Source organism: Zootoca vivipara, chromosome 3, assembly GCF_965207765.1.
Source record: "Zootoca vivipara chromosome 3, rZooViv2.hap1.1, whole genome shotgun sequence".
In the NCBI taxonomy this organism is placed as follows: Eukaryota; Metazoa; Chordata; class Lepidosauria; order Squamata; family Lacertidae; genus Zootoca; species Zootoca vivipara.
In genome coordinates, this window is record NC_142586.1 from 75,544,936 (window position 1) to 76,059,514 (window position 514,579).

The following is a 514,579-nucleotide window of genomic DNA, read 5'->3' on the forward strand; positions in this document are numbered from 1 at the left end:
TTCCAAAAGGATGAGGTACAATAAACCCAGCAAGACTGTGTGTGCTGTATGAAATCTGCTCTCCACAGCCTGCTTATCTCCAGCAGCTTTAGTTTCACACCTCATCATTTGTGCGCTTTTGGAAGGGAAAATATTTTTCTCTCTATTCTTCTGGTTTGCTCTCTTCTGTGAATCAGCACATCACTCCCTGAGAGATACAAACTCCTTTTCATCAGAGGTAATGAAGTGAGATCACCCAAACAGGCATTTCCATCTGTCTGAATCTGTGAGGCATAGCAGTGAATTCAGCATATGGAAGCATTTGCCAGTCAAATATTTGCCAACAACCTGTTCCAATAGAGTACAAACTTAGCCACTATCATGTTCAGACAATCTCGTGAGTTACCTGTGGAGAAGTAGCCTAATGAAGAAGACATCTCAAAGTGAACTGGGATGGTTGTATTCTACACCTTCCTGGTTGCTCCTTGTCTTCAGCTAATGGTAAAAATTTTCCGGAAAAAGCATGCCATGTTTCCATTATAATAAGATTGTTCGAGAGCCAGGATTGCCAATATAATTGCTGGACTCTCATCACCAGCCCAAGCCTTGCTCACCTGGGCTGATGGAAGCTGGGGAGCACCATATTGACAATCCCTGTTCTGGAGTACACTACATTTTGTTTGAAAAACAAACGAAATATGGCTTCAGATGCTGCATTTGCAATGGGGCCTTCCAAGGTAGATTGTGAGGGTGTACAGAGGTCTGCAAGGAGCAAGAGAAGATGAAGTCCAGCTGCACAAAGAGAAGTCTGCTTGCACAATTTTGAGTTTTACCCTTGGAATTTCAATACTAAAACTGGCCTGTCTCTGGAAGTTTCTGAAAGCTTCTTTCAATGAGATTTGTGCTACAATCCTTCCATAGGACGACATTAGGAATCTGTAGTTAATGCTACACTCATGAGCAAGAAAAAAGAATCACCAGTTCTGTAAATGCAGGAAGTATAAAAGTGAATATAATTAGGCAAAAGTAATCACAGACATGCAAGTTTAAAACAGTCTGCCCATTTTAAAAGCACTTTAGAATTGCCCATTTAAACATATTTCAAAGTAATGAGACAGCTCCCCATCCTTATTCCATAAGGCTTATTCAAAGACTGCAAAGACAACAATGAAAGTGCTCTTAGATGCATTGTTGGAGAACTTGGAGGAGTGGAACTAGAATGCTCCGTCTTTCCTTACAGCTATAGAAAACCCAAACTTAAGATATAGGAAGATTGCATAATTTTAATTGCCCTGTTTGCAGTCTTACTCTTCTGTAACTTTGCAAAATGGTTATAAATAGGTTATAAATAGGTTTAGAAATCATGTGGCCAATTGTATAAAACTAGCTTGGCATAATTAACATTACCTTGCCATGGCTTGCCTGTTCTGTCTTGTTCATTCCCAGGAAACCCTGTTCATAACCCATCCTCCCTAGAGCATCCCAATCAGGAGATGAGGATAAAACACAAAGCACAAGGGACCAATTGCCAGAACAGGATAAAGTTCCAGGCTCACTTGTCAAGGAGGGCATCGTCTAACTAGTGATAGGCCGTCACCAGCCTCATCACAGGTTGGCTAACAGGAACACACGGATCAATAGAATTAGAAAGATATAGAAGAAGGCAAAATATTTGTGCTTCCATGAAAAATAGCAGGGTATAAGAGAGCATAACTAGGGGAAATAGAATAAAAAATAAAGAAAATTCAGTGTAAACGCTTTGGGAAAGGATATACTGTGCTAAAAGATAAAGTCAAGAAGAAGAATACTGAGGATAATTCATTGTTAAATTTCAAGATGAGACATTGTGTTTGCTTACTCACAGCTGGAAATCAAATATTTTCTGTATTTAATTTGAAAAAAGAGATGGGCAGGAACTTTTGAACTAAATGTCTTCTTCTTCTTCTTCTTCTTCTTCTTCTTCTTCTTCTTCTTCTTCTTCTTCTTCTTCTTCTTCTTCTTCTTCTTCTTCTTCTTCTCTGTATGTGTATCCTGAACAAGCCACATATTTGCTAAAGTAGCTATCCTATGAGAAATCAGTGGTCAGCAATTGTCTAGTATGATTCACAACAGTTTGCCATGACTGTAGTTTGAACATAGAACATGTTTGCATTAGCTATCCAGACTATAATTTTAACTAGGTACCTTCACAGTTCACATGTTCCAGGGCTATCCTTTAAATGAGGATGCATCCTGACAAAAAAAATAACCCTAGTTGAGTTTCCCCCTCTAATGTACAGCTAAGATCATCCCAATACCATAAGCAGTCAATTGGGGCAGCATTTTTTGGGTGGGGGACGGGACATAGAAGCAGAGAAGAATCTATGAGGGCCTCTTAGCATCCTGGTGCCACTGCTAAGTGGCATGGCATAATGGGTGCTCCTCTCAGCTGAGGCAGTGGAGTTTCTGGGAAACCAAAACATCTTGGGTTATTCCTTCACAGCACAATGTATTCAGAAAGTCCAATATCAAAGGGACTTTGATATAAATGTTGATTTATGTATATTTATTTATAAAAAAGCATATTTCTATACTGACCTCTCATAACACATCAGGGCGCTGTACACCAATATAAAGACACAAAAACTATCCACAGCAGTACAAAACAATTAGCAAAATGACTGGCTACTCAAGAACCCAAAGTAGGTTATCAATAAGTATAGCATTTGACATGGCTTTCTAGGGATTACTAAACCATTTATTCAATCCTACTGCCCTTGGAGTCAGGTGATCATTAATCCAAATTTCACTGTTGCTACCACTGGAATCAGATTTGATGTGTGCCTTCTCCCCTACCCTATTTTCAAAATAAAAAAAATCCTTCAGTAGCACCTTAAAGACCAACTAAGTTTTTATTTTGGTATGAGCTTTCGTGTGCATGCACGAAAGCTCATACCAAAATAAAAACTTAGTTGGTCTTTAAGGTGCTACTGAAGGATTTTTTATTATTATTTTTTTACTCCGACCAACACGGCTACCTACCTGTAACTAACCCTATTTTCAGTTTGGTTTGTTTTCTGCATCACATTAGGTCATATTTGCATATATTCCTTGAAGCACATCATAACAAATTCCCTTTCTCTCTGAGAACCTAACTAAGATTCTTGAGTTGTCTGCTTTTAAAAAAGAAGAAAAGGTAGAGGGATTATAAAGATCAAATCCTCCCATCCAGAAACACAGTACAAGCACACAACACTTCTACAGAAATGGTAATGATTTTTTAAAAAGGCTTTGAAAAGACAGTGATATACGATGTAGGATTTACAACACATATGTCCCTTCATTAAAGTTTTTCTGATCTCGTAGTGCAAATCCTCTTGATACCTCACAAGACAATGCCATTTACTGTTACATGACATCTGCACAATATAAGTCATCGGAGGCAATCTAGACACTTCTGGAATCTTAAAAGACTGAGAAAAAAAATCACCCAACTAAACTTACAGCCTTGCTTAAAGAAACCAATTTTAAATGGTGTTTTTTCTTATTGTCTTCTTGGTTTTCCTATTGTCTTCAGGTTGAAATACACAAAATTGAAAAGATTCCTTTATACTGCACAAGGCAAGGGTAGCCAACATGGCACCCTTCAGATGATCTTGGACTACAAATCCCATCATCCTCTATCAATCGCCATCCTGAAACCAGATTGAAATAGGCCTAATCCATTCCTTGTTGACATGCTGAAGTTCTCCATCTACCACTTTCTCCACAACCATACCCCAAAAGGGTATGCCACTGGAGTGTGTGCGTTATCAAGTACTTTTTTGTCCAGGGATTGCTTCATGAAGAGGGAATTCACCAGTGCCTCTTTCAAGGCTGGTGGAACTACTTGCTCCCACAATAAAGTATTAACCGCCTCCAGGAGACGCAAACAGTCATCCCTGGCTGCTATTTATTATCAAAGATGAGCAGGGGATGAGAACAGAGATGGTAGCCTAAACCTGGTCCACACATCTGGTCTACATCTTGCTGTGGTTGGGAATTCTGTTCACATTTACTTTGAAGTTTGAAGTTCTAATTTTATACGAAATTCTATACGAAATTTTATACGAAATTCTAACCATGGCACTATAGCAGTAGGAGTGTAGGCACCCTCCCAGGTCACCTTGCATTTCCCCAGAGCAAAGCAGAGAAAAAGTGGAGAGGGATCTAAGAATACAAAGATGGAAATTCCCAGCACTTCTGCTGCTAATAAAGTGGCACAGCAATAAAAAAGCAGGAGGGAAGTGGTTGGGAGGAGAGGAGAAACGGGACATTTGGCAGAGCCGGCTCTGCTATTCAAACTCCCCTCAAATTGCTTCCTCCTTGGTCTACACATCAGCATTCAAAAACATCATCTCCTACCTGAATAGAAGAACAAAAGAAAAGCCTTGCTGGATCAGGTCAAAGGCTCATCTAGTCTACCAATCTGTTCTCACAGTGGCCATCCAGGTGCCTAAGGGAAACCCAAAACAGGAGCTGAGTGCAACAACATTCTTCCCACTTGTGATTCCCAGCACCTGCTGGTATTCCAATGCATATAGCCACCAGTAAGTAGAGGCAGAACATAGCCATCATGGCTAGTGGTTACTGATAGCATTTTCCTCCATGGAGTGTCTAATCCTCTTAAATTCATTGATGTTAGTAGCCATTGTTACACCTGTGGCCATCGCTACACCATCCTCTGTTGCTCAGACTGCGTGCTATGAGCAGATGTGTGGCTGCTACGAACCTATGTTCACCCCTACCCTGTTTTTGTCTTGTAATGCAGCTGGAAAAAGTATGACTAGTGGAATGGCAGGTAGGAACTCCTTCATCTTTATCCAAACACCTGAGGGAGCTTTATGATTTAGACTTGCTAATGAAGATGCAGTTCTCCCACTTCTTTGTTGATGATATCTCTTCTAGAAAGGATCTTGACTTTCAGATTGTTCAGTAATTTTGATATGGGTTCATCACGGTAATGGCGAGAAACTAAATCAAGTGACCTTCAAGTTCAGTCCAGTTCTGTTGTTATAGCCATGTCTGATTCTAAGGGACTGGGTGTTAATAGGAAAGTAGTAGTAGTTTTTAATCACACACAAAAAGGTAGGAAGCATACATTTCATGGATTTCCCACCTCCCCCTTCTCAATTACACATTACTAAGGAGACAACTTTGTAATTCCAGTCGATCTCCTTGCATAGTGTAGTTTGAGGATTAGGTTAAAAAAAAGTTGTAGGAAGTCAAGTTCTTCTCAGCTGATTAAAATGGTTTTGAAGTGGTAACTAATGCAAATCAATCTAGTAGCACCTTGTCCAATGGGAGGTTTAAAAGTTTGCTGTTCTATACAAGACAACCGTTGTTAAGTGGGTTTTTGCTTCCCATGCTGTTCCAATACAAAACAGTAAATTATATTTATCCTCATTTGCTTAAATAATGTTGAAGTTCTAGTTCCAATTTTCTAGACTTTAGCATCCACTGTTGCACAGAGCAGATACAAAACCAAGTATTCCCAAAAATAAACAACCACAAGTCTTTAAATAAAGTAGGCTGGAAAATTCAATAAAATCAGAGCATCCCACCATATGGTACTCCATCGTGCTGTACACCTGGGAGCCTGGGCTTACAACTCTCAACATGCTTTTCTATTATCCTAACACAATTGGCATTTTATGAGTGTATGACCAAGATTCTTGCAAGTACCGTGTTGTTGTTGTTGTTGCTTTGTTTTGGCATTTTTATAGCACCTTTTGGGACAAAGGCCACTTGAGGCAATTCAAAATATGAAAAACATAATAAAATCAACAAATAAAATTATCAATAAAGATAATGACTTAAATTATGAGACAGCAGCATTAACATCCATTAAAAACCCTCCAATGTCAAATGTAAAACTCAGGCCAATTTTGACAAAATCCAACCCAAATGCCAAAACACAGACAACTAATAACAGCTTACAAATTAACAATTAACCAATAATCCTTTGAGAATAATCTGATGCAGGAAAATGTGGTCCCAAAAAGATGAGCTTTTAGGACCAATTTAAAAGCATGCAGAGTCAAGGCCTGGCAAGCCTCTTTGAGAAGGAGTTTTTAGGCACTAATGTTAAATTTAATCCATTAAAAGTCAAATCATTAAGAGGAGCCTCAAATACTAAGTTGGTTAAGAAGCAGAAAATCTATACCACGCCAATTTTAATTAATCTTTATGACAGAACAGTTTATATATTTGTTTTATATGCTTGTCAAATCCCCCATTATTTGGTCTGAATCTTACTGTCTATTTCCCCATCTCTCATTCCTACGGTTCCTACTTCTATGGCAAGAAAAAGAGAGGTGGCCTTTAGGTGCACAGGCATCTAGACAAGAATTAACATCCAGATTGTCATTGCCGATTCCCAAATGCATCTTCAGTGTTAAGGATCTTCCTTGTGAATGACAAGAGTGGTGAAAATGAATTGGAAGTAAATTGTGTCCTCCCTTAAAGAGTGCACGTGTTGCGGTGCAACCTGGCAACCAAACCCGGTGTTGTGGGTGGGTATGATTGGATAGCCACAACACCCTATTGGTAGGTCCCTTGATGCTGGGTTTAATCAGGCCAATGGGACACTAGCCAAATTGATCAAGGGACCTATATATGCCCATGCATGTGACCCAGAGCTTCCTCTTTTGGTCAGTGCATCCGCCCACCTCTCCCTATTTTTAGGGCTTGTGCACTTGACCTTGCTATGCCGTCATGTGTCGTCTGTCATTGGGACAGGGGCATGGCAGGAATTTTCCCCACTTGACTGATTGGCTGGTGCCACTTGGGTTTCGCCTGCTGCGTAGCAAATCGTCACAACTTGTAAGGTTGCGGATAGGCTCTGGTTCAGGTGATAGGGATGGGGGAACGCTCTCGCCATCCCTATGTGAAGGGTATTCTGTTAAAGGAATCCAGGGACTCAATGGTTTGGTCAACCCTGCGAGGGGTTGTGCCCGTGCCTGAGTCCAGGGGTGGTGGACATAGCATGTCCCCAGCTTTCCACCATTCCAGGTGTTCACCCTAGGCTAACCTATGCTGGTGCCCTGAGTCAGCACTGCCTGCAATGATGCAGGGAGCTAGTCAAACCAGAGCCTATGCAACCACTCACCTGATGTAATCAATAAAGTTATGGCCTAAATTCTGCCAAAAACCAAACCAAAATTTGAGTCTTGTCTTAATTTATTTAAGGGGGGGGGGGTTAAGGTCTAAACACGCAATTTAAAAACATTTTAAACAGGCAGAATTAGGTCTTGTTGCTGTGCTTTCAAATAATTTTGCTCTGCCCAACACCCAAAATTGAAGAGAAGCTAAACAGCTTTGTGAAATGCTTTGAGGATGTTGTTTTTTATTTTTAAAAAACCCAAGTGGTGTACTGTATAAACTTTATGAAATAAGAATGAAATAAGCCTTCTTTTTTCATTCTTCATTTTTTCACCTTCCTTCCTTTTTTACTGGTAGGCCTCCTGCACTTTTGAAAACATTCAATAGAAATAGATGGATTAATTGAATACCCTACATGTGTTGCATCTCTGTCCACCATCCCAGCTTTAAAGGCTAGGAGCCCTAACCAAAATAATTTTTTATAAATAAAAAATACATATTTGTATAGTAGGCATGGTTATTTGAAAACACTAGAGTGAAGGGTAGTTTTTGCAGAATACCTCTTGCTTTGCTTTGTTTACATTATTCTGACTTCCACTGTTCTTGCTTCATAGATGAATATCTAATTAAGAAACTGGAAGCCCTATCTGAAAACTACTAAAATGATATTGGTCCTTTAAGGCTAGACTTCTCTAATGGAGACAGCTGACCAACTGGTGTTTAATGGTACATTCTCCCAGAGCTTTCAAAAGGGGTTTGAAACTGTCCTTTCAAAAATGAAATGCAAATTACAAGCTGCCATTACTGCAGTAGATGTCTACATTTTCTTACATAAGGCCCAACAGAAACAACAACAACATCAGAAAAATGTCGCAAGCTTTCTAGTTTTCTAGAATTCTTCCATTAGGCAAGCTGTTACAGAGGATAGGGGCCAGCTGAAGAAGGAAAAACATTTTGTGGGTGCCCCGGCACCCAGGGCCCCCCAAAGATGGCACCTATGGGCCTGTTCCACTGGCTGAGTCCTTTCCCTGCCTCAAGGATAGGCCATTTTTAGTTGCATCCCTGTTACAACTGCAACATTTGCTCCAGCCCACTGTGTTCCTCTCAAATGGTGTAGACCAGGGGTCCCCAAACCTACCGCGCTTCAGGCCAGTGCCTGAAGCACCGATCAGGCAGCGGGCCGGAGGGCAGGGGAGCGCGCGCCCATACGTGTGTGCACGCACTATGTCTGGCGCACTTCCGGGTGGCAGGAGCACCGGAAATAGCTTGTGTGCATGCACACGGGCCTCCTCTGACCTGGAGGTGCGCCGGAAATGACGCTTGTGCATGTGCGCAAACTATTTCCTATGTTCTGCGACCCGGAAGTGGGCAGCTGCACCACGCCGGTAAGAATGGGCAGCGTGCAGCAGGCAGCAGGGCAGTTAAATGAGCCCTTCGGTCCGTATCCAGCCCCAGGGCCGTAGTCTGGGGACTCCTGGTGTAGACTGTCTACCACAAATAGCCTAAGACCACTGCTGGAAACCTGAAGCCTCTGACTTTGAAACTGATTGAGCTAGAGCTAGGAAACAAACTCTTTTCCCGTATCTTCTGTCAGTTTGGTTTCTCATTACTGAATAGCCAAAAGGAAAATCTATCTAAATAAGACAGAAAAAATTGATTCCTCTCCACTCCTGTTTCCTACATTATGAGAACTGGTTTGGGTTCTCAAGGCACATTTTCAATGAAGTTATATTTAGACATAAATTACCTCTCCCCAGGTTCTTAAGTGAATTTCTTCTCTCTGGAAATCCTCTTCATTTAATTTGTTCTTCTTGATTATCTTCATTAATCTGGAGAAAAACTGTTACATGACTCTTTCAGACCTTGTAGTTTTGTACTTGTAGCAACTATGCTGATTCTTTGAGAGGTCAGAGCACCTCATAATTATTTACCTACTACTGTACAGTTCCTGTAAAAATATTTTAGTATTACAGAAAATATGGTTACGTGGTTTCAAATATCCAACTCTCCAAGACTGTGATTCTCTGATCACCCCAAAATCCAATTTTATTTAAGTACTGTAGGGCATGTACCGACTACAAGAAACAACTTGTATCAGAGTCTATAGTTTGGGGAAGTAGCCAAAACTATTTCATATATGCCCTATATCTTTCCAATTCAAAAACTCTTGTTCACTATAATAAGAATCTAAAAATGGTTCAGACTCCCCCGCCCCCAGGCCTGGATTAAATTTGCAGGCCTAGCAGTCCCTCCAAAGTGGATTTAGCCTGTACATTTATGGGCAGATATCTAAAACTGGGTTTTCAAGCGGGGCACCTTTAAAGCTTTTTTTTTATTATTGAACCTCAAATAATGGCCCCAGACAATGATGTGCAACTTCTGTAGAGACCAGAATCTCTCCCTCCATTCTGGAGAATCTCCACAGGATAAGCAGGAAGGGTAAATGAGTGGGAATCTTTTAGCACTGGTGGTCGTCCTCCTACTCCCAATCACTCACTACATAGAGCCTTTTGGGAGGTGAACTATAGGGACTGTTGAAAATAATATCTTCCTCAACTTAATTGGCCACCACCTTTTTACAGATCCTGCGGGTTCTTCTCAACATCTAACAAGCTGTCGTCATCTACAACTTCAAGGCAGTTTAGGGAGGCTTTTAATGTTTAATAGAGGATTTTATTTTATTTTTTTGTTGGAAGCCGCCCAGAGTGGCTGGGGAAACCCAGCTACATGGGCAGGGTATAAATAAATTATTATTAATTATTATTATTATTATTGTTATTATTATTATTATTTTATTATACTACAGTCTAGTAACATAAAGTAGTGTCAATTAGCTGCATTTGGACACACAACTATTAGATTAAAAAATTGCCTGGTATATTCTGGCTGCTGATTTGCTGTTAAAATAATAGAGTTGAAATAGACATCAAAGGTCATCTGCTGATGCAGGAAATCGATCATTATAGAATCTAAGAGAGGTGGTCATCCAGAAGATACTTAAAAACTTATAACAAAAGATATTCCACCAACTTCCAAGGCACTCTGTTCCACTGTCAAACAGCTCATATTGTCAGGAAGTTCTTCCAGATGTTCAATATCTCCCCTGCCCCTTGTAACTTGAACCCATTGGTTCAGGTCCTACCTTCTGGTGAAATGAAAAACAAATTTGTTCCAGCATCTATGTGACAGCCCATAAAATACCTTGATACAGTGGTACCTCGGGTTAAGAACTTTATTCGTTCTGGAGGTCCGTTCTTAACCTGAAACTGTTCTTAACCTGAGGTACCACTTTAGCTAATGGGGCCTCAGGCTGCCACCGCACGATTTCTGTTCTCATCCTGAAGCAAAGTTCTTAACCCGAGGTACTATTTCTGGGTTAGTGGAGTCTGTAACCTGAAGCGTCTGTAACCCGAGGTACCGCTGTAATTTCTTCTCCAAGCAAAAAAGAAAACAAATAATCATACAACCTTTTTTTAAAAGTACTTGGTTTCCAGACCTGTCACCATCTTTGCCATCTTCATCTATTTAGCCTGTGGTCCACTAAATCCACTAGATTCTTTTTGTGCCATGTGTGACTGGTTTCTTTAAGAACAGGACTGGATTGTAATAGCGGCTCCCTTTCCTCCTAGGATGGGTGTGGTTGTCTATTTAATCCAGGTAGAACTGGTTAGGGTGCGCTAGGCTGTTTGTGTGGCCTAACTGCTGGATTATGTGTACTTGTTCTTGAATAAAGAAGGTTTCTGTAATTACCCTGATTCCTGCTGCTTCTTGGCCTTAAGACAGAAAAGCACAGCTGTCAAGCCACATGTGGTTTCCAGGTTTGTCATATGTTTGTCATATGTTGAGGCAGGAGTTTTGTTCTCTTGTATGTATTTTAAGTGTTGCTGTAAAATGATTTAGAAATTAAGGTTGATAGCTGGTGTGTATGTGTGTAATGTTATTGTATGCCACTCATGAAATACTGTCAAATATGTAAAAAAAACCATTTCCTGTTGGCATCAAATGCTATTCAATACCATTGCATGCCATCTGTCAAACATTATCAGTTATCAGTGATCAAATATTGAATGAAAACATCATTCTGTGTCAAATGCACATCCAAACTATTCTGTGAATATTCAACAGATATTCACACACACACACACACACACACACACACGTGAGTGTTTGATATCAACATTTACAGACAGGAATTTTCAGGAAAAACACTTGCCGTACTGGTCAGGGACACCTATAAGATCAGTATAATATTGAGACTATTCCCACTAGGTACATAAGAGAGTGATAACTGGATATCCAAACTTGTCATGCATTTCCACATGCAAGTTTGCATCCAGTGTTAGCCATACTCAAACCACATCCATTGAAATCAATGGACATGACTAATTTAGGTCTGTCAATTTCAATTGATCTGATCTAGGTAGAACATAAAGGTAAAGGTAAAGGACCCCGACAGTTAAGTCCAGTCACAGACGACTCTGGGGTTGTGGTGCTCATCTCGCTTTACAGGCCAAAGGAGCCGGCGTTTGTCCGCAGACAGTTTTTCCGGGTCATGCGGCCAGCAAGACTAAGCCGCTTCCGGAGAAACCAGAGCAGCACACGGAAAGGCCGTTTACCTTCCAGCAGGAGTGGTACCTATTTATCTACGGTTCTTGCACTTTTTGGCATGCTTTTGAACTGCTAGGTTGGCAGGAGCTGGGACTGAGCAATGGGAGCTCACCCTGTTGCAGGGATTTGAACCACCAACCTTCTGAATGGCAAGCCCAAGAGGCTCAGTGGTTTAGACCACAGCGCCACCCGCATCATATTGGGATACAACTCAGAATGTACAAAAATTGATTCAGTTTGGCATTGTAATCTAGAGAGATTCTGGAATTGTGGCTGAACAGGAACAGCAATTAATCCAGTTGTTAATTGTTTACAAGCAACATACAACAGTTGTGGTCAGTACTCAAAAACTGCATAACAATTCTTGCAGATGTATCTCATGCAATATGAGTGTGCAGGGTTGAGTGGGTGTGCATGTGTGTGCAAGAAAATAAAATAGATTTCACACTTCATCGTTCAGTACCAATCATTAGGTTCTAGATCTATATGCACTGATTAAAATGACCCCTATTTTTGTGTTAAAAAGTACTACTACTTTCCTATTAACACCCAGCCCTTTAGAATCAAACATGGCCATAACAACAGAACTGGACTGAACTTGAAGATCACTTGATTTAGTTTCTCGCCCTTACCAGCATGAACCCATATCAAAATTACTGAAAAATCTGAAAATAAAGATTCATTCTAGAAGAGATATTACCAACAAAGAAGTGGGAGAATTGCATCTTCATTAGCTAGTCTAAATCATAATGTTCCCTCAGGTGTTTGGGTAAAGATGTTGGAGTTACGGTGGATAGCAAATTGAACCCATCAGCAATGTGATGGCATGACCCCAAAGGGCAAAGCCATTTTTGGTTACATCAAATGAAATAAATTTGAAGACTTGGAAGTAATAGAACTATTCTGCGCGGCAATGATAAGACCTTATTGGGAGTACTGTGCTCATCAGAGTTGGAGAATAATGTCAAGTCGTATAGGATTTAGAAAAGAGATCCAGGGAGCAAACACTTTGGGGCAAGATTTGTAGCAAGTAAGTTGATTGGCATAGCCTTATAAAAAAATTGAAACAGGTGGTTAAACATTAAACAGAATCTGCTACCATTATGGCAAAGCAGTGGTGGCAGAAGAATGGCCCCTTCCTTGGATCATGGCATGGATGGCCCCAGTAAGTGAGCAGCAGGTCACAGAGGAGGTAGTGGCAGAAGGTTAGGGAGATAGCGAGCTATAACCTTGGTGCAATATTTTGTGCTGATCCATCTGACTGGGTTGCCCCAGCCACTCTGGGTGAATTCCAGAATATGCAGAAACACAATAAAACATTAAAAACTTGTCTTGGCTGTCTTCCAGGACAGCTGGTACCTGGGGGATATTCTTCCTCCTGCTGTTGTATTTGTTTTGTGACTGGATTTTAAACCCCTAGACTGCAGCTGGCTCTGATATTTTTATTTGCTCCTCTCTTTCATTAAATCCACAGCTGCACCTGGTGGGGAACCACATAGAAGCTCTGTGCCCCCCTGGAGCATAGGGGTCCACACAGCCTAATTTAATAACAGCAACAAAAGTGTGAAGTGCGTCTGGAAGCTCAGGCATGTAGCAGGCATGCAGACTTTGAACACTGTTATGACTCTTGAAGCTATACATTAAGAGCTTTGCCATTCGTGTACATGTGCCCCTTAATGACACCACATCTCAGCAACCATTTGCTTCTTTCGCAGATATCTATGGGGTTACATAGATCATTGGGCCAGATAGCGCAGTATGATCGACACCAGGGTTTCCCAAACTTAGGTCTCCAGCTGTTTTTGGACTACAATTCCCATCATCCCTGACCACTGCTCCTGTTAGCTAGGGATGATGGGAGTTGTATTCCAAAAACAGCTGGAGACCCAAGTTTGAGAAATCCTGATTTACACAGACTGGCAGCTTTTCTCTAGTGTTTCAGACAAGAATCTTTCCCAGCCTTCCTGGAAGACATCAGGACTTGGACCTGGGACTTTTGCATGCAAAGTAATGTGCCCTCTCCCTCCATGAATGCTTTTGCTGTTGCAATGCTTCTAGAAAGACTTAGTCAAGGCCAATACATCTTTGCATAATTTCTGTTTATCATCTAGGTATGGTGGAAAGACTCCACCAAAGCAAAACATCTGTTGCAAATAGCGTTCATAATCTTCTTAATGACAGATAGACAGTTTGCTTTTTATTGCAGTTATCAAAATAGAGCAGTTGAGACATGGGTTATTTATTCTCCTTTGTGCAGGAGAAAAGTCAAGCTCATTTTACGTGCTATTCATAATAAGGTCCTCTGAAATTAATGCAGTAGTGACCATGGCACCTAATGCTAAAGGTAATGATGAGACTTGCTGGTGTGAATACCTAACAAATACACTATAGGAGTTTTATTCCCCTGCCCCCCCCAATTCATTTTTACTGGAACATTACTTTAGGTTAGTAATCAATTACAGTGGTACCTCGGTTTATGAACACAATTGGTTCCGGAAGTCTGTTCATAAACTGAAGCGTTCATAAACTGAAGCGAACTTTCCCATTGAAAGTAATGGAAATTGGATTAATCCGTTCCAGACGGTCCGCGGAGTAACCGTTCATAAACTGAAGTGAACTTTCCCATTGAAAGTAATGGAAAGTGGATTAATCCGTTCCAGACGGGTCTGCGGAGTACTTAAACTGAAGCGTTCATAAACTGAAACATGGGTGTAATTGGTTCCGGAAGTCTGTTCATAAACTGAAGCGTTCATAAACTGAAGCGAACTTTCCCATTAAAAGTAATGGAAAGTGAATTAATCCGTTCCAGATGGGTCCGCGGCGTTCATAAACCGAAAATTCATAAACCAAGGTGTTCATAAACCAAGGTTCCACTGTATTTTAAATACAAAAAAAATAAAAGTTGAAAAAGATGGCTGGGCTGGGGGGGATATAAAAAGCAAGGGGGAAAGAATTACTAATATGCAAGTTGCAGTAGAAAAATCTGTTAAATCACATAAAGTAAGGTGTGTGTGTGTGTATTGTGTGTGTGTGTGTGTGTGTGTGTGTTGCATGCCCCATCACTCATGTGCCTTGTGCTCTTCTTCTTCATTTTGCTTGGTTTCAGACAAATTCCTTTCTGAAGGCAGCAGGAGTGTAATTTTTTATTATATTGTCTCATGAGCCATTGCCCCAGCTGACACCATTATCCATTATTTTAAAATAATGTGTTCTGTTATTAAGGGCTCTTAAAGCCAACACTTAAATTGTGAATATACTTAAAAGGAAACATTATGTGATGTTAAATAATTGTCGGTAGATAAACATTTAAGAGACACCGACTTATTACATGCAAATGGAAAAGCTGGCTCTTCTCTCTGGGGCTATGGGGGAGGGAAATTCATTAGGAGAGAGACATGACCAAGTCCCCTCCCTGCTTTGTTTTAGGCAGCCAGTTATTAAGTGGGAGCAGGAAAAAATGAAAAAAAGCAGAAAAAAGCCTCCCAGATTGTTGGCATCCGTCTGTCTCAGGACGCAATGGAGGAGTGCATCTTGGGGGGTGAAGTCAAACTGTTGGAAGGTTGCAGTGCCTGCTGTGGCTGTAGAAACCAATACGGGACAGACATGTTTTGTTGCAGCTGGGACAGATGAAGGCATACGGTTGTGCTTCTGCAGATGCACATAGGGTTGCCAGACTCAATAGAGGACAGGACTTCTGTGCTTTTAATTGCCCTGCTCTCTTTTGAGTCTGGAAACCTTAAAGAGAAACCAGCAGACCCTTTGTTTAATTTCCAAGCAAAGGGTCCGCTGGTTTCTCTTTAAGGTTTCCAGACTCAAAAGAGAGCAGGGCAATTAAAGGCACAGAAGTCCTGTCCTCTATTGAGTCTGGCAACCCTAGATGCACACCATGGCATTTCTTCTCTCTGTGCTCCTCCCAGACATCTTACCAAAACAACAATGAAACCCTCAGGCTCACACTCTCAAAGATGTGGTGTGTGATGAGAAAGGGATTGAGAGGGTGGAGGTGGGGAAAGAAGGGTCAATAAAGAGGCCAATACAGCTACTAGGCAGGGTCTGAACTACTAAAGTAATCCAGAGGAAGACTGGGTTGGGGGAGGAGGAGGAGGAGGAGGAGGAGGAGGAGGAGGAGGAGGAGGAGGAGGAGGAGGAGGAGGAGGAGGAGGAGGAGAAGGAGAAGGAGACAGAGACAAACAGGTGGGCAGGGATGCCAAACCTGCATGCAGGAAAGAGGTGGAAAGTGAAAATAAAGCAAGGAATGGGTTGGTGGGAAGAGGAGCACTTTTAAGTCACCACAGAGGTGAACAGGAAGTGAAAACAGTGGGGAGAGGAAGTAAAAAAGGAGGCGGGAAAAGCCAACTGAGTGCAGTAAAAGTTGCCAGGAAAAGGAGATCCTGAAGGATGAGTCTGGAGAGAAACTTGCATATGGTGTTGCAGAAAGGACAATCTGCTATTGCTATGTTTCTTGTTTCCAGCTGGTCTTGGTCCTCCTGATCCCTGCATCACACTTAAAAGAGCCTGATTGGAAGATCTGCTACCTACTCCCTTGTTCCATTCTGAGGGATGAGGCTCTGTTTCTGTTGGTGATAAAGATCTAAGTGGTTAAGCTGAAGCCTTCACAGAAAATATTTCAATGAGGAATTTGAAGGAACAGAAAAGAGCTGACAATATTGTGGGGGTAATGATAGGGAGTTTCATGCACAGTGATCATCCATAAAGGAGAATGTGTGGAAGTGAGAGAGCACTTTGATTCTGGCACAGCAATCCATTAAGCCTTCTGACAGCTAAATGTCTTTTTCTTTTTGCTTCCAGGGCAGACACAACTTTTTAACATGACTGTTCTCCCCAGATTAATCAATTGTGAGTGATACTGTCAGACTCCTTTGAGTTTATACCAGAAGAAGATTCCACTATTCAGTACACACTTACCAACTAGACTGGAATTCTAAAACCGGAGAGAATTGTCTTGGATTAGCTACACTTACTGAGAATTGTTAGAATATTTGCACATTTTGAAGAAGAAGTATCAGGAAGACACTTTAAAAGGCTTCAAACATCTACTGGAATAACAAAGGGAAGTTTCTTGTTGACATCTATTTGACTTACTTTTGAATAAATATAGTAAGAATTGGATTGTGTTTTCGGACATATATTAATTACTGTGTAAGCAAAAAGAATTCAGCACCCCATTCTTTATGATGTCCAAATAGTTACATTATTTACAATAAGCTGTATTTTTACACAACAGCTCTAGCACAAGGAGGTTTGTTTTGTTGAGTACATTAAAAAAAAAGTTAAACAATTCATCTGAAGTAGGCTGGGGTAGACAAGTAGGCTGGAACATTCTGGATAATGGATTAAAATCCATGTGACCCATAAGACATTAAATTTATGTCTTCACTGGGTGGAGAGATGCCTGCTGAATGAAGAGCATGTTAAGTAGTAGTGACTGGGTGGGAACAGAACATTCCAAGATTTCCTTAACAAATATTGCAAAGGCCATTTTCACTGATAAGGAGAAAAGCCTAACTCTAATATGATCCTAATTTCCCAACAAAAATCAAAGCATGAAAAATCCTTGAGTAATTTATTTCAGGCATTGTGTGAAGTACATAGTGAACTGATTCATGCTGTCTTTCCCAATCAAACTTTGTTATATGTAGCTTCTTGAGATTGCTTTGCTGATTGTGTTTAGAACTTCAGCAGTCAGGAAGTCTTCAGAAACTCATCTCTCTGTTCCATCTTATACCGTGCAGGGGAACTCAATCATAAAGTCTTTGTTAAGCAGCTTCACTGCCATAGTTCAAGTTCTATCAGCATTCCATATTTTCTAAAAATTTATTTTGAGAAATTTATTACTTTGGCTATTCCTATTAGACCAGAGACTGAGCTCTGCATAGCCCAGATGCCTTTTTACTGTTGTGGGGGATGGCGTTGCATAACAATTTTGATTTAGCCATTTTATTCATTGCCTGAAGAGCAATAAGGAAAATAAGTACTGTTTGAAGGTGTGAGAAAATTGTTAAGAGCGAGAGAGAGAGTGAGGAATATTTCTAAATTCAAATTGCATTTTAAGAGGGCACTTGACAATAAGTGAAGCCCTTCATTCAGAAAGTTCATCTTGGAAGAGAGATTATCCGGATCTCATAATGCAAATCTTGGTCATTTCCCAAGTATATGGAATCACCCCGTGGTGACTGTGCCTCTTCTCTGCTTCAACTGCTTGAAGACCTTTCGATTCTGGACTGGAGTATTCCCAAGATATATAAATGATCATTCTCTATTTTCTGGTACCCATCCTGGGTAAATCACGGGGCCCTGTTTTGTGCGAAGAGAGAAATAGGCAGTAAGGTAAAGGGACCCCTGACCGTTAGGTCCAGTCGTGGACGACTCTGGGGTTGCAGTGCTCATCTCGCTTTACTGGCCAAGGGAGCCAGCGTACAGCTTCCAGGTCATGTGGCCAGCATGACTAAGCCGCTTCTGGTGAACCAGAACAGTGCACGGAAATGCTGTTTACCTTCCTGTCAGAGCGGTACCTATTTATCTACTTGCACTTCATGCTTTCGAACTGCTAGGTTGGCAGGAGCAGGGACTGAGCAACGGGAGCTCACCCTGTCGTGGGGATTCAAACCGCCGACCTTCTGATCGGCAAGCCCTAGGCTCTGTGGTTTGTGTGAAAAGAGAAATAAGCATTAGTCCTTCACAAACATTGTAAGAATATAGAATGAATGTGCTTCGGTGGAGATAGCATTATGGCTTGCCCCCCCCCCCCAACTTCTGAAGCCACCCTACACACATATGCTTGTATGGACCTCTCCATGAAATTGGGAATCCTGTGGGAGTAAAGAGACAAATTTGCCAACAGAGAAGTTTGTATGGTTCGTATTATTAAAGGATAAATGGATACAGTATTCAGAGAGCAATTATAATGAGCAGGAGGGAGCTCAGGTATATTCTTGGTGTAAGTATAGGGGTGTTCTAAGAAGAGAATGTTCTCCCAAGGTTCATCATTAGAATGCTGATGGTATGTGTATAGGTAGTGTCAACCTCACATTAAACTGTGGCTGGTGGGCCATTAAAAGCAACCAAAGATGGAAGGAAAGGGAGAGACACAATTCATTATGTCATCCATTTTATTTACTTCATCAAGGTGTGGGGATATTTATTTATTGGCAGAAAGAGGCTGAAGAGAGCTTATGAAATATGCTTGAGTGGCTGCTAAAGTGAATAATTTGGAAGTGGGGCAAATTGAGAATGGAGGAAGACTTCAAGGGTTTGTTATGCTGGGGAGAGAATTGGAATGGTAGCTCCTGGGGCCTTGGGATGAGCAGACCGGCAGAATGGGAGGTAGAGAAGAGGACAGAGTAGCTGCACATCAAGACTTGGCTGAAGTGAAATTGGAGGACTATTTTCAAACAATGCTTGTGTCAAGGGGATTGCTGTTGTTTTTGAAGGATTTAAGCTGCCTCGAGTGTCTCTTTTGAGATAGAAAGTATAAATTACCCAATTAATTACTATTTACTTACAAAATGTTTCCTCTCTTGCCAGCCTAGGAGTATGGTGAGTTAAAAAGCCAATCTTGTCCCTCAGTACAAATTGCTCTGTCAACCACACTTCACATTGAGCTCACTGTGGGAAACACTAAGGTTAATACAGGTGTTTTCTTCACTCAATGCATAAGCATGGAAGTAAAATATGCATGTATATATCCGGGTGGTTAAACAGACAGATGCACACACATTTTACTTCCACACTTTAGGTATTTACTGAATAAAACATTGGTGTTTCACAGCAATTGTAACAGATCTGAGTTGGAACCACACCTTGGGCAGTAACAATTGCAGCAGAATCGGGATTGCAAAAAAAGTGCTGCAAAAATCAAGATAAGGGTATTTTAGATGCAGGTAGCTACTGTAGGTACTGTAGTATATATGTATTTTCTGGTATGAGTGACTATATATCCCTAACCTTCACACATACATTTTATATTCTGGAAATTAGCTTGCATCCTTGTTATAAATTACTCATTTCCCCCCATCTGGTCTATTATGGCACCCAACCAGCCTACAATAAAACCTGCTGGTTGCACTAAGAATAGATTTATGTTGTTTCGTTACCTGTTCTTATTCTTTTCTCTCTTGAAAGGCAGTGTTCGTGTGCCAAAGGCATTGATACAATGTGCTGCTTAATTGAATTAACTATTGTGCACCTACATTGTCTGACTGCTGTGTCTTAACATCCATTTTCAAGAAGGCAAGCTCTGTACTACAGACAGGAGCGACAGAGCTGTTTTCCTAATGTTATCACAGCAGGGCTAACCCAGAAGGCTGTTGTACCAGCCCCACGATGCCAGCAATGTGGGCTTATACAAAGACACACACACACACACAGCAGATTGGTAGCGGGCAACAGGGAAAATGGATCAAACAGCATAGCTGGCTGAGTAAGAGACAACTGCAAATTATTTTCTTATGCAAACATAACTTGGTCAGGGCAGCAATGTAGAAAGAATGTGGTACACAAAATCCTGAACTTTTGAAAGTACCAAACAATAATTTCCAGGAAGGTTCACGAAAAACCCTCCTACCAATTATTTCAGTGTATCAATAATTTTTTTAAAAAAATATTTATTCAATTTCTATAGCCATTCATCGATAAATAATTCCCAGGTGGCTTACAAGTAAGGCAATGTTAAATATATATATAAAAGATAAACAAAAAGCATAAAAGACAGCAAAAGGTGGTCCCCCCCCCTTGTAACAGAGACAGTATTAGAAAAAAAGCCATACAGAAATATACAGATATTTATCTGGCACCAAAAAAAATCATAAAGAGGGCATCAGATGAGCCTCTCTGGAGAAGATGCTCCACAACAGGGTGCCATCTCACATCACTTGGAAGAGAGGTCTCCAAAGAGGATTGTAAGGTTCAAGTTGGCATATGTAGGAGGAAGGGACATTTCAGGTAATCTTGTCCTAAACCAAGGACTGGAAAGACACAGATAATTGTGGGGCTGCCACTGAAAAATGTTTGGAAACTGCAATAAGTGCAATATGCTGCAGGTAGGGTGCTGACACGAGTTCGGCCGATCTATCATGCCGATTTTGTGTGACTTGCACTGGCTGCCAGTTTGTATCTGTGCTCAGTTCAAGGTGCTGCTATTAACCTTTAAAACCCTTAATAACTTGAAACCTGTGTATATTGAGGGCAGTCTTCTTCCATATGAAACAATGCCTTATGAGGAATGGCTTAGGGAGATGGGTATGTTTAGCCTGGAGAAGAGAAGGTTAAGGGGTGATTTGATAGCCATGTTTAAATATATAAAAGGATGTCATATAGAGGAGGGAGAAAGGTTGTTTTCTGCTGCTCCAGAGAAGCAGACACGGAGCAATGGATTCAAACTACAAGAAAGAAGAATCCACCTAAACATTAGGAAGAACTTCCTGACAGTAAGAGCTGTTCGGCAGTGGAATTTGCTACCAAGGAGTGTGGTGGAGTCTCCTTCTTTGGAGGTCTTTAAGCAGAGGCTTGACAGGCATATGTCAAGAATGCTTTGATGGTGTTTCCTGCTTGGCAGGGGGTTGGACTGGATGGCCCTTTTGATCTCTTCCAACTCTATGATTCTATGAGCCTCTGTGCAAGCTCTTCTGAGGCCCTGCTCCAGGTTCATGTTTGGCAATCGATTACCAATCTCTTATACTGCATAATGTTTGAATATATTGTTATGACCTATTAGATGAAATACAAACAATTATGGCTATTCTGAAATGAACTGTAGTTTGCTGCCAAAGGTACAGAGGCAGCAATATATCTGCTGCAGCAATATATCTATAAATGCAGAGTTTGAAGACAACAGAAAATAGCTATTTCCACCATGCTCTGTCTGTGAGCTTCCTGTGAACTTCACACTGGTTGCTGGAGATAAGACTTCTAGTCTAGATGGATCTTAATGTGATGGAGAAAGGAAATTCTTATGTTTTTATACTTTAAATCACGTTCCAAACTGCTGAGGAATTAAAAAGATTAAGGAGGCATGTTCATCCTGATGGAAAAAAGATTGAGGAGAGATTTAGCAGTTTCTAAATATCTTGGGAGGGACCCAGGTGGTGCTGTGATTAAACCACTGAGCCTAGGGCTTGCTGATCAGAAGGTTGGTGGTTCGAATCCCTGTGATGGGGTGAGCTCCCGTTGCTTGGTCCCAGCTCCTGCCAACCTAGCAGTTCGAAAGCACATCAAAATGCAAGTAGATAAATAGGAACCGCTACAGCGGGAAGGTAAACTGCATTTCCATGTGCTGCTCTGGTTTGCCAGAAGCGGCTTTGTCATGCTGGCCACATGACACGCCGGCTCCCTCAGCCAATAATGCGAGATGAGCACGCAACCCCAGAGTCGGTCACAACTGGACCTAATGGTCAGGGGCCCCTTTACCTTTACCTTTAAATATCTTGGGAGGGTTGCCCCAAATGTGATGCATTTCCTGTACGAAAAGCACTAATGTGTAGGGCAAAGTTTTTTCAGCTCATGTAGAAAGCAACATTCAGAGTGTCATAGCTGGAAATATCATACCTGCTTTGCTGCCTTATTGTGAATGCCAGGAGCTGCTAAAATAAAACAGTTTCCTGCACTTTGTAATGTCATTTGGTCACAATGCCTTTTAAAGCTACGGTAGTTTCCAGCAAATTATTTTCAGCAAATTGAGGGGGGGGAGGGCAAACTCTTGCCCATATCATGCCAACACGACAGTCTAATTCAGTGTTCCCGAAAGCTAAAGAAAGGACACTTCTGATAAAACACCACTTGATTAGCTCTGAAAGTAACAATATTTAGGTCTTTCCATCTGGACCCTTAGCACTGATTAATTCTCACGGAAACCCCATGAGATGCTCGCCTTGCTGCGGTTTCTCTGTAAAATAACAGTACAGTCAAAACATTGGCAGCACTACACAGAATCTGATTTTAAAGAGAGATTTCCCTCAGGAATGACTTGTTCAGTATGGGTTTGGTTGTGTCCCTTGAGACTTGGCTAGGTGTCACCTGCTTTTCTTAAGTAATATTCAGCATCTTTCCAGGAAAATAAACCAGACATCTTTGGGGAAAATGTTGAGATATTTTAGCATGCCTCATGTGGACCAATCGAAAACTATGATGGATTTTGTTTAAGCACTGTACATTGAGGACACTGAAGAACAAGCAGTGCTCACTAAGTACTATGGAAGTCCGCTTTTCCTTCAGGAACGGTTCCAATGAAATTAAGCTTACCTGGCAAACTCGCATGTTTTGTGTCAGCTCAGCTAAGAATGGCCTCTGATGATGTTAGGTAGACACATCCAAGGATCAGTCTTTAGGAGAAAAACCGTAAGCATGATTACACAAACATAAGCTTTTTAGTTTTAGCAACAGCAGTTGTGCTTTTGGTGTTTACTTTTAGCACTTTGGACTATCCTTTAATTATATGTAATAGCCTCTTAGTACCTGGAACCGGAAGCCGATGAGAGTTATCATAAAACACAATTGGGTAAATGACTTTCTCCTGACCTGAATGTACAGTCAGTGCAGTGAGTAGCTGACACGGTACACTTCTGTGTGCACCAACAAAGACTGCATAGTAAATATCACCCACCTCTTTAATCACAGAAGTCTAATTTCTAATAATCCCAGACATCTACTCGGTGCTACTGAGTAGCTGACACAGTACACTTTTGTGTGCTGTGCTACTCAGGGCTGTTGTTGTTTAGTCGTTTAGTCGTGTCCGACTCTTCGTGACCCCACGGACCATAGCACGCCAGGCACTCCTGTCTTGCACTGCCTCCCGCAGTTTGGTCAAACTCATGTTCGTAGCTTCGAGAACACTGTCCAACCATCTTGTCCTCTGTCGTCCCCTTCTCCTAGTGCCCTCAATCTTTCCCAACATCAGGGTCTTTTCCAAGGATTCTTCTCTTCTCATGAGGTGGCCAAAGTATTGGAGCCTCAGCTTCACGATCTGTCCTTCCAGGGAGCACTCAGGGCTGATTTCCTTAAGAATGGATAGGTTTGATCTTCTTGCAGTCCATGGGACTCTCAAGAGTCTCCTCCAGCACCATAATTCAAAAGCATCAATTCTTCGGCGATCAGCCTTCTTTATGGTCCAGCTCTCACTTCCATACATCACTACTGGGAAAACCATAGCTTTAACTATACGAACCTTTGTCGGCAAGGTGATGTCTCTGCTTTTTAAGATGCTGTCTAGGTTTGTCATTGCTTTTCTCCCAAGAAGCAGGCGTCTTTTAATTTCGTGACTGCTGTCACCATCTGCAGTGATCAAGGAGCCCAAGAAAGTAAAATCTCTCACTGCCTCCATTTCTTCCCCTTCTATTTGCCAGGAGGTGATGGGACCAGTGGCCATGATCTTGGTACTGAGTAGCTATAATTTTTAAAAATCCCAGACATCTACAATACTCGGTGCTACTCAGTAGCCGACACAGTACACTTCTGTGTGGACCAACAAAGACTGCATAGTAAATAATATCACCCACCTCTTTAATCACAGAAGTCTAATTTCTAATAATCCCAGACATATACTCAGTGCTATTTTTCTAGAAAAAGAGGTCCCAGAACTCACCACGAATACCTCCCTCGTTCTGTTTATAATAGCAATGGGGCTCACCTGAGAGGTGCCAGAACTGAGTTCCAGTGACTTACAGCTGGAAAAAGCCCTGCATATATTAGTAGAACTTCTTCCATATGGCATTGGTTCCATGTGGAGGAGAGGGCATAATGTATTGGGGGTGTGTGGAATCATGTTGTTTCCTCAAATTGTGTGAAGCAACTCTGTTACCCAATTTCACTCTTATATAGGAGGGTCACCGTGCAGTAGCAGTGTGTACTGTTTTAATGAACTGTACATTTTCATGTGCTACACATGCATGAACACTATACTAGAAGGAGCCACCACCTCCCTCCAGAAACACCATTTGTGTGCTTTGCCCACATACATATTGGCCATAAAAAACAACTAACTTGTTTTTGGATTTTGTTCCACCTCCATCCCACCCCCTGACTGGGCCAGTGATTTTTAAATTGATAGCATCTATAGGATTCAAAGATTTGAATCATGCTTCTTTTCTTTCTCTTCCCTGCCCCGCACACACCAAGATGGTACACTAGAGCTAACAGACTAGCAGAACTGATGACTTAAAGAGCTAAGGTCTCTCATGTCTAAAATTGCCAGCTATTTATTAACTTGAGTTGTCACCCATTGATTTCCAAATGATAAATCAGAGCACACCAGCGAGTTCTGGGAACCTTTTGGGTGGATTGTCCATTTGGCAAGCTTACAGGAGAGCTAAGAGGTATAATGTCCGAGTCAGAAACGTCAGGTCAAGAGTTTGCATCATAGCAGTTGCTCTGCACAGTCACTCTGAGTGATCCTGATAACAGGCTTGGTTCCAGGCTTAGGCGTGTGTTAAAAACCCACTGAAATAAATGGAACTGCAGTTTGTTGTGATGTAACTAAAGTTCCATTGATTTCTATGGGTATACTCTGAGCAGGACTAAGCCTGGATCCAACTCATAATGCTCACCCAAGTACCGGTAATAGCGAAATGAAATGGTGATGGCTTTCAAATTCTAATTACCGGTACTGTAATCTGAATAAAAGAAACAAATTGTTGCAACTGTGGTTTCTTTGTGGTATTAATGAATCAGGTAGCCTTTGTGTTTTCTTTGGTTGTTAACAAGATTTGGGTCATTTTTAATACCTCCGTTCCCATATTTACTGTAGAGGTTTATCTAAGTTACAGTAAAAGTTTGCCTAAGGTATTGTGTTCCTTTTATAGGAAATGCTAAACAATGAACATTTCTTCTTTTCTTAGGGAGGGAGGGGGATCAAGTATTAAATCTGTCACTCATCCCTGAGTTGGCCTGCTTAAACTCATATTAATCAAAAGTGAGCCTGAGTTGGATTCTGGCCGATCTTTTAACTTCTAGATTGGATCAGAATAATTTATTATGAGTTTTAAGTCTTTTGGCCTTCTTAAGCACTTGGATATTATGCAGAGGAACGTGGTTTGCCTTGGGAGTCTACCTGGATGTGACACCTTATTTATCATGGTTAACTTCACTGATAGTGGCTGGGCTTCCTTACAGCCTTTTAAACTATTAAAATTAATGACCAGACTAGACTACTGGACAAGAAGTATTTTTTTCACTCATATGCTTTGAAGAAAAGTTTTCTAACAAATTCTAGAAGGTGAAAAGCAAAGGGGAAATGCTGTCTCTCTTGCCTGGCCTTTGTAACTGCTGAAAGGCAATTTCTGCGTGTGCCAAATGATTTAAAATGCTTTATTGTACCTGCTTCAAACATAAAAACAGTCAGTGGTTTTCCTCCCCCCTTATTCTGTTGCCGTGTTCTTTTATATGTTCAGCTCTTGCTAGAAAGTTTTTGCTGTGCTACAGGATAAACTACATTAGGCATCCATGCTGCAGTTCCCAGAAATTTTACGGCACATTGGACCTACATAATGATGCATTACGTCTGTGTCTTTCACAGAGTGACTACTGCAAAGCATCCTGATGGGACTGTACATGCAGCCGTCCCTTTCACGTCATGCTCATATTACATGCTGACAAGGAAGTGCTGTACGGGTAGCAGTCACCAGGTGAGTGTAACTTCTATTGACTGCAGATTGCGTGCATATGAAGAGAGATACATATTGTGAGAGGGAATGACTAAGAATGTTCATCCCATTTTTATTTATTTTTGTGTGTGTGTTGGCACCACAATCTTCATAGCTCCTTGGCACTGTGTGCTTAATTCTGCATGCTCCACTGCGTATCTTGCTCTGCATTTGGGTTTCGCCTGTCCATACATTTCATATTCTCTGCCTGCAAATTAGAATGGTTGAGTTCTGTAGAGAGATGCTTAAAAACCAATAGCCACACCAAAATATGAAATTAATGAAGTTGTATAGACTTGTTTTAAAGCAACAACAACAAAGTATTGTCACATATGAAGAACTGTGCCCTGAATTGCCATTTTTCAGCTACACTTTTTTTTTTTACTAAAATTTTGGACTTGATCCCTCCCAAACATTTCAGAGATATTTTCCACAAACAACACAAACAACCCAGGGCTATACCTGTCTAATGCCAACAATGTCAACGTAGCTTACTTACTTAAGGTGCTACTGAAGGAATTTTTTTATTTTACTTCGATCCAGACCAACACGGCTACCTACCTGTAACCGTAGCTTACTTTAGAATACTAGGACCTCTAAAGGACCTCTAAATGACATCTTGAATCTCCTGCCTCTGTAATTAAATGTAAGACATGCATTGGGTAGAATGTATATTCATTTTAGGGGTTTTTTAGTATCATGGATTAAAACGCAGTTAGGTAATAATAATCACAGCGAAGTTAACTGACACTATTGTGAATAAAGACGGCCATGGAATTATTGTGGTGCGAAGAAAGCTGGCCAAGCCTACCATGGTGTGAATTTGTTGGAGCAGTTGATATTCCATTATGATGCTGTGCATCAGTATTCAATATACGTACTTGCCTGGTTTGCACATAATGCTAAACTATGCTTTAGTGTTATGTGCATGAGCCTTACGGCTTGTATTGCCTCCACCGCCACATACACACACAAACACACACACACACACACACACACACACACACACACACACACACCACTGTCTGAGAGACAGATTGGAAGCTTTTGGTTTTACTGTGTTCAGATTCAATCATAACCTGTTTGCATGTAACTCTGCCCAACCTTTCACTTGGCACACACACAACACTACAGGCTTGGCAGCAGACACAGATTTCAAAAGTCATGATACAGGCATTCAGGAATCAGGCAGGATGTTCAAAACTGCATGGAAGCAACATCCTAACTGCCAGGGGTTGCAAACATATGCTCCTCCAGAATGGATGCATCTGCTTCCATCTGTAGAGGTAGTGTTAGGTTCTAGATGACAATACAGGTGACCTTTCACTTCATGTTCCTGATCACCATTACAATGAAATCCGAACAAGTTGTGGTTAGTCTTGGCTATGGTTTTGCGGAAAAGCCAATGGCTACATTTGGACAATGGTATCTTGGCTTATTAAATGTGTAGTTGAACAACTGGCACATCCAGCCACTTCACACCTCTCTTCATGACTGGCACCTCAGTAATAAGTCTCGAAAAGCTTCCTGTTTGATCAGAAGAATCCGGGGTCTAAAATCAACTTTGAGCCATGGTTTGTGATTCTGGCTTCTATGCTGCAGTGAAAACAAACTTCAATTACTGATTTGAACAGAACAAATCTCCTCCTTGTTACCATGTTGGAGGAGGAGCAGAAAGGGTGGGCGAAATGTCCAACTCAAGGCTAGATCCCATAGCACTAAACTATGGTTTAGCATTGTATCTGAATATAATCATTGTGTGCACTGGTTTCTCTGCTGCTCCAGGTAGATGCAGCCATGAAACCAAGGCCAAATACACTGCCAAGGACCGTAGCCTTTTTGTACTGCTAAACATTAGGAGACATTTTCTAATGGTAAAGGTTGTTTGACAGTGGAATAGACTGTCTTGGGATGTTCTCTTTTGCTGGCAGCTGAATGGAGCTCTGTTGGAAATGCTGCAGTTGTCTCCTGCATTGAGCAGGAGGATCTTTCAGCCACTTAAGGGGGGCTTGAGTGGAACAATTAATTCCCCTTTTTGTGTCAAAATTATCTTCGGTTCTTAATCCACACTCTCATCTGTCCTATCCACACATAACTTTCCCCACTCCAACAGCAGTATTTTCCTTCTCTCCAACTGCTTCCTGGAATCATGTCAGAAGCTGCTTGAGTACAGAAATGTGTTGAGCATCAGCATATGGTCAGCATGGCTTTAATATGGCTCTGGCCATGTGCTAGAAAGATCAAAGCCTTAGGGACCCTTATCTCATATAATTTATATGATTTTATCGATGTAAGTGTGAGAATTTCAATGCTATTTCCCTGTTTCACACTGCTGATAGAATGATTCACACCAGAGAATTTAAACAGGACTAAACTCCCACCCAATTCCATCTATTTTCTTTGCCAGGAAATTCTCACAAAGAACTACAAAATTCTTTCCTCCCAGTCCAAAAAAAATGCATTCAAGTAGATCTACACCTTCACATTCTGCATAAATCTTTAATCAACCAGGGCACCTTCAGAAAGAAAATCGCTTTCTAGTGGGTAGCTCTCCAGGAAGTGAAATTGTGGCAGCTCATCCTTCATATAACTTTTATAGGGAGTAGGTTTAAGTCTTACTCCGGTTATGCAGGCTGATGGATGAGCAACTAGGAACGATTATGCCCAAGTATTTAGATTATTTATTACATTTATTAATTGCTTCCTATGGAGCACCTTGAAGCAATTTCACAATAAAATAAAAACCACATACCCAACAGTGTTATATATAAGTATGTGCATTTGCTGTCTTATTTATTACACCTGCTTAAAACATTTCTGTTTAGGTATCTTACCTTTAACTTACCCTGGTAGCTAATTGGCAGCCAGTGTAATTCTTTCATCAGCAGTGAAATATGGCAACATTATACCACAGTGAGCAGTCAAACCACTGCATTTTTGCACTCCTGCAGCTTTGGGTCAACCCCAATGTTACCAGCACATGGACAACAGTGGTTAGGCTATCCTAGTCCAGAAATGGATGTAGTTGTCTTGCCAGGAAAAGCTGGAATATTCTACTACTGGCACTACAGAGTATCATAGGGTGGTGAGACAAAACCAGGCATTTTTTTGGTATTACTCCTGTTCTGTGGAATGGCCTTCATTCTGCCATATGTAAAGCAGCAATCATCAGTTCTTCTCTTTTTGCATAGGCTTCCCCTCACCTATAAGACTGGGCCCTGGTTTCTGAATCCCTGGAATCTGTTTTATTTGCTTTTATATATTTTCCTGCTTTATTTTTAAATAGATATTGTTCTTTTATATTGTACATAGTATACACTGCTTTGAGATTGCATTGCTAATTATTGCATGCATTGATTTAACTATGTTTTACATTTTGTTTAATTTTGTAAGCTTTCTGCCCCCCCCATTAATATGCCATGTGGCAAATTCAAAATAAATGAATGAATAAACACGTGCACACACAATAATTGAGTACAGTAATTTAGAAAAGACCTTAATTTTAGAAAGGACTACATAGCAAATATGAGTTATCTCAGCTCATCCTTACCCATAATGATGGTATATATTACAACAACAACAACAACAACAACAACAACAACAACAACAACAACAACAACAACAACAACAACAACAACACCTGCAGTGCAACATTCAAAGTAGCTTTAATTGACAGTTTATTAGCATACTGCAACCTAGCTTTTCTTCCTGTCTCATAATATTAGAACCTAGGAGCATCCAATACAGCTGAATACTGGAAGGGTCAAGGCAGACAAAAGAAAGTACTTCTTCATACTCTGCACCAGGGGTCAGCAAACTTTTTCAGCAGGGGGCCGGTCCACTGTCCCTCAGACCTTGTGGGGGGCCGGACTATATTTTGAAAAATATATATGAATGAATTCCTATGCCCCACAAATAACCCAGAGATGCATTTTAAATAAAAGGACACAATCTACTCATGTAAAAACATGCTGATTCCTGGATCGTCCATGGGCCGGATTTAGAAGGCGATTGGGCCGCATCCGGCCCCCGGGCCTTAGTTTGGGGACCCCTGCTCTGCACAGTTCAGCTATGGAATTCACTCCCACAAGGGGTACTTCTAGCCACCAACTTGAATGGCTTTAAAAGAAGGTTAGACAAATTCAGAGAGGAGAAGGATCTCATTGGCTACTAGCTACAATGGACATGCTCTACCTCCACTTCTGGAAGCAGTCTCTGGGAATCTCCAGTGGGAAGAGTTTTGTTGGGCTCAGGTTCTGCTGGCGGACTTCCCACAATGGGCCATGTGTTTGGCCGCCAAATGGGCCTTGGGAAGCAGTGATTTCATTACCTTTGAGTTACAGAACTCTCCACTAGTTCTAAGAAGTGACTGGCGACAAAGCTAGCAGGTCTATGAGAAATATCCCTTTGCTCATATCTCAAGCCTCTTCAGTCACCTCCTTCTAGCCTACAGTCTCTGCTGCATTTGTCTTCCCTCCCCCTCCTTGGTCCCAATTTGTTTGCGGTGATGATTAGCTTCCAGCTGTCTCCCTTTAATCTCTTTTAATAGATTTCCACCGCCCTGCTTCTCATCCGTGCCCCGCCCCAAAACAGGACATCGGCCAGGAGCCCAAGAGGCTACTGTACTTGTGGTACAATCAATGGATGGACCCGAGCGGCGCAAGAGCGCGCCTAGCTTGGTGCCGAAAGCCCCGCTGCCAGGGCTTCGCTGGGCAGCGCGGGCGGGCGGGCTGGTAGGCGGGCGCCCCTATAATAAAGGCTGCCTAGGAAATCCACTAGGTGGGCGTGAGCGGCTGCGGTGAGGTCAGCTGCGGGAGGACCAATGAGTGGCGCGCTCGGGAGCTGCCCGCTCTTGGCATGCGATTGGAGGGGGCGGGGGAGCGCGAGGTGGATGCTGCTCCGGCGGCGGCTCGGACATTCCGGCACTAGGCAGAGCGCGAAGGCAGGAGTCGCCCTACGGCTGCCGGTGTTGTGTGGAGACGTGACTGGGAGAGAATCTGGGGGAAGGCGAGAGGAGGAGGAGGAGGAAGGAAGGAAGGAGGAGCGGCGGGGTTTCTAGCTCGCCGCCGCTCGGGAGAAAGAGGAACAGGGAGACGGAGAAGGCGCCAGGGAGTATTTGCCTCGCCTGGCGCACAGGTGCAAGCGGCCGCCGGAGAAGGAGCGCCTCGCCGCTGGCGCCGCCTGGCCGAAGGGGGATATAGTGCCTGCCTGCCTGGACTCCGCCGCTTCTGTGGGGAGCGTCGCTTCACCTGCGAGCGAGTGAGCCAGCCAGCCAGCCAGCGCGCGGCGCGTCCCGCGTCAGCCAGGTAAGAGTTTCCCTCGGAGTCTTTCTCGGGGAACCGCTCCCGGGGGGGGGGGAGTCGCGGTGCGCTCGCCGCGCCCGCCTTCTGGCGCTCGTCTTCGGCTGCCAAAGTTTCTGGCAGAGTCACTCGGGGCGAGCGAGAGCGACCGTGCCAGAAGCGGCGGCAGGCGGCAGCCGCGGAGTCGAGACGGAGGCGCGAGAGGGAGTCGCCCTTTCCATGCCCTGTCGGAAAAGAGGCGGACGCGGCGAGTGCTGCCTTCCATGGACGTTTCTCTCCCCCCACGCAGCCCCATAAGCACTTCCCCCGCTTCTCCCCCCCCCCACCCCGTCCCCATTTATTCTTCGCCTTTTCTCTTGACATCTGAACTACCGAGGGAGCCCTCGGACAGATTCAGAAGTCCATCGAGAGGCATCTCCTGTGTGTGTTCGACGTAGTCTAATATATTTTAAATTTGGAGGGATTGCAATTTCCTCTGGGAAGGGAGCTCGGGGAAAGCGGCGGTTTGTGTGGAAAATGCGTCGGCTCCTTCGGTGTGCTCTTTTTTGCGGGGGGGGGGGGTGTTGCTGAAAGTTGTCCTCTTTAGGCCGGCGTCAGGCTTCTGGCTGAGATCTTGAAGAGCCCCTTCTTCTGGTTGAAGCAATCTCAGGGCTTTGTTCCAGAGACTCCGCTGGAGTTTCAAGCGTATCTGTCTAGATTGCCTTTCCTACCAAAGGCTCATTGGCCTCGAAAGCAAAGCAGATCCAATATGTGCTGTTCATATTTTGGCAGAAGCAACATTTCCTTTCCTTATGTGTTTGCCCTCAGTGTCCATGCATGTTTCCAGCACTCTGCACACAACTAATGCACCCCTGTGTAAAATAGTCTAGAGAAACCATCACTTCTTAGTTGTAGACTTGCTATTGCTAATTCTGATTAGAATCCTCCACTACTTTCATAAGCATTGGGAAAACCTTGTGGGGATGGTGGTTGGATTCAGCCATACCTCTGATGCTATGATCCCCCTTCCCAGTCCTTCTTCCAGTTATGACTGACAAGCAGCTGGAATGGTGGCAAGGGGCAACTTAATCTGCAGTAGGAGTCTATGATTCTCTAAATCTTATGTTCCAAACTCCCATTCAAGTCCACTTGGCGTGGATGCGTTTCGGGGATTAGTTAACCTGCGTGGCACATTTGTGCAAACAAAGGTGTCTTACCTGAGCAGTTTCCTTCATCTCTCTTTATGTGCAATCTCTAGTGATTACGGAAGCATCTGGGGAACAGAGGTGGTTCTCTGTTTACTGCGTAAGTGATCAATCTGAGGCAAAATTGATTTGTTTGTGGACTTAATTCAATTATATGCCTCTTCAGATTGGTACTATAAGGAGTGTAAATTTAAATGGCAAGCTGGATAGCCTGATGTGTAAGAGACTGAGCTATGAATAGGGAAGTCCTCAGTTATAGCTTTTCTCTGCCATGAAGTCACTAGGTGTTGTTTGGCGAGCCATTCTTTCTCAACCTCATATGAAGATGTTGATAATGCTGCCTTTCAGGGTCGCTGTAAGAATTGCACATCTGAAGACTTTTTAATTTGTGAAATATAAGCATACTTTAAATATTAACTAGCTCATATTTATATGCTTCACATACATGACTTGGTTGGAATCCTTACAACAACCCAGTAAGGTAGTCAGTGTTGTTAAATATGATGTGCAAAGCATGTCAGATTGATTGATTTGTCTTTTTGTCTGCCACCTGCACCCTCCCAAACTTATAGTGTTAGTCTTCACCTTTTAATAGTTACTGGACAATTATTATTTAAATCAACTCTGATTCCTGTTAGCAGACTCTCTCCATCCTAAGTGTCTTCAGTATATTCCTCACAGATTTAAACAGAATTTTGTGAGCAGAGTAGGTTATGCAAATTGTGGTGTCTGCTGCAAACATCTTTTTCAAGCCACTGGGTAATGTATTTTGAAACACATTTATTTGCTGGATTTAGATCTAAGTACCTAAATCTACAACACAAGAACCCAAGTAAGTTGATGCTTACAGGGACATGCATGTTGCCGTGGTAGGTTGTTTATTCATCCAAATATTAATGTGGGCAGAAATTACTTTGATCTCATCTTAAATGCTTCCTATAAAAAGAACTCAGAACTACTGAAGGATATTGAAGTCTCAGACACAACAGAACTTAGCAAAAAAAAAAAAATATTGTGTGTGTGTTTTAAATAAAGAGATTGGCTGCTGCACCCTATAGAAGCTAATGCTGAATTTTAGTGTATTTTTACATAGCATTGCTTGAGATCCAAAGTGGCACTTCACAATGACCATTGGCTTGAAACATCAAAGTGACTGAACAGTGATTTTGTTTGCATCTGGATATTTAATCAGACACAGTGTTTGATTTGTTTAAAATGGCTTGGAATAGAACTGAGTCCGAGGTGCTATCTGCACTTATGGGCAGCTGTGTGTCTTTGGGGTGGTGGAGGTCATAAGTGCTTTAATATACTAGCCACTCTTGGTGGTAAATCCTACTGTCAGTGATGCTTCTGAATTTTCATATGCCCTAAGCAGCTTTTCTACCTCTACTGTGTTTTCTCCCACTCAAAGCTAATTACCGGTAGGATAAGATGAATTACCAAATGGAGAGATGGGGCTCATTGCATCTCTGATCTTATGATGTTCTCTCTTTGAAAACTGGCTTGTTTTCTCTTTCTCCTTCATTTGCATGTCAGTATGATCATGGGAAATGTTCCTTTCTGCCTGAAGGTTATAGTAATAAACCAACATGGAAATGGGAGAAAAAGGACCCATTATCCCATGGTTTCTCCAGCCATGATAGCTTTACATCCATGTTAGCACAAAGTACTTGAATTCTGAGAGATTTAAAAAATTGTTTAGCTGTGGCACTGTCTTAAAGAGCTCAGTTTTGCTTCTTCTTTTAAATCGCATGATATATATCTGTGGTCTTTAGGAGAGAGTTTGATTCTATGTGAGTTTTCTACATTGTTCTTATTTATGACTTGGAAGTGTACTGAAGAAGCAGAATGTATGACAGACTATTGAATTGAGAATAGTACAGTATCCTTTCATTGGATATTGGTTTGCTACTCCATGAGCTAATTCCAATATCTTTGAATTGATGAGGTTAGGAAGAACTTCTGATGAGATTGTGTAACAAGAGACCCAAATGAGGAAGGTAAAAGAAACAAGGTGGGTTGTGTGTGTGCATGCTGAATGCCTGTATTTGCATTTGTTTTATTATTAATAATAATAATTTTATTATTTATACCCCCACTCATCTGGCTGGGTTTCCCCAGCCAGGCCAATAAACATTTCATTTCCCCCCCCCTGATGTTAATGGTGCAAAACAAGTTAAGTGTTCCTCCTTCCTTTTCTTCTAAGTAAATAAATGTTGAAGTCTTGTTTCTGGTTGCTGTTCGTATGACCAGTATCAATCTTTGTCACTAATTCTGAAATACTTTTTATAAAGCTTGGGAAACAACTTTGTTTTTTTGTTTTTTTTAACAATCATCAACATGCAGATTATAATTTCAATAACATATCGAATTATATTTTTTGATATGGAATTGCTTTGGATCGTACAGCATTGATGGTTTGCATCTTGATGGCTTATATCATAGCATTCTCCTCCCCTGTGTATAATTCAGACTAGCTCATTGGCTGTACTGAGAGAAATCTTCGCACCAGCTGCATAATATGTATCCCTTCTCAATCCTCCCATGCAACCTTCACAGGGTCACAAGAGCAGAAGAGCCACGCTGAATCAGACCAAAGGACAATATAGTCCAGTATCCTGTTCTTACAGTGGCCAGCCTGTGGGAAGCACACAAGCTAGACATGAACACAGCAGTACGCTGCTGCTTGTGAACTGCAGCAACTGATACTCTGAGGCAAACTTGCCTCTGACATGGGATATAATATACCCATCACAAATAATAGCCAATTAAGAGTCTTATCATACATGAATTTGTTTCACTCCCTGTTAAAGCTGTCCAAGTTGATGGACATTACTACATCTTGTGACAATGAATTCCAGAGTTTATGCACTGTGTGAAGAAGTACTTTGTTTCTGTCCTGAATCTTCACGCATTCAGCTTCACTAGATGATCCCAGTTTCTAGCATTATCAGTGAGTGAGAAAAAAAAAACTTCTCTCCATCCACTTTCTTTGTACCAATGCATAATTTTATTCAGTTCTTATCATGTACTTGCCCTCCATCAGATTTCACCCCTGCACAAACTAAAATCCCTAAACATTGTAACCTTTGCTCCAGCCCCTTGTTAAAATGATTGCCTTCTGCACCTTTTCCAGCTATATATCTCTTTTTATATGTGGTGATCAGAACTGAGCACAGCATTCCAAGTGTAGTCAGGCCATAGATCTGTACAATGGCATTATGATATTGCCAGTTTTATTTTTGATCCCTTTGCTAATCTCTAGCACTGAATTCACCTTTTTCCACAGCCGTTGCACACTGGGTCAACATCTCCCTAACTTCTGCTCATCTATGAACAAGTTGAAAAGCACAGTTCTCAGAATGATCCTTGGATGACACCACTTCTTGCATACTACCATGATTTTTGAGAACTGCCCATTTATTCCTACACCCTGCTTCCAGTTCTTTAGTAATTGAGAGTCTGTCCTCTTTTCCCATGACTGCTAAGCTTACTCAGGAATAGGGATGGGAGGAAAAATCAATACAGTTCACATTTAAACGTGAACCTGACAAATTTGTTGGTAGGTTCTCAATTTCCAAAGAACGTGAGAATTGAAACAATGCCATACTTTAAAATTCGCACATCTCTGAATTTTGTGATGCGGTTCCCCCAGCCAAGTAATACGTACAAAATACATTTGTAGGGAGAAAATAACCTACAAAAATACATTAAATTAGGGAACATTGATTGCAGAAAATGTATATCTTACTCAAAACTGCATACAAAATGTGTATATTAGGAGAAATCTGCACTGAAATGCCGATGAATTTTCATGATTTTTTTTATAAAAAATCTCAATTTGCTGTGAAAATGTGGAGAACTGAATTTAAGAGTGTTAAAATGAGAAAGTGAGAGTTCCAAAATTGACAGAGTCCATAAAACTGTAGAGTTGGAAGGGACCCTGAGGGTCATTTAGTCCAACCTCCCTACTCAGGAGTTTTGATTGAGTACTTTGATTTTCAAAAAAAGTATCTAGTGTCTACTGCTTTGTACTTTTTATATCTGTTGTACTGATGTTTTTAAATGGGTTTCAGCATAGCCCATGTTACTATATGCGTAAGAGCTGTGCTAGTTGCTCTACAGCAAGGGCAGCCAATCTGGGGATCCCCAGATGTTGCAGCAGAACTCCCATTATTCCTGATCATTGGCCATGCTGACTGCTTGCAAGAATTTCAGAAGCCTTTCCCATCTGCTTGATAACTGCTCTTTTTAAACAGCAGGTTTCAGGAATTTTTAACCTCCTACCTTCTGCAGTGCTCAATTGAACTATGGTGCCTCTCAAAGCATAGCATCCCTGCTTGAGTTCTTGCCCCATGCCCAGTAGCAGGAGTGTGTGAAGGAGAATTATCTGTGGCTGCTTCAAAGTTGTGGAATAAATCATCCATTGCCTGCTTCCTAAGTCCAAAGTTTCAGAAACTGCTGCTAGATATGTGTGTGTGTGTGCGTGTGCTATATTTCGGTCATTAAGGCATAACATAGGGAAGGAGAAGGAGACTGTGTAGGATTTCACTTAACTGAAGAGTTTGTTTTGCAGAATGCTAGATTAAAATACCTTAGAACTTTATGTTTTAGAACTAAATGTTTTAATATCCATTTATGAGGAAGTATATAGCATATTTTCAGGATGTTTTTAAGAACTCTGTGCATTTGAAAATATGCCCTTGGGGACAAGCTGAAAGGTTTAGTCATGCTATTGGATGTGTAGCGTTCTCTGGCTCTGAAAAAGCCACATAGTTGTGGGAATCTTTCTGCTGCTGTTGTATGCTGTCTTACTTGCCATATTACTTGACACCTTTATTGATATCATCATCATCATCATCATTTTATTAAATGATTATTGCTTATCCCCCAAGGGTCTTCAAGTTACTTACAGCAATGCACACACACACACACACACACACACACACACACAAAATATAATAAGGGAAGGAGAACAGTGTAATGTAATATTTATCGGGGGGGGGACACACACTCACCATATCAATAATAACAAAAAACATTAACAATACTCAAATAATAAAGAATACTCTCACCCACTAAGTAGCAGATAAACAACTATTTCACCCCTTTTAACCACTGCACCCAAAAGTCTGGTATCAGACCAGCTGTTATAAATTGGTGGTGGGTGGGTCTGGCGATGTCCTCTAGGGATGATCCAGCATCTGTCTTCTCCCTTCACGGGGGAGCAACAAGGCAAAGCAGGAAGAAGGTAGCAAAAGTTTTGCCTACTTTGCAGTTGGTCTGACTACTGCTGCTTTGCTTCTGCTGCTGGGGGTGCATGTAGCAAATTGTGATTAGAAGCACAGGTATTGTAGTAGCACACCATGGTTTTGTTAGCAGCAAAATGGCAAAATCTGTCACATATGCAAAAATCTCCTGTGCACTTTTTTTTAACTTTTACCTTTTTTCAGTCTTACAACACCATCTTTTTGTGTTTTTCAATTATGTCCCACTGTATAGCCAGTGTCACATTTAACATTCATGTCGAACATCTGCTTATGTCTCCTTATATATTTATTCCTAGCATCTCCATATGTGACATAAGCACCTGTTGGTTATTGCCTTTGATATCATTAGGGATGAGCAACAAAACCATTTCCTACTTCCTAGTGTTGTCTCCTTCTGCGATGTTGTTTCTGTTACCAAAATCTGTTTGCCACCAGTGGCTGTGTAAATGCCTACATGAGGCAACTGCACATGTAGAGTCCTCTCTTCCTTTCTTCCTTCTATAAATGAAAAAGAGGGCTTTGCATTTTGTTTCTCATGATGAAAGAGTGGGTGTAACTTACTATTTCTGTCTGGGTGGACAGAACTGGTCAACACCAATCCCAGAACCATTTACACTGACAGTTTACCATGGGTGGGTGGTATGGAATGCATGGAGCCTGATAGAGGACCTTCCCACAGCAGCAGCCTTAGCACATAATTACCACTACTGTGAATATGGAAAGCCTTCTGCACCAGGAAAACACCCTGTAATGATAAGTATATAGTACAACAGAACTTTGTTTCAGTAACTGTTTGTTCAGCATATTAAAACAAGATCTAAACAATTTTTCCACCGCTTTCCCCTGAATAATGATGTTTTTACCATCTCCTCTCACTCCACCCCACCCCTCTAGGAGACATGTAATTATCCCAAAGCCACTTGCATGCGTTAAAAACCCATTCCTATTGCTAATGGGTGGTGTTCAGTTAAGATTTCAAAATTTTGCTTAGCCCCTTTTGTTGCACCACCAACTAAGAAATCCTGTTTGTGTAAGCCTGTCATACTGTCTTTGCAACTGGGTTAATGGCAGAGCAATAGCCCTAGTTTAACCATTATTGGGCTCTTTCCCACTCTACTCTTAAAGCCGAGGCCAATCATTCTATTGAAAGAAGCATCTGAGGAGTTGCATAGGAGATAGAGCAGGTGGTGTGTGCCCATATAAATAGAATATATAAATATAATTTGGGCTGCTTGAATATTTTTTATTGGAAGTAAAATGAGAAAAAGTAGCAGTATATTATTGGGGGTATTCTCTTCCTGCTAGGGATAGAAGTGTTTTGTCAATATTTTTGATTAAACTCTGAGTCCAGCCATAGTGGGGTGGGGTGGGGTGAAGGCAAATTCTATGCTAGTTGTTATTCGGGGAAGGGGTTGCAAGTAAGGTGGCCAGAACTGAAATGTCTTTACATAATTCTGTGATATGGTTGCATTTTGTTTTTATGTAGAGTTCTATTTGCCCCACTAAATATCTATCTATATCTCTCTATCATCTCTATCTCTTTAGTGGGGCAAATAGAACTCTCTCTCTCTCTCTCTCTCTCTCTCTCTTTCTCTCTCTCTCCCCAATATATATATTGTACAGCTGGGAAAGGTGAAAAAGAATGACTAAGATGTTGGATTGTCGTTCCTGTAAGGAAAGGCTAGACTTTGGGATACAGGGTGGAATTTTATGTAGTGCTCATATGACTGTTCTGTCACTGCAAGCATTTTTGCTTACTAGTACTGGAGTGGGGCAGTCCGGTCCTCTAACCCACTGCTATCTTTCTCACTTTGGCCTCTCACATTAAATATTTACATCCCTGCTAGATAAAGCTTACGTGTATGTCCTCAGATCTGATATGGCACTTTGTTAATGCAAACTAATCCCAAGTATTTCACTTAATATATCCTTGTATTTAAATATTTGGTTGTTTTGATTTCTTTCTCCTTCCTGTGTTTGTATTTTTCATTCCAATTTCAGTTACGATTTATAACAACCCCCCCCCCCCGAAGGGTGATTCACAAATAATGTCCTTTAATTAAAATTAGAAAAGAATTGGTAGGTGGTAGTTGGTAGATAGTTTGTCCCCCAGACACACCAAGAATGGTGAACCAATAATAAATGTTGGCTACAGCTCATGGTTTGGCTGGAGAGAAACAAGCAAGGAGTGTAGGTTTGGATGTAAGTGAATGCCAAGTGAAACCATGCCTTAGCTCGGGGTACTATGAGAGCAGCAGAAGAACTTAGGGAGGAGCAAAGGGAGGCTGCAATTTTTCATTTGAGTATCCACATGCTCACATATTCATTTTCAGCTAATCTTGGATTTAGGATGGTTTGTCATGACCATTGGCTCGGCTAGAACAGTAAGCTTATATTTATTTATTTATTAATTCATTCAGCATTACATGCATAACAGACCAATTTTATATGACAACTTTACATTTTGTTATACCAGATATTACCAGAGGCCACATTTTGGAATGTCTTCTTCTTTGGCGATCACTCATAGCCAAGTATGATTGTCTTCCATAAACACAGTTTTAACAATGAGTCCGTAAGTGACTGCGGAGGTCAATTCTAGATCCAGAATCTACACACACATAAAAATTACAGTATTTTTTTATTTAAAAACATTTTGAAAAATTCATTGAATTTGGCATAGCTCACTTTCGCCATCTGGTGTCACATTTGTATATTGCACTTTACAACACATTTAAAACGTTTTATTTGCAGCCATATAGCTGAATCCAGAGAGAGTAAGTTCCTAACCTAAACTGGTGTGTTGTCAGTGATAAGATGCTTTTTATGAAAATCAAGCTTAGAATTAGCTACAGTAATTAAAACGACGTCTTACACACTCAGCTTTCTGTGGACATTTAAACAAGTAAGTCTGACTAGATTTTAATGACTAGAGAAAATACAGGTTGGAACTTGGCTCAAAATGCCAGGCTGTTCAGTCTACCTTGCACAATGATAAATAGCAAAACTACTCATTCCAGTTCCACATATTTGTCCTTGAAATTACTTTGTTTTGATCAATGCAGTTCTGGCTTATTGTAAGTGTAAAGGGAAGCTTTAGTAAATAAATATTTCAGAGAGCTGCAAATGGGTAAGGAAGCCCATTCTTCCTCAACTTCAATTTCTTGCAACTCCCCCCCCCTCTAATGTATAACCATGATGTTAGATGAAAATGTTTATTAGAATGCATATGTGCATTTTGACCAATACAGTGGTACCTTGGTTAAAGAACAGCTTAGTTTATGAACAACTTGGATTAAGAACTCTGAAAACCCGGAAGTACCGTAGGAGGTGTTTTGATTTGTCAACTTTGCCTTGGAATAAGAACATTTTTCGCTTTCTGTTGAGTGTGTTTCATTTGTAAATTGAGTTCCCTGCTGATATGGCAAAGCACCATAGCTGCCAAGTTCTCCCTTTTTTAAAGGGAAATTCCATTATGCCGAATAGGCTTCCTCGCGAGAAAAGGGAAAACTTGGCAGCTATGGAAAGCACACCTCGGTTTAAGAACACTTTGGTTTAAGAATGGACTTCCGGAACGGATTAAGTTCAAAAACCAAGGTACCACTGTATTTGCAAATGTCATATGCAAATGAAATCACAATTTGACATAAACAATATAAATTAGGAAGGCTGGACATATTTCACAAGGACAAGAGTCAAAGCAATCCTTTGACAAATATTGGACCTAGGAATATATGTAGCATGTCCACAGATGCATCACCGCTTGTTATCATAATATATTTGGGACCTGGACTTCTCAAAACCTAGATAAAACTATAGGTGTCTTTCCTTGTTTTGTTCTTTACTAGACACTTTAAGTTAGCATAAAAGCCCAGGGCAGCAGACCTGCATGTAGAGCCAGTGCTTGTGACAACTTCATATTTGCTTTTGTGCTAGATTTGCATGTGCATGTAGTTGTCAGAGAAATTATTCTCTTCTGTTTGTTTGTTCATAAAATCTTATACTGCTTAATATACTGTAATACAAAATGATAATAAAAATCTCTTAAGTGCTGAACATAAAATCAATAGAAGTGGAAACAACAACATATAATTAAAAATTTCATTAAAAACAACAGAACAAAACTATATTGCAGACCAAACTGAGCAGTGTATGAAACAAAATAAAAAAATAAAAATTAAGAATCAATGTCCAGGAAAGCTGCTATTGATTTTCCTCATGAATTACCTGAGGGAGGGCATTCCAGAAGGTGGGTACTATCGCCAAGAAGGCTCCCTTCCATGTTGTCATGTCAGTGAAAAAACCTTACCTCAGAATGTTCAACACCAGTTCAATACATATAACATGGGTGTTCTACTAATCACCCCAACAGCTGCATTTTGTGCTAACTGCATCTTCCAAGCTGATCAGAACATAGGGTTGCCAAATCTTGAAGAGCAAAAAAGAGGACAGCCGGAGCCTCTGCCAGCCCGAGCTGGGAAAGAGGTGCCACGGTACCCATGCGCCTCTTTCACCGTTTCAGGCTGGCAGTGGCTGCGGTGTGCAGCCCACACCAAAAACAAACAGCCCCTCCCACAAACCCAGATATTTCCTTTAAAATGTAAAAATCCCCCTGGATGGACATGTTGGCCCCCAAAAGAGGACATGTCTGGGATTTTCCAGATGTATGGCAACCTTACAGAACGTCACAATAGTCTAATAACAAGGCTACCCATTCATTGACCACTGTAGCAAGGCTATACCTGTCCAGGTGCAATCTTAGTTGCTGTACAACATGAAGTTGATAATTGGCACACTGAGGTCACTTGGGACTCTAGTGACAGCAATGGATCGTGCCTTTTGCTGTACATGAATTTGTGGGGATACACCTCTCCAACTGTGATATTAAGAGAACAGTATTGCACATGCTGTATGGTATAATGTAGAGTTCCCTGCAGTTTTGGCAGCAGTATAAAACTTTCTTGCAAGTTTCCCTAAGGTCTTCCCTCTTCTAGACTGTCTTCTTTGATATTGACAGCATTTGTTAAAAGAAAGCAAAGTATGAGCTACAGGCTCATTTTCTGTGCCAGCAGATATTTCAATATCTCTTCAGTCAGCCTTATCCTGTGGCCGCAAGTGCCCATTGGGTTGCACAGTCAGATGAAGGTAAGACCCATTGAAGACAGTGGGGCTTTTAAAATAAATAAAATGAATTCAATTTCTCTAGTAATCCCAAGTCATGCCTCATCAGTATAATCAATCATTTTATATAGTGTTTGCATCACTTTTGTTGAGAATAATAATACCTTCTGGAACATATTTATTCTACCCAATCTAAAGCTGGCCTGGTTATTATAACAATTGAACCATGCATATTACACATATTGAAAGCTTATCTATAAATACATTTAACTAGCAGCGAAGCATTGTGTGACCTCAGTATTAAAGTAATCCTGTCTATTCATGACAACTAACCTTTTGCTACCACTTACTCACAGTTCTGATGCTCTCGGTTATTATCTGTGGCAGCAAGATGAAGACATATTCCCTAGTTCTTACACATGCCAAACTACATTTCATCTCCATGTTCAATCCCGTTTATATTTAAAGTTTTCAATAAGGTAGGTTTGGTTTAAACTATGAATGATGCTTCTATCTTAAAAAAATAATAATCCAATGAGTCAAGTATTATGAGTGAAAGGCTTTTGTTAAAACATCCTTGTAATATAATAGGATTAATTATGTGATGGCATACACATCCACTTCAAAGCTTTCAGTCAGTCACTGTTCAGAAATTTCTATTTGATTTTTTTTTTAGCAAGGTGTGTGTTATGGGCTATGGTATAAAGAATATAATGCATACTAATGGAATAAAGAATATAAAATATATTAAAAGAGTAGATGACTTTGTGTTAAGGCTAAATAAAAAGCAGGGTGTACTGCGAGTTGCTGAACAGCTTATGAGTTGTTGCAAAGGGCAGAGTGGTTGTCTTTTCTCATTTTGCCTCCTTTCCCATAGGCACATGACATTAACAACAGACCTTTATGCCAATTTTGAGTTTGCAGAAGGAAGGAAAAGTCCTGAACAATCATATTCTGTGAATAACATTTTGTTTGAGTGTGCCTGTTCATAGGTACTCTGGTACAATACAGGTGATCTGTACTTCTGGATAGGCTTACCTAGGTTTCTTTTTGGAGATAGGAATCAGTTGCCCCAGGTGCTGGTCCAGGAAATGATGCCCAATAGGGTACAGGGGTTGACATCAGTGAAGGTAAGGCATTTATAGGATGGCAATGGCAAGATAACAGCTGGGTCCAGTATGGAATATGTCATGAATGCAACCTGGGACTAGAGAAGGAGTGCACAGAGACCAAGGCACTGGCTCCAGTTTTGAAAACTTTTTATTAATTTTGGGTTGCATTCAACTAACTTTATTCAGAGTAGACCCATTAAATTACTGGAGCTAAGTTAATCATGGTCATTGATTTCAGTGGGTCTTTTTCTGATTAAATCTTAGGGCCACGACCAATGGGCTATCCTGGAACATGTACAGTAGTTTCTTCTTCCAAAGAATATTCTTTCCTGAAATCTGATGTTTTGCTTAAAATGAAGTCCTGTGTATAGCCACAAGCCACTGGAACTTGTTTTTTTCCTCTCACTCTGGCAACCTTGTAGAGGCATCTTGCCAAAGATTCACTCATCCTTCTCTCATTCATACACATAAGTGATTACATGAAAAGCACTAATACTAGTAAGAGTAACATACACTATACTCAAGTATAGTCCTGGAACCTCCAGACTAATTTTGCAAAATAATATTTGACTTACTACAGTGTGTAACAAATGGAACAGCAGAAGATAGAAAGGTGACACTGAACTAGACCAATCCAGAATTGCTCCTTGTCTACTCAGTTTGTGTGGCAGCATTGTCAAATGCATAATTGGCAACAAACAGAAGAACGAAAAGGTCCAGCAGGTGTATGGTCCATTAATTCTGGGTCAAAGCCTATTACCGAGACTTCTCTTTGCTTATGGTGATTGAAGGTTATGATGACCAGTCACATAGTGTACCAGGGTGTTTGTTCAGTGAGAAAAGGTGTAAATGCTTTGAGTCCTTATGACTTTGTGGTTAAGCAGGTTAAAGTCGATGGCTCCCTTCCACTTTTGTATCCCAGGGGCTCTACTGTCTTGGATGGAATTCAGGGAAAAAAAGGTAAATAACCTTGGCACAATGCTAGGAAGGAAACCAAGAGGAAAATTAAAGCTAGTAAACTTGGTGATTTGTCTGGATATAATCAACCCTGTCTTCTACCGTTTGGAACAGAAATGTTTTAGGGTAAGTAAGTTCAGCAAAGTTTAAACATGGCTGGCTGGCTGGCACTGAAAATCTTTTGTTTGTTAGTACAACACCAGATGTGTTGGAAACAAAAGGTGCTTATTCTACTGATTTATTAATATCTTATTTACAGAGGAAACAGTGCTTGAGAATATTAGATGTTAGACATCAGAGAGTATATAGTAAGTACGTAGTGAACATTAATTTGATCAGTTTTATTAGAATACTGTGGTAGAAGGATTCACCTTTCTGATACTGGAAATTCCAATAACATTGACTACTTGTTGGTGGGCCTGTTTTTTGATGGGTTTGCATTCTCCTGTGGGTGCTCCTTAATCTAGTGCTGACTCTGGAAGAGGAAGTGGTTTTAGTGGCAAGGAGCAGCATCTCCAGCTGTTCCTGGAGAGGAGTGGCCTTGTCACAGTGATCCATGCACTGCTGACCTCACAGCCGGCTTGCTGTAATGCGCTCTGTGTGTGGCTGCCTTGAAGACTGTTGAGAAGCTGCAGCTACTGCAGAATGCTCTGACTCAGTGCTTTATGCGGATCATAGAACACTGATCTTGAAAGAGCTGCACTGGCTGCCATTATGCTATTGAGCCAAATTCTAGATGCATGTGATGTTTTAAAAGCTCAAGTGGTTCAGTTCAATTCCATCCTGATTAAACTTTTCGTTCATGAAAAGCTCGTCCTTAGCAAAAAATGAAAAGCTAGCATTCCAAATGTTACAAGCTGCTGTGCTCAAGCATGATGTCTTGATGCACAACCATGCGTTTATAGACTTAATCATGCAGACTGCCATAGCAAAGAGAAGTAAAAAGCAGCCTGGAAAAATGAGTCAAAAGAGGACTGAGGGTGAAGAATGAAAATGGCATTGGGGAAAACAAGCACTTTCTTGATACTTGAGAATGCTATGCTCTGTTTTTAGTTTGTTTTTTAGATATTCACTGAGTTGCTATGGCTAATGTTAGATTTAGCTATGCAGGAAGCCAAGGCTAAAATCCCATGAAGCTTTCTAATGTCGGTATGTTTAAACTTAATGTTAAGAGCAATGGTAATAAAAATTACTTAAATACATTAGGAGCAAAAAACAACAACAAACCAGCTAGGGGAGTGGTCAAGGGAGTCAAAGATGTGCTAAAGGAAGAAAAGGAAATTGTAGAGAAGATGAAACCCTTGCAGCTGTCTTCACTGCAGAAAATATCATACAGATCCCTGTGTTTAAGCTAAGTTACCCAATGAGTCTGAAGAACTGACTCAAATAGTGGCAAATAGAGAAGAAGTTATGGGCTTTACTGACAAATTGAAAACTAACAAATCAGGAGGCCCACGTAGTACCCAGCATTGACAATGCTTATTTACAAGTGCACCTATTTCCGGTTGCTGAATGCTGGGTCTATGTTTGAAAAACTTAAATCAAGCTTTTGTTTTGTTCTAATATGGAGGTTTTGCACAAAACCTCAGTATTCTAGGGTTGCCATATGTCCTCATTTTGCAGGACATGCCCTCTTTTTCATGGGTATGTAAAATGAGATTTATCATAGCGATCCATAGTTAAAAGTAGATGTGTCCTCTTTTTTGCTCTTCAAACCAGCAGCTAAAACTGAAGTGACATAGTGAAAGTGTATTTGCATATTATAAATCAAGCTTGCTTTCTTTTTTAATATTGAGGTGTGCACAACAGCATTCTTGTGCAAAGCTTCCTGGAAGCAAACAGCACTGTCTGAGTTACCTGTAATCAACTAGAATATTGTCCATTTAGTATTTGAATGGGAGCGAAGAGAATCTTTTAAAAATATTTGCAAATGCTTTTGTGACATCATGGATTATTTAGAAAACCTTCCACTGTTGAAAGTGGGGACCATACTGGGAAAGGGAGAGAGGAAAGCAGTCAGACAGACTTCCCTGGGTGGCTTTCTAATGACCAACCAATCCAAGGAGAGTCTTCTGCAGGAATCTGCTTTCCTCACAGAAAGGGGCAACTTGTATATTTTTGTGAGTATATCCCTCCACCAAAAATATTAACCCCTCCTTTTGCCCACTGTGAAATACATTGCAATGTTTGTTGCACACTTTCTAGGGATGTATATATTTAAAGGTGTGTGTGTGTGCATTAGTAAAGAAATATCTACTGCACACATGTCCAGTTGAAAAAAATGGTATGGTGATTGTGAATGGGAGGACTCTTTGTAACCCTGATCTTCTTAAGCATATTTTAACAGCCACACAGCACTGAATGGTGCTTGTAGTGATGTTTTTCTATCACCTTATCTAGTTCATATGCCCTGTACTACTTTATTTGGTAATCGTTTAAGGATTAGAGTGCCATCTGTTAATTTGTCATTCTAACAAAATCCCTTTCTCTTCCTCCTGCAACAAATATAGTACGGTACTAAGAATTCTGGCAGCGTGCTTGCATTGGAACCCCCACATTAGCAGATGTTTGATTCCCTCCCCCAACTTCTCACTTGGAATAGTCACATCTGCAACTCTTAATGCTATGCATGGAAATGTTAAATGGGGATTCTGCATCCCTTAAAATGATTAGAATAAAGCATGCTGCACAAATCTACTTACTTAGCACAGGTAGTTGTGATGTCAGGGAAAAAATGATCAAAATATGCCTTAAAAGCCCCATTTTTATGAGGTATGTAGAATTTTGAATACTTTATCAGAGCTCATAGTAATGGGAAAAGATAACTGAAAGCAATATTCAGTTCTTTTATAACCATTTGATTCCTGTCCAACTTGTCTAGGAAATCCATAAACTGTATATTTATTTCTTTAGCACCATTGAATGAATGCAATAAAACACATCATCTAAGTAAAGTTGGACTCTAAGATGATCCATCCATCTTACAGTAAATCCACTGAAATCAGTGTACTTATGTACTGTATATTGCTTTCAATGGATCTACTCTGTGACTACCGGTATCACCTGTTGTCTTTTCTCACAATTTTCATTCTCAGATAAGCAGAGCTGTGCTTTCTATCCTTCTTAAGGATGGGAAAAATTGTTTAACTTGTTTATTAGTATTTTATTTTTTAAAACTCTAATCCCTATATATTTGTTAGAGGGGGGGAATAATGTTTTTATTGTTCTTCAAAATTATTGTCTTTGGCACTAACTTAATGAGTGCGTTCATATTATAGTGATTATACAGAACTGACAAATGCTTTCTATACTATTTAAGGCATTTAAAACAAAAAGTAACCAGCCTTTCTGCCTATTCCTGCTCCCAACCTAAACCTGGTAAACAACCCAGAGGAAAAGAGAAGAAAAGCTGAGTAAAACTTAATAGTCGCTTAGACAGCAAAGTTCAGCAGAGTAAAGCAACACTGACAAAATATTTGAACAGTATCTAAAGCAAGTGAACCATGGTGGGCAAACACTTCAAGCAGCCATGCACAAGAGACAGTGAATCAACAATAGTATTCTGGGCACTTGGACATAAAAAATAGAGGGCACTTTAGTAGCAGCCTTTAACTGTTTTGCAGGAAAGTATGTATCAGCAATGTGTATAGTTAGTATGTAATTCTGACTTGTTTTCATTGAAGTGGTAAACCAGCATTTGGGTTGTACCACTTCAGACTGCAGGTTGGGAGACCACCATACACCCCACCCCCCGGTCAACATACTGAGGTAAAACATTTTTGCATGGAGGATCATTTTGTGACAGAAGCACCAAGTTGGGGGATGAGTTCTCGTGGGCCAGCCGCCCTCCCCAAAATTTTCAGTGAAGGAGCTGGACCCCCTTAAAGTTATGCGGTGGCCAGGCACACACACTGCTGGGCGAGCTCGCGTCACACAAGCAAGCCGCAGGACATCTGCCCATCCTGTGGAGTAGGCACTTTTGAGGGTTTAGAAAACAAGAGGAGATCACAAGTAATGTTGTATTGGGATACAAAAGCAGAGAAATGGAAGGATATGCAAGGCCATGGAGGGCTTTGAAGGTAAGGAGTAGAAGATGTTTGTGGATCTGGAAACTGACTAGTAGCCAGCACATGAATTTAAGGAGGTGTGTCAGGGGACCAGAACAACTCCTGGTTATCTTCTCATCAATCGTCACTTCGCTTGTTGGATACACATGCTGAAAGGAGGGGCTGCCAGGCTACCACATCTGCTTGCATTGACTTTTTTTAAATCAAAGGCCAAGAGGCTAGGGCCCCTTGCAGGCATTAGCCCTGGTGCAATTGCTCCAATTACACTGTTGTTACTCTGGCCTTCCTTCTAAGTAAACTAGGCTCTATGTTTAAGGCTGAATGCAAGGTTTTTAATGTCCACCAACTTGGTATTTGTACTGGTTGGGGAATTTAGTGCTGTATTTAAATCACAGTTATAATGATGCTTTCAGCTGATTGCAGAATAGTAATGCCTTGGCAGAACTAAAGGGCCCTAATATGGAAATGAATGTATAAAGGGGTGGGGGAGGGAAGAGTGGAACTGTTTTGTTTGATTATATGCTAGTGTTATGGAGCATAAAGTGAAACTTGGAATTATATTCTAGAGGTCACCTGTACATATCCTTTATTAAATTCCTGCTGTAGAATTGATCTAATTTGGGAGTGATTTCTTGGCCTATAAGTCACCCCTAGCAGAGATCGTTTATCCCTGCAGCTTACAAATATATAATCTTCACAACAAATATTTTGCTTCCTAAACTGTTTTCAAATAACTATCATATACTCTTCAGATATTGTTAATGATTTCTTAGTAGGGTCCTTTGGCTCCAGCAGATTGCTTCACACTACAGAGTGCTATATTATCAAAATGGCGCACCACGTGGTAGCAAAGGATGGTTTTTTTTTTTTAACCAAGCCCAACTATGTTTGGGCGAGAATGAAAAGAGGGAGGGAGGTGAAAACAGCATTGGGGGCCTGCTTCAGTCTGGCTTCCCAACCTCCAACAAGGTCACCTGGCATCAACAGCACTGTGGGAAGGAACATTGGATGCTCTCCTCTTTCCTGCTTTTTTAGCGTGTTGTTAGTCACTTTGAGAGATCAAAAGTTAAACTTTAGCATATAAACTATGTCCTATTCAGATTGTTGACTGCTTACTTGTAAACAGGTAACTGAGAAGACTCCCACTCTCCCCCTTACTAACTGAAAGTTTGGGAATACAGTATACAGCTTCAACTCTCAGGAAAACATTAATGTACTCAACCAATGTTTTTTTGGAACACAGGGGTTTCCGAGTCTGAAAGATGAAATTATAGTAATAGTGCTTCTGCTTTGAGCCTCCCACAAGATGATGAAACAAAATAGACCCTTTTTAATTTATATTTAAATAATTACTCATCCTGCTCTTCCCAGTTTTATGCCCTTCGGACAAATGAAAGTTTTAAAAATTGGGTATAAACAGGCCAGGGTTTGAAATTCTAAATTTATAGCATTGAGAGTTCAGAACATTTTGTTTTATGGACTGCAATCTGCCTACTTTCCCACCCATTTCATTTTCATTCTTTCAAGGGAGAGTAATTGGGTTAAAAAGGTTACTGTCCCTGCTTATCCACTGTAGCAGAACCTTTATTCATTAGAGCAGAGAAATGGTTAATATGATTACTGGAAGGGCCAACAGTTTTGATACTAGTACCTATTGCCTTATTTAATGTGAGTATGCCATTTGTAATAGCAGACCTAGCTATAGAACTCATCAAAAGTTTTATCTATTTGAATTACACAGAAAGGTAGATTTATTCCAGGGTTCATGCCTTCCCATTTTTCTTGCACTTTGCGTGAGACTTTTTGCCATTATATCTTATATCAGCAATTTCTGTATTAGCACCAAACATTAATATGCCTGATTTACATGTAAGACAAAGAGCTATTTCACATGGTACCGTAGTATGAGAGGTATGAGCTAATGAATAAGTGGTGTTCTCTGTAATGAAAATCCATGCTCACTTGTCATTTGCTGCTATAGGAAGTGGTAAAGATGAGGATGGTTCTTGTATGTTGCAGGGAAGATTGTGGATTTGCATATTATATGGATTAAAAAAGGTAAAGGGACCCCTGACCATTAGGTCCAGTTGTGACCGACTCTGGGGTTGCGGTGCTCATCTCGCATTATTGGCCGAGGGAGCCGGCGTACAGCTTCCTGCTCATGTGGCCAGCATGACAAAGCCGCTTCTGGCAAACCAGAACAGCACACAGAAATGCCGTTTACCTTCCCGCTGTAGCAGTACCTATTTATCCACTTGCACTTTCATGTGCTTTCGAATTGCTAGGTTGGCAGGAGCTGGGACCGAGCAACGGGAGCTCACCCCATCGCGGGGATTCAAACCGCCGACCTTCTGATCAGCAAGCCCTAGGCTCAGTGGTTTAACCCACAGTGCCACCCGCGTCCCTCATATATGGATTTATTGCTTTTTAAATCGTGGCCCAATGATTCCAGCAGATATTATTTATTAAATTATTTATTGCATACTGCCCTTCATTTGAAGATCCTGGGCAATTCACAACAGAAAAATACAAAATGGGAACAAGAACAACAACACAAACCAAAAAATCCCCTTCTACGAACACATTTTAAAATTCATAAAATTTTAATCAGCCAAATGCCCGGTTAAAGAGAAACATTTTTTGCCTGGTGCCTAAAGATATGTAATGAAGGCTCCAGGCTAGCCTTTTTGGAGAACGCATTCCACAAATGGGGAGCTCAACTGCAGAAAGGCCCGTTCTTGTGTTTCCACCCTCTGGACCTCTCATGAAGGAGGCACACAAAGAAGGGCCTTAGATGATGATCACAGGGTCTGAGTCAGTTCATACGAAGTGGTCCTTGAGGTATTGTGGTTCTGAGCTGTAGAGGTTCAAGTCAGCACTTAGAATTGGGCCCAGAAACTAATTGACAACCTGGGCCAGGATCAGTGTAAAAGGCTTAAACCATCTTTCCCTGGTGAGCAACCTGGCTGCCAAATTCTGCAGCAGGCAGATGAAGTCCCCAAATGGTCTTCAGAGGCAGCCTTATGTATGTGTTGCAGTAATCTCACCCAGAGGTTATCAGAACATAGACAATAGGCTATCCCTTTTCAGATAGGGGTACAGGTAGACCACCAGCCAAAGCTGATGGAACGTATTCTGCACCACTGTGGGCACCTGGGCCTCAAGCGGCAGCAAAGAATCAAGCAGTACCCCCAAACTATGAGACCACTTCTTCAGATGGGAGTGTAATGCCATCATGAGCAGGCAACCTTCCATCTGTCTGGTCTAGGGAACCACCCACTAACAATGCCTCTGTCTTATCTGGATTTAACTTCAGTTTGTTGACTCTTATCCAGTGCATTGCTGATCCCCATCCCCTGCCATCCCCATAGATGTGAAGGAGAAGTAGAGCTGTGTGTCATTGGCATATTGTTGACAATGTGCTCCAAAACTCTAGATTAGCCCAATCAGTGGCTTCATGTACAACATAGGGGACCCCTGAGGAGCCCCACAATGAAGGTTCCATGGAGCTGAAGAGCATTCTCCAGACATCACCCTCTGGAAACAACCATCCGGGTAAGACTGGAATGACCACCAAGCTGTGCCACCCAGCCCTAACTCAGACAGCCTCTCCAGAAGGATACTATGGTTGATGTTATCAAAAGCCACTGAGAGTTTGAGGAGAATTAACAGGGAGACATTTCCCCCATCTCTCTCCTGTCAGAGGTCTTCATACAGGGTGACTAAAGCAAACTAATTGAATTGGTAAAAAGAAGCTGCTATACCCTCAAAAGTTTGTGTCAGCTTGAGATCTTGCATATAATTATGTTGTCTTAAAGAAAATAATCTGGTGTAGACTGGCGAGTGTGTTGAATGTCTCTATTTTGTGGCTGCTGTTCTGGCAGTGTCTTGTTGTGTTCCACTCCTTGGAAACTGTATGTGACTAATTCAGGAAGGGGTAGGGTTGTTTTGTTGGTCTTTAGCTGTGATGGACAAGTGTCTTTGTCTATCAGCTATATTTATCTTGCTTTGCTTGTATTCCAATAGAGCAGGGGCAGGGGAACTTTCTCAGCATGAAGGCTGCCTTACTTTCTAGGCAACCTTTGGGAGCCACGTGCCAGTGGTGGGTGCGGCCTGATGTGAAAGTGAGCAGAGCAATGAATGCAGATTTTACATTTGCACAGTAGGCTAGACACACTCATGCATCCTTCACTATTCTCAATCCAGATGAGCAAGAATTAAGGACACATTCCAGCAAAAATAAAAAAATCCCCAAACAGTGAAGTGGTTCTGAAGGCCAGATAGGGAATATCACAAACAGCCCCATTGCCTTGAGTTCCCCACTGATGCAGTGTGGGGAAAGGCCATGGACGCTTCTTTCCCTGTATTTTCAATGGTTTGGCTCGTGCTGAGTTCCTGCTATCAGTCTAGCTTTGATGGGACTCTATTGCTAAGTAAGTAGAGTCATTAATGTATTTTTCAAAACGAATACAGTAAATAAAAATAGAACAAAATCAGAAGTTACTTTGTCTTAAAGATCATGCAGTGCAGATTTGGTATAGTACATGCAGTACAGTTGTGGAATTTCAGAGCAAATAATTTATCCTATAACCTGCCCACTGTCCTATTATATCATCCTTCATTAAAACAGAAAACTATGAATTATCTCTGGAAAGGCTGATGATACTAATTGAGGGAAGGTGAGTCATTAGGTTAATAAATCATGTGAAACATTAGTTGCTGGGTTCTCAAACTGCAAAACAGTATTTGTAGACAACCGTTGCAAGATATAACCCTTCAGAGAAAATTCTGCCATGTGTAGACTTGCAGGCTTGCAAATGGGTTGTTCCTTGCTTTCCCACTTCTGATTCTGCCATTCTGCTTAGCTCTGGCTTTCCAGAAGTCCAGTATGGAGGTCTGAGATGTATCATAGGAGCATAGGAAGCTGCCTTGTTCCAAGGCAGACCATTGGTTCATCTAGCTCAGTAGGAGTCTACATTGACTGGCAGCAGCTCTCCAAGAGTTTAGACAGGAGTGTCTCCCAACCCTACCTGGAGATGCTGGGGATTGAACGTGGGATCTTCTGTATGTAAAGCAGATGCTCTACCACTGAGCTATGGTCTTTCCCCCAGTCTCCTTAGAGACTGATGAAGTATTGATTATCTAAGCTCCATCTCATTTTAAACAAATTACATAATTGTGTGCATGTACTTTTATTATTATTATTATGAAAAGGACCTCATTAATTACCACCTTCTTTTGCACTCCTTTATTGTCAGTGGAAGATATTAGTAAATGGGGGTTTAAAAGGGCCTAGACCAGGTTTCCTCAAACTCGGCCTGCAACTCCCATGATCCCTAGCTAGCAGGACCAGTGGTCAGGGATAATGGGAACTGTAGTCTCAAAACATCTGGAGGGCCGAGTTTGAGGAAGCCTGGGCTAAACTATAGCAGTGTTTTCCAGAAAGCTAACGCATTTACAGTACATAAGTGTTTTGCTGGCATGTTTTATTAGTGCTATTTGTTGGTATTTTATTGTTAATTTTATGGTGATTTTTATGCTGGAAGCCACCCTGACCTGGAAAGCTGATCTATACGTATATTTTAAATAAATAAATGTGTTGCCTTCAACCTTCAGCTTTTGTAAGCACATGTATAATAAAAATATAATTTTAAAAAGTCTGCCTGGTTAATCGAGGGCACATTTTCAGCTGGCTAAAAGACTTTTGTAGCATGCTAACCATTAAACATTGCAATTCTAAATAACAAGGACTAATCCACCCGCTTTAGCACTGACATCCCAAATCAAAACAGTTAAGAGTCTGGGGCTCTGCAACTTACCCCATTTACCTGGAAGTAAGCTCCACCGAATTAAATAGATTTTACCTTTGAGTAGACATCATTGGGATTGCAGCCTAAATGGTTGAGCTCACAAATTATCTGGGTTTTCCTTAAGTATCTGTAAGATTAATAACTTAGTGTTCAGTACCACTTGTGATGTGCCAAATATTTGCGAGGTTCAAACTGTGCTGCAAAAGGTACAAGGAAGAGAGGAGAACACATCAAGTAGCTGACAAAAAGGTTTAATTCAAGTCCAATGTATTTCACAATTATTATTATTATTATTATTATTATTATTATTATTATTATGTATTTATTTTCTTATTTGTACTCCACTCATCTGACTGCCCCAGCCACTCTTCAGGGACATTTATAAATTAAATAATATACAGATAGCAAGTAATGTGGTTCAATGGAGAATAGACAATCGACCTATTGAACAGGTATCGTCTTTTACATACCTGGGTAAAGGGCTTTTACATACCAGGAAAAGGGCTCGTGGCATTACCAAGTTAAAAATACTATTGCAAATGCCAAAATATCTGCCAAAGCTATTATAAGGTTTTTCTGTGGAAAACGGGGCCAATATATTCCGGCAGCCTCCCAGGTCTTTGCTGCAAAAATATTAACACAACTGACATATGGCTCTCAGATCTGCAGCTTCTTAAACCTTGCTCCCTTAGAATCATTCCAAACTAAGTTCTATCACTGCCTGCTAGGGATCCCTTCTTGTGTGTCTAACGTAGATGTCTGCCTGGAGGTCGGGCAAATCCCTGTTAGTGCTCAGATATGGATTCTGAAGATCCATTATTCGTTAAAACTTACTTTTTCCCTGTTGGGTTGGCACCCTTAACCCTACTGGATTCCTACCAATCTGTAAGGGTGACTCCCTACAGGGAGCCAGCCCCCATCATCCTAACGTCCACCTTGCCAAGCACAGGGAGCAGCAGTGGGTCTGAAGCAGCCAGGGGGGAGGGGAGAGACTCGGAGGGATAGAGAAGCCAGTGTGCGCAGGGCCGGCTCTACGTAGACCCCCGGTGGCGCAGGGCACCATGGCGCCGGCCCGCCAGGAGGGCGCCGCGAGCTGCGCCCGCCCGCTGGTCGGCCAGTCCGCTGCGCAGCTGCACGCGGCGCCCACCTGCCCACCGCACTGGGAAACAGGGCGGGAGGGCGCCGGAGAGATCGCGCTGTGCCTGCCCGCCCACCCGCCGCGCAGCAGCGCCACGCCCACCCACCCACCACGCTGGGAAACGGGGCGGAAGGGCGCCGGAGAGATCCGGCGCACCATGGCAACAGGGGCGCCATAGGGCGCCGGAGAGATCCGGTGCACCATGGCAACAGGCGCGCTTAAGACAGCGCTGAGTGTGCGGAATGATGGGAAAGCTCAGGGAGGAGAGATGTAGGCAAAGGCTCAAGGATGCTGGAGAGCCCTTCCACCGCCTTGACTGGGAGGAGGCTGAAAGGGCATCGCTCCTTCCAGCACAAAAGTTAAGGAGAGCACTGTGATGCACGTCAAGGGGGAGGTGTTTTGGGGTGCCCCGACTACTTTGCTGGCGTAGGAACAAACGTACGCCATTGCCGGATTCTGGTTTGGACTGAGAGGTCATGTTTTAAGCTGTCTCTGCACTGTAAATACTTTGCACAATAGTCTTTAAAGACAAACTGGACTCAAGTGGAGTTACTCTAGAGTAGCCACGATGACCCTCTGACACAATCCAAATGGAAAGCTACACTGCATAAAAAGCTAAGAGGCTTGGGGTTTCCCCCACAGGCCCTGATAGCTGTAGGTTATGAGAAAGCTAGAGCAATAATCCACCAACGAATTTGGGATGTGGAACTGCAATGCCACGTGAGTGAGATGAATAAACACCCAGCAATTTACCCCAGCAAATTATTTGCCAAAATTACAAATACCGAAATACAGATGGTCATTTACCCTCACTAGATTCAATGTGCTGCCATCTGCCTTATTGCAGGGCAGATTCGAGGGTAAACCATACGAGGAACGAGTCTGCCCCTGTGGCTTGATGGAGGTAGAAACTGTCTCTCATACCTTGTTATGCTGCCGTTTTTACAGGTATATACGCTCGGTATTTATTACCCCTGCTATGCAAAAACCTCCAAATGAATCCGAACTTCAATGTCTAAAATCCCTGGTAGAGGACAAGGATCCTGAGATCACGTTAAGGGTAGCCAAATTCTGTGTGATTGCCATAAAACTTGGGGAACAAGCTGTGCTATCATAATGATTAAGGCCTTAAATGATAATTTTAGGTTATATGTTAGTGACTAAGTTTTAATTTATTTATATTTTTTAACTGTTGCTATATCTGTATTGTCCCTGTTATAGATATATAGATATAGATATATAATGTGTGTGTGTGTGTGTGTGTGTGTGTGTGTGTGTCTCCCAAAGAAGACATATATTGGCTGTATAAAATCTTCTTCCCTGCTTTATTTTTGTGCCGCCAAAGTTGCAATTACTTTTTGTGTTTGAAGTTGTTGGCGAAAAATCTGTCAACCTTCCATCATGCCCGTTTGTAGCTCTCATCTGTTGCCTGTGGTGATTGAGGTGGAGAGCGATCTCAATTTCTGAGACAACTGGGATGGAGATGTAAATATGCATCTTTGTTGATGCCAGAACAACAGTTGTATGCGGATGTTGCTCCTGCACATCTCATTACTTTTTTTTTAAAAAAAATATTTTTATTGAAGATTTTTTTTAAAGAAAACCAATGCAAACTACCAATAACATAGCCAATTACAACCCCCCTTTCACCCTCCCCTCCCACCCTCTCCCACCCTCTAAGGACTTCCCTCAGCTCCCCTCTCTGATTTGTTTGTACATATTTTCTGCATGTTATAAAATTGTACAAACCATTACCTTATCTATCATATGTTCTACTAATAAATTGTGGATGTTTATTCAAAACCTGCCAAGGAGTCCAAATCCTTTTGTTGTCTTTTTAAATAGTTTGTAAAAAGTTCCCATTCTTCTTTGAAGTCACGGTTGTCCTTCTCACGTAGTTTAGATGTCAACTTTGCCAACTCCGCATAGCTCATCAGTTTCTCTTGCCATTGTTCTTTCGCTGGGATCTCTTCATTCTTCCATCTTTGTGCTAACAAGACTCTTGCCGCTGTTGTAGCATACATAAATAAGTTCTTTATTTTCCTTGGCAGGCCTTGTCCTAGAATCCCTAACAAAAATGCTTCTGTTTTTTTTTTTACAAATGTTATTTTGAACATGTTTTTTCAATTCATTATATATCATCTCCCATATTTTTTTTAACTTCTCTACATTCCCACCACGTATGATGTAAAGTACCTTTTTTTTCTTTACATTTCCAACATATGTTTGACCCGGTTTTATACATTTTTGCCATTTTTACTGCTGTACTATACCATCTGTACATCCTTTTCATGTAGTAATGCATCTCATTACTTTCAATGGGCTGTGCTTTTGGATGCCTCTCCAAACCTGAGGGGCATTGGCCTTTCTCTTTCAGCAGTAGGGATGCATTTGCTGAATTCGTGAACTTTTGCTGTGTTACAATTTGTCACCACGGAGTGTGAAAACTTGCCGGAAGGGGGCAGGATCGTTTTACACAAGGTAAAAATGTTTACGCCCACGCAACACTTAATGCCACACTCGTGTCCTATCACAATCTGGAGAACCAATAGCAAATTTTGTATCGTTTCCCTGTATGCAACCTATTGCTTGGCATCCAACATGTTCTTGCAAACCAAAGTTCATGGGCCAGTGATCATGTATTGATTCTTCTAAATATAGAAAAAACATTAATCAGATGTCGAAATTGACTTGAAAGTAATTGCGTTTGAAGAGCATTGGCACTGACTGAAAGACTCATAAGCAGAGTTCTGCTTACACAGGGCTTTCCTTTCTCCTTCACACTACATATAGCCTATTGTACCTATTGTAAAGCCTTTCTGGTATGTGCTAAAGGCAGTTAATTAAATTTCTAAAGTCTATTAGGGAACTTAAGTGACTTTTGAAAACATGAGTTGGTAAGGCCACCCCCCCTTGCTTTAATATGCCTCTATTACAATGTTTTGTTACTGTTGTGGTCACTGTGTTGTTGCTATTTTATTTTCATTTTCATTTGCAATCTGCTTTGAGAATAATTGTTAAAAAGCAGGCTATAAATTGTTAAACAGCAAGACTGGCTCGAAACATTTTGCTGCCTGAGACAAAGTAACAAATGATGCTCCCTTTCCAAGTCAGTGTGCTTTGTATCAAAATTCCACAGTCACCTCTCACTGGGAGTAAAATTACGAACAGTAGCAATAACTACCGGTAGCTGGTTATTTGGTTGGTTGGCATCCATCTGTCTCAGGAAGCAGTGGAAGAGTGCACCTTTGGGGGTGAAGTCAAACCCTTGGGGAGTTACAGCGCCTGCTGTGGCTGTAGAGACTGATATGAGAGATACATGTTTTGTTGCAGCTGGGGCAGATGTAGGTGTCCGGTTGTTCTGTTGCAGATGCACCATGGGATTTCTTCTCTCTGCACTCATCCCAGCGGTCACAACTAGCAATTTGCTGTCTCTTCATGACTCACAGTCTCACTCTGCTTAAGGGTAGGGATGGCCCTTAACAAATTCAAGGCAAGAGACGCTTGTTGCAGTTGCAGACTAGTCATCATTCTAGAAGGGCACTGAGAGTTCCTTGCTGAACAGAATGATTCAACACTTTCCCCCAATGCATCTATTTAACTTGATTGCATGGGTGTTACTTTAACACTGAAATAAGAGTTTGCATCTTTCTAACTAAGCTTAAACTGTTTCAAATCCACCTGTATATGGATCTGAATATCCTAACCTCATTGGGTTTAGGCTCTATATAATTTTATAGTTTAATATAGGTGGCACTGCCCTACTGTAGCTCTGTCTGCAGAAGTAAATTGGACCCATTGCTAAAACTGATGTACAGTATAGTAAACAGGTGCCCGATCTTGTAGCCTTTGAGGTACAGAAGAGGATAGTTGCTTGATTTTATACCCTCCACTCCCTAATACATTAATTTGTAGACTATATATTGTGAAAACGGGCATATGCAAACTAATTTTGCATGAACTTAGATATTTAAGATTCCATACTGAGCCTAGTTATACTAGGGAGTACACTCCATCGGATACTGTGGGACTTAACTTCTGAGTAAACATTGATAGTAATGCACTGTTAAAGTGTGGGATTTAAAAAGGAAAAGTATGATTTAAAATAGCTTATAAAGTAACATAGGAAATGATATTGAATCATTTAAGTAGAAATAAAACACCACAATTGGGTGCTTGCTGAATGCATATTTGATTTTTACACAAGGGTTCTGTTTGTTATAACTGTTCGTTACCATAGAAGTACAAACTGAAAGGTAGCAATGATGAGTTGGTGCAATATATTATATTAAATAAACTTGTCCTGTTAGCAGTGCATGCAAGTCTTTATTTACATTACAGTAAGCTGTTTTCTGCTGTATTATAATTCTGTACAAATAAATTAAGGCAGCTTGTGACAGTTTGATTTACGTTCTCTGCAAAATCTGAAAGGCTTTTTTTCCTCATAGATGGGTGGGCTTCCTTTTTTAAAAAAAATGTGGTGTGGGCAGCATCAATCCTATCATCTGAAAAAGAAAGCAAATGAAAGGCTGAGTTATCTGCTTGTGACTGCATTGAAAGGAAGAACAAATATCAAATATTATTTTTAGAATCCAAAGGTATAGCAAACAGTTCTGAATTACCTTTCTTTCTTTCTTTTTTTAAAAAGAGAGTGAATTAATAGATGTGTTTCCACAGCACAGAATGCTACTTGGTTTTAGGTTGTTGTTGTTTTTTTAGCTCATGTTTCGTTTTGCTATTCCATTATTGGGATATGTTGATATAAATCAATTTGCCTCACCTGAAGGACTTTGGAGTTAGATGAATTTGAGGCCCTCTCAGACTTACAGCTGCACCTTTTGACGTCTGTATGATATCATGAACATGTATGTGAAACTTCCTTTATTTACTTAATTAATTCACATGTAGCATAGAGCCAAACCATGGTTACTGCAAATGTGTGGGTTCCCTTGAGGATATACAGATCATGGCCCCTTCATTCCTCCTCTGGTCCAGCTGCTGCTCCTTCTCCTCCTCCTCCTGTGAATTAAGCAGTGATTTGGTTTTGTGTGTCTTCTAGATCCAGGCTTGTAGCTTGTCTCCTTCAGACATAAGCTGTAAAACAATAGCATAGTTCTCCTAATATACACCTTTTATATGCAGTTTTTATCTATTGTAAACATTTTTGCAATGTAAGTTTCTTAATATAATTTACTTTGCTTATTATGTTCACTAGTACATGCATTTGTATGCAGACTTTAACCCAAGTTTATGCATTTTTGTATACATTACTTGGCCGTAGAACTGCAAAATTTGGAGAAGTGACAATTTCCAAGGGTTAGCTGAGCTTCTATTTGTACATTTTCCCCCAGAAAGTGTGAATTAGCTAAGTCCCTTGTTTCCTTTCCTTTGTGGAAATTACTCCTCCTGAAGTTGTTCTTGGCACCAAACCTGCTGTTCAATAAAGGGTGGAGGGGGAGAGAAAGAGAGCATATAAGAGGCAAAATAGCATAGGAGGAAAGAGTTTAAAAAGAAGGAAAAATTGAAGCTTGAGATGCAAGGACGTGGTTAAAGATATGTCTAATTTGACTGACACTGCTACTACTTTGGAAGTTTTAATAATGCTTTCCATCAATTTCTCTGGAACGGATGTTAGTCTTACAAGTATGTAATATTATTTTATTTTATTTTATTTTAAATTGACTATTACATTAATACTCATCTCAACTCTTTATATCACAATTTGACTTGCTCTCTTTTCACAGCAGTTCAGGCATGGGTATCTGTCCAACAGCTGATGGAAGTAATTTGTTCTTGTCTGCAAATTACCACATCCTCCTTTGCTTGTTCATTGTCTAAATGACCTGCCAGCTTCCCCAGATTACTTCCTGTTTCTGATCAGGAGGACTGTCTTCAAATTTAAGAGTTGGAGATGTCAGGTGCTGCTGCTCCCCACCCCTCCTTTTTGTGCATTTCAAGAAATTTATGTTTAATGTTTTTCAGCATTATTTTCAGATCTCTTTCTTTTTGCTGGTTTTATCATTAATTAGCATGTTTTGGGTAGGTGACATGATTTTTTTGGGGGGGGAGGCACACTAGCAAACTTCCAACCAGCTTTTTCTTCTCATAACAGGCTTTCATTCCTTAAATGAAAACTGTAGTGGAACAACTTAAAAGATCTATTTTTAAAAAAAATCCTAGGTAGGGTACACCAGTTCTCTAGGTGGGCAGCACACTCCTGACCTGGATCTGGCTACAGCCCTGATCTCATGCCATATGCTAGGCGCCGCCTGGGATTAGGTCTAGGGTTACCTACTCTTTAATAAACTCCATGACTAGCTGTTCCACAGCCAGCCATTTATCATTTCTGGAAACTGTCTCTTTGTTGCAACCTAAATGTGCACTTATCCAAAGGCATGCTTTACTCATTCTGTAACAAGCTGAATGCAAGGAAACTTCCAGTTCTAGTTTTTGTTTTTAAATTGTCTAATATGCCATTCAACAATCCCTCCAAAGCAGCTTAAAGCAATTGAAAAACTGCTGTTTTATTGATCTTTATGCTGCCTCATGTGGTTTCATGCTAGTTTTATGCTAATTTCTGTTCTGGTGCATTTTTTGCCTTGTTTTAATTGGTTTTTTAATTTTTTCAAATTTATGATCTGCCCAGGGAACATAAATGATATAAAAATATAACGTATAATAAAATCACAGCAATAACATACAGTTAATAATAAATATATAATAAAGGTTAATTTATTGTAGTTTAAACAACATTATTGAATTAAATAAAATTTACTGCTCCTGTACTTTCTAAGTCTAGGTGATAGGTACCAAAATTTTCAGTGTGATCTCTGACAGAGGGTCTAATGACAGAAAGGATGTGTCTGAGCCTCTAAGTGTGTCCTGTTCATTTCAAGGGGATTTACATCTAAATAAGTGTGTTTAGGATTAGTCTTTAATTGCTATAAACCAAACAACAAAATAAGAACACACAACAAATCTCTGGATATAATAAGTGGTTTATCCCTTCAGAAACCCAGAGGAACAATGAGAATCAGTGGGAAGCTTCCCTGGGTCCTCATTGTTCCTCTGGGTTTATGAACTGATAAACCACTTATTATATCCAGAGATTTGTTGTGTGTTTTTATTTTGTTAGGCTCATGATTGCTAAAGGAGACAAAACCACAAGCCTGGGTTTGGATAAAATGTGAAGCCAAGCAGAAGGACCAAGGAAGGAGTCTGGCAGCTGCAAACCCTTCTCAGAACCTTCACACTGATGTGTTTTTTGCTAACCCATAGTTTGGTTTAGTTTTATGTATAAACTGGGCTCTTAGAATAGCATGGCCTCATAAAAACGAGCATGATGTGTGAATGGAATGTTTGAAAAGCCTCCGCCCTTAGAACATTTGAAAAGCCTCAATTCCTACTGGGTTAATGGAAAGATAACCATCCATCATACTTTAAAGGCATTCTGAGTGCCTTTCAGCTGAGAATCTTCCTGCTGCAGTGGGAATCATCTGGCAAAGACCCTTGTGCTGCACTGTCCCCCATTATCTCCTTCATTTACCAGAGATGTACAAGATATGAACCCCATAAACTAAGGTTAGAATACAAGGGTCTAGCTAATCCAATTACATGATCATAGAATCGAGTTGGAAGGGACCCCAAGGTTCATCTAGTCCAGGCATCCCCAAACTGCGGCCCTGCAGATGTTTTGGCCTACAACTCCCATGGTCCCTAGCTAACAGGACCAGTGGTCAGGGATGATTGGAATTGTAGTCCAAAACATCTGGAGGGCTGAAGTTTGGGGATGCCTGATCTAGTGCAACCCCTGCAATGCAGGAATCTCAGCTAAAGCATCCATGACAGATGGTCACCCAACCTCTGTTTAAATTGTCAGCGATGCAATGGAAGAATTTGTCAGACCTTGCACTCTTGGCAGAGTTTGAGTCCCAACAGATATTGGGGAAGTTGAAGTCCCACATGATTACTACCGGTATTTCTCTCCTTTTTGAATGTTTGCTAATCTGCTCTAGTAAGGCATCATCCAAGTCTTCGGTCTGGCTTGGCGGTCTAGCAGACACCCACAGTAAGGTCACTGTTCTTTCTCTCTCCTGCAGTTTTTACCCATATACTCTCAATCTGCTTTTCATGCTCCAGGTCATGGATTTCTTCACAAGTGTACACATCCTTTATATACAATGCTACTCCTCCCTTTCTGTTTGCTCTATTCCTTTTGAACAGGTTGTGCCCCTCAATTCCTTCATTCCAGTCATGAGTCTCATCCCACCAGATTTCAGTAATGCCTGCCAGGTCGTATTCACCATCCTATGTTAAAAGCTCCAGTTCATCTTGTTTGTTTTAGACATAAGTAAATCCATGAGCTGTTCCCTGCAGCTGCTTCCTTCCTGTAGTTTTTGCCCTTTAGCAGGTTTCTGTAGCACAACCTGAGTTTCCAGTGCATCGGTGAAGCTATTATCCCCAGTGCCAGCTGCTCTTTTGTCATTCATATTGTTTTATCCTTCCCACTCAAGATCTAGTTTAAAGATTCTCAAGACTCTTGGCCAGGCATCCCCAAACTTCGGCCCTCCAGATGTTTTGGACTACAGTTCCCATCTTCCCCAACCACTGGTCCTGTTAGCTAGGGATCATGGGAGTTGTAGGCCAAAACATCTGGAGGGCTGAAGTTTGGGGATGCCTGCTCTTGGCAAACACACTCTTGCCAACTGCTGTGAGGTGCAGCCCATCTCTCGCCAGAAGCAGAGATCATGATCCAAGAAGCCAAATCTTTCCTCATGACACCACCTGTGCAGCTGGTGGTTTACCTCAAGTAATGGCTTGGGATGATGCAGTAACTGAGAACACATTTCAGATACTAAAGCATACTTTCCAAGGCAACGTCAGGTCTTCTAGGTACTGTATAGATTTCTCAAAACAATTATATTACATCGATCCTAAAGTGGAATAATCCATTTTTCTATAAGTTTGCTCAACACATTTCATAACAGGCTGATGAATTATGAAGTCATATTCTTCTCACTTTCACACAACAATCTGTTTATTACCAAGATAACACAGAAGCACATATTTCACAACATTGATTTTTTTTTGTTCAAAGAAAAAAATCAATGATGCAGTGTTGTATATAAGCTCAGTCTAAGTGTGTGTTGATCCATACCCTCTTGCAATATATTTTCAACTTCCTGTTTTAATTTTGAGGTCTTTTGTAGATTCTTATTGCTTCCAACATCTCCATGAAAAGTCTCATTTGCTGTTCTAATGAGAGAGAGAGAGAGAGAGAGAGAGAGAGAGAGAGAGAGAGAGAATGCCATGTAAAAATTATGTTTTTAGTTAAAGCGGTGGAACTACGCTTAGCAGTATGAGATTCACCCTCTGCCACAAATGTTGCTGCTGGGTAATTGGTCCCTGAGCTGAAACATTTAGCCCGGTCTCTCCTTGTGAATAGAAGTTTAAGAATGTCTTTCTGCAGTGTGCTCTGAGAATGACAGCTGTTACATGTTCTAAAAGAGTTCCAGGGGGTCTGGATCCTATTGAATTTAAGTAGTGTCTCAGAATTCTTAGAAAAACCCTGTCTGTGGCAAGGTACAAAGCCAAAATATATAATACAATCTAGTCCCCAGCAATTAAAGATGCATGCATTAGATGTTGGGACTTACTGCTTTAGGGCAATTTTTAATCTTACCATTTCCCAAAGGCCCAGACAGGGTAATGTGCTAAGGGAAATAAACAATGATCATGGAGTAAATCTCATTGACCTTTGTACAAGTTGCTTTTGAGTTGACATGCGTAGGATTGCCTTGAAAAATATAAATACAGATCTACTCCATGTATGCTTAACACAGGCTTTTGAATGCCAATTTAAAGAAGAGAGTCTTAACCACTTCATTATACTGCAGGCAACATATGATACTTGGACTAATGCTCCTGGCCCACTTATTATAAGCAAGATGTTTTTGAGCACCACAATATCTGAACCAGTTAAAATAGGAGTCAAAACTGCTTCACTTGTAAGAATTTTTTTTAATCTTGGGGTTGGGGTTAAATTTAATTTGGTCACCTTTTGTCAAAATAGTCAAGCCAGAAATGGGCATAATATTTACTACACTTTGAAGCACTCATGAAGAAGCACATTAGACTGCGAATCCAATCATTTTAAAAACTGTTATTTAATCAGCTTAAGACAAAATTGAGTAGTTTATTGTTTTAAAGTCCACAGGCCCCATAGGCATTTGGAGGTAAGTGAGGGTTGGCATACTGTGCTTATTTCTCTTGAATCCAGAGAAGGAGAAGAGTGGGTTTTCATTGTAATGTTTGGATGCACTACAGCTGGGTTAAGAGGCTCTCATGGGTGCCCACTGTTTCTTTCCACCTGTCGAAATGGTGATCATAAAGGGGCAGCAAGCAAACTGACCCAGAAGTCAAATCTTGTATTTCTTTTGGGTTCCTGAGAACTCAACTCATACTGTGAAAACAAAACAAAACAGAAAAACTTAATCCATGGAAAGATACCAGCTTATGTCTTTCTATTAGGTGTCCAGGCTTTTTCTGAAGAAAATAACAAATATGGATTGGAGGTAAGGGTATGGGGATGAGGTGCGAGGAAGAGATAATAGCTAAAGTTAGAGAAGAAAGCTCCCACAATGACTTGGCAGGGGGTTGGAGCATCTTGAGAAAAGAAGCATGAAGCAAGCAGCCTTTGGGGCATGTCCCAAAAGCTGAACAGCTTTGAGATATGGGACTGATTTATGGAGGGGATTGGATGACTTTTGGGGTTCCTTCAAACTCTGGAATTCTGTGATAAAGAAGTGGCTTATCAATGAGTGGTAACATGCCCTGAATTTGTAAAGAGTCACAGCAGTTAAGTTTTCCATCACAAAGTTATGGCAGAGAGAGTCACACCGACATCTTAACCAATGGATCATGTTCAAGATGTGTCCTCATGTCCATGCAAAGCTGAGCTTGGTTTCTCATGACATGTAAAAGAAGGCACTTACTTGCAATTAGGGCAGAATATACTTACTGAAGGGAAACTATCGTTTGTAAGGGATAATTAATGACTGAATTAGAGGCATTTCCTGTATTAGATGTGGCGCTCGATTTGGAGGATTAATTAGGCATGCACACACATGATTCATTAAACATATTAGTTACTGGAGGGAATTTCCCCTTTACAGCAGCCATTCCAGGGAGGATCTTTGGTGAGAGTAATTGAAGTTGAGCTTGCACACCATAATTAAATGATGCTCTTGGGTTGTGCTTCCTCTAGTTACTTAACAGTAGTGCTGCACTATTTGCCCAAAGCATAGCCATAATAAGCACACGCAATCTAGAAGTTCCAGCTGGACAAAGCTTATTGGTACCAACTTCACCCTGTTCCTGTCTCATAGATGTCTCATAGATGTTATGGAAGATGCAGCATGAATCATGTATATGAACATGTGAAGCATTCCTGAGTGAAATGTATATGCATCTACATTTCATTCAATTCTGAAAATACAGGAAAAAATAATGCTAAACCATAGTTTAGCTTTATAAGCATTTGCCTGAACAAATTGGGATCAGAAACCATATAGGCTTGTTATTTCCATTGTGATGTAGAAATCAAACATAGTTCACTAAAAATCAAAGAGGATGCATTTGTTTTCGCAGTTGTGCTGGAGGAGTGGGACAGGGAGCACATGAGCTGGAGAATCATTCATATGGTTCCTCTGACCAGATCTTCATGGGAGAATGAACTGCTGATGAAAAGGGGAGTCAGCAAATCCCACACACACCCCCACTGGTAGGAACAGTGCACAAGCAACGTAGGACTTCTGCTAAAACCATGATACACTTTTGTGAACCGCCCTGAGACCTGTGGGTATAGAGTGATATATAAATTTTAATAATAAATCATCATCATCATCATCGTAATAATGATAATAATACATTTCTTGCTTCCTGGCACTCTGAGTTCAGAGATTTCCAAATGCATGCAAAAATAAAGGTCAGGTTTTGCTCAGATATCTAACTTTATAATGAATACATATATGCACTATAGTGAATACTCTCTTGCTTCATTTCAGTCAGACTTTCCATAAATATTTAAATGCTGATCATCTGATGCAACTGTGCCATATCTCTTGTAGCATTTTTGGCTCATTGCTTTTAAGAACATCATTACCCAAACTAATTCTGTCTCAGCTGATTAGGCCATGGAGTTTTTAACCTCTCTATGGATTTTTAAACTATTGAGAAAACAACACCTTTCTAAATCTGGTGGCAAAATGTTGTTGTTGTTGTTGTTGTTGTTGTTGTTTGTTGTTGTTTAGTCATTTAGTCATGTCCGACTCTTCATGGCAAAATACACAGCTCAAATGATAAAGGGAGGTGTAACAAGATTATACATACAGTACATGCATACATACATAATTTATTTGTATACTACCTTTCCATAGTAAAAACCAAGGTAGCTTACAACATGAAAAAATATGTAATCATAAATATAACAAAAGTAGTCAAAAACAATAAATAAAACACATCAAAAAGGATGCAACCAAACTGAACAATTTCTACTTAAATCATAATTAAGATCTAAAGATAAAGATACAAAAAAATAGTCTCAATAATAGCAACAATGCTCCAACAAAAAACCCTAACCAGTTCCCCAGCCCAAGAGTCTGTTCATCAGCCTCAACTTCATCAGCTGCAGTCAGTCAGGGCCAGGACCGGTGCTAGGGCTTTTTGCACCCTAGGCAAAACACCTTTTGGGGCCCCCGGCACATGCCTCATGACACATTGCTGATGCCCCTGCGTCCCCTCCAGCTGAAGCTGAAGGCTTCAGCTACGAGCGCTGCCGCTGCCACCGCTCGCTCACTGCAGCCGCTGTGGAGCTCACAGCGTCCCCTCCATAGGCTGTGGGAGGGCGGCGGTGGCGCGGGGTTTTGGCGGGGCAGGCTGCCCAGCGCCCCCTCCATTTACGTGCTCTAGGCAGCTGCCTAGTTTGCCTAAATGGACGCACCGGCCCTGGTCAGGGCCCCACTTTCCCAAGACAGGCGAAAAAAGGCTTGCAAGGCAGGGAGCAGGTCTTCTAGGACTCACAGCCAAGGTGTATCATCTTGTGCAATTTTGTATCTTGTCTCCTTTGCTCCAGTGTTGGTAGTTGGTTCTGCACTAGGCAAATAACAGTCACTTGCTGTATGACACCAACGCCGGAGAGAAGCCCCTGTGCAGAGCAATATTATGACGCAACTTTGTTTGCTTCAGGAAAGGAGCAAAATAGTAGTAATACAGTCATACCTCATGATACATCTGCTGCGGGTTGTGTCTTTTCAGGTTACGGACATGCCAAACCTGGAAGTCCTGGAATGGGTTACTTCCGGGTTTGGCGCATCCGTAACCTGCGTGCATGCACAGAAGCGCTGCATTGCGTCACGCACATGTGCAGATGCGGCGCTTCAGGATGCGGCCTTTTCATGTTGCTAACGGGCCTCCAGAACGGATCCTGTTCGCAACAAGAGGTACCACTGTATTACCACTGTATTAGCAGAAATAATACATAATAGCTAAGAGAAGAAGTCGGGAGTGCTGGTAATGCTTTTCCCTGTCACCCAAGTACAACAGAGCAGAGTACTGCTAGTGCAGAGTTGCACTGAACAGTGTGTCAGGAGGACCGTGGAAAAGCTATTTTCAAGATCACAGCTACAATTACCATAGGCACACTTCACTCCCACTTATCAACTATAATTTCTGGTGCATGGCTTAGGAATTATTGGAGTTGTAGCCCAGTAACATTTGGAAGCAGGGCCAGCCCAAGACATTTTGGCACCTGAGGCAAACCACAAAATGAGCCGCTGGCCAGGGAAGAAGGGGTAAATGAACATCTGCACCAGGAACAAGGAGAGAGGAAAGTAATATCTACATCAGAAATAAAAGGGGTAAGCCAAGATCTATATTGGCAACAAAGCGGGGAATCCAGTCAACCTTGCCAGACTGTGGAAGTAGAGATCAAAGGCTGTCATGGGTTGTGGGGAGGAAGGCACCCCCAAGGCAGTCCCTACCATTTCCTCCTTGGGAGTGGGAGGAGACCAGCAGCACCTCCTATTCATTGAGAGGCCACTGTAGAAGCAGGATTGGAAGGGGACTGCCAAGGAGGCAGCAGATCTGGCCTCCAAGGAGTCTGTTGCAGCTGTTGCTGCCCCTGCAGCAGTAGCAGTGGGCAATGCATTCCTTGGAGCACAGATCTGCTGCTTTTGTGGATCCTGACACCCGAAACAGTTGTCTCATCTTGCCTCATGCATGGTCTGGCCCAGTCTACCCCTGAAGTAGAGCACACCTAGACTGACTCGCTCACTATTGGCTGGGTTGAGAAGTAACATGAAACAAATATTTGTTCAGCAAAACAAAAAACAAGATAATTGCTTGTTTGGTATATAACATTAAAACATAGTTAAATCTTACTTGCACAAACCTCCTTCTCCTTCTCCCTCTGGCATGGCAGCATGGAGATTGGAAACTACGGCTGTTGCAAATGATGGTATCATGTTACTTTAAAATTCCACCACTATGAATGGTTGTGGAAGTACGGTAAGACAAATCTCACTTAATATATGGAACAAGTATTTGTGTGATCACACATTTACAATCTACTCATCTCTTACATATAAATATTATTCAGGTGCTGATAGTAATTTGTAAAATTGGCTGAGAACCAAGTTGTTGACTTATTAGTTTGATTATGTAATCAATATGCTTTTACTTTACCCTCCACTTTTCTTGACTCTAATACATAAATTAACATTTTATATGCAGTTACTGATTTCATCCTATTACAATTTAATTACTTGTGTTTAGTTTCTGGCATTTAAATTTTGGGTTTATTTTTCATTTATAGCTAACCTGGCTCTTTCTGTATTTATACGCAGGTAAACTATTTGAAATTGAAGCTATACTGCCTTATCCCCCCAAAATCCAAATTACAGAAAAATATTTGTACCTTTGTGGGCTCTATCAACATATAATCTCTCCCTATTACACTGTAATACAGTGATCTCACCAGGTGAACTATCATAACCTCCTTCCCATGCCTGTTCACACCTCTCTTTTTACTTTTATTGAGGCCTGCATATTTTTTAGCCAATCTTGGAGAAAACAAGGCATGAGCCATCTATGGTTGCCCTCCGGAAGCTCACTTAATCTGTCATGTGGCAGACAAGTTTCAAAAAGTGTGAATTTTACAACTTAAACAAGGGAGGTCACAAGGCTTAACACTGCCTAAACTTGTCTATACCAAGTGACTGCTGGGTTGGAATCACTGAACTGCTGAGTACTCTATGTAAAGAGGCAGCATGTTTTAGAGTAGGGGACCCCAAACTAAGGCCCGGGGCCCGGATGTGGCCCAATCGCCTTCTAAATCCAGCCCGCGGACAGTCCGGGAATCAGCATGTTTTTACATGAGTAGAATGTGTCCTTTTATTTAAAATGCATCTCTGGGTTATTTGTGGGGCCTGCCTGGTGTTTTTACATGAGTAGATTGTGTCCTTTTATTTAAAATGCATCTCTGGGTTATTTGTGGGGCCTGCCTGGTGTTTTTACATGAGTAGATTGTGTCCTTTTATTTAAAATGCATCTCTGGGTTATTTGTGGGGCATAGGAATTCGTTCATATTTTTTTTCCAAAATATAGTCCCCCACAAGGTCTGAGGGACACGGCTGAAAAAGTTTGCTGACCCCTGTTTTATAGCCTTGAAATTGAGAGAAATGTTTGGAGAGCTCTCATTGAGATGCAAATAATGCTTGCAGTAGAAATCTTTAGGTGTTCTCGATTTAGGATTCTGTCTGTGTTAGCTTGACTTTCAGCATTGACAAGGGGTAGATGTTAGCATATATTTTAGTTGCTGATCACACATTTATGAGACTTGCTATATATTCGCTTTAATTGCTTGATACATACCTTGGGGTGGAAGTAAAGAGTAAAATTAGTTGTAACCTAATCTCTGTTATTTTCAGTCTATTGCTGTTCAGTTAACTGAGAGAGAAGTGGTTTGGACTGATTGAAAAGCTGATCTAGGGGCAAGTGTACAGTATATTCTGGATAGATTGTACTCCTTTTGAAGGGTTAGTTCGCAGCTTGAGTGTTTCTGGACCTGGCTCTGTTCCTCTTTTACTAGATAGTGGCTGTAGCCATGAACACTTTTGCTTAGCTTAGGCCCTTGCCCCAACTGTTTCCTGGAAAAGGCAGATCTGTGGTCAGAAATTTCAGCTGGTACCAAATACTGTAAACACATATATAACAGCAGTATTATGTAACTGTCAATGGCTCCTGGTCCATTTCTGAGCCCATCTGCCCAATTCATCATGTTGATAATTATCAATAAAGCACTAAAGGTCTGTGCACCAGGATATGTGCTAAGAATTGTTCTCCTCACAGAACAGTGAAAGATTAGGGATGGGCAAATCTTTTAAAATCCACTCCTTTCTAGTTCAACATGGGGACAACTATGTCTGTTATGCCCATAAAAATCCAGGCAAAAACACAAAGATAAACAAATAAAAGCTCTTATGAGTTTGCCATGCTGCCTATTTTCCTGTAAAGGATACTTCTTCCCTTTAAACTTTTAAAAACAGATACTGTAATCCATCAATCCACTTCCTGGAGCAGCTAGCACATGGGTCTCTTTGTCACAGCACTTTAAATGCAATATAGCAAGCCCACCTCATCCCGATTCTGAAGTGGACCTGGATGGAATGTGAGTTTGGTGGATTCCTGCCGCATCTCTGGGATTTTACGACTGAAATATGATAGGTGAGCTGAGGAGCTTTCAGCTCAGAATTCTTAGCTGCTACTGTATGTCGGTACATACAGGCACATACAAACTCAGTAGAGCTAATAACTTTTGCCTCAGTATTTCTGAGGCCTGGCAAATGAGATGAGGTTGTAGAACAGGAGTTCTTAATTTTATACCTGTCTATTCACCTATTGAGGATGGTAAGCGACACAGTATCCCTCCATTCTGTTGCCATGCGGGGGGGGGGGGGAGTGTGCCCTTTAACCCTGATGTTCCAGGCCTGTTTTGTGATGAAATAGCAGACACTTCAAAAGAGAAATCGTTTTTAGCAAGATGAAGCTAGGATAATTGAAGATTCATGATGAAGATGAAGCTAGGATAATTAAAGATTTTTAGAAGACATCTGAAGGCAGCCCTGTTTAGGGAGGCTTTTAATGTTTAATTGATTATTTTATTTCATTTTTCTGTTGGAAGCCGCCCAGAGTGGCTGGGGAACCCAGCCAGATGGGCGGGGTTTAAATAATAAATTATTATTATTATTATTATTATTATTATTATTATTATTATTATACCTGCAAACTGCCTACACTTAGACCCTATTGAACTCAATGGTACTTGTCTGTCATCTCCTAATATAGAGAGAATTTCTTTTAGGTGTTTTTATTTTTCTGGATCCTTAAAGGTTTAACAAATTTTAAAACATTATACATAGCTTGGAAATATTGTTACAGGTAATATCTGTGTGGTTCTCTAAATATAAGAATTTTCTAAAGTGACTTTGCATATACTGTACAGTATGCAGTAAGAAAGGAAATGTGCTCAGAGTATCAGGCCTTGCCATTGGCACCTGGTGTGGTCTAGAGCTAGCTTCATCAGTTATAAAGCAATCACACCTTCTTTTTTATTTCTTTGCTCTTGCTTTTGTAGCTTCGGAAGACTCCATATAACAATTGGATTCTTTTACTATGTATACTCAGTTCTTGTTTGTGTTGCCCTTCCCACAGAAACAGAGCTGTGTTTGATTAAAAACAAAAGCCAAGATGGTTTTTGAAGCCCAACCCTGAAAAACAATCATAGTACATGCTCATGGTAATACTTTTTCAAAAGTAGGGGGTCCATGGCTTGGCTTTTGAAAAATAGGGGATCCTCAGTAATTAGCTAATTGGGAACCACTGCATTAGAGCAATTTGTATGTGCTTGTTGCATGATGTTCCTTCTCTATGCTCTAAGAAGCCTAGTGCTGGTTGCTTGCCTCTCAGAATAATTCTGGCATTTAGTGATCAGAGGCATAAAGATGATTCCTCTGGGTAGGAGATATGGCTATGGATATATGTGATGTGTTCCCCTCTGTCTTGGGACTTACGCTTGTGAGTGCATCTGTCAAGTAACTAGAGAGAAGCTTTCAAGACAGACTGAATACATTGGCCAGAAGTTAATATAGTCATATAACTACTATATTTGTTAGAGTAGTTATATAATGATTAGGTTGCATAAATATAAATATTTATATAAATATAACTCTGATTAATCTTAGTGACTAAAATGCCTCTAGCACTTTTAAAGCTAAAAGCATATTATCAGATGTTTATAAACACTTGATGAGGGATGAATAGACACATGTTAGCAATTTATGTAGGGGATATTAGTTGAAGTTTGAAAATAAATTCAGTGGGAACTTGGTTTTTACCTTTATGACCTGGGTCATTCATGTACATTTCTAAGCAACACACTTCTCTGTCTTTCTGTTAAATGTAACAGAAAAGCAATACATGGTGATTGTTTACTTTTTGGCTTTCTTTACTTCAAGGAGTTCCCATTTTGCTATTAAGATACCTACTTGATTTTTAAAAATCTGTTTACCACTGTAGTTATTTTTCTTACTTTTAAAAAAACCTGCTTAGACCTTGGTATTTTACAATAAGCTTAAAAGTTACTACCAGACAGTAACAAAAGACATTCAAAATTATAAAACCTAAAACTGAGAAATGGACACAGATTAATTTATTGACTCCTTACAGCCCCCAAAGCTTTGAAAGACAGGAAAGTCTTTACCAACATTCTAAAAACCTGTAGAGATTTAGCCTGGACTCATCCAGGAAGGGCTCATCCATACTAGAAAGCCCAGGTCTGACTGGTTTGTGTTTGCCCCTCCACCTTTTCTTGGAAAACCTGCTCTTTACCATTGAATTGGATCAAACATCAGTCCGTGGGAAACCACATTGATGTTTGCTCTGATTCAGTGGTAAAGAGCAGGTTTTTTGCAGGGGAATCCACGTGTGGAAGAGCCTGAGAATGCTGTGGAAGGGAGCCTTTAAAACAGAGGTGGGGGACCTTTTCCACCTCTGTGGCAACATTGTTTTGTGGGCAACTTCCAAGGGTGTCATGTCAGTGATGGTGTGGCCAGAGGCAAAAATGGGGGGGGGGTAGAGGTGGGGAGCAACAGGTGACATTATTTCCTTTGTAGTGTAGGCTGCATTCCAGCCATAAAAAGGTTCCTGCACCCACGTCTTTACATTCAGGCCTTTTCCCATGTCAAGGACATTTCCACTTAGGCAAAAGCAATCAGGAAGGGCAGGGAGCAGGACCAGTGAGAGATGGGGTCTAGGAAGAAGGGGTGTGGCTTCTCACCACTCTTGTGGTGTTCCCTGCAGAGAGTCTCAACAGCTATAGAGAGGCCTAGAAAGCTCAATTTGGCCCCTGGCCTGAGGCTCCCGCCCCTGCTTTAAAACATAAGAGGTCAAGTGTGGTAGTTTGCTTACGAGCAGTAGAAGTCAAACGAGCATGCACCGCTAGGCTGCTGTTGTTTCTGAGAAATAAAATACACTTTATTTTACCAAAGTTAAATGTGCATGTAGTTGGATCCTTACATTTACCACCCTTTAATATAACCCACATATTTTATGTTACATTTTATAAAATATTTTTGACAATTTTTCAGGAACTTTATAGAAAAATAACTATTTCCAGGATATGGAGATAATTTCTATGTGGCACAGCTAATTACATTTCCCTTCTTATTCTCTTGCTGTCAGGTTTTCAAAAGTAGCTTTAAGATGTTTTAAGATCCAAAGTAATTTTATCCAAAAAAAAACCCATGGTAATTATAAGTTTCCCATAGTTTCAAAAGTTATGGTAGTTCAAGGAGAAGTAAGACTCAGTTGCAAACATGTATTGTGTAAAGGCAAAAATATTCCATTCATTTTGCTCAGTCCTGGATGTTCTACATGTGTAGAATCCAATGCTTGTAGGCAGTTATCAGATTCATTTTTCTTCCACTAGGGTATCACCTGCACCCTATTTTGGGCTGTGCACATTGGATTTTGTGCACATAGGCATATTTGGATATGTCGGCCAATGTCCTGACCACCAACCCTAGACCCATATGCTGCCCCAAGGAGGACTCAAATGAAGAAGAGACACAATCTTCCCCATTTAGCACCATCTCCCAGTCTTAGATCATAGATCAGGCATCCCCAAACTGCGGCCCTCCAGATGTTTGGGCCTACAACTACCGTGATCCCTAGCCAAGAGGATCAGTGGTCAGGGATGATGGGAATTGTAGTCCAAAACATCTGGAGGGCCGAAGTTTGGGGGTGCCTGTCATAGATGTTCCACCATCCCCATGTCATGTGACAAAGGTATTTGAGAGCAGAAGCAGTAAAGGAGTCTAGAAATGTTGTGAAATGCTGAAAAGCTGCAGAATCATTTAGCATGCTGAATCACTGTGACTCATCTTGAGGATGGCTCATTCTCTGTATAAGTACTGTATTGTATCTGCTTGCAGGCAGATTCACTGCAGTGTCTCAGTCAGTGTCTCAGTGTGGGGCCTGTGCTCTGTGAAGCCTGTGCTCAGTGGAAACTCTGTGTATGCTCTGAAGCTAGTTTAATCTTCTGTTCATTATGCTGTTCTTTACAAACAAGTTTATTTTAACTCAGTAAAGCCTTTATTCTTTTCCTGAATAAGACTCTGAGTTGTTAATTTACACTGCGCATCACCCCAGACTCCAGGAAGGAATCCCTAGTAGCATCTCTATTTCTTCAGCCTTTTGAAAACCACAGTTACAGAACTAGACAAGCGTCCTTTAAAGAGCACAGTCAACTCTTTGGAGGAAGTGAGGTCAATTGCAGAACAGGTGTTTCCTCCCTTCATAAGTCTCTTTGCTGAGGCAACACCTCTATTTTACTGACAGTAAGGAGAAAACAACCGCCAGCGGAGCTGTCTGAGAGCCTTCTGTGATCCTGATAAAGCCTGCCTGAATCTGGATGAAATCAAAATAAATGCCTCTAACCCTGACTTCACATGATGTGACCCTGGTTCCTGTGACCTTTGCCTGATGTGACCATACCACATATGCATGGTTCCTTCCAGTTGAACTAAGCTACTTGGTAGCAAGACAAAAAAGGAGATTCCAACCAAACAGCAGGAAGAACTTTCTGATCGTAAGAGCTGTTCAACAGTGGAATGGACTTCCTCAGAAGCTGCTTTTAAAGCAGAGGTTGGATGGCCATCTGTCATTGATATTTTAGTTGAGATTCCTGCATTGCAGGGGGTTGGACTAGAGGACCCTTCCAACTCTACAATTCTATGATTCGATGTTTTGCTGAATGCTTCTAGTCAAGCATTTTCAGTACACTTCAACAAATTAATTTGCCATGTGACCCTGCCCACTGGTGAGCATGCTGAGATTTCCTCCCAACTTTGAAGCCTCAGAGGTGGTCTGCCAGCAATCCCTGCCACCTCCTCAGGTCCAGCGTTGGGAGAAAGACTGGATATTGCTTGGTATTTGTATGGCCAAGTATCTAAAGGTCCATATATTATACAGGGCCAACTCAGCTCCCACTCGCCCTTCCTGGTCAGCGGCGGAGCTTCTTGCTCTGCCACCGGGGGCGGAGAGCAGGCGCGCTGCCCCCAGTGACGTGGCGCACGTTCTGGGGGTGGGACGTGGTGCACGTTTTGGGGCGGGGCACGCGGCACGCTGTGCACAGTGACGTGGCGTGCGTTTTGGGGCGGGGCGGGCAGCGGCGATGGCTCCCCTGGGATCACGTCACTCAAGGCGATCCACCCCCCCATCTTCCTACGCCCCTGTTCCTGGTATTTGGGAAGGCTTGGACTGAGGAGGAGTATTGGTCACTATTGGATTAAAGGTGCATAGGATACCTTCAGGCAGCAGGGCCTTTACCCTCACCCCCCACATCCACCCCCAGCCTTTCAGGCACACAGGTTGGGAATAGCTGGGTTAGCGTACTGAATATTTTTGCCTTTATAAGTGCATGTGTTTGCGACTGAGTCTTACTACTGCTTGAATTGCTGTAGCTTTTGAAAATATGAGAAACTTATAATTGCCCTGGTTTTCTAATCAAATTACTTTGGATCATAAAACATATTGAAATTACTTTTAAAAACAACAACAACCTGACAAGCAAGAGAATAAGAAAGGAAGTGTAATTAGTTGCATTACATAAAAATTATCTCTGTATCCTGAAAATGATTTTTTTTCTATAAAATCTTTATTCCATTGTCAAAAATAGTTGACTTAGATGTTTTAGAATAAAATTGAACAGAAAATATGTGGATATTAAAGAAAACTAAGTGAAATAACCTAACCAAGCACAAGTTTTACTTAGGTAAATGAAATAAGAATTTACTTGCTCCAACAGTGAGGCAAACACAGCCATTGTGGGTGGTAGCCATGGATAGTCTAATCCTCTTTTAAAGCCATTCAAATTGGTGACCAGTTCTCATTCACCCTCTCTTCCTTCTGAAGTATCATAGAATAATCAGATTGTTGGAAATCAGAGTTGGAAGGGACCCAAGGGTCATCTAGTACAACCCCCTGCAATGCAGGAATCTCGGCTAAAGCATCCATCAGAGATGGCCACCCAACCTCTGTTTAAACACCTCCAGGGAAGGAGATTCCACAACCTCCCAAGGAAGACTGTTCCACTGTCAAACAGCTCTTACTATCAGAAAGTTTTTCTGTATGTTTAGTTGGAATCTCCTTTTTTGTAACTTGAAGCCATTGGTTCGAGTCCTACCCTCCAGAGCAGGAGAAAACAAGATTGTTCCCTCTTCCATGTGACAGCACTTGAGATATTTAAGATGGCTCTCATATCTCCTCGCAGTCTCCTCTTTTCCAGGCTAAACATACCCAGCTCCTTCAGCCATTTCTCATAAGGCTTGGTTATCTGGGTTGCCTTCCTCTGCACATGTTCCAGCTTGTCAATATGATTCTAAAATTGTGATGGCCACAATTGGACACAGTATTCCAGGTGTGGTCTGACCAAGGCAGAATAGAGTGCTAAAATTACTTCCTTTGATCTGAAGTCTGGACACTATACTTCTGTTGATTCAGCCTAGAATAGCATTAGCTTTTTTTGCTGCTGCTGCATCACACTGTTGACTCAATGGCTTCCATTGACCTAAGTGGAAAGTTTTGTGGAAATTGAATGTTTATTTGTTGATCCATATTATTGATTTACATATTTCTAAATGGTCCTTCATCCAAACATTCTATAGAAGTGTACAATAAGCATGAATAAATGGATTGATACACAGTACAAATACATTAAAAATAGAGAGCCAGGCTCATAACAAAACAATGTTGTGGAACCACCTCTCCTCTGAGCTTAGACAAACACCAGCATTATTGGTATTTTGGTGCTTATTAAAAAGATAATTGTACTTTCAGGCTTTTGTTGAGTTGGCTGTGGTTTTTAATCCCACCAAGCTTTATTAACTGCATCTTAGTTGTATTACATTTTTAATTTTTGATGTTATATATTTTGAACACTGCCTTGAAACATGACATAAAAGTCTGTTTAAATAAAAAACTATAAAGCAGGACTAAAGTAGAATGTTATATTCACTCTATGTGTATCTGCCCTTCCCTCTCCCTCTCCCATGCCCATCCCCTTGAGGTTCCTCAGAGCCCTAATATACTCTTACCTCGTATCATAGTGGGTGGGGCTGTTACTATAAAAGCTTAGACCAGGCATCCCCAAACTTCAGCCCTCCAGATGTTTTGGACTACAATTCCCATCTTCCCCGACCACTGGCCCTGTTAGCTAGGGATCATGGGAGTTGTAGGCCAAAACATCTGGAGGGCCGCAGTTTGGGGATGTCTGGCTTAGACAACCTTTTCATCACTGGACTCCTCCTCTGGGGTTACATCTCCTGAGGGCAAAACTTTGCTTTGAGGGGTACCACAACTTCTTTTCCCAGAAAGCATTTTGAAGAAACCTGTAGCAGTGCAGTATCTATGCTTGAAAACACAGAGCATGTGTTTCAGTGTTTATTTTCTATGTTTTTAATCATGCAAAAGTGAAGGTTTAGAGAACTAATTTTGTTATGCTTATTGTACTGAAGTTTGTATTTAATTGAGAAAAGTTAGAGGCATCGGAATGAGTAATATCATTGTTACCCATTGTATGAATACTTTTTTGCTGTATTGGAGAAAGCTAGTGAGAGGCTACTAATAAGAGAATGTAAGGAAGTATGAAAACAAACTGAGAACATATGTCTTTTGCTTAGTGGTTTGAACCATATTAGGACATATTGATTAAGCGTGATCTGTTAAAATGTACTGAGCATAGAACAATGAAACTGAAAGAAAATAACAATGGTGTCCAGCTCAGATATTAAATACTTCTCATGCTGTTCTTCAGTTGTTTTACTAAATCATTTCTGACAAGTTAAGCTAAGGAATGGATAATTGTGTGTCCTCCTAGTCATTATTATAAAATACTTTTTGTTATGAAAGTTTAAGTGGCTGGAAGGTATGCAGAAGAATTGACCTTCACTCAGTGCTGCCCATTGAAGACTGATGGCATCACTCATATTTTCAAAGTCTGAAATAATTTAATTCATTTAGAAAATGATATTTGGTTTGCTAGAACACTCTGATATTGAGGAGAATATGTTTTGTTTTATAAATGTTTAGTGAACACATCTGGAGAGAAGGGAATATGAGGTGTGGGGTGTGTTTGCTGGACGTTACAACAATGCAGTAACCTCTGGAGAATGTTGTCCTAGTTTGCTGGGAAGACTTATCACTATGTATACAGGTACCTATATGCACGGTAATGCATATAGGTACCTTAATTCCTGTAATCTTCTGGAATTAAGGTTGCTGGAAGAAATATCAACAACCTCAGATATGCAGATGACACAACCTTGATGGCAGAAAGTGAGGAGGAATTAAAGAACCTTTTAATGAGGGTGAAAGAGGAGAGCGCAAAATATGGTCTGAAGCTCAACATCAAAAAAACCAAGATCATGGCCACTGGTCCCATCACCTCCTGGCAAATAGAAGGGGAAGAAATGGAGGCAGTGAGAGATTTTACTTTCTTGGATTCCATGATCACTGCAGATGGTGACAGCAGTCATGAAATTAAAAGACACCTGCTTCTTGGGAGAAAAGCATTGACAAATCTAGACAGCATCTTAAAAAGCAGAGACATCACCCTGCCAACAAAGGTTCGTATAGTTAAAGGTATGGTATTCCCAATAGTGATGTATGGAAGTGAGAGCTGGACCATAAGGAAGGCTGATCGCCGAAGAATTGATGCTTTTGAATTATGGTGTTGAAGGAGACTCTTGAGAGTCCCATGGACTGCAAGAAGATCAAACCTATCCATTCTGCAGGAAATCAGCCCTGAGTGCTCACTGGAAGGACAGATCCTGAAGCTGAGGCTCCAGTACTTTGGCCACCTCATGAGAAGAGAAGACTCCCTGGAAAAGACCTTGATGCTGGGGAAGATGGAAGGTACAAGGAGAAGGTGAAGACAGAGGACGAGATGGTTGGACAGTGTTCTCGAAGCTACCAACATGAGTTTGACCAAACTGCGGGAGGCAGTGGAAGACAGGAGTGCCTGGCGTGCTATGGTCCATGGGGTCACGATTAATTAATCAAATTACACACATACTACCCCCAAAGAGAATATGTCTTAGTTGAATATTTAAAAGCTGTACCAGAAAATTACTTCCAAATATGGGATCCAATGGGCCAGGAGAACTTTGAGTAGAATCAAAGCTAGATAAGGAGTTGCTTTACCTATTTTCCCTAATAATCTCAGTTACTACCGTACTAAGGACAGTAGCAATGTTCCAACATTGACGTTTATTGCATTGCTGTGAAACTGAAAATAATACTTCAAATTTCTGTTTTTTTTGTAGGTCTAGCAGCAGTGGAGACAATGATTCAAAGAAAGCAACCTATTCTACCACCTTGACAAATCTGTTCCTTTCTGAACATTGTTTTGAACTTTGGATGGTCTCTTGCAACAGCTATGCTTCCCTGACTTTTTGGCAGAATTCTGCAATTTGGATGGATTCCCCAGCAAAAAAATGTTAATTTCACACTCATATGGCCTTTTCTTCTATGATGGTAAGTTACTTTACTTAACTATTAGTGGGATTGGGGTTTTCCATCTTAGTGTACAGATTCTGGGAATATTGCCAGAGAAAACCAGAGAATGCTCTCTTTTCTGCTCCGAGAATATCAAACACACACTTTTGTTGACAAAATATAGTTATCTTTTAAGCAAATGTGCTCCACTTACACTAAATTACAATAGGATTTATTAAGACAGATTTCACTGAGTTGTTCCCCCCCCCAAAGAAAATAGAACCAGAACATATTACATAAGACCATTAACTTAAACATCATTGTTTTAATTAAATCACTGCAGTTCCATGTTAAATCAGTTCATGTCATCAGATAGAAAATACATCAGATAGTCAAAATGTTCATTGATACCAGATGTTTAGGTCACTATTGATTTAGCGAGTTGCTGCCTTTAGCATGTTGCCCGAGAGAAGAAGATAATCAGAAATGAGAATTTTCAACTTTGGACATGGAGATGACCAATAACTCTCTTTCAATGGGGAAGTCATGCATTATCTCTATGGTGATAAATTCCGTGCCTGCTAGAATGCATTCACATATTTACATTTTGCTTATGAACACATTTCAGCTGTACTTTCTTGGAAGTAAGTAGTCAGCTTACACCTGTTATTGGTAGTTTTGCAGACGAAGAAAAGTCACACATCCGCTATGTTGATCTCAAAGTGCATGAACTGGAACGATAGCTGCCAGATCTGGCAAGGTTATTGAATTATAGTTACTTGGTAGCTTTACAAAAGGGGCTACATGTTTCACTATTGGTGCCTTTGTGGGACTTCAGCTCCTTTCATCCCAGACAACTGGCTGTGCTAGCCGGTGCAGCTTGGGAGGTCATTTTGTAGGAGAAGGCTGTTTTACATCAGTGACACTGCTGTATTTGAAGTTGCTACTGTTAATGATTTGGACAAAATATATCACTAGTGGTTTAGCATATACCATAGTTACCCTCTCTGTGTTGTATCAGAGATGTTTCTGTTCGGATAATGCTTTGGTGTAGACTGTGCACTGATGATGATAGGACATGGGAGTTGAATCTCTAAGGTCCAAATCCAATCTAACACAAAGTTATGTGCATCTTTCCCTCAGCTTTTTATTTCTACCTAGAGTTACCTTAAGAGTCTGCAAGCTTGAGTGGTGAAACAGTGGGATGTAGGAACAAGTTTCATAATTGTTTTACCCTTGCACAATGTAGGGCTGCTGCTGCTGCTGCTGCTGCTGCTGTTGCTTCTGTTGCTGTTGTTTAAAGTGAGTTTTATAGAAGAAATGGGTTTCTTCTCTTTCCGTACTCTTCGCATAAAACAATGTGGGGCAATTCCTGCCTCCAGGAAATTGTTTTAGGACCATGTTTATAGTTTATTGTTATGTTTAAAAATAGTATGAACTTGCATTTTACTATAAGATAACATCTGTACTGCCCGATAAATATCTCGAACAATAAACACATGGAGGATGAAGTTCTGACTACACAAAGCATAAAGTTTCAGCTGAATCATCTTTCTTTGTTGGTGAAAGATTTAGTAAATTACAGTTGTTTTATGAAGGGATTTAAAACTGGATTTTCATGGAGTATGATGAGTCAAATGTTACAGTCTTAGGCTGGGAACCTGGGGGGTTGTATCCAGCCCAGCCTTCCACAAGCTGGTGACCTCTGCATGTTCTGGATGAGGCACCTCCAAACTGCGGCCCTCCAGATGTTTTGGCCTACAACTCCCATGATCCCTAGCTAACAGGATCAGTGGTCGGGGAAGATGGGAATTGTAGTCCAAAACATCTGGAGGGCCAAAGTTTGGGGATGCCTATTCTGGATCATAATTCCCATCATCTCTGCCCATTAACCATTCTAGCTGGGACTGTTGGGAGTTGCAGTTGAAAACATCTGGAGCATACTAGGTATGGGAAGGCTGATGCCCAGGGAAGTTCAGCTGGTGACACTGCTGTTGTGTTTTATTGCAGTTACTTCCTGTAAATGGGAACCTGCATACAAAATCCATAACAACCAGCCTATGACCCTTTTTCTGCATATACTTGAGAATGGAAGGTTGTCAGTGCTTGGTGCCTTTCTGATTGGCCAGTTCCCTCCCTGTGATATTTCTAACACTACTGTTTTGCTACAACCTTGAAAAACACAAATTTATAAATGGTGTTATAACAGGCAAATTCATACCTTTTCATATTTCTTCATATCTTTGTTCTAAGATGGCTTTGTAACTTATGGAGAGATGAAAAGGAAATACTGTACGGAGATTGTAAAATGTGACAGATTTTAACTAGCATGTTTCTTGAATGCATGAGCTTAGAATACAAAAAGTGCCTCAAAATATTGCAGCAAAGTTATATGTATGGGATATTTTTTTGACCAGCTGTTCTTATGAGCCATGTGAAGGCACAAAAGGCTTCTTTTCAAGTATCCTTGTTTTGTAAGACTTGTTTTCAAGTATCCTTTCCCTCATGGGCTAGTAATCATAACTGTGTTTAAGATAAGCATCCATCAAATCAAGTAGCCACATTCTGCTAAGTCAGTCTTAACACTTAATTAATAATGTTTATATGTGAGTTCCATGCCATATATAGTATAATTTTTTTCACTGTTTGGAAGCTTCTGCCATTTAACTGTCCATGATTGAGGTCATAGATTTTTATAGGTTTTAACCCCTATTTTGCTTCTTTTTATAATGTGGTTATTCTCACAATAATTCCTTATTTTATATTTGCTTTTTGGCAGTACATTACACAGAATGAAATTTTATCTATCTTTTCTTAGTAGAGAAAATTCCTTGCCATATCTTGTTCCTCCCTGAACCAGGGCATGCCTAGAACTTGAATCAATGAATGAGGCAGCCTCACTATTATTTGCCAGGTTTGGGTATGGAGTTTTGTGGTTTCCTTGCACATTTCAAAAACTAAATAAGTGTTCGTAATAATGTCAAAATGATAGGAACATAGAAGAGAACAATATACTGCTGGGTATGGGCACAAGGTACTGATAGAGATGTTGTCAAACAGCAGTCAGTCCAACATTTGGCATTGCAGTGGAAGTACTAGTGGGGAAATGGAGCTGTCTTTTTCTACAATGTGGTCTGAAAGCTGAACAAATGAGATTTCTCAAGGTGTGGTGTGGGGTGATAAATATTTGGGTCCCGAAATAATTAACACGTTAACTTGGGGGGGGGGGATGTTTGCAATGCCTGAGTAACATGTGCTCAGACATGAAGCTCATTTGAAGCTGCTATCTTATTTCTCACCTTAAACTGCCATTCAGGATTGGATAAATTGGATGGGGAAGACCATGCATGCCAGTCTGAAATCACTGGAGAAAGAATGGGATACAAATGTAATACATAAAATAACAAATAGTTACATTTCTTATGCAATAAACAAAAGTGTAGGAAAATACAATTGTACCCTACTTCCCTAAAAATTTCTCATGTTTAAGAAATTTAAATAAACTGTTTTGTTTACTCTTGATTTTCATCCTAGTTCGGATGCTGCCTCTAATACTTTTCTTCATGCAGGCAAACAGGAATGAGTTTGAGTTCCACAGTAAGCATTCTCTTTTGATGTCTCAAACAACAATGGAGATAACTTAAAATGGGCCAGCTGGCTCCTTTTCCCAAGAACTTTCTCTCTTTCCTGTGTGCCATGACATGAATCCCTAATTTCTTTCCCCAAACTTTCCCCCCCAAAGCTGGCATCCCTTGTAAACTACAGATCTAATCACTAGCTTAGTTTTTATGTGTGGCACTGTTTATTTCACTTAACACATTTATGTACTCTTTTCATTAATGGTTTCAGTGTGCTTTACAGACATTACAAAAGCAAGCAAGACAACAATAAACACATACAAAACTTCTCATTTGTACAGTTGCTACATTATCCTGTAAGTGGGATCGAATTCACTGGATGGTTATGCTTGCATGTAGGGAGTAAAAATAAAGAAGAAACTAGAAACAGGCTCATTGAATATGCCCAATACTTTTCTGGCTGAAAATTAACTCATCTCTGGAAGTCCATCAGTGCTATTAATTAATCAGCTGGTTGACCAATGATGCACCCCAGTGCCCACAGGAAGAGTTCATTCTGTACCACCTTCCTTTGCTGGCGAACAGAGCAGGGTGTAAAGTCCAGGAAACACATTTCATTCCCCTGTTGGGTAGGAAGAGAATGAATAGCACGGAAACTTGCTTTGCCAGAATCTGTTTTGTGCTGTTCTTTCATTGCATTGTCAGATTTGTATACCTGATACCTTAAAACTAGCTTTCTCTAGACGGGTGGGTTGTACAATATTTTGAAAACAGTGTTATGAATGTTTCAATCAACCTTGCCCTGCACAAACAGTGTAACTTGTTGGTAGCTCAAAAAATGCTCACCTGCCCATTAATATGAAATTATTTCAAATACCATCTCCTGGAATGCATCTTTAAATGTAGCTGTTTGTATGCTTTTGATATCATCTATTTGCATAAAGGCAGTCTTAATATGTACTTAAAAGAAAGTTTATCTTATTAAAGTGGCCAGAAGTATCAGAATTGAAAGTAACATTTACATTTGAGATTTTAGACAGAATGAGTTTAAAGATGGATGAGGAGATTGAGCCATTCAGAAGACGAATCTTTTCCTTTCATTGAGGTGGAAAGCATAGACCTTAGTTTACCTTTTATGGTGATAAGTCAGCCAGTGACCCAAATGTGTTATAAGCAGCTACTTTTCCTTCGTCTTCCCTCTTTTAAGAATCCCAGTTTCTTTCCAGGTTCCTAATCCCAACCAAAGTGTGCAGTGGGCATTTGCTTCACAAAATTGGGTGCCCTACATAGCAGCGAGGAGTAAGAGTGGCCAAAGCAAGAGTTTTAAAAACAGAATCTGAGTCATCCTTGCACTTTTCAATCCAAATGCACATAGATGAATCTGACATGCATTAAAAAGAAGTTTGCCACGAGGAACTTGGTCGTTTCTGAATCATTTCTTCAGGACAGATTCTGTTACAATATAATTCAGTGCTGAAGCATTAAGAGCTGAGGTTAATGTACTTTGAAAACTAGTACCTACTCAGCTGCACAGTAGCAAATATTGAGAGAAGCTCTTACCATGCATGTAGAAGTTTACTAGTGTTAGACTAGGAGTGGAAAGCTCCCCATTCAGCCTTGAAGCTTACTCAGATACTTTGGTTAGTCACTGCTTCTCAGCTTAAACATCCCCCACAAGCTTGCTTGGAGGCAGAGGGATGTACACTGCCTTGGGCTCATTGGATAAAAGGCAAGATACAAAGATGGCAAATAAAATAATTTCAAATAGTAAAACTTATGGCATTATAAAATCATCTCTGACTCTGATATGATTACCTGAGAAGGAAAGACATTGCTTGTCAGTGTCAGTTATTTTATAAACCATGCTGCAAATATTTGCAATGCTGATCTTTCCCTTTATAGCCTTATCTTTCCTGAAGCCTAGGTAGGATTTTAGTTTTGAATTGTTGTTTATCACTTCTCTGTAGTTTCAGAATAACATCATATATTAGACCTTGACTGAGGCTGTAGGTCAAGGCTGGGAAATCTTTTTCAGCTTAAGAACCATGTTTTCTTCTGGGTGATCTTCTGGGGGCCACATGGATGTAGAGACAGAAATGGATGGAACAATGAATGTTAATTTGACTCTTGTATGGTAGGCTAGTTTCTTCACTCCAACACACCCCTCTCTAACCTCAATCCAAGCAAGCAAGAGACAGGACTCTCCTTCATCGGATGTTTCTAAGTAGAGGTTGGATGGTCATCTGTCATGGAAGCTTTAGGGGAGTTTCCTGCATTACAGGAGGTTGGAGTAGATGACCCTTGGGATCCCTCCCAACTCTACAATTCTATTATTCTAGGACACATTCCAGCTGGGCAAAAGCACTCAAAAGAAATTGCAAAGCAGGGCTGGCAAGACTCTGTGGCTTGGGAGGCTAGGTGGCCTAGGGAGAGTCAAAAGGTCCAGATAGGGAGACCAGGAGAGCTGAATTTGGCCCCCAGTGCTGACGTTCACATTCCTGCTGTAGATAGATTATCCACTTCAGTAGTGCAAGAGCCTTAAAGCTGGTATATCATTATAGTAAAGCATTATCTGTCTTCAGCCTCACTCAGGGTAGCTAAATGTGTTTCAGGTAAGAGAAATGCATCAAGTGTGAAGGAGAATACAATAGGCATACTCCCTAGCTTGGGCCTCTGGGTGTTTAGGGAATGTGTCTTTCTTTGACACTTTGTGTGTTGTGAGAAACTACAGCTGAACACCTGTGTACCCATGCTGCCTCATAAACTCTGAAGCAGCTGTCAAAAAGAGGTGTGCACATAAAACCCTCCTTTCACATCTCTGGCTGCCTCCTGCAAAGAGGTGAGGGAGAAAGGAACAATTGTCTAAAAAGGGAGCAATTCAGTTGCCATTTTTATATTCAGAATGAAGTTACCGGTAATTATTTATCAGTACAGTATGGTGATTTTCCATACAATCATACTTCGGTTTAAGTACGCCTGGGTTTGATCGTTAAGTACTCTGCGGACCTGTCTGGAACGGATTAATCCACTTTCCATTACTTTCAATGGGAAAGTTCGCTTCAGGTTAAGTACACTTTAGGTTAAGTACGGACTTATGGAACCAATTACACTCATACCTCGGGTTAAGTACGCTTCAGGTTGAGTACTCCGTGGACCCATCTGGGACGGATTAATCCACTTTCCATTAATTTCAGTGGAAAAGTTCGCTTCAGGTTAAGTACGCTTCATGTTAAGTACAGACTTCCGGAACCAATTGTGTTTGTAAACCGAGGTACCACTGTATTAGTATTTGCCATTGTTAATGAAACAGAACATGAAAGTGGTGCTTCCTTTGAACATGCCCCTATGTAACTCATATTGCCCAAATCAGTTCTATGGCATTTCACTTCCATCTTCTTCCACTGCAAATATTATCTATGATATTTTAATGGCATCGAGGCCAGGATCAGTTAACCCTTCTACACACCCCATGTTGATGGAAGGGGTATGCCAAGTTCGGACTGCCCCAAACACATTCCATGGAAGTTGGCCAGTGTTGAACATTTCTGTGGTGCAACTTGCAAGCCAAGCAAGCAAGGCCTCACTGGGCAACCAGGGTGCAGATTCCAACCAGGCAGATACTCAAACCAAGCTTGGGAGTGCCATGGTCAATCTTTCCCTTATGGGGGACCATCTATACTATGTTGATCCTTCCCAAGGAAGCAACCTTATATAGGGTTCCCCTCCCTTTTGCAAGAGCTCATGGGAGAGCCTTTTCCCATGAGCCCATTGCATGGGCCAGATACTGAGCAAAACCTTGACCAGTATTTTGCTGATCCGTGGACCCCAGCACTGCCAGGCAACAGTGCCCAACACTTATTGGGCATAGAACCAGGCTTACAATAAAGCTGTTCTTCTGTTCAGCTACCATTTACACCTGGCTTCTTCTCTAAACTAATCTGTGTAGGCCAGAAGACTTGGGGCAGAAGCAGGATATAATTTCATCTTCTGACAGGGTGCTGAGAATGCAAGAAGTAGAACAAGTATCTTCTGCCTTTCCCCCTTTCCTTAGTCCATGTGGAGTAGCTAGGGAGGTGGTGAATTGCAAGAGGGATTCACACTTCTTAACCTCTCCAAAACCCTGCAGGAGAAGAAACAGTGCCCTACTTTTGCACAGTGCTTCTCCTTTCTTAAAATGGGACCCATTTTCTCCATTGCATTCTTTGAAATTAATTGATAACTTTGGGAGAGGAGGAGTGCAAGGTAGGAATGGCAGGGATCCACTGACTATTTCATGTTGCAGAAAAAGGATCTTCCACCAATTCATCCTGATTGCATTGTAACTGATTGCATTGTAAGATTCAGTTCCTCATGCTCTCTCGGCAGCTATCAGTTAAGTCTGATTTTTGCACAGGCTACACAGCATTTTTGCATAGCATTTTTCTGGTTATGCTGTACGTTTCTCTCTTTCTGCCCTCCTTATCCATTCCCTTTTCCCCCCCATTCCTCCTCAAAAATGTGAACATGAGCATTTAAGAAAACGTATACTCAAATTCAAGTTAATAGCTATAGGCTGTTAATACTCAATTTTGGATTATCAAGTTAATGGCTTTGCCTATGAAGCAACTTTGACGGCGGAAGGTTGCTGAGAGGGAGCTCACTACTAATCTCTATCTCTGTCATTAAAAATAATGAACATTTTTACGTCTTTTGTTTATATATGAAAATAAATTTTGGTGCTGTGAAGCTATGTAGCATTCAAATTCTGGAATGGGGAAATTATTATATACTGCAGGTCTATAAGCACTGGTGCTGCAAGGCAGTGTCTCTTAGACTGTTAGACCCTGAGCCACACTCTGTCTTCTGGATCCTCCCCCAACCAGCTCCAGTCTGCTGTTTGTAGAGTGCAGGTATCTCCATGCACAACTGTGTTTGTGTTGCTGCTGCTCTGCATGCAAATCTGAAGAAAATGACCAAGGGCTGTTAAATAACTTAAGTACTGCCCTTCACTTCACTGCCATCAACCATGGTGATGGACATAAAAATGTTGTTAATGTTGGAGATTCATTCCCCATGTTTGCATTCATGGGATTGTTGTCTATCACATGATGGTATATGTTTTCATTCCACAGTGGGAAGTGACGGAGACAGGATGATTGTGTTACTGTGTTCCTGAAGTGGGACTATTGTCCTTTGTTCTTTCTCTTTGCTGCCTGAGAGAGAGGGAGCCATGTTACAGTGCTCCGTGTGTGTTTATATGTAAATAAAAGTAGATTAGCCAAATGCTGTGCTACTGAGTTCTGTTACGCAATTGCGCAAACTCTGCGGATCCCTAAGTGTGCTGATGTCTCCAAGGCATCAGTCACTGTGATATTCGGGCTGGTGAAAGCGTGTGAAGCTCCCGAACGAGCTACCAGGAGGGAGAGACCATGCCAGCCGGACATGTGTCTCTACCAGGGTCCTACTTGAGAGTAGGAGATCCTGACAGTTAATGGCAGTGAAGTGAAGGCTTTGATCCTTGGATCCTTCCATGCTCAAGAGTGGCTTGCCTGGTGGGGTGAGCTGCAGCAATAGCTTTCTGAGAGAGTGAAGGGAAAGGGAAAGGGAAAGGGAAAGGTGAGAGCAAGGTTGGGGCTCCATGGCACCCTGGTGGACTGATCAGCAATTTGGTGTCTTTAGTTAATTGGAAGGTATGTACAATATCTGCTTCAAACAGTGAGAATTTTTGAAGAAAATCCCTTTACTTGTCCACAGTTGTAATACTGCTATGATGGTAAAGCTTGATTACTATCCCACCCCCCAAAAAACCCCTTATGCCCATTTTTAAAAAAATCCCATACCAACAGGACTGATGAATCTGTCAGTTTAAGTTTCTCACTTTTTTGAATCTTCGCTTCCCGCCGCATGTCTGCATACATCTGCAAAATTTTAAGAAATTATCACATGGAAACCCAGTCGTGTTTGCATACATGTTTTCCCTAATAGTTGCACTTTACCTAGTATATGCACTTTTGCAAACAATTTTCACTGGATAGATTATGTCTGGTTGTTTTCTATTATACACACAGTTTGCATGCACTTTCTCTGTTCTTTGTCGGGGAAGCTCCATTGCAAAACTTAGAGAACTGCGAATCTTGAAGGAAACCTGTATTTTGGTTTGTGGCTTGGTTCAGGAAATGTGAACCTGTTACAACCACATTAAAATGTGAACCAAATGACTCCCCCCCCCCCAATCTCCACCGCCAATATAACCAGAAAGATGAATCCACAGGTGGCATGAAAGGGCATTGAAAGGAATGAGATGTTCATGTGTCTCTTATATACCAATTCAGTCCTCCAGGAATAATCTGTTTGTGCTCCAGAGCGTGAGTAACATACATGGTAGAAAGAGATAGAGGGATGGATGAGGATATGGGAGGTTTGCAAGGGCTTCTCATACCATGCAATGCGCTCCTCATTGGCATGCCTTCATTGCATTGGCATGAAGTACAGGACACTAGGACTGCTTGCATTAGCACTCAACTGGATTTTAAATGTAATTGATAAAATGTAATTGACAAACCTCTTTAGCAGAAACAGCAATGAGCCACCCACAATTCTGCCATTTCTAAGAATTAAACACCTTGCACTCTGACATCTGTGAAGGTGTGCCATTGAAAGATAAACCGCAATAACCCTTGCAATACGGCAGCTAGCCACTGATTACAAAAAGAAGGGAAATGAAAGTAAATCTCCCAATTCCATGTTGCTAATCCCAAGCATTCAGATTCTGCTCCCCAATCTAAAATATAGCACCTTCAGAATCCGTTCTTGTTCTCGTTTCTAAAGTTGTAGATATAAAAGGCACAATTTATGCCGGGATACCAATTCATGTGAGAAGAATCAAATTTGTTTAGGGTTCTGCTTGATTAAAAGTATACAAGCAGCAGGCAAGATTTTAGGACCTCAAGGGTATTATTTATACATAGGTTTTACAGCTATCCTTTCTTATCAGCGGTAAGATAAACATGAAAGCTTTATAGCTTCATGGTGCCAGTTTACCCTTTCTTAATCAATATAACAGCTATAGACTGTAACATGATTGTAACTAGACTGCAAATACATAAACAGCCACCTGGATGTGGTTCCTGGAATATGGGAATAACACAGCATCCAGGTACAAAAAATTCTAACACTTCATCAGTTACTTATTTTCTCTACAAAAATCCTTGAAAACAAAATGATTTTGAATGCAGTCCATGAAATATACTGAAGGCAGATGCAATGTCCAGTATTGAAACACTTGATTAAACTAAATAAATTACTGGTAGTTCACCTTTCACAAGACTTACCAAAAGGGGGGGTGGGGTTAAAGAATATTTAGGGGGTCATAATAGCACGAAGTAGAAGGAACACTTAATTTTTTGTTTAAAGCATATTTCTGAGATATTTTAGAAATCTTCATATTCCTGTAACCCTGGAAAAAAGGTAGGGGACATGTGGCTTTTTTCACCATTTTTTGTGATTGTCAGCTATCCTTGGTGATTCTCTAGCTGACAATGGGCTTTTAAAGCTCATTTTGAGCTTAGGGAGGGGGGCTTACCCCTGTTGCCCAATGCTTATGACCAGATCAGACTTCTTAGCCTCTTTCTTCTGATATCCAGTAGATAATGCTAGGATATCCACAGATTCCCATTATAGTCAGTGGCAGGAATTCCGCCAGAAAAGTATGCTGGATATTTATTACCCCTGTTATTAATTTAGTATCCCAGCACTCTTTTAAGTAGTCTTGAGGCTTTGTGGAATTGATTTTGTATGGCTCTTCATGACATATCCAATTTTATTTGGAAACAAAAAATCAATATAGGAGAAATCCATAGGATACGGGTAAGGGGAAACTGCTTCCAGAAAGCTAATAGAGTATAATATCAGAAGATCTCTGCTAGGTCAGACCAAAGGCCCATCTAGTCCACCATTATTTTCTCGCAGTTGGTACCAGGTACCTTTGGGAACCCCATAAGTGGTAGGGGAAGAAGCTAAGCACCCAGAGATTCTGATTCCATCAGAAAAGAGCAGTGCCCTGATTTTAAAAAGCACTCAACTGACACAAAGGGAAGCTTATGGAATATTGTTTTTTAAAAAAAACAAGGATGAAGGCAAAGGAAGGAGGAAGAACAAGAATGAATGTTTGAAAATTACATTCCTAAGTGAATTATTAATGCCAGTTGTGATGCCATAGAAGCCTATTTCACACTGAGACGATTGACCCTACAAGCTTAAGGATTGAACTATTATGTTTCTAGCAGTCTCCCCCACAGTCCTAAAGGCTCAAGATTTGTGGCTGGGATGTGCTTCGTTATTTCCTTTTTAAGAAATTAAAAACTTTCCGCTTTCAATATTCAACAGTTCCAGTAAGAGGGGCTTTAAGTAGGCATGTCAGAGAATTGTGATGGAAATGGAAACCGTCCATGTTAAAGATTCCTGCATTGCAAAGGGTGGGACTAGATGACCCTTGTGGTCCTTTCCAACTCTCCAATTCTATGAGTCTCCAATTCTATGACTAATAGGTCCCATGGGAATCAATTGATCTCTGGAGATTAATCCATAAAAAAGCAAATTGCATTCACTGTAGTCGTCGTTTTCAGTTCGTAGATGATACTTGGCAACACAGCTTTTTCGTTACGGTACTTGGCAAGGAGCATGGAGTACCATTACTACTTCTTTCTTTTCCTGATGTACGCAGGGTGTTGCGGGCCCAGGCGCAGCGGAGCTAAGGGTGGAAGGGGACTGGATACATTTATATATTCAAGTTACCAATGACAACTTGTTGAATTAAGTCACTTTGAGGGTTACCATCATCTTTTTACTCATCCCAGAAAATAGGTTATGAAAACATGGCATTTTTATATAATAATAATAATAATAATAATAATAATAATAATAATAATAATAATAATAATTTATTTATACCCCGCCCATCTTGCCGGGTCTCCCCAGCCACTCTGGGCAGCTTCCAACAGAAGAATAAAACATAATAATCTATTAAACATTAAAAGCCTCCCTGAACAGGGCTGCCTTCAGATGTCTTCTAAAAGTCTGGTAGTTGTTTTCATTTTTGACATCTGTTGGGAGGGCATTCCACAGGGCAGGCGCCACCACCAAAAAGGCCCTCTGCCTAGTTCCCTGCAACTTGGCTTCTCGCAACGAGGGAACCGCCAGAAGGCCCTCGGTGCTGGACCTCAGTGTCCCGGCAGAACGATGGAGGTGGAGATGCTCCTTCAGGTATACTGGACCTGAATCTATATATATATATAATTGGAGGTAAGCAGAGAGATTCATCCAGGTTTACTGTGCTTATCAGTAATTTATAGGAAGTGTATGGTGATTGATGTGCCATAATTGTATAGTTATGAATGAAGTTATTCTGGCATTTATTATGGCACACTGTGCCAGGGACAAAATGTTTCTGTTATGCAATTACTTGGCTTAACTTTTCTTTGGTTCTTTTGTTTTTTTGTTTTTGGTGTGTGTGTGTGTGTGTGTGTGTGTGTGCGCGCGCAATTGCTTCTGAACATTTGCATGACTAGAAATCAGATTTTAAGAACTGGCGAGCATAGTAAATTACACAGTAATTCAATTTTTTAAAAAAGCATTAGTTCAGTAGCCAATGTAGAACTGTTTTAGCATGTAAGGGAAGCAGGAAATCGCTGCCGTAACATAAATTTCTGCCAATTTCTTGCCTCCATAGGGTTCCCAGGTTCTTTTTAAAGAAAGAGGTAAGCCATTGTTGATTTTTATTAGCTCATTAACCTTTTGTAGATTCCATCCTCCGCAAATGCTGAAAGGGATTTTTTTTTCTTTATTTAGAAGAAATTTACCATTTCCTGCTGGCAGCAATGCTAGAAGAGAAGTGAAGAGTACATGAATCCAAGGATTGTTTCCATAATAATAAATAAAAGCTTATCGATTTGTTCAAATGCAGCCATTGTCTGAACAAGGAAGTACCATGTAGCTGTCATAGGTAGTAGTGAATATTTTAAAGCCACTTAAGTCAGTGGCCACCATCACACCTTGTGGCATTGAGTTCCATGAGCTAATTATCCATAGACTCTAAATCTTACTACAAAACTTCTAACTTTGATGAAGTTTGGCTTACTGACATTTGCATAATAATTGATGGAATGGAACTGATGTATGAAGTTGGATTTTATTGCTTAGAGAGGTGAAAAATAATTTATGATGTTCAAAATTAAAGATTTTAATTTGATCCTTTTTTTTGCTTTGAGCTTTTTTGCTTGGCAATTAATATTTTAAATGTTCAGCACATGTTAATGAAGGGTTTCCCCATGGTGTAAAAATAGAAGGAACCTGCCATTGGGACCATAGGACAGGGGTGGAAGGATAGAGTTAGATCTTTTCCTTCCCAACCCCTTGATTTCCTGGTGCTGTTTTCTAACTTCCCACATGGATGTGTGTGTGTGTGTGTGTGTGTGTGTGTGTGTGTGTGTGTGCACGCGCGTTAATTGCATTCACACAATCAATTTATAAATACTGGCCTTATTAAATGCATGCACACATAACAAAAAGTGCTTACATACTCTCAAAGGATTGGAATGCCCTGCCAGCACACAACAGGGCAGTGAAGTCCATGAGGGATAGCTCAGTCGGTAGAGAATGGAACTCTTCATCTCAGGGTTGTGGGTTCAAGCCCCATGTTGGGTGAAAGATTCATGCCTTGCAGGGGGTTAGACTAGATGATCCTCGTGGTCCCTTCAATTTTTATGATTCTAAGTCTCTCTTTTTAAAGCCAAGTGCCACTATGTCAGCTTGTTTGTCATACTACCCTTTGGTGAGGACATGACACACAGTATGCAGCCTCAAAGAGACGGTGCTTTGCTTCATGCCACATCTGTGATTATTGCCTGGCACCTTAAATACATATCTTTAGACACCAGGCAAAAACGTTTCTCTTTAACCAGGCTTTTGGCTGATTAACATTCTATGTCCTTTTAAATGTGTTTGTGGGAGGGGCTTATTGGTTTGTTTCTTTTCTTGTTTTTATAATATATATTTTCTGTTCTCATTTTCTATTTTTATGTTGTAAACTGCCCTGGGATATGGCTTACTATTGGCTATGGGATAAATAAAACCCTTTTGGGGTATTAATGCTACAAACCCCTCCATTATAGGCTCAGGTTGTATTTATGTGTAAAGAAGCCACTATGCCTCCTTTCCAAAAGTTAACAGGGACCCTGGGTAAGCGCCTGGAACCCCTGGAATCTCACAGTGCTCATAAATCAGAGTGGTGTGCATTGCAGTACAGTGTAGGCAGGCTGCAAAATCACTGATACAGTTTGGCCTTGGCAGAAGTGCTGGGTTTAATTGCAGACTGAAACCTGGTGCTTTAGTCAGTGAACCTCACTGAATCTCAGACTTTATTTATTATTTGAATAAAAGATTTCTTTCCGCAGGGCCTGTAAGACAGAGTTGTTCTGCCTGACATTTGGCCTGGAGCCAACCTGATCCCCTCCACCATTTTTCCTTTTCCTTTTCCTTCCGTATGAGGCTGCAGTTTAATATTAATTTTAATGTATTTAATATTGTTCTTAATTTGTATTTTAATCAGTAGTTTTATATCTGGTGTTAGACGCCCTGAGCCCAAGCTTGGCTGGGGAGGGTGGGGTATAAATAAATTTTAATAATAATAATTAATAACAATAAATTGCTGTCAAGTGACGGAACTGGCTAAGATCTTTTCTGGAGAATAAAGCTGACAGTGGCAACTACTCTTGATGGCTTTCTTCTACATCCAGGTCCAGAGGCAGTGTGCAGCAGAATACTGGCTGTTGAGAAGGAACAACAACAGGAGAGGGCTATTGCCCTTATGTCCTGGTTGGCCACTGTGAGGAACAAGATGCTGAGCTAGACTAGTCTTTGGTCTGATCCAGCTGGGCTACTTTTATGTTTTAAATTGTGGCATTAGAAGTAGCTTTCCAAGTGAAATAATCAGCTTTGCAGTTGGTATGCAGAAGTATCCGCATTGCTCGATCCTCATGTGCAATCCTTTCTGTGTGTGCTGAATTCTTGTAGTTCTTTGATCTGGCTTTTTAGTTACTGCATTTGCAGATTCCTCCAGAGCCTTTACCTCCTCCTTTCCTGTTCCCATTTCTCTTATCAGCAAATGTGCCATGCATTTTGGAATCTGTTTCTGCATGTTGAATGTACTGTGGCTTATCAAAAAGGGGAAAGCCATACGCCTCAAGACACTGGATGATTGGTAAAATGTGCTTAAATGCAAAATATAAAAGTCATGGAAAGGTTCATATTCAAGGCTTTTATAGCTCATTAGGGGGCATTTTATCCGCTTTAGCAAAAACAACAACAGGCAATTGCTTAGTGAAGATTTGTATAAGGTAAATAAATCATCTTAATTCTCTAAAAAGGGACCCCTAATTCAGTGTTGTATTTTAAGAAAGCTCAGATTTAACCCAGTTTCACAATTCTAGGGCTATCAAAAGCCCTTAACACAGCTCAAAAATGTTGACTCTGAGTCTCCCAGAGAAAAGAGAGAAAGCATTTATATGGAGAAGGAGAGGTGGGGAAATCTGCATGAAGCAGAATTCTTTGGAAAGATAAACACCTTTGAGTGCTTATTGATTCCAGGTGGGATGCACCTCCTTTCTCCTTTTTGGAATGATTTATGTTCACATGCTGGATTGTTCCTATCTTACTTTGCCTAAAGTTCATAGTGTTGTGAGTTGGGGCAGTGGGGTTTGGCTATAGCCCTGAGTGCCTTCTAATTTCTTGATCCGACAAGGATTAAATTGCTGGAACAGGACAGCTCCTTGATAATGGCCTACCTATGGGTTGTGAAGGAAGTGGCTCTCTGCCAGAGGACAAATGGGTGCCCACCCCTCAGCTATCTGGTACTTAGATGAACAAAAGCTAAACTTGAGGTGTGTGATCTAGAAGCAGGAAGCAAGCTGGGCAGCTGAGAGACAGAGCCATGTCTGATTTTTGCTGGGATCCAAGGCAGTGGCAAGCTTTGGGCTTTCAAATTTCAGTGGCGCTCTGTGCAATGCCAAGATTCACACACACACCATATTTCACCTTCCATTCTACATCATTGTTATGGTGCCTTCTCATCTCAGTGCCCAGTGCAGGGGAACTGGTGATACTCTCCTAAATCTATCTCTGTCCAAGGCTATGGCTATGGGAGAAGCAAGACCTTTTTGGGATAGTAACACTGTGACCCCTCCATCATAGGCTCAGGTTGTATATATGTGTAAATAAACCATATATCATAAAGACACCACAGTCTCTGCTGTCCCTCAGAACCCTGAGTAAGTGCCAGGAAATTCTGGAATCTCACAAAGTTCAGAGTTTGTGCAACAATAGTAACGGCTTTTTGTCCCTTCATTCATCCACCTCAAGTTCATGTGGCTGTTAAGCAGCATTGGCAGAACCATACATGATGATTACTGTACATGCAATATATTCAATTGCTTTAGGACATATTTCAATTTAAAACTTAAGTAAAGGTAAAGGTAAAGGTACCCCAACCATTAGGTCCAGTCGCGGACGACTCTGGGGTTGCGGCGCTCATCTTGCTCTATAGGCTGAGGGAGCAGCTTCTGGGTCATGTGGCCAGCATGACTAAGCCGCTTCTGGCGAACCAGAGCAGCGCAGGGAAATGCCATTTACCTTCCCGCCATAGCGGTCCCTATTTATCTACTTGCACTTTGACGAGCTTTCGAATTGCTAGGTGGGCAGGAGCTGGGACCGAACAACAGGAGCTCACCCCGTCGCGGGGATTCGAACCGTCGACAAGCCCTAGGTTCTGTGGTTTGGACTATAAGTAGTGACTATATTAAAGCTGTGAACTTCACTGCATTTAAAGCCATAAGGAGCAGGTGGCGCATGCTTTTCAGGAGATATTTATGTTAATTTAAAAGAGAATATACAACACAGTGAAAAGGTCAGGCAGTCTTCAAACAAGATAAATTGTTGGGAACATATGTTAAAATGGGGAGAGGCAAGGGGTAAACAAAGGATCTCCGTGGATTAGTTCAAAAAAACACCTTGGCAACAAAGAGGCCTGATACAATTAGGTGAACATATCCTCTGTAAAACTCTAACTGTTCCTGCTTAGGGGCAATGAGATAGGAAATAACATTGCCTCATTGCACAGCACTCATCTGTAGACAAAGCCAGATCTTTATCTCTGCCCTTTTCTCCCTCTAGTTTAGCAGGTTTACACAAGAAGATGATGGTATTAGATTTGTGTGTGCATGTTTTTTAATTCTGTTCTACTTAAATAATATACAAAATCTGATAAGAATGAAAATCATTAATGCTTTTTTTTTTAAAAAAAAAGTCAATAGGCTAAGCTTTACTTTTTGTTCCAATTCAAGGCAATTTCCACCCTGCCAGCAAATAAAGAAACCAGGGCAGACTGATATTACTGTTCCGGTGACATAATGCTTATCATTAAATATATATTTAAATTAAATGTTGTTATGTTAATAGCTTATATTGTAACCTGCCTGGAAAGATTTTGTTTTGAAAGGTGGGTCAAAACACAAGGAATTAATCTTTCAAAAAGAAAACCCTACACTATTATTTTGTTCTATGTGAGTTGTATTCATATAATTGGACCTTGTGGGGTGTGTGTTGGGATTGGTTTTTGTTTTGTTCTGCTTTAATCTCCAAACAGCTAGATAATGACCCGCTTTGATGATCTGGTGCTGAGTTGGCAAATAATTTTCGTGTGTTGTGTTGGTATGGGAGGGTGAATGATACCTATTTTGTTTCACTACAGCTGCAGAACATATGGAAAGCAGTAGTAAGCCTAATGAAGCTCTTCAAATGTCTCATGCTTTGCTAGCGTTCTGCTGTAGAACTTCCCAGTGTGCCGCCCAGCTCAAAAACTCATTGATTTATGTGGAGTTGCAAAGGCATTCTAAAAATTGCATTTGTGATCATTTAGAATTGTAGTTAAATTGAACTCTCAGTAAAATCAGAAGTAACATTATGAGATTGGGAGTTGGACAGTAGAAAGTTAATGGAACACACCTACATTTTGTTATGGACCATTTCAATTCCTGCAGGGGCATACAACTGGGATGTGTCCTGCCGTTCTATGAAATCTTAAGAATAGCCTTGCTGCATCAAGCCAATCACCCATCTAGTTCCCACAACATTCTGTTCTCATAGTGGCCAATAAGATGCCTATGGGACACTCTCATAAGCAGAGCCTGAGCATAACAGCATACAGTGGTACCTTGGTTTAAGTACTCAATTCGTTCCGGGGAGCCATTTGCTCCCCGAAAAGTACTTAAACTGAGCGCCATTTCTGCGCGTGCGTGGAGTGCCATTTCTGCCTGTGCGTGAACCGCACAGATTGCTTCTGAGCATGCATATGCCGCGGAACCCGGAAGTAAACACTTCCGGGTCCGCAGAGTGCTTAAACCGAAAGTACTCAAACCGGAGCATTCTCAAACCGAGGTATGACTGTATTCCCCTCCTACATTTTCCAGCAACTGATATTCAGAATCACAAGGCCACCAATAGTGGAGGCAGAATATAGCCACTGTGGCTAGCAGCTGCTGATAGGCTCATCCTATTTTAAAGCCATTCAAGTGGGTAGCCATCACTGCCTCTTGTGGGAGCAAGTTAAACTATGCAGCGGCGGAGCTTCATGCTGCGCCACCGGGGGCGGAGAGCAGGCGTGCTGCCCCCAGTGATGTGACGTGTGTTTTGGGGGCAGGGCACGCCGTGCGTTTTGCGGGCAGGGTGGGCAGCGGCGATGGTGCCCCTGGGATCGCGTCGCTTGGGGCGCATTGCCCCCACTGCCCCTATCTTCCTACACCCCTGAAACTATGGCATTTGCTCCCACAAGAGGCAGGCATGGCCACTGATTTGGATGCAGTTAACATAGTTGGGTAGTTAGCAAAGATGGGCTTTGCTGTTGCTATAAGAATTAGAGAACCCAGGTGTATATTTTATTTTTATTATTTTAATAATGTTTCATTTAACCTTTTAGAATGTATTAGGCTTGATTTTTGTGCGTTCTGCATTTGTGAGTCCCCCCCCCCCCGCCAACGTTGCATTCCATCTCTCCTTATTTACTCCTGAGAGTGGTACAAATGGCAGGAAGCGTTAGCACCAGAGTGTGAAACAACTATCCTTGAAGCTATCTGGGATCCAGGAAGAGGATTTCATGGTGCTCTTCCCTCACTGAAGGCTAAGTTGCCAGGGTAACACCAGACACCCGAGACTTAAAATGGCCAAATGGCCTGGGCACATCGGGGGCCACTCCAAGGTGATGTGGGGTGAAGATACCAGTGTGGAGCCATGTGTGCTTTACTTCACATGACCTGTAACCTTTCCTGACATATGTGAATATGTTTTATGATTCTTTGTTTGCTGTGTTCAGCTTTTGTTCTGAAGTGCCTCGGGGCAGACCTTCTCAACTGACACGTTGAGTTGAGTGAGTTCTGTCCTATTGCTATCGCTATAGTAAGTGCTGGGTCCCTAAATCTGGATACTGGACTTGGAAATAGTTTCCTTGGTTCTGTGGTTGATTCAGAAGGTGGTTGTTCCTCACCTGGGTAATGAACAAGATGGTGTAGAGGTGAATTCTTACCTCACTATTCATTTGGTATTGCATTTCCGCACTTAGGAGGGAATTCGAGCTTTTACTCTAATGCATGTGACAATAGCTTGATGTTTGGTTTTGTTTTAAAGGCTCTTCGGGAAAACAGAATTTGGAGAGAAGAAATAGAGCGGGAAGAGGAACTTTGCCTGCCTTCCATTTTCTGCTCCAAATTGTAGTCAAACAGATTTTTCTGCTGCTTGATTCAAAATATCTTTTCAAGAGAACCTTAAAAATAGGAGGCACTGAGCACTGATATTTAAAAGTCCAACAGATTGGTAAATTTATTTCGTGTTCTATTGCATACAGGCATTCATACCATTCCCTGATTTTTTTCTAACACGATCACTCCTTATCTTTTCAAGTATTAGTAATAAGCTAATTTCTAATCTGTTCTGAAAATATCTCCTGAAATAATAAAGGGTTTAACTCCCATGAAAAGTTTTCATTATTCCAGTTCCCAGTTCATGCGCTGCAAATTTAGCACAGTCTGAAACTCTTCTAGTTATAATTGCTATCTTAATTACTTTTTGCAATATAGATGAAGCAAAAAGGTAGTTCACGGTGTAGTATGTTAAGTGACTTACAGAGAAATATGTATACTTTCTCTTGTTCAGATTATAAAAGCACCAAATATATTCTAGCCTTCTCTTCAAGAACCTTTTTTTTTCCAAAGTCCTGTCCTGTCATTTCTGTTCACAAGTTTATCAACAAACTTGTTCATGACATGCACCCTATATTTATTTATTTATTAAATTTATATCCTGCACCTTCTGCCAAAGGGATCCAGGGGCAGCAAACACATTGATACTAAAACTATGCAATTGAAATGTCTAAAACATAGTTTAAAAAACCTTCTAAAATGCAGGCATAGTTAATTTCTATTGGTGTTAGCGGGACAGGAAAAGAGTTCATTTGTGGAAACAATAAATAGAAAGCTGCTCCCCACTTTCATCCCTGGCTGCATGGGAGATGCTGGTATTTCTTCTATGGATTCTACGGCTCCCACCATTGTAGGACGGCTATGTAATGCTACTACCTGAAATGTTCATCCTTCAGGACTTTGCACCCTCTCTAAATACTGTATATATGAACAAAGCTTGCTGACCCATTATGCTTTAGTACAGTTTACCACAAACATGGGATACCTGTGACTCAGATAAGTCCCGCCCACCCCTCCCCCAGTCCATATTTGATCAATTCTGGAAGCAAAGATTTCCCATAGGCATCTGGTTGGCAACTGTGAGAGCAGAATGCTTTTCTTATGTTCAACCATGGGCAGGTTTTCTCTTTACAACTTTACAGCTCCCGTTTGTGTTTTCTTGGCACAGGTGATGTTTATAGGATGATCTGTTCCTGTCAGTAGTGTTTATGGGCTGAACCTGCACCTAGGAATTGCAGCGCAACCTTATTCCCTGCTACCACTTCCCATAAGCGGACAGAGGGTGGAATTCATTTTGCACCAAATTTTGCTTAGGATTTCAAGGCACACTTTGGCAGACCCGCTCATGGCAGCAGCCCTGTATTAGTGTGTTCTAGGACACTGTTTGGGAATCACTTGCATTACTTACACTTCTGCAAACATTTTGAATCAGGAAAAAAGTAATGTTTATTCGTCAGCGCATTTCATGCTGGATCCTAGTGATCATATTTCAAAGAATAAGAGATTGGAGGAAAACATCTGGGTTTTATCCACCTTTGTGGTATATCTGTTCCTGTTAATTATTTCATTTACAATTTATAACACAAATATTTGCATTGAAGCTTCAGACTGCTCTAACAATTTGTGTGTTGTAGGAAGAGCTCCTTTGGGAGAGCTGGGGAAGGCTGGGATGTTCAGAGGTTTGTTTATATACCGGTCAGCAATATAACATCTGTGTCCAGGTAAAAGGGGACCTGAATGTAGGTGAAATGTGGAAGAAATCCACTTTATGAACAAGTGAACAGCCCCTTCCAGTTTTAATTATGTCCCTAACATATGTAGCAATTGAAGGGCAGAAGGAGCAGTGCCAGTTGAATAACTTTCAAAGGCAATTTTGCATCTCAGCTAAGCAAGACAAAACCTATAGTGTTGAAAGGTTTAATTGAGCATTTCGGAAGGAGAGAAATGGGATATATAATTATGCTTTGTGCTGCTATAATATCCATGTGAGGCTAAGTACATATTTTCTATTATATAGTAGGCTAAATGGAAAAATGAGTGAAATTATTCAAATATTGTAGATAAGACATGGTTTGTACTTCTATTGTTTTTATTAATGATGCCTAGATATTGTTAATTTAGGGTCAAATTTAACATGTAATGACTACAAAATGCAGCTCAGGAGACCATGGGCGTAGGCAGGGGGGCAGGAGGGGGCAGTTGCCCCCCCTAGAAGCAGGGCCACTGGTGGCCAGCCTGCCCCGCTGCCCGCCGCCCGCCGCCGTCTCCCTTCTCCCTGGCTGGCTGTGGGGCGGGTGGAGGGAAAGCCCTAGAGCCGCGCAAAGCGTTTGGCTGGCGTTCCCTCCGTCCGCCCCATAGCCAGCCAGGGAGAACGGAGACGTCCCTTCTAGCCGGCTGGCTGTGGGGCGGGTGGAGGGAAAGCCAGCCAAACGCTTTGCGCGGCTCTGAGCCAGCCGGCTAGAAGGGACGTCTCCATTCTCCCTGGCTGGCTGTGGGGCGGGTGGAGGGAAAGCCCCAGAGCCCCGCAAAGCAACCATGGCTTTCCTTGCCCCACTGTGGCCCCTCCCCCTGTGCCTTGGCCCCTCCCCTTGCCCCCCCCCTAATTTTGATCCTGGCTACGTCCCTTCAGGAGACTGCAACCTGCAATGAAAATGTGTGTGCACATCCCTCCCCAACTATTTTTTCATATGAGAAATTTTTGTTTAGGTCCCTAAATTGAGACGATATTCTTTATTAAATGTAGCAGTACTTTGAAAGGGATATTCATTGCACAGTTATGTAGATGAGAGATGTTTTCAGATCTATATGTTTTTCTCATGTTTGTTCACTGGTGGAACAGGAGAATGCTTTAATATTTCACAGCCTTTTTCAAATAATGTTCATGTTTATGTCCTTTTATTTAAGATCAGTATACAATCTGCCTCCTTCTCTTCACTGGATTTCTCATAGCCAGGCAATAATGAGACCTGCAGGATTGGGGTGGGGGCAGTGGCATCGCAATAGGGGGGGAGTGGGGGCGTTGCACTCCCGGTGGCACGTCTCAGGGGGTGACAAGGCGGCGCCCCGGCACTGCGGCACGAGCAACCACCGTGCTGCCGCAGCCACATGTAGAGAATCTTCTGTTTGTGGCTGCAGCTGTGAGCAGAGTATCCTGCCCCTCCCAGCCCCCTCCCCTCCTCGGCTCGCCATAAGCAGCTCCTGCTTTGCCGCTTTACAGCCCTCCCAGTCTCCCTCCCACCCTGGCTCGCTGTAAGCAGCTTTACAGCGAGCCGGGGAGGGAGGGAGGGGGACAGACGGAGCAATGGCTCCCAAGAGGGCACAGCTTTGCCACATGGGGGTGGGGGTGGCAAAGCGACATGACGGGGGTGGCAAAAAAAATTCCGCACTGGGTACCACCTGGACTTGCTACGCCTCTGGGTGGGGGTATACAAATTCAATAAAGAAATGAAGGACTAATGTGAAAATTACAAATGTACTTGCAGTTGTAGTAGTGATTTGTTTTCAATGGGAGGAGAAACCTTTTCATTTCATTTCATTTTATTATTTATTATTTAATTAGCAGTTTTAAAATAATTTATACCAGCAAATAGAGGAACACAAGAGCATTGGGATTGCAACCTTGGAAAATAGATAGTATTGGAAGCAGTGTGAAAAAATAGAGCTAGGGCAACATTATGAGAGAGTAACAAGGAGGAAACGGGTTAGGAGTGAGCTGCTCAACTATCCATTAAAACATTTTTGAGATAAAATGTTGAGGTTTCCTCCATAGTTGCACAGTGGTAAACATATCAAAAGATTTGACACTTTGATTGAGTCAAGTTGGCTTAAGCAAAAGCCTTTCTGAACTATTCAGAATCTCTACCAGAAATGTGAAAGCCTTGCCCTAATATATTCTTTGAAGTATTATGACAATAGCTCAAGACCTGCTGACTCGCCCAAGACCTGCTGACTTGCCCATCCCCAAAGCATGATTTTGTGCAGTTTTCAACCATGACACACACTTACTAGTTTAAATTGAATTCTGAATCTGCTGTTTTAGAAGTTTTAACACACGTTTTAAAATATGTGAAATGCATTTCATTGTAAAGTTAATTGGATCTGGGCCAAGGTCTGAGACTGACAGAGAGAAACTAGTGTGCATGTGTAAAAATTCCCACAACAGTTTTTGTGATAGTCTAAACAACCTTTACACTATAAACTTTCTCTATAAAAATGCAGTACTGTACACTGTTACGATATACAAAAGAAAGAAAGCTGTTTATTCTGGATTAATGTAGCTACTCTTTGTGCTGAGAAATCACCAGGATTTTGGATTACCACTTTGTAGGGAGTAAAAAGAAATGAATTTGCAAATTAAAATAATTTTTTTAAAAAGAGTAGGAAAAAGTACACACTTCTCATGCATAATTAGGAATTTGTTTGGCTACTGTAAGCAGGAATCAAAGTATAGAGGTGGGTATAGCAAAAAGGGCTCAAGGGAAACAGAGAGAAAGTTGGGTAAACAAAATACGTTGCAGCCAAACGTGCAGTATAGAAGTGGCAGCGTTAATAGAAGTGCTCATTAGGTGACTTGAATTAGCATAATCCAATAGTGTTCGAAGTTAAGCAGCTCAAGTATCTCTATAGAAGAACATAAGAAAAGCCCCGTTGGATCAGACTATAGGACCAACCAGTCCAGCATCCTGTTGTCACAGTGGCCTACCAGATGCCTCTGGGAAAACCGCAAGCAGGACATGAGCGCAATAGCATCTGTTCCATTAGCAATTCCCATCAACTGATATTCAGAGGCGCAGTGCCTCTCGCAGGGGACGAGGAACGCAGCTGTCAGAGGCCTAGCTGCAAAATGTACTTGGCTTCTAGAAATAATTATTAGGAGTTGTCTGATATAAAAACTAGTCTAGGCCCTCAGAGGGAGCAAGTGAGCTGCACCCTCTGATGATTATTGTACCCTGGGGTGACAACATGTTTTCACGTCAATTGATAAACCGCAGGGTTGGGGGGGGGAGAATTATGGTTGGGTGTATTATTGCTTGTAGCAGCTCAGCGACATAGAAACATGTTTGTTCCCTTTCTTAGTCTTCCCTTCCTTCGATTTCAGAGTAATGCAATCCTTGCTGCACAAGCAGTACCTTTATCAGTGACCCTAACAGCTGATAAAGACAAATAGAAAATCCAATGAGCAGTGACGAACAAGTAATCTAGTGTCTGATAGCTTCTACATGTGTCCCTGGTGAAACAATCTTCCTTGTACTTTTGACTGAGTACAAAGTCAACCATGGCAAAGCAATGTCTATTTGGAGAACTTTAAAAGATGAAAAATGATATCAGTGAATGATGGGTGGCATGGCTCAGTTTTAATAGCTTATGATGTGCAGGCCAAAAGGAAAGGGCAGTTGGAACTGTGATTGAACTTTCTTTTTTGAAGGCTATGGGCTGGATCCAGACTTAGTCATGCTTATGGTAGACCCTGTGAAATCAGTTTATCTTAAGTTAGTCATGGGCTTATTGCAAGCATGCCTAGGTCTTTATCCAACCCTATATAATTAGGTATCAGTCTACTCCTGTGACATATTTTGAATTGAAAAAATCACCACAATGCCATTCTGAACTGAAGACTGTAGCCTTATTAGCTACTAAGGGTTCTTAAGTTGCGCCCAGGCAGGGACAGAGACAGTCAATAATGACACCGGGGGTTGGATTCAGAGAAAGAATTTAATTCTTAAATATTTAAGAGACTCTTGGTGGTCAGGTTTCACGACAAGAGTAAAGAAACACAAATTTGCAAAGCTTCTTATACAGTTCTTGGGCTCCTTTCCCCCTCCTCTGTAAATGTGCGCACGCAAGGGGGTCACAAGTACATATATGGATCTTCCTGTGTCCAGTCCTGTGCATAAACACATGCTGACTCGTGCTACCCCGGTAGCATCATAGAAGCTTCCAGCGTCAAGCTCATCCGCTGATAAGGCTTTCTCTGTGTTCCAGACAAGGCCAGCCATCCGCCCTTGATAGTTTAGAAGGGCATTCTGTCTGGCTTACATTACCCTTTGGCACACAGAGAGAGGCAAAGAAAAGAGCATTTTAAGCAAGACATCCCAGGGATATGGGGGGGGGGGCTAAGCCATACAATCAGACTTCATACAATGCAAGCAATGCAAACTATAGGATCAGATCAGATCAGATCCAGCTCAATAATACAATTAGCAATTCTCTCTCCACAAGACAACTTTCATTGGAGTTGGATTGTTCAGTAGCTATGAATGGGTGTGCATTAACTAGCAAAAATTGCCAGAAACATTACAAGAACAGGACCTTGGGGTTATAGTGGGCTCAGTGAAGATGCTGACTCAGTGCTGCAGCTGTGAAGGGCTACTAGCCATGATGTATATGCTCTGCCTCTACTTTTGAAGTCAGTATGCTTCTGTTCAGTATGCCTGCTTCTTGGGAGAAAAGCAATGACAAACCTAGACAGCATCTTAAAAAGCAGAGACATCACTTTGCCGACAAAGGTCCGTATAGTTAAAGCTATGGTTTTCCCAGTAGTGATGTATGAAAGTGAGAGCTGGACCATAAAGAAGGCTGATCGTCGAAGAATTGATGCTTTTGAATTATGGTGCTGGAGGAGACTCTTGAGAGTCCCATGGACTGCTAGAAGATCAAACCTATCCATTCTTAAGGAAATCAGCCCTGAGTGCTCCCTGGAAGGACAGATCGTGAAGCTGAGGCTCCAATACTTTGGCCACCTCATGAGAAGAGAAGAATCCTTGGAAAAGACCCTGATGTTGGAAAAGACCCTGATGTTGGGAAAGATGGAGGGCACTAGGAGAAGGGGACGACAGAGGACGAGATGGTTGGACAGTGTTCTCGAAGCTATGAACATGAGTTTGACCAAACTGCGGGAGGCAGTGCAAGACAGGAGTGCCTGGCGTGCTATGGTCCATGGGGTCACGAAGAGTCGGACACGACTAAACGACTAAACAACAACAATGCTTCTGTTGTTGGACACCAGCGGAGGGGAGAGTACTGTTGTGCTCAAGTCCTGCTTGCAGGTTCTCCACCAATGTCTGGTTGGCCACTGCGAGAACAGATGGGCTATTGGCCTAATCCAAGAGACTCTTATGTTCTATGTATTTAATACACAGTTAAACTTGGTGTCAGCTGTAAAAGATTCTGCTATTCAATAATATCCAGAAGTAATTGTTATTTATCAGGTTGGTGGCTCTCTGGCTCTGTTCTGTCATCTCCAGACTCTAGTGGCTCTGAATGAGGCCCATGAGACTTCCTCAAAAGCTTCCCCAGCCATTTCCCCATGATTTTGCACTTTACTGCACAAGCAATCTGTGTGATCTGACTAGCGCTGAAGACAGAACCAAGCAATTATTAGATTTTATTTTTTTTAATATATACCCAGCATTATTGTTTCATTGCCCTACTAGCCCTGTGTGCATGCTGACATTTTTTCAGGCACCTGGTGAGAATAAACTAATTATATCTGCATTAACTCTTCTTGAAGTCCATTTTAAGATTGCTATAAACAGCATCATGGTCAGCTTTTGCCTCCCCTCACATTTTGTTCAACATCCAATTCTGGAGAATTCAAAAGCATGGCTTTGTTTGTGGCACACTGGTTGGTGGAAAAGGTTCCCCCCCCCCCCATGCTTGAACACTTTGCGGGAAGATGCTTGTAAACATCTATTCAGGCAAGTGTAAAATAAATGTCAAGCATATTGAAAGTCTTGTTTGCTATCTCCTTTCTTAAATGTTTGTCCTGACAATTAAGACTCGTAAACATATGGTTCATTAAATAAGACAGAAGTAATGGTCATTGTGTACACCACACTGACACAAATAATCTTCCTAAAACAATAATCATGGAGATCTCAGGTCACTATTTGCTTTAATGAAATAAAACAATAGATTTTCTCCTGTTTCCCAAAGAACCTGGTGTTGAACAAGCTATGAATTAGTGATTTCAGAAGAGAGTTATGTTTATACTTGGCTTATTTCTGTTGCTTTTGTTTTGATGCTGTAATTCTTAGAAAGTATTGTTGAATGTTCCTGTTGTGATCTTTTTGTTCTTTCTGCTGTCAAATCCCAAGGAACACTTGGCTAAAACATCTCCATTCTGTGTGAAGCCCCAAGAGAGCATAACAGAGTTTGGTCAACGTTAGATGCACATTTGAGTGGCACTGCATCCCTTGTCCAGTAGCTTCATTATTCAGCTTCACCAGTCAGCAAATATTTAAAGCTAGTAGTCTCAGTCCCATTTCCATCAGGAAAACATGCTCCACTAGGCCTTGAGGAGCAGCTGCCACCACCTTCCCCTGCACTGCCTCAAGGTCCCTTCAGGTGGAAAAAGAGGGAGGTAGCAGTAAAAGGTGTTTTGCAGGTGCCTTTAAAGCTTTGAACACTTTCAAAAAGTTTTGAGCTTTAGTTTGACTGCTCAGAAAGGTTCAGCTAATTTTGTATTGAGCAATAGGATGCTCATGCAGCCCTGGATGCTTAAGCTGAGAGAAAATTAGTGGAAACAAACCAAGTAATTACTAGATGCCTAAGAGGCCTGCTGCTTCCTATGTGTTTGTATGCAATGTCGGCTTTTGGTGGGAACAGTTTAACTCTGCTCTGAAAATGGCCTTGGGTAACTCCATCACTAAATAAATAATAATAATAATTAATAATAATAATAATAATAATAATAATAATAATTTATTATTTATACCCCGCCCATCTGGCCGGGTTCCCCCAGCCACTCTGGGCGGCTTCCAAAAAAACAGAAATTCTAAAATACAGAAATCCATCAAACATTAAAAGCTTCCCTAAACAGGGCTGCCTTGAGATGCCTTCTAAAGGTCTGGTAATTGTTCTCTTTGACCTCTAGTGGGAGGGCATTCCACAGGGTGGGTGCCACTACCGAGAAGGCCCTCTGCCTGGTTCCCTGTAACTTGGCTTCTCGTAATGCGGGAACCGCCAGAAGGCCCTCGGAGCTGGACCTCAGTGTCCGGGCAGAACGATGGGGGTGGAGACGCTCCTTCAGGTATACCGGACCGAGGCCGTTTAGGGCTTTAAAGGTCAACACCAACACTTTGAATTGTGCTCGGAAACGTACTGGGAGCCAATGTAGGTCTTTTAGGACCGGTGTTATGTGATCTCGGCGGCCGCTCCCAGTCACCAGTCTAGCTGCCGCATTCTGGATTAGTTGTAGTTTCCGGGTCACCTTCAAAGGTAGCCCCACGTAGAGCGCATTGCAGTAGTCCAAGCGAGAGATAACTAGAGCATGCACCACTCTGGAGAGACAGTCAGTGGGCAGGTAGGGACTCAGTCTGCGTACCAGATGGAGCTGATAAACAGCTGCCCTGGACACGGAGTTGACCTGTGCCTCCATGGACAGCAGTGAGTCTAAAATGACTCCCAGGCTGCGCACCTGGTCTTTCAGGGGCACAGTTACCCCATTCAGGACCAGGGAGTCCTCCACACCCGCCCGCCTCCTGTCCCCCACAAACAGTACTTCTGTCTTGTCAGGATTCAATCTCAATCTGTTAGCCGCCATCCATCCTCCAACCGCCTCCAAGCACTCACACAGGACCTTCACCGCCTTCACTGGTTCTGATTTAAAAGAGAGGTAGAGCTGGGTATCATCAGCATACTGATGGACACCCAGCCCAAACCCCCTGATGATCTCTCCCAGCGGCTGCATATAGATGTTAAAAAGCATGGGGGAGAGGACAGAACCCTGAGGCACCCCACAAGTGAGCGCCCAGGGGTCTGAACACTCATCCCCCACCACCACTTTCTGAACACGGCCCAGGAGGAAGGAGCGGAACCACTGCATGACAGTGCCCCCAGCTCCCAAGCCCTCTAGACGGTCCAGAAGGATGTTATGGTCGATGGTGTCAAAAGCCGCTGAGAGATCCAGCAGAACAAGGAAACAGCTCTTACCTTTGTCCCTAGCCCGCCGGAGATCATCGACCAGTGCGACCAAGGCAGTTTCAGTCCCATGATGAGGCCTGAATCCTGACTGGAAGGGATCCAAATGGTCCGCTTCTTCCAGGCGTGCCTGGAGTTGTTCCGCAACCACTCGCTCAATCACCTTGCCCAAGAATGGAAGATTTGAGACTGGGCGATAGTTGGCCATATTGGCCGGATCTAAAGATGTTTTTTTAAGAAGCGGTTTAATAACCGCCTCTTTCAGCGGGTCTGGGAAGGCTCCCTCATGGAGAGAAGCATTTACCAGCCCGCGAAGCCCATCGCCCAGCCCTTCCTGGCTAGCTTTTATAAGCCAGGATGGGCAAGGATCAAGGAGACAGGTGGTTGGTTTCATTCGTCTAAGCAGCCTGTCCACATCCTCGGAGGTAACTCAATCAATAAACCCATTTACCTGAGATCATGGAGGAAATGCCGTTTCTAGTTGGGTATGTGTCATTTCTGCTCTGAGTAGAGCCCTCACAACTCTCATTTTAGACATGGAGTTCTAGAGACTCGTTGGGAATCCTGTAAGTTAGGTGGAAAGGACCATGGATGAGGACTAGTTTGGAGAAGGTGGGAGCTGGTGTCTTTGAGAAAAAGAGGAATATAATGGATGAAACTTTTGGCTAGAGATGTGGGTTAAGACAGTGAGGGAAAGGTTTACAGAAATGTGTTTATATTTATGCATGGAACTTGAGGTAAAACAGGATTTTGTTGTGGGGGTTGGGGTTAAGGAGGATAGGGGATCCAACTCTGACTACAGGTGCTTCCAGACTGTCAGTATTTTCAGATGGGATTAAATCACATACCAGCAAATTCACATTGTACAATTAAAATTCATTAGTGTTCTTGTTCAACAAACCTGCCCCCCATCAGACTTTTTGAGATAAGTAAAGTTATGGAGAAATGCACTGAAAAGTGTGAGGTAACATTTGCTTGATGCAGTTATAGTCTAACCTCCCTATAAAGCAGATGAAGATGAATGCCTAATTAATAGCCAATGTTATCTAATCTCTCCAGAAACAAATCAGGATGAATGCTCAATAAAAAGGTCTGCTGGAAGTCACCTAGGATACAGTAAGCGGGGGAAAGAAAGGAAGGTGAAGGAAGCCTTAAGAACATCTAGTGCCACACAAAAAGGAAGCCCTCCCCACAACTAGCCCCCTTTCAAATAATCCGTAGTTTAGTTTCTGGGCAGAAATTCTTTGTACATGTTCAATGTGCTGAAGGCTTTCTGGAGGCACACATAATGAGGAAGAAATGTGGGGTTAAGTACATTTTATTCCCTACAGTGCAGCAGGTAGGGATTCATTGGTGGTTTCAGAAAGTGGTAAGATCCTCCACTAATCATGTGTGTAAAAAGATCACAACCTTACAAACAGGCTGGTTTCAGATCCTAGCTAAATGGGTCTTCAAAAGGAGCCTGGATTCACTGTCCTTTGTTCAGCAGTATTCCATTTAATGAGTTCTAGGCTCTTACATTTTGTACCTATTCAACACTTTTCAACTTAAGAGAGGAAACTGGGTAGAACCTTCTAACAATGTGGCCCCTGCAGGAGGCACAGTAATCTTGCTGTATTTTTAAAGGAACAAAAGAATCAAAGTGGTTTTGGGATATATGTTATGCTTCCTAATTTGGAGATCACAAGATGCTTTCAGGTATTATGGCTCTTTAAGATTCCTTTTCACCATTCTTCTGAGTCTCCCATCTTGATTTGTTCACAGTTGGTTATTCACTCTGCCCTGTGTATTATTGAAGCTTTGACTTTTAATTTTTTAGGTTTAGAATGCTGAAATATAAAATAATCTATCTGTTGTATCTTGTTAAGTAAAACATTATGTGTGATGATTTCTACAAATGTAAATGGTTGGTTAAGGCCAGTGCTTTCCCCCCCTGGGGGTACACATACCCCTAAACATTTTGTGAATTTTTGTACTTTGGTGCATTTACTGTATTTATTTTTCCTGATTTCAACTCTAAAATGGTGATTTTCTTGAGTCAAAAGGAGAGTCTCCCTAAACATTTTTTTAGGGAAAAAAAGCACTAGTTAAGCAAGGCATAGAGTTTTTCAAATACTTTTCTACCTGCTATCCACCCTCCCAAATAATATCATGGCTGTAACCTGCCTGCTGAGGAATTTGGAACGTTTTTATTTCTGAGTGAACTAGTGATACGTGCATTTATTAAATAGTGTTCTAATAGCAGCACAAGAACAGTTTGTCCTCAGAGTGCATATAGCTCTTGCCCTTCTGGGTTTTCCTGTTTAATCTCAATGAAGTGTACCTTCCTTCATGGGCAAAGCAATGCAGAAGTGGCCCACCAGTAAGGCAGCAGCAAAGTTAGAGTTAAGTTGTACTAGTCATTCCCTTGCTTCAATAGAAATATATATATGTTAGGGAGAGTGCTTATCAGCAGGTTGCTATCCTTAAGCATATCAGCACCATACCGTTGGTACATGCAAAGGTTCCTGGCACTAGCAATTTTTTAAAATATAAAAAATGCAAGCATTGTACAATACTATTAAATACTGATTCATAAAAGATGTAGCTGCAGAGAACCAAGTAATTCAGCAAGTTTGATTTTTACGCCAATATTGCAGCTCCACTGATACAAACAACTTTCCTGATGTCAAATTCTATCCAATTTTACCTGGTTTGCTTTCCACTGATGGGGAACAATCAGGAGTTAGAAACACAAGCTTTTGTACAAGCTAGCCAGAGGTGACTGCACCTGCTGCAGCTCATTTTGGATTGACTCAGAAATAAAGCCAGTAATTTCTTAAAACTTTGGGAGGAACTTAAGAAGCTCTCCAAAAGCTCTCCTCCCTGACACCCCCTCATTCTCCTTCAGGCCTTCTATAGCTGAATATCAGTGCCATGCAAGGGAGAGAAAGAGAGAGGAGATATCCCTCCCTCGCATCCTCACATGCTGATACTCATTGCATTGGCAGGTCTGCTGAACCATGAGGCAGCTCCTCAGGAGAACTCCCACAGATCATCAGGCTGACTGTGTGCCAAAGTACCAGGCTTAAGAAAAATCTCCCTCTTTCATCTCCCCACATATGCTTCTGCTGCCAGGAGAACTTTGCCAGCATACCTAAAGCTGGTATGAATGGCAAAATGCCCTTATATATATCAGTATGCATATGCATTGGGTGTTGGGTCAAGTTGGTAATTTTTAACAGGGGAAATTAATGGTTGATATTTGGGGAACCTCCTTCATGGATCACTGCCTTGTCTTGACGAAGGGGCCTGTACAACTCAGAGAAGCTATGAGCTATGCCGTGCAGGGCCACCCAAGATGGACAGGTCATAGTGGAGAGTTTTGACTAAATGTGATCCACCTGGAGCAGGAACCAGCAAGCCACTCCAGTAGCCCTGCCAAGAAAACTCCATGGACAAAGACAACAAGCATATAAAAGTCATGACGCTGGAAGATGAGCCCCTCGGGTCGGAAGGCGTCCAACATGCTACTGAGGAAGAGCGGAGGACAAGTACAAGTAGATTCAGAGCTGACGAAGCAGCTGGGCCAAAGCCGAAAGGTCGCTCAGTTGTGGATATGCCTGGAAGCGAAAGGAAAGTCCAATGCTGTAAAGAAAAATATTGCATAGGGACCTGGAATGTAAGAACCATGAACCTTGGTAAGCTGGATGTGGTCAAAAATGAGATGGCAAAAATAAATATTGACATCCTGGGCATCAGTGAACTAAAATGGATGGGAATGGGCAAATTCAGTTCAGATGACCATCATATCTATTACTGTGTGCAAGAATCCTGTAGAAGAAATGGAGTGGCCCTCATAGTCAACAAAAGAGTGGCGAAAGCTGTACTGGGATGCAATCTCAAAAATGATAGAATGATCTTGATATGAATCCAAGGCAGACCTTTTAACATCACAGTAATCCAAGTTTATGCACCAACTACTGGTGCTGAAGAAACTGAAATTGACCAATTCTATGAAGACTTACAACACCTTCTAGAAATGACACCAAAGAAGGATGTTCTTCTCATTATAGGGGATTGGAATGCTACAGTAGGGAGTCAAGAGATAAAAGGAACAACTGGCAAGTTTGGCCTTGGAGTTCAAAATGAAGCAGGGCAAAGGCTAATACGAGTTCTGTCAAGAGAACAAGCTGGTCATCACAAAAACTCTTTTCCAACGCAAGAGATGACTCTACACATGGACATCACCAGATGGGCAGCATTGAAATCAGATTGATTATATTCTCTGCAGCCAAAGATAGAGAAGCTCTATACAGTCAGCAAAAACAAGACCTGGAGCTGACTGTAGCTCAGATCACCAGCTTCTTATAGCAAAATTCAAGATTAAACTGAAGAAAGTAGGAAAAATCACTGGGCCAGTAAGCTACAATCTAAATCAAATCCCTTATGAATACATAGTGGAAGTGAGGAACAGGTTTAAGGATTTAGATTTGGTGGACAGAGGGCCTGAAGAACTATGGATGGAGGCTCGTAACATTATACAGGAGGCAGCAACTTCTTATTTATTTATTTATTTATTTATTTATTTATTTATTTATTTATTTATTTATTTCAAATACCTCATCCTATACTTTCAACATCATTGTGATGCAAGTGCAATTAAATCCTGACCTCTGATAGTATTGTTTGACAGCAAGTGTGTATGGTTTCCTTAACATCTTATTGGCATATTGAGTGAATAATTTTTAAAATGTTTACCAGAATCACTCAAACAAATCTTAAAATTATGAAATATAGCAAGCTTCCAGTTCCTGCAGATTCCTGGTGTTTGTATCATAAAGGTTTCATTGTCAAGCATTTATACTCTCCTGGCTTACCCAAATGATAGCTTTTGCCAAGTTTGATATATTTCAGTTGTTACATTTGGCACTGTGACATATACAGTTTGCCTGATAAGTGTATGTATTTGCTTACAAAATGTCCCCTATAATTTAGGTAAAGGGGCCCCTGACCTGCGTTTGTCCGCAGACAGCTTCCAGGTCATGTGGCCAGCATGACAAAGCCACTTCTGGCGAACCAGAGGAGTGCACGGAAACACCGTTTACCTTCCCGCCGGAGCCCTATTTATCTACTTGCACTTTGATGTGCTTTCGAACTGCTAGGTGGGCAGGAGCTGGGACCGAGCAACGGGAGCTCACCCCGTCGCAGGGATTCGAACCGCCGACCGTCTGATCAGCAAGCCCTAGACTCTGTGGTTTAACCCACAGCGTCACCTGGGTCCCTCCCCTATAATTTAGTTACCTGCTAATCCTGCTTGAAAATATATTCCTTTACACAATATACATTATTACTGAAAACAAGGGTAGAATTTGACAATCTTTGGCTCTCTTTCTTGGCTTCACTGAATAAACATCACACTTTGAACTAAAAAGTTAATAGGGTTAATATACGCTAGTCCACTATGATACTGTCAGCTACATACTGAAGTTTAAAGTAATTTCAAAGCAGTGTACACAAAATAACACCTTAATAATTGGGTTTATTCAAATGCATGTTTTGTTTGGTCACAGGGTCATTTGGCTCCATCCACCCAAAGCTCAATTTACTTTGCATACTCCAGCTCTGTATAGGGTGACCTCTTATGCATAACCAAAAAAAGAACAAATGCAACGCAGGCTAAAAGAGGACATAACATTTGCATATGTTGATTTATATATATAGATGTAAACACAGAAACAATTGCTATATAATACATAGAAATACAATACACCTCAACACTAGGAATAATGATCCATCAACTTATATACCTGCACAGTCTGCTGCCCAGATGGCAACAGTTGATGGGCAATTCCAAAGGTCCTACTCTCCCTTCTTACAGTTCTTTTTATTTAAACTGGAGTTGTACTGGATAGGCATTCAAATAGAAAACTATTCTGTGTGAACTAGAACACAAAGCCCCTAGCTGCCTGGGCAGCCCTTCTTGTCAATGACAAACAAGTGGGAACTCCATATTCAGAGAAATGTACTCCTTATCTATGATAGGGGAAGAAAGTAGAACATTATGATCCTAGTCATCTTGTAAGCTTCCCAGGATGTCACAGCAGGCGACTGCTGGAGACAGAACTCTGGACTAGATGTAGACCAGACATTTGGACAAAATAGTTTGGGCTCTAGAATCTGGAGGGCCTTGGGCATGGCACCCTAAGTTGGGGGGCTCCTAGCCTGGAAGAGGTGGAGCATGCAAAATGAGAAGTATTTGGCTATATCTGACAATTTTGTGTACTCTGAAAAAGTGGAAATGGTAGCAGTGTAATGGTGGTGGGTCCTGTGCAGGTCCTGAGGTCCTGAAAAATGTTTCTCATCTACTGCAGTTCCTCCTCATCCAAGACAGCAAACCGTGTACAAGGCAGAAGTAGAGTCTGTTCCCCAAATGTTGTTGTTTAGTCATTTAGTCGTGTCCAACTCTTTGTGACCCCATGGACCAGAGCACACCAGGCACGTCTGTCTTCCACTACCTCTCGCAGTTTGGTCAAACTCATGTTGGTAGCTTCGAGAACACTGTCCAACCATCTCGTCCTCTGTCGTCCCCTTCTCCTAGTGCCCTCAATCTTTCCCAGCATCAGAGTCTTTCCCAGGAACTCTTCTCTTCTCATGAGGTGGCCAAAGTATTGAAGCCTCAGCTTCAGGATCTGTCCTTTCAGTGAGCACTTAGGGCTGATTTCCTTCAGAATGCATAGATTTGATCTTCTTGCAGTCCATGGGACTCTCAAGAGTCTCCTCCAGCACCAGAATTCAAGAGCATCAATTCTTCGACGATCAGCCTTCTTTATGGTCCAGCTCTCACTTCCATACATCACTATTGGGACAACCATAGCTTTAACCATACGGACCTTTGTCGGCAAGGTGATGTCTCTGCTTTTTAAGATGCTGTCTAGGTTTGTCATTGCTTTTCTCCCAAGAAGCAGGCGACTTTTAATTTTGTGACTGCTGTCACTATCTGCAGTGATCATGGAACCCAAGAAAGTAAAATCTCTCACTGCCTCCATTTCTTCCCCTTCTATTTGCCAGGAGGTGATGGGACCAGTGGCCATGATCTTGGTTTTTTTGATGTTGAGCTTCAGACCATATTTTGTGCTCTCCTCTTTCACCTTCATTAAAAGGTTCTTTAATTCCTCTTCACTTTCTGCCATCAAGGTTGTGTCATCTGCATACCTGAGGTTGTTGATATTTCTTCCGGCAATCTTAATTCTGGTTTGGGATTCATCCAGTCCAGCCTTTCACATGATGAATTCTGCATATAAGTTAAATAAGCAGGGACACAATATACAACCATGTTGTACTCCTTTCCCAATTTTGAACCAATCTGTTGTTCCATATCCAGTTCTAACAGTAGCTTCTTGTCCCACATAGAGATTTCTCAGGAGACAGATGAAGTGGTCAGGCACTCCCATTTCTTTAAGAACTTGCCATAGTTTGCTTGGTTGACACAGTCAAATGCTTTTGCATAGTCAATGGAACAGAAGTAGATGTTTTTCTGGAACTCTCTAGCTTTCTCCATAATCCAGCGCATGTTTGCAATTTGGTCTCTGGTTCCTCTGCTCCTTCAAAATCCAGCTTGCACTTCTGGGAGTTCTCGGTCCACATACTGCTTAAGCCTGCCTTATAGAATCTTAAGCATAACCTTGCTAGCATGTGAAATGAGCGCAATTGTGCGGTAGTTGGAGCATTCTTTGGCACTGCCCTTCTTTGGGATTGGGATGTAGACTGATCTTCTCCAATCCTCTAGCCACTGCTGAGTTTTCCAAACTTGCTGGCATATTGAGTGTAGCACCTTAAAAGCATCATCTTTTTAAAAATTTAATAGTTCATCTGGAATATCATCACTTCCACTGGCTTTGTTATTAGCAGTGCTTTCTAAGGCCCATTTGACTTCACTCTACAGGATGTCTGGCTCAAGGTCAGCAATGAAAACCATCCCGATGAAAAGGAAATGCAAGAAAGCAAAGTGGCTGTCCAATGAGGCCTTACAAATAGCGGGGGAAAGAAGGCAAGCAAAATGCAAGGGAGATAGTGAAAGATACAGGAAAATGAAGGCATCATTTAGTTGATTGGTTTAGGATAAACAAGGGAAACTTAATATGATGGATTCCAATCCCTAATATTAGGGGCAAAAACAGCGATATTTCAAAGCAGTGACATTGCAGTGTTTGACCACTTTGAATTTAGCATGTGGAGTTATGGAAAAGTGTTGAATTTTTACTGCTCAGCTGAAGTATTATGAGCCCTGAGGGAGCAACGAATCAGGTGCTTTTATAATTTAACATGCCTTTTGATGTGTGCATATATCACTTTATCTTTTTCTAAATTTAATTCTCACAAATATGCTACAGTTTGGGCTATGGGAAAAGTTTAATTAGAAACATGTTGCACAGATTAACTAAACTATGTTAATCCTTAATGGGTGAACATTATAAGTGGTTAAATACAGAGAGGAAAGTTATCAGAATGTCTGTATATGGCTTCCTAGAGGATAATTGGGTTCAGAGCCAAGTTTATGGAATTATACTTGATTTTTGTTTTACTGAACAATATGGAAGCATTCAGTAGAGATACCTGGCCTTGAATTGAAGAGCTGGTGGTACACCATTAGTATTTTATTTATGTGTTTATAGTTATATCCCGCCTTTCTTCCATCATGGAATCCAAGGCAGTCTACATATGGTTCCTAGGTGGTTACCCATCCAGGCACTAACCAGACACAGGCCTGCTTAGCTTTAGTATTGTGATGGCCTGATGTTCCTGTAGTTAAGTATGCAAAGATAGGAGCCCAGGCATCCTCCAAGTCTGCTTTTCATACATTCACTCCCAATCAAAACATAAAGAAAATATTGACTGTTACATGATACACTGGCTCTGTTGTGAGGCTGTAGAACTACCGGTAGTTACACATTCAAAGAGCTTATTCCAACAACTTGTAAGAATAAGCCCATAGAGAAGCTAATTAAATCACATTTTTGTACCCAGTTAGATGTGTATTGGTACTATCTGGATTCCATACACTGAAATGTGCAACTCAGTAAACTAATAGAACTGCATTTTAAAAAGTAATTTAGCCCAAATCTGATCCTTCAGTTTCATAAGGAAGAAGCATGCATGTATAAGTCTGTGCAAAGATCCCCACCAATGTATTATGGGTAGGTAACTTAATTTCATCCACTGCCCTTCCCTGTTTATTTATTCTATGTGGGAATACATGACTAAACAGCACAGGCTAATATTTTGATCTATCTCTGAGTTTCAGTTTTCATAGACCTTGTAGAACAATAGTGCTAACTGATGAATCCAGTAGAACAACGACAACGTAGGCTGTGTTTAGATAACTCAGTGAGCCATAAACCATTGTTTTCCATGAGCCATGAGCAAGCAGTGTGCTGCGAAATTGTTCCTGCTGTGCTCCTTCCCTAAAGCAAGCGGGAGCAACAAACCAGGAACCTTTGCTTATCATGACCCTCAAACCAGTACCTGAAGTTGGGAAGCCAACACACATTGGCTTCAGATAGGGGTTTGTTTGGAAACAGTACAAGCACTTGTTTGGATGTCATGGTGAGGCGAGGCTTTTGTCTTATTCCTCCCACGAGGGGAACAGCGTAGCAAGAGCAATTTGACAACATGCCCTAGCACACTGTTTGTTCATGGAAGCAAGGATCTATGGTTTAATTTGTTCTCCAGACACTGACATATCTTTCAGAAGGAGTGTAAGGCATATCAGTCAAACAATATTGTTATACTTGTAAGTAGGGATGGACTATTTGAATTAAAGTTGGCTCCCTCCCAGCTTTCAGAATGGATAGGATCAAGTCTACCCTGTTCCATTTCCAGACAGATTTCTCCTTTCTGCCTTTCTCACTCCCTCCCGTCCCCATTTTTTCCCATTAGAAGCTTCAGAAAAGGTTAAGGGACCAGTAGATCAGAGGATAGGGACCCAGGTGGCGCTGTGGTTAAACCACTGAGCCTAGGGCTTGCTGATCAGAAGGTCGGCAGTTCGAATCCCTGTGACGGGGTGAGCTCCCGTTGCTTGGTCCCAGCTCCTGCCAACCTAGCAGTTCGAAAGCACGTTAAAATGCAAGTAGATAAATAGGAACCGCTATAGCGGGAAGGTAAACGGTGTTTCCATGTGCTGCTCTGGTTTGCCAGAAGTGGCTTTGTCATGCTGGCCACATGACCTGGAAGCTGTACGCCGGCTCCCTCGGCCAATAATGCGAGATGAGCGCGCAACCCCAGAGTCGGTCATGACTGGACCTAATGGTCAGGGGTCCCTTTACCTTTTACCTTTACCTTAGATCAGAGGATAGAACACACAGTTTGCATTCATTAGGTCCCAGATTCAATCCTTGGCATCCCCAGGGAAGCTGAATGACATCTGCCTGAAATCCTGTAGATCTGCTGCTAGAGCTAGCTGGACCAGTGATTAGACCAGGCATCGCCAAACTGCAGCCCTCCAGATGTTTTGGCCTACAACTCCCATGATCCCTAGCTAACAGGACCGGTGGTCAGGGAAGATGGGAATTGTAGTCCAAAACATCTGGAGGGCCGAAGTTTGGGGATGCCTGGATTAGACTCGGGTAGTTTCCTATGTTCTTATCTTCACCATACTGTGTTATAGCAATCTTCACTTGAAAGTAGAAAAAACTTCATAGTGGTTTGATGAGAAATCTACAATAGAGATACAGCAGCCACGGCAATTGAACATGAACACAGTCATTTATTTCTATCATCTTGCATGATCAAAGGAAGATCTTGTATTCAAATATTTAATATCTCTGGATTAATTTCATATTCTTGGCATGTCTCCACACCAAGACAAAAGTGTGGTAGATTCTTATCAGAGATGTTTGCAGATGACACAGTCTTTTTAATATATATATAAATTTATTTATTTATTTTCCATTTAATAATATACATTCACATCATTATTCTCCACTTTACCTCCCTGGCTCTTTAGAGCCTACCGACTTCCTTCCCTCCCACCTCATGGCTTTCAAAATTAACCTTTATTATATCATTGCATTTTGTACATTTTTCAATTCTAATTACACTCATTACAAAATAGCTCAAGATTTAAATAAATATAGAAAGGTAGAAAATTTCTCATTACAAATATTCAGACAACCCTGCTAGTGATGTTAATTGCTTACAATAATCTTTCAGATATCATATAAATTTACTCAAGTCCTTTTGGAATACTTGATCATGCTGGTTTTGGATTTTCCCTGTCTGCTTCGCCAGTTCTGCAAAGTCCATCATCTTCATCTGCCACTCTTCTTTCGTTGGTACTTCTTGTTGTTTCAATTTTTGGGGTAAAATAATTCTTGCCACAGTTGTTGCATACATAAACATTCTTTTATCTTCCCTTGGTATCTCTTCACCCACTATACCCAGTAAAAAGGCTTCTGGTTTTTTAACAAAAGTATTTTAAAATATTATCTTTAACTCATTATATACCATTTCCCAGGAAGCCTTTACCTCTTTACAAGTCCAGAGAAGCGGACACAGAGCAATGGATTCAAACTAAAAGAAAGAAGATTCCACCTAAACATTAGGAAGAGCTTCCTGACAGTAAGAGCTGTTCGACAGTGGAATTTGCTGCCAAGGAGTGTGGTCGAGTCTCCTCCTTTGGAGGTCTTTAAGCAGAGGCTTGACAGCCATCTGTCAGGAATGCTTTGATGGTGTTTCCTGCTTGGCAGGGGGTTGGACTAGATGGCCCTTGCGATCTCTTCCAACTCTATGATTCTACGATTCTAAGTTCACCACATGTGGTAGAAGATACATTCCCTTTCTTTACATTTCCAACACTCATTGGTTCTTGTCTTGTACATTTTAGCAAGTTTGGCTGGTGTTAAATACCATCTATACATCATTTTCATAACATTTTCTTTAAGAGCACTGCATGGAGTAAGCAGATGACACAGTCTTGACAGTGACTTCAAGGAAGCTCTACAGAGACTGTTTTGCCCAAGTCTGCATGGAGTTTCGCTTCACCATCAGCCTCACAAAGACCTAACATCTTGGGTCAGGATGTCACCAAGACTCCACAACATTGGACTGCTTGAGGTGGTAGACAATTTTGTCTACCTGGGCCCCACCATAACCAGCAACCTTTCCATTGACACAGAGCTGGACAAGGGTATTTGTAAGGCAGTTACAGTAATGGCTCACCTCTCCAAAAGGGTATGGGAGAATGCGATGCTAGTGACCAATGCCAGGATGAAGGTCTATGAGGCTTGAGTGTTAAGCACACTGCTTAATGGAAGTGAGTCATGGCAACTTGCACCCACCAGGAGCAAAACCTCAGGAAGATTTTGGGCATCACATGGCAGGACAGTCTTAAACAAAGATGTGGTCTTCCAAGCCCACATTCCCAGCATGGTTGCACTTCTGTCTCAGTGACGTCTATGCTGGCTTCATCTTGTGCATATAGTGGAAGATAGCAGGATCGACAAGGACATGCTGTATGGCAGGCATGGCCAAACTTGGCCCTCCAGCTGTTTTGGGACTACAACTCCCTTCATCCCTAGCTAACATGACCAGTTGTCAGGGATGACGGGAATTGTAATCCCAAAATATCTGGAGGGCCAAGTTTGGCCATCCCTGCTCTACAGAGAGCTGGCTTAAGGCACCAGGCCTGTTGGCAGACCAACTCTGCATTATAAATATGTCCTTTTTATTGTTTATGCAATCTGCCCAGAGAACTTGGCTGTATGGGTGATTTATAAATTTAATATATCATTATTATCATCTGACTATGTTACCTGTTTCTCTTCCTCTGAACCAGTATGTGGGAAACTGCTACTGATAGCTTTTGAGGTTATGTAAATAAATCTAAGATGAAACAAGTAAACTGTTTTTATCTATGGAAGATTGATTATTTAAGTCTTCCGAATGATATCTCATATGCTATCTAGGGCAATCCAGAATTCATTGAACAGGGAAGGCATAGATTTACTTATTATAATTTCAAAGTACACAGGAATGAGGTTCTAAAATTATTTTTGTTGGCCAGAAGGAGCCTTTGTGAATATATAACTCTGTTTATTTGGAGTATTTTAGCAATACCCCATTTTTTAAAAAATTAATCCTAATTTGGTAATTAATTTAGTATCTTGTATAGGACAGTATCGGTGCTTGAAAGCCAAGTCATTTAGCTGATGATTTTTATCAAATATGCCTGTTTCTACAGTATTACTCCAGGGATTTTTATTTGCTTGTTAGTGTGTTAGTGGGGGAAGGCAGATCTGCACATCTGATATTTGAGATTGTCTCCAGACAAGACTTTAAAAATTTGCTTCACACTTTTGGCTATTCAAGTTTTTACTGAAAACTTTTCTGAATGTCTGTGGTATATTTGCCATAATCATGGCATAAATGAAAGCCAACTGCACTTTGTACACCAGCAGCCTGTCATCTTGTTTACTTTTTCTTAATAGCACAATAAAACTTACTTTTATTGAACATTTGAGCCAATTCTATTATAGCAAGTAGTCTGTTGCAAATAATAACTTTGATATTCTACTTGGATAATAATGGAATAACTGAGTTTCAGGTTTGATTGGATCAGTCTTTCAGGGAGTGTAGTATAAATTTGATTTACTTAGCAGCAGACCTCAGAGTGTTCAGGAAAGCCAGAGACAATCAATTCAATAATTTGCTTGTTTGATCTGCATGCACCTTTTATGGTTTTTGACCACATGTGTTTCATTCAAAAATTACTTCATAAACAAATTTACTAGAAACTTTAATTTGGATTAAGTACTACCGGTAGTTACATATTCTTCAGGTATTCTGAACAGGTAAGAGCTGTTCGGCAGTGGCATTTATAGGAACTCACTTTTCCAGACTTTAAATAATATCTTTCAAAAATATTGTCAAGTTAATATTTTCTATTTGAGCCAATATTTTTTGTAATAATTTTCATATTTCACACTTAGCAACAGGGAAGAGTACCGTAGGTCAGCGAGATAAAAACAGTACACATTTAAAGGAGAAATTACCATATAATGGCAGAATTCTTAACCTTATAGAAAGCTGGAGATGATCGTGTCAAAAATGTGCCTTGCATTTCAGCAAAGCTTGAATTAATTAACTCGGAGAAATGGAGCCCAAGATGAGCAGCAGTTCCTGAAGAAAGAGTTAGTAATGGCACAATTGCAAACTATTCAGTGTGGCTGTGCAGTCACATGGATTACTACCGGTATATCTGCTTTGGGGCACTGCATCTTAAGAAAAATGTGGACAATATGCAACCGTTTCTGAGGAGGGCAACAAAGACTAGCTGATGTGTAGAAAATGGGCCCTATGAAGAAAGATAGAAAGAGCAAGATAACTTTACCCTGCAGAAGAGCAGATGGAACCAGGCAGGAGAGCACCCTTCAAATACCTAAAGGGCTGCCGCATAGGAGAAAGAGTTGCTCTTTGCTACCCCAGAGGCCTGGAAGGGATCCAAAGATGCTCTTCAGGCTGATCCCCTAAACTCGTAACAACGTGAGCAGTTTGGCAATTGAAGCAATTCCCTGAACCTTATCTCTTCCTTGCTGGATGGCTTCAAGCAGAGGCAGGACAGCCACCTGTTGAGTATGTTCTAGCTCTGAATTTCCCTGCATTTGAGCAAGGATATGCACCAAATAATGTACAAGCCCCCTCCAACTCAGTAAGACTGTGGTCTTTAGGAAATCAGCGAAACCCACTTCATCAGCAGACCAATGAAAAGCTATGGTGCTCCAGGCCTTTTTTGGGTAGGGGGGGGGGAGTAAATGGCCAATATGGGTTTTTATCACCATAACAATACTGCTTCTGTTTTTAATGTATTGCACTTTATTGATTTGACTTATTGATTTTTATGCTTTGTAAGCTACCCTGGTGGCTTTTTAAATCCATGTTTGGAGGGGTGTTTGCATTTCAAAAAGAAATCAATCTAAAACACAATGCCTTCATTTAATCCATTTGCCTACGAGAGGTGCAATATGAGCACCATACATTATTACATTTAAAGAGAGGGCCTTTGCTTATCTAAAACAAGTGTCATAAATGAGAGAAGTGAATGAGAGCCAAAAAAGAAGGTTGTGGTTCATTTGAAAAGCAGTGAATATATAGTTGATAATATTGAGACAAATATTCCAGGGTAACAATTCTATTTCAATATAACGTGGTGATCTGTTGTGGAACAACCCCATCGAAGAAGATAACAGTGCTTAGACAGAACCCATTGCTGGTTGCAAAGGGCCCCCAAGGGTTCAAGCTTCAAGACCCCAAAAATGTAGGTCTGCCACTGTATGTTTGTCACAACTATTGCTGTTTCTATTCTGCTACAGTTCATCTTTTACTAAAGCCTACATTGTTAGTCTTGCTATCTGCTGTGGCTGAAAATAATGTAATTATTAGCATGTAATTTCTGCAGAAAGGAAACATCAAGAACACTGTAACTGTGTAATGTTTGCAGACCAGAAGAACAATAGCGAAATACTGCTCTTATTCATTTGTGTGATTTCCATTCCTAACACCTGATAAATGTGTGAATGGTGGCAATTTTCACTCCCTTCCCCATTTCCGACAGAATCCTCTGACATCCCTACAAGTAGGGTTGCAGGGTTAATAGTGGGGGCAAAGGAAGCCTAGTTCCACAAGCTTACTTCCGATCATGGCTCTTGGGATCCAAACTGTAGCATTTACATTGTCCCTGATGGAGTAATGTGAGAAAATGTGCTTGAAGATTATCTTTAAGCAGTGTTTCATGTTGGCTTGTATTTTTTATTAATTTCCCCTGTCTTAGAAATCTTTTGGAACATTGGAAAAAGTAAGCAAAGCAAAAAGAGTGAATGCAATTTAAATCTTATTGTTAAGTTGTTCTTTGTTCTCCATGTATTCATATTTAAAAATATTGGTGAACATAAATGTCACTGGTACCAAAATACTTCCCCCCCCCTGTATATTTTGGTTCAGTTTAGTTAGCTAAAATTGCTTTCATATTAATTTCCATTGTTTCTGAAATATGCAGATTGAAATCAGTTTTTTTCATTGTACTCATTAGTAACATTTATATGCAATGCCTATCTTTTCTTTGAAGAGCTACAATTCATTTCATTTGAGAACCTGTCTATGCAAAAGTTAGGCTCTCTATATTGCATATAAATCTACTTTCAAGCCATATTTTTAGAAAAAGGTCATGGCTCTTATAATTCATGAATTGTTTCAGTTTAAAGACAAAATTAGGGGAGAAAACCAGTTCTCAGAAACCAAATTCTCTCTTGGGGCCAAAATAGACATTTGAATCACAGCATTGTAGAGTTGAAAGGTACACCGAGGGTCATCTAGTCTAACCCCCTGCAGTGTAGGATTCTCAACTAGATCATACTTAACAGATGGCCATCTAAACTCTGCTTAAAAGGAAGGAAAGCACGCCACCTTTTTTCATTTGTGATCTTGAGAGGCATGTTCATTTGCACAACCCAAGGTAACATAATATCGTATACAATAGGATTTAATTTCCGAAGGTTGCATGAGATCTTGAAAATACTGCGCTAAAGGGGCATTGAGCTTAAGGGGGCCCTTGAATCTCCCTTGCAAATCTCAGTGATATCCCTTTCTTTAAAAATTATTCAGGGAAAACAGAACAAATTCTGGAAGTTAAAGAAAATTAGTAACACATATTCTCATTAATATAATGTTCCAGTATGGAAGACCAAAGCCCAAAAGTGGTGAGGTGTCTGGTTGTATGTAAGGAGTGGAGTACATCCTTCTATGGAAAAGAGATGGTTTGAACTAACATAGCTGGTCAAGAACATTTATTATTGACCAGGGCTTTAAACTCACATTTAGATAAATACAACAGTAAGCTTTAAAAAGCAGGGGTGAGGAACTTGTGACTTCAGATTTTGTGGCATTACAACTCTCATCTTCTCTCACCATTGTTTGTGCTGGCTGGTCTGGTGGGAGTAAGTTCCTCTGAGTTCACTGGGGAATGGTATACGGCTGTAACAGGCATGTTTAGGACTGCATTCTTAAATAGAGTTGCATAAACACAATTCAGAATTCCTTGAGCCACAACTGACAGAAAAACACAATCCTGATTCATCTTTTGTTTAATGCAAAACATGAACCAAAAAAATAATAATGAACCAATCTGATTATGAGAGTGCTTTCTACTGATGCATACCTGTGTGATATAAAAAAATCTGGTCTCTTTTTATATTCAGGCATTGCCTCACTCTGGGGAGAAAAAGTGGGTTTTCATGTTCTGTTGTTTATTTCCGTTTTCCTTTTGTGTTAATTTATCAAAGTATAAAGTGGAGGTTATTGCTGCGACTAGGGAGATGGAGAGGGCCTTGCCTGTGGGAAGGCTATTTCAAATAAAAATGGATGTGTGCGAAAGTGCATCAAAAAAAGCCTGAAGTAAAGTTTCAGAAGTGATAAGGTGCTTTCTTACTGATTTTTAACTGCACATCAAAACCAAGGCACCCCTGCTGTCCCACAATGGCATTGCAGTAGAGTACAATTGAGGCAGAATACGTATATGCATTCTTTTGTCAAACGATAACTCTGTAGCATATGCAAGCAATTCTTAAACGTTTTGTGATCTGAGAGGAAGGGACTATGTTAATTGGCTGTCTTATTGTATGGAGATTCTTTGAATGTGCTCTCTCTGTGGAAAATGAGAATGTGTCAAACAACTTGTGTGTGGGGGGGGGAATAAAAAGTTGTTCACATGGGCTTCACAGAGGGTGTTTTTTCCCCTTTTGTTTTTGCATAGGAACCTAGAGGTATAGGCATCTTCTGAGATTCATAGACTGCACCATTGCTGAGATGTGCAAGTCCTACCTTAATATCAAAAGCAGCCAGGAAAGACGTATGAGCCAGTTGCACCTCATTTCTTAATACTGTATGAACCAGCCCTAGGGATCAGAGAAACATTCGAATCTATTCCAGTACACATGATAGATTTGAAAGAGTGTTTGTTAGGCAAAATATGACATTTTAAAGCAAGTTGTCTTGGGAGAGCTAAAGAAAGAGTGAGTGCTTTGTGAAACCGAAGTGAGTGAAAATATTCAGTTAACGTTGTGCTGAAAGAAAACATATTGAAAGGAATGCAGAATGTCTCCACTAACTAGTGTGCCATTGCCATTGGGATAGTGGGAGAGGCTGTGTGGTGAACTACTGGTGGACTTCCATTTTATTAACAAAAAATGAACAGTATTCTAGGGATTAAAGGTACAGCTAGTGCTGGCTTTGCTCCTGGAATAACAGGTGGCAGCTCTGCCCAATAGTTCTTATCATTTATGTAAACAATGAGGTCTGGCCACCATCATTCATGTTTTTTGTATTCCCAACAGCAGACTCCTGTAATGAACTCTGAGCTGCTATTGAAGAGTGTTCAGAAGATATTGCTTCTGCAGAATGCTCCACCCACTTACTGATAAGAACTGTTGAGAACATACAGGGCTTGCTTTGTATTAGCTGCTTTACGAATTTTCAGTGCAGCCCTAATTCCCTAAATGATCTGGACCATCGTATTTTAGAGACCATCCCTTCATATATAAAGGTGTTTACTCACTAAGGAAGTGTCCTGATCAGTATTTTGCATTTATCGGGGAAAAGAACTTACAGCCTTTTCTCTTTTAGCGAGTTAAATGAAATGCACTTGCATTGCTTTCTTTGACACTACCTTAATGTTGCTGTTTAACTGCGAGAGATGGAAATGGCTTGGGATTTATAAACACAGATGAATGGAATAATAGGTGTCAACTGAAAATAGACAGAGGATCTCTGCCCACTTCAGGAGCATAAAATGTGAGTGGAAACAACCATACTTCAGATGGTCCACAAGCTAGAAATTCGTTTACATTTCAGTGCAGGAGGTGAGTGGTTGGTCTACACATATATAATGCAAGAGGAGTTCTTTAGATATCATAAATGCAGGAGAGAGAATCTAGCGTTGGGAGAGGCAACCTGAGGAAGGAAGGAAAGAATGCAAGACCGAGTAGGAAGTTATGCTTGGTGAAGAAAAATTGTGAGAAAATGTTTAGTAAGGCAAATGGAGAAATTAAAGAATATGACCTGTGGTTTGGGAAACTGGTTGAAATAGTGCCAGTGGTGTAAACAATGGGGAGAGAAGTTAGCAAATAAAAGACAGTCTGAACAAGAACACAACAAAGCATGAGAGAGGGATAGTTCGCTAAGGAAAACTGTAGAGGGGAATTCTGTAATACAGTGATACCTCGGGTTAAGAACTTAATTTGTTCTGGAGGTCTGTTCTTAACCTGAAACTGTTCTTAACCTGAGGTACCACTTTAGCTAATGGGGCCTCCCACTGCTGCTGCGCCACCGCCGTGCAATTTCTGTTCTCATCCTGAAGCAAAGTTCTTAACCCTGATGTACTATTTCTGGGTTAGTGGAGTCTGTAACCTGAAGCGTCTGTAACCCGAGGTACCACTGTATGATCATGATAGTACTACATACCACGTTTTACATAATGTATGCAATGTAAAACTCTTATATATATTCATATTTAACCAGTAGAAGGATCTAATGCAGCCTTTGAACACAATGTACATATAAGATCCTCTCCCACCTAGAACAGCCTTCTCAGTAAGGTTTTCCTGGCACCATCCTAGTGATTTTTCCAGTGGCAGAAGATGAAGGTCTTGCTGCTCACCCAAGCCTTTTAAATAACTTTTAAAAGCTGAGAGGCCCAGACTTTAAAATCTGTATTTTGACTTTGAAGGTGGTGAGCTTTGTTTTTATTCTTATTCCAACAGCTTTCGGTGTTATGGTTCTATGTCTTGCTTTGTATCTAAATTGTTTTGACACTTATTTATCATAAGTCACCCGGATCATTTTGGACTCAGCTGTACAGCTGCAAATAAAACATTTTGAATGTGTTTTAGGTGCAATGTACAATGTGACACTAGATGGCGATGGTGAGCCTTATGAAAAATTCAATGTATTTTTAAAAATGCTTTTAAAAAAGCATTTTCAGAATTTCCCCCCCCCCCCCCGTGTTTAGTTTCCACCTTTGTTTTGGTGTGGCATAGTCAAATGCCATCATTATTTTAAACTAACTAACTAAATATTAATTTGAACATACTGGGTGTAGGAGAAGTTCAAAGCTGGATAACCAGAAATTCTGAACTAGTCTGTTATAGCTAACTTATTCCCCCCTACACTCTATTTGCCAAAAGGATGGCAAACAATCTCTTTCCATCTTCTTGTCTGGATTCAACTTCAGTTATGTTCCCAACTGTATTCAAGCCCTAAAGACAATACCTTGATTGAAGTGCACTGTGTGGTAAATTAAGTAAGTATTCAGAAATATAACTATGAGATGCTTTCAGTCTGCTGGTCTCTGAACCTTTCCAAACAGACCTCTTATAGGTGTGTTCCAGCATTTTTGGTTACAAAACAGCAGTGAACCTTCCACACGTTGTTGTTGTTGTTTGTTTGTTTGTTTGTTGTTGTTCTCTTTCTGAGAATTTATGTCTATAGCCAATCAAAACTTCTCAATTAGCATAAGGATAGTATCAACCAATGTATTTCTGCTTACAAATGCGTTGAACCAGATGTTCAGATGTTAAAGGAGCCAGAAATATGCACCCAAAGACTGAAATAATAAGTTCCAATGAACTGTAGTATATGCACACTTAATTTATAATAGAATAAAGACAGTGCTGGGCTAGGAGCCAGACTTCCCATTTTCAAAAGCAGTGCTTGGCTGTTATGCTCAAGCAGAAGAAGATTATTAGTCCAGTTCAGCAGAGCCTCTGTGAAGTTTTAACTCCTGCATTCTTAAAATGCTGCAACTTTTGCAGCCTGATCCTATGCAAAGTTAGGCATGCATATAAATACATTTAAATCAGTATGTTTTAACTGAAACCAAAGTTTTCAAAGGCTTGCACCTGTAGTTTAATTGACTCGTCTGCACTGAGGAACTTGTTCTAAATATAAATTAATTCTGCTGTTTCTGCACAGGGGCATATGCTACTTAAAAACTAAAACTAAAACTAAACTAAACTAAAGCATAGCTGCCAAGTTATCCCTTTTTTTAAGGGATTTTCCCTTATGCTGAATAGGCTTCCTCGCGAGAAAAGGGAAAACTTGGCAGCTATGAACTAAAGAGAGAAATTCTGAAACAGTTTCAACTTCTGAAATGTTTTCTGAAAAATTGTTAATCAAGTCAACATTGGAAAAAGACTGCTGGTCCACTATCATGCAGTTTTATGTATTTGCAGAAAGTATTACAGAAGATGCATTGCTTTTCAAAATGTTCTCCATCTATCTTCCTTTTTCTCTAGTGTATATCAGACGTGCAAGGTGATTCATTCAGTTATCATGATATGTATGTTCATTTGATCACATTGCTAAAAGCAGTGCTTCATATGAATATGTTTTCAGATATATTTAGTTTTTGTTTTTTTTGTTTTTTAAAATAGCAGGCATTAAGGATTTGCAATGAAGCATGCAACCTTTCACAAATGAGTCCAACAGTAAGGTGCCATCTAGTCTAGAATTCCCTTTCTTACAGTGCCCAGACAGATGTTTCTTGGAATCCCATAAGCAGGGCGTGAAGTAGTAGCCCTTCCCTCACTTGTTGCTCCATGAATCCTCCACAAATTTCTTTAATACCCTTTTAAAGCCATCTAAGGCAGTGGCCACAATTACAAGTTTGTGGGTGTAACTTCCATAAATTAATTATGTGTTATGTGAAGAAGTACTTTCTTTTGTTTGTCCTGAATTCTGCTGGCCTACCGCCAATCCATTTTGTCAAGTGGATACAAATTCGAGGAGGAAAAAATGCGCACACACTTTATGCTTATTTTTCAAAGTATCTGCTTTCACAGATCTGTGGGCGCATGCTTTGAAGGTAAGATTAATGCTAGGGCATATTTGCCGGTATGCATTATGAAAGGCGTCCAAATATCTGTAAATTTGCTGTTTAATTTAGTTACTCTTCTCCGTCTGTGATGTTGCATAAGCTTCTCATGTAAAGCAAGCTGCCAGACCCCAGCAATCTAAGTCTGCTGTGACAATGCTGTTTCTGCTCACTGTTTCTTTTAGTGTTTGGGGAAGGAAGACCCTGCAGTTACAATGAAACTCACTCTGCATATGCTCCAGTGCACTTTTCTGTTATTCAGTCATTACTTCTGTTGAAAAATTATTCAGTGACTGAATAATTATTCTTTCCTAGCCACATATTTCCTGTGTTTCATTATTACTCAGTTTTTAAGTGTAACCAGTGTTGTCTTATACAATGTAAAGCGCGTGCATGTAATATTTACATTTACTTCCCTTGTCTTTAAATCTGTGCCTCACCTCACTGTTTCTGTTACCTGGTCCCATCTCATTGCATTCTCCTTTAGTTCAAGCTAGATTGTGGTCACCTTATCAGTATCCCCCCAAATCCCTTGCCTGACCTACACATGTCCAGAAATGTACTTCTTTAAATCTATAATGCACACTTGATCATATGATCAAGCTCTGTTCTTCCTTCCAAAATAAAAAGGTAAAGGTAAAGGGACCCCTGACCATTAGGTCCAGTCGTGACCGACTCTGGGGTTGCGCGCTCATCTCGCATTATTGGCCGAGGGAGCCGGCATATAGCTTCCAGGTCATGTGGCCAGCATGACAAAGCCGCTTTTGGCAAACCAGAGCAGCACATGGAAACGCCGTTTACCTTCCCGCTGTAGCGGTTCCTATTTATCTACTTGCATTTTTGACGTGCTTTCAAACTGCTAGGTTGGCAGGAGCTGGGACCAAGCAACGGGAGCTCACCCCGTCACAAGGATTCGAACCGCTGACCTTCTGATCAGCAAGCCGTAGGCTCAATGGTTTAACCACAGCGCCACCTGGGTCCCTCCACCTTCCAAAATAGGGAAGAGGGAAAAAACCCTCAAATAATATATATGAAAAAGAGCTGTAGAGGCTATTCTGCTTTGAAGCATGAAACATAGGCATATTAACACATATTAGCAGGGGCATATTAGTTAGCATATTAACACATGCTAATGATTAACAGACAATAACACGAATTTTAAAACTAGGGAATATTATTTCATGATTCAGCCTTTTGCCCTATTATTATACTTCTGTACTCTGCGATATTTTATTGAGTGCATCCTATTTGATATGTTTAGAAGACTGATAGACCCTATTTTTAAGTTTTCTATCTCTAGGATTAAATTGATTTTTTAAATAATCTGAGAGACAGGCACATTTTCCCTCACCAAGTGGACTTCCTAGTTGTTTATAAAAGATTTATCCTTCAAGTTTCTTTCATCTGCACAGGTATCTTTACTTATAGTGATTTTCCCCCACAAAAAAATGCAAGGAAAGTTGATAGGGCATCAAATATTAATCCATGGGAAATTAACAATGTAGAGAAATTACAGGCTAACTAGCCCAACTAGTGGAAGAAATACCTGCCAAGAGACTTTTAAAAGTAGAACTTCCCATACATTTTGCATGATGTTTAATTGTTAATTATCTTGCAAAATGCAAAGGAGGTTTAAGTTTTTTAAAAAGTTAATTTACATGCAACAGAATTCTGCAGGAAGTACAATTCTAAATGAAGAAGTATATACATGTTGGTCATAGGTAATCTCTTCTGGATAACCTGAATTTGAATAACCTTGATACAGTAATGAGAAATGATTGCTTTTCCTTCCTTCCTTCCTTCCTTCCTTCCTTCCTTCCTTCCTTCCTTCCTCCCTCCCTCCCTCCCTCCCTCCCTTCTTTCTTTCTTTCGTTTACTGTTATACTATAGCGATATAACAATAGAAATAGATCCTGGGTGCAAAAATTCTCTATAGCATGGGCAGACAAATATGTGCATAGCACATTCCTACAAATAATTCCATCTACATACCACTCGTGTAAAGCAAGCACTCTGGTAACAGGTGGTGGTAACAAACATCTCCCATAAGGCTCTCTAAAATGTGGGCGAGTACTAAAGGAATCCGCAAGCTTGCCATAAAGATAGGTCTTCAACTAACCATCTCCCAGATAGGCTGCTTGCTGTGTGTTGTCAAGGCTTTTCATCAGATCGTATTGCATCCTGCAAAGTGCAATGCCTTAAGTTCAGAAAAGGACCCAACTTTTATTAACAGGATTAGTATGCTATGAGCTATGGGCCTGTGAGTATGCTACGCAATACAGGCATACCTCACTTTATTGTGCTTTGCTTTATTATTGCATTTCACAGATATTGCTCCTTACAAGGACGCGGGTGCAGCTGCAAGTAGCCTGGCTGCTTACAGGGGAAGGAAGCTACCTGCCACCAGCACCCCTCTTCTAGCCACAGGAGTGGAGTTGGCCAGGGTTGGAGCCAGATTTTTCCTCTTCCGCCCTGCAGCAAAGGGCTCCGGGCTTATTAGACTACACCAGTGGTGGCAAACTTTGCCCTCCAGCTGTTTTGGACTACAATTCCCATTATCCCTGACCACTGGTCCTGTTAGCTAGGGATGATGGGAGTTGTAGTCCAAAAACAGCTGGAGGGCTACGTTTGGCCACCACTGGACTACACATTGTTGTTTAGTCGTTTAGTCGTGTCCAACTCTTTGTGACCCCATGGACCAGAGCACGCCAGGCACTCCTGTCTTCCACTGCCTCCCACAGTTTGGTCAGACTCATGTTGGTAGCTTCGATAACTGGACTACACAGTGTAGTGTAAATATCTCTGAAGTGTGCCTGTATATTAGATGTTTAAATTCTCTTGCTCAGCTGAAATTCTTATCGTAAAAGAAATTATTGTAAGTCACATATCAAAATTCCCCTCCCCACATCTTTGTCAGCTCAATTTTCTTGTGTGTGTGTGTGGGGGGGGGTATGTATTATTTAAATACATACTATCTGATTGTACTACCCATATGCCAAATTCACACAAGGGACCAGTCTCCCCACTGCCAACCTTTGCAGGAGACAAGTCTGAAGAACTAAAACAGATAAAAGTGGCAAGAGTTGATGTACCAGGCTTGAGGATGTGGACAAGGTGCTTGGATTGGTCAGGGTGATCACTTGTGCTCTAGACCCTTGCTTCTCTTGGCTGATAAAAACCAGCAGAGAGGGAACAGCTAGCTGGGCCAGGGAGGTAATTGATGCCTCTTTACGAGATGGGGTGGTCCCTGACTGTTTGAATGAGACAGTGGTAAAACCATTGCTTAAGAAACCTTCCCTGGATTTGGAAAACCTAACTAACAACTGGACAGTTGCTAATCTCCCTTTCCAGAGCAAGGTTCTGTAGCAAGAGTTCGCAGACCAGATCCAGGTGCTTTTGGAAGAAACTGATTTTCTGGATCCATTTCAATCAGGGTTTAGGCACAGAAACTGCTCCGGTCGCCCTGTATGATGACCTCTGTTGAGAGAGATAGAAGAGAAACCTGTCCCTGTTTATTCCTTCTTGACCTCTCAGCAGCTTTCGATACCATTGACCATGGTATCCTTCTGGAGCGACTGTCCAAACTAGGGGTGGATGGAACTGCTTTGCGATGGTTCCAGTCCTGCTTGGATGGTTGTTTCCAGAGGATGTTGCTTGGGAAATGCTTTTCAGCCCCGTGGAACCTTCAATGTAATTACTGCAATGCAACATACCTAGGGCTGCCTCTGAAGATGTTTTGGAAACTTCAGCTAGTGCAAAATTCAGTGGCCAGGTTTCTCACTGGAGCAAGATGGTTTGAGCATATTACACTGATTCTGGTCCAACTGCACTGGCTACCAATTAGTTTCCATGCCCAATTCAAAGTGCTGGTTTTGACCTATAAAGCCTTACATGGCTCAGGACCTCAATGCCTCAAGGACTGCCTGTTTCCAAATGAACTTACCCAACCCTGAGATCATCTTCTGAGGCCCTTCTTCGTGTGCCTCCTCCTTGAGAGGTCTGGAGGGTGGCAACCCAAGAACAGACCTTCTCTGCAGTGGTTCCCAGTCTGTGGAATGCTCTCCCCAGGGCACATTTAGGCGCCAGGCAAAAACGTTCCTTTTTAACCAGACCTTTGGTTGATTGACATCCTATGCCCTTTTAAAATGTGCTTAATTTTTATGGCGGGGGTTAGTGGGTTGTTTTTATTTTGATTATGTATTTTGTGGTTTTATACTTTGATTTTATTCTGTGAACCGCCCCGAGACCTCCAAGTGTAGGGCAGTATATTAATATCAACAACAACAACAACAACAACAACAACAACAACAACAACAACAACAAAAAAGACAGACAGACAAAATAAAAACCAACAAATGGCTGGGTAAAGATGGCATTCGCAGGAGACATCTCAAGGAACTCAGATGTGAAATTGTTGATCTTCTAACAAAAATATGTAACTTGTCCCTCGGATCAGCCAACATACCCGAGGACTGGAAAGTAGCCAATATAATGCCCTGAACTCTTGAAAAGGGGTAGAACAGAAATTGAGTTAGACAATACAAGTCTTCCTGCAAGTGATAAGCTGACAGTTTGAGAACTCTTTGGTTTCCTTCTTCCTTCACTGACTCCACAAGGATTGTTTAAGGCTTTTATGAGAGGCAATAGAAATTTCAGGATAATGGACATAATTTACATTACTTGGTGTCTTTGAAACTATTGCCTCTTAACTGTGGCACACCCTGAGAACTACCATGCATTCTTATTTACCAGGATGTTAAATCCTGTAAATATTCCTTTACTAAAATAAACAGCCAACAGACCTGCCAGAGATTGGCTCATTTGCGTAACTGAATTAGTTATACTCCTGGCCACCTTGTGATGACAGTATGTATCTTTGTTCTTTGTAGACGTTTTCATAAGTTCCTTTGTTGCAGGTTTCCCTGAAACAATTTCGAAACCTTTGCCAATGCTTTCCCCACCCTTTAAAAACCAGCAGTTTCATGCCGTGTCATATTTATATTCTAGATAGCTACTAAAAACAAACCAACCAAAGCAAAATAGAACTACGGTCCCAGCTGAGAAAGGTGGACCCTGTGAGATGTGATCCTGTATTGCCATCAGAAAGAAGCCATGGGAAGTTTATCCAACCCCTGTCAGATTTAAATCTGAAGTGAGTCTTTGCAAAACGCCATCATGGTGTGCATGCTGTATGACAGGCAAGAGTTCATCTTTTCAGTTTCTTTGGAGAAGAGATTAGGAAAGTAAAATATAAATACTAGTAATGGGATTAGGCCAGTTTTTATTCACCGTCTATGCTAAATCATTGGTGATATGACAAATTAAATGCTATATATTTATATTTTATAATTTAGTTAAAAGAGAGCATATAAAAGCATAACTGAAGGAGATGAAGTATGAGTCACTGGTATCAGAACACTTTATAAGTAAATATCTATTCATAATGCATCCATGCTTACAGGTTCCAAATGAAACTGGAGTGTCTTTGTACTAGATGTTCATTTTGAACATGCCAGAAACCAGCACTTACCTGAAATAGAAAGGTGAAGTGAGGGACAGCATATCCGTATATTTCATATTGGAACTGAGTTGAAAGCAGTGTACTTACAAAGTCAGGCACAGAATACAAATGTCAAAGATTTTAGTGTAAAGCTCAGAATACAATGCTACAGCACATTTCTTACGGCAAAGTTTAGTCCAAGTGACTGTTCCTCTGTATGGCTTTTTTCAGAACAAAAATAAAACACAAATGGGAAGTTGGAGGAGTACTGCTGCTCAAATGTATTATTCTGACTCACTTTTTTAATATATGCCAGTGCTTTTCGTATCATGGCTTTGTCAAGACTCTGACATATAATTTGTTTCTGTGCTGATAATAATTTAACTATCACATAGTGCTGATTCTTGTTGGTGGTAATGGTGAGGTTTCTCTTGACTTTTGTCCATAACAATCTGCTTATCTTTTTATTTGAGGGCTACAAAATATTCTGTCACCATAGTCAACCTGGAGGACCAAGGCATAGATCAGGCATCCCCAAACTGCGGCCCTCCAGATGTTTTGACCTACAACTCCCATGATCCCTAGCTAACAGGACCAGTGGTCAGGGATGATGGGAATTGTAGTCCAAAACATCTGGAGGGCCAAAGTTTGGGGATGCCTGGCATAGATTCTTTGACGTCTGCTCTATCTACTAATTAAGAGCTAATGATTAATCCCACATTGGTATGCAGGTGGGACTGGAGAGATGCTCTGCAGAGGAATTCCTCTGTTTTTAATTTGATTTTTAAAAGGAGCAAACGACTCAAGATTCCTTATAAGCAACACAAGCAAGTAACCAATACCAGTAAGCAGTTGCAAAGAAAATGAAGCAGGGAGATTATATTTCTGGCCTTTAGTAAACTCCAGCTACAGTTTCAGGTTCTGGTTCTGGCTGTGAAGGAGGCACCCATAATAGCAGTAGGGAGAGAGGCGTAGCAAGCCCAGGTGGTACCCGGTGCAGAAATTTTTTGTCACACCCTCCCCCCCCCCACGCAGCTCTGGCTCTGGTGAAAAGTGAAAAACATGAATTGAAAGAAAGAAAAAAAACTAGAGCTTACAGAACAAAACCGACTTCAGATATGAAATCAGCATTGAAAGAACATATAAGAACAGTTGAAAAATCTCATGCAACAGAATTTTTTAAAAAAATGTTCCCTAGTGGGGGGCGGCAAGTGTCACCCCCCTCCAGGGTGGCACCCGGGGCGACCCATCCCCAACGCCCCCCTTGCTACACCACTGAGTAGGGATGGATGCCTATCTCCTGCCTAGCGCTGCAGGCTCTACTAGTGAGAAGTACTGGCATTGCCTCATCTCTCCGCCTGCAAAAAGGAAGTCTCTTAAAACCCCTTAACTTGGATTGAAATTTCATTAGCTCCACCCCTTTGCCAGTTCCCGTTAGGGAAGCTGCCAACTGCTGCCTTGTAACTCTTAAATAGGTCAGCAGGGCAACATTCCAAAGTGGGAGCAGCTGCTGTCTCCAGAGCAGCAGTAAGTAGGACTCCCACACTAGCCTTTCTTGTTCAGCTCAGAATCTGTTTTTCTCCATTCACAGTCACTTTCAGGCTGAGCCAAAATGTGCACACACACCCTCCAGCTTTGCCACCCTCTTTCCATAATGTGAAGTTGGGACTGCACTTTGCTCAGTTGTGGGAGGGTTGATGCCAGTAGGGAACTTATCCTTGGTGGCTAGCGATAGTAGGTTCTGCCAATTTCATTCCCCCCGGTTTTTTGAAATTTTTCCACGCAAATTAAATTTTCCACATTTTGCAGTCATTTGTGATTTTTTAAAATCCTCATCAAATTCACCCGCATTTTAGTGTAAATTTGTCATAATAAATGCATTTCATATGCACTTTTGACTAATGTAAACATTTTTGCAAGTCATTCCCCCAAATACAATGCATTATTGTATATTGTTCTCTCTCTCTCTCTCTCTCTCTCTCTCTCTCTCTCTCTCTCTCTCTCTCTCTCACACACACACACACACACACACACTCACACACACACACACACACACACACACACACACACAAGTACGTATGTATGTACGTATGTTTTTTTTTTGGTAAAGACTGGTTTGAGAACTATATTGCAAAATTTGGATAATTGCACATTTTGAAGGATATATAGCTTCTGATTTGCATATCATTTTGGAAGGTGCGGATTTGATAAATTCGGCTTCAGGTAAGACCTGAATTGAATTTCTTCCCCAGCCCTACTGGTGGCACAGCATAATACTGAATCCAGCAACTTCTAGTCACCATCCCATTACTCCAACATCCCCTAACCTGGGAGCAGGATGAATGGTCCTCACCGATGAGCTTCATGATGATGCCACATCAACACATATCATTGTTACCGTGTTTCCCCTTTTTTAAGACACCGTCTTATAACTTTTTTCCCTCAAAAAAACACGCAGTGGCTTATTTTCAGGGGGTGTCTTTTTTTTAAAGTGCTGGTACAACTGGGACCCACTGGCTCAGGACGCTCGGTGCTCTCTTCTGCGCGCTGCTGGGCGCGTTGTTGGCGCTGCCAGTTCCGAGCGCCTGCAGGGTGGGGTGGGGTGGCAGTGCTTTAAACCCCCAACCCTGTAGAAAGCAATGGAAGTTATGGACCGTAACAATCCTTAAGAGGTGCAGGTCTTAAAAAACCCCTGGTATCACCCTTGAAGCACAGCCTTCCAAAGTCAGGGGGGAAGAGGTCTGTTTAGACAAAGGAAAGGATCGGGGGTGATTCTGCGCCCTGGGACCCACAGAACTATTTTAAAAATCCCAACCTGGGGGGGGGGGTCAAATAGTGAAGCCCCATAGCCCTGTAGCATAAAAAATCCAGGAATTGTAAAATTAACAACAATAATAGGGGGGGGGGGCACTCTATCCAAAGAGTTAAGAAGGAATGGGAAAGTGTTGAGTTATATATGGAAAAATATGGAAAGGAAAGTTAAAGATAAAAAATAATAATTATCGCAAGGGAAAAAGTAACATCATAAAGGGTAATAATATTAAATATAAAATAGACAACACAACAGAAAAAGCAAGTATATGACTAAATGAGATCGCACAGGAGTGAGGGAAGTGGGGAGAGAGGGAGGGGGGTAAGGAATGGAAGGAGGCAATGGTTGGAGGAGGGTATAGGGGGGTGAATTAAAGGAAAATTAAGACTGAGAAGCGCATGGTTTTTGTTTTTTAAAGATGCAAAGGCTTGCAATCAGCCAAAGTATAGAGCCCAACTTCCAGGAGACTGCGATCTACTTGCGGATTTATAAACTGGAAGTGATCTACCCCCGTTTTATTGGTGTTCAGGTCAGAGTTGTTTTTAGAGAGAGGAAATATCCCATTTTTGAGGTTAAAGTAAAAGTTCCTGACCTTTTTTTATAATGAGGAAATGCTTCTAAAACTCCGTTCTTCATTCCACGAAGGGGAGAGGGGGTGGGGCCGGGTGCTCAAAGACAAAAGAAATGGAAAAGGAGATAGCGATCAACTGCAGCCTCCTGGGGATCGAGCATTCATGCAGCCGCCGGGAGAGGCAAGGGCTGCAGCCGAGTGCTGCTTCACAAACAAACGGGGGAAAGTGCTTAGAACCCAGAGAATCTGGCTGAAAAACACGAAGCAGCAACAGCAATTGCACACACACCATCCCAAGCCAGCACAGTAACCAAGTCCCAAAAGCAAGAAAGGACTCAGCAAACACTGCTGCGGCCGGCGTTGCTGCTGCTGACTCGGGGAGCTCAGTGCTCTATTCCGCACAGCGCCTATCACTATGGCTTATTTTCAGGGTACGGCTTATATTTCTCAAATGCTTAGAAATGCTGCTATGGCTTATTTTATGACTACGCCTTAAAAAGGGGGAAACACGGTATTTTCATGAAGCTAATCAGAGTGAGGGCAGTTCTTCCTGCTCTCACTCTGGAGCAAGGGTGAGGAACTTCAGGCCAGGGGCCAAACACAACCCTTTATGCATCTCTCTCTACCTTTCAGGATTCCCTGAAAGGCTACAGCTCTGCACTCCTCTCCCCAAGCCACACCCCCACTGGACTCTGCTTTGCACACTACTGGGGTGCTTTTGCCTGGCTAGAATGTGTCCCTGGACCCTGATAATACTTATTGTTTGCCTGGGTGAAGGGCAGGGAGGGATGTGAGTGTGGAAACAAGCTCAAGTGTGGAAACAAGATCAAGTTTAAAATCTCTACTCCAACTGCTTTGGCCTTTGGCCCCCTCTTCCACTGCCATGCAGCCCTCAAGGTGAAAAAGGTTCCTCACTTCTGATCTAGGGATTCTTTGAGGGGAGGAAAGCAAGTGACAACTGCCAGGAAACAAAAGACCTAATACAAGTATGGGGTGTTGAACTAGGGCCACATTTTATTCAATATAGGTTTCAGTGGAGAGTAAACACTGTAAGTGAACAGCAATACCTGAACTCAATGAGGGCAAGCCATCCTGCTCAGGGCAAAGGCATCAATATTGCATTACCCTTTACTTGAGTCTTCTTCTCCCTACCATCAGAGCTACACAACTCATGGCAGACGAGATTGGGCACCTCAAATATGTTCCATATCCAGCCCCACAGTCTGCAAAGCCAAGAGGGGTTGGCCTCTCTCAGCTCCAGTGGTCTAATGGTGCCCACCTGCTCATCTGACAACCCTTCCATCGCTCACAACCACCTTCCAAATGTGACCAAATTAGCCACACTCGCCACCCTACACTCATAAGGTGAAGTACAGAGCAGGCAAAAAAGAAAGAAAGAAAACCCTGCCCACAGAAACCAATGTGTGGAGAAGCAAATAATTCCTACTGAGTCCTGCAGTGATATGTATCAAGACCTGCTCTGCAACCCAGGGTGGGCCAGGTGGGTGCCAGAAAAGAAGGGGAGGTGGGGAGTAGCATTCCAAGACACCCCCCCTGCATTGAGAGTAGCATGCAGACACAGCTTATGTCACGGACCCTGCCCCCTCTCCCCCACATAACACCAACTTGGAGTAGTAGGGGAACAGTTTCAAATGTTTCTAATGAAGCAAAAGAAGCTACTTGGAGAAGGATTAAGTGAGAAATCAAAATGCATGTGTGCAAGGTATTTGTACCTAGAGAGGTTTCTGGATTGCAACCTAGAAAGTGAAATCTAATGAAAGCAAGTATTTAAAAATTGGCTATGCGGATACAATATTCAGTTTTTAAACTCTGTGTTGTTGTGGAGTGCGGAATGGAATGTTACCCTGCCGTAACATGTGTTCCTTTTAAGTTACCGGTCCCTACACCCTGTTAGGTCAAAAATCATTGACTTCACTGGCACCCATACCAGCAAGTATAATATCAGCAACCTTTTCAGCAACAAATGGCCAGAGCTGAACTTCAGAAGCTTTGCCTGAACTCGATATTCATCTGTGAGTGACAACTAAGGAGAAGTATTCTCCATATTTGGCAATAGAGTGTAACTCAAAAGAAAGCTGTAGCGTATAAAGATTGTAGTCTTTTTTTGTGCTTCATGTCTCTGTACCAACAAACGTATTACAATTGCTGGCATCTAGAGAGTAATAATTCCTTAAGCCACATAAACTGACTTTTCCTGCAGAGTGAAATGGCAAAAATAAAGTCTTGGTTTGTGTTTCATCACACTGATTAGTCATGCATTTTCATTGCACACTTCTTTCTAACAGCGGGGAGTTAGTTTTGACTCTTGTCCAACCAGAATTAATAGACGATTTAAAAATGTTTAAAGAAAATTAAAATAGGAAAGACAGAAGCTGTGTGCAATTAAATTCTTAAATTTGTTTTTAGTAATAATTTTTATTTCTCCAAATTATTGACTTTCTATTAAGTAGGTGACTCATTTCATCTATCTGACTAGTTTTATTGGTCTATCTATATTTAAAGGTGTGTGCACAGTATTTATGAGATTTTAGTAATATATTAATCTGGAATAAAATCACTAATGGCTTGTGCCTTACCATTTTTTTCTGTAAGAATAAGGAAAAGTATTTTTTTTATATAGAAAAAACCCCAGATGGATATTGACATGGATGTTTGGGCTTGCCTAGCATTTTTACTCCACTGCTCAGCTGAACAAAAAATTCCCAGAGCAGATTACAAAGTTTAAAAATAGGATGGTCCCTGCCCCTAGACCTACATTCTAAAAGACACATCACTTCGATGTTGCTAGCACAGCAAAAAACAACATGGGGGCAGCAGTTATGATTTACTGGTCTTTGCAGCTTCAGCAGGCGGTGTGATTCTCCAGTGCTTTAACTTCACCCCTAGAGGTGCACTCCATTGTTTCTTGAGACAGACAAATCCCAACAACTTCCACAACAGATTGTGTAGATTTGAAGTGGAAGAATTGTAGTGGCGGCCAAGGACCCATATCTGAACAACATTGTGACACCCATGCAGTACTTTAGTTAATGTCACAACTACACGGTACATTCAAGATGTTTGTTCTTCTGAAGCACTCTTAGGAAACCATTAACTGTTAAGAATGCTGTGCCATACGAGAAAAGGCTGTAGCATTTGGGACATTTTAGTTTAGAGAAAATGTGATTAAGAGGTGACACAATACAAGTTTATTAAATTATGCATGGAATGGAGAAAAGAGGTAGAGAAAGGTCCCGTCCCCCCTTGCGACACTAGAACATGGACATTCAATGAAGTTGAACGTTGAAAGGATCAGGATTGATAAAGGAATGCACTTTTTCATGTGTCACCTAGTTAAACTACGGAACTTGCTCCCACAAGAGGCACTAATGGCCACCAACTTGGATGGCTTTCATAGAAGATTAGACAAATTCATGGAGGATAAAGACTACCAGTGACTACTAGACATGATAGCAATCCTCTTCTTCCACCGAGGTTTTCAAATACTGTTGCTGGAAACATGGGCGTAGGCAGGGGGGCAGGAGGGGGCAATTGCCCCCCCTAGAAGCAGGGCCACTGGCCAGCCTGCCCCACTGCCCGCCCGGTGCCGTCTCCCTTCTCCCTGGCTGGCTGTGGGGCGGGCGGCGGGAAAGCACCAGAGCCGCGCAAAGCGTTTGGCTGGCTTTCCCTCCCTCCGCCCCACAGCCAGCAAGGGAGAAGGGAGACGTCCCTTCTAGCCGGCTGGCTGTGGGGCGGGCGGAGGGAAAGCCAGGCAACCGCTTTGCGCGGCTCTGGGGCTTTCCCTCCACCTGCCCCAGCGATTGCAGAGGAGGAGGAGGGAGGCGGAGCAGCCCGATTTCGGGCTGATCCTGGCTCCCTCTCGTCCGTTCCTATCGCGGAGGGGGAGGAGGGAGTCGGAGCAGCCCGATTTCGGGCTGATCCTGGCTCCCCCTCGTCCCTTCCTATCGCGGAGGGGGAGGAGGGAGTCGGAGCAGCCCGATTTCGGGCTGCTCCGATGTGGCCCCGCCCCCACCCCTTGGCCCCGCCCCTTGCTCCCCGCCCCTTGCCCCCCCTGATTTTCATCCTGGCTACGCCCCTGGCTGGAAACCGCAGGAAGGGAGAATGCCCCTGTGTTCTGGTCCTGCTTGCAGGCTTCCTACAGGCATCTGCTTGGCCACTATGAGAACAAGAGCTGGACTAGATGGGCTATTGGCTCAGATTCTCCAACTGACCCTATTTTCTAGGGACACCCCTGATTTAGAGAAATCATCCTGGTTTCTGATTTGATCCCGGAATATCCCACTTTTCCATAGGATGTCCCAATTTTCATTTGCCATTTGAAGACAATCCTTTATAGGGAATTTTGTTTATAAAAAAAAGTTTACATTTTTAAAATGTCTTTATATATGTTGGAAGCTTCCCAGGGTGGCTGGGGCAACCCAGTAAGATGTGTGGAATATAAATAGTAAAATTATCATTATGAAATGGGACATCCATCGGAGAAATGTTGGAGGGTATATGGCTAATCTTGGAGGCTGTTTTTAGGTTTTTATTTAGGGCTTTTAACTTGCTGGAAATGGTCGGTGAACATGGTTTTAGGAGCTGCTTTTATTGCCCATGTTGCTGCTGTTTTTATAAATTGTAGTTTTGTTGTTAGCTCTGCTGCAGAAATGTGGTATATACATTTTTTTTAAAAACAAATGGCAGCCCAAATCTGCCCAAGGCTTTCCTCATGCCACTTCAGAACTGCTTCAGACATTTGGGATCTCTTCTTCCCAACACTTCATGTTGCCATTTTTCTCCAAAACATCCAAGGTCACAGTCTATCTTTCACCTGTATCCGTTTATTCCTGAAGCATAGTTTCTTTAAAAACACACTCACAAAAAAACTTCACCATTGAAGATCGAAGGGAAAGAATTAAGCTCAGTTTGGGCAGTTTTCATTCTAAATTTTCCTTTGAAGAGCAATCTGTTTTTTTCCAGTGGAGATCAACTCACAGTCACGGAAAATATTTTTAGCCAGAGGCTTGAATCACAGCATAGTTACAAGGTAGTAATTAATATCACTAACCATACTTAAGTTACCTTTGAAAGTTATTTAGATTTACAGCAGGAAGCAGCAGCATCCACTTCACTTTATTCAATGTCCTTCTTCAGTATGTTGCTTGGGTGGAATGGGGAGCAAATCCATTTGTTCTTGCCACTTGTGGAGTTCCTAGTAACATCGTTGTAAGGTACAGTTTCATCATATCAGCAGACATCAATAGGATGCAGACCTGACACCACAATTAGAAAGAGAGATCATTAAATGCAATTAAATTATATATTCTATCAGCATGGGTAAGACAGTAATTATAATGCCTTTGAAGGAGATCAGGAAACAAATGCTTGCTGCACAGCAGTGGCTGATGTTGGTGCCTTTTTTGTATTGATTTGGGGGTGGAGGGAAGTAGCTGCATCATTTTCTGGTCCTCTCTCTCTTTTTGTTCTTTTGAAGTTGTAACAAACCATTTTGTGTTGTGCCACATCGTCATGGTAGCCATTTAGTGACTGGTAGCCTTACCACTTTTTCAAAATCCCAAATGTGCCCAAAGGTTGGTGACCCATGTTTAATAAGTATAATGGGGAATAAACTGTGGTTTTGCTGAAGGCATTGGGTATGCATCTGGTATCAAGCAGCCTGCCTGCTGGTTGATCAATAAGGTTGGTCGATCCTGAGTAGTCCCAACAGGGCTGCCAGTCAGAAGGTTTCCATAGCCCATGGTTCCTGAGTGAAATTCCGGGCAAAGTGAAACTTTCTTGGACTCGTGTATCAGGGTACCTGATGTCTAACGATGAACTCCAATGCCTTATCCTCCAAAAGTTGTGACATTTGCTATGAAGTAGGTAAAAGCCTGAATACTGACCAATTTGTCAGCAGGAAAAAATTCCTTCTTGGCCCTGAATGCAGTGACCAAGTATTCCATAGCAAGGTCCACCGGCCTGCCCTCTCACCTTCAGTCAGGACCACATAGAAACAGGGTGGGTGGGAAAGCCAGCGGCAAACTAGGAGAGAGGGGCCCCTGGGTGCAGCTTACTCTTATGAAGGCTGCAACCAGTCCCCCCTCCTCTGATTGGCTCATTCAAATAGGCTTTTGGTGCCAACCCATCTGACCAAGGAGGGAGGATCTGTATCCCTCCAATGACCAGAGCAGTCAGAAAATGGCCGTGCACAGAACCACCACCACACCAGACCACAAACGCCACTCACCTAGAGTTCAGAGAAGTCTTTTAATTCAGACAACTCTCTTAATTACAGATTGTAGAGGTTTGGAATGATTAGTGTGGCATTCAACTAAGTTTTACTCAGAGCAAACCCATTAAAATTAATTTACCTAACTTAGGCATGTTCATTAATTTAATTGGGTCTACTCTGAGTAAAAGAGTCGTGATTTCCATTGTTCATTGCTTTTAATCAGTTGGATTTATTTTTTTTCTTGTTTGAAGTTCAGCTTTTTATTCTACCCATAGAGTTCAGAGAGCTTGCGACTACTACAGCCAGCTGTGATTTAGAACTTCTTTTCTTCGCTGAGAAATAAGTTTTAAAATAGCTTGCTTACTTTTAAAAAAGAAATCAGCTCCATAAGAGCTTTTCTTCCTAACAAAGTCAGTGCTGTCAGAATTTCTGTTTGTATCCCTCTTTTTTTCTTTTTTGAGTGCACCACAGAAAACATTTAAAGAGTGGGTGCTAAACACTTCTCAGGCATTCCCACCTAGCACAGATACATGATTTTAATGTTTGGATATAAGAACATTGCTATGTATTAGTGGTTAGACTAAGTCCAGCCCAAAGGTCAGGCGGAAAGCTCCGTCTTGCAGGCCCTGTGGAAAGATGTCAAATTCCACAGGGCCCTGGTCTCCTGTGGGAGAGCGTTCCATTAAGTTGGGGCCAATACTGAAAAGGCCCTGGCTCTAATTGAGACCAATCTAGCCACCTTATGGCTCGGGATCTCCAAAATATTGTTATTTGTGGACATTAAGGTCCTCCACAGAGCATACCAGGAGAGGCGGTCCCGTAGGACCATAAAAGATATGGATGTACCATAAAAAGATATGGATGTGCAAGAGCTACATATGTTAGGTAATGGGCCATGCAATCTGCAGTCATTGGGCCTAGCTTCATCTACGTTATTAACTGTATGACATATTTTTAAACAAGCTAGATTGTTGACTAGGATTGGATGGTTGGAACATGCAACAATAATTCTGGCCCACGGTCACCTCATAGGTTGAGGTATTGAATGGGAAGCTGAATCTCAATGCCCCCAACCTTTGTCCAGCATACTAACCATTTCATTAAATTCCACTGTTGGAGAAATTGGGACCAATCCCTCCAAAAGTACACTCTGGTGGTATAAATGCCGACAAGGATTTGAATCAAAACAAGGCCACTGAAAACAATAGGGCAGTATAAGTATTGTTGGTCAAACTCTTCTTGGTTATCTAAATTCATGTTTGTATATGCGACACCACCACTTGGTTCTGCTTGAGGGCTGGCACATTTGCTTAAATGTAGTTCCATAACTGAGAGCTTGGCATTCAGAGGGACACAATCTCCTAACCACTTTTATACAAGGGTGTGTTCCCCCAACACCTCATACAGCCCAAACAAATGATGGAATCTCAATCAATCAATTTCTATATTAATTTCTATTTATTTATTTATTTATTTATTTCTCTCTTCCATATATTTTGTCTCCTCTCTCCTATTGTCTCTCTTAAAGCAGAGGTGAAGGATTTTTTTTTCTGGATTTCACCCCACCCCATCCATTTTATTTTTTTATATACACATATCTCCTGTTGCAGAAGAAAGCTGCTTATCATAACATGCTTGATGTGCTGTGTGCAATTAGAAAGTAGGTGCATTTAATCATGTAGAGAGGTGACCTTTTCCTTAACGATAGCCTCGTTTCATCTCTCAAGTCTAATACGAGGAAAATTAGAGGTGTAATATAAAGAAATGTGGACATTTTCAACACAAGAGAGGAGCTGGTGGTGATTTCATTTTGTCAAAATCCATCAGTAAGTCTCCTGTGGAAGCTTATTGTCCCATAAATTCAGAGATAACTTTGTGTCTGCCCCCACATTGCAGCAATTCTAACAGCAGTATATTGCTTTGCCAGAGACATGAGAATGAGGCAGCCAGCTAATATGCAGGGCACATCTGTTTGATTAAAATCGTACTTCAGTAAAAAGGTTGGGGCTACTGAAAATCTGCACCAGCAACATTGTCTAGTATAGAGGGAAATGATTACACTTCTTGTCGTTTTCTTTTAAACATACAACAGGAAATGGAAGGTGACAGCCAGTTGGTATTCCTTCTGTTGCTTCTCATTAACTAAGTGCTTTGTTTCTGTCAATTTCATTCCATGGTTTAGATAGCAGAATGTTTTCTCTGCTTTTAACCTTAAAAGTACAACAGGACTAAACGGCATTCCAGTCTATTACAAAAGTTATACACCAGCTGTGTAAATTCTTACCCCAATTTCTTAACTATTCAAGGTTAAGCATTATTTAGAGCAGCCTTTCCCAACCTGGTGCCCTCCAGGTGTTTTGGGCTACTGCTGTCATCAGTCTCAGCCAGCATGGACAATGGTCAAGGGTGTTGGGAGTTGTAATCCAAAACATATTGGGGAGCAATAAGATTGAGAGAGGCTGATTTAGAGGAAACACGGTGACCTGACCAAAGAAGTTAAAGTATTTCTTTATAACTTTATTACCTCATTTTCTTCTAATGTGTTGAAACATTTTATTGGGTCCATATCAAAAGATTGTGAGTTTGGTTCTCCTTTCTGATGAAGACATTGCCTAGTAATTTGGGGGTCATCTCTATTTAACTCCTGCCTGATGCTAAATATAGCTCATTGAAATCAAAGACTTTACTTGTAAATAAGGTTAGGGATGCTACTGTGATTGCTTACTTCCCCATCATTAAAAGAGCAATAATATAAAAATCTAGTGTGGTGAGAAGGTGTGGCGAATCTACATTTCATTTGCATTTTTTTGAGGTGATCAATATTGTTCCACCTCTCTCTGCTTCCTACAGACTTACTATTTTAAAGCATTCTTGTTTTATCACAGAACTTAATCAAGCTAATAAGATGTTGAAGACTGGAAAGTATCCAATGTAATTCCAGTTTTCGCAAAGGGGTCCAGTAGGGATGCTGGAAATTCCATGCTTGTTAACTAGTGGAAAGTATTGTTAAAGGTGATTTAAGTAAGCATATAGAAATACAAGCCTTGCTGAAGCATGAGCCTCATGAACTATTAGAGTTCTTTGAGAATATCAACATGCATATGGATAGAGTTATTTTGGTTCATATAGTTAGTGTACTTGGACTTTCAAAAAGCTTTCCACAATGAACCTAATCAAAGACTCCTGAGTACCAGTCATGGAATGAGAGGAGAGCTCCTCTTGTGAATCAGGAATCGGTTAAATAGCAGAAAGCAGACAGTAAGAATAAATGGACTGTTCTCCAAATGGAGAGATGTAGGGAGTCCCTCAAGGATTGATACTGGGATCTGTGCTTTTTAACTTGTTGCTCAGATTCAGTTTTATATTTCAGCGGCAATTTATATAAATGTTGACAATGATATTGAAATTATTTTGTGACTGCCGTGAGATCTAAAGGGACTTGGGAAATGGCCAGTTCTGTTCTGATCTTCTCAGCCCAAGTGTGGATTACATGCATTAATAGTTTCCTTTTTGTTTTTGTTTCAGCCTTCATGCAAATACAAGACCAGCTTTCCAAAAGGGAGGGCTAGTACTTGATGCAGTTCCTTTTGGTGTTACCATCTAGACCACGTAAGTAATATTTTACATGTACATAATAGCCCTTTCTGAAAATCAAAGCACCCTTATCATGAACCCACAGAGGCAAGTGAGGTATCATGGGAGCAGGAGTAACTATGGTAAACTAACAACTTCAGTTTCTTGAAATTACCCCCCTCCCCCAAGCACAACCAGCAGCTTAGCAGCTGAGGTGACAGAATCTTAATGAACATTTCACCTGTTGAATGTTTCAGCTGCTCAAAAGTTTTGAAAATGCAGATCTTGAGACAAGAGGCTGCAAAAGTGTTCAAAATTGTATTTAATGTCATGTGCATTTGTCTTGTACTTTCTGTCCAGAGAACATTGAGTCTAGACTACTATTATGGTCAGTGGTACCAAAAGCCACTGAATTATTTGGGAAAATTGATAGGGCTTCAGACTTCACAATGCTAAGCAACAGAGCTTTTCAACCAAAATACTATGAAATTCCATAATTTTTTGTTGCTAATATTTATATGCATATGCCCCCATGTGGTGAAACTTTTGGTTTCATGAACTGGAAACATCTAGTGTCTTATATCTGTAGTTGCACACATTTTATTATGTAAAAAATTAAGCATACCAGTCCTACCCTTCTAATGAATGCAGAGGTTGTATACTTCATTTATATATATATAAAAAGTAATGGTAGTTATGAAAGTAGCCTAAAGTGGTCAGTTGTCTCAAGTGTCTCAAGGAGTAGTTTAATAGGAAGAAATCTCAAATTATATATATATATATATATATATATATATATATATATATATATATATATAGAGCCCATTTGTGTGCATTTTAAATACTTTTGTATGTGATTCTTTTTCTTGTGGTTCTATTTGTAAAATGCCTAATAAAGGTTTGATAGTTAGTCAGTTGTCTAGCTACTGCCTCTGACAGAATTAAGGGCAATCTGAAGATACAGATGAAAAAAGAGTGAAAATGTTACGACTAAGCTGCACTGATATTCTCCCACGTTGATTGATTGCGTGGACTTCTGTCCTACCACTCATGCCCTGACCATATGGGACAAGAATAATAACAGAGAGAACAATTAAGGATCTAAGAGCAGCCATGCAACTATTTATTTTTAATGTGTCCTTAAACTGCTCTTAAAGAGAGTACGTGAGCACAGGCAAAATCTTGCCAGAGCAATGCTACCAAAGTGTGTTTTGAGATTTTCTTAATGGGAAATAATGTAACAAAAGTGTCAGAGCAAAACCTGATACACAGCACATTTTGTCAGTGTGTAAGCTAAACCTTGTTCTATCAAGACCAGTGCTAAGCTGCTCAAATGAATCCTGGAATGAGGCTTTACCCCCTGTTTCCACATACTGGAACTAGGACACAGAAGCTTGCACAGTGAAGCACAGCTGGTATCCCTAAATTACAGTTTTTGCATGCTGGCTGCAGTGTAATGTCTTTCTATTACACCATTGGGATTATTTTTCAATTCTAGTTTTAGAAGCAGAGCCATTGTCAGTGTTCTGAGCCCATACATGTTACTCGCATGTGTATGTGGCTTTTCTTAAGCCATCTCCCCTCTCCCCCCCCCCCCATCCACATTCAAATGGCAAATGTTTTGCAGTGCAACAACAGGATGATTCCCTTAGCCTGGTCAGCTGGTACATAGGCTCCACTCACCCACCATACAGTTCCTTCGTTCTTCTTGCCAGCTCTGGGTGTCTGTTGCTCTTTGGGTGGGGGCAGAATAGACAACAGTGAAAGTTAATCCTGGAGATTGCCGATAAACCATCTGAGTCTCACCTAGCATGTGCGTTACATGACAATGATCCGTACAGGACCCTGTTGGTTGCAAGGTTTTTGGTCTCAGTCCTCGCATACAAGAAACGAGCCGGAATGCTCCTCCATGATTCTTGATACCCTAATATAGTTTCCTATACGTCTTATGTAAATACAAAATGATTCATCCAAGGTTCTTCCCCCCAAATGCTGTAGTGTAATCCCACAGATCTACTCTATTTATATGTTGGAAATTTGTATCTCTGTTTTTTACGTCTGATTTATTTTTGTGGTGTGGGCTTATAGCCAAATAAAGATTTATCTATCTATCTATCTATCTGAAAGAAAGTAAAGGCATCTGTATGAAGACCAACTGCAGTTTTTTTCTTGGGAAGAATGGAACACAGTACTTATTTTCCCCCAGAACTTTTTTAGTGGTAGATTTGCTGTCCATGCATTCTTAGAACCTCAGGATTAACACTGCATGGAGAGCAGGTGAAATGTGCTTGCCCACTATCACATTCCCTGTTGACCCCAACCCATGCTTCCCATGCATTTCCCCTTTGGAAAGTTCAACATGCCCAAGATCTAAAACTGGTGAAATCTCTTGCATCCTGTTTTTAGCTGTTTGGATATGCCATGCTATCAATGAAATTTCACCTAGTGGGGACAGAGTTATGAGAAGTAAATGGAAGTAATTTAAAAGACTGTGCTCTTCCTGATTTATTAAAGAGCTTTATGTTTAATTTATAGAAATGCTGCTGAATGTCATCTTTAATTTTTATAGGGTAAAAAGTAGAACATAAAAAGTACAGTGTACTGTAGCTGTTATACAATAGCACCTTTGTGCCTTAACAAAAATTGTAAGGACTGTAGGAAATGGGATTCTAAACCTATTTATTTGGAAACTAATGCTACAGATTTTAATGGCATATCTTCCAAATAATGACTGTTGGTTCTATTATGGCATCCATCTACAAGAAGGGTAGCCAATGCTGTGCGCTTTGTATGTTGTTGGCCTCCAACTCCTATCGACCCTGATAAGTTGCCAATTGATTGAAAGGTATCCTTTTGACCACTCTTTATTTAGTACTTTTGAGAGTGACTTATTTTGGAAGCCCATAATATTTGCACACTGCTTATCACATGAGCAAACTGGTTGAAGAGTGTCCATACTAGTGCTAGAAACTGCTAGAAATGTGTAGCCCTTATTCAGCTCAGCATTGGAACCTCAAGTAATTTTCTTAAAATGTTGAAAATACATCTGCTTATGTTTAAAACTTTGTATTAGTAAAGATTAGGTAAAGAAAACATCCGGTAGTAATCCTGAAGTAAGTATGTTTAAGAAATCAAACTACTAGTATGAAAATTAATATTTACTGTATGTATATTGTTGACTTAATATTATGTACAACTATTTTTTAAAAAACTTACTGTTATTACTTTACAACATTTGTGTGCCGCCCCTTAACATACATTTCTTTGGGTAGCTGACAATAAATATGTAAAAAAAGTTGTGTGTGTTTTTAAAACAACATAAAACCATAACAGCCCTGAAGTTAAAGCACAGTTTTTTAACAAAATACAGTATGTTTCATTTCTCGCTCATGGTTCATCATGTATGGTGCACCAATTTGCCAGCGCATCAGCTCTCATTGCATTGGATAACAGATAAGTAGAATTGTTTTGACATTCCAGGCTCCTTCTTACACACACTCTGAAGTGCCTGAAATTTTAAGAGTCACCCTCGAGTACCCATGTGCTATTTTGTAAATCTTTCAAAACATAGATTGATACAAATGAAGGTTATATAAATAGAAATATCTGGCTTTTGCACTTAACACAGCTAGAATTCATTTTTTTATTGGAAGTATGTGAACAGTTTATATCAACTTGTTCAAGAATACGTTTCATACATTTTTATTTGAAAAAGTTTTGCCTAAAGGGACAGCAGCTATAATTTAAATTTAGTCTAAATGCAGAACAGTGAAGATTGAAGGATTTGTCCATTATAAATATTATTCTAAAATGCAGTGTGGTTATTTCCAGCTCATTAACTTAACCTAGTATATTTGTATTACAGGATTCTACATGATTAAAATATTGTAGTGTTCAATTTCTCCTTCTCCTCCAAAGGCTGTCCAAACAGAATGGAAATCTGTATTAATATATTCAATTATATTTTAACTTTTATTGCTAATCTTAATATTAAGGCATAAGATACCATTACACACACACACACACACACCACTTCTGGATTTAGAAATTTTAATAGGTTATAGTTAAACCTAAAATAAGTTCAGTGTCAATACAAAATCATCCAATGTAGAATGTTTATGATACTGCTGTTAAGAAGTCACTTTAATTTGTAGTTTCATTTCATGTGTAATACAAAAAGTAATGTCTCTGAAATTCATATTTGTTAGCTTGAAGTATGAGTTTTGTTAGCCTGCGACACACATCTTAAAATTTATTTGAAAAGTTAACAACCTCGGAAGTCGCTCACACCCCCATGTCACTCCTTTCTCTGTTGTTCTGATTGTGGTAGAAAGAAGAGAGGGAGGTCTCCCACTCCCTCTAGGATCGTTGTCAGACAGATTCCCTGGAAATGGGGTTACTTCAGCCCAGAAGCTTGACAGGCATGGGGGGGGGAGAGGCGGCGGCGGGGGGGGGGAGTGACCTCCCTGCCTTCCTGCCTACTAATGTTGCTAACACCAGAACAGCAATTCAGAGAAGGGGTGGAGGGAGGGTGTATTCAAACAAAAGAAGAAAATGAAGAGCAGGGATTTGGAGGATGACATGACAGGGTTGCATCAATGGAACCTTCCTTTTTGCCTCACTGTTTCACATTATTTATCAGAGGGGAAGGATGACAGGTAGAGTGGTTCCATCAGTGTTCAGATACCACCCTGGAAGAGGGAACTTGAGCGTTACCCTGTCAGTGGCCAAGGTGTGTTACTTCGGAAGTTGACCTGGTCACTAATATTAAAATAAAGAAGGCAATGGATTTTGTGGGAATTTCTGCTTTAAAAGGAAGTGGCATATGCCCGCACTGCCCAGGGCGGGCACGCTCCCGAGGGGAGGGGGCGGGAAGTGAAGGGGGAAGGGGGGGATGCCGACAGCAAAGCGGTGCAGCTCCCCCCTTCCCCCAATGGCTTGGGGTATGCTTGGGAGTCGCGGGTGGGCGGCACACCAAATGTCACCCCACCACACACCCTTTCCTCTGCCCCTGGCAAGGGCAACCTTTCAACTTTAATAGTGGCCATGTTGGTCTGCCAGTAGTGCGTCCTCTTCCAATCTCTCTCTCTCTCTCTCTCTCTCTCTCTCTCTCTCTCTCTCTCTCTCTCTCTCTCTCACACACACACACACACACACACACACACACAGAGAGAGAGAGAGAGAGAGAGAGAGAGAGAGAGAGCGCTTTCTGCAATTCCTTGCTTGTTTCAACTTGTGATATATTTTTCTGTATAGTATTTGTTTCCAAATCACTTGATGGATCTAATATTTCCAGTAGCTTATATTCCAGCAATAAACACATTTTGCTATTCCATAAGTAGGGAAAGTGTTTAGTCAATCTTATTTCTGTATTTTGAAACCATAATTAGTTTTACCCTAGAGGTCCTCTGAGAGAACAAAACTATGGTTTTTGAAGCTCTTCTTGTTAATAGTGAGGAAATTATTTTCATGGAACACACTCAATGCTTATGACCTGTGTTTTGACCCTCATCAGATGCAGCATTTTAATACAGACAGCAAAGGATTTTTATTTTTTTAGAACTGACACCAAAGGAAGAAAATAAATGATTCAAGTCGTGACATGTAAAAGTAACATTTTCCCCTGTTAGTTTCATTTATCTTGTTTCTCCATCACATTATTAGCAAAACTACCAATATACTTGGGGCTATTTTTTCCTAAAAGGTAGGGGGAATAAGGAAAGGAGTAATACAAGCTATAGCATTGCTATTGCTTCATTGGATGCAGATGTAAGGTAGAATAATACTGTTACACTATACCACACAGGGACGCGGGTGGCGCTGTGGGTTAAACCACAGAGCCTAGGGCTTGCCGATCAGAAGGTCGGCAGTTCGAATCCCCACGACGGGGTGAGCGCCTGTTGCTCGGTCCCTGCTCCTGCCAACCTAGCAGTTCGAAAGCACGTCAAAGTGCAAGTAGATAAATAGGAACCGCTACAGCGGGAAGGTAAACGGCATTTCCATGTGCTGCTCTGGTTTGCCAGAAGCAGCTTTGTCATGCTGGCCACATGACCTGGAAGCTGTATGCTGGCTCCTTTGGCCAATAACGCGAGATGAGCGCCACAACCCCAGAGTCGGTCATGACTGGACCTAATGGTCAGGGGTCCCTTTACTTTTATCTTTACTATACCACACAAACTTTCCACAAAAGATTAGAAAGCAAAAGTTAACATAATTTGGAAAAAACTACTCCAGCAGATCGACCTTTTTAATTTTTTTGCATGTTATCAGATGTTGATAGTAGAATTATGGGTGTTAACTGGTCATGGTTCGTGGGTATTTTAAAAGGAACACATTGAAGGGTTTCTGTGTCTTTAGATGATGGAAAGCACAGCGATGGGTATCTAAGTCATGGCCATTCCTTCTATGAAATGGGGGGGGGTCCCTAGTTTATCCAAGATGTGGATTACTTTGGGTTTATTTTACAGAATGACAATAAAATAGCAGGTGCCTGCTAAAAAAAACCCTCCTACATGGATGAAAGGACTGCAGCCAATCCTCAGACTATGATCCTTTCTAGCAGGCTTTAGAAAGATGGCCTATCTTGGCAACCTCCTAACTTGGAAAAGTCACTTACCAGCACATTGTTAAATACTAATCTTGCATTCAGTTAAATGGTGCCTGTCTATGACAGTACAAAATCACAAGAGATAGTAACAGATGTTCCATAGGCCAGGCCTCGCCACTCTGTTTTGCGTGGCTATACCAGGTTTGAGAAGGATAAGGCGACCAGTTGCTGCTAGTCAGAATGGCTATACACTCCCTCAAGACTCATAGCCAGTATGCTTCTGAATAACAGTTGCTGGGGATCACAGGTGGCGATCAGACCCTCTAAGTGTCGCTTTTTTCCAGGGACATCCCTGATTTAAAGAAGCAATCCTGGTTTCTGATTTGATCCCTGGAATCTCCTGCTTTTCCTTAGGATGTCCCTATTTTCATTGGAGAAATGTTGGAGGGTATGGAGTTATCCGAACCCTGAGCCATCTGAAGACACCCCTGTATTAAATGTATAATAATAATAATAATAACACGGCCCAGGAGGAAGGAGCTGAACCACTGTATAACAGTGCCCCCAGCTCCCAAACCCTCTAGACCAGGCATGTCAAACCTTTGGCCCTCCAGATGTTTTGGCCTACAACTCCCATGATCCCTAGCTAGCAGGACCAGTGGTTGGGGAAGATGGGAATTGTAGTCCAAAACTTCTGGAGGGCCGCAGGTTTGACATGCCTGCTCTAGACGGTCCAGAAGGATGTTATGGTTGATGGTGTCAAAAGCCGCTGAGAGATCCAGCAGGACTAGGAAACTGCTCTCACCTTTGTCCCTAGCCCGCCGAAGATCATCAACCAGTGAGACCAGGGCAGTTTCAGTCCCATGATGAGGCCTGAATCCCGACTGGAAGGGATCCAAATGGTCCGCTTCTTCCAGGCGTGCCTGGAGTTGTTCAGCCACCACTCGCTCAATCACCTTGCCCATGAATGGAAGATTTGAGACTGGGCGATAGTTGGCCATATTAACCGCATCTAAAGATGGTTTTTTAAGAAGCAGTTTAATGACCGCCTCTTTCAGCGGGTCTGGGAATACTCCCTCATAGAGGGAAGAATTTACCACCCCGCGGAGCCCATCACCCAGCCCTTCCCGGCTCGCTTTTATTAGCCAGGATGGGCAAGGGTCAAGGAGACAGGTGGTTGGTTTCACTCGTCCAAGCAGCCTGTCCACATCCTCGGAGGTAACAGATTGAAATTGATCCCATGAAACATGACTAGACATGTTTAATGTTTTGTTATATTGTTATATATGTTGGAAGCTGCCCGGGTGCTGGGGCAACCCCAATAAGATGTGAGGGGTATAAATAGTAAAATTATCATTATGGAATGGGACGTCCCTATTTTCATCAGAGAAATGTTAAAGGGTATGGGAGAGGGTGCTGCTGTGCTCGGATTCTGCTTGCAGGCAGTTGGTTTGCCACTGTGAGAACAGGATGTTGGACCAGATGCTTCTTTCTTCTGATCCAGCAGCGCTCTTACTGGGTCCCGAATACTTGTTTAAATCTTTCATTTGTGCCTTGTTTTGAAGAATGGGAACACATGTTTTATTTGGGGGGTTCTCGGGAAGCAGCAGGTCATGTTGTGTGTTCTTGTGGTAGATAAGAATAGCAGTCAGGTGTCATATAGCTGTCATAATGAAAAAGAACTTATATGACTTGGGCAGTGGGCCAGTTTAATGGTAATGTTGAAGTAATTGGTCCTGTTTGAATTTCTTTAGGACTCCTTCCTGTGGATCCATATTACAATGGTGTCATACATTGTACATAAAAAAGGAACTTTGGGATAGCGATGAGGGAGTATTGCTTGGAATCATTCATAGATATGTTAGCATACTATGGAAGTGGGCAAAATGTTACTAATCTGGAGGCATCTTTTCCCCCTGAGCAAACTGAGGTACCTGGAGCAACATATTAACTACATTTACACTTTACATAACAATAAACTACAGTAAATTCAACAATTTGAACACACCCTACATTCCAGTGGAAGATCTTTTATGGACAATCTGCATTTCATGGAAGATTGTTCATCTTTAATATTTTCACTGAGAATTTCCCAAAAAGTAACCAAAGAGCCATAGGCCAATGGAAGGAAGTAAAGAAGTGAAAGTTAGCCAATAAGAGAAGGGAACAGATCTTTTAAAAATGTAAAATAATGTAAAGCTGAAAATTGTAAAGTTTACAGGTGAGGCTTGTGCCTGAAACAATTTGTCATAAACAAGAGTGGGGGGTAGAAACCCTTTCATTGCAAATAAAATCTAATAAAATACATATGTATTGGACATGACCTCAACTTGTTAAAAATTTCATTTCTGACTATATATGAGAATCTGCAATACTAAGCCACAGTGAGTTTAGTTTACCTCATCATGATGAAAACATGCATTGGTATTCTCAGCTATTAAGTCTGTGCTTCCACAAAGTCTGGTACCAAAGACCTGCCGATTTACTTCTTAAAGCTATGAATTCTTATTTTTAAACCTCTAGTTATTGCTTTAAAGAATGTTTCATCTACTGACCATACTCTTACAAATGCATTTTCCAGGAGCTGAAGGATTGCTAGCAAGGTATTTCCTGAAGAATGTAAACTATTCCTGATGTGTTACTAGTTTATACCTAATCAGTACTTAAAACACTTGAGACAAAAATGATTGTACAGCTTTCAGTTTCAACATCATCAAACATGTGTATACAACTTCCAGCTTTTTGTTGAATTAAACTGAAGTGTGTTGAATTAAATTAGAATGTTTTGAATGTTAAATCTTTGGATTATCAAATGTTTACAATTTTCACATCATAATCCTTTGTTGGTTAACAAGCAATTCATTTAGAATAACTAGCCTCCTGTAGCCAAAGCTCTGGCTGGCTACTTCTTCACAATATTTGGAATTCATCCAAATATTCAAGCTCCTCACTGCCTCATAGAACTCCTTAATCTGAGGTCCCACAATTTCCATTATGTGTCTTTCATTTGCGCTCCTCTAGTTGCATTTAGTGTGGGTAGGTAAGTAGAGGAGTGCATAGCCAGCAGCTGGAAGCATGTTGTGTAGTGAGCACTTAACTAACCACCTGCTATTATTGGTCAACTTGGGAGGTCGCTGCATGGTTTTGTGCAACCAAGGCCTGGTAGGTGCCACCTTCTGAATGCTGGCACCTGCCAAGTAGCACATCATGGATTCCCTTTATGGGAAGATGGCTATTTGCTGTGTTGTTTTTCTATAAAAAGAGGTGCTGGAACTCACCATGAATGCCTCCATTGTTCTGTTATAATGGCAATGGTGCCCACCTGAGAGGTGCCAGAACTGAGTTCTGGCGAGCTCCAGCTGAAGAAAGCCCTGGCTGTTTGCCTCCTATCATGCCAGCTTGGGTGATATAGTTTATCTAGGGTGGAGCTTATCTAATGCTGAATCTTGAGAATTACTTCCTGATAAGGAAGTGAGAAAACCTGGCAGTGGTGGGTGGCTGCTTTTGGCACACGTTCATTGACTCTGTGTTCTCATCTAATCTTGCTTGACTGCAGTGATGCAACATCAACTTACCTGTTTTCCTTTGAAAAGGTGAACAGGGTAGGCACAGATGTGCACATGCGTGTCACTGCAGGATGAACAAATTGCCCTCTGGAGTGAGCACACCCATCTGTTGGTGGACCTGAGTATGTGGCAAGTGGTAGTGATTTGAAGGCAACACCACATTTACTCACCCTGATCCCTGGAAGTGAGCACCACCACTTCCTTATTGCAGATAGGTTAAACAGATAACATTTTTTTTGGGATAAATAAGATCCCTTCTACTTTCAACGTATAAAGCCCTCCATGTCTGGAGAACTCAATACCTAATGCTCCTTTTTGTATGCATCTATCTCCAGGCTTATCTACAGGCACCCTTATTGGTGTGCCGCCTCAAGCTCAAATTCAGAGGGTGGCCACAAGAAAGTGTTTTTTTGTGTGTAAAGGATCCCAGCTGTGGAATGTGCTCTCCAGGGGAGCTTGCCTGGGACACCACCCTTTTGGCACCAGTCTAAGTCCCCCCCCCCCTGTTTTCTCAGGTCTTTTGACATCTTGCTTTTAGTAAATAGGATATGTCTGGTGGCTTTAAGTGCCTGTCTTAGATAATCATTTCACTTCTTGTGCTCTTTATCATATTTTATTGTTCTGGTCTTTTGTATGATTTTGTACGCTTGTTGAATTAAAAAAAAAAGATTATTGTGAATTTTCATTTATACCATCATCTTGCTGTTATGTTTTATTTTTCTGTCTTGATGCCTGGATAATTTATTTTATGAGGAGTCTCAGAAGCACAGAAATAATACAGTAATTAATTTTCTCCCTCTTCAAATGGATTGATTCCCATAAATCACATTTTCACAAGTCTGCATTCCATCTGTCCATTTTCTTGATGGAATGAAAAGCAATCAACTGCAACAATCTGCAAGCTTCTTCAAATAAAGGTCTAGGTGACATCCTGAAATTAAAGCTCAGGGAAACTTTCTATTGCAGTGGAGCTTCAATTGGTTTAAGCTGGCATGCAGAGCAAAATCCAGGAAGAGCAACTTCTTTTGAAATTGGCATTATGTTATTTGTTGTACTTATATTTATTATGCAGTTTTAATTATATATTTTTTTCGGGATTGTAGTTTATTGATATTTGCCAGCTGACCTGGTAAAATATTTGTGAAAAGTGGTGTATTTATATTTAAATACATATTTTCCATGATGATTATGTATTGTCAGCACACATGATGCTTTACTGCTAAACATAAGCCCAAAAAGATGCTGCTAGGAGGAAGGGTGGTGTGGGTGGAAGCAGAAGCCAGAAAATAGCGGAGATGTGAAAATGCAGTTGCACTTTGATTTCAGTTAGGTGAAGTCTCAGTTCTGCTCTGAATGTGATATCGGGCTTATTGCCAAATGTGATGGGGCATGTCCAGCTATATAAAATGTGTCAGCTACTAGGAGCATGCAGCCAAAAGTTGGACTAATTGGTACGAATCAGTATGCATAATCCAACCTAACTCTCATCCTGCTCCCTCCCTTTCTAAGGTAGTCTGTTTACAGTGCTACAATGTTAGTAAAAACCACAAAATTAGGAACAATGGGAAAGTGACTATTAGGGTTGAGCAAAGAAATGTCATCACAATGACTTGTGTATACTCTGGGTGGTGTTGGGTAGAAGTGACTGGACATATGGAACTGAATAAGGAACAAGTCATTGGAAGACCCCTGCAGGAGCCAGCTCACATGGCAGATAAGGCATTGGGCTGGATCTTTAGTTGAGCAGGTGCTTGTTAAAGGGGTCCAGGAGTGGTCACTCTGTCCAGGAGCTCACACAGGGGCTGATGGGCCAAACCCCCTTGCAGAAATGGTGGCCGTGGCATCAGGTCCGTGTCAGGGGTGACTTCCCAGCACAGGGTCAACCCCACTGGGTTCCGATCAGTAAGCATTCAGGCAGCTTGATACATGCCCAATGCCTTGGCCAAACCTTCTCACACCTGCAATCAATAAAGTATACCCAATGCCAATCTCTTGTGTTCATTTCTATGGTCTACCCCACACTAGGCTGCAGGCATCATCACACACCCCTGACGGCAACTGGAACCAGAGTGCAGCCTGTGCATTGCAGGCAAGCAGGATTTAGTTAGATAAGGGAAACGAGGAAATCTGGGGTTGTGAGATCAGGAGCCAAAGGCCAAAGGTTTCCCTTGAAGAATTGCATGGAAGTGTGATTCTGCAAGGTGGAGAGAGGAAATAGAATTTTTATCCTGGAAGACGACAAGTCTGGCTAGAATCCTGAACAGAAGGACTCTACACTGCAATGTTTTGTTGCAGACCCACTTTTAGATAGATAGAGTAATAACCTGTCCATAAAAGAAGGTTCATCTAGCATTTTGCCCTTTTATACTCTACTCCTCCTTTCTGTTTCATAATACAGTAACTCTTCCATGGAGAGTGTCTTGTGGGTGTTCTCCTTATTAGTCTCAGTGCCAAGGTGTCATATATCCTTTATCTCTTTCATAATAGTTAAGACAGAGATCTTTGTACTTTCTTACTTTGTTTCTTTTTACAATTAGGGGCAGGGAAGCTTCTCTGACCATTTCTATTTCTGCTTGGTGCCAAATGGATTTCTGTTAGAGGAAAATTAGTAATACCTGCCTAATGAGTTGATAAGAAAATCAGGGATTGATATTGGGCAGCTGAGTTTCAATTGCCTTTATAAGTATATCCCAAAAGTGTTTTTCTGAGTTCAACACTGAACATTTAATTTCTAGAACTGTCACAGAACAAGGCCTACTTGACTGACTGACTGAATGCCTAAGGAAACATTCTTATGGACTTTTATCTCATCCGGAACTCACCAGAACTCGGTTCCGGCACCTCTCAGGTGGGCACCATTGCCATTATAAGAGAAAAGGGGAAGTGTTCATGGTGAGTTCCAGCACCTCTTTTTTCTAGAAAAATAGCCCTGCTTATGGGCATACTTTTGGGGAATCACTTTATATGTATCCGTTTCTCACTAGGTGCCAATAGTTAAATTACATTTGAATGAGCTACAGTGATTCAAATTTTGTTGCAATTGTAGTTTTTCTTTAAGAGCATAGCTTGGTACTATGTGTCGAACTTCAATGCTGATCTTTTACTCCCATAACTCCAGAAGGGCTCAATATTGTTATTGCACCTGCTTTTCATCCTCTGTAAGTCAATTTCACAGCCCATTTGTGAAGCCTTAAGGTGAAATGGTGACTGTCTCCCACTAAATTCATGGCAAATCAGAGTCTGACTCTCTGAGATCAGAGACTAAGCAATCTCATTATATCTGCCAGGATTTTTGGGATGTTCTTTTCGGAAGAAAGTTCAGAAGCTGGAGAAAGGTAAAAACAAAATCCATATATTGATATATGAAGCTTGATCTTGATGGGACTGGCATCTTGCCTCATCATTATTTTTGTTACGTGCTTGAGAGATTCACAAAAGTCTTAAAGGAGTTATTCTATGTGTGTGTCACAACTTGACCAATTATTGTAAAACAAGAGATCTTTTTAAACTCCAGAAGGTAGAGAGAGGACAAACTTGGCATAAAATGCAAAGTTATCATACTTTCCCATGAAAGTTAATTTGATTCACTTATTACAAGATTTAAAGTATGAAAATATTTCACTAGTAAAGGAAGAAAGTGAAGCAATAACTTCATAGTTCAAATTATGTTTTGGAGAGAGAACTCTCTGAGGTTACTTCATATCTGTCTTTGATAGGGTTATTGTGTGACAACTATCAGCAAAGCTGTTAAACCCTCAGATATTGATTGAATTATCTGTCCTTTTTGAAAGCTTTAAACCTTTCTTATTTGTGCCACAGACTTTGTTTTCTAACTCTGCATGCTAGAATCTTGTTTTACTTCTTGGATATCTTATATAAAAATGTGAACACATCCCCGAGAGTAAGCCTTTCAGCCAAAACTCCCCCACATCTTCAAAGCTCAAAATACCCATAGATGTCTCCTCCATTCTCAAGAGACATTCTCTGAACTGCCTTCTCCATTAACCATTCTGATAAATCTTTAAATCTGGGTGCACACTTGTGTAATACTTAATCATGCATTTTTGGATGGATTAGAAAAGTTTAGAAAAGGAGGGTAGTTTAATTATTTTCATTTTTTATTTGTATAAAATAAATTGAATCTTGTCAGGCTTCAACATTTCCCTTCCGGGGGGTGGGGTGGGGAGAATCCAGTAAGTTGGCTAAACCATAAACGTAATGGAGAAAAGATTGACTTCAAATTTTGCGGTGAGATACTATATCACTCAAGAATTTTTTTTCCCTAAACAATTTATTCTTCCTCTATCTGAAAAGGGGGAGGTGAGAAAGGGTTTCTTGCAAGGGAGAAATAGAATTTACATACAGAAGCATGAATATTTTAAACACAGACTTTAAAATCTCAACTTCTTTAATATTTTCAGTTTTACATATCAGACAAACCATCAGTTGTAATTCTAACTTCATTTAGAGAGGGAATAATGCAACGGGGAATTTATACAGTAATGCTGTCTGCCTTGGCTCAAACAGATGTTTGAAGTGTTTGTAACAACAACAGAAAACACATTAAAGCTGTAGCTGTTTGTATGAGACTTTTAAAAAGAATCTTAGTTGCCGCTATGCTTGTCTGTGGAAATATAGTGCAGAGCAGAAACAATGAAACCCTGCGTCCAAGTGTATCCTTGCTCCTGTACTGCATCACTCCTTCAGAGCCTGGCCTCAGCCTGAGCAAGTCATCCTTCTGGCCATGCTTCTACCCACTGCCCCCCAGCTGGAGATATGAGGAAGAACCCCAGTGAAGAGCCTGCCTATGCTCCACCAAATACTGCTGGCACTCTGCTGTTTTCTGTTTGAGTCTGTGAGCCCTGACTGTCTTTATACATGTTGAAATGCAGGGGGAGAAGTGGGGGTGCAACCAGCCAGTTCCACCTGCAAATTGTATTGGTGGAGAAGGCAGCATATATTGCCCTGGTCCAAAAGTAATAACTTTGCTATGTAACACCCCCCTTTAAACTATCAGGTCAATCAAAGGAGGCACCAATTTTTTCCTCCTGGCCCCACTAGGCAACCACATGCTATGGCATCAGGGTGGATGGAGGAGTGTGAGACCCGTTGAAGCAAGAATGTATAATCAAGGCAGGGCTGGATTAAATATCCAAGCCGCCTGCCTTTTTCAAACTGACCAATCCTTTTCCTGGGTGTGACCTTCCTATTGGAATGCATCCACTCTTCCCAGACCCAAAAAGCCTTGCAACAGGTGCTTGGTGAAGGACTGTTTTATTTCCATGTGATGTAAATAATTGTACCATGAGCTGTGCCTATTTTACAATCATTAAAATGCCCAGGCTCTAAGGGAGACATCATAGTTTGAAGCACTTTGCTGAAGTATTGATAAACTACCATCAGTATGCAGTTCACTCTTAGGAATTGCTTTGGGGCACCTATTTCAACTGAAAAGCACGCTGTCAAACAAAATCGCTTATGGAATTTTCTATTGTTTCTTTTATAACCCACTATTGTGAAGAAAAGGTTTTTTCCCCCAAGCTTGGATTTAATAACTGCAACCCAGTTCCGAGTTATTAATGGATTTATAAGATTACTGATTCCCAGGTGAACAGGGGGGGGGGCTCTCCTATTTGCTTTTTAGGAACCTGATATTACTTTTGTTCCTGTGATATGCCCTACCTTTTTCCCTCATATTTATTTCAAAAAATAGGACTTGGTTGAAGAAAATTGGTGATTTTATGCCTTTTCCCATGAAAATATATATATAAATTTACAAAGTACAAATAGCAATGCCATAAAAGGCAGAGCAGAAATATTTCAAGAACCCAAAACAGTGCAACTCCTGCAATCCATCAAAACTTCCAAAGGAGGAATTTGAATGTTGAGTGACAGAATGCAGGATTTTTAAGCATTCAAAACTTCCAAAGGAGGAATTTGAATGTTGAGTGACAGAATTCTACAACTCACATGCCCAGCACCTAGTTGGAGGTGCCCTCTTGCCTTAGATCAGTGATGGTCAAACTCGTCCCTCCAGCTGTTTTGGGACTACAACTCCCATCACCCCTAGCTAACAGGACCAGTGGTCAGGGATGATGGGAATTGTAGTCCCAAAACAGCTGCAGGGCCAAGTTGGCCATCACTGCCTTAGATGAACCTTTTGCTCATGGAAGGACCTCCCTGTAGCCAAAACAATGTATTCATTCCTTACAGGCCAGAGGATAGGCTCAGATGACAGGTGCACTTCGCTCGTGAAAATAGTGGCCTGGTTGTTAGCTGCACAACACACAGTTGCAAACAGTGCATGTCATGGTGAACATCACAAAATGAAAAGTATGGGTTAAAATACTTCCCTTTTTTGCCTAAATCCTTGAATATTCTGTTTGAACAACCTGCCTACATTGCAGCATAAGCACAAGAGCCTATTTCATGTTGTCTTGCAGTACATGATGCCCTTGGAGCAACTTGATGTTAAAGGTAGTATAGGTGTTTAGAGGGGAGAGTTTAGATTCCCATTTCCCCACTTCCTCTCCAGCAGTCTTCTGTTCCTGTACTTTCAGCACTTAAAATCAGATGGAGGTGACACAGCACTGAATCAGTATCAATTAAGATGGCCAGTAACTGACTCCATTATGGCCTTTCAGACATGGCTTTGTGGAGACGGGTTGAATCTGTCAACCACTTTCTTTGGATCTCAAGCTCTCTTAAGGAGTTGTTCAAAACTGGAAATTTGTTGTTCAGTTTGTTTAAGAGTAGAAATAACCTCACTGGTTGTCTTGCAAAATGTGTTCTCTCTTTTTAAGGCTCTGAGATTTACGAGTTAATTAGGCACCTCTTTGCTGCCTAAATTGGCTTTTCATATCTAAGGTTTAATGATCCAAAGCAAAACAATAGTGCCAGTACATGGCTTTTTAATTTTTACCCAAATCATTCTTACGTTTTTTGGAATGTTTTTAATCCTCCAGTCACTTGGTTCACCCTGAAAGCTTGGCTTGCATGTATGAAGTCTGTGGGAAAAAGAATTATCTTAATTTTTCATTCAATAAACCTCTCAATGCGAAATCAACATTTCATTACCACCTTTATTTAAAATTAAGATTAATGTTTTAACATGCCTACATACATTCAAGAGTATATTTTCTCTGGATTTCTTGGCATGAACCATAGACACATTTTTCTTTTATGTCTGTCGTTCTTTTCCTTAGGAAGTAACATGCTAGTAGCTGTTTACAAAAATAATAACTTGATTTGAATAATAATAGTAGTAATAATTCCAAGCTAAATTGACCTGAGTTACTCCTTCTCAGCTAATGTGTGGGTTGAAACATAGTTATCCAGTAGTTGTTTACTTCCTGACTCTTCCAATGCAGATCTGAGCTCAAAACCAGAGAAAGTACATCCAGAATGCATATTTGGGGGTGTGGGGGGGAACTATTTAGAAATGTGTATTTTGAAAGTAATTTTCTTTAAATACTATCTGAATGCATATTTCTCTGTAGATAATTGTTGATTGAAAAGGACATTTAATGAAGAGATTTCCATGGTAGGGGAAGCACATTTTTCCAGTTCTCAATGAGCAGTGCATTTTCTGGGGAAATGCCAGCAGATCCTTGCCCAAACTAGCACATCAGTTACAGTAGATAGTACAGAAGAGTATTACAAATCTTATTAAAGAATAATATTATCATAGAAAAATCTTATTTCCATCTTTAAGAAGACAGAAATCATGATTAGAAATCTGTATGAAATCCAGAATAATGCAGATTGAAGGTATGATTAGTAATCTGGTAGCAGGTGCATTTGCAATAAATAGGGAAAAAATATTTTGAGTTGACGGAGAATTGTATATTAATTTAAAAGGAAGGAGGCATTGCAAATTCTGAAATGCTCATGAAGTTGTTTAAATTGTTCAAGCTAAACTAGATTGTTAGAGGTCTTGCCACTCCCTAGTTCTTTAAACTAGCACTGCACTGCAATTGTCCTCCCCTTTTAATAACAGTAATAGCATTAATAACTATTTCCTGTTTGTGGATTGTGGCTCAGGGTACTGTAATTCTTTCTACTTCTTGACTTCCAATATTTGCAGTTTGTTTCATGCAGAGCTATTTGCAAACTGTTGCCAGATTAGACTTGAAGTAAGCTGATTTTTATCAAGCCCTGGGTAATTCTGACCATTTCATCTGACAATTTTAGTACTGTACCATGGCAGCTGACCTGCGTAAGTGAAGGATTAGAGTAGCATCAGTATACTGATAAATATTTTTTTGGAAGCATTGTTTCAACATGTGCTCATTAAAGGTAAGAGAAAAATCTATTGCCTTTTGTGTTTCAAACAAAAGATTTACCGAGGTCTGTAGGCATTTTTAGTTTTGTTATACTTAAACAAGGAGGCTTTAAAATAATGGGGGTGTTACATAGCAAAGTTATTACTGTGATGCCCTTCGCATTAACGATTAAGAAAAGTATGAGTATCTGTCATAGGTTTCTTTGAATAAACTGCTAGATTACTGCTATTCAAACATTAAATGTGTGTTAAAACAAAACACAATATGTATGCTACATGCTTTCCATTTAGCTTTACAGTGTCATTTTTCTTTTAATATTGTTGCTGAAAGAGAGCACTGTATTTTCCTTAGGACAGTTAGTGTTTGATTAGGAGTAGATAATCCTCCGTACAAGTCAATAAGCCTGAGAGGGATTTCAGCAGACTGTTATTAACCCAAAATCTTCTCTTTGCCTGTTTTTTTCTCTTTGGTTTCCCTTACTCACTTTTCCTAGTCAGAAATGGTTTCACATTCCAATAAAGAGAGACTCTGCTTTGATTGAAATGGTGTTCTTATTGGACAACTGATTCGGTTTGCCTGGCGTAGTAACATAGAGAAGATAGAGGTAGCTCTATCCATCATCCTCTGGCACCACATTTTGAGAAGCAAAAGAGATGGTGTCACAATATTTTTATGCATTCATAGAGAGCTGTTTTTGTACTTGTTTTTTTCCCTTTCAAAACTTCTCCTGGATGAAGTTTAATTTTGAAATCCTTGTATCTGAAGAAGTGTGCATGCACACGAAAGCTCATACCAAAATAAAAACTTAGTTGGTCTTTAAGGTGCTACTGAAGGAATTTTTTTTCTATTTTGCTTTGAAATCCTTGTTTTTTTTAGAATAACTGAAATGATAACATTGTAGAAAAATGTAATGCCACAGGTTGTAGTTAGTCCCTGTGGTTACTTTATGCAATTTAGCAGAGAACACAGAAGATGTAACTTCTGCATATGTTTTGTTTCCTATTAACATTTTGTGCCACAGTTAATAATACAGGATACAGCTTGCTTTTAGCAAGTATTTCTCTACTGAGGGTGGTGGAAATAACACCTGAAGCAGCCTTTGTTAGATATTCCTTTTCTTTTCTTTTTTTTGTTTGTTATGAGCTTAGAAGGTCTGAAACTCAGAGATGAGTAGCAGGAGGTTCCAACCCATTATTCCATCAGCATGCATTAACATTTAGTTTGTGTTTTTTTCTGTTTGTGTTTGTTTGCTTTTACAGTTCCATTGCATTATTGTTTAAGAGCTGGCTCAAATGTTTATGGGTTGTTTGCCATTTGGAATGAACAGGTTCAATTCATACACTGTTATTGAAATGGAAATGGTTTTTTTTAAGGGTTAGGTACACGTAGGTCAAAAGCATGCATGGAGAGCCTCATGTGTTTTATGTAGCATATTTGAGTAGTATGGGTTAAAAGGACAGCAAATACCTTTTGCTTTCCAAGTGCAGATTTAATTCACAGTACAGTACAAGGGGAAATACCTTCCTGCTTGTAGTGCGAGCTGACTTCATTATTTAAAAATCAAAATATGCACACCCTCCCAAATTATTATTTTAGTTTCTAAATGTTTATGTTTTGTATACAACTCCTGTTTCCAAGATGGGAGCAAATAAGTCATATTTTTCTTACTTTGTACATTGTTCAAAATGCAGTATTTGCAATCCTAGGGAGAGATGTCACAGAAGCGATGCAGTTCAATAAAGCAAATGCGGTTTAATTTAGACAACATGCTTGTGTGATTGGGTGTGATTAAAGTATCATTTTCATCCTGTGAAGTTATTGTCTTTTTTTGGAACATCCTCCTATAAGCAAAGCCAGACTGAATATTGCTCATCACAACACACCATATGGTTCTTAGTTGGTAGAATTCAAAAGCTGTTCCAGGGAATCTGTTATAGTTATAGCAGGCTAATGCTGTGGCTAACTAGCTGGCTTCTTTGGTGCAGGCATTGTCCTGTTTTTGCTCTCCAGGGGTCTCACACATCAGCTCTGAGTTATTTGCAGTGTTGTTCCCAGCAAAGAAATGCATGCTTGCTATGGTACCACTCATAATGGTATGATAATGTATTGAAGGTTCTGCAGTATGTGTGTGTATATATATGTAAATTTATATTATATTATATTATAATATTATATTATATTACCTTAGCCCTACAGGGTTCCGCATCTTGAAGTTCCACAAGCAGGGAATTTATTGATCATAGAATTCAACATCTTAATTATTTCAGGTCCATTTTGTGGTTCTACGGGAAAGTTTGGATATGTTTTGGGGAAAAACTTGCAAATTATGAGAAGCTGCAGTGGTCACTGGTCACATGACACTGTTTCTTACTTTTCAATGATTAGCAGAGTTTTGAATAAGTTTTATCTGCATATTTGCTTAACTCGGACAATTAGGCTACAGAATTCTGCCATTTCTAGCCCAGATTTTGGATAACATAAGCGTTGTGCAGGACTGTGATTTTTAAAAGATAATTTGATTTGTTTATAACTCAATCACTTTTTAATACATTACAAATCCCTCTTACCCCACGCCCAGGCCAGAATGGTACATCATTTTAATCGAAGTTTTACAGAGTCAGAGTGACAGCTATTTTGTCAAAGCCATCCACAGCAGGGATTTTAATCTAGGTTTGCTTGAACTTGACCTATATTGTGGTGCAGAGAAACTATGCTGATGCACCTACTTGAACAGGATAATCGTATGCAAGAATTTGGACATTCTAGCTACTATACAAGCCACACAGCTCAACTCATAATTTTTCTGTAGTTTGGGACACCTTCTTTAGTATCATATTACTTTTGTAACCTCAGAGTTGGCTTGTTGTTCTCACATCTTTGTTGTCCCTAACTATCAAGTTAACCTTTAAAAATATGCTTTTATGTGAATGTTAGCCTTTATTGTCCTTTGGGGGGGGGATTGCATGACCAGTTTTGTTTGTTTGTTTGTTTGGAAGAATGGAGTAGGATCCCAGGAATCATACTTCTTCTTTCCTCTGGTTACTTTTTGTTAAAGTGTAGGCAATAGTCTCCAGCGGAAGCTGCCTAAGGACGGCTTCTGGATTATCAGCATTCTTCAGTGTATTACATAACATCATTTGTGCTTGAATGATTTAGTGAAATGGGTAAAAGAGATGGAAAAGGAAGTCAGGTTGACTCTGAAATAACAGTTGAAGGGAACTCTCAAGTTAGTAATTCTGGTAGTGCTATAAACTCATATTATGATTATTATGATTTGTTCACATACTTTCTTTTAAAATTTGGCAATGTGTGAATGTTTTGTTTAGTAACTGTAACACTGGGAAACCTTGTTCTTTTTATTGGGCAATGAATTTTTTTTCCTTTGGAATCCTTGCTAAATATCCATATCACAGTCAACTAATTTACTCTGCACAGGCATCTATCATTGGCTGTTTGCATATTGCTGGCAGTAGAGGATTTTGGTAGGACTGCCCTAGTGTACGGTAGTCCATTAGTCCGTGCTTGTAAGATAGAAAGCAGGGCTGGTTAGTGTTTTTTAAATGCGTTTACATCAATATACCTCTGATTTCAAGTGGATGGTAACCTTTTTAGCCAATTCCAGTCTTGTACAATCACGTCAAAGGACTGTAGCATTACCAAGAACTAAATGTTCAAATCTTCATTAGGTTTCAGCAACTGAATTTTTCACATTGAACATGTAAAGTTGGATAATGTTGGCCACCCCATCCTCTTCTTTATATAGTTACACATGCAGTAAGTTGAACACATGGAAGTCAGAAGGCACATGTAATTCTATTCCCCTTCCACACACTCAGTGTAGCATGTAACATGCTATTCTTTGTTTTGAGAATGGCTGTATGAATGACTTGTAAGGGATAAGGCAGTCCCTCATCCTGGTCCTAAGCTGTATAGGACCAGGTTAACACAAGAGGCACTGGCAGCAGTGATCTGTTGTTCAAATGGATAGGAGCAAGAAGCTTATTTCATCTGGTTATCATCCAAGTTATTGCACTTGTATTTCCCATGCTGCACTGATTCTCCCTTCACCAGAAGAAACAAATGTATCAAATGACCAGGAGTGTGGGGGCAGTGGGGATAAATATGTATGATAGTATGCATTTGAGAAGTACTTTGATTTGTCTGTAGCACACTTGCCAAAAAGATTGGGCAGTACTTGTATAAGCTCCAGTCTCTTGTCAGAAGAAGAGCTCTAACAATTTGACTGAACTTGTTTGGATAATTAAACCTTGAAATGGTTTTATTGGATTACACAAATACACACCTTTGATCTGAAAGGAGTTCTGTCATGTCCTCAGTGAAATAATCCAAGTTTCCCCCCCCCCCATGAGTGCACAGATTGTATTTCACATTCTGAAAACATTTAATTAACTTATTTGCCAAAGTATGTAAGCTATGAAAACACTCAATCAGTTGTTGTTGTTGTTTGTTTTCCTTGGCTGCAATCAAACTGTTGTTTAAGATGAAAAAAAGAGATATCGTGCATATCTGTGATTAACTAGTCGGTTCAAAGCTACAGGATGAAAAGGATGTTTATCTGTTCTCTGCTAACCACTTACAAATAAAGACACATAATCAATTTAGGATGTATAAACCCGACACAACCATTAACAGTGTTTCAAAAGAGGATAGCTGATGTGGCTGCAAAGAAAAAGAAAGCAAATTAGTCATAGAATCCTTTCTGTTTTGAAGATCATATTTGGGTTTTTATTTTCATTTATACAAGGCAGGTCTTAGCCTTTGTGCCACTGGTCAGATCCAACCTCGCAGCTCCCCTCGGCCTGCCAGTCCCCATCAGGGCCGTCTTAAGCATATCTGGCGCCCTGGCGCCGTGGTGCAAAGATCCCTCTGCCCCCCCCCCCATTTCCCAGCGCAGCTGTCTGACAGGTAATGCGCGGCTGGCACAGCAGTTAAACTATTCCTATGGATCATGTGAACAATGCCCAGAAATTTTGGACTCAGACAAATGCAAACTCACAGTAAAGTCCAGTATGGACAAGCCTGATATTCAGATATTTTATGCTCCCTAGACTTTACTAGAATGGTGACAGGTCCCCCCCCCACTCTAGATTGACATAATAAAAAAAACTGGCATTTGCCCCTTCCTGCAGTAGAACAGCCATTTCTAAATCGAAAATATTTCAACAGTGCAAGAGAAATTAGACAACTGCCATTAAATTGCAATGCTACATGAGCTGAAACTAATTTATTTTAAGTGAAAATAAACATGTTTCTCCTTAACCTGGGGCATGTTGAAATTCCTGGGGCATGTAGATTTGAGATGTTACTAGCATTTGACTCATTTATTATCTTAAATAATGAGCAAAGAAATATATAGCATCTTGATTATTTATTTATTTATTATTATTATTAAAAACCAACTAAGCTGTTGAGAACCATGTACTTCTCTTGGCCTTTTTTGGTATCATCTGTATTTTTTTTTGAAAAAAAACCCAGTTCATTTTAAAGGGCTTTTGTGCTACTTTCCCCACTACTTATAATAGGCTTTGAACTAAGTATAAAGAGTATTGAAAGGTATGTGCTTTTAAATTGAATCTAAGTTAATCTGTAGCTCCATCTCTGTGGATCAGTGAGTGTCAAAACAGCATGCACTGCCAACTGAAATGAAGAGGCAAACACGGTATGCTATGATTAAAAAGACCACCACTTTACTAAGGAACATGAAGGATTCTAAGCCAGCATGGCCAGTGTGAGAGGCAAGGGAGACCTTTGATCTCATGGTAAAACAAATTGTGATCAGCATGTTGAATCTTTGTCAATGATACAGACACTCAAAGAGTCATAGTAACTGGCAAGAGTATGAAAACAACCAGGATTCTGCCTTTCTTACATTATTTGCATTGTGTTCACTAGCTTTTTTAAAAGAAAGAAAGAAAGAAAGAAAGAAAGAAAGAAAGAAAGGTATTCTCACTAAACAAATGCACAGTTTCTTAGTTCTTCACAACTCAATGTGGTATTGCCATTTATACTGAATATTAAAGAGACCTCTAAAAATTGAAAAACAGAGTTCTAAAGCAATCTACTGTGGTCATGATTGATTAGGGATTTGAACCCACATTGTCTAAATCTTATGCTCTATCTATGAATACATTTTTTTTTAAAAAAAATGGAAGCTGTGTTGGCTTACAATAATTTCCAAGTATTAAAGTTGTTTAGTATGCAATATGCGACTTGAAAAAAATGCGTTTTTTTTTCAAACGTTTGGATGCTTCATTAAAAAATAAAGATTTTAAGATACTTGATAATAGTCCTGTTTTGCCCTTTTAATGTAAAACATTGAGTTGGATTTCAGCAGCATGCAAAGACTCTCACTTAAATGTTCAGAAAAACTTTATGCTAGACACATCTAATTTACAATCCCTTGTTTACATTCCATTCAAATAAATAAAAGTCAGTACAGTAGTACCTTGGGTTACAGATGCTTCAGCTTACAGACGCTTCAGGTTACAGACTCCGCTAACACATAAAGTAGTACATCGGGGTTAAGAACTTTGCTTCAGGATGAGAACAGAAATTGCACGGCGGTGGCACAGCAGCAGTGGGAGGCCCCATTAGCTAAAGTAGTACCTCAGGTTAAGAACAGTTTCAGCTTAAGAATGGACCTCTGGAATGAATTAGGTTCTTAACCAGAGGTACCACTGTATTGGAGCATTGCTGATACTTTTGTTCTCCCACAACAATTAAAATGCAAAGAAATCATTGTGTGTGTGTGTGTGTGTGTGTGTGTGTGTGTGTGAAGAGTAAGCATTTGCTTGCACCAGTCTACTTTTAATATGTACTGCAGGGCTCCTCAACAGGCTGCCCTCCAGATATTGTTGGATTATAAATCCCACCATCCCTGACCTTTGACTGTCCTTGATGGGACTGATGAGAGCTGTACTACAACATCTGGAGGGCATCAGATGGCTTCCTGATGCATTGAATTAAGAGTGTTAAAAATGACTTGTGCAGTGTTAAGATCCTTTTATAAAAAGTCATTGAGAAAATTAGCTATAATTTTGTGTGCTTTTAGAAGAACTGTAGCTATCGGGGGGGGGGGATCAGTTGATTCATCTTCCTCTATGATAATAGTAATTAGATGCAATAAAATGATACAATTCCAGTATTTCCAAGTTTGGGACACAGCAGTTAGTTTTCCAGATATATGCCTCTGTTGGGGAAAAGCCATTCAAAGTTTTAGAATCGGGTATGGGTGAAGGGGAACAGCAAAACAGTTGTTGGAATAAAAAGTTTTTATTAAAAGCTTCCTAAAAACAGCATCATATTCCTCTGGCAGGGTTTCCAACTTATTTTGAAAGATTAGTAAGTATGTATTATTCCACTTGAATGATTCAGTTCAGAAGGTATCTGAAGACCACTCTGAACTTTTGCTTCCCTGAATATTCAAGTGATTTTTACAGTCAAAGCCTCATTGAACTTTTTAAAAGTGCAATATAAATGGCTTTTTTCTCTTTTCTGTATTATTCTCATCCCTGAAATGCCCTTTTATTTGTATTATTTCCTCTAGATCCTCCCCGTGATCCATGGCTTGAAAGAAAATGTCTGGGACCATCGCCAGTCGCTCCAATCTCCTGCCTCTTGCACTCTGCTGAACTCTACATTGGTGCCATGTTCTGTGGTACAACGTTATGGTATGGAATGTGTCATGAGGTGTTCATCACTTGGATTAGTTGCCACGCTTCTGCCTCTGTCAAAGAGAAGTGCAGAGGCCTAAGGTGGATACAACAGGATTGACTGACTGACTACAGCACCCTGGACTTATTCTCAAAGGTAGGATCACTCCAGGCAACTGGAAATATGTCTGTAAAATGTTATCACTTGAGTCAGTATGAGATACTGAGACAATGTCTTTCTCACATTCTAAGGCATTTTGCACCAATTCGTATAAAGAGTTAGCATATGAAATACAGAGATGGATTATTGTGAGATATAAGCATTTTGGGAGCCTTGCCTAAGAAAATAATTGATAATGGTGGCAGGGAAATGTATAAATATATGCATTATTATCATATAGTTAAGATTGTCACTGTAACTGCATTTATGCTATCATATTTTAGGGGAAAATAAGGCAAAAAGAAGCAATGGGGATTTAATTTTTTAAAGCAAAGAACACCGTTTAATCTTCTGTTTTGAACTAATCCACTTAGCACTTTTAACAGAATTAGAAACAATTATTTAATATTGTGTTAAATGTATTCCTGCATATTCACGTATTATCAAGGGGGTGATGGGTAGCACTGGAAGGATTCTGCACCCAGCCGTAATTTCCAGGGCTAGAAATGTAGTTTTTCAATAAATGTCAAGCATTTTATTCCCTGCTGCTGAATTGTCTTTAAATTTGTTTTCCTTAGATGCTCATACCACAACTAAATTAATTTAGATTAGCCAGCTAACTATCAGGAGATTCTGCAACATTCTGTAGTTCTTGATCAAATGCAAGGAATTCAGGCTCAGGCAGTAAACCTGGTAGACATGGTTTAATAGTTTAGTCAATATTTGAGTTGCAGGGTGGTAAACATTTTCCCCATGGACCAAAGCCTGGCGTGCTATGGTCCATGGGGTCACGAAGAGTCGGACACGACTAGACGACTAAACAACAACAACAAACATTTTCTTGGACACATTCTCATACACGAAAAATTGATTTGTGAATTTGATGTGGTCTTATGCCACAGCACTTATCCTTTTAAAAGCATGTAGTTCAATGAGTGCTAAGATTTCCAGACAAGTATTACGGTTGGGTTTGTATTCCACATGTTTCCTGCAGAGTGCAGCAAAAATCTCAATAGATTCTAAATGACTGTAGATGAATTTCATTAGTAACTGTCTTCTAGAGTAAACATACATCTAGACTATGATGGACAAAAACAGCAATGCTTTAAGATATTATGTGTTTTCAGTTAAGTAATGTCTGTGCAGTCGTGAGTCCTTGATTTCACTTGGCACTGACTACTCCACTGATTTCATTGTGACAAAAAGAATACTGTTCATTGTCATATTTTTGAGTCATTTGCCTTCTATGGCAGACTGATGTGCGTCATAAAATACTACTCTTTTCATACTGGTGTGTGGTTGTTACTATATATTGCTGAGGAAACTTTTAAGTAATGAAGTTGTTCACATGCCGTTCTTCAGGACACCTACTAGTCTCATTCCATGACCAAGAAGTCTTTCCCCACTGCCCAAATGAAACAACGTAGCTTTAATTCACTGGCTGGTTTTTCCCTCATCAGTTGGAAATTTTAAGGAGTTCCAGCCACTCCCTTGACAGCTTCATTCAGTATATCATTTGACAGGGCCCTAAAGTCTTCAAATCACCTTGCCTTTCTTTCTTTTTTCCTTTTTCAAAAGCTTATTGCCACAGAGACACAGAATATGATGTGTATTACTGCAATGTAGGCATTAATTGTTTTAAAACAAACTAACTGTTAAATGAATGATCATGCAGTTCTTGGTCATTAATGGAGGTTGTTATTTATGGATTTGGAAACAGAGGCTAACTGACTAATTGAACAGTGGTTATGAACTGAGACTTACGTAGGCTTCCAAGTTTATGCCTTTAATCATTGGATCATTGTTTCTCCTTGTGAATTATAAATGTAACAGTCCTCTGGCAGGGTCAATACATTCTGAAAAATAAACCTTAAGTGTCATGGCCAATACTTCACATGGCCATAGCCAATACTTAACCGTGCAGAAGATTTTAGCACTGTTTGTCTGACTGCATAATCACTATTTTTTGGTGTGGGTCATTCTACTATTTCTGACTTTAGGTTGATCATCAATAATCTGTGGCAGTTTCTTTATTCCTCTCTGAATGTGTGAATTATTCAATCAGTTATGATTTTGTATTTTACCTATTCAATTCCAGCAGGCAGTATTTTCTCTGTAGTCCAGTTGGCAATCCTTTTGGACTTCAAGATGAAATGTTTTGACAGGCAATTCCCTGCTGTTTATCCAATTTGTACACTGATAGATTAGTTGCTTTTCCCATTGACTGAAATTGGGTAGAATAAATCATGTACTTAACTCTACCATATAATCAATGGCTTTAAAAATTGGTTAACTTTGGCAGGATTGCACGCTTCAGTTGTAATTGTTTACCTAAAATGTAAGATCCCCCCCTTTGCCTAAGGAGATTGTGTCACATGGCAACTATAGAACTGAGATTTTGCTGGATAAAAGCAGTTCTCCTTGCAGGGCCGACCCAAAACATTTTGGCACCTGAGGCAAATCACAAAATGGCTTTTCCCCATGCCAGGGAAGAAGGAGTGAGTTAAGAACTACATCAGGAACAAGGAAGGTAGTAAAGATCTACAAAGGGATCTGCTGCCCCTGTGGATCCAGCTGCCTGATGTGCTCTCCTCACCTTGCCTCATGGGTTGGGCTGGCCTTGTCTCCTTGAATATGTGAGTTCATTAATAGGCACCTATGCATTAGTGTTAAGAATAGGAGAAGGGCCATAGTTTGGTGATGAGAGCATGTTCGAATTTCAGTCCCTGACATCTCTAGATAAGGCTGGTGAAAACTCTCTGAAACCCCCTGGAAAATTGCTGTCAATCAATTCAGATAATACTGAGCTAGATGGTGACAGCTTCCTATGTTGATTCTGTCAAAATTAAATACCAATGTCAAGTTATCCAAGTCTAGTGCAGGATGACAACATTACTTAATTGAGAGACCTTATTTCTTGCCATCTTTGAGAACTGATCTTCTGGTGCTATTATGATCCTTTGTTGACTATACAGCAGTCAGACACAACCATGGACATATAGTCTGATTTGAAAATGGCAGTATTTAGTTCTGAACATGTAGAATTACAACCTGATTGGTGCATAGTGAATCCAACAAACTTTTTCTTTAGCTGTAATGCTAGAGAGCAAACAACTTTAAAACTTGTATATATTTAAAATAATCGAACACACATAGCAATGTTTATTACTTTTAGAGGATGTCACTCTGAATATAACTGAAATGCATCAGTTTTTACCCACTGTTTAACACTCTTCCATCCAACAAATGATGTAAGAAATGTGCAGGAAAATGTTCTTTGGGGGGGTTTTTTTTGCTCCAGATAACAAAGATCCCAACTCACAATATATACATAACCAAAAACAATACTATGCAGCCTTGTTTCCAAATTGGAATAGACTCTTAAAGTAATTCTGGTACTGGTAATAATGCCCAATTACTATGTGCCGTTCTTTGAATCAGCGTCAAAAATATTTGCCTTGTGCTTGCAACTCATGACTGTTTTGGCAAACTATTCCACTATGTCCATCCTATGAAAGTTGCTCCCTTAGAAGGTAGGAGGGAAGGGAGAAGAACAAATAGGAATAAAGCAGTATGCTTTGCTATCTGGTCTGAACAACTGGATTGCTTTGCCCGAGGGGGAAGGGTGTAGTTTATTTTAATGTGTTTGGCCTAAAGTTCCTTGGAGCTCTAATGGGACGGCGATGGGGAAAAATACTTTCAGAATAATTTTCCATTACCCTAATGGTGAACATATTAAATTGATTGTTACGGAATAGCTTTGGAATGAAAAATGTTGTGTGCTGAAAAGTTAGGGACCTATATCTGTTCATTCCTGCCTGCGGATGTCATTAAGATCTCAAGTGAGCCAAACAGACTGGCAAACATGTCTTCAGTCACAGCAGACTGGCAGCTGTGGGAGAACAAGATTGTGGAGGGTCACAGACATTGTTATACAGTGCATGTTAGTTTTAACCGTTTACACCTCATGACAAATGTATAATTTTTGTAGTGTTTGGCAGTCTTAAACTCTTTGGGATATTTGTGAGACATTCTAATTGCAGTGCTCTTTCTGGTATCATTTAGTAGCTTTAGGTCATATTGTGTTGTCAGTGAAAGGGTTAGGGAAGCATGAATAAGCACACTGAGATACTTTGCAATTGAAGAAAAGAAATGGTGTTTATGCAGGCTACGTGTTTTCCTTACGTAAGCTGCTGCTTTCAGCGCGCATTTCTTGGATACGTGCAGTGTCATGATTTTGCTCATTCTGTACCACAGAATGCATGTTTTTATAATCTGAAGAGGTAATTAAACAATCTTTTGCATTGATTCTAAATGTATAAATGAATTTGCACTTCTTACATGAAAAGGCAGTGTTCAAGGCAGGGCCGGCCCTAAGGCAAGGCTGGGTGGCGCAATGCGCCAGGGCGCCGGGCCGCTAGGGGGGGTGCCACATTGCTGTGCCTGCGGCAGCTGCGCTACATGCAGCGCCCGCCAGACAGTTGTGCTGGGAAACGGGGCGGGGGTGCGCCAGAGGGATCTTCGCACCACGGTGCCAGGGCGCCAGATATGCTTAAGACGGCCCTGGTTCAAGGAACAAGCACACTCCTAAGGCCTTGTTAGGTAGGTGGACCTTTGAAGGAAACAGCTCAGAGCATGCTCAGAACAGATGCATGATTCTGATACAGGCTAAGGTTATTACATGTGGCTGATCTTGAAGCAGTCCTGACTCCAGCCTAATTCACTACAGTAGCTGTGATGGAAAGTCCTTATGACAACAGATGGCGATGGAGCCTTCCTAGTAGGGCTGAATTTCAGGCAGTTCGATCAGGCACATGGCAGGGACCTTTTCGCCATAGCTATACTTTTGGATTAGGATTGGCTGTCTGGTGCAGTGCTGATTAGCTGATTAGAAATAAATTGACAGAAATGCTTGCAGGACTTCTCTCAGTTCAAACAGAAGTATAAGAGGGAACTCTTTAAAAATTGCTTGACATTCTCATTGTGTGGACTGTGCTCCAGTAGTCCTGGTGGGACAACCTCCACTGGATATAGATTTGTCAGACCCATAGATGGGGCCAACTGATTTACAATGATTTGTTTATTAATTCCATGAAACACCTGCAGTGAAATATTATACTATTATACTAAACTGTTTCTAGATTTTATCCCTTTGCAGTAAACTTCAATAATTAATTATTGCTTTGCAACTTAAGTCTCAGCAACTGCTTTAAGTTGGCAAAACTCCATCTACTTGTTTAACATAAATATTCCTTTTGATTGGAAGTTAACATTTTCATAAATGGAATAGCCACTGCTGAGTGATACCAATTATAGAAAAAGAATCATTTATGGGGGGGGGGGTAAAATTTGGTGTGATTTTCCCTGTTTGCTCCAAATAAATATTTTCCCCTTCCATGTTTTATATTGTAAACTGAAGGATGCCAGTAATGTCACTGAATAATATAGCTTCTGTACTTAGTACAGAAAAGATTTTGTGCTTGACTAATTATAATAAAATTTAAACCTTTTATAAGTAGCTTAAATAAAAATAAAGAATCATCAGCTTTTAAAAGATTGCTGATACTCAGAACCACAACTGCCATTTGCATCTATTTATATTTTGACTCCGAGTAAATCATTGTCTCAGAGTAGTGTCTTCCTCCCTGCCTTCCTCCCTGTCCTTACTGCCACCATCCCAGCCTCCTTTCTCACAAATTACACATTGTCGAAATACAAACCTGCATCGCTCTTCAACAAGATTCCATTGCCAAGCCCACACCCACCAGGTGACCTCCAAAGGCTCTTCTTTGACATCATCTGAAGTCTGTGAATGAACTCTGTTAGCACTTTGGGTTAGAGATGCTTTTGATGATCCTATAAAGATATTGATTGAGAAATGTGTTTTTTCTGTAGTGGCTCACAAAGCATATCAGGCTGAACTGTTTGATATTAATCTATTATAGTATGAGGACTTATTTGTGATGTAAGAAATCTAAACCAGAAGTTTTGACTGTCACAGAATAAAACAATTTGATTTGGGTAATAATACATGCATATCTGTATCTACTGCCACATTTCTGTTTGCTCTTAACTTTGGGCTTTAGTTGTCATATTTTTTAAACTATAAAATAAGCCTCCTTTCTACTCTCCTAAAAAATTTTTTCTAAATGAAGCAATAATGTTTATACTACACAACTAACTTTGGGGGGGGGGACACTGTATCTAGGTTCCAGCCACTTACTCCAAAATTTAGCCAAGTTAATGGGCTTGCTCATCTACATGTTCCAAAGATTGCAATCTTTTCCTAAACCCTGGTCACTGATCTAAAATTATTGGTATTCCATTTGTCTTTTCCTCACTTACAGAGTCACTGTCTAAAGTACCTAATATTCCAAGGATTCTTGATGATTCTTGTGACACATTCCTGTCGTATGATTTCAAGTCCACTCCCACTGCTAATTGCACCATTTAGTAGAACAAAATACAACATGTTAAATGTTGTGTGATGTTACTCTCATTGAAGATGTGTGTACCCTGGCTAAAATGCCATCATATAGTTGGGGAAAGAATGCTGTCATAATTCCAGTTATATTTATCCTGACACATAGCATAGAGCAGTCAGAGACACTGCTATTCTCAGTGCTTGATTTTCCACTTGCTGTTTTAACAGCGAGCCTAGTCATGGTTTCCTATGTTTGTGAGTCTTTGTTCTTATTTATTTTTCAGTACTGTATAGTAATCACAAACTTCCTTGTAAAGTTTTGTCAGACATTCTCTTGTGGTGTTATTTTTAAAGAAACCCTAATTGCGTGCGGAGACCCTTTAACCTGGCCTAGAAATAAATTCAAACATGACTCAAATTTTTGGTTTGGTTTTTGGCAGAATTTAGGCCACAACTTTATTGATTACAAATCAAGTGAGTGGTTGCATAGGCTCTGGTTCGAAAAGCTACCTACAATAGCGCTGACTCTGGGCAGCAAACCATGAGTCAGCCTGGGTGAACACCTGAGACGGGGGCCGTCGGATGACTGGGCCCGGTCCACCCAGATGCGCCCTGAACTCTGGCTCAGGATACAACCCCACTCGGGGAAGACCAACCATGAGTCCTAGGATTCCTTTTACAGGAATACCCATGCATAGGGATGGCTAGGAATCCTGCCACCCCTATCAACCGGAACCAAAGCCTATCCGCCAACCTTACAAGTTGTGATGATTTGCAAGTGGCACCAACCAATCAGCCAAATGGGGAAAATTCCTGCCGTGCCTCTGTCCCAACGACAGGCGACACACGACGGCATAGCAAGGTCAAGCGCAAGCCCTAAAATTAGGGAGAGGTGGGCGGGTGTTCCGATGCACTGTGACCCAGAAAGAGGATCTCGAGGGTCACATGCAGCAGTTAAATAGTGGTCCTTCCTGACTCCTTGACTGGCATGCCCTTAGCCCAATTGCCCCCTGTCAGAGGGCCCACCAATAGGGTGTTGTGGCTGCTCCAATTGTCCCCACCCCAACACCTCGGCCTGATTATTGCCGGGTCCCACCACAACACATGCCCTCTCTTGCAGGGACAACCCGATTTAATGAAAAGTGTGCATAGTATGTAGAAAATAGACTCTTTACAATATCTATCAACTCTCCCTGTATTTGCCCCTGGGTATCTATATTGTCATTTTTATCCTTTTGTTAGTTTCGCAACCATTTTGTCATTGATAAATGCAGGGGGAAAGTCAAAATAGCCAAATCCTGTCTAAGAAAATGTGTTTACAAGATCTGCAGCAGAACACTATATTTTTGTGACTTGTTCACCAGAAGACGAATTGTTCAGGGTATATCTATGGCCAATATTACTTAGAAATGTGAGAGTTGTTTTGGAGTTTTGTTCATTGTTTTGAACATTTTGTAATAAATCTTTACTTACACCAGCTTTCCCCATTATCCCCTCATTTTGCTTTGTCCTATTTGTATCCAATTGTCCAAATACATGATCATCTAAAGCTGTCCCAGTAGAATGTTATTACTTAGAATATCCCTAGTTTCTTACTGGGGGAAATTCCACTTGAATACCAAACTATTCCCTCTATTAGACATTAAATGGCGAAAGTACAAAATCATGCATATCACTTCTTAAATATTTGTAACATGTATATTATGACAAACATGTTATTAGTCACATGCATCTTCCTGGTTGTGTTCTAGGAGCCAAGTAACTTACATTATTGCTTTCAGGCTTGGCTGTCACACAGCACCAGCACTTCAGAAAAACACTAGATAGAGTGAGTTCCAAAAAAACTTTTGCTGCAATTCTAAACTAACTGGGAGCTTGTCCCATAAACTCAATATGATTTACTTTTGAATAGAAATGTATAGGGATTGCATATTTAGTTCTATTATACCTTTGCATAGAACACGATAAGGGCACTCCAGGTCATACTAGAAAAGTCCAGAGAGTCTGTTAAGCTATAAGCCTCTTACAGGTCATACAGGAATATTGAAAATATGACTGTAGATAGCAAAAAGGGCAGTTGATCACAGATTGTTTTCAGTGAGAAAGCTGGGCCAGCCCAAGACATTTTGTTGCCTGAGGTGCAGGATACAATGGTGCCCTGTCTCACAACTGCATGCAGAATGATGGAATGGTGAATTGATTTTTCTTTAGTACCGACATTGGGGCAACATCCTTCACCATACCTGGGAACAGCAGGCTAGCTAGCCCAAGAGGTATAGAACAGGCTAGTGCAGAAGACTCAGAGAAAATGATGAGGGTATTGTGCCAGCTGCCACCTTATGCAATTGTCTCACATTGCCTAATGATAGGGCCAGGCCTGGAGCAACATGGTAGAAATTTTTTAAACAGGCATACTACCCAAATGAAAGCATGTATAAACAATGAAAGGTGAAGTTTCCTGGGCATACCTTTTGTACTACAGGTAATTTCCGCCCACCGCCTCCCAAGAGGTGGGTGGGGTTTGTGACACTGTGAGCTTACCTGGCCAGGAGCCACCCACCTTGCTGCAGAGTGGCTGTCACCCTGCCCCCATATTGGCAGGACAATGGGCTGCCAGCTGGGGGTGGGGCAAGGGCCGAGGAAAAGGGCGATGCTATTCGGCCCAGACTCACTTGGTTTTCCTTCCAGATTCACCCACCCAACCCTCCCTAAAATATAACATGGTCTTCTTTTGCAGGCTAACATCTTGCTTTCTAGGTCAGCGGGCACTGCTATGGTCATAAGGTGGTTGCTGTATTCAGAACCAGGAAGGAATTTCCCTGCATTGGCAGGTTTTGCCTTCCCCGTAGCAATTTGTCACAACTTTGGCAGCTTTAAGGCATTGGTCGGTACCCTATAGTCTATCTTCGAGATGGGGGGTGACATCTTCATGCATCCCCCATGCGGCGGCGTTTGCAGGGCCTGTTAAAGGGTTGATTGCGGGAGTCACTAGTCCTAGAGCGGCAGCATATACCGTAGATCAAACTCCTGGCTTTGGTGTAGTGGGAGGGCACACTGTGTAAGTTCACGCTTTACATTACCCTCCCACTGCACCTGACTGCCCTGCACATCCTCAGCCCCTGTTGGGTTGAGAGGGATCCCTTCCAAGGCCTAATCCAAGGTTCCTACACCTGAAATTAATAACGTTGTGGCCTAATTTAAACCATACATTGTTGTCATGTCTCATTTTCGGGGGGGGGGGAGGAGAGGCTCCGAGGACAAGGTTTAGCGCATGGGCTTGCAATAAAAAAAATGGATTATCTATTTAGACTACTATAGATGTTCAGTTAATATGCTTATGTGTGTTTTGCCTTTATATTATGCTTTTGGGAATTGATTTGCTTTTAAAAGCAAAAACTTAAATAATCCTATATAATAAAGTGCAAGTGTCTCTGCGTCCAGTCCCTGTGTCCGCGCTACTGCGCATGTGCCCCACGGACACAGGGATTGGATGCAGAGACTTGATGCACACACACACGCACACTCTCCCCACCCACCACCCCTCTGCCTACTGTTTCCCTCGCAGTCCTCAGAAGAACCGCGGCCTTCTCCTGGGCGCCCGCTGGCCACCTGGGCTCAGCGGAACACCCCGACGAAGCGGCGGCCGTGGGAGGGGCCAGATGCCACCCCCATGTGCCGCCGCCGCAGAAAGAGGCCGAATCGCGGCCTTCTCCTGGGCGCCCGCTGGCCACCTGGGCTCAGCGGAACACCCCGACGAAGCGGCGGCCGTGGGAGGGGCCAGATGCCACCCCCACGTGCCGCCGCCGCAGAAAGAGGCCGAATCGCGGCCTTCTCCTGGGCGCCCGCTGGCCAGCTGGGCTCAGTGGAGCGCCCCGACGAAGCGGCGGTCGTGGGAGGGGTCAGTCGCCCCCCCCCACGCGCCGCCGCTGAAAAAGGCTGAATGTTCTAGCACCCATTTATTAAACGGGCTGAATGACACAAGTTAAATATAAAATGTAAACACAAAAGAGTAGTGTGCATCTGCTTACATTAGGGATTATTGTTTCCAATGGAGGGGAAATCTTTTTATACATTCATGCATGTGAACCATACAAAATGACTTTTTACATGAATAATGAATAAAGGTGTATGTTTTCTCATAGTCTAAAAGGATTTCCATAAAATGTGGCTAATTAATACATTTTCAGTTATGAAATATATATACCGGTATTAGTTGTGCTGAAAACTCATATTGGGTTTTTAAAAATGTAAATTTTATCATATTTATTTGGTATCATATATACTCAGTATTTTCTGTTAGTAACACTCAATGATTACATTAGTGTAGAAGTAAACAAAGTTGGCTTTTCTTTGAAGATGCATTAGAAGGGAGTCTTACGAACAGGGACCTTTTGTAGCTCAACAGTATATAATCAAACCCAAGTTCTTGTTCTTAAACTAAAAAGGAAAGCTTTCTATTTACCGTAGCTTGGTAGTTTGAGAGCCAGTAAAAAAAGTAGCTGACAGGATTGGCATAGCAGCTGATCTGTACTGAAGGAAGCCGTGATTGTTATATTGGCAAAAATGTCAGATCCAGTTGCTTGGAGTACTTTGGCTTTCTCAAAATCCTCTCCTGCATTCTGTAGGGAGGACAGCCAGTTTAGCAGGCTGGCAGAGGAGCACTATGTCCCCCATTAATCTTGTGTTTTCTGTGCTTACTTTTCCACAATAAGCCTTTTCCTCTTCCTCTTCTTGCATTGTGTATTCCCTAAGCAATCATTTCCTGCATCTGATGTGCACAGAGAACAGGGCACTACCAAATCACGTATGAAAGGAAACATTTAGTTTGGGAGAAGTGAAAATGCTTTTCCTATTAATAATAACCGTAACTTTCAATGTGATAAGATTTGGATTGCAAATGACGATGGTTCCCAAAATAGCATTAATAAGGGCAACTTAAAAAGCACAGTAAGTGATAGAATGCATTTTGTTGTAGCGAGGGGAGCAAGGATGGAACAAGCTTTCGTGCCTGTGTTTTATTACATGTGTGAACATTTCTACCACACTGAATGATTTTGAACAATATAGTAATTCTACAGTGTATCATTATAATGTTTCTTGGCATGATTGTGCCACTATGGCCTCTATGAAAAGTGCTCTGGCAGTAATTTATAACTACACATTTTGTGTGGTTTCCACTGCATTGTGTGTCTCCATTCCCCACACCCCACATTTCCAGCACTATAGAAATCTGAAGAAGAAAGGTGGGACATGACATTTCAGGGAAACACACATGGAGAGGATGGGGTCAGATGGGTTGAGATGTCCTAGCTATGTCCTAGCTATGTTTAAGATGGAATATTATAGTCCATATCAAAAGATTCATTGAGAGATGTCTACCCAAACTCCCCTAGAAACCCTCTAAGTAACAACATTTTCCACATTCCTTTGGCAACCTACTGCACTGGTGAGAAGGACTTTGAGTTGAAATATTACAGTATATATACAGTAATGCCAAACCCAAATTTCCCATTCTGTCTCTTTAAAAATATCCCGTAGATTCTAGACAATATAGTTTTCATATGATTCTAAGAGGTCTTAACTTTTCTCACAATATAGCCAGTCAATAAAGCATTCAAGCGGATTATTTGCTTTCAGCAGTAAAAAAAAATATTGAATGTCATTTTTTTTTCCTAGAAAAACAGGCACTTTACTTTTCTAAGAAATGGAAACAATACAGTCTCAGATTATCCAGAACAATGAGTGGACAAAGAAACAAAATTAAGAAACAGCTGCTTTTCCTGTGAGCTCCCAATATTTAGGCATGTAACATTGTATATATTATTACTTTTTTGCAGTCTTACAAGTGAGAAATTAACAGTTTAATCTTATGAATGCTTACTTGGAAGTAAGTATCATGGTCAATGGGACTTCCAGCCTAGTAAATGTGTTTAATGTGAATGTGTTAGTCCACCATCCGTTTCATTATCAGAATGATTCATAGAGTTGGACAGGGCTCAGATGTCATCTAATCCAACCCCTGTCAATGCAGGGAATCCAATATTACCTATCTCTGATGAATATACATCCAGCCTCTGTTTAAAAACCTCTGATGAATGAGAGCCCACCACCTCCCAATGTAGTCTGCTCCACTGTCTAATAGTGGAAGTTCTTTCTAATGTTTAATCCAAATTCTTTTTCTTGTGACTAGGTGAGGCAGCTAGCCAACCAGCTAAAGTTAGTAACAAGCAAGCACCACTGCTGCCTAGGTCAGAGGTTCCCAAACCATAGTTCATGAACCACCAGTGGTTTATAAAATTCATTCAGGTGGTCTGTGGCATGTTTGTAAAAGTACAATAGACAAATCATACAGCGGGCACGACCAGCAGGTAGCTTGTGATCTACCGGTAGATCATTGGACATCTGTCGTAGATCACTGGCAGATCACTGGCTCTCCCAAAAAAAGCTCAACAACTTTGACCTGAACCTAAGGTCACCAGACGTCCCCGTTTTCTGGGGACAGTCCCCAGATTTACAAATCAGTCCCCATACAAAATCCATTGAAGTTGAAAAGTGCCCCCAGATTCATTGAAAAAAAAAATCTGGTAACCTTACCTGAACCCCCCAAAAGGGGGTAGATCACTGCCAGTTTTTAACTCGCAGTCTCTTGGGAGTTGGCCACCCCTGTCATACAGCATCTAGCATAGTACATTACAATTGCTACAGGCGAAGCAGGCAGAAAAATCTGAGGTCTTTATTGGTTTTCAAGTGGTCCATGGGAACAGGAGGATGGACATGGTTTTAGGCTTGGAGAATGGCCAACCCCCACCTGCTGTGACCTAGCCAAAATGACAAATGATTATGGCAAATTATTGGGTGAGCTGTTGTGAAGACAAGAGGGTTTTGGCAGAGCAGATAGAGAAGGCCACGTATGCCACCCTGAGCTCTTTGGAGGAAAGGTGGGATGAAAATGTAGTAGCAGTAGTAGTAGTATATAATATATATATATAGTGATATATATAATGCTATAAAGAAATTAAATAAGATTTACAAGAAAACTAGGTGTGTGCTTTTGTAAAAGGTTTGCTGCTGCCTGATGGCTTTAGGCCCACTCATACTCAGAAATTAACCACTGAAAAAATGGCCATCAGTTTCCAAAGAGATTATATATTCTACTCACATATCCTCTTTTCATGTTCAGGCAACCCTATTTATCAAAAGCTCTTGAAAATTGCAAGTGAAGATCACATGCTATAATAGCTGCAATGTTAATTCGTCTTCTCATTTGGACAATGCATGCATACTAAACGAGGGAACTAATGAAGGATAAAGATGGCAGAGTTACTCTGACTTGGAAAACAAAACTGTAGACCTTTTATATCAGCTATTTTTCAATGGACCCTCTACTTAGTTTTCAGGAATGAAAAGTATTTCTGATTAGTTTTTATTCTGCTTATTTATTCTCTCTTTCTAGTTCATAATAAAGTCTAGCATGGTGCGTTCCTTAAAAGTATCTAATTTATTTGGGCATTTTTCGTTTAACATGTTTGATTTTCCACATAAGCATTTGAGTTGTTTTATTTCCCCCAATCAAATTATTGTTATTGTTGTTATTTACTTATATACCTCTTGCTTGCCCAAATGAATTCTAAGCTGTTTCCAAGTATAAAAACAATTATAAAAGATATAGCAGCATATAATTAAAATACAAAATTAAACAATTCCATGTAAACGTTAAAACCTGCAATTAAAATGTACAATGAACAAGTTGATTAGAGCAGCATAACAATGAAAACAGTTAAAATAGCAATTAAAACAATTAAAGCAGGAGTTTCAAGGAAGGATATTGGAGGAATGGTTGTCTAAACAGGCATGTCTTCAAGAGAAAGTGGAATGGGGCCTCATGTATTTCAGCAGGGAGAGCATTCTATATCATTGGTACCACCAGTGAAAAAACCGAACTCTGTGTTACCACAAACCAATAATCAGCAGGCCATAGCAAAGCTAATTCAATTGTAGGGCAGGGGAAATGATATTTCAGGTAACCTGGTCCAGAGTTGCTTAGGACATCGTATCTTGAAACTTGTTCAGTGGCTCATAGGCAGCTGGTGCAATATGTTCCTGGTAAGGAGCACCACTCACAAATTACATGAAAGGTCTTTTGCGCCAAGAATGCTTTGATTGCAGGACTGTATTGAGAATAGATTAAAATTATAATGAAAATATTATCCCTTTCTGGAAGCAACATGTTTGATACGCCCAGTGTTTTTGAGCACTGGATAGGAGTCCAAAACCACTTGGACATGATGTACTTTAATGGACACACAATCTTTTAATTCCATCTTTAGATCTGCAATTAAAGGTGATGCCAGTGGCTATTAACTTAGTCTTTTTTGTTCAGTTACTCTTTCACCACATTGTAAACACCAATGAGTGCCATATAAGGTATGAAACACATAAAAACATTCATGAACTGGTTCGTGGCACAAATATCTTAGGGTTATATGTATACCACAATATAAAATGAAACTGCTATCAGATATTGGACTTGTTCCTGTAATAGCTCGGTAACTTGGTAACTTGGACCAAAATGTGGTTCCTAAGTATTGTATTAAGTTGTTCTTCACTGTTGTTTTTTGTTCAATAATATGAATTCTGCAAAGTCTCAATTAAGCTTGGTGATTTATCTTAATACACATACCAATATGTGAAGGCGTGTCTTAGCATTTCTGCTATATCAGTGTCAGAGAAGCTATTGGTTTGTTTGCTAAATCTGCAATAATTCTGTTATATATTTATCATCCCCACAAAAACTCTGAAACTCTACTGAATTGTATCCTCGGTTATTCTTGGCGATGCTTTGAGAATAAAAGAGAGCAAGAGGGACATGATCTGGAGTGCTTTAAAATAAACACTCTTTCTCTGCCCCCACCTGATAAAATCATGCAGTTAAAACTCAGTGTCTCCTTACCCAAGATTTCCAGTTCAGTTAAAATACAAATAAATCCAAGTCTAAATTTAGAAACTGCACCAAACATAAGTGAACTTCTTAATGTGAGTTTAATGACAAAATAATAGGGTCTAATACCACTTCAGAGGTTTATTTTCACATGTTATAACGATCATTATGCTATTTAGGGTCTCACCATATGCTTTTTCCTCTATCATGAAAAGAATTACAATGGCACATATTGGGAAACTGATTGCTAATGTTAATTTAGGAAGTAAGAAACATTCTCCTAAACAGTGAGCAGAAACTGCATCTTAAAAATACAATTCTAATTCATGAAGGGGTTCAAATCTTGTCTGCATTATAACACGATCCTCATGTTTCTTATCTAATAACTTGTGGAAATGTTTTGTACAAGCCCTTGGCTTGTTAAGCTCTTGAGTTGCACAGAAGTCTTCCTCAGATTTCCTGTCTAAAAGAAAAGTAGTGTACAGCTTGAAAATGCAAAATTCCCTTGATTGTTCCATTTCCTACAAACTTAGTTGGTTGAGTGAAACAAAATCTCCAAATTATTTGTTATCTAGGTTTAAGTTTCAAACAGATTTGGGTGTGTGAGTTTCCCTGAATGAAGTGCATTGTACGTGGTGATGTATAACTGTAACATTCTGCGTATAATTCAGTGGCTGTTTCTGCATTAATTCCCCCCCCCCCAAAAAATAACTCATGTGTATTTAATGGAAGATGTTAGCTTCAGGGAATCAAAATATCATTTGCATTGAGACCGTAACATTTTATTTAATCATTTCATCAAGTAATTAAATTGTTTTTTTTTAAAAAAGAAAATCTAAAACTTGAAACTTGACAGCCTAATAAATAACATTAATGTAAGATATAGCAAGTGTTTTAATATCACTGTAAGTAGAATGCCAACTGATTTGAGTTTGAAATTACAATTTGATGTCAAGATGTCAAATGAAGGTTGAGTAAAGCCTTCAGATTGTCAAAGATAGTAGATATACACAATATTCTATCTCAAGCAAGTTTACTTTCCATGTCTTTCTGCTATATATCTTTCCCATAAAAAGTATTCTCAAAGCATTAACAGCTTACACATAAGACCTGCAGTATCAACTCTGAATCTTTTGCTTCACAAGAGAATAATTTTTGGAGAGTTTATGTGAAGAGCTGAAAAGCAATTTTAGGAGAATTAATAAAAAAGTAGTATAAATGGGATACTTGAAGCAATCTGAAGGTGCTTGAAAGGACTTCAGACTAAGGGATTTCAATTTTCAGAGAAACAAGACATCAACGATAAACCTGTTGTAACCCTTAATGTGGCAAATGGTTTATGTTATTGTGTTTTGATATAGTAAACTGCCCTGCGATCCTTAGATGAAGGGTGGTATAGAAATTTAATGAATAAATAAAGACATTTAATAAGATGTCATGAGTTTGACCAAACTGCGGGAGGTAGTGGAAGACAGGAATGCCTGGCATGCTCTGGTCCATGGGGTCACGAAGAGTCGGACACGACTAAACAACAACAAAATAAGATGTCTTGAGGATTAAGCCTCAGAAACAAACAGCAAGAGCAGATGACTTCCTTCCATGTTTGGAGTGGCTGAGCTCTACCTTGCTGTTCTTTTTTTATTGTCTTGTCCTAGAATCATAGAATCATAGAGTTGGAAGAGACCACAAGGGCCATCCAGTCCAACGCCCTGCCAAGCAGGAAACACCATCAAAGCATTCCTGACAGATGGCTGTCAAGCCTCTGCTTAAAGACCTCCAAAGAAGGAGACTCCACCACACTCCTTGGCAGCAAATTCCACTGCCGAACAGCTCTTACTGTCAGGAAGTTCTTCCTAATGTTTAGGTGGAATTTTCTTTCTTGTAGTTTGAATCCGTTGCTCCGTGTCCGCTTCTCTGGAGCAGCAGAAAACAACCTTTCTCCCTCCTTTATATGACATCCTTTTATATATTTGAACATGGTTTAATGCTTTAATGATTCCTGCTTTAATGATTGTATTTCTTTGTTTCCTCTCTGCCACAGACAAGACACAATAATATGCTTGAGCCTAAGGAAAGAGAATGTGTAACTACAGCTTGCTTTGCTCTGCCTTGTTTATTTCCTGGGATTGGCAAAACCAACTGCTCACTTGCTCTGCACTAACAATCTAATGGAAGGTGTATACCTTAAGGCTTATGCTTAAAATCATTGTGACAGATCCATGCATAACTGTGAACAGGAACGTGACTCAGTAATAGCAGTGTGAACTTGTGTATTGAATTTTCATACCAATGAGCTGCTCTTTAAAAGGCAATGGCCATACATGTAAAATCATATAAAAAATTATGTGTTTGTAGGTTTTTCTCCTCCACACACTAACATTTTGGACAGGGAACAATATTTGAACTAGATGAAATTATAAAGTACTTATAGGATGCAACATTTTGCAGTAAGGTACACCGAACACAATGGGACTTATTTCTGAATAAAGATACGTAGGATTGTGCTGCACACTATGAGCTGGTTTCATGTAACTTGGTAGCAAATACACAAGTTTGCAGAGAGGAGATAGTTGCCACTGCTCTCCTTTCCCATTTATTCTGCTGTTGTGCTGCTGTGTGAGCTAAGCCATGGTTTGGCTTATCACATCATCTGAACCTGGACTTATGGTTTTAATCCTCCAGAACAAACTTTGGTAACATCTCATGGTTTGTCTGATTGTTCTGTGGTATTATGGCAGTGGACAAAGCTGTATTTTAACTTTTGAATAAATGTTGGTTTTTTTTTAATGGTTTGTCTGGGTGAGACAGACCAGAAGTCCAGGTTTGACCCAAACCATGGCTTAGCTCACAGCAGTGCAGGAGGAGCAAAGCAACCGTGATCTTCTCTCTAGGAGACCACAAAATTGTGCATCATTTCTTTTAGCATTATGTGTGGACCAACTCTACATACCCTATTTGTCAGGCAACCTAGGATGTTGTTGCCAGGATCCGGATTCCTTGAAAATGTTATTTTGTTTGGAAGCTTGACCATTGTTTTAGTATTTTAAAGAATAATTGTTAAAGCTCAGATATTTCCTAATATTTCAATTTGATGTTATTTAATTTGTTCAAATTAGTCTCCATTTTTAAATGATCACTTGCTGTGTTCTAACTTATACATGACTCTGCTATATAAATAACTTCTTGATCTCTCATCATAAAATTTATTACTTAACTGGAAGATGACACTGTTATGCTAGGCATCTATGCTATATTTAGCAGCATATTGTCACAGTATCTGAATATACAACCATCTTGGGATGAAATATTTGAGTGCTTATATTTTCTTTTCTTTTTACCTTGTCATTAACAGATTGTCATGGGCGGGAGAGCCTTGGTATTTGAATTTTAATTAAGTGGATGAACTTTTTCTGTTTCATATGCCATTTTAAAATTGTGAACCAAGGTCATCCCACTTCAGTTACATAAATGGAGGAAGCTATTTAGGACCCTTTCAATGAGAATCACCTCTTTAATCTTGTGTGGCGATACCCCGATGCCTCCCCGAGAAATAAAAACACTAGACACATTGCATAAGGTTAATGGGCATAGAAGGCCACAACTTTATTGATTACGGATGTAGAGGGGTATTGGCCTAGGCATTGGATCTAACCGACTATATCTGACTCCAGCCCGCTCTGTGATATGTAAACAAATTTACATTTTTTGTAAAGTAAACAAAGTTGGCTTTTCTTTGATAACCAGCAAGCAGGAGATGCAGAGACCCGCTTGCTCTGTGCTGGATCCAAAGCTTGCTGGAGAAGCAAGATCTGCTGAGTGTCAATGCAAGATCTGAGGTGCCACCACCTTGTACTCAGGGGGGATTGTTGTTGTTGTTGTTGTTTAGTCGTTTAGTCGTGTCCGACTCTTTGTGACCCCATGGACCATAGCACGCCAGGCACTCCTGTCTTGCACTGCCTCCCGCAGTTTGGTCAAACTCATGTTCGTAGCTTCGAGAGCACTGTCCAACCATCTCATCCTCTGTCCTCCCCTTCTCCTAGTGCCCTCAATCTTTCCCAACATCAGGGTCTTTTCCAAGGAGTCTTCTCTTCTCATGAGGTGGCCAAAGTATTGCAGCCTCAGCTTCACAATCTGTCCTTCCAGTGAGCACTCAGGGCTGATTTCCTTAAGAATTGATAGGTTTGATCATCTTGCAGTCCATGGGACTCTCAAGAGTCTCCTCCAGTACCATAATTCAAAATTCAAAATAATTCAAAATCTACCCATAAGCATGACCAACTACTTATTTTAAAACAATATGTGCAAGCACTTGTTTGTTGTATAAACATCTAATGTTGGCATTCTCATGATGAGATGAGTCACCTCTCCAAATTGCCTGATGTACCAACTGGATGGCAGAGTCAGTCAACTATATTGTTTCTTCATCTTCTCTAGCAATTCCCAGAATTCAGAGTTCTGTTTTGTTTTTACATTTCTTAAATGTCTTCATAACTGCTTTGTAAGGATACTTAATTCCTGAGTGAATGTAAGCCAGTTAATTATACGTAGCCAGTGAAACTACTCTGTTGTTTTGCAAAAGCGGGGTTGGATGAATATTCCAGTTACCAAATGTTCTGTTCTTGGCCAGGTATAATTGCAGTGTTATTCTATACAGATTTTCTCAGAAGTATGTCCTGTGTTCAACAGGACTTAACTTCTAGTTAAGTGTGTACTGAAGTATAGATTGAAGTCTATACACACTTAGACTGGGAGTAAAACATATTTAACTCAATGGAACTTACTTCTTGGTAGACATGCATAAGATTGCACTGATGATTTTTAAGCAAACAGGAAAACATTATTATTCTACCTGCTTTCAGTGGTTTTCGAATTGACATTGTACATTTTTACTTTGTTTTCATTATAATGTTCCGTTTCAATTTTATTCCTGTTTAGAGTGACTTTTTTGCATTTTCCTTTTTTGTAAAATGCCTTGAAGGTGCATGTTAGGGCCAAAGGCTATAGAAAAAAGTTAAAATAAATAAATTGGCTTATTATACCAATATATGTTTGCCCAAAGCAGGTCAGTGTGAGTGTTCTTGTAAGGCAAATATGAATAAGGATGTTTGTTTGAAGTCCCTTAAATAGAACTTTAGTTTCATTCATTTCAGCCTGAAAAGGCAAATGTGTATTGAACTAGGTACAAACCTAGGAAGTTTTGTAGAAATTGATCTGCCTGTTGTTCAAACCAATTTCTGCTGCTTGTATCCTCAGTAAATTGGGTAGGCAGTAATTCTCTCATTATTTCTGATTCTTTATATATTTGAGAAATGTATTTTTTCCCCCTTTTGATCTATCTGCTTCACCACCCAGGCTAGTCATTCCCCAATTCTTTCAGCTTAATCTAATCACCACCCAGTTTCTTCCAGGTTTTTTCCATACCACACCTTTCTTTCTACATGATTTCCATGCCATCCTTGCCAGGGCCGGCCAGAGGACTGGGCGATAATGGCTTTCCAACACTGTAATATACCACCAGCTAAACATCGCAATATGGCAACATATCACGATTTTGGAAAGGAGGTGGGAAGGAAGAAGGCAGTTGCCGGCCACCGTGTGCAGTTTCTGCCACTTCCAAAGTGCCTCTTTCTCCAGCTTCCACCATTGCTCATATCAAGGCAGTGGTGGATGAGGCAGGGCATATGAACACTCCTCCTGGGCAAGAATCATTGGCTGGAGTGTCATTCTTGCTGCTGGGGGAATTGCTTCCCTTGAAGTGCAGAGTATGGAGTCATGGAGTGGAAGGGAAGCAAACTCCACACCACTGGTGTTCTCCATCAACAGTGTGTGGAGGGCAACAGCAGTGTCTGATCCCAGCAACCCCAGATGGCAGGCAAATCCTTCACACGGCCATCTAGAGCAGCACAAAGCAACCAAATAACCCCCCACACACACACACACATACACTGCAAATCTTCTGTCTTACACGAAGCTGCAATCCTAACCCTGTTGACAGTAGGAAACAAATAGAGCCCCCAGGTTCAGGAGCAGTCTACCTCTCAATACCAGGTGGGGATGTATTTCCTCGTTCAGGTGCCTCAGGTGCCAAAATGCCTTTGGCTGGCTAGGCCAGAAGTTATTTTCCTTCCACTTCCCTGTGCTTTTAGGACACATATTATTTTAGAAATAACAGTGACCAAGAATAGGTGATGAATATTGTTATTTCCCTATAAACCTGCACTGCAGTGATTGCTGGATTTTTAACTAGTGCCTGGCTTGCTCAGTAACATATTTATTATTATTTTTTGTCCATATTCGAAACTCTAAGTCGTGGGAGGGAAATTCCAGAGCTGAGCCTGTCATCCACCTCAGGAGTTTTCCAATCACCCTCGGCTCCCCAATCCAATTTTCACACACACTTCCAATACAAATCTCCAGCACACCCACCGCACACCCACCCACCCTGTACACATGTCCAGGCAGGTGGAGCTACTAATTCAGGCAGTGTCAAGTCCTATTCCTGCTTGTTTCTTGAGTGAATAAAAATCATTGTTGGGTGCTCTCTTTACCAGGAGTGGGAGGAATACTGGGGCATACTTGCTTTATGTTGTGTTTTATGTTATGCAATGTTAACTAAACAACCTCCTTTTTGAAGGAGAGCATTGTGAGGGAAGACAGATGCCTTGAGAGAAGGGGATGAGAATAAAAAGAAATGAAGGAGGGGAGAAACAGTGAAGCAGAACAGATTTAGGGGTTATTAGAACAAGGGAGAACGAGATCAGCTTTGCCAGGAAACGGGAGACATATGGGCGAGAGGCATATTTTCTTTTCTTTTCTTTTTTTTTCAAATGGGGGCACATGATGTTGTAAACTGGGATTGCATTCTCTTGGCTAGATATCTGCTGAGAACATATCCAAGTTACACACACAGAGAGAGAGCCAGTCAGAACTGTTCCTAACACTTAGCTGAACATTCCCTCCTGGTTGAACAGTTTAGGTAGAAGAGAAAAGAAGGATGGTATGGATAAGTTTCTTTTAAACCATCTCTTTTGACTAAGGATCTGAAATGAATGATGTCAACAAATGGAAGCCTTCTCCTCTAATCCCTGCTCTTTAAAGGGGGCTTGATATAGCTGGACTAGCTCGGTGTGTGTGGATGGGAGTGAGAGAGAAACACTATATAGTGGCTTGAAACAGTGGATAAATTCAGTGTAGCTACAGAAGACAAAAGCCAGGCTTCAGGGCTCACCAGATAATACTACTGTATTATCTGTAGTACTGCAGTTTAAGATTCCTGTGCACGTTTATGATAACAACAATAATAATAATAATAATTTATTATTTATACCCCGCCCATCTGGCGTCACTCTGGGCGGCTTACAACAGAAAATGAAATAAAACAATTAAACATTAAAAGCCTCCCTAAACAGGGCTGCCTTCCGATGTCTTCTAAAAATCTGGTAGCTGTTTTAATAATAATAATAATAATAATAATAATAATAATAATAATAATAATAATATATTATTTATACCCCGCCCATCTGGCCGGGTTCCCCCAGCCACTCTGGGTGGCTTCCAACAAAACATTAAAATACAGAGATCCATCAAACATTAAGAGCTTCCCTAAACAGGGCTGCCTTGAGATGCCTTCTAAAGGTCTGGTAAATGTTGTTCTCTTTGACCTTTGGTGGGAGGGCATTCCACAGGATGGGTGCCACTACCAGGAAGGCCCTCTGCCTGGTTCCCTGTAACTTAGCTTCTCGTAGCGAGGGAACTGCCAGAAGGCCCTCGGCACTGGACCTCAGTGTCCAGGCAGAACGATGGGGGAGGAGACGCTCCTTCAGGTATACTGGACCAAGGCCGTTTAGGGCTTTAAAGGTCAGCACCAACACTGTGAATTGTGCTCGGAAACGTACTGGGAGCCAATGTAGGTCTTTCAGGACTGGTGTTATGTGGTCTCGGCGGCTGCTCCCAGTCACCAGTCTAGCTGCCGCATTCTGGGTTAGCTGTAGTTTCCGGGTCACCTTCAAAGGTAGCCCCACGTAGAGCGCATTGCAGTAGTCCAAGCGGGAGATAACTAGAGCATGCACCACTCTGGCGAGACAGTCCACGGGCAGGTAGGGTCTCAGCCTGCGTACCAGATGGAGCTGATAAACAGCTGCCCTGGACACAGAATTGACCTGCGCCTCCATGGACAGCTGTGAGTCCAAAATGACTCCCAGGCTGCGAACCTGGTCCTTCAGGGGCACAGGTACCCCATTCAGGACCAGGGAGTCCTCCACACCTGCCCGCCTCCTGTCCCCCACAAACAGTACTTCTGTCTTGTCAGGATTCATCCTCGATCTGTTAGCCGCCATCCATCCTCCAACTGCCTCCAGGCACTCACACATCCAAGCATGGGACATCCAAGCATAGACTTTTCTCTCACCTCTCTGGGGAGTGATGGGACTCTGAAAGTGCTTCATCTCAAGGAGAAGCATTTGCAGATCCTCGTCACCAGAAGCTGAAGCAGGAAGCCACCCCCACCGAGGCCGGAGAGGGGTGGCTGCTAGAAGAGGAGAAGCAGTCTATCGGCAGTAAGCCTCAGCAGCTGTGGCAGTGGCCTCAGTAGCACAATCTGCTGCTTCTGAATTCTGCCAGCCGAGGCAGTCGCCTCATGGCGTGTCATGGGTGGGCTGGCCCTACTCCTTGCAAGTTTGCAGGTTTCAATACTGGAGTTAAAGGAACATATTATTATTATTATTTGTCTACAAAGATCAGTGTGGTTAAGTGTTAGAGTGAAAAATGTGTAATTTAATAGTCCCCCCCTGCATAGTCATTAATAACAGCTGAAGTTGTTATATCATACACATATGCAAGATGCATGTAGCTTCATTCTACTGACCTAGTTCCTAATGCTGTTTATACACATCCCCAAATCAGCTGCAATGTGTTCAGTAAAGCCAAGGATTAGCAGAGCAAGAGAGTTGAATTGCGAGGATCCAGATGCAAGACTAGAGTTATTTTGGGAAATCTGTATGGTGCCTTTTACACTATGCTTGACTCCAGCTAAAGCTTTTAATCCCCCATTTGTATTAGCATCAAACTCTCACACAGTTGGGAGAAATTCACATTTCACTTGAAAGGTGGCTGTAACTTATTTCCAATATTCCCAGGTGAAATGTATGAGAAGTTCCTCTTTCTCTAATGAGGATGACCCACTGGACACAGTATGGGACAAAATTCGAAAAGAAGGGCATATATAGCTATAAAAATGAATTTTAGTATGATTAAAGTGCTTCATGGGGCAATCCATATTTTTGTGGTTGGCATAAGGCAGCTGACATGCAGATGGATAGACATGCTGCCAGCATCTGAAAGAATCATTTTCCTGGGTTATTTGCAGTTTCATCACTTACAAATCCTGATCAGAAAATAGTGGTGACTATTCAAAAGATTCATTGTGCTTTTCATGAATCTGCTTATAAGATATGAACAAGTATTACAAACTCTCACATCTGTATTCTCATTAAACCTCCACTTCTTTGTATCAAGCTTTCGGTAACAGCAAAAGGCATGCATGAGCCAGACCATCTGTATTTTAGCTTTTTCTTGCACCAAAATTTCCATTATTGCAAGCCAAATGTTTGTGCACACCAAGAATGGCAATTTAAATCTGTGGTGAGGAACTTACAGCCCCTGTCTCAATTTCATATTGCTGTGTGGATGCTGCAGAACCGCTCTTGCTCTCTGGACCACCCCCTTGGAATGGGGAGAGAGAGAGAGGAACAGGTGGGGAGGGGAATGTGACTGCTGCACTGTGAGCCCAAGAAAAGGAATTCTTTAAGTTAGTCTTGGGGTAGAGCCTGGAGGGAGAAAGGAGGGCAAGACAGGAAAAAGGAAATGGAGGGAACCAAAGTGGATGATGTGCTGGAAGTTGAAGGAGAGAAGCCCTCTGCAAACAGTCAGTTCTGATTGTCTTAATGGAGTGGTGCTGGAGGGATTGGGGGGATGGATGGATGGAGAGATAGAAGGTTGAGTGGGGGAGCAGAGACAGCAATAAAGACTCCCCTTAGTCGTCTTATATTGTAACCTAATTTGTGTGCATCTTTCATTATAGACGTAAACAGCATATCAATTAACAATTTGCTTTTTACACTTGTTACAGAAATGGAGCATGTTTTCCACTATAAGGCTTCCATAATATTGTTACATGCCACCCCAATCTCTACAGCAGTGTGAGATTGCAGAGGTCCCAGGCACACTAACCTAGGGGCTGTGCTCCTTTTGGAAAAAATGAGGCACAGTGGAGACTGTAGAGAGGGATTCAGAGCATCACATTGCAAGAGGTTTGTGTTTCTCCCCTCATTGCAGCCTTGCAGCTCAGCAGCAAATCATCAGCCAGCTCTAATTCCTAACTTCCTCCTGTCAGCTGGCATCACACTGGTCCCTCCCCCCTTGAGCTTTCATTGTCACTGCTTTTCTAATGCAGGCAAAGGCCACACTCCTTTCATGTGCTAATGACTCATTATCCCCAGGCCATCACCTCCAAGGAAATTAGGCTGTGGTCTAAACCACAGAGCCTAGAGCTTGCCAATCAGAAGGTCAGTGGTTCGAATCCCCACGATGGGGTGAGCTCCCGTTGCTCGGTCTTGGCTCCTGCCAACCTAGCAGTTCGAAAGCACATCAAAGTGCAAGTAGATAAACAGGTACCGCTGCTCTGGTTCACCAGAAGTGGTTTAGTCATGCTGGCTACATGCCCCGGAAGCTGTATGCCAGCTCCCTCGGTCTATAGAGCGAGATGAGTGCCACAACTCCAGAGTTGTCCACGAGTGGACCTAACGGTCAGGGGTCCCTTTACCTTTACCGTGTTTCTCATATTTTAAGGCATCCCTACAAAATAAGGCATGGCAGGATTTTCCTGAGGTGGAAAAATATAAGGCATACCTCGAAAATAAGCCGTACCGGGTGGTGGGAGCAGGTCTGTGGCAAAGAAGGGTTGCTGCTGCCGCGTTAACCCCCAGGACCCGGCTGCAGCCTCAGCGCGCAGCGCGCGCAGCCCCAGGACCCGGCTGCAGCCTTTGCGCACCGCGTGCAGACACCCGGGACCCGGCTGTAGCCTCAGCGCGCAGCGCGCACAGCCCCAAGACCCGACTGCAGCCTCAGCACGTGCAGCCCCAAGACCCAACTGCAGCCTTTGCGCACCACGCGCGGACACCCAGGACCTGGCTGTAGCCTCAGCGCGCAGCCCCAGGACCCGGCTGCAGCCTTTGCGTGCGGACATCTGGGACCTGGCTGCAACCTTTGTGCGCAGACATCCAGGACCTGGCTGCAGCCTCAGCGCGCAGCGCGCGCAGCCCCGGAACCCGGCTACAGCCTTTGCCTGCCGCACGCGCAGCCCCAGGACCCAGCTGCAGCCTTTGCCTGCCGCGCGTGCAGCCCCAGGACCTGGCTGCAGCCTTTGCCTGCCGCGCGCAAAGACCCGGTGGGAGCAGGTCTGTGGTTTGTACAGATACCAGTACCAGTACTTAATTAAAAAATAAGACATCCCTTCAAAATAAGCCATGGTGTGTTTTTTTCAGGGAAAAATAAATATAAGACGTGTCTTATAATATGAGAAACACGGTACCTTTAAATAACTTTTACACTTGTCTTACAGTTGTCGATTCCATGGACTTAGGGATAGCTGCTCAGCACACAGGGTCTGACAAATAGCCTTCACACATGCTTTGAATAGGTCTACATGACACACATGGGTCTGATATCCTGTTTTCACACATAAGCTCTAGTTGAATTATTACATTTTTTGAACCCAGCCATTTAGCACCCACCGTCCTATAACAATATGGACAAAACTGTTGTGATGCAGTTCACCTCTTACACTCACTTACATGGGGACAGCTGATTCCCCAGGTAAGTGAGTGTAAGAGGTTTGCAGTAAGAGAAGTATTATTTGAGACAGGGACATAAGAATTTCATTGCACAGGCAATTTATAGCATTCTAAGAAACTGCAGAATGCCTTTTCCTTCAAATCAGATCAAATCTCCCAGAAGATGATTCAAACCGTATATAGTAGCATTATTTCATAGTCATCAAAGGGTTGAAATTGAGGATTATTTAAGTTACAGGGTGAAAAGCAAGATGATGGTGTTCAAATCAAATGGTAACAGCTGAGTTGCTTCTGAATCTATTCCAATTCTGTTTAACCTTTGTATGATGGAAGACTGACCATCTTTGAAAGGAAATAGATCTCAATTGGGGGAGGGGCTGTTCCCTTTGAAACTTCCTCTGTGGATTTGTTTGAAGCTGAAGTTAAGTGAAAAACATCTAATTTTCTTTGATTGTGATTTTAAAAATGAGAACAATTAGGGCTAAGATTCCACTGTAGTATGGATAGATACTTGAGTATAATGTAGACGAGGATAGTCTTTATAATAATCTTTGCTGTTTCCATTTATTTGTTTACAGGTAGGTAGCCGTGTTGGTCTGGATCGAAGTAAAATAAAAAAATTCCTTCAGTAGCACCTTAAAGACCAACTAAGTTTTTGTTTTGGTATGAGCTTTCGTGTGCATGCACACTTCTTCAGATACCTCTTCCATTTCATGCGTATCTGAAGAAGTGTGCATGCACACGAAAGCTCATACCAAAATAAAAACTTAGTTGGTCTTTAAGGTGCTACTGAAGGAATTTTTTTATTTTACTTCCATTTATTTGTGAAACTCAGCCTCCATTCTATATTTCTGCTGCTGAAGTTGGAAATTTTATATTTTCTATATCGGAAAGGGCTTTGGCTATGCACAATAAAGCTGATTGACTGACTGACCGCTGTAATATCAGGAAACTTGAATGATTATTACAGAAGTCAAGCGTGGAGCCAGCTTTCCTAAGCAGACTGAGCACTGACTTGTTAGCAGGGATGTGCAAATCCCCTTTCGTTCACTCTGCAAATAAATTAGGCTTTGAGTGTTCCAGTCAAATTTATCAAACAAATCAGAGGTGTCTCCCCTGTCTGCTATCCAACCCACTTTTTTCCCAAGGCACAAAAGGAGGGGGGGGGAGCATGGAGCAGACATCCTGCAACTCTTCTTCCCTGTAAATGAGAGCCCTGTTTCATAGAATTATAGAATTGCAGAGTTGGAAGGGACTCTAGGGGTCATCTAGTCCAATCTCCTGCAATGCTGGAAACACAGCCAAAGAACCCCCAACATATAGCTCTCCAATCTTTAGCCAGCAAAGTATGTTTTTAGCGCCTAAGTTCAGGACGATATACGGACATTATCACTGGGCCTTGGCGTGTATGGAACCTAGGAATCAACTTTGCTATTTGAATTTTTATGTTGTACCGTTGTATTTCCAGCATGTTTTTAACCTTTAGGCAGCAAGATTAATCATTACTCTCAGAAATGTCTGCAACTTTATTATTGAGTTACAAAAGGATTGATGGCTCAAATTCCTTGACATTTAATAATAATAATTTAATAATAATTGCATTTCTAAGTGCAGAATATTGTGTGCCTTGAAGGCTGGCTGTATCAGGAGAAGCCCAATACTTGGGTGCTTTTGGTAGATCAAGAAATGACAACTAAAGTGAAGCAACAACTGGGGATGTGAGAAGGCACTGTTTTCCAATCTACCTTGTATTTATTGCACCTTGTATTTCCCATCCACCTTGTATATATATGCAGCACCGTTTCTATTCTAAGATAATTTGTCTTCCACCCAAAACTATGCTATTAGTCTCACTGTGGCGAAATTACATAGCTCAATCAATTTATGTAATTAATTGTGTAAATTGTGTAAGTTATGCCGTCCGTATGCCATTCCACCCCATTCATGGGGTGTAATCAATTATATAATGTTTGCAGACTGAAAGCAACAGTGAATACAAACCATAATTTCTGGGTTGATTTCTGTTTCAGGTGTGGAACAAATAAGCAAACACAGATACTTTCTGCTCCCATTTCTGTTTTTGGCAGGATTCTTTTACATCCCTAGCAGCAACCACAATGAGTGGGATTCCAGTACACACAGTGAGGCTCCCTTTAAAGACTGGTCTGATAGCTCCTGTATTGCAGTGGTGCTCCATGGGAAAGTGTTCCATGAATCCACCTCTTGACTCAAGGAAAAGGAGGATACTGACAGCCCAGTTCTATGTTCTTACAATTCCTGTTCAGCCAAGCCTAGGATGAAGCATTAGGTATCATGCTCTCAAGAAAGAGGCATTGAGTCAGGGCTGTCTGTCCATGAGGTGGGCGGAGGTAGCTGCCTCTAGCAGAGAAGTGGTGCCAGCAGCAGCTTCCAGCAAGATCTCCCAAGAACTCGCTGCCATTGCTGGCACTGCCATGCAACCAAAGTAAGGGAGGCTAGAGCAGTAACACTTCAGGTGGCGAAAAGGATGAGCCGCTCCTGGTTAGAGTCATCTACAGATACACAATTTCACATCTGTTGGTGTTGAAGAAAGGAGATGGTTTCCTTAGTATTGTCCCCCTCTCATTCCCATCCTTATATGTGATGAAATGTCTGAGATGTGATGAAATGTCTGTGGGGGACAGGAGGCGGGCGGGTGTGGAGGACTCCCTGGTTCTGAATGGGGTAACTGTGCCCCTGAAGGACCAGGTGCGCAGCCTGGGAGTCATTTTGGACTCACAGCTGTCCATGGAGGCACAGGTCAATTCTGTGTCCAGGGCAGCTGTTTATCAGCTCCATCTGGTACACAGGCTGAGACCCTACCTGCCTGCAGACTGTCTAGCCAGAGTGGTGCATGCTTTAGTTATCTCCCGCTTGGACTACTGCAATGCGCTCTACGTGGGGCTACCCTTGAAGGTGGCCCGGAAACTACAACTAACCCAGAATGCGGCAGCTAGACTGGTGACTGGGAGCGGCTGCCAAGACCACATAACACCGGTCCTGAAAGACCTACATTGGCTCCCAGTACGTTTCCGAGCACAATTCAAAGTGTTGGTGCTGACCTTTAAAGCCCTAAACGGCCTTGGTCCAGTATACCTGAAGGAGCGTCTCCAACCCATCGTTCTGCCCAGACACTGAGGTCCAGCGCCGAGGGTCTTCTGGCAGTTCCCTCACTACGAGAAGCCAAGTTACAGGGATCCAGGCAGAGGGCCTTCTCGGTAGTGGCACCCACCCTGTGGAATGCCCTCCCACCAGAGGTCAAAGAGAACAACAATTATCAGACCTTTAGAAGGCATCTTAAGGCAGCCCTGTTTAGGGAAGCTTTTAACGTTTGATTTCTGTATTTTAATGTTTTGTTGGAAGTCGCCCAGAGTGGCTGGGGGAACCCGGCCAGATGGGCAGGGTATAAATAAATTATTATTATTATTATTATTATTATTATTATTATTATTATTATTATTATGCTCACGGGTCATGTACCAGGTGGAGGCAGTCTCCTCTTGGATATGGATGATCTATAGGTACAGAATTAATCAAACATGCACCCTTAATGCTGCTTAGCTATGTCTCTCTCAGTGAATATTTCCCAAAAGACAATGGTTCTTGTTGTAAGTTGTTGACCTTGCAGCATGTATTTAGTGCCTGCCTTGTCATACACTCTCCTTCGTCATACACTATGGAAGCTAAAACATTTGTTTGGCTTCTTTGGCCGCCCTCCTCTGCTCCTTACCCAACGTTCTCACAGCCTCCTTGAAATCTTGTAATTAGCTTCTGTGAAAACAGAGAGGCTTGGAACATATAGATAAATGGAGACAGGTTGCTGACCCATCCTGAAAGCCAGACTGGACAAATCCTATTAGTTCTGAATAAATAATATCAAAAAGAGCACAGGAGGCAAAGGAGAGAGAAATATCAAGGTAGATCTCCTGGTACAACCCATGATTGGCGGGGGGGGGGGGAGCACACAGAGTGACGTTATTCTCTGTATTGGAAATAAAGTTATTTGCAAAGGAAGACTCAAAGGAAAAGATAAATTTGTTTAGCTCAAATTTGAAATTCAGCTTCCTTATATAAACAGTTTCTATATTATTGACCATGAGCTCTGTGCAGCTCTATTTTGGGGGATATACAGTATAAGAATCTTTTTAAAATCTAAAAACAGAACTGTCTGCAAAATTTCAGAATGACTGTCTCCAAGGGTGGTGGGTGGGAGAGGTGACTTATGTCAAAGCAGACTGGCATGGAATCATAACGGAATACATTGTTGCAATTTACATTTGCTTTACTAACGGTATTTGTCTTCATGTGCTACAAGTGTCCATTCAAGTATCTGTGATATAATAGATTCTGTATGCAAATATTTAAAGAAACTTGAATTGTATCCCGTGCATATTGCTCAGCTGATGTCAAGGCTTCTGTCAGTGGAACATGGAGGGAAGCAATTGTGGGTGAGTTCTCCTTCCCCAGCACCCCCGTTCCTAAATCTGCTTTTGAAGATTGTGGAATTCTTGGAACATAATTTGGGGGGGGGGGTACAGATAGAGGGGGAAATCACTCAGCAATTGATTTCCATTCGACTGATGGAAGCCTTACCATCAGCTGAGCAAAACTGTTGGATATGGCACTTTGTAAAGAACAGCACCTGGGTATTCTAAGGAAGCGACGTGGGTGGCACTGTGGTCTAAACTACTGAGCCTCTTGGGCTTGCTGATCGGAAGGTTGGCAGTTCAAATCCACACATCGGAGTGAGCTCCCGTTGCTCTGTCTCAGATCCTGCCAACCTAGCAGTTTGAAAGCATACCAGTGCAAGTAGATAAATAGGTACTGCTGCTTCAGGAAGGTAAATGTTGTTTTCGTGCACTCTGGCCTCCATTGCAGTGCCATGTTGCACCAGAAGCGGTTTAGTCATGCTGGCCACATGACCTGGAAAGCTGTCTGTGAACAAAGCTGTCTGCGGCCTAAAGCGAGATGAGCAGTGCACCCCATAGTCGTCTTTGACTGGACTTAACTGTCCAGGGGTCATTTGCCTTACCTTTTACCTATTGTAAGGGAAAAGCTTTCTGGGGAAAAGAGCTTCGATTGGCTGGATATGGGCTGCCCATAATTGCTTACTTCTGAACTTGAAGATAGAAGACTATTTGGTGGGCACATCATTTTTCAAAGTAACATAGGCAAGAGAGAGGTCCTCCTTGACTCAAGGCACTTAGAATCTAAATTTAGATGGAGTAGGGAGAGGCAAGACTAACTAGGGAGGAATGTGAGCAGGTGCATTTATATACCTTAGCTTAGTCACAGTTGGTCTGAGGGCATCAGATTAATAATTACGTGGTGGAGCGGAGCCTTGGATGTGATTTTTATGCTTATAGAGGTAAGCTACATTTCCAGCCACACCTCAGAGGTTTCTACACACACATACCTGCCTACCTCTCTCTCTCCTCATTGCCTCTTGCTTGCCACATGGAGAAAGACTACATCACAGTTGTAAACATCACAGTATAAGGGCACATTCCAGCCAGGCAGAAGCACTGAGGGAATTTGTGGAGCATGGCCAGTGAGGCTGTCGAACGACATGTGATTCCTGCATTGCAGGGGGCTGACTAGATGACCCCCAGGGTCCCTTCCAACTCTATGATTCTAGAATGTGATCTTGGGAGAGGAGGTGAGGCCTATGGAGGGCCCCGAGGGTCAGCTAGAGAGGTATTGAGGGCTCCATTTGGCCCCTGACTCTGTGGTTCCCCAAGCCCTGGGCTATGAACATGCTGAAAGCCAATATACAGCCCTAGATGCCTACATTTAAGGATTGTTGCTAAGGTGGGTGCTCCGGTCATTTATCTCCCCGCATAACATGTAGGCTGGCTCCAAGTTTGTGCTTGCATGTCCAGTGTCCGTGTGAAGGATTATACTAAGCAGTTATTCATTTTATTTTAAAATGCAAATAGTTCATCAATTGAGGTTCTAGCTTCCAATATTTTCCCTGATATTCTTTGTGGAGAGATCTCTTCTACATTGTAATATATTGCTACTTATACTGTTCTGTAGCCTGGGCCAAGCATGAGGACATTAACTTTTCACTAGGCAATGGCTGCTGTGAATAATGACTTCAGCTCTCAATGTGTCCTTTTGTGTAAGACAGGCAGGTATGGTGCCAGGTATGAGGTAATTGTAACCCAAAGGGAAACTACTGCAGTGAGTTATGGCATTATGAAGGGAAACCTGAAGGACTAAAACAGATCTTCTGCAGCACTATGACATGTGTGTGTGTGTGTGTGTGTGTGTGTGTGTGTGTGTGTGTGTGTGTGTCTTCAAGAGATACATGAAAGTAAAAAAGGATGCCTGCTGAAAGAGAGTTCGACAACATGAGATGACCAACACTAAATGCCCAACCCATAGGACCTCTGTAACACAGGGAACAACTAACAGTGCTCTCCTAGTTGATCTCAGTGATCAGGCTGGGATATAAGAGCTCAGGTGTTCCTTAGGTTATACAGTATTGGACCCAAGTTCTTCAGAGTTTTGGGTGTCAACACAAGAACCTTGAACCTGGCCTGAAAACCTATGGGCAGCCAGTGCATATGTTTTAGCCAAGATATCACATGCTGTCATCCATCTACTCACATCAACAGTTGAGTTGCTGCATATGTGGTCAAACAGGAGATAAAGGTTAAAGCAAGCACCCCCAGCCTTCGGCTCTCCAGATGTTTTGGACTACAATTCCCATCATCCCTGCCCACCGGTCCTGTTAGCTAGGGATCACGGGAGTTGTAGGCCAAAACATCTGGAGGTCCGTAGGTTGGGGATGCCTTGGTTAAAGCATCCCATGAATCCCACCTCAACATCCCATGCACAAACAGTGCAGCATGTAGTATTCTGATAACCCCTAAATTAGGGGGGGTTCAGTGATGTCAGATAAATCCCGAGCGAAAGCAAGATGCTTTGGAAGGATTCTGAGCTTGTCTTAGGAGAAAAAGGACGTGTACAAAATGCACAAGTCAAAGTGGGGACCCACCCCGCTGAAGCACATCATGATGCCTCAGCAATTCAGACACCAAAAGCAAAACAGAACACTACAGGCTAGTGTCTGCTAAAATTCAAACTTTCCATATGAAGAAAATTACCTGGGGAAAGAGGTCTCTATCATGACTGAACAATGAAGCTTATTACACAAAGGAATAATTTTATGCAGACACCCCAGTGCAGTGTCTTGGAAGATGAAAGTGAATTCATTTCCATTCTTTGCCCCACCCACCCAATCAAGGGGCCTAGCACAAAAACCACAGGACTGATTTGCCTATAATTTGTCATGCTTTTGACGTAGTGGCATTTCTCTCCCTCTCATGTTTTCATGGTTAGAGATAGTGAGATTTGTAGGGCACCAGGTTGTAGAGAGCTGTTGTTGCTCATATCAAGAACTTGATTATATCAAGGAATATCAGGTTTTATATGGCTCCACCCTGACCGTCTTTCACTTTTGCAGTCTTCTCTATGAGGCAAAAGCAGTTAGAGTGGAGAGGGATTTGCAACGGGCTGATCATAACCAAATTTATTATGATATAATATCTAAAAATCATGTTTACAGGAAAATTGTGATACAGAAGAGGAGAATAAAGATAGGAAAGAGGAAACACTTTTCTCAAATGGTAAGCTTTTTACATGCTAACACTATTGATTTTTGTGCGGCAGTAATGGCATTAAAACATCCTTGAGTTTGACATTTGGCTACATTGGTTTTTACAGAAGTGCATCAGTGGAATTCAGATAGATAATCTGAAATGGAAGATGATTCTTCAATTGCAGTTTTACCCTTCTGAGGCAACGTGCTGTGGGCTGTATTCTTCTAGTGGAAAATACAAATCATTTTCAATCATCATCAGTCTTCTGTGCACACAGACAAATATAATATAATTGTTCTGACTGACACAGAAAAACGGCCTTTTTAAAAGAGTGAGTGAGGCCCTTGAAAAAGAAATGGCTCCATGAAACATGTATTGATAATGTAGCCTGACAAGAAATTCCATGAAAAGCAACAGAGCAAATTAAGTAGTTGGATAACTATCTGACAGGCTCTCCCATTTCTTGTGACGCTTATATTATAAAGATGGTGCCTCGTGATTCCCACTTCACATCATTTATTTAATCATTTCTTAGCCCAATTACAACTGCCCATTTAAATCAATTGGATGTTAACATAATTGTGGTTTCTAATGATATAAAACACACAGAATTACATCAGAGTCACTGTTGCCCCGTAGATAGTTAGACTTGGTTTTGACAAAGCAGACCTCAGTTATGCCATGCCACCCAAGTCTACATGAGTGTGTGGCCTTGGGCAAGTTATCACATAGCTATAAAATGGGATGCTGTGAGAGTCAACAGCAGCAGCAAGAAGAGGAAGCGTGCCTCATACAGAAGAAAAGAACTGCCCCTCCCCTTCTATCCCCCACTGCATCCTGCTCCCACATCTGTTGTCATTCACTTCTCCCTTTGCTCTATGATTCATCTTCCCTCCCTCACATATGGATATCTAATGTGACACATCAAGCAGTTCTATTAGAGGTGTTCAACAACCACCAGATTCAGTTCAGACCCCAATTCAGTGATTTGGATTTGAACACCTGGGCTTGGGATTCAGACTTCAGAGCCTGCATGATTTGGCTTGTGATCTGAGACAAATTTCAATTTAGGGGGAAACAAAGCTTTCTCTACCACTATTCACTTTGGATATATATAATATATATATATATTAAGGCTACAGCAATTTTCTTTCTGACAGGTGGATAAAACTTGTAAACATTGTAGCCCTTGAGAATGGATTAAGCCTGCCACATTGCAGGCAAATAAATGCAGGCATTTATGTGTGAGGTAACTTTCTTTTTTTATATATTTTTCAAAGAAAACAGGCTATAGGGTGTTTTTTTGGCAGAGTGATATAAAGTGTGCAAGCACCCTTGCGCCATCAGAGGGGGTGAATTCTGCCAAATTTCATAAGGATAACTCCAGTGGTTTTCACCCAAGAGCAGCCTTTACAGTTTTGCATTAAGCAAAAAAGAAAAAAGAATATTCCCTAGTTATTTATAGGAAATGTGTCTGAAAATAGCAAACACAAACCTCTACCTGATTGGGGGCCTGAGCAGCTAACAACAACAGCCCTTTGCCCTGAGAATTGGTGATGGTGAAAGATGCCAAATGCCCTCTGGCCTGGAAGATGCTTCTGATGCGTCGCCCACCTGGCTGCTCACCATCCAGGGGCAAGCAGGCTTCTCTGGCAAGGACATTCCACTAGGGAGGTCAGTGGCTAAAACCATTTCCCAGCAGCTGCACCCTACTCCCTTCCACACCTCACCTTCTTCAAACCTTGTTTTCTACCAACATCATTACTGGTCTTCATTTCATTGGGGTTCTGGATGAATAAATGGTGCCACCACCCTCACACTTGATGTTCTTCACTGTGCCTGTACTATAGGTGAAATTTTTCTAGCTCAGTTGGTAGAGCATGATGAGGCTCTTAATTTCAGGGCTGTGGGTTTCAGTCCCACATTGGGCAAAAGATTCCTACAGATTACCCTTCCAAATCTACAACTCTACAATTCTGTGATTTTTAGCTTATTCTCAGCTCTAGTTGACCCCAGGTACTCAACACTACATTATAGAGTTCCAAGTCTCATAGAAACATTCAGACACTTCCATTTTGCAAGATACTGCAACAGTAAGGATTAGATGCCAAAAACCATTCAGTTGCATGTTCATATGTTTAGTGAGAATCTTCTTTCTTGGAATTCCATCCACACAATAAAGGACAAGGAGAGTTAATAAGCAAGCTGTTAATGTCCAGGACAGAACAAGAGTTATGCTCACACCAATAACGCCATCTTATTATTATTATTTTTTAAAAGAAGTTTCTCTTACATTGTTAGTAGGTTTCTATAGATCTGTTTCTATGGAACTGACCTGTGGTCTACCTCTTCATATGGTACGCTTCATCAACTAATAATTCTATAAAGATCTTTCCGGCATTACAAACAGCACTGCCTCAAAATTACAGGACCTCAGATACTGTAGATATGCATTCATTTATATTATATTTGACCATTAATAGTAGTAATGAATAATAGAATGATGGAGAATCATTAACTGCATCACTTTACTATTTGTTCTCTAGACCTATTCTGCAGTTCCAAATTTCATGAGAGTAACTTCACATCTTACAGTGTTCATGTGATGGTTATAATTATTACTTGATAACTGGAACGTCTGAAACTTCTGTCATTTATTTAGCTTTCTTAGTCATATGTTGCTTTTTGACTGAATGGTCTTCAGAGCATCTAATGACAGGTGAAATAAAGCACTTGCAATAATTAAAAATCATTACAATCAGCAGAGATTAGCATCAAGCAAGCACCATAACAAAAAATAGGTGGGCCGTGTAATGAGTCTGCATGGTTCATTGATGCTTAGCATGTAAGGCAGTTAGCCTGTTATGCCGAGTGCTGATAAACCATGAACGGGGATTTTGTCCATCATATGATAGCTGCCACTTTTAGTGAAGTCATTTTTATGGTAAAAGAAAACACAAATTAAAAGCCATCAGTTGCTGCTGTCCAAAGCACTTCTAGTTTGTGTAGAATAGCAAGTAAATACCACCCACTGTTCCTGTTTAGTTTGAAACAAAGAAAACAATCTGTTTTTGTGTCTCTCTATTAACAGATGAAGGAAGGGCTGGATTTGCAAATACAGCATTATGACAGATCAGTTTATTGCCAATGGCATGGGAGAGTGGGGCTGTATGTGATGAAGCCACCAACATTTTGTTTTTATTTTTTCTCTTTTAACAGTCATTAAATACACACAAGCCCGTCTGATTTTGCCCTCCCACAACACACCATTGCTAGAGGCATCAAAGCTGACATTAGTATTCTCTGTGAGACAGATTATTCTGTGTAGCTTTTATACTTACTGGAAGGCCATTACGTAGATGTCTGGGCTGTCATATTCAATTTTGCACACAACCTTTATGTAGATGGGGGAGGGAATCAATATTTTTTACTATGACCATGAATAGAATGCATAAGCCGAAGTAGGCAAGGAACGTAGTCTTTGAGAAAGACATATTGCAAGTGGAATGGGTCTTTATTTTATTTTAGCATCAGCCTGCCATGCAAGCTTCCAGTATAATTACTATTTGTCATCCTCATCCTCATTAGTTTGCCAAACCTGAAGAAAGCTGTCATGCCTCTTTGAATAGTGGACAGTAATAGAAGGGCATTGCTTCCCATACCAGTTTCCAGAATTGGTTTGCACTCTTGTTTTAAGCTAAATGGCTGGAAAATGAAGACTTTGTGAAATGTTATTGATGTGAATAGAAACAATGGAGATGTGCTAGTTATATTTAACACTTGACCTTAAACCAACTTACATACACTTCATTTATTAGCTAACTATAATGTAAACCAGCCTTTTTAAACCTTCAGCCCCAAAGTGAAGAGAATAAATAAACTGCTCTAAAAGCAAACAACAGAGCAATGGCAAATGCCACTCCCTCAGCATATATGGTAACATTCTTCTTTGGCAATCACTTGTAGCCGAGTAAGATTGTCTTCCGTAAACACGGTTTTAACAATGAGTCTGTAAGTGACTGTGGAGGCCAATTATGGCCCATGGCAGCAGTGGCACCTCCAAGTCATGTAGGCATGGAGGTAGCCAATGCAGTGACATAGAGGATATATCTCCAGGACAACCGCCTGCCCTATGTACAGTACAACACATACACAATGATACTGCTTCATGAGCTCCTGTGCATAGCTGTCAACCCTCCCTTTTTTTGCGGGAAACTCCCTTTTTCCAGCGCCGTTTCCCGCTGCTATCCTGGATTGTTAGATATACCGTAGACTGTCCCTGGAACAGGTGAGGCTGGTGCTGATCCCTTATTTTCAAATCCAAAAGTTGACAGCTATGCGCCTGTGACATAGACAGCAGTGACTTCTTCAAGCATCCCTACAAGCAGGGGTTTCAAATCCCTTTATAAGCTCATTGGCCTATGTTTAATCACAACACCCAACAGGAAAGAAGGAAAGGTAACAGAACATAGCACCCAAATACCTCCCTTGGCCAGAGGCTTACAGAGAGGGCACACAGGCCTCCTTGGGACAAGTGTTGAAGATGTACTGTGTCAAAGAAAGAGTCTTTTGCCGGTCAGGAGGAAGGAGGAACCTATGTGGAGCAAATAGGTTGGCAAACCTCCAGGGCTCATGGTTGTGGGCGTTCCTCATGATCTGCAAGGAACTGGGGATGGGGTAGGTCTCATAGCTGTTGGATAGTTGGTTGTGAAGAGCAAAGGGTGAAGACAGAGTGTAATGAGCCATGATCAGCAGCTGGGACACATAGTCCCTAGACCTGGATACACCGTGGGTGTTTGTGAGGAAATCCACACATGGAGAGCCTGGAACAAACTGCCACCTGACAACACAGCAACTGTTTGTTCTCCATGCATGTGCTCTGTGATCCTGTGTTCTTCAGTGCTTGGCCAGCAGTGGCAATGGCCTTTGCCAAAAGAGAACTAGAGAACTTGCATGCATGCGAGAGTGAGTGCTTACCCAGTGTGAGAGACACTACTCTCTTACACTGTGTTAATAGCAAGTCAGGACTCTAATAATAATAATAATAATAATAATAATAATAATAATAATAATAGAACAAACAGGGTGTGATGATAATATACATAATCCATATATAGGAATAAATCACTCTTGAACAAATACAGACACAAAATAAAACAAAATAAATAAACTACAGGTACGTGAATGCAGGGGCGAAGGAATGCTCTCCGGCACCTGGGACGGGGTGTCGAGGGGCGGGGCAAACTGCCTGGCGGCGCATGTGCGGTGCCGCTACGTACACCACATGCGGCATACAATACTTTGTTCGTGGCTGCGGCAGCGCGATCCTCTGCTTGTGGTGCAGCGGGGTGCCTTCTTGTCACCCTCCTCAGAGAAGGTATCCAGGGCGGACCGCCCTCTCTTCCTCCGCCACTGTGTGAATGTGTGGGTGGTAGCAACTGGATCTTTTTATAACACAGACATAATGGCCAACAAAACAAAACAGAGTTGCTGTTATACCAAGGGAGCGTAATTTAAGTATTCACTGTATCAGCAATACCTGTTCATATGCCAAGGTGGGTCCTTGGTCATGTTCCTCATTTACAAATGAAATAAAGTCAGAGCAAACAGATATGAAATTGTTAATTTTTCCTTTGGCCCCTAAAAGACTCTCAGCTATTTAGTTACTTTTTTTCCAGCAAGACAATTAAAGCAAGTTACAGTATTTATTGCAATGTTTTGAGAGAGATACATGGGAGACATTTGCAGCAGATCTGCTTTGTAGCATGTATCCCCTGCACCAGCACTTTCCCTTGGAGATATCATTATTTGTGCTATTTGATAATATGGGATAGAATGTAGAAAGGAAATCAAATGTACAGAATATAATAGCCTATATTGGTTTTGCATTTGTGTTTCAGGCTGACTTAAGTCTAAGCAGCCTTCTAAGCCTCACATGTGAAAATGCTTATGCTTTACTCTTAAGTTACACAAGTGAAAGAGGGCATGAAAGAAAATCACCTCCTCCTTCATATTTGCCTTCAGGTACTAAAAATATAATCATTTTAGCATTAGAGTATGTTTGGCAAGCATTATAAATGGTGAGGGTTTTGGTGCCTTGTGGGCAGAGCTCAGAATGAGCAGAGGCCACGCTGCAGTTCAAATACTATAATTGCAGAACATTATAGTACAGCTATAACTCTGACATTTTATTTATTCTCCCCTGGTTCTTTCAGGCTTTAAATGACAGATCAAAGAACAGGAAAAATAATGGAAAAGCATTGCATTTGCTGCAGTGGAATTAACTGCTGAGTTGAAGTATTTGTGACTAATCTTTGTGTGTACACTTAGTAAATTAGTTTTAAGAATCCCAAATTTTCTAAATGAAGGAGGAAATAAAATATATAGTTCATAAGGTTTAAAAATAATAATGAGAGTAAATGTTTTGATTCTTTACAGATAGCTGTTCAGTCTTGAGGAAATGTCATAATCATTTTATAGGCTTTGAAAAACAATCACAGCCAAAGAGTATGAAAAACTCATAGAATTGTAGAGTTGTGAGGGACCACGAGGATCATCTAGTTGAACCCCCTCCAGTGCAGGAACTGGGGCTTGAACCCACAACCCTGAGATAAAGATTCTTATGTTCTATGACTAAGCTATCTAGTGCTGTGATTCAATTAGTTTAACAGTCTTCTTCATCTGCTCATCTACCACTTGCTTCTCCAACATGGGGAAAAACAGAATTCACTTTAATTGTTCCTACCTCCCCATGAAGTAAAAGGTGTCATTCTACCTTCTGCCCCAAGATAGACCTACATCACCATCCTATGCATGTCTACTCAGAAGTAAGTCTCACTGAATTCACTTATTCCCAGGGAAGTGTGCATATGATTGCTAGTTGACAAGATAAGGATAATAAATGACACTCAGAGAGGGGCCTTCTGAAATTGATAAAGGGTTCTGTGCAAGCCTGTGGTTTAAAAAGTATTATTATATTGCTTTATTTTAGTATTTGTCCTTTAACTCAGTAGTAAATGGTCACAGTTTGTTGAAAACATTAAATATGGAGGTGGGCAACCCCACTTCCATTTTATTTTATTTTTGATGTTTGTTTCTCCTTTCAATTAGATAAAAAGTAAGAGCCCATGCAGTGCAGACCAATTTTCACTGTATGCAATAATGGTGTGTGAAAACACAGCTTTTGATCAAACTTGGTTCAAGTATTTTTATGATGACTGAACAACGCCTTTCATGACAAAAGTAATTCCAGGCTTCTAAAAACAAATTGCATGAAGGTAAAAGTACAAAGGCGAATTCGCAGAGTTCAGACTCTCACAAAGCTTTACTGAAGGAAACCAGTCAATAAAAATTCTGCCAATTTTTGCTAAGCCTTCACAAGCTATTTAGGGCCAAGGATGTTTCTTTTTCCTTGTGAATACTTGTATGCAGGAAGTGCCACTTCACAGAAAAGAAAAGAAAAGAAAAAGCCTTGGAGGAGCAAGTGTCTTGATTTGTCTGTTTCCAGAATGCTAATTTCTCATACACTGAACACAATAGAGATATTACCTTGAGAACAATCATGCTTCCTTTCACCTCCTAATTTTAGTGGTGCATTTCAGAGGCTACGGAATTGCAGGAAACCAAGGGGTGGGGCCCTGCAAATGAGAAGAAAAAACAGAAGTCTCTTCTTTTGCAGGGAAAGAAAACTTTTGAGAAACTGGAGGACAGGTTTTGGCAAAGTACTACAGTAATGGAAAGTAGGAGACTGGGGCTTGAACCCCAAGGGGAGAAGGGATTGCACTAATATTGCCCCGCTGCAGGCTTCACAGAGCAGTGACAGTAGGCACACTGGATAGATTTGGAATTGGGTATCAGGAGACGCGAGTTCAAGCCCCCTCATGGGCAATGGAGCAAAATGGTACCACTCTTCCTTTGCATGCAGGCTATTAAGGAAACAGTTATGCCAGGGGCAAAAGAAAATGAACTCAAACCCACACTGCAAGCATGGCAGAGACATCACGAGGCATTTGCCTATCCTGCATCTTCACTCTCAGTCTCAACACCCCACAGGAAAACGCAGCCTGCAGAAGCAGTTCTGGTCTTGCAGAACATCTCACATTTTATACACAGAGAGGGCCCCAGGTTAAAACCCACAGTATACCTTTACACTAGGAAGGAGGGAAGGGATCCTCCATTCCCAGGCACCCCGAGCCAATTACAAGGTGTTCTGTTTCCACACTGGGCAAATAGGTTTTTTGGCCAACTTCTTCCTCTGGCAACCAGTGTGAAAAGTCCACCCTCCTGCCTTTTTTGCCTGATAATCCAGCCTTATCGGTTCGCATTCCAGCAGAATGTATTTCCTCCTTTCTCCCCACCCTCAACACCATACATGCTGGCAGAAGCAGTCATCCCACTTGTGGGCCTTGAGAGGCCTGCTGCCTCTTGATACAGCATATCTGCTTGAACAGAAAGAGGAGTAGGGGCAGCTAATTCCAGTAATCTGAGGTCTCTACAAAACTGCACACCAAATTTCAGGCCCCACAGCAAAAAGATAACAAAGAACATTTGTGATTGTGGGTGACCTGGAGAACTCTACCTTTGAGGAAGAAGGAAGGACTTGCCAGAACTGTTGTGTATTGAGTCAAAGGATTTTATATCTGTATTATTATTGTCTGTATTTGCATTAGGATAAAGTAACTGCCTTTTGGTCCCAGAGGGTACAGCTACTATTGGTTCATTTAAGCTGCTGTATTTGGATCCTCTGTCTTATTGGTTTCCTCCAAAAGGCAGCACTGTGATTGCGTGATATTGTTCCCTCCAAAATGTATCCCTTCCTAGCTAGTCCCCTGTCCCTATAAATGTAGCTTTCCTCTCCTCAGTCTTCAGTCTTGTTCACTTTAATAAAGAGCTGTTACTAGAGAACTGTCTCCAGCATGTTTTGTCAAGACAGCTGAAATCACAAACCCCACGTCACAACAACTGGCGACGAAGGTGGGATCCGGAATGCTGAGGAGCGGTTAAACACAACCCTGCCTCAGAGTCCGGATTGCAGCTGAGAACAAGACTCACTGGCCAGCTGAGAAGACGACCCTGCCCGCTAGGACAATGGAGAGTCCAAGGGTATTGGAGCCCTTCCAGCCATCAGAGCCCCACACCTGGGAAGACTACGTCGAACGCTTCGAGTTCTTCACAGTGGCTCAAGGGATCACCGATGCCAGCAAAAGAAGGGCCACATTCCTGAGCTACTGTGGGCCCGAGACCTTCAAGCTAGCCAAGGCATTACTTGCTCCAGCTAAGCTGAGTGAGACATCTCTCCAAGATATTCTTGCCTGCCTAACAAGCCACTTGGCGCCTACTGAGACCAAGATGGCCCGGCGGATGGAGTTCCATAAGAGGCAGCAGCGTGCTGGGGAGTCTGTATCCACATTTCTGGCTGAACTCCGGAAGCTCGCTCAGCACTGCGGTTTCCAAAATCTGGAAGAGACTCTCCTGGATCGGTTTATTGGGGGTCTGAGAAGCAAGAAAGCCAGAAGACGCATCGTGGCTAAAGAAGAGGTTACCCTTGCTTCAGCCTTGAAGGAGGCCACCGCCACGGAGAATTATGAAAGAGAGGAGCTTGATGCCAGTCGCAAGGCCACTAAGCCACAGATAGAAGTTGCACATGCCATGGACGAGCTAGAGGCTACTCCAAGCCAGAGCCCAGTCCGTGGGGTTGAGTCGGTGCGTCAGGCCTGCACAGTGCACAGAGATCGCCGAGGCAGTTGCCCAGGTTGTGGCGGAAACCATGAAAGGATGAGTTGTTGTTTCAGGGATGCTATCTGCCGGACGTGCGGAAAGACGGGTCACATCGCCAGGGTCTGTAGATCGGCGGCGTCGGGAGCGACAGGAGCACCTAGACTGGAGCATCGCAGACCGCCCACAGCAACTTGTTTTCTAAAGGACTGCCACTACGTAACGGAGATCAATGGGAGGGCCGTGCAGTTTCCAGCGCAAGGCAAGGCACACGTCAAGGTGAAGATTGAGGGTCAGCAGTGCGACATGGAGGTGGACTCCGGATCTGCATTCACCATCGTGTCAGACCAGACTGCGAAGACATTCTTCCCCAGGGGTAAGTTGCCCCCTCTGGAGCCCTTTCCGGCAACCTTGCAGTCGTACTCAGCAGGCCGCATCCATGTTATGGGAATGTGTGCCGTGAGAGTACAGTTCCGGGACAAACAGGCTGTACTCAAACTGGTGATTGCGAAGGGCAGTCGCCCCAGTCTCCTGGGCACTGACTGGTTCCCTGCCCTGGGACTGAGTATCTCAGGGCTTAATTCAATCCAAACCTGCCCTGAGATGAGCGAGGTATTATGCAAGGAATTTGCTGGTCTCTTTAATGGAAAACTGGGTTGTTATAAAGGGCCCCCAGTTGACTTCGAGTTGGACCCCGGGGTGGCTCCAATCCGACTCAAACCAAGGCGAGTGCCATTTGCACTGCAACCCAAGATCGAGGCAGAGCTGGATAAATTGGTCAAGCAGGGAGTTCTCTCACCCGTGGACTCTGCTAAGTGGGAGACTCCAATCGTCACGCCCCTTAAAGCAAATGGGGAAGTCAGGATATGTGCAGATTACAAATGTACTATCAATAAGGCACTCAGGGGAAACTCATACCCCATTCCAGTTGTATCACATCTGTTGGCTAAACTGGCTGGGGGCAAGGTGTTCGCCAAAATTGACCTGGCACAAGCTTACCAACAGCTGCCAGTAACCCCACAATCAGCGGAAGCACAGACTATTGTCACACATAAAGGGGCGTTCAGAGTTAACAGATTACAGTTCGGAGTTTGTGTGGCCCCAGGGATTTTTCAAGGGCTCATGGAACGCCTGTTAAGAGGTCTGCCGGGGGTCTTGCCATTTTTTGATGACGTTTTGATTGCTGGAAAAGACCCACAGGAACTGGTTGCGCGTGTCCGTGCAGTGTTGCTCAAGTTCAAGGAGGTGGGGTTGCAACTGAAAAAGGAAAAATGCAGTTTTGGGGTGCCAACGGTGGATTTCTTGGGGTTTAAAATTGATGCATCAGGCATCCACCCCACAGATGCTAAGATTAAGGCCATCATCGAGGCACCACGACCACAGAACAAGACGGAGTTGCAGTCATTCCTGGGACTTATTAACTTTTATCATTCGTTCTTACCCCAGAAAGCTTCAGTAGCTGAACCATTACATAGACTATTGCAGAAAAAGAATGTGTGGCGATGGGGGCGGGAGCAGCAGAAGGCTTTTGACTCCTTGCGAGGAATGCTGAGTAGCAGGAGCGTCCTTGCTCATTATGATGAGTCAAAGCCGCTGGTCCTGGCATGTGATGCCTCTCAATACGGTCTGGGGGCTGTGCTGAGTCATAGGGAACCGGATGGGTCGGAAAAGCCCATCTCTTTCTATTCCCGTACGTTGTCGCCCACGGAGCGCAACTATGCTCAAATTGATAAAGAGGCACTGGCTATTGTGTCCGGAATCAAAAGGTTCTATGATTATTTGTACGGTCGCCAATTCTCCATTGAAACGGACCACAAACCACTGTTAGGGTTGTTCAACCCAAACAAACAAACGCCACAAATTCTCTCCCCCAGAATGTTGCGTTGGTCAATATTCCTGAATGGGTTCCAGTACACCTTGACCCATGTGCCGGGGAAACAATTGTGCCATGCTGATGCGCTGAGTCGCTTGCCCCTTCCTGGCGGGAGCAATGAGGATCCTGCTCCGGCGGAGCACATTATGATGCTAGAAACACTTCCGGGGGCTCCTGTAACAGCTACGGATATAGCTGAGAAAACGAGGAAAGATGCTGTTCTCTCCCGTGTGCTCACTTGGGTGGGGAGGGGGTGGCCAGGTGGTCCGCATGAAGAAAAATTCAGGCCTTATGCGACAAGGCAGCACGAATTGTCCATGCATAAGGGTTGTCTCCTATGGGGAGATAGGGTGATCATCCCAGCACCACTGAGAAACAGGGTTCTTGAGACGCTTCACATGGGACACCCGGGAATGGTCAGGATGAAGTCGCTAGCCCGATGTTATGTGTGGTGGCCTGGAATGGACCAGAACATAGAACAATGGGTACGAACATGCAAGGCATGCCAAGAGGTGCGGCCAGAAGTGGCCAGAGCACCAGTCCACTGGTGGGAGCAGTCCAGGACTCCCTGGAGCCGGCTGCACATAGATTTTGCGGGGCCATTCCAAGGGAAGGTCTTTTTGGTTATCGTTGATGCATATTCCAAATGGTTAGAAGTGGCGATGGTCCCTAGCATGGCATCAGCTGCCGTAATCAAGGTGTTGAGGCAGCTGTTTGCTACCCACGGGTTACCTGAGACCATTGTATCAGATAATGGGGCAGCTTTTGTATCCCAAGAATTCAGGGCATTCTTGGCTGATAACTTCATAAGAGGGGTCACATCCGCGCCCTTTCACCCATCCTCCAATGGGCAGGCTGAGCGCATGGTAAGAACAGCCAAAGAATCCATTGCGCGCTTAATGGAGGGTAACTGGTCGGCTCGCATTGCGCGAATGTTATTTTTGCAGCATGCGACGCCGTGTACTGCGACGGGCAAGTCGCCAGCCGAGCTGCTCTTAGGTAGAAGACTGGTAACGGTGCTGGATTATGTCCACCCAGATAAAATGCCAAACCGTAATTCAAGAGCAACCCCCCAGGCTGAGATTGACACAACAAGGTATCTCGCCCCTGAAGATCTGGTCTGGGTGAGGAACTATTCACGAGGTCCGCGGTGGGTGGCTGGTGTGATCACCCGGGCTAGTGGACCTGTGTCCTATTATGTGACCTTGGAAAATGGGCAAGTTTGGAAGAGACATATAGATCAGCTGAGGCGCCGGGCGCTCAGCAGGGAGGAGTCAGATAATTCATCCCTGGCTAATGACGCACAGCTGCGAGACCAGAGTGAAAATGGTCCAGAGGTGCAGTCACCAGGGGCTTCAGCAAATGAACCAGGGTCTGCTAGTCCTCATGATGACGAGGTACAGGTCGGGGACCCTGAGATGTCTGGGACTCCATCTGTTCCTGATGAAACCCCTATAGCAGCCCCTCCACCACAGGTAACACCCAATCCAGAACCTGCAACACCTGTTGTCAGGAGATCAGGTAGAAGTTGTAGGACCCCACAGTACCTGAGGGATTACGTCTGCTGTGCTCACTAGGGGGGGAGGGGTGTTGTGTATTGAGTCAAAGGATTTTATATCTGTATTATTATTGTCTGTATTTGCATTAGGATAAAGTAACTGCCTTTTGGTCCCAGAGGGTACAGCTACTATTGGTTCATTTAAGCTGCTGTATTTGGATCCTCTGTCTTATTGGTTTCCTCCAAAAGGCAGCACTGTGATTGCGTGATATTGTTCCCTCCAAAATGTATCCCTTCCTAGCTAGTCCCCTGTCCCTATAAATGTAGCTTTCCTCTCCTCAGTCTTCAGTCTTGTTCACTTTAATAAAGAGCTGTTACTAGAGAACTGTCTCCAGCATGTTTTGTCAAGACAGCTGAAATCACAAGGAAGGACTTGCCAGAACATTCTCAATCCCCTTGATTTCACAGATTCTGTGCATGATTGAATCAAGGAAGCTCTTTCACTGATGTATCCTACAGATTTCAAGCTATAAATTAATTTTGCAGTTTTGTTTCTTACCAGTATTTTCAACCACCTTGTCTTCCCTCTTATTAATATCTTCAAGAAACAGAGTTGTCTGAATCTGTGTTTGCGCACATTCATAACATTTTGTTCCCTTTCTATACAGTATGGATCAAAAACTGTAGCCCTGGAGTTTTGGATAAAAAGGGAATTTCATTTTATATTAATAGATTCCATCCCTGATGTTTTATTTTAATAACCCACTTTGTCTCTTCCCCTCTCTTTATTTAAATACCATAGCCTGAGTGTGGAGGACTTTGTGATTCATTTTATTAGAAAAGAAAATTTAATAACTATGAAATGAAGATGTTATTTAACCTGTTCAGAGATCTTGCAAATGGTGGAAACATTTTCTGTTATGGCAGTGCCTTATGATCTTAATGTAAGAGTTTATTAAAATAAAATAAGGACTAGTTGTCAGTTTTGTACAGAAGTATTATTTGAGGTTTTCCTTCTCTGATAATAGGGATGCGGGTGGTGCTGTGGTCTAAACCACTGAGCCTAGGGCTTGCCGATCGGAAGGTTGGCGGTTCGAATCCCCGTGACGGGGTGAGCTCTCGTTGCTCGGTCCCAGCTCCTCCCCACCTAGCAGTTCGAAAGCACTTCGAATTCCTGGATGACACTAATTATATAGATCTTTACTGTGAGGGATGGGCGAGTGTGAAAGCTTGAGCTGATGGAACTTGTTATGTGAATCCCACCCGAAGGTCCTGAGTACTGATGGATCTCAACTAGTGCTTTGCCAAAGAAATATACTGCATTTTTTTCCAACCATGCCGTGGCTGCCTATGAGAAAAGAAATGATATTGGAAATTATGAAAGCACGGAGAAAATTTAATGGGTTGGATACAATGGCTTTATTGTATTCACCTTACTTTCCGAAGGAATGTTTGTGAGTGTCCTTTCTTTCATTCTACAAATTCTCTCTCCAGTAGCCTGCACTCTGCAGCCTTCCTGGGTGTCCACATTTTCTGAAAGCCCCATGACATCCTCAGCTGGGATTTCCTCATTGCACAGGAGAGGTGGGAGCTTGTGCACCTGACAGCTGTTTGTTTGTTTTTAAAGTTTTAAAGTGGGGGGTTTAAGGGTGTTTTTCCTTTAAAAGCAAGAGGTTGTATCCAACCAAGTTTTATTAAGATTTGACCCGCTGAAATTAATGGACCTAAATTACTATGGCTAACATTGGATGCTACTCAAGTTCAATTGCCACATCAATCTCAGGCATGGATTAGCCAGGCTTCCAGTACTTCAATTAAAGGCCAAGAAAAGACAACATCACATGCAAAAATGCAGGTGGCAGAGGAAGGTTCAGAAGAAAGGTAATATCTCAAGTCCCTATTGCTGCTAGAGGTTTTGAGATGAAATTTACAGGAATATATATTCGGCCAACAAGAAATCAATAGGATAGGTCTCATATGTGCAAGCTTAAGTGCACACTTGAACACTCCAACTGTACCCCTTGATTAAGTGAAAGGAAGAAAACAAAAACAAAAAAACAGTTGGACAGGCAGGATAAATTCCCTACAAACAGGGTGAATTTAGGCAAGTCTTTACCCATTTTGTTAAGTCAATTGCTTACTATGATTATCTTGCCTGTTCCATTTCACTATGACATGCTATTAATTATATTTGAGTCTGCGTAAAAATAAATGTGACAAGAACAAATGATAGGTAATAACAGGAGCCATAAAAAGGTGGTAAGCACACTGTACTTGTCTCGCGTACATTGTCATAATGGTTCACAAAGACACAGAAGTTTTGTTGTTGTTTTTTCTTTTTACCTCTAGTTGACTTCTAAATTATTAACAACTATAACTTTTCAAAGCACTGTGTGATTGTCAGATAATCTCATCCAGGGCTCCCCCCCCCCAGCATTAACTCGCTGGAACTCAGTTCCGGCACCTCTCAGGTGGGCGCCATTGCCATTCTTAAGACAATGAGGGAGGTGTTCGTGGTGAGAAAAATATCACTGAACTTATCAACATATATTGTGTGTAAAGAAAAGAGCAATGAAATGAGGATTGGAAACCTCTATTTCTTTATCTTGTTGGTATGCTGCCTCCAAGGGCTCAGAGCATCTATTCTGAACTCACAGCAGCCCTGTGAGATAGGTCAATCCAAGAGATTGTGATGGGCTCAAGGTCACAGAGTAAGATTCATGGTGAACAGGCATTTGCATCAGGTCTCCCAAGCCTATGTTCAACACTGCATTAACTTCACTGGCTCCCACAGCCAATATGAAGAGAGACAGCTATTACTTTATCCATACAATGTCCCTGAAAGTGGAAATGATGGGCCACCATGGTCTGCCATTTCCCATTGGCATATTCAAGGCTTCAATTTGTGCAGTGCAGCAGCAGGCCAGCAGCAGAGCTTCCGTGTTGCCCATTTTTATTAAGTAAGATAACAATGAAGAAATTCCACCACCTGCTAAGTACTTCAGAGCCCTCTTCCTTGAGCACCCAGTTTCCTAGAATTTTAATGGATGACCAAGCAAGTAGGACACCATCCCAGGCACTGCTGGAGATACCAGATGATCCAATATGTAAGACACCTGGTCACACTAAAAGAGACATGGGCCATTCAAATCCAAATTCTCTATTTATTGTGTAGTAGTGACTAAGGCCCAAGACTGACCTTGGGAATGAAAGGAAAGAGTCTGAGGAATCCTCCCCCTTCTCCAAATAGATACTAGGTCAACTTAGTGCAGGGTAGGGAACATGCTGCTCTCCAGATGTTGTAGTGGCTAAGGGATAGGGCTAAGGATTCAGTGACATCTGGAGGGCCACAGTTTAGCCACCCCCACCTTATAGCTTATGCATTGTAGGAGATGTTTCCCACATGGGCCCATTGAACAGGAGTCTAGCCAGCTGAGCTGCTTGGGTGTTGGCCTCAGCTTGTTTCCATTTATGGAAAGTGGGCAAAAGAGATTTCCCTTGCTAATATTTTCTGAAGGTTGAAAGCTAAAGCTCTCTTCGGTGAAGAGTAATAACATTAGTTATTGTGGTTGAAAGGGGTTTCCACTTGACCTGTTCTGAACCTCTGGAGGCTGCACATGGAGAATGCAGACTTGATTGCTATAGCATGTGGAGTGATCGTCTAACAGAAGTAGCTGAACTAAATGTTGGGCTATCACTTTTTATTCAACACAGACTTGTAAATCAATGAATAAGTTTAAAATGTCTTCAGACCATTTGGTGAGGGGTGTGTGGGTGTGGGTGTAGATACATAGTCTTGGGTATTTTTAAAGCAGATTTTGCAAGCAGTTAAGCCAGCACTGACAGCTAAGTAATATGAATGGAGTCCATATAAAATTGTCCAGGCTTGAGCATGTTCCATAGCTAAGATGAATGAACACTGGACTGAAAGACCTAATTTATCCACTCATCTAAATGCATACCTGTCATAGACAGGACAATCTGCTGAGTTCCCTCCACCAGAGTATTTTGTATTGCCGGCAGAATAAAGTTGTCAGCCAATTAAGCTTTTTCAGAGGATTTCTAGATGGCCTTTCTCAGACTCAGTCCACACCACACCAGGCTTCCTCAAACTTGGCCCTCCAGATGTTTTTGTCCTACAACTCCCATGATCCCTAGCTAGCAGGACCAGTGGTCAGTGATGATGGGAATTGTAGTCTCAAAACATATGGAGGGCCGAGTTTGAGGAAGCCTGGTCCACACCTATGACTGGTCTGGTTAATCTAAAAGATGCAGGTAATTTCAATGACTTCTGAGTAAAACAACAGAAGGAAGGCAAGATATTGAGGGAGGGAGTCATTCACTACAAATCATAGCATTTATGGTCAGACCTCTTGTGAGGTTCTGGTGATAGTCAGTGGGTATCAGCTGGAGGCATGTGTTGTTTTGATAATTATGTTTTATTAAAACTGTTAAAATTAAACATTGCATTTAAGATCTGAAATTCTGTGGAAATTCAAAGAGGTGATATTTACTTTATGTCATGCTTTATATAGTTAGATGAAAATTAAAATGTCATCAGTGATATTAACAGGGCCTCTTAAGTGTTTAATGACTGAATTATACAGTAATATAATCACCCATTCATACCAAGTAAAAAGAAGCTTTTGCAGTGAAGTTTAACACTACTTTATAATGTATAAACTTAATATGAAACAAATGTTTAAACCAGTATTGTAGTATAGTAGTAGAGAACTCAGTCTAATCTTATTAAGGCATACCTGGAACTCAATTAAATCAGGGTTGAATTGGTCATACAAACCTTGGGTTCAGATTCTGCTGACACAGAATTGTAGAGTTGAATGGGACCCTTAGGGCCCTCTAGTCCAATCCCTTGCAATACAGGAATAACACAACACAGGCAGTTTCATATATAAACTGAAACTTCCAACATCCTGCTTGATTGCATGATTCCAGGTCCACTTATTGTGAGAGGGGAAAACAATGTTGCCTGATGTTGCCTAGAACACATTCTCCCCCACAACAATTTCCCTTACTGTATTTGATTTTTTTTAATACACACTTTACCATAGAATGTGCGTTTTAGGCTGGAGAACGGCACTGTAAAATTTGTGGAAGTGAGATTTCAAAGAATGGCTGTGAAATAGGAATAGAACCCAGTTCCTCAATTTCCTCCCTGTCACAGATTTTAATCTTTGATTGAGCTGAAATAGACCATGTTGGTTAAGCAACTCTTACATAGGTATTTTCTACAACTGTCCACATTGCCCAGCTAAGCCATTTCAATAGCACTTTCCCTATACTCCCCTAACAGTTAAAGGGCGGGTGGGAGGGGGAACAACCTATAATGCCACAGTTGCTCAGCCACTATGTGGATTTCATATAGCCCTGGGATTTAAGTGATAACCAGTTTGGTCCTGTGCTTGTCTTTGAAAAAGAATGAATATCACTTACGCTGTATAAATATCATTGCCCCCTCCTTTTTCTGTAAATTGCTCAATCACAGCCATTCCCCCCCCCCCAACAGTTAAGCTTTGCCCCAACTCTCCGCTAGGAGCAGAACAATGTGCTTGGCTGAGCTGGAGTATTCTGCTCTCATGCAGTTGTAAATTTGCAGCAATCTGAAAAGATGCTTCCCAAAAGGCAAAGTGTTACATTGAGCCATAAATTTAGTATTATAACCTACTATGGGATTTGAGAAGTCCTCATAAAAAGGATAGATACTATACAGATATGTCTGACAATATTTTATGTGCATATCTGATAGACCACCTTAATTGCTGCCAGGCAATTTCAGAATTCAATGTGAATTTTTCATAACCCCCCAGAATGATCAGATAGCTTGTTGATAATGCAGGGCTTATAACAGGAGTGTATCTATTGATCACATCTACTGAACAGATGCCAGGCATAAAATATTTCAATGACAATTGAATATACTCCTAGTAAGGATATTCTAGGGGTTATGTCAGCTCTGTATGGGACTGAATAACAAGGCAAATTGGGGCGATTCAGAGTTATTCTCCCTGAATCAAAGTGCAATGTCAGAAGCTTCCCCACAAAGTTTCATGTTTTACTCTGTTGGTTTATCCTCTTTTCTGTACTTTATAGCTGTATTTATTCCTCTCTCTCTCTCTCTCTCTCTCTCTCTCTCTCTCTCTCTCTCTCTCTCCGCTCCCATTGTGTCTGCATAGTCCAGGAACAGGATGGTTTAGGCTCCTCAGAGATGTGCTATGACCTATCTACACTTTTTTTAAAAAAAAAGATAAAGTCAATATACTTGGATACTAGTTATTTCAGAACCAGACCTGGTGAGCAGAAGAGCCCCTATTCAGTTTTCTATGGACACACATCAGCTGCAAATGTGGATGAGATCCTTGCAGAGCTTTGGCATGTTATACCATATTGACTCCATTGCAGTCTGTATGGGTATGGGGATTCAGCCTCCGTAGTAACAGTCGTATTTGTCTTAATGTAGTTCAGCAATCTGTTCCTTAATTTTATAATTTGCTTATTTTTGTTTGCCTTACTGCCAGCTTTCATTTCTTTTCCTATAGTGAGTGCAAAAATGTTTCTGCATCATATTTCAGTAAGACCTCTGTTTTTTAAGTGAATGTATTGCCTTTTTAGAGCTCTGCTCTTGGTATGCATGCTATGGAGAGATGTGTAAATAGAAATGTTTAATCTCTCAAAATTGGATTCAGAATTAATTCTGTTGGATTCAAATGATTGAATCCATCATCTGAATTATAAAATTATTTAACTGTATTTAAATACAGTTTTAAAATGATTTATTGTTCTGGTTATAGAGCTGAATTCCTTGCTTCCTGACCAAGTATCTTTCAAAACATTCAATAGCTAGAGTTTATTTTCTTGGTTTAGCTCCCCCCTCCCCACAGAGATGCTCCTAGAGGTGTTGCAGAAATCGGTGTGACTTCTCATGCACACCAGCATATTCTGGAGCTCACATATGTCTAGTTATATACACAGCATTTGGCTATATAAATGACATTTTCTCCTTTGCTAAAATCACTCGTGTACATAGACTCACACAGCATCTTCACCTTTGTCCTCTCCCACTTCTGAAATAGTTAACTGTGCAGACCACATTCAGCACAGTTGATGCTGTCTAGGTTACAAATATTCTTCATTTTTCAATATTTGGAAGCATCTCTTTTTTTTCTGTCTTAGCCTGGGGGAGCAACCACCATGTTCAAAGCTACAGGAAATTTTTAAGGAGCCCCCACAGGAAATATTGGTAAATACATTTTGGAGAAACATCATGTAATAAGGCCTTCACAAATATCCCGGCTTACCTATGGTCCTAGTCTGTAGCATACTTAGCATATTTGTTAGCATAACTGTAGCACATGTGCAGATGGCAGCAGCCACTTCTGCGCATGTGCAGACAGAGGCAGCTGTTTCTACACATGCACAAATGGCAGAAGCCGCTTCTGCGCATTCACGAATCACAGCAAACCCGGTATTTACTTCTGGGTTTGCCGCGGTCGCGACTTAGATCGGGCCCAAGTAGAGGCCGTCGTAAGTAGAGGTTCTACTGTATATGTTGTACTGTGATGTATTAGAATAGTTATAATGGTGACTATCAATGGAGGCTGGTGGTGCTCTTCAGAAGTATTGGCTCTACATGTCCCATCCACTGTGCCAAGCCATCCTCACCAATGGAGCATGCAATGTCATGGGTCAGCAAGACAGAACTTGGTGGAAGCTGATGGGTTGCAATGAAGAGCCCACAGAAAATGTGCTGTTCCGCTCAGGGGCATAGTTTTTGAATGGCTTTGCAAGTCCCATGCCATCACACAACACTGTCCAGACATGTCATCAGCCCTCAGGTTCAACACAACTGTGCTACCATTTCCAAAACACTGCATAGGGCAAGATATCTTAAGAAAATGAGTTCAGCCACAGAGCACATGATATGATCATACACAATATGGTCAATAAATTATTTGCAGAGAATATTTTCTAGAAAACACAGAGCAGAGCCTGAAAGATGACAACATGGAAAGACCGAACTCATATAAAAAAATCACATAAACCCCCTGCTCTATTTTTATACCAAATGCTGAAGGGAAGTGTTGCTGCCCTCATGCCCTGGTTGTGAGCTTCCTAAAGCTTTTAGCTTGTTCCATAAACAAATGGAACACTGCTTGACTAGATGAGTCTTGTCCAAGACTACAAACCGAACACAAGGCAGAAATAGGATCTGAGCCCCCAAATGCTCCTTTGACCCAAGAGATGTTGTGCCCACAGGCCCACAAGTAACCTGCGTGAGAAACTGAGTGTAGGGCAGAGGTGAGATCTGAGCATCAGAACACTAAAGTACTCCTTTGATCCTGCAACAAAATAACCATTTCACAGAAGGAATGCCAATTAATTATCCACCCAGGTCTTGATGCATCATATCATTTCCCTTCATCTAGTAGACTAATTAATAACCCACCCATATACCAAAATAATGTAGAAGAATCCTGTAGAAGAAATGGAGTGGCCCTCATAGTCAACAAAAGAGTGGCAAAAGCTGTAATGGGATGCAATCTCAAAAATGACAGAATGATCTCGATACGAATCCAAGGCAGACCTTTTAACATCACAGTAATCCAAGTTTATGCACCAACTACAGGTGCTGAAGAAAGTGAAATTGACCAATTCTATGAAGACCTACAACACCTTCTAGAAATGACACCAAAGAAGGATGTTCTTCTCATTACAGGGGATTGGAATGCTAAAGTAGGGAATCAAGAGATAAAAGGAACAACTGGCAAGTTTGGCCTTGGAGTTCAAAACGAAGCAGGGCAAAGGCTAATAGAGTTCTGTCAAGAGAACAAGCTGGTCATCACAAACACTCTTTTCCAACAACACAAGAGACGACTCTACACATGGATATCACCAAATGGGCAGCATCGAAATCAGATTGATTATATTCTCTGCAGCCAAAGATGGAGAAGCTCTATACAGTCAGCAAAAACAAGACCTGGAGCTGACTGTAACTCAGATCATCAGCTTCTTATAGCAAAATTCCAGCTTAAACTGAAGAAAGTAGGAAAAACCACTGGGCCAGTAAGATACAATCTGAATCAAATCCCTTATGAATACACAGTGGAAGTGAGGAACAGGTTTAAGGATTTAGATTTGGTGGACAGAGTGCCTGAAGAACTATGGATGGAGGCTCGTAACATTATACAGGAGGCAGCAACGAAAACCATCCCAAGGAAAAGGAAATGCAAGAAGGCAAAATGGCTGTCCAACGAGGCCTTACGAATAGCGGAGGAGAGGAGGCAAGCAAAATGCAAGGGAGATAGGGAAAGATACAGGAAACTGAATGCAGATTTCCAAAAAACAGCAAGGAGAGATAAGAGGGTCTTCTTAAATGAGCAATGCAAAGAAATAGAGGAAAACAATAGAATGGGGAAAACCAGAGATCTGTTCAAGAAAATTGGAGATATGAAAGGAACATTTCGTACAAAGATTACCATAATCAAGGACAAAAGTGGTAAGGACCTAACAGAAGCAGAAGACATCAAGAAGAGGTGGCAAGAATACACAGAGGAATTATACCAGAAAGATATGGAGGTCTCGTACACCCCAGGTAGTGTGGTTGCTGACCTTGAGCCAGACATCTTGGAGAGTGAAGTCAAATGGGCCTTAGAAAGCACTGCTAATAACAAAGCCAGTGGAAGTGATGATATTCCAGCTGAACTATTTAAAATTTTAAAAGATGATGCTGTTAAGGTGCTACACCCAATATGCCAGCAAGTTTGGAAAACTCAGCAATGGCCAGAGGATTGGAGAAGATCAGTCTACATCCCAATTCCAAAGAAGGGCAGTGCCAAATAATGCTCCAACTACCGCACAATTGCGCTCATTTCACACGCTAGCAAGGTTATGCTTAAAATTCTACAAGGCAGGCTTAGGCAGTATGTGGACCGAGAACTCCCAGAAGTGCAAGCTGGATTTCGAAAGGGCAGAGGAACCAGAGACCAAATAGCAAACATGCGCTGGATTATGGAGAAAGCTAGAGAGTTCCAGAAAAACGTCTACTTCTGCTTCATTGACTATGCAAAAGCCTTTGACTGTGTCGACCACAGCAAACTATGGCAAGTTCTTAAGGAAATGGGAGTGCCTGATCACCTCATCTGTCTCCTGAGAAATCTCTATGTGGGACAAGAAGCTACAGTTAGAACTGGATAAGGAACAACTGATTGGTTCAAAATTGGGAAAGGAGTACGACAAGGTTGTATATTGTCTCCCTGCTTATTTAACTTATATGCAGAATTCATCATGCGAAAGGCTGGACTAGATGAATCCCAAGCAGGAATTAAGATTGCCGGAAGAAATATCAACAACCTCAGATATGCAGATGACACAACCTTGATGGCAGAAAGTGAGGAGGAATTAAAGAACCTTTTAATGAGGGTGAAAGAGGAGAGCGCAAAATATGGTCTGAAGCTCAACATCAAAAAAACCAAGATCATGGCCACTGGTCCCATCACCTCCTGGCAAATAGAAGGGGAAGAAATGGAGGCAGTGAGAGATTTTACTTTCTTGGGCTCCTTGATCACTGCAGATGGTGACAGCAGTCACGAAATTAAAAGACGCCTGCTTCTTGGGAGAAAAGCAATGACAAACCTAGACAGCATCTTAAAAAGCAGAGACATCACCTTGCCGACAAAGGTCCGTATAGTTAAAGCTATGGTTTTCCCAGTTGTGATGTATGGAAGTGAGAGCTGGACCATAAAGAAGGCTGATCGCCGAAGAATTGATGCTTTTGAATTATGGTGCTGGAGGAGACTCTTGAGAGTCCCATGGACTGCTAGAAGATCAAACCTATCAATTCTTAAGGAAATCAGCCCTGAGTGCTCCCTGGAAGGACAGATCGTGAAGCTGAGGCTCCAATACTTTGGCCACCTCATGAGAAGAGAAGAATCCTTGGAAAAGACCCTGATGTTGGGAAAGATTGAGGGCACTAGGAGAAGGGGACGACAGAGGACAAGATGGTTGGACAGTGTTCTCGAAGCTACGAACATGAGTTTGACCAAACTACGGGAGGCAGTGCAAGACAGGAGTGCCTGGCGTGCTATGGTCCATGGGGTCACGAAGAGTCGGACACGACTAAACGACTAAACAACAACAAATACCAAAATAATATCCTCTTCAATCAATGACACATGTTTAGTGTCCTGCAATCTCCATAAGGGTGGGCAAGAGGAATCCTGTGAGCACGTAACTACTCTGCAAGTTGGGAACACTGATTTAAAGCAGTGCCAAAATAATGGTGGCAGTGATGTTCTGTTGTTTTTTAAATCAAACTGGTTGGTGGGATTTTAATGACACCTGCTTTGGTGGGTGTTGACAAACTCCTTGGCCTGAATGATAAGCCACTCTGGTGACAATAGATTAATCTCAGCTGACCTGGAAAATGGCCAAGATACTAATGCCACAGCTTATATAAGGAATGTAAAATACTGCAGGTGTTTGCATGGGATCCCCCTTGAGCCAATGTTCAATTCAGATACCTGTTCTAGAATCAAATGTAGAAATCATTATTTCATCTCATGATCAAACATTAAGTGACCCACTCTTTTATGATATTGAATGTTTTTGTTCCCTACTCTTCTTGGCCATAACTAGAGAGGACTCTGGAAGTTCAATTTGACCAGCCAGCCTTATACCATCAACTGCAATTTCTCAATTTCTTGTTGGCTGAGTAGCAGCTTTTGATCTTTGCACTGCTATTTCAGTGAAAGGAGATAAAGGTCAGTGAATGCCATTGATTTTCTCTGACAGGTGCAGAACTGTAGTACTCGAGAAGCTGTTTTTACAGATAAGAATCTGCAGTGGGCTCTGCTAGAGGATTCTGATCTCAGAAAACACTGAAGAGGGGCCCACAAATGAAAGGGAATGAAACATTTTAAACCACTTCCAACAATAAGATGTTCAGTTCCATCCTTTGGTTTTATTCAAATTCACATGCACAGCCCTGTTTTTCATTAGTCGATTTCCATTTTTAGTGATTGTGAGACATTTTCAAATTATGTGAGCTCTCCACAGTAGTTCCCCCACCCAAAAAACCCCCAGAAAAAGTACTCCTTCAGTAGAAAGGTTAGCAAGAGAACTTCTAAGTAGATGACTGCATCATTCAAAACCTTTGTAATTCAAAGCTTCAGATTTATACAGTTGCAAAACAAAATATACTGGAACCATGCTAGACATCCTTTTTATTCATCTTGCTATTGGGGAAGCCATACTTCAGTTCTAATCAGTGCATATCACATAACCTTCTACTCAAATCCTATAGTTAGTTACACCATAAATGTTCTGGTTTCTTTTTGTTCCACTTTTGCTGCACTATAGCCCCTCCAGACAACAATATTGTGTTAGCATCAGGGAAGCAATGCAGAACAAACTAAAGTAGAATAAATCTTCCACTGATGCATTATTATTGTGTCAATGTCTCATCTCCCCCATTATTTGCCATTAGGCATGTGTTTTCATTGTCAAATATATATTTAAAGCATTGCTATTAACCTTGAGTTGGAGCCAAGAGTTCTGTGAGCAGACTCTCATACAATGGTGTATTTTCCTCAGCTCCCACTTCTCCTTGTACCCTTAAGTTTGCTTTAGAGGGTTGGGAGATCCTCCAGGACGGCATAGGAAGCAGTGTGGGGAGTGGAAGGTCGAATAGTCGAATTGCCTTCCCCCCACTTCCATTCATGGAAGTCTCTGCTGAATCCATACCCCTTCAATGAACAGAATGACACCTTCCATTCACAGAAGGGAACCTTTGCATCCAACCCAAAGTCTTTATAAATATGTGTTGTCTCTGCAAATATTCCACAGCAATTAGAGTAGACTGCTAAGAAGAAACAGATGGTGGGGACAAAACACTTATATTGTGGAAAAGAATGATGCAATATCTAAGCAAAATCATTTCTTCTATTTTTGGAACACGAACAGAAGCTTTATCTGGGTGTCTATATGCTGTTATTTTAGCAGGCAACAGAAGTGCCAATATGGTAGCTGGCAGCCAAATGAATAACCCTTTACAAAAAATGCTATTGCAAGTAGAATGTTTCAGTTCTCCTCCAGTTATGGCAATTTGGGACCAGATTTAGAATATAATAATTCTTACACACTAAAGTAAGTGTAATCCCCGGAGATGGCTTATTTTCTAAACAATGTTAACATTCATAGGAGCAATGCAAAATTTTGACCACCGCCCCCTCCTCCTCCTCTTCTGGATTTAATGGCATGCCAAGATTAAGATGCTGCCACCTACTAGCAACCATATGATCACACTTCACTCAAAGCCTTTCATAGAGCTTTCTTGTCCTGAAGGGCAGCCCCCACAGAAAAATTTGTAAAACCCCAATCAGTAAACCTATAAAGGAGAAGCTCTCTGGGTTCCATATACCACAAACTATCCAATATAACATTAACAATCATTTTGCCTACCCCAGGATACCCAGAGGCAATCTTCTTAAGCTTGCACAAACCACTTAGAACCGACTAACTTGACTCTGACATCCTTTCAGTTTAAACATTCAAAACAATTCCAACGGTGGACAAAAGGAAAGCACCATTCTAATCCATAGAACACACCTCCTACTGCCCTTGCAATTCAGCCAGCATGGTCTGTTCAACCCAACTTTTAACATCTGAAAAGGACAGAGGCAACACATGATCAGTGTCTCTGTTCCAAAGCCTGCCTAGTTTTCTGGTCAGCCATCTTGTCCCCCCCCCCAAAAGCCCACATGAGCTGGAACCCAACTTAACTGAACCAAAAGACTGATTAGCTGCAATCCAGTATTCAAAAGCCTTATTCACCAGATTACATTTCTATTCCATGCCCACACTCTGATAGGGAGTCTGGGAGCATTACTGCCCTGTCAGGGTTCACATCCCTAACACACTCTAATGCCATAGGCATAAATTCAGCAGCCACTACTGATTAGGCCTTTGGGACCCCAAATTCTGTAATGCAAAAAACCTCATCCACATGGTTACCCTGTAGTTCCCAGGATCCTTCTGTGTAAATTGCACATCATTGGTCCGGTTTAGAAAAAATCCACTCCACTGCTCAGTGTTTACATATGTCTCATCCAAGCTGACTTTTCATAGTTCCACTGCAACTCAGATCAATCAGAGGAGGTATCCACAACCATCCATAAGGCCAGCAAGCCAATAGTCAGTGGACACTCAAACCTTGTAGCACATTGGTCTTTAGCCAAGCCTGAATCATGACCACACGTGAAGCATGCTTAACTTCTCAGGAAGCAGCAAACTCCATTTCACTTGGATGAGGTACTCCAATCCTGTTGTTGCTGTCGAAGAGGGACCCATTGTCATGGTGTGCTCACAAGGGCTTCCTCCGTTGCAGAGCTCTGCACAGTAGAAGGTCAGACATTGGAGCGAATGAGGCAGCCACTATAGGGGCAAAGATCTATGTGCACATTGGAGTTTTGGCTGATGCTCCAAGTGAGCTCTATGGTAGAAAAATGAGGCTTTTATGTATAAAGCCGTTACAGGAATCCCCCCTGCTTAAAAATTATGGTGTGTATTCAGTTTGTAACATTTTCTGAAATAGTGATTACACTATGAAATAAAAAGAGGGTTGTTAGCAAGAAGTGAGTCTCAAGGTGAAATGCATTCACCCATTTCTCTCTATGGAGTGGTGATTCTCAATCAAGGGTAGTCATAACTTTTAATATTCCCTTTCTACCTGCTCTGTTCTCATAAGGTCACTGAAGTCTGAAACTGAACCGGATGGTTTCTGCTGACACTTTACATTGGCAAAGTTGTTTCCTCTGTTTCACTAATGAAGCTCTTTTTGTTCCTTCTGTCTGATGCAATTTGCCTCCACCTTGGCAGTGAAAGATGCTACCTCCTGTGCGTAAATGCATGATAAAGGACAGGTGAAAGGCGGGGAGATAGAAGAGTCATCAAAAGGCTCTTCCTTGAACTGTTTGAGCTTTGATATTTCACAGCTGCAGGATGCTTCTTCCAGGGATATGCAGCAGCATAGTGTTTATGTAAATTTTTAATATTTGTGTTTTATTATTTGTAGGTACAAGTAAAATCTGCTGCATAATGTTGAAATACATCCCTACCCTTAACAGGAGTATTCTGGTGATCCAGGCAGCCTGGAATAGGAGCCTTGTAGTGCAATTCAGAACGCTCACCTGGGGAAGGGAGGTTCAGCAAAGGGAAGGGATGGATACATCTCCCTTCCCACCTTCATTGTCCAATTGTTTTGGCACTAGAAGACTGCCAGTCCCAAACTAGCATTTTATAGAAAGGGGCACACTGTTCTGGAGAGTAGGAAGGGAAGAAAAGTGTCTTCTCCTTCCTTCTGCAATGTAATTATATAGTGCAGGGGAAAGTGCTTTAAGCTCACAATATGCATCCTCCCAGACTGATCCCCCTACTTATTGTAAGTGGTCAGAGACTTGAGAGGGAGAATCCTTTCTCTTCCCCTGTCCTCCATCTTCCTCCTTCTGTCCCAACTGACACCCAAGCAATCTAGGCATCATCTGCTCTCAACCATAGTTCTACGCATTCTAACTGATTTCTGGTTTCTACAGCACCCCCTGCCCTGTCTAAACTATGTACTTCCTGGAAGCTCACAGGTTCTTTTCAGGAAGGTTTGGTATATATTACAAAAACAGTAATCCATTCCTCAGATTGGCTATCGTTCTCCTAATGTAAGCCTCGAGTTGTCCCTGTTTGAATGCTCCTTCTCTTTAGTAACTGTGTTGTAACCTGAAAGCCTCACATCATTTACACTCAGATCGCTACCAAATTTATGAGATTGCTCCAGAGTATGAATTTTACCTGAAGTGGAATTTCAGGTCAAGCCTAGAAGTTCCTGTTTAGGGGAAGCGTCTATGGAATGTTGAGGGAAGCAAATCACACTGGGATGAGGCAAAAAAAAAAATGTTTCAAAAAAGCTTAGAGAAACTTATGTTCCTCCACCCCTTCTCTGGCTCTGTCTAAAGCAAAATGTTAAGGGGAATTTAGTCTAAGAGAAATACTTGGAAAATTCAAGCAAATCTAGGACAAATTCTCAAGGATGGTGTTGGTGGTGTGTATGACTGTTTCATGCATCTCTGAGGTCTATCCTTTACATGAACAGCAGATAAGGTGGTAAAACTGTGTCTAGTTGTTGTGCACTGCAGCTGGAGTTCCAGAGTGCTCCTCCATGCCTTAAACAAGCAAGCAAATGTAAATCCTTGAACACTGACAACTGGCAAGTTAAGTGGCAATTGATTCTTTTAACTTTCATATTGGCATCTAGTTTTCTGTGTGCAGGGTTTTTATGCTTTATGTTTTGTTTGTTTTGAAGACTGAGCTGCATTCAGTCATGTGAGACCCCACATGGCATGTGAAATGATTCAACTGAGACCACATGTTGATCTTCTAGTGAGATATAGGGCTTAACTTGCCCAGGAGGGTAACTTTTGAAGTGATGTTATGAGGCAAATGGAAACGTCCAATGATTTTTTGATGTAAGTAAAGTTAGAGAGCACATTCTTATAAGAGTGAGTGGTATTTTGTATTTCAGGATAATATTTAGAACTCAGCATCATTTTTTAGAACATTGAATTCCTCCCAATGTATTAAATGAAAGCTTTCTAACACCATCTCATTATGGTAGCTAGGCATGTCCTTAAATGTTTTACTTTGTATTTTGCACAAGAACGGAAGGAGCTTAAAAGTTCTGTAGGGAAATTCCAGTTCTATATATTTAAAGTTTGAATGCCATTACTCAGCACCACTCTCATCATGAGCTGACTAGACCAGTATAGTCCTCCCCCCTCCCACTCTCATCATGAGCTGACTAGACCAGTATAGTCCTCCCCCCTCAACAGAAATTCCATTACTACATGAAATAGCAGTTTCATGCCTGAACAATGGAGAAATTTAAGAAGATAGACTTTAAAAAAAGGTTCCAAGGGAAATAAGCTCATTTTTCGGTTATTGGAATGCTCTACATAATAATGATATTCTGGCTTTTAATGGCTTGTTATCTGACCTGCAATTATCATGCAGATCTTTATAACAATTTCCATTAAAAATAAACAGAGAAGTTGGGGTAGTTTATGCCTCCTCATAGATAAAAGCCTCAAAGTTTTGGGAGATTCTCTTACCTTTGGCTCAATTTCAGGCACTATATCGTTTTTGAAAGAAATGTTTCTGTGCAGTTATAGCCATCAATATTACTGTTATGAAGTCCTTATCCTATCACTTCTAGCTACCCCAGATAGTTAGCAGTGTCCTTGTTCTGCAGTGGCTGTAGGCCAAGAGGAAAGAAACTAAAGAGTTATGACTACTTTAAGCTAATGGAAATTATCTGTTAGCTGAGTGGTATTGCTGCTGCTTTTACATCCAAGAGGCCTTGTTTGGTCCCAGCTGAGAGAGATTCCTTACATATTCTCTCTCCCTTCAGTGCTGAATGTTCAGATAGTTGGAAAGTAGTATCAGGTGGCCTTCTCATTTTTTCCTCCCTCTGTATGTCTTTTTTTAAACCAAGCTGTATCTATTTGGACCTTTTAACTTTACATAGGTCATTTCTTCCAGTGTATTCATCATCCTGTTCCCCTTTATCTGCTTCTTTTCTTTTCCTGTCCGATTTCGTATGGATTTATTTTTTCAAACCATGGTTAGGTTTATAAGAGGTTTTAAAATAATTTTGCCTCTTGACATATTGATATTTCTTATTTCTATGCTGATTACTCTCTTTCATATTGACAAGAAACCACACTCACCCACCCTATGTGCTACAGCAGTATTGATAACGGTAGTTATATTGAATCCTAGTACACAACGACTCCAACATATAGAGTTATTCTCCTAATTTATGCAGAATTAAGCCCGTTTGGGGAACAACAATGGAATGGAACAATCTGGTTATCCTTAGCCTAGGCTGAGAATGATCATCACTATCCTGACTCTATGCTAGCAAAGATTTCTTTCATTCTTCAATTTGATGCATAGCAGAAGTGTTGGGTTTCAGTGGTCAAGCTGATTAAAAGAAAGGGCTGTAAAAGTCAATGCGGTGGGATGCTAATGTAACCTCCAATCATCTGCATTGTGCTGGCCACTGGGAGGTGAAGGATGGTGCAGTGCAAACACACTGGTGGACCTCTGCATTGGCTATGCCAGTGCATTTGCACCATGCCAACCTTGCCCCTCTACTTCTGCCTTCCAGTATGAAGCAGCAGTAGCAGCAGCTCTTGAGATAAGTCAGGCGAGCAGCACCACTGTTGCACTGACTGCTAATGCTAGAAGATCTTCCACCTCGCCCTACCCAATGTCATAAGGCAGTGGTTTTCAATCAATGTTCCATGGCACCCTGGGGTGCCTTGAATGATGGTCAGGGGTGCCACGGGCAACACTGGCCTCTGTCCCTTCCTCCTTTGATGCCCTCTCGTATCTCTGCCTCCCAAATACTTGCATGGCTATTGGTCGCAGCAGCCTGGCTACTAGCTCTGCAAGCGAATGGTGCCTTTGGGACTGGTCAGGGGGTGCTGGTTGCCAGGAGCTGAGGCAGCTTCAGAGTTGGCAAGCAAGCAAGCAAGCAAGCCCTTGCTATTGGGAATGGACAGAAAAGTCCCAGGCCGCTGTGACACCTCTCTTTGGAGCAGGGAAGGGGCAGCTCATGGAGCAGGGGTGGCAGCAGCAGCTGCCCAGAAGACTCCCAAGGAGAGGGGAGAGGAGGCTGAGGGAACACTCCACAAGGGAGGGTGTTCGAAAAAGGGTGAGAGGCTGCCAGCTATGCAGGCAAGGGGTGACATAACTGGGCTCCTGGGCTCCTGGGCTCCACAGGGGTGCCACAGAAAGAATGCAGTTGGTCAAGGGAGCTGTAGACTCTCAAAAAAAAGAAGTCTGTCATAAGGGATTCTTGTATTGTCTAATTTCACTTTCACATATCACCCAAAAAATGTGGTTTCAGAATGGGGGGGATTAGACTTCCCCACAAGCACTGAATTGCCATTAGCACCAAATCACCTAAAAATAATAAGAGACAGAAAACAGCAACATGTGGTGTAACAAATCCTTAAGATATATGTGCTACCTGTGTAACGAAATTAAAAATTCAGAACAATTATAATAAATTTAAAGCCTTCCGTTATCTGTGATTTGTGAAACAAGCCTTAATGAACTCTTGACTGGAAAGGACGTTTCACCACACTTTCCCACCACAAGCTATAAATCAAAAGTGCATTTCCATAAATAACCTTGACCAAGGTCACTCTGATAGCACTTTGCTACATGATGGTATTTCACCACATACAGTGCTATTTTTCTAGAAAAAGAGGTGCCAGAACTCACTGTGAATACCCCACTTGTTCTCTTATAATGACAGTGGTGCCCACCTGAGAGGTACCGGAATTGAGTTCCAGCTGAAGGAAAGCCCTGCTTGGATTTTAAAAGATAAAAACAAACTGGAAGCAGCTGGGGCCCACTGGGTCTGGTGGGGGCGAGAGGGCAGGTCAACTAACAAGCGGAGCCAGGGGTAACAACAGTCAGGCAAGAAACTTGAGGACAAACATGCAAATCCCATGCAGACCTAAATGGGAGTAAACCCTCTTTGAACTCAGTGGGGCTTCTTTCTGAGTAGACCTACATAGGATTGTTTTGCATATACACAACCTTTTTTTCCCCTTGGGTGAGAGATGCAAAAAGGGGCCCTGCATGTTAGTTATATGTAACTTGCAGCGAGTTACAGGGAACCAGACAGAGGGCCTTATCTGTAGTGGCGCCCTCCCTGTGGAATGCCCTCCCGTGTTCTGCGAAAGGTCTCTACTGAGTAGAACTTTGCAGGGCTGGGGCAAACAAGAAGTTATTACAGGGTGGGTAGGGGGCAAGGGGAAGAGAGAGCAGCCTCTAACTTTGGGGTGTTTCTCCATCTCCACATGCACTGAGGAGCCAAAGATAAGAACACAGTGGTAAATTTACACTATACAGTCATACCTCGATTTAAGAAGTCTTCGACTTCCGAAGTCGAAGCCTTCGGAAATGTTTTCGGTGCGCACGTTCTGCGCCTGCGCAGAAGCACGAAATCGCACTTTGCGCATGCACCATAAAGGTGCTTTGACAACCAAAAACCTCGACTTACGAAGACGGCCGTGGAACGGATCGTCTTCGTAAGTCGAGGTACCACTGTAGTGGTAAATACTACTGATGTGTTAATAAACCCATTCACTTGCTTCTTTTTCTGCTGCTATCACAAGTTCATCATGTTTGTTATACCCAATCCATTTTAACATCAACTTTCAACTTATCTCCAAATGCCTGGATGGAATGCCAAGATTTACGTGCTTTCTTCATAATTGTCATATGGTTGATCTTTTGAATTAGTAACTCAACTTGGCTTGCTGTTCTGGCTACTTCTCAGGTTATATCATGTGCTTGTACTAAATTGTGAACTTACATGCAAGATTATGATTCATTTATTATTGCATCAGGAACTAGTATATAGTTTGGGCTTAACAAAAATCAGCTAGGAGCAAAAGCAGTACAAAATGTTCCCTTGTACATTTCTAGCTTCCAAATCCAGAAATAAGCAGTGTATTGCAAATATTTATTACCTTTTTGAAAAGTGTTATTTTGATCTTACATACATTAATTGTAGCAATTTCATCTAACTTGTATTGGGGGTGGGGGTGGGGGAACAACTTCTATTTGTGAGCTATTGCATGTTTACTGCACCACCTAGTGGATACTACTATATAGTGTTAATGTAAGCTTACATTAATGTATACTTCAGTGTTTGAATCTATACACTGTACCTATGCTGCTGCTCATACTTTGCAATCAATAGAACCAATATAGTTGGTCATAGGGCAAATTAATACATGCAGCCTCGCCCTTTGGCATGGTGCACCTCCAAGAGCCATCAGCTTAATTGGGCAACTGTTAAGTAAAACTCAGAAGTTTGGCTCTGAAACAGAAAATTCCTGCTGCTAACATAACACTGGGTTGTGCCGAAATAGTATAATAGAGAACGCAGATATAGCTTGTGGTCCTCATAGTATAATAAGGTCATATTAACAATTTCTGTTGTGCTATAGATTGTTGTTGTTGTTGTTGTTTAGTCGTTTAGTCGTGTCCGACTCTTCATGACCCCAAGGACCATAGCACGCCAGGCACTCCTGTCTTGCACTGCCTCCCGCAGTTTGGTCAAACTCATGTTGGTAGCTTCGAGAACACTGTCCAACCATCTTGTCCTCTGTCGTCCCCATCTCCTAGTGCCCTCCATCTTTCCCAACATCAGGGTCTTTTCCAGGGAGTCTTCTCTTCTCATGAGGTGGCCAAAGTATTGGAGCCTCAGCTTCAGGACCTGTCCTTCCAGTGAGCACTCAGGGCTGATTTCCTTCAGAATTGATAGGTTTGATCTTCTTGCAGTCCCTGGGACTCTCAAGAGTCTCCTCCAGCACCATAATTCAAAAGCATCAATTCTTTGGCGATCAGCCTTCTTTATGGTCCAGCTCTCACTTCCATAAATCACTACTGGGAAAACCATAGCTTTAACTATACGGACCTTTGTCAGCAAAGTGATATCTCTGCTTTTTAAGATGCTGTCTAGGTTTGTCATTGCTTTTCTCCCAATAAGCAGACACCTTTTAATTTTGTGACTGCTGTCACCATCGGCAGTGATCAAGTAGCCCAAGAAAGTAAAACAGGTGCTATAGATAATTTACTCTATTTGAGCTGTAAAACAGATCTTATTGCCCATTATTTGGTTAAAAGTAATGACATAATCATAATTTACAGTATATGAATGTCCATAGTGGTCTCTAGAAAATCTGGTAATTCGCGAAATTTACAACACAAAACCACAAGTTAAATAGGTGACTGTGTAACTTCAATGGTGACTAGAACCTGTCAGAGTGGTGTTGCTGATTACCAGTTAGGGAGAATGGGGCAAGGAAGCAGCAGAGGTTTGTGTATGAAAACTCCTCTTCTTGCATGACTAGACGTAGATATGAACATCGGCTGCAATCATTGGGGCTCATCCTAATAGCTCACATTTATAATAGCTCACAACATTCAACAAAAGTTTTCTAAAAACATGATGAAAACAATACAGTGGAACCTCGGTTTATAAACACTTCGGTTTATGAATTTTCGGTTTACGAACGCCGCGGACCCATCTGGAACAGATTAATTCACTTTCCATTACTTTCAATGGGAAAGTTCGCTTCAGTTTATGAACGCTTCAGTTTATGAACAGACTTCCGGAACCAATTACACCCATGCTTTGGGTTAAGTACGCTTCAGGTTGAGTACTCCGTGACCCGTCTGGAACGGATTAATTCACTTTCCATTACTTTCAATGGGAAAGTTCGCTTCAGTTTATGAACGCTTCAGTTTATGAACAGACTTCCAGAACCAATTGTGTTCATAAACTGAGGTACCACTGTATGCAACTGTGTATTGAAAATAAACCTGAGCCATGTATAAAACCTGAAAAATTGGAGTCGGATTCCAGTAAACTTTGGGGAGAACTTTAAAGGGCACTACTGTCTCTAGAAGGCATTCTAGAGGCTGGGCTGTATCACCGAGAAAATCGAGGTCTGTATTATCACCAAATGCAGAGCAGAATGTGTGGGAATGAAAACTGAGAAGAATGTGAGGATGTCTGGGTTGGGCCCCAATTCATATTGTAGCCGTGATCTGCAAGAGCCAAAAGGAAACCTGACATATTCTTTAGAAGATGCAACAAATGACTCTTTCTATAGCACCCAAGTTCATTTTAGGACAAGTGGGGTAGAAACCAAAGTGACACAGCTAAATTCATTTCTGGAAGGCTTCACTGAAATGTGTTTCAATCATTTAGGAGTGGCTGCAAAGCAGCTCAAAAAATTATGAGACGAATGAGTCACTGAGCTTCTGGAATATAAAATATGATGTGCTACTCCTGCTTGGTACAAGTAGTGCCAATATTTTAAAAAAATTCATGTCCTTAACTTGATGATGGTTTATGACTTAGAATTATTTTTTAAAATCATGCTTCGAAAATATATGTGGCAGCATCATGCACTTTTTTTTTATTAATACAGATAAAGCAATGCCAAAGTATGAATGAACAATCAACTCTGATTGCCCAAATTTTAAGCAATAATGTTTGAGACTGCATTTGTGTATAAAATTAATTTAGATGTAATTTCAAAAATCAGTACACTGTCAGATGTGTGGTGTACCTTAATTTAGCATTGATTGGTCAGCTCATTCGTACAGAAATATATGAAATCTAAACTAATAATTGGTTTGAGTCCATTTTTATTTTCTATTTACAGTAATGTTGTGGAGATGGAGTGGTGATGGAGCAACAGCAATCAGAGAACTGGATCCTGAGTTTTACTCCTTGAATGGAAGGAGCCTCCATTCATGAAAGATCTCTGCTTATGCAGAACTCTCCTTCCATGAATGGAAGCTCTATTCATGGAGCACAAACTTAAGCATCCAAGCCAGGAAGGCTGAGACCCATTTTGGTCTGTTAGTTTTTGTTATTAAATGTGCGTATAAATTTTTTGACCATTTTTTTTTAAAAAAAATAAATAAATCTGTGAACACAGATGTAAACTAGAGATGCACACTTCTGACAGCCCCATTCATTTTATTCCTTTCCCTTCTCATTGTTAATGTTTTGTTCATTTTTCATTTCTTCTTTGTTTCTGCAATGATCATAGCTTGGACCCACCCCATCATGTCTTACCTATAACGTTGGTGTTTTCCATCTAAATAACATAAAAGTCTCAAAGGGTTATACTACTCTCCGAAAACATTAAACCTACAAAAGCTCAAACAGATTGGGCAAAGGGTCTTCCCATTTTATAAGCAATTGAAAAGGACTGACATCACCTAAGCTTCCCTTAGCAGTTTTCATAACTCTCCCCAGGAATTAAATGTGTCCATGAAGAGGGTTGCAAGGGTTAGCCGTTAGGGAAAGCCCTTTCCCTAACCCCTCAGGGGGTCTGAAGAAAGCTTTTAACTACAGTACATTCAGCTGAACAGTGTTAGAAACCTTTGTGAAACTAGAAACCCTGCATTATCAGAGTTCCTAGCTGTGCAGAGGCTTCTAAATCCATCACCTCATAAACACTTTAAAGCCCCCAGACCCCACTCAGTGCAGGAAGCTTGGGTGACTCATACAGGATGGAAATGTTGCATGTGGGGTAAAGGTAAAGGGACCCCTGACCATTAGGTCCAGTCATGACCGGGTTGCGGCGCTCATCTTGCTTTATTGGCCAAGGGAGCCGGCGTACAGCTTCCGGGTCATGTGGCTAGCATGACTAAGCTGCTTCTGGCGAACCAGAGCAGCACACAGAAATGCTGTTTACCTACTCACTGGAGCGGTACCTATTTATCTAGTTGCACTTTGACGTGCTTTCGATCTGCTAGGTTGACGGGAGCTGGGACCAAGCAACGGGAGCTCACCCCATCATGGGGATTCGAACCAGCGACCTTCTGATCGGCAAGCCCTAGGCTCTGTGGTTTAACCCACAGCACCACCCACATCCCTGCATGTGGGGTAGTATTTACAAATAGAGCTGAACCCTGCAATCATTATCTGAGGCGCCTCTTTTGTGTACCCGTCAACAAGAAGGGGCAATATGAGAATGGGCCTTTTCTGTGGTAATTCTCCATTTGTGGAATGCTCTACCCAGGGAGGCTCACCTGTCACCTTCATTCCATGGTGAAAATCATTCTCTTTAACCAGGCATTTGGCTTATTAACATTGTATATTCTTTTAAATGTGTTGAGGTGTGTGTGTTGGTTTTGTTTTGTTTTTATTACGTTTTCCGTATTCTCGTTTTGTATTTTTATGTTGTGAACCTCCCTGTGATAATCACATGAAGGACAATATACAAATTTAATGAAAAATAATAAAAACTATAGTAATAGACACCTGCCCATTCCCCTTTCAACATTTTGCACTACTCTCGGGTTGACTTCCTTTCTTTCCATTCATTTAACTTCATACTGCAACTTTCTTAATGACAGACTTAATGCAAAGTTGCAGGATCACCTACTGCACCAACAACATACATTATAAAGAAACAAACTATCTGTACATTGATATTGGGTGAGTATACACCCCAGTTATTCTTAGTGGTTGAAGGACAGGAAGGGTTCAAAGAGGCAAATACATTCCAATCATGATAACGAAGCATTTCTAATTGGCGCTAATATGCAATGTGACAGGGGTGCAAGGTATAGGGGGTGGAGGGGGCTTCAGCCCCCTCAGTATTTCTAGGCAGGGGGCTGAGTCCCCGCAATATTGAGGGAGCCGCCATCCCCTGCCGCCTCCAGGCAAGCATGAATGCCCAGCCTCAGCTCTGCTCTTGAGTCAGGTCTGACCCGGGGGCGAAGTGGAGAAGAGGCAGAGGCAGCAGTGTTGTTGCCCCTCTCCTGTAAAGGGCTGCACATGAGAGGGAGTTGCAAGCTCCATCGCGCTCAGCCGCAGCTCCACTCCTGGGTCAGGTCTGACAGCAGGAGAGTTGCAGCAGCGTTGCTGCCCCCTGCTTGGCTGGGCAGCGCCATGCAAGGATGCTGCTGAGGCAGCGTTCTTGGGTGAGCGCTGCCCCACAAGGTGGCAGCGGGAAGCATGGAGAGTGATTTTTGCCTTCCATATCCCCTGCCACCAACGGGCGAGCGCTGGCCCGCTGGGTGGAGGCAGGAGGCTTGCACATGTGACCCCCCCCCCAATTGCTGGGCCCAACTCATCGCTCCTGTGTGATAATGAAGTATTTCTAAATGGCACAAATATGTAACTGGAATAATGAATTCAAGTCTGACTGTTTTTTCTGGAGCGGTGTCTTGTTATAAAGAGAAAACCAGAGAACTTTATATTGTTGGAGTTTTAACACAACATTCAGGTTATCATTGCAATTTATAATACTTTCCCTATCTCACAGTTCTAAATCCTCCCATGTTTAAACTACTTCATCTAGATAACGGTGCAGACAAAGCAGAAATATAAGCTTGCCAATTATATTGGCGGTACAGGGAGATCGGGTTTTGAATACCAAGTCTGCCGTTCCCTTCTCTCTCTTTTGCTTTGTTTGGGCTTCTGTCCAAGACCATCAGCACAATAGACTCTAGCTTTATGGGGGAAGTAACACAGAACATTTTGAGGGCGGCAGAAAAATAGGGTGTGTTGATTTAAATGAGAAGGAAAGGCTGGGTTTGCAAAACCTCACACAGTATGCAAATAGAATAAATTATTCCCCTTATATCTGAAGTTAATTTAAAGGGCCCTCCTACCTCCAAGAGACACTTTCAGTGTTTGCAAAAGTGGGCAATGGGGTGTTTATCCATGTAAAGAGGCCATCCCTGCCCTTCCTTTGACTTCTGTAATCACGGTTGGCCTTTCTTTCTTCATTCAGACAATCATCCTCACAGTAGTAAGGTATTCCTTTCCATATGTCGTTGAGCTGCAAATCCCAACAGCCCCAGTAAGCTTGACCAATAGCCAGGGATAATGGGAACTGTAGTTTAGCAGTATCTGGAGGATCAGTGATTCTCTACATCTGCCCTAATACATGCTGGATTACTGACCCATTTGGTCCAGCATTCTGTTCTCACAGTGGCCAACCAGATGCCCATGGCAAGCCGGCAAGCATTATATACACAATGTGTGTGTGTGTGTGTGTGTGTGTGTTTAAATGTTTATATTTTGCCTACACAGGGTGGCTTACAGAATATAATAAAATACATCTATCCAATCAAATAAGAAACCAAGTACATTATAACTATATTAAATATACCAGGCTGAACTTGAATGATGGAATTTGAAAGCATGTGAGGTTGGGATTGGTGTTCAGTCTGAAAGAATTGCCTATTAGTCCAGCTGAGGATCAGTAACTATGTTTATGTCTTATTTTTGGTAAAATAGTACAAAATTTGTGAAAGAGATTTATCACAGACAATAGCAGTCCTCAATAAGTCCTATGCAAACTCGTCATGTAAATTCGAAATTTAAATGTCCCTGAATTGCCATTCTAATATTGGACTGATCTTCCTTATTGATTAGGGCCTCATTATTACATCTTCAGCATGACTGAGCATATGTGTCAAAATTTAAACAATGTTTTGGTGTTATATGTCACCAAGTAATTATTGTATATAACAATTTCCCTTTGAATTAGCAACTTGTGAACAATTTTCACTATGTTTGAAGCTTATATAATGTCTCAGATCTTGTGTCTAACAAACCATAAAATGTGTCACCTGTTCAGTTTCACAATAATATCCTAGCAGCAGTTTTAATAAAGCAAGTTGTTTTTGTCGTTTGCTTTTCCCTCAAATTGTGTTAACTCAGCTGAAAACGTTCTTCTTATAACCACTTCACATACTTTGATATCTCAGATGTCTTAGATATTCAACTAATAATAACTGATAAGGTGATGCCAGCAAAGTAACAAATCCTAATTTGTTTGTCTCTCTTTCTCTTCTCTTTCTCTTCCACCTCCCCTTGCAGAATATGTCAGAACGTCACAATGGTCCCATCTAGCAACAGTACAATCTCTTCCTTGGTTTCTGTGAGTGCTGTCTGGATTCAAGACTCCCAAACAACAGGCCTCCCAAGTGATGCATCCTCGTTCACTAGCAGCCATGGCCTCTCCCAAACCAACGAGAGCTTCTCTTTCACCACTATGGAAATGACCAATGGATCACAAGTTCCTGATGATCCTCTGGGTGGCCACACCGTTTGGCAAGTTGTCTTGATCGCTTTACTCACTGGCTTCTTGGCCCTTGTGACCATCATAGGAAACATCCTCGTGATTGTGGCTTTTAAAGTCAACAAACAGCTAAAAACTGTTAACAATTACTTCTTGCTGAGCCTTGCTTGTGCAGATTTGATCATTGGCATTATTTCCATGAACCTGTTCACTACATATATCATCATGGGCCGCTGGGCTTTGGGAAACCTGGCCTGTGACCTGTGGCTCTCCATCGACTATGTAGCTAGCAACGCCTCAGTTATGAATCTGCTGGTCATAAGCTTTGACAGATATTTTTCCATCACTAGGCCACTTACCTACAGAGCAAAACGAACAACCAGAAGAGCTGGGGTGATGATTGGCTTGGCTTGGGTCATCTCCTTTGTCCTTTGGGCCCCTGCTATTCTGTTCTGGCAATATTTTGTTGGGGAGCGAACTGTTGGTGAAGGTGAATGTTACATCCAGTTCCTGACTGAGCCTATCATCACTTTTGGCACCGCAATAGCTGCCTTTTATTTGCCCGTCACCATTATGAGTATTTTGTACTGGAGGATATACAAGGAGACAGAGAAGCGTACCAAAGAGTTAGCAGGACTCCAGGCCTCTGGCAGCGAAGCTGAGGCAGCACGCTTTGTCAACCAGACAGGCAGCTCTAGAAGCTGCAGCAGCTATGAGCTGCAGCAGCATAATACAAAGCGCTCAAAGAGAAGAAAATACGGCGGCTGCCACTTCTGGATGACATCCAAGAGCTGGAAGCCAAGCCCAGATCAGGTTGATCAGGAGCACAGCAGCAGTGACAGCTGGAACAACAACGATGGCAACGCATCTCTTGAGAACTCTGCTTCGTCGGACGAAGACGACATTGCCTCTGAGACCAGGGCCATCTATTCCATTGTACTGAAGCTTCCAGGACATAACACTATCCTAAACTCTACAAAGCAACCCTCATCAGAAGACCTGCAGGGGTCAGAGGGTGAATTGTCGAAGATGGACACAGATTCAAAAGACAAGAAGCCTAAAAACCTTCATCCACAAAAGTGTTTAGAAGATGGAAACTTGCAGAAGAGCTTTCCTAAACTTCCTGTTCAACCAGGATCAGCAACACACACAGGAAAGGCTACTGATGGCATTTCAACAGGACCTAAGGCACCTGCTGCCCTGCCTTTGTCATTCAAGGAAGCTACCCTGGCCAAGAAGTTTGCCTTGAAGACAAGAAGTCAGATCTCCAAGCGGAAACGAATGTCACTCATCAAAGAAAAGAAAGCTGCACAGACACTCAGTGCCATTTTGTTTGCCTTCATTATCACATGGACCCCATACAACATCATGGTCTTGGTAAACACCTTTTGTAATAAATGTATTCCCCAAACCTTTTGGAACCTGGGGTATTGGCTTTGCTACATCAATAGCACAGTGAACCCTATGTGCTATGCACTCTGTAACAAAACATTCAGAACCACTTTTAAGATGTTACTGCTATGTCAATGTGACAAACGTAAACGACGTAAGCAACAGTACCAGCAGAGACAGTCCGTCATTTTTCATAAGCGGATTCCGCGGGAAGCTTCATAAAATAGTATGTTTTAACAATGGATAAACATATTAAAGGGATTGCAAAAAATGGGAGGGAGGGTGGTTGCTGGAGCCAGCTACAAATATTTCATCTTCACGATGAGAAAGGATCAGCTGGTGTATGCATCTATCCTTTTAATACTTCCTGGTTAATGTAATGGTTTATACCGCATTAAGCAAAAGCAAACTAATTGCAGAGGTTGTTGGTTTTTTTTTTTACTAAGGAACAATCAAACATCTGAAAGTTTTGCTACAAAATCCCAAGGAGTTGCAGTGCAATTATGAAAGCTATTGGTGATCTGCCCAATTATTCAAATGTAAATCCATTCTGGGATCTCAGGTGAGCACATGCAGCTAGCCCATTCCTAAGGAGTAAAGTAGGTTTTAGCTGAAGTAACTAGTTGGATGTGCATTATATATGTGTGCATTCTAAGCTTAGGCTGCACCAAACCTCTTAGAGCTTCCCTTCCTCACCTCTTTTGGATGTAATGACAATTCTTGTGGGCCAAGTTATTAAAGAATCTGCAGAGGAGGAACCAAGGCACTCAGAGCCTGCCATCTGTTTACCAGGAAATAGGATGCCTGTCTTTTGAGGCACTGCTTATCATGATTGTCAGATGCGAGTAGCACAAAGGGGCCTTGAAAACCATTTTTCAGCTTATATTTATGTTTTCTAATTTATTCTGAAATTTTGGCTTTTCCTTAAAGTGGCGAACCCCTCACAATAAATGCGCACCACAGTGAAGAACACCAGAAGGCCCCTGTTTTATGATTGTTATAGATGCAGTTTCAATTATGTTTGTGCCTCGTCCTGGAATTGCTTTGCGATGAAGGGCGGGTTAGAAATATTTTTAAATAAACAAATAAATAAATAAATAAGGGCACTTACTATATCCACACATTTTTACAGCGGAAATGAATATCTTGTATATTTTTTCATATAGAGATGTACCTTGAAGAGCTCACAGTCTCTCAACTGGAGATGTGAGGCCACAAGCAGATGAGAGAATCCTCACTAATATTTACTTTAACAGAGAACACAAAATACTGGGAGCTGCAGTCTTTACAGGATGTACTTCTGCATCAAACGTGAACGTCAGATGGACTTTTGGTCTGGTTCTCACACTTCAATTATGCCAGTACAAATCGGATAGGGCCCAGTGTGGCTCTGGGAGTCTCCAGGTTGCTTAGAAGTTGACCATGACTTCTGTGCAGATTAGGGAAGTCCCGCCCACTCTGCTGGTTTGAGGGTGGGCAAGAGGGGACAAGAAGGAGGTCTGAGAGCAGCACCAGGAAGAAAGCATGTGATTATTTCAGTGCATTTATTCAAGGGTTTGAAGAAGTCAAAAGTCTATGTAATAAGCACATCACTTCTCTCAGGCAGGCTCCTAAATCAGACTGCACCAGGAGATTCTCAGAACGAGTGTCTGTCTCTATTTTCTGCACATTTAGAAAGTGTTTTTAGAAATGGGGGAAAATAATTATGTATTTAAAGAAACTGACTTGGCACTTTCCAAAATGCTTGTCAATCTTGAAAGCTTCTGTTGTTGTTACCGTTGCTGTTGTTGTTGTTGTTACAACTAGTAGTGGAAAATTCAAGTTTGTGCAGTACAATGTCCCAAATTAATGTAAGTAGTCTGCTATTTTAAATAGCTAAGCACCTTCTGAGAAAGACAAAAAAGGGCTTTTAATATTTATAGTTGAGATGTGAGCAGTGATGGCTCCTGGTATTTATAATGTGGTCAGTTCCTGAGATCTTGGACACAACCCACCGTCCTCTTACGCAACTCCCATTCACTCAGTGATGATTGCAGAGGAGATGTTCCAAGTGGATTGTGCCTATACTGTACTTCATAAAAGTCAGGAATTCCCCAAGGAAAGGATTGTAATTTAAAACTTAGTTTCAGTTCAGATTTACTTACATTTTGAAAGGTAATTTTGTATATTATGCTTTCAATTGACCAAGCTTCTTTGTGGAGTTTTCCCCCCCTTCTCTTCCTTTTTTTTTTCATTAGACCTGACACTCAGATTTAACAAAAATAAAAATGCAACTTCCTTTATGAAAAGGGGACTCAGTGTTGTGAACACAGAACTGGTATAAAAGCTGCTTTTGTATTCAGTGTGAGATGGTGTTTACAGATGATTTTGACAACAGTGGAAGTATATTAAATAGTGTCTGTGTATCTGAGCTATTTAATTTTGTGTTATGTTTATATGAAAAAAATATTTATACATAAAAACCACCAAAATGTTTTATTTAAATGTTGATAAATATTGCTCTTCAGTCTTCAACTGTAATGTCCTTTAAACGCAAAATCATAAAGGTGTTCTTGAGAAATGAACACGGCTTTCAGGTCTGTGCATCACTGATTGTAGTAGGTTCCATTTGTGAGCACGGAAGAGTTTCCCCCGTTTATTGCACTCCACCAACATAGACTGGTCTTGGCAGGGCTGGAGGTGAGGATAGCTGCAGCTGCCATGTACACCCAAAGTTGTATAGGGGAAAGCTCCTTTGAGCTGCATGAGGGGTGGGGACAAAACAGGTTGGAAAGCAGCAACTACTATCAGACTCTAAGCGGTGGAGAACTTCCAGGAAGGAACTCTAAAGGATGGGTGTGTTCTTGCTTTTCCTAAGGAACCAAGTGATTAGGACTGCAGGCATGCTTAGGGGTGTGGTGACACATTGCTTTAGAGGCCAGGACCACAAGGTGCTGAATTAAGATACCTTGGATACCATTGTGTAGAAAGGTGGGGCTGTAAATTTAAACAACAAATAAATAAAATATAAATGGGGCACCCCTGTGAACTTGAGTGAATGTCAGAATTGCACCCCATACCAAATGCCAGGTCTGCTTTTATTTTTAAAAACTCACATGCAACCCAAGTCACTTTAGAAGACCATCACATATAAAGCTCTCATACCAGGCTCATCTAAAAAGCCAACAATATATTCTACCCAAACAAATATAACAGGGACATGATTATTATTATTTTTAAGGGTGGAATTCAGAGCAGAGAAGCATTGTGTGAAGATGGGGCTACAAATACCGTGTTTCTCATATTATAAGACATGTCTTATATTTATTTTTTCCTCAAAAAAACACACTGTGGCTTATTTTCAAGGGATGTCTTATTTTTTTCCTCCTCCTCCTGCCGTGGCCGGCATTGCTGCTGCGCCTATCACTATGTCTTATTTTCGGGGTATGGCTTATATTCCTTGAATGCTTAAAAATCCTGCTATGGCTTATTTTATGGGTATGTCTTAAAATATGAGAAACAGGGTAATTTCCTAAGCAATCCCTTCCTGGTAGGTTTGCAAACTTGCCCGTTCCCTTGGAACAGTGGACAAAACGAGAGGCATGGATTTCACAGAATCATAGAACTGGACAGTTGAAATGGATTCTGAGGATCATCTAGTCCAACCCCCTGCAATGTGGAAATCTTTTGGCCGAATGTGGGGCTCGACCCCCCCCCCCCAAACCCTGAATCTTAAGAAGCTCATGCTCCACCTGCTGAGCCATCTCAGTCAATCCACATATAGGCTAGTGTTAAAGATGGAAAACAGAAAAAGCAAATACCTTGGAAGATGGCAGACAATGCCCCAATGACCATTAGAATGATCTGTTTTTAACAAGTGAGTGGGCATACGGCAATGGACTGAGGGGCATTTTGCCTCCTGGCCCTATGAGTGCAAGACCTCAGTGGGAACAGGAACCTGACAGCAAAGAGTGCTTCCTCCCTCTGTAAGTTCTTGCAGCTCGTTAGGAAGATCTGACATTGTCTCTTGAGTTACTTATTAAGAACAGAAAGACATTTCATTGCTCAAGTTGACCTTACAACTATTGTTTGATCATATATATATACAGTATATTCATACATATATATTGTCATATCATTCTCTTTTGCTATTTAGGGTAAATACAATTTCCTCTATGAGATGTGAGGAAGCCAGACTACAACAAGGAGGCTATCTTGCATATTGCTGATTTATTGATGAGAGAGTATTTTTTTAAAAAAATCAAACGTTTGCATTTTTTGCAAAAAAACCAAACAAACCCAATTTGTCGCCACTGTTTACACAAAAGAAGCAAACATGCGGGGATTGTTTTCAGAGAAATAAAATTAAATAAATCTGATGTTTGATGTGTGAAGATGTCTTTAACTATCCTTTATAATTGTAGTGCAACTATAAAATGTTCAACACCTTCTTGATGGAACAGTGCAATTTTAAGGGTAGGGTTGTGGTTGATTTTATTGTGTGAGCCCAAGTGTGCTTTGGTCAGTAAGAATTTAACAGCCTAGTCCATTATCATGTAGGTATGCTCAGTTCCACAGCTACTTTCATACCAGGAGGGACTCGGCATGCACCATCCCCTACCAGAAATAGAATTTCACGAGTGCCTTAATCAACAGGGTCTGGCTCAAACAAACAAACAAACAAACAAAGCTATACCTCTGAGCAACTTAAGAGCTGCATCCTAATGCTAATACAGATTGGAAGTGTTCTTTTGAGCAATTGACTGTATAAAAAGAGCATCCCATGATAGCTAAATTTTAGTTCCTTCCCTCTAGACCAGGCATTCCCAAACTTCGGCCCTCCAGATGTTTTGGACTACAATTCCCATCTTCCCTGACCACTGGTCCTGTTAGCTAGGGATCATGGGAGTTGTAGGCCAAAACATCTGGAGGGCCGCAGTTTGGGGATGCCTGCTCTAGACCTTCATTGCACTCTGTTAACTAGTGATAGTGCTGGTGTAAAATGACCTCAACAGTCAATAAAAATTGCTTGTACAAAATCTACACTGATACCTTGATGTCGTCTCCCACCAGGCAAGAGTATCCCAAGGAGCCTTAAGGTGGCTGATGCTGGTATTGTGGATCAGGGTGCAAAGAAGTGCATGCATATAGGAATATATAGCACCTTCGGTTCCATCTACATGTATAAAAAACACACCTGAGTGTATGCATGTATGAAATTGGCTTGCTCTTCAAAGAGTAGCAGCCCCTAGGTAGTAGATGGCAGTTGGGGCACAAACATTCTGTCATAGACACAACTGTGTAGGGCAGGAATGGTAAACCCTTTCGAGGCCACAGGTGAATATGGGTGTGGCCAATTTTAAATTTTCTTTTTAAAAAGGACAAATGTGGGTGGGGAGGGAATTCAGCATCATAGAATTGCAGTCGGAGTGGTAAGTGATTTTTTAAAAAAAAGACGAGAAAATTGGGGGAAGTTTGAGTAGGTGACAGAAAGCGGCAGGGTACCTATGGGAACAGCCAGTAAAAAACTAACACAAATAAAACAAAAAAAATTAAGATTAAAAAAGGGGGGAGCATTGGCATTGTCCAACAAACCACTCAAACCTGTTGTGTGCAGTGCCACCATCTACCCCTTTGCTTAAAGAAGCAACATTGAATAGTACTGCTGTATCATTTGCTTTATCTGTTCTAAACAAGGAGCAGAGAGGGAAATATATAGCCATCAAGTTATGGCCAGTTCAAAATAGCGCCAGTTGGTTTTATGAGATTATTGACATTTTCTGCATTGCTTGGCTGTTTTGAGAAGAACTCGCTGCAGGAATAACAGTTGACCTGTAGTGAATACTTATTGAATTTTTTTATTATTATTATTTTTGGGTGGAGAGAGGAGAATAATGTACTTCAAAACACTGCAGCTTTATTTTTGTTGCTAGCCTGGAATGAGAAAGTGGTGTAGCAGTTGTCCACCGTGCAACAAAATAGACCTTTGAGGTTTCCTGAACAGCTCTCTGTAAGCGACACTTCATATCCAGGGCTTGGACAAAAATAACAAATGTTCCAAAGAGCTGTTGAAAGCACAAGAAAAACTGGAAACATTTCTCAGCTCACCAATAAAAACAAAATAGAAAGGGGTATTTTTCAGCTCAGCTTCACCCAGTATACTTGGATTATGGCATGTTTTAACTTTATTGAACTGCATTCCTTTGGCCGTGGAATAAACAGCATGGGCTCAGTACTACCTCCCTGTGAAGGCCCTTAAATCATAGAGGTATTAGGGAGACAGAAGGTTTCTATCATTCTTCCCTCACACATTAGCTCTGCTGTGCAATTTTGGATTCTGTTTCTGAACGTAGGATGCATGTCCAATGAATGTTCAACCAATAAAAACCATTCCAGGATATACAACCCATATATTCTCCCCAGCATACATGTTAGTGCTTAAGTTCCTATTTCAATGATAATTAATTTAAATCTTGATCCAAGTTAGTTCCGCAACGCTCTTCTCCACCTCAACACCCTCTTGCTTTAGTGATTTTTTTATGCACAACTATAGTCTGAAAAGGCATCATGAAGTTTACATACAATGAGTGCTTCTCCACAGTGCGTAGTTCATCAAGTCAGGAAAAAGGCAAACTATTTGCAAATCTAGCACTACTACTAGCCAGAGGAAGAATTAAGAAAGTTATTTAAAACCCAACACAAAAATCATAACATTAACATTATGAATTATAAATACGAAATACAGCCTACTTATCATTGAAGAACAGGGCTCTGCTAACAATATTTATCTTGCCAGATTGCACTTTTGCTTAACAGGTGGCTTATTTTTTTAAAGCCACTTTGAAAGCTGATTAGGTGGCACCTTCACTTGTGTGGGAACTTACCAGCACAAGTTTCATTGTAATCTACAAGCTGCCTTTCCCCTGAATAACCTTGATAACAGCTACATTAATGGAAACTGAGTATTCCATTCCCCCCCCCTTTCATTGCTGCTCATAGTCCTGCTTGCTTGATAAGATAAAAATAATACTAATCTAATATAAAAATCATATCTGATTGTACTAGACAATGTGTACCAAAAGCTGATGATGTAACGTTTACATAATCGCAACGTGTTGCCTGAACGTTTCAAATGTGTTTCCGGTTTCTCTCCCTGTTTCTGTAAATCTGAGGTCAGTGGAAGAAAACTGGCTCTGCAATAGAACAAGCAGGGGAGCTTTTAAGAGAGAGTGCAGTATTGGGGAAGCTCATATAGGGAAGTTCATATACCCTGGTCCACAATAGCTGGCAATGCTGACCCAAGGGATACATATGCTCTTGCCTTGGAAAAGCAGTCATTCAGAGGATCATTGCACTGATTCCTCTTATTTCTTGTTCTGATAACAAACTGATGGGTGCTCAAGGGTTACTAAAGCATAAGTACTGTCCAGCTGCTCATAACTCCCCTCCCCCCTTCTAGACCTACAGTAATGGCTCCAAGTTGATTGGAGGGTAATAGTAGCAGAATCTCCTTACTGAACTGGCCTGCATGGTTAATCTCTCATTGACCATTATTATGTGGGAAATTGTGTTTTCTACTATAAGAACAAACTGCAGCAAGTCTTGAGCATTCACACTCCCCATTTCCTTTCCTCTGTTACACACATGAACTAAAGCTTCATTTTACATTTTAAACTAATCAAATCTTCCTTGTGAGGTATGATCCTGGAGAAACTGTGTCTTGTCTAAAACTGGTTACTGAAAACAAGCTAAATCAAACATTGATCCTGATTTAGTTTCAAATCATAGTTTAAACAAACCTTGGTTTCAGATCCTGACTTAGTTTCAAATCATAGTTTAAACAGTTCTGAATTTGGACTTCACAAGAAATTGTGGCTAGCTTTAAATCAAATATTTTATTCATTAGTTCAAAACAGGGTAAAAGGGAGAGTGCAGCATGAAAACCCAAATCGTGCTGTGTCTTCTTCTCATAGTGGGAAAGCAGGGTTGCCAGTTCTGAACTGAGTCACTGTCCTAAATTTCCTTGATGCTATCTACTAGGCTCATTTGGCAATATTCACACACAAAAATGCACACTTGCCAAAATGTCTGTTGATTAAAATTTTGAGCTAATTCATTTCAACAGAGTGCAAACTTATTATCACTCACCTACTGGCTTAAAGAAACAGGAATGTAACCCCCACCCCACCCCACCCCCATCCGATAATGCTTGCTTTTAATGTATTTATGTTCCCAGTTTCTTATTTATGTTGGATGTTCCATAAAAATGTATAGAGCTAATTGGTTGAGTGAAGCAAAGGACAGATATTCATGATCCACCACCACCCCTTGCATAAAATCTGAGTGCCTACATCTTTATCTGTTTCAAATGCCAAAAACCACAATCCTGCATGATAAGTGCAGAGAGCAGAACAGTTTCTGAAGTCCATTCTAAGTCTCCCTTTCTTCATTAACAGCTGCCATGCTGGTTGTGTCTATCGCCCAGGCAATTCATGTTGCATGCCCTCACATACATTTCTCAGTATATTTAGTAACTTGTTCTTCTCACACCACACACACACGGGTTAAAACAGATGCTCATGGACTGCAGCCAAGACATGCATACAGCAAATTGATATACCGAATCCAGTTCTTTCCAATGATTTTTAATGGAGAGTTTTACAGTGCAGTTCTCACACTTATGCTCAGAAGTATGTCTTACTGAATTCAGTGGTGCTTATTCCCAGATGAGGGGGGCTAGAATTATGAAAGGATTCGTTTGGTTTTTCTCTTTTAAAATTTACTTCCCTGCAGACTGGTTTTAAGTTCTATTCTTCGGGATCCTTCCAACAGCATTACCAACACTGTCCGTTTGCAGTTAGACTACTTAGTTATGGAGCAACTGGCTACAATGAGTGTTTTAGTTGGTTCCCTCAATCTTACAGCCATTTTGGTTTCACTCTAGGCCCCCCTCAGACTACTTCAGATACCACACAGCAACAGTCCCAGTTTGCTTCTGGGTATACATTCCCCAGGTAACTCAAGTCCAACTCCAGTCCTCTTAATGCAGTCCTGCCTTCATACACACTTGTTTTTCACATGTTACATGGTTTGAGGAGTACACCTAAAACATGCTCTGTGAAGAGACATGTAGTTTGCCTGGGGGAAATCAGGAGAAAAGGTAGCTGTGAAAGAATGGAGGGGAAACTGGAAGGGAACAGTGAAGAGATCTGGGTCAGCCTCCTCTCTTGCAAATGGGTTCACAAGAATTTCTATAGCAACATTTCAGGCTTTTCTTAATATATCATCGTCTTACTAATATTTGAAGTGCTTAGAATCCTTCAACTGACAGGAGCACAACTGCAACTATACAATCGTTCTTAGTATATATATATATATATCCAATTATGCATTTTACATGCATACATTCATGACAAAACACCGTTTTGCAGAAATGTTACTAAACAACACAAACCAGGCTAATTTATGCAAAGCCCTTCTACCATTCCACTTTCAAACTTCCAGCTAACGGGGAAATGTTGGAAAGGTATGTTGAATTAAGAAGCACTTACATAATGTGAATAAATATCACTAAAAACTCAACAAGTTTCATAAGAAGTTAACCCTTGTATCCTGTTATGTGCCCTCAGGGATCCCCATTTGGTACTAAAATGCAGTTTAACCTACTAAACTTCATACTGTTTAAAGTATCTGGATGTATCAGATTAAAAATGACAAAAAATGTAAATTGTGTGATTGAGTGAAGTTGTATGTATATTTTTCAAGTCTTCAGGATAGTTGACGTTTTAACTTATTTGAGTTTTTAAGTTGCAGTCTCTTCCTATTTTGAAATTTTGTACACCTTGTAAACTTAAATATTTTGTCACTTGTAACTTATTTTTGTTGCCATATACTGACACATGCTCATTTCTATATGAAGTGTATTGTTTATTAATTGCTTCTGAGGCAGCAATAAAAACATCAAATTGTTCTCATGTTCCTGTTAACATCCATATATGGGGGAAAGGGATACTCTACCAATATATTTCCTAACAAAAACATTCCCCAACTGTCCATCTCATCTTATTGAGGGGGAAGCTAAGCTAGTTCTCACTGAAGAGAACAGAACTTTTGCTGTTGACTGCACCACGTAAGGTTTTGCTCAAATTCATTAATTTCTTATGGAAGCTTTCCTAGACAAGAAGGAACTAACTGCCCCACAATTTCATGCGCGAATGGTACAAAAAAGACATATCCAGAAGTGGTTTGGGGGAGGGCAGTGCAACAATTTCCCCAGCTTATTCAGCCATGAATTAAACCCTGGGTGGACTTAAGAAAGACCATGTTGCTAGATCTAATTACTCTAGTGTTCACACCAGCTAATTTTCACAATACGCAACTAAGCAGTCACTACTTCAGTGTCATTTCCTGCACTGATTAGCAGAGTTGCTATCTAATAAAAGAATACTCTGAAGAAGCATGCTTCCATATGTTGTTCTCTTGTTTGTTGGACTGAGGTTGTTTCATTTTATTTATTTTTTCTAAGCTTGCAGGACTCCTGGCCATTGGAAGTAAAGCAACAATGCTTGCAGTAAGTTACCTTACTTACTGTGTAAGATCCTGTGGGAGTGTCTGGAAGCGGTTGGAGGATGGATGGTGGTTAACAGATTAAGGTTGAATCCTGACAAGGCAGAAGTACTGTTTTGGGGGGACAGGAGGCGGGAAGGTGTGGAGGACTCCCTGGTCCTGATTGGGGTAACTGTGCCCCTGAAGGACCAGGTGCACAGCCTGGGAGTCATTTTGGACTCGCAGCTGCCATGGAGGCACAGGTCAATTCTGTGTCCAGGGCCACTGTTTACCAGCTCCATCTGGTATGCAGGGTGAGACCCTACCTGCCTACGGACTGTCTTGCCAGAGTGGTGCATCTATTTATCTCTTACTTGGACTACTGCAATGCGCTGTATGTGGGGCTACCTTTGAAGGTGACCAGGACACAACTAATCCAGAATGCAGCAGCTGACTGGGAGACTGGGAGTGGTCACCGAGACCACATAACACCGGTCTTGAAAGACCTACATTGGCTCCCAGTACGTTTCCGGGCACAATTCAAATTGTTGGTGCTGACCTTTAAAGCCCCAAATGGCCTCGGTCCAGTATACCTTAAGGAGCATCTCCATCCCCATCATTGAGCCTGAACACTGAGGTCCAGTGCCAAGGGCCATTGACGGTTCCCTCGCTGTGAGAAGCCAAGGTACAGGGAACCAGGCAGAGGTACTTCTGTCTTGTCAGGATTCAACCTCAATCCATTAGCGACCATCCATCCTCCAACCGTCTCCATGCACTCGCACAGGGCCTTCACTGGTTCTGATTTAAAGAAGAGGTAGAGCTGGGATTTGATATCCTGCTTTATCACTACCCGAAGGAGTCTCAAAATGGCTAACATTCTCCTTTCCCTTCCTCCCCCACAACAAACACTCTGTGAGGTGAGTGGGACTGAGAGACTTCAGAGAAGTGTGACTAGCCCAAGGTCACCCAGCAGCTGCATGTGGAGGAGCCAAGACGCAAACCCAGTTCCCCAGATTACGAGTCTACCACTCTTAACCACTACACCACACTGGCTCTCTGTGTGGTGGACTATTGCATTTTAATATTTTGTTGAAAGCTGCTCAGAGTGGCTGGGGAAATCCAGCCAGATGGGCGGGGTATAAATGATAAATTTATTATTATTAATTTATTATTATTATTATTATTATTATTACCTGAACCAATTAGGGGAGACTGACAGAGACACAACCGATTCTTCTCTCACTGATTCCCTCTATTTCAGTAACTGCTTGTTGGTAAAGTATAACTTTCCCAAGTTAGTCCAAGTATGAGTTAGCATGTGCTAGGATTAAACTTCCTGGCTCCATCTTGGCCACATATAAAACCGATACTTAACATGGCATTGTTTGCCATGGGTAATAAACTTGTAAGGTCTTTTTTTCTTCTTTCAAGCAGCAATATTACCAGACTATTTATTTCTGCACACCACTGCAATGTATTTACCAAATTTCAACACTAACTAGTACACAATTTCACAGTGACATTCCCATTTATAATTCAACACTGCACATAACTGAACAAGGTTATAGCTATCTGTATGCACATTTAGTGTTAAAAAACTAGCCCCAAAGCAGCTCTAAAGCATACATACCCTAGTTCATGAAAGTGGACAGGAGAGTGATTCGATAGAATTCTCAAAATACTGTCTGATTACATTTAGAAACAAGTGGTAAAATTAAAAAATCCAAAATGCTAGGAGTTGCAGGAAAAGAAAGGAATGCCAGTGAATCTATATCCATATATTACATTGTTTCACTGTTGAATACTCTGCAGACTGGCTAGTTCTGCACATTATGGAGTATTTAATTTAATTTAACAAAATAGCTGTATAAAACCACATTCTATAAGTCTTGTTTGAAAAGGAAAAGAAAAGGATCTCTGATCCGTTTACGTATACCTTTCTGGTTCTACATTACCATGAACAGGTGTGTATGCTGCAAATGCTATACACTCATGCATAAGAAGATTTGGAATCTGTAAGGGTGCTGTTGTGGTTACTCTTGAGTAACAACGTCCGAGTCTGCTCTGTCTTGAAGAGTTTTATTGCGCATAGCATTTACAGTGCAGAGATAGCAAAAACATGACCTCTCAGTCACTCGCAGAATCCGGGAGTGGACGCTGCCTGTTACGTGTCCAGCAGAAGAGCTTGAGATCCCCAAAACCTTACGGTTCGGCGTGCGCCTCAATTCAGGCGACGGAAGCGGCTGGCTGCTCCCCTCCACCTGCTGGTCAGGGCGGTTCAAGGGCTCTCCTACATCGCTGAACCTCAGCTCCTCCATCCCGCTGACTTCTTCATTTCCCCCACCTGACCTGCTGCTGCTGGTCGAGGTGCTGGTGTGGAGAAAGGGGGGAGGCTCCCTGTACTGAGGTCCCCTGACAGAATCCAACGACCCAGGGAAACAAGGACCAGAACTGTCACCACAAAAATGGAAAATGTTACCTTTCAGAACAGCTAACAAAGCTCATTTGAACCAACAGAAGCTAAACCTGCATAGTTCATGTGAAAGATTCTCTCCACCCCACTTAAAAAACCTCAAAAGGTAATTCAAGTCTATGCATTGAAAAGCAAAACTACTTTAAAAGCTTGCTCAGATTTGCAATACCCCAAGACACTGTCTTCCAGTTGCAGGGGGTGGGGGTGGATCCTCAAGTGCAAAACTTAAGTACATATTCAGCATGCATATTCAGCACATACATCATAATTAAATGAGACACCCCTCAATTCAGAAAGTCTGATCATATGCCTAGGATATCTTTCAACTGGAATTTCCCTTTGCCAAAAGAAGCAGCTTATGAGGCAGGATCATGTTTGGTAGGAGTTAACCAACATAAACAATCCAGTTTTACTGTGGACCAGTAAAAACAGGAATACCGCTGGCAACCTGAGGTGAGTAGCAGCAGGCCTGGTCTACCCGAGCTTGAGCTGGGAGCTGTTGTACCCCTTTAGGACCCTGTAAGGGGGGGGGGGGTGAGGCATATGATTAGGTCCTACCCAATGTCATTTCTGCCCAAGTTGTGACAATTAAATTGGTTAAGTGTCAAAACAGTAACCTGCCAATCAGTGAGAGAATGACAAGAAGGTCTCGATCAAGGATCAATTGTGATTGAGAGTAAAATTCTTTTCTAGCCCTATAAACCAGTAGCAACTTAACACCTCAACAGAACACTTTAAACCTGAGGTAGGGGGTAGGCTGGGAAACAGAGAAAACAGGGGCTGAGGTGGGGGGACTCTTGTCATGCCCCACTCCTCCTGAGATCTTGCAAGGCTCTGTGACATTGTGAGGCCCATCCAGGGAAGAAGGTCTCTGCCCTTTGCCACCCTACAAGTTGGCCCTTTCACAAAGGTATACAGAAAGCAGCAATTTTCTTCCTTCTCTGCAATCATGTAAAGTATGGCAGGATCATAGCTGCCAAGTTATCCCTTTTTTACAGGGATTTTCCCTTATGCTGAATAGGCTTCCTCGCGAGAAAAGGGAAAACTTGGCAGCTATGGGCAGGATGTTCATTTACATGCAAGTTTCTAACTTTTTCAGTGCTCCTTTTCAAAGGATGCGTGGGAAACCTTCATGCCCGTTTGTTTGTTTTTTAACAAAAACTTTATTTGCATATATTCAAAAATCTTGAGAAGATGGAGTACACCAGGCATCCCCAAACTCAGCCCTCCAGATGTTTTGGGACTACAATTCCCATCATCCCTGACCACTGGTCCTGTTAGCTAGGGATGATGGGAGTTGTAGTCCCAAAACGTATGGAGGGCCGAGTTTGGGGATGCCTGGACTACACAGTTTCACTGGATGAAATGTGTTTCTTGCCTGCATTTCCTTATAAAGCTAACAGTCCCAGAAAGAACTTGCTTAAAATCTCATTTTAAGTATTGCACACTCCACAAGTGTCCTGGAAATAAGGGACACCCCATTTTCACGTGAAAGAGAATGGCAGCTATTTTGGGTGCCATGATCTTGTTCTAAAAAAGTGATTCCCAGTCCCCACCGAACAAGTGCTTTTTCTGGGACCGTGATTTTGTGTGGTACCCCAAGTGCATCTTTGGGGCTCTATGATCTTGTGTGGATCACATGACTCATGTGAAAGCATGGGAAGGAAGATACCCATCCCCATTTGGGGACTCAGTATGTTGAGGGGTATGAGCATTGTGACTGCCTGCTATTTTGAATTTGACTTTATGCAAATTAAAAACTCCCTTTATTGCACAGTCACTACAGAAGAGAAGCGAGCACACATAACACACTACCATTTGCTGGTTTTAAATTTGAATATAACTTCCAGTTAAAAGTTTCTCAGAGTATATCACAAGTGGTACCCAATTCCATATCATACAAACACCATTCCCAGAGAGAGGAACGTTCTGTGGGACATTTTAAGAAAAACTATTTAAGAAGTGTAAACCCAATTAACAACACAGTCCTATAAAGAAGCCCCATAATTTTCAATTGGGTTTATCCCCAGGTAAATGGGATTAAATAACCCAGTTTCTCACAGTTATAAGAAGGGGAAATTCCCTCAGTGCCCTCCCTTCACACCAAAAAAGGAGTAAGAAGAAATATTCTGAACTAGTCAAAAAGCTTTCCCACATAACAACCTGAAGTGCTAGCTATGTAAGCAGCAGCAAGTCAACATGCAAGGCTTTTCCAATACAGTACAGAATGCAGTGATAGGAAGAAATGATTTTCTGTCAGAAAAAAATGATAATCCCACCTCTCAAAGATACCTGTCATGGTGTGAGTGTACCCAACAAAATAAAAAGGTCACTATACTAGAAACAACGTAGACAAAATCTATATTTTTCATATTATTAATAAATGTAATACAATACTAAAGCACAAAATGAGCTTACCACCTGGAGCTAAATTGTTCTTTGGTTGACCCTTCTGACGACTTCTTCTTCTTCTTGGTATTGCAGGTCAACGTGGATTTGAGAGAAAGCTTTAACCTGTAGACCCTGGTTGAGACACTGCACTGACTTTGTCAATAATATCCATCGTGGTAACAGTTTGAGTTCCAAATCTGAGGGAGGAGAGTCAAGGCAATGTCAGCATTTGAAGTAATAAAGTATGTGAACATATACGAGCAATGCAATAATGTTTTCTGACTGGGGAACTAGATGGCAGGTGGGGAAGAAAAGCCATGTATGTTGGACTTTACTGACAAAACCAGCTGCTACAAGCTTGTCCGCACGTACAGTATTCTTATTTGGAGAGTACTGTATATTGGTACTAATGCTTTTACATTAGCAGACTATGGACACTAGATGGCAGCACGGGAACACCAGAGATATTCCAGTGCACATTTCCTTGGAATAAAAGCACACCCTCATTTGCGACGATGGAAAATCAACATAAGATGCTGTCACGGCATTTGCTTTAATTCAGCCACTAGGTGGAGGTAGCTGAGGATAGTGATTACCTTGTAGCCTACTTGCATGCTTATTTCTAAAAGAAGAAAGAGAAACCGTGTCAAACAAACGGTTAAGAGACAAGAGAATAGGCTCAGTCACCTGTTCACATTTCCTTGCCATCGTTATCAACAGAACTTCCCCCGCTCCAAACAACAACCCAAAATAGCCGAACCTACCTTGAGGCTGAGCTACAAACCTTGTACTATGACCGTATGCTAATTCCTGTGTCTGGATTGGTTGGATTGCCCGCATGACAACAGGAAGGGATGAGAAGCTGTTAAACTGCAAGGACTAACACTATTGAAATGCTAATATGACCTCCTGGCCATAGCAAAGAGTTTGGGATTGGCTGAGCAATGTCCAGAGGTGGCTGGCCATAGGACAGAAGATTGACAGAATTGTCTCTAAATTCAAATGGAAGGATAATGAATGCATGGGAGACTCGAAAAATTGTGCCATTGATAGTTTTGTGAATTTAGGGATCCGCCCCCCCCCCATTATGCATAGCTGCCAAGTTTTCCCTTTTCTCGCGAGGAAGCCTATTCAGCATAAGGGAAAATCCCTTTAAAAAGGGGATAACTTGGCAGCTATGCCATTATGTGCTTGCAATTCCCCTTGGTAAAGGAATACCCCAGTTTGCTTAAATTGTTAAGCCTCCACTGTCTTTGGAGATTGTGGTACTTGTCCATTCTTCTGAAAATGTTGGACTTTCTGAAGTCTGAGAAAAGATGGAATAAAATACAAGTTGACAATGATTGGACCACAGCATTGTGTGGATACCCTGGAAAATGTGAGTGAAGCAGCCGAGCAATTGCATACTAAAAGCCCGAGAGTCATGGCAAATCCCAGCCACAGCCCTGGTACATCAGCAGCCATTTTTCACTGCTATAGCCCCTTCACCTGCTGTAGCGAGCACACCTGCATGCAAAGTTAGGAGAAACTGCTAAAATACTTAAAAAGACAGTTACCTATTTCTCTTGCTGATTTGTTTCTTCATCGTATGAAGAAAGTTGATTTATATTGTTAATTATTCCTAAGAACAAACCAAGCTATGTAAAAAGTTTGTGTTTCTAAGTTGAGTTAATATGGTGCTCTACGTGAAATATAGATAATATGGACATAGTTCATAATATACCTAACATCCTGCAATTTAAGTAAGTCATGATTTAGAAAACAAACTAGAGAAAGAAGACATTATCTATAGCAACCATTTTAACAAGCAGAAATTCTCAGATTTAATAAAAAGGCACCCAGCTATCAAAGGTAGAATTTTGTTTGCCATAAAATGAAGAGTCAACATATTGGGGAGGAAAAAAATGATCCATGTAGAGAGGATGATTGCCATCCTTTTAGATACCAGAATATTGTCTAGATGAGGCATGAATTCTCAAAGGCACATTGGTTAGTGTACCGTGGCTCTGTTTGCATACTGTACTCTTCTGCACAGATGGTATAGTTCTCTCTAGAGGCCAGTACAGAAGTAACACCCCAATCTTCTAACCCTTTCAGACCCAGCCATCTGGTTCCCATGGCCCCAGTAAGAAGCTCCACTTCCTAGTAACAGTCATATCTGGTGCTACTATGAAACACATCTTGGATAGAACATTTCCCAGGGTTCACCATAGTCTTCTTTGGTGATCACTCGAAGCCAGGTAAGATTGTCTTCCATAAACACAGTTTTAAAAGTGAGTCCGTAAGTGACTGTGGAGGCCAATTCTGGATCCACACATCCTTACACGGTGGGGACATAGGCAGGAGTTGATCATGGTGAAGGTTTGCCAAGTGTGCTTTCCTCTTAGCTGGTTTCTCCCTTTCGTCCTGAGTTCGAGCACCTCTGAAGAAGTGTGCATGCACACGAAAGCTCATACCTATGACAAACTTGGTTGGTCTCTAAGGTGCTACTGGAAGGATTTTTTATTTTTATTTCAAAACCCATGACACCTTTGGTAAAGGCTGTTCTCCAACTGGAGCGCTTGCAGGCCAGTGTTTCCGAGTTGTCGGTGTTTATACTACATTTTTAAAGATTTGCCTTGAGAGAGTCTTTGAACCTCTTTTCACCATAGTACCATAGAGCAACAGGGAGAAGAATATGCCAAAAAGAGTTGGAGCAAGAACACAGCCCTGTTTCACACTGCTCTTTATATGGAAGGTATCTGAGGATGAACCATCATACTGGATGGTGCCGTTCCTGTTCTTATGGAAGGACACGGTCATCTTGTGGAGCTTAGATGGGCATCCTACCTTGTTAAGCAGTGTGAAGAGTACCTTTTGGCTGACTAGGTCAAAGGTCTATGAAGGTGATGTACAAGGGGCTTCTCCGCTCTTGGCATTTCTCCTGCAGTTGGAAAAAAACCATGTTGACTATTGGCCTCTGAGCTCTAAAGTTGCATTTTGATTCAGGAAAGACCCTGTCCATGAGTAACTGTAATCTTTTGAGAACTACATGGGCAAAGGCTTTCCCCACAGTGCTCCCGCAGTAGTTGTTACAATCATGGTAGTCACCTTTGTTCTTACAGAGGGTCACAATGCTTGGGTCATGGATGCCATGTGACACATATCCTTATTCCCAACACTGCAAGAGAAGGCCTTGGAGGTGTGTCATCAGGGAGGAATTGAGACCAGCTTTCAGCACTTTTGTTAGGATTCCATGCTGTCCTGGGAGTTTACCATGTGTGTGAGAGCTAATGGTGTTCTTTAGTTCATCAAGGAAGGGAGGGACTCTTCCAATACAGGCAGAGTTTGGATGCTGTCAATTGCTGTGCCAGAGACCATGTTTTCCTGTGAGTATAGTTCTTGATAGTGCTATTCTGCCCTTTGCTTCATCTGCTTGCTGTGGTCTGTGATGATCTCTCTCTCTCTCCCCAGACAAGCTTTTCAGTTTTCTCGACTGTTGGTGCAAAGACTGTCTTAATGCCTTTGTGCATTTTGCAAATGTTGTCGCTGATGGCAGCAAGTTGAATGCTCTGACACAGCTTTCGCACAGCTTTGGCATAGTGCCTGACAATCCACTGAGCATCGCTCCTTGCCTTTCGCAGTGCAGCAAGTGTCTTCTTGCAGGGCATATACTTGTAGTTCACAAGAGCCTTGTGTTTGGCAGCAATAACAAGCTCCATGTCCTTAATGCCAGCCTCAAAGCAGTTAGGGATCTGCTCTTCTCTTTTGCCCAAAGTGGACATGACTGTGTTGTAGGATGCCTCTGATGTAGTTCCCATCTTGCTTTGACACTGTCTCTGGGACAGTTCAGTAGTGCTTGTTCAATGGAATCAGGGAATCATTCACAAAGTTCAGGTATGGCTGTTCTGGCAGTGCTGATTCAAGGCCCCACTTTCTGTTTTGTGCTATGGGTCCTTTTTCGCTGGAGAAGGATCTTGCTCTTGATCTGTGTCACACTCGGCACTGTGGTAGCTCCGTATGATACAAGCACAGTTCAGAGTCAATCACCTAGTTTCTGAATCACTTCAGACAACTTTTACCGGCCCTCCAATTAATGACCATTTGATACCCCCCGCCTTTTCTTTTTTCTTTTTTGCAAAGTCATAATCTGATGGATTTGGCTGCAACAGAAGACAAAAGTGCTAAAAGCCTACTTTCAAAATGGTGCATAAATCAATACTTCACCAAAATGGAAATGTTCCACATTTAATTTCCTAATGTATGCCGGGCTGTGGCATGTTAAAAACCAAAAGTGCTCTAAGAGATAGTTTTAACCTTGTGTAAACACCATGCAAATTATGCACAGAGCTTTTCAAGTCTTACATCTCCCACTGGCCATGACAAATTATAATTATGAATAAGAGTAATGAAAGGAACAAAAATAAACACAGGGAAGAAAAAAGAGGGTGGTGATGTAGTTGCTTTATATTCCCACTAGGGATGTAACAAAGCGGGTGGCTTTCTAGGATCCAGTGTTGGCAGCCCTGTAGCTAGGGCAGGCCCATAGCTGTCAAGTTCTCCCCTTTTTTAAAGGGAAATTCCCTTTTGCTAAATAGGCTTCCTCGCGAAAAAAAGGGAAAACTTGACAGCTATGGGCAGGCCAAAAGGGTGAAGCACTCGCCACCCCCGTAAACCGCACTGTGCAACTACCCCCTTGGGTGGCTGGTGTTTTTTAATTGACTTTCTAATTTGTGACATGACAGACAAAGACAGCCTCCATTTAAAGGATGATAGCTTGTTTTGAGAACAGGAGCAATTTAAAAATAAAATCCTCTGAAAAATTCAGTGACTAAGATTAAGTAAGTGCACAAAACAAGCCTCATCTGGAAGTCTCTCTGAAAGTCTGCTCACTCAGGACTTTCCTTGACTGAGGGTAGATTTTTCATGGGCACAATCCCCTATAATTATTTAAGTGAACCTGAAGAGAAAAAAAACCCCATGATCCTTGAGGCATAGAAGCCAACTCATAGAAGCATAGAAGCTCTCATTTAATATTTGAGCCCTCCCCCCAAGTTTATGGGCATTGCCATTTTTAAATGGTGTGAGCACACCTTGTCTTGTGATTAATTCTGTGAATTGGGGCTTTTCTTCAAGTTATTTTCTTCAAGTTGGCACTCCCGCCTTGAAGAGTTAAATATTAGAACTTTGTATTATGAACTAGAGTTAAGACTCTGCCCCTGCACTTCCATCCACCCTGAATTCTTTTAAAGCACTCACTACGTATACTCAAAAAGGTTTATTTGTGATTGTGGTATGCATGTATTTGTGGTCTGTGTCTGTGGGAGGTGGGCGCATGCATGCAAGAGAGTGTGAGGTGGCCATCCCAACTTGGGCCACACTCACTTCTGCTTTAACTATGCCCACCCAGTCCGGCATGAAGTCCTGTGATGGTTGCCCAACAGGGAATAAGGCCCTCAAACTGAAGAGCATTTTCATATAGACCTAAGAGTGCAAAGACTTTTAGCTGAACAGAACCACATATAGAAGACAGGACACTGCTGGAAAAAGCAACAAGTCTTAATTTATGCCCACTGTACTGAGAGGGAGTTAATGTATGTAGGCCCAGGAAGCTAATTGGCATGTCTGGGTTGCAATTTCACTTCTCCAGTAATGGCTGATAATGGTTAAAATCCCAGTTTAAAACTTATGGCCATGTCCTTCTCCCATATGAGGAGATAAAAACATCCTCTGCCAGACACTTAGCATCTTGATGGCCTCATATGCTTTGTGGATGGTGAAGTGCAGCTGAGTAACAAAGATGCTAGTCTATTCCTCACAACAGTTCTATTCACATTCAGTGTTGAGATGGACTTGAGGCTGCAGAAATGACCCCAAAGCTGATAAATTTGGGCGCAGATTTATCCTTTCACGTGTTCTGTGGGCCTAAATTGTCAAAGCGAAAATGTAAGTGGTTTTCACAAAGGCGGAAGTGCAGCAAAGAATAGAGCGTCCCCCCTTTTAATTTTTCCATGTCTTTTTGTGTTGATAAAAAGGCAAAGCAGCGGGGCCAGAGGAAAGGTGGCAACCCTACAAGCAAGGGAACTTTGGTAGTCAGAAGACCAATGGTACAAACATGGCCAGCCCTCTTCCTTTAAGGGGTGGTTTCTCTTGAGGAAAATTCCACCAGGTGCAGCTTTTCCCAGCACTGTAACACTATGATGAGAAATGCCACACCTGGGGCAATTCTTTATGCATCTCTTACAAACGCCAGAGCCCTCTCAGGGCTGGACTCACCTACTAAATTAAACAAATGTATGGCATCTTCATGCTCAGCTCCAATTTGTTGATTGCTAGAAGTGGAGAAACAGAACAAAGCATGCCATTACACACATTTATTGGCTAGTGTGGTTATGAAAGGAGCCTGTGCATCAGCTGAGGCTTTTGCTGGCTCTCAGATAAAGGCTGTCTAGCTTTATTTGAAGCACTGCCAAAAAGGACTATGAAGTTTCCCATGATTTTGCTGCACTTTCTGGCTTGGAAGACACGAGTGTGACAGCCTCCAGGAAGCTGTAAAGCAGGCATGTCAAAACTGCGGCCCTCCAGATGTTTTGGCCTACAACTCCCATGATCCCTAGCTAGCAGGACCAGTGGTTGGGGTAGATGGGAATTGTAGTCCAAAACATCTGGAGGGCCGCAGGTTTGACATGCCTGCTGTAAAGGATGTCTATGGTTGCATGTAGTTGAGCCATCAGATGTTAGGGTGTTGAGCTGGGAGTGGTGTAAGAGAAATGTAAAGAGAGGAATAGAATTGGATTTCTTGAGCACCTAACAAGCATAAGGTGGGCAAAACAAAAAAACAAAACAAAAGACCACCCTCTGTTCCTTATGCTATTCCCCTGCTCCTAACTATATAGCAATAAGGCATTCAGGCAAGTTAAAGCATTATTCATACAAACACTATGTGCAGTGCTTTTTTCTGAGGGTACGCAGGGGTATGCATACCCCTAAACATTCTGTGAATCTTTGTACTTTTGTCCATTTACTATATTTATTTTTCCCAATTTGAACTATAAAATGGTGATTTTCTTGAGTCAAAATGAGAGTCCCCCTAAGCATTTTTAAAAAGAAAAAAAAGCACTGACTACGTTGTCAGAGAGAAATGGGTTGGTGGTGTTTGACTAGGGCCTTCGTTCTGAAGTGCCCTACAGAAGGTGCTTTCTCCCCCAGTGGAGTAAAGCGCTTTATATCATCTAATATAAAGCAGGTTGTGGTAGGGCTGTTAAGAAATTTACTATAGGGTTTGGGCTGGGGCCTGGGCCACAGGTCATGCTGAGTAATGGGGGCGTGGTTATTTAAATGCATGTATTGGGATTGGTGGAGGAGGCCCCCCATTTAAGCCTGTGTCCTCCATTTTCTGATCACTTTTGCCTTGGCTTCAATCTCCCTCCCACCCGCCACTTTCTTTTGCAGGTTTTAGCCTGACATTGCTTTGCCTGTCTAGGGGTCGCCTGTATTCAGGGGCCCAGTAGGAATTTTTACAATTGGCTGATTGGCCTTGCCTCTTGGTTTTTGCCTACTGCTTAGCAAATTGTCACAACTTGTTAGGTTGGCGGTTAGGCTTTTGGTTGGTGAATCGGTTGGAAGAGGGGTGTGGCATCCAGATGCCTACCCCCCCCACCTTTGTTGCTCCACATAGAAGTATTTTGTTAAAGGAATCCCGGGGCTTACGCTCTCGTCCTTACATCCCCGCCATAGGCGGGATGGAGGGGCCAATTATAAGAGTAAGAGCCTTGGGGAACATTCTTGGAAAAAGAGAGGAGACAATGCCTGGCCTCAGCTACCTCCTCTCCCAGGGGTGTTCACTTGACTTCCCTTCAGGAAGTTGGAGCTGGTACTGTCCAAGCGGACAGTGGTGAGTCCTGTCCCAAGTGGACAGATGAAGTGAGTCCTGCCCCAAGAGAGGGCAGATGATGTGAGTCCTGTCCAACTTGGGGACAGATGATTGAGTCCTGTCCCAAGTGGACATATGAGTTGAGTCCTGTCCACAATGGACAGATGGAGATGGTCCTTCTTAGGGATGGACGAATGGTTAACCAAAAGCCTAAGCCAACACTCGGATTAAAATTGTATTTAAATAAAGTTGTGGCCTAAATTAATGCCAAAAACCAAACCAAAATTTTCGTGTCTGTTGTGAGTTATTTTAAGGGTAATTTCTGGTAAGCCTCGACACACAACCATATGCCCTCTAGCCTAAGAGCAGTTCCAGTTATGTTGACGTGCAAGCCAGTCACACATCTCCTTTCCAGCCTTTGTCTAAAACATGTCTCTACAACCTCCCCCTCTTTTCTTCTTGTGACACCCTTCCCCCCCCTCTCTCTCTCTCTCTCTCTCACTTGGTGTGAATATCCTAGCAAATAACTGACATCTGCTCCTGAAAGTACATTTTGTGAGTGATCTGTAATAACACTTCACCTGCTGACTGAGGTAAACTTGCCAGATCCCCACACCACACAGACACACCCCGACTCCTGAGCCTTTTGCAGCAGTTTGACACACAGATATTTAGCAGGTGTCAATTTCCACACAGTTCGCATCCGGGCAGGGGATCGCAGGCAGTGGTGCTTTTTCTTGTCCCGTAGTGTGGTATTACAGCACCTGTTTCCTATCTGCTTTAAGGATCCACATTTAGTTTCCAATTATGGCAGCACAGGCTTGCATCTCCACTTTCAGCTTTTGAGAATGTGATAAATAATTACATTATTTTGGGAGCAGGGAACATCTGGCCCAAGGGGTGGATATGGCTCTCCATGCCTCTCTATCTGGCCCTAGGGACTCTTTCTAGGCCATGCTCTGTGCCTTCTTTGAGTGCTTTTGCTTAGCTGCAGTTCATCCTTAAACGAGAATAATGTCTCTTGCTTGCTTGGAAGTGTGCGCGCAAGTAGAAACTGGCTTTTAATCTGACTGGAATGTTTCTTATTGGACAAAGGTAGGAGTCAAAAAAACTTGTCCACAATAACACTTTATTTCCTTTAGAATAGTTTATATTTTCTGACCACAGATCCTATATAATCCCTGGCCTATAGTAAGGGTTTAATACACAGTATAGATCTCTCACATTTAATCTTGCCAAAGTCAGTGCCAGGGCATCCAGTTATAGTTATTTTGTATCTATACATTTTTTTGCAGAATGGAATTTTATTACTAAAGGCAATTGGAAAGCCTCGTGAAATTGCCATTGGGAACTTGATAAACAAAAACAACCTGATTCTGCAAGTACTTAGCAGTTCTCTTCAGTAAGCTCTTCATACAGTGTTACAGGTTACTGGCACTCATTGGAAGTTCAGCTCTAGCTACCAATTCTCCAGTAATATTTCTTGTAATAATAAATATAACAACTCATATTCTACTCATATTCTGCTCAGTTCTAAAAGTACTTAGAGTGGTATACACAACATAAAACAATGTACCAAAAGAAGAAAAAGGTAACTGTTTCTAAAAAACATGAACTACCACTAATACTGAATGCAAAACAGTGCTTTGTGGTTCCTCTTTGAAGCAAAAACCTAGGCTTGATCCAGATATTGCTTTGATGGCTAAAACCTCAGTCTTATCCCCTTTAATTAAAAAAAATGCTGAAAAAGAAAAAAGGTAATGGGTTGAATTTCCCTCATGTTTTTGTTTCCCCAGTCAGTAATTATCATGAAGCTTGTATAAAGGAAAGAAAAGGGAAACTGAGTTCTCTTCAAACTTTCCTGTTTACAGGTTCCTTTCAATGACATCCTCCATTTCTATCGCCATAGCTGCCAAGTTTTCCCTTTTCTCATGAGGAAGCCTATTCAGCATAAGGGAAAATCCCTTTAAAAAAAGGGATAACTTGGCAGCTATGTTCTATCGCCCCTTTACATTATTATTTTATGCATGACCGCCTTCTGGTTTCAGGGCAGTTCAGGCATTCTAATATTCTACCTAAAGGCCATGTTGATGTTGTTTTGGTTACTCTCCCTAATGATTTTCTATGCCCTGGAGAAAAAGTTGTTCTGCTTACCTTGGCTTTCTTCCAGGAAATGCTAATCACCTGGTGCAGGGAACAAAATTCCTACGTCTTTTCCTGTTCCTGCAAGTGCTGTGAAGACATCGATGCAATCCAAAGTAATGGTGGTGAGGAGAAATATGTGGAGACTTACACTCAACTTTCCACCTCTGTGGTTAGGAGTAGATATAATATGTAGCTGTGGAACTATAAGGTACAGGGAAAGGTAAGTTTTTGTGTGTTTTTAGCAGGGGGTTATCTGCACTTTGGCTGGCTTATTTTAATTTTGTAAGGAAGAATGAAATTAGAGGATTACAACTACTGCAGGGAGTGATCTTGTTTCTGCACCAAATGTATATTCAGCATTCAGCATTTTTTTATTTTTTTGTCTTATTGCTAATAATGAATTAGTATTTGGTTCTTAACTAAAATTTACAACAAAAACCCAACATTTGAGAGGAGGTGCCAATAGCATTACTCTTTAAACTTTCAACCTAAAAGCATGTATGTTTACTTGGAAATAAATCCAATTTCACTAGGACTTTCTCCAAGTACCGTAAGTAGCCTTAAGGCTGCAGCTAAAATTATTCAGGTGCTATCATTTCTATTTATAGTGGCGTGGTCTGTGGTGTTGAAATCATGTATGATGACATGAAAATGTCAGTTGCACCTTGGAATTTACAATATACGTGGCAGAATTCATTATCTTTGTAAAGTTAATAATCACTCTGGAACTTTCTTTGCAAATTGTGATACTCCTTGGAGGAGAAATCTCATCTCACAGAACAGTGGAAGACATTCATATACCCATTCATATACGCCCTCCCATCAGATGTCAAGGAAATAAACAACTATCTGACTTTTAGAAGACATCTGAAGGCAGCCCTGTTTAGGGAAGTTTTTTTATGTTTGATGTTTTATCGTGTTTTTAATATTCTGTTGCTGGGCAGGGTATAAATTATTATTATTATTATTATTATTTTATTATCCCATTTTCTGGGTTATTATTTAATAGTAACTCATGTAATAAAAGATCCTTGCTATAGGGACAAAAATTAGCTTGAGGAAATTTATTATTTAGGTTCCATAGCACTAAAACAGATGAAATCTGGCACATACGAAGATCACTTAGGCTCCAATGCAACAAGTCTTAGGACTGGACTGTGCAACAAAGATAAACATTTAGGTCATATACCATATGTGTTGTGAAAAGAGGGAAACCTCATTTCCTAGTTATATTTACATTTAAATTTTCTAACCCACCTTCATTGAATAATGATCCTAGAGGGATACAGCATAAAAATATAAAATAATGGCTACAAATTGGCAAAAAGATCAGCATTTAAACCAGCATATATAACTTTAACTTCTTGAATTTAATTTAGTCAAAGTACCTGCCAGGGTGGGATGAATGGTGCTCTTCTCTGTTCTATGCAGACATGCTCTAGGGAAATTTTCTAAGCTATAAAGCTATATTATTTTAAGAGTGTCATTCTAATTCAGTGGGCTAAACCTGATAAGATTTAGAGGGGCTAAAAGATAGCTCTGATCTGGACATATCAGCAGAAATTTCTCTCCCTTATTTCATTATCAGTAAGGGGAATAATTTATGATGATACACACACACAAACACACACAAAAAAGGTTAAATAAAGAATGTAGGATATTTGTGTAGGGTATTATGTGGCTGTATATAATTCTTTGTGCAGTCCTTTTATGCATGTTTACTCAGCAGTATCCCAACTAAGTTCAATGAGAGTTACCGCCAAGCCATTGTGGATGCTAAGCTGCATTGAACACAGTGGGACATACTTCACACTAAACACTCCATTATAAATTTCCTCCTTCCTGTAGGTCTCTAATTGTCTGGGGGCTTCCTAACACTGGTATAGGCTACTGTCAGGAGCCTGGATGATGGAACAGATGGAGTTTGGGTTTGATTTATAATGACAGGTCTCATGTCCTCCTCTTTTACATAAATTAATTTAAAACATCGTAATCCCATGAACATAAAGCACCACAGAATTAATATGCAGAAACCTCTACCAAAAGTAGAAACAATTCAAGTTAGCAAGTCATATAGTATTTTAAAAGTTAATTTAAAAAATCAAACATGAAGTGAGGCATAACTTACTTGCAACTTGCATCTTCCTGATGTTGGTTGGTGTTACCAAATGCTCTGTGTTTAAAGAGGAAACAATGAGTGTGTGCTGAATATTGATGAACTTAATCCCTTTGAGGATTACCATTATTTGTACCCCCTTGGAATACAAATGGCTTATTTCTGAATGGTCATTGAGACCAGTATACTGAATAATCTGTAGCATCATTAACCTTTAACAATTTCTGCAAAGAATTTGTGTGTCTGTATGTTGCTGTTTTTATATTAAAATATATATAGAACTGTGTTGCTGAATTGTGTGAGGGTTTTTAAAACACTCTATAAAATAATATAGTATTTGCATAATAGAAATAATATATGTTGTGGCAATATTTCCACTATTAAAAAGCAGAACATTTTTCTTTTCAAAGATTAAAAGCTGCTAGTGTCTTTTGTGAAAAGTTATTATGGAATTTGAGGTTTAATTCCCCCCCTCTCTCCCTCCCCCCCTCCTTTCCTACCTCCTGCCCAATTCCAGGAAATAATACTTTGAAAGGCTGGAATTAAAGCTTTTTGCAATGCAGAGGACTATGCCGGTGGAGAAAAAAGTTCCTGTTGCTGAGGAATTGCTGTTCATATCTACCAAAGAGAGCCAGGACTGTAGCAGACTCAGTCTGAAAAGGCAACGGTGCCACAAGCTACCATTGGAAGGAGCTGTCTGCATCTCTCGGTGCTCTACTGAGCATGTCCCTGAGGAGCCCTGTGCTAGCAGCACATTATGCAAAAAGGCAGCTCCAGCAGCTGGGAGAGAGGCAGAGCAAGCCTTTGCTCCGCTTGCATCACCGCCTCTTGAAAACAAACCTGGATTACTCGAGAGGTCCTCGCTGCCAGGCCAGCTGAATGAAGACGAGCGGCATGGCTTGATTCCTGATGCTGCACGATTGCTAAACAACATGGGGAACCAAGATGGGAAGCTGAAAAGGAATGCAGGTGATGTGCATGAGGGAGGCGAGGATGCTTCTGGGCCCAGGGATGCAGATGGCACAAAGAAGGGAGCAGGGAGCAAAAAGGGACTGGGAAGGTACGGCAAAGGGAATGAATCCAGCAAAAAAAGGGGGAAGTCAGAGTCTCGGGCATCTGTGTTTTCCAATCTAAGGATCAGAAAAAATCTGTCCAAGGCTAAAGATGGAAACAGCAGCTCGAGAGAGGATGTTTTAGAAAGCCAGGCCTCGCAAACAGGGGAGCTAGACAGCGCTCATTCGATTCTCACCAAAACTCCTGATATAAGCATTTCTGCAGATGAAGGGGGTCTCTCGGACACAGATGTGGATCATTTTGAAAATACAAATGAAAATCGTCCAGCTGCTGCCGACAAGCAGGATGGACAAAGGACCAGCTCCGGCTCCGATACGGACATATACAGTTTCCATTCAGCCACCGAACAAGAGGATTTGCTTTCTGATATCCAGCAGGCTATTAGACTGCAACTGCAGCAGCAGCAGCAGGGGGCAATTAACATTGGAACGGAGCAGCATGGCACCAAAACAATGGACCTACACATGGCTAATTCTCAAGCAGCCCCCTTAGGTTTTGAAAGGTTTCTTTCACTAAGCAGCGACAAAGACAGCAGTCCAGATACTGAACAGCCTGTCTCAGCGAAATCGGAAATTACAGAATATATTGCCACCTGCGATACCGAAAGTGAAGTGAAAGAAGCGACAAGCGTAATGGGGCATTCCTGCAGCAGTGTTTTCAGTATGCAGGAAGAGCACGGGCAATTGCCAGAGGAGCAGGACCAACCTGCTCGTGAACTGAAAGATTTACCCCCTTTAAATGCTGCAGTGACAGAGAATGGGGCTGTGCTAGGCAGTTCCGTGTTTAATTTTCCATCCCCAGATGATGATTCAGAGGCTAAAGGAATAGCTGTTGAATTTTCAGGTTCAAAAAGAGAGGATGATATTGTAAATACAGCCCATGATCAGGTTGGTGGAGCCAAAGAAAGGAAGCAGAGTTTGTCAGCCAGCAGAAAGTCACTGGATGATGGGCTTTCTTCTGAATTGAAAAATGGTACTTTTTCCTCTGAGGATCTCTCAAGCAGTCCTGTGCGTAGTTCCAAATGTTTCAAGCCCTATCCTCTCATCAACCCCTGCTACATCAAAACCACCACTAGGCAGCTGAGTTCCCCAAATCACTCACCTTGTCTATCCCCATCCCAGAGCCCACTCTTTAAAAGGAGACGCGAGTCCTCTCAGACGAAAGTGAGTGCGCCAACCAAGAAGCAGAGGTCGGCCAGTTTGGCAGGTTCATTTAGTCGATCAGCAGACTGGACAGATGAGATTTCAGATCACAGAGATGAAATAGCTCAAAAGTCAGGCTCGGCAGATTTCTTGGAATACCGGCGGAGTAGAGATGGTTTTCAAGGCGAAAGGGTGCATTTTAATCACTCAAGAAAGTCGTCAGGGACATCAGCTTCTACTGATGCCTTCCCCAATGTGTTTAGAGGTGAGTGACATTGGTAAACTATGGTAACCCTTGCTGTGACCTCGGGTCTGAAAAGTAGGTGGCTAGCATACTGTAATTAACATGTCTTTACTATCTTGGTCTGATTTTATATTTAAAGTGAGTTTGCAAACTCTACAACTTCCTATTCATGCAAGTTCTGTGGTCTCAGTGGATATGTTTGCAGCACTTGTTTAAAGTACTTGTTTAGAATTTTGCTTTATTCAGCGTACCCATCAGGCAACTGATAAAGTGTCTTATAAATAAACAGTGAGCTCTGTGTATACAGCCCAGCAGACATTGTATTTTGGAGAGCATTGTGCGTGCCTACTGCATCTGTTGCTCATCATTATTTGTTAGTATTTATTTTATTTATAAAAAATATTTATATACTGCTATATCACAAAAATATATCAAACCTGCTAGATGTGTAAAGTGCTTTACAGTCCTGACGGGGATTTATTGCACTTTCACAACTCTCACAGTAACTGTAAGTCATACCGTACATTGGAATTGCAAGTCAAATTTTATGAATACGAACCCTTGATTAAATATGACTTGCACATGGTCACCATTGAGTCATGGCAACTGAATCCAGGTCTGCCTGATTGAAGCTCAACAATCTTGTTACTAGGCCATGCTGGCCCTTGGTTGATAATCTGCATAAATAATGTTCATGTAAATAAGGCATACCATGGACAGGTATTTGCACAAGGCTAGCCACTGTTGCCATGGCTGTCTTGGGGTTTAAAGAGCTGAGATCTCCCTAATCTAGTGGTACAGAAGTCTGCAACACTTGGCCCAAAGGATGCATCTGGTGTCCTAGAGTTTGTCCCTTGGCCTGGATGGCCCATTACCGCTACTGCTTGGAAGCCATCTGCTTTTGTGCAGGTTATTCCAGTGTGTGTGTGTGTGTGTGTGTGTGTGTGTGTGTGTGTGTGCGTGTGTGGTGTTAGGTGCATTTTTACTGTTGTGCCAGATGTTCTGTACTTCTTCATTTACCACAGTGACTGTTAGGCACCATGAAGACACGTTGAAGAATAATATATAAGGCATTAGAGGTAAACTTCAAAGTTTGGTTTAGCTTCATGGGTGACCTCAATTTTTCTTAAAACTTCTAATATCATCATCATCACCATAAATACTGGGTTGGATTCAGTATACTGTACAGAGAAGGTCTGGGAAGGGAGAGCTGGGTCTGGAGGAACTGCTATATTCAAATCCTGTTTGAATTTAGCATTGCTCCTTTAAAAAAGAAAACCTGTTCCAGGAGCTGTGTTCTTAAATTACAATGGGAAGAAAATAAACTACATCAATTTCTTGGCCAGGGTAGTCCCCTTCCCCCACCATTCAGGAAGCATGTTGGAAGGTTAGGAGGATTTCAGTCCTGTGAATCGACAGCCTCTGCTGCTGTGACCCTCACATGCCCCCGTTTCCCGTTCTCCAGGTTTGGATAGAGAGAAATTGTGAGGTCTCTCTCCTTCCTTGTAGGGGAAAATTATTTTAAAATCTGGTCTCTGGGATGTCACACGTCATAAATTTGTAATATTAGTTGAAATCCATTCCCATTGAAGTAATGAAATTTCACTAAGGTCACATGCACACCACACTTTTAAAGTACAAACCTTTCCCGAAGAATGTTCGGTTTACTCCTTATAGAGCTACAATTCCCAACACCCTTAACAAACTATATTATTATTATTTCTGCTGAAAGCAAATAATTTGAATCAAGTGCATGTTTTGCGGAACAGTTGTGAGTTAATGCAAGTTGAACAGTACTGCACTTAAAAATGATTTGAGTGTTTTCTTCTATTCTGAAGTGTTAAGCAGACTCACTGGTTTCAAAGTATTATTATGCTATTAATATAATTGTATGTAATTGCCCAAAGGACATAACTTTGTTGATTGCAGTCTTTTAACCAAAGTTGCCAATTCACACTGCAATCCAGAATTCATTTAAGACAGTGATATAATTCCCATGGATTTAATGATGTTGTATAGTTGTATAGTCATGCTGGCCACATGACCCGGAAGCTGTCTGTGGACAAACACCGGCTCCCTCAGCCTATAGAGTGAGATGAGCGCCGCAACCCCAGAGTCGTCCGTAACAGGACCTAACGGTCAGGGGTACCTTTACCTTTACCTTTATAGTTGAGAGAGTATTAGACTGGTTCAAATCTTTATTCAGTATTAAATTTCATTGGGTGGAGTTGTGACGTCTCACTAAAAGATAAGGCACGATAATCCTATGTATGCTGCCTTGAACTTCATAGAGAAAGTATGAAATAGAAATGTGATGAAACCAGTTTACACTCTGAACTATGCTCAGAAGCGTACTTCAGATGGTTTAAGTATCATTGATTCAGCACCTGATATTTGTATAATGGTGAACGATGGAACTCCTTGAAAGTTCTAACTGAAGATTTGCTTACTGTAAAACAGTCACATAAATAATAAGACTACTGCTCTAAAATAAAAAAATTCCTTCAGTAGCACCTTAAAGACCAACTAAGTTTTTATTTTGGTATGAGCTTTCGTGTGCATGCACACTTCTTCAGATACAGTGAAATGGACTGTATCTGAAGAAGTGTGCATGCACACGAAAGCTCATACCAAAATAAAAACTTAGTTGGTCTTTAAGGTGCTACTGAAGGAATTTTTTTATTTTACTTCGATCCAGACCAACACGGCTACCTACCTGTAACCAGAACTACTGCTCTAGAATCTGTGGGGGTCTATTGAAAATAAGTTTGTATTGTCTGCTATAGTGGTTCATTCAATTGCATAATACAGATCATGGATCTGGGTAATCCTTTTGGCATCCATCTGTCTCGAGAGACAATGGAGTGCGCCTCCAGGGATGAAGTCAAATTGCTGTGTTAGCAGCACCAAAGTGACCTACCCTAGCCTAGGCAGTATGTATGGAGGTCCTGGGCTACTGAGATGACAAAACTACCCCCTTGGCCTTGCTGGTGTGGTTCACACATTTAGCACCAGCTTGGCTGCAGGAGTTGGCAGAAGGAAGCGTACAAGGTGCCATCCAACTGTCTTAGGGACTCCACTCTGGATCTGCGTAGGGTTCACTCCTTAGCCTTTTCTTCTCCCAAAGATATCTTGCAAGGCAGTGGAGGTTTAGCATCAGTTTTCCTTCTCCAAGATGGGCTACCTTCCCAGGTTGATGAGCCCCATCTGCCCCTCACTTCCTCTATAGCATGTGCAGAAACCGCCTTCTTGATGGCTGAACACACTAATGGTCTTGTCCACTCAATCCTCCGAAGCCCGTCTTTGCATGCAGGGGAAGTCTTTAACTCACTGAAAGTTTGAGACCCATTGGTTACCCTCACCTGGTTTAGCTGACCAATCAAAGACATTTTTCAGGATGTGGCCCTTGTTGCATGCTGTCAGCTTCTAGGAGCCACAGGTGAGAGCCGAGTGCAGGGTGGGGACCAAAGGTGGACAGACTACCCCAGAAGGAGGAAGATGTTTCCCCCACCAGAGGTACTACTGTTCCCCTAACACCCCATCATACGAGTGAGTACAAGCAGTGCTTTTTTCTGGGGGGATGCAGGAGTATGCATACCCCCAAACATTTTGTGAATCTAAGTTTGGCCTCGTTGAGGGGCAGTATTTCAATATGAGTGGGAAAATGAGAGCACTCCCTAAACATTTTTAATAGAAAAAAAGCACTGAGTACAAGTAATCATATGCATTCTTAAGTGTGCAACAGGGCACTTAATTTTTTCTGCAAGAGTCAAGGAAAGTTAGGAAGCTACCTTAGCCCATTGGCCCAACTAGCTCAGTATGGTCTGTACTGACTAGCAGCAGCTCTCTGGGCTTTAAGCAGGAGACATTCCTAGCCCTACCTGGTAATTCTGGGAATTGAACCTGTGACTTCCAGGGTGAAAGTTGTCCACTGACCCTCTGGATGAATCATTTGCTCTAGCAAAATATTGTTGCTTCCCAATCAGGTAATACTGTTTTATTTATTTGTCTGCATTTTCTGTGGTTGAATGATTCAGTCACTCCCAACACAGGAGACAAACTTGCCCTTGGATGAGACTGTCTGCATGATCTGTGCCCTGGTAGCTTTCATGGGTTTGCCTTATTCCAGCCCTGAGCCACATGCACAAGAGAGACTCATGCAGTGACAAGGGGAAACAGGGCAGTTGGTTCTCAGGTGCAACGGTTAAGTCTGCTTCTAGTTTTAACTTGGGAAAAGGTGCCTCTAACAATTATGCATTGTATTTTAGTTTTTGCTTTTTTAAAAAAATTCTACTGCCTTGTTAGCATTTGTTGTGATAAAACCTATGAACTCAGGCTTCTATTCCATGAATGCACCTCTTTTATTATCTTAACACACACTTGTTTTCCTTAATGCATTGTTTTCCTGTTATTATCTTATTGTAATTGTGAATCAGGTTTTCCTTTGCAGTACTAGATGCCATGTACCCAGTGGTAAATAGTTGTCACCTTTTTTCTTTCTTTCTTTCTGCCCACATATGCCAGCTGTCTTTGAAATCCAGAGACTGATTAAATCTTTCAGTTTATGCAGCACTCTTCACATTACAGAGTTGGAGCAGAAGCAGCTACTGAAAACAAGCTGGTGTTTGCCTGTGAGAGTTTAGAAAAGTGAACAATAGAGCGCAAAAAAAGAGAAAGACCTCAACATTCAATTGCTGTTTGGGGGAAACTAGCCATAAATATTATTAAAGCAGAAGGAAATTGTTCCCAGTGTGGTAGGATGCCACTTGGTACATTTAATAGAATTATCATCATCATCATTATCATCGTCATCATCATTATTATTACTTCATACTTTTAGCAGTCTTTTATAATCCTATTTTATAATCCTTTTTTAAGGCTACCAGTAAGTTTATGTCAAAGAGAGACGACTGCAAACATAAGAAACTGCATTATACTAGATAATATTTGCCCCCAGACCAGCAAACTAGTTGAAAGGTTATCTTTATTAAAGTATATAACAATAAGATATGTGGAATAAAAGCCAATTTAGCAGAACAGCCCTAAATACTGGCCAAACCCAGCCCCTCCCTATTGGGCATTCCCTTCCACGGGAGTGCCAGCTTGGCCCCACGACCGTGAGTGCCCTGGGCTGTGGGTGCCATACAGCATGCATGGGCCCGGCACCAAAATTTGTGGGTGCCTGGTCCCTTGATGGGGGAATTTTGTGGGTGCTTGGGCACCCATGGAGCCGGCACCTATGCTCACCCAGGTGACCCAAACATCCCCTCCCCTAGGAGAGACCAACTCAAGTCTTTTCCAGTGTGTCTTCCAAGGTGGGGTATGCTCATCTCCATTAAGGGCAGGAACGCTGCTGTCTGTTTAGCCCAGAATTTCATTTTCTGCTTGGTAGCCTTTTCACAATATCAGAGCTCTTTCACATTACTTGCTACCTGATTATCTTAACTGGATTCAACCTGGGGACCTATCACATGCAAACTATGTGCTCTACCTCTGAGCTAAGGTCCCTTCTCTCAGCTATAAGCACCACAAAACATCTAAGGCAGAGTTTTTGAGCTTTCTCTCTTAGTTAACAATGGGAACCCTGTACCCTGGATGTGATGGCAATCTGGCTGCGACATCTGTCACCCCATTGATCGCCAGGGTTGATTTGGCTGATCTGGCTGGCTGGGTGGGTGTCCTCTTCCTCCCTCACCGCTCCATGTGCATCCCTCCCGAAGCTGCGTGCTCGGTGGAAGAGGATGACCATCCCAGATAGAAGGAGTGTACCGTTCTTCGGTCAAGGGTATACGATAGCTGCGCTCCCCTGCTAGAACCTCCTTTTAGTTAACAATGGGAACCCTGTACTTTGCTGTCTTTGTGGCCTGCAGAATGGCAAGTCATGTGCTAAGGATGCTTTTATCAGAGGGACTAAGTGGAAAGTATTCCTGCTTGAGTGGGGTGCAGCTGAAGAGCATGATCCAGAGCTTCCCATTTACCACAGATAAGTATTGCTCCTCATTGTTTGCTGTGTTTATTTTAGAGGGTTAAATTTTCTTGTAAGCTGCCTTGGAAGGATTTGTATCCCGAAAGGTGGGATATAAATAATAATTATTTGCATGCCCATAGTGCACATCTCCACTGTTGTGGTTGTTACAGAAAGTATGTAATCTGAAGAATTTCTTTTCAGTTTAGCTGTTCCCTGGGGCTTTTTAGCTCTGATCTTAGTAACAGCAGGCAGTGAACAAATAGCTGGCCTAGTTTACAGTGCTGTATAGTTGGGCTTTTTGCCATGTCATTTTTTTTTATAGTAGCCCACGTGTTCTTTTCTGGTTGAGGATTTTCTCATACATGACGTAAATGGTAATGAGCAACTGCAATCGCAAAGTTTTCCCATATAATCCACTGCAGTAAACTTCATAAGGAATGTTCAGATGAGATATAAGGATTGTGAGCTGTAAGCAGCACCAAGGTATTATAAAAAGGTCTTGGCTATTTTAGGAAGGAAATACGCAATGCTGCTGTGCTAAAATAATATCTTCTGTTTTGGCTTTGAAGCAGAGCCCCGTGAATCCTTTGGCTTGTGTGGAGTTATACTCTCAACTGAAATTAAGAGGGAAGTGTAAGTGTTAGTGAAATATACTCGGAGTCGAGAGTGAATTTCATGCTCTTTATTCAGCTCGTAGTCATCAAGGAGAAGAAGAGAAGAAGAATGCCCTTTCCCCCAAAACCATCTGCTTATATACATTATTTACACAATGGGCTTTGCGTGATTGGCTACTTCAGGGCTACAACTGTGGGCCAATCAGTTTGTGGATTGGCTTCTGCCAGCAGCCTGATTGGCTGCTCCTGCAGGCCAATCAGGTTGCAGATTCACTTCTGCCAGCCGCCTGATTGGCTGCTCCTGCCGGCCAATCAGGTTGCGGATTCACTTCCACCTGGAGTTGGATTGGGTGGCTCCTGCGGATCAATCAGACTGCTGATTCTGGATCCTATTGTTCTATGATTCAGCTCAGTACATAACAGTTAGTCAAATGTGGGGTGCCTCTTGCTTCTTTGTGACTAGATACTATGTCACAGTGGTAAGATCTAAATGGGAGAATGGGAAATCAGATGGGCTGGAAGGATTGTGTCAGAAAACACACCAATAGGAGCTGACAGCTCTGACTTGGTATCATCTACTTGACCAACCGCTGCCTCTTAACCTGACTTGCCTCACAGGTTTGTTGTGAGGATTAAATGGAGAGGCAAAACCGTGTTCCATCACCTTGAGCTCCTTGGAGAAAAAGGTGGGCTTATAAATGCAATGAATTGATGGATAAAATAATGATTTTCTCATCTCATGGAAGATGAGGTATGAGCATCCACAATTGGATGTGAGGGACAAGAATAGCCATCACCTTCTCAGGAAAGTTGATGATACGGAGTTATGGGAGTGGGGTGGGTGAGGAAAGGTATTCAAGTTGGGAAGATTACTTCCTTTTGTTCAAATGATGTGGAATAAAATAAGGGGAGGGGAGTTGAAATTTGGCTGGGCATCAGTGTATAATTTGTGGGGCACCCCCCCTCCCTCCAAGCTGGGATTGCTTATAAAAAGATATTGAAAGACAGGTGTTTGTGTACAGAGGAGCATTTCCCCTTTAATAGGATACCCCATTCCCTTGGAGGGGCAGGCAAAGGCTTACAACCTCCCCTACAACCATGACTAAGTAAGTGTCTAAACAACTAAATCCCTGTGCAGTTATGGCAAGGGTGGTGTGTGTGAAAACCCGGAAACATCCCTTTTACCTTTGCTGTTTCTCAACCCAGGGGAAAATAGCACTGCTGGAAATTGGTTTCAGTTTCCAAGGGAGTGGGATTTGCTCCCACTCAGCTTTTGGTTTCACATGGTCTAAAATAATCAAACCAGAATATCAACAATAAAGCCAAAGAACATATACCAAGTTAAGAAATTTCACCATTCTGTGGAAGAGAATTCAAACATTAATTTGAATTGTGTCTACACTGTATGTCATTGAAGCTGCATAAGAGCTGTTTCCACATAACTTTTTAACACAACACGAGTAGCAGGCTGGAAAGGAACTCCATAATTTACCCTGTTCATATACAGGTATGTAGGTAGCCGTGTTGGTCTGCCGTAGTCAAAACAAAATTAAAACATTCCTTCCAGTAGCACCTTAGAGACCAGCTAAGTTTGTCATAGGTATGAGCTTTTGTGTGAAAGAAGAGGTGTGCATGCACACGAAAGCTCATACCGATGACAAACTTAGCTGGTCTCTACGGTGCTACTGGAAGGAATTCTTTTATCCTGTTTATATACCGGTAGTTCTTCAAAACAGTGTTGTGGAACAGGAGCAACAGAGAATGGCTTTCCCCCCTTTTGTTTCTGCCCTGATTCATATGTTACTAGTAGCTATTGACTAGTGATTAAGGAGACAAATAAGCTTTGGTTCCACCTCCATGTTTCAAAGAATGTGTCAGCCAGGCATCTGCATTCCAGCACCTCTTCATGCAATTTCTTTATATAATGTGCTTATTAGGCATAGAATATTGCTTAAAAGGAAGTCACATTCTCAACTGAGCAAGTATTGAACATCATTACACTATTGCACATTCCTTACTCTTATTTATTAATTATGTTTATCAATTATCAGCATGAGGTAATGTATAATGCAATCTCAAACACTGAAATGGAAGAAAAAACCTCAAGCAACTTATAGTAAAGCAATCTAATTAGCAACATGCCTAAACGGCAATAAGTTCCTTGTTTAGTTTCCTTTGGGGGAGAGATCACTCAAGACTTGTGGCATTCATGTAATGTTTTGATTAATTTACAAATAAGTAAATAATCTTCACTTCTTCTTATTATTATTCTACAAATCTACTCCCACATACCCAGTGGCAGAACTAAGTTTGAGAGTATGTGAGAGAGTGTGTCTTAAAAGCAGGGGTTCAGTCCAACTAGTTTTATCTTGTCTCATTATTTGCGTGTGGAGACCTTTTAACCACCCCCAAAATAAATTCAGAAAAGACTCAAATTTTAGGTTTGGTTTTTGGCAGAATTTAGGCCACAACTTTATTGATTACAATCAAGTGAGTGGTTGCATAGGCTCTGGTTCGACTAGCTCCCTGCACCTTTGCAGGCAGCACTGACCCTGGGCACCAACCATAGGTCAGCCTCGGGTGAACACCTGGGACAGTGGCAAACATGAACCCTGCTAGGCCTCCACCCAGATGTCTCAGGGCACAACCCCTCACAGGGAAGACCAACCATGAGTCCGTGGATTTCTTTATCGGAATACCCAATGCATAGGGTAGAGGTGGGCGGGTGTTCCGATGCACAGCAGAGCCCAAAAGAGGAAGCTCAGGGACACATGCAGGGACACGTCGATCACTTTGACTGGCGTCCCTCTGGCCCAATTGCACCCAGGATCTAGGGACCACCAATGGGGTATTGTGGCTATCCATACGTTCCCACCCATAACACAGGGTCTGGTTGCCAGGCCGCACCGCAACATGTGCCCTCTTGTTAGAGAGGACCCGATTTAACTTGTGTAAGGTTAGCAAAACTATACAAATTTTTAAAAGTAACCTTTAATTTATATTTCAATACTTTATCTTAAACAATATATAACCCTCTCTCCCTCCCTCCCCCAACACACACACACACACACACGCACACACACACACACACACACACACACACTACAGTGGTCTCTGGAATGGCTCTTATTTTTTTTTGTTGAATATTAGTTTTTCTTGCCTCTTGGCCTGGGTGCTTAAATGCTGAATGATGGCCTATAAAGACACACTATTTGAAATAAGTGTGTTGGGTGCCTTATATCAGAATAAGTCACCTCCCTCTACTTGACGGCTTTTACATTCTAGTAGCTTCTCACATTCAAATCCCTCAAGAAACATCTCTGACTATTTTCTACCGTCCTTGGACAGCTTACTTGTTATATCCATAGTAGAAGCTGCGGCCTGGCAAGCAGACTTCCTCACTGGCTAATAGTGAATATTGACCATAATCTTCCTCTTTCTAAAGCTTTTACATCAATCAGTAATCTTACAACAATACATTGCTTAAAAAATCTTCAAAACCTAAAGAAAGATTATCAAATCCAGATACAGGGAATTGAATGAGGTTGGAGGCATTCCATGCTCCTTGGGCATGTGTAAAGCCTCAACTTACATGTTCCTTAAAGTAGGGTTGACATTGCTGGGAATTGTAAACAGTGTCTGGGCAGAAGTCACTGAAATGTCCAGAGAAATCTAGACATATCGCAACCCCTGTGAGCAGCTCAACAGCTTTGGCCAAAAAGCAGCTCAACAACTTTTCTGTCTGGATTTTCACTTTTTGAAATATGGCAAGCCTACAAATTGTATAGTGGATGGGAGGAGTACCTACTCCTTTACCAACTGAGGACTGTTGTTTCTGTTAACATGTGAACTGGAGCTACGTTAAAAGGGGCGGAGGCTGAAAACTTTTGCTTTTTAGTTGAAAGATGGAAATTCAAGATCTCTGAAGCAGCCAGGCACCTCTACTTTTTGTCTTCCCTCTCTCCTGTTATAGTCCTGCAGACAATTGTAGTTTAAGGAGATCAAATTCTTCCCTTTTCAGTTATTATTAGAAGGTGCCACTTGTACTATAGTTTAGGTGAGCTGCTGTAGATAGGACATTTCAGTTTCTTATAGCTTGCATCACGTATGAAAACTTCGATCAAAAGTGATAGCCTGCTTAATCAGAACAGGTTTGGGGTTTTTGTTTTTGTAAATATTGCTTGAATTACCTCTCTTTTGCCTTTATATTTAGAGCTATTGATGTAGCCAAGGATCAATGTTTGTATTCAGTTTGTCTCTTGTGATGAATGCCCTCTGTTCTGGGGCAAAGTGGTGTCACTAACCGCAAATACGTAAAAAGACAAAGTTGGCAAGTCAATTGCTGCTATTTTTATCCCTTAGTAATCAGACTGTAAAATCTGATGTTGAGCGTTTGTTTCCCAAGCTTCCACTGGCAACTCCTTCTGCTTGGTTCCCCTGCCCCTAGCAACGCCTTTGTTGCTAACTTGCTACTCAGTTTAAGATGCTGCTTTGACTTCAACTATCATAGGCCCATGTGTTCTGAAAGCTCTATACAGTGATTATTTGGGCTTGAACAATCTATGTCTGCTAAAGAAAAGAATCCCAGTGTAGAACTAGAGAAGTGCAGCTGAAAAGAAATACAGGGAAATTATTTAGTAGATAGCAATTTTGCCGAGGTTGAAATCATTGTAATTGCTTTTTGTCTTACCCGTAAAAGGAATGTGATGCATAGGAGGGCTGCTTCATGTAAGACATTTTTCAGCTGAGCGCAGACATAAGCATAATAATCACAGGCATTGCACTGATTACCATCATGCAGCTTTTCCCTTTAAAATTCACAGAAGTGAATAAAAATATTGCTTCATCACCATGTGTATTTTAAAGTGAAAGTGCTTTAACAACATATGTGATGCTCATGCGTTCTGTACTGAGAAATATGTACCAAAATAAAAAATTCTGAAAGAAGCAGCCCTGAGAGATATAAACTAAAAATACCTACAAAAGGGTAGCAGAGCTTGCTAGTTTTTCCCTACAAAAAACCAGATGGTTCCATAGGGCCGGACCAGCCATCAAACAGATGACACATTTGTCCTTTAAGTGGGTGCAGAGCAACTAGCTTCAGAATGTGGCTGCGACTGCCGGCCCTACCTACCATGTGTAGGGTGGAGGGAGATATCAAAGTAAGACACACATGTTACCAACTGAGTCACCTGTGGAGGGACTAGCAGGCAAATTGTTCCTGCAAGTAAAAAGGCACAAGTAAAGGGTGGCATTTAACTTTCTCTCTAGTTCACATTTAAATCAGAAATGGATAAAGTAATTAATTGGTTTGAGTGGTATCAAGCTGGCATTCTTTGGAAACTTTTACATAAATGCTGCCATTCTTATGGGATTGGCAAAAAGTCAAAAATGTTCCGTCTCGGCCAAGCTATCAAAATTGCATACTGACTCTGTGGCCAGAATTACACAGAGGAATTCCAGTTTGTTTACTATGAAAATAAAGTTGTGTGTCTCTGAACTGCAGCCAAAATACATGAGTGAATTTTGGGTGGGAATGTATATTTCTCTTCTTCTCTCCCCCCCACCGCTATCAGTTTGCCGTTGTTCAACACATCCAGCTTCTCTTTTAACTTCATTCAAATTCAGTATTCCTGCTTGAATAAACGTATTGTGATAAATGGTTGCAAAGCAGCAAGGAAGAAAAGCTAGCGTTGAGGCTTTTGCAAGGCACTTTCCCCTAAATACTGAATTTTCAGTCACAACAGCCAGTTCCAAAAAGATGGAATGCTTTATAACTGAGCATCTATAAAATGAGGTGACTAGCGCAGCTGACAGATGTTGGTGTTGGGGAGCAGAAGTAAGGTGTTAGAAGGAAAAGAGCTGCATGTGCCTTGTGGCCCTATAAACTGACCTACTGCCTTCAAGTGAAGTAGGGACACTTGATGCAAGATTCAGCTGACGCTTCTGTGCATGGAACTGGTGGAGTGGGGCAAGGGCGGGGAGGCAACCATATTGTTATTTGGGAAATGTCTTATGCTTGTCCTTCTGAGAAACAGATCTTCAGAAAATAGCATAAATGTGTTGAACCTCTTAGCACCTCCCCTTAATTTACACAGCCTTTTGGGATTTCTACAAGTTCAGATCCATTGTGATATTCTCATTTTATAGAGCTGGTGCTATTGGAGGATTTTGATTTCCACTTGTTATATAACCAGGCTGTGCACAAAACAACCACTCCATTGGGAGCAGCCCTAAGGAAACACTTGCCCTCAGACAGAGTTCAAACTCTTCATCTCTCTTTTAAAAAAGAAACAAAAACCCCAAAATTTGGAGAGTGAAGTGAGACTAGAGTCACTAGACCAATGAAAAGCAAAGCAATGGGGGATTATGTGAAGCCCCTTGTAGCAGAGAAATTCAGCAAAATTAGTTCTCAAATCCATGATAACTCTGTGTGATAAGTCTATCTGCAGTGCATCACAAGCCTGCTTTCATGTCATTTTTAAAACATGCAGGGATATGTGGCAGTATAGAATCATGAACAAAAAGGTAACTTAAAGCTCTACGTGCATTCTGTGTGGAAGCTACAACTAATCCAGAATACGGAGCTAGACTGGTGAATGGGTGTGACCACCAATACCATTTAACACGGGTCCTGAAAGACTTACATTGGCTCTTGGTACATTTCCGAGCACAATTCAAAGTGTTGGTGCTGTCCTTTAAAGCCCTAAATGGCCTCGGCTCAATATACCTGAAGGAGCCTCTCCACCCACATCGTTGCCCAGACACTGAGGTCCAGCACCGAGGACCTTCTGGCTGTTCCCTCACTGCCAGAAGTGAAGTTACAGGGAACCAGGCAGAGGGCCTTCTCGGTAGTGGCGCCCACCCTCTGGAACACCCCCCCCCATCAGATGTCAAGGAAATAAACAACTATCTGACTTTTAGAAGACATCTGAAGGCAGTCCTGTTTAGGGAAGTTTTGTAAAACTGATGTTTTACAATTTTTTATGTGCTGTAAGTCTCCCAGAGTGGCTGGGGAAACCCAGCCAAATGGGTGGGGTATAAATAATAAAAATATTATTATTAAGGCTCATCCACACTAATTTTCTTTTGCACTTTCTAGTTGCAGGTCCACACTTTTCCAATCTGTGTCCAAGCATTCCCTGCCCCACTGCTTTTTCATGCTTTTAACTCTCCTCAGAAAGCCTGAATTGTCACTTGTTCTGATTCAGCATTAAAGAGCAGGCTTTCCTGGAGAAAGCGGCAGAGCAAAAAAAAAAAAGTGCTTAGACATGGACCAGGAAACTGCAGACCTGTTCCTAGAAAGTGTGGTGCAAAAGGTAAGTGTGGATGAGCCCTGATTTTTTCAGTACCTCCTTTAAAAATGTTGACCCTCTGGTTCCTGATCTTTCACACCCCAAATCCTTCTCTGCTGTTTCCATCTACAAACCATGATCCCTTCTATCTGCCTTCATATTGTCCTATGGGGCATGTTGGGCAATGAGTTAAGCAATATAAAATATGTAGGTTCAAGGGGAAAACTGTAGGTATTAAAGGAGAATTCCCTGGATGCCAAGATCCAGGTTTGGGGCAAGTACTCTTTGGCGAGAGAGCCCCAATAGAGATTTAAAATCACAAAATATTCAGCAAGGTAAAGTGTGGAAATAGGGGCTTTTAACCTTTTAAAACATGTCAAACCTGCGGCCCTCCAGATGTTTTGGACTACAATTCCCATCTTCCCCAACCACTGGTCCTGCTAGCTAGGGATCATGGGAGTTGTAGGCCAAAACATCTGGAGGGCCGCAGGTTTGACATGCCTGTTTTAAAATATGCCTTTCTGAGTTCCTTCCAAAGTTCCCCTCTTTCCCCAGCATAAGAAAATACCACACATTTTGTAAGTTAAAAATGGTTTACTTACAAACTCTCCAAAGGTCAGATTCATGTGCTTCAGAAAAGTTGCACAGGCAGTAAAAGTTAGTTCCAGAGTAGTGAAAGTTCCTAAATTGTTGGTAGAGGAACTCAAGGGAGGCTGGTAAGAGCCATGTGGCTAGAAGAAGCAGCATCTCACATTGAAGTGATGTAGACTGGAAGAGAACAAAGGCTTGATGACCTACGGTAGTTCCTCCCAATGTGAGCTGGCAGGACAGCTTAATCCAGGGGTCAGCAACCTTTTTCAGCCAGGGACCGGTCCACCGTCCCTCAGACCATGTGGTGTGCCAGACTATATTTTGGGGGGAAATGAATGAATTCCTATGCCCCACAAATAACCCAGAGATGCATTTTAAATAAAAGGACACATTCTACTCATGTAAAAACATGCTGATTGCTGGACTGTACGTGGGCCGGATTGAGAAGGCGATTGGGCTGCATCCGGCCCACGGGCCTTAGGTTGCCTGGCTGCTGCTGGCTTAATCTATGGCCTTGCCCCCTTCATCCATTAATTAGACTTAAGCATGTTGGTTGTCCCACAAAATGTCCATCTCCTAAACCATATTGACATTGTGAGTGGTATTCAGTGGTAGTTGGCTCAGAGTAGACCCATCAAAATTAATATAAATGACTACCTGAGATTTATTAATTCTGATGGGTCTACTCTGTTTAGGACTTAGTTGAATACCACCCTGTGTCTACTTACTGCCTCATTCTTCCTTTCCTTTCATCATCAAACCTTGGCATCTCCCTTCTTGCCAGAATCCTATGCCCCAGAAAAAGGCTTTTGATCCATGGTAGAGTGTGTGCTTTTTATGCATGCAGCCTGACCTTCAGTCCCTAGAATCTCCAGCAAAAGGAATGGTTAGGAGGAGTACCTAGAGAGATGCTTTCTTGTGTCTATATCCAAATGGACCAAATTGGTTCTAAAGCAGCTCTTGTCTGTATGACAACAGCTTTCAACCTTTGAGTGTATTTTTTGCCTATATGGGTCTCTTATGTCCTATGGTCTGTTATGCCCCCTTCTGGAAGTTTGGGGAAGGGTTATTTAGTCTTTTAAAATAGCAACAGCACAAAGCCATACATGACAACACACATCATTCAGTACAGTAATGTTGAGCTGAACTACTCTGAAAGGCTAGGGGTGGTCAGAGGAACCTGCAAGATTTTGCGCAAGTATCCCAGAGCTGGCACATTGAGCGGCCCTTGCCCTGGCCCCCCAAAGTAAGGTAGAGGACTTAAAAGCTCTTTCTGTGTCAGGTAACCCCAAGCAGCCCCAGCACAAAAGGAGCTCTTAAGATCTCTGCCTTGCTTGGATTTAACTTTCACAATTCCAACCCGCCTGCCTTCAACTGCATATGGTTGAAATTGCCCAAATTAAATGTGTATAAGATGTGATCGTACCGTACTTTGGCTCAGTTGAATGTGATTGCTTTAATTCGTCAGCAGCAATATGAAACCAGTTCACATGACTCCAAAAAGAGTTGTAGCATTTTGGACTGACTGAGAGGAATAACATTGCCAAGCTGCTCATTTCATGACTTGTTTCAGATTATTACTTATATCATCTTGCAGTTTGCCTCTCATTAGGGAGAATTTCCTCGAGCATAAGCAACAATAAATTGCGGTGATTCATTCCAAGCTGATTAACTGTACCAGGCATTCAGAATATCAAGAACTATCATCGTAAATAATACCAGCAAGCATCCAACTCTTAAACATAATGCTCAAAAGAGCTACCCCTTCAGATTTACCTCACTGCGATTTACCTCACTCCTGTGGTAAACACATCCATATTTTTTTCAGTTAAATAAAAAAATTCCTTCAGTAGCACCTTAAAGACCAACTAAGTTTATATTTTGGTATGAGCTTTCGTGTGCATGCACACTTCTTCAGATACTTCTTTGTGCATGCACACGAAAGCTCATACCAAAATATAAACTTAGTTGGTCTTTAAGGTGCTACTGAAGGAATTTTTTTATTTTGCTTCGACTCAGACCAACACAGCTACCTACCTGTAACTTTTTCAGTTAAAACATTCTAAAAATAGTTTCAATTAAAAACATTATTTCATCCAGCAATCTCAGGGCTGCCTTTATTGACATAAAGCCCTATAAAGGTTGAAACTAGGACTGTGGGAAACCTTGCCAGTATTTTCACAAGTATATCCACCTTGTCCCCTGAGTGGTCCTGCATGTTATAGAACACTTATCCAAAATGGTGGATGTGAAATTGTCGTGATGGTATGGTTCTCTTTGCTTCCCTAGATCAGTTTATGCTTGGTAAACCATGCAGGACAGTACATTGATTCTTAAAGATAATCTAGCAAATTGGCACAGATAGTTTAAGGAGTATTTCTCTCCAAGCCATGGGCCCTCCATTCTCTTGAAGGCAAAATTTGGTGGGAAATCTGTGAATCAGCAACACTGATATATTTTAATGCATCACTGTACTGCAATGTTCACTTTTGATATTCCAGAATGGCTAATAAAAATTTCGTACACCATGAAATGATAACAGCTAATGTACAATAGCAAAATTTATTAACGTGTTGTGTCATGAAGACCCTTTCCCCCTGGTAAGGAGAAAGAAGAGAGCAAATGGTTGAGTGCCTTTTCTAAACAGCCAAACAGAAGCTTCCCTTCTTCCTCCATGCTGCCATGCCACCATGGCCATTGTGACCAAGCCACGGTCCTTCCACAGAGCATCCAATAGGCCTTCTGGGTGGTTCCCTGAACCTGCTATATTTCTAAGAGACACCTGAGAACCAGTTTATAGAAGCTGCCCTGTCAAGCTGAAGGGTGTATACTGGTTGGAGTAATGTTTTTTGCAAGGAAGCATCTTTTTGCCTTCAATTTGATTGTGGCTTTCAACCACTAAAATGGTTGTTCTGTTCAAATGGGTTGTTGGGTTGTTACTGTTTCTTTAACATTTAACATTAATTTTTGCAGGTCGAACTCTGCTGGAAAAGCTCTCCAGCCAGCAGGACAATGCACCTCAAGAAGAAGCAGAGAAGCTTTGTTCTTGGATCATTGCAATGGGTCTTCTGCTCCCCTTCAGCGATTGCTTCAGAGAGCCATGTAGTCAGAACACACAACAAAGTGCACCAACTTTTGATGTAAGTCACAGTGAATTCTTGGGAGTATCTATCAACTATCACTAAAGATAGTTCACACATTAATATTCATAATGGCTTGACTCTCTGTGACAGGTTTGGATGTGGCCCATTTTCCCTTGTGGCACCCTGCCTCTAGAACTCTCTCTCCAAGGAAGCTTGTCATTTTAACACAAGGAGTACAGTAGTATATAAATGCTTAAAATAAATAACTGAGCAAACTAAATCCCCGATCTGCCTTGCTGGAAGAGATCTGGATGAGTTGGATATGTTGCTCAACCCTGCCAGGGTTTGTTGGTCTCCAGTGACAGAGAAACTCCATGGCTGATGGGGGGAGAGGCCTTCTCCAAGGAGACCCCAATGTGCTTCTCCCAATGTTCCTGCACAAATAGTAGTCATCAGAAACCTCCAAAATGGGGCAGGGGCTAGCATAGGGTTCACTGGATCCTGAGCTAATCCTGATGCTATCACATGGTGATAGTGGGCCCAGTACAGGATTTGACAGGTCAAATAGCCCATTTTCCCTGCCCATCGTATTTCGTCCTGGCCAGTGCAAGTGTTGGGGGCAGTGGATGGAGCAGTGGCTATGCGCCATTAAACCCAACCACTGCCAGCCATTTGATTTGAATTGCAGTCTTAATATGTCAACGTAAGCCATTACAGATCCAGCAGGAGAGAGACCTAGTAGCAGGGTTTACACTCACAAAAATCAAGCAGCAGTATAAAATGAGAATATAAGCTGTTAAACCTTTTCACATCTTGTTTAGTTTGCATACAGCAGCAAACCCCCCCCCCCATTTTCTACCCCTCATGCAATGAACAGACCACACACTGCTAAGTAAACTTAAAGTTCTTTATTTACAGATTCAAAGGTCTTGGTTCCTACATTTATCGAAGCAGCAGCAAGAACACAGGCAAAATACTTTTGGGTAGAAAGTACAGAAAGATAGCTTCAAACATGTGCTCTAAGCTTGGAGCTTTCTTAGACATGTCCTCCCTAGGCGTAGAGAGAGAGAGGGAACATGAAGAGAAGGCTTCACTTCCTCTCTTATCAGAGAAGAGGTAGTGTGACCAGTGTTTGTTCAAATATGTATATTGACCCTTACATATGTCTACAGGACTCCTGTGAAGAATATATAAATTGTGTTTGAATACAAATCCCAAAACTTTCAGGATTTTGTGTAATATGTGAGGTTAGAAAAATATTTTCCAAGTATAAGCCAAAAGGTAGCAAGCAGTTGCTCCAAATGGGGCAATCAACTCTATTAATTGGAGCAGACTGTGGGAGAAATTTTGAAGCAAGCTTGCATTCTGGCTCCCACTCTTTTTAGCTTTTATATTAATGATTTGGTGCCATATTTAGGGAATGCAAACTCTCCCTCTCCAGTAATTAGGAACAGAAGGTCTTAATATTGTTGTAGGCAGATGATTTAGTACTCCTCTCTCTTTCATGATGGTGTCTCAAAAAATCTCTTGGGAGTTGTTTGCCACATACTGTATACAGAAAAAGCTATCTATAAATTACTCCAAGACCAACCAAGATTATGATTTTGGCAAACACAGTCCTAGGTATAAATGATGCTTAGATCAGCAAGCTTTCTCATTTAGATACCTGAGTGTACTCTTTTGTAAAACCCTCTCTTGGAAGTGTCATATGGAGGCATTGAAAGTCAAAGCACCCAAAACTTTAGGGACACACTTGAAGTTCTATTACAATAAAGGAGGGCAGCTGATTTGGTAGCAAAGTGCTTTATCAAATGCTCCATGGTGCTGAAATCTGGGGCTCTGATTTGAACTCCATGAAAGTTTGGGAAACTGAGCAAAATATTTTTTCGGAAGCTGTACTCTCTGCCATCAGGAATATTAGCAGCTCTTCATACAGAATCCAGGTGGTCAACAGTTAAGGCAAGAGTGGACTGTGCTCAGTTAGAATATATATTTTTAAAAAATTACTACTATGCCTATTGAGCATTTTCCTGAGCTGTGCTACATGGAATTGGGTGATAACCAACTCTGGAAATCAGCTTGTCAATATGTTTTAGAGTATTATTATTTTCCAGAACTGAGCTCTGCTTTGACCTTGAATAAGTGTCAACTAAGGGATTGGATCTTCTGGACAGAATCCAGAAAGCACCGATACCTAATTAGAAACACCACATTGCCCCCTTGCTATCCATTCTTGAGAACAGAGCATCTCATCAGTTTCCTTAAGAAATGCCTTTATTGAGCTGCGTTTCCAAGTGATGCCCACTGCAGTCTTGGATGGCTGCTAGAACTAGGTCCCATACACAGACAGACTTTGTATTTATGATCAACCCCAGGTGGAAGACATCACTCATTATCTCTTAGCCTCCCCCTTATACAGAGATCCAAGAGATCGCTTTCTGAAGCCTGTTTTCACATAAGCAAGCAGACACGCCCCGACAGAAATGATTTGGCTTCTTTTGAGAGGCACTAATAGCTTTGTAACACAGCGAGTGGCCCTCTATGCACTAGCAGGGGGTCGGGGTGGGAATCAGGAAAAAAGGAGTTTGATAAAATCACTATAAATTGGTGATTTCAGAAGTTTAATCTGAAATCAAGCTGGATTTGAGTTTGTTGGTGTCTCTGGTAACTTCCCTCTCTTACATCATGGATGTTGCCAAATTGGATTTTAAAAAGGTAAACTATTTTTAGAATTGGAGCTGGTCGAGATGCATAAGTGAAACTGTTTTAATGACCAAGAACTTGGCAAAGTCTTTTTTATATATTATGGATTTTTATATTAAGGATGCATGTTCTGTATTATTTTATTCATACTACTGCTTAATACAGGTTTGGCATGGCTGTTGGCTGGAACAATAAACTTATGAAGTTGTAATTGATGCTAATTGGTTTAGGTAATGAGCCCTGTCTTCTTGACTAAGGAAATTAAGGGCTCCTGGATGAAAAGGGGGCCTTACACATTAGGTGTGTTATTAGTCCCATCTAATACATAGGAGGAGGAATATACCAGCCTAGCCATCTTAAGTTGCTCTATTTGATCCTATCCTGCATGACAAACCTTTCAGCATACCTTAAGGGTAAAAGACTATATCAGGGGTCAGCAAACTTTTTCAACAGGGGGCCTGACTTTATTTGGGGGGGGGGGGATGAACGAATTCCTATGCCCCACAAATAACTCAGAGATGCATTTTAAATAAAATGGCACATTCTACTGATGTAAAAACACGCTAATTCCCGGACTGTCCATGGGCCGGATTTAGAAAGCGGTTGGGCCGGATGCGGCCCATGGGCCTTAGTTTGCCTACCCATGAACTACTGTATATGCTTATTGGGAGAGCTGGAGAGAGGCAAACAGATTTCAACAAGATCAGTGCAGTGCAAACACACTAGCAATAGCAGTCCAAAATACAGTTCCAGTTCCAGGAATCGGCTAGATTGGTAAAGGAAAAGTGTTTTATATGTGTTGTATATGTGATATAACACTGTGACACCAGATGGGACCCATCTTTCTGTACCATATTTCCATTTATGAGTTTGCAACTTGTTTAAATGAAATGCTGCTTTGACTTTGCAGATTTATAGTGCTGGTTTCTTTCTTCAATTTGGTGTGTGTTTCTTAATTCTATTTTTGGGTTCTGGACGCTCTGAAATGCTATATTAATAGATGATAGTATGACGGCTGGTTGCTTCTTGATCTTTTCAAAGGTATGGATGGAATTCAGTGTTGTACACTTCTGGTCCTTTCATCAGTGTTTTTGCTTATCAGGTGAAACAGTCCTCTTCCCTCCTCTTCCCCGTGTGCTGTTCAAAAGGTTCTCCCAATGCCCCCAGGCCAATTGCAATAGCACAGGTGATTCACAGGAAGGAGGAGAGAGAGGAAAGCCACACTGTACAAGCTGAAGTCCTTGTGTAGGACTTTTGGCGATGGGATTAAATAGTTCAGTCCCTCCGCACAGTTTATCTTATGGCACATTCCTCTTCCTTTTAAGGTATGGACATTGTATGGACATTTATCCATACAATCTATGAAAAGTGGTGGGAATTTTTAGATGGAACTGCATAATCAGGCTTTCCAGTCAGGAGTGCCAACTTGGCCCCATGACCATGCGTGCCCAGGACTGTGGATGCCATGCAATGTGCATTGCCCTGGCACCAAAATTTGTGGGTGCCCAGCCCCTTCATGGGGAAATTTGTGAGTGCTCAGGCATCCAGGCCCCCAGAGAGTTGGCACTTATGTTTCCAGTTGCCATGCTGTTGCTTCCCCTGCTGATCTAGATGTTGCTGTTTGTTTTTGATGGTCAGTGTTTGTCCTTTCTTGCCACAGAATTGCCTTGTAAACAATGGATTTTTTCAAGCATTTAAAATCATAATGTTTTTTCTACCCACCCATCTGCAGCAACGGAAAGAGCTCCCAACACAGGAAAACATCTGACTCCAAACTGAAAATTGCATTGCTGAGTATGATCATGAATGCAATTTTCAGCTAAAACCCGTATTTGTGCATGTCTGTGGATATTAGAAGGATTCTTATTTTTCCATTTTGCGGCAACACTGAACTTTGTTGTTATTTAAAGTTGTGGAATTCACTCCCATAAGGGCCCTCTCCTAATATATTTGTGTCTTAGAATACTTCTACTTACAATTAATATAGGCATCTACCACTTTTGCAGTAATACCGGTTCATAAATGAAATTTGTTGAGGTTTTAGCTACCATCTTAGAAACAAACTCCTCAGTATTCAATGATGTGGATTTGGCAGGTGTTGAATACCATACTATTTCAGGCTGTAGGTCTCTATTTCATATTTTGAAATAAAATGGATTATTTCCCCAAGGGTAAGAACCACAAAGTTTATATACCATAGAAATAGGCATGCCACGATCCCCAGCAATTATTGCACCCCAAGTATATATGGGGCTGGTTCATCACATTAGGAACAAACAAAGCTGCCTCGTATTATTATTCAGTATTCTTGATATTTTAGGTAAGCCATGCCTTGGAAATTTAAAATAGCAGATTATTTGTCACTTCATTGCCTGAGGCAAGGGATAAGTTGGCACACTGTCCCATTGTATACTGAAACTGCCCGGACTAACAGTTCATATCTATCAAGTGCCCCATTTTAAGCGAGACAGCCATAATTTCTTTGAAGGCGCCCTGGGCTTTACCTTCATCCCAGGATGCCCCCAGGATTTTATGCAGCCTATGGATGGGGGCTGTGGAGGCATGAGAGTTCCTTCCCTTCCCCACCAACATGGTGCCCTTCTTCTCTAATTCAACTCCCATCAGCCCCCAGGAGAGGGGCCTGAACACACATGTGAAATGGAGGGTGGCCTCAGCCACAATTGGCCCAATGTGGCTTCTGTAACACATGTGTGCAAGCGCGGGGGGGGGGGGAAGCACGCTGCTAGCACTGAGATGCCCACACAGCGACTGCCATAGTGTGTGTGCTCGAAGGAGGCCTCAGGTTGCCATGGCAGCAGTGGCAGTTTCCCCCCAGCTCTGCTACATGCCTCTGCGGGACAGTTGAGAATTGGTGCTCCTAACTGACCCTAGCACCATTGCAGGCCGTTGAGGACATGTTTTACCTGGAGAGCAAGTTTGTCACAGACCAGAACAGAGTTGTGAGTGGGGGGAGGGGAGCTGCTTTTGGGGTGAACATACACAGTGTTCAACAATATTTTGAAACATTTTGTCATGCAATATACAATTAACATGGGATGCATTCGCTGTTACAGGATGGCGGTGGTGGCCATAGGCCATAGGAATAGGTACACTTACGGAGGATTCAGAGTTCAGAGGCAGTCTACCTCATAATGTCAGGTGCTGTGGGGGAAATAACAGGGGGATATGGACATGCCCTGCTTGTTGGGCTTCCAAAGAAGAAGCATTTCGGCTGGAAAAAGGATTCTGGATCAGATGGAACCAACTTGCACTGATCCATCGCAGCAGGCCTAGGAATTAATGTGTCTAGGGGAGGGAAGCAGACTTAATATTGTGATCTGTCAAAATATAATCTAAAAGCACACCTGTTTATCTGGGCTTTTGCTGAAAGGCACTGTTCTTGGCAACCCTGAGACCACTGCTTAAGATAATGGTTTTAACTGTTATTACACTTTAAAAAAAATGTTTTATCATTGCTACCCTGCGCTCCTCAGGAGGAAGGGTGGAATATAAATTGAAGTAGTAGCACAAGCAGTGTCTGCTACTTGATGTGGTTGCCTTACTCTGACTAATCATAGGACTGGTCCTGATGTATTGCCTTCTTTTCTGAATCCAGTGTTTTCTAAAATGCTTTAACAGAAGTATAGTGTCCAGATCAAGGGAAGTAATAGTTCCATTCTATTCTTCCTTAGTCCGACCACACTTGGAATACTGTGTCCTGTTCTGGGCACCACAATCTAAGAAGGATGTTGACAAGGTGGAACATGTGCAGGGGAGGGCAACCAAGATATCACGGGTCTGGAAACTAAGCCTTATGAGGAACAGTTGAAGGAGCTGGGTATGTTTAGCCTGGAAAAGAGGAGACTGAGAGGAGATAGGATAGCCATCTTCAAATATCGTAAGGGCTGTCACATGGAAGAGGGAGCATGCTTGTTTTCTCCTGCTCTGGAAGGTAGGACTCAAACCAATGGCTTCAAGCTGCAAGAAAGGAGATTCCGACTAAACATTTGGAAAAACTTTCTGACTGTAAGAGCTGTTCAGCAGTGTAACAGACATCCACGAGAGGTGGTGGACTCTCCTTCCTTGGAGGTTTTTAAGCACAGGTTGGGTGGCCATCTGTCATGGATGCGTTAGCTGAGATTCCACAATTACAGGGGGTTGGACTAGATGACTCTTGGGGTCCCTTCCCACTCTAGGATTCTGTGAAATATGTGTTGAAGTAGTGCAGCTGCTCCCCCTGCAGTAGTTTTGCTGGAGAATAATCAAAATAGAGCTAATGTACGCAGCAATTTTTGGCATAATTTTTAGTTGATTAGAAGGGAGCACACTTGAAGCAATAATAGCAATCTCTCCCCCTTATATCCTGTAATTTCTGTTCAGTGTAGCCTCTTTGTAGTTTTCTGTTTTCCCCAGCTAATTCAGTACTGCTGACTAAGGCTCCTTCTAACATCCTTATAACCAGTTTGGGCAGGTCTGTGTGAATTGATCTCAGTGCTATTTCTATCGCATGTTAACCCTTTCAGGGCAGACTGCTTTACCTTTGGGTCTTTCTTCCCAAACCTGCGTGTAGCGTTGTGAAGAGGCACCGGCATTGCGCTGAGCTGCAATGACTTTGCTGCTTATATGCGCTGTGAGCTACTTATTTATTCATGAGATGAGTCTGTCTACGTCAGTAAAGATACAAATAAGATAATGACACTCCCTGAATTCAGCTTGGAGGTCATGTACACTTGTTCCTTGCGGTAAGTACCATGTGAACTTAACTGTTAACAATGCAGCTACTGAATTTTTGTCGGTGGGAAGCAACTATTTTGTAAGCTGGCATGAAGATATATTTTATGGATAACGAGGCTGTTTGATTAAATGTAATGAAAAGAAATATGGTACCATTACTGATTCAGAACTGGAACAGTGCCTTCAGCTTATGCAGGCAAGTAGCTTGCCTCACCCATGTAGGATAGCTCTGCAGTTTTAAAGAACCAGCCAGAATTGCTGTGTAAGAGTGTCTGTACGCATGGATCCTTGTTTTGTTGATAGCTATATATATACCAGGCAGATAAGTTGTAAAGCTATCATGCCTTTTTTTATAAAAAAAAAATATCATCTGGTTTGTTTCATTAGTGGGCAGATTATTAACTGGGGAAAACTGGACACTACTTACATATCCAATAATTTGACTCTGGTAAGAGAAGGGCTTGTCATCCTGGGCTGCAAAAGACGTATGCAGATATATATATATATATATATATATATATATATATATATATATATGCAAATTTGCATTTAGCAAATGAGATGAAAGCACAGTGGGGCCAACAATATAGAAAACTTTACTGCCTTGTGCACTTTTCAAACAAGCTGGTTTGCCATAAGAATTCTTATTGTTAATATTGCAGTCAGTACTGTTATGCTAAGATTTGGTATCTTTATTTATTCTCAACCTTCCACAGCCATGCATACTGTTTTGCTTTAGAAAGTTTAGTGTGTGGTGTAAAATACGTAAACCTGTAGTCTGTCGATATATATGTGCAAATGCTCCTCTTCATTTTAGAACGCAAGGAGATTAGAGATGGTAGACTCGTTGAACCTACTTCTAAAACCAGGTTTATAAAAATCCCCCAATTTAAATTTAGCTAGACCTTGCTTGAATTTCATCCACTCTTCATTTACAATTGAACATATAATTCTGTGCCTTGATGTAATGTAAGTGGGTTTTCTCTGAAAACTGAATGCCATTATTCTGTGACTGAGGAAACTGTTGGTGTCGAAAATGCACTGGTATTCAATAGTTTGCTTCACTTATCCCTGTATCATTTGGCTAACAATATAACTCAACATTGCTTGGGTAGTGATAAAGCGGGATATCAAATCCAAACTCTTCTTCTTCTTCTTCTATTGCTAAATGCAGCCATCTCCATTAAATCCCACTGCACATTAGAATGATAGAAACAAAAATGTCTAAAGCAGCATTCCACCCCTTCCCCTGTTGATGGTGATAATAACACCAGAGTTAAACATTTTCCTTTTCATAACCCTCATGAGGCAAATCACCATTACTCTTATTTTATCCATGGGACAACTGGAGCTGAGAAAGTGAAAGGCACAGGGCTAACCTGGTTGCGCAAGCTGACATTTAATTCAGCTATAAACCCATCAGTTAGTGCTGCCATTAAATGTTTCTAATTTTCAGTTGGTAATAAGTCAAGCTGTCTGTCCCTGCCTTTTTAATTTCCACACACAAAGCCCCCCCCAACTTGCTTGACCACCATTAAAAATAAACTATGGTAGATACTGGTCTTGGCAATGCCAGTTGTTTGATTATGGGGCATTGCTTGTGTGGTCTGTCTTACTCATGAGGAAGGGCCATAGCTCAGAGGTAGAGTATCTGCTTTGCATGCAGAAAGTCTCAGGTTCAATCTCCAGCATCTCCAGTACTCTCTCTGAAACTTTGGAGACCCAATGTCAGTCAGAGTATGTAGTAGTGAGATAGACAGGTCATTGGTCCCTCATGCTTTTTAACATCTACATGCAGCCGCTGGGAGAGATCATCAGGGGGTTTGGGCTGGGTGTTCATCAGTATGCGGATGATATCCAGCTCTACCTCTCTTTCAAATCAGAACCAGTGAAGGTGGTGAAGGTCCTGTGTGAGTGCCTGGAGGCGGTTGGAGGATGAATGGCGGCTAACAGATTGAGGTTGAATCCTGACAAGACAGAAGTACTGTTTGTGGGGGACAGGAGGCGGGCAAGTGTGGAGGACTTCCTGGTCCTGAATGGGGTAACTGTGCCCCTGAAGGACCAGGTGCGCAGTCTGGGAGTCATTTTGGACTCACAGCTGTCCATGGAGGCGCAGGTCAATTCTGTGTCCAGGGCAGCTGTCTATCAGCTCCATCTGGTACGCAGGCTGAGACCCTACCTGCCTGCAGACTGTCTCGCCAGAGTGATACATGCTCTAGTTATCCCCCGCTTGGACTACTGCAATGCACTCTACGTGGGGCTACCTTTGAAGGTGACCTGGAAACTACAACTAATCCAGAATGCGGCAGCTAGTCTGGTGACTGGGAGCGGCCACCGAGACCACATAACACCGGTCTTGAAAGATCTACATTGGCTCCCAGTACGTTTCCGAGCACAATTCAAAGTGTGTGTTTTTTTAATAATGATTTTTATTGATTTTATAAACACAAAAGAGAAAAACAAAAAATTAACAACAACTTAAAAGGCAGTAAAACACATTAAAGAAAAATAACATAACAATAAAAAAGAAAGAAAACAAACATCTAAATACAAATACAAATTTCTTTAACATTGTATATAGGGACCTCCTCGAGTTCCCTCCATCTGCCCTTCATTTCATTTTTATCTTTTAGCAATTTCTAATGCATTTTTATATACATATCTTAAAATTTCAAATCTATCCTTTCTGTGTACTTCACTTAGATTTGAAATCCTCAGCTTCTATCCAATTCTAAAACTATTCTTGGTATACAATTTTTGCATGTTTTTTCAAATAGATTTTAAAGTCTTTCCACTCTTCTTCTGTCGCTTCTTCTCCCCGGTCACGGATTCTTCCAGTCATCTCAGCCATTTCCATGTACTCCATCATCTTCATTTGCCAATCGTCCACTGTTGGTAATTCATGGGATTTCCAGTTCTTAGCTAGCAGAACTCTTGCCGCCGTTGTGGCATACATAAAAAATTAACATTTTTCTTAGGAATCTCTCTCCCGACTATACCCAATAGAAAAGATTCTGTTTTCTTGGTAAATGTGTTTTTCAACACTCTCTTTAATTCATTATAATTTTTTCCCCAGAAATCTTTCACTAATGGGCAAGTCCACCACATATGATAAAAGGAACCTTCCTCTTTCTTACATTTCCAACATTTATTATCTTTGTTATGATAAATCTTAGCCAATTTTACTGGTGCAAGGTACCATCTATACATCATTTTCATTATATTCTCTCTCAAAATTCAAAGTGTTGGTGCTGACCATTAAAGCCCTAAACGGCCTCGTTCCAGTATACCTGAAGGAGCGTCTCCACCTCCATAGTTTTGCCTGGACACTGAGGTCCAGCGCCGAGGGTCTTCTGGTGGTTCCCTCGTTGCGAGAAGCCAAGTTGCAAGGAACCAGGCAGAGGGCCTTCTCGGTGGTGGTGCCCGCCCTGTGGAACGCCCTCCCATCAGATGTCAAAGAGGAAAACAACTACCAGACTTTTAGAAGACATCTGAAGGCAACCCTGTTTAGGGAGGCTTTTAATGTTTACTAGATTACTGTGTTTTATTTTTCTGTTGGAAGCCGCCCAGAGTGGCTGGGGAAACCCAGCCAGATGGGCGGAGTATAAATAATATATTATTATTATTATTATTATTATTATTATTATTATTATTATTGACTTAGCTACATTGGTAAAGAAAAAATGCTTTATATGCATTATAACTCTGTAACACCAGATGGCGCTGTGGAGTCCCGTCTTTCACCAATGGGATTTCTCTTTATGAAGTTTACAACCCGTTTAACTGAATCGCTTTTTTGATGGGTCTAAATCCAGCCTTAGTTAAATGAAGCTTCCTTGATTCATATGGTTTTTCATTTCAAAACGTGTACCGTATTTCGCCTTGTCATCTGTTCATCAATCATAATAGCATGCAGAAACATTTATAATACGATTTTTGGTGTAACTGTGATGTTTATCTTATTTTTTTTTAGTTGTTTTGTTAATAGTGTTACATAGATGGAAATTGTTTTATTTGGGATCTGGGACTTCCCCCCCCCCAGAAAAAAATATCTTATTGGGTCAAAAGTCAAATTATTGCAAAATTATTGCTGAGATTTCAAGGTGCACTGCCTCTATCCTTTTGTTTTAAACATCAATAAATAACCTCTTTATTACACAGCACATCCTTGTACCATAGGCTCACAAAATGTTTTTATTCCTTTAAAGGGTCAGTTTTGGAATGCATTTTAGGATTATCTGGAGACACCTAGTTCAGAAGTATTGCCCTGAAATATTTCTATTAGCTCTATGGTGTAGTTCAATGGACAAATATAGCTATGGGTTTTCTATTGCTGCTAACTCTGAACCAAGAATTTCAAGTAAACCTTAAAAAACCTCCAATAACTGGAAATTTCATGAGATAAGATAAAGTACTGATGTAACACAAGGGACACAGGTGACGCTGTGGGTTAAACCACAGAGCCTAGGGCTTGCTGATCGGAAGGTCGGCGGTTCGAATCCCCGCGATGGGGTGAGCTCCCCTTGCTCGGTCCCAGCTCCTGCCAACCTAGCAGTTTGAAAGCATGCAGTGCAAGTAGATAAATAGGTACTGCTCCGGTGGGAAGGTAAATGGCGTTTCCGTGTGTCTGGTTCGCCAGAAGTGGCTTAGTCATGCTGGCCACATGACCCGGAAGCTGTACGCCGGCTCCCTCAGCCAATAAAGCACGATGAGTGCCACACCCCAGAGTCATTCGCGACTGGACCTAACGGTCAGGGGTCCCTTTACCTTTACTGATGTAGCACTGGGTAACTAAATAGACATTGGAGGCAATAGCTTTGGAACTTGAAGAGATGTAATATTTATTTTTATTTTGTAAATAATTACAGCAAGATCAACTTTATACTTGGGCTGCAGTCAACCAACCCACACACTCATCAGATTACATTGAAGGAAGATTTCCAAGGAGAATTCCATCAGTGTGGCCCCCTCCAAAGCCTCCAGATGAAGGACAGAGAGTGAAGCCTTCAGAAACAGGTAAGGCCTGAAAGTGCAAATAGAATGTATTACTTAGCTTGGAATCATGGGTTTAGATCCAGAAATATGGTAGCTGTAAACATTTAGTAGTGATGCTTTCCCATAAACCTGTGCAAGAGCTAACAAAAGTGTGATGTGCAACGCCTTACGGTAGCACACGTTTCGAGTAATAGTTCAAGAGACCACACAAGATTTTATGCACTCATGTGAATTTCAGTTTTGTTTAGTTTTTCATGCTAGGATCTTGTACCAAGTCAGAAAAAGCCCTTTTGTGCACAGAAGAGGACTTCCATTCATGGAAGCCTTGCACCTTCATAGCCAATCTAATAAAAAAAATAAAATGATTTTTTATTTTAAAGCTGAGTTTTATTCTGTGACAGGAGTGTATATTCAGAAAATATTTTCATAGAAGTAGAAGGCCCAGGGATCGCTCTGAGTGCTTAGAATTACACAACCGTTTTGAAGTGCTCATGGAAGACGAGAAACAGACTCCACCTGAGGATCTCTCCCTCATCACAGTTGATGAGGAATATGAAGACGAGCAACCAAGTCAGTCCTCTGGGAATATGCAGGTAACCTTGGAAGGGACAGCACATGGAAGAATCCCAACCAAGCCTATGAAGAGGCGTGTAGTGGTGATTGGGGATTCCCTACTGAGGGGTACAGAAGCAGTAATCTGTGGGCCTGACAAGATGTCTCGAGAGGTGTGCTGTCTACCTGGGGCCAAGATCAAAGATGTAACAGAACGGCTGCAAGGAATCATAAAACCCACCGACAAATACCCCTTCCTTTTGGTGCATGTGGGAACCAATGACACTGCAAGCCATAGCTTACAGAAGATCAAAAATGATTATGAGGCTCTGGGCAGGAAGTTGAAGCAATTAGATGCACAAATTGTCATCTCTTCTGTCCTCCCAGTTGAACGACATGGCCCAGGGAGAGAGGGAAAAATAGGGGAAGTGAACAACTGGCTTCGCAAATGGTGCAAACAGGAACGGTTTGGATTCCTAGATCACGGTCTGCAGTTTCTTGAAGATGGACTTCTGGCAAGTGATGGACTGCACCTCACAAAAGTTGGGAGGAATGTTTTTGCCACGAAACTCAAAAACCTCATCAGGAGGGCTTTAAACTGACTTATGTGGGGGAGGGAGACAGTGGTCCTGAAGGTAGGAGTCTATCAAATGCTGAAGATGATCATCCGAATGTCAAGGACCAAATGGAGCAAGCAGCATGCAGACCTAGTGGTGGGACGAAAATATCCTTAAATAAGAGACATGGGGGAATGATCAACGGTCTTCAATGTCTGTATACTAATGCACAGAGCATGGGAAATAAACAAGATGAACTTGAGCTCTTGGTACAGCAAACTAAATATGACATAATAGGCATCACTGAAACCTGGTGGGATGAGTCTCATGACTGGAATGTAGTAATAGAGGGATACAATCTATTTAAGAGAAATAGACCAAACAGGAAAGGAGGAGGAGTAGCTTTATATGTTAGGGATATGTATACCTGTGAAGAGATCCAGGATTTAAAACTTCAAAGCCAAATTGAGAGTATCTGGGTCAAAATTAAGGGAGAGAAAAACAACAGTGATCTCATTGTGGGAGTTTACTATAGATCCCCAAGCCAAACTGAGGACACAGATGATGCCTTCCTGGAACAGATGGCCAAGCATTCCAAAGGAAGTGAGATAGTAGTAATGGGGGATTTCAACTATCCTGATATTTGTTGGATGTCAAACTCAGCCAAGAGCATAAGGTCGAACAGATTCCTCACTGGCCTTGCAGACAACTTCATTGTCCAGAAAGTGGGAGAAGCAACAAGAGGATCAGCCATTTTAGATCTGGTCCTAACCAATAGTGATGACTTGGTTAGTGGGGTAGAAGTGGCAGGATCATTAGGTGGGAGTGACCATGCTCTTCTGGAGTTTATTATCCAGCGGAAAGGAGCAACCAAGCATACTAAGGTCCAAATTCTAGACTTTAAGAAAGCCGACTTCAGAAAACCTAGGGAAACGCTGGGTGAAATCCCATGGACAGTAATACTAAAAGGGAAGGGAGTTCATGATGGTTGGGAGTTTGTTAAAAGGGAGATATTAAAAGCACAACTTCAGGCAATACCAATAAGACGGAAACATGGAAGGTGCCTAAAGAAGCCAGGCTGGCTATCTAAAGAACTTTTGACTGAGTTAAGATTTAAAAGGGATATGTACAAAAAATGGAAAAGGGGGGAAATCTCCAGAGAGGAATTCAAACATATAGCCAGCACGTGTAGAGACAAAGTCAGAAAAGCTAAAGCACAGAATGAACTCAGGCTCGCCAGAGAGGTTAAAAGCAACAAAAAGGGCTTTTATGGGTATGTCCGTAGCAAAAGGAAAAACAAGGAAACAGTGGGGTCACTCAGAGGAGAAGATGGTGAAATGCAAACAGGGGACAGAGAAAGGGCAGAACTCCTCAATGCCTTCTTTGCCTCAGTCTTCTCCAAGAAAGAAAAAAACGCCCGACCTGAAGAATATGGAGCAGATGATTCAGCAGGGGAAACACAGCCCAGAATAAGTAAGGAGGTAGTACAAGAATACTTGGCTAGTTTAGATGTATTCAAGTCTCCAGGGCCAGATGAACTACATCCAAGAGTATTAAAAGAACTGGCAGAGGTGATTTCAGAACCACTGGCAATAATCTTTGAAAATTCCTGGAGAACAGGCGAAGTTCCAGCAGACTGGAGGAGGGCAAATGTTGTCCCTATTTTCAAAAAGGGGAAAAGAGAGGACCCAAACAATTACCGCCCAGTCAGCCTGACATCAAAACCAGGAAAGATTCTAGAGCAGATCATTAAGCAAACAGTCTGTGAGCACCTAGAAAGAAACTCTGTGATCACTAAAAGTCAGCATGGGTTCCTGAAAAATAAGTCATGTCAGACTAATCTGATCTCATTTTTTGACAGAATTACAAGCCTGGTAGATGAAGGGAACGCTGTGGATGTAGCCTATCTTGATTTCAGCAAGGCCTTTGACAAAGTGCCCCATGGTATTCTTGTAAAGAAGCTGGTAAAATGTGGGCTAGACAATGCTACCATTCAGTGGATTTGTAGCTGGCTTACTGACCGAACCCAAAGGGTGCTCATCAATGGCTCCTCCTCATCCTGGAGAGTAGTGACTAGTGGGGTGCCACAGGGTTCTGTCTTGGGCCCAGTCTTGTTCAACATCTTTATCAATGACTTGGATGATGGGCTTGAGGGAATCCTGAGCAAGTTTGCAGATGACACCAAATTGGGAGGGGTGGCTAACACCCCAGAGGACAGGATCACACTTCAGAATGACCTTAACAGATTAGACAACTGGGCCAAAGCAAACAAGATGAATTTTAACAAGGAGAAATGTAAAGTACTACACTTGGGCAAAAAAAATGAAAGGCACAAATACAGGATGGGAGACACCTGGCTTGAGAGCAGTACATGTGAAAAGGATCTAGGAGTTTTGGTTGACCACAAACTTGACATGAGTCAGCAGTGTGATGCAGCAGCTAAAAAAGCCAATGCAATTCTGGGCTGCATCAATAGGAGTATAGCATCTAGATCAAGGGAAGTAATAGTACCACTGTATTCTGCTCTGGTCAGACCTCACCTGGAGTACTGTGTCCAGTTCTGGGCACCACAGTTCAAGAAGGATACTGATAAGCTGGAACGTGTCCAGAAGAGGGCAACCAAAATGGTCAAAGGCCTGGAAACGATGCCTTATGAGGAACGGCTTAGGGAGCTGGGTATGTTTAGCCTGGAGAAGAGAAGGTTAAGGGGTGATATGATAACCATGTTCAAATATATAAAAAGGATGTCATATAGAGGAGGGAGAACGGTTGTTTTCTGCTGCTCCAGAGAAGCGGACACGGAGCAACGGATTCAAACTACAAGAAAGAAAATTCCACCTAAACATTAGGAAGAACTTCCTGACAGTAAGAGCTGTTCGGCAGTGGAATTTGCTGCCAAGGAGTGTGGTGGAGTCTCCTTCTTTGGAGGTCTTTAAGCAGAGGCTTGACAGCCATCTGTCAGGAATGCTTTGATGGTGTTTCCTGCTTGGCAGGGGGTTGGACTGGATGGCCCTTGTGGTCTCTTCCAACTCTATGATTCTATGATTCTATGATTCTATGATTCTATGATTCTATTTTGATGAAATGATGAAAAATGGCATTTTGTTTTATCGAACTACAGGTCTGTAACATGACATGACATGAGCCACTGTGACACTCTAGTAGTTTCTTCCTTCTCTAAGTCTCAGCATGAGTTTAGTCTTAAAACTTTCCAAAACCCAAATTTTCACTCAATAAGTATGCCTGTATCTGGGGAAGAAGATGGGAAGAAGAAGGTTCAATATTCAAGTTACAAAAAAAGGAGATTCGAACTAAACATCAAGAACTTTCTGACAGTAAGAGCTGTTCAACAGTGGAACAGACTCCCATAAGAGGTGGTGGGCTCTCCTTCCTTGGAGGTTTTTAAGCAGAAGTTGGATGGCCATCTGTCATGTATGATCGAGTTGAGATTCCTATTTGCAGGCAGTTAGACTAGATGACCCTCAGAGTCCCTTCTAACTACGAATCAGCAGCTTCTCTTGGTATCAGTTGACAATTTTTCATTAGAGATTTTATTTCATATATTTCTAGCCCATATTTTGTTCAATATATTTCTAATCCAAATTCTCAAGGTGGCTAACAAACATTGAAAGCCACAAAAAGGGGAAAATCCAGTATATCTTTTTACAAATAACTTCAAAATTATTTCCAATTGTTCCATTTGAAGCTCCAAAAGAATAGATGATTTATCAGTGTCCATGGGATTTTTTCTGCTTTCTGAACCCTAGGCAGGAGGTACATAATCATTCTGTCATCTACTTTAGCATTGTGAAGTACCAATGACAACAAATGACAGGGCTTCTTCTCAGGTAGCAGCTACCAACCATCTAGTAAATGAGATTTTCATAGATGCTACCACTGCAGCTGCTGCCTCCTCCTCTATTTTTGTCTCCATTTCAAAATGGAGCAAGGTGTCATGGCACATGATGTTCATGGACAGGCAGGGATGTCTAATGGCTGTCTAGGCAAAGTGCTTACCTTCCCATCCCAACATTTCCCAAGTCGCAGTGCACCAATGTGAATGCATTGAAGTATGAGTTCCAAATATAATATGGAAAAAGTCAAGCTGCTTTCAAACAGTTCTTGGAGAAAGGTTGTATCTGAATTAAGGGTACGCCTATTGTCCAAACTGATTTGAGTTAATGAAATTGCTCCCAAGTGAAAGTAATTTTGTGAACTTTTTTACATGCATGCTAATAGAAGATGAACAGGGTAAGTAATGGGCTATATAATGAATTTATATAATGAATTTAACAGGAAAGTTAAACTGTATGTAAATGAGAATAAATGATATATGTTAACAAGTCAAATAATCGTTGTAACCCATTAAAAAATATCAGTCCTGGGGGTGGAATCCAGTTGGTGTTGCTCTGCTGGCAGAGGGCATTTCTCATTAGAACAAGGAAGGAGGCAATTTCTCTCCCTTCAGATCTGCTCAAAACTTATTTTGGGAGAGATGGAAGGTTGCCGTAAAAAATGCCTCCCTTCGTTTTCTGCTAATGGATGCTTTCCATCATCAGAGCAAAACCAGCTGGATTCCACCCAGAAATGCTAATGGAAAATTAAGCACCTTAATGCAAAATATTAGTTATCGGAGGTTTCTTACTTCCTAGTTCTACTGTTTCCTACTTTGTTGTTCCACCACTACTTATTTTTCAATGCATGTTTCTAAAGTGTATACAAGGGTACATTTGTATGAACATTTTGCCACTGGAATTATATCTTAAACTTATAAGATTTCCATTTCAACAGTAGCAATTTGATTCTGCACCAATAAAAATACTTTAATTGCAAGCATGTATGTGCAAGTGCATTAACGGAGAGAAACTGGTGCTCAAGTTTAGATGATGCACATGCTTGCAATAGAAACTTCTGTCAACTTTGTGAGCTTTCGCTTCACCCACCTCCAGCCACTGTCAGAGCTCTTGTGATGTCACAGATGACAGATGATTTTAGTAAAAAGAGGTCCTATTAAAATCCATGGGAAATATTTCCAAGCAATGCAATCTGATCATGGTATAAAATTATATGAAGCAGGAGAGATTTCAAGCATCTTTAATATAGCCTTGCTTGTTGGCTGCTGTATCAAAAATGCCAATTGCATTCTGTATCCTGGGAAACCAATTCGTATTCACCCTTTCAACCAAAAACAATGGCACTTTAAACAGCTTTTGAAAAAGTAAAGTGCCCTGACCCATGTGAAATATAAAAATCAGAAAGTATAAGGCATGCAAAATATTATTTAATAATCCAATGTGAACACATTTGCTTAGGTGAGGAAAAACAGATGGAGATAGGATAGCGAGATTTTACAAAGACTTAGGAGAGACTGCTGACCTAAGAATCAACAATAAATAATAGAGAAACAAGTGTACTCCTACTTATTGCCAAAATTCACAAGTGTAGTACTTTACATTTCTCCCTGTTAAAATTAATCTTGTTTGCTTTGTCCCAGTTGTCTAATCTGTTAAGGTCATTCACGCTGTTGTTGTTAAAAACCAATTATGCCCTTACACAAAGACATTTAAAAAAAGCTATAGAATGTGAATCACCTGAATGCCTGGTTGAAGAGAAATATTTTTGACTGGTGCCTAAAGATAGTTAAGGAAGGCATCAGGCAAGCCTCCCTGGGGAGAGCATTTCACAAGTTAGAGCACAGTTAGAGCACAGTGAAAGTAACTCTGAATATTTACTTTCCCATCTAGGATGTGAAGCTGCCACTGTGGCAAGAGAGACAGAACATACAGAAGATGTTCGACAGGTACAGGTAAGTTCTTGGTAGGAGAATAAACCTGTGGTTTGAACCCAATGACAACTTATATTTTATTTCTGAAGGAAAATAATTTTATAAGTGGCTAAGGAAAAGTAAGTTTCTTATATTTATTATACGGGAAGAATACCTACTTGGTTGTCTGGTGATACTGGGTTGCTGTCTTGTGAGATTCCCGAAACTCATACCATTAAAATTTATGCAGAATTTTGAAAAATAAGATCATGCTATGAATTAATCTTAACTATTGTCCAATTCACATATGTGCATCCTTCATAGATGAAAACTTTAGGTTATTACTGAGCTCTTGATGACTCTCAGCTGTATGTGTGAACTGACTCAGTTAAAAATACTGTATTTGAGGAGATGTGAAGTGATATGAAAATGGTGCTGATCTGACACCCCCGAGAAGTTGAATGTAAGACAGAAGTAGTCCATGGCTGCTCTGTGCATTCTAATGATACTGCCTTTTCTTTTCAAGGAGTCTCAGTGGTGCTGAGAAAGTGGTGCTTTTCTTGCATATTCTGTATTGCCAGCAGTGCTGAGGAAAATATATAGCATATCTCTGCCAATCCACTCTAGGACTCTTCAGCACACACACACACAAAAAAACCCACAATGCCCATCCTAATCTGGTCATTCTTAAATGGATATATGTGGTCATCTTATTGCAGGCTTTGAAATTACCCCCTGGCCCAGCAACTCCACAGTTTTCAGTCGCTACAACAATAGCCTCTGCTGGTACCTACTGGCAATCTGAAACATTTGCTAGTGATATTGCATGACATCATCCATCCCAACCCCAAACAAGGGTACATTTTCTCTCTCACTAGACATGAGCATCTTTCTCAAGCATGAAAGTGAGAAAGCGTTCTTTGTGTTCTTTTACTTAGCTGCAAACTCTAAAAAGAGGCAGCTGACTCTTCCTTCTTACTGCTCTTCCTTCAGGAACTGTTTTTGCTTAAGAGATTTCAGTAGGAGGACATCTATGTGAGGGACAGGTACAGAGCCAGAATAGTCTCCCTGAAGCCTCCCCTCGCCTGTCTAGCTCCATGGAGCAACTCCTAACCCAGGTAATATATAGACAGGTCACTAGCCTGCAGTCTTATACAGACATGCATACAATCTCAAAATGCACAGCTCACATTAGGCCCACACAGAGAGGGGGAAGCCGGGCACATTTGCTCCAGCCCTCAGAGGGCTAAGCTGGTCGAGGAGGTCTACCAGGGGCCTGCAGGACTTACACTGCCATGCCAAGACAGTGCCTCCCAGCTGACTTAATAGGCAAAATGCCTGTGCCTGTCCTTATGCACTGCAAGCTTTCAATAGCAAAATCGGGACTAATGAGTACTAATGTGTAGCGTCAGATCAGAGTAGGCAGTGGTGTCGCGGTGGCATGTCTCATGGACAAGACTCCCACCCCGGGTCTCAGTTAAGCTCTGCATAGGCCTGACTCACATACTGTTGTAACTCTAACACTTATCAGCCAGCTGAAAAAGCTTGCGAGAACAAATGTGTCTTTATTTGTTTCTTGAAGGTACAAATAGTATGCATTCAAACTGTTAAGTGTGGCTTGCTGCTGCGATCCACTTTCTGTTTGTGTGTGCTTCCTGTAGATGCAGTGACATGGCTGTCTTAAGCATGTGCAGTGCTGTGGTGCAAAGATCTGCCTGGCGCACGCCCCCCCCCAGGTTGTCCAGTCCCAGGCAAGCAGGAGGGTGGAGCTGGCCGCCCGCCTCACCGTCTCGCTGGCTCGATTGCCCCCCGAACTCATGGCACAGAGCCTCCCGCAGTAGAAGAGCCCACCGTGGCACTCTGCCCGACGGGCAGGCTCTTCCCCGGACTCAACTCTTGGGCCCCAGACTCTTGGCCTGGTGCCCCTGAGAGCCCGGCGCCCGGGTGCCTCACACCCCTAGTGCCTATGGGTAAGAGGGTCCTGTGCAATGAGGTATTTTCTGTGTATTGTCAGAGAAACATTCTGTCCTGTCCTTTTCAGTTCAATCTGCTATAAGCTCCTCTTCATCCTGGCGAGAAGTGACTAGTGGGGTGCCACAGGGTTCTGTCTTGGGCCCAGTCTTATTCAACATCTTTATCAATGACTTGGATGATGGGCTTGAGGGCATCCTGAGCAAGTTTGCAGATGACACCAAATTGGGAGGGGTGGCTAATACCCCAGAGGACAGGATCACACTTCAAAATGACCTTAACAGATTAGACAACTGGGACAAAGCAAACAAGATGAATTTTAACAGGGAGAAATGTAAAGTACTACACTTGGGCAAAAAAACAACCATGAAAGGCACAAATACAGGATGAGCGACACCTGGCTTGAGAGCAGTACATGCGAAAAGAATCTAGGAGTCTTGGTAGACCACAAACTTGATATGATTCAACAGTGTGATGCAGCAGCTAAAAAAGCCAATGCAATTCTGGGCTGCATCAATAGGAGTATAGCATCAAGGGAAGTAATGGTACCACTGTATTCCGCTCTGGTCAGACCTCACCTGGAATACTGTGTCCAGTTCTGGGCACCACAGTTCAAGAAGGATACTGACAAGCTGGAGCGTGTCCAGAGGAGGGCAACCAGAATGGTCAAAGGCCTGGAAACAATGCCTTATGACGAACGGCTTAGGGAGTTGGATATGTTTAGCCTGGAGAAGAGAAGGTTAAAGGGAGATATGATAGCCATGTTCAAATATATAAAAAGATGTCATATAGAAGAGGGTGAAAGGTTGTTTTCTGCTGCTCCAGAGAAGCGGACACGGAGCAATGGATTCAAGCTACAAGAAAGAAGATTCGACCTAAACATTAGGAAGAACTTCCTGACAGTAAGAGCTGTTCAACAGTGGAACTTGCTGCCAAGGAGTGTGGTGGAGTCTCCTTCTTTGGAGGTCTTTAAGTGGAGGCTTGACAGCCATCTGTCAGGAATGCTTTGATGGTGTTTCCTGCTTGGCAGGGTGTTGGACTGGATGGCCCTTGTGGTCTCTTCCAACTCTATGATTCTAAGTTATAGGAGGTGTTTGATGATGATGATGAGGAGGAGGAGGATAATTTATTTGTACCCCACCCATCTGACTTGGTTGCCCCAGCCACTCTGGGCAGCTTTCAACATATATAAAAACATAACAACATTAAAAAGTATCTTGTTCCTACTGCTATCCTATTGTAGTACCCACATTGTACACTAACTTATTCAGGAGATGGCATGCCTGTTTCTCCATTGTGCATTTAGAATTCCCTAACTAGATGTAATGCTAAATGGGACACATGGAGTTCAAATTGGAAGGGAGGGGGATTTATTTAGCATGTGAGGAAGCCTTTTAAACCATTTTCTCTCCTGACACAGGCCCAATGGAAATTTCCCTTAAGCTGTAAGGGAGAGAGTTCCCATAAGCAGCAAAGAAAGCTTTCCTTACAGGGTGTTGTTGCATGCCACCCCAATCTCTGCGTGGTGTGAGATTGCAGGTATTCCAGGCACATTAACCAGGGTTTGTGTTTCCCTTTGGAAGTGAGGCACAGCAGAGACTGTGGTGTCTTTATGATATATGGGTCACTTACACATACAGTGGACGCTTGGTTTGCAAACGTGATCTGTGCGGGAGGCATGTTCACAACCTGCGTCGTTCGCAACTAGCAGCGCCGCATCTGCGCACGCACAGGTCATGCTTCGGCATGCACAAGCGCTGAAACCCGGAAGTAACCCGTTCCGGGACTTCTGGGTTCGGCGCTGTGCGCAACCCGAAAACGCACAACCTGAAGCGGCCGTAACCCGAGGTATGATTGTATATACAACCTGAGCCTATGATGGAGGGGTTCACAGCATTGACACCCCAAAAGGGTTTTGTTTCTCCCATAGCTGCAACCTTGGATACAAACAGAAATCAACCCTCTCTCCAGCTTTTCTGCCTTTAACAGCCTGCAACTTTTTTTCTATGTGTGTGTGTGTCCCCCCCAGCTAACTACAAATGTTTCAAACTCTGCCTTTGTCTTCTAACTACAGTAACTCCCATTTGCCCCCTGTCACAAAGCCCCTTGTCATTGGCTTTCCTAATAGCTCATCGTCTTCTGTCTGTTCTCCTAATGGTCCATCACCCCAGGCAATTTGCTTATCAGGAAACTGCTTTGGCTTACATTTTACCATTTGCTTAATCAAGGGGTTCAGTGTCTGGCACCCAGAAACTCATAACAGGGTGGTCGTGTCTGAAACACTTAATACAGGGGAGTCCGGCACCCACAGACTCATAACACAGGGCTAATAGCTGGATGTGGTGGTTCATAATTACTGCAGTGGGGCAGCTTCATGTTCTGGCACCGGGGGGGGGGGGCGGAGAGCAGATGGGGCGGGGCTGGTGCGCGTCCTGGGGGCCTGGCTTCCTTCGCTAGTGAGTGGGGGGGAAGGGTTCAGACCCCTCCCTGTGTAACTTGATCCTGGTGAAAATCTGCCCCTCTCCTGCAGCAGATAAAAAATAAAATAAAAGAATAAATGATCAAAGAAGCAAATAAACAAATGCAAGTTCAAGTGACACATTTAGCATCGTATTTTAGTTTGGCTCATAACCTCATTTGAAACTTCATCATTTGGATTTTTTTGGGGGGTGGGGGGGGGAACCAATTTATCTGAATCCCATGAGCAGAACTCACTGTATTCACTTATTGGCGTAGATTTGCTTTTTTCTGATCTTGGTTAGTCTCACAATAACCCTGTTAGGTTACAAATGTGGAATAGAGACTGAGACTGTGGCTTGGCTGGTGAATGTGCTGACAGCAGCTTTGGACACTGAAAAAAGCTGGGGTAGAGGAAGTGCAAGTCAGTTGTATCTCCTTTTCTTTTGCTTTTTTTGGATGTTTAAAACCAAGGGTATACACTTTTCAACTTTCCAGGGCAGTTCTGGGCCAAAATTCTGAAAGGTGGGAGTGTACTCTTGAAAATTAAGTCAGAAAATTTCTACACAATAAGTACATGTGCTATATACATGAACGCAGTTTGAAAACCACCACTATAACTATTCATATCCATAACTCCAAGCTGAGCGTGCAGAAGAGGCTGATTTAAGTTACTTCCACCAACCTTTAAATCCCTACCCTGCTCCCTTCTACCTGGCCTAAGATGAAGGGCAAAGAGAGGGCAGGTATTTTAAGCATTTCCCCCCACACTTAAGGATGCCACCTTTGTTCTGGCAAAATACGGGGCAGGGCCTTTTGTTTGGCTTTAAACCAGCTCATAATCTCCGTAATTTCTGTTACATCCTATTCCATTTGAATCATTTGCAAATTCATCATTAGGGGGGCACATTTTCCCCCATCTGGTCCTGAAGTGACTTCAAAGCCACTCATTACAATCTGCTGCCTAACAGGATGGCGCCTCTGGAATCTGTCACACATGGACATACACACACACATACACATCAATTTGTAAATCTGTCTGTGCTTGGTTCTCAGAGCTTAAATACATGACCTTTCACACACCCTTTCAAATACATGCATTTGGAGAGGATCCCTAACTTGGCAGAGAGAGGCAAAGACCTGAAATACAGAACAAAACTGTATCAATGCAGGGTGCAGCATATTACATTGAAATACAGGACAATCCTGTAATATAGAAGACAGGTGGCAACCCTATCCACACTGCCCAAAGTTCGCAGCTGGCCCACTACTACCCTGCAAACTTTTTCTAACTGAAAGAAACTGGGACCAAGTTTCCTTTAGGCAGTATGCTTCTGAGTATGAGTTTCTGGAAACCACAGAAGAGGAGAATGCTATTCTGCTCAGGTCCTGCTTGTAGGTTTCTCAAAGGCCTCTGGTGGGCCACTGTGAGAACAGGGTGCTGGGCTAGATGGGCATTTGCCCTGATCCAGGAGGCTGCACTTCTTTTTTGAAATGGGAAGATAAATGAGAATGAATGAGGGAGGCAGGGGAAACAACAGCGAAAGAATGAAAGAGACAGGAAGGAAGAGAAAATGAGGAAGAAATAAAAATGGATGTTCCCTGCTAGTAATTGAGAGGGAGTACAATGGGACACTCCTCAATTTTATTGGGGAATAACCAATAGTTATAGACTGAGACTCCCAAATAAACTAGGTGACTAGGGTTTATCTTCTGTGACAGTGACAAAATGTCTATTGTCCCTGTACAATGTATACAGTATGTAAACAGTACAAGGTTCTGTTTATATTTGTTATGAAGGCTGTTGGCCTACCAAGTTCAATCCCTACAGCCTTGTCTTCTGTTGGCTTAGTTGAGGCCACCTTATGTTGAACTGAACCCTTCAGAAGTCTAGTCATGAAATGAAATAAAAAAATTCCTTCCAGTAGCACCTTAAAGGTAAAGGGACCCCTGACTATTAGGTCCAGTCGCAGACGACTCTGGGGTTGCGGTGCTCATCTCGCTTTATTGGCCGAGGGAGCTGGCATACAGCTTCTGGGTCATGTGGCCAGCATGAATAAGCCGCTTCTGGCGAACCAGAGCAGCACACGGAAACACCGTTTACCTTCCCGCTGGAGCGGTACCTATTTATCTACTTGCTCTTTGACGTGCTTTCGAACTGCAAGGTTGGTGGGAGAGAAGTGCATGCACACTTCTTCAGATACCACACGAAAGCTCATACCAATGACAAACTTAGTTGGTCTCAAGGTGCTACTGGAAGGAATTTTTTTATTTTGTTTTGACTATGTCAGACCAACACGGCTACCTGCCTGTAACTAGTCATGAAATGATTAGTCTTGCTGCGGGCCTTTTGCCTCACTGTGCTTGCCAAATTTTATGCTCTTCTCTGAAGCTGAGACAGTGCATCTTTCTCCTTACAGGGAACAATGCATGAGCTCACCTTGGATAGTTGAAGAAAATGTCAGAAGAAGAACTGCAGCTCACTTGTTCTTACCCTACCGTGTTAATTTTGAACGTCTAAAGCTAATATGAGTCCTTAGTTCTTCTGGCATTTGCAGGTCAATTCACAAAAATACAGTGATCCTGCAGTATACAAATCATACTGTGTTTTCGTTATAGCTGTCTGGCTTCATTTTCCATTATATTATTCTAGTTTTCGACTTGCTTTTAAAAATGATTGCCCCCATCCCAACCAAAGAAATCTTTATATATCAAGTTCTTGCTGTATTCCAGTTTCAGAAACTGTCCCATAATGACCGAGTTCATAAATACCTTTTTGGTTACAGATATGAAATTCCTCCACAAGCCAAATACTTGTCATGAAAAAAAGAAGTTATGAATCTGCTTCCAAATGCATATTCTTCTTCTCAGATTATAGGCCTTGTTGGAACCCATGGTGCCTTCTTTTAGACACTGAAGACAGATTTATCCTGTATGATTTATTTATGTATTTTCCAAGAATATGAAAATAAAATGTTGACTCTCGAAATCTCTAGTGAGCAAGGCTTTTTGGAACATAATGTTAAAAGCTTTCTGCTCTGTCGCAAGACTTTAAGCAGGGCCTCTCTTATTTTAGTTTTTGTACAGCACCTAAGAAAATACAAAGATTTATATTTTGGCTGCAATACTGTGCACAGTTGAGTTGCCATTGTGTTTGATAGAATATATGTTAAAGTATCATTGTGCAGGTTGCAAGCTTTTAAACTAGATTTTAAGAGCACTTCTAAAAATATTATTTTACTGTTTACCATGAAAACATGAATTATCTCTGTAATCCTGCAGTATGAGAAAAAAATCATCTTACATTTAATAATAATAATCAACAGACTATTCTTTCTTTCTGATATAATTAAAATTTGTACTAAGCAGCATCTCCAGAGGCAAATAGTAGCACTGGTGAGGTAGTTTTTAGGAGGAAACTGTCATGTTTAAAGCCCTAAACGGCCTTGGCCCCGTATACTTGAAGGAGCATCTCCACCCCCATCGTTCAGCCCGGACACTGAGGTCCAGCGCTGAGGGCCTTCTGGTGGTTCCCTCACTGTGAGAAGCGAAGTTACAGGGAACCAGGCATAGGGCCTTCTAGGTAGTGGTGCCCCCTCTGTGGAACGCCCTCCCATCAGATGTCAAAGAAATAAACAACTACCTGACATTTAGAAGACATCTGAAGGCAGCCCTGCTTAGGGAAGTTTTTAATGACTGATGTTTTAATGTATTTTTAATCTTTTGTTGGAAGCCTCCCACAGTGGCTGGGGAAACCCAGCCAGATGGGCGGGGTATAAATAATAAATTATTGTTATTAAGCAGAGAAGGGGAAAGACTCTGGGATTGACAAAAAGTAGAAGCATTGGTCTGTGAGAGATGGCTGTTCATTGGGGCATTTCACATGGCAACAACATGCAGGAAGTACTGTATGACTTAACAGATATTTCAAGTGGCCAAATGAACAAAAAACTTCACCCTATTTTCCAAGACGATTTAAGGCTCCTTGTACAACCTTAATGTCTCCATTGCTGTATCATTTATAATTAACCATAATCACTCTTGATATTTAAGTGTTATATAATTTAGAATTAACAAATGTATCTGTGACAATATTGATCCCATATTGATTCCTAGCACAATTTTTTATTGCAATTGAATCAAATTGGCTAACTGAGCTGAACTAAAGCTGTATCAAAAAAAACGCCATCAACTTATGAGAATGCTTTAAAAGAGAATGATCTGTAGAGTCTTTGTTCAAACACTAGATGGCAGCTACAGATTTAGAAATGAGTTCCGCAAATCCAATCTACATTGTTTTTCTTCTGTAAAATCTGATATTTCTCAATGGGAATACGTATTTATCTGAGTCAGACATTGGTGGCTGCCTGAATTAGGGCAGTTCTGTCTTTGTTCAGTCATCATGATTGGTAACTTGTCTTGAAACACAATTCCAGTAATATGGGGAAGGAATGGGCCAGGTTGTCTAGAGTACCTGTCCAGTGTGCACAACTGCACACAAATTTGTTCATTTACATTTATTTAAAACGTTTATACCCTGCCTTTCCTCAGCAATAACGATTTAAAAAACAGTTTGACAATAACAAAATAAAGCAGCCATAAAACATTAAAATGGAGGAAAAGGATAAAAAAATACAACTATCAAAAATAATTTCAGCATAATTTATGGTCCAAAAGCCTTCCTAAAAAGGCTGCTTTTTAAACAGCGTACAGAAGGGTATGGGACAGTGCTCCGTCAGGAGACAAAGCCAGGCTGTAGCCATTGCAAAGGCTCTTTCCTTGGTCCCAGCTCGGTGTATGAGACACATAGGATGGTGTAATCATTTAAGTTGTGAGGGACCCAGGTGGTGCTGCAGTCTAAACCACTGAGCCCCTTGGGCTTCCTGATTAGAAGGTCAGCACTTCAAATCCACGTGATGGGGTCAGCTCCCATTGCTCTGTCCCAGCTTCTGACCGCCTAGCAGTTCGAAAGCACACCAGAGCAAGTAGATAAATAGGCACCACTGTGGTTGGAAGGTAAATGTCGTATCCGTGTGCTCTATAAGTTAATCAACATCTTTAATTTCTTAGCTAAATAATGCCTTCATACCGAGGTTATGAATAGAAAGAGGGTTTTCAGGAACAAAGAGCTGAGAAAACAGACGGATACATCTGAGAGTTTATGCCAATATGAAAATTGAGGGCACCTGAAAACTGTAGTTTGTGTTTGTGTGGACCAATTTCCAGAGTAGAGTATGAAATACCTGGACAACTAAAATGAAGGTGATGATAGCCAAAACTATTCTAACCTTTCCAAATGTTTCTAGCATCTGTTGTGCATTTGATTAGAGCACAAAGGTGTACAATAGATGAAGAGTAGAGCGTCTGATTCCCAGAAAGCTGCAGGATGGGGCACTGACATGCATCTAGGTCACTAGGTGGAGCATCATAAGAGCTACATCCATATGAAGGGCTTGATTCATACCTGGAGGAAGACAGTATGCAAGGAGGCTTCTAGGCTCTTTGCATTCTTGATTGAATCTCAAAGCCAGGATGGATAATAACTTAATTATGAATTGAATTGGGGGGATTGCCATCTCTACTTACTGTATTTATTTTATTTACTGAAGTAATGAAAAACCGTTTTTATTTATCTTTCAAAAGAGTATGTTCCGAGGAAATGATATAGCAGTTGGGTGGAGATCTTTTGTTTCGATGCCAGACATATGGTCTGTTTCCTGTGCAGGATAAACATAAATTTCTAACTGGCTAATAAGGGTGGATTTGAATATAAATTGCACATGCCTAGGCATGGTATTAGGTAGGTATGCCATGATGCATGTGGATTTGTATAGATCACAGGTGCCGTCCCCACTGTTTTTCTAGAGAACAACAAGGTACCTGGGCAGATTACCTGGGCAAGTTCAATGCATGTGGAAAGATGCTTTAGCAGCACAGATCATCTAGGATACCATGCATCAAGACATAAAGCAACTTGTGTTCTGCATTACAGACAAACTATCAAGAAATGAATCCAGTGCTTCCCCCTAATGGAGAGATTTAATAGATGATTGATTTTTCAGGCTGATTTCCCAGCCAATTTGGTATGCAGGAACCCACAGTGGTTGACAACTGCCTGCCAAGGCAGATTTGAAACTAGTGATTCTGCAAAATTGGACTTTTCTGTCTGTACACAGCATTTGTTACATACAGGCAAGCCTCCCTTATTGCCCCAAGAAGCAGCTTTTAGCTTTTCTGCATTTGGCAATGCAGAGTAACGAGGTGGATTTTCTTTAATTTTCCCTGAGCCAGTCTTTTCTATCAGTGCTTTCATATTTTGCCCACCTTTCGTATATCACTAAAAACAACCTGTGGTTGCGGGCTCTAACTCTATGGAAACGAAAAATGTGGTGTTTGTATTGTACCAAAGTAGACAGACATAATTATACATAATATTAAGTATAGTCAATGTGATATACAGAATGGATTGGATCCAGAGATGTGCTGTGCGAGCAGAAAGCAATTTCCACTTGAGCAATATTGTCCTGCCAAATTCTCCTGATTTCCCTGTCCCACTTCGTTCCACCCTTCCCCTTGCCATTCCAGGCTTTAAAGGAGCCAAGAGGGCTGTAGCGGTGGGCAAGCAGCCAGGAAGGCCAGCGAGGAGCAAAGTCTTTCGCTTGCTCATATTTAGATCCAATCCAAAGAGTAATTCAACTACATCAAAATACTGTAGTTGCTTCCTCCTCCACCACCACAACAACTCTGCCAGTCACTCCAGTATATCTTCATGGTAGAGATTTAGCTTGAGCTGTGTGACGACCCGTGTCCCACTCTCTCCTACTATCACTGCGACACAGGAATCCAGAGGGGAAAACACCCACCCTCTGATCCTGCCGCCTCAAAAATCAACCCCTTTTACTGATGGGTTTCTTAGTAAGGAGAGCCTTCCAGCTTGCGTGACCTGGTACCTTAAGAAACTCTAAGCTGTCCCACGGAATAACCCCTTTGCCTCCAGTAAAGGGTCTCCCTCAGTTGGATTCCCCCACTGTAGAAGTTTGCCCTAGGCACTCTGGCAACTTCTTGGCACCTCAGGTTACCCTTCTAAGCCTCCTCCGTGTAACTTCAGGACACAAACCACCGCCTCCCTGCCTGAGGTGAGTTTGGCCCTCTCTTGAGTCACCACGGCTGTGAGTCCTGGTACCTCGCTGGAAAAATACAGACGGACCTCTTGTTGGCAAAAACAGAGATGAAGTTTTATTGTGTTAAAAACATAAGTGATTCTTTAATGTGTCATTTATTAATTAGCTTTGTTCCAGTTGTACAAAATAAACTCAGTCAAACATTTAACTTTAAGTTTTCCTAGCCTCTTAACTGTCTTCATACAAGCCACCTCATAACATCACACCACACCTTCCTCCCTCTCCCTCCTAACTGACCAAACCGACTCTCCCTCCTTTCAAACCTGGCACAGTCCCGCCCCCATCAGAGTTCTATGCCAGTCAGGCTGGAGGTGGGTTAACTCTTTGCCAGCCGGGCAGAAATAAACATTTTAAAAGTGCTTCAATTTGTCACATATCTCCCCCACCACAAAGACATTGCGTCGGCTTGCTCTTAACTAACTAGAGCAATGCCAAAGCAATGGGCTTGGGGTTAAAAATACTTCAATGCATTCTATAACATTCATATTACAAAGTCAACTAAATTAACATCTCATAAACTTGTACACAGATAAACCATGTTTGGCATGTGTCAGACTATAATGCCTAAGCACAAATGTTCTGCTAGGGTTATTACCGTTTCATATAATACTTTGCACCATCCTATACCTCTCAAAAATACCTGGATAAGGCGTCCGCTATGATGTTTTCCTTCCCACTTATGTGCTTACCCTGTGTCTATTACATGAGTTGCTAGGCTGGTCCTCCCTGGGATGTTTGAGAAGATCTGGGCAAACTGAGCAAGGACTATTTTTAACTGCTCCTTTTTCTCTGGGGTCAGACTTTCATCGAATGACACCTCTGCTAGAGTTGTGCCATTCCTCAGCTCTCCCCACCCAGTTAAATGAATTCCTTGGGCCATCTTCCCCTTTACTTGTAACACCAACTTATTTCTGTCAAAATAAGGCTTAAGTAAATTTACATGAAAATTTTTACATCGGTTCCCTTCCCCATCTAACTCTACCAAATAGTTCACCGCTGATATCCTCTCGACCACTTTGAAGGGACCGTCCCACGACATCTCCAACTTCTTCCGACGTCTTGTTCTTAACACGAGCACACTGTCACCGGGCTGGAAAGTTCTGTCTCTTGCGTGTGCATCATACCACTGCTTCTGTCGATGCTGTGCCTGCTGCAAGTTGTGAGCAGCTTGCTCCCGTAGCTCTTGAAGGTCGCTCTGCAGCTCCTGTAGATACGTCACAACATCAGGGCTGTCGATCTGCTCCTCCCCCGACCACGCTGCTTTCATCAAGTCTAGGGGTCCTCGTGGCTGTCGTCCAAATAGGAGTTCAAAAGGACTGAACCCTGTGCTCTCCTGCGGCACTTCGCGATAACCAAATAGGAAGTGTTGCAGCCTCTCATCCCAGTCGTTAGGATGATTGATGGAATAGGTTTTTAGCATCCGGCTCAGGGTCGAATTAAATTTCTCCGTCAAGCCATTCGACTGCGGATGATAAGCCGTAGTTTTAACATGCTTAACCCCACAAAGAGTTAAAAGCTCTTCCATGGTCTTGGACGTGAAGGATGTCCCTAAATCAGTTATAATTTCCTTGGGGAATCCCAGCCTTAAGAACACCGACATGAGGGCTTTTGCTACAGTCTTTGAGTCAATGTCCTTTAGAGGTATTGCTTCTGGATAGCGCGTAGCATAATCCACTAGGCATAAAATAAACTTATTCCCCCTTTTTGTAACTCTGGAGATAGGCCCGAGGATGTCCACTCCTACTCTGGAAAAGGGCTCAGTAATTACGGGAATAGACTGTAACAAGCCTCGCGTTTTGTCCGCTCTTTTGCCTGCTTTTTGGCAGATCACACAGGACTTGCAATACTCTTTGATGTCTTTGCCCATCCCAGGCCAGTAAAATCTTGCTTGGATTCTATCACTAGTCTTTCTAATGCCTAGATGCGCTGCTGAGGGTGCGTCGTGTGCCATTTGTAGCACTTGCAACCGGTAAGTTCTTGGCAACACTAACTGTTTCTTCCTTTCCCAAACAGCAGCAGTTTTCCTCCTCCTAGAAATTCTATACAATCTTCCCTCAATGGTGGTAAATAAGCAGGGGTTCTCCACAGTTACTTCTGCAGTAGGACTTTGTGCTTTACCCCACAGCTCTTTTATAGTTTCATCCTCTTTTTGATCACTCAAGAATTGGGCACCGTGCTCCTGGACCACTGGCACGCTAATCAGCCCTTCATCCTCACCAGGCTCTATGGGTGACTCTATAACTGCAGGAGGATTACTCTCAGTGACTTGAGACTGTGACCTAGTTATCACTTGAATACGGTGCTTCTGACTAGCTAGGTCATTCCCTATTAAAAAGGGTACCTCCAATTCATTTAGGATTCCTACTCTCCACTTGCCACAAAATCCTTTGTAGGTAATATCAACTTCAGCTAATGGTACTTCAAAATGTGGGCCCCATATGCCTTTTAAACTATAGGACTGACCCTTGAGGTACTGCTCCTTTGGAACAAATTGTGATTTGACAAGTGAGACTTCTGCTCCTGTGTCCCTCAAACCTAAAAAAGACTGACCATTTAATTCAATTGGCTCCATGTAATCTTGGTTGCACTCCTGCTCAGCCCTCCAGACCTGTAAGACCTTAGAAGTAGTCTCAGCTGAACTGTCTGCTTTCTCTGAGCCTTCTGTCTGAGGCGAGCTATTTTCCTGTGACTGCATTACCAGTTTTACTTGTTTAGCTGCAGTAGGTGTAGTTTGCGACTTAACCAGCAGGGGGCACCTGGCACGTACATGGCCCTCACGATTACAGAAAAAACAAGTGATTTTCTTAGACCCTGTCTTGTCAGAAACTGATTCCCTGACAGGAAAATTTTCTTGCCTGTCTTTATTTTCTCTGTTTCTCCATGGAGTACCCTTCTGTGAGTGTTTTGGGAATGCTATTTCATTGAAATCTCCTTGTAGTTCGTCTAAGACCTCAGCAACCTGTGCCACAGTTTTCAGTTTTTTATCCCTCAAGAACCAACGTAAATTGCTAGGGATTTGCTTAAAAAATTGTTCTAAACAAATTAATTGTTTTAACTCATCAAAGTCCTTCACTCCACTCCCTTGAATCCATCTGTCAAGTAATTTATCTAAGCGGCTAGCTAGTTGGGCATAAGTCTCTTTATGTTCCTTTTTTGCCTCACGAAAAGCCTTTCTGCTTTGTTCAGCCGTGAGTCCACATCGAACCCTGACCCTTTGCTTAAATACTTGGTAACTTGACAGCTCTTCTTCCCTCAGGTCAGCATAAATTTCACTTAGTATCCCACAAATTTGAGGTCTTAAATAAAGCATCCAGTTCTCCTCAGGTATTTGAAATTCCACACAAACGCGTTCGAAGGTAAATAGAAACGATTCGACATTATCGTCTTTTCCAAATTTGGGGAACCTTTTTAAATTAATTGCGGTACTATCATTGTTAACTGGGCTACTAGTTAATTCTGATCGCAAACGTATCTCTTCAAGCTTCATTCTGTCCTGTTCTAATTGAACCCTTAACCTCTCGGACTGCATTCTCTCCTCAGCTTCCATTCGAGCTTTTTCCCTCTCACTTTCAGCTTCAATCCTAGCTCTTTCTCTCTCACTTTCAATTCTAGCTTTTTCCCTCTCACTTTCAGCTTCAATTCTAGCTTTTTCTCTCTCACTTTCAATTCTAGCTTTTTCCCTCTCACTTTCAGCTTCAATCCTAGCTTTTTCTCTCTCACTTTCAATTCTAGCTTTTTCCCTCTCACTTTCAGCTGCTATCTTTTCCCTCTCAGCTTCAATTCGGGCCATCTCAATTCGTAGTTTCATCAGTTCTACCTCAGAACCTGGGCTTCCCTCAGCCCCTTCCGTTCTTTCATCTCCTTTTGCCTCTCTGGGTTTTCTTACGTGAGTCATTTTCCTCACAGGAAAATCCTGACAGACTCAAACCAAACTAGGCGCGTGAGCTTTGAATTTCGATCACGACGCTGCCACCAAAAATGTGACGACCCGTGTCCCACTCTCTCCTACTATCACTGCGACACAGGAATCCAGAGGGGAAAACACCCACCCTCTGATCCTGCCGCCTCAAAAATCAACCCCTTTTACTGATGGGTTTCTTAGTAAGGAGAGCCTTCCAGCTTGCGTGACCTGGTACCTTAAGAAACTCTAAGCTGTCCCACGGAATAACCCCTTTGCCTCCAGTAAAGGGTCTCCCTCAGTTGGATTCCCCCACTGTAGAAGTTTGCCCTAGGCACTCTGGCAACTTCTTGGCACCTCAGGTTACCCTTCTAAGCCTCCTCCGTGTAACTTCAGGACACAAACCACCGCCTCCCTGCCTGAGGTGAGTTTGGCCCTCTCTTGAGTCACCACGGCTGTGAGTCCTGGTACCTCGCTGGAAAAATACAGACGGACCTCTTGTTGGCAAAAACAGAGATGAAGTTTTATTGTGTTAAAAACATAAGTGATTCTTTAACGTGTCATTTATTAATTAGCTTTGTTCCAGTTGTACAAAATAAACTCAGTCAAACATTTAACTTTAAGTTTTCCTAGCCTCTTAACTGTCTTCATACAAGCCACCTCATAACATCACACCACACCTTCCTCCCTCTCCCTCCTAACTGACCAAACCGACTCTCCCTCCTTTCAAACCTGGCACAGTCCCGCCCCCATCAGAGTTCTATGCCAGTCAGGCTGGAGGTGGGTTAACTCTTTGCCAGCCGGGCAGAAATAAACATTTTAAAAGTGCTTCAATTTGTCACAAGCTGTGTTTAGGAATCTCTTATTTATACTGAGGCTTCACTCATCCTGGAAAACAGAGATTTATTTGAAGGTATTTCCTCCAGCATTATCTGGTTTAAACCTTGCTGTAAATGCCAGCATCTTTATTCTTATGCGTGTCTGGCTTTATAAAATCAAGGAGTGTGTGCACATAGCAGAGAACTTCAACTTTTTCACATGGGTGATAGATTTGTACTGTCTTAAGTGACAAGCTGAAAGGCCTGCTCCATCCCCAAAATCAAAACGACCAACTTTTCAAAACAGAAGTAACTTAGTTTAACTGTTTGATTACATAAGTGGATATTGAATATTATTGCTGTTAAACTTTAGAAGTTCTCTAAGGCTCCTAGAGACTTTGATATCTACAAAGGAGACCTGAGAGATCAACGTCTAATTTTAACCAGACAAAAGAAACTGTCTTCAATTAGAAATGCCATCTTTTATGTGCCTTATTATTTAATAATAATTTCTTTCATGTTGGAATTGGTTAGTATGGGTATTATAAAATTAAAGTATGTGGCCAATCCAGTGTTTTCCTCTTTGGCTGAAATCAGAGGGGGGGGGGAATCGGTCTTTCCACAAATGAGATTTTTAGATAGCGTAAACTGAATTAATCTTTGTAAAGGACATTCTAGAAGTTATCTCAAAAGCAAGCCAATTTGTATGTAGAAGGTCATTGTCTTGTTTTTCTCCCCTTGAAGCAGACCTTTCATCTCCTTGGTGGATAGATAGGTTCTAAGAAAAATTAAAAGAGGCAAGATGTTCTCTCTGCGAAAATAAAATACTGAAAAAGTTTTTTTTGGGGGGGGGGGCTAAAACAAAACTCTTGAAACCTGTAACCAAACAAATAATTAGTTTGTGAAACAAATTCTACTAAAGCCCTTTCCAACTTATTTTTTTAACTATTTAGCTCAGGTGTTTAGATTGCTCTGGCATTTTTCAGCGCCAGCCCTTTAAATATTCCTTTAATATTAATACCCATTTAATGGATAAGTTAATAGACTACTTCTAACTATTTTGAGAGTTAGAGACCAGTAGGGAGCTAATACAGATGATTGTATTAGTCCACTCTAATGGTTGTATAAGGAGGCATCCACTTTTATTTGCATGTTGAAAAAAGCTGGAGCATAACATTACTTGGTCATGATTTGATCTGATACCCAATTTGTGGTCTTACCTACATAGAAATCCTGAAAGTGAAACCTTCATGTCTTACACTGTGCCTTTTGGCCATGTGGGCAATAGGACTTCTACGGCTCTGGTTTCAGCTATGGACCCAGCATGGGCTCATCCTAGATTTGTTTGAGTTTGGGACTGGAGGAACCGAAGGAGCATAAAAGGCAACATAGCTTTGGGGCCACAGTAGCAATATTACCAGTTTCCATAGCAATGGATTGCCCATCAATTTGTGGCAGGTTTATCTTGGAAATAGTTTATTTTTTATTTTATTTATTGTATTTTTATTTGTATACTTTTATTTAAAAAGCAATACAACTTAAATCCCTCAAACCAGCTCATCTGTTCCAAACAACAGTGTTTTAGTATTCAAGCAATGAGATAAATAACCTTTTGAATGCCTGGTGTATGCTTGTGTGTCACCTCCATAACTCTGATATTTTATTTTTTTATTAAAACAACAACAACAACAACAACAACAACAACAACAACAACAACAACTCTCTCTCTCTCTCTCTCTCTCTCTCTCTCTCTCTCTCTGCTTTACTTGAAGGCTAGGAAATAGTTGCTGGATTAAATATATTCTCATACGTTTCCCTTTATAAACAATGGTATAAAGCTAAACTTTCAGATGAAAGATGAGTTTGAGCTTTTGCATGTAATTTGGAAAGCCCCTTCATTATTGTTGATTGTTTACCTTTTTTCATTTTACATTAATTTGAAGTGTCAGCCTATAAACATTGCAGTCTTTGGAAACAGCCTTGTTTGTGAAACAAATTCCTACACATTTGTGGTTTTATAATTATTTTCTGCTTATGAATTCCAAAGGAGTAATCACATTAGTCCACAAGCAACAAGACACACTTGTAGTATTGGGCCCAACTCCTGTCAAGTTGGGAGTGAAGCAGAGGCAGAGATGACGGAAGGGAAACAAGTCCATGAAGGCCAGAGTCTCCCAGTTGCTCAGGCCAGCAAGCAGCCCACACCTGGAAGCCTTTATAAGGGCCAGGGGAGAAGAGGTTTGAATTGCTAATCTGGCTGGTCCCCCTGTACGGTAGTTCACACCTTCAAACACAAACACAAGAGGACCCAGGTTCAATGCCCCCTGCATGGGAACATTCTCTGTTGAGTAGAAGAACTGAGGAAGTAGAGCAAGAAGGATACCCTAAGCAACCTATATGCAGCTGAAGTAGGATGTGGATCAGGCATTACTGGTTATTTTCCCACAGGTTTTGGTAGAAAATGCCCCAGTTCTCAATGAAGTTGGCTGTTATGGATGGAAATTCATCCACAATAAACCGCCTGCTCTCTAATGTGCCTCTCATGTTTCTGGCTGTAGATGTCAAGGATTAGATGTGTCTTTTCTGAAGCTTTTATGATATATTATACATCGATCAGCATTAGTGCTGGCTGACATTCTGTCTTGTTTCCTTTTTTTATGTCTTTCTAACAAAGTGAATACAAATGTCTGTTTCCCCCGAAACAACACCCCCCCCCAAATGATTTTAATTGGAAACTTAATGAATGAGAAACTGGCACAAAAAGTTGTAATTGGAGAAATAAACTAAGTTATCCTTTAGTCTCTTTCCATCATACTGTTTGGAGCCTTGGATAGTTGTTCTTTGGCTATTTTCAAACATCACAATTCAAAGTGGCTCCAGTGGTAAACACAGGCTTACTTTGGCATTCCTATAGCCCGTCATTTGCTCCAGGGTGAGTGATCTCAAGCAACTAATGCATGGATGTTAATCAATCAAAATATGTTTTACTTTTATGGCAGAAGGAACACATGACTTGTTTCCAATACCGTTTGGGATATAGATGCTTCATGTCTGTAATGCTTTTATCTGATCAGCTTGGTGAAATCCAGTTTGCGTGTTCAGGGCCGTCTTAAGCATATCTGGCGCCCTGGCACGAAGATCCCTCCGGCGTGCCCCCCCCCCATGTTTCCCAGCACGGCTGTCTGGCGGGTGTAGCGCAGCTGCCGCAGGCGCAGAAGCATGGCGCCCCCCTGGTGGCCCGACACCCTGCGCCTCCCAGCCTTGCTGTAGGGCCGACCCTATGCGTGTTTAGACCTTTAAACCTCCCCCTATAAATAAATTCAGACAAGACTCAAATTTTGGGTTTGTTTTTGGCAGAATTTAGGCCACAATTTTATTGATTACATCAGGTGAGTGGTTGCATAGGCTCTGGTTTGACTAGCTCCCTGCACCGTTGCAGGTAGTGCTGACTCAGTGCACCAACATAGGTCAGCCTGGAATACCCTTCACATAGGGATGGTGAGAGCATTCCCCCATCCCTATCACCTGAACCAGAGCCTATCTGCAACCTTACAAGTTGTGACAATTTGCTACGTGGCAGGCGAAACCAAAGTGGCACCAGCCAATCTGCCAAGTGGGGAAAATTCCTGCTGTGCCCCTGTCCCAATGACAGACGACACACGACGGTCAAGGTCAAGCGTGCAAGCCCTAAGAGTAGGGAGAGGTGGGCGGATGTTCTGATGCACTGACCAAAAGAGGAAGCTCTGAGTCATGTGAATGGGCATATTTAGGTCCCTTGATCGGTTTGGCTAGCGTCCCATTGGCCTGATTAACCCAGCATCAAGGGACCTACCAATAGAGTGTTGTGGCTATCCAATTGTACCCACCCACAACACAGGGTTCGGTTGCCAGGTCGCACCACAACACGTGCCCTCTTTGAGGGAGGACACAATCTCCATGAAAGACCAGAAACAAATTCCAATTACCCGAATTGGGGGCACATTGTGAGTGACTCTCCTTGGCTTCCATTCAGGAATCTAGTGAATCCGCATATTATACAAGCCTTAAAATAAAATAAAAAATTTCTATCTCTTGTTGCAAAGCAAAGCTTAAAAGGTCCATGTGATGTTTGTGTCAAAGTTATGAAAAAGAGAGCGAATATTTGGAATGGTAGGCCTCAAAACATGTAAAACCATAATTTCTTTTGCAATGCACCCAAAAGCACGTGTCTGCATCATTACAGAGCAGATGAGCAACTTTTTAAAATTAATGTGTGAAGTAGCCTCAATGGTTAATAGCCCTCTCTTGCCAATGTTCTGATGTATTCACAGAGTTTGATGTATTCACAGAGTTTTAATTAATTTTTATAGTTCCATCTTAATTAATTTTTATAGTTCCATCTTAAGTCTCTGTGAACATTCTCTCTCTCTCTGCTGGAAAATACCACATTTCCTTTTTTTTTTATGTTGACTTTTCTTATCTTTTTCTTTTACCCCCTTAGGAAGATGTTGCAATGAAATCGGAAGAGCGGGCAAACGAAATTCAGCGGCTTGAGCAGACCATACAGGACCTGAAAACAAAAATTGCAGAGTTAGAGAAACAGTTTCCTGCAGCAGAGGTGCTGATTTCTAGTAGTGGTCAGTGGAATGAGAGTGCACAGCCAACACCTGAAGGATTCTCTAATGCAGCTCTGCAAGAACATACATTAGGTGCCCTTCCCAAAACTATAATTACAAAATCTGTGCAGACTTCACCAACAGATGATTGTTTAACACACACAATGCCTTCAGCCAACACACTGCCACAAGCACCTCTGCACCTCAAAGGGGATCAACATCAAGGGCCAACTCACCCATTGCCAACACTTGAACCACAACCCACCTTTTGCTCTGAAGTATCTTTAGTCCTGTCTCCAAAACGGATTTCAGTACAGTTGGATGCTGCCCAGGAAAAACTAACTACGTCACAACCTTCAGGACCTGATGCTCATTTGTCGTCACCTTTGTGTCAAGAGGAATTGGTATCATCAGCTTCCCACCCAGCTCTAAGCACTGAAAGTATTACTTGCAGTGAACATTCCCCTTCCTTATCCTCTCATCCCACTTCTGGCTTCCCCCCTGGACTTTCTGCTTCCCTGCCTGGAGCAGGAGACTTATTTTTAACTTCATCCACATCTAGTTCATGTGTACTGTCTTCGTCGTCCCTACCTGCCTCAGGGTATTCCCTGTCTTTGCCTCCTCCTGCCCCACCGTTACCTGTTGAAGGGATTCCTCCTCCACCACCTCTGCCTGGAATGGACATGCCTCCACCTGCTCCTCCTTTGTCTTTTGCAAGCATCCCTCCTCCACCTCCTTTGCCTGGAGCTGGAATGCCTACAAGCATCCCACCTCCACCACCTCTTCCTGGAAGGGAAATGATACCTGCTCCCCCACCTTTGCCAGACATTGGAGTGCCACCACCTCCACCTTTGCCAGGCATGATGGGACCTCCTCCTCCACCACCTCTACCAGGGATGGGAGTGCCACTACCTCCGCCTTTGCCAGGCATAGTGGCACCTCTCCCTCCGCCTCCCCCACCTTTGCCAGGCATGGTGGCACCTCCTCCTCCACCACCTCTACCAGGGATGGGAGTGCCACCACCTCCACCTTTGCCAGGCATGACGGGACCTCCTCCACCACCACCTCTACCAGGAACAGGAGTGCCACCACCTCCACCTTTGCCAGGCATGGTGGCACCTCCCCCTCCGCCTCCCCCACCTTTGCCTGGTGCAGGAGCTCCGCCTCCTCCACCACCACCGTTGCCTGGTATGGGTGTGCCACCTCCTCCACCTGCTGGCCTTCCACAGCTTCCTGGGTTTCTTCCCCCTCCCTTGCCAGCTGGTTTATTTGTAATGGGGATGAACCAGGAAAAAGGTAGCAGGAAACATGCAATAGAACCTTCTCGACCAATGAAGCCTCTTTATTGGACAAGAATTCAGCTTCATAATAAAAGGTAACAAACAGGTCAGAAATGTTTGGTTGGTAGCTTTTGCAATCAGATCATGTTATACTAAGAACTGAAAAAAGTCACACACACCCCCACCCCGACATTATATACTGAGAAAACATGTTTTATAATGCTTAATTTTTTGTGCTTGTTTTTATGTGCTTTGAGAGAATGTTAGGAAGAAGTGTTTTGCTGTGACAGTAAAAGTTACCAGGTGGCATAGACCATATTTGGCTTGGTAGAACACTAATAATTCCCAGGACAGCAATGTGTATTATCTTGGATTCTGAATCTAATGTAACTATAACATATCTGTTTCATGCAAACTGCAATTTCTCGTGGAGCTTTCAAAGATGATATCTTGGGTGGCCAATTCATACACATGTGGCAAATGCCACTGAATGCCCTTGGTGCTATCATTTGGCACATGTTCCTGTATCCACAACCTCATGGAGAAAATCTCTTCATATGTACATGGCCACACAGGATTGCAGCCATTCCTGTGATTATGGCAGACGAAATATATCATCATGTTGGCAGGAAGTGGTCCAGTATAGGTATGAGAGTAATTCAGTTGCATGAGCAACCTGGACAAATTGTGGGAATACAAAATTGCAGTCACATGTATAAACTAGCCCTGCAGTTCTTGTATTACGGCATGGGTGAGGATGATGGAATACTATAAGTCCCATCATTCTTGACCATGGACCATGCTTGTTGGTACTGATTGGAGTTCGAGTCCACCAATTTCAGGTGGGTTAAAAGTTCCCCACCTCTGCAAAGCAGAGTATAATGCACGTACTTGGAGGCACACACTTTATTATGGTTCTGTCTGCATTGAAAACAGGTTCCAGAACTGGGTTCTATCAGGAAAATACAGGCACGAAGAGAAATATTTGGGGATATTGAAGAGTGGCTGTGAAAGAGGTTTTCTAGTCTGTAATGTGGATCAAAAAGGCTGCTGTTGCAGTGCATTGTCATCTCTGGTGCGGCTGTGGGGATGGAGTTCAGAATGTTTCGTGGAATTATTTTCATGTATTTTTCCTCTGAGCAACAGAAAACTAAACTGAGGTTCTTTGTGTGGTTTTTCTGCTTGTGTCCACTACTGTGTGCATCATACCTTTCCCCACTTCTCATACCTTCTAATAGACTCCCCTGTAGTCAAGTAGGGAGAGAAGAGTTAGTTGATTCAGATTCTCTCTTATTAAGAGAAAAGAAACAATACAATCTGTCCTCACAGTGCAAATCCATTTCAAATATGAACCAAAGGCAGCATAAGCTGTGCACTGACTTATGAAGTCTGTGCCAAAATTTTGAAGTCTTCGCAATAGTTCTAGTAACAAAAAATTGCCCTGTGTAAACATTATGCTAGGTTTTGTGAAAGTGTTTTCTTTTCATTCTTCTCCTTGCTTGCCTTTTCAGCTTAATTAAACTTATTGTTAATCTGCAAATACTTGTTTTCCAGATCCTCTCGCCTTTCTTGACTACTGACATAGTGACTTTGATCAGAAACCTTCAGATAGAAATCTAATAATCCTTAAATTATGGCCTGCATATCTCTATTTTTGTTTCTCTATGAAACCAGTTCCCTACTAAAACGTATGTTTTACAGAAAATTTGCAGCTTACTTTAATATGGAAAATAGGGATGTTTAGTATTTCAGTATTTCATCTTGAAAAGTCCAGTTTTAACTAGAAGAAAAAGAATGCTACTTTCAGCAGCTTAAATTATTTATCATCTGTCGTCATTCTACCATTTTGTGATCCTTTAGTCTGACATTGTCCTACATAGGTCTTTTGCTTAACTTTAGAGATACTAGTGCTTCACTTGTGTGGGAGAAAATTGAAGAGCCTTCCATAGATTATCACGAATTTGAAGAACTGTTTTCTAAGACAGCTGTTAAAGAGAGGAAGAAACCCATTTCGGACACCATCACAAAGACAAAGAACAAACAAGTGAGTACCCTCTTGTAATCTTTCTTTGGTGAACAATCCTTTTGTAGGAATGACAACATCAAATGGGGGGCGACTTTTGCGTGGTTGCGCAGGAGCCCCTGATCCCATAGGGTGACTCCCTGGTAGTTCGGGGCTGGCACCGCCTTCCCAGGTAGGATGCCAGGGGTCTCCGCCTACCCCAGCCCAGCGTCCAGTCCTGCCTGGGGAGGTGTTGCCAGGGGATGGCCAGGTAAGGGGAGGGACTTTCCTTTTTTTTTATTTTTTTATTTTTTTTTTAAACATACTTTTTATTAATTTTACAAAATACAAAAAAACAAAAAAACGGTACATACTTAAACCCCTTTTCCACCTCCTTCCTACCCACCCACATGGGTCCTCCCCTGCCACAGAAGTATCCCATGTTTGTGAACAGTCAGAAATGGTCCATTTTATGCTTGGATTTCTGTCCTCCTCCCCCTCCCCTGACCCCAAAGCCCCCCCCTGCCACCAGGGAGCTCCAGCAAACCAGGGCAGTACGCAGGAGGACATCCATCCAACCATCTATTGTTATACCAAAAAAAGAGAAAAATAGAAATAGGAAAAAAAGGGGAAAAAGAAAGGGCGAAGAAAAAAAAGAAAAAGAAAAAAACAATACAAAACAGAAAAATTTTTCTTGCATTCATAGTTGAAAAACCATATTTTATGGGCTTCCCCTCCCCCCCTTCCCCGGTTTTCATCCCTTTTTTATCATCTGCAACAGTTTCTTACTTTATAAAAATACACCTTTGTATCTTATACAACTTATAAATCAATTGTTAACATTTTCATCTAATATTCAAATCACTGAAAATTCAAACTCCCATTTTCTCTTCCCGTGCCTAATTTTTTTTCTCCCTCTATAAGCCTCCATATTTTCACATTTTCCAAAATCCATTCACTTTTAAAACTATAACTATTCTCAATTTAACCTTACATCCCCGATTACCGGCTCCACCCCCCCCAATCCAGCAAATTCCAAAATCAGCAGACCAGTTATAAACCTGTTAATCCATCCTTATAATCACAACATCACTTTCCCTTCACCCCACCCCCTGTTTACAGTCTCTTGCCATCCAGGTCACCATACAGGACCCCTGAATTTCTTCTCTTCTCTGCATATTTTTTCCTTCTTCCCTGTGGGCGTTCTGGAGTTCCAATAATACCAATCGTGCCCCCCTCAAAGACAGGGCACTCCATCCAACTTTTTGTAGAGTAGAGTCATCATTTTTTTCATGGTGTGTTTCATTTTGTGTTGAATCATCACAGTCCTCATCTTCATCTTTTCCTTCCCCATCATTGTCATTCTCACATTGCTCTTTTTCAGTGTCAAAAGCTTCATCTCCTAGAAAATCATATTCCGCCATCACCTCCTGAAATTTCTGCTGTAACTCCTGTCGTCGTGTCTCCTCTTGACATAACTCTATTCTTGTTTCCCACATTAAGGTCAAAACAGACCGCTGGAACTCAGGGGAACACTTTTTTGTTGACATATTTCAGTCCTGCCAAGGTCAAAACTTATCACGTGGGGTGGAATATGATCACAGTTTATTTTCTCGACTCCATTTTAACAAGCTGGCTGCATTCTTCAAGTCTTGTTAACAATAAAGTTCGAACTCACATTTCACAAGCACTTAAGCCAAAAAAGAAATTCCACAAAGTCCAGAAATACAAAGTGAAGTAAAAATTGACTTATAAATCCTGATCAACTCACTGAATTGCCTAGGCTGCCGGCTCCCGAGGGAAAGAAAGGTTTTTCTTAGGCTTTACCTCATTGCTGCAGGGCAGTCATAAACCACAGTCTCTCTCCCCTTTTCACCCTGCATCAAAGGGGATATTCTCTTTGATGCCTTTGAGGGATCCTTTTGAATTACAAATCTTCTGTTTATGGCTTCGGGTTTCTATTTACTGTCTCTTTGTTGCCGTGGGGGGGGGTGGCTTCCTTTTTTCTCCCCTCTCTCCCAGACCAAATTGTTTTATAATCCAAATCGTGAGGTTACTTACAGTCTTTTCCAATCGTTTTATTTTCGGAAGAATCCAGCGCTCTCCGCCTTCGGCTTGAAGCTTCTCCCTGCTAGAATAACGTTGCCGCTCAAAATGGCCCCCGCGACTTCTACCCTCCTCGCTCCGGAGCTCTTATTAGAGCTAACCGAAGAGTTGGGGAGTCCGGATTGGGTCTGTGCCGAGCAAATTGCCCTCGGGACGCCCTTCCCGAGGTTCTAAGGGGCGCAGCGTTGCTCTCGCTGCCCTCCCCACTCCTAGCAGAGACGGGCCGTCTCGGAGACGAGACGAAACCCCGCCGATCGACGCTGGCGCTGAATCCGGAAGCCAAGGGGAGGGACTTTCCAGCTCACACAATACAATTTGAATCTTACCTCCAAGCACCAGTTGGTTCCAGAGCTTCTCCCACCCTCCACACCATCATTCAAGTTTCTTTTGCAGGTTAACATTTTCTCCACAGGTACACAGGTGCTGCTATGTCAAGGCCACTGTTGAATGGCTGGAAAAGAATTTTCCTGCATTGGCAGGTTTTGCCTTTCCCGTAACAATATGTCACAACTTTGGTGGTGTCAGGCCTTGGGCGGAATTCTTTGGCGATTTTCCTAGAGGGAGGGGCATGAGGCGGAGGCCTCACTCCCTTGCGGCAACAAGATCAGGGTATTGGGGGAAGCGTTGACCATACCAATAGGCATCATTGCTTCCGCCTTCCAGCGGCGGCTAATGGGGGGACGGGCTCTCTCTGCTTGAACATATGTTCTCCAGAGCCAGCCCCAACCCCCATACATGTGGATAACCCCGAAGCCTCCCAGACCCCCGGCTGGGGATTGGGAAGGATAATGCCCAATGCCTGAGCCAAGGTCTCCCTACATCTGAATCTTAATAAAGTTGTGGCCAATTTGAATCCCATAGCACATTGTCTTGCGTCTTTATGCCGCTCAGGGGGTCACCTGGGGGTTTGGGGGACTCCACCTGTCCACACAAACCATTGGCCACATCTGCCAGGAGGGAGGAGGCATGTTCAGTAGATCTGTCTGTAGGTAGCTCATGGTTGGTATATCTGCATGACACACTTTCCTGTGCTACATTTGTCCAGTCTCTTTCCTTCAGACATCTTTAAATATACTGCATGGAGAAGATGTACACTGTATGAAGTGAAGGGATAGGATAAAGGGGAAAGTAATTAATAAATTGTGTAGCCTGAACAGAGAAAATGCAAGTTAATTAAATGTGGAGGCTGCTGGACACAAAAAAGACATGGCAAGGACAGGATAGCCCAGTTGGTTAGAGCATGGTGCTGATAACACCAAGGTTGCAGGTTTGATCCTGTATGGAAAAGCTGCATATTCCTGCATTGCAGGGGGTTGGACTAGATCAGGCTTCCTCAACCTTGGCCCTCCAGATGTTTTTGGCCTACAACTCCCAAGATCCCTAACTAGCAGGACCAGTGGTCAGGGATTAAGGGAATTGTAGTCTCAAAACATCTGGAGGGCCGATGTTGAGGAAGCCTGGACTAGATGGTCCTCAGGATCCCTTCCAGCACAACAAAAAAGCAGTCTGTGATTCTAGACTGAAGGGGGAGGAATGTGGAGAATTGGGGAGATTCCTCCCTTTTTTGGTGGAATCTAAGCCTCAGTCATCAATGTTAGGCATCAGTGGAAATGATAAGCATTCATTATGACTTGCTGTTGTATAGAATAGTATGTGACAAATCTCAGAAGCTAGATAATTTTAGCCTTGCTAACTTTGTGAGTGAAGGGTTGCTTTTAAATAAAATAAAGGGGACAATTTATAGATGTATAAATAAAGGCTATGCAGATTAAACAGCACTGAAATTTATTGCATTCAGGCTTTGTTTAGTGCTAGAGAATATGTAAAATGGATACCACTCAAAATGTTTGTGCAAGATATTCCTGTCGGCCACCTTATCATTCTGGAGCCTTGGAGGGTTGAGCCTGGGCTGGTTTGCATGCATTTATGTACAGACCATCTAAAACCTAGAAAGCCTAGACCGCTTGTCTATAGTGTTGGGTTAGCACTGAAACTGGACCTTATAATTTGACTTTGTAATAATCATATCTGAAACAAAATTCTGTTATTATTGTTCTTTGCATAACATGCGATGGTCTAGGTAAACTGCAACTAACAGGGCACTGTAGTCAACTAATGCATGCTATGAACTCCCACTCACCTTGAAACAAAAAAAGTATTTGCTGGGAAATGTAAATGTGGCATCAAATCTAATGTGCACCCTAATTTCTGCAACGTAATTTGGCAAAAAAATGTGCACATTAGACTCAAGTAAATACGGTAATTATTTTGACATCTTCTTGGATTATAGTACTGGTGCTTTTTCCAGTTAGAGTTAGCGTTACGAACCCAAATTATAAGGATTTTTATTTTCATTTCAGCATGTTCAACTGAAAAAACTTTTTTCCAATAGCAGAAGAGCCAACAGTAGGTATCAGAATATAGTATTTCAAAACAAGGCTGTTTTTCATGATGAAATTCAATCTGTTATGAGCATCCATTTGATATCTTCTTCATCAACCAAACATTTGACATGGCTTTGTTGATCTGCATACCTTATACTGAGTATCAGTTATACAGAAGTCTGTGTTGTTTCCCAGATTTCTTAAATATATTATTTTGAGTAGCTGTATGGTTTGAGGAAAAACTGTTCTAACCCCTGTTGTCTTCCACTGAAGATCTTGCCAGACCATATATGATGGGATAGCTGTGTATTCAAGTAGATGGTTGTGTAAGCTGTTAAGTTTGACCTTTTTTTGAAGGAAAAACCCCAAAAACATATCATGAGATTTAGCAAAACAAACCTCTGCAAACAATAAAATAATGGCTACTGGGTTGGGTTTGGCAAAAGGTGGTTAAATAGGCAGGCAGCAGTTGTGGTGAAATATTAGTGGTTGTGGTTTTTAATGTCGGGCAATGTTTGTTTTCTTTGTAATGGAAAGCACTTCATTATAGCTAACAATAAGATAATAGTATGTTTTGTTAATATATATATTTGAACTGGATACCCTTAAAGGTCTGCAAAAGGACATGTTTTCTGCAAAGCACATCTAGAATCCAACAGAATTCAATTAAAGAATATGAATATATGGAGCTACCTTACAGGTCATTGGTCCACCTAATCCAGTACTGTAAACTCTGATGGCAGCAGTTGACTAAGGTTTTTCAGAAAAGACTTTTCCCAGCCATGCCACCTTAAAAAAACAACACTTAAAATAATATCATATTATTGATTTTTCAGATATAACAGGACTAAAGGAACAACAATAGCATCATATTTAAATGTTAAAAAAAATTTTTTTAGATGATTTGGCATAATATTCGATTTGATTGATATATATGTGTATAATTTGAAATAACGAATGTGATATAATTGGTTTTAATTGGAAAATTAATAAAAATATATTTAAAAAAAAATGTTAAAAAATCTTGAAATGCTTGAGATTGGGTCTTTGGATCTTTTTATCAAACATAAAATGTTGCATTGTATAATCTTGAGCTCTATACAGAAATACGTGTGCTTGCAAGATCTCTTCTTGGCATGATGGGGTCACAGGATTGGGCTATCATTCCACCGTGCTCACGAGGCATCCTGGTAGCTTGCAAGGCTTAAAAGAAAGAAACACATTTGGATAGCTCTCTGGCACTGCCTGCAGTCAAAAACCAGAAACAGCAAAGAGATAAAGATATAATGAGAGTGCACCTATTAAGAGACATGATCAGACCAGAGCCTCCCAATTCTTTAAGCAACCAGCCCATGCGTTCTCTAACAGAGAAAAAGGTTCTCCTCATCTCCCCTAATGGGGCTGAATCTGATATTAATCAGCCTGATCATGCACATGCTTTTCACTCTCATCCTCGGAGAAGGAGGATTTCTTGGGGTTTCAAGAGGCAGCATCCACTCAAATCTTTTCCCTCCCCAGGAGCTCCTCATTGCCTCAAAGAAGATGGCTATCAAGATGATGGCTCAAATTCTCAGGTTGTGCAGATCACTCCATGGGCCAAACATCGTGCCAGGAGCCTTCATTAGACTTTCCTACCATACCAGTGGGTGATCACTCATAACAGACATCGGCATATCAAGGTGTCTATAAGAATCAAAGCAGCCATGAAATAGTGGAGCAGAGATGCCAACTGCAGGAAAGACACTCCCTTCCAGGATCTACACAAGACAATAAGTCAATCTCTCAATCCAGGCAAAGTAGTTCCCGTCAGAAGCACAAAACGGCATCAACTGGCTAGAACTCTGGGTGTCCCAGTTAGACATACAACACTTCCCTCTACAACACCAGTCTCTCCACAGCCTTCTGTGGTCTGACAGCATCAGTGTGAAATCGTATATCAATTGGCACCAGATCTCTTGACCTCCAGCAAGAGCCGGCCCACTCATGAACTGGGTAGAACGCCACCTCCTGAGCCTCTCCATGGAATACATCTCAGAGAAATCCAATACCCAGGTGGACTGGTTGAGCTGCATCACACTGGATCCAGGCAAATGGACACTGCACCGGCAGGTCGTCAGTCAACTTCACAGTCAGTGTAGTCCATTTTTGGTAGACCTCTCCTGTTTCTACAACCCACACACAGAAGGATGAGATGTCCCAATGTTTCCTTGGCCATCAGGTCTGCATTATGCATTCCCACCAATTGCAAAATAAAAAAATTCCTTCAGTAGCACCTTAAAGACCAACTAAGTTTATATTTTGGTATGAGCTTTCGTGTGCATGCACACTTCTTCAGATACACTAGAACCAATTGCAGTTCTCCCAAGGGTTCTCCGAAAGATCTGGTAAAAACAAGGCTATGTCATACTGATAGCCCCCTTCTGGAGCCAGGCACTTTCCCAAAAAGTTTCTTCTCCTGCCTCGTGACCAGGGTAGACCAAGTGACCCCATTATGCCAGTGCATTTTAGATGAGCACCAATCATACTTTTTCCATTGTCTTGAATGTACATGTTTAAATTGTGTAAAATATATTAACTTGGGCCTGCCTTTAAAGAACTTCAGCTGATACTTAATTCAGCCATTAAGCTTTCTGACTAGAGTAATTTATTCAGAATAGGTCACTCCATTATTGTACAATCTTCTGTGGAATGGTTTTGTTGTCTTGCTTGCTTGTTTCTGGGTTCAGCTTGAAGTTGTAGTCACACCTTTACAGGAGGGTTGGACCAAATGATAATGTTGTTGTTGTTTAGTTGTTTAGTCGTGTCCGACTCTTAGGGAACCATTTAAACATATTCAAGGGTCTTCCAGGGTGTGTGTTAAACTTCCCAAAGTTCAAGGGGGAAAGTGGGTGTTTAGGTTGGGGAGTTTAGTACATACTATTTCCTTTCTAAGGTGGACAAAGGGCTGGCTTCTTTTCTTATAAAGAACAACAACTCGTGGCTTGGCATACTTTGCTTGTAAAGTCTAGCGTTGAAGACAGAATTTTTAAAGAGAAGCCAGGCCTCAGACCCACCTCACAGTGGAATCTGTTAGCAATACAATACCCGAAATACAGACAACATTTGCCACAATCTCAGAATGGCCATGAATTCCTTCCTCATTTTGGTTAAAAGTTCTGGCAAGGGTAGGGGAGAGGATTTTGTGCTGCCCTGTTAAAGCCCTAAAAATAGTTTAGGGCTAGGATACTTGTGACCATGCTTGAGTGCCTCATACTGAGACAGAAAGATGGGATATGTATGCTTTTAATAAACTAGCTAACAAATCTAGCAGAAATAGCTGAATTCAAGGTATTAAAATGATTGCATGAGTAAAGTATTGTATATTGGTTGTATTCAACATAGCACTAAGTCATGGTCCTGTCAGGACAAAGATTACTGCTAGCACAATAGGACTTTCCCACCCACCACCCACCCCTGCAGAACAGAATAAGTCTGTTCTAGGGGTCTTCCCAACCCTCCTGAGCAAATCTAGGGTGAGTTTGGGCACACAAGGGATGAAGAGAGCGGTGGAAATTCTGTTGTGTACTAGAGGTAATTTTTCTGCTGATGGGACATTTAATAGAATACCACCCAATTTCCTGTTCCATTTAAGCAGTATTTTCTGTTCCATTAAGCAGTATTTTCAAAGGTAGTGGAGGTCAACAATTTTTATTATTATTATCCTATACCATTTCTATACTGCTTGAAACATATTTCAAAGTGTTGTATAACTATTTTAAAAATACAAAATATGCAATTCGTATATAAACAGTTATAAACAGTTTGCTGTGCCAAAAGAAAAGCTGCAGTAGCTGCCCACAAATCCAAAATTCAGAATAGCCATACATATATTGCATAACCCTGCTGGATCAGACCAAAAGGGTACCTAGCCCAATATCCTATTCTCACAGTGGCCAACCCAGTGCGACAGGTGCAGGACTTGAGTGGGCCAACCCAGTGCCCACAAGCAGGACCTGAGTGTTGTTGCTGTTTATTGATATCCTGCCCTTCTCCCTGAAAGGGACTCAAAGCAGCAAACAGCTAAAAATAGAAACTAAGGTGTGTGTCACTGTGGCCAAATAAGCAATCTTTGCATTAGTGATTCCAAGCAACACATATTAAAATCAGTTTCCTGGAACATCAGATACAGTAGGTAACATAATTTTAGGGACACCAAAGCCCCGAGGCATTTATCTGCACTTTTGGAGAAGGGAAAAAATAAGCCAGAATATGTTGCACGTTGGTGCATACAGACTTTTTGCAGCCACTCCGCTCTTCCCTTCACATGAACAGTTTAACAATCCAGGATTCATCACAGCACCATAGCTTCTCATTATATGTGAACCTGGAAACCGTTTAATGGCTTCAAAACAAACCAGAAAATGATTTCAAGTTGGCTTAATATCCTGGCTTGTTTGGAATCATCAGCCTTATTTTATGGGCTCACATGTAATGGGAAGCTATGATTAAGTGCTCAATCCAGCTTGTTCATCTGCTTGCATCATCAAGAGAGGAGTGAAGCTGCTGCAAAGGGGATCTGTGCAGCTCCTGCATATCATTGCTTATTAAGATTGGCTTAGTGTTGCATGCAATTTCAACCACTTATAATAATCTTGAAACTGATCGTGTGCACACTGGCCGAAATGCAGATATCACATTCCTGTAGCAGGATTCTGCCTTTGTCTACATATACTTCTGAGGTTTATCACTGTTACCACCTTTGACCCCTCCCTAACTAGGACTCCCTTTGAGACCCACATGTGGTACAAGTGCTGTATGTACAGATCCAGTCACAGAAAATATGCTTGCAGTACCTTATGCACATCCAGGCCTGATCATTACTGTAACAGGACAATTGATGCTCATCATGTATCAATTAATAGTGGTAACGATGACAAACTAGAGTACCCATTAGCAACTATAGCTGGTGTGCCAACTGCAGCCGTAATGGGATATGGATGTCCTGACTATGGTGTTCCATGCATTAGCAACCTCTAAACTTAATTATTTCAATGCAACCTATGTGGGGCTACCCCTGAGCCTGATCCAGAACCTCCAGTTGGTGCAAAATGATGCAACTAGTCTGTTGATGGGGACAGACTATTGCCAACTCATGACTCTGGTGCTTAAAAGCATGCACTTCCTACCCATATGTTACCAAGCCAGGTTCAAGCTGTTGAACTACAGGCAGATGATTATGACTTTTAACATTTTAAGGCAACGTTTAGTGTTATGAATTTTTTAAATTGTTTTATAGGGAGGGGTTGTTTTTAGTAGACCCCTTGAAAGTGCAAATAATGAATTGGTGTAGAAATGTCTGAAATAACAATAATAATAACTTTGGTGATCACAAACAGTGCTGAACAAATGCTACTTTTAATGTAACTTAAAAGTCTATGGCCTTCCGTAATGTTACATCACATTGTTGACTCCGCTTAGTGAGTTGCACCTACTATAAAATCAAAAGCGCTTGTGCTTACTCTCTTACCCACATCCTTATATTGGTGAACTTTTGTTTTTCTTTACCTAGCCATAGTTTTCTGGACCATTTCCTAGTTATGATTTTGTCTTCTAAGTATAAAGTGGGACTTTCTCCTCAAGCTAAATAAATGTTTATGAGAGGAGAACTGTAGTGAAAGTTAAGGCTATGATTCTGTATATAGACACTTGTACTTGAAGTTCCATTGAAATCAGTAAGATTTAATGCTAGCATAATTATTCTAAATCGCATAATCATTTGCAATCTAAGGAGCCCTAACTGAAGCAGCATATTAATTCAACAAGGATGTTGCGTCCACATAGCTTTTTAAAACATCACCTTCATTTTAATAGTTTGGCAATATTAACTCTTCTGTGAGTGCTGTTTATACGATGGCTTATCACAATGACCTTACATTCTTCATCCACCCCAGTCCTGGATAACATTGCAAGAAAGGGATTTATAAATTGGCCACAGTTTGACAAACTGAACTTGTTGTATATAGATGGAAGCCTAATTAATGTCCATAGTCATTTGTTTCATCCTTCATAAGTAACTGCTTCCGTAGGAACACAACTGTTGTTGAACAATTGGCTCTTGCAGATCTAAGTGATTTCAATTCTTTGGAGAATATTATCTAACTTTTAAAAAAAAAACCAAACTATTTGCAAGGATGTACCCATAGCCAGAAACTGTGTCCGCAAGGAACTGCTTGGTTTTCATCCATTTGGAAACCTCACCCTGCAAATGCCTGAATAAAATTTTTGCATCCAGATCATACAGTTCTGTGTAGGTAGTTCACAGAAAGTAGTTCACGTGCACTTTTCTTTAAAGACTATTCTATGTGCGCTATGTGCGTGGCAAGCCAGTTCTCTGCAGAGATGCTGGACGTTGGGAGAAACCAAGTCTTACTTTTCCCCACCTCTTCTCTATTAGTATAGCAGTAACGCCCAACTTAGAACTACCCTGCTTGCGGGGATATGGGCTCGGCTGCCTGCCTACAATTACGTTATGCAGAGCACCCCCAATAGCCCATTTACCCTGATGTGCCCCAGTTCCCTGGCTGGGAAGGATGCACGCCCAAGGCCTAAGCCAAGGCCTTCCTACATTTAAAAGTTTAATAAAGTTGTGGCCTAATTTTAATTCCATAACATTGTCACAGTCTTTATTTCCTTTCCCACGTTCCCTGGGGGCTGGGGTTGTCGTGCCTGGTCTCACAAACTGAGATATGAAAACTAGGAGGTAAATGGTACCTTAAACCTAGGTTATGGCTGTAACAACGGAATGTCCAGGCATGCTTTTTTATAACACTACAAAGCTGAAAATGAACGAACTGCAGCTAAAACATTATGTTCATTTTTCACATGGTCTAGTCCTTCCCCTGCCCACCCCCCTAATATTCTTAAGAGGGTCTCTTCTCCAGTCTTCAGAGAGTAGCTGGAGGCAGGGAGGCTGAAAAGGGGCCTCCTTTCCTTCCACTCTGCAGTTTGAATCTGAAATCTTAGGCGCAGTACTGCGCCCAAAGCTCAGAAACCACTTGCAGTAATGAAATTCCCTGTCGCAAAATGTGCCTAGAACAATAGGAGCTTCAAACATTGTTAGGAAGGTTCTGCCTTTTTGTCGCTTTGCTATTGTTGCATGTGCATAAGTCAATGCCCACGGGTGCTGGATTTGCATCATGAATATCTCCTAAAGTTCAACAGTTTGAGTTTCTGTTCAGACCCTCTCTCTGTCCCAGTGAAAGGACTCCTGAAAAGCTCTTCCCTCTGCAGGTGCTTTATGTGAAACTGTAAGCATTTAGCAGCTCCCTGCTCTCTGCAACCATGTGGAGCTTATGCATGCTAGAGCTGACATAACCCAACAGTGGCTGTGCTGGCATTCATGAGCTTCCATGCACATTGAATGGTTCTATGAGTATTATGTAAGGAGCATAGCTCAGTCATACCTGGAATAGAAAGCATTTGAATGTTGCCGCTCATGAGTGGAAGCGCCACTAAAACTTTTCAGCAGTGCTCAGGTGGGGGCAGTAATGTCTAAAACATCCATGTTTGCATCCAAGTCCCACAGAGCTCTGGCTTTAGGCCTCACTGCTTTCTTTTCTGTGCTGCATCAGGCTTTTAAATACTCAGCTCTAAGGGTCCACCTTTCTTTATAAATCTATGAGCCTATTTTGTCACAAAATAAAAGGCTGTTAGTTCCATGAAATAATAAACTAAATGTAGTCAAAAAGTGGCATTTCAGGAAAGAAAGAAAATAGGCTCTCTCTCTCTCTCTTTTTGGTCACTTTAAACATCCCTTCGCTTGTCTTCAGCACTTTTTAAAACTGAGGATTCTGTGATTCTTTCTAATGAAAGAAATGTTTAATCTGTTGTTCTGTCTCCAGTTGGAGAATGTGTTATTTATTGTTTTTACATCTTACTGTGTATGTGAATCTAAACAATCTGATAAATTTTTCATCCAATGTCATACAAAGGGGTATTAAGCTATAGTAAATATATTAAACAGGGATTAGTTCTATAAAGCAACACATGTAATTGTATTTGTTCCACCCAGCCAGTTGAATCTTCTAATGATAAAAACAAAATGAAATGTTGCTTACAGTTTAAAGACTTTGATTTACAAAATAGAATATTAGGATTGATTGGGGGAATGAGTAGTGAGAGGAAATAGAAACTTATGCTAGGGGTGTTTTCATTTTTCTTAACATGGCTCTCGTTCTGACAGATATAGGCAGTATTAGTCGGTTATGTGGAAGTTATATTTAATATTGAATAATGAATGAACAGATGTTTGTCATGACATAAGATGGGAAGGTTCTGTTGTGAAGTGCAGCTACACACACTTTGCAGCTGAAAGTGCATCAGAAGAGGACAATGGGTAACAATAAAGAAAATTGAAATGAGAATGAGAATGTGCTTTTCCTAGCTTGGAAACCTAGTGCAACTGGCAGGAATGCTATTTTTAAATAAAGAATTTCTAAAGCCAGTGGTCATATATTCCAGACCCTCCAACATGTTACAGATGAAAATAGGAACATGCTTATAACACCCCCATTCCCATAGCAAGCAAGGAACACTTCTTAAGCTCCCATTACAAATGGCACAAAGCACCACTATGTCTGCTTTTTGCTGTATTTGTTTACACTGCAACAGCTTGTCCTGTGCTGCTTTAAAAACCATGTAGGTGTTTGTTCTTTTGTTAAAGATATGCTAGAAAAACAAAATGTCACACAATCTCATATCAGTCATTCAAAATGAGCTTCATCAGGCTCCACTGTGCACTACATGAAACCTTAAATGTTAGTATGAATTTACATACGGTATATGTGTTTGATAGTCTAGAGCAGGCATCCCCAAACTTCAGCCCTCCAGATGTTTTGGACTACAATTCCCACCATCCCTGACCACTGGTCCTGTTAGCTAGGAATTGTAGGCCAAAACATCTGGAGGGCCGAAGTTTGGGGATGCCTGGTCTAGAGCCATTTTCCCCCTTCCCCCACCCATGCAGAGATTTTATCATATACATGGGGAAGGGGACTGAACCCTGAAGAATGTCAAACCGGGAACTCACGCTCACAAAATTTAGAGATCCCAACAAATCAAAAATAGGGACAGTATAGTAGCCTATAGTACCTGGGGCAGGGACCAGAATACTGTACCAGAACTGTCCTGGCTTGTTGGAGACAGATGATTGCATTTCTAAGTTTATTACTGTAGCGTTTTAGGTCTTTCAGACTACAGAAATTCAGGTCATGAATGTTGACAGGCACCTAAATGTGTCAGTGAACATTCATTTGTGTGAGCAGAAGCTCCTGCTTATATGTTGGATGGCTTCTTTTCCCCCATACCGGGTGAAAGTACTAGATTCTGAAAATTGAGGAATTATATAATTTGTTTTGGAAATTTACGTTTGTTATAATTCACCCCATTCCAGATATTAGCTGTAAGGGGGGGGGGTGTACAGAAGTTGGACTATGCTGCTGACACTATACCTGTCTTCATGTCCCTGACCCAACCATGCCCCCACATAGATGCCTGAAAAGGAATTCCTCCACGTCAGCAGCGATTCACATGTTGGGACTCCATACAATCAAAGCACTAGCTTTGTGAAAAGTAGGCCTTTAAAAAGTAGGAAGAGGGAAAGTATGGCTGTCTCTTAAACCTTCATGAAGAGACCAGGAGGCTGCCATCTTACTATACGATTTCTACTCCCCCTCTCCCCAAACTTTGGAAGCAACTGTAACAGGGTTCCTGTTTAATCAGGGTTCCTGTTTATATAAATTTAATAAATAAGGAGGATGAGGAGGATCAGAAATCAACATTTAGGTTTCTTCTCTAATGACTCCCAGAGGGCATTCCAAGACCTATGGGTTAACGCCTTCCTCTGGCCAGCAGCCAAGGCCAAATCATGATGCTGAAGGGCCTTCAGCCATCTCAGACTGTCCCTGCCAATAAATAATAATAGTGAGAGAGAAAGACAAAGAGTTCTGTGGGGCTAACATTCAGGGCCTTGGAGTGCCCTGTGAGACAAGAGAAGAGGAATTTCCAGCAACAAGCTTCCTTTTTTTTCCAAATAGTTTAAACCCTGATCAGAGTTTTCAGTGTTCAACTTGGGCCAAAGCTTTTCTTAAACTTTAGGAGGAAATTTGTTTCGAAAAGGGTGGAAGAGGGAACACATGTTTCACAGATGGCACCTGATCATTAAAACTGCAGATAGGAGAGGACAGTGTTCACCCCTGGAGACATGGCACCGTTGTGATGCCACTGACTGTTCCACTGTCAAACAGCTCTTACTGTCTGAAAGTTTTTTCTGATGTTTAGGTAGTGTCTCTTCAAAGCTTTTGAAAGCTCCAGCTCCAGCTATGTGCTCTCTGTTATTTTTAGGCCTATATTTTAGTTGCATTTATACCGTAGGAATACTAAAATTCTGTTATTTGAGAATTACACTCTTTTCTCCTAGAAGAAAAGTTCTAATTTATAGAGGTAAAAGCACCAGGTCCAAAATCAAAATAAACCAGTCCATGACACCTTGCATAATCACTGAAAGAAAAATGCCTTTAGTACTATAACATTCATTCTTGGCACCATTTCATTCTTGGCACCATTTCTAATCTGCATGGGAAGTCACATGGCATTTCTATTGCATTTTCTTCTGTTACCACTATGGGATTAACATCTGGGAGAAGAGCTGCCATAGCTAAGTAATACCTACTTGGCCTAGTTTTACAATCTTAAAAAGAGACATTACATTTGTCATTTAGTAATTACTATTGTACTGTTGAGTTGAAAACCTCTGGCTCATTTTACTAGTGTCAACTAGTAATTTGGCCAGTTGTAATGAGTAACAACTTTGAGACATTGTTAATATCAGCAATTAAATTTGTTCCAGAAAGTAGAACTTTTGCAAAACAAATTCTGCATGAGGTAGATACTATTTTGCGGGAAGGGGGTTTTCTTTTTTCTTTTTCTTTTGCTCCAAGTATTTAATTATCTGACATCTGTATTGCATTGCCTTTCATTAAATATCTGACTCTTTTTGCTTGTGTTATCTATACAGGAACAAATTTGGCATGTCACTGTTTACTGATCAACAATACAGGCCACTCAACAGTTAGGAACTTGGTCATAGACTTTAGCATGCTGATAGTATCGTTAGCTTCCTTTATATTTTTAAATGTTGTTTTTAAAGTGCAGTTCCAAATTCTAAACTAAAAAAAGGGGAGATTTCTATTGTGTCTGAAATTGTTTGATCTCTTAGAGATTTGATTAGCAAACTTTTGTAGTTTCTCTGCTTAATGGCGTCACTAGTCTGTACCCTGTAGGCTTACATGGCTGCAGTTAATGGGTTTATTTTATTTCTAATTGTGGGAACTGCTTTAGGCCTTTATGCTAATATTCATATTTTGTGAATTAGCCATGTATTGTTGCAGCCACCGTGCTGGAGGGAATATGATACTATTGAATTCATTCAGCATTTACTATATTTTTATTTTGGTGAACATTTAACTTTATATGTGCTGGTGACCAAATAAAGGCAATTGCACAAGTTCCCTATTCATTAGATTTATGGACCTTGGTGGGCACCAAACTAGAAATAAACATACAGGTTTTTAAAAAATTGATCCCCAACTATCATTACACCATCACATCTGGATGAATACCAGGGCTGGCCCTACCATTAGACAGAGTGAGTCATCCCAGGCAGCTAATTTGGTGTATCATGAAAGGGCACAATATGTTAGCTATTCAATGTGTTGCTATTGTATCTTTATTGTCATAAAGGTATTGTCATAAAGGCATTTGTGGGATCTTTTTGTCTCAAGTACCAAAATAACTCGGTCTTGAGTACTATGCACTTTAACTTGGGGGTCGGGGATACTATTTGCTTTTCCTGCGTAGGTGTTGGACAGATGCAGCTGTGACAGATACATAAAAGGAAGAGACTCGCCTGGCTTGCACTTCATTCCAAACCAGGGAGTGGAAATCTCTTTTAGCCTGAGGCCCACACTCTGCCTTGGGGAACCTTTCAAGGGCAGCATGCCAGTGGTGGGCAGGGCCAGAGGCAAAAAGTGGGTGGAACAATGGATGTTGATGCTTACTTTTGTAAACCCAAAACCGGAGGTTTCTATGCACAGACACACACACACACACCTCTCTCTCTCTCTCCATCCTTCAGTCAGGAAAAAGCACTCATGAAGGGTGTGAAGCGGGGATGGTGAGAGATGTGGCCTAGGAAGAGGGGGCTGACATGAGGAGGCGTCACAGTCGAGGGAGAGTCCTGAGGATTAGATAAAGAGGACCACATTTTGCCACCAAACCTGAGGCTTCCTATCCCTGGTTCATTTTTCTTCTATTCCTGTTGCCACTGTATTGCCAGACACAACTCTATGGTTTGGGCTTTGTTGAAGAGATACCAGCCATGAGCCCAGATTTGGATGTGACACATGGCAGGAGCAGGGAGGGGACAAAGTGCCTGGGATTTTCACCCTATGTATTTGCACACTGCATATTCACCTTTAAACCATAGCTAAGCTTAACTATGGTTTATATAATGACGCAACAGCAGAGTGTCTTATCTTTGCTTGTCAAGTAATAATTATATTGCTATTCTAAGAGGAAGCCTTGTTGTATATCAGATTTTTGGTCATTCTATCCCAGTTTTCTTCTGACAATAGTATTTGGTTAGTACATGTGTGTGCTTTTATCTTGTTTTTGTAGACTGAATGGGCCCAGATAGATCTGCCAAGGACTTCTCCCACTTCCACTTGCATGTTTCTGACATATCTGTTTTAATATATTCTCTTTACCTGTGCCTGTTTCTTCAAGTACCACAAGGCACCCCAGTTTTCAAGCTCCGCAGAAACTCTCAGACCCCTTCATCACATGGAGCAGCATATCACGGTTGTTGGCTTCACTTCGCAGCTTGTGCTCCTGCATACATGCATTTACGTAGATGTAAAATACTAAACTCAGTCAAACTGCCAATCAATGACTTGGCTCTCAAATGCTGGTGTGATTGTTTCTCATTGCCTGCAGGTTCCTGCGTAGGATGTACCCCCCCCCCCCAGCATGCAGGAATTTTTGAAATCAAATGGTAGCATCTCTAGGATGACACATGCATCCACACCCACACAATTAAGTCTTCTGTGGATATCATAAGCATTATAATAGACACCAGACACAGCATAACATTCACTCACTTAACACAGCTTTTGAACTCTTAATGGAAAAAGTCATTGTTACGCTGCTGCTTACAACTCCTTTTGGTACTTGTTTAGTCATGGTTGGCTGCACCATTTAAATGTTAGAAATGTCTTGTCTGTGAATTCATTTCCTGTAAGTGGGTGATCTCCTGTGTTGGTCAGCATCTTCTACCTCCTAGACAAAGATTTTGTGCAACATATTCACAATTCATTATCTAAAGGCAATTCACAAAAAAGCACTTACCCAACAAATGAGATTATAATTTAGCATTTCTCTAATGATGTTGGCATTAAGGGGGTTTCCAACTACCCGATCTCAGTATCTCTTAACAGTTGCCTGCTCTCTCTTTTTTCTTCTTCTTCCAGAAAGCATTTTATGAATATGGTGTTGTGAATAGTCCCATGCAACTATAGCATTGAATTGAGAAGTATGTCACTTTCAACAAATAGACACGTTACTAAAGATTTTAAAATCCCAACAAACAATCCCGTTATTTTTCTAAGTACTTGAAAGAAAATGTTTTGAGGTGAAATCTAGAGGCAAAATTGAATGTTAATATTTGCAAAAGTGTGATTCTCCAGCATTTTTGCTGAGGAACAAACCTTGGCTTCCCAGTTGTGGTTTGTTTAGGACAGGGCTGGGAAACTGGATCATCTAAGTCTGCAGGCCAAATCTTGATGCCTGGCAGGCTAAACTAGGCCTGTGGACTGGAGGTTCCCCACTCCTAGTGTGGGAGAAATAAACCACAAGCACTGGTTTTAATATAATGCTAAATCAGCCATTCTGTGGTTGGTTTCCCCCTCAAGGGTAGAGGAGCAAAGCTGGAATTGCTTCAGCTGTGTGCAGCAATATGCACTTCATTCGCAGATTAATTTACCTGACTTTGGTTTATGGTCAGCATTTTGTCTGACCAAGGGGCACCAACATTGTGCCGCTTGGAAGCTGAGAATTTACTGACTGTTGAACAGTAAATTTCAGGGGGACTCAAGTCATGGATGTAATAATAATAATAATAATAATAATAATAATAATAATAATAATAATAATTTATTTATACCCCACCCATCTGGCTGGGTTTCCCCAGCCACTCTGGGCGGCTTACAACAGAAAAATGAAATAAAATAATCTATTAAACATTAAAAGCCTCCCTAAACAGGGCTGCCTTCAGATGTCTTCTAAAAATCTGTGCTCTTTTTCTTTCTTTCTAAGTATAAATACCAGCCTTGGGGAGCTTGAGCAGTATCAGATCTTCAGGGAGTAGCGAGGGAAAGTCTTAACTCCTGCCCTCTGCCACAGTCCTGGTGAACAGAGCTGGCCCATCAATGAGGTGGGGTGAAGTACCCGCCTCAGGTGACAGAAGCACAAGAGGCCACACCCTGCCACTTACACCACTGCCGGAACGCTCCCCTCTCTCTGGCAAGAGGGAAGCATTTTGTAGTGCCGCTGCTCGTCTTCCCTGCCACTCTGAGGCAGAGAAGATGAGTGGCAGTGCCTTGAAGAGCGTCCTGGTTCTTGCCAATTTCTGTGAGTGGGGAGGATTCTGGTGGCAGCAGAAGTTTGGGGGAGGCACAATGGGTGGGGAGTGGGGAGTGGCACATTCCTGTTTCGCCTCAGGTGGTGACATGGTACAGGCTGCCCCTGCTGATGAAAATCTTCCTGTCCTAAAGCTGCTGTTTTCATTAGGTAAGATCTTCATTGGCACCAATGAAGACTTCCTTCTCAATGTAAGGGGAGGGGAAATGATTTTTCTCAGGTTGACAGTGGGGGGTAGAACAGTTTAAACTCTCCCTCTACACTCTCAGCAATCCAGCACCTGAGATGGATCCACTTCAGCTGCTGTTTTTTAAAAAAATGTTAAAAATAAATTAAAACCTGTGTATTTATTGCATTCATACTAGTTTGGCCCTTAGGGTAAAACTGTGAGTGTTTGTGACTGGATCATCTCCATATTTTTAAAAGGCAGACATAGCCACAGAAACCTCAGTGTGGATTCCTGGGTGGAATCAACACACATATAAAAACTATTTTGAAAATGCTCACCATCTAGTGTCACATTATATATTGCACTTAAAACACACTTAAAATGTTTTATTTGCAGTCCTATACAGTAATTGAAGGGGACCCAGGTGGCACTGTGGGTTAAACCACTGAGCCTAGGGCTTGCCGATCAGAAGGTCAGCGGTTCGAATTCCTGTGACGGGGTGAGCTCCCGTTGCTCGGTCCCAGCTCCTGCCAACCTAGCAGTTCGAAAGCACGTTAAAATGCAATTAGATAATTAGGAACCGCTACAGCAGGAAGTTAAACGACGTTTCCGTGTGCTGCTCTGATTCTCCAGAAGCGGCTTTGTCACGCTGGCCACATGACCTGGAAGCTATATGCCGGCTCCCTTGGCCAATAATGCAAGATGAGCGCGCAACCCCAGAGTCGGTCACGACTGGACCTAATGGTCAGGGGTCCCTTTACCTTTACTTTACAGTAGTTGAAATAGCTTCTCCACCTTGCACCCTGCTCAAAGTTACTAGCAAAAGAAAAGGATTAAATTCTTTATGTGTACAATACTGATCTGCATCCCCACATCCATTCCCATGGCTGCATATACCTTAAAAGAAAAGACCCAGGAAATCCAATCATGAATCTCCCACTGCCAATTCAGCCTTTAGGCCTGACTTCACATTCCCTTGTGTCAGCTTTTTCTCTTAGCCAGCATATTATTAATGTGCATATATTCTTTTTTAGACTCTGTACTTCAAGTTACACAAAATAGTTTTATATACACCTACCTCTTATGCCTGACAAAGCAGAGTTCTGTCACATTGATTTCAACCACATGCTTAAATCTTCCCAAAGAAGACTTGTTGGATCTAACATTTCTTAATTTTGATGGTTAAAATGTGTCCAAAGAGTCTTTCTGATACCTACTGGATAGATTAAGGTCTGCGGCATTGGATTATGGTGTGTATTTTTTAATAAATGTGAGTTAAATAACTTTAAAGCTACCTTTCTTTTTTTAAATTACACTTTTTAATCTAAAAATAGGAAAAGGAAGTGTTAAACTGGAATATATGTTGCTAATTCTTATCCTGCCAAGATCAAAGAAACTTTCTTCTGCAGTGTGATTATTCTTGCTTTTTAAAATGTTGCATTGGTTTCTTTGTTTTTCCTTGAATTGATCATAGAGCATCCCAATATGTGCGTGGTTATTTTGCTTTTTTTATATACTGTTGAATAATGCAACTATAGAAATATTCCCACAGCTTTATCTTACATCTAATCTGGAAATAGTTGTGTGGTTTTGGAAGCAAAATCAAATATATTTGACAGCCTATTTGACAAAGGCTCTAACATGGATGAAAATATGAAGCTAAAAGTGCACATGCTTCTGGGTTGGCGGGGTGGGGCAAGATTCCTCCTTGCAAAGGCTGAAAAGGTGTGAGGAATACAGTGGACCCTCTAGTTACAGGTAGGTAGCCGTGTTGGTCTAAGTCGAAGCAAAATAAAAAAATTCCTTCAGTAGCACCTTAAAGACCAACTAAGTTTTTATTTTGGTATGAGCTTTCGTGTGCATGCACACTTCTTCAGATACACTTGAACCAGAAGAGCCAGACCCTTATGTATATACAGAGGGTGGGGGGGTGGGAATGGGTGATGGGCTGGTAGGAGTGGTAAACCTGTTGATGGCTGTTAACGACTGCTGATGACTGCAGTTGATCCTGTGGGGAAAATGCAAGGGCTGAGGCGCTAAAGAAAGCTTGATCATGCATAATGAGATAAGAATCCTATGTCTTTGTTCATCCCAGGTGGCTCCATGGTTTTAAGCTTGGTAATGAGTTCCAATTCAGCAACTCTGCATACGTAACTTTCAACTTTCAACTTTCAAATTTCAACTACGAACATGGCAAACCTGGAAGTGTATACTTCCTGGTTTCATTGCGTGTGCATGCGCAGAAGCGCCGCCTCTGCCTACGGACTTTTTGGGTTGAGGGCGGACCCCTGGAACAAATTTAATTTGTATCCGAAGGATCCACTGTACTTTGAATTTAATCATTTACAGTAATTTTATCAAACAGTTTGGATCTCTTTAACAAGTAAAATATAGTTTGTGGGTACTGGGTTTATGATTTATGGCATGAAATAACAACTTGCTGGGAAGTAACCACATTTTCTTTTCTTTGGCAGGTTGTCAAGTTATTAAGCAACAAAAGATCGCAAGCAGTTGGGATATTAATGTCCAGTCTTCATTTAGACATGAAAGATATACAGCACGGTAAATGAAACAAAGTTTTATTACATAGATTTTATTCCATGAAGTGGCTTTATCTTTTCCTATTGAAAATCCTGGCCAGCGTTCTTTGTGAATGATACCTCTGCTGTCTGTCAGTAAAAATATGGAGAACTGACTGAATACTGTTTCAGCCCACACCCTGAAATTGAAATCTAAGGTCTCATATGTTTCCTATGTGGACCTCAATGAACTGAATGAAAGCTTAGGCTATGCAGAGGTTTCTAGAATGCTGAATACTCTTCTCTCCTGCCTGTTTAGAAAAAAAGCGTTGATTCCAGTTTACAAGAAACTGCAGTTTAAACACTTGGTGTCTTATAGTTAGAGCACTTTTCTTTTTTAAAACTCAAATTCTCATTTTCCTTATAAAGTACATTGTGTTTTGCAATAATACTTTCTGAAGACTTACTGGTAGCACAACCTTGAAAGTTTTATATCAAGAGACATCTTTTGGGGTGGCTGTAATTCCTCCTTCCCTATTTACATTAAAGGATGGCTTTGGAAAAAGGTGAAAAGTGGAGCTATATTTATACTTGCAGTGTTCTTCATGCCTCCTAAGTCCTTATAATAGATTTAAAGCAGATGGAATGGAGCTGTATAGTGCCAGCTTACCTATTAAATAAATATGGTTTCAAGTATATTGCAGACTTCATAAATCATGAAAACATCTTTCTGACTTTTCTAGCCTACCTGTTTTAATTGTGAATTCCATTTTCTCTATTTTGTGGAATAAATTATGCACAGGACAAATGTTGGTGTGCACCATCAATTTCTGAGTAACTTTTAATCACAACTTAAGCTTTTGCTAAGTTATTTTCATGGTTACTGAACTTCCTCAAGCTGAAGCATTTAGGCTGGTAGTCACAGATTGAGGCGCCAGTACTGGCGCCAAGAAGTACTTGGTATTTCTAAAGCTGGCAGATGTAGTTCAGTTAAGTCATAGAATGAAATCTGAAAACAATGATATGGTCCTTTCCTTCAGTCAAATATTCAGCTTGGTTTGAGTTAATAATGAGAACCTTATGAACAAAGGAGTCCGCCTAACATCTGGGTCTGTGGTAAAGCCAACACAAGTTGATTGAAAATTTGCTTGCTTAACATGCAACGCTAACAATAATATGGCATGAATGTCAGTCGCTGAAGGGGTCAAGGAATACTGTGCTTAACCTTTTATCCTATTAGGATTAAGTGCATGTAATTGTTCTATCCTACAAAGTCCCTTGCAGTATTTTTATATTTCCCCTCATTTGTGCTCCATACTCAGTTCGTATTCTTGAAGTGTGTGTATTTATGAGGAGCTAACATTTTTTTGAAACTGTTAGACATAATTCTGCAGTGATACAAGGAGTTTGATGAGCCACAATACCCTGTTTCTCATATTTTAAGACATACGCATAAAATAAGCCATAGCAGGATTTTTAAGCATTCAAGGAATATAAGCCATACCCCGAAAATAAGACATAGTGATAGGCGCAGCAGCAATGCCGGCCACGGCAGGAGGAGGAGGGAAAAAATAAGACATCCCTTGAAAATAAGCCATAGTGTGTTTTTTTTTGAGGAAAAAATAAATATAAGACGTGTCTTATAATATGAGAAACACGGTAGACTAAGAGTGAGCAGAGTTGGTGATGAATATTGAAAGGTGTGCAGATAGTGGACTGGAAACTGAATGCCCAGCAGACATGCCTACCTTTCTATGTATCTTTGCACAGTCTAAATCAGCTTGAATCCATTGTTCCGTGTCCGCTTCTCTGGAGCAGCAGAAAACAACCTTTCTCCCTCCTCTATATGATATCCTTTTATAGATTTGAACATGGCTATCATATCACCCCTTAGCCTTCTCTTCTCCAGGCTAAACATACCCAGCTCCCTAAACCATTCCTCATAAGGCATCGTTTCCAGACCTTTGACCATTTTGGTTGCCCTCTTCTGGACACATTCCAGCTTGTCAGTATCCTTCTTGAACTGTGGTGCCCAGAACTGGACACAGTACTCCAGGTGAGGTCTGACTAGAGCAGAATAAAGGTAAAGGGACCCCTGACCATTAGGTCCAGTCGTGACCGACTCTGGGGTTGCGCGCTCATCTCGCATTATTGGCCGAGGGAGCCGGCGTATAGCTTCCAGGTCATGTGGCCAGCATGACAAAGCCGCTTCTGGAAAACCAGAGCAGCACACAGAAACGCTGTTTACCTTCCCGCTGTAGCGGTTCCTATTTATCTACTTGCATTTTGACGTGCTTTCGAACTGCTAGGTTGGCAGGAGCTGGGACCGAGCAACGGGAGCTCACCCCGTCACAGGGAGCAGAATACAGTGGTACTATTACTTCCGTTGATCTAGATGCTATACTCCTATTGATGCAGCCCAGAATTGCATTGGCTTTTTTAGCTGCTGCATCACACTGTTGACTCAGTGTTGTTGTTGTTTAGTCGTGTTCGACACTTCGTGACCCCATGGACCAGAGCACGCCAGGCACTCCTGTCTTCCACTGCCTCCCGCAGTTTGGTCAGACTCATGTTAGTAGCTTTGAGAACACTATCCAACCATCTCGTCCTCTGTCGTCCCCTTCTCCTAGTGCCCTCAATCTTTCCCAACATCAGGGTCTTTTCCAGGGAGTCTTCTCTTTTCATGATGTGGCCAAAGTATTGGAGACTCAACTTCAGGATCTGTCCTTCCAGTGAGCACTCAGGGCTGATTTCCTTCAGAATGGATAGGTTTGATCTTCTTGCAGTCCATGGGACTCTCAATAGTCTTCTCCAGCACCATAATTCAGAATCATCCATTCTTCGGCGATCAGCCTTCTTTATGGTCCACCTCTCACTTCCATATATCGCTACTGGGAAAACCATAGCTTTGAATTCATAGAGTTGGCTAAAATGACAGCAGCCATTAGACTTCAGTCAAATCAAAAACTTAAGAAGGAATGAAACCGCTTAGAAGAATATATGATAAGACATTGTTCCAAAACAAATTTATTGATATGCATGGACTAAGTTCGTAAAAGAGTGGAAAAATTATTGTAAGATTGTTCTGAGGGCCAACGTAACCAATATATATAACACAATGACAAGTTCAAGATATATCAATCGATCTTGTGCTGTTGTGGAGGGAAGTCACAATAATAGAATGAGATAGATACAGAATGGAAAACGGGAATTTTATTAATGTAATAATTTACACTGTATATTCTGTATACATTAGAACATATATTCTATATTATAATAATTAAACGAAATAAAGATTGAGAAAAGATCCCCATCCAGAGCTAATTAACATCATTCACCAGGGGAAGTGAGCACTCAAAAGATCACCTTGGATTAATTCTGAAATTACCTGAGTTCCTCTGACCAAAATTAGAAGAACCAAGTCTATCTGAAGATTCCGGCGGGGGGGGGGGCAGGATACTCATATCTTCCTACTCCAGTTCAGAGGAATGACATGAATGGAATTAATTATGTGACTTTGCTAGTAAAGAATCTGTTTGTTTATATGGTGGTGGGGAGAATAGTTTCATTTGGAAACCCCAGGGCAGCACTTCAAATATTGCTACAATATTGGGAGGACAGAAATAAGCAAATATGAGGTGGCTGGAATTTCTTGCGATGATCACTTCTAAGATCACTTTGTGGATGGGAAGCAGCAGCAGAGACAAGTTGGGGTGTTTTGCCACAATGGCCAGGGTATCAGCTGTCACTAAGGGAGGGGCTCATTTCTTTTCTTTTAATATATTTTTAATTAATTTTCCATTTTAAACAATCCAATAAAACCATGTTAACAATTCCAAATTACAAAAAAAAAAAAAAATTAAAAAGCAATGCCGAATTATACATGATTTGGTGACTTCCTTTGTTCTGGGGTTCAAGGAATAATAATCTAAGTCCTGCAGTAGTTCTTAATTAATCCTTAGACAGTAATTCGGATCTTGATCCTTCAGGTTCACAGTCACTGGCTTTTATGACTTACAATCGCATTTGTATATTCCAACGATTTATTTTGCAAGGGGATTAATCCAGTGTCGTTCTGCATGGAATATTTTTTCTCCCTCCCTGTTGTCTTCCTATTGTGTTCCAACATCAGCGCTTTCCTTTGCTTCCGGTTTCTTACTGCGACATAGATATGGCGTCTTGCCATCAGGGAGGGGCTCACTCCTGGCTGCCTGCTTGCCTTCTCTTCATCATCTAGATCAGCACCTCCTAGGCCACTGGACCCCTCCCCATGATCTAGTTCTGCACTATTGCCCCATTTCTCCACCCCTATGACCAGCCCTGCTAATACGTCTCCCCAGGGCTCATGGCAGTACTGATCATAATGAATTAATTATTTTAGTACTGAATAACATGGTAATGTTATTATTATTTTTAATGAACCACACACAATTGAAATCCTCCCCCTCCCCTGCCAAATAAAATAATAACGAATGTCTCACTTCTTTCCACAACAAAATTGTGCTCGGTGTCTCTCTTCCATGTGGAAGCGGATGTCAGAGCAGAATTGTCTCTTGAATAATAATAGATGCATGGAAAAATATTATTAATTGCTGTGTTAGCTTCTGTCATTGTTTCAGCTATTCCTGCTGTGACAGGATCAAGATTATTGCATTTTCCAACCATGCATATTTTGAGAAGTAATATTTCCTGAGTGAACTGTTACTATTATCATTACTGTTCCATCTGGACAATATCATTATGGCGTCTCTATTGCTCCTTTTGGTTTGACACCCATTGTTTTGTAGAAATAAAAAGTGCAGGCAGGGTTCTTTTGGTTAAATTTGTGACATTATAATTTATGATTGAAAGAAGTTTTAGCCTTGCATTGGAGATAGCTTCTCTATTTTTTTCTACCTAATCATAATATAAAAAAACTGCAATATATATATACATAGACTTTTAAAATCCAACATATACTGTTGTCTTTATTATCCAAGAAGTATAGTAAGACCTTCCATATCTCAGCAATAAATTAAGCTGAGCTACTACCGGTATTCAAAATCCACCATGTTACACACTATAATAAATCTTATTTACACACACACACACACACACACACCTAAGTTAGTAACAGGTGTGTGGAAATTATCCTTGCCTAGATTGAGAATTGCATTTGCAAATTTCCTTAATGAACGTCTCAGGGAACACTTGACTGTTTTTGAGAGTTCCTTTCTGGCTCACAATGTTAACAAATGCATATTTATGGTGATGTGTGCACGTGCCTTATCATGTTGCCCATTGGGAAGCTAACATGGTGGAAGACCACTTGGGAATCCAACTGCTCCAGGCCAAAACAAACATACCTGGAAGCGCGCGCGTGCGCGCACACACACACACACACACACAGAGAGAGCAGAAAGAATTCACTCAAATACGGAGAAGATACTCATCAAACAGAAAGATTTCTTGGTCAGGTGATCTGGTCATGTGGTTCACAACAGTCAGTGAGAGTTTCATTTCTGTGTGCAAGCATACACAACACCTAACTTGGTCATCCATGCAGTTTCATAGCACTTGAAAGTTTGGGCTGAAATATTGTATTGCAAAGCTATTTAAATTGCAGTCCATCTAGACCAGGGGTGGTCAACCTTTTTATACCTACCACCCACTAATGCATATTTCTTGATGGTAAAATTTCCTTACCGCCCACCAGTGCTTGATGGAAGGAGGATTCAACTTGTGCCATAGGAACCCCCCCCCCAACCTCCCACCTAGAATCCTGAAATGCCCACTAGTGGGTGGTAGGGACCAGGTTGACAACCCTTGATCTAAACTAAGGGGTTTACATTCAATAACTTTTTTGCACATCTAAAGCAGCTTGGTCAACCTGAACACTGAGCACATGAAGAATCTGGTTTCATATTCTGAGCCTAAGAATAAATGGAGGAAATCACCCAGAATTTGTAATTCATCTGAGTATTAAAAGTTGGACAAATTTATATTCTGAACCAGAGAATTGCAAACTGGTAAGATTTCTAATTAGTGCAGGGCTTTAGAATAAAAACAAACTATCATTTTCTTTTTAAAGAACTTAACTATTTTTAAACCCATATTTCCCTCTCAATTCTTCCTGATAATGCTAACATGGTGTACAAAAAGGCCTAGTCATGTTTTTGCTTCCACCTTCAACAGCCAATGCTATGAAGCACAATGCACCTGGTAATGATTGGTAAAGCTCCTCTAGGTATACATTTTCTATTATTTAGTATAAAGCCACACTCTAGATTGGTTGATGTAAGTGGACTCTCTGGTGCTTTGATCAGAATTGGTAATATTTTTTGACAGGGATCTATTATAGAATAGGGAAGATTGAAATTACTTTGTCTGGAGATGAATTAAAGTTTTTCAGAGAAGTAAAAGTGGTACGATAGAGCCATTGTCGCTTGTGGTATATTGACTTCATGGAAATGCTTCAAAAACCTGTCTAGCCATGGTTTACACATGAATTACTGTTGTCTCTGTCAATCATACCACTTCCTAGTTCATGAAAAACTTTAGTCTTACTTTAGTAATATGTAATAATGGAATTGTGGTTCAGGTTACGGGGTTGCCATATGCCCTCTTTTTCCAGGTCACATTCTCGTTTTCATGCGTAAAGTCGTCATAGCAATCCAAAGTAGAAGTTGGCTAATGTGTCCTCCTTTTTGCTCTTCAAAATATGGCAGACCTCTCTGTGTTCCACCATGCCCAAGAAGCAGTATCCTGACAAAACCTTTGTAGAAATGGAACAATGCCTTATGTTGTTTCTCTAATCCCAAAGCTGTTTTATTATTCAAATGCTCCCATGAGAGTGATGAGTGAATCTGGCATATATGGAAAGGGAAGATCATAAGGTCCCAGAACACAGTCTGCTTCCATGTAGAATGACCAGATTAAACAGTAAAATACAGACAAGCCCATGCAGCCAAACCATTTGTTTCAAGACATTTCCCACATGCCATGATTAGTGTTTACAAGTATCTCCAATGCATTATTTCATTAGGAAAGGAGTCTGCTTTTCTAATTTGCTTAGGCATCATGTGGTACAATTTGAACTAATTAAAATCTAGGCGTTCTAAGCCTGTTCTCAATTAATATTCTGGAATAATAAAGGAAAACAATGTAGTTCTTCATATTGTAATAAATCAACACACTAGAAAAAATGGATTTATGTGCTGGTTGTAAAACTGGGGTTAATTTTCTAGCAACACTTCTGTATAAGATCAACCTACATTTGATGGTAATTTCATTGTTTAGTTTTGGGCTGAAATATTGTATTTTAATGCTCTTAAGCGGCAGTCCTATGTTCCCTGGGAAGGTGCCCCAGGGGCTGTATTATGTTTTGGATCTCCTCCTCCTCCAAGGGCAGAAGGAGATTTCCCAACTCAAAAGGGAGGGTATTCAACCTCATACAGCCCATCCTGACTCTGTGATCCTTGCCTTACTCATCTCGGGGCTCTGACATCAGTTGATGTCAAAAGAGAAGAGGGCGTGCCAGGCCACCTTGGCTGAAGGCTCCGAAAGATCCAGAAACTTTCCATTCCCTGAACACATCCCTGAAATGGGTGGAAATATATGCCCAGGGCCAGGTTATATTTCAACCTAGGCAAGCTACCCGCCCCCCAAAAGTGCTATCTTCATGTTCAAAAACAGATGTCTTGTAGAAATGATAAAATTATTCAAAGTACAAAATAAAAATAAATAAAAACATCAGAAATTTATAACAAATATCACAAAAACTAATCTATATAAAACTCTGCCCCTCAAAGGTCTGCACCCTAATCAGCTGCTTAGTTGCCTAATGATAGCACTGGACCTGTTTGTGCCAGTCACAGAGTGTATTTTCCCTCACTTTGAAAACAATTTTTTTGGGGGGGGGGTCATTCAAAGTGAAAAAGAGGAGGATACCAGAAAGTGGGTGGGAAGGAAGGAAGTTAAAACATGGCTTCCTCCTCCCTTCCGCCCTGCTGCCATACACCCAGCATGGCTGTTCATCTACATTCCTTCCTTCCTTCCTTTTTTCCCATTTGGATTGTTCTGCTCATGCTGAACTTATGAAGGAATGGTGTTTGATATGGTAGTCTTGTTACCACTTTGTTGTTCACATAATCATGTTAAAAGACTTAATTGGAAGTGAAAGTGCAAAGTAGCAGGGAGTAGGCTAGCAGCATTGCTATGTAATAGCAGAATTGAAATAGCTTAATTAGCTGACTCAGTCATGCATCGTGCCTAAACTCCAGATGACAGGAACTGTGTAGGCATTCAGCATTGCCTCATAAATGGTACTACAATGGGGTGCTTGCCAGTTGTGTCATTTGGCAATTGTTCCGTAATGGTAGCATGAATATCATGCTTACAACTCCTTTCACGTTTTATATATTTGTGGGCATCATTTTCAACTCCTCCAGCCTCTTTTCTTTGTGTAATAGCTACCACTTTTGCCATAGTCATTTTCTACTGCTGGGTTGCCGATGCCCTTAAGAATGTTTGAAATGGAATATATATTTTGTCTCCAATTTTAAATAGCAGTTGAAGGTCCCCCTCCCTTTTTTGCACCTAGATCCACTTTTCACAGTACTAGTTCATGTATCTGGGGAATAACTGATGCAAATAACCGAGAATCAGAATAGGCTTCACCTTAGTAGTATCTACTACTAGTATGTTAGAAAATATTTTAATAATGTTTCATGTGTTATCTTTCCAAACAGCTTGTATGTCTGCAGTGGCAGTCCTTTGAGCTTCATGGGTGCTGCCCCAGAGGCCTCCCAACTTTGAGGGCATCAATCAATCATTGTATTTGTATGCTGTCTTTACAAAGCTTAAACTGTGCTCAAGGTAGCTTACACCATGTGAAAAATTAGTAACTACAAACATAAAAAATGTAGTCATAAACAATAAGCAAAACATCAAAAAGTCACAACCATATACATCATAAGATCTGGGGGGAAATCCCATTGGCCCCCACGACTGGTCAATGAAAGCACCAGTTGGCCATGTGGACAGGAAACTCTTCCCCCAACTCTCCTGCGGCTGTGCCAGGCTGCAATCATCACTGCTGTCCAAAATGGCAGGTGGTCTTTATGACAGATCTTCCTTGCCACCAAAAAGTACTGGATCAAATTTGTTTTAAGATGAACTGCTGAGACGCTTTGAAAAGGCATTAAATCTTATGTTACTTAGGAAGCCATTAACAGGCAGATTTGGTAGAACTGTGCTCATCTGGACACTTTGTTTCAGAAAGGTATTTGCGTGCCGAGGCACCAAGAGGACCCCCCAATAACTCACTCAGACACCATAATTTTTGTTAAAGTTTTTGGCATTAAAATTTTGGCCACAACTTTTTTATTAAAATACAATCAATTAAATGTGAGTGGTTGCTTAGTCATTGGTTCCCCAGCCATCTGTCTCCCGCCTGGGACAGATCTGACTCCCTCTAGCCTAGTAGGGGAGTCAGTAAGTAAGCACCACCTGAGAGAGGACGGGGCAGGGAACCACAAGCCCTTCTTTGTCCTCTCCCCAGATGCTCCCCGCGGCTCATGCGTGGTCCTGACCCCTAGCGGGGATAAACAGACAAACATGTGGAGCCCGGGATTCCTTTAACGGAATACTTCTATATGGCATCAGCAATCACATGAGGGTCAGGCCCAGCCAAAATCCGTACCCCTCTACCAATTATTTGAACCAATGACTAACCGCAACCTTACAAGTTGTGACTAGTTGCAGTATGGTAAGCAAAAACCACCTGACACCAGCCAATTAGTCAAGTGGAAAAATTCCTACCAGGCCCCTGAATACAGGCGACCACCTAGACAGGCACTGCAAGGTCAAGCAAAAGGGCCTAATAAAGTGGAGGGTGGGCGGGAGATTCGAAGCGAGCAGCAAAGAGATAGCACAAACTGCTCCTTCGGCTTAAACATAGCAAGGGCTGTCAATCAACAAATTGCAACAAGCAAAAATCCCCAGCAACAATAAATCCACCAATCAAAGCCGAATATCAGACCCACCCCCAAGGCCCTGGGTCGTCTTGTTAGCCCTGCCGCAACCCATGCTCTCTCCTATGGAGAGAACCTGCTTTGCGTGCCGAGGCACCAAGAGGACCCCCCAATAACTCACTCAGACACCATAATTTTTGTTAAAGTTTTTGGCATTAAAATTTTGGCCACAACTTTTTTATTAAAATACAATCAATTAAATGTGAGTGGTTGCTTAGTCATTGGTTCCCCAGCCATCTGTCTCCCGCCTGGGACAGATCTGACTCCCTCTAGCCTAGTAGGGGAGTCAGTAAGTAAGCACCACCTGAGAGAGGACGGGGCAGGGAACCACAAGCCCTTCTTTGTCCTCTCCCCAGATGCTCCCCGCGGCTCATGCGTGGTCCTGACCCCTAGCGGGGATAAACAGACAAACATGTGGAGCCCGGGATTCCTTTAACGGAATACTTCTATATGGCATCAGCAATCACATGAGGGTCAGGCCCAGCCAAAATCCGTACCCCTCTACCAATTATTTGAACCAATGACTAACCGCCACACAAGCCTAGCTTGCCGCCAACCACTCACAACCCCAACCATTCCTTCAACCCCCCTAGGACATCCTGTAACCAAATATCATTCCCCTTAGAGGACAAATGCACACCATCTGTACGGAAGAAATCAGTGGCCTTAAAAGTAATTTGCGGATGAGGAATGCACACCCCACCCAACTCCAAAACCCGCTTAGCTGCAGCACTGGAGATACGTTTCCGAGCATGCTCCATCGCGGCGGGACTGCGACTGCCCCACCATTCAATTCTCTGCAACAAGTGAGACCAAAACAATTTAACATTAGGCAACATTTTAAACAATTCCCCCAAGTCCTTAAGGATTGTGGTGCGCAACGTGAAGCAATCGAGAGCTGGCAGATCATTTTCACCCAGATGGATAACCAGCGCATGAGGGTGGCCCGTGGAGGCCACCTGAGTCCGTAACAGGGGAAGCAATTCGGCCCACCGCATGCCACGCCTGGCCATCCATGATACACACACATGCTGAGGAAGGCCAAGCCCTCGGCCTAGACCGGACTCGTCCGCTCTGACTCCAGCCCAGTGGACAATGCTGTGCCCCACAATCCAAATTTGAACTGGCTTATGACCTGGAGAAACATGAAAGGACAAAACAACAGAATCAACAACGTTTCCTCACATAGCGCTTATAAGCGTCAGACTTCCAACGACCCATGTTTTTAATTCTGTCCACAGACAAACCCCAGTGAACAGCCGTCGTAGCCGCCCCAATACGAAAGGAATGTGGCGCGTACTCAGAGGCATTGAAGCCACAGGCCGCAATGACTTTCCGCATCACGCGAGAAAATTGCTGCCGAGTCAGAGGGGCCCCGTCTTCATGCCTCAGAAACGGACCACCACCCGGGGGCCTAAGGGGCAAATACCTAGCTACATCCTTCACTGGACAAGGGCCCTCCTTACCTGTAGCAGGCAAGCGAACCAGCGCTCCCTTCCCCAGCTGGTCAGTCTTAGAACTCCTGATGGTAAGCAGGACCTCAGACTGAGAAAGGGTGACATCTTGCAATAAAAGACCCCTAGAGCCAGTGGCTCCAGAAGCCTCCCACACTACTTCACCTACACGTAGGGCCCCAAAAAATGCAACAGAAAAAGCTGCAGCAAAAAGCTTGGCCTCATACCTGGACCAACAGGCCACTTTCAGCTTAGCTCGCATGCTGGTCAGCAATTGAAAAGTGATTGGCCGCCTAACCGGACCACGGGGAGTTGGGCCGATCCTATTCCAACCCTCCAACGCCTTGCGCACCACAAATTTGGCGCAAGGATCCCTATCAAAAAAGGATTTGCTAAAGAAAGAAATCGCAGCCGACTGAAGTTTTAACGTCTTTGCTGCTCTACCCAGCTGAAAAAGATGTGCAAGGTATTGCAAAACCTGCGCCGACGAGGGGCGAGATCCCGCCCCCACCCCCGAAGACTGGGAACGGAAAGCCAAAAAATTTTCCCAAGCCTTTCTATATGATCTAAGCGTGGAAGGGGAAACAGAAGCCGCTACTCCCTGCAGAACTAATCGCTGCCAAGGTTCCAAAGATGATCCGGGAAATATTCCGGCAACGGCTGGGCATCCGGAACCAGGGACCTGAACCGTTCCATCTGAAAACGGGACAGAGCATCGGCAATCTCATTAGTAATGCCGGGAATAAAGCGGGCAGAAAACACTATATTAAACCTCAAACATTGCAAAACAAAAGCCCGCAAGAGGGCCGATACCCTAGGAGATTTAGACGATTGCTTGGATAGCACTGTCACCACCGCCTGGTTATCGGACCAGAAACATACGCGATGATCTTTGAATTCCTGCACCCAAATATGGACAGCTACTACAATGGGAAAGAACTCAAGAAAGGTTAAATCGCGCGTGATGGCCTCCCCCTGCCACTCGCGAGGCCAACGCTGAGCACACCATTTACCCTTCCAGAAAAGCCCAAAACCCAGAGAACCAGCTGCATCTGAATGAATTTGAAAATCATTGTGCAGGTTCAAAACATCCTGCCACAAAGAAACACCATTAAAATCACGCAGGAATTCCAACCACACCCTTAGGTCCGCCTTCTCCCCAGAGGACAGGCGCAACCTATGGTGCGGGGCCTTCAAACCGACCGACCGCTTAATCAAACGAGCGCAAAAGGGGCGCCCGGGCGCCACCACCCTACAAGCAAAGTTCAAGTGACCCAACAACGACTGAAGTTGCCTCAAAGTCAGTTTGGGAAAACGGAGACTGTCTTCTATTACCCTCTGCAAGGTAGCTATCTTGTCAGCAGGCAAGCGTGAAGTCTGCGACACCGTATCCAGCTGAATACCCAAATAAACTAAAACAGTAGAAGGGCCTTCCGTTTTTTCCACCGCCAGGGGCACGCCCAATTCGTTCGTAAGAGCAGCGAAAGCCTGCATCAAAGCTGCACACTCCCCGGTATCATGCGCTGATACGAACAGAAAATCATCCAAATAATACGTGACCCCCCGCAGGCCGGTCTTAAAACGCAAGGCCCACTCCAAAAAAGTACTAAAACACTCAAATGCCGCACAGGCTACAGAGCAGCCCATCGGCATGGCCTTATCAAAATAAAAGGCCCCATCAAATTGAAAACCTAAAAGCCAGAAATCATGCGGATGAACCGGCAGCAACCGAAATGCCGATTCAATATCGCATTTCGCTAATAGTGCACCAGGCCCAAACTTCCTAACCAATTTGATCGCGTGATCAAAAGACGCATACTTAACTGTACAAAGGTGGTGAGGAATCATGTCATTCACAGATGTACGTCGGGGATGGGACAAGTTGTGGATGAGACGAAACTCACCAGGAGCCTTTTTTGGAACTAAACCCAATGGGGACAAATGCAAATTACGGAACGGGAGAGACCGAAACGGGCCCGCAATGCGGCCCAAGGAAACCTCCTTAGCAATCTTTTTGCGGGCCACCTCCGACATCTCCCGCACCGACTTTTGGTTTGCAGGATTACGTGCAACGGGCGTCGAGGCTACCGGAATCCTGAAACCAAAAGAAAACCCATTGCTAAGGTACACTGCCGCCTTTCTGTTAGGATACAATTGCAACCAATCAAGGAGGGCAGGGACTCTAATCGGGGAAAAAGCCAACGAGGAGAGGACCCTATTGTGCGGTCCCGGGTGCGGAAGGCGAGGGGAGAGCAGGGAGGGTTGTCCTGGAGGCCTGCTGCGAACCTCCCCTGCCCCCTCGAAAGGGGCGCTTACCGCCAAAACACCTTGTGGCCGGATGATTCCCTGCACATTTTTGACACACGTGCAAGAACTTGCATGCCTGACGCTGGCAGGACCCCTTATTGTAGTCCCAACAACGAAAGGCACGAAATGGCTTCCCCCCCACTCCCTTTTGTTGATGAAACTCTACCGGCTTCCTCTCAAACGAGGGAGCAACGTACGTAGTCCACACATCCAAATCCTTCCGGTCCCAGCGAGCCGTATGGACCGAAGCTGCCCTGCGCCTAAACCGTTCATCATAAGCAATCGCTGCCGCCTCTCCAGCCATTGCAAAGGCAGAGCGCACGATTGACTGATATATGAACAAATGATGCCCTCTACGCGGATAAGCCGCAGAAACAACCCCGGCAAACACTTGAAAACAGTCCAGCCAACGTTCAAATGTCCTTTCAACTTTCGGGCCCTTAGACCGCTTCTTTGAAGAGGCAGTCCCCTTCCCTTGGCTAACTGGGACTTCAGGTGGGGGGGCCAACTCGAACATGTCGACATAGCGACCATTCAAAATCCTGGATCGCAACTTAGAAGAAAGGTGACTACCCGGAATGATGTCCTTAGGCCGGTTAGTAGAAACCTTCACCTCCGGGACTAAGGCACCATTCAAAAAATCCTGAATAGCACCATATCTAGCGCGATGGGAGTTAGCTCGGCGTTGCCAAATCCAACGAGGCAAGCCTGGCACCGATTCACCATAGCCCCAATACAACCCCAAGGAATCATCAGATTCATCCTCAGAAGACAAAGAGGACGTACCAGTGGACGCAGAAGAAGATGTATCGTGCTTTCTAGAACCCTTACGGGATCTCCTCTTGCGTCGCCGATGACCACCGAAAGAAACTCTGGGCTGCACGGGCAAGTTGTCCTCCACGGAAGACTCCGAATTCACATCACAAGCTGGAAGAGCTGGAACGAGCTGAAGAGAAGAAGAGGGGGCAACCCCCTCGTGAGAAGGACCCGCTATTGGCTGAGAGTCCCGCCGCCCCAGGGAAGAAGACCTGTGTGAACGCTTCCTCTTCTTTGGCGGCAGGGTCAACACCCCTGCCACTGCCTGCGTAGCCGCCTGGACAGCCACCACTGGCGGGGCAGCCGGAACGGCCACCACCTGAGGAGCTGAGGGAACAACCACCCCCTGGGGAGCTGGCGGGACAACCACCCCCTGGGGAGCCGGCGGGACAACCACCCCCTGGGGAGCCGGCGGGACAACCACCCCTTGGGGAGCCGTCGAGATAGACGCGGCCCCCAACTGCGGGCCCGCAACAAAAACCCCGGAAGGGGCTACATCATCCTCCAACTCGCTGGACGGCAAAGAGTCAGAAGGCGACTCCTGCACCACACCAGCAACCTGTGTGGAAGTGCTGGGCTGGGGAGTGGGGCGTTGCAGGAGTGCATCCAAACCCGAACCAAAGCGCGCTAAGGCCTCCGGATCCCCTGAGAGACTAGCCAAAAAGGCTTCCACGCGGCCCAAAGCAGAAGTAGGTTCCGGCGAGCGCAGAGACTGGGAGGGCCCCCGAATAGGCCGCTTATCGCGCGCCTTCCTGGAAGCCATAACCTGGGTGGGAAATACAAGAAACAAATACAATTAAGTGCAAGTATATCACACAAGAAGCAAGCAAGCAGAACCACACTGGCCAATGCCTATGACAAGGCACATCCAAAACAGAGGAACACCGACCCCAGCACAAATAATAATAATAATAATAATAATAATAATAATAATAATAATTTATTATTTATACCCCGCAAGAGAATCACTGCAACCAAAAAAATGGCAGCCAAGCAAAGCTAAAGCATGAAGCCTAAGCAAAATGGCCGCCAGAAGAAAAGAGGGGAGGGGCCACAGGAAAGACCAAAACACTCAACCTGACAAAAATAAAATAAAAATAAAAATAAAATTCAAAAATGGCCGCTGGACAAAATGACCGTCACACAAGGTTGAGACCCTCGGCCCCCAAACAAAAATGACTACGCCACCAAAAGTGGCTGGCGAGCAAGGCCGCGTCACGTGGCCCAACGTTAAAAGCTGAAAAACCCAAAATGACTGGCTGCAACAAATGAAAATTCCAGGGACACCTGGTCTAAGCCCACAACCTGCAGACCGCTTGGTCCCCCATCCAATGTATAACCATCCAGGAGCCTGCTTAGCTTTGCAACTGTGCTAGCAGTTTTAAGGCTGCACCACACCTGGTCTACCACAATGGAAACACCAAATTTTCACCCTTACTCAACACAGGGCAGAAATATAGGCGCCTTCAAAGCACCCCCGCTAGTCGCCCCCGCACGCGGCACAAAACCGCCGCAGGGTTCCAGCAAAAGAGCACCACGAGCGCCAAACACCAGGTCCACGCGGCGGCAAGGACGCCAAAAGCCGCACGAATGAGGATTGCAGCGCTCCCGCGAGCAACGCGGAGCTGCCTGCAAAGCAAATCAAGCACTCCCAGCCGCCTACAACGCCAGGGAGCACAGCGAATCAAAAAACGCAGGAAGCAACACACACACACACACACAAAAACCCACTAACGGCAAGAGGGCGCTGCCAAAGACAGCCCCCCGCCAAGCCAGCTAAAACGAAGCCGGCGCACAGCCGCTCCAACTGAGAGGAAAAAAGGGGGCGGAGGCTAGCAGTGCGCCCCCACGAGATCGCAAAGCCCCAGCGACACCAACCAGCCCGCTCACAAGCAAGGCAGGATCGCAGCAAACAACCGTGGGGGGGGAGCCTTAAAAACCTCCCCGCAAACCGAGGCCGCGGCCCCAAGCCGCAAGCAGAAGACACACAGCCTGAAACGAGCCCAGAAACGCCGCTCCGCCACCCAGCGCGACACCGGCACAAACGGCCAAAGGGGCAGTAGTAACTAAGTCAGAAGCCGGTCACCAGGAGGCTCCGAAGGACCTCCCAGCAGCACCCGCTCACCCCGTGAGCAGGCGGCGCTCGGGAGAGCGCGAAAAAAGATGGCGCTTTGAGGAAGAGGCGCGAAAGGCAGGAACGCGCCCGCGCCTCTCCCAATCACACCCAGGCCTCCCAAAGGCACTACAGAAAAGCCTACTGATGCCAACGACAAAAATAAGGTACGGAACGCACCCCAAAACAGCGCGGCCTCCCACCAATACCGGCCACCCTTCACAAACTTAAAATGGGAGGGGGGAACCCACACACGCACCCACCCACCGGGGAACGAGAGGTGCAGATGCGGGGGTGGGGGGGAAGGGGGAAAGGGGCAGGGGAAGGAGATTAAGACAAGGTACAGGAGAAGTAGGGAAGGCCAGTAATGAAGCAGAAGAAGGAAAGGAATAAAAGGAACCAAAGAAATAAGCGTATCAATCAAGTTAAACCAAAGTCCTTCGCTGAGCAGAATCAGAGGTCCTCTCAGATTCGAAGCGAGCAGCAAAGAGATAGCACAAACTGCTCCTTCGGCTTAAACATAGCAAGGGCTGTCAATCAACAAATTGCAACAAGCAAAAATCCCCAGCAACAATAAATCCACCAATCAAAGCCGAATATCAGACCCACCCCCAAGGCCCTGGGTCGTCTTGTTAGCCCTGCCGCAACCCATGCTCTCTCCTATGGAGAGAACCTGCTATGCCAGTCTGAGAGTGGCCTCCTGTTTTCTTCACCCATGTTTTTATCACTTGCCAAACTGAAATAAAACTTATCTAAATAATTAAGATAAGCACTAAAGGGCTCTGTATGGTCATATCAACAAAACTCTCAAAAATAGAACTGCAATATAATCTCTCTAGATTAAACAGTCTACAATGGTAATCATGTTTGCATTTAAACATTTTATTCTGAAAGGATTACAACACTGGGCTCATTTTTTTCCCCTCCCTTTCCCCAGACAAGAAGGCGACACACTGACTCAAACAAAATGTATTTGTTCTCTAAAAATTTAACTTGCACAAATTTTATAAACAAACTGTATAGGTGTATGAAGTTTTGGCTGATTTAATCAGTAACTTATGTCTTTGGATTTATATAAGCTTGTTTACTCAAGATGCCTGCATTGGAAATGTTTATACTAAAAATACCTCCTATTTTATAGCATTTGAATTAAAATCTATATCATTGTAACATTATTGCTATGGACTAGTGGGCATGACATAGTACCCCATGGAACTCTTCCTTCCTTTTCTTCATGCATGCAGAATTACCTCTCACCATGAGAGTGGGATGTGCCCAACAGCATGCACAGGGCATGGATTGAATCTTGCACCATGTCATCCCTCACCCTTCTGCCAAATCATATATCCCCATAACAAAAAAAGAAGAGGCTAGATATCAATGCTACTAGTTACTGTGTACTGTGATTACTCCTATTTAAGTGCATTTTTTAAATTGCCTTGATCTTTTTCTACTGTATCTTTAAAAAGTATTTTAGCAGTTTTGTGGGCCCAGTAGTATAAAAGCAGGGTAAAATTAAAACAAACAAAGGAAGAAGAAGAAGAAGAAGAAGAAGAAGAAGAAGAAGAAGAAGAAGAAGAAGAAGAAGAAGAAGAAGAAGAAGAAGAAGAAGAAGAAGAAGAATTTCTTACATGACCTTCACCAATCTAAACATAATGGTCTTTGGTCTTTCATTCTGCCTTTACAATGGTTGTAATGTATCTGTGAGCATCTCCCCTGTATGGATATTGTCAGTGTTCATCATAATTCTGCAAAATGAAGCAGTATTATTTATAGAAGAGGAGCCTACTTGTATCAAAAAGTACACTTAAGAAAATTATAACCCACCCTTTATTCAAATATCTCAGGATGGGGAACAATAAAATAATTTAAAATAACAACCTGCAACAACAACAACAAAGGAGCAGATAAAATTCACATAACAGATTGCCATAAAACTATAAAACAGATTCTAACTGAACATTAACAACCTCCAAATGCCTTAATGATTTGCCATGTTTAAGCTAGTGTCTAAGTACTAAAAGATTAGACACCAGTCAAATTTCAGAAGTGATGGAGCTCCACATTTGGGACACTGGCACATTTTCATGTCACTGCATAGTGTATACCTCCTGGCAGCAGACATTAAGAAGAGCTTCCCTAACAGAGCTTAACACTTGGCCAGGACTATGCAAGGAAATATTGTTCTTCAAGTATTAAGGTTCCAAGTTATTCAGGACTTCATAAGTCATCACCAGTACCTTGAATTCTGAATGAAAATGTATTGACTGCATTTTGCACTAGCTCCAGTTTACACGTTAATCTTAAAGGGCAGCCCTACATACAGGGTACTACAGCAATCCAGTCAGGAGGTTATCAGGTCATGGATTACTGTGGCCAATTGGTCTCTGTTCAGGAATGGCCATACCTGGCCAATAGAACTCTGTACCACCAGGGACACTTGAGCCTCCATTGACCAACTTGGGTCAAGTAGTGCCTCCAGACCAAGAACCTGCTTCTTTACAGGGAGTGCAAGCCCATAAAGGGCAGGTAGAGTATCAAATTCCTAGACTCTAGAGCCACTGAATCAGTGTCAGTGTCTTATCAGGTTTTCATCTCAATTTATTCGCTCTCATCCAGCTCATTAGAGTGTCTAGACAATGTTTCAAAACTTGCAAAGCCTCATTTGACTTAGACAAGAAGAGCTAAACGGCCTCAGTCCTATATACCTGAAGGAGCGTCTCCACCCCCATCATCCAGCGCTGAGGGCCTTCTGGCAATTCCCTCATTGCGAGAAGTGAGGTTACAGGGAACCAGACAGAGGGCCTTCTGGGTAGTGGTGCCCACCCTGTTGAACACCCTCCCATCAGATGTCAAGGAAGTAAGCAGCTATCCTATTTTCAAAAGACATCTGAAGGCAGCCCTATTTAGAGAAGCTTTTAATATTTAGCGCTGTATTGTTTTTAACACTTGATTGGGAGCCACCCAGAGTGGCTGGGGAAACTCAGCCACATGGGCGGGGGTATAAATATTATTATTATTATTATTATTATTATTATTATTATTATTATTATTATACCCCACTCCAAATATCCATTGACCTTTCACGCAGCAGCTTCATGTGGATGTTAAATAGTGTGAGGACAAGGTAGAACGTTGAATGACTCTATGGATCAGCTGTCATGAAGTTGAGCACAAGTTCCTCAGTGCTAGCCTCCGGAACCATATCCACTGGTAAGAATAGAACCAGCATAACATTCTGCCTCTAACTCCCAGCCTACAGAGCCAATTCAGTAAGATATCATGGTCAAATGGTATCAAAAGCAGTTGAGAGATCCAGGAGAATCAACTTCCCATGTCTCTCTATTGGAAAAAGGTCATCCATCATGGTGACCAAAGCTGGTTCAGTTTCAAAACAGGGCCTAACGCAAGACTGGAATGGTTACTGATAACCAGTCTCTTCCAAGAGGGCCTGCCACTGACCAACCACTATCCTTTTGAGCACCTAGACCGAAAAGGGGGAAATTGTGACCAGGCACTAGTAATCTCATACTTGTGGGTCCAAAGATGATTGTTAGATGAATGGCCAATTAGATTCAAAGTGATAGCTTTAAACTATAAAGAACAGGACTCCAATACTTCAAGGACCTTCTCTCCCGATACAAACCTGCCTTATGATCATGAGAGGCCCTTCTGCATGTGCCTTGATGATGCAGAGTGGTAACAAAAGAATGTGCCTTTTCAGTAGCATCCCTTCAGCTGTAGAATGCTCTCCTGTGGCATTGTCAGTTTGTTGGAGCCAAAAAAATAGGACATCCCCCAAACATTGAAATAATGATGTGGTTTGATTTTGGGCCTTTATGTTTTATTTTTGGAGTGGGGTTGGAGATTTTTCCTGTTGTTCATTTCTGGGGGATGAACCCTTTTAATAACTAGCACTTCAGTTTTATAGCTATTGGCCATTTTAGGGTACTTCTGTACTGCATTTAATTGAGTAATGCACCATCAAATCTAATGCTCACCTCAATTTTCAGAACCTTGAAACAAAAACAAAAAAAGTATTTGCTGGCGAATGTAAATGTGCCATTGAATCTAATGCATACCTTAATTTCGCAACGTAATTTGGCCAAAAAAGGTGAGCATTAGATTCGAGGAAATACGGTATTTTGTATGTCATTTTGAGACTTTGGGGGGGGGGGTAAAAAGTGATGACTAAATTTAATAGAACTATTTAATTTAATAGTCGCTCCACCACCACCTTGTTTAGACCAGTGAGAACCACTCTCTGTGGTTCTCACCACAGTGGTTCTGTGGTTCTCACCACAGTGAGGCATTGACTGTCTCCAGAATCCAGAAAATCTCTGCACCCCCTCACCTTCACAGCACACTTTGGAGGCAAATGGCGAGCTCAATTTTTGGAATGTGCATGTCAAAGCCTCAAGCCATAGTTGTGCCATTTATACTATTTTAAAATAAAATGTAGACCACATTTCCAAAATATGGAGAAAGAGAGCATGAAGAGTCACTTCAGCTGAAAATACATTTTCAGTGATTTGTTCACCTGTCCCCACATCAATATGGCAACAAGTTCACGCATATGGCAGGCAAGAGAAGCAGCAATGTTAGGACAGTCTATGGTGCAGATGGAATGTCTCTTATCTGCAGAGAAGGCTGGTGTTTCGTGTTCATATAATCTCTTTTTAAATAAAAGGAAAAAGACTCATGATAGTACATAATAAATAAGAATTGGTCGTTTTATTTTAGTTTTCCTTTTTGGGTTAGAAATTTGTCAGCCGTCATTTACCTTTGTCAAGGCCTGCAGACCTTGGCTGTGAATTTTTGAACAATTCAGGTTCTTTCCCTCTGCAGAACTGAATGTCTGTATACTTTTTTTTTGGTGCTATTTTTTAATGCTATTTCTAGATTAAGCTATTTTCATAAAAGCAGAGAACCGTGTTCATGGTGTCCTTATAACCTAACTTGTAAGCAGCTCTCTGAAATATATACACTCTCCTGCATACCTGTGCAGTTGAAAGTACACAGGCCTGGCACCACTGTGTTTGCCACACATTTTCTTATCTCATAAAAGCATTCAATCAAAAGTGTTATGTTGCTCTCTAAGTATTTCTTAGGTAATCTTAATAACTTGAAAAAATGGAAGAGAAGCAGTCATGTATCTTGAAACACAAAAATTAACACTTTTGAGAGGTGGAAACCCAAGACAAACAGCTAAAAGAATGCAGAAGCATTTTAAAAACAGAATATTTTTATACAAGTGCACATCCTGTATTTAGATCATAGGCTGCTTCTAAAGGCATTTGTCTGCCATTTGAATATTTGGGAAAGCATATCCAATAACTTTAGATTTCTTACTCTGAACACAATTGTGTGTGTTTTTTAAAAAAACACCCTGTGATTGGGGTCTCTATCAAGCAACTGGTACTTTTCAGCGAGCCAGCCTTGAATGCTGGAAATCGCTTTGAATTCCACAGGATTCAATATTATGGTCAGTGTTGTCTATGCAATGGGATGGATCTTGTTAATATCACTGAAATGAGCAAAAAGTCTTTTTTCATCTAGAAGGATGGGTTGTGATTAATCATACACATAATCTCTCCTCCTCCTCCTCCATCCCAGTTTTTTATGCTGACTGGTACTAGTTATATTCCTCTCGTCTCTTGTGTTTAGCCCATTTCACCTAATACCTGTAAGCCTCAGTGAGTTGAGACCATCATTGAAAGTTCTGGATTGATTAACTACTTTGGTCTGCTTTTGCCAGGCATGAGCAACCTGTGACTCTCCAGATGTTGCGAATTCCAACTCTCATCAGTATAAAATGTGGGCTGAGAATGTCCCTCAGTACTGTATTTGATACCATTTTTTAGAGGTTGGTTTCTAGTGGCTAGTAAGTTGATATTAAAGTGATAAATGCTGAAAGGTTTTCCATGGTGGTTTTGTGAGACTTTTAATTTACTCCCATCTAACTAATTTAACGTTTATGTGTTTGGTTTTGGATTTATTTATTTACTGAACCAGCATGACCTTCACAAAGAAAGGGAATGGAAAGAAAGAAAAAAGTTATAACCAGGTAACCTTTAAAATACTCCATGCAGTCAAAAATTAGAAAAGGGAAGGAGTAAAACAAAACAAAGGTTTGAAAGAAAGCTAAAAGAAAAACTTGATTGTCTTAGGAAGTTAGTACATTCCAAAATGAGTGAATGTTCTTTTCATCTGCTAAAATTCTTTCCTCCAATCTCTACATACACACTGGACCCTGCTCAATGCAATCAACATCAACGTTTCCTTATTTATATATTCTTTTATTATACTGTAACTAAAATTATGTTTCAGACCTGTAGGGGGGAAACGTGATGAGTCCCAGACACTGCATTTTATCACTGAATGCTTTACAGCAATGAGAAACAAATGAGCATGAATTATATTGTCTCTAATCTTGAGGTGTATACACAGAATCATTTAGCAACAGTGAAGGGTACTGATTTATACAGGATAATGTAATCTGCTGTCAGTATTCTGTCAGGAATAGCCAGTGGAAATGCTAGCTAGGGTGTTTTCCTGGTCACATTTTACCGAAAAAGTATATAGATTCAGAGTACAGTAGAGTTGGAAGGGAACCAGAGGGTCATCCAGTCCAACCCACTTCTATGCATGAATTTCAACTAGCTCATACACAACTGATGGCCATCTAACCTCTGCTTAAAAGCTTCCAAGGAAGGAGAATCCAGCACCTCTCATGGGAGTCTGTTCCACTGTCAAGCAGCTCTTACTGTCAGCAAGTTGTTCCTGGTGTTTAATCAGAATCTACTTTCTTTTAATTTGAAGCTGTTGATTTGGTCCTAGCATCCACATCAGCAGAAAACAAGCTTGCTCCATCCTCTATGTGGCAGTCCTTTAAATATTTGAAGATGGATATAACATCTCCTCTCAGTCTCCTCTTTACCAGGTTAAACATACCCAATTCCCTCAACTGTTCCTCATAAGGCTCATTTTCCAGACCCTTGATCATCTTGGTCACCCTCCTCTGCACATATTGCAGAGACGCAGCGTGTCAATATCCTTCTTAACTTGCCGTGCTCTGAACTTGGACACAGTACTCTAGCTGTGGTCTGACAGAGGTGGAACAGAGTGGAACTATGCTTTCCCTTGATCTGGACACTATACTTCTGTTAATGCAACCTAGAATAGTATTAGTCCTTTCTTATGCTGCTGCATCACACTGTTGACTCATGTTAAGTTTGTGGTCTACAAAGACCTCTAGATTCTTTGTACAGGTAGTACTGGCGGGGGGGGGGCGAATAGAGGGCAGGGATACGTAATGGGTCAGAACAGGGTGGGAGGAGACACAGGGATGAAACCTGCCCTCTCCACCGTATCTCGCCTCAACTCGGGGACTCTGAGACTCAGGGGGATCTGAAGGGGGGCTATTACCCTCCATTTCACAGACTAACGCACAGCAACGCGTGCAGGGCCAGCTAGTTGTTTATAAAGATGTTGAACAACAATGGACCCAGGACAAAACCCTGTGGCACCCAACTTGTCACTTTCCCCCCAGGTTCATGAGGAATAATTAGTGAGCACTCTTTGGGTTCGGCCAGTCAACCAGCTACAAATTCACCTAGCAGTTACCTCACCCATCCACATTTTACCAGCTGCTCTGCAAGAATATTATGGGGAACCTTTCTCAAAAGCATTTCTGAAATCATGATAAACTATGTCCACAGCATTCCCCTGATCCACCAAGCTTGTAACTGGGATTGTTTTTCAGCCAGAACTCACCAGAACTGAGTTCCAGCACCTCTCAGGTGGGTGCCATTGCCATTGTAAGAGAACAAGGGATGCATTCATGGTGAATTCCAGCACCTCTTTTTCTGGAAAAATAGCACTGCTTCTCGTTCATATTAAAAAAAGAAAGAAAGAAATGAGATGTTATTACTTTTTTTTTTTTTAGAAACTCATGGTGCGTGAGATTTGAATTCATTTAAAGTAGCTAGGTGCTCCCTTGCTACCTCTTTTCCTATCTTGGGCTTCAGCTCCCTCCTTGTATCGTTTATTCCTTTATCACCGGGCTGCACACTGCTTTGCTTTTGTGTGAAGACAGAGGCAAAGTAGGTATTGAGCATTTCTGCCTTCTCTCTGTCACCCAATATCATTTCTCTGCCCCACTTGCTTGTTCTTCTTCTTGCTTTGTACATAGCCAAAGAAATCTTTTACATTTTTTTTTAACCTCTCTTGCATGCCTGAGCTCATTCTGATCTTTCACCTGCCTGACCTCCCACAGCTGTTGGCTACTCATGTGTACTCTTCCTTCATTATTTCTCCTTTCTTTCATATACACACATATACATACAAACACACACACAAACACATACAAAATAGAAAGTACAAGGAAAACGAAATGGATGAAAGAAGAAAATTAGGAACCATTGTAGTTTTCCATAAAATCCCGGCCTTTCCATCTGTCAGAAAGTTCAAACCTGCTATTTCTTTGATCAGATTTTAATAAAAATAAAAATAAGAGTACTGGTGAAAGAAAGGGCCCTAGTCATATCCCTACACAGTGTTAATCCAAAGGAGCCGAACACATACCTGAAATAATTATAAAATAGGATTGGGAGTTGGGTGGTCATATGCCCAATTTTATCTGTGCTCCCTTTTTTGTTTTTCCTTTGGAGGGGCATGCTTAAATTTGAGTAAGAGAATCAACAAGGTCCACTTTTTAATCTCCTAAATGAGGGTATAATGCAGGGCGGAAAGTCTGCTTTATCTTACAAAGCCTGAGGATTGAGATGTGACTATGAACCTGAGCAACTGTAACCAAATGGGAAAAATTTGAAAGAGGGCAATAGCTCTCCACCTGAAAATCCAAAGCAAGTGAGTCTTTCTTTCACAAAGTTCAAACACCACAACCTTCACAGTTATCACACAAACATGGGCAGCCAGTTCTGGCTTAATGTAACCAGCCCAGATGGATGAGGGTCAAGAGTCTACTTTATATTGCCCACCTCTCAGCCAAAAATCATCCTGTCTGCTGGAAGTCTGAGCCGCTTTTCTCATTTGTGAACTCAGTGTATTACAAACAAAATTTCCCTTTCAAAAATGTTTTTTGAAGTAAGCACCATGACAAGCTTTTAAATCATTCTATATAGCATTCCATCCTGCTAGCATAAATATGAATTTTCATATCTTTGCTATTGTTGAATTATCTTAATTTTCCTTCTTGGTGTCTTTGTTAATCATCATCATTTTCTCCTTTTGAAGTTGGGCTGATTGAAATTGCTGTTTGCGTATTGGCTAACTATACATTTGTTTTCACACGAAAAGAACAGTAATGGATATCTGTGGCAAAACATAGATTACTTCAGGACCAGAAAAAGCATAGTTTTATATCTGTATGAAATCTTTGGCTTTTAGTGCATAGAAGATTTAACCCTTGTCAGGTGTCTTGAAGGTCACTGGTTGATCTATGGATTAATCAGTTTAAGAGTGAAACCCAACCAGTGACAGGTCTCCTGTGTGTGTGTGTTTGGCTGTAACAGAATTGCGATTTTCTATAATGCTTTTAGTCGGACGATGAAACTCTGATGTAAAGCTTATCTCTGATCTTTGACTTTTGCCGTACTCATGGGATCCTATGTGTGTCTTGTAGGGGAATGGGGGCATGGATTTCTTAACATTTGACACCTGGCTCCACCAGGTTCCTTGTCCACAATCTTCGACCCAGCACTTTTCCAAAGCATTAATAAACCTTAAGCCGTTAAGCTGCATGGCCAGTGGGTCATAAAAAACTATTGTGCTTAGTCTTTTCTTCACTGATGGATTATCATATTGACATGTAATCCTTTTCCTCTTTTGTCTCTCTTTTTTCACAGCTGTTGTGAACTTGGATAACTCCGTGGTTGATTTAGAGACTCTTCAAGCCCTTTATGAGAATGTGAGTAACAAGACAAATATATATATAATGAATATATATATATATATACTCATTGTATCATTAGCACTTTTTGATTGCCTGAAAACCAGGGCAAAGCCATTATTTTGTGGCTATGGGGGTGTTGCTATAATAGAACAGTTTCCTGGTTCAAACTGAATGGAAAACACCATGCAGAAATTAAAAGGTCTGGGAAATTGTGTAACCCCTCAAAGACAGGACATTACAAATTAGTAGACTAAGACATGTCGTCTAGAATAATAGGAAAGCACAGTGGAAAAATTATGTTCCTACACATCAAAAAGTTAGTCAGAGGACATGTGCCAGATCTATTTGGTGCATTTTTAATAGTCAACTGCTGGTTTTATTGCAGAATAGCTGTTTTACATTTTAATCATTCTTAGCATGTAATAAAAGCCAGTATTAACACACATTAATATACTGTAAGGTCAGGGATTGGCTGGCACTAAATCTTATCTTTCGCCTAACATGAGTATATTTAAAATAATTATGTTAAAATCCATTTTCTTCCTGTATTCGCTTTTCTCACTTTATTTAATTGCTATAGTCTACATTATTTTCCCTCCATGTATCTAGTGATCTGATTTCACTTTAAAGCCACAAAACTGTCTGTTCATAAATGATATTATTGCTACCTAAATTTAAAGAAAATCCAAGGAGCGTTGAAGCTGAAATGGAAAGCTAAAGATCAGTACACCAATATATGCTCCCACACACACACATCTCAAGTGGGTTGGAAGAGTAACTTATACATATTTTTAAATGGCTTCCCTACCCCAATGCCTAAACTAAGTCCATAGCTCTCACTTCAGCCCCCAAATGATGTCAGCTTACATAGTCCAAGCTTGCTTTCTGGAGGGGAAGGAGAAGAGCATGATCTTTTGCCAAAAGCGTTTTCATCCTTCCTGTAGGATCTCTCTTTCCTAGTCATTGTTCCTAACAAAATAAATTCTTTCCAGGGCCACTAATGGAATTCCAGCAGCCCTGATTCCATCCCTCTGCGAGCTTACAACAATGCATATTGTCTTTAAAAGTACAGTCCCTGTTAAAAATTAGTTGCTGAGCATGGCTGTCTATTAGTTACTAAATGTGAATGAAAGCATGTGTAAAAAAAGGATATCTTTCTAATGCTTTCAAGAAGTTGATAGGTTCCAATAGGTTTCCTGTTGGGGCCATTACCGAAAAGATTTTTTTTTTATGTGCATTTGTACCCTGGATGTTGAGATGGCTAAAGGGAGCCCTCTTGGTTGTTCCACCACTCTCAGAAGCTCAGAGCTAGGTGGGAGTGGTGCCCCAGGAGAGGACATTCTCTGTGGCAGCCCCTAAGCTGTGGAACTCCCCATAGAGGTCCATCTGACATCTTCATTATACACCTTTGGACCAATGCTGAAGGCATACCTCTTTACCCTGTTTTTGGTTTATTTGTTTGTTTTTACATAGATTATGTATATTTTAGTTCAACTTTATTTTTGTGATTGTTTTTAACATTGAGTTTTAATAGCTGTAACCCACCCTGGGGACCATAGGGTGAATGGCAGGTTGTTGTTGTTTCTTGTGACATAGTGGGGGGTTTAAGATGGCTCATCTGATAATCTCAAAGGATGATAGGGTAAATGAAATATACTCGGAGTCGAGAGTGAACTTTATGCTCTTTATTTGGCTTGTAGTAGCAACAGAAGAAGAAGAAGAGAAGAATGGCTCTTTCCCCCAAACGTCTGCTTATATACATTATTTACACAATGGGCCTTATGTGGTTGGCTACTTCAGGGCTGCACCTGTAGGCCAATCAGGTTGCAGATTCACTTCCACCTGGAGCTGGATTGTGTGGCTCCAGCGGACCAATCAGACTGCTGCATTCTGCATCCTATTGTTCTAGGATTCAGCTCGGTCCATAACACCAAATAATGGGAGGGATGATATGCACTCACTGTAAAATGGCTTAATAGTTCATCACTAGCACCCTTAATTGGCCCTAACAGCAAGAAAGAGATGCATGTAGGGTAGAAACATAATGTAAATACCTGCTTTTTAGACTTGTTGTGGTGGTGACACTAGCTCTTAATCAGGGAAGTAGCAATGAATCTGTTGAAAGGACCTGCTCAGGCTACTATGGTGAAAATATTCATAGATGCTTGTGCTGCTTTGTCTATTAAACATAAAAGAAAGAAGAACAAGCTGGAGTGAAAATAATCTTCTTGGCGAGTCTCTTAATCTTAAACTTTTTCAGAACTGTAGTGGGGGGAGGAAACACCATTGCTTTGCTCTTGTCCTTGGGGTCCACTGCCTTGAGAGCTTGGGGAAATGTTGACATCTTCCCTGGATTTATGAGTTGCTACTGCTCTTGCTGTATGGAGAAGAAGACAAGAGGAGCTTGCCAAGGAAGCTACTGCTGTGGGTATCACTGCTGGAAAAGTGGGCCTAACTGGAACTCTGATCTGCAGCTGGCGCCATCTCACCTAAATTTTCTGCTGAAAATATAGTGTCTCAAATAATTCTTCCCTTAGTTTTAACTCCTCCACAAGGAGGGAGTTTTCTCTTTCACCCCCAGCTTTCCCTCCAGAACAAGGGGGATTATTTTTCTGCCGAAGCCTGAAAAAAAATTGCCCAGGTTTTCCTGCTCCATATTTCAAAATCTTTTATTAACTTGCACAACCTTTCCTGTTACTTTTCATACACTGCATTCATTAATTGTCACATCTGAGCATTCTTTTTACTACACAGTTAAAACACTGTTAAAACACTAGTTAAAACACTAGTTAAAACACTAGTTCTCAGACGTTCTATTTGATCTCTGAAACATATGGGAGCATTTGTTTTATGATCTTTCTTCAAAATGTAATCACTTTTTTCTGATTACATATGTTTGGCATGGCGCTTTTCCTTCGAGATGTGAAAGAAGTTTGGGCAGCCTCCAAGTCTAAACACACCCTAATTTCAAAAGCCGCAATCCTGGGGCTTAATTCCTGTTTACTAAGGAATTAAAGACTTGTTAAACTGCATAGTTACTGAATACATCTTGGACATTTTCTATTTTCCAGTGAAAAACCCAGATAGTTTATTTAGGCTTATTGTTCTGTGTTATTGGGAATAGTTATTGGCATCATTGTACCATGGGTATTCTTCCTCTTCCTCTTCCCCTGCTCCTCCTCCTCCTCCAGTCTCTGTGTATTTGCTGAATGGTTACTGAATAAGCTCTTACAGTAAGATTTAATTAAAGAGGCTCTAGTGTTTAACCTAGAGAAGAGGAGATTAAGAAGCTACATGTTTGTGGATACCCGAAGGACCCATGAGCTGCTGCCTCACACTGTTGACCCATGTCAAGCTTGTTCCTTTTCACATGTACTTCTGTCAAGTCGGGTGTGCCTCATCTTATGTTTGTGCTGCCGGTTATACCTGCCTAAGTGTAGAACCCTTCATTTGTCCCTATTGAATATTATTTTGTTAGTTTTGGCTCTCCAATCTGTTCTCCATGTCCTCTCAAATCCTAATTCTATTTTATGCAGTATTACGGTAGCTACCCGTCCCAATTTGGTGCCTGCAAATTTGGTGAGCATCCCCTCTATTCCTTCATCCAATTCCTTTATAAAGATGTTGGACAATACCAGGCCCAGGACAGAACCCTGCATCTCCCCACTTGTTACTTCCCCACCCCCAGGATTATGGGGAACCTCCTCCTCTCCTAGACAAGGACTCATTATCATAGATTGTCGTTATCTCTGAATACAGCCATTGGTTATAAAATGATGGGAGGTGTATTTAATGTAGCAATTGGGGAAGGAGGGGCTCTTGCACACTTTCTGGTTTATCTTATTTCCCCTGTCCCAATACATCACAGTCTGTTATCAGACACCAATAAAAGGATGTGCTGTGATTAATAATACATAATACATGTGTTTATGTGAAGAACAATATATTTATGAGCAGTCAAGGATTTATGAGATGAGAGTTCTGAAAAGTGTCTTGCAGGAGACTCCCACCCAATTGGTTTTACTTTCCTACTTAAAGGATCTTTGATGGGGAACTGTGCAGGAATATTATCTTGTGTCTTGTTTGCTGTACTATATTACAATTAGCTTGTGCCATCAGTTTTCTATTTAATTTATTTCAATGTATTGTTTCAAAGATGTTTCAAGTGTAATCAGGAGCTAATGAAATTTTATGTGAACAATATGTTGAATGTTCTCTTTGACGAAATGCTCTTGAGGGGAATAGGAATGTCCTTTTTATTTCCTGAATTTGGCTTCAATTTTATATACATGCACACAAAGAGAGACAAATATAACCAAAATTAGCTTTGGAGACTTGACACTTGACTCAGCCCACAAATAGTGTACCAGAAAACTTAGTTCATATTACAAGAAGCAGGAGAAACATTTTTACTGAATCTCAACTAGATCATGCATGGCAGATCGCCATACAACCTCTGCTTAAAAACCTCCAAGGAAGGAGAGCCCACCACTTCTCGTGGGAGTCTGTTCCACTGTTGAATAGCTCTTACCGTCAGAAAGTTTTTCCCGATGTTTAGTTTAAATCTACTTTCTTATAACTTGAATCCATTGGTTTGTGTCCTAGCCTCTGGAGCAGAAAAAAAAGCTTGCTTCATCCTCCATGTGACAGCACTTTAGATGTTTGAAGATGGCTATCATATCTCTGTTGTCTTTGTCCATGGAGTTTTCTTGGCAGGGATACTGGAGTGGCTTGCCAGTTCCTTCTCCAGGTGGATCACGTTTAGTCAAAACTCTCCACTATGACCTGTCCATCTTGGGTGGCCCTGCATGGCATAGCTCATAGCTTCTTTGAGTTATTCAAGGCACTTTACCATGACAAGGCATTGATCCATGAAGGGGGAATCAGCCCTGAGTGCTCACTGGAAGGACAGATCGTGAAGCTGAGGCCACCTCATGAGAAGAGAAGACTCCCTGGAAAACACCCTGATGTTGGGAAAGATTGAGGGCACAAGGAGAAGGGGAAGACAGAGGACGAGATGGTTGGACAGTGTTCTTGAAGCTACGAACATGAGTTTGACCAAACTGCAGGAGGCAGTGGAAGACAGGAGTGCCTGGCATGCTATGGTCCATGGGGTCACGAAGAGTCGGACACGACTAAACGACTAAACAACAACAATCATATCTCTTCTCAGTCTTCCAGTCTAAATATACCTAATTCCCTCAATCATTCTTCTTAAGGCTTGGTTTCCAGACCCTTGATCATTTTGGTCACCCTCCTTTGCACACGTTCCATCTTATCAATATCCTTCTTCAACTGTGGTGCCCAGAAATGGACTCAGTTTTCCAGCTGTGGTCTGATGAAGGCAGAATAGAGTGGGACTATTACTTCCCTTGACCTGGACACAATACTTCTGTTGATGCAGCCTAGAATAGCATTAATTATTTTTGATGCAGCAGCACACTGTTGACTCATGGGGTTCCCTTCCAACTCCACAATTCTATGATACTATGGAATGTGTTGGCTCAGTGCAACATAGGGCAGCAGAATCATATTTCCCCACCTAGTCACTTGTGCTGCCTTTGAAGGTTGGGCAGCACACTTGAAGTGACACCTATGTGCCATAATCTCTCAAATTTCACTGCAGATATTCCTGTGTCTATTAATGAGGCTCTAAGCTTTGGAGCTGAACTGAAAGCATACTTCACCCTTTTCTTTAATTTCTGTAACTCTCAGGTTGCCTGTAGGCTAACAAAGACTGGATCTCAAGGGATCTGGAAGCTAGGTCCTTTCACCAGACCAATGGCATTAACTTGAATGAAATATTGGGTGTGTGCTGCCCCACCCCCATCCCATCAGAAGGACAGAGGGATGGAGGGAGGCTGAAACCAAGCAGGCACAGACCAGGGTGAAGCCTCTTGGCCCCAGGAAAGACTATGCCACCTCCCTCCCTCACCTGGCGCTTCCAAGGCTCAGGCAGACGACAGCAGACCCAATCACACGCCACTCCCTTTTCTCCCTGCCCAGATGCCAACAGGTGGCAACCAAGTCCTCTCCGGGAGGGGGCTTGTGGGGTGCCAGGTCCAGGCCGAGACCTCTGGAGGGGAGGGGAGGAGGGAGGGGGCCCGGGAGACAGAAAAGTGGGTGGGCGATCAGGCACCTTATCTGCGCTTTCATGCAGTGGAGAAGGAGGCTGACGTGGCTTGGCACGGTCAATTGGGGAGATGCCCCCCCCAAAAAAATGGGGAGGACGGGTCTGGGCTCCTTAGAGTTGGCACCTATACACCAGACCAAAGACTTAAAATCTTTTGAAACAGTCAGCAATGACTCTCTATGTAAATGCACCTTATCAAGTAACATATAGGGAGTTGCTTCTTCAGTCTGCCCCCAACCTCGAACCCTTCCTGCGTGTGGAAAGGTAACACATCATGGAGTGTGGTTAGTGTTCTCCCCAAGGATCAGTTTAGAAGTGGGATGGAAACCTTAGCACTCACACCCAGCGATATTTTGCTGTTCCCCAGCAGTGCTGAATCCAGGAGCACCCCAAAACTGTTGAGCTGCTTCTTCCAGGAGAGAACAATACCACCCAGAGCAGGCCATCTTCCCATCTCCCAGACAAAACATCTCTGTTTTTTTAGTATTCAGCTTCAGTTTATTGGGGCACACCCAACCCATCACTGCCTCCAAGCACTGGCCTAACACTTCAACTGTCTCTTCTGATTCAGCTGAAAACAGAGATAGAGCTGGGTGTCGTCCACATATTGATGACACTTAACTCAAAATTTCCTAATGACAGCCTAATGACTGCTTTCTGGAAATGATATGAGTGGATCCACTAAAGCACAGTTTCCCCAGCCCTCTGAGAGAAGCTCCAGTGTGGTCAACAGTACCAAAAGCCACTGCAAAATCAAGGTGAATGAGCCAAATTACACTCCCCTCATCTCTCTTCTGATAAATGTCATCAACCAGGGCAACCAAGGCAGCTTCAATGCCATGACCAGACCTAAAGCCAGACTGGCGTTTCGACCTGGGCAAGATATCTAATTTTCTCCCCTCTCCTCCCTGGCCAGTGGTGGGGCCCTGCTCCTTGATGGCACTGGCACTGACAAAGGAAGAGTGGAAGCCTGTGTGGAAAATTTATACAGTAATTGGTTTTTTGTTTTGTTTTTGTTTTTTTACTGTCACATTTATGTGATCTCATGCTCTCTGAAAGATTGAGCCATGAGGACCAACACAACAGATACTGCTTTTAGACTATAATGTGAGTTATCACCATTCCGGTTGTGCTTTCCTGTGCCCAGCTCTGTAGTATGTTCAGTTGTTAGCTCATGTAGGCCATGTAATTTAATTATTAACACAACCCCGAAGTCTATACCAAACATTGCTTTTGCATATACTTATTCAATTCAGAATGTTTTCAAGCACACAGTGCTCAAAACTCAGATGTTCACTGTTATAGAAAGGCAGTGTGTGTGTGTATTACAGCAGGCACATGGTTTTTTTCCAGCTTCAGTGTTTGATGGGTATTATACTCGTGTTAAAATACTACAAACGTAATGCTACTTAAGGAAAAACCCATCTGCTGTTACAACACTTTGACCTCTAAAATAACTGTTGCTCTTTCCTTTGAACAGAATACTGTTGAAAAGTGGAACCTGCTAATAGAAAGTCACATCAATATTAGAGGGAAATGAGATTTTTTGACTGTGCTTGTTTCATCTTAAGTGGAGCAAATCTTTATGTTAAAGGGGAATTGTTTAGCGTTTTACTAATGGTTCATCTCCCATGGTTTCAGAACCAATTGATAAATAACTCACATAAAAAATTGCTTTCCCCCCCATCCTCCAAAAACAAATATTGACTCATATATCAATAGTGTTGAAAACTTTGATACAGGTCATCATGCCTTACTTTGTTAAATGTGTTTTTGGAGATCAGATTGCCCTCAGGTGCAAGCAACTAACTAGTGAAAAGAAATAGTGCTTAAGAATGACATTGGATCCAGGAAAATATATGAAAAACACAAAAGGTGTGGTGTGTGTGTGTGTGTGTGTGTGTGTGTGTGTGTGTGTGTGTGTGTGAAAGAAAGAAGACCATGAGTTGTCTTTATGTATGCTTGAATGAATAGATCTCTTGCAAACTATTAACAGTCATAACATTACATTTAGAGAAGTTTTGTTCAGCATCAAACATTCTTGCATGTAACATTCTTCAATAAACTAAGTCACTGAAAACATTGAAACCATCTATATAAACAGTTGAAGTTCTTAATATGAGGAGTCATAACTGATTTTAATTGATTAACTTGTTATGATTATTATGTAATTTCTTTTATTTGTATGTGCATTCTGCTTTTAAACCATAATGTTCTGTCTTTTTTTAAAGAGAGCACAATCAGATGAACTTGAAAAGATAGAAAAACATGGCAAGTCAAGTAAAGAAAAGGAGAACGCCAAGTCTTTGGACAAACCTGAACAGTAAGGACCCTATGGTTGGGCATTCTATTGGGCTGCAATGCTACCTTCTGCTTTGTGGGAGAGCAATTTGCCTGTGAAGTTCATATAATGGATATAAATAATACTTTTCATTAACTTCGGCAGGTTTCTCTATGAGCTGTCCCTCATTCCCAACTTCTCAGAACGAGTCTTTTGTATCCTGTTCCAGTCAACGTTTTCTGAAAGCATTTCCTCCATCCACAGCAAACTTGAATTGTTGCAGAAACTGTGTGAGGTAGGTTAACTTTGGACCATCTGATGTGAGGCCTAGATTTGCTGATATTTAATCTTTCTTGTTCAGCAATACTCATATTTCAAAAGTTTTATTTACTTTAGCTGCTCATTAAATGTGAAGGATAGCAGTCCTGCTGAATGGAACATTTTATGATTGTGCTTCAAGATCAAAGCAAATCTTAAGATTTGGCTTTCAGTGCTGAAATATAACATCACAAGTCTGTAGCCAATGCACACCAACCTCTAGAGAATAATGTACCTTCTTCCTGTGCCAAAGCAAAATCTCTTTTGTCTGTAACTGATGCTGCCTTCCCTTTAGCATTTTCCAAACAAACACTATTTGGCCTTTTCTCTTAATGTGTGTGTTAATTTTTGTAAACATCCTTTCCGTTATAATTTCTAATAATCAGATTGGAGTAATTTGATGACATTGACATTAGCTAAACATCTTGAAACTTAACTGCAATAAGAATCTATGACTGCTATCCTATATCCATTTAATCTGGGAATAAGCCCCATTGAACTCAGTGGGAGTTACTGTTAAGTAGACACGTATGAAATTGTGCTACATTTCCTAAACATTCTTCTACAAATTTAGCAAGTTCTGTTGGGAAAAGTATGGTCAAACAGCTCTTTGCAGCAATGTACAACTGATACTTTATTATATGCAGTGCCATTTTTCTAGAAAAAGAGATATGAACGCCTCCCTTGTTCTCTTATAATGGCAATGGGGTCCACTTGAAAAGTGCCAGAACTCATTTCCAGCAAGTTCCATCTGAAAACAAACCATGATTATTTGTTGCTTGCATTAAAAGTTGGTTGGTTGGCTTCTGTCTGTCTTGGGAGACGATGTAGTAGTGCACTTATGTGGTTGAAGTCAACCTGTTGGAAAGTTACAGTGCCATATATATTTCTTACAACAAATAATCATTTTTGCCATTCCCATTGTCTATTATTTTTTAAATGAAACAAAATATTTCTGATGAAGAAGTTGCTCTGTATCTTGTTTTCTCAGACACTGAAGAATGGCTCAGGAGTTATGCAGGTCTTAAGTTTGGTCCTTGCTTTTGGGAATTACATGAATGGTGGAAACAGGACAAGAGGACAAGCAGATGGCTTTGGGTTAGACATACTTCCCAAACTGAAAGATGTCAAGAGTAGCGTAAGTTTGGTTCTTTTCAGTTGTTGTAAAACTTAATATTGTATTCTTTAGCTCATAGATTCCCTGTGGTTACCTCAGTCATTAAATAAACGGTTGATCACATCAGTTATGTTAAAGTCTTGTTTTCATGCTTTTTTTTTAAAAAAAATAATTATTACATTTTCAAATTTTACATTTCAAAATAAACATATTCCATTATAGCCATCCATTCAACTTCTTCCCTTCCTCCCCTTCCAAGGTTCTGTTAATTTTCCCACCAATCATGCATATGTTTTTATATATCCATCTAATTCAGTTTTCCCATACTACATCCCTTTTAAATATGTTATACTGTTGAATTTTCCTTAATACTGCCAGTGTTTTCATCTGTACACAATTATTTACTACATACTCAGGAAAATTTTCCACTCCTCTTTAAATACCTGTGATTCTTGCTCTCTTATTCTGCTTGTTAGACCTGATAACTCTGCATATTCTATCATCGTAAGTTACCAGTCTTCCTTACTAGGGACCTCCCTCACCTTCCATTTTTGAGCTAACAGGATCCGAGCCACTGTTGTGCATATGTAAATGTCTGAACCATTCCTAACAGAAATGCCTCTGGGGCAGGGGGGTTGGGAATGTTGTGTATGTGTGTGTGTGTGTGTGTGTGTGTGTGTGTGTGTGTGTGTGTATTCATCTCATTATATATCATCTCCCAATATTCTTTAACTTTTTTTGCATGCCCACCCCATATGAAAAAGCCCCTTCCATTTCTTTACATTTCCAACACAAATTCGATTCCACTTTATATTTTTTAGCTAGTCTACTTGGGGTTAAATACCATGTATGAATCACTTTCATGTAGTTCTCTTTCTTTTTTTTCTTTTCTTTTCAAATAATATTTATTCATTTTAAAACAATACAAAATACAAAAAATCACAAAAACAAAAAGACAAAAAACAAAAAAATTATCAGTCACAACAATCTTTCATTTTTACTTGACATTGTAGACTTCCTCAATTCCCCCCTCATTGGGTCCATTTTTAAATCCAGCTTAAGCAATTTTCATGTTATATCATGTTATTATCATTTTAACACTTTTTAAAATTATCTCTCAGTTATTCCTAATCTATAAACATCAACTATCCTTAACCTATAATTCATCAATTATTTCAAATCAGAAATTATTTTCCTAACCATCTATCTTCTATTTCACCCCTTAGCCTAAAATTTATTCCCAAAAATTATCCATACATTCAAACATTACTACTTCTATCCTAATAACATTTAAACACTAAAATTTGATTCAGCCCCCCTTCCCCTGGACTCGGAGTCTCCCAGGCGATTCAGCCAGTTCCATAGGTCAATCCAGTTTCAGACCATCTTAATCAGTCAGAAAATAACATCCATTATTACTCCTCACCCCACTCCCACTCTGTCGCAGCCTATCCACCACATTTCCTTCTTCGTCCCCTGCTGTCTCCCCAAATCTCTGTTACACGATGCCATCCATCTAAATTTCCACTTTTCAATCCTTTCACAATTTTTGTTCCCCTTAGATTCTGACCCCAGTATGGATCCTGCTCTCCCTCTCTCACTGGGAGGGCATTATTCCATACTGGTTCTTCTTTAAAAACCCTTTGAGTCAAGCATGGGTCTTGTTCCCCCCTCTCACTGGGAGCACAATGTTCCATGCCCCTTCCTCTTCTTCTTTAGATTCAATTGCATTGTCCAGGACTGATGAATGTTCATCTTTATTCTCTACACTCTCTGATGAAATTAATCCTTTTTCAATTCCCACACACTTCTGGTTTATTTTTCCAATCTGTATTGTATTCTGAAGTACTTCACTTCTTAGTTCCCACAACAATTTCAGGAATTCCTCTTGAAAATCAGAGAAGTCAGATGTTATTGTGTCTACTGGCATCTTGCTCATCTCAGATTTCATGGGAACAGCACAGGTTACAAAACAGGAAATGGCGCAGTTCGTATTTCCAAACTTCAAAGACAGAAATTATATCCAAACTGGTTGCAAACTAGCATTTTCAGTTCTTCTTCATACCTTAAAACTCTTATGTCCATTTACAAAAAGAGCATTTATCAAACTTCTTCTTCACAGCCTTACATTTTGCACTCTCTTCAATACTGACAGTTCCCAACCTCAAAGAGGTAAACAAATTCCTTCCTATTGTGACATCATAATGGCAGCTCACTGATCCCTCCAGGGACCCGACTCTGGCTTCGGGCTTTCCAGCTTCGGGCAAGATAACTGCATCTCAGTTCACTCAGTGGGGGAGATCGACTTCCATTTTTAAATCTCCTCCCATGGCTAATTTTTTTCAAATGAAAAAATCCCTTTTATTTTACTCACGGTGACCAAAGTCCTCAATTCTTTCAAAATTGGAAGAATCCACCGCTCAACTGGCTGTCGGCTTGGAGCTTCACACTGTGAAGGTAGCAAATCCACTCACAGGCACCCACATCTCAACTCTGCTCGCTCTTGGGGCTCTTAATAGAGCTTACTGGGGAGCGGAGGATACGTTTAGGGGCTCAACTGAGTCTCCACGACCCCAGAAATCTCAATCTGGGGTTCTTTTGGGGGTCCGTGGCGCTCTTGCGACTCCCCCCTCCTTCACAGTGGCAGGAACCTCGGAGCTCGAGGTTTCCTCGTCGCTCAGTGATGGCGGTAGACCGGAAGTTTCATGTAGTTCTCTTTCAACATGTAGCGTGCAGTAAATTTCTTTCTTCCAGACTTTCTCCCAGAGATTTAGTTCTATAGTATACCCTATATCAATTGCCCAGTGGGTAATTGAATTTAACCAGCTCGTCTTATGTTTCCCATTCCAATAGTAGCTTATACATTTTAGACAATAGTTTTTCCTTATTCTGCAGTAACTCTCTTTCAGATTGTGAGCTTTGGTCCAAAAATCCATTTTTTTTCATACTTTTAGATAACCAAATGTTTCAGAGGTTCCGTCAGCAGTACACTTTCTATGTTTTATTGCATTCAAACTCTTCTTCCCACCATTTATATATAAGATAATGATGATAGTGCACATTTACATGATCAGACGGACCTTAATACCTGTATCCCTCATGAATGTATCTAATTAACAAGAATTATATCAAAAGTCTGGCTAATTTAGCAGGTTCTCTTTTTTCATTAGCAAGAAATCAGAAACAGGTAGAAAGACGTTAAGTAGTTGTTCTCTCAGGATAAGCTTATGAGAACAAACTCTTAATTGCTTACAAGATTATCTACAAAGCATAGAAATCATTTACAAATGGGGGGAAAAGTCTTAAGGATATAATTATATACCACATATACCTTTGGAAGCAAGTAGAAGAGATTTGAATGCTAAGCAACACTGCAAATTGCAAAAAAAGTAATTTGATAAATTTTGTTGCAGGATTCATTTTTCTAGGAAGCTTCCCATCTTGATCATTGATTGGTCCCATCCCATTGCTGATGTCAGTTACTGAAATACAGTCTCTTAGCATTGCATCACTTCAAGACTCTGTTAAGAAAGGCCAGGAATACATACTGGAATGATGCATTTCTTTCTATTTCGCCACTTTGAGCACTAATTGGTAATGTTTGAAGTGACCAAATACAATGAAACAAATACTGTACTACCCAATTATCAATAGTCGACTAGGTGTCAAATTTTCCCAAATACTAGAAATAAGTCTATAAAAGTAGAAGAGTGAAAAGAACTCTCCCGATTGTGATTTTCGATGTTGGGAACAATTCTGCATGCAGCACCCGGACTGCGGAATGTTTAACAGAAATGACTATGAATGGCTGAAAGCGTAAGAAATGGTGTTTAGGTGTGAGTATGTCTCCTCTGTGGGTCTTTTCACATTGGACAACAGACACTAAGGTCCCATCCATTCTGAAGTGGATCTGGATCAAGCTACCGAGAGGCTTACAATTCATGGAATGTGGCAACTCACATCGTCACTGCACACCAGAGGCTGGCAGACAATACCATGCTGTAGCCTTCAGACTCTGACCTCTTTGTAAGTGGTGGGGACATCGGCGTCTATGGTGATTGTCTTCCTGTTCAAATGTGATGTCCAGCACACTGATGTTGGCAGACCCAACAATGGGGAGAGCCAGTAGAGACTTTACTGCAGGGACTTAATATTGGATCATTGTGGATTGGAGCATTGTTTGGTGTGAAGGCTTAAGTAGCTCCATGATACAATGTCAAAAAATGCCAAATAAATTGGATTCATTTATACCTGCTGTGTCCACAGCACACTTCTTTAAATTTCAGAACATGCTTTAGGGATCACTTATGAAAATGACAACCCTCCTTTTCTACATCGTGAAAATTGTACTGAAACTGTCGTATTTTATCATTACATCTGCATATTATCCATACTGAATCTGTATTGCACTTTGAATTTCATGCAGGTTCCTTTATTAGTGATTCTAAATTAAATGGTTATGCTTTTTTTCTTTTCTTTTTAAGAAAATAAGAAAGGTTATTCTTAGTCAGACCATAGTTCCATCTTGCCCAGAAATCTGTTTCCAGCAGTTGCCTCCCAGAAATTCTCAGGAAAATTTACAAGCAGGGCATAATGGAGAATGTTATCCGATGTTTGTCACTAGTAACAGGAGGTATACTGCCTCTAAATTGCCCAATGTTTTAACTGTCTTGGCCAATATGCTTTGACTGAGTTTTCCTTAATGTAGTTGTCTAATGCTGTATCTATGCATAGTGACCACCATAACATCCTGTGGCAATGAGTTTCATAAACTATGTGTGTGATTTGCATGAAGAAGTACTTTGTTTTGTCTTCTTTAAACATATTGTCAACAGTTCATTGGCTAACCTGCCCTCAAGCTCCAGCATTTGTTTCCTATTAATTGCATTACTGTTCAGTTATAAACAGTATCCAGTGGTTTAAGTTGAAGCAGACATAGTTCAGAAACTTTCAGTTTAAGGAATCATTAATAGACTTTTACATTCTGTCCATTAGTATCCCTATCATCATTAATTTCTCTGCCATTGCCCTTTACTATCTGAAAATAACAGCTAGATATAGATGAAACACAGGATAAAGTAAAAGACTGTACACATGTCCTCATATTTTGGGCATTCAACACTCCCTTTAATTTTCTGTCCATATGCATGCAAGATTGGACTCTATTTCATTTAATCCTGATTCAATATGTCAGCTCTTGCTTCTCTGCTAACATAGCAGCTCCGAGTTATAATGCTCTTGTCCTCTTCCTATGTTTCCTTCACCTTCTAGTTTAATGGTTCACCAATTGTATAAAAAATAAAAATGATGAGCAAGAATTGGATGCATTTTATGCACAATAGCTTCTTTATTTAATTTTGCCCCTGTACAGGACAACAGCAGAAGTCTTCTGTCATATATCGTCTCATATTATTTGCGTAATTTTGATGAGGTAGGTATAAATTTCTCCATTTTAACTTTTCTTGTTTTTGTTTTCTTGCTTCTGTCACTGAAGCTTAATTCCTTGTCTTCTAATTGTTTAAATGTGACAGTATGCTCTGTATATAGCTTTGATTGACCATTATCTGCTAGGAACGTAGGTATGTTTTTGAGGTGAAATGTTGTTGCTGTTGTTATGGTTATTAGATTAGATTTCTAACCCGCTCTTCACCCTAAGGTCCCAGAGTGGGATACAACAGTATAAAAAAACAATAAGCAAAATAACATGCTTTTTTAAAAGAAAAATGACCAGAATGGTAGATTGAAGCTTACCCCTCAGTGGCGTCAGAGACATCTGCCAAAACAATCCATTCACGATTGCACATGCCATCTACAACAAAAACTAATACTTCGCAATCATGCATAAAAATTGCATACACTGAAATTAGAATTGGAAATTGCAATCTCATGTTACCCTGGCATATCCATGATTTTGAGAAGGCAATGGTACTAGCTCAGGCCTCCTTCCCTGAGAAAATGTGTACATCATTTTTGCAGAAATGAATCTGGAAATAAATTTCAGGTCAAATTACTACTGGGCTTAATGGGCACACGGAGCTTCGGTTCATCTTTCAGTGCAGGGATGAGAAAGCTGTCTCTTTCCCCTCTTCAGAGGTTGTTAGCCTAATGTAGTCCAACAACATCTGGATGGCTACAGGTTTCCAGTCCCTGTTCTTGTGTAACTATGCCCTGGTCGCCATCTGCTTTACAGCCGAAAAAATACAGCTACCCCACTCATCTTGAGTCTCCGGCCACTCTACTCTACTTTTTACCATTTTAAATATAGTTGGAGACTATATTTTCCACCAGCACACAATGAGCTACCAAGTAATATTGCCCATTTGCTTGTTGGATTCCATTTATATGGTATTAACAAGCCTGTACCTTGACTACTTTGATACTATATTTGCTTTAATAAGTAGGTGTTAAAAGTAGAGCTCATATCTCAGTTGCAAATATTTTAATTTTTAATTTTTATTTATTTCATGCTTTGTCAGGATGCTGGAAAAGAACAATGCATCTTCCCTCTTCCAGAGCCACAAGACCTTTTTCAAGCTACTCAGTTAAAATTTGAAGAGTTTCAGAAGGATCTCCGCAAACTCAAAAAAGACTTGCGAGGTACGTAAGTTTGCAGTCCCTTTTGAGAAACATTTAGAAGATTTCTCTCTGTGTATCTAAAGTTTGAAAGATATGGTGCCCATAAAGCCAAATGTATGTCACAGATATGAATAAAAGCCTTCAAGTGAATGCTATCAGCAATTGATTGCAAAACTAAGCTTCTACAGAAGAGAAAACAGATATTCTACATAAACCTTTAAAATTGCCCTTCTCATATTTAGAGCTTTTCAAAAATAACTTATGTGGTTTGTCTTGAGAAGGTGAATGGGCTGTGCGGGAAGTCATCATTTGGAATTTCTGACATATCACTTAGAAAGTCTGAAATAACTTGCATGGAAAGCATGGCACAATATTTAAGAACACAGAGCTTGATATATAAATTGTTAAAGGTGCCAGAGTATTCTTGATGGGCTATTTAGGCTTCAGCCCTGGAAATAAGTTCTGCTGAACACAGTGCAGCTCATTTATGAGTTGACATGTATAGGATTGTTCTGTTAATCTAGCTCTCCAAAGCAGCAGGATGGTATTAAACCACGACATATATTCAACAAGACAGATGTTTATTTAGCCATAGACAGTTGCTAATATTCTTGTCTTGGTGGTTGAACATCATTACAAGATGAATCTGATTTTCTAGATATATTTCAGACCCGGTTTGGAACTGAAACTGCCTTTGTTGTTCTCTTGGAATTCTTAGCGGCTTTTGATACCAATGACCATGGTATCTGTCTGAGATGGCTGTTGGAGATAATGCTTTGAAATGGTTCTGCTTTTCCAATTCCAGAAGCTAGTATTGGATCCTTTGGGAAATGTTCTTCAGTGTCCCACAATTAAAGATCCTGGTGGATTTTCATTTTAAATGTTCAGTAAGCACTGAAAGTTCAGTAGGGATGGGGGCCTGTCTGACCTCAATTGGAAGGGAGTTCCAGAAAATTGGGCCCACAATGCTGAAGGCACAGCTCCTTGTGGATACAAGCCAAGTATCTGAGCCATGGGGGACTACTAACAGAGACTCCCCTGAAGTACACAGTGATTGAGCAGGGCTATAAGGCATCAGATATCCTGGACTTTGTATTAAGGACCTTGTAAATTAATACAAGAGTCTTGAACCTGCCCCTGTAGCATGTGGGCAGCCAGTGCAAGCTATGGAGCACAGTAGTGTCTGTCCCCAACAAGTCTCGATGCAGCATTTCACATCAGCTAGAGCCTTGGGCGGGACCCAGGTGGTGCTGTGGGTTAAACCACTGAGCCTAGGGCTTGCTGATCAGAAGGTCGGCGGTTCGAATCCCTGTGACGGGGTGAGCTCCCGTTGCTCAGTCCCAGCTCCTGCCAACCTAGCAGTTTGAAAGCACGTCAAAATGCAAGTAGATAAATAGGAACCGCTACAGCGGGAAGGTAAACGGCATTTCCGTGTGCTGCTCTGGTTCACCAGAAGTGGCTTTGTCATGCTGGCCACATGACCTGGAAGCTATACACTGGCTCCCTCGGCCAATAATGTGAGATGAGCGCGCAACCCCAGAGTCGGTCACGATTGGACCTAATGGTCAGGGGTCCCTTTATCTTTACCTTTAGAGCCTTGGGACGAGGCCCAAGAGTTGCCCCATATAGAGCACATTGCAATAATCAAGTTCTGAGATTGCCATTATTAATGGAGATTTCCCCTGCTTCTCACTTATACAAGCCAATCTGAAACCATGCAGTATCTCTCAGTTGCTTAATATAATGCTGGTCCTGCACATGTATGCCATGACAGTCAAACGATGTCATTCTAAATGGAGACTGGTGATTAAGGTTGCAAGATAAAGCTCTTAAGAGTCACAAGCAGTTGGAAAAACATGACATGAGTTTCTTCTCACATGAGGAAACAATTTTCTGAGGTTTTCAAAGCAGCAAATTTAGCATGGCATTAAAGCTAGTGCAATTTCACTTGACGAAAAGAATCCTTTTAATGGCTTTAGCTGAATTTATTGATGGCTTTTGCAAGTTTTATAAACCATTGGATGCTCATCGTAATAGCTGAATACTCTTTTTTGGGGGGGGAGGGGTCTAAACTAAACAGATATGTACTCTTACTCTCCATTCCCCACCATATATCTCTTTCTTACTTGCACAAACACAGATTCCTTGCATATACATAGAGGCTCAAGCATACTCTTATTTTCCTCTTGCATATTGTCATATATGTTCCTTGCTAGTCATTTATCATCAGTTTTCTTTCTTTATGGCCCTTCCTCTTGTGACAGCATAGGACAGTGAACAACACAGAAGAATAATCAAGCAATAATTAAAAACATCTAAAAATACATCTCTAAAACAAAGAAACAAAAACATACAAAAACAATGCCAGCTGCTGAAATTATGCTTGAGATTCATATCTGAAAAGTCTGACTAAACAAAGATGTCTTCAGTTTGTGTCTAGACATCATCAGTATGAGGGGCAGAGGCATCTTCTCGGGGAAGGTGTGTCCATAGATGGGGCACTGCCATGGAGAAGGCCTTGTCACACGTTGTCTCCCCTGAGCTAGTAAAACTTAAATTCAGAGGCCTGGATCCTACCTAGCCCGACACAAATGGAAGAATCCTTCCATTCATGAAGGGAACCGGGATCAAGCAGGGGCTCCTGCTCCCCAATTCATGGGTGAAACAGCATTTTTTGCCCATCTACCCTTTCCCTGCAGCTACCTGCATGCCTCTCATGCTGCTCCAGAGATTCATCCAACCTTCTGGAACAGATTTTCAAGGGGCAGAGGGGGAAGGAGAGATCAGTGAAACCCTCCACTTCTCTCCTGCTTGTAGTCAGAGCCACTATGCATCTGGATACTAGTTGCTGGGAATGACAATTGAGGAGAGTACTGTGGCACTCCAGTCTGCTTGCAGGCTTCCCATAGGCATCTGGCTGGCCATCATGAGAACATCTTGACAACCTGCTTTCCCCAGGGAGGCTTGCCTAGCACCTACGTTACACATCTTTAGGTGCCAGGCAAAGCATTCCTCTTCTTCCAGGCCTTTAGCAAATTAAATGTTGGACTAGATGGGCCTTTGGCTTGATCCAGAAGGGCTCCTTTTATGTTCATTTGTACATCCTGCGGGTGGAAACCCTGCCCACATGATGATCCTGACAGTGGAAGTTGGGTTAACATGTAAGCCATAAGCTTTATCCTAGCTCTAAACACTTATCAAGCACCTTTTATTTCATGTATTTCATCAGTAGGCAAATTTATGCTACTACCTACTGGAAATTTATTCACGTGTGTCATGAGCAAGGAGGACCGTACCACTTCTTTGTCTTGTATCCCATGTTTAGTAGTAGAAAGCTTAAGTTGTTTGGTAGGGCTCGCAGAGGGAGGATAATGACAAGACCAAAAATAAGATAGGGACAAGTTCATAGGGTCCATGGAACCAGTTCATAGGATCCATGGACAAGTTGATAGGGTCCATGGAACCATGGAATCACTGAACCAGTCTGAGAGTCATCTATCTGCTCAGATTCTAAATCAGACTTTTCATTGAGAGCCTTAAGTATAAAACTGTTGATTTGTACTTCTCTCTCCACAACTGAGAAAATAAAAATGACTATATTAATGAGCAAAGTTGGTGCACAAAATAATTCTCAAAGTGGTATACCTGCATCGCTTATGCCCCATTGGTTGCTGGGTGTAAAGTGCATTTATTTCTGCCCTTCCGAATCTAATCATGCACTGTGATTGCTATTTCCTCTGAAATTTCTACCTATGTTTTGAAAGTTGTGCTACATAAAAATGGAGCAACAGCTAGCCTGAGTGGCTACATCTGTATTAGCAATCTGTGGGAAATCATGATAACTTAAAACTATTTTTATAATAATGTAAAATGTTTTCTTTATGGTGTGTAATCAGGATGATAAGCTTGGGTGCACATGTGCTTAAAAGGGAAAATTTTGTGGGGAAAGATTGTTTTTATATATGTTTTCAGGATGATTGCACAGGTTCCTTTTTATTTTCCCTGTTTGTTTTATGAGCAGTACTGTGCAGTAGAGTCTGCTAATACTGGTGTGAGGGGGAACTTCAGAGGTATTATGTAAAGAAGATGCAATTTTAGACTTTCAAAAGAGCATATTGGGGTATTTCTTCTATTTTAGAGCATGAATTTCATGTCCAGTTTTCGTAACTATTTATGTAACATTTCACTGATCATTCTGTTCAGCTGCCACCAATTTCTGCTGCCCTTGTTTTAAAGCATTATGTGGCTGGACATTAATCTGTTATGTACCAGACACTCTAATAAACAAAGGATCCGAGACAGCTTGGGATTTTATTAATATATCTACTGGTTCGGCTCCATCAATTGCTCCCCAATTTCACAGCTCTCCAGGATTCTCAGTTTAGCCTTTCTCAGTTCAGTGACATATAGTTTGTTAAGCAACCTGATCTGCTTTTGATCTCTCCGGGCTGTCAGCAGACCTCCTAGATGCAGTCATGTCGAGTAATAACTTTCAGTAACTCGGTCATTCCACACTTGAAATTTTAGCACTTGCTACAATACTTAAATCAACTTGCTTTGTTAAAGAGGAAGGCTGCTACTGCATCGAAACGATACAGGAGAATTTTAAGTTTAGAACTTTGTGTCAACTCCTGCAGGTTTCCCCACCCCTTGCATCTTAGCGTTTGTTGAAAATAGCGCTGAAATGAGTATATTTTCAAGTCCCAGTACTTTTGGCTCCAGTTCCACTACTTTCAGTCACATCTGAAGTTTGGTTCTACCCTTGTAAAAAGTATATTTAGGTACATTGGAAGATGTTCCATTGCAAACTATTTCTTTAAATAAAAAAAAGGCTCCAAAATTGATTAGGAGCATATTCAATAAGCATAGATAAAACTAGATCAGGGATTGCCAATGTGGTGTCTGGGGGCTCATATGCACCAACATATGAGCCCCCTGGTGCTCACAGGTTCTCCTGCCCCACCCCCACTCAAAGTAGGCTTGAAAAAAGCATTTTATTATAGCCAATAGGTTGTGGGGTGTGTGTGTTGCTCACAATAGGTTCTCTTGTTTGCTGTTGTGTCCACGCAGACCCAAAAATGTTGCTGATCCCTGGACTAAATTATGACTAGTCATTTGGATATATTAATGTATGGCATAATTGCAGCTCAGCACTGCAGCACAGTTCAACAATTGAAACCCCACCTGCAACAGGGGGCGTAACATTTTCAGCTACTGGGTGTTCAGGTTTCTTGAGTGTGCATGGAGGTGGGACAGGCCACAGAGGGATATCATCCTCTTTCCAGAAGCATGGATTTGCTATCTTAACAAGTTCATAGGGATGTGGATCTTGCCTAGTAAAATGGAGACTTTGGGTGACATTACTGCAAACACATCACACTGATTGTGTGATTTGGTCCAGTATACACTCAGTAGATGTGGTTTACAATGAAAAATTAAGTTCACCAGTTGTGCATTGAAGATTCTGGATTGAAATGTAAGCAAAGACTCTTCTATAAAGGAATGGCTTTCCTTCTCTACATCTCTATCTGCCCCCTTCACGTTCATGCAGAAATTGTGCACTAGAATCAATTAAAAGAGAGCAAAAGTAATCCTGACACAGTCAGACACTTAAACATGCTATGCTTCTCTCAACTGTACCCATTTTGTAGTGGTTTACAATTTTGGTATAACCTCCATAGACATATCACTTTTGCATTATACTATGTACTTTTCACCGTTTTTCTAAGTGTTTTTTATTCTTCTTCTAGAAATGACTTCAGTCCTGTAATAATTGATCTTTTGTGTGTGTTTTAAGGAGGGAAAGTCATTTTTATAGCTGAGAGGTGGTGTGTCAGATAACCTTCAGACTTCAGAAATACAAAACAATCTTACTAGATCTGACCAGTTGCATTCCGGTTCACCCAGAGCAGACCCAGGTCAGCAGTTCCTATAGAAGTTAATGCAAAATTCATGTCAGGAGCCCTCCTGCTGCTGCTTTTCGTGTCGCACTGAGTCCATGTCACTTTAACATGGGCTATAGGCATGTAAGAGTACTTTAAGGCTATGGTCCTGAAGGCTAATGAACTACAACCCACACACTGCTAATATTGACATAATTCATTTCAAGGTAATAGGACTACTCAACTCAACAGTGGTTTTCATGACCGCTGCTTAAAAACCTCTTAGGATTTCCACGTAAAACATTGCTGTGGCAAGCTAATCATTAGTGCTTCACCCACATACTTCAGTAGCCTGTGCAAACATTGCTGAAAGGGTTAATTGACTGAAACATTGCTGCATGCAGACTCCTAAACCTAAACCATATGTAAAATAAAGCCAGGATTTCAGTCAATCTGTGAGTCATGTTTTACTGTCCTTAAAACTCCAAACAAGGAGCTGTCTGTAGAGGTTTTTGAAGCTTCAACAGTCCTTAGCATAAGTCCTAACAATACCAAAAAAATAAATAAAAGAAAATTGAGAGGTCTTTCTCTTCTCATGGAAAAGTGTGCAATTCAGATAAACCTGGCTTCGTTTCTGTTTTAAGTTAAATCTGAACTCCCTTTAAAGTTACCGACTTCAAGCATTTCTATATGACTCTGTGGTACTCAGATCAGATGGCGTTTCTCTTTCCAGGAATATGTAAGATCTGTATCCCTAATGGGGACGCGGGTGGTGCTGTGGTCTAAACCACAGAGCCTAGGGCTTGCCAATCAGAAGGTCGGCGGTTCAAATCCCCGCATCCCATCGTTTGAAGTAAGCCTCCATAAATTCAGTGGATCTTACTCCCTAGTAAGTGGGTTTAAGATTGGGGGCAAATTAATACCTTGCACAGTTTTTTCCCCATTGGATGAATATGGATTTTCACAGAATCCAATATTTTAAATATCAACATCTTGGCAAATTAGCCGATATTCTTCCTGTGAGTGGTCCAGGTATCATTGAATGTTGCTTAACCATCATTTTATGTGCGCATTGACTAGAAACAATACAGATTATATCTATATTCTGATCATTTTATTATGGTTAAGTGTTTTTAAATGTTGATTTTATTGGCGTTTTCTTAGAAATATTTCAATCTTGTGCAAATAACTTATTTTTTTAATGTGGTCTATAATTTTGTTAATTAAAATAAAATGAATGGAACTGTGCATCTGATTGCCTTCTTCCATAAATTATAGTAGAGCATTGTTTTCTGAAACCTGATAGTGACACATAGGCTCAGTTCACAGCCAATGCTAAACTGTGATTTAGCGGAATTGAGCCTGAGCTCAATTGAACCTGTGACTCGTAGTTCCCCATCCTTTCTTATCCCACGTGGCTGGGAGAAGCATTTGGTAGCATTTACCTTTAAGTTCATAGCTTAAATGTTATATATGAACCATATATAACATTACAAGTCTGGTCACTCTCTAAGCAAGCTACTTAACCTTATGATGAATATGTGCTTATTGCTTCTTACACATAAAGAAATGTATCTGGGATGGTAGTGGATAGAAGGCTGCCTGGGTTTTGTTTTCCCTGCTGGTAGCAGCTATTCACACTGGTTTGCTGTAGGGGAGGATACAGGTTAGAGGTAAGGATAAGCTGCAGATGACCTAAACTTCAAAGCAGTCATGAAATATGATTATTTGCTAGGAGCCACCAGCTGAGAATAACCAAAACATATATGTTAGTTTCTTGAAACATTTGGAATATATTTGCAAGATTCTTTTTTGGGATCTGCAAGGCCTTCTTGAGCATTTTGAAGAGGGTGAATTCTAATCTTCATTAGGAATGTAAGAATAGCCTTCTGGGTAAGAACAAAGGCACTCTAGACCAGCATTCTGTTCCCACAATGGACAACTGTAGGAAGCCCACAGGAGGAAATGAACTAAGTAATCTTTCCCTGCTCATGACTACAGGCAACTGCTATTCAGAAGCATACTGTTCTGATAGTGCATGGACTATCATAACTAGCAGCTATTGATAGCCTTACTAATCATGAATTTGTCAAATCTTATACACTTCTCACTTTTTTCTTCTAAATTAAAAATCCCCAAATGTTGTAAGCTTTCCTTAAAGAGGAGTTGCTCCAGCTCTCAGTTGTTTGGAGAAGATATAGAGTATCCTTTACCATGAATGTGCCATAGCTGCCACAAAAAATAAGCACATAAAGCATTTTGGTTTTGCCTGAAGACACAACAAAAGTCAGAGACCACATAGTCTATCAAATGAAGTTTATGTTGCACTGCAGCTCTTGCACTTGCTGTGAAATTGACCTAGCATTGCATTTGTTTAGGCACTGAGCCTATGAACACTTAAGTATATTTTTAACTTTGTAAGCATGAATGGTTTCATTGAGGTCAATAGAATTCACATGGTAGTATAGTTAAGCATGTTTACAAATGTGTGTGATCTGAGCCTTGGTAAATTACTGTAGCTGAGTAGTCAATTCCACAAAGTTTAGAAATATGGTTTACTTTGCATATGTGTATATATTTTATGAGGCTACCTCTCTGAGGCAGAAGTAAGTTTTGTTTTTAAGTTTCCTACCAGGCAGTAAATGTTGGTTAACTATTTACAACTATTCACATTTCTTACAGTCTTGTCCACAGGTACCAAACCTAGGCCCCGGGAATCTGAATAGACTATGGTCATTGGGTTGCATCCAGTGGTAGTGGTAAACTAGTGGAAAGCACTTCCACACACACAAGTAAAGGCATCTATCTTTCACCAATCCTCATGCTTTAGGCCTCCATTCTACATTCCATACTGTTTCAGTGCTGAAACAGTATGGAATGTAGAATGGAGGCAGGAGGATTGGTGAAAATTATGATGGCTTATATTGACATGTAGGTGAATCAGCATGGCATAGCTTTGTGTCTCTCTCTCTATCCATGCCATGTTCCTGAGAGTTCCTATTCATGGTAAAGTGGCATTGACTGTGCCAATCCAAAATGGGTCTGATACTATTTCAGTTGAATTTGCATGTGATTGTAAAACAGTCATAGAAGCTTGCTGGAGCCAACAGTTCATGGGATCAGATGTAAGTGCCAATACTGGAGCTTAAGTTTGTTTGTAATTAATCTCATTCTAATGCAGTGTGTTACTTCAATTTTCAGGATGTGAGACGGAAGCGGGCAAAGTTTGCCAGTTTTCATTAAAAGAACACGTCCAGCCTTTTAAAGACAGCATGGAGAAATTCATAAGTCAAGGTAAATAATGAGGTGCCATTGAACCATTCCAAGATTTATCAAAAGAAGGTTATGGAAACTATGTTTCGACATGGTGAATAAAGAGTCTATTTTGAAACCACATATCTGTGTAGATTAGTTCAATCAATTGGCATTGCATTTCAGAACACCTCTACCTGTTCTGTGTTCCATTTCTAAATGATAATAGAGGCAGCTTTTTGACTTTTGAATATATATTTCTGATGAGTTCATATTCTGTGTAGGAAACAATTTCCTAACATTTGTTTCTTGACAATTTCATAAAACTGGAAGTTGAAGCTGTGCTTTGACTTGTCTCCAAAGACATGGTGATACTTTTCAAAGTATTAAAAATATGATGTGTTCAGTCTTCTGGTTCATTTCACTTGCAAATTGTCTTTGAAAGGCCACATGTTTTGAAAACAAAATCTAAGGAATTCTGTAAAATGTTTGGGTCACGTTCACAGAAAATGCCACAAAAGTGGACTTCACAATCCATGGTTTATTTCTCACCTCCATTTTAGCTTTTTCAGGTTTCCAAGCCAATTGCTGGAGAACTCAGACTGATATTTCCTATAGGACTGAATATGATAGTTATTGTGATTTTCCTTTCCATTTGGAGCTTTCTAATTATTATTATTTTTAAAGGTTAGAACCTTGTACTTTGGGATTGATGTGAAATACTTTGAAAGAAATGTGGTTGGGCATCTTCAGTGGTAGTGTACCATCAGCTAAGAAACAAGAGCTATCAGCACTGTCTCTGAAGCCTTCACAGTCACTTACAGGCTCACTGTTAAGACCGTGTTCATGGAGGACAATCTTACACTGCTACGAGTAATTGCCAAAGATGACTTCCGGGGGATTGTAACAGCCTGCCTCAAATGAGTGGCGGGCTTTTAAAGCCCCTGAATTCTTTTCTGGCTCACATTAAAAATGTGAGTTGGAGAAGGTTCCTAGCTGCTGCTCCCACTACTTGAGAGACTTTTTCCAAGCTCAGGAGAAAAAAAAATCTGAGTTCTTTCCATAAGGAGTCAGATAATTTCCATATTAATCTGATGGCAGCTTTGAAGAGCTCTCTGATCACAAAAAAAGAAAGAAAGAAAAAACTAGAAAGTTGATTAAGGAATTAAGTTAAAAACCATATGGGGGTAGGGTAGCCCAGTCGCAGGTAGGGTATAAGCTGTTAAAAGCCATTCCTGGGCCAACCTGAGCTGCCCCAATTACTGCCAAGTTCAAGATTACACACAGCTGTGAAACTGGCTCTTCAGAGGAATGGCAAGCCCATCTGAGTCTTGGTTGAACACCTCCCTTGAGAGTGGACAATTTCCTAGCTGATAGCACATCTGTCTTATCCAGATGAAGTTTCAGTTGTTCCCCTTCATCCAACCTGGTAACTCCTCCTGTCACCAATTCAGCAGTCTTCTGAGATGAGCAAATGGAAAAATGAGGAAGAGCCAAACTTCCCAATGACTTCTCCCAGTGGGTTCATGTAAAGAATAGGGTAGCGGGCAGAATAGGACCCTGAGGCACCAATGGCCAAGGAGTGGAGAAGAAATCCACTGAAATTGAAATTGATAATGGTTTTCTATAAGGACTAGAATCATCTTAGCACTGTGCCTCCCAGTCTCAACCCAGACAAGTGCTCAGAAGAGTACCATGAACAGTGATACTGAAAGCTGCTGAGAACAACACAGTTACATTCCCCCCCCACCCCCAACATCCATTCCCCAGCAGAAGTAATTCTTCAAGACGTCCAAGGCTCTTTCTTTCTCCAAACTGAACCTGACTCCAGACTGGAAAGGATTCAAATAATCATAATCATTCAACATCATCTGGAGTTGTCTCACTACTACCTCACCTCTTTAAGTGCAGCGGGGATGACTCCATCCCTCAACAAGGCATTCACAACCCAGCTCAGCTTTGCAGAAAGGACAAGTATCCGTGGTAGGAATCATCCCTCCAAGCAGTTTGTCCACATCCTCAAGTTGCTTAATACAACTTGTGCTCTCTGATTCTCCCAGGCAAATGCCTTCTTAGTTGTTTTTCCCAGCAGGGATTACTTGATAGCCTGGTTGTAGCAGAACTATGCTTTTTTTTTCAAAAACAAAACAAAAACCCCTAAGTGACATATGAGAGGTGAATTGACTACCAGGAAGGGTTGTATATCCCCTTCCTACCTACTGATTTTTCCCTTCAACTGCCCTTCCCCCTGCATTTACCTTACAAGAAAAACATGAGGTTGAACACACTTGTTTTCCTTTTGAATTCTTGAACAAAGTTTAATACAGAGAAGGAGAAGAAAACCTTTTGATTAAGTTCCAAAAATAAAGTAATGTTATATAGTTTGTAATATGAAATCCTTTGTTTCTTATCTGGCTGGACTGAATTCAGGCGTGAAAATACAGGATTTTGCTTTCCTGCATAGTATTTGACAGGCTTTTGATCTCGATACTTTTTTTTTTCTAAGGGCTTTTGTTGTTTACATAGGCATAATCGATGAGTTGTTTCAGGTAGATTGCACACACAAAGACCATTTAGGAAAAATGAGGGTAATATAAACACTCTGTTTACATAGAGTGTTTTCTGGGGAAAGGAAAATGGAATTTCCAAACATTTCCAAACAGCATAGGAATTTTCTATAGGATATTTATATACTTCCTACATTCTTTGGCTTTCAGTTTAACAGCATATTTAAGTTCTCAAATCTATTGTGTTGTGGTTGCAATGACTCATGGTAAAGGCACTAATTTGGACAGATAGAGAAAACTGGGACATGTGGAGGTGAATCATAAGGAAAGTCATAGCAAATTAGGCAATTGCTTCTTTAACATTCTAAATGAGAAAAGGTGGGGAGGAGGGTACCAATGAACACATACAAAATGATTCAGAGTTTAGACCAGCAGTTAAAAATAAGAGATTATTATTCAAATGCAATTTTATATTCTATTACACTGAGAAATTGTGATATTCCCTTAGGAGACTTTTGGATCTGATTCAGCAGAAATAGCTTAAATTACCAAGAAAGCTTCAGGCTAGACAGTGGCTTGAAACAGTGATAGCACTCAGTAATCATTGGGTCAAGATTGCAGCTGTGGACAATGGCAAAAGAAGTGGCATTGAGGCACAATGTTTCAGATGGCTTTTGAGTTCCAGTTTAATTGCTGCAGCGGAATTTTTTCCAGAATGATAAATAGATAACCAACAAAACAAAGCCCTGCAACTCTAAAAGGGTGTCTGTTTAGGGCAGTCATTTCTTTCCTTTTACTCTTTGATAGCCCCTTCTTCGTGAAAAATGAGTCATTTGATAGCCAGGACCCATCTGATGTCACAGAAAAAGCAAATATCTCAAGAGCTTCACAAATCCCAAATGTGTAACTAGCATAAGATTTCCAGAATGGTTTCCAACCTCAGGCACTTTCCTCAGAAACCTGAAATCTTTTGAAATTCATCAGAATGAATAGATACAAAGTGCAAGGAAGATCCACCAGAGGTGTCACAGGGGTGCTGAAGTATTCAGATTAATGCTTGATCCTGATCTTTTAAGAAGTCTCTGCAGCACAAGGACAGGAACAGAGCCAAGTACTTTTTTCCCCTGCAGCTTGCTAGCACTTTAAGCATTGGTTGGTATTAAACCACTTTGGGGCAGCAACTCTGGTGCTCTCTCACCTTAAGCCTCAAATGCTTATAAACTTGCTTTGTCTTCTGGCAGCCTCAGCATTAGCTCTTGCCTGCCAGCTTCCAGACCTTGGCATCTAGCTCCTTGTCTGACCTTCAGTGTTTTAGCTAGCTCTGCTGGCTTTAATTCTTCCTTGTCTGTAACAATAATCCCATTTACTTTATGCGGTACAAAATAGCTCTGTTTACCCCTAACTTGAAGCTTTTCTCCAGCCATCAGTTGCTAAATGGAAGAGAACAGAAGACAATGTGGGACAGGAAAAATTGCAGCTTCTGGTGTGTAATGACTCCCTTATTCACCACAAGTGAGCAGTTTTATGCACCAGCCCTCTATCCCTTTATACATACAAAGTCAGTCAGATGAGTGGGGTATTATTATTATTATTATTATTATTATTATTATTATTATTATTTTATTAACTTTCGTTATTTTCTTTTAAATAATTCATACACACACACACACACTTAAACAAAGGTCTGCCTATGTTCTCTACTTCCCATTTCTATCTGCACTGCATGCCTCACACACATGTTTCCATCCTGTTTATGGTACTGGAGAAGCATCAGCTGGTAGTCTCATTGTGTCTTGCCCTCTTCACAAGGAAGCCTACTTTTGCAACAATCTAAAAGTATCCATCTTCCTCTAACGAAATGCATTGTGATGAAACTCCTTTTCTATTAGAGAAATGTAGTTGATAAGCTACATAAAGCTGGACCATAAAGAAGGCTGATCGCTGAAGAATTGATGCGTTTGAATTATGGTGCTGGAGGAGACTCTTAAGAGTCCCATATACTGCAAGAAGATCAAACCTCTCCATTCCTAAGGAAATCAGCCCTGAGTGCTCACTGGAAGGACAGATCCTGAAGCTGAGTCTCCAATACTTTGGCCACCTCATGAGAGGAGAAGACTCCCTGGAAAAGACCCTGATGTTGGGAAAGATTGAGGGCACTAGGAGAAGGGGACGACAGATGGTTGGACAGTGTTCTCGAAGCTACCAACATGAGTCTGACCAAACCGCGGGAGGCAGTGGAAGACAGGAGTGCCTGGCGTGCTCTGGTCCACGGGGTCACGAAGAGTCAGACACGACTAAACGACTAAACAACAACAACAAAGCTTGTTCTGCTTTTCCTGGATCACATTTTAATGGTGTAATCCTTTAGTACTTTCTGAAAATAAATTGGGAAACATCTGTCTCCTTTTTTATGGTTACAAACTGGATGTGTAAGATTGTATAAACCACCTAAATAGTCATGGTGGTAAAACCTTGTCGCCAGTTCAAATAATCTGGTCAGAACAGAGTGATCTTGGAAATGAACTAGTGATGCTCCCATACGACTTTGTTTACAGTGCAGATACATTTTCTAATCCACCGTTCTACACTAGTTAATCACTAAGCAGCGCTAGACTTTTAGCAGTGTAAGTTTCTTGGAGACAAGCACGGCATTTTTGTGGTAAGCTTTAGCATTTGTATTTGAGGAATACTTAAAATAAAATGTTAAAACTGTGGCTATGCTTCAGATAGAGTTATGCAATGATTTTCCCAACTGAGATCTACTTAACTCCAATCACTGTTAGTTTTAATTTAAAGTTGCAGGCTTAGAATGAAATATCTAGGTTGATCTTAGATTTGGTCTCCATTTCAGTGGGTTGCTGAAGCTGGTGTGTCCCCTTTCGTTCCTTCCCCACCACCCTTTCTTTCTTTCTTTCTTTCTTTCTTTCTTTCTTTCTTTGGTCAATAGGTCTTAGCACAATACGTGGTCTGGTCTCTTTTTATCTGGCAACCCCCCCCCCCTTGCAGATTTTTAAGGTAGTTAGGGTCAGCTGTTAATTTCTTTTTAAGTTTTTTCCAAGAGCTTTATCTAATGGTTAAATTCAGAAACTGAAACATAGGGGTTTTTTATAGTCCAAAACGTGTTTTTGAAAGGTTGTGGTAAACATTCAAGTTACATGAACTTCAGAAGGCATGTACAATGGTTGCACTGCCTCATAACTGTGGCTTGTATCTGGATATACATATTCTGCCAAGGAGTGTGATACACTTAGTTTTTGTGTTGCTTCAATTCCTTGGAACAATTTGCTTAAAGTTTGCCCTATCTGCAACCAAGTTTTCCTCTGGAGTGTCTCCCATCAGGAGTGTCTCCATCCCATCAGGAGTGTCTCCACCCCCATCATTCACCCCAGACACTGAGATTCAGCGCCGAGGAGGTTCCCTCATTGCGAGAAGTGAGGTTACAGGGAACCAGACAGAGGGCCTTCAGAGTGGCACCCACCCTGTGGAATGCCCTCCCATCAGATGTCAAGGAAATAAGCAGCTATCCTATTTTTAAAAGACATCTGAAGGCAGCCCTGTCTAGGGAAGTTTTTAATAAAAAAATCCTTCCAGTAGCACCTTAGAGACCAACTAAGTTTGTCATAGGTATGAGCTTTTGTTTGCATGCACACTTCTTCAGATACACTGAAACAGAAGTCACCAGTAGTAGTAATAGTAATAATTTACAACATTTTGTTCCACACATGGATTTTTATTTTTAGTTTTGCTAGAGGATTGGGACTGCCTAAGGCTTTCACTTTTTCTTCACCCCCTTGCTCTCCCAAGTCTGCTGTGGGAATTGCAGGGAACAAAAGAGTAAAGAAAAATTACATTGTGCCAATGGAAGTCCATTCTGCTGGTAGATGGCCATCATTGGATGTTACCCAGTAAATTGTTCTTCTGCATGCAGATTTGGTAAAATTCATATTACTCAGAGATTTTGGACTGATCATGGATGGTATTATAAAATATTGGATGTGGAAGGATCCAGTTTTGGGAGAATAACCAACCACAAGAAAACAGAATGTTCCTTAATTATCATAAAGCATGATAACAATACTAAGCATCCTTGTTTCACACTACAGATAAAATTGTTAGGAAATTTTCAAATGCCAATATTTGACCAAAATTCCACTTGTGAGGGATTTCTGTGGCAGTGCCAATTCAGTTTTCTGGTGACTGTAGATACTAATACTGTAGTGATGATGGCAATGATGTAGACATGATATTTGATATGGGCCATTTAGTCTTAGCACTATCGGTTTATACAGGCATTTTCTTTTTGAAGTGGCATACTGGTGCTAACTTGCCATATATCCACTATATATATAGTGGATATATATATGAGGTGATGGTGGAATGAGAGACAAAGTGAGTATGTAAATATATTGCTAGGTCCAGGGCCGGCCCTATGGCCAGGCTGGGTGGCGCAGGGCGCCTGCCCGCCGGGGGGGCGCTGCGCAGCTGTGCCCACCCGCCCACCGCGGAGCTGCACCCGCCCACCCGCTGCGCTCGCCCGCGCAGCTCCGCCTGCCTGCCGCGCTGGGAAACGGGGCAGTGCGGGGGCGCCAGGGGGATCCGTCGCACCATGGCGCCAGGGCGCCAAATATACTTAAGACGGCCCTGGCCAGGTCATTAACTTGTGAATGTGCTTCACATCTACTTTGGTGATTTGCATAACCTGATTCTTCAGCCAAGGTGTTCACCTACTGTTTTTGGTACTGATAACTTTTCATGTATCGAAAACTGCTTCTGGAAATGATTTTGGTGTATTTTCTTTCACACCAAGGCCAAGTGCACAAGTTTAGTGCTCACACAGTGATACAGAGCTTTTCTTTTCAGAAGTTTGTTAAAGGAGAATTTTGCTGCTTAAGAAAATTAATGCTTAAATAAAAGCATGACACTTTATATATAATCTTGTTCTCTATCTGTTGTTCAGCTAAAGTTGACCATGAAATAGAAGAAAAATCCCTGGAAGAGACACATAAAAGGTGAGCAGACCAAACTTCATATTCCACTAACATTCTAATAAGCTTCTATTTTTAGGTAGTAAAAGGAACAAAGTCTTAAAGGACAAATTGTGATTCTGCCAGTAGAATTTATAGGGTATTGCTTGGTATACAACACTCATATAATATGCTAGTAAAGCTAGAAAGTTCAGACTCTTCCTAAAATTAACACACTTCCAAGAGGATTAAAACAATAATCCAATCAGGGCTTTGCATAAAAAGTGGGTCGTCTTCCTCAGAATAATAACAGATGCACAATACTTTATTCTGTACTTTTGAGCTACCCACTATATACAAAGGAAAGTAGGGGGGCGGGAAGTTCCTATAAAAGTATTAATAATGTGGATAATTAAATGTGGCTTCATTGCAAAGTTAATTAGGCACATTAAAGCAGATACACTGCGTAATTCATTATTGATGTTAGCATTAATGGGGTTTGTGTCTTTGAAGACACTTCAGTCTTCTTGCACAAAATCTGGTTTCTTTTTTCTCCCTCCTTTTTGCAATTTTCTCAACATTGTGGCTTTAAAAGTTTCTTTAATAGCAACGGAAAATATTTTTTTCTAAAAATTCACATTTCCAAATCTTATGGAAATTACTCATGGATCTGCCAGATTTTTTTAAATTACACTTTTGAAGAGTTGCTTGTCTTATACTAGGAAATACAGTGGGACATGTTTTAAATAATAATTGAGAATGCTAGTATTCCTTTTAGAAATCTGCATGATAATTAAGAATGCCACATTAAGTTCAATGCTTTCAACTGATTCTAGCAATAGTTGTCAGATTCCAGAAAGCAGTTCACGTTCATTGCCAGTGTAACACTTGGTGTGTGCCTCCTTTTTGCTTGATCTGTGGTCTGTTGGAAGACATTGACTGTTCAAAAGCATAAGGGGGACCTCCTTTCCTTCACTAACTATTGTTACATTTCTGTTGAGAAGGGAAAGGAAGATTGTAGTAACAGAAAACTAGAAGTATTTTTAATCACCGGACCTCTTCTTTGAATTTTATTTCACAAAACTATACCACTGATGACTGTTCCAGATATTAAAAACTGCCACAGAATGCCTTGGCAGCCTAAAGGACATAAGTATTTACAACCCCTGACTCTATCAGGGGTTATGGAGCAAAATGTGTGTGCATTATGACATGTGCTTACTACTTACCTAAGGATGATGAGCCTGCCTTGTACTGATAAGCATTCTCAAACATTTCATGTTTAATATTAGAGACAAGGGGACACTAGGAAGGAGGAAAACTGTGCTCTTCCTTTTTCTCTCCTTTATACAGCATCACTTGATGTACTGTATGTAAACAGAGTGGTAAAAGATTTGACTGTATTGCAACGGTAAAATTGGTTCTTCTGCAGATCATGCATTAGTATATGAGATGTTTCTTTAGAATTCACCAAACAAAATGCTTCAAACGCACTTTTTTGGATAGAGGGTGAGAGGAAAGCTTTGATAAATAAGAGATTATTAACATTCTGCTAATCATGGGTAAAATAATCATGGGTGCATTGGATGAATAGATGTGCTAGTAGCAGTGATGGATTAGATGGAGCGTGATTAATGTGATTAATGTGGTTGGATTTTTTTTCTTTTTGAAGTGGCTATGTGCAACACAGTGTCTATCTCATGATTATATGTAACGGAGTTGCACAGAAATACTGGTTCATTATTTGATATGTCGGGGAAACGGTTTAAAAAAAATGTCTCTCTGTAAAACCGCCAAGTAAAAATAAGTTATGAAATAGTAAAAGCATTGCAGAATTCCTAAAATTACTTACGTTTTGAGAACAATGCTCCAAGTGTATTTTAGAAAAGTTCAGTTGTTTAGTAGATGAGCTGAAATGGAAAGTTAATCTTTCACACATAATGAAGACAAAGAAAATGGTATGTGTGACCCAGAGATTCCATAAAGTGTCTGGCTGTTCATTTGTCAGAAGTGAGATGTTTAACAGTTTCTGAAAGGTTGTATACTTTTTTATTTATTTATCATATTTAGCAGCTTTAAGAGTGTCAATGTGTGAAGTGTTTATTCAAGAAATGGATTTCTGGCAAACGGGCAAAAAGAAAAGTGAAATGTTTAGCTCACAAATAAGAGCATATTCTAAGATCTCTGAGTAAGTATCCTGAGATTAGAAGAAAGCACACAGGTCTGTGTTTATCTAGCTTATGCAGGCAGACAAGGAAGGCTCCAGACTGGTATTAAAGCTGAAGTGATACAGAATGTCTTCACCAAACCCCAAACAATTACATCACCCCCTGAACAATATTGATAAAGTGCAATAGAGAAAGACCTGGCACTTTCTAGTTTCAACCCTCACAGCTAACTACTTGAGAACCTGTGAAATACTTGACATGGTAAAGTAGGGGGGGAAGTTGTTTCAAAGGGGTCACAAAGGGCTGTCAGGCATTACAGCATGAGGAAGGGCCATAGTTCTGTGACAGGGCACATGCTGTACATAAAAAGAATCTCAAGGTCAGTCCCGGACATCTCAAGGTGAGGCTGGGAAAAACTACTGCCTAAAACCTTGGAGATCTGCCATCAGCCAATGTAGACAATATTGAGCTAGTTGGACTCATAGTTGGATAGTATAAGGCAGTTTTTATGTCCTTATACCCAAAAGATTTTTTAAAATAAAAAAAATCCAAGCTGAAGATGACAGGGATTGAATCTGGGAACTTTTTTGTGCAAACAATGTGTTGTTGGGGCCATGGTTCAATAGTACATCTGAACCTTTGTGTGCATATTCATCACATTCTTCAGAAGCTTAAGTCTGAAGCTCAATCAGGTTGCATTTGTGGGTAGCCAGGCCAATTCGTTTCCCTGCCTGAAACAAGGGTAAGCGCACTCCCTACACACATTCAGAAACTGTCTGTCAGTGGGATAGCATTCCTCACTGCACATGAGGTCAACAGGCTAGTTTAGGGGTGCAGGGTCTCCAACAGAGGGCAATGGCTAGGAGGTTCAGGTGAACACACTGAAGGCTGCCACTGCTGCTCCCCCCCAGCATATATCTCCTGAGTCAATAATCTCACTGCCTAATGCTAGGGCTGGACCTGGCTAGTGTCAAAATAACTCAACAGGCAGCTCAGTCACCTTACAAATTTTTGTTGTAATATATGCTAAATTAACAATCTCATACTAAGGAAATCCCAGGAATAAAGCGACTTTGAAAATAATAATAAAACCCTACCCATCTGACTTTGTTGCCGCAGCCACTCTGGGAGGCTTTCCACATATATAAAAACAAAGCAAAACATTACAGTTTATACTCTATTTTACCTAGTCTTGAACTCCAGCCAGTCACTTGTATTCTGTTCATCTCCACTTCTTAATCAGTCCCCAGTCTTAAGTGAAATTGTAAAGAGGTTGATCTTTGTTGATTTCACCCCTGTCTGACTGGAGGAGAACAGGAGTCATGAGAGAAAAGGTAAATGAAGACACTGATATGCACATTTATCACGAGATCTTTCATTTCAAATAAAAAAAAGCTATGATTCCTCATACCTGTCTTAGGGGAAAGAAAGAATTAAATAGTGAACTCTCAATCAGATCACATAATTTTTATTCCATGTTATTTCCAGTAATCACAATTAGTTGCATCTGTGCTGTGTTTTATGTTGTTTGTGGTGTGTATGTGTGTGTGAATGACAATAATTTCTGTAGCTGTGTCATGCCTTTTATTGATTCCATGCAACTCACTATTGGAGCTGCACATGCAGTTATTTCCGATACATTCAAGTATATTCCTTCTTTGAGTGCCAGATGTTATGTAAACACACTCTGCTATTGTTTCCTGTAAGTGGATAAATGCTACCGTTTGATTTCTGCACACTTGATTCATTCACTAAATTAACTATTAGTTTAAACAACGGGAAATGTATACTTCTCCACTGCTTTTGATATTGCATCAGTTACTGTCTGAGAATTTACAGTAGCCAAAGGTCTTTGAATCAGCGATAGACTGACATATTATACTAACTTAGAACACATTTCTAAGCGACATTTCTTTTAGTCTGTGGGTTAAGTAATAGCTGGCATAAGAAGCAACTTTGGAATTGATTTGTCAATTTAATTATTTAGTTACAATTTTAATCTGATTCTCTACCCTGCCTCCCTTGTTGGCACCATTTTACACTCATTTTGAAATGTGTTCCAAGGGCTGGGGTGGAGAAGAGAGACATAATTTAGGATTTGGAAACTTCAGTGAAGGGAAAAAAAGATTTTCCTTGGGATACCGCTCTTTTCCAAAGAAGGAGTACTGAAACATGCACAGTTGCATAACGACACTTGCTATTGTTGTTTTAGTGCTACAGCACTGGTGATTCTTTTGCACAACGCTGTGCTCTAGTATGGCTACATTACTATCGGTAGTCTTCCTAGAAAGCAAAAACCTACTGGTAGGTTTTCAGTAAAATGTAATGCAAAAGAAAAGCCTGTACTCTATCTTGAATTATAGCTCAATATGGGATATTTAAAGGACTATCTGTTTCACATAAACCTGCACATGAATTAAAACCTTCTCCTCCAACTGCGCCTTCCTTCTGCAATTAGGCAGGTGGCTATCGGAAAGGCAGCATTTTCTGTGAAGTTTCCCAAACTAGGGATTATCCACACTTACCTTTTCTTCACTCTCTCTAGGCACTGGTGATGCTTTATAGCTCTGTGTCTCAGTGCCCCCCTTTTTTTTGGCTGTGGAACTTTCCCTGTGAAAACATGTTCTTTAAAACATAATAAGAGCAAATAGCAATCTGCAGAAAACCCGAATTGACGTTTGCTCCAATTGAGTGATAAATAGTGAGTTCCTTGGGGAAAGGTCTGGTGGCAGGGAGACATTGAGCTTTTAAGCATGGACCTGTGTCTGGAAAGAGCAGGGCAAAAGGTAAATGTGGACAAGCCCTTATTGTACCTTTCCCCTAGACTTACAGTATGTACCTTTGTTACACTGTTGGTGCCAGGCACAGCCCATCCTACTTCCCCCTGCCTTTTAGTGGTGTTTGGGATTCTTTTCATGGTCCTTAAACTTTTACCTTTGTCTAGTTTTCTGCTGGTTTTGCTAAATCACAAATTTGGCTAATGTGAAAACTGCACATAGGGCCTGCAGAGATCTCTTAAAATGAATTCTGTATCTAGAATATACAACAGTATCTGGTTACCAAAACAGCAACAAAACAAAACAAAAAAGTTCTCTGGATATTCTGAGTGTTGTGTTCAGGTGTACATCATGCAAGATAACATGTTTGAAATTGCAAATTTTGGAGTTCAGAAGAGTATTTAGAGAATTTCATTTTGAATCCATAAATGAATGGCCACAATATGAAACTTTTGATCATTAAGTCAGTATTGACATTCAAAGCCACTTTTCCATAATTTTTCAAGCTTCTTGTATTATATAGATTTAAGAGGTAGACAATCTACGCATGCAGCACAGTCTTGTAGGGCGGCTCTCGCTGGACGTCTGCATTAGACTGAAAAGGGAAAACTAATCCTTATTTGGATGTTCCCACATTAAGAAATCTTTCTGTATATAGAAAATGTGTATGTCAGGGACCAGACATACTTAGAAACGTCCTCTCTGACAGACTAGCTAGAAATATTTGTTTCTTTTGGAAAGTACTGGAAGATGCACTCTCCCATGTATAGTGTGAAATGGACAATCTAGTGAGAGGAGCTGCACAGTATTCTTTTGCTGCATGTGTAGACCTAATCTTGCTTTTAATATTATGTGTTTCCAATATATTGGATTTCCTTTTCACAAAACATGCCCAAGGCAATGCACAAGAAATATAAGCTAAAGAGCAACTGAAGGCCCTACTTCGGGTGTCTCCAGTCTTCAAGATTTTGACAGTGGTGGCAGAAGATGGGTGTTTTTTGTGTGAAGGCACCCAGGTTGTGAAAAGCACTTCTAAGAGAAACTCATTTGACTCAATCTTTTTCCTTTTCAGTACCACGTTTATTCTGTTGGATGGTATCCAGTTCTGTCCCCTCCATGGACAGAAGAAATCCATCAGTAGAACAGTCTGCTGACTCTCTGGAGGAGATTTAGGGAGGGACAGGTGGATCACAGAAAATTGCCTCCTCTGTTCCACTGATGGATGCCTTCATTCAGTGAAAGGGACAGCATCAGATACTGCACATTGGGTTTGCATGACCTACTGTTTGTGGGATATGGTTTAGGACTGTTTTCATGCAATCTTAACAAACTGACTCGGCTGTGGCATTGGTTTCTTACAAATTGTTTCACTTGGGGCGATGGGGTTTTGTTTTGCATTTCCTTATTTTAGTTATGTTTTCTTCATATTTTATTATTAAATTTTAGTACGGTATTAAAATCTAGTTAGCCTCCCGAATTGTTGAAAGACAGGATATATATGTACATAGTAAATTACTGGTGCGTTCAATCATATTCTGATGACGATTGGGTTGTGTAAAACTGAAGCCATATAAAGCCCTAATCAAGGATAAGTTACTATCTTTATTTATTTAAGGGTATTTAAATCTTTAATTGGTGGGGGATCTGAACTACTTTGAAATCCATGTAGCAGACATTTAGCCTCTGCCCTCCATAAACAAAACAGCAGTGTGAACAACCAATGACTTGTTTTTTAAGTAGGATTGAAAAGTCATGCTAGCTAGAGCAAAGCTGCTGACCTTTGCTGCCTCAGTTAATCCCTGACAGCGACCTCCCCCACCCCACCCCCACAACTTCTGCACCAGTGGTGGAAGCATAGGTACAACAGCACTCTTTGCTCAGGCACCCTTGAGATAAGCATCTCTAAGAGCTTTACAAACAATACACTACCCTGACAAAAAACTGCTCTTCATTAGTAAGTGTTCTCAATTTGCTGATAAGGAAGTCGAAGTGCTGAAGCATTGTGACCTCACCAAAGTGACGTTGTAAGGAAGAAACCCATGACTAGAACTGCGGAGTTTTGACTGTCAGTTTTGTTCTCTAATTGCAGCATTTCCACTGAGCACAAAGTCACAGCTTATGCTCCAGCGGGTCCTATTTTTATGGTCCCTGTGTCTGGTAAATCACGACTTCTCTTTCATCCCCAAGTTTGCCTTTTTAAAATGTTCAAATTTTGTTGATATGAGTGGGACTTTGAAGAGATCATGTTGTCACAAGAAAAATTTGGGTAATGAAAGACAGTTTCATTTACACATCTATTATTATTATTATTATTATTATTATTATTATATTTTATTTTCACATTCAGTAAAACTTCAAGGTCTGGACATTAGGAAGAGGTTTCTATTTAACACCGAGAGATAGAGAGAGGTGGTATATGTAGGCCAGTGATGGCGAACCTATGACACGCATGTCAGACGTGACATGCAGAGCCCTCACTGCTGGCACGTGCCCCATCGGCCCATTCACGCTGTTGTTGTTGGTCCCCCCCCATTTGTTCTCCTGCTCCTCCTCATGCTACAGCTTGTCTCCGCTGTTAAAACCCAGATCCTTTGTTGTTGTTGTTGTTGCTGGTAGCCAGAGATTGGTTTTTTAACCCTTTCTGTGTTGTTTTTTCTGGCGCTTTGGCAAACGATGATTGGGTGTAACAGCATTCATTTTTAACCCGTTCTGTGCTGGATTTTTTGCGCTTTGGCAGACTATGTCAATGCTGCACCCCCCCCCAAAAAAAGCAAGGCAACTTTTGTACACCCCCCAAAAAAACTCCAAAACTATGGTTAGCAGCTCCCACAAAAAGCTTGAGAACTCTGGGCACTTTGTGTTAAATAATGGGTTTTTGGTTTGGTTTGGTTAAATAATTAGGTTTTGGTTTATTAAATACACTTATATAATACAATTATACATTTTTGTTATTTAAACTATAAATATTATGAAATTATGTTTTTTCTCTCGAAGTGACACACCACCCAAGTTATCCTCGGTTTTTGGGCGAATTTTGACACACCAAGCTCAAAAGATTGCCCATCACTGATGTAGGCTAAACATTTATCTTTTTTTAATCTATCTACCTACTTACCTATATCAAGAAAAGGGCCCCTCAGAAAGGGTCCTAAAGCAGTTTACAGTAAGCTTCAGTCAAACAAATATATAAATAAATGAAAACCAAATAACTAATGATCCTCTATGCCTGAAAATGCCAGGCTCCATAGAAATATTAAAAGTATAAAAAATTCAGTAACAAACACCCTATGGTTATTTTTTCACCTACTGTATGTATTATATGTGTGTGTGTGTGTGTGTGTGTGAGAGAGAGAGAGAGAGAGAGAGAGAGAGAGTGCTAAGATCACACAGAATATAAAGAACATGAGTTGTAGTTTTGTTGCTGTAAATATGTAGTCTTTCTTTCAGCTTTAAAAGCTGTAATTTAAAATGCTACAAACCTTAGGGAAAGAAAACAATGCATCATTCTCTCTCTCTCTCTCTCTCTCTCTCTCTCTCTCTCTCTCTCTCTCTCTCTCTCTCTCTCTCTTCAAGTACAAGGCTATGATCTTTGCCCTCAATGTATTTTAGAATCATCTTGTTACAAAAGGGCATGGGAGATAACTTTGTATTCACCCATCTATTTTCTTTTTAAAAATAAATAAATAAGTGCTGTAGGGATGTTTCAACTACCATATATGGGAAACTTTCTCAGAACAAATGATTATTTTGAATGCAACTTTCCTGTGCTTGATAAACAACTTAATTCCTCAGGAGTCCTGGTTTTAAGCCTACTTGTATAGCAGCTCATATTCTCCATATTTGTATATAAGTAATAGTTGTATATTATTTTTGACTATGTGCCAGTTTCTGACATTTTTGCATTTTACAAATATATCCACTGTCTTAGAAGTGATCTAGCTGAGTACTTGAGTATTACTTGTAGCTGTTTAGATAAAGGGATTCTGCTAGGAGTTAAATGTCTCTGTGTTACTGAATCAGCTTTCCGTCCTTTCCCAGCAAGATTAACAGTGATCAGGGTAAAAGCCTGTCCTGCCTCCTTTGATCCCGTAGTATTCTTAACCAAAGCCTTCACGTCTCCAGTAAATGTTACTACTATTTATCAAACTCATTGAGCATTTATTTGTGGGAGTTTCAATCTAGTCTGGCTTCCTAATTGTTGAAAAGGCTTCAGATAGAGAATTATGGCTTATCTTACCTTTAGACATAGTGCCTGGAAGGCTGCTTTGAATGTGATGCTTTTAATCTTGTGCATCCTTGGGTAAACTTGCTGTTGTTCTGTGATGCTATCATCCCATTCCTAGGAGGAGCACCAGACTTTATATGGCAAACGTGATTGCTGCATGTATAATGTGCACAACCTGTGAAGTCTGGAAATAATAGATGCAGCTTTAAACATTCATTTGTGTGCATGTTTGGGCATCAATGTCAGTTCGCTTTTACACAATTACTAAGCAAGTTTGGGCTATGTCTGCTGGTGGGTTTGTGAAGCTCAGCAACTTGTCACAGGCTTTCTCTTCACTAGCCAGCTTCTTTTGGTATCATGCAAACTGATATTTTCCATTTCTTATTCGGAGAAAAAGAAAAATTTCAGGGCCATTTCTGATGACAACATTTAGTGGTACATAGGATAAGACCTTCTCAGAGGTGATACCCAGGTTATGAAATTTCTTGCCTTATGACAACCATGCATGCACACATACGTAGCATGCAGAATTCTGCAAGCAAATGATTTTGCTAAGCTGCCCATGCAACCACTCCCCCCTCTTCCAGTCCAAGAAAGGGATAAGTTCTGGATTCCTTTTCAGATTGTTCCCAGCTGTTGCTGCAAGTCTCCCCTTTCCATGGGGCAAGATTGCTTTGGAATTCCCACAATCCAAAATTCCGTCTGTTTGATTCACCAATTAGGTTTTCTTCCGTACTGACAAATCACTGTGTGTACGTAGTTCAACAAAAGAGATTTACAATGTACTAAAGCCATGCCTGTGTCACTGTTATTAATTCAAATATTTTCTGCCTATCATTGGGCTTCATCAGTTTAAGAGATTTATCTTTATTTCATAGCAATTTCTTTAAATTTGCTCAGGAACTGCAATAGTCAGTTCTGCAATGACATGTTTTGGAAAATGATTGAAAGGCAATGAAAAAGTGATACATCAACAGTTACGATAGTCTGGTTTTCTTGGCTTTGAAGAATTGGTTTTTGGTTGAAAAAATGAAAAAAGCTTTGACCACATAATGAAACATATATGAGAAACACCAGACCCCAGGTTTTCTAAACAAATTCAATATATAATATGAAAATAGAAGAGTCGGGACTATGTTTGTGACAGGTATCAGTTTATTTACCGGTACTATCAGTCATGTATGATAGATAGAGACTGTCTCTCATTGTCGTTAATGAAATAGTTTCCCTCTTTGTTTACTTTGACAGCTTTTTGGAGACTGCAGCATATTTCTGCATGAAACCAAAAATGAGTGAGAAGGAGGTATCACTAAATGCCTTCTTCAGCATTTGGCATGAATTCAGTTCTGATTTTAAAGAGTTCTGGAAGAAGGAAAATAAGCTCATTTTGCAAGAAAGGTAGGTATCTTGATTTTTGATTACTTTAAAATTATTAACATTATATACAAAAGGAATGTGTATAAAATGGTACGTATTAGTTTACTGTTCAAACGTCATGATAATAATGGATGATAAATTCTTAACTTCCAATATTTAAGTGATTGCTACAAAGTCATCACATGTTCTCCTGTTTGCTACTCAGGAATGTAATATCTCTTCTCATACTATACTAGACAATCTACTGTTGCACATTTTTAGGTTTTGTAGCTCCACTTCTGTCATTTTTTAAAATTATATAGGTAGCCAAACTACATATGTTGCAAAATGCTGCAGACAAGTGTCTTCATTTGATGAGAAAATAAAAACACATATAGCCAATCTTATAACAGTTGTAAGCTTACAACAGCCTGCCAGTTGGCCTAATTGGAATATATGACATGGTAGACATGGGAAACCCATGGCCCTCTAGATGTTGTTGGACTACAACTTCCATCCTTGACCATTGGGCCATGCTGACTGAGACCAATGAACATTGAATTCCAGATATTCTAGAGAGCCACAGCTTCCCTATCCCTATCCCTGCTGAATGGCCTGGGAACTGCATGGGAAGATTGACTCTCTCTCTACAGACACACTTGCCAACATTGGTAGGAGAAACCCTACCCAGGTACTCATCATTAAGAGCAGTGTAGCTGAGATGGAACATTTTCTGCACTAGCTGTGATGCCAGTGTGTTGTAGTGGTTAAGAGTGGTAGACTTGTAATCTGGTGAACCGGGTTCGGGTCTCCGCTCCTCCACATGCAGCTGCTGGGTGACCTTGGGCTAGTCACACTTCTTTGAATTCTCTCAGCCCCACTCACCACACAAAGTGTTTGTTGTGGGGGAGGAAGGAAAAGGAGAATGTTAGCTGCTTTGAGACTTCTTCGGGTAGTGATAAAGCGGGATATCAAATCCAAACTCCTCCTCCTCCTCCTCCTCCTCCTCCTCCTCCTCCTCCTCCTCTTTAGTATTCAATCCACAATTTAACAACATAAAAGTTCATATTTACTATGAATGTTTTAGACATTGCCTTTTCTGCAAGTCATTGGAGGTTTTTAGTCTGGAATACAATGATAGTATGGGTGAGGTTATATTATTGTTATTTATGATTGTGTGTTTTATTATGTTTTACTGTCATAAACTACCTTAGTCTTAATTGGAGAAGGCAAGATTCATGCTATCCCACTCCCACAATACACCTAGTGTGGGAGGGCAGGTACCTCCTAGGCTGTCACATGGAAGTTCTATGGCCTGTCTGCTCCCCTGTAGGTTTCAGGACAGGAGTGCCACCCAGAACTGCCACTGGAGGATTCAACCCAATGCCTTATCCACCAATAGTTGTGATGATTGCTACGAGGAAGAAAAAAATCCCAAATGGACTCAATTTGTTTGCAGGCAAATTTCTTCCCATCCCCAAATATGGTGACCAATTATATCCACAGCAAAGTTTTTAAAACACAGTATCCACAGACCCATGTGCTGGCTGGGTAGGTTGATCAACTGGGAAAACAATTCCTTCCAGCAGCACCTTAGAGACCAACTAAGTGTGCAAAGTGTGCATGCACACAAAAGCTCATACCAATGACAAACTTAGTTGGTCTCTAAGGTGCGGCTGGAAGGAATTTTTGTTGTTGTTTGTTTCGACTACGTCAGACCAACACGGCTACCTACCTGTAACTGGGAAAACAATGCAAGTGTTATACTAAACTTCCAAAGATCATTGCTGTCTTATTTTCCGCATACTCATCATTAACCCTGAATAGCCAGACAGTAGCCACCCATAATAGTAACTGATTCATGTTGTATAATCTGAAATGCTGCTTGAATACTCAATAAAAAATAGCATATGTCATTTACGTGTGCAAGACTTACTTTTCCAATCTAGCCTTAAGGGAATGGTTACTCTTTTGCAGCTTGTACTACTATTTGGTTATGCTTCTTTATTTCACTCGCAATAGCAACAGCCCCTATTTATATTTTTGGACACTTTGGGAATTTATCAGGCATGGAACTACGCAAGTTCCAGCACTGCTGCCTGACTGCATCAGCACCAACCAACCACGGACAGCACTCTTAAATGACGTGAAGCTACTGCTTTCAGGAAGATTCTCAGTTCATCTCATTCACAACATACATTAAAGAGGAGGATTGATCAAGAACTCTTAACTTCTGGCCTTATTGGGGTCAGCCTTAGTTTTATAAAGAAACACTTATCTGATTTGCATATTCTCTTAGATATCATCACATCAATAATCCTCTAGCAAAATATGGCTGAAATATATTGTGATGGTGCTATATTGAGTTTGGTGGATATGATGTAGCATCTGTCTAGAATAAGGGAATCTTTCAAAATTTTGGAGAGTTTTGATGACACACAATTCAAGTCATCTTCTGGATTATTTAGTATGACAACAAATGTATCCTCCATGCATAGCCATCATTGGCTATGGAGGCATATTGGTCCCACAGAAAGTAGATAATTAAAGACAGAATATAAATTTAGTTTTCTGACATTAGCCACAGTGATAAAGTTTTATACTAAAGCTGTTAAAGGAAAGAGGGGAGCTAAACCCATTTCAATTGGAAATCAAGAAACACCAGCAATTAGCATAAAAGAAAAAAAGTTAGCCAATGAGTTTTCAAAATCTTCTCTCCAGGAGACTGAGTTAGCAACTGCCAGAGATGACTGATTTTATTTGGTTTTATTATTTATTATCTTCAGACTCCTTCCAACAATGCACTTCTAATAAGCTTGTCTGTAGCTATTTTCTTATGATTGTATTTTTAAGGACTCAGTCCTTATTTGCTTTAAATCTGTGAGGTCTTCCAGTTTCACTCCAGTAATGCGATGCAAAGGATGAATGGCATTAGTTTTTACCAGAGCTAAATCTTGAGGCTTTGCTTCATTGCATCAATGTTGTGACATCTTTCCGTGTTCAAGGAAAATCTCAGACCAATTTTTAACAGGGCTTGGGTGCCTTCCCATTGACATCGGCATGTCCAAATGTTACACCTGCTGCCTATATTTTAACTTTGCTCTGAAACCTTTGACCCTTCTCTGTATTCCAGAAATTCATTTTGAATACAAACTTCTTAAAACAAAAAACAAAACAAAACCCAGTGTGGTATGTGCTGAATCTTTGAGTAACCAGATATTGCTTTTGTGAACAATGGCTTGCATTCCAGCCATTCATAATACATGAGGGTATCCAAGGATTTACTTAACTCAGCATTGACGGCTATGGAGTGTGACTGCACTCTGCTCTTTTACTAGGCATTGCTATTCTTCACTGGGGAGATTTCTGGCTATGAGAGAGCAACTTGTTCTTCCAACCTGATGGCAGGAATCTTAATTGCTCATTCCAAGGTTTTGTAACCCCTTCATCGGCTACCATTCCACTTTTGTTTTAGGTGGGGTGTGAAATGAAAGGGGCTGGAAGGTTTTTCTTCTTGAGCAGCCTATCTTAAGTTCCCATGAAGGGTGGCATTGCCAAAGAAGCACATGCATTCCCTTCCTGTCTTTCTTTTCATTGGGAGAAGCACAGGTTATTTTTCTCAGCGAGTTGAACCCGCAAGAGGGGGTGGGGATGCTGAAGTCTTGGTTAAAATGTCAAAGAGGCACGAAGGAACTTGGGGAAGAAATTAGGCAGTAATGCAGGCCATTGCTCAAGAAACTAAGCATCACCTTTCAGGGAATTTACTTCTCTATCTGTTGCTATAACTACAGTTCAGAGCTGCCTTCTTAAGACTTTTGGTTGAGACTTCTAGGTGTAAATTAAGTGGTTAAGCAGTATGTGTGTACACACACACACACACACACACACACACACACACACACACAAAGAGAGAGACAGAAACTGAGGCTGGACTTCTCAGGCTTTGGCACTGCTCAGTTGCCAGGTCTGCCTAATACTTATTGCATACTACGTATGTTTGTTTTTTTAGAGTATGCATACCAGTAAAAATTATGGCAGCTGTGTTCTGTACTAGTTGAAGTTTCTGAGACTTCTTCAGGGCCACTTAACAATGCTGTATCTAAAATACCGTCAAGCTGCAAACTTGCTCTCTCTGGTAGGAATACAATCCCAATCCAGAGCTGGTTGTGCATCAGTTCCTTCAGGGCCTCCACTGGATCAGGATTCAGTTTCAGTTTATTGACCCTCATCCAGCCTATTATCAAATCTAGGCACCAGTTCAGAACCTCCGCAGCTTCACTTAACTCATAGAATCATAGTATCGTAGAGTTGGAAGGGACCCCAAGAGTCATCAAGTCCAGCCCCCTGCAATGCAGGAATCTCAGCTAAAGCATCCATGACAGATGGTCATCCAACCTCTGTTTTAAAACCTCCAAGAATGGAGATTCAAAAACAAAGCTGTGTATCATCACCCTATAGCTGCCTCTTCCATTTCTCTGCACATGACTTTTAAAATACAATCCTGTTGGTCCCAGCAACTAATTTAACAAGTATGAATATGCAAGAAATGCTGCTAGGAAGTAAAGGAAAAACCTGTATTTGTATGCCAGTAGATTATCCTGGGACGGAGTACTTGTTTTTGCTTTTTAAACCGTAGCTACGCTCCATGGAAACAACAGATTTCCCTGCACCACCTTAAAGACTACAGTAATAAATATATAATGGCATAAGCTTTCATAGACTATTGTCCACTTCGTCAGATGCTAGAACTGTTTTCCTTAGTTATCCTTTCAAACCAGTCTATTAGGATGGAGCTGAAAAATAAAAAAAAATGTGAAAAGTACAGTTTGTGACAATTTACTTAGAGCTTCAGTTAGAGTTAAAGCGCAGTGACCATTCACAATATTGGTATGTGATGCTTGGGTAAGAGGACAGGCCTTCATATTGATCAGTAACCAGTTAAAGTAAGCAGAAAGTAGGAATAAATGCACAGTTTTCACAATGGGCAGTTCTCATCAGGTCTGCTCTGGTAACTTCACTGGGGTCAGTTTTTCACCATATGGCGTAAGGGCAGACCCAGGATGTTTTGCAATGTTTGCTGTAACATTGAACCCCTCACCTCATTCATTGAGCTTGATGTGGGGCATTCCCCTTCATTGGGTGCAGGCAGATCCTGTCCGTTACCTTATATGCATAAGCCCCAGTTATGCATAAATTTATGTTTGCAAGAGTTTCTGCATAGTTGAAAAATGAAAACAACAGATACACCTTTACAGCTTGCTAAAATAAAGGAGGTTTGTGACCCACCCCCACTCACCCCAAATTGTTTTAGTTGGTGGAAAATTCCAGTAAATTGCAAACTATAAGCCTAAACCTTATAAATTTTATCACAAACAGAAACGGAGGTAAAGTTAACTGAATTCTTGATGCAATGTTTCTCAAATCCAATTCAGTTGTTTCAGCCTAGCAGCCACTTCCACACTTTCAAACCCTAAGATGCCTCTTGGACATCCTTGGCTATAAAAGTTGCCCATTCCTGCAAGAATAGCACTTAAGCTGGCACCTGGTGTGTCATGTTGTACATCTAGATGAAAGGAGAGATTCCTGGCCAATATGTCTCCACAGCTCATTGATCTCCCTCTGAAGAAAGACTGGTATGTCTCCCTACAGATTACTCGGCAGGATGATTTAAAGCTTGCTGTTGAACGATTTAAAGTCTGGCATTGTGTAGCTATGTATTGCATAGGAAGTAGCATGCCTGTAAGCTGTCACTGCTTCTTCCAAAGAAGGGCATTTAATCTTGTAGCAGGAGCCACGTCCTCTCCAAGTAAGCTAACGGATCTTTTGTTAGCCTTCAGAATAGAAGTGAGCAAATTGGACTTTATGATGATGACACCTAGAGACAAGGGAATTGCAATTGTTTGTTTGTTTGAGGTTGGAAGGTTAGGAGGGTGGGCCCATGCACTTTGAGTTTTAGCAACAAGATCAGTGGTGGTGGCAAAGTTCCCAGCCCTCAGAACTGCTTAAGGAGAAACTTCATATGGCTCAAGAGTTAAACCTTTCATAGTCACGTGCTGGTAGTGATTTCTGCCTCACTGTTTCTTTTCCTTTATGTATACGTGTCTGCGTCTCTCAAGACCCCTTTTCATGCCCCTTTCCTGAGTAGTTTGCTTTTCTGTTCTTGCTGTCCTTTCTTTAGTCTGGTCCATGATGTCTGGGGGGGAAGCCCCCTTCCCCCCAATAACCTCAGGTCCCACAGACAGTGCGCTGCCACCACCTCCTGTTCCTCTTAAGTCCAGGGAACAGGCTACATGTTACATGGAAAATGTAAAGTTGGATCTTCCAGTGTTTTGATATCTGATTAAAAGCTGCTGAAGTGCCTGAAATATATTGGAGCAGGGGCACTGGGGGAGGAGGTGTTAATCCTTGCCCCCCTCACCATTTTCCCAAGCTAGATTCTCCCTTTCAGTGATGCTGCTTTAAAGCGAAAATAAAAATCTTGGAACATCTGATCTTTGTCTTCTGGTGTGAGAGGCAACATGGAAGGACAAGGGCAACTATTGTCTCAAAATTTCTCAGGGATCATGTGAATGGGCCATCGCAAGTACAGTAGATCAATCTTACCCCATAGAAGATGTTGAGGATTTTAGTTGGGATGAAATAATGTTGCTGCTATGCTGAGATACCAGCATGCTTATATTAAGTTTAATACAAGTGATTTGGAGGTCAAGCTACAGTGCCAAGTAATTTTATAGCATCAGTGAAGGAAGTATTCTCCATGATGGACAATTGCCATTGATTAGTAAACAGCAAAAAAGGTGAAGAATCATGCCATGGAAGCAACCCTTGATGCTACTAGTGTGGCTAATGTTAGTGAATAATAGTTCTATTCTAAGGATATGAAAGTGGATGTAAGTACTGTGGCTTGTGGATCTAAATTCAAAAGCAAATCTTCAATACCCATCTACAAATGTGAAGAGTAATCTGCCATCATAAATCCTGAGAAATCAATGTAGAATGTTTTAAGCCATCATTTTAAAATGATGAAATAGGAAACCATGCTGTGTTTTGAAATTGCAGTGGTTGGCTTCTATTATTATTATTGTTATTGTTATTATTGTTATTATTACAGAAAGCACTGAATCAATAAGTAGATAAATTTGGTGCTAGGATCCTGGAAGTATGTTTTGTTTTGTTTTTAAAGAATAATGTTAGCTACTCCTTAGCTTATTGTTGGAAGGCCTGTCGTGACCACTTCAACTACCGAATGCATGAACATTCCAGCCTTGTCAGTCTGTTTAAATTAGTCATGTCCTACTAGACTCTGGCAAAGTGTAAAGGTATCTGCACCAAGCCAACTTGGAGCCAGTAGGAAATGAATCTGTCTACCAGAGATACTTCTTTAGACAAAATTATTAATGCTTAGTGGCAGGGAAGTGGCTTTCTTTCTCACTGGGTTGAATGATGGGAGAAATTCTCTCATGATAAGCCCATGATCGGTCTAGTGTTTGGTGTAGAAGATAGATAAAATGATTCTGCAGGAATGTCTGGTTTCTTTTCCCTGTATCTATCTTATTCATCTTGCAAACTGTTTTCAGACTTAATCATAGTGAACATTTTGTATACATTTGCCTGACAATAAATAAGAAGGATAGAGAGGTAAAAGTGCTGGGGGGGTGGGGGACAACTTAATTATGATGGAAACAAGGAACAGTTCCCTTTGTTTAGGTTAACCCTCTGCTATCTATGCACACTTTATTCAAGGACAGAATTGGAAAGAAAAGTTGAACAACATGCCTGATAACCAGCTAATTTTTTTAAAAAAAATTATAATATCACACACACACACACACACACACACACACACACACCACACACACTGGGTGTCAAGAGCTGCATGTTAATTTTCAACCAGGGAGGGGACAATTAGCAGCTAATTCCCAAGTAAGCAAGTTCACCTAGTTTCAACCTTAACTTCTTGTTGGGCTAAGTATGTAGCATCAAAGTGCAGTCTGGCACACAAGAGAAAGACTCTTAGATTGTCAGAAGCATGCAGTAACACCTGGGTTAAAATACTTTTAAAACTTGATTAATATTGGAAATGAAAGGTATGAAGAATAAACCAGATAATGTAAAAAGAACCAAAACAGTTTACTTTTCATATTCAGCCCTACACAATCTTAAGTATTCAATTCAAACATCCTTGCGAGGAACAACCCATGATGTTCAGGAAATGGCAAATATCCATAGGGAATAGTCCCAATTTTTGACCCTGTAGAATCAGGGGAGAAACTGATGAGGTGGCAGCGGCATGTGGTGGTGGGGATCTTCCAGTGACTTGTGGTCACATGTGCTTGGGTACCCTTAGGGGGCAGTGTTGATAAATGCCTACATGTCCCACATGTAGGAAAGGTGTACATGGAGACAGGAGCCACAGGCACATTTTTACAATCCAGGAAGTAAAAAGTGAGAACTGCGAGAAATTTCCAATCTACCCCCTGGTAGACAACAGCCTGTCTGCAGAAGAATACTTGAAACATGATCGTTCTATATAATGCAATATAATGAGGAAGCTAGGCCATTTCTTCTAGGTCCATTGGGATTTCGGAAAGAAACTTGGGTTTTTCCCCCAGGTATTCCTCCACGATGATTTGTTTGGTGCATGTTGTACTTGATTACTATCAAAACAATTTCCATTGGTGAGGTGATTTTATATTATGGGGTGGTCTTCTAAATCACTACAGGATTGAATGTTAGAACATTCTGGGAAACGATGACTTGTGCTTCCATTTGTAGGATTTGCACGTGGGTCACCAAGCAGATACTTCCATACCATCACCCAGTCAAGATGTGCAAGTGTCACTTGTATGTGGAACTCACATATCTTGCCATTTGGGCACTAGTGACTCCTCCTGCCCATTCCTTTCCTGGTCCTGGCCAGCACATCTGGAGTCCTAGTCATCACAATAGGGGGCAGTGGGGGGGGGGTGATGTTGTGAAGCTTCACATACCTTTCCGCACACTGGAACTATTGATTTACTACTACAGTCATACCTCGGTTTAAGTACGCTTCAGTTTGAGTACTCTCAGTTTAAGTACTCCGCGGACCCGTCTGGAACTGATTAATCCACTTTCCATTACTTTCAGTGGGAAAGTTCGCTTCAGGTTAAGTACAGACTTCCGGAACCAATTGTGTACTTAAACCAAGGTACCACTGTACTTATAACCTGTCTTTTTACCCTATCAGAGCTCCCTAGGTGGTTCACAAAACAATATGAAAACCAGCTCAATAATAATAATAATAATAATAATAATAATAATAATAATAATCAGCTATAAAATGTGAAACAACCACAAGCAAAACAGCAACATGAGAATATTTGAGTTCCTTTCATTTAGGCCAGGCATCCCCAAACTTCGGCCCTCCAGATGTTTTGGACTACAATTCCCATCTTCCCAAACTACTGGTCCTGTTAGCTAGGGATCATGGGAGTTGTAGGCCAAAACATCTGGAAGGCCAAAGTTTGGGGATGCCTGATTTAGGCCATAGCTTGTTTGGCACTGAGAAAATTGCCATTTCCTCTTCCTGAGGGACGCATATACAACACAGCTTTTCGTTGATAAGGTCACTTGTTTTCTATATGTGGCTTTGGGGGTTTTTTAAATATTTCAGTCTGTGTTGAGAGCAGATCTAACACCAATAACTTATATTCAGTTGGCCCACTTTACCACACTGCTGTCTGGAGGGAATCAGAACAATAACTTCTCTGCTGCAGTTTTTTTATATTTTCTTTGTGTATGTGTTGGACCAGTCTGCAGATTTTTCCATCTAAACTAGTCTCAGACAGCTTCCAGGAGTGCTAGTACCCAGCCATGCTGTCTCCTGAAATGCTCTGTTCTTTCCCTACAACTGTTAACCACTTGCTTACATATCTGAATAAACGAGCTTGTAAGGAAGAAAAACAATTGTCTGGAAAGTATGGTATGGCAGCCAAAGCAAAGGAGTTCTTCTTCTCATGAGAACAATAAACCTGAAGCAGAAAAGATGGTAAGGATGCTGTAGAGAGATTAGCATGATATATCGTTACTTAGGGGAGGACAGCCTGCCTCCCGTACATAGCATAAAGCATGCCATTTTTATTCATGTGAATTCTGACTTAATTTTTTAAAAAAAATATATATAATCCTCATGGTTATAGAAAAGGCAAGTTGGACAATGTGATGACAAACAAGCTAAGGTTATAGAAACAATGTGAGAACTATCAAGTAGCTCACTTTTAATTAAATATTTCAACTGTTTTGGTTTTTCTGTTTAGATCAGGGATAGCCAATGTGATACCCTACAGGTAGTGTGGACTACAACATCCATAATCCCTGACCATTGGTCATGCTGGCTAGGGCTGGTGGGAATTGTAGTCCACATCTGGTTTAGATGTTGAGTTTTTTCAAGGCTAAAAAAAAATGTTCATATTCAAAGATGTTTTTGAAAATGAGAATGTTCAAAATATCATTCAAAAGTGATCTTCTGGGGATCTGATATCCTTGTAATAGTAATGGCCTCCTATACTATTAACCTAAAACTGGAGCAATAAACATTCTTGTTTAGACAAGCCTATACAAATGCTTTGAAAGTTAATGTTAAACTGTTTTGGTATGAACTTCTATATGTTTTAAAGCATGGGTAGGCAAACTAAGGCCTGGGGGCCAAATCCGGCCCAATCGCCTTCTAAATCCAGCCCATGGATGGTCTGGGAATCAGCATGTTTTTACATGAGTAGAATGTGTCCTTTTATTTAAAATGCATCTCTGGGTTATTTGTGGGGCATAGGACTTTGTTCATTCCCCTCCCATTCAGTGGAATGCTGATGCTGGATTTTTAACAATAAAGTTATGGGGCTCTAGTGACCCAATTGGGTTGTTAAAGGAGAATTCCTGTTATAAGTGGAATTATGTTCTACAGTAAAACAGGTTCAGATTCAACCTCCAAAAATGCATTGTGATTTATGATCGACAGTTTCAAGAGCAGCCTTATGAGGAACGGCTCAGGGAGCTGGGTATGTTTAGCCTGGAGAAGAGAAGGTTAAGGGGTGATATGATAGCCATGTTCAAATATATAAAAGGATGTCATATAGAGGAGGGAGAAAGGTTGTTTTCTGCTGCTCCAGAGAAGCGGACACGGAGCAATGGATTCAAACTACAAGAAAGAAGATTCCACCTAAACATTAGGAAGAACTTCCTGACAGTAAGAGCTGTTCGACAGTGGAATTTGCTGTCAAGAAGTGTGGTGGACTCTCCTTCTTCGGAGGTCTTTAAGCGGAGGATTGACAAAGAATGCTTTGATGGTGTTTCCTGCTTGGCAGGGGGTTGGACTGGATCTCTTCCAACTCTATGATTCTATGATTCTAAGAGTTTCTTGGAATAAATTTAATCATTAGGCAAAGGAATTAATGCAAAAGTCACTTGTCAAATAACTACAGTATATAAAGCAATAAATAAACCCAAGGTAATTGCGTCTGATCTTTAAAATGTAAAGAGTGTGAGAGATGTAATGGAACTTTGTATCTCAATATTGTCATTCTACCTCATTCTCAACTATGGGGCATTAGGTACAACGGAACAGTACAGGAATATCATATTTGCATACAGCAACTGTTACAGCTTGCATGTCTCCTTGCAGCAGATGGGCTTTTATTGGCAATATCGCTTATCATTTATATTCTGCAAGGCCTCAGAATTATTGTATGTTGAAAAATATTGAGCTGTCCTTCACGTGTTATTCAGCCTTCACAAGTGGTTTTGATTTCGTGAATCAATTAAATGTGTTGCAGACTGAAAGAAGCTGAAGAAGTATGTAGACAGAAAAAGGGGAAATCTCTTTACAATATAAAACAAAAGCACGATTCTGGAATTGTGAGTATAGATCACTTATGTCTGTTACTTATGAGCGCTCTCCTCCTGTTAAGGTTTCTGAGCAGGAATCCTCATCATTTCCTCTTAGTAACAGTAAAATGAAAAATGTTGAAATTCGCTTAATGACTCTACCCATTTTCCGTTGATGCCCTGTATACCTGGAGCTGCCTCTTGGAACCATCTCTGTATGGCCACTTCCCTTATTTCCTTTAATTTCCTCAAGTCACTCCTTTTCCAACAAGGCTTTGGATTACCCCAGAGTCCCTATACCATGGGTAGGCAAACTAAGGCCCTGGGGGCCAGATCCAGCCCAATTGCCTTCTAAATCCGATCCACAGATGGTCCGGGAATTAGCGTGTTTTTACATGAGTAGAATGTGTCCTTTTATTTAAAATGCATCTCTGGGTTATTTGTGGGGCATAGGAATTCGTTCATTGTTTGTTTTTTCAAAATATAGTCCAGCCCCCAAGGTCAGCGGGACAGTGGACCGGCCCCCTGCTGAAAAAGTTTGCTGACCCCTGGCCTATACCTTAGTGTAACTAAGTATATTGAAACCCTTGCATCTGTGCTCCTTACTCTGTTGTTTCTCTGTGATGCATTTTTGATTGCAAGCTCCCTGGGGCTGGGACCTGTAAACCCTCCTGTTCTTTGGGTATATCCAGATGGGAGCTTCATATTGTAATTTGCAACAAAACTTAAATTTCATTTTCCAATGAAACAAAACCCACTAGGAATTAGCAGATAAGGCCCAAATTGAGAGATTTTGGAACCCAAAACTTAGAACGGCGCATGGGGCACAACATACTCCCAAGGTTGTCTTGCTATTTGGAGTAAAATGCTTCTGTGGCTTAGGACGCTGGACATGGTTCAGTGATCTGTTATATGCAGAAGCTGAAAGTGCTTGTTGTGCTTTCAGACATGTGACACTGATAACATAAAATGGAGGTGCTGTTTTTAATGAAACTTATATGGTTTTCATTCTTTCTTGCACTTGAAGATAGTGTATTGGGAAACTCAGCTTGGCATCCAAATATTCTGATTTAACTGGATTTCAATCTTGGTCTTATTTGCAAGAGAGGAAAATGGTAGATTACCCATTTTGTGTAACTTTGGGGTTCTCACTGCATTATTAGTTCACATGCTTTAAAATTTTGAAACTGATATTTTCTTCACCTTTTCATTTTCAGAAAGCGAAGATAAGTATGAAAATATGAAGGTCAAACGGCACGCATCATTGTCCACCTGTTCAATAAACTCAATATGTCTGTTGGGGGGAAGGAGACTACATCACTTGACCCATTTGTTTGCATTTGTTTTCTGTTTCCACTGCCTAGAATCTGCTGGGCATTCATTGATAAACAGATCTGCTGTATGGAGTGTCCAAAAATCATAAAAGTTATTAATTTAAGGCATGCCTCTTCCATGCACTCCATACTGTCTTTTACATCCAAATATGCTTTTGCAATGTATTTGGAGGAATACTAACAATAACTAAAGCACCTGGTGTAAGAGGCAGTCATTCAGTCTGCCCTAAACATACTGAAACTATAAACATCTATCATACAAACACTACATTTCCATTCCTGTTGGCAAGATCTTTCCAGAGCAAATACACTGCAGTGCTACATTTAGATTAGGGCTACTTCTTGAGAATTGTTCGTGTCTGTTTCATATTGACATTTGTAATCTGTATTTTGAATTGGTAAACTGCTCCTTTTACACTATAATCCATTTCCAAAACAAGGTATGTTCAGCACAGCAATTCTTTACAGTTGACAAGGCGGGACATTATCTCTGCATTTTCTGCCACATAATAAACCAGGGGTGGGGAATTAGTGATTTTTCAAATGTTGATAAACAACAACTCCCATAAGCCCCAGCCATCATGGCCAGTAGTCAGGGAAGATGGGGACTGTAGTCTAGCAGTATCTGGAGGTTCATAATTTCCCCATCCCTGTACAAAACATGGAAACAAAGGAAAGCTACTCAAGGCTGCAGCACAGTGTAGCAATCATTTGAAGGATACTAAACAGCCTTTGGTTTGCTACATACTTTATATATATATATATATATATATATATATATATATATATATATATATATATATATATATATATATATAGTTTACAGAGTAACAAGAAACTTGTAGTAGACTTCCTACCAATCTATTGAATCTTGCAGTGTAAAGAACTAAATACTTCCCTTTTATTATCCTTCCAGATGATCAAGGGTGATATTGTGAACCTCAGTTTTCTGGTGACAAAGCAAGGACTATTGATTAATTCAGCTTTACATTTTATTGAGTGCCCATACAGTAAACTACATAAATAGTTGTTTTGTGCCACCTCAATCTCAGCCAATAAAGACAACCAAATGATCAGTCATATCTAGATTAGACTGCCTCCTCCGCACAATGTAGCATAGATCTACATTCAAAAGTTATTGAAAACAGCCAAATTTAGGGGGGGGGGTATAAGGTGCATAGATCCCAAAGCCATTTAGCATGCAAGGTGCTGGGGTGGTTTCAAGTTCTAACCTGCTGAAATTACTTTCTCTCTCTTTCCATGTAGCCCAGTACATGATACCTGGTTGTCCAGATGTTAGTCTTTGGTTCCAGGCATTGAAAAGGCTACATAAATTATGACCTCAGGAATTGACTTTTTAAAATGCCAAGCACTAAAAATATATTTTTCATTCATTGGGGAAATTGTTTCCTGTTATGTGATTACTGATCAGCCTGAAATTTTGTCGGCTTTCAGGTTAATTCTTGATAGTTCCTTTATTCGTTTCCCCAGTATCAGGAATAAAGTTATTTCTTGGGAAATAAAAAAGAGAAGATTGTTGTTACAAGAGACCTATGAAGAGCAAATAAAGAAGTTACAGATATTTTAATAGCACTGATGAAAAACCCATGTTTGTATTTATGTAAGCTATAGTCTCTTGCTGTTTTAACTTCTGTGTTTTCTTTCATTTAAGTGCATTTGAAAACATTGTAGCATGTTTCAGTTTTGTAGCCATCCTCTTCCCTTCAGTATCTCCAATATGTTTATTGCCATACTAAATTAAATAATACTACACTTAACAAAGATCGCTATGTGCAATACTGTATTTAGTGTTTCTATTCCAATTTTTTTTAGAATGTTTATTTATATGAAAAATAAAACAAATAATGAAATTGAAGTTGTTTTGTGTACACAATACTTTGGACTCTTATTGCACTGAGATTATGAATTGCTGTTGGTACCTGCAAGAATTCTGAACTGTTAATGGATAGAAATATTTTAAAGCCACTGCTCTGAAAAACTTGCAGTCCAAAATATAGACTAAAATGTAAAGGTAAAAGACCCCTGGACAGTTAAATCCAGTTGAATTTGTCTATGGTGTGTGGTGTTCCTCTCCCAAGGGCCAAGACTAAGAAAGAAGCAAACAAGAAGTGTGCATGCACACGTAGCTCCTATCCTTGTTTCAAACTGGTATTATTATTATTTACCCACCCTTCACCCTAAGATCCCACAGAGAATGGCAACATGAACCAACAATATTAAAAACAGTTTAAAACAAGTTATGACTTTGGTACACATGGATAGAAACGGTTGCAAAATCCTTTAGAATGGCATGTATGTGAAACACATCACATCCTTTTCCCAAATATATTTGTGCCCAACATAAAACATTTTGTGTTACTGCATTTGTATCCGCTTTACTATGCAGCATCACAAATGGTTAGCATAAAAAAATAAATCCTAAGATTGATATCCAAATGTGGTACCCCACTTGCACAACTGACGTCTGCTGGCACAAATGTCTGCACCCCACTCTGAATCCCTCCAGATCGGTTACAAGTGTTAAGGGGACCTTCCAGAACACGTGGGGGTGGGGCGGCAGGGAGAGGGAAGGAATGGACTTAGTTCACTGACACGCCATTTAATTCAGATTTGGGTACTCACAGAAAAAAGGTTATGTATCTGATGTACAATTCTGGTCTTTTAAAAAATTAAATATTGTTTCAGAAACTATATCCCAACCCCAGTTGATGGGCACATCCTGGATGCTTGACTGCAATAGTTCAGGGTAGCTAAGATGAATAGAGAACCCTGAACAAGTTAGGGCTGCTTTTGTTTTCTACAAGGTTTGCATGCAAATACCTACAGTCTCCTCCCTCCTGGGCCAGCTTATATACCGTAATACTGTACCCAATTTGTATAGAGCTAAACATAACACCACAGTGCAGAACATTAAAGCCAGCAGCTTTTTTGCTTTTTTTTCTTTAGCAGCTCTAACTGATTTGTGTGACACTGTTGGCTCATTTTGTAATTTCCCATTCACTCTAAAAAAGAAAAAAAGTGTTATACGATATCACTCTCATCTGCCCTCCCTTTGAAAGAATGCTGTCCATTTATTTGTTGTAATGGGCTCTTTCAAAGCAAACTCTCTTCTATTCTCCATGCCTTGTTTTCCCCCCACCCAGACACGGCAATTTTGTGGAGACAGGCAGAGAAGTCCTTAGCAAAGAGTGGAATAGCTAGAGGAGGTCTTATTGTTGCTAGCTCCACTATAACTGATTTGCAATTCTAATTGAGCAGCCAGTGCAAGTTGCAAGCAGAATTCAGGAGCAGAATTGTACACTTCTGCTTGCAGCCAGCACTGGCTGCCCAATTAAAATTGCAAATCCGTTTGGTTGAACTGGAAACTCAAAATCAAATGCATTGGAAGGAACTTCCCATGTGATGGGTGACAAGGAAATACTGGTGGGAAAAAGGGGAACTCTACTCTAAGGAGAATTTGTTCTCATGAAATGTTTTTATGTGTTGGACATATTTTTGAACAATACGACAACCTGCATTTGACTGATTAGTATATTTACCACCAGATGGCAGGCTAATGTCTGAAAAGCACAAGACACGTATTTATGAATTAAGCATTCATTCCCTCGCAGACTCCCAGTCTGGTTTATGTCAACTACCGAAAAGCATTTCTGATCCTTGATTCAGTAGTTCTTTCTATTAGAATTTTCTGCTGCAAGTGTTTTGAGTATAAACTGAAAGGATGAGGAAACCAAAGTCGCATGTGGCCCTCCAGGTGGTGTTGGGCTCCCATCTCCCAGCAGCCCCAGCCAGCATGGCCAATGATCAGGGATTATTGGAGTGCTGGTCCAGCTTGTAAATACTTCTTCTGTCCATTGCTTTGCAAAACATTTTTAACAGGATAGCCCTGGTAAAATCATTGTGTCTGATTAGAAGAAAGATATATCAGTTACCAAATAATTCTCTCTCACGCTCTCCCTACCTTAATATTTTCCTTATATGCTCATAATCATAAGTCAGTTTGTTTATATACCACATTTCCCACAGACTTGTTCTTAAGTTTGGGGAGAAATGTTCCACTTTTGGTACTTTCGTCTGCAGTGCTTGGTTTGAATCCTCAAAACTCGCTGAACCACTTCCGAGGTCCTCAGTTCAAGTTCGGGACACTTAGAGAGCGACTTCTTTGGTGCAGATGAGTCCCAAACCTGTTGAAGTGGCCCATTTCAGCTCAGGATTTATCCAAAGCCAATGTACACCTCTAGGTTCCACTACACAAGAGTTGAAAGTTTATCTCTCTCTTAACTGGAATACCTAAGCATGTGACTTTATCTTAAGAACAAAAATTGCCTTGTTGAATTAGAACAACACATGCTGTCTGAGCTGATTGGAGTTTCCATTGAGAATATATGGAGGGAAAGGTGGATTAACTATTTATTTTTATGCAACCTAATTTGTATACCACTAAAATATAAAGACCTCTAGGCACTTTTAAGACTAATGTTGATGTATTCTGCCATCCTGTTTCCAATAACAGCTGAGCCTAGACACTCATAATCAGGATACCAAAATGGTCTCCCCCACCCATCCACCCCCCCAAAAAAAAATTTCCCTAGCAGCTGGCCTTCAGAGGAATCTCTCATTTTTATTTTTATTTTATACCCCTACCTTTTTACCATAGCAGCTTACCAGTCAAGGCATCTTACATGAAAACAGGATTAAGATGGTGGTATCACAAAGCAAGGGGTGTCTATTACGGTAGCACTTGTTCTCCCTTCCACAATATGTGGACATTAGGGCAGGAGGTACTATACTAAGGAACAGCAAATCAATATCTGTCTGCAGCATATTGTGTCAAGAGAGAAAAATAAAGTGTTATTGTAGAGTTCACAAGATCATGTGCCGTAGAGCTCAAGCCATGAGCTCCCATAACTAATTTCTCTCCCTAGACCCATGAACTTTCCTTAGTTATATTTGTGCAAGACTGCCTCTGTGTGAATGTTCAAGTGTGGTTTATGAAAGACGCTGCTCAGTTCCAGATATACCTAACCGGGATTTGATTGCACCAAGCAGAATTCTTCTTTTCCAGAATTCTTCCATTACAGATTTTTGTTAAACCTCGCCAAGTTCTGGTTTAGAAAACATCAGCCCAGTCCTGCATGTTTGATTGGAAGTAAGTTCTTCTGAGGTCAATAGGATTTTCTCCCAGGTAGAGGTTCACAACCCAAATATTCTAGGAGTGGACATCACAGGTGCTTCATTCTACAGGGGTTTAACATCAATTGGCTTTGTCTCTTGTTCTACACAGATGCTGTTTTGAACTTGAAGCCCCTTATGCCCAGAGTAAAAAAAGAAATAGAAAATTGCAGTAAGAAGACTACAGTCATATCTTGGAAGTCAAAGGGAATCCATTCCGGCAGTCCGTTCGACTTCCAAAATGTTTGGAAACCAAAGTGCAGCTTCTGATTGGCTGCAGGAAGCCCCTGCAGCCAATCGGATGCTGTGGAAGCCCTGTTGGATGTTCGTGTTCCATTGATCGTTTGCAAACCAGAGTACAGAGGTGTTCCGGATCCAAGGTATGACTGTATATAGTTGGGTGGATGGAGAGAGGAGAGGAAAGCAGCGTATGCTTATGATTCCTCCTTCCTAGGTGAACAGGTGAACATATGAATGTGAACTGTTCTTCATATGTTACCATTAATATATGAACACCTTTTATCATTCACAAAAATCCTATTTGGACATTCTGTCGGAACACAGAAGGTAGCTTAGACAAAGCCAGACCACAGGTTCCTCCAGCTGTATACTGTAAATCCTGAGTGGTGCTCCAGGGTTTTAGAAAAAGAGAAATTCCCAAGTTGGAGAAACGGGGACCTTTGTATGCAAAACAGTGCTCTACCACTGTGCTACATGGTAAAGGAGGAAGTGGGAAGCACCTGTGCTTAGTGCCTCCCCCTGGCAGCCACACACACAAATGTCTAAAGGAAGACAGCCTTCACACAGACAAGCCTCAAAGCTACCTAGTACCAATATTACTGAGTTTCAGATCATGTGGAAGCCTAGATACCTGACAGTAAGAGCTGTTCGACAGTGGAATTTGCTGCCAAGAAGTGTGGTGGAGTCTCCTTCTTTGGGGGTCTTTAAGCAGAGGCTTGACAGCCATATGTCAAGAATGCTTTGATGGTGTTTCCTGCTTGGCAGGGGGTTGGACTGGATGGCCCTTGTGGTCTCTTCCAACTCTATGATTCTATGATTCTATGAGTGCTCTCTAAATGTTTTCATTGTATGCATGGACAGTGGAGGTAGGAATACCTGGCATGACCCCACTTCCCACTCACATCCTCTCCTTAACCCTGTTTGCAATGCTCAAATATGGCTGAAGCTTGCAGCGAATCCTAGAGTGCTCTCTCCACAGTACTGTCAATGTGTGTCGAGAAGTAAACCGGCTATTTTTAATCCATGCCAACTAAGTGTGGTATTAGGCTGGTTGGTTTGAAAATAATTAATTCAGAGGAAATTGTGCAATCTTCCCAATATTTAAAAATACGAATGTCAAACACATGCACAGTTAGTCATGCCTCTGGCCATTCGATGAACATCCTCACATCAACCCTGAGGGGAAAGTTAGGCTGAGAGACAGTGATTGGCCCAAGGTGGTGATTTTCTCATTCTCCCAGGTCCTCGCCCAATTAATTCCACTGCAATTCTGGTTTATTTTAACATGATAAATAGTGTTATGAGTTTGCCACACACCCCTAATTCCCGGATTCAGCAAGTGTTAAAATTTAAACACAGCTAATTAAACTAGGCTAACTTCCTGTGCTGAGGTGATTGCCTGGGTGATGGACCATTAAAAGAACAAAGGATCAAGGGGGCTTTCTGAGAGAAGAGTGGAGCCCCCTCAATCAACAGATAAAGACAAGGTTTAGAGCAGGGGTAGGCAACCTAAGGCCCATAGGCCGGATGCGGCCCAATCACCTTCTCAATCCGGCCCAGGGATGTTCCGGGAATCAGCGTGTTTTTACATGAGTAGAATGTGTCCTTTTATTTAAAATGCATCTCTGGGTTATTTGTGGGGCATAGGAATTTATTCATATATTTTTTTCAAAATACACATGGTCTGAGGGACGGTGGGATGGCTGAAAAAGGTTGCTGACCCCTGGTTTAGAGTAAAGAGAGGAAGGGAAAGAGCTATGTGTGCTAGAAGCTAGATGCCAAAAGGCAGCAGGCTGAAAAGGCAGAGGGAGAAATGTGGCTGATTCCTGCTTGAATCCAAAGCTGTGGCTATGGAAGAAACAGTACCCTTTGGGGCTGCTGATGCTACAAATCCCTCCATCACAGGTTTAGGTTGCATATATGTGTAAATAAACCGTATATCATAAAGACATCAATGCCTCCACAGTGCTGGGCAAATGCCTGGAACCCCTGGAACCTTGCCCCCCCCCGGGTGCTGGGGTGGTGTACACCAGTATTTAAATTATGTAGATGAGGGAAAAACTCCCCAGCTAAGGTAGCGCTTGAGCCCTGTAGGATATTAAATGATGCAAGGGTTGTATTAGTTCCATATATTCCTAGAGTATCTTTATTTGTTCTATAATTTAACAATAATACACCTATAAAATAATTACATTATAGTTATAACATTTCTTCCATTTTGTTTTCATTTATAAAACAAACATTTAAATAGTATGAACCATTACAAGGTCAACTCAACTCTTTCATTTAAGCATAAACTAACCAAAGGGCACATGCCCCCCTCCTGCAGCATATATCTCTTGTTTATCACAACTTGGTAAGGAGCCCATCCCCCTACTGGATGCTTTCTTTTCACATTTTTCCCCATGTGGTTACTGAACAGTTTCTGGTTTCCAGCCCGACGAACCCGACATTAGGTTTCATTTCTTCAAGAGGCAGCCATCCTAACCCATAAAATGTGTGCACTATGCTACAGGCACTCTAATCTTCCTCTCCCTTCCACTTTGTCCAAAATGTGCTTTGGTAAACCTTAGAGTAAGTAGTGGAATAATGTTCGACAACGGCAATCTCGAAAGCAAGCCTCAGCCTTCTCCGCTGTGCATTCCCAACTGCAGATCTGCCATTGTGTAACACCAAGGGAGGGGGGAAAATTATATAGGGCCAACATACCTGCCCAATCCCTCCTACCCGTGCCAATCCCCATAAACCGATTGGTGAGCACTAACGGAGATCATTCCCCCCAAAGCCTCTTAAAACAGCCGGTCTCACATAATAGAGAACTGTGCCACTGAACCCTTGAGTTGGCACCAAACCTACAGCTCGAAGCAAACAATTTTGTTAACCCCTTTAGTGGTCCTGTCCAAGGAAGCGTAGTGAAATAGTCCTCAGAACATTGGATTCCTTCAGCTGCAACTGCTGTGAATGCAAAGTTCCAAGATACCCAATAGGTCACGGCTTTTGGTTTTGCCCAACCAATTTAGGAATCTAAACGGACACATTTGGAACATACTAGAACCTAGCATGAGACATTGAATGAAATCAGGATGACTGGGTCACTTCACACATTACATTTTCCCAACAATTCTGTTCCTTGGAAATAGCGATTGGTTTAAATTACTCTTTGTGTTCACCTCAGTAACAAAGAAATGTAGCATTTTGTTTTCTGCTACTGTGTTTCAATAGGTTACACACAATGTTGTTTTCTTCCCCAAAAGTAGTGATTCAACACAGGTTAGGGGTAAGGGAATTGATGGAAAGAAAGAAAATTAAATTAATGCAAAATCTACTGAGAAAATAAACACTAGCAAAACTCTGTAATTTTCAGGGAATAATCTGGTCCAACAGTTAAGGTGTTTTGTTTTAGCCCTTCAAATACTTTGTCATCTCCCAAAATATATGTGGTTACGTCTATATTAACAAGTTTAACAACAATTTGCTATAGCTGCATTACAAGTGAAACATTGCTGTGGAAACATGAGGCAATCTAGCTGAAAATATGCACAAATCCATTCTCGGTCTCTTTCTCTGTCGGAAAGTGGCAGGTTGATTATCTCCATGGAAGATAAGGCCCATGTGCCTTATCAGTCAGACCAGACAGACAGAACATAGTTGTCCATAACTGTTCTTTACTATATGTATCCATGTCAGCATTACAGCCCAAGAGAAACAGCATTAGGCAGTCAAAAACGAAGTGAAAAGTCCCCGAAATGAGAGGGAGAAGCTATGAAGAATTCACTGGACCTCTCTCTTCATCCAAAAGGATGGATGGAGTGAAGGCCAAAAGGTTTCCCACACAGTGGAAGAGTTATTTTTGGATTTAAACCCCTGGCCACCCAAATGTTCATTTCCACATTTGATGCTGGGCTTCACCTTGAGTGACACAGACCCAGTGGCAAGACAGCTGCTTTGGTAAATAGATGATGGACCCTCTGAATAGACCAGCCAAAGCAGCCTTTACTTCCAGGTGGCCAATGGCGTTGCTCCAGAAATGACTTGACCAGGAGGAGGGAAAACAACCATCTCGTTTGTCTGTGAAGGAAGAGAGGCCATGGCGACTCTGGCAGGGGCAGCTGCCAGCCCTCACTTTCACTGCTTGCCTGCGCTGCTCAGGTTCACAGACATGCACCGACATTGCTTGACTTTCTGGATTTTCTTAAGTCGGAAAGGTGGGTCTAGTTCAGGGCATTCTAGCTCCACTGTGAAGGAGGTCACCTTCTGGGGCTTGCAGAAAGCACAGGACTGAAATGACTCCTCCTCTTTTTTCACGTGGCGAGGGATATAAAAGGAGTTGCACTGCCCGTAGCAGAAGCGGTTGATGATGGTGCGGCTGAGGCAGCCCTCCTCGCTGACTGTCTGCCTCAGGGCCTGCGTTTTGCACCAGTCACTTTTCAGGTACTTCCTCTCTGTGACAACCAGGGCCTCCTGGCTGGAGGCTAGCACCTCTTTGTGCAGATGCTGCCGCCTCTCCGAGTTGTTGCTTCTGCTGTCTTTGTACGGGGAGGGGATGGCTCCTGCGGGGCGATTCTTCCTGGTTTCCGACACTTGAACCAGAGTAGACACAAGAAACAAGGAGAAAGCTAGTTTCCAAATCATCCTGCAATAAAACAAGACAATCAGGAAAGAATATGCAGGTCCAATAAATAAATAAATAGCAAGTGTCTTTTTAACTGCATAGGTATAAGATTGTGATCCATAAAGTGAAAAAGGAAAAGAAAAGACATGCCAAGATTTGGTTATAAACCACCAGAGCACTTATTCTAAGTGGCCCTAATAGATAGAAGAACAAACACGTACAGCCATAGAAGAAACATAATGTTCCCCACTGTTTGCATACCTTCCAATATTTCCACCCCGAAAATCAGGATGTTGGGAGGGGCACACATTCTGGTCTGCCACTCAGGCAATTGGCAGCAGGATCATGCCACAGCACCTTCTGGTCCAGTGCTCTGGTGGTCTGACTTGTGCCAGACCCAAAAACGGGACATTCTTTGATCCAAAGAGAAGCCGGGATTGGCTTCTGTGATCTGGGGTGTCCCACTTAAAACAGGACATTTGGCGAGCATGCATTTCTCTCCTCTTAATCTGCTCTAGGCTAGTTGCACATGAGGATATTCAGGAGGAGGGGGACAAGTACAAGGAAGCACCTTCCCAGATCAGGAAGGGATAGAGCTGCCAGGTCCTAATGGCATCTCTCTTGAAGATGAGCAGTTAATATGATTTGCATGATCACGGTGGCACAATTGAACAAGTATGGTCCAGCCTTTAAAGATGTGGGAAGATGTGCATATTTTATGCTGATTCTGTGCAATTATTATTATTATTATTATTATTATTATTTATTTATTTATACCCCGCCCATTTCCAACAGAAAAATAAAATAATTGATTAAACATTAAAAGCCTTCCTAAACATAGGTTGGTGCATAAGGGAGAGTGGGAGTTGAAATTGGCATGGAAAATTGGCATGGGGGGGGGCACTTACCTAAGCAGAGAATTGATGTCAAAGTCTTGAGCCATTCAGTCTGACCTTCCACAAGTAGGGAATGTGGTCTTACTGCCTGAAAAAGAAAGCATCAATTATTTTATGCTGGTGAACTGGGTGACGGAAGGTTTGTTTATATTTGTGCATGAGATATTCCACTGAGCTACACTGAGTGCCCCTTCTTCCTAAAGATGTTTCTTGCTAACTATCACAGATTTCAGAATCACATGGAAATCTATGATACTCACTTACAAATTAGTGTGTTTGGGATCATGGCCAGAATGGGAAACTATTACGTTAATCAAAAGACTCCAGCCAGTCTTCAGGGAAGTTACAGCTCTCTCTACTTGACCGAATACTAGGTTATCATGGCCAAAACCATGGGATGTTAACTGGATGTTCAGGCCAAATTCCTTTTCAATCAGCTAATTACAGCTTTCTCTGGAGATGCAACTGAATCTCATATTATTCCTTTCCTTCCTTTGTTGCCAGCCCCAGAAACATACAAACAATGAGTCAGAGCTCATTTGATTATTCCAAAATCACGCTATTGGAAAACGAACGTGGCCCATTACTTTGAATTCTAGACTTTTTGTGCATGCTGTTCGGGATATATAACAGCTAGAAAGTAAAATGGTTACTGGCTAGCATTTGCACTTTGTTGTTTCCGGGTTGGTCATGTGAATCCAAAGCCCTCTGTGAACATTCTGGCTGTCAAACAATTCAGAAATAAGTGTTTCCTTTATGCCCCTCAGAAAAAAGGGCTTTCACAAGAATTCTGGAAAACCTGAAAGAGGAAGGGCCTAGCAAACATCGTGCACCCTCTTCATGAATTATTTGGGAAAGGGAGACATTTCTCTACACAGTGACCCTACTACAGCGACGTCTTATATTGTATTCCATGCTTTCTTTGCAGACTGACATAGAAATGTGTCCCTGCTCCCTCCCACAGTTCCACCCTTAGTAATAATATTTAGTTACACGTAGGTAGCCGTGTTGGTCTGCCGCAGTCGAAACAAAATTAAAAAATTCCTTCCAGTAGCACCTTAGAGACCAACTAAGTTTGTCATTGGTATGAGCTTTCTTGTGCATGCACACATCTTCAGATAATATTTAGTTCCTGAACCTTCTTAAATTATTGTTTCACTGCACTGTTGCTGCAAGAGATCCCATTGGCTTTCCCCAGCCTTGGTATAGGCAGAAGTCTGCTCAGACCACAGCATCCTGTAAAGACAGCCCAAGGCATTTGGCCTCTGAAGCAGAAAATCAGAGTGGTTCTACAATGGGGTAAGAATTGTCGGTTTACTATCCCTTAAAGCAGGGGTGTCAAACTCAAATTCATCGAGGGCCGCATCAGCAGTTTGGTCACCCTCAAAGGGCCGGTTGTATCTGTAGGACTATGTGTCCACTCTTTATTATCATAAATTATTGTCACTGCATTCAATTATTACTGTTTTTTGTAATAATGTAAGTAATAACTAGCTCTGAAAGCAGAAACATAGTCAGAATAATGGCAAGTAGATATTCAAATGTACAATTATTGTACAATTTATTGAAAAATGATTTTTGGTAACTGCACTGGGTGGTGGAGGCTCGCTAGGGTTTCATGCAGGAGCTTTGCAGAGCTACTGGTACCTGGAGATGCTGGGGTCCTTCTGCATGCAGGACAAATGTTCTGCCAGTGAGCCACCACCCTTCACCAAAGGGACTGGCTGAGGTTGACTCACTGAAGCTGCTCTCCTGGTTCCAGGGTTTAAGGGCCAGAAGTATAAAGCAGCATCCTATGTTTCTGAGGAGAGGGAGAGGGAGGGGAGGGAGGGAGGGAGGAAGGAAGTAAGAAAAGAGGGAGTGGGAGGGAGAGAGGAAGGAAGGAAAGAAAGAGGGGAGAGAAAGAAGAGTAGGAAATAAGGAAGGGAATAAAGAAGGAAAGAAAAAGAAAGAGGGAGAGAAGACGAAAAGGGAGAAAGAAGGAAGGAAGTAGAGGGAAAGAAAGAATAAGAATGAGGGAGAGGAAGAAAGATGGGAAGGACGGAAGGAAGAAAGGAAGAAAGAAAGAAAGAAAAGAGGGAGCAGGAGGGAGAGAGGAAGGAAAGAGGTGAGAGAAAGAAGAGTAGGAAAGAAGGAATAAAGAAGGAAAGAAAAAGAAAGAGGGAGAGAAGACAGAGATAAAGAAGGAAGGAAGGAGAGGGAAAGAAAGAATAAGAACGAGAGAGAGGAAGAAAGAAAGGGAAGGGGGGGTTGCCACCTCGATTCAGCGCCAGAAAAGAGCGCAAAGGGACCCAGGGGCAAAAAGCATTTCCCGTGCAGCGTGAGGCAGCGGGTGTCCGTTTTAGGAGAAGTGCGTAAAGCCTCAGAGTTGCACGTTCATGAGGCTGAGCCGCTGCTGAGCTCACGTTCATGAGGCAGAGCCGCGCAGGAGGAGGAGGAGGTGAGGCAAGAGGAGGAGGAGGCGGCGGCTTCCCGGGTCGGTGCCCGGCAGCACCGTGCGGAGAGTCCAGAGCCTCTGGGACGCAGCAGTGCTCTGTAGCACTTTGAATCCTCCTCCTCCTCCACACGGCACTGCTGGGTGCTTTGTCTGTGCTTCAGCAGCAGCAGCAGCAGCAGCCGTTTCCAGGCGCCGAGCCGTGGCAGGAGGAGGAGGATTCAAAGCTGTTTGTCAGCGCTTTGTCGGCGCGGCGCTTCAGCAGCAAGGTCCCGCTGCTGGGTCCCGCTGGCTGGGGCGCTCAGCGGGCCACATGACAAGGTCTGGCGGGCCGGATTTGGCCCCCGGGCCTTGTGTTTGACACCCGTGCCTTAAAGGCTCCCCCAAAAATCTGCTACCTCACTCAGCCTAGTGGTAGAGCTTGCAGTTTCTGGTAGTGCTACAGAAATGGCTTTGAGCAGCAGCAATTCCGTATTGGTTATTTTAAAAAATTGGATTTGGGGACCAAGCTTGTGCTTTTTATTTCATTCAATAGCCCTTACATTCTAGGTGGAAGCTATTTCTATAAGCTGCTACAACTTAAAGCCTTAATTATGAAACCACAGTCAGGTGAGCTCCATTCCTCTAGAAGCACAGAAGTGGTGATGGAGAAAGCAAGCTTTTACAATCCTCAAAACCAAAAGCACAAAATGTTTATAGTGGGAATGAGAGCGCTGCTTTTCTCCCTTAGGATAGGAGGGCTTTGATCCCTTCATTATGTTCTTTGTCTAAATAGCCCTTAATGATATGCTCCTGCCACAGCAAGGGATGTCAATTTTTAAAAACTGTTTAGCTCACGTAAGACCTTACTAATCTGCACAGTTGGTAACCAGCACTGAAAGGGGATTTCCTTTTGGCACCGAAGGATAGAGAGAGGAGTGCTGAATTGGAGGTTTATTTAAACTTCAAATTAACTCCTTTCTTCTGACAAGATGTGGAGCTGCAAGTAAGCATCATTATCGGACACACCTTTCACAAGCAAGACAGTGGACATTTGTCTCACTGGTTTTAAAACCATAGTTAGAGCCTCCTTCATCTCTGACAACAGGTATATTTATCTATTATTATTTTCATCTGGCACCTCCTTCAATAAGCTCTGTGGGCCCCCACCTCCCACACACCATTTTTATCCTTGCAACAATTCTGTGAGGTGGGCTAGATGGGGAGATATGGGTTGGCCCAGGGTCACCCCACTGGTTTCATGGCTGAGTGGCCATTGGACCCTCCTCAGTCCTAATCCGACTGTCTTAACCACTATCCCACCACAATGGCTCTTTTTGTTTCAGAGAGTTTGCAGGATAGTTTACAGCTTCTGCTGTGTATGGCCTCATCACATCCCTGAAAGGCAGGTCACGAGCTGTCAGAACCAGATGCAGAAGAGTTTGTGGAGGAAAAGACAGAACTAAACATAAATTGCTACTTTATTCTGAGTCAGACAATTAGTCCATCCAGTCCAGCATTGTCTACTCTGACTGGCAGCAACTTTAACCAAGGCATTTCCCATCACCTGTTATCTTTCTCATGCACACGCGCACACACATCCAATAAGAGATGCTAAGAATTAAACTTTGTATGTGCTCTACTCCTGACCTATCAAATAAGGAGCAGGGTTCTATCAAAGGATACGCAAGGCACTGGAAGAGGCAATATTGAGGCAAGTCTGTGACAGGGAACAGAGGCTGGCAAAGTAACTTTTTCAGACCAGATAGCAGGCCAGATTAGCAATTGTAGAGAACTGGATTTTGTCTCATGAGTTATCCTGGCCTGTTAAGATTGCACTTGCCTCCTTCAGCCTCTGAGCTCAGGGACAGCACCCAGCTTGCACTCCTGCCTGACACACTCAGTGTAATGTGATTGGTGCATGAATGAATACATAGCACATAATACAGGAGGCCTGAAATGGAAAATATTGATGTGCTGTGTGCCTCACCAGGCCCACTCAATAGCCAAATGATACTCTCATCTTTGTCCAGTTCTTGAGGTCTAACCACTAGACAAGGCTGTGCTTCTTCATCACAGGGAGTATAACCCAAGCTCTGTTAATATCTGCAGAGTAGGGTAAGGCCTGGCAGGCAGCAGTTGCAGTTTGGGTGACTTCAGCATTAGTTACTTGATAAGCCATGCCTGGCAACCTCTCCTTGCTACACAGCTATTAAGTGTGCAGAATTACACTTCAATGCAGCCTTGGGCTTTCCATCAGCACTGGGCTTTGGCAGGCATAGACTACAGGCCAGCTCTTCCCGTCTTGCTTGCTCTGAAGTGAAGGGCCTTGAAACAGTCACTTCACACACAATGTTCAGCCAACACAATAACATTTTAAATATCGTGATTTGAAGATTAAACAGGGGCCCTCTGTTTTACGAAAGAGCTCTCTGGCTCCATGGAACACCATAGTCTTGTTATGTCCTTTCCTTTAAAAAAAAAAAGACTCATGCACTGGTTGCAATGGGACTGGGATCCTCCCAGGAATTAAAAGGCTGCTGAAGAATGTTGCCTTGTCGTTTACAATGTCTGTCTCTCAAGTGTTGGGTAATACGCAAAAGACTGCCAGACCTCTGTTCTGTTGAGTATCTTTTGACCTAGCAGAACTCTGGAGCAAATTCAACCGCTCTTTTATCTTCCACAAATCATGGGAACACCAACTGTAACTTCCTACCCTAATAAATAAAGGGGTGCTTTGGGAAGTCAGGGTCTGTGGCTGTGGCCGTGGCAACAGCAAAAGGGGTTTCTTCTCAACACTAAAGAACTACTTGTCTTAAACCCCAATACCCCATAAACTGTGGCCCTCCAGCTCCCATCAGTTCCAGCCAGCATGGACAATTGTCAGATATGATGGCAGTTGTAGTTCAACAATATCTGGAGGGTTGCAGGTTCCCCATCCCTGCAATGCACCCTCCCTCCACACCCACCATGTAGGGGGCATAAGCTTACCAAGGGTGGAAAAAACGTGTCTGGATTATTTGTGCTTTTTTGTTTGTGGACCGGGGGCGGGGGGCGGTGGTCTTGTTGCTATTAATCACAAAAAGGGAATGCTTTTCTAAACTTTACAAGGCTAGATGGATGCCTCACATTTCAGAAAAAAAACATTAAAAGAAAACTCTGAGGCAAAAGTGGTTTCAAAATGGTGGGAACTGTGAGGTAAAAAGCACTTATTTCAGTAGGTGCCTGTGACTACTGAGCTGGCTCAAGATATTTTTTCTGACTAAGGCAGAACAAAAGATGATACTTCTGCCCTCACACAAGTCATGGTATACACTACCTAAGGCTGGACAGGTTATTTTGGCACCTATGTCAAATAATACCATAAACCTTCCTTTTTACCTGGGCTTTTGGCTCTTAATTTGAAAGGTTTACTTTGCTCTGGAGCGTAGGACTCGAACCAATGGCTTCAAGTTACAAGTGTGGAGATTCTGACTAAATATTAGGAAAAACGTTCTGACAGTAAGAGCTGTTTGGCAGTGGGATGGTCTCCCTTGGGAAGTGGTGGGATCTCCTTCCTTGGAGGTTTTTAAGCAGAGGTTGGATGGCCATCTGTCATGGATGCTTTAGCTGAGATTCCTGCATTGCAGGGGGTTGGACTAGATGGCCCTTGGGGCCCCTTCCAACTCTACAATTCTATGATTCTACTTGTGACTTCTTTTGGTGAGGCAAGATCTACTATACCACTCTTTTATTAGTACAGGTATTTTGTTTTGTTTTAGTTGATGTAATACAATAGTTGATTGTATTCATTATAATTGGTTTTAGCATTTCTATTGTCATTGTGAGTAAAGCAAGTATTATGTTTATAAATAAATATTTATGGCACTCTTGCTGTAAGGTATGAGCTTTCTGCATAAAGATACCACAACATTACCCAGAGATGGAGAAGCATCATGAGAGTCTGCCCACACAGTGAATTTTTTGTACCTCCAAGTGAGTGGAATTCATGGCTTTGGCCCATCCCATTCAGGGGTGGATGAGATCAATCCAGCTACTCATTATGCCACCAGAGCCTGGTCCACAGATCACATTGCTGTTGAGCTTTTGCTCTGCATTGACTTCCTGCCCGCAAAGCATATAAATTTAAATATTTTATGAGTGATTGAGTGGCCTGTGCTGACCATACCTTGGAATCCTCTTATATTCCCCAGCCATTAAACCTAAGCGTTCTGCTTTTCTTTCTGTGTGCATGCACGCACTACAGTTTTCAAAATGAAATAAAAAGAAGGGGAGGGGAGGCAAGGAGGAGGTAGCAGGTGAAAACCTTTTGGTAGCTGTACCACAGCTTCTGTGTGATATCTCTGATCTTAGCTACAGCAGGGCCAGCAGATGCTGCCATTTAAATGGAAGACTTTGGGAGATGACTACCCTGGCTGACTTTGATTTAGGGGAGGGATATCAAATAGTTGTGTGGCACATTCTTCCTGTATTATTATGCTTCTTAGTACCAAGTCTCCCTTTGCCATGGATACAGCTGTGGCATAGGGCCTTCGTTAGTTTCCATGGAAACCATGCCTTCTAGAGGGGAGAGAGATGCAAACCAAGGACAAAAACAAAAACAAACAAGATAAAGAATATGTAGTGATACAGAGTGCTATAAAGTTTTTATTGGCACTTATTTGGAAAGACTGGCCAAGCGAACAGCAATAAAATTTTATACCATAATGAGCACTTTTCTCCAGTATTGAAGCAGAGGAAAAATAAAAAACGGAAAACAACAATCTAAGGAAGGAAAGTCAGACTATTACTGATCGCGCTTGTTTATCACATTAGATTCTATGGCTTTAGAAAATACCATCACAAATATTGTTCTGTATAGTCAGAAAGATGTGATGCTAAGCAAACCTGCTCTTCTACTCTCAAACATTCCTAAGTAAATGTCTGCTGTACCACCTTTACAGCAAGCAAAGTCTGCCTGCCAACATGTCCAGCCCACTCCTATACCCGGTCAGAAGGAACAAAAACTCAGATTTATCCACACTAAGAGCAATGAATTTTTATTTTTATTTATTTTTTTTAAAAAAAAATTCTGTGGAAAGTAGACTCTTGGGGAAGGGGAAATTTCAGGCGAACCCTGTAGTGTTGGGGTGGGAAGATAACAGATTCCCCCTAACGTGCCTGGAGTTAGCTTGCATCATGTCCGTGAGCTATGATCAGCAGGCTATCCTAGCCCCTGCAGTTAATATGTGCTTTTGAGAGCTACTGGGGAAAGAAGACATCAGTTTGGCAGAGGGAGGGAGACAGATTGTAATGAAAGGAGGAAGATGAAGAGAACAGGTACACATTGTATATGCAGGAGTCTACAAAGTGACTCACATGGGTGTGCATATGCAGCGCTGGGGAGGAAAAATCCAACCAGTGCCCCCTCCCCCCAGGTTGCCCAGAGTTTTCAACCTTTTTTTTTTAGGGAGCTGACATCACGCTTATCTCTGCACAGGGAACATGTGGAGCCCAGCACAACAAACCGGGTGCCTTGTGGTGTAAGCAGTATGCACTTGGTGGGCCTCTCCACAGCCCAATGACAATCCCAGGCGCACAGGAGGGCAGAGCTGGCCAACTGCCTCAGCGCCTCGCTGGCTCACTCGCCCCCAAACTCACAGCGCAGAGCCACCTGCAGTAGAAGAGCCTGCTGTGGCGCTCTGACCGATGGGCGGGCTCTTCCCCAGACACTCCATCTCTCAGGACCCAGACTCTCGCCCGGCGCCCCTGAGAGCCCGGCACCTGTGTGCCCCACACCCCTGGCGCCTATGGTTAAGATGGCCCTGGATGTGCATGAGTATGAAGGTGCATGGTTGCCTCAGAGAAAATTTCATTTCCCAGAAAATGGAAGAAGCAACAAAAGGGTCATCTCTCTTGGATCTGGTCCTCTCCAACAGGGAGGAATTGATTGATGAAGTAAAAGTACAGGAAAGCTTGGGAGGAAGTGATCATGTCCTCTTGAGTTTCATGATACACAAGCAAGGGAAAGCTAACTAGTCGGATGTGCACTCTGAACTTTAAGAAGGCTGATTTCAGAAAGCTTAAGGAACTACTAAGTGAAGTCCCATGGTCAGAAATACTCAAAGAGAAGAGGGTCCAAGGTGGATGGGAGCTTCTTGGTGTTTCCTGCTTGGCAGGGTGTTGGACTGGATGGCCCTTGTGGTCACTTCCAACTCTATGATTCTATGATTCTTAAAGGTGAAATGCTGAAGGCACAAAGGCAGACAATTCCAACAAGAAAGTAAGGGGCACCTAAAGGTGTGGCTGCATAAGGAGCTTACAGATGGACTGAGATGTAAGAAGGGAACATGTAAGAAATGGAAGGAAGGAGAAATCACAAAGGAAGAGTATATGCAAGTAGCCAACAGTTGCAGAAAGAAGGTCAGATGGGCAAAAGCTCAGTGTGAGCTCAGGTTTGCAAGAGAGGTTAAACAAACAAGCAAAAAGACCTACTTCGCTGGGGACATGAGGGCTTAAGGAACTGTCTCTTCCCATATGCATATGTCCTCTGTTTGACTACAAAGACCTTTCTCAGTGTCTTACTCTCTCCTCCCCTCCCCTCTCCCAAAGTGCAGTGGGTGTCCATAAGGGAAAGGGCTTTTTCTCTTGTGGCACTCAGATTGTGGAATAGCGTACCTAAAGAGGTACGCTTGGCTTTTTAGCATGTTTAGGGACAGCGAACAGTACTCTTTGAGTGAACTTTTGTACATTGTTGTTCATTCATGAAATAAATGCATGGAAAATCCACCAGACAAGTGAGGTCCTTCTGCCAATTTTGGATGGAACGATGGCTCCATCAATATAGGAGAGTCTCTTGCACATCACTAAATATGAGAAAATGATCTAAAAAAGATGGCATGTTTTTTTTGCATATTGCTCATTTATATCTATAGAGGCAAAATTATAAATAATTACTATATAGAAATTTCATATGTATCACCATAGTAGATTGTGACCAGGCAACCAGTGTGTCTACTCAGTCTGCTATCTAGGTATTAGCTGCTGATAGGTGACTTCAAGGTCCCCGTTCTCATTTTGTTAGCTCTTTATCTTTAAGCAGGACTTGGGCAGGACAGCCCTTCAAACAGAGGACTCCTTCAAAGAGAGGTCCGGCCTCTGCAAAGTAGGGCACAATGCCCACCCACCCTTGACCAGCCATGTGTATATTAATGCAAGTGCTTGCCCAGCTCCTACAGCTCATACACCACTTCCATGGTGTCAAGTTCAGAAATTTGGTTATCACCTGACATGACCAGTTGAGGAGAATATGCAGTCCTAGCATCATGCATATTGCATCTTACATGAAGCTGGTGAGTTATGTGTAATTCTTTCTTGTGGTACCTGAATTGCACAAGATATCATATGCAGATGTCCTCAAGACTGGTCCTGGCCCGGCTAAGGTTCAGCAGGTTATTGCAGGCCCCAAATGTCAAATCTGGGCCACAGTTTTTCTAGTATTGTTCAGCACTGCATTGGTTTATCTGTAACTCTGATTGGAAGGGAAATGTTCACTCAATAGGCTGCAAAGGGCCCTCTGCCACCTCTATTGTATACTACTTTTCTTTTATTTGATATACTGCAGGAGCTGAAAGTATGCCTTAGAATGCGATCCACATATTTTCTTCAAAGGTTAAAAGGGACCCCTGACCATTAGGTCCTGTCGCGGACGACTCTGGGGTTGCAGTGCTCATCTCGCTTTATTGGCTGAGGGAGCCAGTTTACAGCTGCCGGGTCATGTGGCCAGCATGACAAAGCCGCTTCTGGCGAACCAGAGCAGCACACAGAAATGCCGTTTACCTTCCCGCTGTAGCAGTACCTATTTATCTACTTGCACTTTGACGTGCTTTCGAACTGCTGCTAGGTTGGCAGGAGCAGGGACCGAGCAACAGGAGCTCACCCCGTCGCAGGGATTCGAACCGCCGACCTTCTGATCGGCAAGCCCTAGGCTCTGTGGTTTAGACCACAGCACCACCCACGTCCTATCTTCAAAGGTTAGGCAAAAGCTTTTTTCTAAAGACAGCCAAAATGTGACAAAAATGTCACCATTTTAAAAGGCATTTTTGTTTAAGAAGGTCCAATCATGAGCCAACCATTTTGTGGGATTGCAATCAAATACTTGTAGAAATTTTTAATTTTTTTTTTAGGAGTAACTTTTTGCATTTTATTTCATTGTATATTGTGGTGTTCACTGCTTAGTTAGCTTTTATAAATCTGTGAAACAAATGAACAAAATAGTGAGGAAGCTTTTTTTTTTGAACTCTCCAAAAGTCTTCAGACTGGGTGTTAAGCAAATTGGGGGAGGGGGAGAAACTGAGGGGGAAGCTTGGTGTTGAAGCCACAAAGTCTGCATTTAGTCACGGTAGCAAGATAGAGTGTAGGATGAGATGGCAGACTTTATGGGATTAGGATCAACTAGGTGCCATGCTAGGATTGCTGGGGGAATGAAACATACAAGAGCTAATCCCACATTTTTGAAAATATAAACGCCAGCAGTTACTCAGTTCCATCCTAAGACTGTGACTAAATGTAGACTTTGTGGCTTCAAAATCAAGCCAATTTTTATTCTCCTAACCGTGGATTTTGGATTTTTTTTTTTAAGGATGAACACATCTCTCTCTCTCTCTCTCTCTCTCTCTCTCTCTCTCTCTCTCTCTCTCTCTCTCTCTGTGTGTGTGTGTGTGTGTGTGTGTGTGTGTGTGTGTTGGAGAATATTTATTTTCTAGTATAGTATGTTCCTGCACAAGTTGGAAATGCAGCCGTCACACAAGAATCAGTTTCTTCAAGAGATGCTTATTGGTGGTAAAGCTGGTGGCAGGATTAAAGGTGGGTGTTCTTCTTTTTGCACCACTCCCTTCTATATATAATTAAATACAGCATACTAGGATCACTTTAAACATCAAGACCTCCCCTACGGTCCACTGCAGTCTCTTAACAGCAAGCAAAAGTGTTTTCTTGACTTTACCTTCTCTGCAGAAGCATCTATAAGACATGGTTTGTTTATTTCTCCATTTAATCCAATAGTATCTTCAATAATGTCCCCTTTATAGTATACTTATATTATAAGTAAAACAAGTAAAATATGAATTAGTCCTGCACTTGTACACTTTTAGCCCCTTCCTTCTTGGCGAACCACTATTAAACATTGAAGTCTTCGACTAACCACAATCTCCTGTCATGTCAAACCAGGAAACCACGTTCAGAACAAACCAGGATCTTAAGCCATGGTTTGAGTTTTGATTCTGGCTTGTTCCAAACCTGGTAATCATAGGTTCCCAGTTCTGCACTGACAGGAGCTTATGGTTAGTTGGTCTTCCTTACTTATCCTTGTGCCATCATGAAGGGAAAGGGTGGCACAAAGAGAGAGTGTCTGGGCAGACTAGTTCAATATATACACATCTTTTGGAAGGGTGAATTTTTGTCAACCAAGAAAATGAAGGCTTGTCAGAATAGTTCCCAAGTATAATCAGTACAGCTTGCATGTGAAGTTGTTCAACCTGATCTGAAGAAATAAAAGTGAATGCACAGGCCACTGCTTTGCCCTTGAGTTGCAATGTGATTCTGCTCCTCTCAATCCCAGCAAACTGCCGTACCAGGCAAATTATTTAAGCAACACAGAGCTGACCCTAATCTTCCTTTGGTGCAATGTAAACCCCGGAACAAATGAAGAATTCAGTGACTGTACCATAGAGCAGTAATTACAGCTTATCTATCAGGAGTACGTCTTGGTTACATGGCAAGCCTGTGTTGCAAAAAATAAATAAATCCTACATATAGTGATGGATTTAATTTTCGAACAACTCCTGGGAAACCGTATCAGCAGCTCTGAAATAGGTTTGATTTCTGCTATCACACACCTCTGATTTGACAAAGAGGGATAGCCGTTGAGTTTTCTTTGACTCCCACTACTTCAAACAGCCCTGGGAATTTTGTCTCCTTTTCTTCAGCATGTGAACTGAAATTGACCAGTGATGCATACTTATCTACCACCAATTGAGCAGTGCATATTTCTCATACTGCTGAAGTAGCTCTGGATGGAAACATAAGAGAGTTGCTTTATGCCAAGTCAGACCATTCATCCATCAACAGTGTCAACACAGTGACAGTGGCTCGCTAGGATTTCACACAACTTTCCCAAGCCTACCTAGAGCTTGAACTGGAGACCACTGGTGTGAGACGCATGTGCTGTGCAATGGAGCCATCGTCTTTCCTAATCAAAAGAGAGGGACTGGCCCAGTCAGAGTTCTGGCTGATCAGAGTTTGCTACCCTGGCCTCAGTCTGGCACTAACCACTACAGCAGGGGTGGGAAGCCCGAGGGCCGCATTCCTTCATGGAGAATCGTATGGCGGCCACAGGCCATTGGGGAAGCAAATGTGGCCCCTAAATTTGTATATCCACATAAAGGTCAGTGGTTTCTACACGCATTTATATATCCCTGTTCTCCAAGCAAGAAACATTATCAAGGTTCAATGATACTTTCCAACTCAGCAAAGGCACTCAAAGGGGGTGTGAAGGAGAGCAGGTGCGGGGTGTGATCTAGCAAAAGTGTCTGGCCTGGGGTGAGTCCTGAGGGCTTGTTGTTGTTGTTGTTGTTGTTAATTGCTTTGCATCTAGAAGGTTCCATGTTCAGTTCCTTATGTCTCTCTGGCTTTGAATTTCCAGCTGCAAAAGACCAGTCCCAGAATCTCTGGAGAAAGGCAACCAGTCAGAGCGAATAGTCCAGCCAGATCTGATAAGGCAACTGAATTTAATGAAGACTGTTCTTCATTAAAAAAATAAAATAAAAATAAAGCCACAGAGCAGTTTACACAGTACAAATAAAACCTACAAAATCCCACCACATCATTAGGATATCAACACATACACATCAACCCAACTGTACAGTACACATTCACAATACCAATAGAAAAGCAATGGCCCAGCACCCAGCATTTAAAAGCCTCAAAAGCCAGGTGTGAACGAACACATTTTAACCTGACAACGGAAGCTGAACACCTGACACACCTTGAAAGGTAGAGTGCAACACCTACTGGTGAGACCAAATGAAGAGCAGCCCCCGCTGATCTCAGTGGTCAGGCAGGGAGCTCCTTTGGGTGCTTAGGCTGCAAGACATTTTGGTACTTTGCTTTACTTTTATTTATTTAAATGTATACACTTCTTGATTGTAAAACAACAACCCTCAAAGCAGTTAAAACAATAAAATCAATAAAAATTCACATTGTCAACTTAGGTTGGTCTCAGAAGCATATGCAGATCCTGGAGAGGAAGTGTGTAACGACTCAGACAGAGGGAGAATGTTGGGCAATGAGGTGGGTAGTATGTTATAGTGAGGAATATGAGAGCATGGGCGACTGTGGGGTGCTCCTAGGCCTCCTGTGACAATGGTGGATCCAAAAGTACCTCCATGCTATGCAATTGCTCCTTCCCAAAAAGCATGAGCCCATCCAGAGCAAGCTCATTTTCCAACTCCCAGACATGGAACTCACATACATGCAAAATGCCTCACCTAACCCCACTGTTCTGTGATCTGCAGAGGAGGACGGGACTTGCTCCAGTTGCCTTGGACTTGATATGACTAATGGCCCCTGATAGGAAAAGGAAAGTGGATCCTCTACTTTGCCACAATGCACACAGAGAGCACAATACATGCTAGGTGGAGGCAAGAGCCAGAGGGTTAAACCACAAAACTGCAGTGCCCAGAATCAGAGCAGAACAGATTGACTTCTTTGGGCCTTTTGTTACTACCGCGTCTAATGCCTCACAAAAGCAACAGCCGCCGACATCAAGGGACCCAGCAAGTGATCTGGATCCTGTGAAGTCGCTGATCAAAGCGGAGCTTTCGGGATATCAAAGCAGGTTGAACAGAACACGGTCTAGTGATATGATATGAGGGACCGGATTTAAGGCAACCACGTGACACCTTTTCATACACCTATTTATTTCAGCTTAAAAAACAATGTAGGCCCCTTTGATGATACTGCCCCTTTAATGGATTTAATGGTACTGCATTAGCTGCTGGCTGGTAAATGATGAGTTTTTAATGGCCTCATATAACTTGGCTTGCACGGCCCTTATCATGAATCTTGGAAGGACAGCTAAAGCAGAGGTCAATCCAGGGAACAAGCCTGCAGGAAGCCTTGGGATTCAGGGTAAGCTTGCACCAGGATCTCCCAAAACACACACAACTGAGCGGATGAGTTTTTCAGCACCACTATGCAAGCGACCCTGATGTTCCATTTTTTAACAGAAAGCTCTTCCATCTACTCCATGCCATTGCTGCTGCTCTGACAAAGCTGGGGAAAAATATATTGGGCACCAATTTCATTAGTAACAGAGGTGTTAAATGAAGATCTTGGTTGCTGTTCTTGCTTTTTTTCAGATATGCTTCTATTATTATTATTATTATTATTATTATTATTATTATTATTACGGTATTATTATTTTATTTTGACAAAGTAATAATCATCCACAAATAAGAATAAAAATGTGCACTCCACTACCAAGACCATTCCATTGTAACTACCCAACCTCCTAAAATTTCAACACCTCTTGTGATGGTTTGACCCCTTTCAGATATGCTTCTAACCTATGAAAGAGCGACAAACTGCAACCAGCTGTCAGATAAGGCAATCGGGGAGGAGAAAGAGAATGTGGAACATGAGATGAACACACAGACATGATCTGTAGCTCACTGGTAGAGCAACGGCCTTGCATGCAGAAGGTCCTTGGTTCAATCCCCAGCATCTCCATGTAGGGCTTGAGATGTCACCTGTCTAAAACCATGGATCGTCACTGTCAGTCAGTGGGTGATAGCCGATGCTAGTCCTGCTCAGAGTAAACCCACTGAAGTTCATATACATGACTAGGTGGACACCATCCACTGCCTACAATACTGAGCTGGATGGACCAATGGTAGAAGGCAGCTTGCTATGTTCCTATGATCCAGCAAGTTAAGGAATATGTTCTTGATGGGCACACAAATGATTCTGAATGATAAAAAGCCACATCATCTTAAAGTGCTTTCAGAGTTTGCTATGTATACTACCACAGAACTCTTGCAATTTAGTTGCTTCAGCTTTGCAATCATAGTACAGAGGCACATATAGAGGAGGACACCTAAGCCTGGACAGTTCCTGTTCTGAGATAAAACACCTTTATCACCAAGACACACATTTAGAATAGATTGCTCACATGCAGAGCCAAACTGTAGTTGACATTAGTTTGTCCTTGGGTGCAGTGTGTGTGTGTGTGTGTGTGTGTGTGTGTGTGTGTGTGTGTGTGTGTGTGTGTCAGAAATAGCTAGTGTGGGCTGGGGGAGGGGAGCTGGTCTGGACTTGGTGTGCAATAATTTAGCCCTTGCATGGGGTGGGAGGAGCATTAGACTTATCTAGACGTAATGAACTAGCATGGGTTGAAAACATCAACGCTCACTGGAACACCAAGACTAGTAAGGAGAAGGAAAACCCACCCAGACCTACTGGACCATGCCTGGAGATCCAGCAGATGGAAGAAGAAAATGTTCACCCAACTCTGCTTTGAAGCTCCATGGGGCAACCACAGAGTAATCCCTGGTTTTTATAAGCAACAGAAGGGGAAAGAAATGAGGTAACGGAATGGATTGTACCACTTAAGATTGTGTGGCCTTTAAGGTAAGATAGGTCCAGGACACTTAAATACCAGCACTGTAAACTGAACCCAGAAACAAATTGGGAATCAATGTAATTGGTGCAGAATTGGTGCACCACATTCTGACTACCTTGCTCCTACCAGAATCCTTTCAGTCACATTTTGTAGCAATTGTGGTTTCCCAAACGTTAAAGGGAGATCCATATCGAGAGAATTGTAATAGGGCAATCTGAATATAACAAATGTTATGAATATAAACTGAGGTCAGATTCACCTCCTTTGGGAAAGACTATAGCTGGCAATCTGGTAAAAGGCGCCTAGCCTTCTGGTATGCCCCATGGAGGACCTTAAGGTCTGCAAATAATAACACCCTGAAGGTTCCAGACCCCAGGGAGATCAGACTGGCCTCGACCAGAGCCAGGGCCTTTTCGGACATGGCCCCGGCCTGGTGGAATGCTCTCTCACAAGAGTCAAGGGCCATGTGGGATTTGACATCTTTCCGCAGGGTCTGCAAGATGGAGCTCTTCCGCCAGGCCTGAGTCTGATTCTTTTCTTTCTGTATTAAAGAGGCCTCCTAGCCCGCTCACAGGTCCTTTATAAGACCAGTGGTAACAGTTGGCCCTGGTGAATATTAACCACTCTCAATTTTACCCGTGGACTGCCATCTGTCCAGATTTTAATTTCCTCTGTACTAATTTTAAGATGTAATTTTAACTAATTGCTTGCCTGTTTTTATGTTCTTTGTATACTGTCTTAATTTCATGATGTTAGCCACCCTGAGCCCAGCTCTGGCCAGGGAGGGTGGGGTACAAATAAATTATTATTAATTATTATTACTACTACTACTACTACTACTACCAGCTCAGCACCCATGCCAGATCCAGGAGCACCCTAAAACTCTGCACTTGCTCCTTCCGGGAAGTGTTGTCCCACCTAAGGCATGCATGATGTATGCTTCCACCCAGGCCAGCAGAGCTCCCCATACCAACCTAAAAATGTGCACTTGCGTGCCATTTGTGTAGTTCTTAATGACTTTTTAACATATTCCCTCTTAAGAGAGTAAGCCTATTGGAATCCATCAGGAATGTCCTATATGTGCCTCATTAAAACATTCACATTTCTTTGATTAAGTTATCTGTGTAAGGAGTTTTATTAAGCTAGGTAAATACATGTGAAGCCTGGGTTCAGCTAACAGACATCTTTTAAAGTAAATCAAATAAGCTGATAGGGAAAGGTGACCTAGACTGGGAAGAAAGGTTTTGGCAGGAGGACTCAAGGTATTTTACTCATTAAACTCACGATCCATCACAAATATATTCAGTTGGGAAAGCACATTTTAAAACCCTTTCTCATTTAGAAGGAAAGTTTTACAAGAATAACTAAAAGCATATTTGCACATCAACCATTGTGCAGATTACCTAACAGAACAGGCTTCTAAGTAATTTCTTAAAAAACAATAACAGGTCTATCATATGCCCCAGCTCCAAATTAAGGGCATATCTAAACCACAGGGGATTTTAGGAAACCAGTGAAGGAGGACTCCACTCATGGCTAAACATGTGACATGCCACCCATGAGCTCATCTCTTCTCCTCCCCCCCCCCCCACCACCACAAGAAGCAATGCTGGTCTCACCTAAGAAAAGCAAAAGATATTTCCTTTCCAATCCCATCTGATCTGAGTGGGAAAAGGCCACGTTCTCATGCAACAGTAACAACAACCATGCTTTGTAAGTGCAGCAAGCAGGTGTACAGAGCGTGGTCACTCCCCCATCACTTCTCCCTTAGTGTGAGTGGGTAAAAGCAAAGGATCTGAACAAAGGATCGTAGTCTGGTTCTCCCCAATCAGCCTATAATATGCCTCTAAACATGGTTTGTTGATGGCTTATAACTCCTAGCTTGTTAGGGAGAAACAAACCATGATCTCAGGCTCAGATGTAATGCTAAACTATCTGCTTACTCATGCAAATGAAGGAGCAAAATGGGAGCAATTGGGCTGTCAACAAAGCATGATGGCTTATTAAGCTAAGGTGATTGACTAACTGTTATGTGTGAACAGGGTCATTGTGTCTCTGATGATGCTTATGGCCACAGTCTGTTTCATTCCACACCTCCAAATAGCCAACACTCCTGACTGGTCTGGGACTGTACTGCAGAGCTCACTGTGGGAAGTTTAGCATCCCAATTGAAGAAGTAGTGGATTCCACAAAATGTTCTCTCACAGACTTGCCACTCAAAAACAGCAAATGCAAGTGGATTGACTGCCAAGGCACACTCCATCCAGCCTGCCCAGCCAGGTTTGAAATGTTAAACTGCCTACTATGAGGCAGCTCACGAGCAATTCCTTTGCATGTGTATAACTGCAAATGAACACCAGGGAATGTCTGGGGGACATTCTAAGACAAGCAGGGACTGTTTTGCTTGCTCTGTTCCAGAAAGGAAGCAACATGGATCATGGTGGGAACAGAGCATAATAGCAGGAAATAGTACGCTTGTGTAAATATATAGAGAGATATAAACCAACAGTTTTGATACAGGTATTTCTGCCATTTCAAATATCCTGTACCTTAGAAAAGAAGGGCCACATCCACTGTTAGCCTGATCAGCATGAAAGGCAAATATTCTGCCAGAGCACCAGTACTTTGAAGAAAACCGTAGTGTGTTGCATCTCACAACCAAGACAAGAGGCTTGCAGAAAGTTGGGAAAGAGGGTCGACTTTGCAAAGCCCCATGTGTTTGGCACCCAAGTGCCAAGCACTAACAATTTGCTTCCAGAGGTGTGGCTTTCATCATACAGGTGTGGCTTTCAATATACAAAACTGCCAGTCATATGAGGTGCCTGGATCATCTTGTACCGTCCATCAGGTTGTTGTAGGGAGCAGCCATTGAATGATGCTTTCACAGGTTACCAATGCAACATGGGAGCCAAACACAAAGAAGAAGGTTCACACAGGTGAACTGGGCTCAGTCATTCCTATTCAGTAAAGTGGGTCACTATTATTCTCTCCAGATTGCCACTGGGAAACTGGTGCAGAGATGCTGCTTTGCTCAAGGTTCCCTAGCAAATTTATAGCTGATCTGGAATTTGACTTGGGGGGGGGAGGGGCTAACTGCTTGTGCTCTTATCTTCTATGTTGCCAGTAACTCTGTGAAATGGATCAGGGGGAGGGACCCTGGAAATATAGAATGGTTGATTGCTTTGTCAATATTTAAAGCCCCAGGTTTCAAACATAGTAGGTGAAAACTAGGACTGTGAGTTAAGAAATAAAATTGGCCCTGTCATCCTGCGGTCTCTGAGAGGGCATCCCAGGGACCATAGCATCATATCTCTCTCTCCACAGACAGAGAGAATGCCCCATTCTTTGCCTTGCCCCGCTGACATTTGCAGGGCTGAAAAGGGGGCATGCCAGAAGCGATTTTGGGAACTGCCAGACATTGGTCAGGGGAAGGCATGGACCCAGTGCTCTTCCACTCTCTCAACATGCTCCCAAACTAGGGTGGGGTAGGGGTATGCCAGCCCAGGAACTGGTATAGTTTATTTCCCTTCCAGTGGGAGGAAAATCAAATTTCAAAAGTAGAAATGAATGGTGGAATACCAGAGTGCTTTTCCACTTTCATTTCTGTCCAGCTGATGGAAGTCCAGTGGGGAATTGGATGCAGACAATCAACTGATTTTCTGTTCCCTCCACACTACCCTACCTGAGGATTTCAGCCTAAGAGTCAGACACTCTTTGAAAGAAATCAGGGCTCCTCCAGATGAACTATTCCAGGCATAGGCAAACTCAGCCCTCCAGATGTTTTGGGACTACAACTCCCACCATCCCTGACCACTGGTCCTGTTAGCTAGGGATGATGGGAATTGTAGTCCCCAAACATCTGGAGGGCCAAGTTTGCCTATGCCTGGAATAGTTCATCTGAGCATTCATCCCAACTTGTTTGCACAAAGTTTACATGGGGCTTAGATTATTGAGCATTCACTCTTCTTTTTTGTGAGCAAGTTATATGACAATGAGCATTCCTCTTGCATTCGTCCTGATTTGCTGGATGGGTGTTTAGATGTCTTCTCAATGCTGATTTGTTCATGCCATACTTTTCAATGCATCTGCCTGTCACTTTTCTAACTGCAAAAAGGGCATTTCGATTGAAAGCAGATTTGTTGTGCTAGGGCGGCAGATTATTTTAATCCACTTTTATTGAGCAAACCTATATTTCCTGCTATGAGCTCAAAACCCTCCCACAAAATACTGGCAGTTTGGAAGTGCCCTTGTAGCCACTGAGTTGGGCTCTCCTATATTGCATTTGTGTGCCAGAAGAGCAAACTAAACTATACAAACTCCTATTCCAGGAATGGGGCGCCTGTTGACTTGAGCCAGCCCAAGCCTGGCAGAAGGAAAAGAAGCCTTTAAAGCAGTTTAGCCTTGCATCACTCTTTTTACAGTGTAACTCCACGAGGTTGAAAGTTGCATGGCTGAGCTGAATGGAGTTTGGAATCAGGGTCAGTCTTCCCAATCCCAGCTCTGCCATACCACCTGAACATGCATTTTCCAAGACTTTCTCTGGCCTCAGCTCCATTGAAGATCCACCTCTTCCAAACTCTGCTCATCCCAGTGGAAATTGGGTTTGGATTGTTCCCTTAGCCTGTGTGTTTTATAGACAGTAATTACAATATCCCCTGTTGGCTTTATTTTTTACTGTTCTCACCTCCTGTTCTTTCAGCTGATTCTATCAGTTAATTAGATCAACAGAAAATTAACCCAATTTGCTATAAAGACAAGCAGGCTTTCCACATTTTGGGACATCAATAAATCTGAGCCTCCTCCCTCTTGCATTTATACAAGTAACTGAAAATTCCCAACCCAGACCCTGCTGAAATACCACTGGTTTCATTATTCTGGTTTGGTATAAGCAATTTATAATGTATTGTTTTCTGAGATGTATTCACATCTTAAGCCACATGTCTTTCTTAACTCACTTATTTCAAATGGAGATTTCCCAGAAGCCACACGACAGTCAAGGTATACTGCCTTCTGAATTTGCCTAGTCCACAAAATTGGGCACTCTGTAGGTTCTCTTTATAGGGACCAGGTGGCACTGTGGGTTAAACCACAGAGCCTAGGGCTAGGGCTTGCTGATCAGAAGGTTGGTGGTTCGAATCCCTGCGACGGGGTGAGCTCCCGTTGCTCAGTCCAAGCTCCTGCCAAAGCACGTCAAAGTGCAAGTAGATAAATAGGTACCGCTCCAAGCGGGAAGGTAAACGGCGTTTCCGTGTGCTGCTCTGGTTCACCAGAAGCGGCTTTGTCATGCTGGCCACATGACCTGGAAGCTGTATGCCTGCTCCCTCGGCCAATAACACAAGATGAGCGATGCAACCCTAGAGTCGTCTGTGACTGGACCTAATGGTCAGGGGCCCTTATACCTTTAGGTTCTCTTTACCTTTTTTCACAAGTCACTCTTCATGCCCACCTTGGGATGCAAACATTATTCCATCCCATAGTATGCATTTAAAATCTGAGAAGTATCAGCATGACCTCTATTCTGTGTTCTTAAAAATGCTCTCATACGGAGACAGTGATCATTGCACAACTAAGCAATCAGGAATAAGCTCAAGTTCCCAGAATACTCTCTCATTTGGAAGAGCCTGCCAATTCCAGAAATGAATCCAAAATATATTGCTCTCCATGCCTCTTCCAGATCAACTTTTCTAAGGGGTTACACCCTATCCTTACTTAGTGTCTGAGAATCACTGTTTACAACTTTGTCTCTTTAAACCTTGACCCTGGTCAACAGTGCCAGGAATTAAATCATGTCTTTGGAAAGGAATGAGATCCATAGATAGGGCATTCTGTCTTTTGGGAATCCCACAGAATGAGATGGTTGCAAATTACAGTCCCGTTTTCCAACCTTTGGGAGATCTGGCACAGTTATAGTTATAGTGGGCAGAGATATCTGTTTATAGGATAAACCTGAACTGTTAAATAAAATTAAATGCTAAATTCCCCAGTGCTGCTGGGCAGTGTCCCTACAGGCACAATGCGTGTTTATCAGTTTCCTACTGAGCTGAGTTTGACTTTCAAATTTCCTTTAACCCTATCATAGTAAACATACTGCAGAATTCTGGCAAACATTCCCCTTGGAAAAATAGATTTTGCTTGTTAAAATAAAATAAAATGGTGGCTATGTCCAGGACTGACTTTGTCTTGTTTTGGAACACAACACAACATTTCCCAATGAAACTTCAAAGCCTAAAATGCTATATTATTATAAACCAAAGAAACAAGCTTGTTTTTATAAAGGGCGGATTTTGATTACTTTTGATAAAATCTCTGGCTGCAGTCGTCAAACCTTAGATGAACTGGCTTCAGTGGTGTTACTCTAAAGCAGGGGTGGCCAACTCCCAAGAGACTGAGATCTACTCTCAGTGTTAAAAACTGGCAGTGATCTACCCCCTTTGGGGGGCTTAAGGTCAAATTTGTTGAGCTTTCTTTAGGGAAGAGGAAGGCCCATATTTTAGGGGTTCAGGTCTAAATTGTGTAGCTTTTTTTAGGAAAGAGGAAAGTCAGTGATCTACCAGTGGTCTACCACAGATGTCCAGTGATCTACCAGTAGATTACGATCTACCTGTTGGACGTGCCTGCTCTAAAGTACTGGTAAGTGCTTAGCAGCTGGTGGCAGGTTCAGAGCCCGGTCTGGATGGGGATAGGCTGGTGGCACATTGTGCTAAAATTATGAAACTTTTGTTAACCCTCTCTCTGTGCTGTGTTCCCTGCATGAATTTTGCTTCTAACAGTAAATGTTTTCTATGGAGCAAGGGAGGAGGACAAAGTGAGGCATGAGAGAGAGGGAGAGAGCGTGCAAGCTAATTGGTGAGGATAAGGGTTTGACTTTCTGTGCAATAAGGAAAATGAACTTGGTTGGTTTATGGAAAGTAGAAGAGTTGAGTGTTATTATGAAGCAATAATCTTACACAAGTTTTTAAAGGTGATAAATGGAGAAGTGGGGTTTTTATCCCTTTCTCTTTTTTCTTCTCTCTTTTTTTAATTTTTATGTTTAAAAATACTTGATATTTGATGTTTATTTCTGTACACTTTTTTTTATATACTGTATATATATCGTCCTTCAAGCTTTAATAAACTTTCAAAAAGGAACCTGGGACATTCTACATGCAAAGCCTGAATTTCAGACTGCACTAAGCTATTTTGCTACAAAGTAGCTTCACTGAAATTAATCAGTCCTGGTCATTCATTTTAATGATTCTGCTCTGAGCACAGCTAAATTAAATGCAACCCAGAGTTTGCCAGTGGTGCGGTGCTAGTAACTCTTCAGGCATTCGCCATTCTTTAATCAGATGTTTCCATTTCCATTAATTACCAAATAGAAACCTTTTCCACCTGTCCTACCTGCTACTGTGCAAATACCTTAGACCTGAAATATGATGGCACATAAACAGTCTTGTTCACATCGCAACTCCACTCCTCATGGAATTCTCCTTAGGAGGAGAATGCCATTAGTTTCTGCTCAAGGTCACTCTTTGGGCTTTATGAATGCATCATTCAGTCCCATCTTTGCATTTTTCCTCAGAAGTCCTACTATGTTCAACAGGGCCTACTCTCTTGTAGGTGTGCAGCTTTAAACTCAGCGGGACTTATTAGGAGAGAAACATGACTAGACTCTTGGAAGGTGCATGGATTGTATGCATCGTGACCAGAGCCTGGAAAGTTCATTTTTTAAAATGAGCAAGTTCGTGCTGATCCCTTTACAGAATGAACTAGTTCGGTTCACAGTTCAAGTTAATTCAGATTGTCCTTGGGAAAAATAAAAAATAAAATTCAGAATTCAGTGTTGAAGTATAAATTATACTTAAGAAGACTAAGGAAACATTGAAACACACACAGTGGAATGTGCATTGTTTTTCCCCCCAAAATTATGGACATTATTATTATTATTTATGCTGCCCTTCATCCACAGTTCTCTGGGTGGTTCACAGCATAAAAACTTTAAGCTAAAAGCTCCAAAGTGTCTAAAGAGTAAACAAAAACAAAAACCCACACCATTCTCTTATAATAGGAGAATGAACTTGAAGATGCAATAGAAATCATTCAAAGCTCTACTGGAAAACAGACTCAATTCACATTCAGTTCGTCTGGCAGTTATGGGAACTACTCTCAGACCTAGTTCAGATATTTTTGAACTAATTCAGTGAACTTTGTTAAACTGAACTAGTTCTTTCCAAGCACAGATTTTGACAGATACCAAATCTTCCAATTTGTAGGTGTGATAACATATGTATCAGCTATGGGTGACAGCCAATATTAGTCATATTCCAAAAAGATTGATTTGAATGGGTCTGTTCTGAATACAGCTAACACTGGCTATCATCCTGATTTTTATTAAGCATTTCAGATTTGCAAAGTGTGTGTGTGGGGGGGAGGAGGTCAACCTTGAAGCAGAACTGAATGACATACACATTGCAAGAAAATTAGTATAAAAAGAGAGTCAGGCATTAGATCAGCCTTCCTCGAGCTGCTGTCTGGGGCAGATGTGAGCAGCTGTGCAAAACATCTGGAGAGCACCAGCTGGGCAAAAGGCTGCATTAGACGATGTGCTGTAATATTGTAAAGAGCTCGCATCCTTCCAGAATGTGGTACGAGGCCGCGGGGGAAGTTACCCGTCTTGATTTCTGTTAGCATGTGATACGAATGATCAATAAAGCAGTCGTTTTGTGCCGCGCTATAAAGTACATCTCCTTGCTGCAATGTGCTTCCATGAGAACGAGCTACCATAAAGCTTTATGCCATTGAGAAATAGTAATTCCATATTTTTCCAGGGCTTAGTGATCTCTAGCCTAGCTGCCAACAGGCAGTACGTGATCACATATAGAATAGTACAGTACAGTACAGTACGTTGTTTGCTAAACTGTTTCGGTACTTCAGCTGTCTCTTATTGAGAGAGAGAGAGAGAGAGAGAGAGAGAGAGACTCACATTGGGTTGGGGTTGCCTTAAGGAAGTGGAGCTAGCTCAGGCACCCCCAAACTGCGGCCCTCCAGATGTTTTGGCCTACAACTCCCATGATCCCTAGCTAACAGGACCAGAGGTCGGGGAAGATGGGAAATGTAGTCCAAAACATCTGGAGGGCCGAAGTTTGGGCATGCCTGAGCTAGATCATACCCACCTGGTAGTGCCCACTCTAGGAAGAGATGCTGCTGCCCGCTAACATTACCAGGTTCAGACCCTGGGAAGTCTGCCGCACTTTTTAGAGCAGGCACCCCCAAAGTTCGGCCCTCCAGATGTTTTGGACTACAATTCCCATCTTCCCTGACCACTGGTCCTGTTAGCTAGGGATCATGGGAGTTGTGGGCCAAAACATCTGGAGGGCCGCAGTTTGGGGATGCCTGTTTTAGAGTCTCAGAGAAGGAACAATTTCATCATCATTCATTGCTTCTCCCATCACAGAGCTAGAGTAAGGCGTGAAGCTGCACATGGGACATTTTCTTTTCTGCGAAACTCTTAAATATAGATAAGCTCTCTTAAGGTTTGGGAAGACAACCCAATTAACTGTACAGTGGTACCTCGGTTTATGAACACAATTGGTTCTGGAAGTCTGTTCATAAACTGAAGCGTTCATAAACTGAAGCGAACTTTCCCATTGAAAGTAATGGAAAATGAATTAATCCGTTCCAGATGGGTCCACGGTGTTCATAAACCGAAAATTCATAAACCGAGGTGTTCATAAACTGAGGTTCCACTGTACTACTGTCTTCCAGCTAGCAGTTTGCTAAAGATTAAGGGCTCTGAGTGAGTGGCTGGTTAAGGGCTCTGAGTGAGTGGCTAGTTTTCATAGAATCATTGATTTGGCAGAGACCACGAGGGTCTTTTAGTCCAACCCCCTGCAATTCAGGAATATTTCTCCCAACATGGGACTCGAACCCACAACCCTGAGATTAAGAGTCTCATGCTCTACCAACTGAGCTGTTCAGCACATATAACAATATTGCCTGCCACCCAACATATGCTTACCTGCTTACAGTAGAGATAATTTCCATTTAATTCAAGGGGATTTACTTCTAGAGTAAAGCACCTGTAAAGCGAGATGAACACCGCAACCCCAGAGTCGTCTGTGACTTGACTTAACTGTCAGGGGTCCCTTTACCTTTACCTTTTTAAATACATATGCATAGGACTGGACTGCAAGATTACATATTGATTCTAGCTTTCAGAGACAAAGGAAGCAATAATGTAGAGGTGCTGTTGCCGCGCTGTGTACATGTTCCCTTTTCTCTTTCTGTCTTTTCTTTTTCTGATGCCCACAATGGTTTCTGTGATTATGCTGATTTTCCAGAGGATACGATTTAAAATGAGAACTTTGAACAAAAGGAATCACCAGAACCACAGCAATCGATGTGTGAGTGTTTTGGTTTGACTGTTCCTGTTGCCACCCTTATGCTCAGAGCAAGTCGTGTTTATTGAAGTTTTAAACACTAATGAAAACTAGTTAACAATTTCCCTAAGAGAAAAGGCAAAGCACATGGAACTTTTTAGTTTAGAATTTTTTATTAATAAAAATACAAAATTATGCAGCGTGTGGATAAAGTGTATAGAGAGAAGCTTTTCTCAATAATGCTAAAACTGAGGGAGACGCAGTAAGATAAAAGGTAATGAATAAAGGGCAAAGTGAGATTATTGCAGAATATGCATTACCATTCAGACCCACTAGTTATCTCAAGTTCTGGTCTTACTAGAGGACAGAGAAATGTTGCCAGTTTACCTGCTGCTTTTATGGCAATTAGTTGTAATGGTGGGTCAGTATCAATATTTAGGGAATATTTAGGGTATGGGAAGTGGTCCAAATGACAAAATTGACAAACGTCATTTGGGCAAGGGAACAAAGACAACTTAATACCTGCTTTATTTTAAAATAGCATCTCTTCTTTATGTACTAAGCAGCAAAACACAAGATAATGTTGAATCCTATACTTTTTGGGAAACTTTGTAATAATATCCAGTAAAGATATGAAGAAGAAGAAGAAGAAGAAGAAGAAGAAGAAGAAGAAGAAGAAGAAGAAGAAGAAGAAGAAGAAGAAGAGGAGGAGGAGGAGGAGGAGGAGGAGGAGGAGGAGGAGGAGGAGGAGGAGGAGGGAGGAGGAGGAGGAGGAGGGAGGAGGAGGAGTTTGGATTTGATATCCCGCTTTATCACTACCCGAAAGAGTCTCAAAGCGCCTAACATTCTCCTTTCCCTTCCTCCCCCACAACAAACACTCTGTGAGGTGAGTGGGGCTGAGAGACTTCAGAGAAGTGTGACTAGCCCAAGGTCACCCAGCAGCTGCATGTGGAGGAGCAGGGACGTGGACCTGGTTCACCAGATTACGAGTCTACCGCTCTTAACCACTACACCACACTGAATTAACAGCTTCCAGTTTAAAATTAAAATAACGGACAGAGAACAGAAAGTACTTCATACTGTTCCCAGCAACAGGATGCAGAAATGGCCTGTAGCATAGATGGCTTTGAAAGAGAATTAGGCCAATAGATAGGCTGATGACAGGTCTATCGATGGTGATTAGGCATAACAGCTAAATGGCACCTCCATATTAATCAGCAGTATACCTCCAAATACCAGTTTCAGTGGGGCATCAGGCATATGGCTTTCGGTAATGAGGACTTGTGGAGGTATCTGGTTTGCCACGCTGCAAGAGACAGCTCTTTGGTCTGGTCCAGACGGGCATATCCTCGATTGCACACACACAAGTTCTCTATCTCCCTCTCTCTTTCACTCACCATTCCCTGCCCCACACCACCAAGGCTACTACCCCTATCAGCCAGTGTTAGAAATTCCCCAGGTCTCAGATGGGTTTTGCAACTGGTGTGGGTCCAGTTGTGACCATGTGGAGATCTCTGGATGCCTCCAGCTTTCTTAGGTAGGTAAGCAGAAGAGCTTATTTATTTCATTTATAACTGACCTTTTTCTCCAATGAGTACATGGTTTGCTCCCCCCCCCCCCAGTTGATCCCCACAACGATGACTGAGTGTGGATTTGAACCCTGATCTCCTAGGTCCTAGTCTGACATGCTAACCACTACACCACATTGTCTTTCTAGAGTACTTCTGCTATGGGGCAGCTATATAAATGATGTAGGTAAATAAACATGGGGAAAGCAAAATGTCACTTAGAGAAGGATCTGAAATATTTTCTTGGAAGCTTGATTTTGTTTTATTCTGGGTTGTTTTATTTGATGTTTTAATGTGTGGTAAACGGCTTTGAGATTTTTTTATTTAAAATATAAAGTAGTATAAAAAATAAAATGAATAATAATATTAAATCTCACGGCTAAAAAAAGGCACCCAGACATCCCATTGTGGTGACTGTAACCTAGCTTTGGCAGTTAGCTTATATACCCGAGTTTCAAACAGCAATGGTTTGTTTTTTCCTCCAGAATGAGACAGAGGTCCCTCCTATTCTGATTTTACAAAAGGGAAACTGAGGCCGAGAGTAACTTGCATAAGGTCACAACCACTGAGCCCATGGGCCATGCTGGGATTAGAGGTCTGCTCTCCCAGTTCCAGGCTTAACCCTGCTATCCAGCGGGTTATGGATCAGCAGATTCCAGGGACTGCCGTTGCTAATGTAAACACTGGTGGCTCCCAAGTCCAGTATGGGAGTCTGTGTTGTTGCAAACGGCAGGCAAAGTGCATGGCAGCATCCCGAATGATTGAACTCCCCTGAAGAAGGCAGACAGATTCACAGGATTTGTCTTGAGTTTCCTGCAGATCTGCTAACCAAAGCAAAGAGGAGTCACTGAGAATCTCCCTAGAGTGTTTAAGTATTTTTATTGCTGCTGTGTGTTTTTCGTAAGCCACAAGACAGGAGAGGGGGAGAAACCAGGGGCTCGTTCTCCCTGAGAAGCCTCACATCTTCAGCTGCTGTCAACCACTATTCATCAGATGCTCAACTGATATTCCCAGGATATTGTTCTCTCCAGCCTTCTCTGTTTGATAGGGTTTTTTTGGGGGGGGGAGGCGAACTAGACAGCACACATCTGTCCTATCACAACTCCCGAATGACAAAAGCCCACAATATAAGAATGAAACATATGGCAGAACCGCATAGCAAACACAGCTCTGGGCTACAACACCTGGCTCACTCATGGCTTGGCTTGCTCCCCGCTCAAAGAAATGTGCAATGGCATGAGACGCACCATTTGAGGACAGCAGCACACGTCTGCAATTGATGTCTGATGGACTGCGTCAAGTGCTGGCTGCCTCTCTGCCTGCTCACTCATTCGTTGCCATTTCCCAGTGGCACTGGCTGCCACACATCGGGGGAAAGGAGACTATAAAACAATGCATGGCCTGGGGAAAGTGGAGAGACTCCAAAACTCTTCTCCTTCTGCCGTAACACTATAACTTGTGGACCTCCAAGGAACGTAGGAAGTTTCAGATAAGGTGCTTCCATATCTATGGTACTCGCTCCTGCAGCAGGCAGTGATTGCCACCAACTTAGATGGTGTGAAAAGTCAATGAGACAATTCATGGAGAATACTGTAAGGCTATGGTCTGCCTCCACAGTTGGAGGCAGTAATTTTTCTGAATAGTACCAGTCGCTAAACTGCAGTAGGGGAAAATGCTCTAGGGGTCAGGCTTCCCTGAGCTTGCAGGTTTCCCACAAGCATCTTACAGGCCACTGTGGGAACATTAGGATGCTGGACTAATGGGCTTATTGGCCTGATCCTGCAGGCTCTTCTTGCATTCTTAGATGAAGCAGCTAGACAGACAAGTCAGCCCACCAACAAGCAAGCAATGGCAGCTTCAGTTCAGGAGGATAAAAGCAAGAGGGGGGGTCTGGACCCCAGCACCCACCACCTGAAGTGATCACCTCCCTTTGCCTAATGGTAGGGCCAGATCTGAATTGATCCAGACATGTTTGTGTGTGGGGGAGCCATTCTGTACCCACTGGGAAAAGACGAGTGAAGGATTTAATAAGGAGGGACTATAGAGGCAAGCAGAACTGATTTGTGTAGACTTTGTGTCACACATGGTGTTCTCTACATGTTCTTGAGCCAAAGGTTTGCTCCTAATCTTCACTGTGTAGATATGTGGAAATTAAGGTCAGACATCAGTTTACAATAATATGATAACTGGGCTGTCTTTGTAAGTCATACTCACTTCCCCTGCCATAGTGACTAATTTAGTGTTAATGTGTGGTATAAGAAGGCTGTAAGTAAATAAACTGCAATTTACACACACCCTTATTTTTTTAGTGCGGTACATTTGTAAAAAACCAGTTAAGTGCCGTGCAGATTATTAATAGATAAATATCCTATCTCAGCAGCTAAAACCAAATCCGCCTTTTCCAAGCAGAGTCAAAGCTTTTCTCATCGCTTATGCATGCTTACAGAACAGCTGAGGTTGCTCTTCTGAACCCATTCATTCCAGATTTGTAGGGAACCTGACACAGGAACAGGGACCATGCAACAATTTATTACCTTATTTCACACTATTCAACTATGCGACCTAAACAAATTTGTTCATCAGATTCCATAACCTTAAGAAACATTTCCCAACTTCGACAGTGTTTCCTCCCCTGCAATAGACTAAGAGTCTTGTGGCACCTTAAAAACTAGCATATTTACTATGGCATAAAATAAGCTTATGCTGTAATAAACATAGGGAGCTGCCTTACACAGAGTCAGACCATTTGTCCATCTGGTTCAATGTTGTCTACTCTGACTGGCAGCAGCTCACTAGGGTTTCAGACATGAGCCTTTCACATGATTATGAGCACAGAATGTTATGTCAGAAACGTATTGGTTTCATTTATTTAAAATTGGTGACAAAGGCCGCTCTGGCATCGAATTGATATTGCCACTCTCTGAGCCAGGTGTAACTTCTTGTTCTATCGAGACACCATAAAGTTCCATTAGGTTCATTGTCCCCAGTTTGTCCCATTGATTTCAGCAGGTATTGGATGTAACTACCTTTCTCTGGATTGGGGCCGATTGCTTGTAAACAAATTTATTGTCCATTGAAATCATTAACATTTTTTCCAACTATCTGGGTCTATGATCAGGGTTGGGATGTTACATGCCATAATCACCAACTTATTCGCAGTAATTCTCACCGAATCTAAGAGGGCAACACCAAGTGTATATGTGCAAGATTGCAACCTCACGGGGAAGTACTTCTCATGCAAAACACATGAGCGTCCTTAGGATCAAAAGCATTTAGCTTTTGAGTGCACAAGCTATAACTGGTCTTGGGATAGGTCTGGACGTTTTCTGATCAGTTTCCAACGAGGTGTGATAATCTTTTTATTCTGCCTTCAGCTTTATAATGAATGGACAGCAAAAGAGCAAAGACAGACAAATATATACACAGACGTTAAAAAAAAAAAAAGAGCCTTGCTTGATTTTTCAGTCCGCACACTGCATACCAGAACAATGATTTAGACAATATTTATTTCCTAACCTTATTCTACAGTAAAGAAAATTAACCCAGCAAGGCAGCACAGTGCCTGCATTGTATTTGTGCTGGTGGGAAGTCAAGAACCCGAACTGATGTTAGATTTCATAGTGAATTAGCATGCAGTAGCACTGATGTGGTCTGATATGCTAAGTGCTAATTAAGGCACAGCAAGTGGATCTTGCACCTGTTGCTATTTTATTCAGAAGGCATTGTTTGGATTCCTGCAGATTTACATCAAAAACCATTTTCTATAGTGATTGGGGGCTGGCTGGGACTCAGGTTCAACTTACAGTATTCAAGAGGCTTTTAAAGTGAGTGCTTTTCAACGCTGCAGTCCTTTCGCCCCTCTTTAAGAACTTTGCCCTCTCGAAAATAAAGAAAAGTCTAGCCTGTTATAAGCTATTAATTTTGTCCTCGAAAATCCCCTAAAGAAAGTTATATAACCACTTGCACAACCCTGCACTAAAAATAAAAAGCGCCTCTGCAATTTTGAAAAGATAGGCGGCACCGAGGTTTATTAAAGTATCACACGAATGCAAAAATTGTTGATTCAGCTTTAAAAGTGGGAGGGGGGGATCCTGGGGTAGAGAAGCACACTTCTATTATGATGATGCACCTCTTCAAAATATCTAAAATTATACTGTATATTTTCAAAGTACATGGTTAAAAAATGGTGCCATGTGTACCTGGAGCTATTTTGGGGTGAGGTTCTATAATCAACTCAAAGTACAGAAGGATGCAAAGCGGAGTCAGACCTTCATCCAGCCACTTCTATCTCACCCCCCACCCTGGGGCTGCCTTCACCCCCGCCCAGGAGTCAAATCCACCAGGAGAATTTGCTTTCCCCCGGCAGGAAGAGCAACGCCCTTCACATTCCTTAAGACGAACCCCAGGTGTAAAACCGTGGTCCCTTAGAGCTACAGGACTCGGCGCGAACAGGGCTGCTGAACCCATGAAAACTGACTTGGGTTTTTGTCTAAAACCAGGATGCTGGGAGACCGGATCTTCCCAAAGACGGAGATTCACATCGTAGGTGATGCCTTCAAAGAGAGGCGTTGCATTTTCAGAATACGTTTTATCACAAATAAAGGAGGATTGGTTCCATGTGCAGATCGCCCACCCAGGTAAAAAATAGCTGGAGAGGAATTTCCCAATTTTTTAAAGAAATAGAAGTGGAAAATTCCAAAGGTTAAAATAATAAACCCACACGCACATTCTTACATAGAAGAACCTCGATTATCCTACGCCCTATTTCAATGCATCGGAAGGTAGTGGGCCAAAATACAGGCACATACATGCGCAAGTCAATAAATACTAATGCAAATGAACCCCAGCTAGGATGGAGTACCTGTCTGTTGCTGGAGCAGCTTTCGCCTGCTTTCTCTGTCCCGGGTTTTAGAGGTATATATTCCAGGGCAGTGGCTTTAGCAAGTGGGCTCTGCCAAGGTCGCTGCTCCGATGCCCATAGGGAAGTCTGCTGCTGCGGGAGAGCTTCGTGCGCCTCGCTTTGCCAGGAGCTGGAGCTGCCTTGCCTGGAGAGACCCACTGGAGGAGAGAGGCTTTGCACTGACTCCTCTCAGTCACCGCATGGGGATATTATCAAAGTCTAAGCTTGCTATTGGCTCCGGTCACCAAACAAATCACACTCGCCTCCCGCTTCAAACCGCTCCCCCCACCCCCTGCTGCCGCTGCCGCCGCCGCCGCCTTAGGCTCAAGGCTTGCTTCCCTCTCTCCCTCCCCGGGCGTTTCAAACGCAGCAGCGAGGGGAGGGCTTATTTCCGCGCATTTGCAACCTTGCATGCAGCAAATGTCCAATATGAACGTTCACAAACGGCCTTTCTAAACTTCGGTGTAAACCCTTGCAAGGGGTGGTTTGAAAGAATCGCTTAATCGCTTTCCTTCGAAGGAAGGGGTGGGAGGTGGTGGAGAGAATTTAGATTCTCCAATTGGTCTGCGGGGTTCAGCAGAGGAAGACAAGGGGACTTTAAGGGTCCAAAGTGGCAGTTACAGAAAAAAATCGGGATATTTAATGTCGATAACTAGAAGTGGAATTTGCAGGGCATCTTCTTCGTGAGCCTAATTTGTGCTGTTGGTCTTACTTTAGCCCAACTGGGGTCATGGGCATATTATTTATCAAGTAAATAAATAAAAATATTTAAACAACTGACCAACCAAGTTGCAGATATGGGTTTGCCCCCCCCCAAGTCCTGCCCCCACAACATAAATCCTGGCTACACCCATGACTGGGTCTTTGAGTGGCCTCCACATCCTCTCCCAGGTTCAGACCCAGCATCTCCCAGCTGGGAGAGACCTGGCCTGCAAACCTGGGGACCCTCAGCCAGGATGTACCAAGGGCCTGGACTTTGGATAAGTCTCCTCCATCCATCCCCCACCCCAACAGAGCAGTCCACTAAGCATCTTTGGGTCTCAGAGAGCTGTTTCCTACCCCAAAGACTTTCGTAAATATATTGTGTGCTTCTGCAAGCCTGCTGATACCTCCTGTGTGTGTGTGTGGTGATGTTTTGGCTACATAAGGATATCCACTCCTGAACATCGGAAATAAAAGGAATCATACAATTTTGTATCCACAAGATACACCCTGAAAGAATCAGGCTAGTCTACTCTGAAGGGTCCAAGGCAGACCATTTGGCATAGAAAATTTTCCTTCAAAAGAGGAAAATACCGCAGGATTGCGGGGAGCTGAAGAACAACAACCAGTATCTGCCTCCTAATGTAGTTGACTCCTTTTGCCTAATGATAGGGACATCGCTGCATCTCACTCATATTTCACTGAAGTAGGTCTTCCTACTTGAATAAATATTCCTCAGCCACAGAGTTGCCTTGCCACCAAGTCTCCTTGATTGAACTTCTAAGACAAATTTGAAGGTTTCCACTCAGCAAAACCTCGGAGGCAATTCAAGGGAAGCAATACAGTAAAAGCAGTATTTCAATGATAACTTTCTTCTTCTTTGGCCATCACTCATAGCCAAGTAAGATTGTCTTCCATAAACACGGTTTTAACAATGAGTCCGTAAGTGACTGTGGAGGCCAGTTCTGGACCCACATGTCCTTCCACAGTGGGGACATTGGTTTCTTGGTGGGGAGTTAATCACGGTGTGGATTTGCCAAGCAAGCCTTCCTTCCTCTTAGCACATTTCTCCCTTGCGTTCTGAGTTTGAGTGTCTTCAAAGTCCATGACACCTTTGGTAAAGGCTGCTCTCCAACTGGAGTGCTCGCAGGCCAGTGTTTCCCAGTTGTTGGTGTTTATACTACATTTTTTTAGATTCGCTTTGAGACAGTCTTTAAACCTCTTTTGTTGACCACCAGCATTACGCTTTCTATTTTTAAGTTTGGAATAGGGTAGTTGCTTTGGAAGACAATCATCAGGCATCCGCACAACTTGACCAGTCCAACAAAGCTGATGTTGAAGAATCATTGCTTCGACATTGGTGATCTTTGCTTCTTCCAGTGCACTGATATTAGTTCGCCTGTCTTCCCAAGTGAAGTGTAAGATTTCTCAGAGACACCGTTGATGGAATCTTTCGAGAAGCTGGAGGTGGTGTTTGTAGGTGGTCCATGTTTCATCGTGCAACCAACACAAATAAGACTGAAGGGTCGGAGGGATTGATTGATACTCTTAATCTCGGGGTCATGGGTTTAAGCTCGACATTGGGCAAAAGATTCCTGCATTGCAGGGCGTTGGACTAGATGACCCTCGCAGTCCCATTCCAACTCTACAATTCTGTGATATCCTGCCTTTCACCAAGGGTGTTATTCAGATGTTCTCGGAATGCAAATCCCAAATGGATGTGGGGGAAGCGGGACCATGGCTACTGGTTGTATCCATTCACATTATCCGCATCGGCAAGTGCACCTCCTGCCACACTCAGCATGCAGCATTACTGAGAATGTGTGTTATGCACTTGGCAGCTCTTCCTTACAAACAGGAAGCCTGGCTGGCTCAGGATCCTGATGATGAAGAGCTCTCTCTATGTGTACATCTGCACATGCACTCGTTAATAGTGTCTGCATGGCTGTCTGTGGAAGGTTAGCAGAGCATGGCACAGATCCCCTGCCCTCTCAGTGAGCATGCGAGGGCTTAAAAAAAAAAATATCTGAGCAGCCCTCGAGTTATCAGTGAGATGGGCTTTGTTTGCTCAGATCCATTCAACCCCAGTATCTGAGTGTTGAAAGGTGGCATGATAGAGACATTGTTAATCATTGTGTGCACAGACATCTCTGGAAAACAGGGTTTATGCTGCACTTTTTAAAATGAGCAAAATCTGTTTTTTCCAGAGACAATGGGGAGGGGGGAGAAATGAGTGTGGTTACACTGTGGAAAATGTGATGATTCTGACATACCTCCTTCAAGTCTCTTAAAAACCATCATTGGTTTCCGACTAGGATAATAACAATTTTATAATAATTATTTATTATTTATACCCCACCCATCTGGCTGGGTTTCCCCAGCCATTCTGGGCAGCTCCCAACAGAATATTAAAAACACACTGAAACATCAAACATTAAAAACTGCCTTCAGGTGTCTTCTAAAAGCCAAATAGTTGTTTATTTCCTTGACATCTGATGGGAGGGTGTTCCACAGGGTGGGCGCCACTACCAAGAAGGCCCTCTGCTTTTCCTATGTACACAAGAGCATGAAACATGGGAGAAAATTTGGTGGGTTTTTTTATTATTAAAAGGAAAGCTAACTAAGTCTAGTATTTCATTCTTGGATTAGTTAAAGCAGTCTAAGCACTCAGTCTGCAACCATGTAAAACTGAAACGCTTTGGATTACAATTTTTTGACTACTTTTGAAGTATGCTAGAATAATTCCGTCATATGCAACTTGATTTATTCCCCATCCCTCCCTCCTCCTCACACGGTTGTGACTGATCTACAGTCAATGGCTTCCTCATTCTGCCTGGCTTCCTTTTTCTCTCCTACCTTTGCTTTGCTTTCCCTGCCTGTCCATTTTAATAGCTTTCAAAATGTCTGTTTAATTTATGTCTGCTTTACTGCCTATTTAATCTTTTCCTTTATAATCATAATGACCTTCCACAGGTTATTGTAATCCTATTAGGAACATGGGTATTTTAAAGTCACTTGACTTTGCAAATAATTTTATTTGCTCCATCTGGCTTATTTGGGGGGCAGAGTGGAGAACTGGGCTTAGGGAGTTTTCCTCCTTCTTAGTAAATAAAGTATTCATGGTTAATCTTTCATTTGGAGTCATTATGAAAATGTTAAATGAGGTTTCTGAGGGTGCAAAACAATGAGGAAAAAGGGTAAAAAAATACTCATATTATATATTGTTGTTGTTTAGTCGTTTAGTCGTGTCCGACTCTTCGTGACCCCATGGACCATAGCACGCCAGGCACTCCTGTCTTGCACTGCCTCCCGCAGTTTGGTCAGACTCATGTTTGTAGCTTCGAGAACATTGTCCAACCATCTCATCCTCTGTCGTCCCCTTCTCCTAGTGCCCTCAATCTTTCCCAACATCAGGGTCTTTTCCAAGGATTCTTCTCTTCTCATGAGGTGGCCAAAGTATTGGAGCCTCAGCTTCACGATCTGTCCTTCCAGTGAGCACTCAGGGCTGATATCCTTCAGAATGGATAGGTTTGATCTTCTTGCAGTCCATGGGACTTTCAAGAGTCTCCTCCAGCACCATAATTCAAAAGCATCAATTCTTCGGCGATCAGCCTTCTTTATGGTCCAGCTCTCACTTCCATACATCACTACTGGGAAAACCATAGGATTAACTATACAGACCTTTGTTGGCAAGGTGATGTCTCTGCTTTTTAAGATGCTGTCTAGGTTTGTCATTGCTTTTCTCCCAAGAAGCAGGCGTCTTTTAATTTTGTGACCGCTGTCACCATCTGCAGTGATCAAGGAGCCCAAGAAAGTAAAATCTCTCACTGCCTCCATTTCTTCCCCTGCTATTTGCCAGGAGGTGATGGGACCAGTGGCCATGATCTTGGTTTTTTTTTATGTTGAGCTTCAGACCATATTTTGCACTCTCCTCTTTCACCCTCATTAAAAGGTTCTTTAATTCCTCCTCACTTTCTGCCATCAAGGTTGTGTCATCTGCATATCTGAGGTTGTTGATCCCCTTCATGGATCAATGCCCCCTTCATGGATCAATGCCTTATGGTGGCGAAGGGGCTTGAATAACTCAGAGAAGCTATGAGCTATGCCATGCAGGGCCACCCAAGATGGACAGGTCATAGTGGAGAGTTTTGACTAAACGTGATCCACCTGGAGAAGGAACTGGCAAGCCACTCCAGTATCCCTGTCAAGAAAACTCCATGGACAAAGATAACAGGCATATTATATCTTATTAGAAGTAATAATATATGAAGCAATTCAGTCTAACCTGATGTGCCAAACATTTACTTTCAATGGCTGGATGTCTTGATGTTTACTGTTAAGCAGCCACAGAGAGGGACCCTCTTGATCAGATCACTGGTGTTGGAGCACTTTTTATGTTCATGTGCTATTTTGCCAATCTAAAATATGCCTATATGTGTGTGGAGGAGCTAGGACGGCCATTCTTATTGAATATTCTCAGGTGATCTTACAGTGTGTCCACAGTTGGGTAACTTGTGATTTTATGCTGGATTCCTCCCCTCCCCCATCAGATTATCTGTGAATTTGGAAAAAAGCCAAATTAAGTGCGGGGAAGTGTGGACACTGCCACTTGGTTAAGGGGGATATTGTATGAGTAGTGACCAAACCAAAGTGGGCACAAGTAGCTTCAAATCCAAATTAAATTTCCCAAGCCCTGGGTCTACGCAAAATATTAAATCCAAGAAGGTGCTTACAGTGTTGAACTGTGGTTGACTCAAATAAGATGAGTTGTACACCATTTAGTTAAAAGAGAACCCTTTGCAAGAAGCAAATTCTTAGTATCAGCGGTGGAGGAAGCTGCTCGGGAGCCTGGGGCAGCGCGCCCAGGGGCGGGGCAAGCTGCCCATAGGGGCAGGGCGAGGGCGGGGCGAGCTACCCATAGGGGCAGGGCGCACCGCAGGGCCTCCGGAATCTGCCTGCCTCCTCCCACTCAGCCGCCCTACAGCTGGGGGGGGGGAGGCAACGGGCGGACCGTTTGGGCAGCGTGGAGCCTGCGCACACCCAAGCCACCCCGTCACTCCCAGGAGAGACGCGTGGCTCGGGCGCGCTGCAGGCCCGGCGGTGAGTGTCACCTGACATTTTGTCACCCCCCTCAGTGGTGACACCCGGGGGCGGAACACACCCACCACACCCCTTTCCTCCACCCCTGCTTAGCCCTTTAGGCTCAGCTGTCTCCATCTGTTTTACTTAGCAAACTGCATCTGTAGAAGAGATCTTTTTGACCATTGAACTCAATGGGTCTTCTGAGCATACATGTATCATTCCAGTTCCATTTCTGCGGTCATTTGGGGTTCTATCCAGTGCCTTCTGTGCATGAGCAAAATGGACTTCCACTTGCACAAAGGGATTCACCTCTCTCTGCCACATGCAGAATCTGCTCTAGAGGGCTTGGAGACCCTTTAGAGCAGGTTAGGGAGACACACAGGGGTCTGCAAGGGAAAAGAGAGGAACATGGAGCCCTGCCACGTGAGCAGAAGTCTGTCTGCTCAGCATTGGATTGAAAGAGCTCTCTGGTGTTGCAGAACACTGGATTGAAATGAGCTTCATAGCCACAAATCTTAGCACTTTCCAGTTAAATTATGGGGATGACCTATGGGAAGCAGAAGGTGAAAATAGCAAGGCGGCTTTTTCTGGTCATGTTAAAATGTACTAGAACTGATATCATAGTAATCCAATGGGCTGATTGAGTCTTCCTTCCCATAGGTCAGCCCTGTAGATCAATGGTAGGTGTTGGAAAAAGTATGTAAATATGCAGATTTAGTTGAAATAGCATAGGGCGTTAAAGATGGCAAAAGGTTAGCTAGCCTGAGGGCTCTTATTTTAGCTTTGATTCAATCAAGATTCATTTGATTCACTCTTGGATTCATTTACTACAGCTCACTAGGATTTAGATGGAAGCAGTTGCCATTTACTCATTATTTCCATTTATCCCACCTTTCATCGATTAATGATTATGGAATGAGTTAAACAAGTAAACTGTGGAATCAACAGCGTTTACGTTAAAAACCTTGAACTTGCTTTCAGTGCCAGCATTTCAAACTATCCTAGCCATTGTAGTTCTCAGCACTGGGCAAACTGATCTGTCCTTCTCCACTGTGATCTATTTGTGGCAATGGCATTGCTAACAGACCCTTCACTCAAGAAAGTCAAAGAAACATAGAATTGTAGAGTTGAGGGTCATCTAGTCTAACCCCCAGCAATGCAGGAATCTCATTCATAATATGACAGATGCCCATCCAACATCTATTTTAAAATTTCCAAGGAAGGAGAGCTCCCCACCTTCCAAGAGAGCCTGTTCCACTGTTGAACAGCTCTCCTGTTTCAAGTGTATCTGAAGAAGTGTGCATGCACACGAAATCTCATACCAGAATAAAAACTTAGTTGGTCTTTAAGGTGCTACTGAAGGAATTTTTTTATTTAGCTCTCAGAAAGTTCATCCTGATGCTTAGTTGAAATCTCCTTTCTTGTAACTTGAATCCATTGGTTTGGGTCCTACAGTCTGGAGCAGGAGAAAACAAGCTTGTACCATCTTCCGTGTGACACTCCTTGAGATATTGGAAGATGGCTATCATATCTCCTCTCAGTCTCCGCTTTTCCAGGCTAAACATACCCAACGCCCTCAACCATTCCACACGAGGCTTTGTTTCCAGACCCTTGATCATCTTGGCTGCCCTCCTCTGCACATGTTCCAGTTTGTCAACACACTTCTTAAAGTGTGGTGCCCAGAACTGGACACAGTACTCCAGATGTGATTTGACGAAGGCAGAATAGAGTGGTACTATTACTTCCATTGACCTGGACACTATACTTCTGTTGATGCAGCCTAGAATAGCATTAGCTTTTCCATCTGCATCTGCATCACACTGTTGACTCATATTAAACTTGTGGTCTACTAAACCCATAGGTCCTTTCAACATGTACTACTCATAAGCTCTGAACTGAACGTGGAGCCACTGTAAGACTGAACTTCCATGTTCACTTCAGGTCCACACACATCTGAGAAATGAATTGTGAAGTTGTGCATGCTTTCAAGTTTCAACCTTACCCCAAACCCATGCCAGGATCAAAAACACGATTGCATGGTTTCTTTTTCATTCCCAGAGCAAATATTTGTATATGTGCTTTCTGGGTGTACAATTGTACAATTGTGTTGCTTAAGCATAGTGAGCAATTTGCTCATGAGATTTCTTTTTCAAGCTTTCTTAAGAAGACATTTTTAGAAATACAGTCATACCTCAGTTTAAGTACGCCCTGGTTTGAGTATTTTCAGTTTAAGTACTCCGCGGACCTGTCTGGAACGGATTAATACACTTTCCATTACTTTCAATTGGAAAGTTCGCTTCAGGTTAAGTACACTTTAGGTTAAGTATGGACTTCCGGAACCAATTACACCCATACCTCGGGTTAAGTACGCTTCAGGTTGAGTACTCTGCGGACCCGTCTGGAACAGATTAATCCACTTTCCATTACTTTCAAAGGGAAAATTTGCTTCAGGTTAAGTACAGACTTCCGGAACCAATTGTGCTTGTAAACCGAGGTACCACTGTAGCAATCAAGCAAAACTAATTTTCACATGGCAGCTAAGAAAGAGAGCCATGCTCACAAAGTCCAGGAACTATCTAGATATAAACCTAGAGCACCCAAGCCATTACACCATGGGCAAGCAACATGGTACTTGCCATATGTTGCTTCAATTGCAACTCCTATCAGACCATCCAAAATGGCAAATGATTAAGGGATTATGGGAGTTTGAGTCCAACAACACCTGCCAGGCACCATGTTAGCTACACTTGCACTATACATATAAACAAATTTGGGACCAGTGGTTCATCTACTTTCATATTGTCTACACTGACTGGCAGCAGATCTCCAGGGTTTCAGGTGGATGTTCCCAGTCCTGCCTGGGGATTTTTCTGCAAACTAGGGTAGGGTTGTGATTCGTTGCAGAGCATCTGCTTTGCATATAAAAAGTCCCAGGTGAATGACTTTTTATATGCAAAGCAGATCCTCTGCAACGGAATCACAACCCTACCCTAGTTTGCAGAACGGTGTCCTTGAATTCACACTCTAGATTTTAGGTGCAGTGCCTGTGTCATCAGCTACACTTTCGGGTGTACAGTTAGCATGTTTGTAATGTCAAGTGTGAATGCAATGAGCCAGGTGCCTGCAAACATGAGTATCCTGCTGTCAACAGCACATGGTGAAACAGCATGACGCGAGGCTGAAAGGCAGCAAGCCACCGTGCTAAAGCTCCCTTCTGCTTGTGTGGTCTGCTTCCTAACAAGGAAAATATTTAAAGAATCCCTCTTGTTCCCTGGCGTCCTTGGAAATGGAAATTCTTCAGATCTTGACCTCTTGTTGTTGTTTTCAATAGGAGAAAAGGAAAACACCCCATTTGCCATGTTGGGAGGAAGAGATGATGCAAGTAGCACCTTGACTGACTCTTACATTTGTCCAGTCGGTTCACAGCAAAAAGGGAGTTGGATTTTCTCATGTCAACCATAGAACAAAGAGACGGAGGCTGAAATACTGAGCAATGGGATCTAAGTATTCTTTAACTCACTGGGATTCATGTGCATGAGAGAGCAATGTTTTTGGTTCAAGGTCCACATTGTTAGGTGCCAGCCTATGTGGTCTGGGAGCTGCAGGAGAATGGCTAAGAGCTATATAGTGGGTTAGAAATTTACTGTTGTTGTTGTTGTTTAGTCGTTTAGTCGTGTCCGACTCTTTGTGACCCCATGGACCATAGCACGCCAGGCACTCCTGTCTTCCACTGCCTCCCGCAGTTTGGTCAAACTCATGTTCGTAGCTTCGAGAACACTGTCCAACCATCTCGTCCTCTGTCGTCCCCTTCTCCTAGTGCCCTCAATCTTTCCCAACATCAGGGTCTTTTCCAAGGATTCATCTCTTCTCATGAGGTGGCCAAAGTATTGGAGCCTCAGCTTCATGACCTGTCCTTCCAGGGCCTCAGGGCTGATTTCCTTCAAAATGGATAGATTTGATCTTCTTGTAGTCCATGGGACTCTCAAGAGTCTTCTCCAGCACCATAATTCAAAAGCATCAATTCTTCGGCGATCAGCCTTCTTTATGGTCCAGCTCTCACCTCCATACATCACTACTGGGAAAACCATAGCTTTAACTATGGTTTAACTAACAGACATTTACTGTGTTGTTGCAAATCTCAGCTCTGCCACACATTCTCTGGATGGGGAACATAGGAAGTGGCCTTCTACCAAGCCAGACCAATGATCCACCCAGCTCACTATTGTCAACACTGACTGGCAGAAACTCTCCTGGATTTCACACAGGAGTGTCACCCAGCCTGACCTGGGATCTTAAGCATCAGCCTGCAGGAATAACAGTACAGCCCACTGACACTATTCCACTATTCCCGCCCCCCCCCCGCATGGTGCTGGAGCGACGGCGGCGACAGCGGCAAACCGCTATGTACAGCACATGTGCGGCATCGCTACATACAGTGCATGCCTCATACGTAGCGACGCCACACATGCGCCCTACATCGTGACGCCCCACCCTGAGTGTCACGACGTCTTCGTTCGCCCCTAAGTTTCCGGGCAGGAGTTGATCACGGTGAGGGTTTGCCAAACGTGCCTTCCTCTTGCACATTTCTCCCTTTCGTCCTGAGTTTGAGCGTCTTCAAAGTCAATAACACCTTTGGTAAACACTGCTCAGTGTTGGTGCATAAGTGCTTAAAATAGTAACCTGTTGGTTTTAAGTGAGTTTTATTTGAAGAGTTGAAAATCGCTCATTAATGCTGGTAGGGACTTCTGACAAGAGCTTCACAAGATCATTTTTGATAGCAAAGCCTAGTCCATGTATTTGATGTTCTTGTAGACCTTTCCAGAAGAATGTGTAACCTCCTCCTCTTTCTTTCTACAGTTGTCCCTCTCCTGCTCTTAGAATTTCTTGATGCGTGACAATATCAATGTAAAAATGTTGCAACTCTCTTGTAATGATGGCAGTCCTGTGTTCAGGATACTCATTCTCTGTGTTATCTAACAAAGTCCGTATATTCCATTTTCCAAAGTTCAATGGTCTTTTACGACCGCTGGTTGGTGACCCCACTGGGCACGGTAATCCAGTCACGGGAAAAGGGAGGCAGACTATGTTTAGGGACAGACCTTTCCTAGCCCCTCCTAGAAAAGTTTGGGTTTGGGATGGGTTTTTGGAAGATGCCTGTGCATGAATTTGTTTCATGTGTGTAGATCAGTGACACTGACCAACACACAGTCTTCGCAGTAAGGCTCTATTCTGATGGCATGAGTGCCATGACAACCGGTAGATTCTTATCTGCTGCAGCCTTCATCCACCTTCACAGCCGCTTGTTATCATCCGCCTGTTCTGCTGTTGAGGACTTCTTGGATCATTCTTTGTCTAGCTGCTCCCCCTTGACCTTACCGCCTTGTATACTCTGCCTACATGGTTGGAGGCTATAATATGCTTCTGAATACCAGTTGCTGGGAACTACAGGTGAGGAGAGCGTTGTTGTACTCACATCCTGCTTGTGAGCTTCCCACAGCCCACTGAGAAAACAGCCCAATGACCTGTCTAGTGAAATATCCTCTCATAATGGCCAACCAAGTGCCTGTGGGAAACTTGCAAGCAGGATTTGAGCACAAGAGCAGTGTTTCCTCCTGTGATTTCCAACAACTGGCATTCAAAATTATTAGTGCCTCTGACCACTGAGGCAGAGAATAGCCATCATGGCTAGTGGCCATACGAGATGAGCACTGGCTCGATCCAGCAGGTTCTTACATTCTTACGGTTACTTGCACTATGCCAACCAGATTCCTGACCAGCTATATTTCAGTTTGGTGTTTTAAGTTCACACCTAAAACGATCAAGTGCTTGGTGAATAATAAGAACTGGGCGCTCATACAATGATCAGCATTCATGCCACATGTGAACTCCTCTTATTTCAAAGACAGGACTTGGCATGGTTTTGAGCTTTCCTTTTTTCCATAGCAGTGCCTTCTACTATATCACAGATCGCTTTCAAAAGCCCCTGCTGTCCACAAGCCATTTGGCATGGAGATAACCTGCTCTTGGAAAAGCAGAAACCCAAAGACCTCTTGGCCATGCCGCAGTAGTTGGTGCAGCTCTTTGGGTCTAAGCAACTAGCCATTAGAACCCCACTCAGAAATTCTAATTTAAAACCATGAACATGTTGGCATTGTCGCTGGCATTTTATTTAAGTGCCATATTTTCCATAGTAAATCTGGGCTCAAAGCAGTTCACAGAAAAACCAAATTCTCAGTGCGGTGATACAATGACAACACATAAGAATACATATAATATCACTAAACTTAACACTGAAAAATTAATTATCAACAATTACTTGTCCATTTAACATATGTAAGCATTAAACCAAGCATGCAGCTTACTAATAGGTCATGTCAAAATACCCACTAACATGACATAATATGTGATGTTAAATGCACCTGTTCATTAAATGTTCAGGTTTTTTAAAATGCAAGTAGTAGCAGCTTAGGTGCCGCTATTGATTGAAATTGCAGCTGGTCAGCAGGGGGATTTAACCCTTTTCTACCCTGCTGCAGCCCTGAGGAAATTCCTTCATACAAAGCTAATATTCAGGAGGTAGATCATCCATTGTTGCAAGGGGGGAATATCCTCCAAAAGCAAATTCCACCTTCACAGGAAGTGGGTGGCTGAGGTTGATGGGAGCTGTAGTCCGAAACACCAGGAAGGCACCAGGTTGGGGATGGATGACCGACATACAGTATGCATACAGTTCATACTTATTATTCTAGGGCATTGGAATTGTGATAAAACCATATGAAACGTGAGCATTAAATTTTTTTTTCCAGAGTTCCATTAGAGCACAGTCTTTACAGTCTATTGGAACCAAAGCACATGTTTATCACATTATATTGTTATGTCTGTGTGCATTCAGAATTTAATTAGAAACCCTGAGGTCCATATGTTTTCTTTCTGAATTGATAGAAGTGAAGAGATGAATGGAGGGGGGGGGGAGCCATAGAACCAGTTGTGGGATAAAATGATTTTGTTAAAAATTAATTTAAATTTAAACCATTGGTTAATTTGTACCGTATAGTTGCAGTGCTTAAATTGTGCTGTGAATTCACTACCATTTGACACAACTTGTATTCAAACTGAAAAGTAAAATCGAATTAAATCATCTAAAAGTCACCTGCTGCTAGCAGAATAGGCACCCAATGGGGCATCTAAATACCTTCATGGTAAGTTTCAAAATGATTTTTTTTAATCAGGAAAACAAATTTGGCATTGATGATCTGAAGATGATCTGTGAGTGTCTGGAGGCGGTTGGTTGGCTAACAGATTGAGATTGAAGACAGAAGTGCTGTTTGTGAGGGACAGGGGGCGGGCGGGTGTGGGGGACTCCCTGGTCCTGAATGGGGTAACTATGCCCCTGCGGGATCAGGTGCACAGCCTGGGAGTCATTTGGGACTCACAGCTGTCCATGGAGGTACAGGTCAATTCTGTGTCCAGGGCAGCTGTTTACCAGCTCCATCTGGTACGCAGGCTGAGACCCTACCTGCCTACAGACTGTCTCGCCAGAGTGGTGCATGCTCTGGTTATCTCCCGCTTGGACTACTGCAATGCACTCTATGTGGGGCTACCTTTGAGGGTGTCCCGGAAACTACAATTAATTCAGAATGCGGCAGCTAGACTGGAAGCGGCCGCCGAGACCACATAACACCGGTCTTGAAAGATATACATTGGCTCCCAGTACGTTTCCGAGCACAATTCAAAGTGTTGGTGCTGACCTTTAAAGCCCTAAATGGCCTCGGTCCAGTATACCTGAAGGAGCGTCTCCACCCCATCGTTCTGCCTGGACACTGAGGTCCAGCGCCGAGGGCCTTCTGGCGGTTCCCTTGCTGTGAGAAGCCAAGTTACAGGGAACCAGGCAGAGGGCCTTCTCGGTAGTGGCACCCGCCCTGTGGAACGCCCTCCCACCAGATGTCAAAGAGAAAAACAACTACCAGACTTTTAGAGGACATCTGAAGGCAGCCCTGTTTAGGGAAGCTTTTAATGTTTAATAGATTATTGTATTTTAATACTTCTGTTGGGGTATAAATAAAATAATAATATTAATATTAATATTAATAATAATAATAATAATAATAATAATAATAATAATAGATAGCTCAGTTGGTTAGAGTATGATGCTGATAACTCCAAGGTTTCAGGTTTGATCCCTGCCTATTCCTGCCTTGCAGGGCATTGGGCTAGATGTAAACACCATTTCATACTAATGACAGTGGAGCCTGCTCAGTTCAAGTCTTTTTAATGTTTTTTTGTTTTGCTGGCCTTATGATGATTAGAGTTTAGTGAATTAGTAGCTACCATGCCTTATATTGAGTCAGGCCACTGGCCCATCTCGCTCAGTATTGTCTACACTGACTGGCAGAAGCTCTCTAGTGTTTCAGAGTTAATCAGCAACTAGTAGATTGACTTAAACAACCATGCCTCTGAAGGAAGAGGCAGAGGAAGATCCACAGAGACTGAGCCAGAAAATATATGCAGGTTCCGGATAAAAATAGACCACTGTCACACTACGAGATCTGTTCCTGCTTATTGCCATCTAGTGGTTACACTAAATGGTTTCTTCAATATTCTTCATATATATGACAGAGGGCCCTCACCCGCCAATATTTGCCTCTGATATATTTAGCAGGGGGGAGAGGGGATGTTCAGAGTTAGTGAAGTGAAAAGAAGCCAGCAAATTGTCTTTGATGCGTCTCACCACAGAGCTGGTCCTCATTAGACCACCACCCCAAATCACGAAGCATCGCATGAAGTCTCATTAAAAAAAAGACACAATGATAGTACAACAGAATAAACTTTAAATAGAAAGAACGTATCAGTCAAAATAACCTCCCTGGTGATATCTGAACATTTTGTTCTGCTTGGATATAAGTTGGTTCTGGGGGCTTGGGCACATGGAAACTCTGCACAAGGGCTCCATGCCTTCCAAATGTCCTGATTTCCAAGGACAGCCCTGGAATTATGAAAGCCATCCTGGCTTCTGATTTGATCCCAGAATGTCTCTATTTCCCCATCACCACCACCAAGCTTGTCCCAAATGGCAGCTGCAGCTATGAGGGAGCATGCCAGGGTGCTGCTGCCGGCCTCTTGCCTTGGGCAGCTCATAGCAGCCACTGGAGAGCAGGCCAGGAGGAGGAAGAGAGGCTGTTACCACAGAGCCCCAGCCCTGTGTGATGCTCTGTCACTGAGGGGCAGGCAGAAGGCAGGGCCACCCTGGGTGGGAAGAAAGGGGGACAGAGCAGAGCAGAGCACAATAAGTCCTGTTGAAAAATAATGCTTTATGTGTCTGCATCTAATATTGCCTCTTTCTAAATTTTATTTATTGGTGTGTGAAAATTTACCACATGATTTAAAAAAATCGGGATTAAGGGGTCTTCTCAGGACCGTGGAGGATGTGTGTTCTGTGTCCCATTGTTGCACTGGTGGTGGTATTCAATCTTCTTCTGAAAGGAATTATTCATGTGGGTTGGACTCTCCTGCTACCCATAAAAGAGGAGGGGTGCATGCATGCCAGGGGAGGTGCCAGTGACCCCACCCCACCAGAGAAAAGCAAAGCCATGCTGAACCACCTTCCCACCCATTCAGGGCATAGCTGCCAAGTCTCCCGTATTCCCCGGGAAATCCCCATTTTTCCAGCTGTTCCTAGTTGAAAAAACGGGGTTTTTTTGTTTTTTCCCGGTTTATTTTGGCGCGACGGCCATTTTGGAACTGGGCGGAGCATGCTCAGAAGCGACTTTTGATGCTGCTCTGCCCAGTTCCAAAATGGCTGCAGTGCAACTTCTGGCACGGCGGCCATTTTGGAACTGGGCAAAGTAGCATCAAAAGTCACTTCTGAGCATGCTCTGCCCAGTTCCAAAATGGCGGCAGTGCTACTTCCGGTCTGCTACCTCTGCCTGGTCCTTTATTTCTCCGACAGCAACTTGGCAGGTATGTTTCAGGGAGCAGCCCGATCAACTGACATGGTCCTTGGAGGGTGGAGAGAAGAATCAGAGTGGGCCTCACTGGGGACACCTGGGGGAGTATGCCTGGTTCGTGCCACCTCAAAAATTGTGCTCCCATCCCAGCACCCACTATGCTACACCCCTGGACAGCAGCTCCCCAGCAGCTTCAGCCAGTACAGCTTGCTTGAGAGCACCAGGTTGGTAGTGGCTGCCTTAGAATAACTAAGGTATAAATGGTTTTCTCTCAAGGAATACAGTTTAGGTACGGTATAGGGACCATGTTTATTTCTGTGGATAGCTAGCTGGTCTGACATAGCTGAGTTCTGGCATATGATAGCAAATGATGTAATCACTTGCCAATCAGCGTTTGGTCCAATCACACTGAAGTTTTCTGTAATGCGCAGAATTTGTCTCCAGTGTAAGTGGTCAAATGTTTCACTGTATGATGCTGAAAAAATGCGGCCCGTTTGGTTGTATTTACCCACTGGCAAGGCCATGTTTGCAATCACCATAATAATCCCTGTTCAGAACATTCATCCAAAAAAAATTTAAAAAACAAAAAATGTGAGCATAAAAATTCATGGTTGCAACTGCCTTCTTTAAAGAGTTGTTGCTCTACCCACCATTCTGTTTTAACTTTCAGAAAGTTGAGACTGTTTTATTTCCCTGGGTGTTTGTTTACTTTATTAAATGGACATATAGGCCTCTTTACAGCCACCTCCCCACAAAAATAATAATAAAAAAGCTTAAAGGCGAGGCTATGGAAGTTTTGAATATATTCAAAAAGCTTTGGTTTTTCAAAAATTAGTTTTATATTATCCGTTTTTGTCCTTTTTGAAACAATGTGTTCTACAGGAAATGAATAAATGGACTAAAAATGAAAAAAAAATCCTATGATGAGTCAGAGAGGGCAGGTGTGTTTGCCGTGGCCTCAGCTAATGACTGACGGCTGCTAGTCATGATGGCTATGCTGCTCTGCCTACACAGGTGGATGCAGCAATGCTTCTGAATATCAGTTGCTCGAAACTACAGGAAGAGAGAGGGTTTTTGTGCTTGAATCCTGCATGTGGGCTTCCTACAAGCATCTGGTTGGCCACAGCGAGAACAGGATGCCAGACTAGACGGGGCATTGGCTCTTGTTTTGTTCTTAGTTATGGCCTCCAAAGGGCTACATATATAATTGTGAAACAACAATGGAATAATTCAATTTTAAACACCCACAAGACTCCCAGCACATGAACCATTTGCCAATCAACTCAAGCCTGTCTTCTTTCTTTGCTGCCTCGTGACTACAATTCCCAGAGTGGCTGAACAATCAAACCCTTTCCCCAGGGAACTCAAGTCTGGGAATTGGGGAACTGGGGTCTCCTAATACCTCTCAACATCCTTAAGAGTGTCTGCGGTCAGTGATTTCTAAACCGGGGCTGCAGAAGCCATGCAAATGGCTGCCAGGCTGTCAGAATTGAAAACTGTGGTCCACTAATAATATTGCTTTATAGGAGGTCAAGGATCATTACTGGCTGGTAAACCCCAGACACTAGCATTCCTTCAGACAGCAGAATACTGTTCTTATATAACCACAAGCACGCTGTATCAGCTGGGAAAATCTGTATGTATTAAATGCTCTACTAGACAATTTATGATAGGATATTTTCTACTCATTGGGAGGAATTCAGAGTCATGTTCTTCTGATTGTTCCACCAGTGCAAGCATTTCTGCTCACCAAACAGAACAATCACCCCTCTCCTCCCCCTGCACATTGTTCTGGGGTTTTTGCTGATCCTCCACAATGGATTTGGGGGAGGGGGGGAGCATTGGCCTTTGCAAGTTCACAGAGTTAGTTGAATCCCGGGCCTTATGCTATAATCTTTACAAATAAATATGTTTGTGTGTTGCAGAAACTTTGTATAGTAAGCTAACTCTGAACCATAGTTTGTTCTGTACCAAGCAAATCTCCACTTTGTGTTGAGACCATGTTTATTTCTGACATGACATGACACATGACGTTCCCCATCTACAGAATTGCTTGACCTCCAACACAAAGGTCTACCTCCCTTTTGGAATATTACTTGTTTCTATGTATGTCTTTGAATTGATGTTCAGATTTCAGCGCTATGGATAGTCTG

General features: G+C 41.7%; 4 protein-coding genes and 1 long non-coding RNA gene across 11 annotated transcripts; 2 read left to right on the forward strand and 3 right to left on the reverse strand.

The window, feature by feature from the left end:
• The first annotated feature begins 31,254 nt into the window (after window positions 1-31,254).
• Window positions 31,255-266,509, forward strand: CHRM3 (cholinergic receptor muscarinic 3). Of its 7 annotated transcripts, none has more exons than XM_035108375.3 (6): window positions 31,263-31,666; window positions 82,260-82,470; window positions 153,250-153,333; window positions 166,146-166,302; window positions 179,263-179,525; window positions 254,967-266,509. In XM_035108375.3, exon 6 carries the CDS (start codon window positions 254,986-254,988, stop codon window positions 256,780-256,782), a length of 1,797 nt encoding a protein of 598 aa, XP_034964266.2. In that variant the 5' UTR covers window positions 31,263-31,666; window positions 82,260-82,470; window positions 153,250-153,333; window positions 166,146-166,302; window positions 179,263-179,525; window positions 254,967-254,985; the 3' UTR covers window positions 256,783-266,509. The 7 variants fall into 7 exon arrangements, 6 of the variants coding, with proteins under 6 accessions (XP_034964266.2, XP_088522588.1, XP_034964265.2 ...); XM_088666462.1 differs by having other exon boundaries at window positions 166,146-166,258; XM_035108374.3 differs by lacking the exon at window positions 166,146-166,302.
• A 2,640-nt stretch (window positions 266,510-269,149) lies between these two features.
• LOC148686308 (uncharacterized) lies at window positions 269,150-273,136 on the reverse strand. Its single transcript, XR_015949082.1, has 2 exons — window positions 271,976-273,136; window positions 269,150-269,535 (listed from the first exon to the last, which is right to left on the reverse strand). It is a non-coding gene; the product is annotated as an uncharacterized LOC148686308 (long non-coding RNA).
• Window positions 273,137-282,025: 8,889 nt separating this feature from the next.
• On the forward strand, window positions 282,026-452,902 carry FMN2 (formin 2). The gene is made up of 19 exons (XM_035108373.3): window positions 282,026-282,165; window positions 284,579-286,542; window positions 303,963-304,129; window positions 316,378-316,525; window positions 323,358-323,419; window positions 344,183-345,672; window positions 347,477-347,621; window positions 369,446-369,533; window positions 396,063-396,124; window positions 404,474-404,565; window positions 404,689-404,818; window positions 405,833-405,979; window positions 411,330-411,389; window positions 412,435-412,555; window positions 421,618-421,710; window positions 429,133-429,184; window positions 439,558-439,707; window positions 451,473-451,554; window positions 452,742-452,902. Exons 2-19 carry the CDS (start codon window positions 284,619-284,621, stop codon window positions 452,766-452,768), a joined length of 5,040 nt encoding a protein of 1,679 aa, XP_034964264.2. The 5' UTR covers window positions 282,026-282,165; window positions 284,579-284,618; the 3' UTR covers window positions 452,769-452,902.
• LOC148686309 (uncharacterized) lies at window positions 380,039-381,219 on the reverse strand. Its single transcript, XM_088665450.1, has 2 exons — window positions 380,751-381,219; window positions 380,039-380,638 (listed from the first exon to the last, which is right to left on the reverse strand). Exons 1-2 carry the CDS (start codon window positions 381,217-381,219, stop codon window positions 380,064-380,066), a joined length of 1,044 nt encoding a protein of 347 aa, XP_088521576.1. The 3' UTR covers window positions 380,039-380,063.
• A 7,517-nt stretch (window positions 452,903-460,419) lies between the features above and the next one.
• On the reverse strand, window positions 460,420-497,024 carry GREM2 (gremlin 2, DAN family BMP antagonist). The gene is made up of 3 exons (XM_035110558.3): window positions 496,660-497,024; window positions 463,812-463,887; window positions 460,420-462,924 (listed from the first exon to the last, which is right to left on the reverse strand). The coding sequence occupies exons 2-3, from the start codon at window positions 463,844-463,846 to the stop codon at window positions 462,417-462,419; spliced, it is 543 nt and encodes a 180-aa protein (XP_034966449.1). The 5' UTR covers window positions 463,847-463,887; window positions 496,660-497,024; the 3' UTR covers window positions 460,420-462,416.
• Window positions 497,025-514,579: the final 17,555 nt, after the last annotated feature.

Bases quoted from the DNA above. Each gene is read 5' to 3' on its own strand.
- CHRM3 (XM_035108375.3), top strand. From the start codon at position 254,986: ATGGTCCCATCTAGCAACAGTACAATCTCTTCCTTGGTTTCTGTGAGT.
- FMN2 (XM_035108373.3), top strand. From the start codon at position 284,619: ATGCAGAGGACTATGCCGGTGGAGAAAAAAGTTCCTGTTGCTGAGGAA. The intron at 404,566-404,688 runs GTAAGGACCCTA...TAACTTCGGCAG, and splicing joins TCTTTGGACAAACCTGAACA to GTTTCTCTATGAGCTGTCCC. The intron at 451,555-452,741 runs GTGAGTATAGAT...TTTCATTTTCAG, and splicing joins AAAAGCACGATTCTGGAATT to AAAGCGAAGATAAGTATGAA.
- LOC148686309 (XM_088665450.1), bottom strand. From the start codon at position 381,219: ATGCGAGCTAAGCTGAAAGTGGCCTGTTGGTCCAGGTATGAGGCCAAG. The intron at 380,639-380,750 runs GTTTGTCTGTGG...ATGTTTCTCCAG, and splicing joins TACGACGGCTGTTCACTGGG to GTCATAAGCCAGTTCAAATT.
- GREM2 (XM_035110558.3), bottom strand. From the start codon at position 463,846: ATGGCTCAAGACTTTGACATCAATTCTCTGCTTAG. The intron at 462,925-463,811 runs GTAAGTGCCCCC...GTTTTATTGCAG, and splicing joins GACATCAATTCTCTGCTTAG to GATGATTTGGAAACTAGCTT.